Below are 572,197 nucleotides of genomic sequence, written 5' to 3' on the forward strand. Positions count from 1 at the left end.
AGGAGAAAGACAGGCCTGTGAGGCTGGGCTGCGAAATCATGCAGCACTTCTGCATTTGTCACAGATTCTCCTCCCCTCTGATCCATCAACCATTGAGGCATCAAATTTTCAAACAGACAGAAAGACCCGATTCATCATCCACGGCTTCATAGACAAAGGAGATGAGCACTGGGTGATAGACATGTGCAAGGTAGGAGCCGGCTCTGATCCCCGTGGCCAGCTGAGGCCAACACTTCCTGCTGACATCTCTGCCTCGCTTTATGCACTCAAGAAAACTTTACATATTAGGTAACTTTATGCAATTAAAATGCTTCTCTTCACAAAAATTAAAATGCCTTTCCATGCTTCTGCACTACATCTGCACCCTGAAGCAACCACATTCGCTATTAGAAAAATACTCCTACTATCTAATTTCTGGTTAAATCAAGGCCCGATGTTTTCTGCTTCCATTTTTAGTGAGAGTACTTTGTATCCCATGAACAAGGGACTACAGGGCTTTTTTTGTTCAAATCTTTCCCATATCCCTGAGAGGGTGATATGTGTTTCTGTGACCATTTAATTGATCTCAGCACTTTGGGAGGCCGAGGTGGGTGGATCACCTGAGGTCAGGAGTTCGAGACCAGCCTGGTGAACATGGTGAAACCCTATCTGTACTAATAATACAAAAATCAGCCTGGTGTGGTGGCAGGCGCCTGTAGTCCCAGCTACTTGGGAGGCTGAGGCAGGAAAATCGCTTGAACCCGGGAGGCAAAGGTTGTAGTGAGCCAATATTGTGCCACTACACTCCAGCCTGGGCAACAGAGCAAGACTCCATCTCAAAAAAAAAAAAAAAGAAAAGAAAAAGAGAAAACTAAAATCGAGTTACTACAATGACAGAGTAGAAAGTGCCACCTACATGTAATATAGGTCAGAAGGAGAGCAACAGAAGAATACACACATGTGCACACACACACGGACAAGTGTGCAACTTGTGCATATGCGCACAAACACACACACACACGTGCGTGCGATATACCACAATATACCGTCATCCTTTCTCTTTATGTGGAGACTGGTTCAATCGATTTTTCTGTCATCTAAGAATTTACCCCAGGAGCCTGCCTTCCACACATACATTAATAACACCAACTGGTAATGTCAAAAGGAAAAATTACAAACCCAGAAAATTGAAGTCATTCTGCACTTGGCCTTGGTTTAGCAGGCATTTCACTCTTGGCACCTTTCCTGTCCTATCATTAATAAGCATCTTATTGATGCAGTTTATGCTCCAAATTATCCAGGCTTGTGAAAGATTCCTCAGGATAGCTTGAAAATGAATGTCCTGGCCAGGCGCCATGGCTCATGCCTGTAATCCCAGCACTTTGACAGGCCGAGGTGGGTGGATCACCTGAGGTCAGGAGTTCGAGACCAACCTGACCAACACGGTAAAACGCTGTCTCTACTAAAAATACAAAAATTAGCCAGGTGTGGTCGCAGGAGCCTGTAGTCCTAGTTATTCAGGAGGCTGAAGCAAGAGAATTGCTTCAACTAGGAGGCAGAGGTTGCAGTGAGCTGAGATCGTGCCACTGCACTCCAGCCTGGGTGACAAAGCGAGACTGTCTCAAAAAAGAAAAGAAAAGTCCTGAGGAGAAAACTCCCACTATTTCTGTGCAAGTGATCACACATATTAGTATACTATATGTGGAACGATTCCAAGTGGATTTTAAATTTATAGTACCCTTTTAAATTCAAGCTGGTAATATGTACTGCCTGGCAGAACTCCTAAAGATATATCAGCTCCTTCAACATCCAGGAAGACATTTTCCTTCCAGAATTCTTCAATCTCTTTTAAATCAGTACAGTTCTATTTTTCAAATATCTACATGTGTCTTCTCCATGAAGTACTGTGTCATCATGACTATAAAAATAGTGAAGCTTCTCTCTCACTTTCCAGCTCTGTAAACGCCCAGCAGGCTGGGGTATCACCAAGAGCCTGAAAGGACGCCTCATAGTCAAATCCGCAAGGTCATTTTGACACTGGCCACCGGAGATTGCACCTACGCCTTTTCCTTTTCGAAACAGGACTCTTCATGATGCAATTGTTTTTCCCTTCCTAATCAACCTTACTGAATTTGGTTGAAGGAAACCAGAGAGTGGCCAGCTTCCAATTAATCTGCAAGCTGGAGGGGAAATCAGTTTGCCTTTCTCATAGCATTCGCCCTGAAGGATAACTCTTAATTACCAACAGGATTCCCTAATAAAGTCTAGTTTATCTCATGCCCTAGCTAGGAGAAGAGAGAAGTGACCATTTCTGAGCCCTGGCTGGATAAGGTTTCCCCTGCTCCCATGATCTCCCCAACCCCACTATCTCCCCAATACCAGAACCTGTTCAAGGTGGAGGAGGTGAATTGCATCTGCGTGGACTGGAAGAAGGGCTCCCAAACCACCTACACACAGGCCGCCAACAACGCACGAGTGGTGGGTGCCCAGGTGGCCCAGATGCTCGACATCCTCTCGGTGAGTCAGCTGGCTGGGCTATGTGAGGAGGGAAGTAGTGCCTGCTGGTCTCTGGTAGAGATGCAGCTGAGAGTTATGGATTAAAGAAGGAGAAAAAATTGATATCCAGATCTTACTTCTCAAACTCTGAAATTTGCCTTCATAATGACATGCCAGTGGAAGCAAAAATGAGAACTGCTAACACTTAGAAAGTGTTTTTTGTTTTTAAATCATCTTCAATTTACAGATAAAGAAACTGAGGCCCAGAAAGTTTAACTAGTTTGCTCCCAAAGTCATAAAGCAAATGAACACAAGAGGTGCCTTTTGATCCAGACCATCTAGCTTCAGAATTCACCCACAACAGCAGGTGGGCTCTGTTTGGGGTGAAACACAGCATGGCCAGAGAGAGCCACAGAGAGCCAACGGACAGTACATGCAATTGGCATGTGTCAACTCTACTGGCCTGGTGGTGTGGGTGCTGTTGATGTTGGGGAATTCCTTCTGCCACAATCATTTCACTTACTTCTTCCTACACTGTTGCATTTTAGCTAACTCTTTCAGTCTTTAATTCTTTAAGTTTCTAATCCTTTGTGACTATTTTCTGTACTAGGTAATGACGAGAGCCATTTCTCTTAGAGCTAAAGGGTCTACAAAATAACCAACTTCTGCACTCCTGCAGAAATCAAAACCCATGGTATTTGTACAAGAAGTATGGGAGACCAATAAACGAAGTGCCTTTGGGTGAATGTCTCCGAGATCAACACGTGCAAATACCTCATAGCTCTATTTGATATGCTCATTCACCAGTTTTTTTGGAGCACAATGTCAGGAGTGTGTGAGGAAGTAAAAAAGACACATGAGGTCCCAGATTATCAAGGAGCTTGCACTGAAGACTTGCAATGCCAGTACAGTGTGATCTATTAGTGGGTTCTGATGGGGAGGGTAGGAGCTTTGCAGGAACACATAGAAGGCAGCTAATCCACACTGACAGGGCAGGGAAAGGGATTAAGGAGGTCTCCCCTCCCAAGGAAGAGACGTCTAAATTGAGAGCTAAAGGCTAGTCTGTTGATATTAGCTGGCAAGTGCTTGGGGGATAGGCAACAACAGGAAGAGAAGAACGAACCAGGCCCAGAGGTGAGAGGCTGTGATGTAATCGAGGGTCTGAAAGTTCAACAAAGGGTTTGGCTGAAGAATCTAGAAAAACAGATGATGAGTTAGGAAACCTCTGAGGCCTTCAAAATGAGTTTGGGCTTGATCCTGAAGGCAATGAGAGGCATGGAAGTTTTTCAGCAGAGGAGTGATATCCATCAGGCTGGCATTTTAGAAAAACTACAGCAAAAAAAAAAAAAAGTCCTGAAAATACGATTCCCCCTCTCCAGACAGAGTACAGCTATCCACCTTCCAAAGTTCACCTCATCGGCCACAGCCTGGGAGCCCACGTGGCTGGAGAGGCAGGGAGCAAGACTCCGGACCTGAGCAGGATTACAGGTAAGACCCCAGGGGCAGGGCCCCAGTTTTGTCCCCAGAAACCCCAGAATGAGGTCTCAAGAATGCAGCCCAGGTCAGAGCTCCCCTGAAGGAGACTGGCCCCTTGGCTGTGAGAGAGCTGCTTGGAGCCTACACAGAACATTTTAGGGAGCCCTCCGAGAAGTTCATGTGCCACCTTCATGGCAAGGGAAGGGTGATTTTGTTCCTCTTTGCTTCTTCCACCTCTGTCCTACTGCCTCCTTTCTAAGTCCCAGTTTTCTGGTGGTGTTGGTTTCTCAGCAGGACTGGGCACCCAGGAAAACGCACAGTCAGACTAGTATCAACATAAGCGAAACATAATCAAGGAGGGTCTATATTGCCAAGTCTTTCTCCCTTCTCTTTGAAATCAAGGGCAGACTAGAATCTAAAAATTGTTTCCCACTGCTTCTACTGGTAGAAGAAACCCAGTCGCCGTTATGGCCAAAAGCATTCTTTTAACCCAGTCAAAGCGTTTGAATTATAGCAGCAATAAGATATATCTACATAATATGATGGTGATCATAATAATAATGTTATAATAATTATTATAGTAAGCATAGATTAAGTGCCTGCTTATCCCAAATACTGCACAAAAATGCTTTATATTTTCTCATATAATTCTCAGAACTGAAGTAAAAGGCTCAGGGATGCAAATAACTTGCCCAAAGCCACACAACTCGTCAGTGGGAGAACCGAGATCCAGACCTAGTTTTGCTGATGTTTGGTTCAAGCAACTCTTTATAAGAAATCTCTCTTTTATTTTCAGCTGGCAACTACATTCATGTTCCTATTTTATCAGCTGCTCTAACCAAGCCTTCAAAAACTATTAACAAATCCAAGATCCCTGCTAAGAAGGAAAATTATCAAAAATAATAATTATTAATATCTTACGTATACACCCATGAGTATACATCAGGCATTGTGCTAAGTGCTACATAGCAACTCATTTAATCCATAACAACCATATCAAACAGATGCCATTATCACCCCATTTTGTAAAATGAAGAACCTGAAGCACAAAATGGTAGAGTGACATGCTCAAGGTCATGCGTCTTGCCCCAAAAGCAGCTGAGTAGGAATTTGGAGCCAGGCACCTAGACCGAGAACCTGTGTTCTTAACTATGATACCACACTGCTTCACCCCTTTCTTTCTACAAACTTGAGGAGAGAAAGGATGTTGAAGAAGAAGATACACAAGGAAATGGGAGACTCTGGTGTGGAAAAAATCCTTGCTTAAACAAAATCTAAATTTCTTTGCTCATCTGCCCTCCTCTATCCATGCCACTGGGAACCCCTTTGTAATGAACCACATTCAGACTCTATGTCCTCATATTTAGCACCCACAGTCATGGCACTGCACAACTCCGGGGCATAGTACCCCTTGATTTGGGTAGTGCATAGCCTGGGCAGCTGTACACCTTGGTGCTGCTGACATCTACAGTCAGGTCTATTGTTCTGCAGTGCTGATCATCTCTTTTAGGGTTGGATCCTGTAGAAGCAAGTTTTGAAGGTACTCCTGAAGAGGTGCGACTAGATCCCTCTGATGCTGACTTTGTTGATGTGATTCACACGGATGCAGCTCCCCTGATCCCATTCTTGGGTGAGGCTCACGATGCTCCAGCTGTGAGCATGCATGACTATGTTTTAAGCATGAAAGTCCTGCATGACAGAAAGCTCATTGCTGTTCTAAACATTTCAGGTTTTGGAACGAATCAACAGATGGGCCATCTTGACTTCTTCCCTAACGGAGGAGAGAACATGCCGGGATGCAAGAAGAAGGCTCTGTCTCAGATTGTGGATCTAGATGGCATCTGGGCAGGTAAAGTCGTGATGGGGTGAGGGGAACAGGGCGGGTGCTTTCCTGGAGCGACCAATACCTTTGTATAGCAAATCTTAAGAATAAAAATGAAACTGTCTTTAAAAATATACAATTCCCTCTTCTGAGGATTATTTCGGAAAAAAATGTAGCTACATAGTATTCGTTATATCTCAGCTTTACTGCTTTTGTGCTTCCTTAAAACATTGCTGTGGATGTCCTGGCATGTACAAGCAACAAAGAATTATAAAACTGTCACTTAAAGCTGTGACTCCAACAATCAATTGGTAGTTACCTCATAGAGCCAGGAAATAGCATAAGAGCAAACATCCTGACTGTAACTAAGAGACTTTTGCTACAAATTCTCTCTCAGGAATCAGTGATAAGGTTCAAAATGATGTAATCAGTTCCCCTTCAGTAGCTAGAATGAGAATATTCCCAATAGTTCCCACAGCAAGCCTATTTGCACAATGAGAGCCATTGCTCACCTATGTTGAGTAGGAATGAGGAGCAGTCACAGTTAAGGAAGGTGAGATGGGAGACTGTTATTGGACGTGAAGCTCATACAAAGCCACCTAAAGTTATACAGTCCTTGTTTTTATTTGTATAACTGCTGCATGGAAATGTCCTCACATTGGCTTGGTCATGTCACATCTAGTCATGTCTTTGAGGACCTCCAGCATGGTGCCTGGGACATGAGATTCTTTATTGTTGATCTAGCGCACTTGGGAAGAAAGGGCATCCTGCAGACACAGCTCTGACTCTGTATCTAATGAGGCCAAAAGGACAATGGACAGGTGAAGTTTTCATCCAGACTTATCATGTGGTACCACACAGGAAAAAACCCTTAGTAGTCTGACCAAATGTAATGAGTAAAGATTTTTATTGAATTTCATCAAAATGGCTTGGCATATATGGATGCCATCAAAGCAAATATTAAGAATGAAGACAGGCCGGGCATGATGGCTTATGCCTATAATCCCAGCACTTTGGGAGGCCAAGGCAGGCAGATCATTTGAGGTCAGGAGTTTGAGACCAGCTTGGCCAACATGGTAAAACCCCATCTCCACTAAAAATACAAAACTTAGCCAGGCGTGGTGGTGTGTGCCTGCAATCCCAGCTACTCGAGAGGCTGAGGTATTAGAATCATTTGAACCCAGGAGGCAAATGTTGCAGTGAGCCAAGACCATGCCATTGCACCATAACCTGGGCAACAGGAGTGAAACTCCATCTCAAAAAATAATAATAATAATAATTTTTTAAAATGAGGACATATGCAGTTTGTCTGTCACAGCCTTGTGAGGGTTTGCATGCATAGGGCGGCCAAAACTCTTCATCAGTAATGGCCCAGCAAGCTCAGGCCAGGTCTAGAAGATGTAATGTAACATTTATCACTTGGCAGGAGTTGCAGGGAGCCAAGAAAGGTTGCAAGGAAAATCAAGACACTATGAGAGTGAAGCTCATACAAAGCCACCTAAAGTTATACAGTCCTTGTTTTTATTTGTATAACTTCTGCATGGAAATGTCCTCACATTGGCTTGGTCATGTCACATCTAGTCATGTCTTTGAGGACCTCCAGCATGGTGCCTGGGACATGAGATGGCACAAAGGTTGGAGGGATGGGCTCAAGACCAGATGGGCATGAGTTTAATTACCAGCTTTCCCACCTATTAGCTAAACTGTAAATCTGAGCCTATACTCTGTAGTTCTTTGTGTAAAATAGGGATGAGGTGATAATATATAAATAGGAATGATATAGTACCCACCTCCTAGGAAGACTGAGGATTACATGGACAAGGCATGTAAAGTGATCAGAACGTTGCCTGGTACACAGAAAGCACCCTCTATATGTTAATTGTCATTATTGTGGCTGAATTTTGGATTTATCTTAAGTTTCTGAAAGTATGGTCCTACTTTGGAACCATCTCATTTGGAGAGAGAGGCAGAGAAGCTGTTTCAGCCCCCCAACCACCTGTTCAGGCTTCCTTATTTGTTTTCCCAGGAACCCGGGATTTTGTGGCTTGCAATCACCTAAGAAGCTACAAGTATTACTTGGAAAGCATCCTCGACCCCGATGGTTTTGCTGCATACCCCTGCACTTCCTACAAGTCCTTTGAGTCTGTAAGCTATTGTCCTGCCTCCAGCAATGGGCATCACCCCACTGTGGGACTGTTGTCCTGCTGTGTTTGGGATTTGCAATGCCTTCTCACTACATGTTTTGCATTATCCCTCAGAGTTCATGGTCCTGTGGAGTGGAAGAGGAAAAAACGTAAACAACTTTAGGCAGGGGGTGGCTAAAATTTTCGATGAGATGAGTCATGTGGCAGAGGAAAACTGGGACATCAGAGAGAAAGAGCAGTCAATTCAATGATACAGAGAGGCTTCCTGCAGGAGGCGACCTCTGAATCTGGCTTAAAAATGAGAGAGTTTAGAAAACACAGGAATGCACATTTCTGGCACGGGCAGAGCAAGAGTAGAAGAATGTACAGAGAATAATTCACACCAGAGAGAAAGCAAGGTGGCTGCTGGAGTCCTATATGCCAGACTGGCAACAAGGGGAGAGATGGAAGAATGACAGGCTAGAGACTGCCTATTCTGGCTCACGAGAGCCAGTGTGAGTATCCCTTCCCAACTCCACATTCAGAGACATCATGTTGGTAGCCTGAAATTGGCCACAGTCAGAGCATTTACACCACTGAAATTGGTAGGCACTGCAATCCAGGGTTTTTGTCCCAGAGAGTTGGCTGCTTATCATTCACCACCTCACCATTTAACGGAAGGTATAATTGATCTAACCTAGGACCTGGGCATCAGTACTTTTTAAAGCTCCTCAAATAATTCTAATGTGTTGTGCCTAAAAGTTGGGAACCCTGATCCAGATGAAGGTAACTTAGAGATCATCTGCCCCAACCCCCTTGCTGTCACAAAGGAGAACGCTTAGGGTGTAGGAAAATTGAGTGTCTGCTCCCTCAGATGTATCAATCATACAAATATAAATTCTCCTTACAGTCCCATCTATCTCTTCTCATTAGGACAAGTGCTTCCCCTGTCCAGATCAAGGATGCCCACAGATGGGTCACTATGCTGATAAATTTGCTGGCAGGACAAGTGAAGAGCAGCAGAAATTCTTCTTGAACACAGGAGAGGCTAGCAATTTCGCTCGTAAGTTGCACTTTGACTACCTGCCCATGTAAAGGAAGCATATAGTTTCTGTTACAAATGAGGGGCTTGCTTTCAACCTGAAATATTTGTGCATACATTTTGATCATATTAGAAATGGACACATTCACCCAAACTATCCCAGTTACAAGTCAACTGAGGATTTAGAAAGAGTGTGCATTTCTTCCATTCTATTTCTGTGGCATGAAATGAGAGCAAGCCCTTGTATTTCTCTGGCATGAAATGAGAGCAAGCAAATAGTATAATTAATAGGATGAGGCCAGTTTGCACATCCTTGTGACCAGCTACCCTGAATTTTTACCACTCCACAGTTCATTGTTTCTTTCCTTTTTAAGGCCGCATCAGACATACCTGTTCTTCTCTTCATTCAGCAAAGATGTAATTGGTACCAGCTCTTTGCTGGGCTGTGTCCCTTAAGAAGCTCAGGTCCATACTGTGATTTCCGCTGTCTATGCATCCCTGATGCCCAGGGGCTGCCTTGCTGGTGGAGTGCAGGTGGGAATCAGGGGGAAGGATGGTTTCTCTCTAAAACCAGCTGAATGAACTAAGACAATGGACTAAGACACAGGGTAGAGACTGGGCATATTTGGACCACTTAGTACCAACTTGCCCTATGACAGTTCCATAGGAGGTGGCCCAGTAAAGACAGTGGTTATATATTCATATAAATATATAACACATCTTACATAGTGTTTAAAGTCAGAGTTATTGAGGTATAATTTATATTCGGCAAAATGCATGCTTTTTAACATACACTTCTGTGAGTTTGGACAAATGAATAGTTGTGTAACCACCTCCAAATCAAGATACAGAACATTTCTATCACCATATATATCACTCTGTATTTTTTTGTAAGAAGACATTGGTTAATCAATCCTTCCACTGATGTTGTGATACATGAAATACTTGCCAATATTTCAACAACAAATTAAACACTCAAAAATCATGTATTCATTCCTCAATCAACAATTATTTATGGGCCACAGACTATGCTAGACACTGAGGATGCGGGGACAAACAAGACACTCCTCTTATGAAATTAATAATCCAGCTGAAGAGAGAAACTGAGCAAGCAACTACAAATATGTTGGGATTGGTGGCTGTTGCCATGACATTATGGGACAGGGAACCTGGCCCTGACCAGAAGGAGGGTCAGGGACAAGGTCTCTGAATATATGAAAGATGAATAGGAGTTAGGCAAGAATCATGTATGTGTATATTAATGTACATCTGTGCACATGTGTGGGTGTATGCATGCATGTGTGAGTGTGTTTATGTGTGCATGTACCTTTGTGTGTATGCATGTGTTTATATATGTATGCATGTGTGTCTGTATGTTTATGTATATGTGGGTGCATGTGTGTGTATTCGTATGTGGGTGTCTATGTGTATGTGTGTGGTTATATGTGTGTAGGTTTGTGTGTGTGTGTGTGCACATGCACATGCATGTTTGTGTAGATGTATTTGTGTGTGTGCATGCACATGCGTATGTTTCTGTATATGTATTTGTGTGTGCACGCACATGCATATGTTTGTGCATATGCATTTGTATTTGTGTGTGTGTGTGCATGCAGGCCCTGGGACAGCACTTCAGGTAGAAGCCTAAGTGACAACTGCTCATGCACCTAGTCTGTGCTAGAGACTGCCCAGGGCCCTGGGGAGCAAAGATGAAACACAGTCCCCGCCCTCAGGGTGGTTGCCAGGCTGCACTCCTGAGCTACCTTCCCAAATGTGGAGACAAGCCCCTATTCCCTCTCTCTTCACCTTAACTCACTGTACTGTCATTCTGGGGCAGAGTTGGCCAATAGAACTTTCTGCAATGAGGGGCATATTCTGTGTAGCCATTAGCCTCATGTGGCAATTTAACATTTGCAACACAGCTAATGAGTTTGAGAAACTAAATTTGTAATTGTATTTAATTTGGATTTAAATGTAAGCAGCCACATGTGGCTAGTGACCTCCTCACTGGGCAATGCCGTTCTGGAGGGGGATACTGCTGAATACATACTTCTCCTTAAGGCCTTAGTTGATTTATAGATTAACAAGTAGAATTTCTTATACTTTGGCTGGGTGTGCTGGCTCACGCCTGTATTCTCAGCATTTTGGGAGGCTGACACGGGTGGATCATTTGAGGTCAGGAGTTGGAGACCAGCCTGACCAACATGGTGAAACTCTGTCTCTGCTAAAAATACAAAAACCTGCCAGGTGTGGTGTTGCGTGCCTGTAGTCCCAGCTACTAGGGAGGCTGAGGCATGAGAATCACTTGAACTGGAGAGGCGGAGGTTGCAGTGAGCCAAGATTGCACCACTGCACTACAGCCTGGGTTACAGAGTGAGACTCCATCTCAAAAAATAATAATAATTTTTTAAAAAAGAATTTCTTATGCTTTGATGCCTCAGAGTAAGAGAAGGAGACAAGTCTGGGATGTAGGCTACCTAATTTGTATGTGAATAAATTGAACTCTTCCATCTCCTGTGCAGGCTGGAGATACGGGGTTTCCATCACACTGTCTGGAAGAACAGCCACTGGTGAGATCAAAGTTGCTTTGTTTGGAAATAAGGGAAACACTCAGCAGTACAGTATCTTCAGGTAATTTGCCATTTTAATACTATATCTCATTTGATGATATACACAGTCTTCAAACCACACACTTAATTTGAACACTTATCATCTCTTCATATGTCAATGGTTTTTAATTACAGTCATGTAACATATAACAACATTTTAGTTGAGGGACAACATACACAAGAGTCGCTCTATAAGTTTGTAATACCATATTTTTACTGTACTTTTTCTATGTTTGGGTGTTTAGATACACAAACACTTACCACTGTATTCCAATCATCTACAGAACTCAATATAGTAACGTGTAGTACAGGTTTGTAACCCAGGAGCAATAGGCTGTACCATACAGCCTAGGTATGTAGTAGGCTGTGCCATCTACGTTTGTGTGAGTACATGCTATGATGTCCACACAATGATTAAATCACGTAAGGACACATTTCTCAGAACATATCTCCATTGTTAAGCAACGCAGGACTATATTACTTTATGACTGAAGTTAATTGCAGACTTCTGCTAATAATTTTTCTTTCCTGCTATAAACCTAGGCATTTCGTTCTTTCTCTCTCTCTCTCTTTTTTTTTTTTTTTTTTTTTTAAGAAGGAGTCTTGCTCTGTCACCCAGGCTGGAGTGCAGTGGCACAATCTTGGTTCACTGCAACCTCCGCCCCCCGGGTTCAAGAAATTCTCGTGCCTCAGTCTCCCAAGTAGCTGAGATTACGGGCATGGGCCACCACACCTGGCTGATTTTTGTATTTTTAGTAGAGAGGGAGTTTCGCCATGTTGGCCAGGCTGGTCTCGAACTTCTGACCTCAAGTGATCTGCCCACCTCGGCCTCCGAAAATGCTGGGATTATGGGTGTGAGCCACCACGCCTGGCCTCTTTCTCTCGTAATAGATGTTTTTTCTTAAACGTAAATCTAATATTACTTCAGATATCCTGTTTTCTGATTAGTACAATAACACATGCTTATTGTGCCATACCATGTGGCTAATTTGTTACTGTACAAATAATTCTTCCAAAAAATATAAAATGATATGCAGGAATTCTGTTTTATTTTCTATAAGAAAGCGTTCAATTTTAAAACTTGAGTTTTGAAAACCATAGTTTGAACAGTGCTTGCATATTGCTGGCTTTTCCATGTCTCCATCCTTTATTTGGAAATTAATTCAGAAAAATAATCTTGTTACTCTAGAATAGAAAACAGCAGCCTGGCACTGTATGGTCATTAGAACTCATTTCCATGAACAGGGATGTTTATGTTTCTCTATTTCAAGGGGGATTCTCACACCAGGCTCAACCCACTCCTATGAGTTTGATGCAAAGCTGGATGTTGGAACAATTGAGAAAGTCAAGTTTCTTTGGAATAACAATGTGATAAATCCAACCCTCCCCAAAGTGGGTGCTGCCAAGATCACTGTGCAAAAGGGAGAAGAGAAGACCGTGTATGTATCTTTGTTGGCTGGTGCTGAAAAATGTTTGCAGAGATTCATGTTATAATGAAAACCCACCCCAGAAAGTTATGCATAGTTAAGCAAGAAAAGTCAAGAAAATTTACTCATCTGTGGCCCCTTCTCCCCAAACAAGCAACTGACAAAGAGCATAAAGCGTTTCTGTTGGGTGCACCTTATTGGGTGTTCTCAGCACCGCCTGTGGGAATACAGAAGATAAGACTGTACTTTCAAGGTAAAATGAGAAAATATAAGAAAGAGAACAAGAAATCCTTTTGAAGGGTACAAGTTTATAAGTATGGGCTAGTGAATAGCTATACTTGAAAGAAGAGAAGACCAATCACATTTCAGGATAATAAAACGGAAAATAAATCGGTTTTAGGAAAAGATGGAGAATTTTATATAGGACAAGAAAGCACTAGGGTTGCAATACTTGTGAGATCCTGACCTGTGATCTCCCTGGCTTTGGGCCTGAATAAGCACAGGGCCGTAGGTAGGAAAAAGGGACAGCTGGAGGAAAAGTTGGAGTGGTGACCTGAGAGGGCAGAGCGACTGTCTCAAACCTCAGATCCCAGGTCTGGTCAGTAGAACACGTGGCTTTGTGGGAAGGAGATCCTGGTCTCTCAGCCACCGATGGTCTTGAAGTTGGGGGTTAGGTGGAGTCACCGAGGTCAAGTCCCAGAGACTGTCACTCCCCCAGGTGGGGAGGGTGGGGTGGCAGAGTAGAATGGGGGCTGACTCCACATCTGGATCTCCTTGGACTGGATGACCCAGTGAGGTTCTCCCTATCCCCACAAGGCAAGGAGAACAAAGAGGCTGGCCCTGCCAGGTGGTTAGTGGAACCAGGAAGCTTTATAAGCTAGAGCATAGTATAGAGGAGACGGGGCCGGGCTGGTGGAGAGCCGTGTGCAGGCTGGAGGTGCAGCCAAATCCTTTCCTCCCTGACCCCATCGGAGGATACTCAGCCTCTAAAATTCAGCTCCCCAAGGCCTCATTAGCAAGCATCCCATGGACTGAATCCTGGGACTGTGTGGTTAAAAACATGTCAGGTGGTGGCATCACTGGAATCTTAAAAATGAGAGGTGTTCCCAGTTGGGTGCGGTGGCTCACGCCTGTAATCCCAGCACTTTGGGAGGCCAAGGCGGGTGGATCTCCTGAGGTCGGGAGTTCGAGACCAGCCTGACCAACATGAAGAAACCCTGTCTCTACTGAAAATACAAAAATTAGCCGGGCGTGGTGGCACATGCCTGTAATCCCAGCTGTTCGGGAGGCTGAGGCAGGAGAATCGCTTGAACCTGGGAGGCGGAAGTTGCAGTGAGCCAAGATTGCGCCATTGCACTCCAGCCTGGGCCACAAGAGTGAAACTCCGTCTCACAAATAAATAAATAAATAAAAATGAGAGGTGGTCCCAGGAGATGACTTGCTCACAGGTAAGACATACGAGGCCAAATCAGCCAAGGCATTGCATCTTCTAGGTTTTCTGAGGAAAGGCTGAGGTTTTCTGAACTTTCCGCAAATCGAACAGAACGTACTTAAGGCTACACCTGAGGCCCTGTGCCCATCGGCTGTCATCTGCATTCCAGTGGCTGAGTGCAGCTCCCCTTGCTGTCTGCTCCAGAGACTCTTTCTTAAGAGCAGTTGGATATAAGACATCAGGTTTTTAAACAGAGAAAAGTCAAAACCAGCTTTAAATCTCTCAAACTAGCTTGGTGAATAAAAACATTGAATTAGTTGAATTACTCAAAAGTTTTCCTGTTATGAAAATGGCCAGTAACATTTAATAATAATAATAATAATAATAATAATAAAGAAGCTAAAGAAAATCAAGATTTTGGTCCAAGCTCTTCTCAGAATCCCCTCATATTTTTTAGTAACCTCATTGGGGTTTCAATTCCTACTAAGGAACCTGCCAGACTAGGATTCCCTCCAATGACACAGTATCCAAAGAGAAAGGCAGCCCTCCCCCTCTTTATTTCTCCCTGTCCCCCTCTCTTTCTTTATTAAGTACCTATTGTAAATGTACCCTTGCAAATGACTTTATTAAGTACCTATTGTATGGCCTGGCAAATAGTAAGGGATGCAAAGACAGAGCCTACACTCAAGGAGCTTACAGTTTAGCTGTTGAGAAAAATCAGACTTATGGTTCACAGGAAAGGTCAAAAGACCAAATAAAGAACTCCCAGGAGAGGCTCAGAAAGATAGTGGCCAAGGAGGAAAGCAGAGGGCCCCGGGGAGGCTGTGATGGAAGGAAGGGCAGCTCTCAGGATGAGGGAGGGAGGAGGAGGGAGGAAAGGCACCGGGGCAGGGCAACAGGTCCAGGTGCATGAGGGGCGACAGGGCCTAAGTGCAGGGAATATGATCGGAGGCCTCTGATGCCAGGTTAGGGCTTCTTGGAAGAAAAAATGAAACACAGAAGAGAAGGTGGGAAGGGGCCAAGGAACACAAGTGAGGAAATGGGGCAAAGCTTCCGAGCTCACAGGTGGTTAGGCCTGAGAGAAGTCCAAGCTCACAGGTGGCTAGGCCTGAGAGAACCACAATAATAACTGCTTACATCTGCATTGTTTTGTGTTAATTATAAGACTTTTTACATTTACCATCATGGGATGTTGCGTTCTTATCATGGAACTCTCAACAGTCATGAGAGGGAGCCCTCTTCCACAAATGAAGAGGGCTGCCTTTCTCTCTCTCTTTTTTTTTTTTTTTCCTGAAATGGAGTCTCGCTCTGTTGTCCAGACTAGAGTACAAGTGGCGTGATCTCAGCTCACTGTAACCTCCACCTCCCAGGTTCAAGAGATTCTTGTGCCTCAGACTCCTGAGTAGCTGGGACCACAGGCAAGCACCACCACGCCTGGCTAATTTTTGTATTTTTAGTAGAGACGGGGTCTCACCATGTTGGCCAGGCTGGTCTCAAACTCCTGGCTTCGAGTGATCAACCTGCCTCGCCTTCCCAAAGTGCAGGGATTACAGGCGTGAGCCACCACACCAGGCCTTGCCTTTCTCTTTTGATACTGTGTCATTGGAGGGAATCCTAGCGGGCACGTTCTTTAGTAGGAATTAATACCCCAATAAAGTTATTAAAAAATATGAGGGGATTCTGAGAAGAGCTTGGACCAAAATCTTGATTTTCTTTAGCTTCCCAGTTATTACATCCTTCCTCAGAATCCTCAGATAACTAGCCCCAAAGCATTCAAACATGGGAGGGCAAGGTCATGAGGAACTCCAGGGAGGAACGCCAGGTCCCCCGACTCCAGAGCTGGAAGACAAGGTCAAGGAAGGCTTGAAGTGTGATCCTGAAAATACAGCCTCTGGCATCAGATGGACCTGTTTTTCAATCTTTGGTATTCTGCTGATTAATGGAGAGCCCTCTGTGCCTCAGTTTCCTCTCCTGTAATGTAGAACTAATAATCAGACCCCCTCACACATGTGTGGTGAGGATCAAGTTTGCGCAAGTGAATTATGTCCCATAATTGGCCACAGATGAGAAGGGCTCAGGGCGTGTTGGCCGCTGTCCCCTTCCGAGAGTGACTGGAGGACAGCATCCCTCTGTAAGCCAGGCTGCTGAGTCTATGGTGGCCGCCAGGCACCTGTGGGGACAAGGGAGTGAGAGTCCCTTCCTTCGGAGGCCACCGTCCTGTGTGACACTCCAGAACCATAGCAGACCTTGTCCTAGAGCCTCCAGGCAGCAAGCACTGCAGGCGCTGGTTGCAGCTCCAGTCCTAGGGCCCCCTTGGGCCTCCTGAATCACTCATCAGCTGTGACTTGGGCTTAACCCCCTTAAGAAAAAAAAAAAAAAAAGCAACACCTGGCTTTTGCTAAGGTGACCCCAAACGCTTACAAAGCTTCCCTTTCTCCCCAGGTACAACTTCTGTAGTGAAGACACAGTGCGGGAAGACACGCTGCTCACCCTCACGCCCTGCTACGTGGCATAAGCTCCGTAGCTTACGTGGCTGCTGCGTTCATGCCAATAAAATCCACTGGTGCATCTGTATGCTCTGAGTCTGTCTCCTGTTGCGGCCGCCTCCCGGGGATACATTAGGGAATGGAACCTTTGCAAATGTCCCGAGCAGGTCGCCATACCTGGGTTTCTCCCCATTGACTTTGAGTCACACAGTTTCCCTGGCTCCTGTGCCTGGGTGGACTGTCTTCTCAGTGCCTGAGCTCGTGGCGATGGACTGAACTCCGGAGCCTCAGTTCCAGGGGGACCAGCCTTTAGCCCCGCCCCTCATTTCACAGGGAGGAAACTGAGGCCCAGAGGGGCAGGTAGCTGTTCAGACCCACAGAGTGACCCAATGTCCCCGTCAGGCCGGAGGGCCGGCCCCGGACCCCTCTTTCACGGACCCTCCCTGACTCACCGAGACCACCCCGAAGGATCACGGCAGGCCCGGGAGGACGAGCCTCTCTGAGGAGGTAGATTTGAGGGTGAGGGGACCCCTCGTTGGCCCTGGCTGCTGGGGAGGTGCCCAGAGGTGGGCACAGGTGCAGGGTGCTCCCGGGCTTCCGTCCCGCTCCCCTGGGTGAGGGCTGCCTAGCGGCCACCTAAGCTCGGAGCGGCGCGGAGGCAGGGCCCAGGGCGGGCCCTGCTGAAACGGGCTTTTCCGTCAGCCAATCGTCTGGGACCCCGAGGAGCCCCAGCCAATCTGGCGAACCCATGGGCCCAACCCACACAGACCTGGGAGGAGCGGGCGTTCTTCCAGGCGGCATTACTGCCCTGCCGTGTCCCAGGTCACTACTCCCCCCAGGGAGTCTCCCCGTGGTTCACCAAGCCCCGCATCCCACCCCGGCAGTCCTGGTGCCGACTTCTGTTTCTAACCTGCGTGGCCACGTCAAGCTATCATTGAACTTAAGACTTGAATGCGATTGGGCTTCGATTGTCCCTCCAAAGCAGGGTCGTGGCGAGGATCGAAGGAGCGACCTTAGGAAGGGGCCTCACAGGACAGGGTGCAAGGCGAGTGCTCGAAAAACCGCGGTGATGACGAGGGTGATAAAGACGGCGGCGGCCAGGGACACGCAGCCCTTGGGTAGTGGCACCAAGTTCGGAGACAACCGAACCCTCTGGTTCTCTGTCAGTTTCAGCAGCATCCGCAGTGAACCCACATCCCAGACAAGGCTGCACCGTGTTGGCGAAGAGCTCAATTAATGGAACGTCGATTCGCCAAATACTTATCAAACACCAGCTCTGTGCCCACCTCTGTGCCAGGCATTGGCAGGAGAGGAAAGCAGAAGACATGCTGCCCTCAAGCAGTGCTGGGTGTTAGGGAGGCTGCCCCTGAAAAAAGCACTGTGATGCTGCCTGCTAGGCGCAAAAAGCAAGGTAGGTCCCAGACCAGGGAATTTCAGAAGTGGGAAGGAGCAAGATGAGAAGGCTCCACAGAGAGGGTGGTTACAAGCCCAGGCTTGAAGTAAGGAAGGAGACCACTACTACTCCTGCTGCCCTCCTCCCCCCACCTTGCCTAGTTCACAAGACAGGAGGAAAGAGAGAAACAAAAGTAAGATAAATAGCCAGACAACCTTGGCACCACCACCTGGCCCTAGGAGTTTAAAAAAAGTAGTAACAATAACATCAACCCCTGACCTAAACTACTTGTGTTATCTGTAAATTCCAGACACTGTATGAAAAAAAGCATTGTAAAACTTTTTATTCTGTTAGCTGATGCACGTAGGCCCCAGTCAGGTTTCCCACACTAGCTCAATTTATCACGACCCTTTCACATGGACCCCTTAAGGTTGTAAGCCTTTAAAAAGGCCAAGTATTTCTTTTTGGGGGAGCTCGGTTCTTGAGACACGAGTCTGCCGACGCTCCCGGCCAAATAAAAAACCTCTTTCTTCTTTAATCTGGTATCTGAGGAGTTCTGTCTGCGGCTCGTCCTGCTACAGAAGGAAGATGTCCTACCAAGACTGCAGGCTGGGAGGCCAGCTAGGAGGAGGTGGCATCTGCCAATACCCAGAAGTGATAGGGATCATCTGAGAGTAGTGATTGGAACCAAGGTATAAGGGAGGGGGTGTGGTTGGTTGGCCGTAGGTGAGACCCCTGCTCCCTAATCAAGGACAGTCTGTCTGACCGTGCTTTCCAGACTAACAGCTATGGGTGATGACTTGGGAAAAACAGTTTTAAAATAGGAAGGAAACTGAGAAGGGGGTATAGCCCTGGAGAGAGGAAGCCAGTTGGGGAGGCTCCCCGAGGCTGTTGGCCACATCCATAAACACTCGGCCAAGGCACTGCTCTGAAACTTGGAGTGACCGGTGGTGACCTGGGTCCCAGTTGCGGGGGCAGAGATGGTTGGATCTCCACGGGCAGGGAAGGCAGCAGATGGAGACCCAAGCTGGAGCGGGACAAGGCCCCTACTCATTCCTCCCACATTCCCTTCCTGAAACCTTTGTCCTTTTATCAGTTATGCAGCTGGAGAAAATCCCCAGGAAGGCAAAGAACAGCAGGTTCCAAGATCACCAATGTGAACTTTGACTACTCATCAGTGTGGGTGTCTACAGTCCACTTTCTGATGCCACTGGGGAGTCCAAGTTCAGCCCCACAGATCCACAGCCCTAAAACCCTGACTTGAGGAGATGCAGAGTCCAGGCCTCTCTGGGATAAGCCTGCCCTGTCTTTATGGCCCTGACCAAATCTGATCAGGTTTCTAGATTTAAGGGGTTGCATGAGGCCAACTTGATTGGACTTTACTATTTGTTTTTTAAGTAACAAAAGTGGCACATTGTTCAGAATGCACATGGATAGAGTCTTTGGGGCCATGAAAATATGCCGTATTAACATTGACTTTATTAACATAAAGTTCAGATGGACATCCAGTCTTGTTGGAAGCAATGAAAAAGGGCACTGAGCTAGCGTTCAGGATTCTAGTCAAGCCAGGTGGCCCTTGACAAGGGGTTTCCACCTCTCTGGACCACAGCTTCCTCATGGGTAAAATGAATGCAGCATTTGAGGCCTGACTTTCTCATGTTGTCTTCAGGGTCTAACTTACAGGGATGTCCAACCATTTGGCTTCCCTGGGCCACACTGGAAGGAGGATTGTCTTGGGCCACACATAAAATACACTAATGACAGCTGATGAGCTAAAAATAGATAAATAAATAAATATAAAATAAAATTTTAAAAACTTGCACAAAATCTCATAATGTTTTAAGAAAGTTTGTGAATTTGTGTTGGGCTGCATTCAAAGCCCATGGGCCATGGGTTGTACAAGCTTGGATTCCAACAGAACCAGCAGCACCATGGGAATGTAAGGCCCCAGCCTTAAATCAGTGTGCTATAAGGCGAACAAGGTCATCCAAGGAGTGTGGTCACAGTCTGGTCGCACACCCCAAAGTTACCAGAAGGCCATAGTCATGCAGAGCTTTGGGGTCCCTGCTAGGTAGCAATGCTTGTTAAGTTTGGCTCCATGCCACCCAATCCATACCCTGCATAAAATTCCAAGGTGCACGAAGCCGAAACACAATCAAGACATGCCACGTGTTCTCAATCCTGGCTGCAAACCAGAGTCACCTGGGAGCTAAAAAAAAAAAAAAGGAACAGAGAAATCCCAGGTTCCACTCCAACCAATTAAAGGGTAATCATAAGCCACAGGCCACTTTAAAAAGCCCACAGGTGATTCCCATGTGCAGATAGGTGAGTCTGCCCTGATACAGGAGTATTTAACTCCCAGGGCTCCTGGACAGACTCTCTCTGAGAAATTACTCTGTGTTTCCATTTTGATGATAATCTATTTTTACTAGTTATAGAAATAAATCTTCCTTTTTGTTGTGATAATTTGTAGCAAAACTTTTGTTTCCTGAACTGAGGCTTAATAGAATGAAGTCAATAGGAATATTCCAGGGGGTCATGAGAGGTTTTTTTTGTTTGTTTTTTGAGATGGAGTTTCGCTCTTGTTGCCCAGGCTACGGTGCCATGGCACGATCTCAGCGGACTGCAACCTCCGCCTCCCAGGTTCAAGCGATTCTCATGTCTCAGCCTCCCGAGGAGCTGGGATTACAGGCTTGCACCACCACGCCCGGCTAATTTTTGTATTTTTAGTAGAGATGGGGGTTCACCATGTTGATCAGGCTGGTCACGAACTCCTGACCGCAGGTGATCCACCCACCTCAGCCTCCCAAAGTGCTGGGATTACAGGTGTGAGCCACCGCCTCTAACCCAGCCCATGAGAGTTTTTTTTTTTTTAAGAAAGAATAGAGTTCACATATTTATTGGGATCTGAAAAATCTTGGAGAGTATAATCTGGAACTGAAAATGTGGAAGAGACGTCCAATGTCACAGACTGTGCGAACAGAGAGAGTTTCACCTGGGACCTGAAATGAAGGCGGAAACGTGCTGGCAAGGAGCCCCGTGCACTGGAGGAGAAATGAAGCTGGGAGACCTGGGAGTGGGGGTGGAGATGTGGAAACATTCCTGGCATGGGGAACCCCAGGTGCAAAAGCTCAGAAGAGGGGAAGAGCAGGTTCAGAACTGTAAGTGTTGACTGTTTGTGTCATTCTATGTAGGCAATTATCAGCTGGGAAAGCATCAAGGGTGTTGGCAGAAATTAGGCTGGGCGGAGGTCATATGGAAGCTGTTAGTTTGCTGGGGCTGCCATAACAAAGAACCACAAGCCGAGGGGTTTAAATAATAGAAATGTATTGTCTCCCCCAACTTCTGGAGGCTGGAAGTCGAAGATGAAGGTGTCGGCACAGTTGGTTCCTTCTGAGGGCTACGAGGGAGAATCTGTTCCAGGCGTCTTCCACAGCTTCTGATGGTTTGCTGGCCATTCATTGGCAATCTCTGCCTTCATGTTCACAGGATGTGTGTGTCTCTGTGTTCAAATTTCCCCTTTATATAAGAATGTCAACCATATCAGGGCTTACCCTAATGACCCCATTTTAACTTTATTAGCTCTGTAAAGATCCTATCTCCAAATAAGTTCATGTTCTGAAGTACTGGGGGTTAGGATTCTAACATATCTTTTTGTGGGGCCTGTATTCAACCCATATCAATGTCCATCTGCTATGGTTTAAATGTTCGTGTCCCTCCAAAATTCATGTCAACACTTAATCCCCATTGTGACAGTATTAAGAAGTAGGGCCTTTGGGGAAATGATTAAATCTTGAAGGCTCCACCTTTGTGAATGTCCTTATAAAAGAGGCTCCAGAGAGCTACCTGGCCCATCCATCTCATCTGCCATGCATTCATCCTTCATTGTCCCCTTTACCATATGAGGATACAGCAAGAAGGCAGCATTTTGGAAGCTGAGAGCATCCCACACCTGACACTGAATCTGCTGGTGCCTTGATCTTGGACTTCCCAGCCTCCGGAACTGTGAGAAATAAATTTCTGTTTTTTATAAATGACTTAGTCTCGGGTATTTTATTATAGCAGCACAAATGGACTAAAATATCACCCTTGCATACCTAGCTTTGGTGCTTAGACTCCACCTAAATTCTTACCCCTCTCCACAGAGTTATTCTCTTTAAATAAAGCCCAAATTAAATGATAGCTCTCCTCACCTGCCTTTTCTTCTTAGTGCTTTTGATCATTTGTAATTCTGTATGTATTTATAGGTAACCATTGCCTGTGCCCCATGGGACCATCAGTCCATGAAGGCAGGGAAGGAGAATGTTTTGCTCACTGTTGTGCCTTCAAGGCTGGAAGAGCTCTAGTACATTGTACCCACATGAAAATGAATGTGAATGAGTGAACCGACATGTGACTAATGCATCTGAAGGCAGTGAGGAATCACCCACAGGATTCAAGCTGAGAAGGACTTTAGGAAATGACCTGGAGGGAGATGCAGAGACCTAGAGAGAGGTGATGCTAGCCCCAGGAGGGGAAGGGCAGGGGGAATGAAGGGAGGGGACCAGGCACAGTGGCTCATGCCTATAATACCAGCAGTTTAGGAGGCTGAGGCAGAAGGATTGCTTGAACTCAGGAGTTCAAGACCAGCCTGGGCAACATGGTGAAACTCCATCTCTACAAAAACTACAAAAATTAGTTGGGAGTGGTGGTGCATGACTGTAGTCTCAGTTACTCGGGAGGCTGAGCTGGGGGAATCTCTTGATCCTGGGAGGTGGAGGATGCAGAGAGCCGAGATTGCACCACAGCACTCCAGCCTGGGTGTTGGAGTGAGACCATGTCTTGAAAAAAGAAAGTGTTAAGGGGAGGGACAAATAGGTTTCAACAGGCCTCAAGGACAAGCAAAGGAGGACCCAAACCACCCCCATCCCCTGGGTAGCTGCTGTGCCAGCTGGCAGGGCTCACTCAGGCCCTGACTCTCCCACCTGCCAACCATGTGGTCAGCAAATGAGTTTTCCCACAGGTGCTGACCTTCGCTTCCTTCCCACAGTATACAGCTGGCACCTCGGGCCTTGGTGCCACGGGCAGGCAAGTGGGAGTAAATGACTGCTGCTGGGTGGCAGCCTGGGGGTCCCAGCTGCCTGCCTTGAGCCACCCTGTGGAAGAGACTAGGCAGGCTCGGGACTGCTTAGGAGTACCCAGTGTGTCTCTTCTCACCTACTGGTGACTATGGCAGGGGTACCCAGCCCTCTTTGGAGAGCAGCTTGGTGCAAGGACAATGTTCCTTGATGAGCCTAGATTCCATCTATTTCACAGATCAACAAACTGATCTGTAGGGGGAGAGACAATAGCACCATAGTAGGAGAGGAAGCCCACAGGTCAAGTCCCTCCTCTTCCATTCGCCCTCACACTAACCCCTTTAACCTTTCTGGGCCTCGGTTGTCTCACCTGTAAAATGGGAATTAAATAAGACTCTATTTCTTGCATGTTTTACAACTCTAAGAGCTTGGATTTGATCACTGCCATTTATCTGAGGACAGCTTCTAAACCACCACCACCTGATTCCTTTCCCATTGTCAGCTCTCTCCCATGGCTCTTAACATCTGCCCTTGGGACTATATCCCCCAGATGTGTTTGCTCAGTTTATTCCTCATTACGTTGGACATTGTTACCTCTTGGGTGATTTCTTATCCCCTTTAGAAAGGGGGTTTAAGTGATGTGCTCCTTCAGGGTGACTGCTGCTTGAATAGAAAGGCAACATCCTTTCTCTAGGTTGCAGTTTCCAAAATTTCTGGTGGGGTCCCAGATTTGAAAACAACCTTGGAAGAAGATCACCTAAGTCGACCCTTACCTGCTGCTTGACTTCTGCCAACCTCTGCTCATGTTGTAATGTCAATCAATGGGGCAGAGAGATCATTCCCCACCAACAAAACTCCATTCTATTTTCCAATGAGTCTAAGCTCTGGAAAGAGTTTCCTTACACTGAGCAAATCTGCCTCAGTGAGTCCTTCTAGAGCAGGGGTGACTGTGATCTGACTTGGCACTCAGAACAGAGTTTGAATAAAGCAGAACAGGAAATAACAATAATTGCTTCTTGCCTAAAGGAACTGTAACCTCCCCGTTTTTCTCTAGCTCTGCTCTCTGGGGTGGATGCTGACCAGATGATATGCCACTGACCACTCAGTGAGAAGTTTTCTTTGACTATTTGTGGCTAGAGCCAGGTGAGGATGATGATGGGACCCACAGGTTATCTGCAAGTGTCTTAGCTAAACCTCACCAAAGGCTACGAGCAAGCCACAGAATGGGTTAGCTACTGCATGGGTGACTAACTCAAAAATCAAAGGACTACACAATCCAAAACCCTCTGTCTTTCCTAAAAAAGAAATCCTTGCTAGGAATATAGAGTCAGGAAAGGAAGGTGCCTAGCTAATCCCCTAAAATGGACCACAGGCCTCTGAACAACTGCAATCATTCTCTCTCAGGGGGAGTCCAGTGCCCAGCTGCACCTGTCAGAGCCTGGGAAAGAAATACTCCAACCTCTTCCTTCCACCATCCCACCTGCTGATACCTCCCATTGGCTGAACCCAATCAGAAGACCAAGGGCCAAGTAGCCCAGGGTGGAAGCCAATAGAGGCAGCCTCAGGGCACAGAGCAGAGAGGAAGAAGGGAGACTGCATCTGGGGACACAAATAGGATCAGCTCATCACCAACCTAATGAATCAATAACCTTTTTTTTTTTTTTTTTTAGAGACAGGGTCTCCCTATGTTGCCAAGGCTGGACTTAACGCTTGGGTTCAAGTGATCCTCCTGACTCCTTAGCCTCCCGAGTAGCTGGGACTACAGGCACCACATCTAGGTAAAACGAGTCATTAACGTTTAATTCCCCATGTTCACATGTGGCAAGTATTTACTCATTACCTACTACCTGGCAGGTGTGTGCTAGGCTGTCCCAACATAGCAATGACTACACAGAACTTGACCCTTTTGTCAAGACAAGACCTAAACAAATTGTCATGGAAATGTCATTATCAATTGGGATACTTTCTATGAAAGCAAAGATAAGGAACATGACATACGATGTTAAGGAAGGTCTGGTTTGGATTTGAGGATTGAAAAAGGCTTCTTTGTAGGCTGAACCCTGAGGGATGACTTCGATTTAGGCAGGGAAACAGGAGAGTGTCAGGAAGAGGAAATAGAATGTGGAAAGACCCTGAGACGAGCACTTTCAGGAGACCACCTGGAGTTTAGTGAGCAAGGGAGAGACACAGGTGAGGCCAGGGAGGAAGAGAAAGTCCAGAGAACACCACACTCTAAAGGCCATGGTAAGGAGCTGGGATGTTTTCCCAAAAGCTACTGGCACCCACTGGTCCCATGTCATGGGCCTAGGGCTTCATTCAGCCTCATGTTGTCATTCCAGGCTCCTCAGTGGGGTCACTTATGCACATCAGTGCCGGGCCTTAGATCTGACCTCCTCTCTCAGCTGCCGAACACCTACCAGCGGGTGGTGACATCAGGCTTTGGATTTGCTGAGACATAGGTGACCCCATTCAGGCTTCATCATCACTACAGAGTCCAGAAATCTTGACTTCATTTTTTCTTCTTTTAGAATTTATTTCATTTATTTTTTTATTGGAGACAAGAGTCTCACTCTGTTGCCCAGGCTGGAGTGCAGTGGCGCAGTCTCAGCTTATTGCAACGTCTGCCTCCCGGGTTCAAGCGACTCTCATGCCTCAGCCTCCCTAGTAACTGGGACTACAGGCATTGCACCACCATGCCCAGCTGATTTTTGTATTTTTGGTAGAGATGGGGTTTCACCATGTTGGCCAGGCAGGTCTTGAACTCCTGGCCTCATGTGATCTGCCCACCTTGTTGGGATTACAGGCGTGAGCCACCACACCCAGCCAGAAACCTTGACTTTTCTTAAGCCCGTTGGAGATAAGAAAGTTCATTCTTGGCTTCCCTCAGCTCCACATTCCTCCAGCCTCAGAATTCTCAGAAGAGAGTTTCCAAAAAAAGCTATTTTTTCTACACATGAAACGCTCAGGAAATTGCTGGCAACCTCGTGCTTCTGGGATTGATCAAAGGACGGGGTGGAATGGGGAGCAGCTAGAGCTCCCGTCCAGCTGCTGGTGGGACTTACGCTGGTGCGACCACTTTGGGAAACTGGCAGCATCTCCTGAAGCTGAACACACTCCAGGACCCTCACAATACTCCTGGGCATACACCCGAGAGAAATGAGTGCATATGTCTACCAAAAGACCTGCGCTAGACTAGAATGTCCTTGGCAGTAGCGTTCATAATAGCCCCAAACTGGAGAATTCAGATGTCCACCAACAGCAGAATGGATAAACAAATTGTGCTGTATTCTTACAGAAATATATCAATACCACATTGCAATAAAAAATAATTAACCACTGATAATTACCAATAATTACTGATAATTAATAATTAACTACTGATAATTAACTAATAACTACTAATAATTAACTACTGATAATTACTAATGTAACAACATGAATGAATCTCAAAAATGTCTTGGGGAGGGGAGAAAAGCAAGATGCTAAAGAGTACATACTGGATCACTCCATTTATATGACATTCTAGAGCAGACAAAACGAACCCATGATAATGGAAATCAGAGTATTGTGACAAGGGTGGTGATGGTGGTAGAAAGATCTGGCTGCTGAAAAATTTTTTTTTTTTTGAGATAGAGTCTCTCTGTTGCCTAGGCTGGAGTGCAGTGGCGCGATCACAGCTCACTGCAAGCTCTGCCTCCCAGGTTCACGCCACTCTCCTGCCTCAGCCTCCCGAGCAGTTGGGACTACAGACGCCCGCCACCATGCCCAGCTAATTTTTTTGTATTTTTAGTAGAGACAGGGTTTCACCGTGTTAGCCAGGCTGGTCTCGATCTCCTGACCTCGTGATCCACCTGCCTCGGCCTCCCAAAAGTGTTGGTATTACAGGCTTGAGCCACCGCACCCAGCCTGGAAATGTTTTATATCTTGATCTGGGGAATATACATAGGAGTATATATTTGTCAAAACTCACTAAACTGTACTTACATTTTCAACTTAAGATGTATGCACTTTGGTGTGTCTAAATTACATGCCCATTTAAAACATGGCAGGGTGGCACCTGGTTATTCACCCAGGTTCTTCTGTAGCAGTGAAGAAAAGAAAATACCTTCCCTTATCTCCAGGTCGAGGTACAGTATGTGCAGATCAGAAATACTTTTAAAACAAGCTGCATTATTTATAAACAAAGTTGTATTTGAACAGTGTTCATGTTCGTTTTTATTTTTTATTTTTTATTTTTTTTTGAGATGGAATCTCGCTCTGTCCCCCAGGCTGGAGCACAGTGGCGCGATCTCGGCTCACTCACTGCAAGCTCCACCTCCTGGGTTCACGCCATTCTCCTGCCTTGGTCTCCTGAGTAGTTGGGACTATAGGCACCCGCCACCACGCCCGGTTAATTTTTTGTATTTTTAGTAGAGATGGGATTTCACCACATTAGCCAGGATGGTCTCGATCTCCTGACCTCGTGATCTGCCCACCTTGGCCTTCCAAAGTGCTGGGATTATAGGCGTGAGCCACCGCGCCTGGCCTCATTTTATTCTTTGGAGCTTCGTCTGTGAGGTTGCCTTCATTTTCTCTGTCTAGATTCTCTAATAGGTAAGGTAGTTCTCCACCTACTCCATCCCCAAAGTAAGCAAGGTGTGTGTCTTCAAAAACAATCAGTTCCACTGAGCAGCAAGTCTCCTGACTTCCTAGCCCTGCACAGTCTGTCAAGAGCAACAGGACAACACAATGGGTTTGGGGGTTCATGTGTCAAAAGGGATTTTGTTCCAGAGGTGCTATGTACGGCATGATGTTTCCCTGTTACCACTTTGGGGACACAATCTCTTGGCAACTAAACCTGTAAACTCAGATTAACCGAGCTCTTTCCCTTCTCCAAAGTTGGTTTTCCTGTCCTTGAATCTCGCTTTATAAACATTGCTGCTCCTGGGGTTGAGCTGGTTTTATGTGTTCATGATAAGTTAGGTTCAAAGCACCCATGTGCAGTGCCTTATCTATCCTGCCCCAGCCTTTCCTCTAAGGAGTCCAAAGGATAAAGCCTGGCTATAAAAGGCTGCAGCCAACCTGCTGGGCTGAGTGGAAGCTCTGGTGCAGCATGGTAAGTCAGGGCCCCATGTGGGCAGGGGATTGGGCAGGGCTGGGGCAGCCCAGGCTACAAGAGGGGCATGGCCCAGAGGCAGGGAAGCCGCTACAGTGGAGCCCCTGAGTCCAGGATCCTAGCGTGCTGCTGTCTCCCTGTGCACTGGGAGGACTCAGCCTCAGGGTCCCCACCTCAAGGGAGAGGCCTGTGGGGCCCGGGGTTGCTGGGTGTCTGTTCCACTCACTGTCTGTGTGACCGGGGCTCCTGACTCGGCTGGCTCCTGCCCCTGCCAGCCTCACTGTGCGCGTGGGTCTGTGTGTGTCTGTGTTTCCATCCATGTAGATGCTGCCCCCTTGGACCCTCGGCCTTCTCCTGCTGGCCACAGTCAGAGGTGAGGATGCTGTCACCATTCCTTTAGGGAGACATGCCTGGGCTGACCTTTGGTGAGGCAGCTAGAGGTATATTAATAATTATTATGATGATTATGAAGAGTATTATCGTTACTTAGAGAAAACAATTGTGCCACTCAGAGAATGTTGACTCTCAGGCAGACACAGGACAATGTGCTGGACACGGGAGTATCTCTGGTAACCCTCCTCCTTGGCCCCCTTCATCCTGCAAAGGCTTTTATGACTGGGATAAGTGGAGGGTGTGGTGTTCCCACTGGGTCCCAATGCCCTTGTCCCTGCCTGCAGACCAAAGCCGTGTGGATGTGCCCCCTCCCAGAAAGCCCAGTCTTGCCAGGCAAGCCTGCCTTTCTGCCATCATGCCCACGTGTCCCCTTCTCAGAGTCACCATTTCTGTTTCTCCAATTTGCTCCCCTCACCTGGTTCTGTCCAGAGGAGATACAGATACTCAAGTTCTACTTATCCTAAAACACCAATCACTTCCCTTTCTTTTGGAGCCCCCTGAGCCCCAGGCTGCTGACTTCCCATCTGCCTACGCCTTCACAGACGTGCTTCCTTCGGGAGCCGTTCCCTCTCTGTGGGGGCTGCCTCACCTCCTCTCCTGCCGGAACACCTCACTGCCCAATTTGGCCCCCCAGCCCTGCTGTAGCAGACATGGTCTCCTCGGGTCCCTGTGGGGGCTTTCTTCTGCCTTGCGACCCTTCCCCCTTGTCTTCTCAACCCCGCCAGCCCACTCTTGGCCTCTCCTTCCAACCTGGCCATGATTTAAGACCGGGCTGCTGACAGCGGAGCCCGGGGTGGGTACGACTGCTCCTCCAGCCATACAACCCCTCTTCATATCCTTTGCTGACCTGCAGCCTCCTCCTGCCCCAAATGTGGACATTCCCCAAGGCTCACGCCAGGCTCTCTCCTCATCTCTTTCCTCCTGGGGCCTTCCCTCTTGCCCAGCTTCTGGTCCTCCCGAGTTGCAAGAAACCCTATCAGGGCCAAGCCTCAAGCCTCACTCTCACTGCCCCCAGCCTCCTCAGGCTCTTTTGCTTCTCAGCCCCCTGTACTCGAGTCCCAAAAACACAGGACTGCCTGTGGAAGCACAGCACTGCCCCTGCCACCACCTTCCCTCACCCTCACACCTTCCAACGCTTTCCTGCTCTCCACTTAAGAGAGCCCAAATGTCTTGGATTCGAGCCCATTCATTTAACCAGCTACCTTTCCCCTGGGGCAAACATTGCTTGAGCCTCCTAGAGTCCACCTCCAAGTGTGCACCCTCTTCCTGGAATGAATTCAACGCCATCAGTATTGCTTCCGTTAGAGCTCTTCTCTTTCTGGACAGGGTTCATATCTCATTTATCTTTGTGTCCCCTCAAGTTCGAGCTTCATTCCCATTTAAACTTCTTGGGCTCAAATCCTGCCTCCACCACTAGCCGTGACCTCGGGTAGCTTACCTTGTCTCTCTGTGCCTTGGTTTCCTCAGCAGTAAAATGGAGATAATACTAAGTCCATATTTGTGTTTTCAGGCTTAAATGATTGATATTATACTAGTAAAGTACTAACATGGTATCTGGCACATAGTAAACAAGTATTAACTATTATGAGATTTTTTAATGATTCACCAGTATTTGGCATCATCAGTACAGGAGTTGAGGAAGCATAAGAGAAAGGACCCATTATAATCCTTTGGGTTGGAATTATGTCACCTTTAGTGACCATATCCTGTGATCATGTTTATGTCATGGACACAGAAAGTACTCTCGGACTTAGATGTGGTGATTTGGATCATGGATTACATGTATTGAGTTTCTACCACACGTAGTGTGATACACAAATCATTCCTGTTCTTAAGAAACTTATCTTTTCAAAGCAAAAGGGAAAATATGAAACAGCAGAGAATCATTTGAAAAAATATGCATAAAAGAATGACTTTCGGCCGGGCGCGGTGGCTCAAGCCTGTAATCCCAGCACTTTGGGAGGCTGAGACGGGCGGATCACGAGGTCAGGAGATCGAGACCATCCTGGCTAACACAGTGAAACCCCGTCTCTACTAAAAAATACAAAAAACTAGCCGGGCGAGGTGGTGGGCGCCTGTAGTCCCAGCTACTCGCGAGGCTGAGGCAGGAGAATGGAGTAAATCCGGGAGGCGGAGCTTGCAGTGAGCCCAGATCTGGCCACTGCACTCCAGCCTGGGCGACAGAGCGAGACTGCCTCAAAAAAAAAAAAAAAAAATGACTTTCAAGCCTGTAATCCCAGCACTTTGGGAGGCCGAGACGGGCGGATCACAAGGTCAGGAGATCAAGACCATCCTGGCTAACACGGTGAAACCCTGTCTCTACTAAAAAAAAAAAAAACACAAAAAACTAGCTGGGCGAGGTGGCAGGCGCCTGTACTCCCAGCTACTCGGGAGGCTGAGGCAGGAGAATGGCGTAAACCCGGGTGGCGGAGCTTGCAGTGAGCCGAGATCCGGCCACTGCGCTCCAGCCTGGGCGACAGAGCGAGACTCTGTCTCAAAAAAAAAAAAAAAAAGAATGACTTGAAGACAGTGAATTGGTGTGGGCACGGCCTATGCTGTATGTAATAGAGATGGCAAAACAAAGTAGCAACTCTGTGCTACAGAGTTTGTAGGCACTTGATAAATACTCACTACTGGATGCTTACATGTAAAGGGCCAGCTGCAAGTTTCCTGAAAGAGGTAGTTTTAAGGCAGCAGTTTGTATTAGGTTGGTGCAAAAGTAACTGCTTTCAATGGCAAAAACCACAGTTACTTTTGCACCAACCTATACATCAGCAATGCCCCGATTTGCCTAATGGTAAGGGACACTTACTGAATATGTGTTTCCAGGACCCCACCCCAGACCCTCTGAATCAGACTCTCTGAGGGAGGGACTTATGAATGTGTATATGCAATACCCCTATTCCCCACACTGTCCCCTGTCCCCACCCACCCTTCCCACCCCACCATGCTGCAGCCCCCAGGTGATTCTTATCGTCCCAGAAGTTTGGGAAATGTTGATGGCAAAGATAAAGACCAGCACTGGCCTTAACCAAACCAAGGCTCTGTCCTGCAGAGTTTTCCTGTATGGATATGACATTGCTTCTTTCCAGAAGTTCACACATGTCCTGTTTGTGGCTCACCCTAGGAAAAGAGATCTGCTATGGACAACTTGGCTGCTTTTCTGATGAAAAACCATGGGCAGGAATCCTTCAGCGACCTACAAAATTACTTCCCTGGTCCCCCGAGGACATCGACACCCGCTTTCTTCTGTACACAAATGAAAATCCAAACGACTTCCAAGTAAGAGTGGGCATGTAAACGCTGCATGGTGGGTATATTTGGGCTGCCACAGTGGAGTCTTTGCATGGCTGTCTAGGGCATAAGTCACTGCCTTGGAATTTTCTAGAAATTGGATTCTAGACATAGAATCCAATGTGTAGCTCTCAGGATCATAAATGCCTGAGTATCTGATGAAATCTACTGATGCCTAACCAAGAAACTTACACTTTCACACACACTGGTGCAGAGAATTTCAGTGGCTACCCCAGCATAAATGCCCTGTTTCCTGGGAGGAAGGGACTATGAGTAGCGTCTATGGAGAAGCCCAGGCCTGGTGTAGCCACTGGAAAGTCTATCTCGTTTCTACACAGGAGAGTGGAGGGAGAGAAGCCTTTTGGGCATTGGGGGTGGGGGCAGGTGTAAATCCTTCCTGAAGAGCTAGAAGACAGGTAGGGGAGAGGGGACATGTAACCACAATAGAGAAAAGATGAGGTCCTCTGGAGCAACCTCCAGTTTGCAGCAGGTCTGCCCAGCAGAAGCAGATCAGACTTGCTCCAGGGTGTCAGAAGTGACCAGGAGACAGTTTCAAGGAAGGCATTGCTGAGAAGCCAGCAGCCCACAGCTCTGGTCCCTGACAGAGTTTAGGGAGCCAGGTGTCTGTCTCTAGGTTTCTGAGGTTGCCCACTGTGGGACTCTATGTGACAGCCCAGCTTTCTTAGTGCTGCCAGCCCAGAGTCAGCCTGGACATGGTTACTGTGCTATTTTTATTTTGTGATCCTTCTTCTGGTATCTTGTCTGTAAGGGTTGGTGGAAGGGTGTCTGAACAGCCCATGGTAATTTAGAAGTGCGTTCCAAAGTCTCACAGCTCCACTGAACTGAATTTACCTCCACGCTTAAGCTTCTGGTTCAGGGGTTCCTCACCTTTCCTGTGCCAGGAACCTCTTTCACCACCTGGGAGAAGCCTAAAGACTCCTTCTTAGGTCATTGGTTTTTTTTGTTTTGTTGTTGCTGTTTTTTTGGGGTTTTTTTGGTTTTTTTTTGGAGACAGAGTCTCGCTCTGTCGCCCAGGCTGGAGTGCAGTAGCGTGATCTCGGCTCACTGCAAGCTCTGCCTTCTGGGTTCACGCCATTCTCCCGCCTCAGCCTCCTGAGTAGCTGAGACTACAGGCGCCCGCCACCGTGCCTGGCTAATTTCACTTTTGCATTTTCAGTAGAGGCGGGGTTTCACTGTATTAACCAGGACGATCTCCATCTCCTGATCTTGTGATCTGCCCGCCTCAGCCTCCGAAAGTGCTGGGATTACAGGCGTGAGCGACCACGCCTGGCCAGGTCAATGTTTTTAAATGCAAAAACAAAACATATTGGATTACAAAAGAAATGAATTATATTGAAAAATAATTGGCCAGGCGCGGTGGCTCAAGCCTGTAATCCCAGCACTTTGGGAGGCCGAGACAGGTGGATCACGAGGTCAGGAGATCGAGACCATCCTGGCTAACACGATGAAACCCCACCTCTACTAAAAAAAAATACAAAAAACTAGCCAGGCGAGGTGGCGGACGCCTGTAGTCCCAGCTACTCGGGAGGCTGAGGCAGGAGAATGGTGTAAACCCGGGAGGTGGAGCTTGCAGTGAGCTGAGATCCGGCCACTGCGCTCCAGCCTGGGCGACAGAGCGAGACTCCGTCTCAAAAAAAAAAAACAAACAAAAAAATTACCAAAACATTTAAACATATAAATATGTGATATATTCATACATGTGCTTTTTATATCTCACTAAATAACAAGATCTAGCAGTTGGCCTAATAACTACTATAATTTAAAATATTTATGAGTACAAATGATATTTTTAGATATCTGCAATAATTATATTATGACCTGAAAATACCTGTGACTGCTACCGGGGACAGAGTCACAGGTATTGCTAATACCACTGTGGTTTATTGTGTAGTTTTGTGATTAACTGAAATACTATATATGGATTAAGGATTAATTAAATCAAAGAGTCCATGAACTTGGACTTTCTGAATTCTATCCACAACCCCAGGTCAGGAGCTCCTTCTAGTCTGACCCAACTTCGTGGGCGTTGAAGCTATGATATCAGTTCTGCAACTGGCTCTAATAGGCTTGTGGCTTGGAAAGGCCAACATTCAAATTAATCTTTTTAAATTAAACCAGCTAATCACTAGCACAGAACCAGACACCATTGAGGCTTCAAACTTCCAACTGGACCGCAAGACACGCTTCATCATCCATGGCTTCTTAGACAAGGGGGAGGACAGCTGGCCGTCGGACATGTGCAAGGTGGGGCCCCACCACTTGGCCACTCCCTGGTGAGAGCAGCACCCAACACACAGATTCAAACACTGCACCCCCAGTTTCCCTTAGACCAGGAAAGGAAATACTTCAGAGAGAGATGGGTCCTTTTTAACACCACCAAGTAAAGCCCAGTTCCCAAGGGCATCCATTGCCAAAGTCTCCCTACCTACCAATTTCTAGCCAACAATCTCCTATGAGGCTGGAGACACCCAGAGTTCAGTCAAAAAGTCTCGAGGTAGAGACTGCAGCAAACTGCTGGGCATTCCTGATGACGTATGCAAAACCCCTTTTTGATGTTAAAAAACACTTAAATTTTACCCTCTAAAGCACCACTATCCAATAGAATGTTCTGCAGTGATGATGGTGTTCTATACATGCACTGTCCAAATCAGAAGCCACTGGCCATGTTATTCAGCACTTGAAATGTGGTTGGTGCAACTGAGGAGATGAATTTGACATGTAATTGAGTAGTAGTCTGTTCACATCTGACTTAGTAAGTGATCTTTTTAACCTGGTTGTGTTCCTAACGATGTGTGAGACCTTAGACACGTCACTTACCCATTCTGGGGTTCAGTTTCCGTATCTGTTAAGTGGGTATTAGCATGTCAGTCCATAGCACTGCAGTGAGGGTGCCGTCATGGCAGGTATAGGAATATCAAAACTCTGGCATGGGCTAGGTGCTTGACAGATGTGAATGCCTATCTGTGGGGTATGCAACTGGGGGCTGTTTATAAATTGATTTCTCTCCCTTGTTTGTCTTCCCCAGAAAATGTTTGAAGTGGAGAAGGTGAACTGCATCTGTGTGGACTGGAGGCACGGGTCCCGGACAATGTACACCCAAGCCGTGCAAAACATTCGGGTCGTGGGGGCGGAGACAGCTGTCTTAATACAAACACTGTCGGTAAAACCCTGCCTGGGCCCTGTCCTGTGGGTAGGGGTGAGAGAGAGGGGAAGGGGGGAGGCACCATGTGGCGCGGAGAGGCAGCCTGGGGACCCGTGGGCATGGGTAGGGGCCAGCAGCCAGTAGCCCAGGTTGTAATCAAGAAGGACCATTCCCAAGATGAAGAATCTTCCTCTTTGCATGCTGTCCTGAAGACACCTTGCCCTATCACTGTCTAGCTATGGGGTCTCAGGCAAACTAAGCCTCGGTTTCCGCTTTTGAAATAGAGCTTCCTTGCAGGCTGTTCTGCAGGGGTCAGAGAGCAGTCTGGGCTGCCCAGTAGCTCCCAGTGCAGAAGATGAGTTTTCATCCTCAGCCAACCCACGAGGGAAGGCCCTGGACCTTTCTGCAGGATCTATGGGACGGGACGGGACGGGACGCGGCGGGGCGGGGCGGGGCAGAGATAGGGCCCACTTTACCCGCGCTCTCCCAGACAGGCCATACCCCACGCAGGGACGAGGGAAGAGAGCTGGGGGTGGGGCGGTCCGGGGCGGCAGGCCATGTGCCTTGCCCGCCCAGGTGGCCTGCAGTTGGCGTGGTGGCCGCTGGTCAGCACTGTTGCCCTGCGCACGAGCCGGCCCGCGGGACTCTCAGGCTGCAGATGGCGAGCGGGGTCGCCCTGCCCCAGGCGGCGTGCTCAAGCCGTGGGGGTCGAGTTTCGAGTCCGGGTCCTGCCCCTATCCCTGGCAGGGCCCGGCGCCCAGCTCTCCGACCAGCGGGTCCCCACACGGTGCTGGGGTTACTGACGCGCTATCCCTCCGCAGACGCAGTTGGGGTACGGCCCTGAGGACGTGCATCTCATCGGCCACAGCCTGGGCGCTCACACGGCCGCGGAGGCGGGCAGGAGGCTGGGGGGCCGCGTGGGCAGAATCACAGGTAGGGGTCGCGGGGCGCCGGGCCGGAGTCCCAGGCCCCCGGGTGTGCACCGTGGAAGCCTCCGCCAGCACCGTTCCCATGGCGAAGGGCGCCCCTGCTGGTCCTCCTGGGTACCGATTTTTTGTGATGACAGGTCTTAAATTTAAAAATAATTTTCCATAATGTGTATTAGAAAATAGACAATTAAAAATAAAAATGCATTTTTTTTTTCACACCTGTAATCCCAGCACTTTCGTAGGCTGAGGCGGGAGAATCGCTTGAAGCCAGGAGTTCGAGACCAATTTGGCAACATGGTGAAACCTTGTCTCTACAAAAAAGTTTTAAAGTTAGCCAGGCATGATGGCTATCGCCTGTAGTCCCAGCTACTCGAGAGGCCCAGGTGGGAGGACTGCTTGAGCCTATGTGTTCCAGGCTGCAGGGAGCTGTGATAGCCCCACTGCACTCCACCCTGGGTAATAGAGGGAGACCGTATCTCAGAAAAAGAAAGAAAAGAGAAGGGAAGGAGGAAAGGAAAGAAGGGAAGGAGGAAAGAAAGAAAGGAGGGAAGGAGGAAAGGAAAGAAAGAAAGGAGGAAAGAAAGAAAAGAGGAAGGAAGGAAGGAAGGAGAAAGAAAGAGAGAAAGAAGGAAAGAAAAAGAAAGAAAGAGAGAGAGAAAAGAAAAGAAGCGAGGCTGGGCGTGGTGGTTCACGCCTGTAATCCCAGCACTTAGGGACGCCAAGGCGGGTGGATTATGAGGTCAGGAGATCGAGACCATCCTGGCTAACAAGGTGAAACCCCGTCTCTACTAAAAATACAAAAAATTAGCCAAGTGTGGTGGGGGGCACCTGTAGTCCCAGCTACTCAAGAGGCTGAGGCAGGAGAATGGCATGAACCCGGGAGGCGGAGCTTGCAGTGAGCCCAGACCGTGCCACTGCACTCCTGCCTGGGCTACAGAGTGAGATCTCAAAGAAAAGAGAAAGATTTAACTAGCACATTAAATCGATGACTTAAGGACTATTATTTTCAGAGTATGGCAAGTAAAAGCAAAAATGTGAGATGGTTTTAAAAATTCATCAGTTCCACATAATTGTTTGAATGTCTTTACTGTGCCGGGCAAAGACAGAAAATGCAAATGCACACTGAGACCCGCCATATAGAAGGTGCTCAGTAAATATTGAATGGATGAATGAAGCACTAAACTGAATGCATACAAGGCAAAGACACAAATAACTATTTATTTTGTGCAGCCAAATCAGTGTGTAACTTCTCTAAACAGTTCACATCAACATTTAATGGACATCCCTTTGCCCAAGGCACTGGGTAAAGGATGAGGGGGTACTGGTTTGTGTTTATGTAGAATTTTGCAGTTTGCAAAGTCCCTTCTCTTACATCTTTTCATGAGGGTTTCACAACGACCCTCTAAGGTAGGTGGTTGTCATTATTCCTACTTTTCCGATAAGGACACAGAAGCTCAGAGAGGACAGACATTTGACCTGCAGCAGAACTAGGGCAAGAATACAGGCCTCCTCCTCCCATGCTCTGTTTCTCTCTGAAGGTGACCTGGGCACAGCCCCTGCCACAGGAAATCCACTGTCTAGTCTAGGAGGCAGACAACTATGTAGGCAAATAAAAATCAAAGCAGCTTGCAAAATAATACAATGTAGATGGAATGGGCTGAGAAAGGAGAGGGGTTAGATTTTCCATTTAACCATGAGGAGGTGGTGTGTGAGCTGGGTTTGGAGGAGAAAGATTTAGATAAAGGAGGAATGTGGGAAAGGGCACAGCAGGCTGGAGAATGGCATGAGTCACACAAAGGAGTAGATGTGTGCAACTGGGTAAGGCCTGGGGTCTTGCAGTCTCTGAGAGCAGTGGCCAAATGGTAACATGTGAGGACAAAAAGAAAAAGGGAAAGGAGGGGTGTACAGAGGCTACCCAGATCCTTCACGGAGCCAGGCACTGGGGATTTCTGTGAATGTTCATCCACAGGCAATGACCCCATTCCCAGCCTTTCTGTCCCAGACTCTCTCTCCCAGGCAGACCAAGAGCTGCAGACCCAACCCCCAGAACCATAGCTGCTGAGGTAGGAGCTCAGTCTACCAGTACTGGGTTTAAATCCAGTTCTTAGAGTTTAGCCTGCCTACCTTCTCTCTTTCAGGGCTGGATCCAGCAGAGCCTTGCTTCCAGGGTGCGCCTGAGGAGGTTCGGTTGGACCCATCCGACGCCATGTTTGTGGATGTGATTCACACAGATTCTGCTCCCATAGTTCCTTCCCTAGGTGAGTTCCTCAATCCCATCTCCTGCTGACCTGTGCTACAGCTAATGACATTGGGTCCAGATATCCCCTCTCACACACACATACACAGACAGCAGGGGAGGTCATTTGAAATAGCTACAGGAATGGCTTGGGCACCAACCAGTCAAAATGGGTACCAGTCCCAAATAAATAGCTAGTACAATGCCAGTGGAATCAGCCTGCAGTCCTGGGTTAAACAAAAACCCTTCTGTAGTCTATGAAAGGTTGTCAGTCAATCTTCAAACTCTGCATCCTTCCCCAATCTACCAGTAACTAATGTGGCGGAAGTATTTTTTCTTAAAACTTGACCTGTACTTGCAAAATACGAAGTTAATTTTTGAATATTTTTCTTACTTCTTCAGTCAAAGCTTTGGTTACACTTTGTTTTGTTGGAGACTTTATCCCTTTATTTAATTCTTCTAAAATCAGTGTTCTTTTTTCAATATTTTCTTACGTAGCCACTCATGAAACTTGCCAATAAAGGGTATGTTTTTGATGATGATGATGATGTTATCACTTACTTAGTGTTTACTATGTGCTACACTGAACATTTTGCATACATTAGCTCATTAATTCTGTAACACTCTAAAAAGTGGGCTTTATTATCACCATTTCATGGCTGAGGAACTGAGGCTCAATTAGGTTAAATAATTGTCCCAGATCACAAAATCTGTAAGTAAAACCAGGATTTGATCATGGGTTCGTGCGCTTTGAAAGCCAAAGATCCTAGCCATATGCTATGGCTCGCAATATAACATTATGTAGTCTCCACATAACAATATAATGTAGACATCAAAATTTTAAAATGAGTAAAGTAATACAAATTGCACCAGTCTTGATATGTCTACTGGTGCATAATGGTACTAGGGCATATCAATATGATCCCGGACTTCATGAGACACACAGATACACATCTGTGTCTCACTTACCCAGAGCGCAGCCCCCGCCCCCATCTCACTTCCTCTGCCCTCTCCTTCCTCCTCATCTTGCCAAGCACCCATCTCTGATAACTTTCTGCAGAGCTAGAGGCAGTGGTAGCTGTGATGAAGGGAGAATTTGCCAAAAAGGGTCTTGCTGTGTCCACAACCTAACTTTGGGACCACTCACCTCGCCGTTTATCTCTGCTTCAAATGTTTTAGGTTTTGGAATGAGCCAAAAGGTGGGCCATCTGGATTTCTTTCCAAATGGAGGAAAGGAAATGCCCGGGTGTCAGAAAAATATACTTTCAACCGTTATTGATATCGATGGAATATGGGAAGGTATGTAAATTAAAGAAGTAAGACAGCAATTGCTCTGTTCGGGGAGAAAGCCGAATGTATGGGCTGGCCTTCATAATGCTGCCATTTGCCACGTTTATGGAGTGCTGTGAAAATGTGCCAGGTGTTTTCACAATACTGCTGTGAGATGGTTACTCTGATTTTGCAGATCCAAAAACTGAGGATCAGAAAAATTATATAACTCAATTGGGTGTGGTGGCTCATGCCTATAATCCCAGCACTTTGGGAGGCTGAGGCAGGCGGATCACTTGAGGTCAGGAGTTCGAGGACAACCTGGCCAACATAGTGAAACCCCATCTCTACTAAAAATATAAAAATTAGTTGAAGGTGATGGCATGCACCTGTAGTCCTAGCTACTCAGGAGGCTAAGACATGAGAGTCACTTGAACCCAGGAGGTGTGGAGGTTGCGGTGAGCCGAGATAGCACCACTGCACCAGCCTGGGTGACAGAGTGAGACTGTCTAAAAAAAAAAAAAAAAAAAAAAAATTACGTTGCCCATCCAAGACCACTCTATATCTAAGCCCAATTTCTAACTATAAAGCCCTGATCTAATGCCCCAGCCTGTGTGTCTGCCTGTTGTCAGGATCCTGGGATAGCGGCTTGGCTGACATGTTGGCTCTGGCTTTGACCACCCATCCTACCTGCAGCACTTGCTCCTTAAAGAACTTCAGGGCATAGGCCAAGATTTGAAGGCCTTGACTTGCTTGTCTTGCTTGCTGGTTGCTGTTGTTAGGTGCTAGAAATGGAAGGGGACTTCGCTGAGAAGACAAAGGAAGGATGTGCTCTGTGGGTTTGGGGTGCACATGTAGGAGGTGGGGCCTGGAGGTCTGGAAGATCTGAGGTGGCTGCTGGCCAGCTGTGTACATTTCTGTCCATCTGAGAGAGCAGGGCCCATGCCCCACCATTAGGTGACCTCATTGCCCCATCTGATTTGCTGCCCCTTGCTCTGGCCTTTTTTGATTCCTGTTCTTCCTCCCCAGAGGCTTCACTCTCCTCTCTGAAAAGGGAGGTTTTGGGCCTGTAATCATTTTACTCTTTATTTTTCTGAGCTAGGAGTTCCCCAAGGCCGAGGACTGTGTTTTGCACATTTCAGACACTCCAGTACCCTGCTCAGGGCCTCGTCCAAAGCAGGCATGAAATGTACTTTTACATTGAGTTGAGTAGCTTTGTGTGGCATTTTAATATTCCATGTGCTTAATGTCAAAAAGTAGAGTCGACAAAGCGACCGCCAGCATCCACCAGCACATAAACGGAGCTTTTGTCCCCTCAGGTAACTCCTGGGGAGATGTGACCATTCCAGGCTCCCTGAAAGTGCACCAGAGTCACAATAATAGCTGCCGCCTCCCACAAATGATGAGCAGGGCACACATAATGGGAACGAGCCCAGGTTTAATTAGAGAGGCAATTTCGAGTGAACCAGCCCATGAGCACTGGAGTGTTTCTATTGTGTCAAGCTCCGAGTCACCCAGGCACTGGGCACTGAGGAATAATTAAATCCACTTTCTCCTCCATTATGGGGTCCCAGGGCAGCAATTTTGGATGAAAGAAACAATTAAGTTTGAAACAGGTGCTGTTGTCGGGTGATGAGCGCTGACGTGGGCGCAGGGAACCTGGCTTCAGCTGGAAGTCACTGGGTCGAGGGCTGGGAGCCGTGGACAACGAAGCCACCTTGGGCACAAAGGGAAGTGTTCCTTTCTCAGTGGGTGGCGATAAAGCCCTGCAGAGCCCCCAGGAGTGGTCCACAGGTGTGCCAGGGTCACTGTGCATTTCTCCATGGGAAGTTTTCTACCAAGGAGCCAGAGAAATGAAAAAAACACCTTTCCATACTTTTTTGAAAGAAAAGAATGATAAATAAAATGCAGTGAGAGAGTGGCCAGAGGTCATGGCCACCTTGCCGTCACTGCTTTTACCTTGTGCCTTGCATAGCAAAGAGGAAGAATCAAAAAGCCTCGTTGATGGGGAAGGCCTGCCCAGTGTGTCCGGGGTCCTCACAGAGATAGGATGTGGCCTGCAGCAGCATTGGATGGGCTGGCACGGTAACTGTTTTTAAGATGGGGATGTGCTGCCTCCACTCGTGCATGCGAAGGTTTTCAGGTACAAGTGGAGGTACTGGCTTCTTATGAAAAATCAGAGGACCAGGCGATTTGGGGCTTTGAATATGTAACACCTGGCTAGACTGTGCAGGGTTAGAGGGGCCCTTTTTATAGCTATTGCTATCTTCTCTTAGTCTCTCTCTATATACATACATATATATATATACACACACACACACTATATATATTGTAGTGTATGTGTGTATATATACTATAGAGAGAGTGTGTGTGTGTGTATATATATATATACACCCTCTCTATGTCTCTCTCCTCTGTCTCTGCATTTCTCCTCTCTCTTTCTGCCTCTCCTCTCTCTATCCTCTCTCTCTGTCTTTCTGAATCTCTCTCTTTCTCATCCTATCTCTTTTTGTGTCTTTTTTTCTCTCTCCATTTCTCTCTGTCTCTGTCTCTCTCTCTCCCCCTCCACCAACTCTGTGTCCCTCTCTGACTCTCTGTTTCTCTCTCACCTACACCAACTCTCTGTCTCTCTCTGTCTCTCTCGGACTCTCTCTCTTTCTCTCCCCCTCAACTCTCTCTGTCTTTCTCTGATTCTCTGTCTCTGTCTCTGTCTCTCTCTCTTCCCTTACCAACTCTCTGTCTCTCCCTCCCCCCACCCACTGTCTCTCTGATTCTCTCTTACTCTCTCTCTCCCCCCACCAACTCTCTGTCTCTCTCTGACTCTCTCTCTCTCTCTCTCTCCCCGACCAACTTCCTCTGTCTGCCTCCCTCTCCCTCTCTGTCACTTTCTGTGTCTCTCTCTCCCCTACCACCCCACCCTACTCCCGGCCCCCAGCCCTCCTCATTCATTTGTGTTACGTGCCTGGCCCCTGGAAGAATGAACAAAGGTGCTTGTCAGGACGTGTCACTCCTCCACAGTCACCTAGCCCTGAATAGGTCCCTCCTCAGCAAATGTCCCAAGATATTCAGGAGCCGACACCCATCGGTGAAATGTGCAGGTGATTCCTCCTTAGTCAGAATGGATTGTTCACACTTAAAAGTGAAAGGCCTCCTTTGAGCATCCAGGGTCTTTGTTTTTCAGGAATTAGTAACTTTGCAGCTTGCAATCACCTGCGAAGCTTCGAGTATTACTCAAGCAGCATCCTCAACCCTGATGGCTTCCTGGGCTATCCTTGTGCCTCCTACAATGAGTTTCAGGAGGTAGGTTACCCCAGGAGGCTGAGGAAGATGTTGGTGGCTCTGTTTGGGGTGTTTTTGTGTTCCTGTGGCTTAGAACAGAACAAAGAGATGTAACTCTGCAACTAATGAAAGGAGGTAACGGAAATTCTGTGCCTCACAAAGCCATCTTCTCCCGGGCAGCAGGCTGGGCTGGAGGGGGAAGGCACAGACCTGACTGTGGTGGGCCCTTACTAGGGTCCCCAGCTGTTCATTTAGAAAAATTTCCAATTTACAAAGAAGGTGAAAGAAGACTAATGATGAATACTGTACACCTATCACTTAGATGCACTGATTGCTAACATTTTATATGTGTGTATGTATACTTTTTTCTAAATTATGTGAAAGTAAATTAAAGACATTATGACACATTACTTATAAAAACTTTAGCCTCCATCTCTTAAAAACAAGATCCTTCTCCTATAGAATAACATTCAAGAAATGTATCTTTGATACACTAATATTTTCTAATATATAGTACATATTCAAGCTTCTCCAGTTATCCAAATAATGCCCTCTAGATCTGTGTCTGTTTGCCTGCCTTCTTTCTTTCTTTCCCTTCTCTTTTTTTTTCTTGCATTGCAATTATTTTGTTGTCTCTTTAGTCTCTTTTAATCAAGAACAGCTTCCCATTTTTTCTTGGTCTTTGAAGACTTGCCACTTATGAGGATTTCAGACCAGGTAATTGGCAGAATATCCTACTCTCTGAAATTGTTTGATGTTTTAGGGGGTGCTTCAATGGGTAGTAGCAGGTCTTTCTCAGTGTATTAAAACTAAAGACATTCATTTAATTTTGATTCATTATTTGATGACATAAATTCATTCATTATTTGATGACTTAAACTTTACTTGGTTAAGATGTTTAAACTCACATTTTTGTCCTTCAAAACTAATTTTAACCTTGACATTCTTGGGTTGAACTGAGGTCAAAAGGACATCATATTTGATCTCCAAAGTCTGTGAGTGTTCAGTGAGAAGCCTTCACTGTGCTAGTTCTTGCTGGGTCATGGATAGCCACGTGGCCTCTAGTACTTGTCTTATTTCTTCCAAATCACAAAATAGCTCTACACACCATGCATTTTGGATGTGGCATGAGGCCAAAGAGCAGATGACAATGACACTGTGGCATAAAGCACAATCAAATATAGCACATAAAGCACAGAATCAAATCCCTGATTCGAAGACAGCAAATTGCCTCCTCTGGGCCTAATTACAGAACTATCATTTGAGAAACAACAAATAAGAGTCAACAAGTCTGGAGAAATAATTCACATTAAAGTGAAAATGGTCCTGGATCTTCCCTTCCTCACTTCTTTTGAAATAACTTGTTATCTCTCCTATTTGCTTCTCCCTAAATATATTGTATTGCATTCCCCATTCATGTTTTAATTTTACTGCTTCCTGGATATGACTTGCTTTCTCAACTGTACTCCAAGTTTTCAAGGCACTTATTTGGATACTCTGCAGGGCCTAGCACAGTTCTATGCACAATTCCAAGGATGGAAGCATGGATGCATGGGTGCATGGGTAGATAGATGCAGGAATGCATGGATCAGTGGATAAGTAGGATAATGGATGACTCGTGGATGCATGGGTGCATGGGTAGACAGATGCAGTAATGCATGAGTCAGTGGATAGAAGGGAGAATGGATGGACACATGGGTGCATGGGTGCATGGGTAGATAGATGCAGAAATGGATGGATTAGTGGATAGGTATGAGAATGGATGGATGGGTAGATGAAAGGATGGATAAGGGATGGATGGGTAGATGGATGGTTGCGTAGGTAAATGAAAGGTGGATGGTTGGGTGGGTGATGGGTAGGTAGGTAGATAGACATAGGAAGGAAGATGAATTGACTGATTAAGTGAGTGAGTCAAAGGTCTATCACTAACAGACACATTATGTTTTTTTTTTCCACTAGAACAACTGTTTCCCTTGTCCAGCTGAAGGATGCCCCAAAATGGGGCACTATGCTGACCAATTTGAGGGGAAAACCAGTGCTGTGGAACAAACCTTTTTCCTGAACACAGGAGAGAGTGGTAACTTTACTAGTAAGTTTCCATTTTACTCACTTCAAATTCTTGCGAATAATTTTGAAAAGTGTGCCAGCCTTATTAGTCAGTATCCTTGGTAACGATGGATAGAAACTTAACTACAACAAGCTTAAGTTGTAATGAAAGGACAGTGAAATGGAATTTGTGTTGGGTCTCACCCCTCTAACCAATACTCCTGCCCAGCAGAGAAAAGTATAATGATTGGCCCAGGCTGGGTCACGTGTTCACCCACCCCTGGTGCAGGAAGGATGCATCTATTAACAAAAGAGGGCAACGTGAAAGTCACTGTAAGTCAAGAAGTCACTGCAATCATGACTATTATATTGGTCCTCCTACATCACACACACACACACACACACACTTTGTGGTGATGTCATTTTGCCCTGTTTCTTATTTTAAAAGTACAAGACAGAAAAATTATCAAGACTCATTTACTATGAATAATATCATATAATGGCTGGAAAGAAGAGCAGTTATTTTCTAAGGTAGTTTCAAATTTAAAAATTTATATCAGCACCTTACAAAACAGTTTTCACATACAGTATTTCCTGTAATCCTCAAAATATTTATCATAAAAGATAACAGTTTGGCTGTATCTATAAAATTTTGTATGCACATTCCTTTAACCCAGTAACTTCACTTCTCAGAATGTACCATAGAGAAATACTTGCATGTGTGCATAAGATGATGTGTTCAAGCATGCTCGCTCTTTGTTTTTAAGAGCAAAAGATTGAGGGGAAAATCTAAATGTCCACCAGTTGGTAAATGACTAAATACTATAGATTATATACTACATGTAATCATTAAAAAGAAGGTTATACTTCTGCATACTGAAGAGAGAAAACCTCTAAGGTGTATTAAGTAAGAAGGCAAGTGACAAAACAACTTGCAATACACCCAGTGTCTTCATTTTTCAGACTGCTGTAATGTAGTACCATAGACTGGGTGGCTTATAAATAGTAGAAATGTATTTCTCACAGTTCTGGAGGATGGAAATCCAAGACCATGGTGCCAGCACGATCAGGTTCTGGTGCACATTGCTGTCTTCTTGTTGTATACTCCCACGTAGTGGAAAAAGGACAAGAGAGCTCTCTGGGGTCTCTTTTATGAGGTTACTGATCCCATTCATGTGGGCTCTTACCCATATGAATTCAGTCCATTGTACCATGTATCAGTCAAAATACACATGTGCAGTATCAGCTGCCCTTCATTCATCAAGAGCACATACCTTGCTGCGTTCATAAGGGACTGTGCTGAACCATAATATTTACTGACCCCTGAGTCCCTCGCTCCCGCCTAGAACCTTACCCCCTTAATTCCTGGGCCCCAGGAATTCGATTAAGTCACAGTCCTTTTACCTCTTACCCCTGGAGGATTCACAGCTTGGAACAATAATGTTTTCATAGGTCATTTTTTCAATAAGATGAGTTCATTAAATGGGTTGTATTTCTTTGGACAGGTTGGAGATATAAGGTATCAGTCACACTTTCTGGAAAAGAGAACGTGAATGGGTACATCAGGATTGCTTTGTATGGGAGTAATGGAAACTCAAAACAATATGAGATTTTCAAGTAAGTTCACTAGTAATGCGAAATGATCATACTTTCCATAATAGATTATCCAAAATCAATTGAGTATAAAGTGCTTTATAGATCTAGGCATCTATTATACAGAACCATTGAATCCTAGGATGTGAGCTGGCAGAAAGTTTCAGTGTCTAGTTCAATCATCCCGTTTTACATATGAGAAGAGTGAGGCCCAGAGAGAGGGAACTCACTATTTAAAATGAGTCATATGCTAACTCCTTTTGGAATGTCAGTCATCTGACTAGATTGTTTTTTTCTTTTTTAGTTATTTTATTTTAGATTCATGGGGTACATGTGCAGATTCATTACATGGGTATATTGTATAATGGTGAGGTCTGGACTTCTTGTGAACCTATTACCCAAATGGTGAACATTGCACCCAATGGATAAATTTTTAACCCTTATCCCCATCCCAACCTCTCTCCTTTTGGAGTTCCCAGTGTCTGTTCTTTCCAGCTTTGTGTCCATGTGTACCCACTGTTTATAAGTGAGAGCATGCAGTATTTGGTTTTCTGTTTCTGAGTTATTTTGCTGAAGATAATGGCCTTCAGCTTCATCCATGTAGCTACAAAGGACATGATTTCATTCTTTTTATGTCTGCATAGTATTTTATGTTGTCTATATGCCAAATTTTATTTATCCAATCAACCACTGATGGACACTTATGTTGATTCCATGACTTTGCTGTTGTGAATATTGCTGTGATCAACATACAAGTGCAGGATTTTTCTGATAAACTATTCCTTTTCCTTTGGGTAGGTACCCAGTAGTGCAATTGCTGGGTCAAAATGAAGTTATATTTTTCTATCAAGTTATTTGAGAAATCTTCGTACTGTTTTCCACAGGGGTTGAACTAATTGACATCCCTACCAACAGTGTGTAAGCATTGCCTTTTCTCCATATCCTTGACAACATCTGTTATTTTTTTGACTTTTTAATAATAGTCATTCTGACTGGTATCAGATAGTATCTCACTGTGGTTTTAACTTGCATTTCTCTAATGATTAGTGATGTTGAGAGTTTTTTTATTTGTTTGCTTGAGGCTTGTATGTCTTTTGAGAAGTTCTTTGCCCACTTTTTAATGGGGTTATTAGTTTTTTTCTTGTTGATTTAAGTTCCTTGTAGATTCTGGATATTAATCTTTTGCCAGATGCGTAGTGTGTAATATTTTCTCCCATTCTGTAGTTTGTCTGTATACTCCATTGATTGCTTCTTTTAATGTGCAGAAACTCTTTAGTTTAATTCAGTCGCATTTGTCTATTCTTGTTTTTGCTGCATTTGCTTTGAGGTCTTAGTCATAACTTCTTATTTTTTTTCTGTTTTTCTTTTTCTTTTCTTTTTTTTTCTTTTTTTTTTCTTTTTTTTTTTTGAAATGGAGTTTCACTCTTGTTGCCCAGGCTGGAGTGCAATGGCAAGATCTCGGATCTCGGCTCACTACAACCTCCACCTCCTGGGTACAAACGATTCTCCTGCCTCAACCTCCCATGTAACTGGGGTTACAGGAGCCCGCCACCACACCTGGCTAACTTTTTTTGCATTTTTAGTAGAGATGGGGTTTCACCGTGTTGGCCAGGCTGGTCTGAAACTCCTTTCCTCAGGTAATCCACCTGCCTCACCTAGGCCAATGTACAGGAGTTTTATCCTATGTTTTCTTCTAGAAGTTTTATAGTTTCAGGTCTCACATTTAAGTCTTTCACCCATCTTGAGTTAATTTTTGTATATGGTGAAGAATAGGGGTCCAGTTTTATTCTTCTGCCTATGGCTAGCCAGTTATCCTAGCACCATTTATTGATTAGGTTTATTCAATAACCCTTTCCTCATTGTTTATTCTTGTTGACTTTGTTAAAGATCAGTTAGCTGTAGATATGTGGCTTTATTTCTGGGCTCTCTATTCTGTTCCAATGGTATATGATATGTGTGTCTATTTTTGTACCAGTACCATGCTGTTTTGGTTACTGTAGCCTTGTAGTATAGTTTGAAGTCAGGTAATGTTATACCACTGGCTTTGTTCTTTTTGCTTAGATTGCTTTGGTTATTGGGGCTCTTTCTTGTTCATATTCTAAAATATGAACAATTTTAGAATTTTTCTAATTCTATAAAAAATGGCATTGTTAATCTGATAGGAATTATGTTGAATCTGTAGATCACTTTGGATTCTTCCTATCCATGAGCATGGGATGTTTTTCCATTTGTTCGTGTCATCTACAATTTCTTTCATCAGTGTTTTATAGTGCCCCCTGTAGAGGTTATTCACCTCCTTGGCTAAATGTATTCCTAGGTATATTTTGTGTTTGTGGCCATTGTATATGAGATTGAGTTCTTGATTTGGTTCTCAGATTGAGCATTTTTGGTGTATAGAAACACAACTGATTTTTGTGCATTAATTTGTATTCTGGAACTTTACTAAAGTGATTTATCAGGCCTAGCAGACTTTTAGGGGAATTGTTAGGATTTTCTAGGTATAAAATCATGTCATCAGTAAACAGAGATAAGTAGACTTCCTCTTTTCCAATTGGTTGCCTTTTATTTCTTTCTCTTGCCTGATTGCTCTGGCTAGGACTTACAGTACTGTGTTGAATAGGAGTAATGAGAGTGGACATCCTTGTCTAGTCCCAGTACTTAGGGTGAATGCTTTCAACTTTTCTCCATTCGATATAGTGTTAGCTGTGGGATCGTCATATATGGCTTTTATTATTTTGAGGTATGTTTCTTTGATGTCTAGTTAGTTGAGGGCTTTTTATCATGAAGGGACATTAAATTTTATTAAAAGCTTTTTCTGCATCTATTGAGATTATTATATGTTTTTCGTTTTTGATTCTGTTTATATGTTGAATCACATTTGTTGATTTGCATATGTAGAACCATCCTTGAATTTCTGGAATAAAACCCACTTGATTGTGATGAATTACCTTTTTAACATGCTGTTGGATTTGGTTTGCTAGCATTTTTTTGGGGATTTTCGTGTCTGTGTTCATCAGGGATATTGCCTATAGTTTCCTTTCTGACTTGGGTTTTGCAAATATCAAAATCTCTTCAGGTAAGGCACATCTGTATGGCATATAACCAACACACACCCCATCCTCACACACATAGGTACACACATGAAGCCTCTGGCCATCTCATCCATGTTGTGTAGCCTCAGCATCTGGCCTTTGCTGGGCATATGAGGTGCTTGGTAAATATGTGTTAGATGAATGCATAACCTGTGCAATAAAGTTAGGTTCTGTTTTTGCACTAACTTTTACATAAAAATGTTTATGTTGAATTAAATGTCCTTGACAAATTCCTGTAATACACATGAGATGCTAACAAATGGCATCTGCTGAACCACATGCATCTTTAAACATAAGACATTGCCCCAAATGGTCCTGTAGCAAACTTTAGACCATTAATATGCCACCCCAAATATTTGACTTAGCTGTAGATAAAAACTAAAACAGTGGAAATCTGGAGTCCAATATTTTTAAAAGGTGTGTTCTGCACAAATACTTTTATGTTATGGCAGCCCCTGGATGTGTATGAAGTCATTCGAGGTGTTTGCAGAAAACCAACAACAGCAACTATTGTTTAGAGAAGTGATAGATTGCGATCATCTTATGTATTCATATATCCAGCTGATATAACATTTTATGTCCATATTTTCAGAGGATCCCTCAAACCAGATTCAAGTCACATGCATGCTATTGATGTGGATCTCAATGTTGGCAAAATACAGAAAGTTAAGTTTCTCTGGAACAACCATGTGATAAATCTATTCAAGCCCAAACTGGGGGCTTCCCATATCACAGTGCAAAGTGGTGAAGATGGGACTGAGTACGTATTTTTTATTGCATCTAAGTTTGGTTATTTATATTTACATATTGATCTATCTGTCTATGCATTCATTCATCCAGTTGCCCACCTACTCATCTATGTACCCACCTACTCATCCATTCACCTACCCATCTATCCATTTCTCTATCCTTTTAATCACTTAGCCACTTACCCATTCACTTATTCCTCTACCCATCCACCCAGACACCTATCTCATCATTCTTCTGGCCCTCCAGCCATTCTTTGATCTTCCCATCCATCCATTCATCTTCCCAGGTGTTCATCTCAACTCTCCATCCATCCATCTGATTTACTTTGAAAAACCAAAATTGTTTTCCTTAGGCAAAATTCAACTTGGCAGGGGCAAGGCATGTAGGCACAGATAGGCACAGATTCAAGAAACGCGCAAATATGAATGATTGTTTTATCTCAAACAATAAGGAAAGCACTTGGGAAGCACATAGGGGAAATCTCTGAGTTAATTCCAGTTGATGTACAGTTATTAATGTAAACAGGTTTGTTTGGAGACTATGGCATTAGAGGGATACACACTGTGTTGGGAATCTGGCTCATAATGACAAGTTCTTCCATTCTGAGAGAATAGAATCCTACTTAGTAGGCATTGGGAGAGAACATAACTGTTTTTAAAATATGGAAAGAACGACACCTCAAAAGAGGATAATTAAAAAACAATGTGATAATAGAGAATAAAGGAAACATAAATGTCGACTCTCAACTGCTCTCATTTTAAGATGAGGAAGTAAGATTTGGAAAGTCAAGTAACTCGTCTAAGGTCATGTAGGGAATCTAAAGGGAAAAATACTGGACCTCAGAATGTTTTCAAAACACACACCAAGACTTTGCTCAGCTGCATGACTTAACTTTGCTGGCTGTAAAAGTGGCAATAATCCCAATTACTCAGTGTATTATTGGAAGGATCAGATATCACAGTCAACGGGCCATTACTTTGTGTACAATAGACCCCCTTACCTGTGGGGATGGGTGATATGCTCCAAGACCCCAGTTGGATGCCTGAAACCTCAGATAGTACCAAATCCTACATATACTATGGGGTTTGTTTCCTATTCATACATACTATATGAATAGGAAATATGCTGGACAAAAGGACAATTCATGTCCTGGGTGGGACAGAACTGAACAGAGCAAGATTTTATCATGCTACTCAGAATGATGTGTAATTTAAGACTTACGAATTGTTTGTTTCTAAAATTTCCCATTTCCTATTATGGGACCTCAGTTGACCATGGGTAACTGAAACCATGGAAAGCAAAACTGCAGATAATGGGGGGCTACTATACTCAGTTGTGAGGCACAACAAGGACTGGGACCCAGGTCTTCTGACAGCCCGTCCAGGGTTCTTTCCACTGTGCCCATCAACTCAGCCAGCTGGATGTGAAACTGAGAGTCCATATGGTCTGGCAGTGCAATGCAATGTGAAAATGTCTGGATTTCTCAGTATTTAAGTGGGGGTGGAGTTCCTGTTTTAAGTACAATATAGAACACATGCTATATAATCCAAACACCAGAATCCCCAACCCACATGAGGGCTCTCTCATCAAGAAGCTACATTCTGAAGCTAAACCTGGAGGGAAGGCCAGCTTGGCCACACTGTTCCCCTTGCATCAAAGACACCTGCAAGAGAAGGAAGAGGCCGGAAGTGGCCAGCTTCTCATGCTTGGTGCTTGCTCCAACCTGACTTGGTTAGTTTCTCAGGATTAATAACCCTCCAGGATCTTTTTTATTTTTAAGAAATTTTATTGAAACATAATTCCCATAAAACACAATTCACCCATTTAAAGTGTGCAATTTAATGGCTTTTAGAATATTCATAGAGTTGTGCAACTATCACCACAATGTTAGAATATTTTCATCACCCTAAAAAGAAACCCCTTACCTGTTAGCCATCATCTCTCAACCCGCACATCCCTTTTCCTCAGCCCTAGGCATCCACTAATTTACTCTGTGTCTCTGTAGGTTTTCTTATTCTGGACATTTCATGTAAATAGAATCATACAGTGGATAGTCCTTTATAACTGGCTTCCTTCATTTAGCATAACGTTTTCAAGGTTCATTCATGTGGCATGTATCAGTACTTCATTCTTTTTTTATTGCCAAATAATGTTCTGTTATATGACTATGCCACATTTTATTTATTCATTTATCAGTTGGTCATTTGGGTTTTCTCTCCTTGGGGGCTATTATGAATAATGCTGCTTTGAAATTATGTACAAGATTTTGTTTTCATCCTCTTGGGTATATACCTAGGAGTGGAACGGCTTGGCCGTATGATTAACTCTGTTTAACCTTTAGAGGAACTGCCAAACAGTTTCCAAAGTAGCTGCCACATTTTTCATTCCCAGAGCAGTGTATGAGGGGCCCTCTCTGACCTTAATTTGACAGAGAAAGTCCCTCTGAGCTGGCTGGGGCACTATTGGTCCCTGGAACTCATTGCTAGACCCAAAGAGGCAGTCCCATCAGAGACCCCTCAGTTTTGCAGTTTGCAAAGCTTCAGTTTGACATGGCTGATTCACTCTCCACCCATTCGGAGCTCACCCGGGGAGAGGGGTGCTCTTTGAGCAGGTTTAGTTAGTGAGAATTACTCGGACTCTGCCTGGCAAAGCAGAGCTTTTCGGTCAAGGGGGGCTGAATGCAGGGGGTTGCCCAAATGCTGTCTACTCATCTGAAGCCACATTTCCACAAGCAAAAGAGCCTCATGCTGACAATGTTTTCCTCCACAGGTATAACTTTTGCAGCAGTGACACTGTGGAAGAAAACGTTTTGCAATCTCTTTACCCTTGTTGAAAACGTGGTGCGGCTATTGCGGTAATAAAATTTCTAATGCACTCAGTTTGAGGGTGAGCTGTTAGTTTGACATTCTCTACTTTCTGGGTTCACATTTCAAAAATGATTTGGGGGACTGGAGCCAAGTTTGCCACAGGTGACACCTGGAACTTCTCACCCATTTACCTCTGCCACCGTCTCTCTCCTTCCAGGCACTTTAGGTGGCCTTTCTAATGGATTTTATTTCCTTAGACAGTGGACTTCTGTCCTATTTGTAAAGGTCATTGTTGCTGTCACTTGCTGCCCACCCAGCCTTTAACATCATAGGGGCACAAGGTAGACACCACATAAGAATTCAGAAAATACAAAGAGAAGAAAAGCAAAAAAGGCAGAATGAAATAAAACATCCCGAGATATTGCCGCATTTTGTGGCAGGTGTAGTTCCAAACTCTGATGATTTTGGTTAAAATCCACCTGCGGCATGGAAAAAGCAGGGCTTTAAAAAAAAGTTAATGCATACACATGTTACAAAATTCAAATGATACAGAAAAGTATCCTTACAAAACGGGAATCTCCTTCCCCCTTGCCTTCAAGTCTCTCAGTTCTTCCCAGAGACAACTTGGGTTTTTTCAAGAAATAGTCCACATATACTTATGGGTATATCTATTTTACACACTCAACCCTGCCACACCCTTTTTGTCCAAGCCCAGATGACAGAATAGTATACACACTGTTCCACATCTTGCATTTTTCACTAAGTTGCATATTAGTCTCTAATGGTACAGAAAGAGTTTCTCCATTCTTCATATAGCTTCATAGATTCCACTGAGAGACGTACATGGTATGTATGGTTGGACTATTTTCTATTATAAATATTCATGCAATTAATATCCTTTCATGATATCTTCTACATTATATAGCTGATCAATAAATATTTGGAATATGTTTATTTTGACAAATATTGCCAAATTGCTCTCTATAGCGATTGTATCAATTTATTCAACGAACAACATAGTAGGTTGAACCATATGCAATTGCACTTTTAAAGGCCAGAAAAGCCAAATGTTGGCAATTTCATGTGATTCATTCTAATATGAGAGCGTTTCACACTCTCGCCAACATGAGTATTGTCAAATTTTTTGCCAATTTGATAGGGGAAAGTGTTTTTCCTTACATTGTAATTTGCTTTATTTTATTATGAATGAGGTTTCAGTATTTAATGGGCTCTTTGTATTTCTTCCTCTGTGAATTATCCAAATTCTTTGCCAATTTTAGGCATCTTTTTAATACAAGTTTTACTTTAAACAGCTCTTTAATATTAGGAAAACTAGAATATTCCATCATATGCAAATATTTTGCTCAATCTATCCTCTGCCCAGGGAGGAAAAAGAATGCCAACAGGAGGGGCTGCGACAGCCACTCACAGGGCTTGTACCTGTCTTCCCTGTGCCCAGCTCATACTTAGAGAGTTCTGCAGGTCCCCATCACCCCAGTGGCTTCCCAGAGGGCTCCAACCACCTGAACTCACGCCGGTCAGAGGCAGGTGAGGTAGCCAGGCTTGGGTTTTCATGTCTCCTTCCTGAGCGTGATACTGGTCACCAGCCTGTGTGGTCTGTTTTTTGAGGCTATGCCCAGATTTGAGGGGCCAAGGACCTCCTCAACAAAGCTGCTGGGGCCTGTGCAGAGGAGGGGCCGAGGACCTCTTCACCCAAGCTCCTGGGGCCTGTGCAGAGCACAGCCGTGGAAGCCTGACCTCCTGACCATGCACTACCTCCCATTTGTCCCCAGCAGAACTGCCTGGGGACCCCAGACAGTAAATGGGCGGGTGCCAGGTAGAGGGTGTTGCTTTCAGGGCCTGGGAGTCGTGCTGTAGGGTGCACCTGTTGTGCCAGGGTGGGGTTATTCACTGTTCAATTCTTAGAATCCTGAAATGGCTTCATCTAGCAGTTTGAGAAAATGGCATCGTGACAGCAGTGGCTGTTGCATCAGGAAAATTGCAGGTAATTCTTCCTTCCACTGAGATTTGGAGAATGGGGGTAAAGGAACTCTGTCTTCCCTTTAAGGGGAGGCCTCTAATACAAACAGAACTGGAGTCCTTGAGTTCAATATCTTGGGATTTTTTTGTTTCCTTCTTCTTTTTGACTTTTCTTTGTATTTTCTGAATTCTTTTTCTTAAAACCCTTTACAGCATTTATTTGTTTTCATTTTTTATTTTTTTGGAGATGGAGTCTCACTCTGTCACCTTGGCTGGAGTGCAATGGCGCGATCTCGGCTCACTGTATGCAACCTCCGCCTCCTGGGTTCACGCGATTCTCCTGCCTCTCAGCTTCCTGAGTAGGCATCCACCACCATGCCCAGCTAATTTTTTTATTTTTAGTAGAGACGGATTTCACCATGTTGGCCAGGCTGGTCTTGAACTCCTGACCTCAAGTGATCCACCCACCTCAGCCTCCCAAACTCCTGGGATTACAGGTGTGAGCCACAGCGCCTGGCCTCTATACAGCATTTAAAATCTTAGCCTGGTGCAATGAAATAGGTCCTGTCTGAGACCTACTAGATGTTTTAGATCTCAATAAAACTACAAACTATAGACATTATCAGCCCTGGCAGTGTATTAGAATTATTGTGAAGCTTTAAAAGAAACCTGTAATCCCAGCTACTCAGGAGGCTGAGGTGAGAGGATCACCTGAAGCTAGGAATCTGAGACCAGCCTGGGCAACAGAGTGAGGCCCCATCTCTTAAAAAAGAAAGGAAACAGAAACAAAAGACAGTCCCATGTACAGGATACATCCTAGACCAACCACAATTTTGGGTTGAGTCGCCAGTATTTTTAAAGCTCCCTGGATGATTTACAGCCACAGTTCAGAACCACCATCTGTGATCCCCTGTAAGAGCTGGTAATGACACTTTCTATCTTTACTCATATAAATCCCCATAGTGTGATATAGGGCCTAATTGCTCAGCTCTGCAGTAAAGCTGAGCTGGCCTTGCATTCATTGCAGCTTCATTTCCTTTTAACTGGACTCCCTGGACTGACTGCTTAACTTCTTTGACCTCAACACTTACTGGAGAATAATAGTAGCCCTGCCACACAGGGTGGCTAGTAGAATTACATAAGATAAATGCAAAGCACTTAGGGCAGTACTTGGCACATAATAAACAGTCATTAAATGAAGAAGGTTGGGAGGCTGAGATGGCTGGATCACCTGAGGTCAGGAGTTCGAGACCTGGGCAAGATGGTGAAACCCCGTCTCTACTAAAAATACAAAAAAAAAAAAAAAAAAAAAAAAACCCACAAAAAAAATTAGTGGGACATGGTGGTGCACACCTATAATCCCAGCTATTCGGGAGACTGAGGCAGGAGAATCGCTTGAACCTCACCTGGGAGGCGGAGGTTGCAGTAAGCCGAGGTCACGCCACCGCACTCCAGCCTGGGCAACAGAGTGAGACTCAGTCTCAAAAAAAGAAAAAGAAGGAAAGGCTGACTTGCATGAGTTATTCCTTAAGAGTAACAGATACCAATGACAAAGAGCTAAGATAGGCCATAGCCTCAGAGAAGCTATTTTAAGTGGATGCAACTAAAGATTAGTATTCAGAATACATAAAAGAACAACCCAATAGAAAAATGGACAGAGGTCACAAACATGCAATTCACACAAAGGAAAACTGAATAAAAAAAGCTTGAGATTCAACCTCACTAGTAATCAGGGGAATACAAATGAAACCAACAAAATAACATTCACACTTGTCAGATTATCCAAAATATATCTTCATCAATGAAAAAGAATGAACTAGGATCCATATGTATCAACATAGGTAGATCCCCAAAATGTCCTGTTGAGGACAAAAGCAAGTGTCAGGAAGATATCATTTAGATACAGAAATTACAACTTACATACATTTCTATTTTCAAAATACTGTTACTCACCACATATGAGCTACAAGATATCAAAACATGACCTACAAGGCCATTTAGAATCCTTCGTCATCCTGGGAGTGAGCATAGTACCCGATAGGTAGTTTTTCAACCCTCCCCACCCTTCTCCCTTAAGTAGTCCCCAGTGTCTATTGTTCCCATTTTTGTGTCCATGTGTATTCAATATTTAGCTCCTGCTTATAATTTGGTTTTCTGTTTCTGTGTTAGTTATCTTAGGATAATGCCCCCCAGGTGCATTGCATCCATGTTGCTACAAAGGATATGATTTCATTCTTTTTTATGGCTGCATAGTATTCTATGGTATATAGGTACCACATTTTCTTTCTCCAGTCCACCATTGATGGGCATCCAGGTTGATTCCATGTCTTTGCTATTGTGAACAGAGCTGTGATGAACATATCAGTGCATGTGTCCTTTTGGTAAAATGATTTATTGTTTTGGGGTGGATATATACCAAATAGTAGGATTGCTGGGTCAAATCGTAATTATGTTTTAAGTTCTTAGAGGAAGCTACACACTGCTTTCCACAGTGGCTGAACTAACTTACATTCCTACCAGCAGTGTATAAGTGTTCCTTTTCTCCACAACCTCACCAACATCTGTTGTTTTTTGACTTTTTAATAATAGCCATTCTGACTGGTGTGAGACGGTATTTGACTGGTTTTTATTTGCATTTCTCTAATGATTAGTGATGGTGAGCATTTTCTCATGTATTTGTTGGCCACGTATATATCTTCTTTTGAGAAGTGTCTGTTCATGTCCTTTGCTCATTTTTAAAATGAGGTTATTTGGTTTTTGTTTGTTGAATTGTTTAAGTTACTTATAGATTCTGAATATTAGACCTTTGTCAGATACATAGTTTCTGAATATTTTCTCCCATTCCATAGGTTGTCTTTTTACTCCCATGACAGTTTCTTTTACTGTACAGAAGCTCTTTAAGTTATCCACTTGTCAATTTTTGTTTTTGTTGAAAATGCTTTTAGGGACTTAGTCATAAATTATTTACCAAGGCCAATGCCCAGAATGGATTTCGTAGGATTTCTTCCAGAGTTTTTTTTTTTTTTTAGATCTTGCATTTAAGTCTTTAATCCATCTTGAGCTAATTTTTGTATATGCTGAAAAAAGGGTGTCCAGTTTCAATCTTCTGCCTATAGCTAGCCAGTTATCCCAGCACCATTTATTGAGTCGGGAGTTCTTTCCCTACTGCTTCTTGTCAATTGTTGAGATCAGGTGGTTGTAGGTGTGTGGCTTTATTTCTGGGTTCTCCATCTTTTCCATTGGTCTATATGTATGTTTTTGTACCAGTACCATGCTGTTTTGGTTACTGTAGCCTTGTAGTATGGTTTGAAGTCAGGTAGTGTAATGCCTCCAGCTTTTTTCTTTTTGCCTAAAATTGCTTTGGCTATTTAGGCCCTTTTTCGGTTCCATATAAATTTTAGACTCATTTTTTTCTAATTCTTTGAAAAATGACACTGATAGTTTGATAGGAATAGCATTGTATTGTAAATTGCTTTGGACAGAATGACCACTTTAACAGTATCAATTCATCCTATCCATAAGCATGGAATATTTTTCTGTTCATGTCATCTCTTATTTCTTTCAGCAATGTTTTGTAATTCTTGTTGTAGAGATCTTTCACCTCCTTAGTTAGCTGTATTCCTCATAACTTTATTCTTTTTCTGGTTATTATAAATGAGATTATGGTCTTGATTTGGCTGTCAACATGAATGTTATCGGTGTATAGAAATGCTACTGATTTTCAGACATTGATTTTGTATCCTGAAACCTCACTGAAGTTGTTTATCAGTTGTAGGAGCCTTTTGGCATGGTTTATGGGATTTTCTAGGTATGGAATCATATTGTCTGTGAAAAGAGATTGGCTTCTCTTCTTATTTGTATGCCCTTTACTTCTTTCTCTTGCCTGATTGCTCTGACTAGGACTTCCAGTAATAATTGAATAGGAGTGGTGAGAGAGGGCATCCTTGGCTTTTTCCCGTTCTCAAAAGAAATGCTTCCAGCTTTTTGCCCATTCAGTATGATGTTGGCTGTGGGTTTGTCATAGGTGGCTCTTGTTATTTTGAGGTATGTTCCCTCAATGCCTAATTTGTTGAGCGTTTTTAGCATGAAGGGATGTTGAATTGTATCAAAAGACTTTTTCTCCATCTATTGACATGATCATGTGGTTTTTGTTTTTAATTCTGTTTATGTGGGTGAATCACATTTATTGGTTTACATGTGTTGAGCTAACCTTGCATGCCAGGAATAAAGCCTACTCGGTCATGGTCAATTAACTTTTTGATGGGCTGCTGGATTCAGTTTGGTAGTATCTTGTTGAAGATTTTTGTGTGTATGTTCATCAGGGATATTGGCCTGATGTTTTCTTTTTTCACTGTGACTCTGCCAGATTTTTGTATCAGAATGATGCTGGCTTTATAGAATGAGTTAGGGAGGTCTCTCTTTTATTTTTTGGAATAATTTCAGAAGGATTGATATTAGCTCTTCTTTGTACATCTGGTAGAATTTTTCTGTGAATTCATATGGTCCTGGGCTTTTATAGGTTGGTAGTTTTTTTTATTAATGATTCAATTGCAGAACTTGTTATTGGTCTATTCAAGATTTCAATTTCTTCCTGTTTCAATCTTGGGAGCCTGTGTGTATCCAGAAATTTATCCATTCTTCTAGGTTTTCTACTTTGTATGCATAGAGATGTTCATAATAGTCTCTGAGGATTTTTTTTTTATTTCTGTAAGGCCATTTGTAATGTTACTTTTGTCACTTCTGATTGTGTTTATTTGGATCTTTCCCCTTTTTTCTTTATTAATCTAGTTAGCAGTCTATTGATCTTGTTTATTCTTTCAAAGAACAAACTTTTGTTTTTGTTGATCTGTTGTGTAGATTTTTGCATCTCAGTTTTGATCAGTTCAGCTCTGATTTTGGTTATTCTCTTCTGGGAGCTTTGGAGTTGGTTTGCTTTTGTTCCTCTAGTTATGGCATTAGTTTGTTAATTTGAGTTCTTTCTGACTTCTTGATTTAGTCATTTGGTGCTATAAACTTTCCTCTTAACACTGCTTTAGCTATGTCCCAAAAATTCTGGTGTGCTGTGCCTCTGTTTTCATTAATTTCAAATGATTTTTTTTCTGCCTTAGTTTAATTTTTTTACCCAGAAACCATTCAGGTGCAGTTTAACTTCCATGTAATTCTATGGTTCTAAGGGATCTTCTTGGTGTTGATTTATATTTTCATTGCACTGTGGTCTGAGAGTGTGGTTGTTATGATTTTTTTTTAATTTGTTGAGGCTTGCTTTATGGCTGAGCATGTGCTCAATCTTAGAATATATGCCATGTGCTGATGAGAAGAGTGTGTATCTTGTTGTCAGGTAGGGTGTTCTATAGATGTCTAGTAGGTCTATTTGGTCAAGTGTTGAGATTAAGTCTAGAATATCTTTATTAGATTTCTGCCTTGATGATCTGTCTAACATTGTCAGTGGGATGTCGAAGTCTCCCACTTGACTTGTGTGGTTCTCTAAATCTCTTTGTAGACCTCTAAGAACTTTTTAAAAAATGAATCTGGGTGCTTCAATGTTGGGTGCATATATATTTAGGATAGTTAAGTCTTCTTATCAAATCAAACCATTTATCATTATGTAATGCCCTTCTTTGTCCTTTTTGATCATTGTTGGTTTAAAACCTATTTTATCTGATATAAGAATAGCAATTCCCTGCTCTTTTTTGTTTTCAATTTGCCTGATAGGTCCTTCTCCATCCCTTCACTTTGAGCCTGTGGGTGTCATTGGTATCATTACTTGTAAGATGGGTTTCTTGAAGACAGTTGTTGGGTCTTGCTTCTTTATCCAATTTGACGTTCTATTTCTTTTTTTTTTTTTTTTTTTTTTTTTTTTTTTTTTTTTGAGACAACGTCTCGCTCTGTCACCCAGGCTGGAGTGCAGTGGCGCGATCTCAACTCACTGCAACTTCTGCCTCCTGGGTTCAAGGGATTCTCCTGTCTCAGCTTCCTGAATAGCTGGGACTACAGGCGCCCACCACCACTCCTGGCTAATTTTTTGTATTTGTAGTAGAGATGGGATTTCACCGTGTTAGCCAGGATGGTCTCGATCTCCTGACCTTGTGATCTGCCCGCCTCGGCCTCCTAAAGTGCTGGGATTACAGGCATGAGCCACCAACTCTATGCCTTTTAAGTGGGGCATCTAACCCATTTACATTTAAAACCAATATTGCTATGTGAGGATTTGATCCTGTCATTGTGTTGTTAGCAAGTTGTTAGGCAGACTTGACTGTATAGTTGCTCTGTAGTGTCAATGGACTTTGTAGTGAAATGTGTTTTTGTGATGGCAGGTATTGTTCTTTCATTTCTATGTTTAGCACTCCCTTTAGAACCTCTTATAAGGCAGGTAGTGGTAACAAATTCCCTTAGAATTTGCTTCTCTGAAAAGGATTTTATTTCTCCTTTTCTTATGAAGCTTAATTTGGAAGGATATGAAATTCTTGGTTGGAATTTCTTTTCATTAAGAATGCTGAAAATTGGCCCCCAGTCTCTTCTGGAGTGTAGGGTTTCTGCTAAAAGCTCCACTGTTAGCCTGATGGGATTCCCTTTATCAATGACCTGCCCCTTCTCTCTAGCTGCCTTTAGGACTTCTTCTTTCTTTTTTTTCTTTCTTTCTTTTTTTTTTATAAGACGGAGTCTCACTCTGTCGCCCAGGCTGGAGTGCAGTCGAGTGATCTCAGTTCACTGCAAGCTCCGCCTCCCGGGTACACGCCATTCTCCTGCCTCAGCCTCCTGAGTAGCTGGGACTACAGGCGCCCGCCACCTCGCCCGGCTAGTTTTTTGTATTTTTTTAGTAGAGACAGGGTTTCACCATGTTAGCCAGGATGGTCTCAATCTCCTGACCTCGTGATCTGCCCGTCTCCGCCTCCCAAAGTGCTGGGATTACAGGCTTGAGCCACCGCGCCCAGCCAGGACTTCTTTTTTCATATTGACCTTGGAGAATCTGATTACAATATGTTTTGGGGATGGTCATCTTATATAGTATCTCACAGGGATTCTCTGAATTTCTTGAATTCGCATGTAAACCTCTCTAGCAAGATTAGGAAATTTTTCATGGACTATATCCTCAAATGTATTTTTTAAGTTGCTTGCTCTCTTTCAGAAATGCCAGTGAGTCCTAGGCTTGCTCTCTTTACACAATCCCATATTTCTTGGAGATTTTGTTCATTTTTAAAAATTCTTTTTTCCTCATTTTTGTCTGCCTGCATTGCTTTGAAGGAGTGGTCTTCAAGTTCTTACATTCTTTCTTCAGGTTGGTCTATTCCAATTGCTATTAATGCTTCCAATTGTATTATGAAATTCTTGTAGTAAATTTTCTATTTCCAGAATTTCAGTTTGGTTCTTTCTTAAAATGGCAATATCATCTTTCAACTCTTGGACCATTTTATTGTTTTCCTTGGATTGGGTTTCAACCTTCTCTTGTGTCTCATTGAGCTTCCTTGCCATCCAGATTCTGAATTCTATGTCTGACATTTCAGCCATTTCAGTCTGGTTAAGAACCATTGCTGGGGAGCTGGTGTGATCATTTGGAGGTAAGAAGACACTCTGGTTTTTAGAGTTGCCAGAGTTCTTGCACTGGTTCTTTCTGTGGGGGCTAATGTTCCTTTATCCTTTGAAGTTGCTGTCTTTTGGATGGGGCTTTTTGTTTTCATGTTCTTTATTGCCCTTGAGGGTTTGACTGTGATATAGGTTGGGTATAGTTGAATGTTTGTTCTGGATGCTTTCAGAGGGCCAATACTCAGCTTGACACTCCTAGGCTGCATGCTTTAACGCTGGGGGGCTGGGACTGGGCCTATAGCTTTTTCCTCTGGCCCCTTGAGGTGAAGCACCAGCTGCTCTAAGGGAACCAAGGTGCTCCCAGACTGCTGGCAACAGTACTCTATTGGATGCTGTGGGCTAAAGTGGTCCAGGAGGGCAGCAGAGGGGCTGTGGGTAAAAGGACTCTGGTGGGGTAGCACAGGGGCTGCAGGTGAAAGCATTATGGTGGTGGTCACTGGCAAAAGTGCTTCAGTGCGGCGGCTGAGGCTGCCCTGTGAGCCAGCACAGATCAGACTCACCCCAGTTTGTTGGAAAAGACAGCTTTGCTCTCTCCAGGTCCGGCAGCTAACAAAGGTCAAAGCCACCAAAGGAATATAGAGAGCCTTGGGGGATAGGTGTCTGTGGCCGTGTTCCATTGCAGCTGACCCTGCATGAAACCACCTGGGCTCCCTGCAGGTTCAAGCTCTGTTTCCGCCCACTCTCTGGGCAGTTCCCCCTGCCAACTCAATTGTCTGTGGGTGTCATGATGTTTTCTGCCACTAGGATCCTGGAGGTCCATGCTGGAGGTCCATGCTGGGAGTAGGCTGCTCTGCATTTCCTTCTCTCACCCCTTTCTTAGGAGCCCTTCAGAGCCAGGAATGAGTCCTGGTGCTCCACAACACCATGCAGGGTTCCCAGCTTCCTCCCCCTTCAGCCCCAGTGTCTGCATCGTCTCTTTATCCGCTCTCAGTGCATTCTCTCTGAAGACCTGTTCAGAGTATGCTGGTCTACCTGATACTCTGATCTCTTCCTGGCTGCGCCTAGATAGCCATGTTGTCCCAAGTGCCATATTTGTTTACTTCTTACAAAAGAACTTGAAGAAAATATGATAAAACATTCACCTTTGCTAATTACAGTGGTTATAGTGGTGTTTGGCAATGTTATTTTGTGTTATTTTAATTTTTTATACACATTTTAGAGGAGAGAGAAAAAAAGAGAAAGATTTTGACTGATTGGTTCTAGGGAAGCTGAAAATTCAGAATACATAAAGAAAAGGACCAGCTGAGAGGGTTGCCCACAAGCCTAGATGGATGAGGTCTACAGTATTTTGGGATTCAGGACCTGTGGCTGGTGAAAGGTGATTTAGTGGGTTTCTATGGCTGAACCTTTCCAAGATGGCCCCACATCTGTATTTGGATTTATGACCTGATTTAGCTGCCACTGCTCCCCAGATACATAGCAAGAGCCTCCCTCCTCTTTCTCTTGAGGACCTATGTCTGTCCCATCAAAACCCTCCATTCTCAGTTTCTGACAGTCTTGCCACTTGTCCCTAGTGTCATACTATCATCCCTATACCAAATGGCACTACTGATAAGGACCAAAGCCAGGACCCGGGCAGCATCCTGCGGGAGCCAGCCAAGATTACAGTTGTGTAGACATCTTTATTTCAGAGTATTAACCTGCCCAGGAACAAACCACATAATTCCACGGAGATCTTAACTGAATCAAGATGTTAACAGTAACAAAGGTGCAATAAAAAGCCCTTCATTGAGAATTGGGCATCTTCCTCCTGTCTTCCCAGCCTCCATAGGGAGAAAAAAAATGAATACTTTACAAAGCTATTTCATAAAATGTTATGTTAAATGAACAACAAATTACTTTTTCTTTGACTAGCTTTTAATGCTAATAGTGCCATTTATTCCTGACCTTCAGAAATATGAGATATTTTAAATGACAACATAAAAAGGGTTCTTATTTGAAAACCCAGGCTACTTTAGACTGCATATTATTACTTATAAGTATAGCATGTGCCGGCATCATTCATTTCAGCATCCCATTGATATCTAACTGGTATATATTTCAGTTGACATTTATTGTTCTCCTGCATACGTGTCAAATTCCTTAATGCTGACTCTGACAAAGGCAGAGCACTTGGTATATATAAATTACATTTGCTACCATATAATCAGTGTTATCTATTAGAATGCTATTTGTGACAAATCATATTCAAAATAAAAATTGAATTGATTTTTCTGTTATTTTAATATTGTGCCGCTCACAGCAAGCCTTTGATTGAATCTTAAACACTTTAATGCTCTATTTTTGTTTGAGGCAGATCAGAAATGGGGTTTGTACTATTCACAAAGCTAAAACAATTTGTAACACAACAAAATCAAATTTCAAAAAGCATTTTTATTTTCAAGCCAAGGGAATAAATTTGGTAAAGCTCTCGTTACGGGGCCCACAACTTAACGACGAAAGCCACACACGTACGTTTAATTTCTATGCATCCATTTTCATCTAAATTAGATTTTAACTTTAATGCAGGGTATGAAAAGCCTCTACAATTCCTTTGTTTCTACCTTTTCTTTCAAGTAACTGCAGGCTTTTTCCCGGTGAATACAAGCTACACATCATTCTTTGTCCCCCTCCCTCTTGCCAGTTGGTCTGGGCTACCTTCTCTGTGTTCTGGATACAGAGGATCTCTGTTTCTGAGCAGCTCTGAGGGGGTGTCTCTCAAGGAGTGCCTGCTTCACCCATATTGCTTACAAAATAAATCACACAGCCGGGTGCGGTGGTTCACGCCTATAATCCCAGCACTTTGGGAGGCCAAGGCAGGTGGATCACCTGAGGTCGGGAGTTCGAGACCAGCCTGGCTAACATGGTGAAACCCCCATCTCTGCTAAAACTTAAAAAAATTAGTGGGGTGTTGTGGCAGGTGTCTGTAATCCCAGCTACTTGGGAGGCCAAGGCAGGAGAATCACTTGCACCTGGGAGGCGGAAGTTGCAGTGAGACGAGATTGCGCCATTGTCCTCCAGCCTAGGCAACAAGACTGAAACTCTGTCTCAAAATAAATAAATCACATACAACTAGATACTGACTAGCATCATCCTCTTGGGTTAATTTTTAGTTTAAAGCAGGGGTCCGTGAATTAAAAAGCCCAGGGCCACCTGTTTTTGTATGACTCAAATGTGGTGTTTACATTTTTAAATGTTTTTTTTTTTTTTTTCTTTTTTCTTTTTTTTTTTTGAGACGGAGTCTCGCTCTGTCGCCCAGGCTGGAGTGCAGTGGCCGGATCTCAGCTCACTGCAAGCTCCGCCTCCCGGGTTTACGCCATTCTCCTGCCTCAGCCTCCCGAGTAACTGGGACTACAGGCGCCCGCCCCCGCACCCGGCTAGTTTTTTGTATTTTTTTTTTAGTAGAGACGGGGTTTCACCATGTTAGCCAGGATGGTCTCAATCTCCTGACCTCGTGATCTGCCCGTCTCGGCCTCCCAAAGTGCAGGGATTACAGGCTTGAGCCTCTGCGCCCGGCCTTAAATGTGCTTTAAAAATTCAAGAGATAAGTAATATTTTGGGATACAAGAAAACTATATGAAACTAAAACTTGTGCCCCTAAATTTTTGTTGTAACACAACCACCTATTCATTTATCTATATAAGTATGTCATATGTATATATATGAGAGGTGTGTGTGTGCGTGTGTGTGTAGCTACTTTCCTGCAAAAATGGTAGAATTGAGTAGTTGTGACAGAGACCATATGGCCCATGAAGCCTAAAATATTTGCTATCTGGCCCTTTATAGAAAAAGTTTTCAAACTCTGGCTTAGAAGAGAGGGTCTTAGTGATTTACGTCCTATTAACAGGGTTGGCACCTTCAGGGCAGGAGGCTGAGGTGGCACCCAAATTGCTGCATTCATGACAATGAAACTAATAGAAAAGTTTCTTGAATACACTGGTTAAAAGGTCCTCAAAGTGTTCATAAGTAGATAAAATGGGGGGGGGGGGGGGGCGGGGAACAACCCAGGAAAACCAAACAACCCCAAGCTTCACAAAGCTGTAGATGTGATAAATATGCATGAATTGTCAGAAATGCCCTTAGGCAAAAAGGTTGACAAATATTTTATGGTCACAGCAATTGGGTTGAGTTTAAGCACATGGAAGTAGTTTCAGACAAACTGGTACTAGGCAAGGGGTTACAGCAGACAGACCCCAGACCGTAGAGTCAGGGTCTAGGACTGTGGAGGGTAGAGGCTCCTGCAGTCAGACAGAAAGACCGGGAAGAGCGGCCCCTGTGTGTCCTTCAGGAAAGCACCCATCAGAAATGAGGTGTAAAGGACATTGGACTGGGTGCCCAGCCCCCCTAGACCATGGAGTGCCTAGGTGCCCCTTCCTCATGGTGCCACAGACTGGTCAGGAGAAGTGAGGGCAGGCTCCCTCTTAGTCTTTGGAGAATCCCAACAAATCTGGTTTGAATCTAAATGTGGATGGAAACTGGTGTACCCGCACATTCTTCTCCCCCACCTCCACATGCCCCATCAGCTGAAAATAAGAGGCTACCGAGGAGAGGGCAGATGGATGGGGTCCGTCTGCCTGGGCAACCTTGCCTAATGATAGCTCACGCTCATGGGTTGCTCACTCTAGACCTGGAACCAAGGGAAACTTTGGATTGTTTGGGGAGAGGTAATATGCTTAAGGAACCAGAGGCCATCCGGAAAAGAAGTCAAGATGCTGACTCTTGAAATTCTGGGGGTGAGACGGGGGTCGGATGAGCAAGGCCTAAGAGCAGGGCAGGGAGAGCAAGGGTCTTCATCCCTAGTGAACCTTTCAGCCTTCGCCTTTGTGGCTGTTGCTGTCTTCTAGTGCTTTTCATTGTGGTCAACAGGAAACGGAAGGCCTGCAAGTTTTATGCCTGCAAAATGCCATGCTAAGCCCTTTGTGTGAGTTATTTCGTTAAATCTTCCAAAATGGCCTCATGAGGAAGGTACGATCGTCATTTTATAACTGCGAAGACTGAAGCTTGGAGCAGTTAAGTTTCTTGCACCAGATTACTAGGCAGTTACGAAGCAGACTGGTACGAGGACCCCCAAAGCCCAGCTCTCGGCATCCTTAACCCCAGTATACTGACTCCGGCACATTTATTATACTTTTGTGTTCCTTGCTTATCCTTTTATCTCTTTTCTAAGTTGATTCAATGTTGAAACCATGAGCCATTTAGTAGTAGTTCATGTTACTGTGACAATGGCCACTGAAGAGATCCACAGGACGTGGCAGTCCAGGCATGAAAGTTAGGTGTGAGACCCTGGCCTCAGACTGCCTGAGTTCTGTTCCTGGCTCTGCCACTTATTGTCTGTGCAACTCTGAGCAAATTGCTTAATCCCTTTGTGCCTCAGTATCCCCACCTATGAAATGAAAGTGATTTATCCTGATTCAATAAGCTATTCCAGATAAAGAGCTTGAGCAGAAGCAAGCACTCTCCTCACTGGCTGTTGCTATTGCTGTTTTCCTTGTTAGCTAATCACACCTGTGCTGCCTGCCCCACAGGGTAGAATCCCAGGAAGAAAACTGCCATGGTGCAGAGGGCACTTCTTTAGGAGCCAGGAGCTCTGAACCCTGTTCTGCCAATAACTCACTATGTGGGCTCCAAAACGTTACCCCTAATACTCTCAGTGCATGTCATCTACAGCAATTTTTCCAGGTCCTTTTACCCAAATGGTAAATGTAATTGATATAACAATATTTACTGAGCATATGTGTGGGCCAGACTGACCACCTGCCTAATCTCTTACTCTTTATGCCCACACTACTGGGTAGACTCTTTTGTTATTTTCATTTTACAAACTAGGAATATGATGCTAAAGAGGTTAAGGAAGGTGTTCAGAGTCACAAAGCCAGAAAAGAAAGAAAAAGAGCTGAGTTGGGATATGAACTCAGAGAGTCTGACTCCTGTCCACACACTTCACAGTTGTGCTTGAGCAAAGTTGTGTTAAAGCTGTGATTAAGGTCCCACTTATAGCGAGCTGGCCACGACTCTGCCGGATGGGGGAGTGGGGATGGAGAACCATGGCATCCCCTCTCCACACTGGTCGTGAAGAGAACTGTCAATTCTTGGCCGGGTGTGGTGGCTCACGCCTGTAATCCTGGCACTTTGGGAGGCCGAGGCGGGCGGATCACGAGGTCAGGAGATCGAGACCATCCTGGCTAACATGGTGAAACCCCGTCTCTACTAAAAATACAAAAAATTAGCTGGGCATGGTGGCGGGAGCCTGTAGTCCCAGCCACCTGGGAGGCTGAGGCAGGAGAATGGCGTGAACCCGGGAGGCAGAGGTTGCTGTGAGCCAAGATTGTGCCACTGCACTCCAGCCTGGGGGACAGAGCGAGACTCCGTCTCAAAAAAAAAAAAGAGAGAGAGAGAGAGAGAGAACTGTCAATTCTTGCACAGAAAAAGGAAGAGAGGAAGAGGTGACCCCAAAGGAGCACTTGATTGCCATGGAGGTCAAACTAGCCCAACAAAAGGCCCAAGTTGGCCCAAGGAATTTTCTTATCAGGTAATGGAAATTGTTTTTAGTGGCAAGAATGAGCTCATTACAGATGCAGCTTGTGCTAATAATGATAATTTGCTGAGCAGTAAAATCACCTCTCTACCTCCCCCGCCAACAGACGACACTCTAGAAATTATAGGCTAGGGAGAAACAGAAAGGATAAAGATTAAGGAAAAGATCTGCAATGCGGAACTGCTTAAACAAAGGGAGTTACAGATTTGCACATTGAACTCGGTGATCTTAATCACGAAGTTGTAGAATAATTAGATACTGTTAAAGAATTGTTTAAATTGCCTTTATTCAATTTTGTTATCTCTATTACTGGGTTGTTTTTTCTGGTTTTGTTTCAGTTTTACAGCTCAAGCCATTTTTTAAAAGTTGGTGCAAAATGAATTAGTCAGTGGCTTAAATATGGATGCATTATAAGATCCCATGGATGGGAGTAAGATATGGGCAGTTGCAAGGGGTCATTTCAGTCCTCACACCCTGTTAATTTCATGGGCAAAGACCCCCAGTAACCTTGAGGCCCTAGGAGCTATCTGCAAACTGTTTGGGAGAGGGGGCCCGGCAGACCCATTCCTGTCTCTCATTCCTGAGAGGCCAGCACAGATGCAGCAGGCTGGGCCATCCCCCAGTCCTGGCAGTGGGGAGATCTAGCTCCACCTTTCCTTTACAAGGTTGTGGGTTTTAACTCTTCCAGGGTTTTCAGAACACTGGGAAAAAATCCCAACAGTTCACTGAGTTTTGCCTCAGCCCTTGGAAGGGAATGCCAGCTACCTTCTAGTGAGATGTGGCTTTTTTCCTTTAAACACTTTTTTTTTTTTTTTTTTTTTGAGATGGAGTCTCACTCTTTTGCTCAGGCTGGAGTGCAGTGGTGTGATCTTGGCTCACTGTAATCTCTGCCTACCCGGTTCAAGAGATCCTCCCACCTCAGCCTCCTGAGTTGCTGGGATTACAGGCGTGTGCCACAACACCCAGCTAATTTTTGTATTTTTAGTAGAGAGCGGGTTTCACCATGTTGGCCAGGCTGGTCTCAAACTCCTGACCTCAGGTGATCCACCCGCCTCAGCCGCCCAAAGTGCTGAGATTACAGGCGTGAACCACTGGACCTGACCTTTCTTTAAACATTTAATCTCTAAAATATTAAAATATCTTTTAATTCAAATAGGGATTTTTTTAATGACTTTTTTCTTGCTTATAAAAACAATACCTATTGTCTATGGAAAATTGTAAAAAGCATAAATAAACAAATAAAAATAACCAATAGGACCATCATCCAAATGACCACTGCTAGCATTATAGGTTAGTACCCCCCCACACACCCTTTTTTAAAAACCAAAAGCAGGATTATAGTGTGTATGAGTTTGTGTGTATGAGTCACACACACAGGTCTGATGTTATTGTACAGTTTTATGACCTGCCTAAGGGATCCTACATATTTTTATACAACACCATTTTTCCATCATATCATTTAAAAATAATGAAATGTACCATAATCCTGAACCCTGTGGGGAAGGTGCTGTCATCTGGTTTTGTGTGACAATCTCCCTTTACACACATTTCTGGTTGTTTTTCTAGACAAAGGTTCTTAACCATGCCTGCGGTGGGGACCCACGGCTGTCTAGTGAAACCCGTAGGCCTCTTGTCAGAACAATATTTCCGAATGTTTAAAGCAAAATACATAAGATTACAAGGGAAACAATATTGAAATATTATCAAAATATTAAAAAGAACAAATTTATAAAACAGCCATTTGTTTCTTTATTCTTATACTGAATAACAATATGTGAGAGAGTAGATATAGCCACTATAATTAACCACCATGATTATAAAGAGATGAGCTTTAACATCATTCAAGCTGTTTGCAGCCAGAGCCACGTGATACAAAAACATCCGTGATTGCTCTCAGGCTAAGGTGACAGGTCCTGCAGTGGTTTGTGGCTTACATTCATCAAGGAAGGAAATACTAAATTTCGCCTGGAAGTTAGTGAAAACAATGATGTAACTTTTTTTCTCATCAAAGTTCTCTGACCTTCTGACTTCTACCCATGGAATCATGGGAGCCCAGGATGTCCAGGTGAAAATTCTTGCCTTGGAAAAAACCTTCCAGACCCAGACCCAGCTTGCTGCCTCGTGTGACTCTGCATGTTTCTGAGCGGATGACAACGGTCTCATTGTCCCAGGAGCTGTTTATTTCTTCTGCATGCGGATGTTTGCTGAGGGAGGTCAGGGTGCCTGCTAGTGGCAAGAGCATGTTATCCAGTGTTACAGCTTGAACCATGTCCCTCAAAAAAAAAAAAAAAAAAAAAAACATGTGAAAGTCCTAGTCCCCGTACTTTATGTGACTTCTTTGGAACTAGAGTCATTGCAGGTGTAATGAGTTACAATGAGGTCACAGTGGAGTAGGGCATGCTCCCGATCCAGTGCGACTGATGTCCTTGTAAGAAGATGGCCGTGTAAAGGCAGCGAGGCACCCAGGGGGCCTGGAGTTAGTAGCAAGAAATGCCAACATGGCTGCAAAACACAGCTAGCTAAGAATAGGTGAGGAAGGATTCCCCCATGGGTTTCAGAGGGAGCAGGGCCCTGCTAACACCCCACTTTTGGACTTCCCGCCCCCAGAACTGTGAGGCAATAAATTTCTGTTGTCTTAAGCCACTCAGTTTGTGGGACTTTGTGGAGGCAGCCCTATCACACCAATATAGCTGGTATCTGCTAACTGGACCCTTCTGGGGACCGGGATTCTGGAAAACCAGGGCTGGGGTGGGTGTGCCGTCTGTGTCGCTGTCAGTAACATGCCAGGACCCAGAGACCGTTTGGTTAGAGGGTTGGGCTAGGTCTTCAGTGAAGATCCTGGCCTGGCTGCAGTGTTACCTCAGGGGTTAGGAACCCCCTAGCTCATGGTCAACATAACCTGGAGAAAACCCGCACAAGAAACTTCAGCAGGCAGAGAAGCAGCCTCTTTATACCCACATGACAAAAAAAAAAAAAGGTCTTTATCATTAATGACATGCGACTGTCAACCACTCAGGATGCAGGCGGCAGTTAAAAAATTCTTGTTATTAAATTTCTTTATTGCTCATTGGGCATGATGCCAACACGAGAACGGCAGGTTTCGGAAGCCCCACTTAAAGTTCACCTCTCCCTGGGAGACGCTGCGCTTCTAGCCTTCTGCATACTTTGCGGAGGACAGTGGCTCTAGGTAAATCTTCCCACTGCATGGTATACTTGACCTCTGAGCACAGCCACATGTCAACGGAGTTCTGGGGTCCTCTCTCAGGGGCCTTCCGAGGGCAGGGCAGCTTTCATCTAGGAGAGAAATCATCCGTGTGAGTTGAAGGCAACTGGCCCAGCTAAGCAGAAAAGCCACTGCACACATTTCATCCCTTTTTTTTTTTTTTTTTTTTTTTGAGACGGAGTCTCGCTCTGTCGCCCAGGCTGGGGTGCAGTGGCCAGATCTCAGCTCACTGCAAGCTCCGCCTCCCGGGTTTACGCCATTCTCCTGCCTCAGCCTCCCTTCATCCCCTTTTTAAAACAGTAGTAGGAAGGAAAGAGACAGCCCTCCTCACCTGGAATAGAAAAATCGGGATATTTTGGCAGCAGCTCTTCATGCTGCAAAACTTTTGGAGGAGCAGAAGTTTTTGTGGAGCTAACTCCGTATATTCTAAAACAAGAACAGAAGTCACGAAGTTATGGACCTTTCATTTAGAATAGAATAAGAATAAATATAAATACAATATGTAAGAGTAAATGTATGAATATGGTATGTTGATTTCCTTACAATTTATTCTAAAGGGAAAGATCCTCCTCCTCATTTTGCAGAAGAGAAAACTGAGGCCACTCAGCACCCTTGGGCCGTAAGCCACTGCCAGGATGGTAGCCCTGCTGGTTTTTACTCCCAGCCCCTCCCTGCAAACCAGCAAAGACCACAGGTAGAGCTGCTGGAAAATGCTGAGCGCAGGTCAGGAGCAGGGGGCAGCTGCCTACTGGGGAAGCCCTGAAACTACAAATGAGGCGCCTTTTCTAAGACAAATCACACACAAATAGTCCTAGTGCTGGGATGGGGACATCTGGTAAACCCCCGTCCGTCCGGGGTTTGTACTTCTCCCTTTGATCTTGTGCCTGGGGTGCCGACCCAAGCCAGACTCACTCTTCATATGGTTTCAGATGTGCTTTCTTGGCCCTCTCTGTGATGTCCAGGAAGTCCTTGTAGCAGTCTTTGGCCATGACAGTATATCTCGTGCCACAGCCAAATTCAGTGACCCTGGCTCTCGGCAGGTAGCCTGCCCAGCCAGGGATTGGAGGCTCCTGGAGAGGTTTCTTTACATATTTGCATTCTGTAAAAAGATACCATGGCACAGAGAAAGCAACGAAAAAATGTTATCCACTGATCCAGAAGCCGAGGCCTGAAAACTTGTGACTTGCCTAGGGTCTCCTAGTTCTCAGACCAGCACCCTCTTCCGTAACCAGGACTGTGCTCTGTCCCCTAGAAATGTTTGTTTCTGGCCAGGCACTGTGACTCATGCCTGTAATCCCAGCACTTTGGGAGGCCGAGGTGGGCAGATCACCTGAGGTCAGGAGTTCGAGACCACCCTCGGCAACATGGTGAAACCCTGTCTCTACTAAAAATACAAAAAGTAGCCAGGCATGGTGGCGCGCACCCATAGTCCCAGCTACTTGGGAGGCTGAGGCGGGAAAATCGCTTGAACCTGGGAGGCAGAGGTTGCAGTGAGCTGAGATCACACCACTGCACTCTAGCCTGGGCAACAGAGTGAGACCCCGTCAGAAAGAAAGAAAGAAAATAAAGAAAAGAAGAGAAGAGAAAATGAAGGAAAGGAATGAGAGGAAAGAAAGAAAAGAAAAGAAAAAGAAAAAGAAATGTATCTTTCTCATTTTAAGAAACGGAGCCTTTGCGTTTGGCACTGACCCCTAGGATTTGGAACTCTGTGGGATTCTGGGTACTCTGGGGCAGCTCAGCTGGCCTGTGAGAATCTGCATGGGTGACCAGGGGTGAGGGGAAGTGGTTTCAGGACGCTGCTACCCAGGAGGAGAGGGTGGTGCTGCTGATTGTACTGGTGCAGGGCCCGCAGGACCGTCTCCTCGGAGTTGACAGGCTTCAGTTTTGGGGCAGTGGCCACTGCACAGCAAAATTCCCGCAGCTGGTCTTTATAGCGCTGTGTTTTCTCCTGGAAGGTTTTCACACAGTAGTTCATGTCATCCTCTCTGGACGTTCCTTGGCAGCTGAGGAATGGTACGAAGCCTGCAAGAGCCGAATGGAATCACAGCCTTCAGCAAGACTGGCCAGCAAGGAATTCAGAGCCCGCCTAAACTCCCCAGCATTTCAGCCCACCCTTTGGCATTTCTTCCTCAGCCAACAACACTACGTTTTTCCAAAGGCCATTAATACAAACAGTGCTGTTGTTTCCACTGTGACTGGGCCCTCCCAAGGTCACAAAAAATGACCTTGGAGCTGGGGAGGGAAGGCCCATTTCAACAAAGGCGGTGACAGTAATACTCTTTGAATAGCAAAGCCCCTGATGTCAGCCTGATGGAAAATGGGGAAAGCATTTAATGGGCCAAAATGATAGTCTAAGGAGTAATTGAAATTATTTATCTTTTTAGAGAGAAAGCTTATTTTCCTCGACACTTCCCAAATGCAATTTGGGATCTTTCTTGCCGGACCATCAGGAAATTGCAGGCTTATTAAGAGCAGAGCCCTATTACACAAAAAGGTAAATTCATTATCTGCAAGACCCACTCCTAACACAATTTTTCACCATTTCCCACCAAGTAACATATAATCATTACAATTAGTATGGGTAAAACACAACTATTTACTTCAACTGGAGGCTGAATCCTAAGTACTATAACATTGTCAAAATAAAACCATTTTTTTTTTTTTTTTTTTTTTGCAGAACAAATGAGGAAAACTGGTTAAGAACTTGGTTTTAAACTGCAAAATAAATAAATAAATCTCTCTCCTTATGGAAGCCCAACATTTTTGCCATGGTCTCCAGGAAAACAAAACCTGACTTCGGAGTTGAAAGTAGCAATGCTCACCCCCTGAGCCCTACAATAACCCCCTCTGGAAGAATCTAATTACTAATCTTGACAGTGTTGGAAGCCTTCCACACATCGCCCAGTCTCCCCAACCCTTGGACGATTAAAAGATACCCTAATATCAGGAAGACCCTAGGGGCCTTGCCACAGTGGTTTCCCTGCCATCAGGGCCTACTTTGATCTGCCTAGGTTTTATATTAGTGCATATATGCACACACATAAGCATACAAGCTACCTTTATCGAGTCTCGCTAAGGACCAAGACATTTAAAATAGGTTATGTATGCTGGCTCCTTTAATCCTCACAACAATCTTCTGGTATCTCATGTAGTGGGTTGAACTGTATCCTCCAAATAGATATATCCAAGTCCTAACTCCTGGTACCTGTGAATGTGCTCTTATCTACAAATAGGGACTTCTCAGATGTAATTAAGGGTCTAGAAATGAGATCATCCCAGATTTAGGGTGGGTCCTAAATCCAATGACTGATGTCCTTACACTTGAAAGAAGAGGGAGACTTGAGACACAGGGGGAAATGCCATGTGAGGATGAAGTGACTGGAGAGATGCTGCCATAAGCCAAGAACACTGGGGCCACCAGCAGCTGGAAGAAGCAAAGGTGGGATCCTTCCCTAGCACCTTCAGAAAGAGAATGGCCCTGCGGGCACCTGGATTTCAGACATTTGGCCTCAGAACTGTGAGGGAATGCATTTCCATTGCTTTAAACCACCTAGTTTGTGGCAATTTGTTGCAGTGGTCCTAGAAAACTAATACATCCATTTTATAGAATGTTGTACTTACCACAGAGAGGCAAGTTACTTACAGTGTCATCGACAGTGGCCAAACAGATTCGAACCTCAGCTTGTCAGAACCCAAAGCCCATTCTTAACCAGCCGTTAGGACCGGGGGGACGCTGGGCAACCTTGGAATATCCCCCTAGCACCACTCCTCCTGAGAACGGCTGTATGGGAGAGCCAAGGGTCTGTGGGGACCACTGGGTTTGTCACCCCCAGGGATATGACTTAGTAAGTTCTCAGTAGCCCAGAAGCCTGAGGAGGAATAGCCTCTAGGTAGGGCAACCAATTGTCCTGGTTTGCCAAGGACTGAGGAGTTTCCCAAATGCAAGATTTTCAGTGTTAAGGAAATCCCAGGCAGTCCCAGGACAAAGGCAGTTCCAGGTAGACCAGGGCTGTTGGTCAGCCTTCCTTTAGGGGATGCAGGAAAGGATGGGAGCACAAGGATAACCTTTGTGGAGGACTTGAGAAAACTTGGGGAGGACAGGGCCTCTACTTATTCGTGTGTCTATCCTCATCACATTGTGTCTATCCTGGTCCAGATTCTTTCAACAGGCATTAAGTGCTTCCTCTGCATACCAGGCCATGTTCTGGGACATGTGGTCTAAGTTCTGCCTCTCAGAACCCAGTCATCAGCCATCTTCAGCGATGGAATGCTCTCAATGCATGTCTCAAAAGCTAGAGCGCCTAGACTGGTCCAGTTGGCTGCACAGACACAGGCAGTGGGTCAAGGCAGGGACAGAGACCAGGACACAGGTTCCCCTGCCGGGCAAAGCTGCAGGGCACATCCACACTTACCGCTGTAGCCTGGTGTGATTGGCAGATTTCTCATGAAGGTCTTGGAAGGCTCCATGATTTCACTCTCTGTTAGTGGAGGGAAGAGGGAATGAAATGATCTCATCAAAAGTCTTAAGGAATTACTATTGAGTGTGCACAAGCTCTTGGAAGTGGAAGAATGACTGCCAGGGGTTGGGCCTGAGAGGCAGCACTACCATCTTACCCAAAGGCAGTGACATAGCTGGCTTCAGTCATAAACCAATGACCTATTACCAAGGGCCCATCACCTTTTCTGTTAACTTGGATAACAGTCTGTAGATCACACCTACCAGCGTCTCCTCTCCCTGGAAGCACCCTCCCCTCCATCCAACCTCCAGCCATCCAATAATTGTGAACTAGACTCATACTATGGCTGTGAAACATGATAGAGGTTGGAAATGCAAAGCTGAGCAAGCCCAGAAGCCCCGGTGTGAGGTTCACGAACCTCAGGGGAGGAGAGAGATGAGGCCCACACACCCCTGGACCCCCTTCTTGATCCAGGTGAAATCAGGTTGCAGTGGTGATGGTTGCCAGCCCCCCCCCCATCACCCCGGAACATCTGACAATGTCCAGAGGCATATTTGGCTGTCAGAGTGGGGGATGGGATGCTACTGAACATCCTGCAATGCACAGGAGGCCCCCCGCATCCTCCGGCACACACACACGCACGCACGCACGCACACACAACAAGGGAGAAGAAGTTCTGGCTTGAAGGAATCAGGAAGTCCCAAAAGGCAGACATGGAGTCCGAGGAGGGTAAGCAGAGGCCACCCTCTGCTTCAGCGGGCTCCACTGAAACATCAGTTTATGTGAATGCTGCTTCTGCAATAAGACACCTTCCCTCTTTGGGCATCGCTGGTCATTCCCCCCAAGTGGGCTGAGGCCTTGCCAAGTCCTGCCTGCTGAGCCAGTTGATCTCTGTAAAGCAATGCCCTTGAGGCTGGAAGAAGAGGATTCAGGGTAGAGGGGAGGGCCACAGTCATGGCTTAGTCAGCAATGATGGGGATTGTTAAGACAGTTCAGCCCCTGCCAGGCTGACAGCAGTGAGGACTGTGCCACGTCTAGGCCGGTCTAACGGCATCACGTACCTGGCTCCTGGGAGGAAGCACTGAGCCTGGAGTCAGACAGACCTGGCTGTGAGGCCATGTCCCACCCATACTGACCACCTGCTTACTTTTCTGAAAGCTTTCCACGCTTGTTTAGTCCTCTCAACAGCCCCATGATATAAATGCTATATTATACCCATTTCCCGATTTTAAAAGGCAACAGACAGGGAACACGGGCTATGCCCATGTTGCAGCAGAACCGCATTCTCCTTTAATCCCCACAGCTTCCCTAAGAATGGGTTCCTGTTGGAACCTCCATTTTATAAATGAGAAAAATAAGGCACAGAGAGGTGAGGTAGCTGTTTCAGGGTTCCAGAGTGAAAGGGGGTGTGAACAGATGACCTCTAAACTCCCAGGGACAGGATATGTTGCCCAAAAGCATCAGCTGGGGTAAAAGCCTGCCTGGAGGAGGTGGGCAGGGAGGAGGGTGGGGAGAGAGGCGGTGTCCTGAGAAAGGGGGCTAGGAGGGGGTAGAAAGTACCAGCAAGACCCCTCCTACCACCCTCTTCCAATCCCACCCCAGCGCTCACCTGGGCGGGGCTGGCTGTATCCGGCGCCCACCTGGCCTCTGCCGGGCCGCCCAGCATCCCTGCCTTCCACCAGGCCTTTGTGCGCTCACCCCGTGGAGCACAAAGGCCCCACCGCTGCCAGCCTGCCCCTCCCCCACTCTTCCCGGGGTCCCACCTGGAAGGTTTCCCGGGGTCCCACCTGGAAGGTGGGTGAACTGAGTGAATCTGGGGCGCTTCCCCCAGCGCCCGGCACAGCCGGCCCCGCCAGTGTAAAGTCGGGCATCTGCGCAGCAAACATCTGGCCTCGGAGCTGCCCTCTGCGCCTTGGCTGCCCCAGCCAGGGACAGGGTATGCAGAGGGCTCTAGGTCAAAGCGGGCGTTTTTGCGGGTGTAGACACCGCGGCGGCTGGGCCTGCTGGTCTGGCTAGGGAAGCGGGTGGGCGGGAACAGCGGGCGGGGCCGGCAGTGGGCGGGAGGAGGCGAGACCTGAGGGCCCTGGCGCCTCCAATACAGGAGCTTCCTGGGCCTGGCAGCCCCTCCCTCGCTGTCTCCTGTTAGGAGAGGCGGATTTTCAGGTGGTCGGGACAGGTGAAGGCAGAGAAGCGTGGCTGTGCACCTGGGGAAGGTGAGTCATCCTTCTTTCTAATCACCCTTGGTGGGGCACCCAGACTTCCTCTCATTGGATTGAAACCCACCAAGATGTCCGCCCTATGAACCAGATTTTGTGGGGGCGGGCACGCGCTGGCTGCTCCCTTTACAGAAAAGGACGCTGAAGCTGCGCTACTTCCAGGACACGCTTGTTTGCCGCACCTCCCGGCCTTCCCTGCCTCTACCTGTCTAAAAATTCAACTGCAAATGAAGGCTGGTGGAGCCTACCACCATTTATACCTCGCTTTTATCACCCCATTTAGAAATACCTCGGGCCATCAGGAAGCTTTCAGAGCCAACGCTGGAGGGTGACTCAGGTGTAGGCTCTGGACACAGCCAGTTTCACGTGAAGGCTGGGATGCCCAGGGGCAAGAGCCCGACCAGGCCTTCTGCATGTTTTGGTGACTTTCACTGGGGTGCAGTGGCATTGGCAGTGGTCACTCTGCTTATCTGCCCTCCCTCTGGCTAGATCACTTTCTTCTAGAGAAACGGGGTTCTGTGCCTATCGATGGGGCCTTGGTTCCCAGCGAACAGAGGACCTAGTCTTGTTAGAATAACTTAATAAAACGTATAGCACCTGGAAAAAAGTGAAACTCTCCACCACCTGAGATGGGGTAGAGAGGGAGGTCAGTACTGATGTGTCCGTCATGCAGTTTACAAACCCAGGATGGGAGAAAAACAATCTGGGCCACATGAGATTCAGAGTTTTGCTTTATTAGGCATCTGTGAAGACAAGAGTTTGCAGACACAATCCTGTCTGGTGGCGAACTGCTGCAAAGTTCTGTGAAGTTTGAATTTATCTTGTAGTGAACGAGACCCCAGTAGCTGATATTTTAGAATACTGGTCCATATTTCAAGCAGATGAGAGGTGTGACATTATGGCCAACAACTTTTATACTAGCCATCCACTTAAGCCATTTCCCAGCATACATATGCAGCTTAATCACAGCTATACATTTCTACAATGTGAAATTCGATCTTTGACTAATAATGCGTTTTGACTCCTGTTTACATTGGTGCATGCGATTCTTTGCTACCCTGGCAATTAACCAGACCTGGACTCTAAAAGCTAAACTTGGTCTAAATAACATTCTAAGGGTAAGGCAGCCTCTATAATCTGGACTCAGCCATCATTTTGCAAAAACAGTTGTATGGTTCCTCCTGTTTCCCCTCCTGTCTGTAACCTGTTATTCAGCATTTATTCATGCCTGCTGTGTTCGGAAAGGGCAGTTACAAGGGAAAGCCTTGATGATTCTGCTTCCTAGAAAGGTGAGTATCAGATAATATGTCGGGGACAACTGAGTAATGGGTCAAGACAACACGCCTTGTAGATGCTTTCTAAGATTAGAAAAATGTGTTCAAGTGTACTTATCCAGTGCTCTTATTCTAGAATATTCCAGTGGGGGTAAGGAAGGAGGGATGGATTTGGGGGTTTTGTTTAAGGACTTTGACAACTGGGGCTGCAACTCTATGGCCAAAAGATAAAATTATCATCCTCTCCATCACCTGTCTGCCAACACTGCAGATTTCTATCTGCTCAATTAAGAGGAACAGTACACAGGGAGATAGCGTTAATGCAAGGCGGGAAAGGCTTTACATTAGCCCAAAAAAGAGGGGCTTGGCCATGTTACTCACACTTACACTTAGCCAAGCAGAAAAGCTGGGCTTATGTACCACTTGGTTTCTTTCTTTGACTCTAGCATCCTGAAAACGTCACATACAGTGGACCACGCTTTGCCCTCAGAGTGACTGCTCTGTCCCGGAAGGAGAGGTCAACGACCCCTGAGGACGCAAGCGTTTCTTAGGTTGTTCTGTGCAGTCACATTGCTTCCAGACCAAGAACATTCAGCTCTTAAAGTCTGCACAGGAGAACTGATAGAATCTGCTCCTTTCAATGGAATCTGTGACTCTTTGGGAAGGATGTGCATGGAGAAGGGTCTGATGAGGCTCCTGATCCAGGCGGTCCACGTGTGTTCAGTGTGTTCTGACCCTAGGCACCTCTGTCTATTGCTCAGTCTTGCGTACATAGTCCATAGCTTGGCATCAGCACAAACTGATGCTTAGTGAGCACAATTAAGAAATCAAACTGTGGAAAATTAAGGACAGTAACAAAAGTATCATCAACAAAAATCAAGGATCATTTTCCTTTTTGAAACAAGAAAAGCGCATCGTAGAAACAAAGATTCTGTACAATATTCTAACATTATATGTACATAAAATTATATTACTCATAACTACATTGAAAAGTCTTATTTGTAGAATATGGCTGGCAACAAAGAAAGACCCATACCATTTAGCGTTTGAAGCAGGGCAGGGAGCAAGAGAACACTAGCAAAGACACTTTTGTGCCTGGATACACAATCCCGCTACTAAGTTACGTGACTAACCAGCACTCTCTAGTTCTGTGGTTTGTTCGTGTTTCACATTCTAGTAGGGAGTTCTGCAGCAAGCGATGTGAAAAAGAAGACATGGTCAAATGAAATGTGAAATGCTTTTAAAATCTGCATATTGGCTATGATAATGGGTTTGTGAATCCAAGTTGCATTAGAAGTTCGCTCATTCTCCATTCATTATGCATGCCTCCAGTGATTTAATGAATTTCAGCAGGTGGAAAAAACAGCTTTGAACAGATCAGATGGGCTGTGAGTCAGATTCTTGATTCTTTTTCCTCATTTGGCTCCTGAATATTGCAGAAAACTGGTTTTGTACAGTGGGGAAGGAGAGAATGAAGACCCTCCAGTTGGTTCCTCAGTCAGCTCTGTTCTTGGTGTCCCTTTCTTGCAATTTTTTCCCTCCCCTGGCCCTTCCTGTGAGGGTTAAAAGTGCCATCTCGTCTCCAAGCCAGGTGGAGCCCCAATCCCATTGACCAAGAGGGCAAGGTATGGGGTCACCTTCACATGTAAGCACTCTTCCTAAGGGAGCCCAAAGGGAACACCTGCAGAGTGCCGGCTGTGGTCTATGTGTGAACTTTAACGAAATCTCAAGTTAGTATTTCTAGAATTTCAGTTGAACCATGATGCAGTCTACACTACAAATGCCGATTCTGGTGCAGCTGGCCTCAGTTAGAAAGGGCCCAGATCCAGGAACCTGTTTTGAACACGCACCCAGGCAATTCTGATGCAGACAAGCCACAGGCCTGCTGTGAAAAAAAACAAAACTGACTTAATCCATCAAGTATAGATCTACAAATTATTTTTAGAGCAACTTGAAAAACTGAACATTTTAATGAAACATTGCATAGCACAGATTCTCTTCCCAAATTTCACCCATGTATTCCTTTCAAAATGTGGGACTAAATGGCCAGAACTCTTAGGGAGATGAAGGCAAGTGGGAAGGCGGGGGTTAATTTAAAATCTGTCTGCTTTTCAAGGTGAGGGGCTCTTCTGGATGCCTGGGCTTGGTGATGCAAACAAGACCAATGGCAACCTCATTTTCTTACCCAGAATTCCTACTAAGGTTCACTAGAATTACTTATGAACTCAGAAATCAGGGCTGGGCATGCTGGGAATTTATATCACAGCATAGAATTTGGGATACGTCAGTAACTCTTTACTATCTATTTCCATCATGGCAAGTTTTCACCTGCTAAGAATGTGAGGTATCAGCTCTCCTACTCGCAAAAGCCCTGGTGGATTACCCAAGGCTACGGTTATTTTTCCCTGAACCTCCTTGCTATTTAAATTATATGAGAACCTAAAACAGTGCCCAGTGTAGGCAGCCTTCTACCACCAGCTAAAAACATTCCCAGTTCCCACTGATTCACCACTTTTAATCACATGATGATGAAAAGAAATTAACTGCAGATGGGTGGCATTTTATATTGACTGCCATCCAAAAAATTTAAAAAGTCTCAGATGAAGATCTCCTCCTGGTTCAAAGATCTCATTTTAAATCTAGAAAGACAGCAATAGGGCATCCTAAATTCTACTTAACGGAGATCTGTTCAAAGCAGCGCAACCACTGCTGCAGCAATGTACTGATTCCCTTCTCCGTGGCCGTTTCACCACTTTTGTACCTATGAAACTAGCTGCTCCTCCAGGATCCTTTAATTTTCTATGCCTAAACTTTAATCTTAATTTCTGTTTTTCTGACTCCAGTGTGCCCTCAAAAGTCACTAATTATTTCCAGCCCTGATTGTTCTCATCTTCCCTGCTGAAATTCACATGGGCAATGGCGAGGGTCAAGGTTAGGGAAAGAAGAGTCAAGGTTGAGGTCAGCAGATGCAGGTAAGTTGAGTCCCGGGGGCAGGCAGCAGGGCGGGAGGGTTAGTAATTTAAGAAGTCGATCCCAACTTTGACACTCTTCGAAGTGGCTATATCAATGGCTGTGGCTTTGATCTCGGTGTCCCCAAACTGCATAAGGGTCTGGATCTCCCTCCGGGCGGGCACTGCGGTGCCACTGGTCCCTGTGAGATCCAGGCGGAGCGTGCCACACTTCTTCACCCCGGGATCAGTGATGAAGCTGACGTCGTCGTGCTCCGAGCTGTAGATGTTGATGACAATGACCAGCTGGGAGGGCTTGGCCGGGGTGTAGCTACGCTTGACCAGCTCACCCAGGGCCACAGACTGGTCGGCAGAGATGAACTTGTCGAAGACGTCAGTGCACCACCGAGTGCCATCCTTCACCAGCAGCTTCTCGGGCGGGTGCTTGCCCTCCACGTAGCGGTTCAACACGCCCACCCCATAGGTGAGCGGCGACCGGCGAACCTTGATGACCGCGGGGTCCAGACCAAAGAGGACGGCGCCCTTGAGGATGGTGAGGCCCACGTCCTGGGGAATGATGATCCGGCACTGGTCCCCGAAGGCAGCCTGCACCGCCTGCTGCAGGAGGGGCGCCTCAGCAAAGCCGCCCACCAGAAAGAGGAACTTGACGGTGGACACCTCGGGCTTCTGAAACAGGTCCCCTGGAAGGGAAGAGGCAGGGAGAATGTCCTGTCACCAAAAGCCAGCAAGGAAGGGGGAACTAGGCTGCCTGCGTCTGTGGGGAATGGACAAGGCCACTTGGGCCAGTGGGAGGGCAGGATTACTCTGAGCTCCTTGAACAGAATCTTTGCAGAACTGGTATTTTAAAGAAAGGGAGTTTGCACACCAATATGTTACGGAATAAAAGCCAGAGCTGCTGCTAAGTAGAAATGCATTTTAACAGATACATGGTGATAATTTTAAGTAGAATTTGGTTTGCATAAATGAATACTCCTAAAGCTCTCCAAACTGTGGTTCTGTTGGGTAAGTCAAGGCAGACTGTTATAAATAGAATTCTCTGATTCTCATAAAAATCCCATCCCACTCCTAGAGAGTCTGATTTGGTAGGTGAGGGATGGGATACTGAAAAAGTCCCCGGTGAGTCTGCTATGTGTCCGTGGGTACTGCCACCGATGTAGCAGGATAATGACATGACCAGATTCCATTTGCCATCTTGCAGAACTTCCTTTGGTTCACACAACAGTTCCTTCTTCCCTAGCAGGGTAAGGATGTCTAACATGTCCCAGTAAAGCAAAGAATGTGCATTTCCTAGGGCCTGCCACTCTCAGGTAACATTGCCTCAGAGCTTCCAGCCCTCTGATCTTTTTGTTGTTTTAAAGTTTTGTTTGTTTGTTTAATTCTTCCTCTTTGACATTACCAGCTCTCTGACTTTTGAGGCCAAACGGAAAGCCTGGGTGAGACAAGCTCTCAGCAGCTTTGCAGTATAAGGAGAGGGATCCAGAGTCTATGCCCAGCAACCTCTCCCATACATGGCCAAGCCCTGCGGGGCCCTTGCCTGTGGCTCCCAGGTCCAGGCCAACCTGACTCCACGGGCACCAGCTGGTGATGCTGGAAAAGTCCGTCCCCTTTCTCAGTTCTGCCTCACCGACTGGCCAAGCCCTGGCTGATACTTACGGAGATGCTCAATGATGCTGTCGATGGTTGGCTTAAAAAGGGCATTCATGGCATCTGGACTCATCCGCAGCATCCCCTGCGAGGACCACTTCACAAAATCCACACTGCAGGAGCGTAGCATGGAGAAGAGCAGGCAGTGAGGGTCTACATGATACCCAGGCTTATCTGCAAGACACATGCCCTGGCAGAACATCTGTCACACTTAGCAAGCAGAAAGAGGGTTGAAAATCAAAAGCACCTTTGGAAACCCTAAACTGCTGGGACCTGGACCCTTAGAAGCTCAAAAGCTAAGATGTAATCTCTTCTCTGTATCTTAAGTTTGGCTATGACCGACCTTCCCCAGCGATAGTGGAGGCCAAAGTCTAGTGCAAAAGACAAGGAGATAAAGGGCTCACTGTCTCTTTTGCAGGATCACACTTTGAATCCAACAATATTTGGATTCAAGCACGTTAAAGGCTCCCTGGAGAGTTTATTGTACTGCTACTTACGGCTACAAATGTGTGTGCTCAGGTGCATGTCCTCAGCCCTCCAGGCACCTGTCAGGTGACAGAGTAAGCCTAATTATACTAGGTGGCCCTCACGGTCTCTGTCCAGAAGCAGCAGTGTGGAGCAGAGAGAGCCTTGGACAGGAATCCAGGATTGTGGGGCTCTGGCCTGGCCATCACCACTGCAGGGCTCTGGGACTTTGGGCAGATTAGACTCCATTTTCTCCAAGCCCTGTCTCCATGTCTGGAAGTCAAGGATAACTGCACTTGCCTTACTTCCTTCACAGGGGTTGTTGTAAAGATGAAGTTAAATGCCATGTCTGTGAAAGCGCTCTGGAAACTTTCTGGCACTAAGCAAATGCCAGGGACTGTGTATTCCCAAACCTACAGGGCGTGCCCCGCCTGTTCTCAGAGGCCAAGCAAATGGTGCCTCTGTCCCTGATGCAAAGCACACACCAGCAGCTTCCCAGCCACACGTTCTAGATGCTGGATGGGAATCTAGAACGTGTTGGAAAGGAATCTTTTCCATGGCACAGGCCAAAGGACAATGCGGTATGGTACGGAATGACCCTATGGCTGGCTGTAGCCCGTTTCCTTAGTGGGAGGGTTGACAGGCCCCAGAACTGTGCAGGTAGGTCTTGGGGTTCCACACAGAGGACAAGTGCCCTCTGTGGGGGACCAACAGGGCAGAGAACAACAGCCCAGGAAGAGGGTCCAGACTGGCCCTGCTCCAGGGGCAAGAAGACCTGACATGAAATCTGCTTTGGTTTCCACTAAAAGGAACCAGGGCTTGGCCGCTTCCAGGCCTGGGGTAGGGAATGTACAAGATGATCCAAGAGTGTCTTCACATACAAGAAGGCAAAGACACTGTCGACCACCACAAATGTCGTATCAAAGGGACTCAGAGCCAACATGAGGAGGCTCCTACTGGCCGAGATGGGACAGTTTGGGTGTCAATAAGGATGGAACTGTCATGGTTTAAAATACATCAGATATGCTTAAATCCTTAAATTCTTAATGATACTCCCCTCATACCCTCACAGGAGGAAAAATTCATTAGACACTTTGGTGGATACTATGAAATTGATTTTTTTTTTTAAACTCATAAATGGAGGTTGAAGAGCAACCCATTTATCCTGTCTTCCCTAAGTGAGCTGTAGTTCAGGGCAACCAAACCACTGAGGAGCCAAGTTTCTCTCTCTCGGAGTATTCTAGCAAAATAAATAAGAAGGAGTGATGGACCAAGATGGTGGCCACGTGGCCACCCCTAATGCACTGGTGAACCAGATAATAGTCATCAATGGCTGCTAACATCACAAAATGAGAGATGGGCAGACACTTCGTGTCCCCTGATGGGAGGCAATAGGAGGAACCACCACCCATCAGGCAGATATGCCAAAGATTCAAACTTGAATCTGATTAAACCTCTAAGTCAATCTGCCAACTTGCAAAAAGGAAAAAATAAAAAAATAAAAAAAGCCACAGGATAGAACTGCTGTGTAACACCATGGACATGAGATAAGCAAAGCCAAGATTATAGGAAACTCCAATCTAAGGACAAACTACTAGTTTTGCCATCTAATAAACTGTGAAGGAAAAACCAGGAGGGGAACCTATTTTAGTGGGACTCGAGGGATGTATCAGATAGCTGCTATGTACAGCCCTCATTTGGATGTTGATACAGAGTAAAAAAAAAAAAAAAAAAAAAAAGAGACAAATAGAAAAATGTTAATGTTAACTAGATATTTGATAATATTGAGGAATTACTGTTAAGTGTTATCATGGTATTGTGGTTGTGATTTGTCTCCTTTAGAGGTACATACTGACATAGATGAAATGATAATCTCTCTAAGATCTGCTTTAAAATAATTGGATTGAGACTAGCCAGGAACTGACAGTTGTTGAAGTTGGACAATGGGGTATTCTACAGGGTAAATGTCTGACATGTTCCCTTACAAAAGATTTATTAGAAAAAGGTAATTATGAAATGTGATAGGTAAATCTGTCTGTAGTCATCATTTCATGATGGATAGTATATATATATTTAAAATGTTTAAGAATATTAGAAATCTATTATTTTTATCTATATTTTTAAATTCAGCTTTAAACCATCTTCTAAATATATTCATTTTGCAACAAGCTGAGACACAAAATCAGTCAAGGGACTCAGAGTGGCAAGAAACCTAGATTCCCACTGGATTAATTTCACAAATATTTATTGAGCACCTACTGCATACCAGGTTCTCTGCTAGACACTGGGGATACAGCAGGGGCCAAAACTAAACTTCGTTGCTTTCATAGTTTCTCTGTTTTTAGCAAACACATAGATAATACTTGCCAGGTCCCAGGCATTGTTCTAAGCACCTAACATGTATGAATTCATTGCATTCTCACAACAACCCTTGGAATTACATGGAATTATCATTATCCCTATTTTCCACGTGAAAAAAAAAAAAAAAAACAAAAAAAACTGAGGGAAGAGGAGTTGAATCCCTTGCCCAAGGTCACAGAGCTGGTGTGTAGGACTGGAACCCGAAGTCCACACTTCCTTCCTCTCTCCCATCAGCACGATCCACCCACTAGAATGTCCAGAGCCCGAGGTGATGAGCCCAACTCACTTGCTTTTCCGCAAGGCGTGCTCCACGCTGTGCCCGCGGAACTTCTTGTAGTAGTCAATGAAGGAGAAGGGCAGGGTGATGTTCAGCGGGTTAGTTCTGTCTGGGGCGGCTGCCCTTTTGCGAGACTCAAACGCAATCATTAAGTCAACCCACGCTGCAGGGCGTTTGATTTTGAATTGTTCAATAAAATCCTCTCCAAATATTTTATACAGAAGTTTTTCGAATTCATAATCTACTCCTAAGGATCCATAGGGTCCGCCTGAGTTGAGAACAGAAAGGGAGGCTGTGGTGTTAAAAACCACTGGAAACCCAATGCAGACTCTGAGAAACAGGCCCACCTGTTCATCTCTGACCCGCTTAGCAATGGGACTGCAGCTATAAGTGTTTACTTACACTTCAGAACCCTGCGCTGCTTCGCTTTCCATGTGAAAAAAACTTTTCCCTACAGAAATCTCTTGTCAGCAATCTTTTATTTTATTATTTTATTTTTCCTTTTTTTTTGGAGACAGAGTTTTCGCCCTTGTTGCCCAGGCTGGAGTGCAGTGGCACAACCTTGGCTTACAGCAAACTCCGCCTCCTGGTTTGAAGCAATTCTCCTGCTTCAGCCTCCCGAGTAGCTGGGATACAGGCACACACCACCATGCCCAGCTAATATTTGTATTTTTAGTAGAGATGGGATTTTGCCATGTTGGTCAGGCTGGTCTCCAACTCCTAACCTCAGGTGATCCACCTGCCTCGGCCTCTCAAAGTTCTGGGAGTACAGGCATAAGCCACCACTCCCAGCCAACAATCTATTTTAAATCAATTACATTTTTTAAAAAATCAATACTTTTATCTAACTAAGATCATCATGGTATTCCAACCTGACATCCAAGGGTCGGGGGAGGAAAATCAGCAGGCCTGGTCTTGTTGATCTTCTAATTACTCATTATCCTTTCCCCTCCAGCCTCCCAAAAGGGAAACAGCATGTTCTTTGGTTTGGCAATCTTTTTTTGAGAGTCTCGCTCTGTCACCCAAGTTGGAGTGCAGTGGTACAATCTCTGCTCACTGCAACCTCTGCCTCCTGGGTCCAAGCAATTCTCCTGCCTCAACCACCTGAGTAGCTGGGGCTACAGGTATGCACCACCATGCCCAGCTAATTTTTGTATTTTTAGTTGAGACGGGGTTTCATCATGTTGGCCATGCTGGTCTCTAACTCCTGACCTCAAGTGATCTGCCCACTTGGCCTCCCAAAGTGCTGGGATTACAGGCGTGAGCCACCACACCTGGCCAGCGGTTTGGCAATCTTGATCCAAGACAAGGTGAGGCCTCCCTAGAAAGTTCACCTTAGCACGGTCATGGGCAACATCAAGTTACCATCTCATCCTTTCAGAATTTTCAGAAACCAATTCCCTTGGCCAGGATCTGAAACAGGCTCACTTTAGGCCGAAACCCAAGTTGTGGTGGTTTGTGTTTTAAAGAATGTTTAATTGCATTTTGCTTTCCAATTTCAAGCAGACATTAGTATCCTCCACCGCCTACGATCCCACATGTTGGTGGCATTCGAGAGAATAAAAGAGAGTTATCTGAAACAAGTGAAAACAGAACTGCCTGGCAATGGCTCAGGTATAAGAAAATCAGCCCTGCAGGGGCTCACCTGTTGCTTTATACAGTTCCTTAAGGTGTCCCTCCGGTAGCCGGATCTGATGGACTGTCAGGTCTACGGTGCCACCGCCACTGTCCACAACCACATACTTGTCACCTGGCACAAAAACAGCCATCTTTTACACAGTTTGCCAACCCCATCTGAAACAAACTGGTGGGTGGTAACTAGGCAGACCCAGCTAAGTGCCCTCAATACTTCTCATTAGCACAATGGTTTTGCTAATTAGCAGCTCCAGGAGTTAACCATGACTCAAGAGTATGCAATCTGCCCAGGAGGACATTTAGGCATAGAGGATGGAGAACCCAGGTGAGTGAATCTAAGATTCACACATTGCTGCATACCTGGCACGTACTTAGTGGGCAGTTTCCTGCCACGTGAACAGTGAGTGCCCTAAAATCATCTGTGTTTCACACGAGACTTACTCTGGAACTGATCAGCTCCAATCCCTACTTGGTTTTACAACAGGCAAAATAATAGCTCCCAAAAGAGCTCTCCCTGCGTGAGTGGTCTTTAAAACCCACTGAGATTGAACATTTTCCAAAAGTGCAAAAGGGACAAATGGGAATGGCTTTTCGCAAGCAGCACAGGAAAATCCAGCAAGAGCAAAGGACATTGAAGGACGCTACCTTCCTCCAGCTCGGACCAGATTTCTCCTATGACATTCTCCACCAAAAAGGTCCGACTCTGCCGATTACGCCGTATGTGTTCCTTAGCTAGTGGCCGACAGAAAGAAAATGACGACGGGTAAGACAGCATGAAAAAGCAGAGAGTCATCTGCAGTCAGTGGAGGCAATAGCATGAGGAGATTTAGGGATGGAACATTAGTGACATTTGACCAAAATAAGTTAATACGATGTCAGGAATCACAAAGCCAGTTCTTCCCAGAGAAAGCAATCTCCACCAGCCTTCCTCTATTCCTCGGCTTAGCCTGTGCCCAGCTGAAAAGCTGAAAATCTCTGATGAGATTCTCACAACCACCCTTGGAATTAGGTGGAATTATTATCCTCATTTTCCACGTGAAAAAAACTGAGGGACGAGAATGTGGACAAATGTGACCCTACCCTGGTCACATTTTTTGGAGAATGGGTTAATGAAATCGCCTAGTTTCCCAGCTTTGCTGCCCCAGGGAGGAAGCTATCTGCCAAACAGCCTGCAGTGCATTCAGTTAAACAATTCCACATCAAGGAATTTTGTCTGATACAAGGAATTTGGGGTATGTTTTCCTAACATGGACCCTGGATAAATGGACTGGGGGCCATATCCTGACCCAGCTGAAGCCAATATGCATTGCGGCCACAAGGTGGCGCATCTGGGCCTGGCAAACCCCTGTGCTGCCTTTTCCATGAACACAGGGACAACCTCCGTTCCTGCTGTGGCTTGGGGTGCTGAGGGGTGGGGACGCCTGTGTGGCTGTGACAGGGCACAAATCATTGTCCCTATGTTCGGAGAAGGAAATCAGGTCAGGAGAGGTTAAGGGGCTTGCAGTTCCCACAATTCTTTTCTTGCAGTCTGAAATGAACCCTCAGACCTTAGGCCCTCGTGCGTTTGAGATTTAACAATTTACAAGGAAGGTGGAAAGGGCAGAATAATGGAATGTTTCGAGATGAGAAGGGTGCTGTGAAAGGGCACCTGGGGGGTGGCAAGGCACCGCCAAGGTGGGAGTTTGGGCAAATCGACCTTCTGGGCTTCAGTTTCCTCGTCCATAAAATGGGGATATTAATAGTTGGCTTAAATTCCTCGTGGGCAGAACAAGGACTGAGTCTCCAATGTATCATCAGCCAGCACACAGTAGGTGATAATGAAGGCTACACGCCAAGTGGGAGACCCAGTACTCAGCAAATGATAACTGAGCGATGGAGGGCAGCCCCCGATGTTACAGAGGAAGGCTTCGCTGTCCGTGGCTCTGCTGCCCCATCCCAATTTGTTGTTGTTGTTCAGTCCCTAAGCTGGTGCTGCTGATTTGGAATTGTCCTAGAAACCCCTCTTCTGCTGGTTATCCGGTAAAGCACCCTTGACCCTCTGGCCTCTTTCAGCAAAGAACACAGTGTTTACAAAACAGCTTCTTCTCTGGGGATTCGAATTGCAAACACCAGGCCAGCTCCAAGTTCTTCTAAATCAGGGCCTGGTTTAGAGTGGAGAGGGAGGCATCCCTTGATTAAAGAGGTCCTGTGGGCCTGGGAGAGCTCCCCACACTCGGGGCCTCTCTCCTGCTCCCAGCACGGGCTCCAGATGAGCCTGCTGCAGACTTTGTAATGGGCATTTGGTTTTCTTTTTTTCTTTTCTCTTTTTTTGAGACAGAGTCTTGCTCTGTCGCCCAGGCTGGATGGAGTGTAGTGGCACGATCTCGACTCACTGCAGACTCTGCCTCCCGGGTTCACGCCATTCTCCTGCCTCAGTCTCTCGAGTAGCTGGGACTACAGGCGCCCGCCACCACGTCTGGCTAATTTTTTGCATTTTTAGTACAGATGGGGTTTCACCATTTTAGCCAGGATGGTCTCGATCTCCTGACCTCATGATCTGCCCACTTCAGCTTCCCAAAGTGCTGGGATTACAGGTGTAAGCCACTGCGCCCGGCTGGCATTTGGTTTTCTAAAGCCATCTAGATGGTTAAAAAAATGGCATTCATAAAATACAGCCAAGCGAGGCTAATACGACATGTACTGAGCTCCCAAAAATTAGCCAAGTTTTCAGGCAAATTAAGCCTCAGCTTGTGAAAAATGTATCCTTTATCGATCCCATTCAATCCTTCACGAGTAAAATCATGCTGACAGCAAACCCTGCGATGCTGGGGCCGAGCATCAGCTCCATTTCTCCCCGTGGCACCCACTGGCCTTCAGTCACGGAGGAGCATCGAGGCATCTCAGGTACTCCTGGTTAAGTGCTCTGCCAGGCTCTCCCCAGACAGCACTCGTCTCCTGGGAGAGATGTTCTCTTTGTAAAGTGAGGCTGTCGCCAAACCCACTCCCTCACTGCCCTTCGGAGGGGCGGTGCCCGACAATTTGAGGATTTCAAAAACCAGGAAGACCCTCTGAGCACACAGAGACAGCAAATTCCACAAGCCACAGGACAGGAACACAGAGCAGTGTGGGGGCAGATGTGATCCATTAAGGGAAAGGAAACCAAAACCTCGTAGGGAAGGCAATCTTTCAAAAACAGATGTTCCCCCTAAAATGTGTTATACTCACAAAAAGTTAAAAACAGCTATTCTAGAATTAGCTATTGGTCATGAATTTGTGTTTATGAACAACATGAAGAATCAGCATGTAAGATATAAACTTAGTCTTTCCTCTTTTTTCCAGTGAAAACAATGAAGATTAAAATTTACATAAACCTCTGAGTATTCAAAATGTGAATGCATTTGATTTAGTCAGCAATAAGGCTAGCCTCGGTGAGCCTTGAGGAGGCCGAGCATTGGTAGAAAAGGGCAAGTCAAGCCCTCAGATCTTAAAGGGAAGCTCTTTCCATTCATTCTGGGTAAATCAGATCTAAGGCGTGAGCACACCGTGGCTCCTGGCGGGCTAGGGCAGCAGCGTGGTGACAAGGGAGTCTTTTGCCACTGCTTTGTGGCTGAGGTTCCCAGATTCCTAAATCTTGGGATTGAAATACAGACAGGGGGCCTCTGGGGCAGAGTTGCTTCTCTCAAGAGGAAGAGGGGAGGCCTGGAGGAGGCAGCCTGAAACCATCTAAGCAGGAATACACATGGGCTCAGGGTGAGCCTGGCCTGGTGCCTTGGGAAGTGCAGGGACGGGCCTTGCGTGTGGGGTCCAAAGAAAAGTTGGGAACAAGCTTGGGGCAGGGACAACTCAGCAACGGTTCTGACTGATGCCTTCTTCCCACTCCTTCTCCAAGGCCTGGGGCCTTCCGGTGGGGGATGGGGGTGAGCATGAGTGACAGGTGGGTATCTGCCCTCAAAGCCCTCGTCTGGGAACAGAGCTCAGAGCTGCAGTGCCCGGCGCCACCCCCACAGTGCTCCCACTTAGCGCCCATGCTCACTTTGGTGCCTTGACCCTGACAGGGCATGTCTGCAAACCCTATAGCCCTCGACACACCCACAGAGCCCTGGATACCAGGGAACCAAGTTCCATGACCAAGGCCATGACCCACTTGCCTGCAGGTAATTATTAAAGAGAAAAAGCTTTTTAAAAACCCCAGCCTGAGTCTCCCTAAGGCAGTGCTCCTTCCCACAGCTAAGCGAGCATCACCTAGGTCAGGAAAGTCAGCTGCTTTCATCTGCATTTTAAACTCTCAGCGAAGACACATAATGAGCTCATCACACATGAAGCAGCCCAATGAGTGAGTCAGCAATAAATCAACAGTCTTAATGGAGAATTAATAACAGGCAATGGAATTAGATTAAGAATCTGTTAATACACAAGAAAGATTAAGAGCCTAGTACAATGCAAGGCCAAGAACTGCTCTCAGGCTACCCTCAGGTTCTTAGAGAGAAACTCCCCGTCCCCAGGCACTTGGTGGATGATGAACCAGGGTAACCATGCCTCCATTTATGGGGGTCCTTGGAGGGGCCAGGTAGGGAGGCTGAGCAGAGAGGTGCTTAAAGCCCACCTCCTCCTGGAGTATCCTGATTCTTCATTGACACTAAGTGCCTTTAAAATCATCAGAGGGAGAGAGACACCCAGGGCTTGGGAGGGAAGGAGAGCAGGAGGGGGAGAGAGAGAGCAGAGGTACCCTGTGTAAACCCAGCTCCTACTGTGTCACTGCCGCTGTACCCATTGACGGCTGCCTTGCTGCTCAGCTCAATCATCTGGTGTAGCCGCAGCTTTCGGCAGTAGATAGAGGCCGCCTCAGGCTCCAAGGCAATGATGAGCTGCTCCGAGTTCTCAGGCGAGACCAGGCCTGCCTGGAAGACAGAAACAGAGGCTGGGACCCAGGGCCCCCCCAGGCCAGCCTGCTCACAGGACACCCATGCCTGGGCTGACATCCCTAAGGAGGGTGCATTCGTGCTGTGCTTCTGTGGGACATTCTCTACACAGTCCTCTGCACGGTGTCATGTTGGGGTGCCTCGGTACTGGGCCCCAGGCCAGATACCCCAACACCCCAGGGTGGCCAAAGAAAATGTACAGGCACCCTGGGGAAATGCCAGGAGCTCTGGCTGGGGGGCCTCTTGCACTTGGGGCCTGCTTGGTTCACAGTTGAGCAGCACCATGGGGAGGGGCGGGGGAATACGGACTGTAGGATGTACACGGGCTTCCACGCTCCGGTGATGGAGGCACGGAGTTGCAGAGACCCCAAAACTTTCCAAACCATCACAGGGTGGGAGGCAGGTGATCTGTTCTCAGTTGTAATATACCACATGGTCTGACCAAATCGGAGCAAACTCCTGTTTGATGGCCTTGGAAACAGACCATGGCTGGGCCTCAGCAACGCAAGCATTTGATTTTGCTATCTGGGTAACCGAACTGTTATCTCCAGAGCGCTAGGAAGGTCCCTGAGATTTGCCTACTGGGGGTGTCAGATGAGCAGTGGCTCCAGGAGGAAGCCCCTCCTGGAATCCCATATAGTCCCTCATTTTCTAGAGTACAGTTGAGTCAGCAAGCAGGTATCTTATTCAAAGCCGCCATCCTTTAGTAGTTTTATTATACACATATATCACATATGGTAATAAATATTCCTTTAATAATCTGATCCCCAAGTTCTCATCTGTGGCTTCCATCTGCAGACATTTGGGGCCTTAGCCTGTAGTAGGCAGAAATGCTTCTGCTCTGTGACATCTGACCTGTCCCAGTCACCACTCCTGTGGGCCTTCAGAAGAGCCAGCCCAGGAGGCCCTGGGACAACCCTTCTGAGGATGCTCAGAGAAACAGCCTGGCTGGGCCTCTAACCAGCTCCCTGGCACCTCTCATGGCCTTGAACTGCAGCAGGAGGCCCCACTTGCTTCTGGAAACCATTCAGGCACACGGGTGTCCTCGGTTGCCAGCCCAACTGACCACGGAAGCACGCTTTATCCCTGCCACTGCCATGCTGCTGACTTTCTGCCGTGTCTTAGGAATCTTGGGATGCTGCCTTCATGCCATTCCTCCTGGGAGGAAGGCCTCGAGTTGTATACCAGACCGCTGGGTTTTAGTGCATTCTTCTTGCAGACCAGGTTCAGAAGGTCTCCTAAGGTCACACATGCACAAATAACCTCTCACCAGGGAAGCCAGCCTCATCATGGGCAGAGGGGCTTGGGAAGTCCAATTATGGGGCAAGGAGGGAAGGGGATTTTCAGGAATTAAGAATGCAAAGTGGCCAGGTGCAGTGGCTCACACCTGTAATCCCAGCACTTTGGGAGGCCAAGGCAGGCAGATCACCTGAGGTCAAGAGTTCGAGACCAGCCTGACCAATAAGGTGAAACCCTGTCTCTACTAAAAATACACACACACAAAAATAGCTGGGCATGGTGGGGGCGGCACCTGTAATCCCAGCTACTCGGGATGCTGAGGCAGGAGAATTGCTTGAATCCGGGAGGTGGATGTTGCAGTGAGCCGAGACGGTGCCACTGCACCCCAGCCTGGGCAACAAGAGTGAAACTCCATTTCAACAACAACAACAAAAAAGAATGCAAAGGACCTTCAGGGCTATTTGTCAACTCCTTCACTTTATGTAGAAAGAGAGGAAGGGTGGCCCACTGTCCCAGTTTGCCCGGGATAGAGGGATTTCCTGGGATGTGAGACTTTCAGCGCTAAAACTGATACTACCAGCAGGCAGGTGACTGAACATCTTCACTCTGTAAATACCAAATGCCTCAAAATGGCAGAACCATATTTGGAAGGCTGCCTTTATAAAACCAGGTAAGAACCGCCACTCTGGTGTCCTGCACTGTCCGCAGCGAACCCTCTTCCTCTCGCCTAGTACCCTCTGCTACGGCCAACCACCCGGGCGGCATCCATGCCCGTCAGCTCAGCCCGTGGGTCATTGAGGCTGGATCTGCCTTTAGGTGACATCAGTCAGCAGGGCCCTGACTCAGGTGCGTGACAGGATTTCCCACTGCCCCCTATTCAAGCAAGTAAAAGTCCCCCCTCCCCAGCTTCACCCGCACAGGGTCACATTAGACATCCTTGGCACAAACGTGGCTGGCGGTTAAAGTGAAAGAGGACATGGCTGTCACACATGCAGTGCCCCCAGGAAAAGTGAAACCTCTGAGCCTGGATCCCAAGGGGCCAGGAGGAAGAAATCCCAAATAAGACCAAGAGGGACCCCTTCCGAGGGACAGCTCCTGTGCAGATTCTTCCATCCTGTAGCTTGTGGAGTCAGGGACCTCCCAGGAGAACAGACGCTCCAAGGGCGAAGCTTCCACAAAGCGGGATGAGGAGGAAACACCAACTTGCTGCAAAGAAACTGCCGGGCCTGTGTATATACAATTCTCCTCCAAAGTTCAAACCTGAAAATAAACTGAGGGCGGGGGCAGACCCATGAGTGGAGCCCAGGGAGTTGGTGTGAGGGAAGAAAGGCAAAGACCCAGACGCTACATTACGGTTACCACGTCCCACTGGGATGTCAGCCTGCCAGGTGGGACTTGCGGCAGTGAGGCCCCCTGAAGGGCCAGAAAAAGCAACACGGGCCTGGGCCACGGCAGCAGGGACAGGGATGGGAAGGGAGAAAGGGCGCCATAAGCTCTGCCCCTTGCCCACTCTTCCCACACCATAAGCCCCACCCTATCCCTCTTTCCACACCATAAGCTGTGCCCCTCATCCGTCTTCCCAAACTGTAAGCTCCACCCCCATCCTTCTTCCCACACCATAAGCTCTGCCCCCATCTCTCTACCTACACTACCCCTGAAATTGAGCAGGAACTCTGACTTCGATGGGAAATCTTTATATGGCAAATTAGATCCAGCAGTCCAGAGGGGTGAAGAGCCCTGTGTAAAATTCTACAACTCGAGGGCATCCGAGTGTGCCTGTGTGCAACTGACAATCCAACAGAACTGTCCTCCGCCCAGGACACTCTCACATCCTGAAGACACTCAGGCTGCCCCACGTCTGTGGAAAATAGCTTGGGCTGGCCCCTCAGGGGAGGCCTTTCATCTGTCCCTCTCCAGCTGGGCTGGCCTCAGCTCCACAGCAAAAGCTTTGGCCTGTTTCCACAGGGGGTTCCCCACTGTACCAGGAAGAGGATGCAGGCAGGAAGCAGAGGTGAAGAGAACCCCACTCCCAACGGGAGGAAAAGGCAAGGTCACGGGTCCAGGCAGCGTCTGGGAGGCCCAGGACAAAGGAACCACACTGCTTTGCTTCCACCAGTTCCTGTCCAGTGAGGGGCTTGTCCCACCCACAAACTCCCATGGAGGTCACAGAAGAGAGCTGAGAAGGAGAGGTGAGAAGAGGCAGCAGACTCTGCACAAATTTAATCTCCCCAGGAGTCCCAGAGCTGCTGCGGACTCCGAGAAAAGAAGGAAATGCTAAAGCATCGCCAGGCTCTCAAAAACCCAACTGTCTTTCTCTCTGGGCAGGAAGACCCAATGCCTGGAAGTGCAAGCTTTGTTTCTGCATTAACACTTGCAGCGACCCTCCACAGAAGCCTCCATCTGGCAGCCCTCAGCAAACCTATGGGTCTGTTTGCCTGGGATCACGCCAGGTCAGCTGCAGCCGCAGAACACTCTCTCTGTCTTTGCTAATTCTGCCTTTGGAGAAGGTACCTCATGGTTACTACTCCCGCGTGAGCCCGCCCTCCACTGGGGCCCCTGCTAAAGCACTTAACATATTCTGTCTCCAGTCCTATACACCAAGCTTGTCCAAGCCACGGCCCACAGGCCGGGACAACTTTAGATACAGCCCAACACACACTTGTAAGCTTTCTTAAAACATGATGAGATTTTTTTTTTTTTTTGCGATTTCTTTTAGCTCATCAGCTATCATTAGTGTTAGTGTATTTAATGTGTGACCCAAGACATTCCTTCCTCTTCCAATGTGGCCCAGGGAAGCCAAAAGATTGGACACCCCTGTTACTAACAGTGCAGACACATGTAACCTCTCCCGCAGGACGGTGGATTTTCTAACGGCAACGCTCAGTTCTTCTTGCCCCAGAGCACACGGTAGGTGTTCAGGGGGTAGCTGCCGAACGAATGGACCCACCAGCCCTCCAGCCAGCCATTTTTCTGCAGTTCCCTGGCCCTCATCCCTGCATTCCACAGACATGACCTGGGGATGGATTCTACATACAGGAAGTATCTGAACCAAGAGCATATGCTGCCCCATTTGACTCCGCCAAGAATTCGGGGCTGCAGGAGCACCATCGTGGTAGCTTTTTAGAGCCTTCCTCTGTGATCACGAGTTTCACTCAGGAGAAGCACGTGAGAAAACCACACTCCAGGGAGACTCAGGAGGGGAGCAGGTGGTGTTTACACCAACTACTCTGCTCCTCCGCCTTGCAATCAGCCAGGAGAATCTGCCACTGTGTCCACAGCTGAGAAAAAAATGGCCAGATCAGTTAAGTGCTCTGCTGGTCTGTGGTCAGGCTACAAAAACGCTACAGCTGCAGCAGTTCGGGGTGTTACGCTATTTTGTTTTCCTGATGATCATTTTTCACCGCAGCTTGTTCAGAACGGGAGGCAGAAGAAGCTGCGTCTCCATGTTAGATGAGATCATCATACATATGGGAGCAGCATTTATTTAACAGGTTTCCGGAGCCTACTAGAGTTACACATTTTAGGCAAAATGCCCTTAGAAATAAACTGGACTATTTCCTATCCACAATCCCCTCAGCTTCAGAACAGTCTCCGGTTCTAAGTCTTTTCTAAAGGCCTCAGAAGAGGGATCAGCTGTTCTTTCTGTTACCATCTTTTCACCGAATGCTCTTAAAGGGTGTAAAGATGGCTTGAGTCCGGGAATTACAAAAGATAAAGGTGTAACCCATCTTTTCAACAAGCACTCGACACAAGGTGAGTTTCTGGAGTTCCACTGAGGAAATTGCATCTGTGCACCCTCTCTGCAGCCTTCATGGGCAGTGAGCCATAGCCTGCCCCAGCGGAGGCCCCAGAACTCCAGACCTGCTCCTCACATCATCTCCCAGCTCTGCTTCCAGGCTGCTTTCTCCTCCACCTGACAGGTGGGAGGTTCAAGTTCAGCCCCCACCGCTGCCCCACAAACCTGTGCTCAGGAGGCTTCTGATAAGCCTGGAAGGACGGGCTCCATTTTCCCCACGCAAGCAGAGTAGACGTGACCAGTTCTCCAACTGTCCTACTGGAGTAGCCACTCTACCTCATCCTTCCAGCTCTCCTGCCTGAAGTCAGGCCCATGGGATGGGATGCACTTTGGGTAGAAGGATCGGCGGGCAGCCACCGCCTTGCAGAAGGAGACAGATGTCCACCTGATTCAATACCTTTCACATACACGGGTGCCTGGTGGGTACTCGCAGAAGCTGCTAGGCTGAGAACTATGTTCTGTGCTCGGACACTGTATTAGTCGGGGTTCTCCAGAGAAACAGAACCGGTAGGCCAGTAGGGCATACAGACACACAGACAGACAGACAAATAATTATAAGGATTTGGCTTATGCAATTATAGAGGCTGAGAAGTTCCAAGATCTGCAGCCAGCAAGCTGGAGACCCAGGAGAACCCACGGTATAGGCTGGCAGGCTCGAGACCCAGGAACAGTCAATGTTTAAGTTTGAGTCCAAAGGCAAGGGAAAAAACAAACAAACAAACAATGACCCAGCTCAAAGGCAGTCATGCAGGAGAAACTCCCTCTTACTTGGGAAGGTCAGTTTTTTGCTCCATTCAGGCCTTCAACTGATTAGATGAGGCCCACCTTCCTCAAGGAGGGCCATCCACTTTGCTCAGTTTATTGATTTAAATGTTGAATTTTATCACAGGAACACTCAGAATAATGACTGACTAAATATCTGAGCATCCTATGGCTTAGTCAAGTTGACATATAAAATTAATCATCATCTTTCTTAGTCTGTATAATAATGGGGGATGGAGAGAGAGTAGAGAGATGTTAATTTTGCCCATAGAGTTGCAAATTTCATTTCCACTTTGTCCTAAGACTCTCCAGAAGACAGGTAAAGAGACTGCAGCAATGTCTGCAAAGCAACTGTGCTTCCCAATGCACCCCTCTCCCTAACGCACAAGTATGGAAGGTTTCAGTGAACCATTTGGCTGTGGCAACCCAAGAGCTGGATCCCTGCCTTGGTTGGGTATAGAACCCAGTGCCCACCACAGTCCTGACACAGAGATAGGTCTGTTTAGGTCTGTTAGGTCTATACACTCTAGTATAGGTCTGTTTAATGAATAAATAAATGCATGAACAAAAAACAATTGAATGATCGCTGCCATCTTTAAATCCACTCAGCGGCTGTCAATGGAACGCAAGTATCAAATCAGAACTGCAAAGGATCAAAAACGAAGCTGCAAAAACACTGTACCAAAGTCAGCCAGCCTCGAGGAAACAGCATGTCTCTGGACTTCTGAAAGCAAATTCCCCACATTCATAAACACAGCTCACATCTGTCCTCACCCAAGAGCTGCAGGCCCTTTTCGCTCGAGGCACCTATTTGATTCCACCAACCCCCAGGGACTTGGTGTCCTCCTCTGTGACTCCCCAATGTAAGGGCCCCACGTCTCCTGTCCCACCTCTCGGAAGAGTCAGCCCAGGGCTCAAACTCCCCTGACAAATTTACCAGCCAGTGCACCTCTCTTTTTTTTTTCAGGCTATAAATAAGAATGACCTTTTTGTGGGTCACACATTTGTTGCTGAAGTCTTCCTGTAGGCTGGGAAAAGAGTCAAAACCATGAATCTTGAATATTCTTCCTGGGAAAAACTCAGAACGCTGAGCAGCGTCTCTGCAGACAGCTGTGTCCCGATGCCCCATTTCCGGGCCCTGCCAGAAGGTTGACACTATGGAGGTTGTGCTCCGTGATGCCCAGGGCTTCTGTGAATGGCTAAACTGCATTTTTTTCTTCCGTTTTTAAAGAGCTTGCCTCTCTCTGGAGCTCCCACCCTCTTCCTTCATCCCTATAAAAGCAGATCTATTTTTGGCAGGTACATACACTGAGACAGATTCTCACGCTGCACGGAGGCAGGGGAATGCACGGGAAGCAGCCTGGGGAAGGGGAGAGAGAGCAGGGAGGCGACTCCTCGCCCTTGACTGCATGCAAGTTGAACTGTGTGCTACTTGGAGTCAAGCCTTCCGAGTGAGCGCTGAATACAATTCATGATGCTGAGGTTCCCATGGCCATTAACTATGCTAGGGCTCCGGGTTGACTCTGCGGGTCACAAACAAAATCAGAGGTACGACTCCTGGGAAAGGTGGGCAGGATGCTTCCTGAGAGGCATGACAGCGGGGAGGGCACATCTAATGACTCTGGTGACTTGCCACACAACCCAGCCTCAGCTGAAGACTCAGAAAACTGACTCTCAACACACAGAGAGCTGACCCAGGCCCCAGGCATGGGTGTTCATACGCCCAGGGGCTTAAGTGCAACAGGAGCCAGCTCTGTCCTGTCCTGGGGACCATAACAACAGGTGAGCATGGCCCGCCATTCCTGCCTCGAAGCCAGACCCTCACGGCAGCCGCCCCCCAGTGCCCACAGGAATGGGGTGGCTACTGGCACTGAAGCATCTGTATCCCTGGCCAACAAGCGCCTGTGCCTGGTATGCCCCTTGGCCATGCCGCTGCCCTCTGCAGGGGTCTGCCATCTCCAGCACAGCCCCTGCTGAGGGAAGCGTGCAGGGAACAATCACACTTCCTTTCTGTGCTGCAGCAGACATGCAGTTTTCAGCCTCCACGCCAAGCTGAAACGCCTGGTTCTCGGCCAATGGCCTTGGCTTGCTTGCTTTCTTATTCAAATATTCCTGTTTCCCAAGCCTTTCCCTTAAGATTCTCACTTCATTTCACCCACAGAGAAATGTCTCTGAACCACAGCTTTGAAATCCTAGCCCTGGACACTCCGCAGTAGAAACATGACCTGGAAATGTAGAAAGCCAGGAAGGAAACCGAACCCAGCTCTTGTTGTGGGACTGACCCCCATTGCTCCCCCAGGAGAAGCTGAGGAACGGGAAGGTTCCTTGTCTCCCAGCCCCCACCCTGCCTAGCGGAGCCTCCTTGCTGCCTCCCCATGGAGGCCAGTGAATGTGGGAGGTACCTGGGCGGGGCTACAGTCACCACCCTGGGCATCTTGGGTCCTTCTCCTCCGGCTTCCACCCACCCTGACCCCACCCTCACCTGATAGGCAGCTTGTCTCATGAACTGCTTGGCCGGCTGCTTCCAGATGGCAGGCACTGTGATGACCCATCTGACATCAGAGTTCTCGAACTCCGAACCCGCCTGGTCACTCAGCTCCTGAAGCCAAGGGAAAGAAATGCAACAGGTCAAGTGGCAGCTGGTCCCTGGGGCAGCCTCCTGTAGCTTCACTGAATCCAGGCTTCCCGCCAAAGCTCTTCAGGAGCCAGTTTCAGGGCCCCCCCAAACTTATCAGCATCAGAGAGCAAAGATCTGTTTCCTGAATATTCAGCAAGCAGGGAGCTCTAGCCCCTTTCCCTCACTGAATGGGACCGTGGGCTGGAGAGAGGAGGATCAGAGGAAATCCCTTTGGCCACTTCCTAATCATGTGACTTTGGACAAGTGACAACCTCTCGGGCCTCAGTTTCCATATCTGTGCAGTGGGGATAATGCCTAGCTCCCAAGATTGTTGAGAGGATTGATGATTTATGGAGAGCTACAGTTACTGAGCGCTTAGCATGTATCTACCACCTTATTAAGCACTTTGCATACCTTGTCTCTATTCATCCAGTGAAGAATCCTGTCCTTTCCTACAAATGGGGATACTGAGACTTTGATATGCTCAGTACCTTTTTGACCACTGTACAGTTAGAAAGTAGCAGAGCCAAAACTGAGACCCAGAGTCTAGTCTATCGTACTATGTATGATAAATGAATGATAGTGTTGGTTGGTATCCTTGGGGAAGAGCTTGGTTTTTGGCTGTTGGTATTATGTTCTACAGTTGGTTGAGCCATGACGGTTCTTGCTTGTAAGCATGTTTGCAAGGATGATTTGTGGGTGTACATAAATATGTGCTATGTACAGTTAAACACTTATAGTACTATATAATATTCACATTGGCTAGCAGTAATATTCATGTTGGCTAGTAGTCTATCTTGACTCTGCGAAGGTCTGCGTTGGGACATGTGGTCCCATAGCTAAACAGTGCCTGGTCCACAGTGATGCTTACCAGCTGGTGCCAGCTATCATCATTGTCATCTACCTTATGCAAGGCCAGCATTATCAGGGGAGTTTTCCCAACAGGAAGGGAAGGCTATGAATGATATGACCTCATCAAGAACCATGCGGCCCTTCACTTTTGGTTAAGGTTAAACCACATCACTGGGGCCCATGCTGATAAATGGGCTGAGCAGAAGCATCAGAGGTTTCCACCTGGTTCACACAGACAAAATATGTTGCTGGAGGACTTCTTAGACTCAGTATTCCCATCTGTGCTGGAGATCATAAAACTAACCCACAGCATTACTGGCAAGATTAAACGAAAACACATGAGGAATGTCTGGCCCAAAGACCTCTGATAAATGCTAGCTCTTTCCTTCCTTTCTTTTCCCCTTGCCACATTCACCAGACAAATGTGTAATCAAACCCAAACACACACCAAGGCACTTCTGTGTCTAAATCAGCTCTGGAGACAGAAGAAAGATTAATAGACTGATAGAAAAACAAACAAAAAGAATTCCTGACAGTGTCTCATTTTTCCTATTGTTTCAAACAGTTATCTTGGGTTTGGCTCGCCCTCTCTCTCTCCGAACTAACTTCCTCTTTGATCAGTGAGTGATTTTTTTTTTTTTTTGCCTTTACTTTTTCTAAAAATTTATAATAAAAATGCTTCATGGTAAAAATATACACACCATAAAATTCATCACCTTAACCAGTTTTAAGTGCAGTTCAGTAGTGTTAAGTACATTCAGTAAACTATTTTAAAACATCTTTCCAAAAACATCTCTGCTTTGGACCAATTTTTTATCATCATATTTTGTTTCCTTGCAGGTCTGCATTGGGTTTGAAAAAGCAGGTGAGGGTATGATGTGTGTGGGGAAGATTCTAAGCATGGTGCCCATTACCAGGTGGGCGATTTTAAACTCTTTAAAAGGAAAAGGGTCCAAAATACACATGATGGGCTTCCTTGAGCTGTCTGGAGAGTTTAGAGGAGCTGTCAGTTCCCCAGCGGGTAGGGAACAGCTTGGAAGGGAAAGGTGCCAGCATTCATTAATTGACTATCTCATGTGTCAAGCACCATCACGGGCTTTCCTTCATGACCCACTGGGTGGCTTCATTTCTGTGACTCTTGGACATCCCACTTGAGTAGATATCCTGCCTTTGCTTATTCAGGCCAAGGAAGCCATAACCCCCTCCCTCCGACTCCAGCCAGCCCTGGCAAGGTCTAGCTCCTCCTATACATCAAACAGCTTTTTCTCCTGGAATTTATTCATGGCATGTTCCCTGCTGGGAGGAGCTACCTTTGAAAGAAAGGTGCCAGCAGGTTCCCTGGAGCCTCTCTGGCTGAGCTGAGGAGCTCACAACCACCGACCCACATGGCCACTTGACCTTCTGGAGCAGTTCCCTCCACCTCCTCCCTCCCCTTCTGAGATGGGCTGCTCACTCCTTTCCTGCTGGCAAACTTGAAAGGCACCAACATCCTGGGCTTTCTGAGTCCTACATTTCCCCCCCTCCCAGCCCCCATGGCTCCTCCTCCTAACTCAGGAGCCCCTGTGGGCTCTGTGCTCTGTGCTCCTTCGCCTGCCTCAGCGCCCACAGACACATCCTCACGTGGCCTCCTGGGCCACCAGGTGCGGAGCGTGTCCCTCTGCAACCTTCGCTCTTCAGGCAGACCTGGGCCCACCTCGTTGTGCCCCTCCCCTTCTGCCCTTTTGCCACCAGGAACAAAGGCGCTGACCCCTTCTCCAGTTCCAAGCAGGCTTCACAACGCTTGATGCTTGTCTCTGACTGTGGTCACCTTCCCGAACCAGTCCCTCCCTTCCTCCTCCCATGCCTCCTCCCCCAACGCCACAACGACCTTGCTGCCAGGCCCCTCCCTGCCCCTTGTCCCCTTACTGGTGGAATACTGTTTGCCCAGAACCCACTCCTTCCCAGCCTGCGGGCCCTCTTTCTTCTTGGTTGTCGCAGTCCTCCTCCTTGCTCCCTGAATGACCCCGTGGCTGTGTCTCAGAGCCTCCCTCTCTCCCTGCAAACAAACCTGCAGAATGAGTCGGCTGCCTCCACACCACCCACCTCCACCCTGCAGGCTCTTGGGATTACTGGGGTCTCTCACTGTATGCTGTGCTGTGAATGTGTCCCCCAAAACTCATGTGTTAGAAATGTACTCCCAGTGCAACTGTGTTGGGTGGGTGGTGGGGCCTAATGGGAGGTGTTTATGTCATGAGAGCTCAGGAATGGATTTTTGCGCTATAAAAAGGGCTTGCGGCCGGGTGTGGTGGCTCACGCCTATAATCCCAGCACTTTGGGTGGTCAAAGTGGGTGGATCACGAGGTCAGGAGTTCGAGACCAGCCTTGCCAACGTAGTGAAACCCCATCTCTACTAAAAATACAAAAATTAGCCAGGCATGGTGGTACCCGCCTGTAGTCCCAGCTACTTGGGAGGCTGAGGTAGGGGAATTGCTTGAACCTGGGAGGCAGAGGTTGTGGTGAGCCGAGATCACGCCACTGCACTCCAGCCTGAGCAACAGAGCAAGACTCCATTAAAAAAAAAAAAAGGCTTGCGGCTTTCAGGAGTGTGTGAGCTCTTTCACTCTTCTGCCTTCTGCCATGTGAGGAACAATGTTCCTTCCCCACATCCACATCCCCTGGCAAGAGGATGCTGCATTCAAGGCTCCATCTTAGAAGCAGAGACTGGGCCCTCGTCAGACACCAAACCCACCAGCACCTTGATCTTGTACTTCCCAGCCTCCAGACTATCAGAAATAAATTTCTGTTTTTCATAAATTCCCAGTTTGTGATATTCTGTCACAGTGGCACAAAAATAGACTAAGACACTTGATATGGTGTGGCTGTATGGTCCCCACCTAAATCTCACCTTGAATTGTAATAATCCCACGTGTCAAGGGTGGGGCCAGGTGGAGATAACTGAACCATGGGGGCGGTTTCCCCCATACTGTTCTTGCGATAGTGAATAAGTCTCACGAGATCTGATGGTTTTATAAAGGGGAGTTCCCCCACACAAGCTCTCTTGCCTGCTGCCATGTAAGACATTCCTTTGTTCTTCCTTCACCTTCCACCATGATTGTGAGGCCTCCCCAGGCATGTAGAACTGTAAGTCCATTAAATCTTTTCCTTTATAAATTACCCAGTATAAATGACTTTATAAATCTCAAGTATGTCTTTATTAGCAGCATGCGAACAGACTAATACAACACTCCACTACTATCTCGGTGGCTCTGTCACTCATTCCCCCATTAGAAATCCTTTGAGGACTTCCCATTAACCAAGAAGTTCCTTGGCTTGGCATCCGCAGCTCTGAACTATCTTGTCCTGAGCTCACGGCATCCTGGCTTTATCCCGCAGCCTTAGTCTCCTTCCACCGCAACTGCTTTCTTCCCACAGCTGTTTGTCTGCTGCTTTCTTCCTTCTGAGCTGAGCCTGTGCCATTCCACTAGCTTGAAATACCCACCCTTCCAGTTCCTGCCTGTCAACCACTCCCCACCCTGCCCCGAATCCACCTCCTACAGGGAGCCTTCCATGACGCTCCCTGCTGGACAGAATCTCTGCCTCCCCCAGCACCCGCAGTTACCCCCTCACCACTCTGACCCTGACCACACACTCCTGTATACTCAGTTGATTTATATACTGCCATACTTGTATAGGATTTCACACATTAAAGGCACTCAAAAAACAGGTACTTGAATAGATGAAAGTAATACCATGTTCTCACTTCCTCTGTCTCCCTCTGACCCTATTTCTAGAATTCACTGAATTTCCTTTAGTGGTCACACAATACCAAATGCTTCTGAAGTTCCCAAATCTTTTTGGGTAAAGCTCAAAACATCAGGGCTCTTTAATCATCTGATCCCCACTCACTGGTCTCCAGGCCTGTGGAAGGAGACACGAGTGGACAGCCATATTCCACTTCAAAATTAGATGCTTCTGGCATTTCAGGCCATCATGACCACAGACCTTTGTGGGGGTGACCCAAGGGGGCTCACGCTATTAGCTTCTTCCATGGGGTCTGGGGGGACAGAAGAGGAGGGGGAGGAAGGGCGGAAACAGCAGCCACCATATACCTAGTGCCTACTATAGACCAAGCTCCAAGCGGGGTGCTGCATGCCCAGTCCCATTTGCTGTCAATCAGCCTGTGAGGTACAGTGATCCACCCCACTCTCCCGTTAGGAAAGTGGATCTTGGAAAGATTAAGTACCTTGGCCAAAATGGCACAGCTGCTAAGTATGTTTCCTGCGTTTTTGTTTTTTTCCATACCACAAAATTCCCAGTTTTAAAGTGTGTAATTCAGTGGGCTTTAGTGTATTCACAAGGTTGCACAACCAACCCCATTACCTAATTTCATCACCCTCCAAAGAAACTCATATCCTTCGGCAGTCGCTCCTATTCCCACTCCCCACAGCCCCTGGCAGACAAGGCCTCTGCTTTCTGTTTCTGTGAAGGTGCCTGTTCTGGACATTTCATACAAATGGAATCACACGGTATGTGGCTGTCTGTATCTGGCTTCTTTCACTTCACATGGCGTTTTCAAGGTTTCTCCATGTGGTAGGATGTAGCAGTAGCTCAGGCCTTGTTCTGGCTGAATCACATTCATTGCAAGATAGATCACATTTTGTTTCTCCAGTCATCAGCGGATGGGCATGTGGAGTTTTTCCGATTTTCGTCGTTGTGAATAATGTTGCTATGCACATTCATGTATACGTGTGTTTGTGTGGACAGCGTGTGGACTGCTTCCACTTTTCTTAGTTATGAATAATGTTGCTATGCACATTCATGTACGTGTGTGTGTGAACATCTGCTTTCATTTCTCTTAGGTATCTACCCAGGAGTGGAGCTGCTGGGTCCTATGGTAACTCTGCGCTTTACTTTTTTAGGAATTGCCAAACTGTTTTCCAAAGAGGCCACACCATTTTACATTCCTACCAGCAGTGTGTGAGGGTTCATCCTGCTGTGTTGACTCCAAAGCCCATGCTCTCCCTCCAGGCTGTGCCTCCTACCCTGGCCAGCAGGTGCAGCAGCCCAAGACACGGAGCTGGCACGGGTGCCACCTCATAGCACACAGCTGGCTGGCCTCAACTATCAGTCCTACCTTCAGCGCCTGCTCCTTAAAGTACTGCAGGGCATAAGCAAAGATTTCAAGGGCTTTGACTTTCTTGCCATTTGCTGCCGTCAGGTCTGTATCCATGGTGAGGTCCTGGTAGGAGGAAGAGGAACAACAGTAAGAAGAGGACAAAGGAGAAGCATGTCTTCTGGCTTTAGGGACTGCTCCAAGGGGACCTAGAGGATCCTGGTGAGCCACGTTTGTGTTCCCCCATGCTTAAAGAGGCAGACTAGGAGGGCGCATCCCCCAAAATGGGGGCTGGCAGTTGTGTCTCCTTACTGTGTTGGGGACAGCTCTGGCTGTCCCCTCCAGGCCCTGCCTTCACTGCTCCCTCCTCTCCCTCTCTCTCCTGGATCCTCTGGGAGCAGAGGTTTCAGGGGCAACAGTAGAAGTCAGGAAGAGAGAATAGGCAGCAGGTGCCACTCCCCATGCAATTTCCATACTATTTCCACATTCGAACACACACGGTCACGCTCAGGATCCCCCCCGATGGAGGCCTAATCGTACCAACCCACTGCCATCCACGATGCTAAACAGACGAAGCTTTCATTCCCCATTACGCTGCCAACCAAGTCACCAAAATAGAAGAGCTCCTATTTTAAGGCTTGCCCTGTCTAATCCGCCAGGAGCTCAGCATCACTGCCTTCCTTTCTCCACCAAAAGTGAAAGCAGCTGCTGAGTGTGGTCCTATAGAGAGGATGCTCTGCAGAGCCCAGATGCTGGTGGATGGAGGTCATTAAAAAATGATGAGAAAAGTCCCTGTGGGGTAGGGATGGGCAGGGAGTGAGAGCAAAAATCAGGAGGAAGCCCCCAGGTCTCCTGAACCAACAATCTCATTACTGCCAGGAAAAAAAAAAATCACTGGGGCCTTCAGATTGATCCAGGCTGGGTAATTATGCTTTGCCTTGGGAGTGAAAACAGGCATTGAGTTACTAAGCCAGCCACGTGGAGCCCGTCTGTGGCATCCTGACCTAGCTGCACTTGCTCTCTCCTCCCAGGCAGCTGCCTTCTGCTCCTGGTGCCCAGCAAACATACCCCAGCTTCGGGGCAGTAGCTCCCAGGCTTGGAAAGGTGGCCAAGCGCCAGGAAGCCATGGCTCTGAATTGAAAAAAATCCCTGTGCTTCCTTCCACCTGCCATCCTGATACTCAGCATTGAATCCCATTAGGCGAAACAGGCACAGTTCATTTCTAGCAGAACTCGGTCTGCACCAGAGAAAGACAACCACGCCGATGAGCACAGAGCCTTGAAAGGCAGGGTGCTGGCTGCTGAATTTACCACTTATGTTTGCTTTGTCATCTGCAAGTGCTCAGCAGACAAATGAAAGCAATTTGAATAGGAGCTTGCACTTGACTAGAACTTAATCTGCACCAGGCACGGCTCTAAGAGCTTTACGTATTTTGATTCCTTTAATCCCTACAATATCCCCATCAGGAAGGCACTGCCATTGTCTCCATTAGACAGAGAAGATAAAACAAGGCAGGGAGAGGTTAAGTAACTTGGATTACATTTCTCAAAGGCACCAGTGCCCAGATTTAAACCCAGGCCATCTGGCCCTAGAGTCTATGGTCTTAAACATTATCATCATCTTGCCTTTCTAAGCACTGAAAGTTAAGGAAACTTTATGGAATAAAATGCTTAACTCAAAAAAGTTCCGTCCTATCCCTATCCTTTTCTACGAAGCTTCGGGGTGGCAGGGGGTGCCTATTTGATGTAGGTGTCTTACGGAACACTGGCTTGCTGGGAGTGAAGGCCACCACTCTGGGAGTTGGACCTCCGATTATTGGGCACTTTGATGTCCTGAGCTCCCCTCCCCACATAGAGAACTGAATGTACCAGTTGCTCCTGGTTGTTACATCCAAACTGGTTAGTTAAGAGCTACTGCTGTGAGCTCCCCATGTGTCCCTAGCCCCCAAGTGGATCCTTCATGATATGCGGATCTTTCAATAATCTAGAAACTAAAGGGGGAACTCCTGGCATGGCAGGAGGCCTCCAGGACCCTACTCCTCTGGTATAACCAGGGTCTACTCTGATAGGTCCATTTCTAAGACAAATGAGTTGTTAAATATTCAGAATGTGTCCCTGCCCACATGCACACTAGAAAGCATCGCATATTCCACAACAGCACTGTGTGCTCCAGGTTGTGTCTAAAATCAAGGTAAATGGACACTCATTTCTGCTTGGGAGAGACTGGAGGGCCCCCTGGGTTGCATCCCTTCCCCACCCCAAAGCTGGAGGAGCCTTGGCGCTCCATTGCGGGAGACCTGCGGCCAGGGCAGAGGCTCGCTCACCCCAGTGGTGTGCAGTTTCATCTTGAACTTCTCCAGGTACAGCCACTGCTTGGCCTCATTGGGATCCAGGTCATGGTAGAAGTCCCTGGCGGCATACCCGAAGCTGTGGAACTTCCTCTCGGGAGTCAGCAAGATGGTGGTTGGCGTCTTCTGATTGGACACACCAGGATCACCTCCCTCCCATCGCCTGCCACCAACGGAAGCATAAGTTATGGGGCCTTCTTTCAAAATCCCAGTTCAGGCAGCACAGATTTGAACACCTACTGTATGCATGAGTGTCAGTGATGTGGGTGCCCAGACGCACTCTGGTTCAGCTGGATGAGCAGCCACTAGAGACACAACTTCAGTTAAAAAGGAGATGAACTGGGCAAGTGCCAAGTTCTTGCTCAGTAACAAGCTCTGCCTTAATCTTTCACTCCATGTTTACTGAGCATCTACTCTAAGCATCTACCTGTGTACCAGGTGCCGGCATGAAACTTTTATGTTTGTGTCTTCAAATAATTCACAATTTGCTAGGCACTGTGTTTTCAATTTGCATATACTGCTAGCTTGAATTCTCTTTGAAACACGGTAGGTATAAACAAATGCATAATTACCTGCCTTATGAGATGCAAATAAGGGGCCCAAGGTGCCAGCTGGTGGGGCAGAGGAAAGAATCCAGGATTGGGGGGAGAACTGAAGAAGAGACAGACAACTGGATCTCAAAGGAGGGAAGGATGCTCCAGGTTGCTCAGAGGTGGGCCAGCCGAGGCATTTGTGGGGAACGTGAAGTGATTGTGTTGGTTGGAGAGAGTGTGTGGGTGGGAAGAGTGACTGTGAAAATGGGAAGCGTGAGAAACACGATTGGGAAAGCAGCTGGAATCAGGCTGAGGAGAACCCTGGGGACTTAGACATTTACTCTGTGAACAATGGGAAGCCACTAAAGCTCTTAGAGCAGGGGCATGACAGAATCAGAGCTGCTGTTCATAAGGACAAACTGGGCTAAATGGAGGGGAAGGGAAACCAGGAGGCTCAGACCTATCCTGGAGCAGAGGTGAAAGAACCATGGAAACAGAGATCTCAGCGGAACTCCAGGGAACTGAGGTGGGAGGATCGCAGTGAGCTATGATCATATCACTGCACTCCAGCTTGGGCAACATAGCAAGACCCCATTTCTAAAAAGAAATGAGAGAGAGAGAGGTTGCGGTGAGAGCAAGGGAAGGGTAAAGGGGAAGACAGCAAACTCAATGCATCTGCTCACCTTTTGGGCCATTGCAGAGAGGCCAGGGCCACCAAGAGGCCAAGCTGTTCCCTGCCCAACCAGGTCCTGGCTCCTGTCCTGCTGCTGGACACATGACCCCATGCACAGCCCATGCACCCTCAGGTGGAGATGCAGTGCAGGAGGGAAAATGAGCCACTTTCCTCACCCACTGGGGAGGTGGCCACACTCCCAGCTGAGCCCGGACCTGCTCCCGACCCCACGTCATTAAGAATCAGTAGGACCATGTCAGTCCAGATGGAGCTCTGGCCTCCACTGAAATTTGCCACTCAAATGGGTCTGGAATCATCCCTGACCAATTTCCTTGTCAAGCTCCGTCAGGATGCTGCTCCTACCCGAGGAGCCAAAGTTCCCGAGGTGACCGCACTGAGACACAGGGATGGTCCCGATGCCAGGCAGCTGCTCCACACACTGCCCTTCACAAATGGAACTGTCATTAATATTAACAGTGGCATTGTCAGCAGAGAATGACCCCATGAGCTTTTTCCCTTCAAATTTGTATTCCTTCATTCCTACTTAGTACAAAAAAAAGTTAACTTTCTCACCTATAACATGTCATATTAGCATGATTATGCTAATATGATTGAAATAAAATTCAGGGAGACCCAACCAACCTCCCTCCAAAATCTCTCCCATGACTAAGGTATCACCCCTAGAGGCCCTGAACTACGGTGGTGCTTCGTTAAGTACCACTCCCCAAGCAAGTTCAAAGTTATTTCCATTCCTTCTTTTCTGTTTTCACTGCATGACTATTCTGTGGAAATAACATTTCTTAGAACAACTACATAGAAGCTGATAAACACTGATTCTAGCCTTTAATGGCATATTCTTCTCCACTTGGATTTTTCATCTTGGGGGTCAGTGACGGCAGCACAGACCCTCACAGCATCTATCTGGCTAAATGGAGAGAGATTCCTGGTGACAACTGAACACCAAGGGCGATGCTGTCATCAGAGTTGGCTATAGAACTGGCTTTTCATCATTTCCTGATGACATGACACCCAAGAGTCTCTGTACCCTCTTAGGACAACAGCTTCAGCCTGAGCCACGTCTGGTTTTCAAGAGGAAGGATGAGACTTAAACCAAGATTGGGGTGGGAGTCACTTTTATTATGAGTTGTGCTTTCCACAACCCTTTATAAAAATTCCTAAAATACAAACAGCTGGGTGTGGTGGTATGCACCTGTAGTCCCAGCCACTTGGGAGGCTAAGGCAGGAGGATCGCTTGAGCCCAGGAGTTTGAGGTTGCAGAGAGCCATGATCACACCATGGCGTTCCAGCCTGGGCAAAAGAGCAAGAACCTGTCTCTTAAAAAAAAATAGTAACAACAACAAAACTAAAAAATTTTAATCTAGGAGCAATACTAAATTTCACAATTACTCAGTGACAAGGAACTGCAAGCCAATTACAATGTATCTTCAGAGTCATCCCTTGGAATTGAAAAATTGGGGTGATAAATCCTGGGCTTCCAAAGATTTGAGGGGTTGCACCCTGCAAGGTGGTCATGGGTCAAGCCTGGGATCCCATGGATGGGTAGCGCTGGGGGCCTGCAGGGTGCTGTGTGTGTGGGGAAGGGAAGGGGGCATCCCAGCACAGAGTGTATCCCAGGAGGCCCAGGGCAACTTTGCTTATGGGGCCACTTGGCTGATATTCGCCTCATGCTGCTTTCTCTCCAGCAGGTGCTTTCTGCCTCTGGCTACCAACACCCCAGCACTTCTCTTCACTGGAAAGGACCAGCACCTTACCTGTTTTCATTTTACTACACGTTAAGCACTTAATAGACAATCTCATTTCATTTGCCCACACACCTTGTGAGGGAGGTATTGTCAGGATCCCCATTTGACAGATGAGGAAACTGGGGTTACCAGGTTCAGCAATTGCCTAAAGTCACACAGTAAGTGGCCAAGCTGGCACCTGGATCCCTCCATCACAGACACCACAGGTCTGCGCCTTTCACCCAGGTCACAAGCTGAATTCACCCAGGCCAGGCTTCAAACATATTGCCCAGGCCCCTCCCCAGACCAACTAAATCAGAATCAAACCAACGTCTTTTCAAACCAGGAGCCTGGAGCCCAGAGATCAGAAATGGCTTGTCCCAAGCGGCATGGTGAGCTTGAGCCGAGCTGGAACAGAATCCAGGGCCCTCTTCCTAAGTGCCAATCACTGGCTCATTGCCTGGAGTCTCCACAGGTGCAGTGGTTGGCACCAGCCACGTGGCCCTCCCACCCACAGCACTCACCTCATCACATGGATGCATTCCGGCTCCTTGGTGAAGCTGTAGGCATAGCCACTGGATGTGGTCCCAAAGTCGATGGCCACCACCACAAGAAATGCCTGCTGTTCTGAGACGTTGGAGTCAGTGTCGTTCTGCAGATATACAGTGAGGCATGGGGGGTGTGGAGGGGTGGGCCTGGCTTTCAGGAAGACACCCCTAGGGAGTTTCACCTTGCCTAGCTGTGAACCCCCTGCAGACAGAAGGACATTCGATATTCCAGCTCAAGTCTACCACCTGGAGAGCCCTGGGGAGAAGGCAGCCCACCCTGGGCCCCCGCCTGAGTGGCTCGGGGAGAAATGGGGGCACCCGGGACGAGGGCCAGGCTGACTGGACAAAGCCTGCAGCTTGCCCACTCCTCTCTATCGACCGTGTGTGCACACGGCTGATTACAGAAATTCTATCAACAGGGGTGCTTGCCCCGTAGTTCCTGAGCAGATACAATCTTCTTCCAAGCCCCGCTGCCTTCCGCAAGACCCTGTGCAGACCTCTGGCCACTGCCAGGAGCATTTCGCTAGCTGTGCCCTCCGTACACCCAGGTGACTGCTCTATCTGTGCTGGCATTTCGTGCATGTGAGCAGGGCTGGGCATCCCAGGACCATGCCCGATCCCACCAGGCCAGCCACATGCCCCACTGTGGCTGCCAGGGCCCAGGGCCTCGCCTTATCTAAGTCATCTTGGTCAGGCCATTTCAGGTTTCCAAGCTTTTCTCTCTTTTTTTTTTTTAAGCAGTTTACACTTTTTTTTCTTTTAAACTCTCACAGAACTCCAAATTATACCACCAACAAATGTTGGAGGGGAGGGGTAAGGATGCCACCCGCCTGGGCTCTCCTCACACTGCTCCCCTCCCCCACAGCCCTGAAGCTCTTACAGGACAACTTCAGGGTGCAAAGCTTGAAAACCACAGAACCTGGCCCTAGGGAACCAATCCTCCCAGTTGGCCCAGGGCTGAAGGAGTTCCCAGGGTGCAGGACTTGCAGTGTAAAGGCCAGACAGTTCCAGGCAACCAGGACAGGCTGGCACCCCTACCTAGCGGTGACTCCGCAGTTCTCCTCGGGTCTTCTTTGTGCACCTGCACAGCTCACGCAAAGCTGCCCTGTCTTCCGGGCACTCACTCGGGTTGGCTGCCTGTGCATCTATGTGCACACCCCTCTTAACAGCTGCCCCCTAACATCCATCTTTCCTCATACAGGGCAGGGTGGGAGCAACAGCCCCCCTTAATGCATATGAAGCCCTGCTCAGGCTTCTCTACCAGGCAAGTTGTTGCAGAAGCGAATATACTGCCAGGGGCTTTTAGACACTGCAGACAACCGCAGTCAACAGAGCCCATATATTTCACCAATTCACTAGCCAGAGTCAGCGGCTTCCTTTCAAGAGGACGCCTCACAGGCTCTGACCCTGAATCTTTAAAGGGCTGCTCCCATCTCACCTACTAATGTGACCCACTCAGGCCCCTCCTCCAGAAGCACTAGCCATAGCACAGAAAGCCTTCCCAGGCCCGGAGTCCGGGAAGGGGCTTGGCAGGGCTCCTGTGGCCAGGACCAGGTCAATTTAATCTCTAACCCGTGAATGTGAGAGGCTGTCCAGCAGCCTGAACTGTGAGATCAGACCCAGAATGCAAAGGAAGTCAGTATGCACATGCATGCACGCGCGCACACACACACACACACACACACACAATTTCTTACCACAATGTGGGAGGGGGACAGAGGCGTTATTCCTGTGTCCCCAAGACTCCGGGCTGGAGATGAATATGCAGATGTGGGAGCCGTTTCTGAAAGGAAAAACAAAATCGCCTCCTTATAAGTGGCATGGGCTGACCCAGGGGGAAGAAATGAGGGCTGCATGGCCTTACTCCTCCAGGCACTGCGGCCTCTGCAAAGCCAGCTCATGAAATGGGCAAGGCCCAGTCCCAGCCAGAAAGGCAGGATCATCCGTCCCAGCACCCCCTCGCATTTGGTATTTAGAACTTGACCAAATGAGATGTTCCTTTCCTCCCAGTCGCCACCAGGCCTCTCACTCTGTGCCACTCAACCCAGCTTAGTTGGAGATGCTGGTCAGTGCCCGAAAGCCCCAGCTCCTGGCTGTGTTGTCTGTGGGGCCAGAGGCCAGGCTCCGTGATGGACTCGCAGGACCTGTAGCCACCTGAAATTATGTCAAATTTTTGTGTGCATTTTCTTGGAAGAGTATCTACAGCCCTCGGGTTCCCAAAGGGGTGAGGGGTACCTCCCCCCCGAGGAAGAGCAACCCCTATCCTAGGAATGTTGGATGTGATGAAGCTTCAGAAAGAGCGTCCTTGCCTAGCAGATGTACCAGCTCCTCCCTCCCCCTGCCAGGGCATGTGAATTCATCTCTCTTCAGTGATACCGAAGGTTTGGGACCTTTTTCAATCATAAAAACCACAGCAAAAAGGCAGACAGATCAGCATTTCTAGCCCCTGCAGACGGGACGCAACAGCCACGAGGTCAAACAGGCGAAGGGCCAGCAGCTATGCAGCAGGAACACCATTTTATCTGTTCCCCTGCACTCACCATCGTTCAGGCCTAGCATTTTTCTGAAGTCTTCCCAGAGCCCAGTGGCTCTGCCCCAGGAATGGGCCTCCCCGGGAGAAAACACACTCTCCCTGGCCGGCATTGGAACGCGCTGCTGTGCTCTCCCTGCCTGCTGCCTAGGGCTGGCAGCGCACAGAGAAGCTGAGTGAGGATTGTGTGCTCCCACCGCAGAGACGAAGGCCGGGCGCTGGGCACCTGCAGCGACCCAGCACCACCCTCGGTGCTCTGCACATCCTGCTCCACTTAGTACATACGTACTGAAACCTGCTAGGAAGAAATGGGTGATTTTCCAAGGCAATACTTGTGGTCAAGGAAAGCAGAAGGTTTGAGGTGTGTGAGAAGAGCCTGTCTGCTTCGAGGGGAGCAGGTGGAATTGTTCCATCTGCCTCTTCTGCTAAATCACTTTGGGTTAATCCCAGGCTCTTGCTGATTTCTTTTTCTACTTGATGAGAACTCAGGCAGCATCATTACAGTGGGTACCAGACAGGCTGTAGGAATGAAATGAATCATGCAAGAGGGAATGTGAAGCCTCAAATCTGCACAGCCACCTCCCACTCTCTGCAAGCTCACAGCCTCTCGCCTCCTGATGAGGCTCAATTCCTATCTTGGGGAGAGAGAGGCACAGTCCAGTAATTACAGAGGCAAAATCCAACTTGCTGGGTAAAGGACTTGAATAGACATTTCTCCAAAGAAAATACACAAAAGATACATCAACAAGTATATGAAAAGATGTTCAACATCATTAGTCTATAGAGAAACGCAAATCAAAACCAGTGAGATATGGCTTCACACTGACTAAGATGGCTATAGTTTTTTAAGAAAGGAAAATAACAAGTGTGTCAAGGATGTGAAGAAATTGGAATCCTTGTGCATTGCTATTGGGAATGTAAAACGGGACAACTGCTGTGGGAAAAGAGTCTGGCAGTTCCTCAAAAACTCAAGTACAGAATTACCATATGACCAGCAATTCCATTCCTAGGTATCTACCCAAAAAACTGAAAACAGGGACTCAAGGAGATACTTTTATGCAAATGTTCATGTAGTATTATTCACAATAACAGAAAGGTGGAAACACTTCAAGTGTCCAACAACAGATAAAGGGACAGGCTGGGCGCGGTGGCTCACGCCTATAATCCCAGCACTTTGGGAGGGTAAGGTGGGCAGATCACTTGAGGTCAGGAGCTCAAGACCAGCCTGGCCAAGATGGTGAAACTCCATCTCTATTTAAAAATACAAAAATTAGCCAGGCATGGTGGCATGTGCCTGTAGTCCCAGCTACTTGGAAGGCCGAGACAGGAGAATCACTTGAACCCAGAAGGCAGAGGTTGCAGTGAGCTGAGACTGTGCCACTGTACTCCAGCCTGGTGACAAAGCAAGACTCTACCTCAAAAAAAAAAAAAAAAAAAAAAAAGATGAAGGGATAAACAAAATGTGGTATATCCATACAATGGAATAGTATTTCATTGTAAAAAGGAAGGACATTCTTATACATGCTACAACATGCGTGAACCTAGAAAATACGCTAAGTAAAACACATGGATGCAAAAGGACAAATATTGTATCATTCCACTTATAGGAAATCTCCAGAATAGGCAAATTCATAGAGACAGGAAGTAGATTAGAGGTGACCAGGGGTGGGAAGGAGGGAGAAATGGAGAGTTCTTGCTTAACGAGTACAGAATTTCTCTTTGGGGTAATAAAGTTTTGGAAATAGTGGTGATGGTGGCACAACATTGTGAATATAATTCATGCCACTGAATGGTACACTTAAAATGGCTTAAATGGCAAATTTTATATTACACATACTTTTTAAAAAAACTTTATTGAAAAGTTTAAACCAACTTGCTCATCTGGGAAGGGAAGCTATTTCTGATTTCTATTAGCATCTACGACTAAACGAATTGCTATTAGCCGTGGGTGCTAATTGCGCTTGAAAAGAGAATGGAGAAGTCAGCTCCGTTTCTAGACCAGCCTGCTGAACTCCACCATCTTTGCTAATCTCCTAGCACAAGGGAACCCATTCCATGAATGCAGGGGGATCTCTGCCTCCCCACTAGGGGTTCCAGCCAGATGGTCCTTCCACCTGTTGGTGAGAGGTCCTTCCTGCCCACAGCCCTTGGGCAGCCTGCAGAGAAATGCCATCAGCACCAGGAGCCACCCTCTCCACCTGCTACCTGGAAGGCCTGCGGCTGTGTGTCCACATTTGCACAGACGGTCCTGAAAGAAACCAAATGTCTAATTGCCCAGAAAATCTGGTGTTGGCAATTAGCAAACAAGCTATTATCTGCAGACAAACCAACCACCCCGCTGCTGCTTGGTTCTAATTATCCCATCACTCAGCCCTTCTCAGAGCCCTGGTCTTCTCACTGATTTGCAAAACAGCCAAGGTTGGGCCACACATGGAACACATTGGGTCTCCAGGGGACTCTAGGATACTTTGAAGCCAAAAGGCAAAGATTTTTTGGTTCTCCTGTACCTCCCCCCAAACCCCATGGCAACTGGGCCAGTATTAAACAAATCATTTGACTTGCTGATCACCTAGCCAGGCCTAGAGGCAGCTGAACTTCATGAACTTTTTCCATCAGAAGTTAAAATTCAGCTACACTGTGCAATGATTGAAAACTGATCTGCAAAGAAGGTATGGAGGAGTAACCCACATCTGTATATCTGTGTATTCCAAATCAAAGATAATTCACCAGCGAATGTCCATCAGCACAGCCCAGAAATATACACAGCCAGTAGAGACACGCTGCTATTTCTCTACCTCACTACTTAGGATGTCAAAGTAGTGCTCAAAACTTCTCAGGGGAAAAACAATGGAAAAGCCTGTCTCACCCCCTGAGGAGAATGGGGAGTTTAATTCTGATGTGTCCCAACAAGGCTTGAGATCTTTCATTCAGTAGGTAAATGATTAGAAATAAAACACAAAGGGTCGACGGAATATTATCTATTAATCTATGCATATCAGACAGATAAAAGCTAACGGACAACAGGAGAGAACTGATGTATGTAATGCCCTATACATTCCAAGGGTAGGCTGTGTGTCCTGGCTATCAATTATACAGAGGCCATTATCCATAGTAAGGAATCCCAAATGCCATTAAGTGTGGCCCTGCCTCCACTGCTTCTATAAAGCTAATACAACAACATCTCCCTTGGGACCACTCTCACCCAGGGAATAGTCCAGTTCGGTCCCCACGGGTTGACTCGGACACACTAGGAACAGAAGAGAAAGGCTAAGTCAACACCTTGACACAAATAGAGTTTCTTAGAGTCGAGGCTTGGAAGAAAGAAAGGAAGCTGAAGAAAAGAAAATCCAGACCCTTCTGTGGAGGTAGAGAAGGAAGACTGCTAAAAGACAGGTTAAAGAAAAATGCTCTATCAAGAAATGTGATCAAGGGCAGAGCTAAAGGAGCTAGGAGTTTTAAGAAATACCTACTGCACTGTTCCAAGTAGATTAAATAAAGGCCTACTCAAAGCATCTTCCACTTCGAGCACTGAGTTACTCTGAAATCCCATAATACAGAAAGATTCGATGTTTTCACATCAAGGAATCAGAGAAACACTGTCTTTTTTTTTTTTTTTTTTTACGGAGTCTCACTCTGTCACCCAGGCTGGAGTGCAGGGAGGCGATCTCGGCTCACTGCAAGCTCCGCCTCCCGGGTTCCACTATTCCCCTGCCTCAGCCTCCTGAGTAGCTGGGACTACAGGCACCTGCCAACACAGCCGGCTAATTTTATTTATTTATTTATTTATTTATTTATTTATTTATTTATTTATTTAATTTTTAGTAGAGATGGGGTTTTACCATGTTAGCCAGGATGGTCTCGATCTCCTGACCTCATGATCCGCCCACCTTGGCCTCCCAAAGTGCTGGGATTACAGGCGTGAGCCACCATGCCTGGCTATCACTGACCCTTTCAGGAGTGCAAACTACCAGCCACAAAACCATGGTTAAGCGAAGGGGGAAGAGATCTTTCTGGGGAACAGACCTTTCTGGAAAACAAACAGAAGAGCTTTCTGGGGAACAAACAAAAATTAATTATCATGTCTCCTTTGCTATTAGTTATGTATTAGATAATTTAACATCACTTCAGTCTTGTAGAGCTAGTGTGCAGACGATCTTTTTTAACTTTAGTGAACATAAAACTAAGGTGATGAGGGTGGTTATAGATTCACTCATAAACCTGGAACATGCCACCCCAACACATTAAACAATTTTTGCCGAAAAGAGGGATATATAAAGAAATGAAAATATTTTTGCAGCAATGTAGAGGAAAAATAAACAAAAGTATCAAATCCTGGCCAACAAGTCTCCTGCCCCAGGATTTCTTACAACCCTAAACCAGGCAATTGAGGAGGAACTAGTTTAGCTTGTTAGGTTAATCCTCATCGCTGGTCTTAATGGCATAAGGATTAAAATGCAGGCTTCATCTGGGTTCCCGTTGTAAAATGCAACACATATAAAATTCAGACACATTTTTATGTGCTCCCAGCTCTAATGGCTTTAATCAAAGCAGATGTTCTTAAAATAAAAAATAGTCTTGATAAGAGAACCTCAAAGAGAGCCATAATTCATGAACGTGCTTGCTGTTCTCCTCTGCCAAAGACATTAGTCAGCAAATGGCCGTGAGCAGAATCGTAGACTCTGAGATACATAAAATCAATTCTGCTCCATAAATACAACATGTTTAAAGATGAAGACAGAACCATAGGGTTGACTTTATTCTACAAGGTTCCAGGCTCCGAGGAAATGTGACAGGTGGTCTCAACAATAGTGACATGCTAGTTTCTCCAAACAGTCCTCCTTGTTAGCTTTCGGATTCATGTATCCATCAAATAAATGCCCAATTTCAAAAGGAGTTTTAAGGTGTGGTACTTATGATTTTAAAAAATACAACACATATATATGTATTTTTTCATTTCTTTTTCCCTGCTGGCTGTCAGATGACAGGCCTTTGCTGACGATTGTCTAAAATCAGGCTATTTGAAAAAGAGCTCTCTCTCATTCTCTCCTTATATGCCTGCCTGCAGTGTCATCTTTGAACACTGATCAGCTCAAGGTCATGTGTAGGTTACTGGCAAATATCTTTTCAGAAGGAAAATAAAAAATCTTTTATTACCCTATAACAGGCTTCATGGCTAGCTGAACTAATGCATTATTACCGTAAACTGAACTTCCATTTCAGTAAATAATTTATGGGCTGTTTTTAATCACCATGGTGGATGTCCGGAGTAAATGGAAATTTTATTGGCATGAACCAGGAGACCCTCTCACTACAAAGAACTCTGAGTGTAAAATAACCACTCTGCAAATGCTAAATAATAATTATGGAAATGGGCATTTACCATGGCAGAGACCATAGCATCAAGCCCAGGCCAAGTTGGGGGCGGCACCAGGCCCATCCTGACACGGGGTAGCATCTTCTTGTTACCCCCTCCTACCTCCCTGAATAGTCCAAGAGATGAGATGCCCCAGGGAGAGCGAGCTGGGGCAGCTGAGTTTCCCAAGACAGGAAAAGCCCCGACTCTCTGCAATCCCAGACTGTCAGTGGGGTGGATCACAGTCTCTCTCCTAACTGCAGGTTCCTGCACTGGTTCCTGGGCCTCCAATTGTGTCTCTACACATCCAGGCAACTGCTGGGAGAGGTGAAGACACACTTGCTTGACCAACAGTTTTACTGCTAATTTTCATGAACTGTACTCCGCAACCTCGCAGCCCTGCCCTCCAGCATCCAGCATTTGGAGAGGCTCTACCAGATCACCCTACACATGGCACTAAGATGTTTCTGTCCTCCGGGCTTCTCTCCCACGGACTCTGCTTGTTGGGGCAGGGCCAAGTCTTACTTCATCTCTAATTCCTTAGCTCCTGACATGTCACAGGCACTCAATGTTGGATGGATGGATGGATGGATGGATGGATGGATGGATGGATGGATGGACGGGTGGACGGGTGGGTGGATGGGTGGACGGATGGGTGGGTGAGTGGATGGATTTTTTATGTGTGCCCAGAAGTGGACTCAGTGACTATCTACAGACTACGAGGGCCAGTGAGTTCTTTCCCAACTGAGGCATTAACTCTCTTAAGTTGGGATATTAGTAACACACATGCCATGCTAAGTGACCTCCAACAATGTGGGATCAGCTCTTAAACCACCCAGGTCTGCCTCTCTCCTCAGATACCCCTTTTGCCAGTAAAACCACCACTGCTCCCAAATTGGGAGTCCCTAGACTTCCTCCCTTCTCATTCTACCCCCAAGCCCTGTCGTTCCTTCTAATTAGCATCTCTTGCATCCACTCTCTCCTCTGCTGAGTCACCGCTACAGCCTTGGTCCAGATCCTCCTGAACTTTCAGTCTCCCTGTCCTGGGCCTGCCCCCTCCCCCAGCCACACTCACCCTGCAGTCAAAGCCATCTGGTGAAAATCGAGGTCTGCTCACCTAACTCAACCTTGTCAGGGTCTTCCCCCGATGCCCTTCCCCCATGGGATAAAGTCCAGCACACTACTGACCCCAGGCTCTTCAAAGTCCACCCCACCTCCCTCTGCAGTCTCTTCTCTCTCTACTGCCCCACATCCCTGGCCATACCAAACCTATCCACAGGCCTTGGAATATCTGTGCTGGATTCAGCCTCTGGACACTGCACATGCTGTTCCCCTGCCTAGCGTGCATCCTGCTTCTACAGCAGGTAAATTCTGCATTACCCTTCAAGGACCTCTACTCTACAAGTCAGCCCGCTTTTGAGAGAGAAGAGCCTTCTCAGCTCCCCTGGTGCAGATGAGAGAGGAACTTGTACATCCGTTCCTGGTGATCAACTGGAAAACCCAGTTCAGGAAAACGCAACTAGGAGACAGGTTTCTCCTAGAGACAATCACAAGGAAAATATACAGGAAAGGAGGGCAAAACTATGGACCAGAGGGTCTCAGCTCTGCTGTGCATCAGAACCCCCCCTCCCCGAGGGCTTGTTAAAGCACAGATTAATGGTCTCACCCCCAGAGATTCTCATCCAGTAGGTGTGAGGCTGGCTGACAATTTGCATTGATAATGAGTTCCCAGGCTATCCTGACTGCCCCAGAGACCAATCGCGACAGCTTAGAAGAGACTTAAAACACACACCAACTCCAGTAAATGCAATAGATGGACCTTTAGTGGATCCTAACTCAAACAGTCAAAAAATGTTACATTTGTGAGCCAATTAGAAATGTAAACACTGATCAGACATTGGTAATGCTAAGGAATTATTATTAATAGTATAGTTACATAATTTTTAAAAGAGTCCTTGTCCTCTAGAGATACATTTTCAAATGTACAGATGAAACAATAGCATTTCTGGGATTTGTAGCAGAATAACAGGAGAGGGAAGGGGCAGGGATTAAACAAGTTGGCCATAAGTTGATCATGACTAACACTGGTGACAGATTCATGAGGCTTCAATACAATATTTGCTCTGCTTTTGTATGTTTAAAACTTTCCATAATAAAATAATTGTGATTTGAAAGTGCCAGTTACATGGAAGCTCCGGGAGGGCAGGTCCATGCTTTTCTTCTGCTGTCCATCAGAGCACCTGGCCCATACACGGTAGGTGCTCCACACATATTTGGCAAAGGAATGGACAAACCAATAAGGATATGAGTTCACTGAAACCTACACATGTGGACTCTGAAAGCTTGGGAAGGTTTTGGACCTGGGTCTCAGGGTGGGTGAAGGGCTCCCATCCAGTTAGCTTCTCTGGGGCTGAGGCTGGTCAGCCCAGTAGACTAAACAGCCCTTAGAGGAATCAGAATTTCAGCAGGCACCCACTGGCCCCCTTGCAGATGACAAAACAGATGTCCAGCCACCAGCTGAGCGGCTCCCACTCTGGGATGGGCTCCAGCCAGGTCTCAGGTACAGGGCCCTCTGGTCATCAGCCGACAGCTCCTAGACTTTGTAGCCGCTCTATGAACCCAGGGCCTCAGAGGAGTCAGGGGGGCATCCTCCATCCCCTGCTGGGCCCCTCCATGTCTGAGAAACAGTAGGGCCTGCCCCTGCAGAGAGGCAGGATCACTTAAAGGACCCTGACATGTCCATTTGCTTTGTCCTTCAGACTTGCTGAGATCCCAATGCCATAAGGGAGGGGCAAGATGTAACAGCCTTGGCATCTTCCCGTGGTTCTCACCCCAGACAGGAATGCCGAGCTGAAATGCTGATGTCAGATGCCACCCTGTGACCCTCTGTACTGTAAGCACAAGCTCTGAGTCCTCCCGAAAGGCGGGTGTGTGTGTGTGTGTGTGTGTGTGTGTGTGCGCGCGCGTGCATGCTCCTGCTGGGGACAAGGGCACTGGGTTTTCTGCTCAGGCCCCAGGTTGGCCTTAGCATTGGGATGAGTGGAGGGGGCAGGCCAGGCAGTCATACGTGGGCTGCAGGCCAAGGTGCATGTCTCCTAGAACCAGGACGGCTTTGGAACAGGAGCAAAGCCAGAGTTGGCTCTTCGGATGCTGCTCTTTGAGGAACAGAAGGAAAACAAAATAGCTCCTGAGAGAATGAAGAAAGAGGAGGTGTGGAGGTGTGGAGGTTCGTGAGCCTGGGGACACCGCCTCACCTCCCCCTGTGCCCCCTCTCCCTCCATGAATGTGACAACTGGTATTCTCAGGGAACCCGTCACTCTTCAGCAATGAACACAGGAGCCACTGAAACTCTGAAATCAACACCACCCCCCACCCACCATTTTCCAAATTCCTTCATGGGGTCAGATATTCATGCATTTTTTGTTTACTTTTAGGCTCTTCTGAAGTTTATTCAAACTCAAATTATTAATTCAAAACCACTAGAAATATACAAACCCAGCACTCTATCGGGAAACCTATCATAGTTGGCACTCACTGAATGTGTATTTCATGCATGCGAAGAGCCTTACAGGTGTATCTCATGGGATCCTGCCCTGTAAGGAAGGTTGCTGTGAATTACTGTCATTATTCCCATTCTGTGGATGACAAAATGAAGCCTAGAAGGGTAAGAAAGAAGCCCACATCCTTAGTCAGGATGCCACCCAGGTGGACTCAGAGCTCTCTGACTCCAAGCCCACACACCTGCACGTGCCCAGTGCCACCAAGGCATCATCTCTCACTACGAGACAGGTGTGAATGTAAATCCCCATTTCACAGATGAGCAAATAGCTGGGGGAAGTCAGGAGTCACCATCACAGGGCAGCTCCTGGCTGTCTCCATCTGCAGGCTCATGAGACTGTGTGGCGTATTCTTTGGTCTGCAGAGCTCTGTTTCAAAAACCGTAATTCTCCCTCAAATCCGAAGATCCAGGTAGAAGAGGCACATGTTGGTAAGAGAGGCGTTAGAGGTACTAGCTCAAAGTCAGGAAAGCCTGAGCTCGAATCCCACCATGACCACGTCCTAGTTGCATGCCACTGGGTGAGCTATCTGATCTGTAAAACCTGGCTCATGGCAAGCACCCAATACATTATGGATGTTATTTTATTATTATCGTTACCACCATCATTATAAAATTATTCCAACTGCTGCTGAAAAAACGACTATGTTCTTACACGAGACAAGCAGAGCCTCTACCTTTGCATAATGTCAGCAAATACATTTCCTTTACGTTTTGCTTCTCTGGGCTTGTTAATCAAAGCTAAAAATTCCCACCAGACAGGAACTTGGCAAAGCGAACCTTCAGGAAAACTCAGTGATAGGAAACATGAGGGCCGGTGCTGCCAGGAGTAAAGGAGACCCCCGGCCCCAATTTCCCACCCAAGCTGTCTGCTCATCCCAGGGAACTTTCAGAATAACCTAGAAGAACTTGAGAGGCCATATGACCACAGCTTGAGCCTCCCTGTATTCTACAGGGAAGCCCAGTCTCCATTCCAAAACTCATTGGGTCACTGTAAAGACTCTCTCCAGCTTCAAGGACAAGATTCCACCTGCCCTGGCCTCTGGAAGCCCTGGGTTTAGATTTCCCCAATTTTATCATGAACAGTCTCGTGACAGTTCAGTCTTCAGAGGCCATGGCACAGCTAGTGCTGCCTGGACTGAGGCTAAAGAAAGGGCCGAGGCCATTCCAGGCCAATTGGTTTCCCCCTGAGCAGAATCCTTTCACCTCCCAAACACTCACCACCTGTCCCTGGGGAAGGGAGAGGGAAGAGGAGGTAAGGGTCAGGAAGGTGAAGGTTCACCCTTCTTCAGCTAAACCCTCTCATGAGAGGGAGATACACCATCTTCAGGCAGGAAGGAGAACCCTTAGCCACCATGCCCTCCAAACCTGGGTAACTCGGGCACAAACCTTCCACTCTGTGCCAGTGCCCAGGAGGGCAGAGGCTTGAGCACATTAAAAACCCCTCTGCAGCATTCCTTAATGGAAGAGACATCCCAAAACAGTTGTGCAGTTTGCGCACTGCACAAAGGCACCAACCTTGAGGGACATCTCTCCCAAGCAAGGCTGCACCTACCCAGAGGTAAGCATGCTATTTTCTTACCACAAAGGCATCTTTTCAAGCCATGAAGGGCTGCACTGCCTAGAGCGGGCCCCTTTTTTTGAATTTTTGCATCTAAAGCAGATTTTTTCTAATTCACCCAAAAAGTAGCCATGGCACTTAATGGTGAAAAAAGGGAAGAAAATACTAGGTAAGGTACTAAGTTTCCCACAAGTAAAGCTCAAGCGGAGGCCAAGCAACCACTTAACTGAGCTCTAGAAGAGGAACAGAAGGTCAGAAAAACTCAGGGGTGTGGGGTGAGAACTAGAATTTATGAATCGACATGAGATTCACGGAACACTTGCTACATGCCGGGTGTTGTAGAGGCAGAGGAGCTGTGCTGAAGAGCAGCGGCGTGGACCTCAGACGGCTGGTTCAGACCTCGGCTCAGGTCCCTGCTGGTCTTGGTACATACTGCCAAGATACTGCTGTGTCCACTCAAAATCCATTTCCCACTTCTTAACTAAACCCTAATATTTACATTTGGAGTGTGATCCCTCCTGATAACGGGGCAGACCCCAAGTAATCTAAGCCCATCATGGCAAGCCTCCTCCCACTGCCAATGAGGAACGTGGGAGGGGGTTTGTGACCCACAGTCCTGACCGATGGGACATGAGGGGAAGTCGACTTGGGGCTTCTGGGAGGAAGTGAGTACCCTGAGAAGAGGGTGGACGCACAGGGGTGTGAGGCTGCACCTGCAGCTGCCACCTCGCCACCAGCACACAGATGCAGCCACCACCAAAGGAACCTCCCTCCGTCCTTGAGGGGGTCCATGAGCTGCCAAATCAGCCTGCCAGGCCCCTGGACTTCCCATTCTGGTCATAATTTCCCTCTTCTATAAATGAGACAGGATTGGGTTTTCCACGCTTTGCAGCTAAACACTGATTCATAGTGGTGCAATCTTGAACAAGTTACTGAACTTCTCTGGTGCTTGCTTTTCCTTATGTGTTAGATAGGGATAATAACAACTCATACCTCCCAGGATTAATGAGAATTAAATAAGAATAATGCAGGCAAAGGTCTTAACAAGTGTAGCTATTATTACTTATACAGCATCTCATTTTATCTGATTAAACAACCCAATGAGGTGGGAAACAGGTAGTTGTTAGCCCCATTTAACAGCAGAGAAGGCCGGGTGCGGTGGCTCATACCTGTAATCCCAGCACTTTGGGAGGCCGAGGCGGGCGGATCATGAGGTCAGGAGATCAAGACCATCCTGTGAATGGTGAAACCCCGTCTCTACTAAAAATACAAAAAATTAGCCAGGCGTGGTGGCGGCTGCCTGTAGTCCAAGTTACTCAGGAGGCTTAGGCGGGAGAATGATATGAACCTGGGAGGCAGAGCTTGCAGTGAGCCAAGATCATGCCACTGCACTCCAGCCTGGGTGACAGAGCGAGACTCCATCTCAAAACAAACAAAACAAACAAACAGCAGAGAAAACCACAACACAGAGATGTTAAGCATCTTCTCCAAATCGCACAGCCAGCAAGTGCCTGTCACCAGTGCCTGAGCTCCTTGTCTCCACCACATCCCAGCCCTGAGGTTCCTGGACTCTGTGACTCCCGCTCAAGTCTGTACTGCTGGCAACTTGCAGCAAGGAGCAGTGAAAAAGTAAAGGGCTTTACTGGGAGTGGACCTAGGGAGTAAGGGCTAATGGGTAGGAGTTTCTTCCCAGGATGATAAAAATGTTTGGGAATTTAATAGTGGTGACGGTTGCACAATCTTGTGAATACTATAAACCAGTGAATTTTATGTGGTGAGTTTTATATGTGAATTATATCTCAATTAAAAACAAATCAAAGAGCTGTCAGAATCAGCCTTGTAAGGAGAACTGCCCCTGTTCCCTTGCCTTCAGGAGCCCAGCCTCCTCACTGGGAATGAACTCAGCCACCGCCACCCACTCTGGGCACCGCCCCCTCTCTCCTCCAACCTCTGTGCCTGGTAGAGTTGGCCACAACTTTCTCCCAGGACCCATCCAGTGGTTAATCTAGCTGCAGACTCCAGACTCTCCAACTGGGGCTGGGGCAACAGCTGGCACTGGCCTCTCCCAGACACCCTGCTCTTTGGCAATGTAAGAACACAGGCACACAGCCGGGGCAGCGCCCTAGTCAGACAGCTGCAGTTTCGCCCTTCCCCTAGATGCTGGGAAGCTGGACAGCCAGAGCAGAATGGCCCCACTCCTCCCCAGGGCCGGACGTGCCATCCTGCCGGGGTGCTGCAGGCTGGCTTGCTGGTGCTTCCCCCGAGAGATCAGCTGTTTCAAGCTATGCCTGAATAAATGCTAGTGAAAGCCTCAAAACCTGCAGCTGTAACTAGCCTTCTGCAGACCCACCTTTGTCAGGAGGGCACACTGCACAGCATTAAAACATTCTGCTGTGTGACCGTCTGCATGTGCCAGCTGTAGCTAGCCAGGTCCTGGGCGGGGAGGTGTACAGGAATCTGCCTAAGAAAATGCTCCTTCCAGGAAATAAAGGAAAAGAGAAGGCCAATGCTAAAAGGGGCTCCAAGGAGCTCTGGAGGAAGACAAGCCAGGACCACCCACTGCAGCCTGGAGGGGAGGCACGATGGGAGCTCCCAGGAGGCAGGGACACCCCCAGAGGCTAAATGTTCCGCTCAGAACAGGCAGCTGCAGCACAGAGAGCAAAGACTTCCATGTCAGAAGAGAGGACACAAAGTCCTTCCAGAGACTTTTTAAGACCTTTGAAGTCTAAAATCCCTAATTACTTCTTACTTTGTAAGCACAAAATCTTCAATGACAGACTTACATTTGTACAAAAAGAATTAGTAAACTGGGTTAAGTTATTGATTAACTTTAGACTTTGCTAAGTATGCATGACAAAATTTCAAGGGTAACTCATCTTTTTTTTTTTTAATTTACTTATTATACTTTAAGTTCTAGGGTACATGTGCACAACGTGCAGGTTTGTTACATATGTATACATGTGCCACGTTGGTGTACTGCACCCATTAACTCGTATATCTCCTAATGCTATCCCTTCCCGCTACCCCCTCCCCACAATAGGCCCCGGTGTGTGATGTTCCCCTTCCTGTGTCCAAGTGATCTCATTGTTCAGTTCCCACCTATGAGTGAGAACATGCAGTATTTGGTTTTCTGTTCCTGCAATAGTTTGCTGAGAATGATGGTTTCCAGCTGCATCCATGTCCCTACAAAGGACATGAACTCATCCTTTTTCATGGCTGCATAGTATTCCATGGTGTAACTAATCTTGAAAGGAGTTGAAATTGAATCCCTAACTTCAGAGCAGTAAAGGGAGACAAACACACAAGACACTGAATGAACAGTTCCTCCTGGGGACCGAATGTGCTCAAAGTCTTTTCCCAAGGAATCCACAGGTCACGGAAAGGCAGCTCCCAAGTCTCCTCCACAGAGCACAGGACCCAGAGATCACCCAGAGCCCCCCACCTGAGGCCAAGCAGCTGTGATGAGGCCATCAGAGCGCCCCCTCTATCCCACCTTTTTTATATTGTACCAAGCCAGCTCCTGGCCCAGAGAAGGCAAAATACTGACCATCAAATTTTGATGAGCTTTTGCATTTGAACTTAAAGCAAGTCAATCTCACTAAAAACAAAACAAAACAAAAACGCAGGTGTGCGTGACTATAGCAGGGTAAGAGCAAACAAACTACAAACTCATCCTAATCCCCATTCCTCCCCTCCCCAGCACTGAAATGCAAATCCGAGTCTCTCCAAACCCTTTCCTGAGCTGCGGTGGGAACAGCAGGCCTCAGAAACATATACACTCCAGGAAATAACGTACACGCTGTGTTTAGGGGCCCTGGGGAGGCCATGCAGATGGCCCCAGCTGCCATAATATTCACACTCATCATCATGGGGGCTCACACACGCTGGTGTGTACATGCTATGAAAGAATGAGAGAAGACACGTGGCCTTCCAGGACCCCTTGTTCCAGCCCCGACACATCAGTCTCCGCAGTGCTTGGGTCCAGGGAATGAGACTTTATACCTCGTTACCATGCACAGATGGACAACTGCCCAAGTTCAGGCAAGGGAGGAGGTCTTGGGCACCCAGGGTGGTCTGTCTCTGTCTTTTCATTACTGCTGCCCCACAGACCTGTCCCTCCCAGGCACAGGCCTGCCTGCTTCATTAGGCAAGGGCAGCTTCTCTGACTTCATTGCTATCTTTAACAGCTCCGTCTGGACCTCAATCAATCAGGGGCCATCTCCTCTGCAGAGAGGAATGCTCCAGAGAGGTCGGGTGCAGGGTGACTAGCCTGACTTCCAGCAGGCGCACAATCCTCCCCCACAGAGCCCAGGATGTCTGGGCCCAAGGTGCTGACCGCTGGGAGGTGACCACAGGAATGCCTTGGACTTGGAGAAGTGGGAGCTGGTGCTAGGGACACCCACACGAGCCCACAGCTCCAACCAACCCTTGTGTCACTGCCTCTCACTCTCTCCACAGACCTAGTCTGGGAGGGTCCTGAATGGCATGGACACCACAGTGAGGACATTCTGAGTTAATGAACGAGAAGAGTTCCAGGAGCTGATCCTGCAACAGGAAGATGGGTGGTATGACCCAGAAGTTCATCAGTGGGACCAACCAGGGCCGATGTGAAACATCCCCTGCACCCTACACCCGGTGTGCCTGTCCTGAGCCCTCCTCTGCCCATCTCTATCCAGCTGTCATCAGTCTCATCTTGTGGACATGCATCACACGGGTATTTAATTCATGACAATCTAACTATGAGATCTCAAGTCAAAACATAGCGGGATGATTTCAATTTAAATATTAAATCGAATATTAAAAAACACTGTAATTAAAAGTCCTGTAAAATTCTATTTTGCACATGGACTCTTCATAAGACACTATGGTAAGTGCCACAGGGGTGTTAAGACAGACTGACATCCCTGAAGTGGGTAGGGGAAGGTAGCTCCAGGAAGGTGATGCTTGGCTGGCTCCCGGGAGGGCAAGTTTGCTGAGTGAAAAAGGTGGGGATTAAACACCAAGCTGAAGGAACAGCGAAGGCAAAAGCAGAGTGGTGTGAAGAGCTTCCCAGAGAGCCTTATACTCTCCCAGCTGGTGTCACTGCCCCCAGGCTGTCCCCCTGGATCACATCACAACCACCAACATCATCACGTCACTCCCAGCCTCAAGCACCTACTGTAGCTCTCTATCTCCTTCATATTAGATGCAACTCTTTAACCAATCAGACTCCTCCATTACCCCCTAACCATTGCCCCCCATCATTCCTGGCCTCACACAACCACCTGCACAGCTGTGCTCTCTGCCATCTGGAAAGCCATCTGCCATCCCTTAGGCCTGGCTTGTGCACTGTCTGTAGGGAGAGAGGGGCCCACTGACCTTCACGTGGGAGGATTTGACCCTCATGCTGCTCTCCAAAAAGGCACAGCTCCAAGCTGCTCTTCCAGGGGCAGGGGACAGGGTGGAGGACCCCGGGTTAGCTGGGTTCTAGGGACACACCCAGTTCCGCCCTCACCAGCTCTGTCACAGACAGGACTCTGTCTCAGGCCTCAGTTTCTACAAGTACATACCAGGCTAACTGTCTCTCGCACAGGGCTGCTGTGGAGACCACAAGGGGTGACCAGTAAGTAAAGTCCAGCACCGAGCTGGGTGAGGTCAGGTGCTCAGGAAGCACGGGGCCTCCCTGACATTCATTCCTGAGATCCACTGCGCACACATGCTGAGGTTGTAAAACTGCATCTCCAGCCTGAGGACCACTAAGCCTCAGGTGGGACCAGCAGCCCTGCTCCTGCAGTCAGCCTCTCCACCCGTTCCTTAGATCCTAGCTGCTCCCAGTACCGAGCCACCTCCAAAGAGAAGGGCTGTGCTTCCGGGCCCATCTACCATCTTGCCCGATGCCCACCTGAGGGCCCCTGACCGCAGGGGGTCACCTGTGCCCAGGCACAGACAGCACTCTGCTGAGCCATCCACGGCTGCGTGGCCCCAACAGAGGCATATCGGGCAGCACTGGCCTGAACTTCAGAAAGACAGAGCTTGGGCTACTTTTCAAGCAGCCCTTCCGTACCTCGTACAGAGCCCTGCACCTGGGGAGGGCCCAGCCCATCTTGCTTCCTGGCTGTTTGATGTCAGGAAGCCACTGGATCTTGAAAGTGGCTTTCTTGTGGCTGGAGGCAAGGCCACAAGGGAGTGTCACAGATATTTCCAGGGCAGAGATGAAGAGAGAACACACACTTTGGGCTCAGAGACCAGAAGGCCACCACCACTCTCTCCCCATGGGATCTTTTTTTAAAACTTTAAAAAACTTTTTTACTGTTTTAAATGTTTCTGATACATTATGTTTGTACCTATTTACGGGTGCCTGTGAAACATGGTTGCATGTGTAGAATATGCAATGACCAAGACAGGGCACTTAAGGGCTATGGGGTTTTCACCAAGATTCACGATCTTTTGAGTCTCCATCTCCTCATCTATAAGAGAAGACACCCTTCCCCATGGTGCCAGATTTTGTGACAGCCCCTCTATGAGCTTTGTCCCAATATGCCTGGCCAGTCTGGAAGGCTCCCCACCAAAGGGTTAACAGGGGCTGCCTCTGGGTGTGGGGTCCTGGCTGTTTCCTCCTTTCTTGCTTTGGATAATATTTCCTATAGCGAACACGCAAGTCTTCTATCATGGGAACAGTTGTCTCAGGTTTTACTCCAAACCTTCCGAGGACAGTGTGGGGCAGAGGAGACAAGTGAGTGACGCTGGCTTTCTCCTATCCCTTCCTGTGGCCTCACTGGGTGCCCTGCAGCCCAGAGCCCGAGACTCCAACTGCTCCCAGCCATAGCACCGGTCCTGCCCCAGGTCTTTGCCTGCTCCTCAGTCTCCTCAATCAGGATCGCCAGCCTCTATCAGCTCCCAGTGACCACCTGGCCCCCAGACCCTGAAGGCCAACTCTCTGCCTGGCAAATCTCCCAGCGACACCATGGTGCAGGCTCTTTTTCTCAGCTCCGATCCCCAGAGTAAGAACCAGAAGCCCTGGAGGTTTTGAGAGCTGCCCAGAGCCTCACAGTGAGGAAGAGCAGAGCTGAGACTCGAACCCAAGAGCTGTTCCCACAATACCACTTTGCTTTACACGGAAAATACAGCGCAGGGATCGCGCCTGGAAGGGGCTCTCACACTGCCCCATCCTGCCAGCCTCCTCCAGGGCCCAGGAGCTCCACTTGATGGGAATTGCTTCTGGCTTCAACACTTAATTCCCCAAATGTCCCCTGCCTGAAGTGAGCCAGCCCGTGTTGAGAAAGAAGTCCTGCCACCCTGTAGGGTGGGGAGCACTCTGCTAGGGTCCCAGGCCTCGAGCTGGGCCCCCATGGACCCGGCTCCACCTCTGAGCTTCCATCGTTAACATCAGGTCAGCGTACCGGTGTTGTTCAGTCGCCAGACTTGAAAACAAGCCTGAAGCTGGCAGTGTGCAAGGGAGGACTGCGTGGCCCCCAACAGGCTCGGGGCCCTGAGAGAAGGAGGAGGCGGGCAGGGGAGGGGTACCGGGAATTGTATGCATATTCACAGATAGAAAGGGTTCACAAATTCTCTCCAAGGAAGACACCAGTTACGAGTATAGGACTGGGGAGAGATACAAGGACCTAGGAGCTTTGCTGGGAGAAGGAGTGGGGGTGGTGGAGGGGGACACCATCTTGGGACACAAAACCCAGAACTACTCCCAGTGAGTCACAGGGTGAGAGGGATATCCCACTGCCAGGGTGACTGTATTTTTGGCTTCTGTGTTTATGTTTTGCAGTTTATTTCTGCCTCATCGCTAATATTTCATTAGAAAGTGGCTCATCCTTCCCCTACCCTCTGCCCACACTCTAATATTTTGGGGAGGAAATCTTAAAAAGACCCCAGCTGCACTCAGCATGTTTGCTTGCTATCTTAAGGCCTGCCTCTACCGGAATAGGACTCCCTTTTCAGAATGCAACTCAGTTAGGAAGTCAAGTTTTTTATCTGAATGCTCATTCAACATACAAGGTGTATGTGTATATATATATATATAAAAAACAGGCCAAGTAGGACAAAGTGAATTCTGACATTCCCATGGTTCCCTCCTACCCAATCCCATCCTGCTGGCTAGTCTTCCCTCCCAACAGCTTCAGGCTCTGTCCCCTGGCATGTGGTACTTTGTGATCTCACCACTGACTATTTATCAAAGGCCCAAGGAGCGCAGTGTTGGGGCAGAATCTGTGCCTGTGATCAGCCATGACTTTGTGGGTTCAAGTTTGAATAAACTGCAAGAACCCCAAAGGAAGACCTACCAGAAGCTTCTAACATCTCTCAGCCTATTCCTTCCCCTGTCTCTGTCTCCCTCCTCCATCTCAGCTGCTCACTCTACCTCTCTCCCCACGCATGCATACACATTCAGAGTTATATATGCACATTCCCAGCAGCCTCCCCTGAGACAGGCCTGGCAGGACCCCACCAGCCCCAGCAGTAAAAGGTCCTTGCTGGGTCTCTGATATTACCACCTACCACCCCCCTTGTGAGTGCTCCCCAAAGGGTTGGTGTCCTTGGGTAGACCATCCCCAATTTCCCACATGTCATTCTAGGGGTGCCTGTCAAACCACCAGGCCCAAGTTGGGGGCTGCCCCTCAACATTCCTATCTTTAGCCCCTGCCCGTCCCCAATATCCCATCCAGACAGCCAGTCTTGGCTTGCTCCGATGAACGGCATGGCCCTACTGCCACCAGGTGTGCTCTCAGGCTCACTGTCACTTTCTAGGTTTCTGTTTCTTCATCTGGAAAATGAAGTTGGCTCACAGAACCCGGAGAGCTCCCACACCTCCACCCTCCAACCTTAACTATTTCTCACTCTGACAATCTAAGTCACACTAACGAACGTGCCGACAACGGATGAAGACCCCAGACTGCACAGCAACACCTCCCTCAGATCTCTACAATTCAGTGGTTCCAAGACACTTATGTTTTCTAAGAAGTAAAATCTGCCCCCGTCAAAAAACTGTGGATCTAACAAAGTGTTATCCCATTTTGATTTTGCCAAGAACAGACATTAAAACTTTTATTAAACCATCATCTGCTACTACATTCAATTCACAAAAGAAATAAAACTAGGACTATATCAGTTACCTATTGTAATCCAAAATATTTTTAACTCCAGAATTTAGTGGGTTAAAATAACAACAATTTGCACAGAATTCCACAATTTGGGCTTTTCTCACCTGGGGTCAATTCATGCAGCTAAAGTCATCTCAAGGTTCAACTGGCATTAGATGGGCCAAGACAGGCTCACTCATCTCCATGTTCACCTAGGCTGTCGGTCAGGGGCCTCAGTTCCCCTCTAGGTGGCCTCTCCAGCAGGACAACCTGGACTTCCTAAATAGCAAAGGACAAGTGAGCAAGCTCTAACACACTGACAGGCATTTTCAAGCCTCTGCTGGCTTCCTGTTTGCCAAGGTCCTATCGGCCAAAACAAATCACATAGCTGCGCCCTGAGTCCAGGTAGGAGGAGATGACACAAGGGTGTGAGTACAGGCGTCCCCAGCTGATGATGATTTGACTTATGATTATTTAACTTCATGATGGTGCAGAGGTGATACACATTCAGTAGAAACCATACTTTGAGGAGCGAAACAACTATTTTGTTTTTCACTTTCAGTACAGTAGTCAATAAATTACAAGATACTTTATTATAAAATAGGCTCTGTGTTAGATGATTTTGTCCAAGTGTAGGCTAATGTAAGTGGAGTTTTTTTGTTTTTTTTTGGGAAAGAGTCTTGCTATGTCACTCAGGCTGGAGTGCAATGGTGCAATCTTGGCTCACTGCAACCTTGGCCTCCTGGGTTTAAATGATTCTCCCACCTTAGCCTCCTGAGTAGCTGGGATTACAGGTGCACACCACCATGCCTGACTAATTTTTTTTTTTTTTTTGAGATGGAGTCTCACTCTGTTGCCACTGTACCCAGCTAATTTTTCTATTTTTAGTAGAGATGAGGTTTCACCATGTTGGCCAAGCTGGTCTCAAACTCCTGACCTCATGATCTGCCCACCTCGGCCTCCCAAAGTGTTGGGATTACAGGCGTGAGCCACTGCGCCTGGCCAATTTTTGTATTTTTAGTAGAAACAGGATTTCACCATGTTGGCCAGGCTGGTCTTAAACTCCTAACCTTGTGACCCACCTACATGGGCCTCCCAAAGTGCTGGGATTACAGGTGTGAGCCACTACGCCCAGCCTTGTAAGTGTTCTGAGCATATTTAAGGTAGGCTAGGCTATGATGGTCAGTAGGTTAGGTGGATTAAACGCGTTTTCCACTTAATGGTATTCTTAACTTACAATGGGTTTATCAGGATGTAACTCCATCGTAAGTCAAGGAGCATCTGTACCTGGAGACGTGATTTATTGTAGGTTATTAATTCAATAAGCTACCACAAGGACATAATGTCAGAAATTCTTTTTCAGATAGAAAAATTTAACTTTGTGCAAACCTAGTACACAGTCACCTGGGTAACTTCCTCAGTGACGAATGTAGGCTTCAAGCATCAGAAGCCATCATGAACTAGCCCAAAGTGGGGCATTTGGGAAACACAGCACTGATTATTGCATTCTTTCAAACTGAGCCAGAGGTGGCCTCAGAATCCTTCTTAACACAGCTCTCTACATAGCTTCTTCCCTATTGGTCAGCGATGTAGACACAATTCAAGTCTACGTGCCATTGCTTATCTAAGGTTTTCTTTTAAAAGAGGACACTGAAGAAATAATGTTTAACCCAAAGGAATGTGGCACCAAATCAAGTCTGCATGAGAGAAAGACTCCCTAATGGTGGAACTCCAGGCTCTGTGACCAGGGGGAGGTGTGGGGAGCCTTCCAGAGTCCTCAAACCACCCCCTCCAGGGGCCCATCTTAATGCTTCTTTCAGACAATGAGCCTCCCGGGGCAAGGGCCCTCACACACCCCTGCAGGTAACCTATGGCAAGGCGAGACATGGGACCCTCATTTTAGGCCAAACCTCACTAGTCCTGGCTCTCTGGGTGCCTCACACAAACATGGGTTGCATCTCAGCTCTCATTTCTAGTGGGTTCTCAGCCTCTCTCTGGCAGCACTGCCCCGCCCAAGAACTGACAAGGGCCACCCTGCAGGCTCCATCTCTCCCTGCTCCAGAGGCAATGAGGAGCACGCTGGGAAGGTCACAGGAACCCATCCCCAATCCCTGGCTGGTAACAACCCCAGGGTACAGGCTGGGATACTGTCACTGGGTGGGTCCTGAAAGTCCCTCCCTATGGGGCATGGTCCAGGCCTTGAGATCCCCCACCATCGGAGGTGGGACCCTCTGCAAACCAGAGGATCCTGAATGACAAAATCCTCCCAAGTTGGAAATACTCTGCACTGACACAGTGGTTACATGACTACAGTTGATCTTTGAACAGCATGAGGGTTAGAGGCACCCACCCCCTGCACAGTTAAAAGTCCACATATAACTTTTGACTTCCCCAAAACTTAACTACAAATAGCCTATTGTTGACCGGAAGCCTTAATGATAACATAAACAGTCAATTAACACATTATTTTATGCATTCATGAAATACCTAAATTCTTGATTTTTTCAATATTTCTAGGCTATGCAGTAAATTGTCACAAATCTCCAAAACATGAATAAGTGGACCTGTGCAATTCAAGGCCATGTTGTTCAAGGGTCAACTGTATCTACATTTGTCAAAACGCATGGAACTGTACACCCAAAAAGTGTGAGTCTTACCTTAAGTAACTTAGACCTCAATAGACTAAACTTTATCAAAATCTCCCAGCAAGGAACCCCACCTACTTAGCTAGCTCCACTCCCCAGTATTGACCTTTCTGAGTACCTCCTGTGTGCCCTGTGGGTGTTTTAAATAATAAAGATGGCCAGGCATAGTAGCTCACGCCTGTAATCCCAGCACTTTGGGAGGCCGAAGCAGGTAGATCGCTTGAGGCCAGGAGTTTGAGACCTGTCTGGCCAACATGGTGAAACCCCATCTCTACTAAAAATACAAAAATTAGCCAGGCATGGTAGTGGGCACCTATAATCCCAGCTACTTGAGAGGGTGAGGCAGGAGAATAGCTTGAACCCTGGAGGTGGAGGTTGCAGTGAGCTGAGATGGTGCCACTGCACTCCAGCCTGGGTGACAGAGCGGGACTCCAACTCAAAATAATAATAAAGATGATGCCTAACATTGCACACATTTTGTGTGGAGGACAAATTCATTATATATGTGACCTTATCTAATTCTCAGACCCAACCTGTGAAGTGCTGTGACCCATACTGTTTTTTTTGTTTTGTTTTTTTTTTTTTTTGAGACAGAGTTTCTCCATGTTGGTCAGGCTGGTCTCGAACTCCCGACTTCAGGTGATCCACCTGTCTTGGCCTCCCAAAGTGCTGGGATTACAGGTATGAGCCACCGCGCCCGGCCTGACCCATACTTTTGAGATAAGGTCACGGGGATCCAGAGAGGTTGAATACCTTGGTGAGGTCAAGGCCAGGTGTGGGAGCCAGGACCCAAACCAGGACTTTCTAACTGAGCTAAGCCCGCTTCACTCCACCAAGTGCCCATCCAACACTAGCTCCCAGGCATGGGGTGTTGAGTGCTATTTTATACTTAACTGAGGCCCAGAGAGGCTATATGACTTGGCTGAGGCCACTCGGCTAGTAAGAGGTGGCACCAGGATTTGAACCAAGTATTGTCTTATTCCAAAGCCCACTCTATCCTACTGCCCACAAAGGAGGCCTGGGTCCCTCACACCCCATTCCATCTGCTGGGCTCTCTTCTCAGGGACTGCCTGGCTCGGGGTGACTTCCTTCCCCAGCTGTACCCACCCCCAACCTGTTCTAGCAGCTTTGCTGGCCAAGACTACCAGAGGCTGACACTAAAGGATGGACAGTCAAAAATATCTTCGAAAGCATCTTGCCATAGCTGGTCTGACAGACAGACTGAGGCTGTGGGATAAGGGCCTTTCAAGGGCCTCTGTACAGCCCAGGAACCTGGCTATGAAGCAACCGGGCCCTCCTGGCTTTCCCAGGCCAGGTCAAACATGGCTCCCACCCTCCCAGCGTTTCCTGGGGGAGAAGCCAAGGAGCTGGGGCAGGGAGGAATCAGTGTGCTCCCAGGTGTGGGCCAGCTTCTCTGAGCAGCCTGTTCCCACGGTCTGTTCCAGGGTCCTGCTGCGTGGGCCCTTGTGGACTCAGCCAATGTGCCAAGTCAAATTGCTGTAAATAAAACCCTCTGCAATGGTGGAACCGCAGGCCCAGCTTTTCTTTTCTAGTTTCTTGTGTGTTCCCTCACTTAACAGAGGTGGTTGCCCATCTTTTTGTGCCTTGGCTTTTGGCAGAATGTCTGTTTTGAAAGGTTTTTAATTAGGGATTTTGGTTGCAGGCAAGTAAACCTTCTCTGGCTAGAGGAAGCCAAAAAGGTAACATCTTCCACAGCTGGCCTCTTGGCCTCCCCTGGAGGTCCCTGGAGCTGGTCCTTGTGCTTAGGCAGAACTGGCCCCTGACCATGTTGGTTGCCCATCTTTCTGGGCCTTGGCTCTTGGCAGAATGCCTGTTTTAAAAGGGATTTTGCTTGTGGGTAAGTAACCTTCTCTGGCTAGAGGAAGTCAAAAAGGTACCTTTACAGTGAGGATCCAGGGATGGTGCCCAGAACTTAAACCAGCTGCCAGGTCTAGGAGGGGAAAATGCAGCAAATGACTCAGATGAATGATGCATCCCTTCTGCTGCTCTCTAACTGCCAGCCTCAGGGAAACCACCACCAGACCTGATGACCGTGGTCCCTTCAAATGGGGCCAGAGGCATGTGGACTGACTACAGCCCATCACACACCAGAAGAACACGCCAAGGGTCTGGGCATTATTCTCATGCGAGGGACCCAGTGGTCAGTGACCCCATGCAGCACGAAACACTTACATGGGAGAAAGTAATTTTCTCCAAGAAAGAACAAAAGAGCAAAACTTCTAACAGGTAGTCTCTTTCTTCTCCATGTATGTACAGCCCGAATCTCGACATTCTTTACTGCACAGGGCTTACTCCAGATACCTGCACTGGTAACTATTTGTGGGAGACAATGACTCTGACCACCAGATGTTGTGCCCCCCTAATTCCCACTCTCTCAGCAAGGTAACCCTTCTTCTGGCCAGGGCTGGCTGTTTCTGGGTCAAGTCCTGATCATACCTGAACCTTGGGGCCTCCTCTGGGAATCTGGACTTGGAAAAGAAAGAAAAACAGACAGATATCAGACTTCTTGTGTACCAGAACTTCTCATTTCAACATGGGGGGTCATTGTGAGGGGCCACATTTGCCCTAAAGATGGGAAGCACCTAAAGTGGTCCTGCAGAGAGGAGGGGTGGGTGACATGCAGAGCAAAGCAGAAGTAAGAGACAGGGCCAGGGGTGGTGGCTTATGCCTGTAATCCCAGCACTTTGGGAGGCCAAGGTAGGCAGATCATTTGAGGTCAGGAGTTCGAGACCAGCCTGCCCAACATGGTGAAACCCCGTCTCTATTAAAAATGCAAAATTAGCTGGCCGTGGTGGTGCATGCCTGTAATTGCAGCTACTCTAGAGGCTGAGGCAGGAGAATCATTTGATCCTGAGAAGAGGAGGCTGCGGCAGTGAGCCAAGATTGCCCCACTGTACTCCAGCCTGGGTGACAGAGTGAGACTCCGTCTCAAAACAAAATAAAATAAAAATAAAAAAAGAAAGAGACAGAGGGAAAGAAAACTGCCATATTCCCAACACTTTTCCCTCCTAGACCTGGCAGCAGGTTTAAGATCCAGGAACCATCCCTGGACCCTCACTGTAAAGTTACCTTTTTGGCTTCCTCTAGCCAGAGAAGGTTTACTTGCCTGCAACCAAAATCCCTAATTAAAAACCTTTCAAAACAGACATTCTGCCAAAAGCCAAGGCACAAAAAGATGGGCAACCACCCCTGTTAAGTGAGGGAACACACAAGAAACTAGAAAAGAAAAGCTGGGCCTGCGGTTCCACCATTGCAGAGGGTTTTATTTACAGCAATTTGACTTGGCACTTCATTCCTTTGAGTTAAGCATTCTTCAAATACTTTTTAAAAATGTAACTCCTGCCGGGAGGGACAAGTCATGAATCTGTTAATGGCAAAGAGGTTTGGATCCTTGTGCCTTCTCTGAGTGACTGGGAGTGGCTGGCGGGACTGCTGGAGGATTCTGCAGCCACTGCAGAATTCAGCTGGAAAGCGTGCAGAGGGAGTCGGCAGACCTGGATTCTGATCCTGGCTTTGCCAAGTGTCCTGGGGCAGTCTCTTCCCCTCCCTGACCTCAGTTTCCTCATCTGTAAAATGAGAGAGTGGGCCCAGGGCCCAGCCCAGACATTAGACAACCTGGTCCCATTTAGCTGTGGATGTATCCATGAGCTCTGTTTTCTAACTGCTGGCCCAGGGAAACCACCACCCGAACTGATGACCATCGTCCCTTCAAATGGGACTAGTAGCCACATGGACTGACTACAAGCAGTTGTTTTCTGAAACTTTCATCTCTCCTTTGGGAACAGACTCCTGCCTGATGGTTGTGCTGTAAACAGTTTCTTATCCCAGCCAGCGGAGATGGCCACTAAGGGACAATGACAAAAGGAAAGAAAAGGAAGGAAGTGGCCAGAGGAATTTAGCCTTCAGCCCAAGGAAACTTGGGAGACAAGCAAAGAGAGGCCAGCCTGAGGCCTCAGAGGCAGCAGGCTGAGCCCAAATACCTACAGCTTCCCTGTCCCAAACAGAACCAGCCGCCTGGGTACAGGAAACACTGTTCCTTGTCACAGAGAAACCAACAAGACCACAAGGTCTGATTTACAAAATATAGGAAGCCCCAAGGGACATCATTTAATTGTCAGTTTATAGGAAGCAAAGGGCCCTGGCATAATCCACTTCCCTCTGAGATCTTGGGTGCTAAGCGGGTCGGTGAAACAGGAGCTCCATCCTACAGAACTTCCTTCTGGAGTCTCTGTTTTCTGACATTAAAATTCTGAACATAACTGACAAAACTACCCAATAAGTATGCAAAAATCTGGGAAGCAAAGCAGTCTCAAAAGTTCAAATGACTGAATAGGAAGTGACTGTAGGCTCTTCCTATTGGCTGTTATTTGAGGCTTCACCCCATATCAGAGCAAATATTTTTTAAACGAACACTCATCCCACATCAAATATAAATACAGACAGTCCTCAACAGGATGATTCAACTTACGATATTCTCAACGTTTTTATAGGTTAACAGGGATGTAACCCTACTGTAAGTCAAGGAGCAGCTGTTCAAGCATTTCTGCTATAAGGGAGCATATTTTCCTACAAATCTTCACATTCTACAAAACCATACACTAAAAATAACAGGTCATGAGGAAAACAAGGTCAGTGTACATCACTCCACACCTGTGGAACTCTGCTACTGGAACCTTTCCAAAAACAATAACGGAGCAGTCACTTCTTAGGGGGCCATTCTCATCAAAATGCAAAACCCAGCAGGGCACAGTGGTTCACACCTATAATCCCAGCACTTTGGGAAACCAAGACAGGCAGATCTCTTGAAGTCAGGAGTTGGAGACCAGCCTGGCCAACATGGTGAAACCCTGTCTCTACTAAAAATACAAAAATTAGCCGGGCATGATGGCATCCACCTGTAGTCCCAGCTACTTGGGAAGCTGAGGCACAAGAATTGCTTGAACCCAGGTGGTAGAGGCTGCAGTGAGCCGAGATCATGCCACTACACTCCAGCCTAGGCAATAGAGCAAGACTCTGTCTAAAAAAAAAAAAAAAAAAAGCAAAACTCATCCAGGGTATCACCCACACACCCACACCCATCATTTTGTTATAGGAACAACATCTTCACAGCTCCTTCATCTGCCCTCTCAGCTGCCCACAGAGCTTCAGGGCATGGAACAATACTAAAACAGCCCTGACTTACACTAAAGGAAGTTGCATCTACAGATTTTCAGCTTTTTTTTTTTTTTTTTTTTTTTTTTTTTTGCTTTTTTCATGTATTAGCTTTTAATCATGAAAAAAGTGCATCCTGGGCCGGGCATGGTGGCTCACGCCTGTAATCCCAGCACTTTGGGAGGCCGAGGTGGGTGGATCACGAGGTCAGGAGATCGAGACCATCCTGGCTAACATGGTGAAACCCCGTCTCTACTAAAAATACAAAAAATTAGCCAGGTGTGGTGGCGGGAGCCTATAGTCCCAGCTACTCAGGAGGCTGAGGCAGGAGAATGGCGTGAACCCGGGAGGTGGAGCTTACAGTGAGCCGAGACCGAGTCACTGCACTCCAGCCTGGGCGACAGAGCAATATTCCATCTCAAAATAAAAATAAAAAATAAAAAAAGAAAAGAAAAGAAAAGAATTAAAAGAAAAAAGTGCATCCTGATCTATCAAAGTGCAAACACACTTGGAAAAATTGAGAATGTGCCAACACAACTTTTCTGAATACCAACATCATTCTTCATTTATCACTTATAGAAACACATGTTCTAGCACAACAAACAAATAATTATAAGTGTCAGACAATCATTGGGCATTTGCAGAAAGTCTTAAGAAGTGAGATCTAACCTACAAGTTGTTTTAAAGCATAATATAGTTTTCCAAAGTATGTAGTTTTAACATTTTTGCCAAGCCAACTCTGTTAGATTAAAAATAGCCACACATTATTTGCAGGTCCTCTCACTAAGAGGTGGAGGCAATTTCTGCATCTCTTCTATCTGAGCTGGCTTCAAGACTTGCTGTGACCACCAGGATACAGCAGAAGTTTTTTATTTTATAGGACTTTCCAGGAAGGCCTCAAAAGGCCTTGCAGCTTCCCCTCTCATCCTCTTGCTGCCCTGACACCACTACATAAAGAAGCCTGAACTTGCCTCTTGGAGGATAAAAGACCATGTGGAGAACGAAGCCCAGCCGACAGCCAGCACCAACCTGTGAGTGAGGTCATCTTGGACTACCGAGACTAGTTGAGCCATCAGTGTTGCAGTCACATGAATGACCACAGGGAAGACCAGCAAAACAACCACCCAACAGAGACCTGCCCAGAGAATCATAAGCACATAAAATGACTATTGTTGCCAGGCACAGTGGCTCATGCCTGTAATTTCAGCACTTTGGGAGGCTGAGGCAGGAGGGCTGCTTGAGCTCAGGAGTTTGAGACCAGCCTGGGCAACATAGTGAGACCTTGTCCCTATTAAAAAAAAAAAGAAAAAAAAAAAAAAAAAACCCAGGCATGGAGGTGTGTGCCTTTAGTCCCAGCTACCCACAAAGCTGAGATGGGAGGATTATTTCAGCCCAGGAAGCAGAGGTTACACGAACCAAGATCACGCCACTGCTCTCCTGCCTGGGTCACAGAGGAAGACCTTGTCTTAAAAAAAATATTTTTAAAAAGACTCTTGTTTTAACCCATTAAACTTTGGGGTGGTTTGTTACATAGAAAAAGCAAATATAATGTAACATTTTATAGACATTTCAATAATTTGTTTAATGCATTGATTGTTTTCTCTGCTTGGGAGCCAATAAACCTTTTAATTCAGATCTTAATGAGTCATGGGCCCCTCAGAAGGGGCTAAACCAGCCCTGAAAGTAACAATGTCTCCAAGGACCCTACTGAGATTGAATAGATGTCAAGGGTTGATCCACAATCCAAACTCCAGGGAGGGCAACATGCAGCAGGTGCACGAGGAACCTGACCTAATGTATGACACGGAGGAGGAACCATTTCCAAACTTCAGACAGCTCCTGAGGGCGACAGAAGACTCTCCAACACCCCCAAACCTAGGCAAGACTCCAATCTTTCTGGCTATGAGAGGCTAGATAATAGCCCCCTGGAACCGATGAATATGTTATCTCCCATGGGAAAAGGGAGTCTGCAGATGTGATTAAATTAAGGATCTTCAGACGGTGAAACGATTATGCAAGTAGGCCTTATTAGAGGTCCTCATGCAAGGGTCCTTCGTAAGGGAATAGGAGGAGGATGGGCAGAGTCAGAGAAGGGATGTGGCAATGGAAGCAGGGGTTGGAGTGATGGGCTTGGAAGATGGAGGAAGGGACCACGAGCCAAGGAATGGAGGTCACTTTGAGAAGTTTGAAAAGGCAGTGAAATGGATTCTTCCCTAGAGTCTCCAGAAGGAATACCATTCTGCCAATACCTTAGTTTTAGCCCAGGGAGACCCATTTTGGACTTATTCCTGACTTCTAGAAATGTAAGATAATAAATTTGTATGGTTTTCAGCCATTAAATTTGTGGTAAGTTTTATAACAGCAATAGGAAACAAATGTACTGGATAATTCCTTCTGCCTACAAGAATGTAACTTGGACAGTTATTCACAATAACAATAACAGCCAATAATAATTGTTCATATTAATTCAATGTCTACTTCATGCCCGGCTCTACTCTAAGTGCTTTTCATGTAAAACCTCATTTAATCCTCATAAAGACCATATGAAGAAGAGACTGTTATAATCCATCCTTTACAGATGAGAAAAACTGAGCCTTTATGGGATTAAGTAACTTGCCAGGGTCACAGAGCAGGTCAATGACACAGCACAGATTTGAACCCAGGCAGTCTGGCCCCAGATCTCACATTTAACCGCTACACTTCCCAAATCAAGCTAACAATGATAATAAAATGACCGGAAGTTACTGACAGCCCTCTATGTACCAGGTTCACACCTAAGCTCTTTACAAATACTCTCTCATTTCATTCTCCCAGCACCCCAGTGGAGCAGGGATTATTAATCGTCCTTGTCTACAGCAGAAGAAACAGATGCAGCAATGTTAAACCCAGATGTTACAAGCATCTGAGTCCAAAGCCCAGGTTTAACTGCACACCCTACTGCCTCCCTCGTCCCTCTTGAGGCCCAGATGGCTGAGAAGACAAAGACAAGGAGCGCGACCACATAATTCACCTTCCAAACTGAGATACTTAGAAGGTGAAAGATATCACTATTACTAATTTCACTAGGACAAGAGGCATAAACTAGAACTATTTCAGCAATCCAGGACATATGGCCACCCTAAAAATAAGGGGACTAAAATCAAGGCACAAACTCTGCAGATCAGGATTGCCCGGAAGGAGTGCCATGGAGCAGCTGCCAGCCCCACAGGACATCTGCGGCTGCCAGGTCACAGTCAAGGCTGGAAGAAGAGGGGTGGTCCTGGCAGAGCTCAGAGCAGCATCTGCAGAGCTGCAGCCTGGGAGTCATTTGCAATAACAGGAACGCAGCAAGGATCGGCAGGGCCCGCTTCAGTGGGGCGGGTTTCAATTCTGAGCACTGCCTGCGCTTCCTTCGTGTCTCCTTGCTGGCCCTGCTCTCTCTTGGGGATGCCCGGGCCCGGGGGTGCCCGCAGTGGCAGGCGCTCACTCATTCCCTGCCACATGCTGCTCATTCATGAAAAGCCCCTGATTCCTCCCTGCTGTTCTAATTATGCACAGCAGTAATAAAGATGCTTTCTCCCTTACCAAAGAGGCCTATTTATATGAGAAGAGAGCATTTCGCCCCCACAAGATTGAGTTGTCACTCCAGGCCTTGTTGGAATCAAAGCAGCTTCTCTTCTGAGATTGTCCAAGCCCTGCCTGACTCCCCTCCAGCTTGGCCCACTCCTGAGCATCCACATTACCAGAAGCGCCACTGCAGAATGCGCAAGATGTAGACGCCATTGCCCTCTGCTGTGTTCCCTCGTGTCTTGCTGACTGGTACTCAACAAAAAGTAAGACATTTACTGAACACCTACTAGCGTCCTTAGTAAAAATATGGAAATGAAAGGCATAGTCCATGCCTTTCTTGGGAGAAAGGGAATTGAGAGAAACAGCACAAGGTTTTAGGCTCCATGGCTGACTCATATCCCAACTCCAGCATTCACTGGTTGGGCAAGTAAGTAAGTCTCTCAAAGCCCCTAATTGCCTTATCAGCAAAATGGGGTAATAATAATACCAGCCTCATAGGGTTGCTGGAGGAATCAATGAGATACAGGCATATAAGGCTGGCACATGGTAAGGGCTCAACAAATACTAGTTGGAATTACCAACCATTAAGTACCAAAGGCTTTGGGACCACACAGGCATATCTCATCCCGATGGATGAGCCCAGGAAGGCTTCCTGACAGATGATACCTCAATTAAGTTTTGAAGGATGAGTAGGAGTTTGCTAAACAAAGAGAGGATGTCCCAAGCAGGGAGAACTGCATGTGTCGAGGGCCAAAGGCGATCACAGGGCTCTGGGAAACACAAGACACTGTGTGGGGACACACACAGAGGGCATGTGGGGACCACCAAAGCTGCAGACACAGACACTGCAGCAGGTGTTGACAGGGAAGTGGAGCCCACGGCCAGAACCCTAAACTGGCAATGCCCAGAGCATCACCTTGACCTTTGCTTTATTCCTTTGGGGGCTATAACCAGCGCCCTGTCACTGCCATCTACAACTCGGTGGCTGTAGGAAGCAGGGCACCACTCTCTATTAGCTGCAGGCCTACTCAACGCAAGTTGCTGAGGGCCTATGAGATGCCAGGCACATGCCAGGAGAGGCTGTTCAGCTTGACCACCTGGGGCCTGCATCCCATGGCCTACGTCCTTACCTTGATTCCGCCCTCTTCCAGCTGTGCACTGCTAGGACTGTCAGCTTTTTCCTCTGTGAAATGGGGATAACAGGGTGCCCCTCATAGTCATTCATTCAACAATAAATATGGGTCAGGGCTAAATGATATAACTCAATAGTCCCAGGTTTCAGCATACACTAAGTCCTCAATAAATGTCAATGTTTAAAATGTTTATTTTTATTAAGATGAACCTCCAGGATGGCATCTCCAAAGCCCAATGCCAGGCCTCGAGAGATACCCTCAACCCAGGCAAAACTGCCTGCCCACCATCCCTCTCCTCAAGCCCCTGCCCTGCAAAAACGATGACTTGGTTTCCACTCCCCAGGCCTAGCCCTGACTTGGTCACCATAGGAGCTATTCCTATCTAAACCACTCTGTCCACTCCCAATTCATCTCACCATTATAGGGCTCCATGTGTCAACTCACTCAGGTCAACGGGGAGGGGGCAGGATATAAGGTCATCTCAAATTTTGCTGTCCAACACCCTCAAGTGTGGCCCTTCAGATTTTGTAAATTAAGTAATTTAAACATCTTGTTAAGAAAATTTGCAAACATACACAAAGTAAGCAGAATAGTAACGAACCGCCACTCCCCATCACCCAACTACCACATTTTGCCATTCTTGTTTCATTGGCACACACCTCTGCCCACTCCCCACCCCACCCCAACTGCACTTGTTGGAGACGATTTCATGGCCAGCCTTTCTGACACCACCCCCCAACACCACCTACCCACCACCAAACCCCTCCCCAACCCAGGACTCCCACTGCTCACAAATCCCAACAATGTGATATCTGTGGCATTCATTCTTTTGCACCGAAAGCATTCTGGAAATCCTTCCCAGGAAGCACAACCATTTTTATGTCCTTAATAGAGTGGTAACCACTGCGCATGTGCATAAGGGCTGCATGCACAGGTTGGTGCCCCGGAATCAGTTGGTCTGGGTCCCAATCAACACTTCCCAGATGTGTGACCTTGCATAGGTCACTTAAATTGTATTCAGATTTCCCACCCTGGAAGGGGAGAATGCTGGTAACAGGTTTGTTGTGAAGCTTTAAAACAATAAAATAATGCATGCCGTTTTCCCAGCAATGACGAAACCTTAGAAATAGGTGTGGGTGTGGGGGGCAAGCCAACTCTGCTCCTGTGCAATACTATTCACATCCTCCATTTTACAGATAAAGGGAGAGGTGCCCAGAGGCACGGTGAGCTGTCAGGGACAGCTCGCTCATCAGGTCGGTCTCTGTCCTAAGTCCATGCACCTGGAATTCTCACTGACCACCCTGAACTGGAGACGACTGGAAGTGAAGAAACAAATACTCCAGAACAGACCCAGAGGAGCAGTGGCAGGTGGCCCAGCACACCAGGTATGGGTGCCCCCATCCTGGACGGGATTTCTCCCAGCACTGTGTGTGTGTGTGTGTGTGCGCGTGTGTGTGTGTGTGGTAGGATAGGGGTGCTGCATTTGATTCACAAGACAAAACAGTGTTGGGAAGGGTGTGGGGAGTGGGTACACATTCCTGCCCACTTCTGATTTGACAAATCCTATGCCCAACCTTGCATTTGATATCATCGCCCACTCTATCCCAGCATGAGACGCAAGAAGCTGGCTCACTCATTCTCAGGGGTTAGCAATTCAACGCCCCTACTTATCGTCCTAAAAAATTTTTTTATTTTCTGACTTAAAGGAAAAAAAGTAGAAAAAAAAAAAGAGTCAATCCAGTTGCTGAGTGACATTCAGACAAAGACAGCTGCCAGTCCATTGCCTGCGTTCGCCAGCTGAGGAAGAGTACAGGCGGGGGCAGACTGGGTGTATGTTTGGGGACCTGGGCTCTCCGCTGCCTCTCCCTGGAGTGAGCCCTGTCAGGATCCCCCACCCCCCATCCTGCACTCCCCCACCACTGCAGTGCCGCGTGGGGAGGCACCTCCCTGATCCGCAGGAACAATGGGCTGGGGTGGGGGCAGGTGCGGCTTGGAGTGCAGCAGAGGGTGGGGGCCGCGGGCCCAACAGCAAGACAGGGAACGCGGCGCAGATGGTGGCTGTGCTGCCACTGGACTCAGTTTCTCCAGCTTTTGGGGCTCCGCAGAGCCGAGCGCTCGTTTGGTGGCTGAATCTCCCTTGCGTCCGGGCATTTTAATTTCATCCTCGCAGGCGGCTTGCCTGTCGCTCCCGGGAAAGCTGCCTGGGCCGCACTCCTCTCCCCGGCGGCCGCTCCCGCCGAGGCCCTGCAGGTCAGGGACGCGCGGCGCCTCCATGCGCCCAACTTTCCCCACTTGGGACCCACAGGAAAACAGGAATCCTGGCCAGTCGGGCCCTCCGTAGGAGAAGCCTTGATTTACAGCCCTGGGCTCTGAAACCTGCTCCTCCTCTTCCCGCAACCCCATTCCCCGTCCTCTCCGGCTCCCCCACCCTTCGGAGCCCTAATCACGCTCCCCAAAGAAAGCGGCCCTAGCACATCTGCAAAATGCGAGCGTCTGTCCTCCGCACTGGGTGCCTCCTCCTGGCCCCCGCAAGGAGGGGGCCATCGAACCCCCGCCGCTTCACCCTTCCCCAGGCCAGTGAGTCCCTGGGGATGGGCGGGGAGGTGGGTGAGAAGCCTTTCGGCCGCAGCTGCAGCCCCCACTCCTGGCGCGAGCGTCCGGCCGGGGTGGGCTAGGGCGAGGGAACAGGTCCAAATTTCCGATTTCCCCAAGGCTCCCACTCCTGCCTCGCTGAGTCACGAAAATTAGCCGCTGGGGTCACCCGGCCACCCGGCGGCCGGCCCTTTACCCGCCCAGCGCTGGCCTCCGCAGCCCATCGCGCGGGGGCTGCACACGCGGGGCGGTCCTCAGCTGCACGCGCGACCGGCCCCGCAGGAGGCGCCACCCGAGGCAGGGACCTACCAGGCGCCCCAGCGGGGGCTGCAGTCCCCGCCGTGGAGTCCGGACCCTGGCGGGGCGCAGAACACGTGACCCGCGGGCCGCCTCCAGTCCCCCGGGCCCCGGCCCCGCCGCTCCTGACCCCGGCCCCGCCCGCCAGAACTGGATGCAGCGCGGGCGTCCCCACTTTTCCACGGCGCGCGAGGGGGTGCGGGGCGCAGGGCCGAGCGCGCCTCCACCCTCCCTGCCCCGCCAGCCGCGGCCGCAGGACCCGCAGCCTGCGCTCACCTCGGGGCCCGTCGCTGCCGCCGGCCTCCTTGTCCGCCATGGTCGCGCAGCCCCGGCCCGCTTGGGGAGCCTCCGGCGCAGCGCCCGTGCCCGTGAGGGGCTCTGTCCGCGTCCGCGGCGGCGCTCGGGCCGTGTCTGAGCCGCCGGGCAGCGGGAGCGCTGCTCTGACGCGGCTGCCGCCGCAGCCACGGCTCCTCCCCGGGCCCCGCCCCGGCCCGCCCCGCGCCCCTCCCCTCCGAGCTCCGGCCGGCGGGCCGAGAAAGGTCGGGGGAGGCGGGCGCGGGGAACTTCCCCGGTCCCGGAGCTGCGCTCCCCGCCCGCCCAGAGAGGCCCACCGGGGCCGCCTCTCCTCTCCCGGCTTCGGGACCAAGCTGTCGCCCCGCAATCAGCCGCGGCGGGGGTGGTGGCGCGCCCGGGGCTGCGCGGCGGGAGCTGATTTCAGGCCCTCGGGGCCCCGTGGCGCGTCCGCTCTTTGGAAGGCACCGAATGGCCAGGCCTGGAGCCCTTCAGCAAACCCAGCGCGCCCGGCGCTCTCCCGAGGACGCCCGCGCCAGTCCCCACCGGCTTCTGTCTGTACCCCAGGGTCCCAAGGGAGCGGCTCAGGACCGGCGCAAAGGCGGGCTGGGTGGACCCCGGCGCGGGTAGGACCCAGGCTGCAGACCGAGGATCTGCGCGGGGGCCAAGCCCGGGGCACCGCCTCCAGGCCGCCTGCGGGACTCCATGGCAACTCCGGACCCAGGGAGGTGCTTGCCGCGGAGGCTGAGTCGCGCCTTCCATATATGGGATCTAGCTGGGCCCTCCTTAGAAGTCTGAGAATAACGATATTAATAATGCAAGGCTTCAGTGGTGAATGATTCATACTCCCTGTCCCCGGCTCCTCCACACACACGCGTCGCTGGCACCTGTTTGGGCCTGGCCAGGACCCCCTGGGTCCGCGGTGCCACCACCCTGTCTTGGCAAACGAGGGCAGTAATAGGAATCCAAGGAGCACCGTCTCTGGGTCCTTTCCGGGTGCCTGACACTGTGCTACCTGCCTGGTGCTTTACCTCTATCTCCTTTCTTCCCCATAACTAGCATTTTGCAGATATGGAAACAGGATCGGCAGGGTTACAATATCGCACCCAGCAGGTGAGTCGCGGAGCTGGGATTCCCACCCGGCTGTAACCACCAGCATCCCTCATTTCCAGAAATGGGTGGCATTTCCCAAAGATCACCTAGGGGAGGCTTCATCGTACAACCCCGTTATGGATGACAGAATGGGCAGAGAGCTGCTGCCAGAGCCTGGAGACCAGGTGATGGTTGAATGACAAGTTCAAAACACCAAACTTGTCTTCTGTCTGCCTGCATTAAAAATCTCAAATGTACAGTTCCTGGTTGTGTATGAAACCACAGTCAAGTTACTTAACCTATCTGAGCCTCAATATTCTCATCTGTGAAATGGGTGTAACACGAGAACCCACTTCATAAAACTGAAGATTAGATGAGACTATGCATGAACATGCTTAGCTTGGGATCTAGCACATGGTAAAAATCATTAAGTCACTGATGGCCCCAGAAAGCCCTCCCTGCCTGCTGTGCCTGCCACAGCCTGCCCACAGCTCCCCCACCCTCCTGTCTCACCCCTTCAGTCCAGGCTTTGTGATCTCGTCTGCCCCCACCCTGCTCCAGCTCCAGCTGCTCTGATTCTTCAATCCCTCTCACCCACCCCTGCTTCTCTTATGCTGGTATTTCAAAGGCATGAAAATGTGCTTGATGCCTGGATCACCCGTCCCCTCATCTCACCACCACCAGCAACCTGAGAACCACTTCTCCTCCTCAGCATGAACTGCCCAACTCCAGGAAGGCTTCCCGGCATACCCGTGCTGGCCAGGGGGCCCCTCCTCAGTGTCCTCAAGGCACTCGTTCCTCCCCATCAGACCAGGGCATCAGGACATCGGCCTTGGCAGCCTATCAGAAGCAGCAGAAACCCGCAGCCCCTGCGCATCTGCCTCCTGCTGCGGAAAGGCCTTGGGCATCACCTGCCCTTACAGGACTTCCAGCCACAGTGACATGAGGGTGCGTGAGAAGGATGTGAGGTGACATGCAGGCCCCAGTGCTGGGGGCAGAGAGCAGAACATTTTTGATTTGCAGGGGAGCATGAAAGGCAGCGCACACTCTGCCTGGGATTTGCCCTCACGGTCTTCATGCTCATCACGCTAATTACAACGCGCCCTGCTGAGCACAAGATCCAGCCCGCCAGCGAAGGGCTGTTGTGGTCTCACCTAGCTCTCATGGTGGCCCTTGCGGTTTTGCAGGAGAGGAAAGGGAAGCATTCAAAGGCTGAGGCACCTGTTCAGGCAAGCTCTGGCCATCAGCAGCAAGGCTGGGGTTCGAGGCCGAGCACACCACATCAAGGAAGGGTTCCCACCTTCCTCCCTGGAGTCTTCTTCCCCAACAGCAGCCAGAGTGAAAGCATATCATTCTCCTGCTACAAGGTCCTACACAAATTGGCCTCCTGATGCCTCAGTAACCTCAGCTCCTTCCACTCTCCCGTTCCCCCAAAAGCCCCACCTGGGGGGGGGGGGTCACTCCCCAGGACACATTCTTCAAGAGAATCAATCACGTGGCTTGCTCCTCCCAGAACACTCTATCTAAAACTGCTGCCTCGCCCCCACTGGGAAGAGAGTCCCACGAGAGCAAGATCATGGACTGTGTTGCCAGCTCTGTATCTCCGTGTCTAGAATAGCACCTGGCACATGGCAGGCACTTAATAAATCCTTGATGCTGGACCGGCTGAATTAGTAAGTGAAGCAGGAACACAGCCCAGCACACAGACATTCTGCCGATCCCTGGGGTTCATGCCTTTCCACAGCCCCAGCTGTCTCAGGGCACGCCCAGACTCGTGGGAGGTTGCTTTGTACCAAGTTCCCTCAAGCTCTCCTCCAAAGACTCCTCCTCACAGTGCTCTCTGTGGGTACACTGCAGCACCCTCTATACCATCGCTTCTCCACCCTCCACACCCTCCACAGGCTGTGGACTGTGGTAGCAGGTGGAGAGAATGTTACACATCTCGGTTGGATACTCAAGTCCTAAAAAGTGGTCCAGCCCAGAGCAAGTCACCACCTTCTAGTTCCCTTCCTGCTGGTCACTCCAGCTTCAAGGGCCTGCCCTCAGGTCCCCAAAGAGCCAGTGCCTCCACTGGAAGCTTATTCTCCACTAGTTTTGCCACGTAACCAACCCTATCTCTTCCTACAGGCCTCAGCTTGGATGGCACTTCCTCCAGGACACCACCTAGCCCTCCAAGATCACATGAGGCCCCTCCTCGCTTCTCTGTGCCCAAACCCTCATGTGCTCCTATCTTAGCACTTATCACAACAACTCCGAGGCCAGCAATATTGTTAACCCCATTGTATAGATGATCAAACTGAGATACAGAAAGGTCACTGAGCTCAGAAGCTGCAGTGCTGAGACTAAACCTCTGAGACAAGAACTCAGGTCTCTCCAGCTTCAGGTCACCCACCTCCCCCTCTAGCTGCCAGCTCTCCAAAATGGGGCCAGCCATGTCCACATTTGGAGCCCCCAGACCCTAGGATGGTGCTTGGCCCAGAGAGCAAAACATTGATGGAAAACAGCCCCCTCAGCTTCAGGCCTTTCTTACCCTCTGTGGGATCCCGTTCGCTCACGGCCCCACAGACATTTCCCTGCCAACAGACTCCCTCTCTGCTCTTCAGCCCCCAAACAAACCCGCACCACATCCATTCATGCAAGTAGAAGTCAGAGTCCAGAGGCAGGCCCAGCTAACTGCACCAGGCACCCTGTCACCTGCAACAACTGCCAACTGTGGAAAGGGCTGGACATGCTGCACAGTGTGGGTAGGGGAGGCACCTGAGTCCTCTGGCCCCCAGCTCAGAAGAAACGGAGGATAATTGTTGATGGACCAGACACTAAGGGGAGTGAGTCCCGGGGTATGCATCAGTACGAGGAATGAGAAAAGTACAACAGGAGGAAGCAGACAGAGAACATGGGGTCAGCTGGACCAGGGTTCAAGTGGGCTCAGCTGCTCTCTGTCCACCTCAGAGGACCTGGGACATACCTCTCTGGGTCTGTTTCTTCACCTATAAAAAGGGCCCAGTAATGATAGGTAACATAATTATGGGAGATAATATATTTAAACATTCCATTTAGAGTCGGCTTATATATGCCACAGTGAATATGACTTATTTAATTTATATATTTGGACCACAAAAATGCCATTTCCTTGTATATTATAAATTACAGAATGGATCTATGCAAGACTTTCTTGGCTGATAAAGACACACAGAAGATATGAGTAGCTTTTTCCATTGTAATTTTTTTTCTTTTTAATGTTTTTGTTAAGCTTAAGAAACACTGATATGAGTTCGAATGTGAACTTTGACATAGGACACTGCCTGTCAAAGCTGCTTTGGACTTCAGGATATGCCACCAGAACGCTGTCCATGAACTGAATATCATAAAAGTGACTAATTTATAACAGGACCAAGATTCAGATTTGCTAAAGCAACATAAAAACCTGCAGAGAAAACCTGGGCAAATGTCAGCCTCCTTGACCTCCAACTGTCAGTGCATTTTAGAAAGCCAAGCTTACAGCTGAATCATGGTGGCCACTGTATACATCCTCCCTGGTCTTCCAGCCCATCTGGTGTGAATCAGCCTCTCCATTAACATTCCAGAACAACCTTCACATGTACAATGGGAGCCGCTGTGCAACTCTTTCAGGGAAACATTCAAGGGCCAGAGGAAATTACTGCTCCGAATATCACCATCACTCAGGACTGCAATGTAAACTTTAGAAATGCCTTCTCAGGTAATGGAAGGTTATCCAAATATTTTCCATAAGTATTTCAAATAGCAAAGGCTCGTCTATGGTGAGTCTCGCAGCCGCATTCTCAGAACTGCTCAAACCCTGGCCCTGCAGAGCTGCTGGTCCATTAATAAGACGGGACATTCCGGAAGCCACATCGCAAGGAGGACAATGCAAAGTGAGACAGAGGTTCAGAGAAGAGAAACTGGCATGATCACGTGGCCGGGAGAGTTTTCACAAGGGCTGCAACTCACCAGACACAATGAGAGCCAAGGGTTTCATGTTATAGAGAAAAACGACTTTCCCCTTCTCCAGTCCACAGCCCAGTGCCTGGCTTGCAGTAGGTACTCAGTAAATGTTTGTGGATGGAATGAATAAACGGCCCAGTAAATAAATAATGGAGGTCGGGCACGGTGGCTCATGCCTGTAATTGCAGCACTTTGGGAGGCCGAGATGGGCAGATCACTTGAGGTCAGGAGTTTGAGACCAGCTGGTCAACATGGTGAAACCCTGTCTCTACTAAAAATACAAAAATTAGCTGGGCGTGGTGGTGCATGCCTGTAATCCCAGCTACTTGGGAGGCTGAGGCAGGAGAATTTCTTGAACCTGGGAAGTGGAGGTTGTAGTAAGCCAAGACTGCACCACTGCACTCCAGCCTGGGCAACAAGAGCAAAACTCCATCTCAAAAAATAAAAAATAAATAAATAATAAATATAAATAAATAATGGAGTGGAAATATGGGCTCAGAGATACTAAAGCTTTTGTTCAAAGTCACACAATTAGTGACAGAGCTAGGGTCAAACTCCAGCCCCCTGACCCCCAGCCCAGTTTAACCCTTGACCCTCGCTGGCCTCTTCTGCAAAATACAAAGTGGAAGATAGCTTGTGCTAGCTGTGATTACTTGGTGATGACTCACTGAGGCATGTATGCACAGTTGTGTGTGTTCTTCCTGGTAGCAAGCCCGTGGTCACAGTATTTGCCTGGAGGAGAGGTGCAGGCAGCACCCAGCTAAGGAGAAGGAGACCAATGACCTAGAATAAGGGTGTTACCTGAGCCAGGGGTCTGAGAGCTTCAACAGCAGTGTCCAAGAACAATGCTTGCACAGGTCTCCAAAAACACCAAGAGTTAGGAATGTACATGTAAGTTACCATCCTCATTGCTACACTTCTCAGGGAAACGAGCACTTTTCTCAGTGACTTCTGCAAGAGTGAGCCCAAATATTGTCTATCTTTGGGTCACTGGATGTACTAGTCCATTTGCACACTGCTGACAAAGATATGCCCGAGACTGAGAAGAAAAAGAGGTTTGATGGACTCACAGTTCCACATGGCTGGGGAGGCTTCACAATCACAGCAGAGAGTAAGAAGGAGCAGGTCACATCTTATATCTTATATAGATGGCGGTGGGCAAAGAGAAAGAGCTTGTGCTAGGGAACTCTTCTTTATAAAACCATCAGATTTCATGAGACTTATTCACTACATGAGAACAGCATGGGAAAGACCTGCCCTCATGATTCAATTACTTCCAACGGGGTCCCTCCCACGACATGTGGGAATTGTGGAAGCTACAATTCAAGATGAGATTTGGGTGGGGACACAGCCAAACCATATTACTGGGTTCCTGGTGGCAGCCCTGTGGGAGCTGGGACCAGTCACTTGTCCCTGGGCCTCAGTCTCCTTGTCTGCAGAGCAGACCCAGCTCCTCTCCCTGCCTTACCCCCTGCTGTCTGCTCTCCTACCTGTGCCATCCCACTGATTCACCTTGAAGGGCGGCTCCTGAGAGGGGCGTTCCCCACCCAACCTGTGGTTCCCCATCATATTATGCCACCTCATTTCTCCACGGTACTTATAAACTTTAAAGTCATTTTGCAAATCTGTTTATGGTGAGCCTTCCTCACTTGCTGGGCTCTTCCTACCAGCAGTGGTGAGAATGAACATTGATCAAACAACTGCTATGTGCTGGGCATCGCTCTGGGAACCTCACATCCATTGCCCCATTTATCTTCACGACCATGCAGATGAGAGAACTATATTGTTAATGTTCCCCATTTTACAGGTAAGGAAACTGAGGCCCAGAGATTAGGTACTCAGCTGTCGTGACCTAAGGAGAAAGGGACAGAGGAAGAATTTGCCCCATGGCATTCTGAGCTCAAGAACACGTATGTCTGTCATACCTCCATCTGGGTGCAGCGGTGTCCCCAGCTCCTAGCGCAGCACCTGGCACATGGCAGGGCCTCAAGACACGTGTTGCATGAATGAACAAATTATCAAATTAGAAGACAGAATTACAGCTCACAAACCACCCTCACATCTCTCCTCTCACTTGAATCATGTAGCAGCACTGAGAGGGAAACATCACTATTCCCCAGTTTTTTAAGATGAGAAAACCAAACGTCCAGTGAGACCAGGAGCAAACTTGCCTGGAGGTGGATTCTCTGTGGACGGCCTTAGCTATTTTGTTTCTTTCAAATCCTGTGCCTTATTTAACAGTTGTAAGCTCTATGTCTAGCCAAAGGTGCAAGTCTCTGTTCCGGAGGATGGGGTTTGCTAAAGTTGTCAAGAATAAGGCCTGCTTTAAGAGATACAAAGTGAAATTTAGAAGGCAAGAGGGTAAAATGGATTACTGTGCTTAGAAATGCTTGGTGATACAGGATAAAAATAAGTACAACACACCCAAATACAGGATGATCGTTCACATAACTAACACAGAGAGCGTCTGTCACATTGCTTATGCCTGTATGGAAGGGGATGTGATAGTTTGTGTACCTTATGTTCATAAGCTACCAAAACATGATGTGAAGGTTGGCCTGACAAATTATGCTGTGGCACATTGTCCTGGCCTGCTGCTGGCCTGCAGGCTTCTCAACAGGTCTGGCATGGGCAAGATCTATGAAGGCCAAGTGGAGGTGACTGGTGATGAACACAATCTAGAAGGCACTTAGGATCAGCCTGGTGTGCCTTCACCTGCTATTTGGATGCAGGCCTTGCCAAAACTACCTCTGGCAATAAAGTCTTGGGGGGCCTTGAAGGGAGCTGCAGATGGAGGTTTGTCTATCCCTCATGTTACTCAATAATTCCCTGGTTATGATTTTGAAAACAAGGAATTTAATGCAGAAGTGCATCGAAAGCACATCATCGGTCAGAATGTTGTGGATTATATGCATTTCCTAACAGAAGATGATGAAGATGCTTACAAAAAGCAATTCTCTCAATACATAAAAAACAGCGTAACTCCAGGCATGGAGGAGGTGTAGAAGAGAGTCATGCTGCTATGCAACAGAATCCAGTCTATGGGAAGAAACCCAAGAAAGAAGTTTAAAAAAAGAGAGGGGCAGGGCGCAGTGGCTCACACCTGTAATCCCAGCACTCTGGGAGGCCAAGCGGGAGGATTGCTTGAGCCCAGGAGTTTGAGACCAGTCTGGGCAACATAGGGAGACCTCATCTCCACAGAAACTAAAAGTTAGCCGGGCGTGGTGGCGTGTGCCTGTCATCCCAGCTATTTGAGAGGCTGAGGTGGGAGGATCGCTTTAGCCTGGGAGGTCGAGGTTGCAGTGAGACCGTACCACTGCACTCCAATGTGAATGACAGAGCAAAATGAAGAAAGAGGAAGGAAGAAGGAGGAGGAGGAAGAGGAAGAACACGAACAAGAAGAACAAGAAGGAGAAGAAAAATGAGAGGAAGAGGAAGAGGAGAAGGAGGAGGAAGAAGAAGGAAGAGGAGTAGGAGGAGGAGAAAAGGAAGAAGAGAGAAGGAAGAAGACAGAAGAACTAGTAGTGGGTGATGGTGGCGAAACTGTCCCAAAATGTCCCTTGCTCAGAAGAAAGTTCAGGTAGCTCAAAGGAAGGTGTGCTTCCTCAGAGCTCAGGATTAGGCTGCTGAGAGCTAAACTAAACAACAATTTTCCATGAAGATTTTTCAAATAAAGACAATGAACTTATGGACCAACCAGCAAAAAATAAATAAATAAGTAAAAAGTAAAGTTGCATGTACATTTTGCATTCTATTCCACAATATATCTGTTTTCTCAACAAAACTAACATCTTAGATTTCTATTACTGGTTTCTAAAATGTTTTACTGTGAAAAATTTCAAGCATCCAGAAGAGCAGAGAGAATGCTATAATGACCCCTCAGGTACCCATCACCCAAATTAATTTTTAAAAATCAACTCTAAGTAAAATTGCTTTCCCAGGAAAAAAATAACAGTTGCTATCATTTGCACTTTATGTGTAAATATGCTGACATGGTTTGGATGTCTGTCCCCTCCAAATCTCATGTTGAAATGTGACTCCCAATGTTGGAGGTGGGACCTGGTGGGAGGTGTTTGGGTCATGGGGACAGGTCCCTCATAAATGGCTTAGCACCATCCCCTTGGTGATGAGTGAGTTCTCAGTTCACTGACTCTTCCTCTGCTCTCTCTTGCTCTTGGTCCTACTATGTGTCGTGTCTGCTCCCCATCTGCCTTCCACCATAATTGTAAGCTTCCTGAGGCCTCACCAGAAGCCAAGCAGATGCCAGTGCCTTGTTTTCTGTACAGCCTGCAGTGCCATGAGCCATTTACACTTCTTTTCTTTATGAATCATCTAGTCTCAACTATTTCTTTCTTTCTTTTTTTTTTTTTTGTGAGATGGAGTCTCACTGTGTCTCCCAGACTGGAGTGCAGTGGCGGGATCTCGGCTCACTGCAAGCTCCACCTCCCGGGTTCACGCCATTCTCCTGCCTCAGCCTCCCGAGTAGCTGGGACTACAGGCGCCCGCCACCACGCCCGGCTAATTTTTTGTATTTTTAGTAGAGACGGAGTTTCACCATGTTAGCCAGGATGGTCAACTATTTCTTTATAGCAACACAAAAATGGACTGACACGTATGCTCACTTAGTTTTCACAATCCTCCCTCTAAGAAGTCCACACTTATATTGGCCTCTATTTCAGATGGGGACATTGAGGGTGGTGAGGTCAAGTCACCTGCTGGAAATCTTGGGGCTAGAAGGGGCAGAGCCAGGAGTCACCCAGAGCCAGTCTGCTTAACCACCAAGTGGCCCTGCCTAGAGTCTGGAGGTTAAGTAAGTGCTTTAAAATAATTCAAGGAAATGGGGCTATGTCCTCTTTCTTTGAGGCCTAAAGTTTGCATTAAAGTCATATGGTTTCTGGAAGTATCCCACGGCAAGTCAGCCAAGACACCTGGTCATCCCTTTATCCTCCCCTCATTTATTCTCATTCAGCCTCTCCCTCACTTATTCATTCTCTCCGTCAATCATTCTCTCCTTACATCAGACACATCTTGTCACATAAAATCTAACCAGACACAGGCCCAGCCCTCAAGAAGCACCCAGACCTTGTGAAAGAGAAACAAACATAACCAAAATTCAAGGCAGACTTCAACCAGGACCCTCATGTATGAAATTTACAAGAAAATTTCACCTACCTTCTGCTTCAGGGAGCAAAAGGGCAGGGGGCAGGGAGTCCAGAAGTTAAGGATGTGGGTTGGGGAGTTAGATTATACTTGCTCCATCCCCGCCTAGCTGTGTGGCCTTGAGTGACTCATCTACCCTCTCTGATTCACTTGTAAAAGAAGGTTGACATGAACCCTCTTATACTAAGACCATTGGAACATTTCCTTAGATAATGCTTAACCCAGTTTCTGCAACAAATGAATCTCTCCATCAATGTTAGCCATTGTAACTGGCCATTACCTGTAGCCCACTCTCAGTAATGACTCCTGACCTGCCTGAGTGAGGCAGGAGCTTTGTAAGAGAATGTATGCATTTGCAAGCCAGCTAGGATGTTTTCCTTAACAGGAATTTTCTCAGAAAGTCTGTAAATCAGGAAAATAAAAATCCTCAGCCTTCCCTACTCAGCTGGCCAAGGTATGTTGGCCACGTGTGGGAAGTACGATCTGGTGGTCAGCAGAGCAGGGACAAAGACGCCCTGTTGTTTCACAGCCTAGCGCTAGCAAGCTGGTATGCTGGCACAAATTCCATGATCCTGCAGGGCAAACCCACGGGCAGTGGGGCCAGGATGGCCAGGGCAAGGCCTGTGGGCTCAGACAGGCCTGTGTCCCATTCAGCCTCTCTCCAGGACATCCCTCTTCCTGGGTAAGGACCAAGACGACCCCGAAAAGACACCTGGCACACTGAGCACTTCACTAGCTGCAGTTATCACTGTGATCAGTGGTGAGATAACACCCGACCTGGGCTCAGGATCCCTGGCTCCAAGACCAGGTTCTGTCTTTTGCTGTGTGGCTTTGCACAGGTCACCTAACCTCTCTGATGCCCAGTCTCCCCATCTGTACAATGAGGACAAAAATCACACTTATTCTTCCTGCCTCATCCTGCCTGTCATAGACCTGGAGTGGAATCCCAACTTTGCCGCTTCTTAGTTTGTGATCTTAGTTATTGTAAGCCTTATTTTCCTCATCTGTGAATGGGAATAATTATGGCACCCACCTCCCAGGGCACAAATTCCATAATCCTGGAGGGCAAACCCCTGCAAAGAGTCTGAAAGTAAAGTAAGTATTCTAAAAGAATTCAAGGAAACGGGTCTATGTCCTCTTTCTTTTGTGAAGACTAAGTGAGGCGATGCGTGTGGAGTGCGTGGTCTGGAGTCTGGCACGTGGTACCCACTCCAGTATAGAGAAAGGAGCTCCTCGGTAGAGAAGGGCTGCATCACTAGGAATCTAATCATATGAACACTCGCTTCCCTTCGGTGCTTGCTCATTTTCTGCTGGGTACTAAGTTAAGCACTCAGTTACCTCATTTCACCTTCCCAAGAGAGCCGGCCTCATGCTGGGGCAGGAGCAGCCCTTGTAGGCAACACGGTGGAGACATGGGCTGGGCCTTCCTCTCCCCACTCTGGCAGGGGTCAGCTACGTGCAATTTAGTCACCACTGGCTACACAGCCAGGCAATGCCCCCAAACTGCTCCACCGAAGTCCTTCCCAGGTTAGCAGTGTGGTGGGAGGGAGGAGAAGGAAGTGGACTCTTCCCTAACCAGCCTGTACCTGGACAGTCTTCACTCATAACAGACGGAAAACACACTGTGTTGACCCATCCCCCCTCAGCTCACTGCGAGGATGGAAAGTGCTAAGATCTGGATAAAGATAAAAGGGCCAAATAAAAGAAAATTACTTATTTCATCCCCCAAAAGGTTTGTTATTTTCTATGTTTCCTATTTTGTCTAGTATCCTGATAAAGTTCTAAGTTTAGAGCAAAAGAAGAATTAAAGAAAAAAATCAAAATATTAAACTGTTTAAAAGTTAAGTTTCTGGTTTTTAGAAACTAAGAAAATTGGGGATAAGAAGAAAAATAGACACCGAATAGGTTGCATCAATGTGATCTAACAGGTATGTAACGTGCATGTGAGCCTAAGTGTGGACATGTAAATGCATCTGTATCTCTCAGAGTCCAAGAACTAAATACTCAAAAGTCACAAACAAATATGATCAAGAAGAAACATACAGATAAATAAAAATATAAACAAAATGACCGATCTCATCAGCAATTTATTTCTGTGTGTATATGGTTAGACACTTATTAAACACAGGGTAGGTTATAAAACAATAGAACAATAACATCTAATAATGAGATCACAGTAGAGTCTATACTTTCATACATACATGGATGGAGCCATCGTAAACTAAGGAGTTGCATACTTTGGAAAATCATATATGGTAACATTTAGAAAACGCTGACCAGTTAATCCTTCTCTTAGAAATTATGTCAAAAGAAAACAACTATATTTATCCATGTATTATTATTATTATTATTATTATTATTATTATTATTGAAACAGAATCTCACTGTGTCGCCCAGGCTGGAGTGCAGTGGCGCGATCTTAGCTCACTGCAGCTTTCAACTCCCATGTTCAAGTGATTCTCACAGCTTGGCCTCTAGAGTAGCTGGGATTACAGAAGCCTGCCACCATGCCTGGCTAATATTTGTTATTTTTACTAGAGATGAGGTTTCACCATGTTGGCCAGGCTGGTCTCCAACTCCTAACCTCAAGTGATCCACTTGTCTTGGCCTCCCAAAGTGCTGGGATTACAGGTGTTAGCCACTGCTCCTGGCCTATTCATGTATTTTTAAATGTTAATTGATCCGAGGAGTACAATTGAATAAAATTACAAACATAAATATGAAGGTAGTGGCCAGGCACAGTAGCTCACATCTGTAATCCCAGCACTTTGGGAGGCTGAGATGAGCAGATCGCTTGAAGCCAGCAGTTTGAGACCAGCCTGGCCAACATGGTGAAACTCCGTCTGTACTAAAAATACAAAAATTAGCCAGGCATGGTGCTGCACGCCTGTAGTCCCAGCTACTCAGGAGGCTGAGGCAAGAGAATCGTTTGAACCCAGCAGGTAGAGGTTGCAGTGAGCCAAGATCACGCCACTGCACTCCAGCCTGGGTGAAAGAGTGAGACTCCATCTCAAAAAAAAAAAAAAAAAAGTGGTGTAGTAACATGAGAAAATGTCACTTATTAAGCGGGAGGTTGGGGAAGTGGCTAAGTGCAGTGGCTCACGCCTGTAATTCCAACACTTTGGGAGACCAAGACAGGCCAATTGCCTGAGCCCAGGAATTCAGGACCAGCCTGGGCAACATGGCAAAACCCCATCTCTACCAAAAAACAAACAAACAAACAAATACAAAAATAAAGAGCCAGGCATGGTGGGGTACACCTGTAGTCATATCTACTTGGGAGGCTGAAGTGGGAGGATCACCTGAGCCCAGGGAGGTTGAGGCTGCAGTGAGCTCTGATTGTTGCACTGCAGCCTGGGCAACAGAGCAAGACTCTGTCTCAAAAAAGAAAACAAAATTGTAAAAGTAGAAAAATCATCCGTATATAATGATGATGACCACTAAAAGTATGCATACGAACAGCTCCTAGCCTGTAGAAAGATCAAACAGTTGCGCTAAAGTGGAAGGATAATGAGGGAGGCTTTGTTGCTTCCAGGTTTCCTTTAAGGCTTTAGAATCTTTTTCTATCTCCCTCTTTCTCTGAACTCTGCCTGGAGACCGATGCCTCTCACTTCCAGGAAGGGTGGGGGGACTGTATCCTAACTCAACCGTCACTCTGGCTCTTGCCATTTGATTTGGTTCCTAAATTGTGTTACTCTTTCTCGAAAATGCAGCTCTCAAAACAAACTGGCTGGTGTGCTTGTGAGATCAGAGACAGACAAGCTCCAGCAAATACTTGATTCGAGAAAACACATTACACTGTATGCTGGGGCCAAGGAATTCCACATTCGGACAAGAAATGTCAGTCCCCACAAAAGGCCTTCTGAGGCCCCCAGAGTGAGCTCAGAATGGCTGCCCTTCCCTGAGCCTGCTCGCCTTGGCACACAGGCACCCCCTGGGCACCGGCCCATGTGGGTGGGGCTCACTCTACCCCCATAACCCAAGGCCTGCAGCCACCTCTCAGCCTGTTCTGAATCTCGTGCCCCTTTGAGAATCTGATAAGTGCTTAGACTTTGCAAACCGTTCTGAAGGGTTCATAGATCTACATGGTGGGAGTTCATTCATTCATCCATTCACTCATTCACTCATTTGTGCACTAAAACAAGCACGGATTAAGGGTCTGTTATGTATTAGGCCACAAGGATAAATATAAAGGTGGGAAAACACGGTTCATGGTCTTCAGTGGGAGATGAAAAGCAGGAGAATACAACTTCTAATGAATTGAGGGCGGACCAGTCCAGGTATAAAATTGCACCAAAACAAAAGCTAATATTGAACTCTTACTAGATGCCAGGCATCCTTCTAGGCCTTCTCCAAGGAGTATGTGACTCATTGTGGATTATGTTTAATTCACTTGATCTTCCAACAACCCTAGAGACAGGCAATAGTATTATATTCATGTTACAAGCTAGGAAACGGAGGCACAGGAAAGGTTCAATAACTTATTTAAGGATGGTCAGCAAAAAAGTTGGAGACCTGGAACTCTTACCACTCTGGTGCTCAGACTGGTAACCAAGCAGCCTCTGCCACAGTAGGCTTAGCTGGGGGAAATGGGGGATGACCTGCAAATGGGAGAAGGCCCCCAGGATTCCTGGAGTTCTCTCTGTGAATTGGCATGTTAGTGTTATGGATTTTGCCTGTGTCCCAGGAGCTGGGTTAACAGCATGAGCCTCCCAGGGAGAAGCAGCTCTCGCATGGGCCGACCCCTCCAGGTCCAACCAACAGGTCTGATGATCAAAATCCAGACACCAGAAACTGTCTACGTAGGGCGATGCTGAGTGTACCCATGTAAACAACCAGGCCCCTCTCCCAAGGTCACCTGACTTCCCTCCAAATGCCCTTTCCTTCAACAGCAAAGAGTGAGACAGGGGATCTCCAGAGTTACATTCACCATCCACACGGCAGGAGGTTGGACAAATGCAAAATCACCTGGAGACAGAGTGTCTTGCAGGCTGAAGCCAGGAAGAAAGAGAGGCAGTGGAGGTCAGGGTTAAGAGTACCAGCCTGGGTTTGATTTCTTGCTCTGTGACTTTGGGCACTGCTTGGTACCTTGGTTTGGTCATCTGTAAAATGGGGATAATAACTGTACCTACTTCATGGGAATGTGATGAAGACTAAAGGCATTCATACATGTGCAGGGACAGTGATAACACGAAAGAGCCAAGGATTGTCAGTTGCTATTGATTAGAGACTGAGCAATCTATTAACATGGCCACATCCAGATAAATACAAATCTCATCTATTTCTCTACCTAGGAAATATGTGCGTACAAAATATGTGCATTTAAAAGACTAGAAGGCAATGCACTAACATATCAATAGGAGTAGCCTCTGCATAGTAAGATCAGTGACTTATTTTTTCTTCCCACTTCTCCACCCCCACAACATTCTCAATAGGTAACATGTTTTTCTTCTAAAATAAGAACAGGATCAATAAATGATTATTTAAAATCCACCCAACAGAAGTGGGACAGGTGGTTTAGAAGCAGAGGACAAGGTTGGAAAGGATGTCTTAATGCTAGGTGCCTAACAGTGTTCAGGGAAGGTACGTCGATACATGGATTTCAGTCTCTTTCAGACCCATGTCCCGCCTTCTGAGAAGCATCGCTAGCTCTGCTCACCCTTGCCCCACACTCAGTCCCCTTTCACTCTGCCCATATGCAGGCCTCCTGTTGGCATTGCCCTGTGACTTCTGATTGCCGTTTGTGAATCACCTACTATGTACCAAGCTCTGGGAGGCTAAGTCACTGGGTGAGCTCTGAGCTGAGGTCCAGAAAGCACATGACTTGCCCAGGACCACCCGGCCAGGAGGTGGCATGGCTGGAATTCACACCCACATCACCTATCACTTCAAGTCCAGAGCTCATCTTACTGGACAGCTCCATGATACAGGGAAGTCTTGGGTCACAGGAATATGAGGCTAGTGGGGATGGTTCCCGGCTTCCGGTTGGGATCCCTGCCTGTGGATCATTTGTGTTTTTGTGCACGTGCATACATATATGATTGTGTGTGCATTAAAATGCACTCTAAAGAGAGAGGGAAAGAGAGGAAGTGAGAGAAAAAGAAATTATATATATATCTCTCTCAAATGTTTCTCAAAGACTCTAAGAACGGATAGCAAAACATGGAGCTTGCTCAGGTTTTTTGAAGAATCAGAGAAACTGAATTTAAAACCAAGGAAATAAAGAGGGTGGACTTAGATGAATAGACAATAGAAAAGCCTGATCCTGTGGAATGCTCTGGCGTGAAGGCAGGCCTCCGCTGATTCTAGATCCTGGTTCCCAACAACAGAATCCTGGAAGTTCAAGGTCAGAAGGAACTGTAAAGGTGATGTTGATGCAGAAACCCCTTCTGCTGCACCCCAGACAGCCGGCTTGTTTCAGTATCTCTTTTGATTGGAACTCAGGACCTGAAGAAACAGCACATTCCCTCGTCTCAGAGAAATATCAGCAGCTCCTCCTCTCATAGCTGTTTTCTCTTTGGTCTTAATTTCACCCATGGAGTAATGCAGAATAAATCTGCGCTTCTATCCAAGAAAGTTTCTGTATCCATTAAGGTATCTCCAGCTGCAAATAATCAAAAGTTCTAACTCAATAACAAGTCATTTCAGAGGTAGTTCTGTCTCCATCTCTGTGGTTCTGCCCAGTTTCACTGTTAGTTTGACTTCAGGAGGTCAGCAAGATGGCAGCTGCCCCTCCCTGTGTGCTTTGGAGTCACTCAGTGTCCAGAGGAAGAAGATGTTAATGTGTCTTCCTGTGGGTCTTTCTTCCTAGAAGCACCCCAGCCGACCTCTCCTCACTTCTTATTGGACAGAACTAGATCTCATGACCACTCTGAAGTCTAAACCAATGATGGGCAAGGACAATGGAGTTACCTTCATTGATTTAAGTGGATCTGGGCTTACCTCTGAGCTGGGGACAGGGTCACCTTCCATGAGGATGAACAAAATCAGTGCTTCTCCATCAGGTAATAAAGGGGAAATGGATGTTGAGTAAATGACAGTGCCTTTGACAGCATCCAGTACTGGGGTTGCAGAGGGATAGAAGACGTCTCCTCAGGTGGAGTTCAGTGGTTTGTGCTTGATATGGTTTGGCTGTGTCCCCACCCAAATCTCATCTTAAATTGTAGCTCCCACAGTGATTCCCACATGTTGTGGGAGGGACCTGGTGGGAGGTAATTGAATCATGGGGCTGGGTCTTTCCCATGTTATTCTCGTGATAGTGAATATGTCTCATGAGATCCGATAGTTTAATAAAGGGGAGTTTCCCTGCACAAGTTCTCTTCTCTTGTCTGCCGCTATGTGAGATGTGCCTTTCACCTTCCACCATGAGTGTGAGGCCTCCCCAGCCACATGGAACTGTGAGCCCATTAAATCTTTTTCTTTTGTAAATAGCCCAGTCTCGGGTATGTCTTTATCAGCAGCATGAAAATAGACTAATACAGTGCTTACCCAGGATCCACTCATTCTCCTTCGGCCAGAGCAGCACCTATTTTTGCTCTGAGGAATGAGCTCCTCCTTGAGGCCCTCAGTCCAGGAACCTGTCCTCTTCAAGGCATGGTTAATCAGCTTCTTTGGTGATTATATGAGCTGCCCCATATCTTTCTAGTACATTCTTTTTTATAGCTTCAATAGCCAGACTCAGTTTCTATTACCTGCAACCAAAGAACTCTAACCAGCCCATCAGACTCAAGGGCACTGAGAGCTCCCTGGTTCACTCTCCCGTGCTGGTAGCAGCCTAAGAACAGTGTGCAGAGCCCTGGAGTTTAGAACCCAGGATCAAGAGTCAGAAACTGGATTCATAGCAATCCTCTGACTAGCTGTGTGACCTTCAATATGTCACTCCACACCTCTGATCGGTCAGTCCCTGGAATCTCCTGGTTCCCAGCAGGACTGGAAAGAAAACATATGAATGTGCCCTCAAACTCAAGACATCCCACTAAAGTTGGGTGTCCTAGTCATAAGCCACAATGCCCCATGTACTTGCTCAATGAATTATCAAATTCCAAATCACATCACTTCTCAACACCTCAGTTTTCTTTTTGTAAAATAAGAACACTAACAGCATCACCCAGGGTTTTTCCGCAATTACATGGAATGGTATTTGTGAAAGTACTTTCTACTCTGTTAATGCCACAAAGTGCAAGGGATGGATACTCCCAATATCTGCTGGAAACATTAGCTTATTTATTCACATAACAAAACAAATGGTATTAAAGTATAAATGTATGCAGTTGTCCCCTCTCCCTGCTTCTGATTGGTGCTTGGGTTTCTAGGATATCAACAGAGATAAAGGAAAAAACACATGCGAATATGCACTCAACTGGAGAAGCCAGAGGCTAGCTAGATGTATGTGGGGAAAAGAACTATCATTTTCATTGAAGTTTAAAAAAGAAAAAAGTAAAATAAATAAATTTTTAAAAACATCCTTGATCTAAGCTGGGCATGGTGGCTCATGCCTGTAATTTAGCACTTTGGGAGACAAAGGTGGGTCAATCACCTGGGCCTGGAAGTTCAAGAGGAGCCTGGCCAACATGGTGAAACTGTCTCTACTAAAAATACAAAAATTAGGCTGGGAGCAGTGGCTCACACCTGTAATCCCAGCACTTTGGGAGACTGAGGCAGGTGGATCACTTGAGGTTAGGAGTTCAAGGCCAGCCTGGGCAACATGGTGAAACCCCGTCTCTACTAAAAATACAAAAATTAACTGGGTGTGGTGGTGTACACCTGTAGTCCTAGCTACTTGGGAGGCTGAGGCAGGAGAATTGCTTGAACCTGGGAGATGGAGGTTGCAATGAGCCGAGATCGCACCACTGCACTCCCACCTTGGCGATAGAGCAAGAGACGCTATCTCAAAAACAAAAACAAAAACAAAAATTAGCCAGGCTAATGAGTGAGGAACTCATCTACATAGCGAAGAACTCGTCTAAAAAAATTTAAAAACAACAACAAAAAAACCCCAAGAAATTAGTCAAGCATGGTGGTGCATGTCTGGCTAGAGGATAGCTTGAGCCCAGGAGGCAGAGGATGCCTTGAGCAGATATCGTACCACTGGACTCCAGCCTGGGTGACACAGCCAGACTGTTTCAAAACAAAAACAAAAACAAAACAAAGCAAAATCCTTGATCTAAAAGGTGAAGGTGGAAGGAAAAACAGAACAGACCTTAAGAAGAAAGTTCGCAAACCTAAAGAGGAGAGAGATGCTGGAGGTGGCTATCAGGAATACGAGAAAAAGAGAGGTGGAAGAGGGAGAAGCAGGCAGTGATGAGAAAAAAAAGGATTTTTCAGGTTTTGCTGGATGTTAAGAATGTTCCCATTTACATTTTCTTGAGAGTCTACAGGAAAGTTTTAATTTGCTTTCAATTATTTTTGGATGTTGTGCTGGTCTTTGAATACAACATTGTGCTAAGGCTTTGAATACAACATTGTGAATGATAGCCCAGTTTTTTGCAGCTTATATAACCAATATTCATCGAGTTCCTTTCACATGCCAGGCACTGTGCTAGGCTCCAAATACAGCGTGGCCCTTGTCCTCACAGACTTTTGGCATTGCATAAACCACCTGGCCTGTCCCCTGCCTCACTCTCCCATCCTGGTGGTCACCAGACTGGACAGATCTCCAGAATGGCTCCTCTTCAGCCCCGTGGGTACCTCCTCAGAAGAAGACCTTGTCACTTACCACCTGGATGACTGTCAGTTCGTCTCCCTGCCTCTGGTCCCGATCCCTCGCCCCCAATCCATTTTTATCCTGTGGCAAAAGTGTGTATGTTTTTCTTTTTTTGTAAAATACATACCTGATCATGGCTTGCCCCTATTTTAAATGTTGACTTCCTCCTCATCCCTTACAGGATGAAGTCACAATGGCCATGCTCTGGATCCAGCATGACCCAAGACCCTCCTACCCCACATCCTCTGCATCTCACATGTCTGCATTTCCACACTGCCTGGAAACTCCACCCTGGTCCTCTTTCTTGCCTTAGAAACTCCTCTTACTCTTTCTTTTTTAATTTTTTTGAGACAGAGTTTCCCTCTGTCACCCAGGCTGGAGTGCAGTGGCACAATCTCCGCTCACTGCACCCTCCACTTCCCAGGTTCAAGCGATTATTCTGCCTCAGCCTCCCTGCTAGCTGGGACTACAGGCGCGTGCCACCATGTCTGGCTAATTTTTGTATTTTTACAAAATTAGTCACAAAATTTTGTATTTTTACAAACTGAGTTTCGTCATGTTGGCCAGGATGGTCTTGAGCTCAAATGATCCACCTGCCTCAGTCTCCCAGAGTGCTGGGATTACAGGCGTGAGCCACCATGCCTGGCCTTCCTCTTACTCTTTCAAAATTCAGTAGTGTATTCTTCCTCCGGGAAGCCTTCCCTGGTAATCATTTGCCCTCATCCTTACCTTGAACAAAACTCTCTTTTCCTCCTCTAGGGCAGTTCTCTCTTTACACTCAGCAATGACTTGGGTATGTCTGTACCTGATACTCAGCTGCCACCATCTTAAGGACAGGATCTACATCATGGTTACCTCTAGCACAGCTCCAGACACATGGTAAATGCATAAAGAAGTTTTGTTGCTGATGGTGGCAGAGCTGACATACCTGGTACGAACAGATATACCCTGGTGTTGGTAGGAGGCAGCCGAACTTAGTATTCAACTTGAACTCAGGCATGGTGAAAACTTGCTAATTCTGAATGGATCTGGCTTTGTTTTTCTATCTCATTGTGCATGTGGGCTAGGAGAAGCCAAATGATCTTTTAGCTAATATTTTAAAATAAAATGTTTTCAAATGACACCAGTGAAACACAATCATTTTCAAGCAATAATAACTGACAATAAATGTAAAGAAAAATCTCTTGTGAAAAACCCCTACTCCCAGATACTACTGCTCATATTCTGATAGTAGCCTCTGCAGACCTCTTTTCTCTGCATACATCACTTCTGTTTGTACAGTGTGATATGATTCAGTCTCTCCATGCATACAGAGCAGGGCCCCAGCTTCCCAGAATCTGGGTGGAACGGCTCCCAGCAGGGTGGGGCCGGGGGACCCTCTATTTGGGGCCTTGGCCCTGGGCAAAGACATAGCTGGCCCCAGTCCCAACTTGGGGCCATCTCCAGGCAGACACAAAGGGGTCATTTTTCTCTCCCTCATGAACAAAATGTGCTCTGGACTAGGTTTTTTTGGGTTATGAGATTCAACTGAATTGGAAAAGATCATCTGAGGTTTCTAAGAAAGTCAGATTTAAAGACAGCATAGACTGAAGCTTTATTTTTGTCCAAAATAATCATGAACTATGAAAGCCACTGGCTGGAAGCTGGGGCACAGCAGGCTTTTGTGGAGAAAGAAAAAGCACAAGTAAAATGTAGATGCTGATAGGACCATGGCATTATGGGAGGGGCTCAGCAATGAGCCTCTCTCACTTCCCTGCATCCTTTGGTGGGGTGTTTGTACCAGGAAGTCTATGACTGCAGGCTACAAATGAGTTAATGTCAGGATTTATCCAGTGCCAGGGCTGAGTCTCATGGGATCTCCCAGTCGTCCTCATGGGACCCTCTATTATGGCTCCCAAGGCAGTGGTGAATTTCCTTCTAACTCACTATGGAAAAAGCCCTTCCACTGGCACTACTCTTACGGAAGTCATAGCTGCAAGTATTATAGATTTATACTTTGATCCAGCAACCCCACATCTAGGAATCTGCCTACAAATACAAACCAACAATGTCAAAGGTTATTATCGAAGGATGAGTTGTGATCGCAAAATAGTGGAAACAACACAGATGATCATTCATAGACAAGTTGAAAATAAAATATGGTAGATTCACTCAATGAAATTCTATGCAGTCACAGAAATGAATGAAGAAAAGCCCTATCAATAGACATGCAGCAATTTCTAGGACACATTAAGAAAAACAAGCAAAATGCAAAAGACTACATAAAGAGAGTATTCTATGTTTTGTGTTAAAAAGGAGTGGGGAAATATACATATATATTTATGCTTAGTTTTGCAAAAACAAACACAAGAGCGATACACTGGAAACTAACAAAATGGAGGGGGCAGAGTGAAAGGGATGGGAATGATGGTGAGACATCTTATAATGTCTTTTCATACAGTTTTTGTACCTTTTTATACAGTCTTGACTTGGAGTGCTTTATATATCCGAAAATCAATTTAAATCCAAAGGGTTTTTAAAGAGCAAACCCTACATTTGATATAAATAGAAACAAATAAACCTTACTATCCATCATATGAGTAGTAGAGATACAGTATAGCCACACAAAAAAATCATTCAAGTGATTCTGGATGTAGTACTCTAACTGCATATCTTTAATATACATTTTCTAATGACAAAAATAACACAAAGAAATCAACTTAATTTAGCAGGCTTGTCATGGATAGAAGTAATGGTGCTATAATTCTGAAACTGTTCTTTTGTGTAGTGAAGGATTGAATAAATGAGTAAAGACGTGATGTGGGGACCAGTGCTTTGACTTTGGAGAGGAGAGATGCAAATACAGAATGAGGAAAGGTGAGGTAAATGCATGCTACTGGATACGTCTGTATGTACTCATGGTTTTGAGAACAGCCTAGTTCTGTTCTCTGGAAAGACCTAGAAGCAATGACACTCCAGTGACAATGAGCACACCTAGTGCCCAGGTTTGGGTTTCTAAATACCATTCCCCACCCAGAAGCACATGGGCTCCTTGGTGATATAGCTAATTCCAGGACTGGGGCACGGAAAGTCCAAGTTAAACCTGAAACATCAAAAAAACCTTTTTTAATTAAATAAATAAAATAAAACCTGAAACATCATATCGTGGCAGAAAGTGCTCAAAGACCAAAGAGGCAATACTAAAAGCATAGAGAGGCCAGCATGAAGGAGCTCCCACTGGCCAAATCCGGGACCATAGGAGGGGAAAAAAGGAACAATGATAGTAATTTATTAAAATAAACTGAATTTTTAAAATAGATCTAGGAGTCCATAATAATATTAAAAATAAAAGATATTTACAGAAAGAAAAAAGAGGGCAGAAAGGAAAATTTTTAGAGGCACATGGGTGTTGACTGCACTATTCTTATAATTTCTCTGTAGGTTTGAGAACTTTCAAGATTAAAAGTTGAAGGAAAGAAGACACACACGTGTGGGGAAGGACACACCAGTTAGATGCTGAGAAACCTGCCGGAGCCTATTGTTCTCGAGGATGGCGATGGCGCCCCCTTGGGAGGGTTTACGATGAAATGCCTTTCAGTTCTTCCCAGCCAGTGTTCCCAGTCTTGCCTTAGCATAGACAAGCACAGACATACATATTCTTTCCAATTTTGCCCAACAGGAACACATTGTGCGCTGTTCTACACCTTGGGTTTTCCTCCTTGCAACCTGGTAGTTGGACATTGCTTCATAGCTGTGGAACTGCTGCATTCCACTCCACAGCTGCTTGTGGCTCCAACGCGCAGATGGACCATCCTTCATGCAACCAGGTCCTGTTTGACGGCAAGCACTCCCTCTCACCATTCAGCCACATTCGCCTTCTCACCTTTCCTGCTCTCCACCTCCTCTGCCCCCTCTCCTCCCTTACCCCCACCTCAGTGCTGAGTGTGATCATGAATAGCTGCCCTGACACTGGGGCATGAACAACTCATCCAGTGTTGCCTGAGACTCTTTCACTTTCGATACTGAAAGTCCTGGGTCCTAGGCTGCTGGTTAGGATGACCAATTCATCCTGGTTTGTCCAGGACTATCCTGGTTGAAAACTGAAATTCTTGCACTCTGAGAACTCCCTCAGGCCTGGACCAACAGGGACAGGTAGTCACCCTACTTGGGAGCAAGGTGGCTACTGGCCAAAGTAGCAAAGAGCCAAAATGTGCTCCTGGAGGACTTTACTCCCCTTCAAAAGCTCCTCTGGATGCCCCTACCCACCTCCTACCTCCAACTTAATGTCCTGTAAGTAAGAAAGGGACACTTCTGTCCATCTGCATCTTCAGACAAGCCTGCCCCACAGCCCTCACTGAGACTGCCTGGTCCCCTTCTCGGAGGCATTCAGAAGAAAGTTCATTGCTCCCCCAGTGGTTTTAACTGCCTGGAAATGACATTAAAAATTAACCCAGATTGTCATTTCCTCCCCACAATTCAATCAGCTTGGCATGGCTCATGGGAATCCCATTCTTTTAATCATGTTTCTCTTCAAACTCACTCTTGCTAGGAGTAAGGAGTGCCATTCACACATCTTTGGTTCACATCGTCTCTCACCTACTCTGGCCTTGTCATTTAATAAACTAACAATTTTGTTGAGAGATTTCCTTCAAATAAAATGCTAGGAACTTAAAAAGAAAAAGCTCACACTGGCACCTGCAGGGCCCCCAGGGAACTGCTGGGTTTGCATCCACCAGTCGACCCCAAAAAGATCCATCAGGCTGACAGCCAAGCCCATTGCGGTGGGGAAGTGGAGACACAGTCCTCAGGGAACTGAGGAGGGTCTGGGGTCTGACCCCCTGCTGGGGTCTGCCACCCAGTTCATGACCCTGAGATGGGCTAGAGTGGAGAGTGGAGGGCTGCACACCTCTGGGGGCTGGAGTGGGGGCACCTGATCTCGTTCTAGCAGGTCTCTGATGAGTCTGCTTCACAGTGTCTCCTCTCCTCATTGGCCTGGAGGAAACAGTGGCCCTGGGGAACGAGACCCTGAGAAGAGGCAGCAAAGAGGCAACCAGAGGACAAGAGCCTGGGCCATGGAGACTGGAAGAGGCCAGAAGGCTGCCTGGGAGAAGGCTGTCTGCTGACTTGTTCTCCTTGGCTCAGGCGCTGTGTTCATCCCCCTTTCTCCCATCCTGCACCCTTCCCCAACCAGTGATGGTGCAGACAGGCAGCCCTGTCCCAGCAGAGCTAAGGTAGGGCAGACAGGAGAGGACCATCCACCCCAGCTGCTGGGTGGAGGCTTGGCCCTGGGACCTGGGGAGCCTCCCCAACATTATCTCCCCGTCCTTCCCTTCTCTGCTCCCACTAGCCTCAGCCAGCAAGGCCAGCCCCACATTCCTGCTGCCAACAGCCTGGGGTGGGGCACAGAGAGCTTTTAATTTGTCTGCAGAAATCCACAACAAGGGAGGGGAGGTTGTTGGTTAACTCTGCACCGTCACCAGTGCTTTAGGCCTCTGCAGAGGAGGCAGGAGTGGGCTCAGAACCCAGACTCGGAAGTCCAGGCCACAAGGGGGCTTTAACCAAAATCCCAGGCAAGAGACCCCTTTGCTTCTGATGCCACATGTGGCTTCAGGATGGGATGACCTTCACGGCTTCAGATGGCATGATGCCATCTGGGCTAATGTACCAAGGGCTCTGCGAACTCTCCCGGCACTATGTTCCCTAATTGCACCCTTTTTCAAAAGGGAGTAACTACCCCTTCTAATCACGTGTACCCCCAGTATCTCAGAGGCAGGGCTACAAAAGCAGCCTTCAAAAGTTTGGCAGTTCCTCAGAAAGTTAAACACAGAATTATCAAATGGCACCCTTAGTCCACTCCTAGGTATATATCCAAGAGAACCAAAAACGTAAGTTTACACAGTAACTTGGACACAAGTGTTCACAGCAGCACTATTCCCAATAGCCAAAAAGTAGAAACCACCCAAGCGCCCATCCATGGGTGAATTGAGAAAATGTGCTCTCTCCATACAGTAGAACACGATTCAGCCATAAAGAAGTACTGACATATGCCATGACATGAATGAACCTTGAAAACATGATGCTAAGAGGAAGAAGCCAGATGCAAAAGACCACATACTGTTTGATTCCATTTATATGAAACATCCAGAGTAGGCAAATCCATAGAGACAGAAAGCTTGCCAGGGGCTGCGGGGAGGGGAACACGAGCAACTGCTAATAGGTACACGGTTTCTCTTTGGGGTGATGAAAATGTTCTGAATTAGACAATGGTGATGGTTGCATAACACAGTGAACATCCAAAACCCACTGACTTGTACACTTTAAAACGGTCAATTTTCTGTTATGTAAATTATGTCTCCATGTATTTATTTATTCTGAGACAGGGTCTCACTCTGTTATCCAGGCTGGAGTGCTGTGGTGCATTCATGGCTCACTGCAACCTCGAACTCCTGGGCTCAAGTAAACCTCCTGTCTCAGCCTCTTGAGTAGCTGGGACTACAGAAGCCTGGCTAATTCTTTTATTTTTGTAGAGTTTGGGGGGTGGGTTTCACTGTGTTACCCAGGCTGGTCTTGAACTGCTGGCCTCAAGTCATCCTCCCACCTCAGCCTCCCAAAGTGCTGGGACTACAAGTGTGAGCCACTTAGCCCGGCTCAATTTTTCTTTTTTAAAAGCAGCCTGCTGAAATCACCCTGACTTTGGCCCTAGCACAGCCCCCTATTGCAGGGCCAGCTTGTTCCTCTGAGTTATCTTTAACTCCAAGTCTCCTCTTCCCGGGACTCCCCTGCTGTGTACTGCCCTCTTCTTCTCTCTCTCGTCCACACTGGCCTGACCTGTAGGACTGGCCGTTGTGCTTCTTTCCCACTCCAAATACCTTCACTGTGTGGGATGCAGACTTTCAAAGCAGGTGTGGAAAGTGACAGCCAGCACAGCACAGGCAGACACAAACATCAGACCATTCACCACCTCTGTCCTTAGAAGTCCCCTGGCCCAGACACCACTAGGATCTTCTGACTGACCAATTGTCACTCGGCCTCCCCTTCCTCCAGGCACCAACCTTCCTGCGAGGTCACGTGGACCCTGTGCTGGACCTAGAGGGTCCCCTCTTCACAATCAGGCAAGCCTACAGTGTGAGCTTGGTGGGGGGTTCTTAAGGAATGCTTTCCCCACCCCTTGCTATGGTGTCATCACCAGATCCTCATTCCAGCCAAGGAAACGAAGGCTTAGAGAAAGTCAAGCACCCAGCTGCCAAGCAGTGGGGTTGGCTCTCCAACGTAGACCCCTATGGTCTCCCATTCTGAGGGCCAGGACTTGGGGTGAAAGGTCGTCACCTTGAGGGCTGGGGCCCGGGGTGGTGAAAGTACCAGAATGTTGCTCTCCCGGGCTGTGTCTTCCTGTCTGACTCTCACTTTTACTGGAATGATGTCCCCACCCCCATCCCTTTCCCTGACATTCACTCAGCCCAGGGCAGCTGCAGGATCGATTCCCCATCTAAGTACAGGACTTAGAGCACTTCATGGCTCAGAATCATGCTAATTAGGTTTAGGCAATAGAGCTCAATAAATTAGAGCAAAACACCTATTGATTCAGTTATCAACTCTCTTGGAGATGCACGAAGCAGCTCCAAAGACAACAGGGAAAGAAACACACAAAACCCTTCTGAAGTGCCTTTACTCTCCACAGGTTGGGTTTCCATAGTTGCTTGGGGTGTTTGGAAGAAAATGTAGGCAGAGGAAGACATCTGCTCAAGTGCAGGCCTCGGCTCCTTGTGCTTCAACTTCTTTCGCCTTCCATCCGGGTATGCTCGCTAGAGTGCCAACTCTCCAAGGAAAGCTGCAGGAGGCGATGGCGCCACAGAGCTCCAAGGTCATTTGGGCCATTCCCGACTCTGAGCAGAATTAGGCAAATAAGGAGAGAGTTGTCCTTGGGGCCAGGTGCCGGACATGCTGTCACACCTCCATTGATCCTCAGAAGAGCCTGATGGAGGAGGTCTGACGTGAGCCCTTGTGGTGGATGCAATAACCAAGACTCAAGAGAGGGCGGTGACCTGCCATGGTCACACAGACACCAAAACCAGGGCAGGGGCCTCTGGCTCTCGAATGATTACCAAGAGTTTGGCTTATGCGGCCTCTGTGAGAGCCGCTGGTGAAGTTCAAAGGAAGCCCTCAGATGAAAGGCTTCCTGCAGACCCTCCAGTACAGACAGAAGGGGCAGATGTGGGGAGGTCCCACAGAGGCCACCCTGTGTGCTTGTGAAGAGGCGGATCAGAGGCTCGGCCAACACCCAGCTCCTGGTGGGGCCAGTCCAATGCCCTCCTTGGGTTTGGGAATGTGTGAGATGTTCAGAGAAGGATGCAGGATGCTTCAGGATGATGGCTCAAAGCCAGGTGGCACATGGGGCAGCAGGAAGTGGACCCATGAGGCAGCAAGGTAGGGTGGGAGTGAGGAGGAACGGGGGCAAGGTGGGAGAAGGCCGGTGGCAGAGACACCAAGCTCCAGCTGGAGTGCTAGAGAGTCTGCTCTTCATAAAGGTCCATGGCAGCCGGGCTGTTCCCACCATCTCTCCTCCAACCTCCTGTGCCCTATTCCCATAAGCCCCTCCCCAGGTGCTCGGGGCAGCCCTCTGCTCTTGGAAACAAGGGGCCCAGCCTCCCCTCACCAACCTCAACCTTCTGTGAATTTGCTCTAAACACGGAAGCCTCAAATGCCTGAAAGCCTTTTCTAAGGATGTCTTCGGGTCACTTACAAGCCTCTCTGGGGGGAGATTTTTACTTCTAAAAGGAAGAATGACTTCTTCTAGCTGTTGCAGACTGTGTGTGCTGGGGGAGGGGGCAGGGGACAGCAGGGTTGGGGTGGGGCATTCTCAAATGTGCTCAAGGGATCTCAGTTTGCAAACCCTGAACTGTGGCTCCTGAGTCTGTAGACGCAGACAGAGGTGGGCGCAGGCTCAGAGAAACCCAGAGATGCCCCAAGTCCATGGTTCAAAGGCCCCGCCCATTTTGTCTCCAACATAGGGCCTGACTGGGCTGCCACAGTGACATGCTCTGAAGAGAGGCACATTCACAGGCGAGATAAAACAAGGACACTGGCTGGGAGCTGGGGCCATCAGCAGCCGCTGGCTGTGGAGGCCACACAGAGGGGAGGGGAGGACAGGGGCCCTGACGAGACACTGGGGCCAGAGGCCAAAACCGAAAACCTAGGGGTGAGCCCACCAGCAAAGCCAGGGACAGGCCTGGGTGAGAGGTCACCCTCCTCCGGGAGCTGAAATGGGAACTGAGGAAGGAAGAGAAGCCACTGGAATATTTTAAGCAACGAAAGAGGCCAGGGCAGAGCCTGGGTCTGAATCATTTCCAGGGCCTGGACAGAGGGCCCCTGGGAGGATGTTTCCGGAATGAATACATCCAAAAGGATGGGACGGCAATTGTGAAATCTCATCACGGGAAATCCCTGCCTGCCAGCAAGTTTACCAGGAGCCCAGGGGTGGGGTGAATGAGAGGCAGGCCCTGCAGTTTCTCTCTGCAGGGGATGGACGTTTCTCTCCCAAATAAGGGGCACTTGCTGGTCAAACTACAAGGGGCCCAGATAGAAAGGCGGGAAAGGGGATAATGGTGAGGGAGTGCACCCCCAAGCTGCCTTGGGCTCCAGAAGCATGGAGTTGGGAGAACTGCTGGGTGAGGGGCATGGGGAGTGGCATCCCCGTGCCTACATTTATGTGGGGCCTACATTTATGCCAACTCCAGTCCAGGTAGGCTGATCCAGGGGCTGTGCTGTCTCAGCCACGGCCACACCTGAACAGTCCCCACCGTATTTCCCATCCACATTTCCAGGTGAGCTACACTCAATAAGCTTACTGTGGGAGAAGGCAGAGGCAGGACGAGGCTGGATGCCAGGCCATTCCCTGAAATGACAGCACAGGACGGGAGTGGGGGTAGCGGCGAGGACGATGGTGGTCCCACCTTGGGACACTAAGTGACCTGGGTGTCTCTGGGACATTGAAGTGGAGATGTCCAGACAAGACTGGATCACGTGGGTCCAGGGACCATCAGTGCAGGGGCGGGGGGGCTGTGAAGCCACTGAGTGAAGGAGCTGATCTTGGATCCTATGTACAGGTGAAGAGAGGAGGGCCCAGGACAGAGCCCAGAGCCCCAACACTTGGCAGAAGAAGAGGATCTCAGACTCCACCCCACTTGCTCCTGGGACTAGCAGGGCTGGCTCTGCTGGCAGAAAATGCCGAGCAGACTCTATGGAACTGCATGCCAGGCCCAGACTCAGAGCTCTGTCTCCAGGAAGATGCTTTCAGGGAATATTTGTAACAGCCCTTTTGCAGATGTTGAAACTGAGACCCAGAGAAGTTAAACCACAACTTGAAGGCAGGAGAGCAAATGAGGCCCGAAGCTGTCTGGCTCCAAAGTTCCAAGTTTTATCCCTGGGCCCTATCTCTGCTCTAGGAAGGCCTGTGGTCGGTCCTTCCTTCCTTCCTTCCTCCCTCCCTCCTTCCTTCCTTTCCTGCCTCCCTCCCTCCCTCCCTCTTTCTCTCTTTCTCTCTTTCAAAACAGGGTCTCCTCCTCTGTTGCCTAGGCAGGAGCGAGTGTTGTGATCACAGCTCACTGCAGCCTCAACCTCCTAGGCTCAAGCGATCTTCCCAACTTAGGCTCCCAAGTAGCTGGGACTACAGGCACACACCACCACATCTGGCTAATTTTTTATTATTATTATTATTTGTAAAGATGGAGTCTCACTATGCTGCCTAGGCTGGTCTTGAACTCCTAATCTCAAGCAATTCTCCCACCTTGGCCTCCCAAAGTGCTGGTATTAACAGGCATGAGCCACCGCGCCCAGCCACCTGTGGTTCTTCTGAGAAGGGGCTCATTCAGTCAGGACCAGGGCCCCTGGCTAGACTAAAAGTGTGGGTGGGCCAGGGGACTTCCAAACACCTGCAGCCCCAGCTGCTCCCGTTGACTCCCCCTGGGCCCTCCTTCCTCCCACTCCTTTTCCTCTGCACGAGAGGCAAGGTCCCAGGGAGGCAAGGGCAGGCCCAGATGGGCCCAGGCATTTCCTCAACCACTGAGAGGCCCAGGATGAACTGGCCTGGGATGAGGCCCTGCTAATGAGCAAAGGCTTCAGTCCACTGAGCAGCACACGGCAGCATAGAAGGCCTGGTACACCAATAGCAAATCGCATTTCCTTCTCAGAACCCTCGGCTCTGGTCTGGTACCTCCAGGCAACCACAGCCTGGTGGGCAGACAGGACAGGAGGCCTGGGAGCTGCACCTCACTCAAAGCCAGACTGGAGAGTGGTAATTGCCTTCCCAGCTCCCAGCGGGTTTCGAGAAGGTAACATGACCAGGGTGCAGTTCCACCTCCCTTCTGTCGCCTCTGAACCTTGCCTTGGCCCATGGCCCCTCCACCTGGACTGATGCTAAGTAAGCAAAGTCTCCTCCTCCGTATTCCCTGGCCAACCCGTCCAGCTCACAGTGGGGCCTTAGCCAACGGTCATCACCTGCAGCCTGAGAAAGTCTTTCTCACTGACTTGCCCCAGGAAGGGATTCCACTCAGCTGACAATCATGAAGCTCTGGCTGGTCCCTGGTCCTGGGCAGGAGCAAAGCTGCACAACAGCCACAGGGAGCTCACAGTGCCTGCGGTGATGACGATGACAATGATGGTGGTGATGATGATGACAACGATGGTCATTATCATGGTGACCGGGTGGAGAACTTGGCGCCAGGAGACCTAACTACAAATGATAACTACGCCACCATTCAGCTGAATGACCTTGGGGAGGTTACTCACCCTCTCTGGTCTTGAGTGGCATTCGCTGTGACATGGGGTGGGGGAACCTGCGCTGTGGCAAGTGCTTTCTAAAAGTATTTGCCACAGAGTACTCTGCGAAGGTCCCAGGTGATACTGCACCAACACCTAGTTCAGTCCCTGACCAGTGTGGTCCCTGACCAGCAGCATAAACATCTCTTGGGCACTTAATAGAATTGCAAATTCTCAGGCCCCATGGCAGATCTACTGACCCAGAGACTCTGGGTAAGGTCGAGCAATTGCACCTCTCACACCTTTGCCAAAGTGTGAGAACCCCTGGAATAGAGAAATGTCAATGGTGTCTCGGGTCTCTTCACAGACATGGCTCTGCTAGAGGACTGGCCTTTGGAGCAGAAGTTCATGGCCCAGATCGATCTCTGAGGAGGAAGGATTGGAGAGTGGGACATTGAGAGGGAGGCCTTCTGCGCACCCCTTAGCTCACCCACCAGAAAAACCCAGGTCCACCGTTGAATAAGCTCCTCCCCCAGTCCCATGCCTGCCCACGTGGCCCTGGCCTGACTCCACCCAGACCCTGCAGACTGCACAAGCCGTGAGCCCTCCACCCTGGCCCCTGCAGGCCCCGCTCCTGCCGCTCCTGCACCAGCCCCTCGTGTTGGCTGCACTGCCATGGCATAGGTCCAGCTGGCACCCTGTCACTCCACTCCCTCCCCTAGGCCCCCAGGTCACCCCAGCCCCAGCCAGCTTCCCAGCACTGCTTCTCCACTCCACCCACTCACCACAGCTCAGCACTGCTACACGCCCACTGCCACTGCTCCCAACTATGCTGCTACTTTAGGGGACCCCAGCATTCCTTTGCTCCCTCCTGCCCATCCTGTGGCTGTCTCTGCTGAGTCACCCTTTATTAGTGTCCTCCCGGACACCTGGCACAGGTACCCCGAAGGGATTGGGACAGAGGCCAACAGCAGCAATTGCTGCCATTTACCAAGTGCTGATTCTGTACCAAGAACGTGAGAGTCCCTTGTATCAGTTATCCCACCACTCAGAAACCTGTGGATGGGGCCTCAGAACTCCCATTTTACAGATGGATGAATTGAGGGTCAGGAAGGAAAGATCCCAGGGTCACACAGGGCCACATAGCCAGTGAGATGGGAGCCTGGGATTTGAACTCCTGCCTGTCTGGCTGCAAAGCCAGCTCTCTCTGTCACCCCACACTGTCTCTTCTAGACAGCCCTGGGGAGGATGGGGGCCAGCCAGTGGGCAGCCTAGGAAGAGAGTCTCTGTAGCTGGAAATGGCCAGTGTATTTTCTTGAAACAGGAAATCTAACATTCACCGTGAAGTTTGTTTCCTGACCAGTTCTGTCTGTTTCCACTGACAGCCTCGTGATACTGACTTTCAGGACACCCAACGAGAGGCGATGGAAGAAGGACCTCCTCTCTCTCCCCGCAGGAGTGCTGGGGGAGCCCTGACTTCCCTCAGTGCTCAGATGCTGGGACGGTGCTGGGGCCACTTCATTTGCTTGTTAAAGGAAACGCTGAGGCCAGGAGGCCAGAGGATGTGGGGACATCAGGGCACAGAAGTAATAGGGGGCTTTCAAGCCCTTTCCAACTCTTCCCTGAGACAATGGCCGGGCCTAATCCTGCAGCCCCCATGACCTCTCTGTCCCTGGGGTCTTATGAGGGCTCCTGCAGTCATGGAGCTGTGCTTTGTACTGTGGTCCCCAGCCTGGCACAGACTCTCTTATGTGGCTCCTCCAGGGACTTGACTGGGGGCAGCTGAGTGCCATAAAAGAAGTTAATGTGGCCTCAGGGTGGTGGTGGGTGAGGGGCTTTGGGTCTACCTGCCATCCTCTGGGTCCCCTCTGGCCTCCAGTTAAGTGGCCCATCCCATTGGTCTCTGTCCACTGAGCTGACTGCCCCATGGGCCTTTGAGTGTCCCCCAGTACCCAAGGCAAGTGCCATGGCTCCTGGTTCCCAGGTCCCTGTTTCAGGTGACCACCTCACCCCCTCCCTGCCTCAGCACCTCTGTGGCCCACCCCTGGAACTCCTGTGGGACACAGGCAGGTATCATGGGTGGACAACAAGGAGCATCTCAGGTCCGTCCGCCTGGACGCCTCCCTCTGCCTTGGGATTTCGCTCAAAGCGGCCTCCAGCTCTTGGCCGCTTCCTCCCGCTGGTCTCACCCCCCACAAACCTCTCCCAGGCAAAGCAGAATGCTTTCTCCTCCGCCTTCCTGTCGCCCAGGAACCTCACTTCCATTATATCCAGAATTCCTTCTATTTATGGCTTAGAGTAAAAGTCTACGCTCAAAATAAGCTGGCATTGATTCCTTATATTTAGAAGGAAGCTTTGGAATTCAGAAAAAGTTGTTTTTCTTAACAAAACCCAGCGTTCGAGACTATTGTTTTGCCTAGAAGACAAAACAAAATGGAAAGCCTAAGTTGATTGTCAAAGTGAACAACAAATTTATTTTTGTAGCAGAAGCCACCACTTCCCTGAAGTACTTAAGCCATTGATTCACTGGATGCTACAGAGCATCAAAATACAACAGCAATTAAAAATACACGAGTTTCATTTTTTTAATTGTTAACTCCATATATAATGCTTAAAACTCTAAAAACTGGACTTAATGTAATCTTACTTAATTAGAATCATAAACACTATTTCGGAATGTATTTCAGATGTATATCCTTGAAAGTGTGATGCAAGTATGATAATTTAGGGATATAAGGCATCATATAAGATGTTTAATGTCTATACCATGAAGCTGGACTGGGTTCAAGAATGGGAGATATTGACAACCTGGACTCGGTTCAAGTTTGCTTTTAATTTGATTTCCTCCAGAAGCATCAAGGAAGCAATGCACAGGGGAGGCAGGTTGTAAGAAAGCTCCTGGGTAGACCAGGGCTCCTGTGTAGCCCACTGAATTGTTCTCTGACATGAGTAGGCAGAGATGCCAGCCAGGCTGGAGGTCACAGAGCTGCATACGTGCCCCTTTTCTTCCCTGCCTCATCACCACCGGGGTGTTAAATTCTTGCCGTGTGGCACTGGGTGTTCCCCCCACATCTGAGGCTGCACCGCAGTCTCCCATCTGTGCCCTCTGGGAAACTTTACATGGATGGCTCAGGCATGGCCTGTCTCACTGACAAGCAACCAAAATAATAGAAATAATAAAAGAAATCACTTAAAACAGTATCTTTTAGAATAATGATTGCTGTGTGTTTCTTTGCAAATTCTGCAGTTTTCAAACATTAGTCCTCAGGTGGACGGAGCCACAGAGCAGCTGCTGCTGACCTCTTCCTCCTCCTTCCTACCCCACCTGGTGCCTCCACCCTCACACCCAGTTCCCAGGAGCCTGCCATTCAGGCCTCCTCGTGCCCAGACCAGACAGGGACATGTGTGGACTTCCAAGGTGTACATATCCCCACCATGGCCGATTTTCAGCTACCCACATGATGTTACCGAATACGGAGTTGGGATTTCCATCCCAGAGCTGCAACAGACACAAATAAGCTTAAGTGCATAGACAATAGTCAGATCAGATGCACAAAAACAATTTTAAAATGCTGAGTTTGTTTTGTTTTGAGACGGAGTCTCACTCTGTCACCCAGGCTGGAGTGCAGTGGCGCGATCTCAGCTCACTGCAATCTCCGCCTCCTGGGTTCTCCTGCCTCAGCCTCCTGAGGAGCTGGGATTACAGGCGTGCACCACCATGCCCAGCTAATTTTTGTATTTTTAGTAGAGACGAAGTTTCCCCATGTTGGCCGGGCTGGTCTCGAACTCCTGACCTCATGATCCACCCACCTCAACCTCCCAAAGTGCTGGGATTACAGGCACAAGCCACTGCACCCAACCTGTTATTTAACTCTTTTTATTTTTATTTTTTGAGATGGAGTCTCGCTCTGTCACCCAGGCTGGAGTGCAGTGGCCGGATCTCAGCTCACTGCAAGCTCCGCCTCCCGGGTTTATGCCATTCTCCTGCCTCAGCCTCCCAAGTAGCTGGGACTACAGGCGCCCGCCACCTCGCCCGGCTAGTTTTTTGTATTTTTTAGTAGAGACGGGGTTTCACTGTGTTAGCCAGGATGGTCTTGATCTCCTGACCTCGTGATCCGCCCGTCTCGGCCTCCCAAAGTGCTGGGATTACAGGCGTGAGCCACCGCGCCTGGCCTATTTAACTCTTAATAATGGTTGTGCTTAACAACTGGCCCACAAAATCCCTGCAAATTTAACAACTGGTTCACAGGAGGAGCTGCACATCACTGGGGGGGGCTTGGTTGGCCACAGCAGCTTGGGAAAGGGGAGGTGCTTGCCCTGACATTAGCCCCAAGATGGTTACTTGACATTTCCAAGCTGTATATTGTTTAAATACGCATATGTTTTTACTGATTGTTAGTAGGTTTTTTCTTCCATGAATGCACTTAATTTTGCCCAATGCAGTTAATTCACCAAAGGATGACTGGGCACTGACTATTCCCACCAAAACCTCGAGGTGGCGCTATAACAGCCGACCTTACACAGAAGGTTCAGAGAAGGAAGCAGTTCTTCAAAGCAGGCTCAGTGTCCTTAGGAAGCCAGTTCAAAAGGAGCTGCACTTTGGCTGAAGCTTTGTGTAGTCATTCCTGTCAGCACATTCCCCATAATTCCCACAACCCAAGCCTGGCTTCTTCAGAAAGTCCAGGCCAGGCGTGGAGGCTCAAGCCTGTAAATCCCAGCACTTTGGGAGGCCGAGGCAGGAGGATCGCTTGAGCCCAAAAGTTTGACAACAGTGTGGTGGGCAACATGGTGAGACCAGCTTGAACAGCATGATGGGACCCATTACAAAAAATAAAATAAAATAAAATAGCTGGGCGTGGTGGCCTGTGCCTATGGTCCTACCTACTCGGAAGGCTGAGGCAGGAGTATTGCTTGAGCCCAGGAGGCTGAGGCTGCAGTGAGCTGCGATTGCACCACTGCACTCCAGCCTGGGAGATAGAGCGACCCTGTCTCCAACAACAACAACAACAACAACAACAAACCCAGAAACAGAAAGAAGTCCATGGCAGAGTGGAAGGGTCTGTCTGCCCTTGGGTCACAGAGGTCTTTAATCCTGATGCCTGATACAGGTCAGTTAGCTCCTTGCAAGTTAGACAACGAAACATCCTTCTTCAATTCTCAAACCAAGTGTCATCACTCAAGGCACGTGGTTTCTAAGCCCTCCAGGGCCTTCATCGGTGGTTGCTTCCCTTTGCAACATCACGAGCGACACATTATGGCTGAACTCCGGGGAGACGTGTGGGTGTAATGAGCCACCTGCCAACACGGAAGGTCCAGCGCAAGCTAGATTGAAGTTGATCCGGGTGCCCACCCCAAACACAAGAGTACCGGGGAGGGAGACAAGTGCCCACCGAGGAGACTAGGGCCAGTGGGGCCTGGGTGAATCTTGAAAGGGGACAGAATCGCCCTGACAGGCATGGGGAGATGAGAGTGGGGCACCGCAGGGCTGTGGTCCCTCCTTCAGAGAGAACCACATCGCATCCCTGCTCCGCTGGACTCGGGTGTGGCCCCATGACTCTGCCTGATGAGACATGAGGGCAGTGACACTCTGCCCGGTCACTATATTCTGTCCCTTTGCCAGGAGACAGGGAAGGTTGGAGGTGGAGGCCACTCTGTCAGCCCTGGGCCCAAACGAAGACAACCAGAACAGTGGTGCTGCCAGCCCGCGATGGAATCTAGGGGTCATATGCTCCCAAGCTTTGCTTTGTCTATCCTACCAACACCCAGGCAGGTGGGAGAGGTGAAGGAAGTTCCAGAAACCGAATAACGCTGGGCATGTTGGGGAATGGCACGAAGCCCAACGTGAAGGGAAAACACGGCGGGTGTGTGTAAAGAGGAGCTAGCAGGGGGGACGAGACTCCGAAGGGCTTGGAGCGCTGACTGCACTCAGCCCCTGCCCCCCGCCTCCACGTGGGCCCGTGGCACCGCTCACTAGGAGACTGCAGCCACCCTTCCCCTAGAACATGCACAAGGGCTGACCGGCCCTCAAGGAGCTTAGACCTACCTAGAGGAGGCAGGCACCCAGGCCGGCCACGAGTCAGAGACCACTAATTCCGCCAGAGCAAGGTGTTTGGGCACTGCGTCCCTCTCATGCGAAAGGCAGAGATCCCGTTCATTGACAGGGACTGCCCAGCAACAAGGAACAGCAGTCACTCCCTGCGTAGCTTCAGGGCACTGTCGCAGACCGTCTCCTCCATCCTCCACCATACCTGGAGCTAGTCTAAGATCACAAGAGTTAGTGTGGCTTCTGAGTCCAATTCTCAACCTTCCTGTTTCATGGACTCTTCGGTCATGTGAGGAAATCTATAGAGCCCTCCTCAGGACAATATTTTTATTTGTTTTTATTTTATTATATAATTATTATTATTATTTTGTGACAAGGTCTCTCTCTGTCACCCAGGCTGGAGTGCAGAGGCACAGTCACCACACATTGCAGCCTCCACCTCCCACACTCAAGTGATCCTCCTACCTCAGCCTCCTGAGTAGCTGGGAGCACAGGTACGCACCACCACACCCAGCTAATTTTTGTATTATTATTATTTTTTTTTTGTAGAGATGGTGTCTACCTATGTTGCCCAGGCTGGAAAATGATGTTTTTAAATGCATAAAATAAACCAGGTAGGATTACCAGGGAACCTAATTATTTGTTAATACGATTATCAAATCCTTTTAAAAATTACGATGCGTGCTTCTTCATTAAAACATTAAATAACAACGATGTAGTAGAATTACATAACAATCACAATTTGAAGTAGATATTTCAAAGTGTTTACAAGAAAAGTAATAGGATGTAAAACTATCTGTGATTTCTACAGGTGACAAGTCACAGGTATTGCTAATATTGTTTGGTTTGTTCTCTACGTTTATAATTGAAAGTAATGCTAAATTTCAGCCAGAGATTAATGAAAATAAGGACATAAACTTTTCCTATTCAAGTTCACTGACCCTTTCACTCCTAGCCCCATCCTGGCTGAGCGCAGTAATTCACGCCTGTAATCTCAGGGCTTTGGGAGGCCAAGGTGAGAGGGTTGCTTGAGGCCAGGAGTTCAAAAATTTTATGTTGCCTTGGCATCCATTTTGAGTCTAACTGTTACCTAGTGAGACCCCTGCCTCTACAAAAAAGAAACTTTTTAAAATTAGCCTGGCATGGTGGCACATGCCTATAGTCCCAGCTACTTGGGAGGTTGAGCCAGAAAGATCTCTTGAGCCCAGGAGGCCGAGGCTGTGGTGAGCCATGCATTGCAGCCTGGGCAAGAGAGTCAGACCCTGCCTCTTAAAAGAAAACAGAAAAAAAAAAAAAAAGGATTTCCTCTGGATTTACTCTCTCTACTCCCCAGTCAGTGCCAATGAAGATGATGATGATGATGATGAATGCCGCTCAGTCAGGCCTCCGTGATTTTATCCTACACATTCTCAGATGGTCCTTTGGTTCTCTAGTTTACCCGTGGGGGAAGCACTTGTCTCAGTGAAATGTCTCAATAAAAACCAAAGGGGAGGAGCGGGGAAGGGTGGCACAGGAGCCCCACAGCCCTGGGTCCAAGGTAAGACCAAGGACAGCCTCTGCCATAGCCTGTGTCGGTTTCTCAGGAAGCTTTTTTCTCTGCCTGTCTGTGGTGTGGTGATTGCTTAATTGTCGCTAAAAGGATCAAATTCAAAGCACTCAGCCTCTCTCCTTCATTCTCTCGCCTCACTCCAGTTTTTAATCAATCTCCCAGCTGTCAGCCACACTGAGTGCCTGGGGGTCTGCCATGGGCTCTGCCTTTTCTGAGGTTGGGTGGCGGGTGTCCTCAGCCACCTGCACTGCAACTTCCCAGGGGTCCTTGGGTCCAGTTATTCAATCTGACTCAACAAACAAAGCTTTTCTTAAAAACAAGTCTCCAAACACGCAAACCGTAAAGGAGAAGACTGATTCATTCTACCAGGTTAAAATTAAGATCATAACATTCATCAAAAGACAGTAAAAAGGAAGTCTCAAACTGGGAGATAATATTCCTTACACCTGTAAGTGACAAAGGGTTAGTATCCAGGATGCATAAAAACTCCTACAAGTCAATCTCAAAAAAACAACCCAACTTAAAAATAAGGGAGAACAATGGTTGGGCACGTCACAAAAGAGGCCCACAAGAAGGGCAAAGAGATGTTCATAGAGATGCTCAACCTCAGCTGTGACCAAGAAAATGCAAAGTGAGACCATAAGAAGATAAGATTTTGTGCTCACTAGATGGACAACATTCAGAAATGTGACTATCCCAAGGGTTGGTGGGGAAGTGGGTGAGCACTGGGGATCCTTACACAAAGCTAGTAAGAGGCTAACTGATTCGACTGTTTTGAAAATTTGGCAGTCTCTGAAAAGCTGAAGATACGTGAGCTTTGACAACCCCACTAGCAACCCCACTAGCATAGCCTAGTGCCTGTGCCCAAGCCTGCGTATATGAGAAGGCTGATAGCAGCGCTTTTCATCACAGCCAAAACCGGGGAAGGGAGTTGTCCTTTGACTGAAGAATGGATAAATAAATTGTGGCATAGTCACCGGGTGGAATATTACCTAGCGTTGCAAAGGAATGAACTACAGGTACACCCAGCAACAAGGATGATGCTTAGCATTGTAATATGGAGCAAAAGAAAAAGCAAGTAAAAATAAAAAATTGCCTCCCGTGTGACACTATTGTCATAAAAACCAAGCAAAAGTAATTCAGGTAAGACTCATAGACATGCTGTCAACTGCTTTTTAAAAGCAAGGGAATAAATAAGATGCTATTCAGGGTGGGGGCGACCTGCTCGGGGAAGGGGATGGGATTACCAAGGCTTGTGCAAGTAGATTCACAGGTGTCAACAATATTCTACCTCTTAAGCTGGGTGGTGGACTCTCGGTTTCAACAAAATCCCTGAGTAGACACTGAGACTGACTCCCAGGCATTGTGCTTGGCAACACACCAAGCCCAGGACGCAGGGTCACCCTCACGGAGGGTACTGGAAGCCTTAAAAGTAACCTCAGAGAGGCAGAGAACATGGTGGGACCCCAAGGCGAGGGAAGGGAAATGACAAACGTCTCCTGCCAGGCAGACGCCAGGTCTCTCTACAGCCTCTCCCACGGAATCCACACAAGCAATGTGTGAAACAGATACCAATCACATCCAGCGCACAGATGGGCAAACTGAGACTCTGAAAGACGGAGCCGTTTCTCCAGGAAGTGCCGATGGGAAGGGCTGGGGCTGAGACACCTCCAATCCAGGTCCCTCTCTCCACACCACGGACGTGGTGCTGTGGGGATCAAGAGAGGCTTTGATGAGGAGGTGATGTTGGAGACACGTCTGGAAGAATTTGGAGGAGTCAGCGGCAGAGGAGCCTGGATGGCAGAAGGCGGCCTTGTGCCCTGGCAAAGTGTGCAGCAGTATGGCTCGGGCCACAGTGAGTGGCAAGAAGGACAAAGTCTGACTTATGTGGCCCAGGCTGTGGCCCAGGGTCTGCCCACAATTATTGACTGTCAAGCACTGAATGAATGAGTGTGTGGGTGGAGTTGGCTGGAGCACAGGCTGCACATGGACAAAGAGCCACAGCCGCAACTGCGGCAGCCGCAACGGTCCCCTGACCCACCGTCCCCACCCCAGTCCACTCTTTCCCGCTAGCCAGGGTGAGCTTTGTAAAACATACATTGGAGCACATTCTTTCCCAGATCCAAATCCTCCCATGTTGTCTGTGATACAGTCAAGTCGAGGGAAAAAAGAGCAAGGAACAGAATGGTGTGTTAGTATACCACCATTTGTGGGTATTTTTTGAGACAGAGTCTCGCTCTGTTGCCCAGGCTGGAGTGCAAGGCTCACTGCAACCTCCGCCTCCTGGGTTCAAGCAATTCTCCTGCCTCAGCTTCCCGAGTAGCTGGGACTACAGGCATGTGCCACCATGCCCAGCTACTTTTTTATATTTTTGGTAGAGACAGGGTTTCACCATGTTGGCCAGTCTGGTCTTGAACTCTTGACCTCAGGTGATCTGCCCACCTCGGCCTCCCAAAATGCTAGGATTACAGGTGTGAGCCACCAGGTCCAGCCCATTTATGGTTTTTAAAATGACATAATTACATCTATTTTTGTATTATGTATCCAAAAGATCTCACTGGAAGGACACATCAGGACCTGGTTGCAGTGTTGACTTCTTAGGGAACCAGACAGCTGAGTGGGACAGGCATGACTGGTCATGTGCTTGTCAATCCCATTTCCTTTTCCTGGACACACAAAAGTCACATTTCCCAGCTTCCCTTGTGGCTACGCTGGGGCCATGTGACTTGCTCTGGCCAATGGGCAGTGGTTGGGGTGAGGCATGTCTCTCCAAGGCAGGCCCCTCTTGACCTAGGTGGCCCCTTGCCCTTCAAGTGGCAGCGTAGGGTCTCTGAGCACTTTCCAAAGTCCATTGCATGATTTATCTGTTCTGCAGAGCATTTCTCACATCCTGGTCACTTTCTTGTTTATTGGTTTCTCTTCCTACTAACGTGTAAGCTCCACTACAGCAAGCAGCTCATTTGTCCTGTTCATTTCAGTAAGTCCAGCACTTAAGAGTAGTACCTGGACTCTGTAGGTGCTCAATAAAGGTTTGTTAATTAATGAATGAATGAGTGCATGAATGAGTGAATGCCTTTAAGATTGGCTTGCAGTTGACATTTATGAAGTCGTCTGCCTAGCGTCCCTTTAGAAAGAGTTGCTCCTTCCCGTTCCCTCCACATGTTGCCCTTGCAGATGGGGACTTGTTCTTCCGGCCCCAGCTGATTGGCTAAGGAATGAGTCCCTGGCTGAGCTGGGTCAATGAATCCCTTCCCTGGATCTTTGGATTAGACGGGATAGATAGAAATACACATAGACAGAGCCTCTCCATGTGGGGTTGAGCCTGTAATGCTAACCTCGGAGCAGACAGGGAGGGAGCCGCTCCCAGGCAGGAGTCAACAGGAGAAACCAGAGAGGCCCCAGTCCTGCTGGTCCTAGGCCCTGCTGTGTTCCTCTTTTCTTGGCATCATGAAGCACCCCAGGCCCTAATAACAAGTTGAAGATCAACAAGAGGCTCTGGAGCCTGGATTCCAGAGGAGACGTTTCCTGGCCTTTGGGAGGGGCGTCCTGGAAACCCTCATCATGCCTCGCTCTGAGATGGCTTTGGGACTTGATCCCTGCATGTCCACTCTCACATTCCTTTCCTCCCCCTCCCACCCACCCCCGCCATCACTCAAATGTCCAAAGCTTCAGGGAGTGGGGGAGGAGGAGCGTGAATTCTGGAACACAGCAGGGACTGATGTCTTGTTCAGGAACGCTTTGGCCGCCACAGCCTAGTGCTGCTGCGGAAGGAAGGAGGAAAGTCCAGACCCAGGCCTGCCAGTGGACATGGCAGCACGGGGACAGGGATCAAGATGTGGGAGCTAGGCCGGGCGCGGTGGCTCAAGCCTGTAATCCCAGCACTTTGGGAGGCCGAGACGGGCGGATCACGAGGTCAGGAGATCGAGACCATCCTGGCTAACACGGTGAAACCCCGTCTCTACTAAAAACACAAAAAACTAGCCGGGCGTAGTGGCGGGCGCCTGTAGTCCCCGCTACTCGGGAGGCTGAGGCAGGAGAATGGCGTAAACCCGGGAGGCGGAGCTTGCAGTGAGCTGAGATCCAGCCACTGCACTCCAACCCGGGCGACAGAGCAAGACTCCGTCTCAAAAAAAAAAAAAAAAAAAAAAAAAAAAGATGTGGGAGCTGGGGGCAGTCCTCGCCGCCAGCAGAGCGTGGCATCAGGGCATTAGTGACAGAAGTGTTCTTGCCTGACCCCAATTCCAGGACTGCTGACCCCACCCAGATCCCCGCCTGCCTCTCTTGTTCTCCCTCTAAGCCTCCACCTCAATGCAGGGGTCGGCAGGTGCCCACTCATAAAGCCCAGCTCACTCCCCAGCCTTGGGGGAACACACACTCGGGCTCTGCTGCCCACCACATTCTGCTGTTCATGATGCTTCTCTCTCTCCCTCTTGGACAGACACACACATACAACCCCAAATATCCACTTGCCCTCTGAGCACTGCCATCCGCTGTCGCCGCCTCCTTCCCAGGGAATGGTCTCAACCATCCACCGGCTACCCCCGCCAGAAGCCAGGCACCCACTTGACCCTGCCTTTCCCCGCTGAGTCCTCCTGCCCCACTGCCCTAATACCCCAAGATTCCACTTATTTCCCCCCTCCCCTCACCTCAGATTGCAGGCCCACCCCATGGCCTGCCCAGACCCTGCCTGAGTGGTCTAACATCCTTCCCTGCTTACATGTCTTTGGGGCTCTGGGAGACATCCCAACTCCTGCACCTGTCATGAGGCCTTTGCTGATCTAACATCCACCTGTGCACTGGGAATCTCTGTAGCTTCATGAGGTTCACCTATGAGGTTAGCACCAGAGAAGGCCCACATGGAGTCTCCCAGGTAATTCTGCAGGAGATGGAGGGGGTTCTGCAGAAGAGACTCTCAGCAGATCTCAGCAGTGGGGGTGCGGGGAAGGCAGAGCTCCCGGGGGCTGAGACACAGTGGGGGTGGGGAAAAAGTCTTGGCAGAACAACTCTGCCTGGCCCCCAGCCTGGGCTCAGGACTCCAGGGAGGTCTAGGGAGCAGCTCCAGGGCCTGTGGCCCCTCAGGTGGAGGCACAGGTGCGTGTGTGCACATTTTCCTGAAAGAAAAAAAAAAAAAAAAAAATCTAGTGCTTTTGTCAGAATCTCAAAGGGATCCAAGATCTAAGAAATGTCTAAAGCATTGTTCTCACAGAAAAATGTTCTCATTTATAATTCAAGAAATGTACATTTAAATCAATGAGGTATTTTTCTCACCTGTCTCAGTGGCGTTCATCTGTAGCTGCCTATTAGAATCTCCCGGGGAATTGTTTGTTTGTTTATTTATTTATTTATTGAGACAGAGTCTGGCTCTGTCACCCAGGTTGAAGAGCAGTGGCTCAATCTTGGCTCACTGGAACCTCTGCCTCCCAGGTTCAAGCAATTCTCATGCTTCAGCCTCCTGAGTAGCTGGGATTACAGGTGCCCACCACCATGCTCATCTAATTTTTGTATTTTTAGTAGAGACAGAGTTTTGCCATGTTGGCCAGACTGGTCTCGAACTCCTGACCTCAGGTGATCCATCTGCCTCAGCCTCTCATAGTGTTGGGATTACAGGCATGAGCCACCGCACCCAGCCTCCTGGGGAAATGTATTGAGTGCCAATGTCCAGTCACCTCCCGGACACACACATACATGCACACACACGCACACAGTCAGATTCTGCTTTAATGGGTCTGGGATACCGTCGTATTGGCATGTTTAGAAAGCTCGCCAGGTCATTCTGGCTGCAGTCAAGATTGAGAACCAGCGACCTGTCAGATCTACCAAGAGCAAAAACGTCCATGGGATTTCAGGCATTCTGGGTGGGAGTGCGGCCTGGTTTAAAAGTCCTTTGCAGAGCAATCTGAAAATATCAAAGCTTATATTGGTGCCTCTACCCTCTGACCAGCAATTCCACTTTTAAGAATTTAGTCCACAGCAGCTCTTGCATTGGTGCTTAAAGCTGTATATGGCAGTTATTCACTGCCCACTGCTCCTAATAAATACAAGATTGGAAAGTGCCCGAATGTCAAATCAAGCATCTCATATCCACATACTAGAATACTCTCTAGCCAGCAAAAAAAAAAAAAAAAAATCCACAGGCGCCTTCTGTGAAGTGATGTGGGAGGCTTTCAACATCATTGCTAAATGCAAACGAGAAACTGAGTGGAGGGTGTGGTTTTGAACGTACAGACGTCTGTATTTTTATATGCATCTAGAATTTCTGGAAGATACACTTTTCTAAAACCTCTTAACAATTACGGCCTTTGGGGAAGAAGTGGGGCCAGGGTGGGAGGCGGGGAGCTTAGTTTTCACTTGCTTCCTCCTTTTGTGTTGTTTGAATTGTTATTATTAATATGCATTACCTTTTCCAAAAACTTCAGAAGGTGAAAAGAAGAAGGGAAAAGAAGGGAAGAGAGCACCAGGCAGCCGCTTGGCACAGGGACTAAGAAGGGGAGTGCCTGGTCATGGAGAGGTGCGGGTAAAGCCTCCACACTGTCTTCAGCGTGGGGGCACCGTAAATCCCCTGGAATCAGGTCGGACTCTGAAGCTTGGTCTAGGGTGGAAGTTGGGGACAGTGACTTGGCCTGAGGGTCGGGGGTAGGAGGGCTTCCAGGAGGGCAGGGCGGGAGCTTTGCAAGCCAATCCCTCCCTCGTGCCACCTCCACGCAACGCCGTTAAATTCAGATGCTACACTGAAAGCAGAGGAAGGAAAAATATCTGTGTCACAGCATCAACTGGCAGCCAACGCGCGTACATCCTGTCTCTGCTCTGGACGAGCCCACCAAAGCACATCCTGCAAAATTCTAGACCCCCGCGAGGGCGGGAGGCGGCCGTGCGCACGACGTCCTGCAAACACCGTCCTCTGGTGGTGGCGCTGGTGAACTGCGCCCAGGTCCACGAGCGGGCTCACGCTTGTGTGTTCCAAACGGGAGAAAAAAAAAGTACCATTTAATACCGAAGCGAAAACAAGTACTCAGTAAGAAAAGCACAGATGCAAACGCAAAATTCATATTTTAAATATAGTTCACAAACTGGTTCCCAACTAACTCTTCTCCCAAAATACAATAGATTGTTTCTCCCCTTGCAACATATATATTCTTATTCTAAAAAAACAATAATGAAAAGCACTAAGATAAAAGAGACACCCACAGTTACCAGGATGTGATTTGTAGCTCTTGCTAGCATTTTGGTGAGTATCCCTCCAGACTCTATCAACACGTATACAGAGATACATGCAAATGGATAGCAATGGGACATTTTGTAGCCTGATTTTTTTTTCTTTTAATTATATATTGTGGTGAGTATCTGCACAATAAATGCCTGCTACATCATCATTTTTAATGTTTTCTTTTCTTTCTTTCTTTCTTTTTTTTTTTTTTTTTCTTTTTCTTTTTTTTTTTTTTTTTTTTTTTTTTGAGATGGAGTCTTGCTCTGTCGCCCAGGCTGGAGCAGAGTAGCGCGATCTCTGCTCACTGCAAGCTCCGCCTCCTGGGTTCACGCCATTCTCCTGCCTCAGCCTCCCGAGTAGCTGGGACTACAGGCACACGCCACCACGCCTGGTTAATTTTTTGTATTTTTAGTAGAGATGGGGTTTCACCGTGTTAGCCAGGATGGTCTCAATCTCCTGACCTCGTGATCCGCCCGCCTCGGCCTCCCAAAGTGCTGGGATTACAGGCGTGACCCACCGCGCCCGGCCCATTTTTAATGTTTTCAATTGAAAAAGTTATACCTGTGAAAATATACCCACAGATAAACTCACATACATGAGAGAAACTATCCATTAATAGCAAACTTGCTGAGTCAATTATGATATATCCATCTGGTAGAATTCTATGCAGCTTTTTTTTTTTTTTTTTTTTTTTTTTTAGATAGAGTTTTGCTCTGTCACCGAGGCTGCAGTGCAATGGCAAGATCTCAACTCACTGCAACCTCTGCCTCCCAGGTTCGAGCAGTTCTCCCTGCCTCAGCATCCTGAGTAGCTGGGTCTACAGACACCCACCACAACGTCCGGCTAATTTTTTTATTTTTAGTAGGGACAGGGTTTCACCATGTTGGCCAGGCTGCTCTCGAACTCCTGACTTCAGGTGATTCACCCACCTTGGCCTCACAAAGTGCTAGCATTTTGTGATAGCTAGCAAGTGTGAGCCACCAAGCCCGGCCACTATGCAGCTAATAATCTAATGCACTGATGTTGCTATATGTCAAAGATACATTACATCACAAAATAAAATTACATTACAAAATAATACGTATAGAAGTATCCTATTTTAGCTTTCATATATATGCCTGTGTCTGAGAAGAAAATGTTTCTTGAAGGATACTCCAGAAACTCTCTTAGGAAATAAGACTGGGAAGTAAAGGATGAGTACAAATTGTAGCTTTTACTTTTTCTCCCCTTGCAGGATTTTTTAAAAATATTATCCTCTTGATGACAGAATTCCGAATCCTGAATGCACCGTGACTCAGCTGAATAATGCCCTGTTGGTGAACACTCAAGATGCTTATACTTTTTCTGCTAGGAATAAAGCTACAGTGGTACCTTGGATTTAGTCACTGTGCACTTGTCTGATTATTCCTGCTGGGTGAATTCCTAGGCATGGAAATGCAGGTTCGTTTTTAAGGTGCATCATCCATGATACTGACTATCAACACATCGTAGAGCGAAGCTGACGTGACTGTTCAGTGCCTGTTTGCATTTCTGAAGGGCCTAATGTCTGCTTCTAGGTGAGGAGGGCATCACCTCTGGCCATGCTTTGTATCCCTGGAAGCTCTCTCCAGACTACAGGTCAGGTTCACCAGATGCCCAGACATCCCTTTTAATGTCTTGCTTCCATTTATGGCTGCACCTCCACACCCACTGTCATCCTCACCCACCTCTGTCTATTCCCTCCACAGCAGCCAGTGCCAGCCTTCTCCACCCGACCCTGCCCACGCTCCATCAGCAGTTTTGCTGCACACTGGAAATCAATCTAAGGTCCTCCCATGGCCCAGGAATCCCTGCATGGTATGGACCCTGATGACCCTTCTAACCTCACGTCTCCCTCCTCTTCCTGCCCTCAGCCCACTCGGGCTGCACACTGGCCAGCATGCTGTTCCTGATGCTCCTTGAACATCCAGTCCCAGGGCCTTCGCACCTGCTGTTCACTCTGCCCGGAATACTGATCCTCTACTCAAGAGCCTCTTTCCCTGGCTTCATTCATAGCCCAGCTCAAATGTTTCCTCCTCGGAGAAGCCTTCTGGCACACCCTGCCTTAAAGGCCACTCTCCCTTCCCAGACCCCATCTCATTATGTAGTTACCATTTTTTATTTTTTTATTGAGACAGAGTCTCACTTTGTCACCCAGGCTGGAGTGCAGTGGCATGATCTTGGCTCACTGCAACCTTTGCCTCCCGAGTTCAAGCGATTCTCCTGCCTCAGCCTCCCAAGTAGCTGGGGCTACAGGCGCCCGTCACCACACACAGCTAATTTTTGTATTTTTAGTAGAGACAGGGTTTCTCCATGTTAGCCATGCTGGTCTCAAACTCCTGACCTCAAGTGATCCGCCCACCTTGGCCTCCCAATGTGCTGGAATTTGAGGCATGAGCCACTGCACCTGGCCTGTCCAGTTATCTCTTTATTCATAGCCCTGAGATTGCATTCTAAATCTACGTGTTTATTTGCCTTTGATGTTCTGCCGTCACTGAGTTACAAGCTGCACAGGAGCAGGAGATTGGCTTGTACTGTGTCCCCAACACCCAGGACAGGCCTGGCATGTGCAGGCCCACCCTCCACAAGTGTGCACTGCTTGGATGAAGGAGAAGCTATTAACACACGGATATCTGAAGACTGAAGAGCCTAGACAGGCCGTTTCTCCCAACTGCTCCCGAAGGAGGTCAGATATGTTTAAAGCATCTTTTCCATAGATGAAGCTTTATCAAGAAAATGTGACAGAACCTTTTTAATGCAACCATTTGGGAGAAAAATTGCAAATAGGTTATTATTCAGGAAAAATACCTTTCCTCCAAACCAGAGCAGCACATCCACCCAACATACTGGCTCCGTCAGAGAAAAGCAGAAAGGTTAATATCGCCCCATCAGAGTAAAGGAGCCAATTAGTGCAACTGCAATTCAGAAGAAGAATAGAGGTTAATTGCTTGGAGTCCACATGTCTCAAATGCCTAATGCTATATCATTATTTTTTAGCTACATATTATTCATTTCATACACTTAAGTATTCTACCTTATTACTAATTAGTAATTCCTTATCCTTAAATTTTACCCAATTCAAGTTGTCATCATAGGGCCCTCCTCAGCCCCCATTTTCCCTAAGATGCAACAAAATTGTTAAGAAAAGGTTGGCATCTCCTATTCACTACCTCCCACCTCCAGCCCCTGCCAGCACCCCTAGGTTCACCTCTCCTCTTCCACGGGCATGTGGTTTCCCTGCCTGCAGAATCTTCCGTCTCAGTAAACAGGTTTCACTCCTGCCTCGGCTGTTCTTAAGCATCTACTGTGTCCCAGACAAGGTTCCAAGCTTATCGATTAGCTGGGCAGAAAGATGCCAATTCATCCTGCCCAGATGTCTCTGTTCTCTTGAAAAGACTCACAGCTTGGCACCTTGGAAATGTTAACCCAACAGATCAGAATTTCCTGAGAATATAACAATAATATCATTAATAACAATAATATAATAATAATGATGGCCATAAGTACTTCTTGAACATATTTAGGTCTCAGACACCATGCTCATGAACTTTACATGCATGATTTTAATCCATGGGAAGCCACGTACATGCATGTACATTGATCACGTAAGTATGTAAGTGGGACAACCCCAAACCCAGCCCCAGTTCAGCACGGCAAAGTCATTTTAACATTCAGCGTCCTCTTCCATCACGGGGTTGTTGGAAGTCACGGTTCTCTAAGGCTAGTGCTCACTCCCATGTTTTCAGAGGCTCCCAGGGGCCTAGAAAGCCTTCAGAGCCCCCTACCTCCTTTTTTCAGCTGGTTTATTTGGGATTGAAACAATGTTCTTCCTTCTCTTCATCATGGAGATGTAGGTTAGGGCATGGAAGATACAGAAGAAGCTAGAATCCCAGCCCCGCCTTGGACTAGCTGGATGGCAGAAATTCTGCCCTAGGAAATGACAGCATTTAAGGGCTGGTCTGTGGAAGCAGAGCAGCAAGACACAGCAGCTGAGGTGGGGACCTGTGTTCCTTCTCCTCTTTGTGGACTGAAGATACTTCTGCTAAAAGGAATTGGAGATTGGTCCCTCTTTTTCTGAAATTGATAATCATAAACTATAAATCAATTACATTTACTAAAAGACAAGCTTGGAAATATGTGCAGGAAACAAGAAACTATAAAGAAAGATCAAATACATTTGAAAAAGAAGCAAATGGAATGTCCGGAACTGAAAAATACAATTAAAGCTAAAACCTCCTGGATAAGAGAATCAGTAACTGGAAGATAGATCTGAATAAATTATCCATCAAGGGGCCCGGCGCAGTGGTTCATGCCTGTAATCCCAGCATTTTTGGAGGCCAAGATGGGTGGATCACGTGAGGTCAGGAGTTCAAGACCAGCCTGGCCAACACAGAGAAATCCCATCTCTACTAAAAATACAAAAATTAGCCAGGCATGGTGGCAGGTACCTGTAATCCCATCTCCTCAGGAGGCTGAGACAGGAAGAATTGTTTGAACTTGGGAGGTGGAGGTTGCAGTGAGCTGAGATCACTCCATTGCACTCCAGCATGGGCAACAAGAATGAAACTTGGTCTCAAAACAAAACAAAAATTATCCATCAAGGAACAAGAATTGGGAAATGTGATAGGATGTTAAGAGACAAAGAGTATGAAGTGAGAGGCTCTAGAAGGAAATGAAAGTAGATGAAGCAGAGGTAATATAAGAAGATATATAGGGTAAGAACCTTCCAGAACTGATGATAACTATCAACCCCTGGATTCAAAAACAAAATAAATCCAAAGGGAGAAAAAATAAAAATAAATCTGCTGGGGGCAGTAGCACATGCTTGTAATCCCAGCACTTTGGGAGGCCAAGGCAGGCAGATCACTTAAGCTCAGGAGTTCAAGACCAGTACGGGCAACTTTGTAAAACCTTGCATCTACAAAAAAAAATAAAATAAAATATTAGCCAGGCATGATAGCGTGCACCTGTGGTCCCAGCTACTCACAAGGCTGACAGCTACTCACAAGGCTGAGGTGCGAGGATCGCTTCAACCCAGGAAGTCAAAGCTACAGTAAGCCAAGATCATGCCACTAACGCACTCCAGCCTGGGTGACAGAGTAAGACCATGTCTCAAAAAAAAAAAAAAAAAGAAAGAAAAAGAAAATCTATTCCTGAAACATCATACTGAAACTGCTGACTAAAAAGACAAAGGGAAGATTTTAAATGCACTCAGAAAGAAAATATAGATAACCTTCAACAGAGCAACAGTTAGACTGGCAGCTGACTTTTTATCAGCAGGAATGGAAGTTAGAAGAATGGATGATTCATTCGATGTGCTGCGAGAAAAAATAACTGTCAACCTAGAATTCTATGCCCAGTGAAAATTCATTTCAAGAACAAGGTGAAATATAGACATTTTCAAACCAATAAAAACTACGAGAATTTTCCAGCAGCAAACTACAATAAAGGAAACTCTAAAGGACGGATCCTAGTTTAAAAATCTAAAATGCAAAAGGAATAAAACATACTGAATAAATATTGACTATGTGCATAAAACAACAATGATAATGTCTTATGGGGTTAAAGAAAAAACAGACTGGGCACGGTGGCTCACGTCTGTAATCCCAACACGTTGGGAGGCTGAGGCAGGTGAGTATCTTGAGCCCAAGAGTTTAAGACCAGCCTAGGCAACAGGACAAAACCCTGTCTCTACAAAAGATACAAGAATTAGCCAGGTATAGGGGCATGCACCTATGGTACCAGCTATTCAGGAAGGTGGGGTGGGAGGACTATTTGAGCCTGTGAGGTTGAGGTTGCAGTAAGCCACGATCACACCACTGTTCTCTAACCTGGGTGACAGGGCAAGACCCTGTCCCCACTGAAAATAAAAAACAAAAAACAAACAAACAAAAACCCACAGAATTAAAAGACATCACAACAATGGCATGCAAATCAGGAGAAGGAGAATGAAATGAAATTGTTCTGAGATCCTTGTACTATATAGAAGGAAAGTAAAAGTGTTACATTCGTATCATAATTTCTAGGATCACCACTAAAATAACGGAAACAGAATATATAACTTCCAACCTACTTAGAGGGGGAATATAAAATGAGAAAGAAAAAAATCCGAAATAGAATAAGGAGAGAAAAAGAAAAACAGAAAGCATAAAATGAGATGGCACATAAAATCCTAACATATCAATACAATAAATATAAAGGGATCAAATGCTTCTGGTAAAAGATAAAGAGTATCACGCATTTATTTTAAATCCAACATTTTGCTATTGACAAGAATCGCAATAAAAACTTAAGGATATAGAAAGGTGAAAGTAAAAGTGGGAAAAGGGCTACAAGGCAAGGAAGCAGAATATTAACAAACACGACTATATACTGGACCATAAAACAACTCCCAACAAATTTCAAAGGACTGAACACATACAGATCACATTCTTTGATCACAATTCATACATCAGAACACAATAGTAAAAAGATAATAGTTTTGACCAGGCGAGGTATAATCACACCTACAATCCCAGCACTTTGGGAGGCTAAGGTGGGTGGATCACATGAGGTCAGAAGTTCGAGACCAGCCCGGCCAACATGGTGAAACCCTGTTTTTACTAAAAATACAAAAATTAGCTGGGCATGGTGGCATGCACCTGTAATCCCAGCTACTTGGGAGGCTGAGGCAGGAGAATTGCTTGAACTCCGAAGGTGGAGGTTGCAGTGAGCAGAGATGGCACTACTGCATTCTAGCCTGGGTGACAGAGCAAGATTCCATCTCAAAGAAAAAAAAAAAAAAAAAGATAATAGTTTTTTTTAAGTTCACATTTATAATTAAGAAATACACTTTTAAATAACTCTTTGGTCAAAGAAGAAATCCAAATCAGAATTTAAAACATAATTAGAATTGATCAAAAAAGAAAATATTCTATATCAAAACTTATAAGATGTAACTTGAGCAGTAGAGACAAACTTATAGCCTTAATTGTGAATATATTTTAAAAATAAAAAAAGAAAGGCTGAAGACAAATAAGGCAAGTATTCATCTTAGAAGGGGGATAAATAAAAGCAAAATAAACCCAAACATTCTCTAACCAGGTCTCTACAGAGCTCAGTTCACCTTCACACCCCCAAACGCAAAATGGCCTTCTTCCACCCTGCCAGGAGGGGTCCCTTCCATTCCCAAGGCAATATTTCTCCAAACATGCTAGGCTGTCTTCTGGTAGTACAGAGGATGATTTTCAGTAGTACTTGGATACATATTTATTTTACTAGATTTTAAATAATTGCTTACTCCTACATTTTACAGGTAATGTAGTTTTACATTTACAGTAGTAAAATAAAGTTTCCTTTGAAAATTACTTAGTAAGAGGCCAGGCATGGTGGCTCATGCCTGTAATCCCAGAACTTTGGGAGGCCAAAGTGGATGGATCACTTGAGGCCAGGAGTTTGAGACCAGCTTGGCCAACATAGCGAAACTTGTTTCTACTAAAAAAAAAAAAACAAAAAAAAAACAAAAAAAAAACGTAGCCAGGTGTGGTGGAACATGCCTGTAATCCTAGCTACTCAGGAGGCTGGGGAAGGAGAATCGCTTGAACCCGGGAGGCAGAGGTTGCAATGAGCTGAGATCGTGCCACCGCACTCCAGCATGGGCAATAGCGAGATTCTGTCTCAAAAAAAAAAAATTATAATAAATAAAATTACTCAGTAAGAGGATGAAATTCAAAGGAAAATATTAAATAAGTATATCATATATTATTATTTATAAATTATTATATACATAAATTCTCATTTCCAAAATGGAAATAATATTTCCTGCTTCATAGCATTGTTATGAAAATTAAAGGCCAGGCTCGGTGGCGCATGCCTGTAATCCCAGCACTTTGGGAGGCCAACGCGGGTGGATCACGAGGTCAGGAGATTGAGACCATCCTGGCTAACATGGTGAAACTCCATCTCTACTAAAACTACAAAAAAAAAATAGCCAGGCTTGGTGGCGGGCGCCCGTAGTCCCAGCAACTCAGGAGGCTGAGGCAGGAGAATGGTGTGAACCTGGGAGGCGGAGCTTGCAGTGAGCTGAGATCCCACCACTGCACTCCAGCCTGGGCGACTGAGCAAGACTCTGTCTCAAAAAAAAAAAAGAAAGAAAGAAAGAAAAGAAAGAAAGAGAATTAAATAAGTTATACACAATATAAAATAATACTTCATGAATACATTACTTGTAAAGCATCTGGTACTTACCAAGAACTCAGTTCACATTAGCTGTTATTATAATAATAGTTGAATGATTAAATTTGGGAAACACTAATCCAACTAAGGCTCCAAAAATGAACTTTAGACCAGTGACAAACCCCGCAGACAAGAGGAAAGTAAAGACAGCAGGTCTTCGGGTCTTTGCAGCTCCCCTCTCCCTTTCCACAGCCTTCCTCTCCTGCCCTGTGGTTCTTGCTGCTCTGGGTCTCCGTACCCTATGCTGTCCCTGCCCCAGGCCTGCTCCTGCCTTCCCATCCCCACTCAAACTACAAAATGCAAACTCCTCCAGACTATGGAGCAGAGTGCACGGCTTATGAGGTTAGAAAGTTGCCCCTTCTCCCAAAGTTTCATTTAAGACAGTAAAAGCCTTTAACACTGAAAGGGAAACCCCCAGCTGTCGTCGTCGCTGCGGCATCCTAGCTGAGGCCCGGGGTGGAGATTTGAGAGCAAAGCTCCCAATCCTGGGGTGACTCCCAGAGCCTGAGCCCCTCTGCCCAGCCCCACCCTCTGCTCGGATGGGGAACATGGTTCTGGAGCAATCCAAGGACAGCCCCAGGCTGCGGGTAACTGGCCTGTTTGATTTGACAAGAGTGATATCTTCAGGTTCTTCACGAGAAAACTTTGCCAGCTGTCATTTCCAAACCCTCACTATATCATTTTTCCGCCCACTTCAAAGATTATAGCAGGGTTACTTGAGGCCTTCTCCACTACAACGTTTTTATTTTCCCTGCATGACTATTGCTACCCCTGGGAACTCTTCTTGAGGTCCTCCAAAGAAACCCCACAGAAGTGAAACCCACCAGCACGTGATGCATTTCCCATCCGCAGGAGCTGGCTGAAAGCATGCACTTGCTGCAGCCACCAGGGGGAGCTACAGGTTTCTCTTTGGAGCCCCAGAACTCAGTGGCCTGAGTTCCTTATCATTTGCTAAAGAGAGGGGCTCCTGAGACACTAACAGATATGGGACATCTCTGTGTAGATCCTATTTACTTCACTGGCTGGTGCACAGGACTGACAGGCTGCCACTGAAGGCTGCTTCCTCATTCGAGACTCTCAGGTTGTGGATCACCGTCCGTGCCCCACGGGGCTTACAGTCTGACTAGGGGGTGGCAGAAGGACCTGTGGACCAGCAGTCAGATGCTTGGGTTCCCTATGATTGTCAAATGTGTGCTCCCGCTTACTCCGGGAGCCTCACAGGGCTGTTCATGTGGATGCGTGTGCATGTGCGTACATGCATATGTGTTTGCATGTGTGTGTTTGCGCGTATGTGCATGTTCGTGTGGATGTGTGTGCACGTGCGTATATGCATATGTGTTTGCGTGTGTTTGCAAGTGTGTGCATGTTCGTGTGGATGTGTGTGCACATGTGTACACGCATGTGTTTGCGTGTGTTTGCACGTATGTGCATGTTCGTGTGGATGTGTGCACATGTGTATATGCATATGTTTGCGTATGTGTTTGCAAGTGTGTGCATGTTCGTGTGGATGTGTGTGCACATGCGTACATGCATATGTGTTTGCGTGTGTTTGCGTGTATGTGCATGTTCGTGTGGAAGTGTGTGCATGTGCGTATATGCATATGTGTTTGCGTGTGTGTGTTTGCTCAGGTCATCCAGCAGTATGTGGGAAGCTGGAATGTGAACCCATGTCTCCTCCTTCCAAATGCAGTATTTACACGCTGTTCGGTAGAAGAAACAAAAGAAGCTGTTGAGTAGAAGAAACCAAAGAAGCAGTTTAGTTGAAGGGACAGAAGCCCCTGTTTCCAGGGAAAAGCCCTGAACAGGGTGGCACTAACCAGAGGAAAGCGTCAACTACTGAGAGCTGTGTACGTGGCTCTGTGAGGGGCAGTGATGAACACATGAACACACCACTTGCAACTGGCAGTGCAACAGGAACACAAAGACCACAAAACGGAAGCACTGAGGAAGGGGAGTTCATCGGCTCCCTGTAAGGACTGAATGGTGGGGACGGCTCCCCAGAGGACCAGAGGGGACAGCTGGCTTTAGCCAGAAGCCAGGCAGAAGGCCATACCCAGCAGAGGGCACAGTTTGGGCAAAGACACAGCTATGGGAACACAGCCATGGGAACTTCTGAGTTTCAATGTAAGAGAAGCTCTTACAAGAACTATTTCTGGAGAAAGGCAGGGCAGGGGATGGGACCAGATCATGTGGGGTCTCCCAAGCCAGGCTGGCTTTCATCAGGAGAATGACATGATCAGGCCCCAAACTGGACTTCCCTCAATGTGGACGGTAGAGGGGCTGGGTGGGCGGGGAGCAGGGGTGGCAGGAGGGAGCCTGGTCAGGCAGCCACTGCAACCTTCTGGAAGCCATCTAAGATTAGACGGCCACCAAAGTAACCAACCGTCCTAGTTTACCCAGGGTGGAGGGAGCTCCCAGGACTCAAGACTTTCAGCTTTAAAACCAGGAGAACCCTGGGCACAGAGACAAGTTGGCCCCCCTGCTAGCCACTAAGACAGACATATCTGCCACTTAACCTCTCACAACTTCACTTTTCTCATTAGGGATCACAGCCCACGTCAGCAATGTTCAAGTGAGTTTCAGTAGCACAGCACCTTCAGACAAAATCTTACACGGAAAACTCGGAACAGAAAGCGCCCAAGGTTGGAGCTCCCAGGAGGAAGTAGAGGATGGGATGGGGTGTGGGGGTGAGGGACTGACATGCCCACACCCTCAGGCCCTGACCCACCTCTGCAAAACCACAGCGTTTGACAGCCATTGGCCTAGACAGTCAGAGGGTCTTATGACAACATTCATTTGTTGAACTGAAAACCCAATTGAATGAAAATCAATGATCTGGTTCAATGGCAGACTATGCCAAAGAATAAAATAATAAATCCACTCCAAAACTGGCCCACCTCTTTGAACTGGAACTAAATCCATACTGTTTCTCCAATTATTGTCTTGGAATAAAATCTAATCCCCCTACGAACTGACCTTGAACCAATGGTCATTTTCTTCTGCTTCAGTTCTTGACAAGGCCCCGCCCAGCCAGACCCATGCACAGCCATCCTCTGCAGCCTGGGCCATGGTCAGGGAGTGGCTGACAGGGCCCATGGGCAAGATGCCCATGGCGCTGCTGACTCTCACTGAGCCCCCTGCCACCTTTGGGGGCCTGACTACCCCTCCCACAGCCTGGTCGAGAGACCTGTGTTACTGACCGAGGACTAAAGGCATTTCCCACTCCTGACATGGATGTGACTGGCTTTGCCCTGACCTTCAGGCAACTGGCCAGCTCTGAGCCTTGACCCATCTTCACTGCCCCTCACAGAGCCACGTACACAGCCCTCAGCAGTTGACGCCTTCCTCCGGTCACCTTCCACCCTGTTCAGGGCTTTTCCCTGGAAACAGGGGCTTCTGTCCCTTCATCTACTAAACAGCTTCTTTGGTTTCTTCTACTCAACAGCTTCTTTTGTTTCTTCTACCAAACAGCATGTAAATACTGCATTTGGAGGGGGGGGATGTGGGTTCACATTCCAGCTTCCCACATACTGCTGGGTGACCTGAGCAAACACACACACGCAAACACATATGCATATACGCACGTGCACACACTTCCACACGAACATGCACACACGTGTGAACACACACATCTGCATACACGCACGTGAACACACATGCACACACACATGCACACACGCAACACACACACAATGGGGTTACTGCTCTGTTCTTACAAGGCCTGGTCCCATGGAAAGGGAACTACAAGCTCCTAATAGAGAATATATTAAACGTCTTTGGAAATCTCAAAGCATGCTGCCCTGGCCTCCAGAGGCGGCCTGCTGAGCCCACACCAGCCCTGTGCCTCATCTGCAGTGACAGCCACTTGCTGGTCTGTCCCTCCTCAAGACTCCATGAAGGAGGGTGCAGGGCTGTCTCCAAGTGCTTGACACCAGGTAGGTGCTCGGCGCGTGCTTAGTGAGCAACTCACTCCCCTTCATTCAGAAAGATTTAGTGAGAACTCATGGGCCAGGCCCTGTTGCAGGTGCTGGTAATAATACAGCAGTGAACAGAACAGATCAAAACCTCTTCCTATGTGCCATTTACATTCTAGTGGGGGAATGAAAAAGTGGGTGGGTAAAGGATTTTCATTGCCGTGGTTTGGTTTTTCTTTCCAGGGTATCAATGAAGAAACCCATTTCCTCTAACACTCATTCCATCTCTCCTTCCTAACAAGCAGCATGGAAAAGGATGAACTAGAAACCCACTTCTCCCAGAAAATGAGAGATGAAAAAGCTGATACCATGGGCAACTGGCTTCTTACCAATGGGTTCAGGTGAAAGCTACGGACGGCTCTAGCTTCAGTACCAGCCAAGTTCATTCCCTTAGCCCCATGCTGGCCTTAGTGGGAAACAAAAGCCTTCTGGGGTGGCCCCAGCCTCTCCCCCAACTCACCCACAGCTCTGAGAGCTGATGACCCTCACCCCTGGCTGGCTCCATCACGGGGAAGCTCACAGAGGCTTGGTGAGGGAGTGCCAGCAAGTCACAGGTGATCACGAAAGGGTTAGACTGGGTGGATTCTTCAGTCATCCGCTGCTCCTAGTCCCCACTGTGTCCTGAGAGCATGGGTCTCAGCTCTCCATGAAACTAGGGCACCCACCAGTGGGAACTGAACCTTCCCGGGGAGAGGGAGCCAGGAGCTACCCAGCAAGCTTTGCAACAACCCCTGCTGCGCTCACAGGGAGTCTCCGTTTTTCATTCGGATGCCAGTGGATACCACGAAACTTAAAAATCCCTTGCACTCCATCTCCGCGATGGATTCTTGATTGGAAAAAATGGGGTCCTTTACAGAGTGCTTGGTACCTTGTCCCACAGACCAGGGTAGCCTGGGCCCAGCAGCATTGTCTGTCACCTGACAGGTCTCAAGTCTGTACTAACCCTTTCTCCATTCAAATGCAAACCCTCAGGAAGACTCATCAGAATGCAAACAGTAAGAAAGTCATCTAAAGTTGCAGCCTTGAAAACTTCCCATTTCTCTCCTGATTCACAGGACTGCAGCCAGGGGGGCTGGGGGCAGGGGTGACAGAGCAGAAGTGCTTCGAAAATCACATTTCCTTGCTCAGAACTCTGTCCACCTGCAATTTGCTCTGATTCTCTGTCTTTTTGTCTGTTGCAGAGGGATGTGAATCACAGTTAAATTCTACCAAATAAACGATCTATGTGTTAAAGTTCTGTAAAACCTACAATTTTAGAAAGGCTTGATGTGGTTGACACTAAATTGATTTCAAGACATCCTATTTCTGGTCTAATGCTGGGCCTTTCATCTAGAACAAACATGCTCATAATGGCTGGATTCTAAGGGAATGGACTCAGTAAAAATACATAGGCAGCACAGGCACTCACATTAATTTTCTTCCTTTTTTAAAAGAAAAGAGATGGTGTGTTTTACTTCTCAATGATTAATTTCCCATAAAGTTTTCATGGCACACTCATCGGAGGTTTTCAGATGTAAACAACCAATCATGCTGCAAACTGAAAGCTCACCTTCGGGTTTTCATTTTAATCAGCAACAGAAACCTGACACTTGCCAAGGGCAGGAGATTGTCCTGAGTGTTCAGAGCCCCCATCCCGAGGGGTTTCACAGGGAAGTGGGAGAAAGGCAGTTCCTTTCAGCATCTGGTCACCTCACGCTGAAAAAACGAACAGCTGCCTTTCACTGGATCTAAATTCAAGCATTTCCACTACCCAACAACGACAAAAATAAATTGCACAGAGGAAAAAGAAAAGCCTATTTATTATACTCAAACCTAATACGGTAAGTTTAACAGCTTTGTGGCAAATTTATACACATCATAAAATATCATAGAACTTTCACCAAAAGAAAAAAAAGTGCATGTAAAATCTGGCAAAATCCAAATAAAGCTTACTTGATAGTATTGTACCAAAGGCAATCTCCTGGCCTTGATCTTTGTCCTGTGGTTAGGTGGGAAGCTGTCTCTGGGGGACGCTGGGTGAAGGGTACACCAAGTATACCCTTTTTTGTGTATAGAAAGTGTACAACCAATGGCTGTACTATGTTTGCAACTTCTGTGTGAGTCTAAAATCATTTCAAAATGAAAGTTTAAAAAAATGTGTGGGCTAGGCAGAATGGAAACAGGCCTACTAGTCGCCCTGGGGAGGGCACAAGCTCTGGCACAGTCCTTCAGGAGAATGAGATGGCAGCATCCACCAAAATGTAAAACACACTCACCCAGCAATTCATTCCTGGGAGTCCAGCTTACAAAACAACCTGACCAAGTGTACATGGGGTGTTCTTTATGGCATGGTTGTCATTGAAAAATCTAGAAATAAACTGAATCTCCCAGAGTAGGACAATAATCAGCGAACATGAGCTGCCCAGGCCCAAGGACTCCTGTGCACTCACGAGGAAAGCAGCCCTGCAGGAAGATACTGGTGACACACTGCTAAGCACAAAACGTGGCCACAAAATAACATGTATCTGTGTGCATACGTCTAGGAAGACCCCATTTCCCTAAAATCTTATCTATATACACGTGTACCTTACATGATTCTGTGAGCAGGGGAACACTTGAAAGGATGCACCTTCAACGGGTCACAGTGATTGCTTCCCGATGGAAGGTTCTTAGCAGGGGTAACAAAGGGTCGCTTTTACTTTGTTTGAAATACATTACAATGAGAATGTGTTATTTTTATAACTAGAACAACAACAGGAATAAAAAAAGACAACGGAGGCATGGTGGGAGACGCCAGGGTGAGTGCAAAGACTGAGCAGGAAAGTCACCAGGGCCACAGGAAAGGGGCAGCTTAGCCCAGGAGGCCACACGGTGGAGGCAGGCTGCCCTGATCAGGGCTTGCCTACCCCTCCCTGGAAGAGGCTGGAATCTACGGATGTCCCTGCATGGGACAGGCAGGGCCTTCCCACAGGACGGACATCCTTCCTTGCCCACTGTTGGGCTTGGCCATATGATGGGCCACAGAACATGAGCAGACAAGACCTGCTGAGTCTAAACAGAAGTTTGATGAGCTGCGGCCTGGGTCCCTCAGATCTGTGTCCCTTCTCCCTTTGTATGTCTCTGACAGGTGTTACCCTTTCGGTCTGGGTCCCAGAACGAAGCAGACCGGTGGAACAGGGCCCAAGTCAGCTGGCAACCACCACAGAACAGGGCAAAAAATAAAGCATGTTTGGAGTAAGCCACCGGAAGGTGGGGATGTGTGTTACTGCAGCCTTATTACCTTATGAAAGCTGACACAGGTGCCACAAGGCATGCGCACACGTGCACACACACGCACGAATTAGAGAACTGACAGGTAGTTAGTATTTTTTGAAGGTATGCTGTGTGCAGAACATAGGTACACTGGAGGCAGGAGACAAGAGGGTGTGCAGAGAGAATTCGAGAAGATGCCTGCCAACTGCTTGGGGAGCCAACATGCATACACACAGATATACACGTACCCAAACACGCTGGCACGGAATTCATGGGGCCATGAAGAGTGGTGAGAAAAGCCAGACAGTGGGGCTGGCAAGAGACACTGTGGGGAGGAGGAAGATCCCATGGGCAAGGACCCAGGTACTGCCTTTCTGCGTTGGTATCTAACCCCACAGGGACCCGCTGAGCTGAATCCAGGCATTCTAATAAAGCACAAAAACAATCACTCCCAGTGTAATCGCCCTCCCCTTTAAATCAAAGGTTCCAGGAAAACACCCACTGCCTGGGGCTTCTGTGTGGGCCTTTTGTTCCTGCGAGATCTGCTCTCCCACCAGAGAAGCCCCTTCTTGGATGGTATGTTCTGTGTCTCTTGGGAATGACTGGAGCGTGAACTGTATTTCCAGAAATCAGCTGTTTCTCTTCTGAATGAGGCACATCTTTGTGCAAGATACACTCTCTTAAAGACAAAGGGATGGGAGCTTGACGAAGGGGATAAATACCAAGTCTCCCTTCCCGTCTTCTCTGACTGTGTGACCACGGTTCATTCATCATGTTTCATACAAATAGGCCACTTGTCACTTTCTCCTCTAAATCTGGACATTTCTATTTAAAGTTGACTCCCTTACCACAACCCCCTTTTGCAAATAACACAAGTAAGCCATCATTAGGTCTCCCAGTAAAAGATTCAAACCCCTAAGTACACGGAGCAAAATATGAGAATTTCCCCTTACCCCTCCTCAGCCCCACTCACAAATCACACACTCTCCTTGCAAAGGCCCCACTGTGCAGCTCCCAACGTGGAGAGGCACATACGCATTTACAGCCTTTGCTTCCCTCCTTCCCTCTTGTCCTCCCGTCCTCCCTCCCTCCCTCCCTCCCTCCAGAAAAGCGATGCATGCATTTTCTTAAGCCACTCATTATTCTTATTTTCATCTGAAGACGGGACGAATCTGCTCGCTTGTGGACTGTTTGGTTCGGCAAACGCGAAATTCATGAAACACTCCAATGTGCTGAGTTCTGCCCGGGGAACCCATGGTTAGGGGAACTGAGGCTGGGTTTGCCATGAAGTTATAATAGTGGTGGCACTAGCCTCCCTGATTTAAGGGGTTGGGTCTTGGGAAAGCAAAGCTTGCAGCGTCCTATGGGGCTCACGTTTCCAGAAGGGGTCGGAGAACCTTCATCCTGTACCGGGTATACCCTCCGCAAGTCCCTGAGCTTCTCGGCCAACTCCACTCCCAGTCTCTACCTCTCCCGCCCCCTCCCTTTACCCCCAGCCCCAGCGAGATCCCTCCGCTGAGGCATCAGGCGCATTAGTGGGAGGATATGTTCCTGCGTGTTCCTACGCAACAAAATCAAGTGCATGTGTAGGTGTTCTGTGTTTTTACAAACTCTCCTCCCTGGTTGTTATAAGATTAAAACAATTTTCCCCCTCAGTAAATGCTTCCCTTCAAAACCACTGGAGGCATATAATCTCCCAGCCCATTTGCAGCTCCTATTTTCTTGGGGCTGGGAAAAAAATCATGATTGTGGAACCTGTTTCCTTCTAAGAGGCCAGGGTTGAACAAGTGATGGACAAGAGAAGTAATGTTTCAATGACAGTTCTGATCAATGTTTCATTTATTTCGAAGTTCAAAAAAGATAGATAAGCCTCGAAGGTCCTGTGGGAAGGCAGGGATAGTGGGGATGGAGGTAAATTATCTTTTATCCCCAGTAAATTTAATGGACGCTTCCATTAAAACTGCAGGAAATTTTGGCCAGGCGCGGTGGCTCACACCTGTAATCCCAGTACATTGGGGGATCGAGGCGGGTGGATCACGAGGTCAGGAGATCGAGACCATCCTGGCTAAAACGGTGAAACCCCGTCTCTACTAAAAATACAAAAAACTAGCCGGGTGTGGTGGCAGGAGCCTGTAGTCCCAGCTACTTGGGAGGCTGAGGCAGGAGAATGGCATGAACCTGGGAGGCAGAATTTGCAGTGAGCCAAGATCCCACCACTGCACTCCAGCCCGGGCGACAGAGAGAGACTCTGTCTCAAAAACACAAAAACTGCAGGGAATTTTAAGGTAGTTCTACTCCTATTTTAAAGCCGGAGTTGAGGATTTTTTTTTTTAAATTCCCAGATCATTTTTTGCTTCTGAGAAAACTAAACATTTTAGCCATGTGGCACATTTTATTTTCCTTAACAATGATGGGAAATTCACACACACCTGAGGACACAAAAACATTACTTAAAATCACAAACAGATTTCAAGGGAAAATGTACAGAAAAGGAGAAAATGAAAAGGCTGTCCTCGTTGATGTTGGGGGGGTACCGACTTGTGTTTGTCCTTGAAAAAAACAAATTCACCTGTCACTGATCAACGATGCCAGTTTGCCACCATGCTACGGAAAAAGCATTCCTGCTGACTGTAAACGGCCCCATTTATGTGACTGTTTACATAATTACACAGCGAAACATTGCAATCTTTCCAATTTAATACATGTTTTAACAAGCCCTTCAACTACAGTGTAGGCTTCTATAATCAAATCAAGTCTTTTCAATTAAAACACAATTAGAAAAGGTGTCAGGGTGTCACTGTTACATTTTGCTGCGTGAAAGGATTCAAGAATCGCCTGGCTGGAAATCGGAGCTAACCCAGGATGCCTGAGCATAAATGTCACCTCAGACCACCCAGGAGGGCACCCAGTCAGTGGGCCTTTGGTCCAATGTGAGAGATGCATACTGTCATCCTTCAGCCACCTCTGTGATGGACTGAAGGCAGAGAGGAAAACACAGTGTGGCTCTGAGCTTGACCTCCAGGTGCTGGCAAGTGTGTCATGGGCCAGAAGTGGTGGGCACAAAATTACCAGAGAGATGGCCATCTTTCCCTAGTATGAGTGACAGGACAGTGGAATTCTACAGGAAGACACTAGACGCTAGATATTTTCTTTTTTCTTTTTTCTTTTTTTTTTTTTTTTTTTTTGAGACTGGGTCTCACTCTGTCACCCAGGATGGAGTGCAGTGGCATGATCTCAGCTCACTGCAACCTCCACCTCCCCGGCTCAAGCCATCCTCTCACCTCAGTCTCTTCCTGAGTGGCTGGGACCATACAGGCTTGAGCCACCATGCCCGGCTAATTTTTGTATTTTTTTGTAGAGACAGGGTGTCATCATGTTGCCCAGGCTGGTCTCAAACTCCTGAGCTCAAGCAGTCTGCCCACCTCGGCCTCCCAAAGTGCTGAGATTACAAGGCATGAGCCACCTCACCTGGCCTGTTGCAGGCATTTGATCTCACTACTTCATCTCAAAGATGTGAAACAGAGCTCACAGAAGACACAGTACTTGCCACAGGCCATGATGTGAATCATTTTCTGACACAAGGTAAAATGTGCACCCCAACCCCTCACCACCCCTTCTGAAGGATCAGTATCTACTTAAAGCAGATATGCAAAGGTGCTCTAGCTCACAGTGCTAAGGGGCAATCGTTCCGGGAGGCCATTGGGAGACAGAGGGTTCCCTTCCATCTCAACACATCAGGGAGAAAGGTGAGATGTGGAAGGCTGGTACAGTGGATTGACCCTTGGCCCCCCAAAAGATATATCCACGTCAAATCCCTGGAACCTGTGAATGTTATGCGGGAAAAGAATCTCTGCAGATGTAATTAAGGATTTCGAGAAAAGGAGATCGTCCTGGGTTACCCAGTTATAAATCCAATGGCAAGTGTCTTTGCAGAAGACGCAGACAGGAGAGACACACAGAGGAGAGGAGAAGGTGATGTGAAGACAGAGGTGGGGACTGGAGTGATGCAGATGCGAGCCAAGGAATGCCCGGCGCCTCCAGAGGGACTGTGGCCCTGCCAACACCCTGATTTTGAACTTCTGGCCACCAGAACTGGAAGGGAGTAAATTTCTGCCCTGCTCTCTGCCAAGGGAGCTACATTCAGGGGCTCTCTGGCTTCTCAGTGGGCTCAGCAAGTGCAGGGCCTACAGGGAGAGAGGAGAGAGGCCAGACATGAAATCTCTGGCTCCCTTCCATGGGGTTACCATGAGCTAGCTGTGTCCCTCAACCTAAAGGCCATAGCTCCTTTTGAAGCAGCCCTCTCCAAGGGACTCTCTGAGTCCCTGGACCTGCTTTCCCCTCTTACCCCTGCAGGCTTAGAGCTCCTATCAGCCCTGGTCCTCCTGATACCCTGCCCATATCTTTGTAAACAGTCTCTGTATCCAAACATCCTCAAGTTAATTGGATTGAGTGTCCCACACATACCGTGCCAAGAGCCTGATGAGCATGCCCTGTTGATGTAGCAATGCTTCTATCTTATGACACATTTGATCTATGTGAAGGCAAGTCTACTCCTTCAGGCCATTTGCTCCTAGGTTAGTGGATCGTCCCCACTTCTCTATGTGATAAGGGTTCTGGGGTGTCTGTGCCACTTGGAAGGAAGTGAGGCTCACAGAGGTAAACTGTCATTATGACAATACACCGTGAGTCTGGAGCAGAGCAAGGATCACACTGCAGCCGTTCAGTCCCAATTCTGGGCTGTTTCCTAGACTAAGCTGTAGTCCAGGTATGGCAGATTCCTAGCCCTCTGGCTACCAACGCCTCCTCATTCACAGCCTCGGCTGATAATCATTCTTCAATCAGGACATGCAGACTGCGCCCAGACTTCATCCTGGGATCTTCCTCAGCCCAGCTCTCTGGAGGGCGGGAAGATCAGTCCGCAATGCTGGGCAAGTGTGTCCTGCCTGCTACAGTCTTAACAGGTTTTAGCCTCTGGCCATCTCTGATGATGTCTCTAGGGGATAATTTCCCAAGTTAGTTTCTGAGGATGCTGGTCCCCTGGGTTCCAAGACAATGCCAGCTTTTTCTTTGGAAAGACTGAAGGTTTCAGGGTTATCTGAAAGTCCCCAGGACTTTTGGAGGAATATAAGAGTTTGATGAAGGGGCCTTCAGCTTTCCTGATGAGGAATGAATGCTGAGGCCCATAATGGAGGTAGACGGTGGAGAAGGAGCTTGGCTGTGAGAACAGATGTCTTAGTTGCCACTGGGAGTAAAACTCTGGTGGGGGAACAGGGGCGGGGAGGGGGCAGCCAGGAAACCTCAGAGAATTTAGTAAGTTTAGATGCAAGCTGGGTGATGTCACTTCCTCCTGTGTTGGTCACCCCAAGAAATCCTCAGTAAAAATCCACATGACCATGACTGTTTTGCAGTCTGGTTTGTGCGTGTGTGGATTAACAAGCTACGAGGCTGACTTCCATGGTGGGCATTTCAATTGCCCCGCGAGCACACGGAGGCCCTAAGGAGTACTGCAGTTAAGAGACCTGTGGGACTTCAACACAGCATTTCCTTAAACCTGTTTATTTCCAGAACCTGATTTTCATGGTTCAACATATTAATGCCAGCATGCATCCTGTTCCCCACAACAGTCTGGCGTAATTATGGCCAGATCCACGATTGTGCTGCCATATTTATTCAAATCACAGTTGAAGAGTCCCTCCTTTGAGAGACAGAGAGCCTTTCAGATCCAGGTGGTCTCTGACTTTTGCACATCTGATGCTCCACAGCTCACATTCCTGTACAGGGCTTATTTACAGGGGCCCTGCACCGCCGTTCCTATGTTCAGACTTTCCTACAGTAGGCTACCGTAAGGTCAGTGATGGTGCCACTGACCAGGGAACAATTCAGTATCATGACCCCAGTGGCTAGTGGGGAGGGGGAGGCAAGTTGGGGGGGACCTCCATCCACAGACCTGTCTTCCTCCACTCCTTCCTCTTCCCAGAGGGCTGCTCTGTGGCTCCAGCAGCAGCTGGCCTGGGGTCCTGCTTCCTGGGACACCTGCCCATCTCTAGAGGCAGGGAAGGGGGAGGATGAGGCACATCAAAGGACTTAAGTGGGGACTCAGTGGAGTCACTTCCCGGCACCTGGCTCAGGAGCAGTGGCTTTTCCTGACACTCTACGTGTTGATGTGGCACAGTTATTTGGGGGTAAAGTCACCAGCATCGCCAGCACAAGCCACCACTGGGGCTACTCATGACTGAAGCCCTCTGGTGAAGGGGTTCCATTACCCACCTTTGCATAAAGAGGAAAGCACCTTGAACCCTTATAAAGGCAAAAGCTCAGGAGTCAGATACACCTGCATTCAAAGCCAGATCTGCCTCTTTCTAACTTGAGTTTGACCACATTTCTAAATTTCTCAAAGCTTTAGTCTTCCTTGTTTCTAAAAAGAAGGCTGAAAATAGCATTTGTGCTCTCCGTGCAAGATGAGGATTCCATGGGAGAGCCCAGTAGGATGAGTAGCCTGGCACACAGGAAGTGCTCAACTGACGTCAGCAATGCTGCCACTGCTGCTGTTTCAGCAACACATTTCAGCGACACAGGGGACTGTCCGCAGGGGAAACCCACTCACTCCTGGATTCAGAAGATTGACGGTTCCAATATTTGCTGTGCCAGCGCCTAGACGGCTTCTTGCTCTCTGGCGCCTCTCCAGGCCTGTCCCCGCTACTGCATCTGCTCCAAAGGACCCTTTCCTAAAAAGAGGATTCAAAAAGACAGATGGTGCCATAACTGCAGCTTCCTCTGGGGTATACACAGAACTGGCAGCGCACTGAAAAAGGCGAGACCTTCGGAGAGAAAGTGGGCAGCAACCTAAAACCTGTCATGACAGGTTCTTCCAGTCGCACAGCGTCCCTAGGGAGGGACCCAGGAAAGACACAGGTTGGTTTATGCAAGCCTGTGTGGACCAGAGAGGTGGAAAGCAACTGAAGCCCACGGAAGGAAAACTGAAGAATGTGAACTCTTGAGCAGCGCTTAACAAATAAAACACCCAGCCAGGTGAAGGCAGCGCTCCAAGCCATGGGGGGTGCTGGGGTCGCAAGGTGCTGCTTCTTTTGTTTTGTTTTCCCCCTGGTTTGGCCTCTATACTTCCCTTATTAATTTCGATTCTTTGGTTTTACCCTCAAAGGTGAAGATTAAATGCGGAGCCGGCGGGAAGCGCTCTTGAAACCTCCCGGCTGCAACCACCATTTCATTTTCAAGCATTGTTCCCAGAGACCCACTCAGCCCTGCGCCCTGGTCCACAGGCACTTCCATTTAACTGACCCTTGGCCATTGTAAACCCCATCAGTAGGTGTTAATCCCTCCTGATTTAGACAGGGGTTTTTTCTTTCCTCTCTACCACCTCCCCCTGCCCTTTCCTTTTGAAGGTAAAGTTATGTTTCAAAACATCTCTTGCACTCATATATACAGTTCTTATAAGCAAGGCACTTTCATATTCACGATGTCACTTGTCAGAAAAATTAAAGATGCGAGCCTGAGGGTCTCTGCAGATGGTCTAATCCAGTGGTTCTCAAAGTGTGGCCCCTGGACCAGCACCATCAAAATGACCTGGAGACTTGTTAGACATGCAAAAATTCTGGTCCCCTCCTCCAAAACTACTGAATCAGAAACTCTGAGGGTGGGCCAGCAATCTGTTTTTACAAGTTTTCCAGCTGATTCTCTGATGTGGCTGAAGTTTGAGAACCACTGTGCTAATTAAATTTCCCCTACAGCTCCTCTCCATTGAACAGGTTAGAAAACTGAGATCCATGGTAATTTGGCCAAGGCCATTCATTCATTCATTCAACAAGTGTACAACACCGTGCTAGGGATTTAAGACACATTCATGAAAAAGGAAAATGTGGTCCTGCCCCATGGAATTCACTTTCTATAAACCAAAAATCAACAAAACAAAGATAATCACAGGCTGTAGTTAGTGCCACAAGGGAAACAAACATAGGGATAAGATTAACTGGGAAGGAGCTACCTGGGATGAGGTGGTCAGGGAAGGCTTCCTGGAGGAGGCGACATTTCAGCTGGAGCAAATGGGTGAGCAACAGCTGGCCATGAGAGCAACAGAAGGCAGAGGCCACCGCTTGGGCAAAGGCTTAAGAGTGAGAAAACACATGGCCTCTTCCAGAAACAGAAACACTGGTGTGGCTGGAGCTTGGTAAGCAAGGAGAAGAGTGGCCAACGCAGAACCAGAGGGAGCTGAGAGAGACTGAGGCTGAGACTATGCAGAGCCTCAAGGGCCTCACATCCAATTCCCATTCCCATAAGAGTCAGGCTAAGACTCCTGGCCCCCAGGCCACCTCTGCAGGGCTCTTCTGCCATCTGCACTCAGACCTTCCTTGCGCCAATCACCTTGTCCAGCCTCTTAGATCTTCTAGGACCCGGGAGTTCCCTTTCTCCCTCACACCAAAGGCAAGGCGGCCGGTCCTGCTCCAGGCAGTTCTCACTGATCTTCCTTTATATTGGGCCTAACTTGGATTCCTCTTTGCTTTTGTTAAAAAAATTAAAAAAAAAAAAAAAAAAACGGATCAGCCTCACCCTCCCCATCCCCTATCTCCTCTTTCTCAGGCTAAACATCTTCACATCTATTAAGAGGCAGTGAGATGGTATAGTGAAGAGGGTGAGTGCTGGAATCAAACTGCCTGCGCTCCATGGGGCACTGCCCATGACCTCTGCACCCAGGTTTTCCCGTATGTCCACTGGTCGTAATAGTAATAACCCCTACCCAGTAGGTTTGTTGTGATGTTTACATGTCTTAAAACATGTAAAGGGATTCGGCAAGGATTCAGTGAGGGTCAGCTGCCACCATGGGGTTTCCTGGGCTGGCCTCCATTCACTCCAGCATCCCAGTTGCCCTCCCTCGATGGCGCCAGTGAGCAGCAGTCACCCGGATGTGGCCAGGCCAGGCCAGAGTGCAGAGGGACTGCCGTTCCCTCCCAGTCTAGCCACTCGTCTTCTGGAACAAAACCAGAGGCTGAGTGGGAGACAGAGAGACTTGTCACTGTATACATCTGGGAAAAGCGGCCCTGTACCTTGGGCCCTGTGTCTATGATGTAGACACACTCTGTATATTTGCTCCCTGCCTTACTAAAAGCATGAGACCGGCTGGACACACTGGCTCATGTCTGTAATCCCAGCACTTTGGGAAGCAGGCAGATCACCTGAGGTCAGGAGTTTGAGACCAGCCTGGCCAACATGGTAAAAGCCTGTCTCTACTAAAAATATAAAAATTAGCTGGGCGTGTGGTGGTGCACGCCTATAATCCCAGCTACTCAGGAGGCTGAGGCAGGAGAATCGCTTGAACCCAGGAGGCAGAGGATGCAGCGAGTCAAAAATTGCACCATTGCACTCCAGCCTTGGTGATAGAGTGAGACTCCATCTCAAAAATAAAATAAAATAAAATAATAAAAAATAAAATAAAATAAAATAAAATAAAATAAAATAAAAGCAGGGAACCCCCACAGCCATCAGGAAAACTGATCTTGCCTTTCCTATCAGATGAAGTGGCTTGCGGCTGACCACTGCAACACTGAGACCAGCAAGGAAAGCAGAGACCAAATTCAAAAACCTCCTGTACAGCCCTGGAGAGCTGTGGAGACAACCAGGACCCACGGGGACAAATACCTCACAGCAGGGACCCCTGGATGGCAAGGTGAGCCGACATTCTGCTGCCACTCTTTCCTTCAGGGAATCTGCTCATTCCGGGCGTTGACGCAAGAGGCTGAGGATCTGTTGAAGGACCCAGGCCAGGGTCGATGACAAAGAGGCGCAGACACAGATGAGCTTTGGGCAGCCTCACAGGAATGGAGGGACCAAAAAAAATGAGGGATTTGCGGGGCTGGGATTCCTCTAAAAAGGAAGGACAGAAAAGATGGACCAACACGCTCCCACTTTCCCCTATGAGACATTTGCCAAATTCTGAAACTGTGCAGGGAGGGAGGAGGCTAAGACGTTAAGCAGGAAACTTTTGAAAAGCAGTTAGGAGTTTCCAGTCATCCTGGGAAGCCGCCATGATGAAGATTAAAGTCCAGGACCTGCAGGGGAGATGCCCTGCTGAACTCTCTGGGTTCGGATGGAGGACCTGGAAGGCTACAACCTTCAGACAGGGGTAAGCCAAAGGCAGGCAGAGCTAAGGTCCTAAAGAGTACAGCCACCAGTTCCTACTTTATCTGCCACAAAAGAAAGAGGCCATCCAGAGCTTTCTCACTTTTTTTTTTTTTTTTTTTTTTTTGAGACGGAGTCTCGTTTTGTTGCCTGGGCTGGAGTGCAGTGGCGCATCTCAGCTTACTGCAAGCTCCGCCTCCCGGGTTCTCGCCATTCTCCTGCCTCAGCCTCCCGAGTAGCTGGGACTAGAGGCGCCCTGCACCACACTCAGCTAATTTTTTGTAGTTTTAGTAGAGACAGGGTTTCACTGTGTTATCCTGGATGGTCTCGATCTCCTGACTTCGTGATCCACCCACCTCGGCCTCCCAAAGTGCTGGGATTACAGGCGTAAGACACTGCGCCTGGCCGCTTTCTCACATTTTTATACATAATGTCTGGCATTCAATTAAAAACTCTAAGTCAGGCATGGTTGCTCACATCTGTAATCCCAACACTTTGGGAGGCCAAGGCGGGAGGACTGCTTGAGCCTGGAAGTTCAAGACAAGCCTGGGCAACATAGCAAGACCCTCCCTCTCTACATATATATATATATATATATATTTTTTTTTTTTTTTTTAAATAACTGGGCATGGTGATGAGCACCTGTAGTCCCAGCTATTTGGGAGACTGAGGTAAGTGGATCACTTAAGCCCAGGAGATTAAGGCTGCAGTGAACTGTGATCCCAACACTGCACTCCAGCCTGGGCAACAAAGTTAGAGGGACCTTGTTGCTAAGAAAAAAAAAAATCTAGAAATTTCTAGTAATAGAATAACAGACAGACAAACAGAACCAAACGATCAGAATCCAAAGAAAAAAAGACAATAGGAACAGACTCTCAGATAATCCAGATGCTGGAATTAGCCAAGAAGCACTTTTCAAAAGCTATCATAGGAATGTTCAAGAAAACAACGGAAAAGATGGAGGAAACATTAAAAGACAGAGAATTTCAGCAAAGAATTAGAATCTATTTTTTTAAAAATAATTAAATGAAAATTCTAGAACTGAAAACTAGAATAACTAAAATTAAGTCAGTAGATGGTTTAAAGGGCAGATTAGACACAGCAGAAAAGATCACTGAGTCAATAGAAAATAGACAGAAGCGCAGAGGGAAAGTCAGAAAAGATTCTAAGAGACATGAAGTCACACATGGAAGGTCTGACATATAAGTGGAGTTCCCAAAGCAGAGGGCAGCCAGCTCTTGGTGAGGGTCCATACAGGAACCCCCTTTTTGCCTCTGAGCCTTTCCCTTATCCTTGCTCATCTGTGACATATCTCAGCAAGGGAAAAGCCACATCTGCTACCTACACCCAACTGCACCAAAGATGGACTTTTTTCCCCATGGGACTTTGCACTCAACTCCAGCCAATAATGGGTTTGAACATTTTTGCTAAACTGTAAAAATTGGAGTTTCTCTGCTGGCAGTCACCCTCCACCCTCCCTCTCCGGTATTCCTGATGACCCCTCATCCAGCTGTGTCCTAGTGGAATGGCCAGACCAGGCCTTGGGCCAGAGTAGACAGCTCAGTGCCACAAGGGAAAGGACACTTCTGGGACGCACTGCATCACCACCAGGTAGGGACATCTGAGAAGGAGTACCACGGACCATTGCAAGATCGGGATCATCTTTCACCACCATCACCTTGCTGGGAAGTTACATAACTCTCCTGTTCTGTACTGAGGTTGCACATTTGTTTTCTAAAAATACAGCCTATGTTATAAAGGGGGGAATAAGTTCCCTTCAACCGAGCTAAGACTTAGTTTCTTAAAACCCATCAGATGGAGAACAGACAGCAAAGGGGCAGTCTGACCTTTTCACTAAACTGGGATAAACCCGACATTTTTCACACCATCCCCTCATCTTGCAGTTAGGCAGTTTATTTACAGTTGACTTTTGAACCTAAGTACAGGACTCTACATTTATCCACACTCATTTTTTTTTTTTTCTTAGCACCAGCTCTTTTCTTATTTCTGAGATATCTTTGAACCCAGCAGCTGATCAATCAGTCAGCCTCTTCCAACTTTGGGTCACCCGTAAATCTGCCCAGAATGGTGGATATCCTCTGCCACAGATCCAAAAGACAAAAATAAAATAAACAGAGGGCCAGGCCCAGGGACTCAAGCCTGTAATCCCAGCACTTTGGGTGGCCAAGACAGGCGGATCACTTGAGGCCAGGAGTTTGAGACCAGCCTGGCCAACATGGCAAGACCCCATTTCCACATGTTGTAATTTTCTGAATACAAAAATTAACCAGGTGTGGTGCTAATTGGGTGCCTCAGGAGGCTGAGGCAGGAGAATCGCTTGAACTTGGGACACGGAGGTTGCAGTGAGCGGAGATCATGTCACTGCACTCCAGCCTGGGCAGAAGAATGAGACCCTGTCTCAAAAAAATAAGTAAAATAAACAAATAAACAAAACCCCCAGGAAGGAACTAGGAAACTGCTACCCTGTTTTATACAGGTGAGGAGATTCTCCAGGGTAACATGGCAGGGCCCTGACTCTGTCATTTTCCCTAGGGCCACTCCCTCCTACTCCCCCACCAAAGGCTGCCAGTCACAAATCCTTCTTTTCAGTGCACTCTGCCTGCTGCCCGGCATGTGCTGTTGACAAGGCTCAAAAACAGAAAGCTTATTGTTGGAAGGGCTGTATTCCCAAGCAATGCATCTGGAAGATAAAATGTGTATCTCCACGGGATTTCTGTTTCCGCTGTGGCTCTCAGCCCCCGCGGCCCTAAGAGGAAAGAGCCGGGCTGTGGGTTGGAACAAACCCTCACTGAGCACTGACTGGGCCAGACTCTGTGCTGAGCTGTGCAGGTGCATTACATCAAAGGCCACGCATCCTCTCTGGTGGGTGCTACTTCCTCATCTTATTGGAGAGGAAACTGAGGCTTGGAGAAGGGAAGGAGCTCACACGCTGGCCGCAGAGAGAGTGAGTGGCATACCAGAACTGAAGTCTCAGCCCTCATGCAAAAGGCCACTGTCTTACTCAGCCCGATTACTCAGCAGTCGCTGACCTTCCAGCTCCAAATCAGCCATTCTTTCTGTCACATTCGTATCATCTGGCGCCTGACAGAGGAGCGACTATACACATTCCCAAAACCATTGTTCTTCCTGCTCAGCTGCCATCCCCAGAGGCAGAGGATGCCTGGCCTGGTCTCCGGCATCCTGCACACGGAGCAGAAAATGTTGGTCATGTGCCAGGCAATGATGTTCTAAATTATAGTTTGATCAATGCATTCTCCACCTTTTCTCCGAGGCCCGGAGTTTTTAGCAGCTCCAACCCCAGACTTCACAGCACCCAAATCATGTCACTGAAGGAGCGAGCAGAGGAGGCGCCGTGTGACTCACGCACCTGACTTCCTAACCCAAAGCTGGCGAGACACACAGCTCCTTTAAGCTCCTGAAAGCTTAACCGGCACCGTCCTGCTCGTGTCAAACAGACCCGACATCCAATTCCAGTGGTTGCAGCTGCACGGTCTCCCTGAAAATCTGCCACTCATGATTTTTTTAAATGGGTTTTTCCTTCTTTTAAGGGTGACAAAAGTCTTCCTAATGAGAAATACGAGAGGGTAAAATTGCCTGGAGCCCTCGCCAGTTTCTGGTTTAAAAGATGACTTTTTATGCTCTGGGTTACAAAACGCTTCCAACAACACCTTTGCTCAGGGTTGGATTGAGGCTAAGTTTATTTTTCTGGTGGGGAAATCAATCCTTGAGCTGTGTTAAAACAATCAGCAGCTCCAGTCATGACATCATGTTTCAAATCGTTCTTCCTTCTTATTTATCAACTATGCTGTCAAATGTGGAAACATGAAATCTACAGTTTGCCAGAATCATCTGGATTAACTCTAAGCTGTATTTCTTAGGCAGAAAGAATGAATCATTCTTGCAACCTATCCCCCTTACCCCCACCCCACCATACAGATTTACTTCATATTTAATTATTACTTTTTTACAATTAACAAAAGGAGAAACCCATTTGCTGTTTTTCCCCTGGGGATTTAGAATCGAAACTTCTACCGCCAGTGGCTTGTGATTCCACCACCCTCGCTCTCTAGAAGCTTCTGAGATCTGATTTTGTCTAACAGAGGCTTTGTCTGTAGTGAATGAACCCTGGCTACAAAGTCAGCTTAATTAAAACAATGGCAGTCCAGAAACAATAGGAAACAAGGTGCCGGCTTCTGTGCTGGGCGCTAACCCCTGGCACAGCCTTCTGCGGTGACCTTAGTGGAGCTACTCCTGACGCCGTCAAGTTCAGGGACAGGCTGGTCTTCTATTCACTCTGTTCAAGGCTCTGGCAGAGGAAATCCAGTGGGGGGTGGGGGAACGGACATGGCATATTCACACCTACACATAATGATCCTCTATTTAAGATTTCTCTGCGCTCCACAACCCTAGCGATGGGTGTCAGGCTGCCAACAGAATGAAGAGAAGTGGAGAATCACTGCCATTGTTAAAATATTTCAGGCTCGTCACCCCCAACTCCCCGAAAAAACCTCTCTGCTTAAAGAATGTGGGTCAGTCAAGATAATCTGCAAACATGAAGAATGTGGGTTAGTCAAGATAATCTGCAAACATGAAGAATGTGGGTTAGTCAAGATAATCTGCAAACATAAAGATGATGCAAGACCAGCTCACTGCTTTCTGTCTGGACACTGAGAGCAGCCACAGCAGTTCGGTTGCCCCGGTCAGACACCTCGCAGACATCCTGGATCATATGCCACCTCCAATTAGGCGCAGATTCCTGTTGCCTGACCTTACAATGACGCTGTCCCCTCCAGCTTCCTCTTCCTCTTCAGGGTCTCTGACCTGGGTTAGGAGTGATCGTGTCTCACCTGGGCGACTGCATCAGCCTCCTGTCTGGCCTCCCTGCCTCCCACCTTTTCCTGGCCACACATTGCCAGTAGGGGTCTCTCGAAACAGGAAGACACCTGACCACCTTACCCTCTCCTTGAGAACTTGGATGGTTCTCCCTGAGCTACAGAATCAAGTCTCAACTCCTCAACCTGGCATATGAGCTCTGTCACAATCAGGGACCTACGAGCCTTGGTAGGTTGTCTCCCTTGGCCCCTGTAAGATTGTGCCCCAACACAGCGAGGCAGACTTTGGGCCTGCCCCACAGCCAGACCTACCCTGTAGTGGTGTCCCAGGTCACCCACTGGTTCTCTTTCTTGCTCTGCTGAGTTGCTTGATGCCAGCCATAATGGCAGTGATGCATGGAAGGGGGATGCAGTTACATCATAGATTGTCTCTCTTGGTCCCTGTAGGATTGTGCCCCAGCCCAGCAAGAGAGACTCTGGGCCTGCCCCACAGTCAGGTCTACCCTGTAGTAGTGTCCTGGGTCACCCACTGGTTCTTTTCCCTGCTCTGCTCAGCTGCTTGATGCAAACCATAATGGCAGTGATGTATGGAAGGGGGACACAGTTACATCTCTATGTGCTGTCCCCACCAAAGCAAAGGCCACAGCATGTCCCCACAACTCACTGACACAGTGGTCTGATGCCCCAGAGGGAAAAATGTAACTGTCAGAGATGTTAGAACAAGGGACATAGGAGTATGTGATCCCTAAATCACAGTTCTGTTCCATTAGTGAGTATAAAAATCAAAATCTGTCTTGGTAAGAATTTTAAATAAAAAGAAAATAACCGATGTCAAATGGTGAGAGATTTACCCCCAACACATCCCAGTGTGTCTCCAGGAGCAATCATCGCACCTAAGCGCACCCTTCCTGCTTCCAGGCTTGTACCTTTGACCTGCTCTGTTAACCCTTTGCAGCCCCTGCCACACTCTCTCGCTGGATTCCTGTCTCTCTGGGCCTCTCTGATGTTCCCATGTGTCTGTCTCCATTGGTCCCATTCTCCCTAGGACAGATGTTCCACAAGGGAAACCCTTGACTTTTCCTCTTGTTCACAAGCAGCACCCCCGAGCCCTGCGCCCCATGACACCCTGCTTATTCACTGGTCCCAAAATCACCTGCATTTTCCCAGTTCTGAGATTCGGCCTTTGCCTTCCTTTCTGCCCCAAATGCCCATCATTCACCTGAGGAGCCCTTGCGTCCCTCTGACCTAGATGGCTCCACTTCTTAGATTCCCTGGGTCCCCCGATCCCTACCCACAACAGACAGGGCAGAACGGACAATTCCCCTTGCACTTTACATAGGAAGGTTCCATGGTCTGAGTATTTGTGTCTCTGCAAAATTCCTATGTTGAAATCTAATTCCCAATGTGCTTGTATTAAGAGGTAGGGCCTTTGAGAGGTGACTAAGTCATGAGGGTGGAGTCTTTGTGAACGGGATTAGCGTCCTTACAAAAGAGAGCTGACAGAGTTTGTTCACGTGAGGACACACATAAGGCACCACCTATGAGGAATGAGCCCTCACCAGACACCAAATCAGTTGGTGTCTTGATTTTGGACTTCCCAGCCTCCAGAACTGTCAGCAAGAAATATCTGTTGTTTGTAAATTACTCAGCCTGAAGTATTTTGCTGCAGCAGCCTGAACAGGCTATGATAGGCGGGTAAGACTGATTCAGAGAACAATGGCAACATGGGAAAATCGTATTACTGTATGATATGTATACTGGAAATGCACTTCATAAGGAATCTGTATGTAGCTGCACATGTTTGTAAACAACTTATAGGATTTTTTTGGTTTTGTTTGTTTTTTGAGACAGGGCTGCCCAGGCTGGACTGCAGTGGCATAAACTCGGCTTACTGCAGCCTCAACTTCCTGGGCTCAAGCAGTCCTCCCATCTCAGCCTCCTGAGTAGCTGGGACTACAGGCACATGCCACCATGACTGACTAATTTTTGTACTTTTTGTAGAGATGGGGTTTCACCATGTTGCCCGGGCTGATCTCAAACTCCTAGGCTCAAGTGATTTGCCCACCTGGCCTCCCAAAGTGCTGGGATTACCAGCGTGAGCCACTGTGCCCGGCCAATTTATGTGTTTTTAGTTGGTAAAAATGGGTTGTACTGAGTCAGTACCATTAGAATTAGACAAATACGACTTGATCAGCAAAATATTTTTAAAAATTAAAAATCAAGGAAAAATAAGAGACGAACAATACAGTTTCTGTACTTTGACAAACTTCTTGAACAGCAACATACTTGTTGATGTGAGAGTACCAAAGGGAAAGAGATTAATTGTGCCATTTTTAGGGACTATGATAGGGTGGTAGGACAGGCGTGGAGTTCAAGATCTGTGCAGGAGACAGTCACTGTGATCACCTGGCAGGGATGCAGTTGCACTGACCCTGTGGAAGCCAAGTGTTACCTGCCTGCTGTTTCCACCAATGGAATGCTCACATGGCCATGACTTTGCATCAGTTCTCAGCCCTCATCAGACGTGGCCAGTCACCACCCTCTTCTCTTCATTTGCCTTCTAGGATACCACATCCTCCTGCTTGTCTTATTCATTCCCGGCATAGCATCTCAGACTTTTTCACTGGTTGCACTTCTAAACGTGACAATGCTCCAGGCTTTAGTCCTCAGACCCCTCATTCCCATCTACACTCTTCCCTTGGGGAATCTCTTCAGCTTTCTTGGTGTTCAGTACCATCTATATGCTAATGAGTCCACGTTCACATTTCCAGTCTGAGCTCACCGTATCTCCACTTGCAGTCTAACAGGTAACTCTAATAAACAAACCCCCAAACAAACACCTGATCTCCAAATCAGCAGGTCCTACCCCAAACGCTCCTCCTCCTCCAGTTGCCGGCATGTCATATTGATGACTCCACCCTTCAAAATGCCAGCATCATCCTTACTCCTCTCTTTTTCACAACCATATCCAGTCCCCAGAAATCCTATGGCCTCCCCCTGCACCCCTGCAAAATCTGTCTGCTTCTCACCCCTCCACCCCCTCCTCTAAATTCACATCTGTTCCATCTTCATCTACATCTTCATTATCGCTTCCTCTCCTCTCGCCACCCCACTTCCTACCAAAGTCTATTCCCAACATAACCTTTGGGATCTTTCAAAAATATAAGTAAAGAATGTAAGATCACGTCATTCTCCCTCTCAAGACCCTGGCTTCCCACCTCAGAGGAGAAGCTGGAGTCCTTGCCAGGGTCTATAAGGCCCTAAGTGGCCTCATCTCCCAGCTAAGTGGCCTCCTTGCTGGGCCTCTAACACACAAGGCACCTCCTCCCTCAGGACCTTAGCACAGCCCTTCCTTCAGCCTGGGATGCTCCTCCATTGGACAGCCACATGGCTTGATCAGCCACCTTCCTCAGGCTGCTGCTCAGTTGCCACCTTCTCAGGAGGCCTCCCCAGAACCCCTATTTTAAATGCTAACCTCATTTCTAGCCCATCATTCTTTATTCCCCATCCAGCTTTATTTTTTCTCTATACCACTTAGCATTTAATGTATTTGTTCAGATTTGCATGTGTACACACATACATACACTAGAATGGAAGCCCCATGAGGGCAGGGATTTGTAGTTTTATCCATTGCTGCATAATGATGTGCAGAACCATGCTCAGCACATGATAGACGTGAAATCATTATCTATTAACTGGTTTGTGGTTCCACGCTGATCTACCTGTGTCACTTGCCATCCTGACTGCATGAGAGGAAAGCCTGGACCTCAGGGGATGGCACAGCAAGTCACCATCTATCACAGAACCCACCAAGGGCATCACAGTGCTGGACTCACCTGTCAACCTTCCCTGCCGGACAGGGAGCTCCCACAGTGTAAGGACTATGCCCTTTACAGCTCAGAATCAGAGTCTGCCATGGGGCCTGAAAAAACATGAGTAGGTGCTTGTTGAATTAATGTAATCCAGATAATCCAGGCCCAAGAGGAATTCGAATTAAATGAGATAATATGAAATCACAAATGTGATTTAAAAGACAACTTTGTGTGCTGTGCCTGTCGTCTGGTGTTCACTAAGGCACTTATATCACTTTGTATAGAGCAGTAGTATTTCACTTTGTGTAAAGTAAGTAGTACACTTGGGTTTATCTGAAGACATGGGACGTGGATAACTGAGTTTCTTCCCACATCCACACTTGCTCAAGTGTCCATATGGGAACTGTCTCTCTCCATTACCAGTGGAAGAAGCACAAGACACGCCACCATAAGCTTTGGGTTCTAGTCTTCCCTTCACACTTACCAGTCTTATGTCTGACCTTCCCTTCGGTGATCCTCAGCTTCTCCATCTGAGGTTAATTCTCTTATGATACGAGAACAACTGGCTGATGAAAACAATTCAGCAATGGCTTGTTAGAGGGGATTTGTGGTTTATGAACATACAGAAAGCAGGAAGCACCAGGACCCACTGTGGGTTCACAGATAAAATACTCTTTCAAATTAATCTTGTTTCCTTCCTTGAGAGGATTAAGAAACCGGTAGAAATGAGGGAGATCAAGAGTTTATGAATTCAGTAGGGCATCTAATAAGTCCAATGGGGTTGATATAAATTTGGTGTGTGGACCATTGGATGGCTTGGGGACTCGTTGGATACTGTTCTTCAGAGGCTACAATTTAATGTTCCCAGAGAGAGATTCTGAATTCAGGACTTCAAGCCTCTATCCTTTGCAAAGTCCCATTGGACATTTTTATCACTGGCTTGAATTAAAATAAAGAGGCCATCTTTATTGCATTCGTGAATAGGCTGGTAACAAAGACGTCATGATCCAGGGTCAGAATCAGCATCCAAATCATTCTCACTCTTAGACTAGAAGCAATGGCCTGGATCCAAGAATATGCAATGGAAAGGGTAAGGTGCTATTTTTGGCACCCAAGAGCTACTTGCCCAGGTATAGAATAAGGAAGGCATGGCTTAGCAGCAGAAGACTTAAAAAGGTGTGAGGAGTTTTGTTGACATGAGTCAATGGTGTGCTGTTAGTGTGCCAACCACCCAACCCCAACTCACCTCTTCCACAAAAAGGTTAATTTTGTCTGAGGTTATAGTACAGAATCATATCCACAAGTTTGAAGTGAACATCCCACTGTGTTCAGTGCTAGTCTGATGGTTCCAGGGACCACGTTTTAAAAAGGATGTGAAATGAACAACCCAAAAATAAAATTAAGAAAACAATTCCCTTTACAATAGCATCACAAGAATAAAATATTTAGGAATGCATTTAACAAAAGCAGTGAAAAATTTATTCTCTGAAAACTACAAAACACTGTTGAAAGACATTAAAGAAGACATAGGTAATCCATGTTCATGGATGAGAAGATTTTTAATACTGTTAAAATGGCAATACCCCCCAAATTGATCTACAGTCTCAACATGGTCCCTGCATTCACATAGAAATGCAAGGGACACAGAATACACAAAACAATTTTGAAAAAGAAGAACAAAGTTGGAGGATTCACACTTTCTGATTTCAGAACTCACCACAAAACCACAGTAATCAAGATAGTGTGGTACTTGTATAGGGATAGACAGATAGTTCAATGGAACAGAATTTCAGAGTCCAGAAATAAACCCTCACATGTATAGTCAATTGCTTTTTGACAAGAGGATGAAGACAATGTAGTGGGGAAAGAATAGTCTTTTCATTAAATGGTGCTGGGACAACCGGATATCATGTAAAACAATGAAGTCGAACCCCGACATCACACCATATACAAAAATCAATTCTAAATGGACAAAAAGCCAAAATGTAAGAGGTAAAACCATAAAACTCTTACGAGAGGAAAGAAGAAATACAGATACAAGTCTTCGTGGCCTTATGTTAGCAATGGCTTCTTAGATATGCCAACAAACCACATGTAACAAGAAAAATATGGATAAACTGGACTTAATACAAATTTAAAACCTTCATGCTTTGAAGAACATCATCAACACACACAATGGGAAAAAAATATTTGCAAACAATATATCTGATAAAGGAGTTGTATCTAAAATAAAAGAACTCTTACAAATCAATAATAACAAGATATAACCCAATTTAAAAACAGACAAAGAACCTGAACAGATATACCTACAAAGAAGATATACAAATGTCCAGTAAGTATATGAAAAGGTGCCAGCATCATAAGGTATCAGTGAAATGCCAATCAAAACACAATGAAATACCACTTCACACCCACAAGGATGACTGTAATAAAAAAGACAGAAAATGCAAAGTGTTGGAAATGATGTGGAGAAATAAGAACCCTCATACACCGTTGGTAAGAATACAAAATGCATACCCACTGTGGAAAACAGTTTAGCAGTTCCTCAAAAGGTTAGAGTTACCATATGCCCTAGCAATTCCACTCCTAAAATATACACAAGAAAAGCAGAAAAAAAATGCCCACACACAAACTGGTCCGTATCAACCTTATTCATAATAGCCCCAAAATGAAAACAACCCAAACATCCATCAACTGACTAATGGACAAACAAACCATGATCTATCCAGACAATGGAATATTATCATTATCCAGCAATAAAAAGTGAAGGACTGGCCCGGCGCAGTGACTCACACCTGTAATCCCAGCATTTTGTGTTTTTTTGTTTGTTTGTTTTTGTTTTTGTTTTTTTGAGATGGAGTCTCGCTCTGTTGCCCAGGGTGGAGTGCAGTGGCACGATCTCGGCTCACTGCAGCCTCCGCCTCCTGGTTCAAGCAATTCTCCTGCCTCAGCCTCCTGAGTAGCTGGGACTAAAGACGTGCGCCACCACACCTGGCTAATTTTCGTATTTTTAGTAGAGATGGGGTTTCACCATGTTGGCCAGGATGGTCTTGATCTCCTGACGTTGTGATCTGCCTGCCTCAGCCTCCCAAAGTGCTGGGATTACAGGTGTAAGCCACCACGCCCAGCCAATCCCAGCACTTTGGAAGGCCGAGGCAGGCATATCATTTGAGCCTAGGAGTTTGAGATCAGCCTGGGCAACATGGCAAAACCCCATCTCTACAAGAAATAAAAAAAATTAACTGGGTGTAGTGGTGCACACCTGTAGTCCTAGCTACTGGGAGACCGAGGTGGGGGAATCCCTTGGGCCTAGGAGGTCGAAGCTGCAGCGAGGTGTGATTGCACCACTCGACTCTAGTCTGGGTGGCAGGGTGAGACCTTGTCTCAAAAACAACATAAGTAAATTAAAAACAATGAAGTGGCCGGGTGCGGTGGCTCATGCCTGTAATCCCAGCACCTTGGGAGGCCTAAATGGGAGGATCACTTGAGCTCAGGAGTTCAATACCAGCCTAGTCAATATGGTGAAACCCCATCTCTACTAAAAATACAAAAAATTACCAGGGTGTGGTGGCTTGTGCCTGTAGTCTCAGCTACTTGGGAGGCTGAGGCAGGAGAATTGCTTGAACCTGGGAGGCAGAGGTTGCAGTGAGCCTAGATTGTGCCACTGCACTCCAGCCTGGGTGACAGAGCAAAACTCTGTCTCAAAAACAAACAAACAAACAAAGTACTGATACATGCTACAACATGGATGAACCTTAAAAACACAATGCTAAATGAAAGAAGAAGTTACAAAAGAACGCATCCTGTATGATTCAATTTATAAAAAATGTCCAGAACAGGTGTATCTATAGTGACTAAAAGCGATTACTGGTTTCCCAGGGCTGGGATTGGTGGGGGAAACGAGGAGTGGCTGCTGCTAATGGGTATGAGGGTTTCTTTTTGGGGTGATGAAAATGTTCTAAAATTGATCATGGTGATGGTTGCACAATTCTGTGATACACTAAAAATCATTTAATTGTACGCTTTGAGTGAATTGTATGGCATGTGAATTATAGCTCAATAAAATTGCTATTGAAAAAGGAGGATGCGAACAAACTGGATCTCAGAATGAAAACAGGCTGTGAAACCACATCCCAGGCAGAAAAGCTGAAGAAGGCAGGAATACAACAGAAAGGCTCCCGGGGAGAAGCCACCTACAGATATGTGAAGGGCTGTCAACTCTACTCCTCTGTCTGGACTGCACATTCCCCACCCCCATACATACCCAATAACTCCTATGCACCTTCACAGTTCAGCTTTCCCGTCACCTCCCAGGGAAGCCTCCCCTGCCTCCTTCCACCTTCATCTCTGCTGTCCACCTTCATAGCACCACGTTCCTCGCCTTCATCTCACTTCCATCTGTCGTGACATATTTATTTAATTATTGGATGACAGTCTGAGAACCTTGATAAATTACCAGCTCCATCAAGAGAGCCATTGGTTTTCACTCACCAGAACTTATCAATGTGCCTGGCAGATAGAAAGTGCTTAATAAGTATTTATTGAATGAATGAATGAATGAATGAATGAAACGTAAAAGCCAGAAACTACAAGCAGATCCTCTAAGAAACAAGCTTCTGAGAGTCTGAGCCATCTACAGATGTGTGAGTGTCACTGTCCCTGCCTGCATGGGAACTGATGGACGACATGGGTGTCACAGAAGTACCAAAGGGAAGGGCAAATGGGGTTGTTTTTCCTTCTGTTTTAAAATCTCACAAATAGTTCACATACACTGGAAAAATCCTAAAAAGCAGATAAATAATCAAATCAAATCACCCATAATTTCTCTACCGTGTGATACCCCCAGTTAACGTGTAGCCTTCTGGAGTTGTGCTATGTAGCATTTCCTTATATGGACAATAAAAACTTGAATGAATGGGGAACTATGTGGCACTTTGTACGTCTCACAGCCTTTAATCATAACTCACACTTCTTGGATGCTTAATCTATGCCAGGCACCATGTTAAACACTTGACATGCATTTGATTCTCCTAAAACCCAGTGAGGTGGATACTTAGTAATTCACATTTCATATTACATAACACCCAGAAACTGGGTGTTACAGGAATCACGCCATTTGCTCGAGGTCATAGACTAGTAAGTGGCAAGCCAGATTCAGATCCCAGCAATCTGACACCAGAAGCCAGCAGGGGTTCCGCAGATGTTGGCTGAATGAATCACTGAATTAATGAATGTGTGCTCAGCCACCCACACTAGGGAAAAACTGAGCTGCGCTTAACCAGTTAGTTGGCTGTTGTCTTTCAAATGCTCTAGAACATCATTAATACCTTCAGGGGTCACAATATCCTAAGGCTAAAAAAGGGACATCTTGATAACATAAGGAGCTTTCTTTGGTTCCAACTTCCCCCATCACTGGAGAGATCTTCCTCAAGGGGGAGCCTTAAGCACCTCCTGGGATAAGGCTCTCCAAGGTCTCCCGTGTCCAAGCTTCTGTCATCCATGGAGTCATCCACAGGGCTCGCCCTTGCTGGCAGAGCCCCTCCTGGGCCACTCCTGGCCACTGCCTCCACACCGACTGCAGCCAATTGGCCCCTGCGTCCACTGTGATGCTGCCGCATCCACTTTGGAGGTGCTGGTGCTACCTCTCCTGCTGGTACAGACACTGCCAGTGCTGGTGCCACAACCACCACGTGAGTGCCACCAACACTGCCAGTGCTGGGCTCACCGCCACTGCCATGTCACTGGAGCCACCAACTCACAACACTGCAGGGCCAGTGCAGTGGTGGGGAGGAGTGAAGCTCTGGATGTTGTTTGCTCAAGTCCCACTCAGTTTGAAGGCATTTGTAGGACAAACTGGGTGACAAGACGTCATGAAGTGCTCCAAACTGCCCCTCTTCTCCAAATAAAGCTTCATGCTGGACTATCTGGGGATGTCCAAGGGAGAGAGGACTTAGTGCCTCAGGTAAACAGATTCCCAGAAAGCCCCACTCATGTTCCCAAGACATCTCTCAATTCTCTGCGGTGGACCGTGCAAGCCAAATTGTGAGCTGCTTTCCGCCCCACCCTTCTCCTGCTGCATATAGATATGACCAATTGTGTTCCTTCGTTCTGCTACTGGGAAGCTTATAGGCATTTGTAAATTAAAATTCAGTAAGACCTTGTGGTATGCATTTGTGATCCAACCTGACCCCTGACTTTGCCCTAGTTTCTTTTCAGTCCTGTTTCTCAAATGTATTGTTCTTATTATGTTGTTATACCTATGCCTGAAAGTCCCTTTTGAAATAAGACAGGCATTTATAAAATAAAAGGAAGAGCTGGAATAAGAACTTACGGATGCATACTGTAAAAATTTCATTTCCAAATGTGGTATGTTTCATTAGCGGTTTTTCTCTGCAGACTTCAAACAAGCAGGAAATCTTCACCAAATGACTTGGCAGTTCCAAGTGAAAAACAGAACTCTCAAAGAGTGTTACTGCATGCGAATTACAGAATGACTGTTCACCTGGCCTGTGGTAGACAGGCAGTAAGGACATGGCTGCGAGGCATGGCCCTGGCAAAGCTGGCATTCAGGACCCACAACCCTTCCTACCTCTCCATCTCCTTCAGCCCAGACTCCTTTTTTAAAGGGCACCCAGCTTCCTACACTGTCCTGGGTGGGCCATAACAGATGAAGTCATGTTAAGATTTAAAGCTGTAACTCGATGCATGCTTCACGGTTAGGGGCCTTGCAGAACCCCAAAGGCACGATCACCTATGTAATTTGCTGGGCCCAGCATGAAACAAAAATACAGGACCCCTCGTTCAAGGTATTAAGGATTTCAAGATGGTGACAGTGGAGCATTAAACCACGTGCAGGGCCTTGTGTGACTGCACAGGTCACAAGTCCGAGCCGGTCCTGCATCAAGGACACACAAAGGCACACTTTAGAACATTACTTTTATATACACAACCACAAATTCTGGTTTTTACGGAAGAACAATAAATAGTTGCAAATATTTAAAAACAACAGAAAATGTCAAGGACATTCTATTCTGGCAGAAACACTAGTTGCCTCAGCTCTGGGATTTGTATCACTTTGGCGGGAAAGTGTGAGAAACAATGTCTTAATTTTTACCATGTTTCCATCCAAGCCTCCACATGCTGTCAGAGTGTTGCATTTTTAAGAGAGAAGTTTAGAAGGGGTGATCAGATTGCATATGCCAGATATCGATTGGCTGTGTCCCCACAGCCCAAATCTGTGTCCCCAAATCTCACCTTCAATTGTAATAACCCCCACGTGTCAAGGGCGGGGCCAGGTAGAGATAATTGAAACACGGGGGTGGTTCCGCCATACTGTTCCCATGGTAGTGAGTAAGTCTCATGAGATATGATGGTTTTATAAATGGGAGTTCCCCCGCACAAGCTCTCTTTCCTGCCGCCATGTAAAAAGTCCCTTTGCTCTTCCTTCATCTTCCACCATGATTGTGAGGCCTCCCCAGCCATGTGGAAGTGTGAGTCCATTAAACCTCTTTCCTTTATAAATTACCCAGTCTCCTGTATGTCTTTATTAGCAGCACGAGAACAGCCCAACGGATACCACAGCAAAGCAGGAAGGGGTAAGACAGCCCATGGGCATAAGAGGTTCTCAAAGGATGGGCAGGATTTGGCAAGGCCAAGAGGAAGGGTTCCGGAAAGGGGAGCCAAGGCGCAGAGAGAGGAGCAAGGAGCAGAACCGGTGAGGGGGCAGGAAAAGGGTCACTCACCAGGCCAGGTGGGGCAGGCTCACCTACGATCACTGAGTTACTTCAGAAAAATACATAAGAACCCTTTTAAAGTTCTAGAATCTGATTTTAAAACAGATTTTATGTTTATATAGGGTAAAATAAATGCGACTCACTCAATGTCAAATGGGCACTTGTATATAAACGACACATGAACTTTTTCCCTCTACAAGCAACAGCATCAGAATAGAATCCAAAGGGTACGCAGGAGGACTGACAGCTTGAATTCTCTTAGTGAACCGTCATCCAGCTCTCCAAATCTCGTGGCTGCCTCTGAGCTCTAGCAGAGCCTTTTGGGTTTGTGCTAAGGCCATTCTCAGTGTAGGGTGATTAGTCAGTCTTACCCTAAACATACTGCCCAGCACATTCCGGGAGGGTGTTATGGGCACTGGTGGGCACTCCTGGCAAAGAACAAAACTCATGTTCACCACCATTAACAAGCTCAGCCTGCAGGGACTGAATGATGAGGAATCACACAAGAATAAAATAGGACTTGTCATCTTCCTACCTGAGACAACACACATGGAAAAACTCAAGAACACTATTCTAGCTATTCTAGCCAGGCATCTTCCTCCTCTAATGGGCTTTCTTTTTTTTTTTTTTTTTTTTTTTGAGACGGAGTCTCGCTCTGTCACCCAGGCTGGAGTGCAGTGGCCAGATCTCGGCTCACTGTAAGCTCCGCCTTCCGGGTTTATGCCATTCTCCTGCCTCAGCCTCCCGAGTAGCTGGGACTACAGGCGCCCGTCACCTCGCCCGGCTAGTTTTTTGTATTTTTTAGTAGAGATAGGGTTTCACCGGGTTAGCCAGGATGGTCTCAATCTCCTGACCTCGTGATCCGCCCATCTCGGCCTCCCAAAGTGCTGGGATTACAGGCTTGAGCCACCGCGCCCGGCCCCTAATGGGCTTTCTGACTTAAATGTACCATGACACACACCATGGCAGAACTTTAAGAGCTTAGAGGTTTGTCTTTAGAAACATATAGGCCAAGATACATGCTATCATCTACTTTATAGGAATATAGATTAACAGAGAATTTAAAGTCAGAGAAACCAAGTCACACACGTATATTCCTCCAGACTGCAACTGATTCTTTCTCCGCCTGCCTCTCTTGCCATCTTTATATAGAAAATGTTAATTTATGCACATATATACATATTATGTTAATTTGTGTGCATAGATATATGTGTATGTATATGTTACATATGTATATATGGGCTGGTTGCGGTGGCTCACATCTGTAATCCCACCACTTTGGGAGCGAAGGTGGGTGGATTACTCGAGCCTAGGAGTTTGAGAACCAGGCAACATGGTGAAACCCCATCTCTACAAAAAATACAAAAATTAGCCAGGCATGGTGGTGCATGCCTGCAGTCCTAGCTACTTGGGAGGCTGAGCTGGGAGGACCCCTTGAGCCCGGGAGGTCAAGGCTGTAGTAAACCGTGATCACACCACTGCACTCCAGCATGGGGGACAGAGCAAGACCCTATCTCAAAAATAAAATGCATATATGTACATATATAAAATATATATTAAAAACCTATGTAAATACGTATATAAGTATATGCATATACATAAAGAGCAAGAGGGTCAGGGAGAGGATATGTGCATATATACATATATATTCATATATACTACAGTACAATTCAATTCCATCTTATTAAACCCAGTCAGCACTTAAAGAGTCTCTGCCATGTGCTGGCCCAAGGATAAGCACTAGAACACAAAGTTACGAGTGTCACCAACCTCAAGGAGCTCACCATCTAGAGAAGACACACTGAAAACTGAAATGCCCCTCCTATCACCACGGTGGCTATTTATAATGGAAGGTAGTTGGTTTGGTGGTTCTGTATTCATGGCGGCCAATAATGTGGGTTGAGTCATGCTGGCTGGGTTCAGGACCCAGCTTCACCACTTTGAAACTGTATGACATCCAACGTGCCACTTGAGCTGCAGGGTCCTTGTTGGTAAAATAAATACAGTCATGCACTGCACGATGACATTTTGGTCAACGACAGACCACATATGTGACTGTGGTCCTGTAAGATTATAATATTGTATCTTTACTGTACCTTTTCTATGTTTAGATATACAAGTACTTGCCACTGTGTTACAACTGCCTACAGCTTCAGTATAGTAACATGCTGTACAGGTCTGTAGCTTAGAAGCAGCAGGCTATCCGCCATATAATAGCTTAGGTGTGTGGTAGGCTATACCATCTAGGTTTGTGGAAGTACACTCTATGATGTTCACACAATGATGAAATTGCTTAATAATGAATTTCTCAGAACGTATCCCTGTCATTAAGCAATGCACGACTGTATCTATAACAACGGCCTCTTCATAGGGTGGCAGGACTTAAATGATCTAACAAGTGAAAGCAGTTACACTTACTGGAACCAAAAGGCACTCAATGAAAGGAAACCATCCTTGTTAGCAGCATTGTTGTTACTGACAGGAACATCAAGTTCGACAGTGGGGGGCACACAAGAGAAAAAGGTCACTCTAACTTGGGAGGTGTCAGGAGAAGTTTGTGGAGGTGGTGACATGGAGTTGAATCTTTCCTAATAGCATGTGTTTGGCAGGGGAACAAAAGGAAGAAAAGGCATTCATTCCAAGGATAAGAAAGGTTTATTCAAAGGCCCTGTGGCATGAAACACCCTACCATGTCCGGAGGACGGTCAGCAAGTCAGCACAACCAGAGTGAGGGTTCAAGGTCAAAGAGAAGCCAGAGCTAGATCTCGAAAGGCCACCAAAAAGCCCTTAACAATGGAGTAACAAAATCAAATTGTCCTTTGAGAAGGGTTAGGCTATATTCAACTGAACATAATTTCACCTTTCCAGGGTCACCATCGCGATAATCAGCTATCATGAATACTACTGGAGTACATCAATGCCACAAAATAGAAAACCTGTAATTCACATGTCCTTTCCTCTGTTCACAAGTCTTCAAAAGGTTTTTTGTTTTATTGACTAATTGGCTTATTTTTCCAAAATGATTTAGTTGCTGAGGAAGGTTTTCTTTACCACTAATCTCCTCCAGAATGATTTTAAAATACTCATCTTACTAACCGCAAGGAAAATCTTAAGTAGTCATTTTTTAGCACTCAAAAAGGCCGCATGACAATGGTTTACCCTCAAAGTGCTCAAACATCCATCGCAGCTGTGCGGATCAGGCCTCCGAGTCAGAGGTGAGTGTGCGAGGCATGGACAAGATAGGCGTTAGAACCGGAAATAGAAGAGAAATGAGAGCTCAGAATAAAAGCAGTGTGAGTAAACAACAGTGTACAGGAGTAGCAAGAAAAAGAGGTCACCAAAGAGGAAAAAGAACGCGTGATACGGTCTGAAAGGGACAGACAAAACAGGATAGGACAAAATGCAAAGGGTTTTTTGTTTTTGTTTTTGTTTTTGAGACAGAGTCTCGCTCGGTTGCCAGGCTGGAGTGCAGTGACACAATCTTGGTTCACTACAACCGCCGGCTCCCCAGTTCAAGCGATTCTCCTGCCTCAGCCTCCCGACTAGCTGGGACTACAGGCATGTGCCACCACACCCAGCTAATCTTTGTATTTTTAGTATAGACGAGGTTTCATCATGTTGGCCAGGATGGTCTCGATCTCTTGACCTTGTGATCCGCCCACCTCAGCCTCCCAAAGTGCTGAGATTACAGGCGTGAGCCACCGTGCCTGGCTGCAAAGGGTCTCTTCAGGGAAGTCAGTGGCAGAAGAGGTCTGAAAAAGTTTGGGTCAGTCAACTAAACAGTTCTGAATACCTCTAGATCAATTTGCTCATTCATCATTCAGGAGGTCAGCCTATTGGTCAATTCTATTAATTCTTTTTCAAATATGTCCTGTGCACCTTCCATGCAAGGTGTTGAAGATTCAGAGTTGAATGAGTGTCCAGTCTCTATCCTCACTCAGTAGCTCACCTGCTATCAGGCCGAAAAAATAGCTTGGCATGCATGGACTCCAACCTTCGAGAACTCAAGACAGCAGGGAGAGAATTCACTGCCACTGGCCACCTGATATATGCCAGGTATTGTCCTAGGTGTGCTCATTTATGCCGTCTTACTTAATCTAACCTTCCTTTGATAAAATCAACAGGCATCAACAATCTGTTTTGCTGGCCCCCATTTTCACTGTTCCATATTAGAGAAAACAGAGGCAGCGGGTGGGAAAGAGGTCACGGAAAGGAAGCTGAAAAACCAAAGTTTCAGATGCCCTTTGTTTTAGACACCCCTCATTTCCAGAACTAAAATGAGGTTTTAGACACCCCTCATTTCCAGACCTAAGGATTGGGTCTGAGGCTTTCATAAAACAAACATTGCTTTTCCCTGTTCACTTTTTCCCTTTAGTTTAACACAACATTGGCCGCAAATGCCCATGGATTCATTCTGTCATTCCTTGGCTAACAGGCCCATAACACGTTCCATCTGTTCACGTGCGTTTGTGTGTGCTCAAGTGCTGGTGCGTCCAATTCAGACACAACTAGGGAGTACCGTCATCCCTGCAGGAACTGCCAGTTCGTCAGATCCAAATCCTGGACACAGATGTCCTGTCATTGCCATAGGACTGCTTCTTTGTGTGGTAGCTGCTGCAGTCTGGGGGAGCTGAGAATTAATGGTATTTTGCTTAAGTCGTTAAAAACAAAACAAAACAACAAGATAGTCATGTCAACCCATAACGTGGAAGTACAATTTAGCAAGCATTTTATGGTCAACGGAGAAGCTCAAAGAACATGATAGAAAGAGTTAAGGCAAGCATGAAAAAGAGCAAAATCTCAACCAATCACTCTTTGTTTCTCAGACAATAATTTTTCTCCTGAAAAACCAATTCAGATCAATAAATTTATTTATTGAGGACCTACTATGTGACAGGTACTGTCGATCCCACTGAATACTACAGAATTTGTTTTCACTACAGTCTTTTATTCTTTCCAATATTTAAAGCATTGATCGGGATGCTTTCATGGTTTTCTCCTTAAGCAATTTTATTATTATGTCTTCAGAAGTGTTAACACTTTCAGGACTATATAATTTTCTGCATTTTTGTTTTGTTTTGTTTTGTTCTTACTGTTGTTTTTCACCTAAAGCATTCCCTTTCTTTTCCTACTCTCTGATTTTTACGGAGGAAAAAAAGTCTAGCATCTGGGGTCTGAGACCACTTGAAACGTCTGGGCTGGGGATTGCTAATGGCCTCCCAGAGATAACCCAAATTGCTGATTTAGCGAAGCCCATTCTTGACCTTGACACAAGACAAGACAGGCAAAGGGGAAGGACTTGGGAGGCCGCAGTAAAAGAAAAAGGATCATAGAAGCGCTCAGATCTCGCCAGGCCCCTCCCCCATTCAGCAAACACCTGGCTGAGTTGGAAAACATGACCAGCCCAACCTTCCTATTGGCTGCAATTGAAGCTGTCAGTTCTCGGCTTGTCACCGGTTGCACTGGGAGGCCCCAGGCAGCCACAAGAGCCCTAATTAGGCAGAAATGACACTTCTACAACTGACCTGCCAGGACCTTTGGCAAACCATTTAACATCATTAGTTAACATGTTTTAAAAGTGTGAATGTAAATGAACAGCCAGTGGCTTTCAATGGAGTTTGTCGGTGGCATCTCCCCCTCCCTTTCTCAGTCTTTCTCTTTTTACATGAATAGTCCACTTGTTTTCTCCAGAATTGGAGGGAGGCACCGAAGAAGAAGGAGGAAGAGGACCAGTCCTCTGAGAGGAGAGACATGTTAAGGCAAAAACAAGCCCAGAAGAGCGAGAGGCCATCTCTTCCTGCCTTTGTATGGGCCCTCACAGAGCCAATCTCCCAGGGCCACCAGAGCAGGGCAGGAAGACAGCAGGAGGCCGGCAGACTAGACGGATGCTAGGTCCATGATCTGTGCGTGTGAGTGTGGCCAGCGACGATTCTAGGCTTTGGATAGGTGGGAAACAAATTTGTCTTCTGACTCAAGGGTGCCTCTGAAACTCTCTCAAACCTCTTCCCACTTCCCGGGGTTCTGAACAAGCAGGTTTTGCAGCAGTGGTTTGGCAAACATCTTACATGTGCAGAAGTTTCAACATCCCAGTTTTAAACGTACCTAGTCCCTCTCGAGAGGAATGAGGTCTGGGGTAGTTATTTCAGAGGCCAGTTTGATACTTACACACATTAGTTCATTTCCTACCTGAAGCGGCTATTTCCCACCTTGAATCACACTTCATTTTGTTCTTTGCTTTACACCCACAGAATCCGTACACGCCAACACTCTCCATCTGTAGGAGGGGGGAAAGAGTTGCACTGTGAAAATGTCGCTTTGTTTCCATGTCGCTCTTAAGTCGCGTACTCGTGCTGGTTGACAGTTTGAAGAGGCAGTACCCGGCAGGAGGGAAGCAAAGATTTAGGTGGGTACAGAGGAGCTGGGTCCCTGGCAGGCCTGTGCACTTACCACCTACTTGTTGTGTGGCCTTGGGCAAGGTGCTTAGCCCTGAGTCTCAGATGTTTTCATCTGCAAGACAGAGATAATGCCTTACTACATCAAGAAAGAAAAAAATAGATGGAAAATCACAAAAACCGGGAAGCGCTGTGTGCATGTAAGGAGTCGTGGAGAGACAAGAGCTGCCAAAACTGAGGAACCAGGCCCGGTTCTCTCTCCATTTACCTTGGAGAGATGACACTGAGACTCTGTCCTCTGGTTCCCCAAGGCAAACTTGACGGAGCCAATATACCACCAGCCCATCCCAGGGTACTCCCCATCCTCTCCTTTCACTCCTGCTTATTCTTAAAAGGGCTGTAGATATTACAAACACAAGCCCCTGGGTGTAAAACAGATTCCCAGAACCCACAGTTATATTAGCTGTTCATTCCCTCTGCTGGGTCCTAAACAGAACAAGGGGAAAAGCATGTCTTGTTCATCTGTGGATTTCTAGAAGCCCTGCGAACACTGGTGGGTATACAGTAGATGCAGGATACATGTTTACTACTTGGAATGCAAGAATTCAGCATCCACACACGTGCCGAAAGCAGTCAGGAGTGTGTATTTTACAAAGGTAGCACAGATCCTAAATCTGGAGAGTTTTACTCATCCCTGAATTAAAGATGAGTAAAATCAAGCAGGCGGTGTGTGGTGGAGGATGCCTGTGAGTAGTCACGAGAGAGGAGCGAAAGAAAACAATCTTAGTTTGGGGCAGAAAGAGAGTGAAAATGCTGGAAAATGTCCTTAATAACAGTAAATGGGGAAAGAGAAAACGACTCATCATGATGAGGCATTTAGTGCTTTTAAGCTAAATACCTCAGCATATTAAGCAAATAGAGAAAAGCCAGCTAGAAGATGTCAGCAAATTGAACCGAACAGTGCTCAGAAAGCCCATAGGAGGTGTCTGTTTTTGACCCCTTTTCCCATCACATGCCTGGGCCCAGGCTGGTTGTTTAGTGTTGCCTCTCCTCTCCAGCTGCGGAGCTTATTGAAAAGCTCTTGCTCCCTGCCTGGTTTTGGCACATTTTCTGCAGGTGCCTCCTACTGCGGCCACAATGGGCTGCTAGGGAGGTTTAGACCTGTCAACAGCTACAGGGGAGGGGGTGGCAGTGGTGGAGGGAGCGCAGTCATTGTCTTAAAGGGCCAGTGACATTGTGTGCCGCCACGGAGCCTGCAGCACTGGCACCTGCTAATGAGATGAACCCTTTCTCCCACTCTCTTTCTCTCTTTAATGATTTAACTAGATCGCTTTGGTTCCTTTCTGGAAGGGGAATTGCTCCATTGATCATATAAAGTAATTGCCTGTAAAACATTGCTCTGCAACAACTACTACTTCCCTGGCTGAAAATGTCACAGCAATTGAAAAGCTCTTAGCCCCGTTCGAGAATGAGGTTGAGGAAGAGAACAGTCTTTGCATACATCCCCAAGTATGTGTGTGTTCCTAGAGTTACAAATTTTTGGTGTGACTGGTGGATTTTTAAGACAGAGAATTTCTTCCCTGCTGTACGGTATGATTTTTGTGTGAGATTGTGGTAAACTAACCGAACACACACAGACACACACACACACACTCCTTCAACCCTAAAATTACATCTATATATTCAGAGAAAGAAATTCTTTTCTTCATCACCCATGCCATTCTTCTCTGAGAGACCATGAATTTGAAGGGACACCCATTAGGTCCAGTGTGATTTGGGGAAGGGTCTTCGTTTCTCCTTACAGAAGTAGACACTATCTTTATCTAGGAGGTGGCAGGGGCCTTGGTTTGGGAAGGAGGAATTGATGCCTTAATTGTTTAGGATTTGCTGATTTTTCAGACCTGTCACTTGGCGGCGGCAGTGACACACTGTGGGAATGGGGACCACACACTAAAGGAGTTTTCATAAATAGCTTTATTAAATAGTCATTGCCACACCAATGTGAAGGAGTAATTCACCTGGGGATAAACCTCTTTGTCACAGGCATGAACCTGCCAACAAAATAAAAACTGTTAGTGATGGTTTCATTTTCCTCCGACAGGTGAAAGCGTAAGTTTATACCTAAATCGGACAGAAACCTTTTTCTCTTCAGTTGGTGGGAAGGGCCACTTACGACACGCCATGTTGCCCGCTGCCAATCTGGGAGCAAAGCTCAGGTGAACCACCTGTCATCAGGATAAGCCATGGATATGGTTCTTCTAGCTGACGAAGTAAAGGCAGTAGACATGCCTATTACTGCACTTTTATAAAAAGGCAAAAACATCTGCCCACTTACTGACAAAGAGCACAGAGAACTGAGCTACAAAACAAGACCATTTATGGCAATAAATCTGAAAAAGCTGTAGAACTTTGTGCAGCTAAACCCTCTGAAAGGTCATGGTACAACTTCCATAGTTGAACATATGTGCAGTATTTTTTTTTCTTAGAATTTAGGGACTGGGGATTTTAGATTTTAAAATATTTTAATACTATCAGAAAATACATGATATCCAGCTAGGGCAATAACACATACTATACCAAAATACACTGTATATAATAAAAGGTATTTTCCTACCGATAAGATTTTTATCTACCTATTTAGTAAAAAGAATGCAAAAAAATTCTTTAAATCTAAGCTCATTAAATAAACCGATTCCCGAATATGAAGAATCATGTTGACAGTCTTTTAACCAGGAATTTAAATGCGTTTCTATTTGCTCATACTGATAGGATTTTTAAAAAAAAATTTTTGTCTGTAAAGTGACACATATAATTAGATGTTTAATTTAATAATATAGAACTAAATAAAATATGAAACTAATAACCCCAAAAGTTCTGCCTGGGCTCTGAGTCCCTTAAGGAAAAACAAAGATTTATATACTGTGATGGGAAACAGAGAGTAAGTGGCAAATTACGCCACATGACAATTTCTAGTAGCTTTGCCTATTTGATCGGTGGTCAAGGCAGAGGAAAGGGGGTTGAATGAAGCCCCTGCATCCAAGAAGAGAACAGCCTGGACTATTGAGGCTGGAAACAGAAACCCCATTCGTACAGAGAAGCACAGCAAGCCAGGGTGTGATGGGAAGGCCCGGGAGGTGGCGTTCTGCGTGGGAGGGAGGTGGGGGTGGCGGGCCTGCTGCTGGTCCTCAGGCTGAGTGTCCTCTGCATGAACTCCCAGAGTGAGAGTGTGCGTGGACAAAAAGTTTTAACACCATTTCACCATATTTCTGGAGGGGGGAGAAAACAGAACATTTGAAGTGGAGAAAAGCAAGCCAAACAAACACATCATCAGTGGAATGAATGTCAAATCTGACAGCAGCCACAGGACAGGTTTCACTTCTGCATGCCCCTTTTTGGTTTATTTGTACATGATGCAAGAAGTCTGCCTAGAATTCCAAAGTTCAGAGGCAACAAAATTATGCTTTACATCTTATTCTTCACATGGATCACCACTGCACATTTTAAACCATCCGACTTCACAAGGTACAATTTAACCTTTAGGTTTGTCTTAACTTCATATAAAAGAGTGTTTGTAAAGATGCTGGGGCTTGCATTCAAAAACTAAAAGACTGCATTTTTTTAAATGTTGCCTTATTCCTCTGTCAAGGCACAGCCAGTTAAATGCACAGAGAGATGAGAATTATAACCCGGGCTAAAATGTGATTGTTCTGAGCAGTAACTGCTAAATTCATAATTCAGTTTTCTTAACCTATTTCTGTAGTGAGAGCCACACGCACTTCAACCTGAGCACCTTAGGTGCTTAGTAAATTCCTGTGTTTACATTGGTCAATATGTATTTCATCCACCAAAAGTTAACACACAGAAATGTAAAGGTCCTTTATACTTTAATAAAAAGTTAACAGGCCAGTGGGTAACAGGACCTGTTGAAATGTTTGTATTCAATACATAAGGTGAACATACTTTCACAGTTGGAAAATGACATCAATCTGAACTTTGTTTTATAGTTCCTGAATGAATATAGAACTACTGGCTAAGGAAAGAAACAGATTTTAGTATTTTATGCCTTTGTGGAATGCACAAGATCATTCTAAAGGAACATTTCAACCGCAGTGTTTAGGATCAAGTCAGACATTACTGAAGCTACATGAGCACAGCCTTCACTCCCCTCCCCCACGAAGAGCCTGGCTCTACTTTGCTGTTTCCTACAATGTTCTTAGAATTACGTGCTGCAAAGTTTCCTCAAAAGTCACAAAGCACTAAGTAGCCAAAGGAGTCTTCCCATACCCTTGTTTTTCTCAGTTTGACAGGGATCACAGCTCCATTCCTCCAATAATATCCATCCAAAGTCACAGCTTATTTAAAAATACCCCATTGAAAGAGATGCACTTTAGTAATCAACACAAGTATGACTGATTCCAAAGGCCTACTGTAAAAAAACAAAAACAAAACAAAAAAAAACCGCTAAAATCTCACTGACACATTTTATCAAAAATAGATGAGACAGGACGGCATGACGTGTATAATCTTAAAGTCTCAATTTGGAAGCAAGGTGGGTCTATCATAAACATAGTAATCATATGGACTGATCCCGATGTGGTGGCTGAGCCTTAACCCCAGAGGGTGCAGACGTGTGTGCAATGTTTGACGTACCAGCCAGGGTCTAGTTTTGTGCCAAGGTTAGTGCCTTTTTTTTTTCCTTTAGTATTGGGGCTTGAAAGAATGTGAAAAGTCCAAGGCATGCCCCTAGTGAATTGGGGTTGAACTCAAGACAGCATACATACGGACGGGAAAGTCAGTTGTTTTTAGTTAAAAACAAAACACATGGTGATTTTTTGTTGTTGTTGTTCTCATATATAATATTTGGAGATAAAGTCTCTTGCAAATATAAATTAAAAAGAGTTCCTGTTTCGAGTTCATTTTGACTGCATATCCTGTTTTGCAGATTTATAATTATCTCTGAAAAAGAGAACTAATTTTCCAACATTCGGTTTACAAGTATACAAAAATTACTAATTGAACAGATAATTTTTTCTTGCAATGATTAATTTCTTGGTTTAGAATTTAAAATGGCTGTGTTTTCAGTAAACTAATAAATGATGATACACAGGAAAACATTTATTCTAAAGCTATACATTGATAAATATACATTTTATTTATTTCAAATATTCTTTAAAATAAAAGTTATAGCCCTTTGTTTTTACCCTAAAAAAAACAGAGTCTTTGATTTTGTATTTGATTCCATATTCTCAAAATCAGCACAGAAACCGTATTTTTCCTATCAGCTTAGCTATAAAAAAAAGAAAGCATTTATGATTAGGCAACCAAAGTTCAGGTCAGATCCACAGTTAATAGGAATCTCAACAAGTGTTGGCTGAGAATAATTTTACATCAAAAAGAAATTTGGCACTAGTTCCCTCAAATAGGAACTCTGCTTTTAACATGTTAGAGGCAGGAAAATTCTTTAGGAGGTACAGAGATCTAAGCTTAATTCAGATGGAATTCCTGCCTTGTGAGTGTGTTTCACTATCTTCTCCATTTTCAAGTTTCCCAAAAGTTTGTAAGACTACAGTACAAATATTTGGTTGTGACCTTTGGGAAGGATGACTACCTAGGATTGCTCAGTGATGTTTTAAATCAATCAGTTGTTCATAGATCAACTCCAATTTTCACAACAGTCTAACAGTAGCTGTTGAACAAGTGCAGCTCCCTCAGGGCACTTTGATAGCTCCGGTAAGAGCAGTAGAACAGAGTGAAGCCTGAGTTACTCACGCTGCTTTCCTTGTCCGTATCTCTAGGCACACACACATACACACAAATGGGGATGAGGGCAGACACCCAGATACTTCTAATCCATACCTCGCTTTTGCCTCAATTATTTATTTCAAGTGAAAGTAATTTCATACAATATTCTCCTAATACACACAACTCTTTATTCCATTCTGAGTACAACTGTGTGTTAGATACTCCCGCACGTTCCTATTCTTTCCTATCCCCCAACTGTAGCAGTTAAAATTGTAGCTCAGGCCAAAGACAAACATCATTAATAACATAATAAAAGCATTTCCATTTTAGAAATCATATTTCAGTCTTTGATCTTTACTAAACTTTTCTCCTTCAAGTATTAATAGAAACGTTTTTCTGACAAACAGATGCTGATCATTGGCAGTTTTATTTCTGTAATCTCTACTTAAGGTGTTGAATGCACAATCACGAAATATAATAATTATATTATTTAATTAAAAACAGGATTAATCATACATTATCCCTTGTCAGCATTCAACACAATTCAATGTATTTTTTAACATCTGGTAGAGAAATTTAATCTAACACATTTGAGATTCATACACATACATCACCTTAAATAATTTTGGAAGTACATAGGGCTTCAATTATAATAATTTATAGATGTTTGTCATATACGAAAGAGAAGCAGTTAAATCAATACTGATAAATTTGCCTAAAATTATTTTATTTGCTAAAAAAATACTGAGAATTTACTCCTCCAAAACACAGTTCTTTGAAAAACAGTTCTCATTCTTCATTTGTGACTGCTATTTTTTTTTTTTAACACTCAAAGAACTGTGGTTCTAAAACTTCCTTAGGACAAAATAGCTGCCAACTCTAAAAGACAAAATTATGGCAGAAAAAGAGAAACCACTACCATAATGACAAAAAAAAAAATTCTACACTTCGCCAATAATTAATGTAAAGTCAAGTGCTAAGTTGACAACTTTATTTTTTTAATTCCCCAAATAATTTTTGAAGGTTTAACATTACCATAAGATTCATAACCAGGCCTGTAGAAATCATCAGTTATAAGGCAGAGGCAGTCTTTTGATTTGCTAACAACGAACAGATAATTCCTCTTAAGCAGATTAACTTAAAGTACATTTTCAAGGAAGTTAAAATCCCCTTCAATCAGGTTCTCAAATTTAATTACAAAAGTCAAACAATTTATTAATACTCATTCAAGTGCAGCCACAAAACAGGCACAGAACTCTCAGGGGCCAGGAAACAAATCCAATCGATATTTACAAGAGTCACAGAGAAAACATTTTTTTGCCATAACTTGATAAAACATCTAACTAGTCCTCTTAACTAGGATTCTTCCTTCTCTCTTCTTTGCTGCCCCCTATGTAGAAAATACATTTAACATTTTCTTCACTTACAATAAGTACAATCATACTGTTTATTTTGCTATTTTTATATTAATAAAAGAAGTACAGATTAGAAAACCTGGCCTTTTAAAGGTATTTTATATGTATTCCTTTTGCTTTATTAGCCCTGTAGATACGTTACAAAAATACCTTTAAGCTGTAGCTACTTCTATAAAGTTAAAAAAATTATCTATTTAAAAATGGCAAAAGAGCTTGCTTAAAGAGTTTTGTTTGTTTGTTTTTGAGATGGAGTCTTGCTCTGTCGCCCAGGCACAATCTTGGCTCACTACAACCTCTGCCTCCCGGGTTCAAGCGATTCTCCTGCCTCACCCTCCCAAGTAGCTGGGATTACAGGCACCCGCCACTGCGCCCAGCTAATTTTTGTGTTTTTAATAAAGTCGGGGTTTCACCATCTTGTCCAGGCTGGTCTCAAACTCCTGACCCCATGATCCACCTGCCTCAACCTCCCAAAGTGTTGAGATTACAGGTGTGAGCCACCGCGCCCAGCCAGAGTTTCTATGGTCGATCTTTTCCTTTTCTCTTTACTATATGAACTCACTGAATAATTGCCCTACTTCCAATTTCATTCTGCCCATATAGAAATTGTGTGTCTATTCCCTGAAAAACACTAATTAAACTGCCAGAGGTAGCATCTCCAACAGTATCTTTTGGTCTTCAGTGTCAAAGGCCTCTGAACAAATGACCGGAAGGCTCAATCTAAAATAAATCTAAAATAGCCTTTGTCAGGATGCTAGCTTTGAACACTCACATTATGACTATGGCTCCCGCTTTCTATTTATCTGGGAAGCAAGAGAGAAACAACACAACTTTACAATCTTGCACGAATGCTAAAGGATAAATTAAAAGTGATAGATCACCAGGAGGCATAATCACCTCAAGAGCTCACTGATACTGTTTTTAAAAGGGGCTCCCTTTTAATTCAGTTCAGTCTGGATTTCAGTGTAAAGTTAAATAAAGGTTTTCAGACAAATACTGCAAAACTGCAAAAGTACTACATTTTCCTTTTCCTTCATCTCCTTGGTCATGACACCACCATTTACTATGTGTTAGCCACAGCAGAAGGAATTTCACATGGATTTTTAAATGTCATTTCCTAGCAATACTATGAAATCAAAAGTATTAGTCAGTGAGGAAATGGGCTCAGAAAGGTCAAGTAATTTGTAAAAGGTCACATGAGTGGGAACTGGAAGAACCAGGGTTTGAACTCAGGAGCTTTGATTTCCTAGGCCTTGTTGGCTTCATCCATCAACAGATCATTCCTGGGGGAAGCCTTCGTCATTCTCTTTCTGACCTAATCCATGGAGAAATCTTTTGGAGCAGTGGTTTGCAACCTTGGCTGCATATTAATTATCATATATTTTTAAAATATATATGTATGGGCCCCACCCTCTGGAGATTCCAATTTAATAGGTCTGGGATAGGGCCCAATCATCAGTATCATTCAATACTGTAGCAATGATTAAAATAAACAATACATCTCTGCGCGGTGCTTAAATTCTAATGGTGCTTAGATTCTAGTAGAAGCCAATAGAATCTCCAGGTGATTCTAATGTGTGGCTCAGCCTGAGAACCAATGATCAAGACACCACTTATTGAGAGTTCTTTCTTCAAGACCTCCAAGTAAGCAACTCAACTGGCTCCTCCAAAGAGGATGGACAAGAGTCTAGCAACAGCTAGCATAAGACAGTGGAACCTGAGAGAGTTCCAGCTGTGAGAGGCAGTGGAGCACAATGGGAAATACATGGGCACTAGTGTCAGCTAGACCTGGACTCAAATTCCATCTCCTCTATTTATTAACTGTGTGACCTTGGGCCAATCACTTACCTTTGGTGGCTGTTCTGCAGATTCAATGAAATGATGTAAGTAAACCTCCAGGCATATAAAAATGCCCAATCAAAGGTAGTTGCAACTGTTGTTTTGGCTGGTTTTGTTATTACTATTATAGGGGTAATGACTACTGCCAGCAGATATCAATAAAGAAAAAAACAAATTTTAAAGGCCTCCTCCATTTATTAGCCAAATGTTTCCTACTTTTATTACTTACCATTTAATTTACAGCTATTTATATTTGCAATTAGCTTGGTAATCATATTTCTTACTCATGACAACTGGGTGAGGATGGTCAACATCATTATTCCCATTTGCTAGATGAGGAATCTTATTTATTTACTGTGCCAGATGACTGAGTGAAGATAGTTAACATTAACATTATTATTCCCATTTTCTAGATGAGGAAAAGGCAACATCTTCCATCTACTCTCTGTAGTTTCTATGATCCTATGATTAAAGGCACCTGCAGTCATGTTCATTAGTTCCCTATGAAAAATTATATTCAACATAGATGTCAAGTGTAGGAAAGAAGAATTAACAAGCACTTGATAGCAACCCCAAAATAACATCTAAATAATCACTCATGAACATCAAATTCACGGCAAACAAGTTCCAATTTAAATAAAGGTGTTGGACAGGATTAGGGAAAAATGAACAAATACGTCTTCTTTATCCACCTTCATTTAGGGAAATGTCTGACATAGCTTAGAAATTCTTTTTGAAACACAGACTGAAGAACTGTTAACTTCCTCTATGAAGGGTCTTCAGTTAGTAGGTTGCAAAAGATTGTGTCCTGATATTTTATCTTAAATTAGGGCTACAAAGTAGGAGAGATCCAAGATGGAAAGACCCAGTTCAGGGGTTCTCTAAAAAGGCCACCAGGAAGCCCGTGGACTCTGTGCAAGGGCCCATCACTCCAAAGACACCAAATACTCTCCCAACACTGAATAATGGCTTGCCCATAAATGTATCCCTTTTCATATGCATGAAATTTCCATGAATAAAAATATAACTGCCTCTAGAAACACTGCTGAATTTACAGTTATTATATATAACTACTATTGCATTGCGGAGAGGGGCTGAATTTTGTTATTGTTGTTAAAAGGAGACTTCATATTCGAAAAGCTTAGGAAACTCTACCCCAGTCCAAACATCTCTTTTTACTGACGTAGGCAGATCTTAGGGGCTGCTGGGACTCCAACCTAGGTTTTTTCATTCCCAGACAGATGTTTCTCGTCGCACACCATACACGCCTTCCAGTGCAGTTACAGACTCATGGGACGTTAACAGTCATGACTGTATCCTCTCTCTAATATCATCTCCTCTTTCTAAAGCAGGAGAGTACTACCCTCTCTCCGTGGATATGTTCCAGGAACTTTCTAAATCTCCTGAGCCTCTTCTTTCCCCTTTCTTCCCTCCCATCCTCAGTTTGGTAAGTTTAGGGTTAGCAATACACTCAACCCTTCTCAAGCTCAGATGCTCTGGAAGTGCCCTTTGACATTCAGTCTCAATACGAAATGGAAATACAATCACCGAGGTACTAAAACAAAGAATGTGTAAAGTATGTATAAAATCTGCATATATATGAGTGTATTTGTAGCTAAAACCCCACAAATATTTCCTAATACCTATGAAAAATAAGAAAGTGGAATACTCATGAATAATCGTTTTATTTACCTGGATCTGTCAATACCAATTGGCTGCTAATAAACCCTTTGCACGTCGACTTGTCAAAATGCTTTCACATTTATGATTTCCCTTTCTCCTGATGACTCACTCTGATATAAGTGCTGCTGGAGTGTCACTGGAACTGAAATTCCATGAAGAGAAGGAATTTATTTTATTCACTGTTCTTACTCCAGTGCCTAGAATAGCATCTGGCACGTGGTGGGCATTCAATATTTGGTGACTGAGTGAATGACAGAAGTTGACCAGGATGGTAGTTTCTATTTGCTGATTAATTTTTTGACTTCTTCTTTGAGAAAATTACATGAGTCTATAGGGGAATAATTGAGTTCCTAAAAATTTATTCTTAAAGTCTTCATCCTCTTGTAACTTTAACATTCTTCCCTCAAATATTATTAATGTAATTTTTCTTTTCTTTTCTTTTCTTTTTTTTTGAGATGGAGTCTCGCCCTGTCACCCAGGCTGGAGTACAGTGGCACAATCTCGGCTCACTGCAGCCTCCGACTCCCAGGTTCAAGCAATTCTCCTGCCTCAGCCTCCCGAGTAGATGGGACTACAGGCACGCGCTGCCATGCCCAGCTAATTTTTCTATTTTTAGTAGAGACGGGTTTTCACCATGTTGGCCAAGATGGTCTTGATCTCCCGACCTCGTGATCTGCCTGCCTCGGCCTCCCAAAGTGCTGGGATTACAGGTGTGAGGCCACCACGCCCGGCCTTGTTAATGTAATTTTTCAAGGTTATATAAAGTAATTCATTCATTACAGGAAAATCAGGTACTATCAATATATGGAAAGATGAAAATAAAAGGTCCTGGTGATCCCATCACCTTGGAACAACACAATTAACATGCTGATGTGTATCTTTTCAGACTTTTTTCTATGCAGTTCTACAAACACAAACACATACATATGAAACGTTCCCAAAAGTCTCTGCCCTAGACTTTGTGATTTTGGTTTTTTCCTTCTTCCCTAAACCCCTTTTCCTGACATAGCTCCTTGCCTTCCTTTTATGTACTAAATCTATTCCTTCCCCAATATTTAGGTCCTATTTCAAAACGATTTTCCCCCCTTTGCCCTCCAAAGGATTCGTCTGTTCTTACAACTTTGAACTCTATGTGGATGTTGTCTATCGGATCTTCAGTCCTCCCTTTTCTCTGGGATACCAGTGCTACTCAACCTCTACACATCTAACGCCCAATGCATCATGTTGCCTCCATCAAAACCAGATGACACACTGATCCTATTTCCATTAACTACCACAGAATTCTACAAGGTATCCTCAATAGCCATCTTTGCTTCCCCAACCCCACCACATCCAACTAGTGAAAACCTTTTACATCGCTCCTTCCTATTCTCTCTCACTCATCAATTCCCATGGTTGCCATCAGTGTTTAGGCCCTTGCACATATACTATTTTCTGCCTCTGTCTCGTTTTCTATATAACAAAAACCCATCAATGCTACCCACTGCTTCAACTTAACTTCCTAAAATCCCACTTATTTCTTGCCCTTCCTAAATTCAGAAATTTGTGGTTGCTTCCTTCTCTTACAAAATGGGATTCCAGCCTCTTTGTAATCTCACCTCAAACTACTTTTCCACCCTATTTCTCATTATTCCTGAAAGGAACCCTTTGCTCCAGTCAGGTTGGTGTACTCATTATTCACTCACCTCCAAAACATCTGACTGTCAGTTAAGTACTTATTAACCGTTTATTATGGGTAAAACCCATTCAATCATTCAACAAATATTTACTGAGCAGCTATTCCATCAGGTAATGTAATAATCCTGCAGACACAGTGGTGAACAAGACAGATCAAGTCGCTGTCCTCCTGGAACTGAGGCAAAAGGGTGATGGGGGAGACTCTTAAGACATGGTGGTCCCAGCCCAGGATACTCGCAATCTTCCATTGAAATGTCAAATGAATCAAGACATCCTGAGGGCTGAACTTTGCCGTCCAGGTTGCAAATGGGGAAAGACTTCAGAAGGAAGGGCTGGCTGGAGTGAGAGCTGGATTGTGGACATGGCTTCTCTGATGTGGGACTCAACCCGGGCACTCAAGGATGAGCACAGGAGAAAAGCAGGTGCCTTCCTTCCAGGGGTGTATGAGGAAAGGCAAAAAGGTGGAATGGAAACAACAGCAATAGTATCAGCTTATTTTGCATAAGGGTTCACTCAACACCTATTCAGAGCACATCCTCTGCCCTTGCACGGCCCCAGGCTCCGTGGTGGATGTGAAGGTAACACAGACTCAGATCCTACTGTCAGGGGATTTCCATCTAGCAAGGAGAGAAGGCAGGTTCATGATGCTCTATCACACACAGACAGTGAGACATTCCATAGAGAGCAGAGAGAACACGGAGGAATTTTGGAAGGTGCACGTTTGGGTTTGTATTAACAGTACTTACAGCATCACATTTTTATGCATCTGCACCCACACGTGCATGTATTGAAAATAACTGTGTTTCAAAGTGCTTTCTCACTCACTTCCTCGTTTTGTACTAAGTGACTTGGGAATCAGGCAGAGTAGGTAAGATGATGTTTTCCAGAGGGGGCAAAGTGTGGCACAGATCTTGTAACTGATCTGCTTGGGTAGGGAACATAAACAGGCGCGAGTAGAACAAGAACACCCTGTCCGTCGCCGCCCACTCCTGCAGCAGAGGAAGTATCTAGAACTGAGGACGCACACTAAATTCTGTAATCGCATGACACCTGGCAGGTACAATGAAGCCAGGAAGGCACTTCGGATTGAAAAGGGCAGGACGTAGACAGCATTCTGGAGAGGGAACATGAGCCAAGGCCATTCCCCCATTTCCGTTTTACCTCCCCAAGTCCTGCCTGAATCATCCCCCACCCTTAGATCTGCCCAAACCACAACCATCCCTTAGGGTTCGCCCCAAATATTTTCAACCCACACTGGTTTTTTTCATTCCATTGATTTCACCCGTACTAATATCCCAGGGAAGGGCGAGTGGCCGTTTCTCTCCTGGACATCGTAGCAGGCTCGGCCAGCACACGGCTTGGCTCAGAGCAGGTAGTTAATAAACATGAACCGAATGAAAGAATTCCTGAGATCGCCACAGCTCAGTAAGGATGCCCTGAGCCCCTACATCCCTCCCCCAACAGAGTGGGCCTGCCTGGCACGGGCGGCCTTAGCAACCCGGAGGAGCTCACTAACCGCGGAAAGCACAGGGGCACGTAGGGAGAGCAGGGTGGCCCAAGACGCTGGGCCACTGGGAGCCGAGCGCGCGACCCCAGCTGGAAGTCGGAGCTAAGGTTGCAGCGCTCCGGCAAAACGCGCTAGACGAGGTCGTTAAAAGATTTCCCCCTCTGGAAAATCGCCAGGGAAAAGTGGTGAAAAAGGAAGCCGGGAGGGCCCTAGTCTCGGGAGTCTATGAGGAGCCCAACCCCCGGACCTAATCCCGCAGGGAGACGAGCGAGGTAAGCTAGCGCAGAAGCCAAGCCATTCTAGCTCCAAGGAAAGGGAGCGGTTTTTGCCGCAGGAAGAACCTAGGTCTGGAAGCCTCGCGAGATCTGGGGGTCGGGATCACGTTGCGTTGCCTAGCGACAGCAAGGACGCTCGTGGGACCCCCGGCTAAACCCCGCTGTAGCCTTAAATCTCCTACCATGGGGGAAGAAGGCGGCGGCGGCAGCTGTGGGACCACTAGGGAGCTGCAGAAGCTGAAGCAGCAGGCGATGGAGTACTACCGGGAGAACGACGTTCCGCGCAGGCTGGAAGAGCTGCTCAACTCCACCTTCTACCTCCAGCCTGCCGACGTCTACGGGCACCTGGTAGGGACCTGGGACAGGCGCTCTCCTCCCGCCAACCCCGCTCCCCCCGCCCCGCGCTGCGGCAACGCCTTGCGCCTGCGCCTCAGAATCTAGCATGCGTGCCGCCGGGGCCCTGGTCCTGCGTGTGCGGAGGAGACTCTGGGAGGAAAGGAGCGGGAAGGACACCGGGGGGTGAAGGCATCTCCGCAGAGAAAGTCGTGGAAAGGAGGCAACTGGAGGAAAGGGGGCTCTAGGCGGATTTGAGCTGCAGCGACAGCCCAGGGCCTGTCAGGCTTCCTCGCTACCTAAGGGGCCTCTCCGTTTGTGGGCCGGGCCACCGCCCATGCCTGCCAATTGTCATTTTTAACAGACCTTAATGCCCTCAGCTCAGCTTACCGACCTTGAGCAGCTCCTCTTTGACCACGGGATGAACACCTTGACCACAGGATGAACACAGGTTTGCTACAACTTGGCCTCAGCCTATTCTGGGGCCTCAGCCTACTGGCTCCCCTGTCAGGATGCCCGTTAATATCTGACCAGCCCCGCCCTGAACTCCAAAATTCAGACCAAATCCTTGCCCACGTGGCCCTGGACCAGCTGTCCTTCAGGGTTCCTACAGCATTTCCTTTGTGTATTGTAGTCCATTGAGGCAGCCTCCCTAGGCAGCCTGTGAGCCCCTGCTGGGCTCAGGGGCCTTTTCTTTCTACCTTCCGGGTCTCTGCCCAGCCGTGAGATCTGGCACATAGCTTAGCGTTAAACAGTGAGCAGTTGAAACAGACGTTTTCTGCCCTCCAGATCTGTAAGTAGTAAGGAAGGCAGTGTGTTTGGGGCCCCTAGGAGTTTGCACTATGGCAAGGGAAAGCAAGGAGGCAATGTGAACACCAAGCAGAATGACTCCTATGAAGAAACAGATGTGCTGTCAGGGTGCAAAACCACGTCGTGTTGAGGCAGTTGATACAAAGGATGTTCTGCAAATGACTTTTTCCCACTCATGGCCTATACTATCAAAGGGGAGGGGTGTGGGGTTTACCGAGCCCCTTGTGCTGCGTGCTATAACTCAATCCTTAGTACAACTGCGACAAGGTAAAAATGATGATTCCCATTTTACAAATGAAGAACCTGTGGCCAGTGCAATTTAAATGATTTTCCCAAAGGACATAGTGACAGAAGAAAAAAAATCAAACCATGTTTTTGTCCCTATACCCAGCAGAGTGCATGGCACACAGTGAATGCTGAGAAACTATCTGCAGGATGAATGAGTGAATGCTTGACTCTCATTCCATCCTCTTCCTACTATCTGTTGCTAGAGGAATTATTGAACACAGTCTATTCTAATGTCCTCATTTTACAGGGACACCAAGCCTTTGTCTCACAGCTACTTAGTGCACAAGCTAGGACTAAAAATATGAACTCTTGTTCCCCAGTGTAATGTTCTCATTCTATTAGGCAGCCAGGATATTCGTTTGTACAGCTCTCTGGGAATTTATATCTTAGTTTGGAACAAAAGTCACTAATACTTAAAATAATTGGAGCAAAAGATAAGGAGATAGATGACTGTGTGCTAGATTGAGGGACAGATCCCTATATGCCTATTAAAGGAATTCAGGGATGGAAAAGATCCTTGGAGGCTGTATATCCAGGAAAGCTGTGGCTTGGACTTTGAAGGATGTTCAGGAATTGCAGGGGCAAAAAAGCAAACTCCTTGAACCCGGGAGTTGGAGGTTGCAGTGAGCCGAGACCGCACCACCACCAGTGCACTCCAGCCTGGGCAACAGAGCGAGACTCTGTCTCAAAAAAGAAAAAGCAATCTCCTTTTCCTTTTCTTAGTGACTGCCCTAGTTTGGCTGTGCTTACTCTCACCTCGTCTCTCCCTCTATCTAGTTCATCCTGCAGAGTGCTGCCAGAGCAGCATCCTAACGTGCAAGTCTGACCACAGTTCTCTTCCTCAGAACCTCCTGTAGCTTTCCCCTGCTTGCTGGCCTTCATGTGTATGGTTCACAGTGCTCAGCCCCTCTCTCTGGTAACAGGCGCATCTCCCACTCCCTGTCCTCCTCCTCTACACCAAATCACTGACTGTTCCCTAAAGCCAGAAGTTTCCTACCTCCCTCCCCTTTGTCCCATTCCCGGTCCCTGAAGTATCTGCTCACCACATTTCCCCCTTGACTGCCACTGAAACACTATACCTCCTCCAGTGTTCAGCTCCAATGTCATTTCTTCTGTCCCTCTCCGACATTGCTATGGCTTGGCTCTAGCCCCACCCAAATCTCATCTTGAATTGTACTTCTCATAATCCCCACATGTGGGGAGGGACCCGGTGGGAGGTAATTAAGTTATGGGGATGGTGGCTCTCATGCTGTTCTCGTGATAGTGAGTTCTTATGAGAGCTGATGGTTTTATAAGGGGCTTGCCCCCTTCACTTTGCACTTCTCCTTCTGGCCCTCATGTGAAGAAACATGTGTTTGCTTCTCCCTCCACCATGATTGTAAGTTTCCTGAGGCCTCCCCAGCTGTGCGAAACTGTGAGTCAATTAAACTTATGCTTTCCTTTATAAATTACCCAGTCTCAGGCAGTCCTTGATAGCAGTGTGAGAACAAACTAAGACAGACATATTAGAGGAATTCACACATGGTAAAGATCCTTGTAGGCAATAACAATACAATTTATTCCATTATCATAAAACTGAATGCTTGAGAGAGTTTTGGATTGGGAATGTGGCAGATCTGGTTTTGATTCTTATCTCTGCCACTTCCTCACTGTGATAGAGTTACATTGATGGTCCTCCAAGGAACTACACTTCCAGTGTGAACACCTTTTTGTAAGTCCCTCCCACATTGACTCTGGACTTGGCTATGTCACTTACTTTGATCAATAGGACCTTGACAAGCATGATACAAACAGAGTTGATAAGTGCTGGCATATTGAAGCTTGTCCTCTTGGAAGCTAGTCATCGTGCTGTGAGGATGTCCCAATTACCCTACTGGAAAGAGAGAGGTTGTGCAGAGAAAGACCCTGGCAGATACGAGACCCCGCAGGATATCCTGTGAGAAAGACAGATGCCCAGCCAACCCCTCACTGTGCCAGCCATCCCAGGTACAGCACTGGACATTGAGTGAAAACAGCTTGGATATGCTGGTTCCTGTCAAGCCTTCAGATGATTACATCTGCATCTCCAGAGAAGCCCAGCAAAAGAATTTCCCAGTTGAAGCCCCACCCAGATTACAGGATCATGAGCAAGTTAATGGTTTAAACCGCTAAGGTTTGGGGTGGTCTGTTACAAAACAGTAGATAATGAAAACATTGGCTAAGTGATCTTGGACAGTTAATTTTTGTGAAACTCAGTCTGCCCATCTGTGGGATGGAGATGACATCACATAGCTTAGAGAGTTGAATGTAATGACATAATGTATATATAGTGCCCAGGGATGTCACTGACACTTATTAATTTATACAAGATTTAATTTATAGAATCCTATGTATGTCAGGCCCTGTGGTTTGTGATATAAAGAAGTCACTCTTTCAGAGCACAGATTAATTACTTTAAAAATGTTAGTTCCCTTCCTCTCCTAACACAACGTGTGGCACATTATAGGTGCTTGGTGCTTGTTAAATTGAGCTCACTATAACACACAGAGTATAAGCTAAATAACATTTTTGCTCTCCTGATTCTAAATTCATTTAGGCACTCACTCTGTAACATACAAACCACCAGTTTAAAAATTCATGGATAGCTTGAAAATGAGTTCTTGCTTACTACTTCTGGGGCCCCACCTCTGAACTGACATGTCGCTGTGGGTATTAGATGACCTGTTGTCCAGGTTGAAGTCACTGGATTTTGAACTGAAAGATAGGAGAACTGGTCTGCTAAATGAAAGCAAAGCCCAATCCTATCTGGTAATCAAGAGAGTAACAAAGGTGTGCCTTCGCCTTCCCTCCTTCCAGTCTCTCCTAGCTCCTGCTCCTCTGCACAGAAACACCGTCCTGAGCCTTTTCTTGCCGGCTCCTTGAGTGGGCTTTCTATCTCAGCTTCTCTTTCTTCAGTCTCTTTCTTGGATCACTTCCAAATGGCTTCTGCTTTTCCACCTCGATGAAACCGCAATTACTAAGGCTCCCAACAAGCCTCTTTGAACACATAGGACTCTGCATGAGCTGATAGTAAGATACAACCATTGCATTAAGTCTTCACCACTAAAATATCACATGCCTTGCTGGGAGGAATAAAAATGAGCCCATGTGCTGGGCACAGTGGCTCACGCCTGTAATCCCAGTACTTTGGGAGGCTGAGGCGGGCGGATCACGAGGTCAGGAGCTTGAAACTAGCCTGGCCAACATGTTGAAACCCCATCTCTACTAAAAATACAAAAAACTAGCCGGCCGTTGTGGTGCACGCCTGTAATCCCAGCTACTCGGAAGGCTGAGGCAGGAGAATCGCTTGAACCCAAGAGGCAGAGGTTGTGGTGAGCAGAGATCATGCCATCGTACTCCAGCCTGGGTGACACAGTGAGACTCTTGTCTTGAAAAAAAAAAATCAGCCCATGTCAGGTTTCTTAAATTTGAATGCATCATGGTCTTCTAGAGACCAGTTGGTTTCTATATCTTGAAACAAGGGGGCTGGGCACAGTGGCTGACGCCTGTAATCCCAGCCCTTTGGAAGGCTGAGGTGGAAGGATTGCTTGAGGCCAGGAGTTTGAGATCAGCCTGAGCAACATAGTAAGATCCTGTATCTACAAACAATAAAAATTAGCCAGGTGTGGTGTCGTGTGCCTGCGGTCCCAGCTACTCGGGAGGCTGAGGTGGGAGAATCGCTTGAGCCTGGGAAGTTGAGGCTGCAGTGAGCCATGATCTGCCACTGCACCCCAGCCTGGCTGACAGAGCAAGACCCTGTCTCAAAAAAAAAAAAAGAAAGAAACAAGAGGGATAGCTTAGTCAACTGAATTGACTATAAGAAGGCCTGCTAGCCTGTAATCCCAGCACTTTGGGAGGCCAAGGTGGGCGGATCACGAGGTCAAGAGAACAAGACTATCCCGGCCAACATGGTGAAACCCCATCTCTACTAAAAATACAAAAATTAGCTGGGTGTGGTGGCACGCGCCTGTAGTCCCTGCTACTCGGGAGACTGAGGTTGGAGAACTGCTTGAACCTTGGAGGTGGAGATTGCAGCAAGCCGAGATTGTGCCACTGCACTCCAGCCTGGCAACAGAGTGAGACCGTCTCTGCTGAAGAAGGCTGGCTAATCAGTGACACAGGGCCTTTTAATTAAGAAATGTATGCAAGTTTCTGTTGAGAGTTCAACATACACCAAATTGCCCCATATACCAGAGACTCAAGAGTGGCCTGAATCTGTATCTCAGTAGGTGAGGGCAGGGCAGTTCTCACAGAACTGCTAGTCTAATCCTGGCATCAGGAAGAACACTCATGGAGAGGTGTGGTAAAACAAGAGTCAATGTGAATGACTTTTTGAAGATAAATTAGATGTGGTATTGTGACTTTTTTCCCCAAGCACCCACTTGAACCAGCTGATTTTTGTTCTTTTGTGTGTGTTGAAGGCAAACTGCTTTTCTAAACTTGCAAAGCCTCCCACCATATGCAAAATAGTGGGGAAAGACGTACTGGATGGACTGGGGCTTCCAACCCTGCAAGTGGACATATTCTGCACCATTCAAAACTTTCCTAAGGTATGAGGCAGTTTAAGTGTGTTCTTTAATGTCCTGGCCCCACTGCATGTATTAGCAACTCTTGTCTAAACTGTAGAAAATTAACGTTTTGGAATTAAGTGTTTGTGAAATATATGTATATTTCATAGGTAGTCGTGTAAGCATGAATCATACCGTCAACCATGATGGCTTTATTATGTTTAAGTGTAATTTTGATACAGACATGACATGCTAACCTGAGCATGATCCAACATGGAGAAAGGAACTGAGGCAAAAATAGTTTTGTTTTGTTTTGTTTTGTTTTTTGTTTCTGAGATGGAGTTTCACTCTTATTGCCCAGGCTGGAGTGCAATGGCACGATCTCGGGTCACCGCAACCTCTGCCTCTCAGGTTCAAGCGATTCTCCTGCCTCAGCCTCCTGAGTAGCTGGGATTACAGGCATCCATCACCATGCCTGGCTAATTTTGTATTTTTAGTAGAGATGTGGTTTCTCCATGTTGGTCAGACTGGTCTCGAACTCCCGACCTCAGGTGATCTGCCCGCCTCGCCTCCCAGAAGTACTGGGATTACAGGCGTGAGCCACTGCACCTGACCAAAATGGTTTTTAAATTCTGACATTACTCACGTGATAGGTTCTATAAATCTACATGTAGGTTTATAGATTAGGCTATTTACCTAGATATTTATAGATGTTAGACTGACCTAAATAAAGAAAATAATTTAATAGTTTTAACAATTCATTTTAATTCACTTTGCTACATATTTGTTAGAAATAATTTTTGCTATAGTCTCTGGTAGGAGAAGAATAATGATTAAATCTGCATTTTTGTTGTTATTTATTAGAAAGGTAGTGATAAAAATGAAGTTCGACGTAGGGTTTTTCTAAGGGTATTTTAAGTGTTTTATGAAGCTGAGTTCCACAGTGTTTCAATAGCTATAAAAATATCTCAAAGAAAATTATATATTCTCATTCTCCCCTTGAAATTGGTGGTAAAATTTCGTGCATGTTAAAAGCTGGCTTAATTTCCTCTTTCTGGGAGAGGTAGGGAAAGTGCTGAATACATTTCTGTGATTTTCAGAACATATGTTCTGTGGTAATCTCGACTCACTTTGAAGTCCATGAAAACGCTCTGCCAGAGCTGGCTGAGGCGGAGGAGGCAGAGAGGGCCAGCGCGGTCAGCACCGCCGTGCAGTGGGTCAACAGCACCATTACGCACGAGCTCCAGGGGATGGCACCCTCTGATCAGGCAGAGGTGGATCACCTCCTCAGGTACAGTTTCCACTTTGAAATATAAACATCAAGAACAAATATACGTCCATTATCTTTCCATGTCACCTGCCAACTAAATGGGTCTGTCAAATCTATAGCATTGGGAAGTCAGTTTACAAAGCATATGTGAAAGCAGCAACATTTAGCATAAAATTTGTTTTTCTCCTGAAAACCCTGTAATTAACACCTTACTGTATAATGCTACATAGGGCTTTTCGGTCTCTTTTCATGTATAGAGCTGTTCTAAGACTTAGTAAAAAGCTTCTCAGAAAAAGAATCTGATTGTGAATCCAGAGGATGCCCTTTTCCTTCTCCCCACCTGTCACATGCCACCTATGAGCTTCTCATATCCTTTTATTTAGTCACAACAGCTGACACTTACATTCTGTCCTCCAGCCACAACTGAGTCTCCCATGCTTTGCCCATAGGTTGACTCAAACGCGCTAACAAGGAAGCGTTTACTAGGGCTATGGAAATGTTCTTCATTGCCCAACCAAGTAATGGGTTAGAATCATTTTTCTGTTTGTGCAGGTCCAATGCCACAACCCCTTGGCCAACAGAAGGCCAATTGGATTCTCTTTTCTTAAGCTTTGTCATTTACTTAATTGTGTATAACATTTTAGTTTGCTTCAGAGTAAGATAATGACCTTTGTAAAAGAAACCTTTTTTTTTTTTTGAGATGGAGTCTTCCCCTGTCACCCAGGCTGGAGTGCAGTGGCATGATCTCGGCTGACGGCAATCTCCACCTCCCAGGTTCAAGCGATTCTCCTGCCTCAGCCTCTAAGTAGCTGGAATTACAGGCGCTTGCCACCATGCCCAGCTCGTTTTTGTATTTTTAGTAGAGATGGGTTTTTAACCACGTTGGCCAGGCTGGTCAAGAACTCCTGACCTCAAGTGATCCACCCGCCTCCACCTCCCAAAGTGCTGGGATTAGAGGCGTGAGCCACCGCACCAGGCCAAGAGACTTTTTTGAATAGTTTTTGGTTTGCTTGGAGTTTCTGAATGCTATTCCTCTATTCCTTTTTTTTTTTTTCCCTTCATGTACTATTATCATTTTCTTAGTTTATTTATTATTTTTTTTCTCAAGCTCTCAGTTACATCTTATATTTTATTACACTCTTTTTTTTTCCTGGCATTTTCCCTCCCCAAATCACCCATCTGGACTGGTTCTTCTGTAGACCACCTACAGAGATGCCATAAAAACTTCATTGTTCTCCTGTTTCTGGATCCCACATTCTTTTCTTTCATGATTTGCTGGATTGTATCCTTTAAAAGTAAGGATGAGAAAGGGTATATGGGATGTAAAGTTTCTTGGTTATTTTATGTGTGGGAATGTCGATACTTTGCCCCCAAGGTTGATAGTTTAGCTGAGTATAAAATTCTCTGTTGAAATCGATTTATCTCATACTTTAAAGGCATTGCCCCACTGGCATCTGGATTATTAATAAATCTGATGCAAATCTGATTCCTATGTCTTTGTTTTTTATTTGCCTGGTTTTTTGCCTATAGAAGCTTTTAGCCTCTTCTTTTTATTCTGGGGTGCTGAAATTTTACATAAATGCATCTAAGTGGGATTTCCAAAAGTTTTTTAAAAATATTCATCTTAAGTGCCAAGAAAAAAGAAAGGAAGTCCTCTATATTTATATGCTATATTTCACTCTATTCTTGACACATTTGTTTTCTGACGGTCATTTATACAAAAAGAAAATACTGTAACCCACAATAAAATTACATCTTCAAGTTTTACTCTAAAAGTGCAAAACCAGGGCTCAATTAATTTAAAAATGAGCACCTGAAATCTTTAATCATTTATTTCCATGCCAAAATGAATTTCAGTTCTTGAATGCAGTTTTATAACAGCATCAGTGTTTTCTGGCTTTGAAAATTAAAGTTGATTTGTTCTTAAGTAGCTGAAAAGCAGTTATTTATTGAAATATATTGGGGTCAGCTCTAAAACATGACCAAAATCACAGAGTGATCTTCCTAAATATCCCACTGTAAAGCCATATTTTCTTGCCATTAAGGATATTCTTTGCAAGTAAAGTACAAGAAGATAAGGAGAGAAAAGAATTGGAAAACAGCCTGGAATGCTCAGCAGTGCCTACACTTCTACCTCCAGTACCACCGCCACCACCCCCTCCACCTCCTACCAAAAAAAAGGGGCAAAAGCCAGGTTGGTTGGTGACTTACCATCTTGCAGAGTCCTCAGTAACAAATGTGTGAGGAAGAAAGGCTGAAACTTGGACTGCCTTTCTGAGTCTCTTGGCTACAGAACCAGTTTGGGCTCACGGCCAAAAGCCATCCATCCTATGCCACGTCCTCACTCAAAGATTTTGCCCCTATCCCACTCTCCATTTTTATTTGTAAAATAAAACAGTTTCTCATCCAGAGGTGAGAAATACTTATTATTAAATAAGGTGCATTGAGCAGTGCCAAGTTGGGGGTGGGGTAGGAGGGGATGGCTTGGGAGACCTTTCACCTCCCTTCAAAATTTCCATTAGCTAATCAAAAAGCCACTCCATATCTTAGAGTTTTGATTCCTTTGATATGAACAACCAACATTTTCTCAATCCTATGTAAAATAAACATTTTCTTTACAAAACTTTATTTTAAAGCAAATAACAGAAATTATCACTTCAGTCTGCCTTTGCTGCATGCCTTCCAACAGATCGCTAACCTCAGCCCCTGCAGTACGGTCATTCTGGAGCTGCTCTTAGTATAATAACAGGGTTTTATATGTCTGCTGAACTAGAACATGCTCCTTGAGGGCATGAATCATGTTTATTCCACTTGCCATTGCCCGTATCTAGCATGATGCCAGGCACAAACCATACACTCAATTAATGCGGGTTTCATTGAGTAAGAAAGCACCAGAACCAGGAAGGGACCAAAGAGACCAGGGAGACAGGGTACCTTATTTCATAGATCCAGATGCTGAGGCCCAGAGAGGTGAAGAGATTTGCCCTGAGACAAAAGAATTATGTTTGAGCAATCTTCCCTTGGAAGGGTGGGATGGCCACTACTGAGTTATAAGTAGAGACCAACATGAATGTTCGTTTGGTGGTTGCTTTTGACTAACAGAACGTGGAACTTAAGGGAAGAAGTGGGAGGACACAGCTATTCGCTAAGCGCTCATTAAGCGTGAGGTGCTGAAATATCTTATCTCCACTGGGGACCTGAACCACATCGGCAGCTGTGGAGGAAAGGACAAGAGGAACACTAGAGATATAGATGATGGACTCTGTCTGGACCTCATGAGACAGGGAGGCTGAGAACATACTCTAGTGAAAGATGGGTAAGGCATCTGGGTCGATGGTTGGATCTGAAAGGCACTGCTAAAGATCGTAAATGACACAGAGCAAGGCATTGGTTTGGTGTTGGTGAGAAAGACAGCAGGGTTAGATATATTTATGCAGAGATGTTCAGCAGAAAATTGAGTGTGCAGTAGCTATGGTGAAATATAGAAAAACAAAGGATTTGAAATTTAAAGACAGTTCAAATCCTCTATCTACTTTCTGTTACATGTTGGGCAAGTCTTTTAACCCCTCTAAGCCCCAGTTTACGTATATGTAAATGTAGAATAAAAATATCTACCTCATGTGATTGATGAAGGAATTAATGTTAAATGGCCTAAAATGTCTTAGACTGGCAAAATCCATGGCTAATGATTATTTGAGAATCTTAAGCAAAACCAAACAGAAAACTTCTTGGGGGTTGAGGTAGAGCATTTGTTGTTCCCAGCCTCTGCTTTCATCCTTTCTTTTTCCTGGATCTTTCCATCTGTAAGTAAAGCATTTAGAAATACAGTCTTAACTCTCTCAATCTTTCCCCCTCCAGGGAGGAAGGATACTATTACGGAGAAACCTATTGCACCTGCAGAGCCTGTTGAGCCTGTGCTCAGTGGCAGTATGGCCATAGGGGCCGTGTCACTAGCTGTTGCCAAAGCCTGTGCCATGCTGCTTAATAAACCTCTGTACTTAAATATCGCTCTATTGAAGCACAATCAGGTTAGTATCTATGAAGTTCCATTAAAAGGAGCCATGAGTATCTCAATATGGATGAACCCTGTTTCTCATTTTCCCTTGTTTTCCCCCTATTTCAGGAACAGCCAATGCTATTTATGCCTTTGCTGATGGTATCGCTGGTCAGCTGTGGGAAGTCATCATCTGGGAAGCTAAATTTAATGAAAGAAGTGATTTGTATACCCCATCCTGAATTAACAACCAAACAAGTACCTTACATTATGTCAAACTACCTTTTCTAAAAAAAAAAAAAAACTCCATAATTGATGAACTTTTAGTGGAGCTCCCTTGTGACACCAAGGGAGAGGGCATTAAAGATAAAATGAGAAAAAAATATTTTAGGAAATTAGTGAAGTGGGAAGAAAGACCTCAAACCAAAGGGAGCACATGTAGAGCATCTTAGATGTCTGGTTTCATTACAGCATTGGCTCACGCTGGTAACTCACAGAGAAGCCATGACTGAGAAACTCTGCAGACCTAGAAAGTGCTGGAAGGTTGTTATTTGGGGGCATCTTTATTTACTCTGCACTGTGCCCTTTGGCAGCAGCAAATGAAAGCTAGCACCTCCTAGCAGCCCACTCTGTTAAGTAAGAACTCCAGGACTTGCCTGGGACGTATGAGACTTTTAGTGCATGGGAGTGAAAAAATCTCAAGTTGCATGTTCACCACTCAGAGGTGTGCGAGGGTCTGTACTGCTCCTCAGTAGCCTGAAAGAGTCAATATGCCTCTTTAAATCTTCATGATGACCAAAGGTTCATGATCTATAGGAGATGCTTTCTAAAAAAGTACAGAAAACTTTCCCCAAGCCCCCTCCAGCAATAAGTTGAGTGATATTTTATCTTGGTGGAAATCAGTAAAAAAAAAAAAAATCAAGTTTTTTCATGATAAAGAATTATTTCTTAAAATAGTTATTGCCTTACAGTTTATCAGTTGCAGACGACTAGGATTTATACCTGGCTTATCATCTGTCAGACTGTATTCAGATCCTGGTGTCAGGATCTTTCCTTTAGTTAGTATCTGTTGAGCTGTTTGCATACCAGAGCACAAGGAGTGCCATTCTTTATCGGGTCTTCGTATGCAGATCTCATCATCACAACATGCTTTTCTACTTTTTAAGGGACAGTAGATTTATATTGATTTAGCCACTCTAATCCAGACTACCTTGGTGATCTGTGACATGTATTGTAGGAAAGTTGTCTAGGTTGGCCCGGCGTGGTGGCTCACACCTGTAATCCCAGCACTTTGGGAGGCTGAGACGGGAGGATAGCCTGAGGTCAGGACTTTGAGACCAGCCTGGACAGCATGGCAACACCCCGTCTCTGTTAAAAATACAAAAATCAGCCAGGCATGGTGGTGCATGCCTATCATCCCAGTTACTCGGGAGGTTGAGGCAAGAGAATTGCTTGAACAATTTGGAGTTTGCAGTAAGCCAAGAACACGCCACTGTGCTCTAGCCTGGGCAACAGAGTGAGACTCCATCTCAAATAAATAAATAAATAAATAAATAAATAAATAAATAAATAATAAGAAGAAAGTTGTCCAGGTTGGTCCAGAGACCATAAAGGAGGATGAAGTTAACTTGATCCAAGCAACTGAACCAGTCAGTTCTGAAGGGTGAAGAGAGGCTACTGAGGGAGAAGAGCCTCTCATTCACATTCAACCCAATGAAAACTGGGACTGAAGATTAACATTTAATCTGCTGATTTTGTAGAGCATATCATCCACTAATCAGGGATTCTACAAATACTCTGAGTTAGAAATAGCCACATGTGTTACAAGTTTTTATACTTAAACTTTCTAGTCTGCAACTATGGAAGATCATGGTTGTTCTACTTACAGGGGGTCGAGATGCTTATGGAAATTCAGAAACATATCAACAAAATAATTGAAATGGTATGTAAAGAGATTCTGTGGTATCTAGTTACTGACACTTAGACACCTTCTAGCATCCAACTTGTAGTTCATTTGGAATTAAATCAACTGTGGTTGATATGGAGAATGTATTTATTGGTTTTGGGTTTCCCCCATGAACCAAGTGTATCCATGTCCTCAGTGGCTATTGATCCAGCCTCTAATGGTACTTAACAATCTCATTTCAGTTTCTGGGGCAACTGGCTTTGTGCTAAGATCATCCCTTAGGATTTACTAAGAAAGAAAGGATGTGGCCTCCAGGACATGAGAGGCAGCTTGATGGAATGAAGGCACAGACTCTTGTGCCTGCATTAGGGTCCCCGTGTTGAGCAAACAAGGGCCCCTGGCAGAGCAGCCCTCTTGGGGGCAGTCACAGAGGCAGGTGTATGAGTCACCAGTTGTCCCATCGTGTTCTAAATGGGCAGTGCACAGTGATATGGCAGGGCTGAGGCCAGGAGAGGGACCCAATCCTTGTCTGTAGGGCTTTATACACACACACACACACACACACACACGACTTTGATTTTGGAATACTGCATTTACAGAAAAGTTGCAAAGATAGTACAGACGGTTCCTGAATACCTCTCACCCAGTTTCCCCCAATGTTAATGACATATTACATGGTACATTTGTCAAAACTAAGAAACCAAAATGGTACACTACTAATAACTACAGACTTGATTCAAATTTCACTGGTTTTTCCACCAGTGTCCTTTTTCTGTTCTAGGATCCATTCCAGGATCCCACATTGCATTTAGCCTGAGGCTTTTAAGCTGCGTGATTAGGAAGCAGTAGGCTGAGGACCCAGTAGGATGGGGCTGGGATACAATAGCAGTGTAACATGGAGGAACTCTGGTTCTAACTCTGTCTCACCAGCACAGAGTGTGACTGCAGGCAGGGGGCACGGGCCCCTCCCCTGCTTCGATGGAGGTTGGCTGGCTGGGGCCCAGTCCCTGCAGTTGATCAGAATTGCTTTAAGCAATTCCAGGCTGGAGCCGGTTCCATGGTGCTTTTCAGGAGGCCAGCTGCTTTTCTGAGTGACCAGCCTGTAGAAACTCAGACTTGGACAAGTTAGCTCTAATGTTGCACTCTGCTTTGTCATTCATAACTCCGTGACCTTGGGCCAATTCCATAGCCTCTCTGTCTCGGGTTCCTCATCTATAAAATGGAGATGATCAGTATCCAAATCATGAGGGTAACTGTGAAGAGTAAACAAGTTTAACCTGAAACACGCTGCATCAGGAGCCAGTGCCACAGGAAGCCATACCTGGTGGGTTGTGTCAGAGCAGGTGAAGGAAACCCAGTTTAAACTATTAGGAAACTCAGGATATCTGAGCATTCTACAATTCATCCTTCTTAATTTCTTTTAAAAGTTTTTCAGCAGGGCATGGTGGCTCAAGCCTGTAATCCCAACAATTTGGGAGGCCAAGGCAGGTGGATCACCTGAGGTGAGGAGTTCGACACCAGTCTGGCCAACCTGGTGAAACCCCATCTTTACTAAAAATACAAAAAAATTAGCTGGGCATTGTGGCAGGCACCTGTAATCCCAGCTACTCGGGAGGCTGAGGTGGGAGAATCAGTTGAAACCAGGAGGTGGAGGTTGCAGTGAGCTGAGATCGTGCCATTGCACTCCAGCCTGGGCAATAAGAATGAAACTCCATTTCAAAAAAAAAAGTTTTTCTTCAATTCTAAAATCTTTCCTGACATTTTGTCTTTTAAATGTTTTATTTACTTTGTGATGACACAAGTAGCTCATGAATGTTCTTGTGAAAATTCAAATACTGATAGAGCTACCCACCCACAACCGCCTCCTACAGACCACCGCCCTCAGTACAGTCCCTTCTCTAAAGATAACTGTCGTTACAAATGGAGTGTGGCCTTCCAGACTTTTTTAAACAATAATTAAGTAGATAGGCCAGGAGTGGTGGCTCACACCTGTAATCCCAGCACTTTGGGAGGCTGAGGTGGGGAAATCACTTGAGGTCAGGACTTCAAGACCAGCCTGGCCAACATGGCGAAACCCCATCTCTACTAAATATACAAAAATTAGCTGGGTGTAGTGGTGCACATCTGTAATCTCAGCTACTCGGGAGGCTGAGGCAGGAGAATCACTTGAACCTGGAAGGTGGAAGTTGGAGTGAGCCGAGATCATACCACTGTACTCCAGCCTGGGCAACAGAGTGAGACTCCCTCTCGTCGGGGAGCGGGGGGGCGGGGAAGATAAATGCACAACAGAGAACAGTGTTTAAAATAATACAAAAATTATGCACAGATCATTCTGCAAATTGCTTTACTTCTTTGCCCTTTTCATTGAGGTGTTTATCTTTTACTGCTATCTAGGAATTCTTTACATAATAAGGGATTTAATCCTATATATATATATATATATATATATAATTTTTTTTTTTTTTTGAGATGGAGTCTAGCTCTGTCTCCCAGGCTGTAGTGTAGTGGCGTGATCTCAGCTCACTGCAACCTCTGCTTTCCGGGTTCAAGCGATTCTCCTGCCTCAGCCTCCTGAGTGGCTGGGGTTACAGGCACCCAGCACCATGCCCAGCTAATTTTTGTATTTTTAGTAGAGATGGGGTTTCACTGTCTTGGGCAGGCTGGTCTTGAACTCCTGACCTCGTGATCTGCCCGCCTCGGCCTCCCAAAATGCTGGAATTACAAGCGCGAGCCACCACGCCCAGCCAATTCTTTATATATGCTAGACCTATTTTCCTGTATTGTGTTGCCTGCCTTTAAATTGTATGTTATGGAGTCATACCGATTTTTAAGATTTTTTGATGAAGTGAAATGTAGCAATCTGTTCTCTTAAGGCAGTGACTCTCAGCCAGCAATGATTTTGCCCAGGGGACATTTGGCAAGTCTGGAGACATTTTTAGTGGTCTTGGCTTGGAAGGAGGGTTCTGATCGCATTTTGTAAGCAGGGATCAGAGCTGCTACTGAGCGTCCTGCAATCTACAGGGCGGCCCCCACAGCGGGGTAATCCAGCCCCTTGGGGGCTGGATTATATCTTAATTTCTTATGTATTATATCTTAATTATATCTTAATTTCACCTGGCCTTTATATCAATAGTGTGATGCAGGGATCACACTTCTGTTGACTTTCCACGTGGTGTTACATGTTTGGAAGCTGCAGTGGGATTCTTAGTAATAGCTCCAACTAGTTCATCCATGTTTGAAGGAAAAGCAGTAAAGCACTTAGAGAAAGTTCAGTATCAAAAACCATCACTATGCAGTCGAAGTCACAAAGTTTAAGTTGTTAAATAATATGTAGTGTAGTAGAAAGAGCACAATCTTTGAAGCAAACAGATTTGGTTTCTATTTTGGTTCTGCACTTATCAGCTGCCACTTCGTGAGCCTCTTACATATCCTGTCAAAGCGTTGGTTTCCTCATCTGTACAGTTTTTAAATGCCTGCCTTGGCCAAGTGTGGTAGCACATGCCTATAATCCCAGCACTTTTGGGAGGCGGAGGTGGAGAGGCCAGGACTTCAAGACCAGCCTGGCAACATAGCGAGACCTTGTCTCCACAAAAATTAGTCCAGTGTGGTGGCATGCGTCTCTGGTCCCAGCCACTTGGGAGGCAGAAGTGGGAGGACTGCTTGAGCCCAGGAGTTTGAGGCTACAGTGAGTTCTGATCATGCCACTGCACTCCAGCCTGGGTGACAGAGGGAGATCCTGTCCCATTAAAAAAAAAAACAAAAAAAAAAACCTGCCTTGTATGGGAGGAACCCTGTACTGCTGGGCTGCTAATAAAGGGTGCCTATTTATAGCATAGTAATTGAATATAGAAAGATGTTTAAATCCTTCCCAGTGATTACAGTGATAACAGAGCATTCCCAACATTACCCCAATTCTTCTATTAAGTCTTAATTTTAATCTTAATCTATTTTGAGAAAAAAAATGCTGAAGAAATGGTATGTTTTCTCATGCAGGCCCCAACCCAAAGATGTCTGTAGATAACCTTAGCTAAAGCCACGGTCTTAAAACAGGAGATGATAGGAGTGGAACCAGGATTACTGCAATCACCATGCTTTGTTTTAGTAATAAAGTGATAGCTCCTGATGACATCATTTGGCTGGTGGCATTGATTAGCAGATTACATCATGCCAGATTTATTTTGGCATAACTCACTCTCCCTAGGAACTCCCGAGTAGACTAATTCTTAGTAATGAAAGATTGTATTTGTTTCAGTTTTTAGCCATTTTTAAATCCACTTAGTCTGAGAACAGCCATTCTAGAATACATTGCATTTTTTTTTATGATTAAAAAGGCTGCCAGCCTGGGCAACATAGTGAGACCCTGTCTCTACAAAAATATTTACCGGAAAAAAAAAAAAAAAATTAGCCAGGCATGGCGGTGCACTCTTGTCGCCCAGTTACTTGGGAGCCTGAGGCAGAAGGATTGTTTGAGCTCAGGAGGTCAAGGCTGTAGTGAGACATGATTGTGCCACTGCCCTCCAGCCTGTGTGACAGACTGAGACCGTGTCTTTAAAACAAAAAGGGGTAGGGGTGGGGCTGGAGATTTTAACTTCCATTATTTAACAGCTTATTACGGTAGAGAGAAAGATGTTACAGGTGGTTTTTTTCCCTGGTTATTTTTTGCCATTGCAAGGTCCTATGCTAGGTGCAAAAGGGGATAAAAACATACTTCCTGTCCTCAGGCAGCTTAAAAGTCTCAATGAGGGAGCATAAAAAACATGAGAAATCCAATAATAATGCACACCAAGACTGTTCTTTAATGTTTGCCGTTCTGAATTGGTGCCAGTAATCACTGAGATTGTCCCCTGATCACATCACATGACTTCCCTTTGCCCTTCTGTTCAGGGTCACTGTATGTGCATATACTTGAGTGTGAGCCATGCTTCTGCTTGACAATCATGCCTCAGCTTACAGAGCCAGTATACGCTGAGCACGAAAGTGCATCCTTTAAAAGATTAGATCCTTGCAATAATATGCACCCAATATGCCAAATGTGGGAATGCCTCTTTGGGAATTACCTTTGCTTTTAACCTCATGACACTACACCCACTAGATTCACCAGATTTAATTACCTTTGACTGTTTCAAATCAAAGTCAAAACCACCCTGTAGGAGAAAGTGTTTGCATCCTGAGAATATTCAAAACATTATGTTGGGCCTGTAAAAGCAAATCCCACAGCGGGGTTAAGTCCTAAGGGCAAGGAGGGGACTTTGTATCCTCCTGCAGAAAAAGGGTGCCTGCACACAGCAGAAGTTCATGATATATGTGTGAATAATACATTATTTATATGCAGAGAAATGCATGAATCTGTATACACACCCCATATATGTGACTGAGGACAGAGGTTTGTAAGGATGAACTAAAGGAAACACATTCCTGAATTTCAGAAATAGTTTGTGGCATATAAAGTAGGGAATGGCTGGAATTGTCCCTATGCGCATGAGTGCGTGTGTGTGTGGGGGCGCGCACACGTGTGAGATTCAGTGTGGCTGGTCAGGTCTCAGAGCAGTAGCTTTGCTTGCTGCCACAGCCATGCTAAAAATTTCAGGTGATGTATTTTTATCTTCTGCCCCACAGCCCTCTCCTCCAAAAGCAGAGACAAAAAAAGGGCATGATGGAAGCAAAAGAGGTCAAGTAAGTCTCTATATTGTTTACCATCCTTCCATATGACACTGTTAATAGATTTCCTGCCCCTTTTTATCTTCCATAGTCACTTTTTGCTCCAAGTCCAGGACTGAGGCAAATGGAAACCATATAGGGATGTTGCTCCAGGCACCCCCAGAGCTGCAGTATCATGCTGCCCCTGCCTTCCAGCAACAGGCTGCCTGGCCATTGCTGGCAGCAGCTGTCTGGCCATCTGGAATCTCACAGGGTTCGGAAGCATTGATGGGAAATAGGGTTACACTGGACCCTATGGGGGAAGTGTGTGGGAAATCGAATCTCTCTGACAACTAGCTGAAAGGCACATAGGATATTTTACATTTTATTATTAACAAAGAGAAAAAGAAGAAGCACAAAAAGATGGCTCTTCCTTCCATCTGGTCCCCCAAACACACTGAAGCATCATTTCTGATGAACCATTGCAGGAACTCTGATTTTGCCAGGAGAATGAGGCGAACAGTCCTCCTTGTCAAAACTGGCTGCGCTGGCTTCAGGAGCCTTGGGAGACCAGCGGAACTTGATCTGTCAGTCACCTTGGTGACTGTGAATGCTCTGATAGATGTATCTATTATAGCCTAAACTTTCAACAATATAAATAGAACAGCCAATAAGAACTTTGAAGAGCATGCACATGGGTGAAGGTTGCTCACATCTGCAGTATTTGATTTGCTCTGTGAGTGAACAGTCCTTGCCCCACCTTGATGTTAGGTAGGTGAGAGTCGGCTGAAGTCAAAAGAAGAGGGGCTAGGAAAGAAAGGAGAAGACATGGCAGAGATAAAAAAATGAAGTTTCTTTTCAAGATTAGAAGAGAGAAATGTGTGAACACATACAGCACTAAGTAAAATACTGTCAACAGTTTGTACATGTTGGAATGAGCACAGGTGTCTAATATTAGGCCTTGCAAGAGGTGGAGATGGTAAACAAGCCACCAGTTCTCAGTGTTGTTCCTTCATTCCAGCAGGTGGTTCTCTGCATGCTGGGAAACTTAGACCAACATCAACCCTCCCTGTAATCAGCTATACTACTACTTTTTTTTTTTTTTTTTTTTTACTGTTAGAAACAGTCTAGAGTATAGATTCCAGAGAGGCAGCCACACAAGAACTAGGGGTATAAATTCTGGTGCTAAACTGCCTGGATTAAAATCTGGTCCAAGTTACTTAACTGTAAAATGGAGATCATAGTAATACCTTCATATGATGTGTAAGGAGTAAATGTATTTTACTTTATGTAATGTGCTTAGAACAGTACCTGGCATTTAGTAAGCACCAAATAAGTGATGCTTTCATAGTTCAGAAGGCTCTATAACCAAACTCAATTGATGGACAAAAATTTCCTCAACTATTCCTTTGTTTGCCAAATAAAAGTTTCCTCTCATTGATATTAAAATAGTGCTATCACCAGTCAAAACGGAATACTCATTGCCGGGTTCATGTTTGTCATTGAGTTTGGCGCAGACACACACACACCTTACCTTAAGCCCTCAGATTCATTGATATTGCTTCAATTTATAATTGCATAGTGGCAATTTATGGCGAGGGCACGTCAAGGCTGACTTTGCAATAGCTGTCTTTCCTTGGGGTTATGTGGGTCCTGAAATCATCTTCCACTAAAATCCATCTTCAGTATTGCATCCTCTTAGCGGAAGTCTGCAGTCCTTTTAAAGTGGCCAACGCCTGTAATCCCAGCACTTTGGGAGTGTTGAGCACAAGACTTCAAGACCAGCCTGGGCAACACAGCAAGACCCTGCCCCTACAAAATATAAAAAAATTAGCCAGGTGTGGTGGCATATGCCTCTAGTCTCAGGTTCTCTCTCAGGAGGCTGAGAAAGGAGGATGACTTGAGCCTGGGGAAGTCGAGGCTGCAGAGCCACATTCAAGTCACTGCCCTCCAGCCTGGGTGACAGAGCAAGACACTATCCCAAAACAAATAAATAAATAAAACTTTTCCTGAAGGAGGGTTATGCTTTTAACAGCTGCATTTATCTGGAGGAAAACAGAACATAGGAAAGAGCAGGTTTGGAGGAAAAGGACTGGCAGAGCTAGAGACAGACAGGATGGACATTTACAGGGAGGGCCTGGAGATTCACCAACTGGGTGGTTGTGACTCAGGCTAGCCCCACGTACAAGGAACAGCAGCGTCAACAAAGAGAGAACACAGACACACTGAAGAGAGAAAAGTGTCCTCCCAGGCTAAACTTGAAAACCTCAGAAGAAAATTACTCCCAGATCCTGCAGGGGAATCATATGCCCTAAGTCATGTGAATCAATCCTAGGTAGGATTGAGAATCAAAGGACTGATCTTTGCAGAGCTGTATCTGATCATAAACCATGCCTATCACAGGAAGCACCAAGAACCTTAATGAGGTGTACTGACATGCATCATTGTCTCTTGATCTTGTAGCAGCAGATCACTGGCAAGATGTCCCACCTTGGTTGTTTAACCATTAACTGTGACACCATAGAACAGCCACTGCTTCTAATACAGGAAATCTGTGCAAACCTGGGGCTAGAACTGGGAACAAATCTGCATCTAGCTATCAACTGTGCTGGACATGAGCTGATGGACTACGTAAGTTTCCACTTCAGAACATTCACTTCCTGTTGAGATCCATGATTTTTAAATTAGAACTCAGAGAAAAAGAGCTTATCTGAATATTGTCCAAACAGATCTTATTGTTTTTTATTAATATTGTGTGAAAGATTCAAATATAAATGGAACTGAGAAAATCAAATTAGCTAATGACCACAGAATAACATAACCATAAAAAATTTTAAATAGACAATGTCATTATTATATATAGAAATTCTATAATAAAGATGAGTAAAATGAGTCACTTACATTGCAATCCTGAAAGCTACTGAAAAATAATTTAACAAACTGCATTTGGTTGATAAATGCTGAATTTGTCGAGCCTAAAAAGTGGATGAGTTGTAACTTATGACATGATAGGCCCTTCCAGACATGTAGTTCTTAGAATTTATGCTGTGACTTTTTAAATATAAAAACATTTCCAAGTTATTGAAGTTTACGAAGAATATGTTGTTGTCCAACTAAACACATCACAGTGTTATCCACAGCCTGGGTTAGGAGGACAGAGCCTTAGTGATATGATGAGACTCCACCTGGGGATCACCCACCTGAAGAGAAAGATTCTAAAAAGAGAGTGGAAAACAGGTTCATTAAAAAACATCCTAGTCGGCTGGGCATGATGGCTCACGCCTGTAATCCCAGCACTTTGGGAGGCTGAGGTCAGGAGTTCCTATCCCAGCCTGGCCAACATGGTGAAACCCCGTCTCTACAAAAAATGCAAAAAATTCGCTGGGTATGGTGGTGGGTTTCTGTAATCCCAGTTACTCGGGAGGCTGAGGCAAAAGAATCGCTTGAACCCAGGAGGTGGAGGCTGCAATGAGCCAAGATCGTGCCACTGCACTCCAGCCCAGACAATGAGAGTGAAACTCTGTCTCAAAACAAAACAAAACAAAAACAAGCAACATTCTAGTCTTCACTTCCTCAGGGTAATACAACAGCAATTTACCTTTAAACTTGGGAAACTGGTACGTTAGGAAAGTTACTAGTTTTCTGTCTTACACATACACTTACTGATATAGTTTGGCTGTGTCCCCACCCAAATGACATCTTGAATTGTAGCTCCCATAATTCCCATGTGTCATGGGAGGTAACTGAATTATGGGTGCAGGTCTTTCCCATGCTATTCTCATGATAGTGAGTAAGTCTCACTACATCTGATGGTTTTATAAAGGGGAGTTCCCCTGTACACACTCTCTCTTGCCTGCTGCCTTGTAAGACATGAGTTTGCTCTTCCTTTGCCTTCCACCATGATTGTGCAGCCTCCTCAGCCATGTGGAACTGTAAGTCAATTAAACCTCTTCCCTTTATAAATTACCTAGTCTCAGGTATGTCTTTATTAGCAGCATGAAAACAGACTAACACATTTCCCAATTTCAAATACACAAAAATGCTGAGTCTGCGTTTTATGAAATGCCCAGCATATTGCCAAGCATTTATGGTGACTTGGTGATTTATGTCAAATTCAGGGGACTTGACCAAATAGCATTCTGCTTTAACTGTGATTTTTAACTTTACAAAGAACATTTTGAACACTATATAAGAACCCTCAATTTTGGCTGACTTCTAAAAGTTCTTTTACTTTTCTAAAGAAACTAAGCACATAAAAGAATATTTAAAGTAATTTCCTATTCTTCACATAATGATTGGTTCCTAGACATACCATTAAGAAAAATAATTGCATGTTTTCATCAGCAACGTATACCAGGAACTATGAATATACTGACTGCGAGTGCTAACTAGAATGGGTATTTATTGCTTATATTCAGTAAAATGTATTAGTTTGATATCAGATAATTCTTACAATATTGTTAGTTCAAAATCATTAGTGTTTCCTCACTGACAAGATAAGGTTTTTTAAGCTTTGCATTATCGAAGTTAGAAGTTCTTGCTGCTTTTGAAGATGAAAAAAATATGAAATCCCTTCAGTTATGGTCTTAGGAACTGCTTAATTCCAGTGGAATCCATTCTATTATCAGCAGCAGCAGGAAGGCATTAGCAAACCAAACAGCCACTCTGTTCCATTCCACCTCCCTCCCGGTGCCCAAATATCCCAGGTGCCATCCCTGAACACAGACTTAAAAGGAAGGGTGCTTTGTTTTGCAGAAAGGCTATTCTAGATCCTTCAGCCCTGTTTACTTCTATACTTAATGACTTAGGGGCTTCCCAGACTTCAAATGAATGTTGTACTAGAATTCTACCTTCAGGACAATATTGTTACTACTAGAAGGTACATGCTACCTAAGAAAGAAATGCCTCACATAAATCACATTACTTTTCATACTGGTTGTTAGTGTATCAAAAGCTAGCCTTGCTTTCAAGCTTTAGAATATTTACGGTATAGGAAACAAGTTATTCCTTCAATGTGAGCTAAAAGATGGTAGGGTCTAGTGAGTGAGCAGGTTAGCATTGCTATTCTACTTGTTTTGTGAATTTATGTTATTGTCCATCTACCCAGGCAGCCAAATCGAACAGATTATTCCCCTCCTACTCTGTAATTCTTGGTGTTTTGTGTAGGAGGCTCCATCTGAAGTCTGTGGGAAGAACCCTAGAGGGCATCAAAAGGAATGGTGACTTGATTTCCCAGGTTAATATTTAAGATATTTAAAGTAGAATGGACAGATTTCTCGGGTCAGTGTGACCTGAAAAGAACCTGTTTACAACCTCTTATATAAAATGAACAAAAGGGAATCTGAACCACTTCTTTGGGATTTGATGAATTCATTGTTTATCCCTTATTTTAATATTTTCCTGACACATATCAGAGTAAAGGAAAGTATGAAGTGATCATGGGCACGTACAAAAATGCAGCAGAGATGGTTGACCTGTATGTGGATCTGATCAACAAGTACCCTTCAATTATTGCCTTAATTGATCCTTTCAGGAAGGAGGTAAGCACCTTACCTTTCATATTTTATAACATACTTTATATGCCATAAGATAGGCAGGACTCACCTTTTATATTTTATAAAAAAGCAGAGAATAAAATCTCATTCTTTTGGATCTCTGTCATTCAAAACGTTTTAATTTGGTCTGGGGCTGAGTTGCTTTATTTCAGCATTTATGAGAAAAGGCACTTACTAAGCAAATGAATAGAAAAAACACAATTACCTAGGAGTGTGCCTGTCTGGGGAATGAAACACGCTATTCGCAAGCCCTTCAGGAATACCTGTATATTTACAAGCAGCCTAACAGATGGAAGCTGCCCCTGCTGTGCAAGCTGGAGCTTCAATAGGTTAATCATATATCATTTTCATGTGCTCAGGGAAACAGGACTTCTATAAGACCAAATATTTTTCAACCTAAATCCAGTCACTATATATGCATAAAAGTAACAAAGCCATTTTTTCTTTTCAGACAGGGTCTCACTCTTGTCACCTAGGCTGGAGTGCAGTGGCACGATCTTGGCTCACTGCAACCTGTCTCCTGGGCTCAAGTGACTCTCCTGCCTCAGCCTCCCGAGTAGCTGGGACTATAGGCGTGCACCACCGCACCCAGCTAATTTTTGGTATTTTTAGTAGAAACAAGGTTTCGCCGTGTTGCCCAGGCTGGTCTCCAACTCCTGAGCTCAGGCAATCCGCCCATCTTGGCCTCCCAAAGTGCTAGGATTACAGGCATGAGCCACTGTGCCTGGCCTGCAAAGCCATTTTTTTAAAGTGTTTGAGATATTGAGGTTTTATGATCTATTAAAACTCATGCATTTGGCAAAGGCTTATGTGACCATCTTTCCTCTAACCAACTTACACTCCAAAATTTAAATTCTTGATTCTATAAATTTGAGAACCATCAGATAGATCGGACAGATATCTTCTTTGACATAACACAACTATTTCGATTTGGAGGACAATATAAATGCTGGTCCTCATGTGGAGTCCCAGGGTCTCAGTCCCATCCTCCCTTTCGCAGCCTCCATTCCACTCCAGCACACACAGAATGCACTGGCTGAATCTAATCTTAGCTCTTTAACCTTGCCACACCAGCCCTGTGATGACCGTCCTGAGGCTCTGGTCGTACTTTTTTTTAAGACAGGGTCTTGCTCTGTCACCCAGGCTGGAGTGCAGTGGCCTGATCACAGCTCACTGCAGCCTTGACCTTCCAGGCTCAAGCCATCTTCCCACCTCACCCTCTCAAGTAGCTGGGACTACGAGGCACACCACCACACCCAGTTAGTTTTTGTATTTTTTGTAGAGATGAGGTCTCGCCACATTGTCCAGGCTGGTCTCATACTCCTAGACTCAAGCGATCCTCCTGCCTCAGCCTCCCACAGTGCTGGTAGTACAGACATGAGCCACTGCACCCAGCCTTGACCACAGCTTTTTTCATGTGATAGGATGAACCTGTGTGGTCTGTTCTAAAGAGGTAAGTTAAAATCTGGTACAAAAGCTAGGATGACTGTGTGTGTGTGTGTGTGTACACATATGTATGTGTATAATTTTAAAATAAGCATTTCATTTCCTATGATGGTCTCACCAATAAAAATAAGGGTGTTGAGAAGGGACTAGAGCCCTTGCAGGGTTTCTTTTTCCATTTTCTGTTTATCAGAAATATCAGAAAAATCCATTCAGTCAATCTTTAGCAGCATTATAGATGAGAGTGGATGGGAATAGCCTGGGTCTGAAGAACTCTAAAATCCACATAAGAAATAGCATTTAGTGTATTAACATTTTATTCACGAAACCTTTAAGCTCAAATGTAATCGCTATTAGTTTCTGTTTCACAAAGCTTCTTAGTTTGTGTGGCTGTGGTACAGGGATCATTCAGGAACAAAAGTAAAAGAAAATTGTTTTGTGCATCTCAGGGAAAATGTGTGAGTTTGAGTATGTGCTCTATTATTCCTGTTGTTTTGTAATTATGTTCAATGCATTATAATGATTGATTCTTAAATACTTACCCAGGACTCTGAACAGTGGGACAGCATCTATCACGCACTTGGTTCCAGGTGTTACATAATTGCAGGAACTGCATCCAAAAGCATTTCCAAACTTCTAGAGCACGGAAACATCAGCATCCCCAAATCCAATGGGCTGATCATAAAACACACAAACCAAACTACAATGTCTGACTTGGTGGAAATAACCAATCTGATTGACAGTGAGTAACAGTATACATCTGAAAGACTCGTAATGACTTGGTTATACAAGAAACCAAAAATACACAGCGTATCAAAGTCACTAAAAAGCATGGAAGAATCTTGGAAGTAAAGAAAGTCGAACCATTTGTGAGAGATTTAGTGCTGGAACACAAAATGCAGCTTACTGACTCACTTCACAATGTTCCACTAACAGCCCAAGTCCAAGCTGATCCCCTTTACTGAGGGCTACCAGAGGTACGGCCAAGGCCACTGCCCTGTCAGCTTCACAGTGGGGACAGCCTTTCTGCCTGTAACAGGAGGACTCATGGCTGATTTCTTATGAAAGGGCATAGCCTTCAGCACATTTATCAATTTGCTTTAGGCTCTGAGCTTGGGCTACAGAAAATCTTTAAATTTACAGAAACCTGGCCGGATGCGGTGGCTCATGCCTGTAATCCCAGCACTTCGGGGAGGCTGGGGCCAGCAGATCAGAGTCAGGAGATCGAGACCATCCTGGCTAATACAGTGAAACCCTGTCTCTACTAAAAATACAAAAAATTAGCTGGGCGTGGTGGCAGGTGCCTGTAGTCCCAGCTACTCGGGAGGCTGAGGCAGGAGAATGGCGTGAACCCGGGAGGCCGAGCTTGCAGTGAGCCGAGATCGTGCCACTGCACTCCAGCCTGGGCGACAGAGAGAGACTCTGTCTCAAAAAAATAATAATAATAAAATTAATTAATTAATTTACAGAAACCCATAGAGGTACCCCAACTCTTACTGCTAAAGAACAGATCTCAAATCCTGAATCATGCACTGTGGAACACCTGGCTACCATCTGCACTAGCCAGGCTTCCGGCTACAATGCAGTATTTAAGCTAAGAAAAATAGCTCACCATTAACAAAGCCAAGGCACCAAGCACAGCCAAGAAACAACAGGGGCAGAACATGTGTAGCCTGCATCACATTACCGCAGTATTGTAAATTTCCTATCATTTACTACCACTTTATGCTCTAGATTCTAGATAAGGAGTCAACATCTTAACAGGGACCACAGTTCTTTCTTCCACATAGGCATGGCTCAAGTACATAGTAAGGATGTAGGAATTACTTAATTGAAAAGGCCCCAAGTACATAGTAAGGATGTAGGAATTACTTAATTGAAAAAGCCCCAAGTACATAGTAAGGATGTAGGAATTACTTAATTGAAAAGGCCCCAAGTACATAGTAAGGATGTAGGAATTACTTAATTGAAAATAAACTTAGCTACTTATGATATATCCAGACACCAGTCGGCCATTTTAATTTGCATTACTTGGGGAAGTCTAGGAGGGATCAGAATTTGGAATCAGATCACCCACTGGAGGGAATGGTCTACTTGAGCAGTTTCGAAAACAGGCAACAAGATCAGATTAGAAGCAGTTTTCTGTCAGTACAGAGACCGGAGGCAAGGGTAGGTTTACTACTAACACGCAGCACAAGGAAGCTTGGCAAGGCAGTGGGGCATCAGGGAATCCTCGGGAAGGAGAACCTGGAGTCATCAAGTTGGGATTCAGGGACAGGATCCCAGCAATGGGGATCAGGGGATGACAGGTGAAAAGCAGGGCTCCAGTGTTGGTGCATCTGGGATGCCAGAGGAGAGCAGCTTTATTTAAGACCAATAGATCAGGCATTTGCGAACTGGACATAATCCTTACAGCATCCCTGTGAAGTAGACACTATCATTTCCACTTTATTGATAAGAAAACAAGACTTGGAGAGATTAGGTAAGTTTCCCATGACACTCTAGTCATCTCACTTGCCCACAACTCTTGACCACGTCAGTGTTCAAACATGCTGTTCCTTTGGACCAGAATGCTTTGCTCTGACATATTTGACTCTGCATCCTTCAGGTCTTGGCTAAAATGAAATGTCTTCAGCCACTCTTGCCTACCCCTATCCCTAACTGGTTCTGTTCTGAGTCTTCCTCCTAGCATCCTATATTTCCTCTTTGTAATACTGACTACAGTGACTTGTACAACTATCTAATGACTGGGGTCTCCCACTGGACTACAAACTGAGTTCATGGGCGTCTTGTACACTTATGCAGAGGGCACGAAACAAATACCATGAGTGGGTCGCAGGAACTAGACAGAAAGCTGGTCTCAGAGCTGGAGCAGAACTCAGAGCCAGACTGGCAGCCAGGGGTCTGGGTTGGTGCCAGAGGATGGAAGAAGATGCTCATGAGGGCTGGCCTGTGGGTGGTAGATGATAGATGGAGGCAATGCAAACACTGTCGCTGCAGGAAGAGCTCTGGCTGGCACTCTTCACAGACTGGCACATTTCAAAGGGTTCTGAGACCCTCAAATGATTGATTACTACCAACACTACTCTTCTAGTAAACCTTCAGAATGGCAGTCCTTTGAACAAAATTCTACACAATGACAGGAGAAAGCCATTATGTAGGCACAACTCCACATGTTACTCTTACCATATTTCAGACTCAAAGATGCACATTTTTCTACAGTGAACATTTAAAAAATTGAATCGTGTCTTATAGCTGTGGTCTTAGAAATGTGTCCATCTAATTTGAGCATCCCCCTACCCACTTTTAGTGGTAAAAAATAATAGTACATCTTACAAATCATGTATTTTTTTTTTTTTTTTTTTGAGACGGAGTGTCTTTCTGTTGCCCAGAGCTGGAGTGCAGTGGTGCAATCTCGGCTCACTGCAAGCTCCACCTCCCGGGTTCACGCCATTCTCCTGCCTCAGCCTAAGTAGCTGGGACTACAGGCGCCTGCAACCACGCCCGGCTAATTTTTTGTATTTTTAGTAGAGACGGGGTTTCACCGTGTTAGCCAGGATGATCTCGATCTCCTGACCTCATGATCCGCCCGCCTTGGCCTCCCAAAGTGCTGGGATTACAGGCGTGAGCCACCGCACCCGGCCATCATGTATCTTAATTTTAATGAAACACGATATTCATTTAGTATTTACAGCATCTAAGCTACTGAAAGTTGGGGGTAAACAAATAAAAGCAGGGCAATAAAAATGCAAATGTTAGAATCCTAGGTGGGCAAATAATTGACTCTTCACAGGGGAGTTTTAAATCTGAGAAATTTTTAATTTTGATCCCAGAGGCCCACATGTATGCTAACTTTCTACACCGTATAAAACTGAAAGAAATTCCTCTTCCAGGTAAGAAGCACATCACAGTCTTTGGAAGTACAGAAGGAGAATCATCTGATGACAGCCTTGTCGATTTGGTAAGTGCTGAATGCTGGTCAACTGCCAAACACTGCTTTTATCACGAATTGGTATTTCAGAGAAATGCAGTCTTTGGTGGAGAAAGTCATGTAACCTTTTATGAAATAGACTTGCTTCCTCCCAGACAGCTACCTTTTGCAAAGAGCTAATCTTTGAACTTTTAAAAAGAAGAAAAATTGAAGTCCGGGGAAAATGATGAGCACACTTAAATAACTGGGGTGTGCACCTGCAATCTTTCCTCCTAAAATGAAGTGAGAAAGGCCAGAATGTTCTTAGATAAAATCAGCATGCCTACGTGACTAGTAAAGTGCCTGATGGATAGTCAGTCACATCATCTGTTTGCCTTTCAGCACTCTCAGCTTGTAGGCCACTGTGCTTATGTAAAGATAAAAAACTAATAAGGGAAAAACCAAAACAGCACACCGTGACAGTTTCCTTTCTCCTTAAAGAATTGTCTGTCGTTTAGCAAGACATGGCTCCTCCATCTAAAATGAGCTCCCGCCCCCCTCTTTCAGGCTGTTGGGCTTGGTGTCCGGTTTATCAAGTTGGGGGGTCTTTCCCGTGGTGAACGAGTGACTAAATACAACCGCCTTCTCACTATAGAGGAAGAACTTGTCCAGAATGGAACACTGGGTATGCGCTGCTTTCTTGCTTTGTTTTCACTTAGCCATGAATAAGAGAACAAAGATTGGAAGAGGGGGAATAGAAGTCCCTCTGCAGGAGGGCAGGGGAATCCAAAGACCATACATAAGTGCTGACAAAACTAGGATGGCACTTGCCACAATGTATATTGTTGTCTTAATGGATCATCTATTTACCTGAATGTTTAAAACTCTCGCCCTTTTTCTTGATGAATAGGCTGCACGATGCTCTTCAATAGAATTAATTGATCGGAATTTCCAAGCCTACCTTTTGTTATGGTCCAAATTATACTTAAGGTTTCCCTGCATAGCCCATGAAAGTTAAAGGCAGACGCTTTCCTGGGGGTTCTTGGAAACAAACCGTTTTACTTAAAAACAAGTAGGCAGTGTGTTAATTTTAACATACCTTGGAAAGGTTAAGGTCTCAAGAGAAGGGTTAAGGTCTCAAGAGAAATAAATCAGTCATTTAATGAAATCAAACCTTTGTAAATCTGCATGGTATACTGGGTAACTGGAGAGAAACACACCAAATATGCATTTTTATTTTCTTGTATTACTGATTGTGATGGCCAAAAGGAGGCATATAGCATGCAGTGGCATTTAAAGAGACCGATAGAAACTGTGATTATAAACGTCATGTTTAACATGTGTAGCGGTCTTGAAATGCATCCTAGGATTCAGAAAATAAAGAAATAATTGGGAGACTATTTCTGAGTCACATAAGGGCAGTCAAAAGTTAGTCTGTGTTTAGTGTGTAGTAGAAGGGCTAGTGTTTTTTCAAATAGGTAAAATTAGACTGTTCCACATATCTGATTATTTTTCCTGGCATCCTGACTTGTGGAGGCCTTAGCTTCCCTGAATGACTGACGCCAGTTCCAGCCAGACGTTACCACGAGGTAAACAGCTGCTGCAGGGCACCCAAAAGGACTCTGGTGACCACAGGCTCCACCCCTCTCTGGTGACAGTGCAGCCCCCTCAGAATTCCACAATGGATTGACAGATCGAGGAGAATTTCTCTGACACCGGCCTTGGTGAATCATTATTAAAGGGACCCAAAACTGGAAAAATAAATCTCCCCACTCGCACTTTCGAGTAGGAAATCTTGGCAAAAGCTCAGCCATTACAATGCTGTCAATACTTACATGGAAGGACCTGACTGGAGCGGTCCTCACCTGCCATCATTTCCCTGGGAGCAGTCAGCTGGCAGTGGCTTGTATCATTCATAATACTGGCCTTTCCCCCAGTTCATCATCTTCCTCTTAACCCTTCTGCTAAGCCTCTGCCCAAAGTCCATGATGCATCATCAAATGTTCCAGAATGAATGTGAGTGCAAATAAAATGGAACAGAACATCTGTATGGCACAATTAACATATAACCAAATACAGGCCCAGTTGTAAATGGTTCTGGTATCCTTTCCGATGGTGATGTGACACCTTTGGACTAGTACTGAAGATGATCGCCTTCAACTCATGTAATATATAAAGGCTGGCACCACTGGATTAGACCGTAAACTTTATTGTTACTTTTTTTTTTTAATAGGTTTCAATGAAGAACGCACTTTTTTTTACTTTAATGAGGAAGCTGAAAAGGCTGCAGAGGCACTTGAGGCTGCTGCGGCTAGGGAGCCGCTGGCACCCACCTTCCCCACACAAAGTGTAGAGGAATCAGCCGAAACAGGAGCATCCTCTGGATAGGGCTGTACACACCCCAGGTTCCAGCCACACCGTCAGTATTAGTAGACCGGGAGGTCTGATGTATGGCGCTGTGTCTCCACATCGAGTTTCCTCTTCAACTTCACCAACTCCTGTGGTTTTTATTCTTCTAATTCCACTGTTTGGTAAATTACATATATGGTGTTCTTGCTTGAAATTCTATCTGTGAACTTTGTTTTGCAGCCACCACACTTCCATGCAGATTTTGTCTTTTAGCTCTCCTGTCCGTTTTTCAGGGGCACGCTCCAGTAAAAGAGGCCAATATTTTTGTTGTCAACTCCACACTCAATCAAACACCCCATCCTTTACCAATCAGAACATCTCTGAGAACAAAAACCTAATGACCCTAGCAGCTCTCTGTGCTGGGAACAGATGTCCATCTTCTGTGTTTACTCTACATGTCTGTGCTGAAAAGCACCGACACATTTTTGTAGCCAACCTCACGCAGAAGTGCGAGAGCGTCACTAGTTTTTGTAACAGCCAAACAGTTTCATCTCACTTTCCTACCCTTAATTCCCTTTTCCCTAATTCCCTCTTCTTTTTAAATTTTAGTTTTTCTTGTATTATTTTTATCTTTGTGAGTCTTCTTAGATCCTTTTTGGAGTAAGAATGAGTATAAATGAATAAGCACATCAGTAAATGAATAAATATTCTCAAGGTTATTAAATGCCCAGTTATTTATACTACAGCATTTAAAAAGCAATCCGCAAGTGATTAAAAAAAAAAAAAAATGATGTGACATATCCGTCCCCTGCATTGCCTCTTTTGTAAGCCAGTGTTGGGATTATAGCAGAGGAGTAGCAGAAATAAACACAGTCAGACACAAACATAAATAGAATAATATCCAACCACTTTATATGATTTAGGGTCTCTGTTAAAAGGGTTACCATTTGCTTCTCCTAAAAATTATGTAAATTGCTATGTACTGACCTATAGGGGAGTTGGCTAAGTTTGGACTTCTGATAAATTCTATCATTTTTACTAAGCACACTGAAGATCTCTCCTTTTAAAGAGTACTAACAAGGGACCTTCATTTCCTCATAACGAAGCCAACTCCTTATTCTCAACGCTATCATTTGAAACTGGCTCAGGCGCAGACTCTCTCAGAGCAAGGGGCAGGAGACTTGGTTGGTGTCACTCTAAGTTGGAAGAACTGTGTCACGGTTTGTGGCTGCTACTGCCTCTCCTGATGCTTAGCAACAAACAACGGGTAGGAGAAACTGGAAGGAAAATTCATTTTAAAAGCAGAACAAACATGACTGGGTGTTCACATACCCTTTGAAAAATACACACACACACACACCCCCCATGAGAATATGCCCTGGAACAGTGATATAAATTATAATTAAATTACTAAAACCAGAGCAAAAATGTACAACGAATAACAAAATAACTAAATGAAATTAACCAAAGAGGTGATTTATTACCATAACCAGGCCAGCAGTGTAACTTCAACACAGAGCAGTTTACTCACCTATCCTCGAGACTGTGCTCACCAATGGATAATTAGCCTTTTAATTTAAATTTCTTAGGGTGCTAGGCACTCTTTCTATTTATGCTTTCTGTCTCTGTGTTATATAACATATAATATGAAATATATTTATATAATCGTATATATAATATTATCTGTGAAAGAAATGAAAGAAACAGTCATATCCCAAATTAAAAATGACTGTGGGATGGGGAAATGTCAGTGCTTGGAAGAGAAACTTCAAACCACTCCAATCCTTATGCAGGGACTGCTTGATGAGTCTTCGAAGGTCGGTGATAATGACAGATGGTTATCCATTCTCAACAACTTCTTGGTATATAAGCTAATGTTGTTCCACAACGCCATAAGGAATGTAACTAAACATGTAGAGTATGCATTTAGAAAAATAATCCAGACTTTAAGGCTGTGATACAGACTATCATTTACTGAACACACAACCAAAAACTGGTCTGGAAAGACAATGAACAATAATTGTTACCTGTACTGCTCCATTTCTAGCAGTTTACCATTAACAAAGAAGGTAAGGAAGGAGCAATTATTGGTGAGTAGTCAGAGCCAAAGCGTCCATCCTCCTTACTCAGGGCAAAGGAGGCTGGGTGCTAATAGCCCTGTTGATGCCTGCCAGTCAGAACTTCCATGGGACTGTTCAGCTGCTGAAACTACTGTGGGTGAGGACTTTGAGACCAGCTCAGATACAAAAGGGTGCAAGTGCTTTAATTAAAATCTTATTCTGCCAGAAAAAAAGAGACATTTTCTTTTTCTTTAATAGCAATGGCACAAAGTACCTCTACCTCTTGGCCTCACTCGGGCTATAAAATGCATCAACATTAGATTAAAAAAAAAAAAAATCCTCTATAGCACACAAGACTTAATTTATCTTTCCCAAACAGAAGGAAGCGTAAATAACCTTTTAGAAAAATCAAACACATAAAGATGCAGTCTCTTCCAACTTAAAATCGTGTAAGCAGGATGTATGTAAGTTTTGTGTGTACAATAGCTATGAACATACCTTGCAGATAAAAGCATAGCTCTCCTCTGTCTTCCTATTTGCTTTGGTTGATAATGTCACCCCAGCCAGGGGCAAAACCCCCTCAAAACCAAAGTGAAAAGGGAAAAACTGTAGGCAGAAAAAGGTGAGTGGATATCTTACATCAAATACCTTTATGTCAAATTAATTTAAAATGCTTTGTAATCACAGTGAGAGAAAGTAAGCAGCTTAAAAAAGGCATGAACACTTTCAAAATACCTGTTACTAATTGTTCCCTAGTCCAGTTAACACATTTCACCCAAAGGGCAACTTCTTACTCTAGAAAGGAGGGTGTTTGGATAACCATATTATTCTGTTAGTGGTGTGATGGAATATGGAAAGACAGTGTGTATATTTTTATATTCCTAAATGTATGTGAGTTGCATCCTGGCAGACAGATCACAGATGCAAGAAGGAAGACAGCACAAAGAAACATGAAAGAAAACAATAAACAATCTTAGAGACTATTAAAAATTACTAAAGTTGTCAAACTGTATACAATTTTCTATTAAAGAATGTCAAGCTTGGGGAACTAAACCAGAAACGTTAATAATAACCACAACTGACCCTCAATGGGAAAAACTATTGGTGCCTTTTTAATAAGTTGTGGTGAGGAGAGTTCAAATTACAGGACATAACAGAATTTGTTTCATGAATTAATGCAGTCTGTAGTTAGCATATCATATAGCAGTATTATCCAGTTAAGGAAAGATACAGTTGAAAAACATTACATTTTAATTCCCCATGAGTAAAGTGATAAGTAACTGTAAAATCATCATTGGGAGAACATGGAAACAGTCAAGCATAACGAACTTACAGAAAGATTATTATCTCCAAATTTAGGAAGTACATGTACCTGCCTACCCACCTCTTCAAGCCTATGCTTACCACACGTGCAAAAATACAATACAATACAACTACTGCAATTATTACTATCATTTTCTTTTGCGCTTAGGTGAAAAACACCTGACAGCTACATGCTGAGCCATGCTAACAAAACTAAACCTTTCACTTTCTTTAATAGTAAAATTACCATTACTGAATCATTGTCATAAAAAGTGCATTCAAGTACATTACCACTTATTTTAAATAAACACCAATTTTGAAACAATCAACTTTGAAAAGCTGCATAAGTTTTTTTTTTTTAATCCCTGATTACATTTCTATTTATTCACTGTGGTAGCCTGAAACATTGTATTTTTAGAGACTAACTACCGCTTAATTTCTTTTTTAAAAAAACAACAACAAACCTGTGTAATACAGAACAGCAGTGAAGCAAGAAAAATGTGTGCTTGTCACTTATCTTCACTGTACTGTACCTAAGAACTCTGATAAAATATGGTACTTGTGCCACATTAGTATATGGGAAAACATAATTAACTCATAGCGCAGAGCACATGGTTTACCAACATATTACTGTAAAATTCAAGGTTTGGACTTTCACCTCAGTTCTGTATTCAGGCTACCAGAGCATCCCCACGGAGGTCCTTGGGAGGCTTTGGGCACAATCAATAGCATGTATTTTTTCATCCGATAGTTAACAATGTATGTAATTAAGACTGACTATGGGACTACGAGTTTGATGCCAGCTCCTGAGTTTTAAGTTTATCTCAGTCTACCATAGAAAATAACTTGTATGCCACAGTACCCAACAATTTCCACGCTGCTGCAGTTTCTCCATCAAGAGGATCAGACCCAAACCAGAAGCTTCTTTGGGGGCTTTAAAAATCACATTAGGTTGATCAGTTTTGTTTATCCAATTATTTACAAGCACCTCAAACTTTCAGCATTCCATTTGAGGAGTGGTATGCACATTTCCTAAAAAGGTATCAACATCTGCATTTTTTTGTAACCTTCTAAAAGAAGTCATACTTAATACAGTAACTAGGAAAAAAAAAATCATCCTTATAAAGATCAAATAACCAAAACCTAATAGGAATGTGTTTTGCTAAACAGCTTACTTATGTTTATAGTTGCTACTTACAAAAGTAACACCAGAAAAAAACCTGTATTCTGAATACAGACACCAGAGCAGAATGTCTACAGCCCTTGCCGATATACCAACACTCATCACGTGCTTATTGAAAAGGACTTCCAAACATGTCAGGCCTCTGGTTTCTGGATCAGCAGTTGGAGCTGTCTGTCTCTCTCACGTTTTCAATGCTGTCTTCTTTGTTTTCTGGTTGGACTTTGCCTTCATCCTCCTTGTGTTGAGTTGGATCTTTTTCAGCAACCTGGTCTTTGGTTTGGGGTTCATGTGTAGAAACAGGATCTAAAACTACAACTGGTTCGACTTGTTTTTCACCATCAATGTATTTTTTCCTGTATCCAAGGCTACTGGGAGGCCTATGAGATGAAGAGTTAGACAAAAAAAGTAAAAAGCAGAGAGAAAATAGTTGTCTCTGATATTCTGATCAACATAAAACCCAAAATGTTCTAAGTCTAGTCAACATGCATATAGTAGTCTTTGAGATGCCAGCCATTTAAAAGAAAAAGTGAAGCTATCGGATTACACAGCTGATACTAGGAGCACAAGGCCAGAAGAAAGAAGGCAGAGAAAAAGCGATTAACTACAGAAGTGTTACAAAGCCAAATGCACCTACCTGCTTAATTGCATTCTCTTCTCAGGAAGCGTAAAGCTCATGGACAAACTGTGAACCTCTCACGGCCTACTGCCCAGACTCCCACCCACCCTCACTTAGCTGGATGGAGCCAGTGAACTCCCTTCCCTCCTGCGTGTCCCTGGGTATGGCTGGTTGCAAGGTAGCCCTGAGGAGCCTGCATGGGCAAGGGGAGTCATCACCCCTCATCACTGATGGAAAGGTGAGAGGCATGCCGGCTGCTGCTATTACCAACTAGAGGAGACCTGGTCAGACTTCAGGAGGGGGTGGCGGTAGGACCAAGGGCAGAGAGAGAGTCACAGTAGAAGCTAAAATGCTAAGTTACCATTAATGTTTCTAAAAGGAGAATCAGGTTTCTTGAGAAATTTCTTATGGAATTTCAGAGGCGGTTTTCCACAGACTCCTCCTCTCATCTCTTCTGCTGCAAGAAGCTATGGCTCCTCAGGCTGAATGGGTGCGGATTTCCTTATGGAAACAGTTATCTCTGAAACACCCAAAGGTTCAGGCTGCTGAGCTGCTGCCTGAAGATGGAGGCAGCTGCAGTGGGCAGGGCTGGGGCTCTCGGACTTTTCTGGTCTTTCTGGAAAGTGCTAGGATCAGGCCTTTTTGTCCCTGAGAACTGGCTGTTAACCATGACCTGGCACAACACCATGCCACCTCTTGGGGTTCCGCCAGGTGCCAGTGAACTGCTAGCCAGTGCCTGCCCACTGCTCTACCAGCCCCTCACCAGGATTTCTGCTATTCTCTAACCCCTTCACCAGGTCAGAGCTGGCAGGAGACACTCTTTTACCACCTAATACCTCTCTCTTGTTGGACTTCCCACAATTGTTTCCTGTCTGTCTCTTCCAATAGCATGTAAACATCTACGAGGCAGGGACTATTTAGCTTTACTCACAATTCTATCCCCAGCACCTAGCACAGATGCATTTGTGGAATAAACGAATGGGCAAATACTAACAAACTGAAAGGTTCAGAATTAAGGGGGAGAAATCAAGGTTTGGGTGTGAGTAGGTCTGGATGTCTCTCTTGCAACAAAAACAACAGAACAAATGATCAATTACTAAGTGAAAGTAACCTGCATGACCCAGTCACGGGCACAAAACCTCAAACCCAAAGACCACACTGTTTTTTTTCACTTTCTGACCAGTACTGTAAGATGGGTCCAAATGTTTAAAAACCACTCCCTCTGGCTATCAGGTTATATTACCTATGTGTGGCTCGGTCATCATCCTAAGTGACAAACACTCTGTCTTCCTTGGAGGTGGTAAAAACAAAAATAATAACAATAAGCCTGGGTACAGGCTGTGCTGCAGTGAGGACAGATTCCTTTATTTTGGCCTGATTATGGCACCATGACATTGTCCATCTACCTTGGCCAAGGAACTACTTCTCCAGACATCTGCCGCTATGCTTTGGGAATCAGAATGGGCTGTAGTTTCTCCAATGGTACCTGTTTTGACTCTCTCTGACCCACACAGTATGTAAAAGCCTGTAATCGGAGAAGCAGAACAACTCTGAGCAGTACTAAGGATTGATCAGAGGAATTAGACCTTAGGGAGTGGAAGGCACTAGTCATGCAGTCTAGGTAAATCTGCTGCCTCTGCGTCTGACACTGGGCCTGCAGTCAGCTGTTCTGACAGTTGGGAGGGAAGGTGGCTGTAAAGTGACAGAGACTGAGGACAAACTAGAGCTATACCTATCTCTCTCTGTCTCACAAGCACCAATCTTGATGATGCAAGACAATATGCAGGATAAGCAGGCGCCTTCCCCAAGGAGCTGCACATACACCTGTCCCAGGATTTGGAAAAGCTGGAGGAGGAGGTGTGGGGAGCTGGAGAAACTGTGGGCCAGTCACTGCCACGTGCCAGTTAGGTGAGTCAGGACATCAGGAATGTCATGCACAAGCTATAACAGAGCCTGCCCTACACGGACCTTCCGAGGGTTAAAAAAAGTTTTTTTTAAGACAACTACTTCACTTCTGCCTTCTAAATCTCATGCAGATTTATCTGTGGGCAGTTCTAAACTGAAAACAAATGAGTGAGGGGATTCTAGGAAATAAAGTTGCAGCCCAGCTAAGGTTCCAGGGAAAGTCCCATCCAAGTCTGCAGGTCGAGTCACCAGTATGATGGCTTCACCATCTTGGGCCTGGGCCCACTCTTACATAAGCCAGGCAATCTGCTTTCAGCATGCAAAGGAGGTAGTATTTCTCTCATTCTAGGTGAGCAACTTCCATCAACCCGTACTAACCTTCATCACTTCTGTAGAACTACCATGGATGTTTCCATGCTCGTGTGTGTCTGCAGGTGAAGGGGTGGTGCACAGATCCTAGAAAAAGCTTTCTTCATCAGCTCAGGGCTAAACATTTCCAGGAAGTGCTCTCTGGGCTCCACAGCAGCAATGCATGGATGTTGATTGAACTGAAAACTCATAAACCTAGTATTGTCAGGCTGAAATTGTCCTAGAATTGTCTCAGTCCAAAGAATGATTTCCCTGCCCTGAAGCAAGCTTCTTGACTGCAGATTAATCTATTATTAAGTCACTTACAGGCTACAATTTGAGAACCCCTTTGTTATCACTGAAATAGGTGCAGTGGGCATTTTCTGAAGCTAGGCATGGAGGGAGAGTGACTGGTTTCTCAAGGATAATGACCACTGCCTTAGAATCCCAATGGAAGGTGGAAAGGGACCAGGGCAATCGTCTAGTCTGACCTGTCCTTTTACAGATGAGGATGATGGGGCTTGAACTCTTGTTCTGAGTCTGCCACACGGCTCATCAGTGGCAGACTCAGAACAAGAGTCAGAAGTTCCTGTCTCCATGTTTCTGCCTCTTCCATGACAGCATGCTGTTTCTCAAAGGCATCTTCTCCTAGAAACAGGAGGCTACAGGCTAGTTTTTGGCATGTTTACTGATTTCATTCTTTCTGAATCCCTGTTTCCATCTCCATCTTCCAGATCTGTAAATAAAAAGTCTACCCCTTCAAGCTATCCTTCCTTTTTAATTTTTCCCCTGTGGTTTGTAGCTCCTTCTGGCTTGACATCACTAGGTCCACTCCTGGCTCCCACGGGTGGCTGCCCAAGGCTCCTGGAATGAGAGGCTTTTCCTTCTCCTAGGCCTCATTCTACCTTCATTCCTATTGTATGGGAAGGGCCACAGAGCCGCATCAGTGATGGTGCCAGGAACCCAGGTTCTCACTCTAGTAGTCATGGTGGCAGGTTCTAGAGGGTTAAATATGAAGCTTCTCCCCAAGGGAGAAATCCCAGAAGCTCAAATGCAACACTTCAATAGGAGTTGTAATATACTGTCATTCTGTTCAGGTTTTCTACTTTAATGCAACATCTAAGGACTAAGACCACAATAAGGAATTAAATGTCTGTACTTATAAAAAGTAATGGCAACCTGTCTCCTGCATGCCGCAAAATCTGCAAGTAAAAACTTAAATTTTACAAGTATCACTTATAAAGTGAAACTAAAATCGTGGGATACTTGGGCAGACAGGGATCACCATGGTGAGCTAGTCTAACCTCTTCATTTGTCAGATGAAGCGGCCAGGGAAGAGTGAGGTTAAATCAGCATACAACTTGTTAACAGCAAATACAGGACTAAACTAATGGAATCTTGATTTCCTGTCCAATATTCCCCCACCCCCCGCTTTTTTTTTTTGAGATGGAATCTCGCTCTGTCGCCCAGGCTAGAGTGCAGTGGCGCGATCTCAGCTCACTGCAAGCTCCGCCTCCTGGGTTCACACCATTCTTCTGCCTCAGCCTCCCATTTCTTACCATAACATACCGGTAGTCATTTATGATCCATTCATATAGATATTTTTCAGGGGTCATATTAGACTGTGTACTCAAAGGCTATTTCAAGACAAAACCAAAAACCAAAAAGCAAAATAAAAGCTAGGAGAAATATACCAATCTATGCCACTCTATGAAGCCTGGTGCCCAAGTACAACTTGGGTGACCTTTTAGAAAGCAGCTACTGTGCCCCTACTGCAAGAGAGCCCAAATATGGGGCCTGAGCAGGTGGGGCAACTTACTAGTAAAAAGAAAGACCTGACTCCAGACCGTACTGGTACCAGAAGAATCAGAACGATGGCAGTGGCCACGCCAACACTGAACTTCTATACGGGGACTCAGTGATTTCTCAGACTGTGTTACAAGAGATGAAAGTGCAGCATTCTAATTTTTAAAAAGCACATCATTGTTTGCATTCAATGAAATTCCTTTCAAAATCAACTTTCCACGTTCCAATTATATTCAACAACATTCTAGCTAACATTTCGGCTGCAATTCAAATTAACTAATGCCCAAAAGAGCCCTAATCGAAGTGGTTCTGAGCTCAATTGAATACAATCAAAGCTCATGAAATGAAGGGGGAAATGCTTATTTCATGCAAATTCTGCATATCACTCAAGCTTAATTTTACTGATAATATAAAGGTGGGACATTTTGAACATTACAGTGAATGAACTTTTAAGCGGTGAGAGTTATTTTATAAAATGCTACCTCTGAAAAGCTGATTGCCAAACAGTATAAAAATGGTTTGAGGCATAAATGCCAAGTTCATTTCTATTTCACTTCTGAGGTAACTATCTTTCAAATCGCAACAGCTGGACTATTTAACACAATCTGGTGAATCAAAGTATAGTTCTTCTCTGGTCTCCCAGTGGGATGTCTGCATTAGTCGGTGGCAGCCATCCAACAAATGACGCACAGCCGGACGGTCTGAACTCTGTCTCATTTACAATAAAAATGGATAAAACCGCAATCATATTTACCACCTTCAAGGACAGAAAACGGAAAGATTTAAATTTGTCTTTATAAAGTCGTTCCCTGGAAAAACTCCAAAGAGGAAGTCGCTTTTATATTTTCCCTGGTGTAGAAATAAGGATTCTTATTTTTTTCCAAGCCCTTTATACAGTTACTGCAGTGAACAGTAGTGGCATTACAGCAGAGGTAGTTTTGATTGTTTCTTTTGGAAACCCTATTTTTCAGGAGATTTTAATACACTTACCCAAAACATCACAAAATAAAGTTTCAAACCTAAGGTGAAACTTTCTATATTACTACCGATTCTAGCAGTATTTTTAAATATAATAAAGGCAGAACAAAGCTCAATTCTTTTTTGCTTTGGGTACTTTTTCAAAACTTCATTTTAGTTCAAAGAATGTATTAGTTTGTCAATTTGGGTCCACTTCTATTTGTGGAAAAAGAAGATTTCATTATTAACATTGTTAAACAACAGAATACTACTGTGTTTGAAAATCTGACATCAGCCTGTATATGCTGATTTGCTCTCAAGATGAACAAGAATTCCTTTTTAACGCAAGTAAGAGTGGCTGGGCAAAGATCTGTGTCTATGTTCAGCAATATTTTTTTTAGCTGAGTAACTGCAGCACAGGCATCCCAGCACACAGCTTACCTCCCAGACCGCAATGCAATGCTAGGGAGCCTTGTACCTTGTAGGAATATTATCCTATTCCTCTAGTGTAGGCTGGACTGCACACATTTGCAGAATCTAAAATACACTGGCACAAGGAGGTTCAGGAATCTGGACTATTCTCACAGCAAAAGCAACACTGACAATGCGTGAACTATGATTTCAGCTCAGCCAAAGATCCTGAAATGTGGGTGATCCTTTTCTTAGGCTTCGTTTTATAGCTTTTTATAATTCTGCACAACATTAAGTCATCATGGAAAATCCACTCAGATTCCAGCTAATAAAAGCCATGTTATTTACAAGAAATATTTTAAGAGACATAAACTCTTCCACAAAATTCACCATATATAACATTGGCTACTTAAAAACAGCTGCCATGCACAAAATACTTGCATTTTCATTCTGTGTTTTCAGGAAAATATTTTTTTAATGTAATAGTTTTTCTTTCTATTTACTATGTATTTTTAAAACTCTCTTTTAAGATCGGAAATCATAAATTACTTTTCATAGAGCTATATAATAAAGAATATTACAAATGAAATGTGTTTATTGGGTTTCAGAAATTGGGTCAGTTTATTCTGAGATCTGACATTGCAGTTGAGCTTTAGCTTCTTCTATTTGAATAAAAAACCTCCCCTCTACTCCACTATACACAAATAAAAGGAAACATAAACACTGTAGAGACTATTGAAAAATGGTTAAGAAAACCACAATGTACCAAAAGCAATTTGGTTCTCTATGCAGAAATGATATATTTTATACAAAGTCTCTTAAAAATCATAGGTGCTTGCAACTGGAAGCAAATGTTAGAAGGCAATTAATTCTTTGAGAAAATTGAGAATTACTTAGCAGCATTTTAACAGTAATTTTGAGATTTACTCAACAGCAGTTTAACAGTCATTTTTACACTAGGTGTAATACATCCTCAACAATTAATCTGGAGGAAGTTGCTGTTTGCACAGCAACTCAGAACACTTGTAAGACAATCCTGACAGGCGGATCTTTCGGGCAGTCCACAGGATAACTCCTTGGCAGTGGGGGGAGGTAAAAAAATGAAGTGAAGGGATCTCAACTTCCAGAACATCCAGTTGTTCTGCTAATTTTGTTGTTAAAACTTAATTGTCCATGTACAGGCGCACATGGAGAACCTTTGTAGCCGCGCTTTGCTGAACAGAGCTGTTTCCTGCAGTGTCAGTACACAATTCAGCAGTACTAAGATTACAGTTGAGAGCAGAGCAAATCCTTTAATTGTATAAGAGCATCAGATTAAGCAGTAACGTCCATGCAGTTCATTCTGCTAGCTGGTAGTCTCTTCTCAGAAACAAATGTTTACTAAGTACAGGGAAGGCGCCCTCCCTCCCCCTCCCTGATGGGCGCTCATGTGCACACGCATACACGCGCGCACACACACACATACACGCACAAACGCACGCACACACACAAAAGAGAAAGAAAGAAAGCGGAAAGCGGAGGTTATGAGGAAACGGTGGGGGTGGGAGTATCAACCAGGAAGAAAATCCACTGTTTTCCATCCCAGGACTGAAAGAACTTTCCCCGTCTCCATTTGAACAAAACGTGACCCCAAACCTCTCTTAAGGAATGGTTATATGGCCAATTAATTTCCAGCTGAGATAATTAGTTTGAGAGAATAATTTTATGCCAAGTTTCCCTAAAGTAAGTTAAGAATCTCAATTTTTATTTGCTAATGTATTTCAAAAGCTCATACTCTTCCATAGGATTACAGAAAGTAAACAAAATAAAATAAAATAGCTCAGATCATCTAGCTCCAGTAAATTAAAAAGCTGTACTTTCCTATTTCATTTTTCTACATTAGTATCACATTAGAAATACTGAGTGAAGAGACCAGTTAGAGGTCAAACAATGATAAAAATCAATCTTACTTTTAATTCAAAACCTGAAAGGCAATTAGATTTTTTTTCTTTCATGGAAATGTTTGACTGGTCACACCAACCAAAAGACATCTAAAATTTATCTTTTATCAACTACCCTTTGGTATCAGTTAATGGCCCAAACAAGATGAACTCTTACAAAAATAAATCTGTGTGGGGCCAAAAGTCACATGTATTTAGAGATACCACAGACATAGAAATTCAATGCAAATTAAAATAAAAATGGTTTCACTGGAAATGAACAATTTTCTATTGAAATTGAAGTCTTATAATTGCTACATGTGTTTTTGTTTTTTAAATTCTTCTAGGGCAGCATGTAACCTCTTTTGACGCCCCCACATGAAAAAGCAAACTAACTGCCTGTCTGGCAGTTACAAAGGAAATTTAAAAGACCTTGATAAAGCTTATAGTTTTGAGGGGACCTGGGGTGAAGAGAAGCATGATACATTAGAAAAATGTTAACTTGAAAAGTCTTTGGCAATTAATTGTGGCTTAAAAGGATCTTTGAGAATGACCAAGATGACACAGCTATGAAAGCACTGCAAACCACACTGTTAAAATGGAACAGGAGTTCCCTTGCAAAGGGGCTCTCCCTTTTGAAGTAAGATTTTATAGAAGTAACTAGATAAAATGAAAAATCATCTTTGAAGCTGACTACCTTGTCTAATTCCAACTGTTAGTAGGATATCCACCTTCCTGAAAGTAATTAATTGAAAAAGTGGATGAAAAAGCTTAATTCAGACAAGCAGGGCCACTTTCAGATAAGATGGTTTCAGGAGAAAAGCAAGATGGCAAGAAAACATGATACTCTTAAGCCTCTGCCTGACTGTGATGCAGACACATTTTAAGATCTGCTCACCTCCTTCTCCATACTGAAGGCCCACATGTCCTGGCTGTCTTTATAATAAAAATGTCCTAAAACATAATGACCAATGGATAAACACAAACTCAAAGGAGTTAACCAGTAATTGACCAAACATGAAGCTCTCTCAAAAAGGTATAGAATAAAGTGGATACAATAATAAAATGTATTTGGGGCTTTAGAATGTATATTTTTAAACTAGATTCACAGATAGTGATTTACCTTTATATTATCATACTATCATTTAGTAAAAGCATCTTTCTAATTCAATGATTACGGTCAGAAATTTTCAAGGTATCTGACTTCTGGGAAAAAACTACTTCTCAGCATGGTTAAAATGTTCAATAAAATAAAAAAATGTGCAAATAGAACTTATGCTGAAGACTAAAGTAGCTTAAGGCTGGTATTCTGACAGGCTAATTTCTAAAATTTATTTTGAAGCATGGCCCTTTATTGGACATTTGGCATGAAAAAGATTGAAATAATTTCTTTCCAATTACTCTTTAAGACTTTTTGCTAAATCAGATAGGCTCTCCTTTTCAGAACTCTGTTTTACTTTCCTCCCTTGACAAGTGATCTTTAAATTGCTTAGGTTAGCCTTAGAGAATGAGAAAAGGAAGACATGAAAATCCCTATAAGTATGTAGGGTCTAAGGAACGGGATGTCAGTATCTTAGGGTCAATGAAGCAACTTAACTGCAGAATCATCACCTCCTATAGAAGGAATCTTATGGTCATTCTTTTCTTTCCCCTTCCTTAAGCTCTTAAGACACTAAATGCAGTACACCATAGTTCAAAAAGCACTGGCTTTGGAGATAAAGTTTAAAAGGTTCAAGTGCAATTTGAACTAAATGTCAACTAGAAGTGTAATTTTGGGCAAGTTGTTTACCTCACTGAGCCTCAGTTTTCTCATCTGTAAAATGGGGATAATGTCCAATCTATAAGTTTGGGAGAATTAAAATAATACACAAAAGCACCTGGCTTAATATATGTTAGTGAAATACAGTGACAACAACACAAAAGCAAATTCCAAAACCCTCCATCCCCAAACTGGAAGCTGGTTCCATTACTGATAGCCTCCATCTATAACTAACATATACATCCTGCCTACTATAATTTTAGCACATTTCCTCTTAGATGGATATTATTTTATTATGCATATATACTGATAAAGAGTAATAGAAGTATTAACTTAAAACACACACACACAGAATGGAAGTTTCTTGGCATTTCCCCCCAACATGCTTTTTCCTTTATTATACCTATATCAACCAAGAACATCAGACTTAGGCATTCTGTTGATAAGAGTTAACATGTTTCAGATATCTCACATAGGATTAAAATGGCAAGCAATCTGACCCACACTGACGTATACTGGATTTTCTTTTTCTTTTTTTGAGATGGAGTCTCACCCTGTTGCCCAGGCTGGAGTGCAGTGGCGCAATCTCAGCTCACTGCAAGCTCCGCCTCCCAGGTTCACGCCATTCTCCCACCTCAGCCTCCCGAGTAGCTGGGACTACAGGCGCCCGCCGCCACACTCGGCTAATTTTTGTATTTTTAGTAGAGACAGGGTTTTGCCATGTTGGCCCAGCTGGTCTCAAACTCCTGACCTCAAGTGATCTGCCTGCCTCAACTTCCCAAAGTGCTGGGATTATAGCCGTAAGCCACTATGCCTGGCCTGTGATCAGGTACTTCTAACCTCTAAAAGCACTTGGGGCAATAGTGCAGGGCTGACTCCTGAAAGTACTACTCTAAAAGATAACAGTCAGTCATTTTGATTTGGACTTGTCAGTTCTGAGGATGTATTTTAAAAATTAATTATTTTACATTTCTGGGTTTGTGTTTTTCTATAAAAACTACAATGAGAGACACGTAACTAGGAAATATGTGCCTCTTACTCCTTATTCTAACTGTGAACAGCTTTACCAAGTGAACACATTTGCTAGGAATTACTGGGATTCGAAAGCTGAAAGGGACTCTGTACAGTACATAACCTACTTGCCTCGATTTTAGATTAGAAGGAACACAACAAAAAGAAAACAAAACACAGAGAGGTTAAACGACTTGTACAAGTCACCTGGCCTAGTCAAAAACCCAGGGGGTCTAGTGTCTTAGCTTTGGTCCTTGATATCCATTATCCCAGCATTATAATTGTAAGATAAGATAGGAAAGTAATTTATTGGAATGCTTTTCCTATATGATCTAATTTACTTGACAATCCTACAGGGCAGGCATTACTACCGTCAATTTGCACACCAGGAAATTCAGTCATAGATTATATAACTTTCCCAGGGTCACAAATATCTAAACAGCAGACCCAGGATCTGAACCCTACTCTGTCTGATTTTAGAGTTCGAGTCTTGGAAATAACTGGAGGCTGCTTTCCACCCTGTGCATATGTGGACAGGCACTGGCTTAGAAAATGAATTACATTGTTTCCTTGTTACTGCCTGTTCTGTCTACAGGCTTTTATTGATTAAAATACAAATCATTGTTTTTCTGACCCTGCGCAACACTTAATTACTCTATTGCCAGGTATTATAGCTGTCTGAAAGTAAAAGAGTTTCTTTTAAAAATTCTATAATTTAGGCCAGGTGTGGTGGCTCACGCCTGTAATCCCAGCACTTTGGGAGGTCGAGGGGGGTGGATCACCTGAGGTCAGGAGTTCGAGATCAGCCTGACCAACATGGTAAAACCCTGTTTCTACCAAAACTACAAAAATTAGCTGGACATGGTGGCGGGTGCCTGTAATCCCAGCTACTCGGAAGGCTGAGCAGGAGAATCACTTGAACTCGGGTGGCTGAGGTTGCAGTGAGCCGAGATCATGCCATTGTACTCCAGCCTGGGAGACAGCAAGACTACATCTCAAAAAAAAAAAAAAAAAAAAAAAAAATTCTATAATTTAGAATTTTCTCTCTTTGATTCCCACCCATTCATTGGCCTGAATCAGTGAATAAAATATCTTACTATATTTTAACATTATCAGATTTAATCTTAATCAACAGAAAGAGCATGAAAGCAAAAATGAGGTTTGCACTTAATGTGCCTGGCCAGCCCTTTACCTCTTATAGCATAAAGGGACATGATGAGCATAATTCTGATCTAAATTATAACCAATTGGAATTCATAACATTCACATTCACTGTGAGATTTAAGATACTAGGATTAGATGGTATATACTTATTAGAAATAATTAACAGGACACATTTTGAAGCTATTATTAAAATAGAAGCAGAATAAATTAGGCTTTCCCAAGCCCTGATTATCTTTTCCTTTCTTTTTCTTCTTTTTTCTTAAAAACAAAACAAAAAAAAAACCCTTGCTTTGCGTATCTTGGTGACAAGAACATTTATTTTAATTAATCCTTATAATTAAGCATTAAAAGTGTTTCTTGCCTTCTTATAGGACCCTAGGAAATAAATCAGTATATCTTTGACTTTATAATTTACCAGAGAGGAGTTACTCAATTATATGGAATCTATACATATGTTGATTTTAGGAATTTATTAAAAGAAAAACAACTTTCTAGGTATAGTGTGAGGTTATTTAATTTTCTGGTTAAGTGAAGATCTTACGCAGAAAACATCTTTGTCTCCACCTTTACACACTTAAAACATTTCTTGGCAGTTTTCAAAACTTTCCTGTCCCATCTGAGGCCAATCAAGTGAGCACAGCTGAATCTTTCTTTTACAACTGGGTATTCTGTTGTCTCTGGTAACTTAATTTGGAGTAGGTACAATGGCAAAAAAGATATGCAAGACTGAGCTGAATATAAACGGTTTCCACGCATTTAAAAAAATGTGTTAGAACCAAATAATTCAATCAAACAACCAACCAACAAAAACCTCTAATATCAAGCTCATGTGCCTATGTGACTGTCGAATAATGGGAGAATGCTGATTGAGTATTGTAGTTGATGTTCTACTGTTTTATTCATACTGAAAATGTGCTCATTCATTCATTTATTCAAAAAGAATTTATTGAAAGCCTACCATATGGCAGGAATCGTTCCATGTGTGTAAGACACACCAATAGACAAAACAGGAAAAAATTCTTACCCTCATGGAGCTTACATTCCAGTGGGGGAGAGAAAACATAAAACAATAAATATAATAAATAAAGTATATAGTAAGTTAGAAGGTGATAACTGCTCTAGGGAGAAATGACATAGGATAAGGGGGAATCAGAGCTTAAGGGAAGAGGAGTTACAATTTTGAATAAGGTGGCCAGGGTAGGCCTCATTAAGAAGATAACATTTGAGCAACACATCCACGGAGGCGAGGGAGTAAGGCATGCAGCTCTTAGAGAAGACCACGACAGGCAGCAAAGGGCCTAGAGTGAAGTGGTACTGGGACAAAGAGGCCAAAGAGGAGGGGGAAGGGAAGTTACAGTGGCTGGGGCTGGTGTGTGTGTGTGTGTGAGAGAGAGAGAGAGCGCGCACATGCATACATATGTTGGGGCAGTAATGTCTGTATTAGAGCTGAGTGTCATTGGCATCCTCCCTTGACCTTGATTCAGGTCAAAAGCCAATAGCGCCACTCACCTGAAACACTAACGGTGGTGTTGCCACAGATCGAAACAGAAGTGTAACTACTAGAATGCAGAGACAGTTTTTAGAAGCAAAGGAAATATTTTACTTATTAATTGCTGACCCGACTTCAAAGTGCTTTGACAGGCCAAATCTATAAAGTAAGACAATGTGGTTAGTACAATAGAGTACTTATTAGTCAAAGCCAGCCAGAAACAGCACTGAAAATAACCCTTCTCATTCCTGGAAGCTAGGCCAGTTTCAGGGGATTCTGACAAATGATACAGACTGTTAAAGCTTACATGTAACTACATTAAATTAAACTTCTTTTAGTCATTAAAAGGTTTAAACATAAACGAATGAAGTGTGCCTGTCTGGGTAAATAATTACCCTATACATACACAGAATTCTCAGATTCAATCTGGATAGTCTAATTATACTTAAGAAACAGATTTTTCCAGAAAGGTGCTCTTATTTGATAAATTACTGTCAATATGAAAATACACAGCATCAGTTATTTTATTTAGCTAAAGAATGTCAAGAACCAAATAATCAAGCATTAGGTTACAAAGTTTAAAAGTTAATACAGCAGTCCACAGTATTTGTATTAGAGCTTTAAGTAGATAAATTAAATTGGAATGTGTCTCTTAAGCAGTCATTGAACAAGCAAGATGAGAAATAAATTGAGCTTCACATCCGCCTTTATGGCATCTAACAACTGTGTCTGTCAACACATGGATCCTTTTCACTGTCAATTCAACACACATTTTGCAGACCTTGGGCCTGCAATTATTTCATTTCCTTTCTTGGAAATGTAATTTCCACTTACTTTTGGAGAACAAAAGGCAGACAAAAGGAAGAAGGAGTTGCAGTATTTTCTGATTCAGATTATCTGTGTAAAATGGTAAAGGAAAAAAATCTATACACACACACTGAAGCGTTTATCAGAAACTAACTTGTCTCAGCCAAATTGCTTTTGTGTCGGGATATTGGTTCAAATGTAGCCAGATTGTTGATGTCAAATTAGGTGTTAAACAAATTTAATAGGAAAGATGAAGAATGAATATAGATCATCTTTCTGTTAGAACTGTTCAAATGACTCTAGTCAAAAGAAAGGAAACACATGACTACAGCAGAAAATGTGCTTTTAAACACAGTGAAATTAGATAAAACTGTAAATCAGCAAAGAAGGCCATTCATTCCAGAAGAGAAAAAACAGTTAATAGTAGCAATGAGAGAATGTAAGACAGGAAGAAAATACCAGTGGGCAAAAATAGATCCAAATTGAATTTCAACTTCATTTGTCCAGGTTTCACCTTTTAAGCTAAGACAGCTAGAGTTACAAAAAAGGGGTTCTTTCTCTCTTGATAGGACAGGAAATCAGAGGTTTAATTAACCATGATTACAATATTTGGCTGATCTGATTTGTCTCACCTCTTCCTTTTCTTTAAGTGACAAACTAGCTGACATCCTGGCAAGAGAACTAAAGCAAAACTGTAGACTAATTTCAGAAAGAGCTGCCATTGTTATAAAACAAATTGATCCTCCACTAGATCTGTCTGAAACACATTCAATAGCAGGATTAACTCTTTGACAATCAAAGTGCCACTCTGAAGCAAGTCTATACAGATAACTCTTTACATCGTATGTTTTCATTTTCAGGATAGAGCAATATTAGGCACATCTTTAACTGAAGACTAGAAAAGAAGGTTGTAAAAACGTGCCCTTCTAAGTAGCCTCTGAAAGATCTAGTATCTTCTTGGGCTGCTCATGAACCATTAAGAGGGATGATCTATGTATTTAATCTTGGAAGACTGATTAAGTGTCTCCTGATGCAGAGTCTGTATCATCCAGATCAATTCTTTGTGTAGAAGAACCTGATTACCAAACCAGTTTAGGGGAAGTAATTCTCTTTGTACATGGTACTTGCTTTAGATCTGAATGAGATCTCTTAGCTAGGAGCCTAGAATGAAAAGCTGGCCCATCAAATGAAAAGAAGAAGAGAATTTATTGGCGAGCCAAATCAAAATCTCTCTAAAGAGAAACAAATCAAAGAAACACACACGTTAGTCATTACAGATTCTTCTATACACCACTTAGTAAAGAGCATCGTTACTTACTGAAACGTAACCTTGGAACTTGTGCATCCTTCCAATTTACGGGGCCCTTCACCTGGCTCAGGTGTTGGGGGGGACGGGCTGTTGAATTCTGCCTCCAGAGTTTTCTTGTTCAAGGCTGTTTTTGTTACACTGGATACAGAACCCAACACTGGCATGGATTTGGACTCTGAGGTTGCTAATATCCCAGTTGGACCTTAAAACCAAACACATACCTCAAGTTTAATAATTCTGTATGATGCTTATTAATATGGTACTGAAAAACAGATTAGCTGAAAATCCCTCAAGAAGTGAAAAGGCCACGTTTGTTAAAATTTCAAGAGCATGCTGGAAAAGGTTCTTGTTGGAAATCTGCTCTGCTTTGGTGGCACTACTACGTTTCAATCTATCAGGACCACGCTGAGAAATTGCGCACAGACCTTTAAGAAAACACAAAATCCCAGGCCACAATTCCCTCACTGACCAGGTTCCTTAGTAATAGTGGAATTGTGAAAAGTCTTTTCCTCTTACAGAGTATGGCTTTCTGACAGCCCTACTTGAACCGTTTCGCCTCTCAAGAGTTAATTCTTCCCAAAACTCAGCTCTGCATTTTAAACAGAAAACGGAACAATGTCAAAAGGCTCTTTCTAAAAGGCTCATGAAGGCTTCTTGAGCATTAAACAGCTTTTATGAACATTTTCATTTTAATGTGAATGAGAAGTAAGTGGATTTATTTCCTCTTAAAACACAGACACAAAATTATAAAAATTAAGTGGGAAAGAGTTTGGCTATTTACCTTTTGGACTTTTCTGCTCTTTAGGACAGGATTTAAAAACAGTAATAAAACATGTTACTGGAATTACTGGCATATCAATCTAAAAATTCTGGGCATTGAAGCCAGTCCCTAATTTTAGGTGGAAAGATTCTATCCTAGTCAGTTTTCTTCAAAGCATGATTCTAGTAAGTACTTCTTGAAACTTCAGAAGGAAAATGCTTTTAAAACAAGGAGATTTATGAAATAAGTCACAAATATGCAAATTAAATGACTATTTCTAGAAATAAAGTGAGAGGATAACCTTGAAATGTGCCAGCAAGAAAAGCACAAAACTTGGGTGTTTCTTGGGTGTCTATCCCTAACAAATGTCAGATCATCTTAAGATGGAAAGTACTAGTGGGTATAATCCAAAATGCTAGCTAATCCCTGACTATTGGTATTAAGCTCTGGAATGCTATTCTTACATTTGGATTTAATGTGCCTGATGTACTCAATATAACAGTGTAACATATCAACTCTAAAAATGAAGGTCTAATTTGAAAAACCTACCTAAGAGAGACTAAAAACTTGTGAACCCATTCTGTTGGACACCTCTCTGAGCCTTGCTCTATGCAGGTGACACAGGACCTCTCTGTTCTAGTGGAAGCCCCAGTTCACAAAGCATTAGTTTCTATCTTCCCTATTTAATTCATCTATACTCTCTAGGCAGACAAGTTTGGAAATTATTGGATATTTTGATTTAAAAGGCCTTTTCCGGCTGGGCGTGGTGGTTCATGCTGCAATCTCAGCACTTTGGGAGGCTGAGGCGGGCAGATCGCCTGAAGTCAGGAGTCAGAGACCAACCTGGCCAACATGGTGAAACCCTGTCTCTACTAAAAATACAAAAATCAGCTGGGTGTGATGGTGGGCGCCTATAATCCCAGCTACATGGGAGGCTGAGGCAAAAGAATCGCTTGAACTCGGGAGGCAGAGGTTGCAGTGAGCCGAGATCACGCCACTGCACTCCAGCCTGGGTGACAGAGAGAGACTTCGTCTCAGAGGAAAAAAAAAAGAAAAAAAAAAGGCCTTTTCCTCCCAGCTATGTCAAGCCTCATGTTGCATGGAGCTGTGGCAGTTAAGAGAGAATGGCAGAACACAAAGTTCAATTAATATTAGAGTTCCTGAAAATATAAATATGAAGTTGAATTCAAGATTTGCTTCTGATCAGCTCTATTCTGCCCTTAGATAAGCGTTGACTATAACACTAGGTAGCTTTAAACAATCTGTCCTTGTAAGAAAGATCTGCTTCTGAATACACCAACACATTTTCTGCAAAAAGGAAGGAAAGTGGTGAGCTAAGCTACAGCTCTTATATTTTTCTTGTGTACAAAGAGACATTTTAAAAAATGTACACTGTTTAAGATTATTATTACTGTATCCTGTTTAAGCCGCCCAATGTTCTCCAAGAGGCACTTGCCGCTCTTTGAAATGTTAGTTTGGTAGGCCACAAGGCTAGGTAAAACAAGGGAGCATCAGTTAGATGCATAAGAAAAATCCTAAGGAAAAGGGTACAACATCCTTTGTCCCTGGGGAAGATAACCATTAACCTGAGATCTTAGCTCTGCAAAGTCTCAGGCTGTCTCTCTTCTGACGTTTCCTTTCTCTACTGGTGACCTCACATTTACTTTCCCATAAGCCTTTGTGGGCAGAAGAAAACCACCCCAGAGATTCAAGTACCTGAGACACCAACCTATCCAACTCCTCACCTCTGTCACCTGACTCCCCCCATGCAGCTCTGAGGCTTTACTTTCTTCCTTAGGTTCCCCCCTGGAATTTTTATTTGTCGCTCCACAGCCTGTGTAAAAATACTCACATGGTAAAAGCCACCTCTAGTTTGATAATAGAAAAATGTTTTCACCACCTAAAAAATGGTATGATTTCTTTTTTAGATGATAAGAGTTTGTAAGTTTGTTTCCTTCCTTTTTTTTTGTCTTTTGCTTTGGCTATTAGGAAACTCAAAGGAAATTTTTACTCAATTACAAGTCACTCTCTTAGCGTGTATTTGCTCTCTACCTCACCAATGAGTTCTCATTTTTCTATTCATTTATTAACGGTTCTACTGAATAGGTATTTTCTATTCTAACTGCCCTAAAATAATACAAGTATTTGTATATTCGTGGAATATAATACATAAAATGAAAGATTCCCACCATGTACACGAAATGTGTTCCTTTCTGTACTCTGAAATATTCAAATTTCCATATTAGCTGAAATAAAAACCTTTGCTCACTTCTTCCATTGAAAACTAACTCTGAAATGTGAGCGTTGCACATTTTGACCAAATTTGTGAGTGAAGTAAGAATGTTTCTGGAGGAACAAAAAAGCCAATGGCAAAACACAAAATGTGAACGACAGAGCACTAAAATGGCACATCAACAAAGTCCTTAAAAATAGCAATGTTTACATGAGCACTTTAAGGCTGAAATGATGAAAAGGATGACTCAAGCACTGATTAAGTCACAAAATGAATAACGATTATATGTTACGTGGAGGCTGCATAATGCTCGCAAAGCCATCCTAAGAAAAAAAATGCTGTGGCACCCCCCTTAATTTTCCTGAGGTAGTTGTTTTGGGGGGCACAGTAGGGGGGAGAATCTTTGTCAGATTTTAATAATAGAACCTCCAAACCAACCTAAAAACTGAATGGTTGATTTTTTTTTTTAAAGAAAACAAAAGTTTCCTCTTTTTATAACAGAAGTTTGGTTGGTATTAAGCCACTCTGGGTTTCAGGAATCAATTTACTCAATTGTCTGAGTAAATCTCTCTCTGAACATTAGAACTTGATGTTCAAAAACCCATCTTTAATATTCTAGCTACTTAAATTTCGTCAATGTGACTCAGTATTTTCCAGATTTAAACTGTTATGATAGACTACTTGAAGCTGACTAAACTCAATCTAGAAGCCTCAGCCCATTAGCCGTGGTTGCTGATTAATTTTACTTTAAGGTAGTTTTTTGAAGTCGGCCTCCTACCTGGCCACAAGGGGAAATCGCATAAAGGTTTCCATTAATTCCCATGACCGAGCTGATGAAACCACTGAAGACACGCACAGTTCTGGGAAATATTTTGAGGCCTAATACAGACCTAATGTCACACAAATACAAACTGTGAGCTCGAGATTTGCTCAGATGGTAGGTACATTATCGTTGGTGACAGAGCTGGAATTTCCCAGTCACTCAGTTCACAAGTAGGCACATTAAGCTAAAGGGATACAAAGAGTAAGGATGATTTTCTTGCATTTGTAACTGATGTGTAATTTCTACTGCAACTACTAATTATTGTGTGCTTATTTAGTGCCATGCACATTGCTAAGCATTTTTCACATACTGACTTAATCTTTAGAATAATCCTATGAAGCAGAGCTTTTATTATTCTCATTTTATAGATGAAGAAACTGAGGCACAAAGAGGTTGAGTAATTTGCTTAAGGGCAACCAGCTAGTATACAAGAGAACTAGGACTCCAACTTGGGCGGTCTGGCTCCAGAGCCTGTATTTGATGCTATATTGTTGCCAAAACTCTTCCTGAATGTCTTTACACAAGGGCATCTTGCATTAAACAAAGCAGATCTATAAATGCCTGGTTACCTACAAATAAATAAACATACCAATAAATAAAAATATCTAAGAGCTCTTATGAGATATCCATAAATATCTTTACCCATCCCATACTTCTCACTCATATTAAAAATAAATATTTTAATAATAATTTTTAAAAGCTTGTTTCATGTTAAAAGAGACTTAGAAGAAGATGTTTCAGAGATGAAGAGAAGGACTGTGGAGAATTCAAACCGGCTTACTACTGCTATCTGCTTCTGCTGTCACCTTTCTGCGACGCAAAATCCTTTCTAACTCAGTTTCACTGTTTTCAGGGTCAAGGGATTTTAAGCTTCTTGAACTAGTGGATTTGTTAAGTGTCCCCTAAAGTGAAAACAAAACAAAAACAAAAAGGTTAATGTCTTAATACAATATACAAAAGAATATAAAAATCAAACCATGAAAACATTACTAGAATTTGAATGGAATTATGAAACAAAACGAATTTGCTATATATTAATATTTTTTAAATGCGCACATTTTCAACAAGACAGTGTTGGATCATTTAAGAAGATGCTACTGATGGTGTAAATGCTAGCTTTTGTTTCAGAAGAACAGTACAAGAACACTTCTGGAAGAGGTGACTATGGAATTCATCAGTGGGAAGGTACCTGCATATCGGCGATTAAGACTGATGTGTGTTGACTGGGCGGAGAAAAGAATTGATATATTAAACTCACCTTAGAAGAATATCTTTATATGGCAGCCACAAGCTACTAAACTGAAATCACAGCGGCACTGAAAAATGTGTGACTGATCCTTCAGAGGGTGACCCTGGCTGCATACCTGATGTCCGTGGCGTCGTAGCTGTCAAAGGAGGCACATAATGCTCTCCAGGGGCCAACCCAAAGAAGGGCTGCACTGAGCACATCTTGACTTCAGTATGAAAGGAAAGTTATAATCATACAGAGAGGCAAGCAAGGGTCGGCATCTTAACTCCACATTCCTAACACAGGGGACAGTTAATGTATTATTCAGGGCCCAGAAGACACTGAGGGAAACAAGAGATGCTATAAGTCTGTACTCCTGCTGAAACTGATACTGGCTTTCAAGAAGACAGAGAAAGATCCATGTTTCCCTGCTCTGGCTCCTCCGAGAAGTATGTTACAGAGTGAGAGCTCTGGTTTTCCATCTCCATTACTAGTCAAGTGTCTGTACAGAACACTGGGGGACGTATTTCTCAGTGATATATAAGGATTTAATACATCAACAAGTCTTTCATAAGAGATGCCCATTATTTCTTTGAAATGGTCCTTCTCAACTGTGCCACACACTTGGGAGGCAGTGGAGGGAGTGGAAGGCAGGAGAACCATAATCTTTTGATCAGAGGAAATAAGAACCTCAGGTCTGGTGTAACTTGCCAGACTTCATGCCAGAGTCAAAGGCAGCTTTTGTCCACCAAGGCTAAAAACCTTCCCAGCCTCTGTCATGTCTGAACTCACTAAAGACTTGCCTTGATCCCGCTCCCTCCCTGCCTGCCAACTACCTGAAGGATTCTAAGAACTCTAGTGGCTAAAAATGGTAACCCTTGTTTCTTCTTTGGCCTATAAAATAAAACAAAACAAAACAAAAAGGTGCTTATAAAATCAAATGGTTACAAATCTCATATAACAGAGGTTATGTTATTTTGTTTAGGGAAGTTTTTCCCTAACTGCTTAAAGTTATAGAAAAGTAATCCGTTGTCAGGGAAGAAACTGACGTAACAAGATTAGGAGATTATATTATTTTGCTGTCAGCTGCCTAATCAACTGGTTTGCGAAAGACTTAAATAAGGCTCATATTTTAATCAGGCATACAATTTTTTTCCCTAGAAGTATCTCTTTTTGCTTTTCATTTATTGTGAAAATTCATTAAATACATTAAAAGGACTATCACATCACATGTAACACTTTAATGGCTTATTTTATCATTAAAATCTGGTTTGTTTCTTTAACATTGCTGATATGCTTCTATGTGTAGAAGAGTCACACCGTGAGGTGTGACCGATACTGACAAGATACAGAAAATAGAACCATAGCCACTTTACATTTGAAAAAAGTACCACAACAACTATTCCCATATCATTTGTATTGATAATTTTTTAAAACTTACCATCTCTATCATTTGTAAACAGATATTTGAAAAACATAAGGTCATCACTACTAAAATAAGTTGTAAAACTACTACATTGTTTCAATAGCAAGGACACTGTAATTTTTCTCAATGGCTTGATTTAATTCAAGGAAAACTTATGTGTGTGTTCGTATATACATACGTACCTTTCAAGGATATCTTTTATTGATGAATGTATCTTTCACAATATTTTCTAGCTTTTTATTTGGATAATGGCATTAGTTCCTCAAATTCTTGACTGTAGTAAGCTACTCTCTCATCATACCTGATTACTGAAGGAATCCATTTTCCATGTTCTAACCCTTGAATCCCCAACTTTTTTCTCCATTTACTGATGGATGTGGTGGCTTCAGCTAATATATGAGTAAACTTTCAATACAAGGGCAATTGTGGAGGAAAGAAAGGTTTCTGCATGACTCTCAACTGAAATGACGAAGAGCTCAGCTAATAAAATACCAAGACTATTTTAGTTATCTCTTTATATTAGAAACATAAAATTTGAGAATCAGAAATTAACTGAGAAACTGTGGTACATATAATTCCTTCACTTTATAGAAAAGAGAATTGAAACTCAGTGAGCCTCAGGGTCTGGGGACAGGTCCCACAATAAGTCATTGATAGGGCTGGATCTAGCACTTAGATTTCCCAAGTCTGAAACCAATACTCTTTTTCTACTTCAAACCACTGTGATCATTTAACAATCTTAGGCCCCATGCTAGTTAAATGTTCATAATACTGACTAATCTAATTGTCAGGCAAAATTAACTATTCAAAAACTTCTGGGTATTTTGGAAAACTGAAGATGTCTGAAAAAGACCCATAATATAATGTTTTAAAAGTTGATTTAAGTTCTTTGATTTACAGCCAACCGAAATTGAGAAGAGAATTTTGACTTGTATCAATCTATTCTTCAGAAATCACCACTGTCACTTAGAGTGACTTTTTAAGTGACATGGGTGACTCAAAAGGTTTCATTTCCTAAACCTCAAAACCTTTTGTGACTATGAGAAATGGACTATACATATTTTTATCTACAAAATACCTAGCTTTAAAACTTAAGTGGAAGTAGGTTTGGAAAAAAGAGGTCAGTCAATACTGAGACATTAAAAACTGGCTTGAAAATTGTTCAACTCAGAAAACAGAATAGGGCTTTGAAACTCCCCCAAACCAGAGACTTGCTTTCTACCTGTGGGCTAACTTAGCAGAAGGCCAAATCACTAAGTCTTACAACTTGGGTCACATTCCATTTCATCAAAAAATAACGCACACTGAGCTTCTTTCTGGTTCTGTTCCACAATAGAACCAAACACAGTGTTTCTTGGTTTCTTGACAACCCCTGGTACCAGTGCTTGTGTTTTTCAGTACACAAAATGCAGGCTTTTTGTGTTCATCTTAATTGTTTCTTATATGCCTTGATTGTGAGGTTGGCACCATGTGTTTTACAGGGTACTAACTTCAATAATCGAACTAGTCTGAACTTCAGCAACAAGCACCACCAAAGACCCAAATGTCTGGCACGTTGAGCTAGGAGCTTTCTTTTTCTCTTTTTTATAAGAATGTGTGTGGTTTATAGGCTCCAGGTGACAGGGAATTACAAATAGTCCATCCTCCCTCAAAGAAACTTCTATGGGGGAAGAGGAGAACTGCCACTTGGCAAAGAGTAGGGGAGAGAATCATGAGTTCTACTTTTAGAAAACTTAAGGTAAAGAAATAATATTGTCAGAGTAGTAACTCCTAGTGATACATTAATGCCAGGTAAGGCGGTGAGATCTAAAGATAGATCCAAGGCAAGAAGGATGGGGGCAATTTGCATTAAAAAAGATGTCTTAAACTTTTTTATAATTTACAAATTATTTCACGAATTTATCTCCTTGAAGTGGCACAAAATTATGGTGAATAAGGTATTTAAGAGTAATGCTGTAATTCAGTAAACTTGCTACCATCCAGCATTCTCAGAGAATGGGATATCTTGGCTAATCAAATATTATCATATGTACCTCATAGAAATGTCTGATTTTCAAAATTAACCTAATTTTTAAAAAGTCAAACTCAGTATAGTCTACTCTTTCACTGTTGACCAGAACCGTGCCCCAGGGGACATCTTTATGAATATGAATTAGCATCATAACACAAACATAACAAAAGAGACTGTCATAGGGAGTTCTCCTTAATAGAACACTGAATAACAGACTTTTCTGATCAAAGAATCCATTAGATAATCACCACACGCTTTTTCAATGGCTTTAATACATTATTCTGTAGGTAGGCCACCACTGTTAGCCAGTGATACACCTCTCTTCAGTGCTAATCCCACTCACTTAAAACTAAAGCAAACTAATTAAGCCATTCTGGGTTAAGTCTACTGTTTAAAGACATGCTTGATGAAAATAATCCTGTTTACCACAATTATGTGGATGTCTACATGCAATGCATAATTAGCACAGCAACAACAAACATGCGAGTATTCAGTCCTGTACCTCCGCCCCCATGTTTGTTGACTTACTGTGCATAATAACTGGGATTGGGACTGTAACAGGATCTGAGAATAGAGCTCTTAGTATCTGAAACATTTTCTAAGTGAGGCATCTGTCTCTGACAGCAACTGCTGGAGAGTGCAGTAGCCGCTGATTCCACTGGCAAAAGCTCACAGTTTGAAAAGCAAAAATATGACTAGAAAGGGACACAAAGCATGCTCTCCAACCGTCAGAAAATAAAATTAGTAACATAAAAAAGGACTTCTTATTTTATTCCTCAATTTATCATCAAATAATTGTTTCGACTGTGAGGAAAGGCATACTGTGACCCTGTTACGAAGATATTTGGGGAGGCGCTTAGCTTCACATTTAGGATTCTCCTTTTAGGCTTCAAAGTAAAGCATTATTCATCTATTGTATTCCTGTTTTTCATCAACATGTACGGATCCTTACATATGGCCAGACACTTCATCTTCAAGCTGTGATGCCAGGATTGGAGGGCAAGAACAGGAAACCATGACTTTGGTGAAAGTGTAACCACTCTTTCAGAATAAAAACAGCACAGTGTTATTTGATACATTATTAACATATGTGATAGAGCAGTCTGTAAGCACAATCAAACTGGCCAAAGACGAGGCTAATTGTAAATGGGAATAAAACACACCACAAACAACTCACAAAACAACAGATTTTAAAATACTCCCCTTTCATTTCCCCATTAGCTAAACAATAAACCGAAATCTATTCTTACCAGTATTCCTTTTAGTTCATCCACTGCACTTTCGCAGCCTTTAGAAGATTCTGGCTATAATTTTAAAAAGAAAGAAAAATTACTGAGTAATTCAGTTTTAAGATACTAAACAATGATTTTTACATGGCAAAGTATTAGTAGCCTTATATTGGTAATATATATGACTATGTATATTTTTAAATTAGGTCTATGTCTTAAGGTTAGGAAAAAATACTAGCCATGTTAGTGCTCTCAAGTAGCAGTTAAACAAAAAAGAAGAAGTTATATTCAAAGCAAAAGGAGACAAGCTACCCTCTTCTAAATACCATATTGTTACCTCTTGATTATTATCATAGAGAAGAGTTGGTAAACATCAGATTTTAAAGGTCTGATTCCAAATTATTCAGAGCTTCTTACAGTAAACTGTTCTCCACCGGCATTGCTGGACTCTGCCAGCAAGCAGGGACTAGGAAGAAGGCAGTGCAGAGCAGAAGCAAGCCACAGGGCAGAAACCCTCTCTCAGCTCCACAAGCTATGGGAGGAGGTCAGCTTACAGGGGCCTGGCATGTAAGAATTTCCCAAGAGGACAGAGTCCAGAGAGCAGGGTCCAGCAAAGCACCTGGCTACAGGAGAAAGTTAGCATGGCTGGCTGCCAGAGCAGTCACAGACCTCAGAGGAGGTGTAGTCCAGTCACTCATCTTGGAGGGAAAGTCAGGTTTAAGCAAGGTAGTATTTGAGTTAGGTGTCTTGATTACAAGCTCAGCTCTCTTCTGGCCATACCACGGACAAAACGATTTGAAGTAAAATTCTGGGTATGATTTGCCTGCCCCACAAAACCTAACGGTCTCTGTAGATCACTCAACTAATTAATGGAGGGAAAATTTCGCATGAGAACCTCATGAAAGTAAGTTCAGAAAAGACTTCTGATCTCCCTCGCACCACTTCCTTTCACGAAGGATAGAGATGAAGGGGAAACTTGCCAGACACAGTGAAAGGAACCCCTTGAGCCTCTTATTCCTGGAGAAGAGGTGAGGTTATAGTCTCTCTCATCAAAAAATGAGAGTGAATCAATAGCAACCTATAATCCCTTCCTCTCAAAAACAGAATTGAAAAATAAGATCCTACTTCAAATTTTAAAAACAGAGAAGTAAGAGAGAGAGAGGTTTTCTGCTCATGTGCAAAGCTCAGGCATTCAGCTCTCATAGCGCAGATTTTCTGTGAAATACACATGCCCTTAGTGCCAGTCAGTAAGCACTAAGACACTAATTTCAACCACACTGGCACCAACACCACCACCAAAGGAATTTAGAAAATAAGCAGTTACATTAATATTCTCAAGGCAGGCTTGACTTCTGCAGGTCAACCCTTCAGGTGATAAGCTGCGACGTTCAAACAAATGCCCTGCCTTTAGGCACACCCGAAAGTGCTGCCATGCCACTCAGGCTGCCCTCTGACTGCACAAGCCTTTTGCACCCTGGACCACAAAATGTCACCATCTGTGACATTTCAGGAAAGCCCTGATGGTACTAGGGGAAGACGTCTGTCCTCAAGCATGCAGCGACCATTTGTTTTAAAGGTTATTGACCAGGTCATTCAGCACTATATCTGCACAGTTTAAGATTACCAGCAAGAAAACCCAGTCGTCCACTGATCCTTGCTCAGTTGCTTCCCAGATTTTGAATTGACATTAAATAATGTGTAACTGCAGGAAGAGTCATGGGAAGAAAGAAAAAGCACAAAGTGATATTCTGAAAATGAAAGTATGTATGGAACATTGCTTATGATTTAAGTAGTTTTCAACCTTTTTGTTTCGAAACTAATTTTGCTTCTTTATGGCATTGCGTTTTTCTCTAGTAATAGTTTAGTTTTGCTTATTCTTTCCATAATTAGTGGTGATGTGAAAGTCATAAAAATGGATTCTTTTTCAAAGGTGGCACTCAGACCTTGCATTTTAAAGTATTTTCACACTTTATTCCATTTGATCTTGACAACAACCCCATGTGTCAGATAAGACAGGTGCTGTCCCCATCTTGAAGAGAAGAAGTGTGGGGAAGCTGGGTGACAGTGCCAGGGCCCAACTCCAACAGCTCTGCTCTTCACTCTCTTGCCAGACACCAGCACGGGGCCAGCTGTGCCAGATCATTCTACACACTCAGCTTCTCCTCCACTTTTACATTTCATCCTTTACTTAGAAAACTGCTTTCAGATCACTGGCACAAGACTGAACTATGTTACGTGGCTGGCTGAAGCTTCTGTTTCCTTAGATGTAAATTTACTCTTGGAGTTGAGTATTCTTTTCCTCTTTCCAATCCTTTCCCACGTACAGCCCACACCATAGCCCCTCTCGCCTTACATGGCTATTTTGCCTGCCTGTGACAAAGTGGCAACTTAGAAAATCCATCAGAGGCCAGGTGTGGCGGCTCACGCCTGTAATCCCAACACTTTGGGAGGCCACGGCGGACAGATCACGAGGTCAAGAGATCGAGACCATCCTGGCCAACATGGTGAAACCCCGTCTCTACTAAAAATACAAAAATTAGCTGGGCTTGGTGGCGGGCGCCTGTAGTCCCAGCTACTTGGGAGGCGGCGTGAGAAGAATCGCCTGAACACGGGAGGCAGAGGCTGCAGTGAGCCGAGATTGCGCCACTGCACTCTAGCCTGGTGACAGAGTGAGACTCCGTCTAAAAGAAAAAAAGACAAAACCCTCAGAATGTGTACTGAACAGTCATAACACTGGGGGACGTTCACGCAGTTGAGGCAGGGCAGCCTTGAGAGGGAGAAATAACCAAACCATAAAGGTGAGTGAAGAAGGGGAAGGAAGAAGGGGAAGTGGAAGAAGAGAAAGAACCGGTCAGTTCATACCTAATTAGAGGGGAGAAAGAATATTTTTCAAGAAAAATGTTTAAAACTATTATTGGGCTTATTGAAACGTAACAGATACACAAACAAAGGCAGGGGAGATATCGTGAAAGGGACTCTAAGCGCCTTCACAGATCCTGGAGCACTTGCTGTGGTCTAGTTTAGAAGAGAGTTTTTCTCCTTGAGGTGACTTGGAAAACATTTGTGAAATTAATGAAAAACAATCATATAAGTCTCACTATTTTCCCCAAAGTTGTCCTGGTTTTGTTCTGCTGTTATTATTATGCGATTCCGTCCACTATAATAGAAGCCTCAGAAAGGCGAGGGTTTTTGCCTATTTTATTCACTACTTTATCCCCCGTGCCTAAAACAGTATCTGGCGCATAGTAGATAATCAGTAGAATCACACAAAAGAATCAGGAATCAAAAGAAAGGATGTGATCATTGTTATTTGTTTGGTGTAACAGTTCATATCAGTGTCTCTCGTAATGAGGCGACAGCACCCCCAAAATAAGATGGCTTCCATTTTATACTGATTTAGGTTCACCGTGGATCCTCCTGAAACATGCTTATGTGGAAGTAAAAGTTTTTGTGACACATTAGCTTTATCCTAAGATTTGACAGTGGGTCCTGATGCAGTTTTCATCAAATTTCAAATCTGTACATTTAAAAAAGGAAATATCAAGCAGGGAAAAAAGCATTTAGTCACTCCATACCTTTGTCTTCGGTCTGACTGTCTGATTAACGGGTCTAAGATGAACTCCCTTTTTAATTCTATCCATCATCTCTTCAACTGCTTGCCTCTTTAGATCTGTGACTTCTTCAGCTGTTCAAAGAACACATACATAAATCCTCTTATGTTACAAGAAAACAGCTACTTCCTATTTTTTGGTGACTTGGAAAAATTACACCATGTAATTAATCACGGTCATTTTTCATTCACAGTTGCAGAACACTAAAAATTTACTAAAGTTAATAGCTATCAGGTAGCAACATTTAAAGGAAAAATTTTTACAGAAAAAAATCTGATCAGAAAAATAAGAGTTATAAAAATCTGTAGCCTGGATCCAAGTCAGTATTGTCTTGCCTCTGTCAACAAAGTAGACTTTGTTCATTTGTCAACATTTTTCCAGGTCTTTAAAATCCCAACTTTGTGCCTAATCCCAAATAATCTTTGTCTCAAAGATGTTTTTACAACTTACTGTACATCCTATGTCAAAGAAATCAGCCCAAAAAAGAAACAACTACCAGAAATCCATTAGGGGAAAAAAAGATGAAATAGATGTTTTTCTTGTTGGAATAAGTCTATAGTCAAAAGACAAACAGCAAGTAAATAAAATCTATTTTTAAATTGCCATCTTTTGTTTAGGAATCATATGGAAAGGAAACATTTAAGCAAACCTTTCTCAAGTCTTTTTAAATTGTCACTGTTAAAAGGAAACACATGTAGCAATAATTGCAATTAAGTAATTACATTTGATTTTAAAATTCAACTATCTATTGTTTAAACTTGCCACTACTTTGCTGCAAAAAAAAAAAAAATACATAAATAAAAAAGGTGGAGATGTGTATCAATTGGATGAATGTAACTGAGGTGAACTTAAACCTGTTGATCAGAAAAGTGAAATGTCTCTCTTGTAGAATAGCTTGAGCAAAATCACAGAACCATTTCAGAACATTTATCACCATTAATGCAGTTCTAGGTCTTGTGTTTACCTCCATCTAGCTCACTGCAGCCTACATATTTGAGTTTATCTCATAGGGACCTTCCAATTATCGTCTTTAATAGACTCTACACTGCCTGGCAATATGGTGGGCACTCAACAAGTCTCTACTGACTATTGGCTTCTGAAGTTTCTGCTTTAAATGGCTACTAATGTCTTTACGATATGAGTAGAAATGACTAAACCCCAAAAGGCTGGCTTCTAAATGCAGGCAATCACTACTGCATCCCCAAGCTAATTAGCTCCAGTATCGGGCTTTGCAATAAGGGAGGCCTTATTATGGCTTCTTTTTCTGCTACAAGGCCAGACTCCATTTCAACCCTGGGTAGCCATTCCTCTTGTGTAAGTACCTAGGGGAGCAACTAAGAGAGACCAGAAGTTTCCATTATCCTCATCTCTACAAGTCCACAAAGAGGGATCACTGCCATATTCACTGTATAACCTAGATTTTGATACCGTCCTAACTTCAGAGAGAATTGTCAACCTCAGAAGCCGCTGAAATGCTGAGAATTAAAGTCTCTCAACATCTAAACAACAGTTTTCAGATCCAGAAGTCAAAACAAGTATCTTTTGCCAAGCAACATGGGAAACATGATCACCAAAGTTAGAACTCATCTACCAGTAAATGAAAGATGACTAAACTGTGGGTTGATCAATCATGTGCCCTTAAGCAGCATTTTCTTGGGCAGCTTCTTCTGATGGCTCACAAACATCAACAAAGGAACAGATAAGTAAATTATGATGGGTAGAAATTCATTCATTCATTCAATCATTCATTCCTTCATTCACTCACTCACTCACTCAATATCTGCATATGTGTTGTGAACTACACAGTGCTTTTGCTGACCCTATTCAAAACCCAGGGAGATAAAACCCAGATCTGCCATCCAAGCATCTGGTATGGGTGTGGGATTTATTCCTGAGAATCTAGAAAATACTTTTTTTTTTTTTTTTTTTTTTTTTTGAGATGGAGTCTTGCTCTGTTGCCCAGAGCTGGAGTGCAATGGCACGATCTCGGCTCACTGCAACCTCCAACTCCCAGGTTCAAGCAATCCTCCTGCCTCAGCCTCTCGAGTAGCTGGGATTACAGGCGTGTGCCACTACGCCCAGCTAATTTTTGTATTTTTAGTAGAGATGGGGTTTCACCATAGAAAATACATTTTTAAAACATTTGATTTTTCAGAAAGTCTGCCATTTTGAGTCTAGGAAGAGCTGCATGGTAATAGGAACATCGCCTACAAACAGATTAGCACTCTGTAAGGAATGACTGAAACCCAATTAAATGCACCATACAAAAACTAATTAAGGCAGACAGATGGAGAATTATGGCCAACACCATTCAAATCTGCTACAGCATCTAACATAGCAGGAATTTAAAGTAGTTTCTTATATTTGCTTGCCAGAATCATAGTGATAATTCAGAGACGTGCCACTATCTGTATTGTGTACAGATTATAAACCAGGCTTTAATTTCTCAGTCTTTTTCAAATGTAAAGGCTGAATTGGTTTTAAGGAAAAGAAATCATTCTTATCAGATTCCCTACTCAGGCGCAATACAAGAGCAATGCGAGGTTAGCCACACAAGCTTTCTCTCTTGACGACCCTGTTTTTGAACTAGCAAAAAGCAATCTATATGAACTTCTAAACTATTAAGCAGTTCTAATAAATCTGCAAGAATCACCTACAGAGAGCTCATGGTATGTTTTGTAATTCTTTCTGCAATCACACAGTTGGTAATTGTCTCACAAAAGCATGTAATCAAGGGGACAATAGAAATATGCAGGATACTGGAGATTAAAGAAAAGGGACAAATGAAGACAACAGGTCTAATGTTATTGAACTGCCACAGGAAAATAAAATCAAATGCTCTTTGAGTTAGTGCTTCAAGGTCAGTCTTGGATCAGAAAGCTACATGTAATTAACTGGGGCTTAAATTTTAAGATCCACTTGAAAAATGAGTTAGTTCCTTAAAAAAAAAAAAAAAAAAAACCACCACAGACAAAACCATCACCTGATTACTAAATAAAACCTTCTGTTATTACCTCAAAGAAACAAAAATGAATTTCCAAATTCCACAGGATTACTATTTCACTAACTTTTTTTTTTTTTAAGGTAATTTAAAAAAATTCTTATGCCACCATGATGTACCAAATTTCTAAAGAATATATTATAGTTGAATTAAGTTCAAATCTGACATCAGGTCATAAAGTTAAAGAAATTTCCTTAGCTACAATAATCACAAGAACCTGTGGGATTAGGATTCCCTTTGTCCCTCCCAACTGATGGCTGTACCCTTTCCATGTTTTTTCATGGCAACATTATGAGTATTTTCTGTGATGGATACTACTCTAAACACTTTTCACCTAGTGAGACTCACTAATTCTCACAACAATCCTGTGAAATAGGAAGTACTATTATCCCCATTCTACAGATTAGCAAATCAAGGCACAGCAAAGTAAGAAAATACCAACAAATGAATGACCTGAATGTATGATTAACAGTAGGCATACTTTTGAAATCCAGCCTAATAAATACATTCTTGTCAAAATCAGAGTTATTATCTCCAGAGTATAATGATCTCTTACATTCAATTCTTAAAACTATCTATAAAATATTCTGCAGTCTTTCTTTACAATGAAGTTTTTTAGAGCCGTAAGTAAGGAGTAAACGTTCCTTTACTTATAAACTCTGAAAACCTCGTCAACTGTAAGTTAAAGCCATCGTAAGATGCTAACCTAAGAAAGAAAACACAGTGAATGTGAGACAAGTCACTATGTTATAAATGCAAACCCCAAAGTGTCACAGAGAATTCCAATGTTTGATGCTTGACATTAATTCATCATGCATTTAATCATTGATTTATTCACTCAACAACTATTTTTTCAGTGTGATCTATTAACAAGACACTATAAATAACTGCCTTGCCAGATAGAAAGAGGGTACTGCTTCAGCCACGTGTGAGTACAGTATGCATTATTCAAGGCTGTATGATTTTTAGGGTTGCTCCAGTCTAAAAATCTCAAGAACAACTTCTATTTTGGTAACTCTACTTAGAATCCCAAAATAGCAATCCAGTAGCCCGAGGATGTGCGAGAAAATACTGTCACATTTCATGAATTATAAATAAATATCATTGTTTGTAAGAAAAACTGTATAGTTCCTAAAATTGGGGGTTAAGAAACTTTAGAATAATTTTTCTTTTTAATTTAAGGTGCTATCGAAGTTGACAAGTTGATGATGTGATTTACTTGGAAGGAAAATTCATTTATTCCAATTTCCCCCCAATCCTCTAAGATATACCAATTGTCTCCCCCGAAAAAATTGAAACAAAATTTAAATTACAGCATCAGGAAATGCTAACAGCCAGTAACCCAAAAGCAGGGCTGCCCAGCAAATCACCAAAGGCGGAACTGCTTCAGAATCCTGCAATGCCTTGTGCAATGCAGAATTTGCCTTACAGCCCCATTAATGTACAGAGGAATAGAGTCCAAAGGATTGCAGAAGGCAGGCACAGAAAGCCAATTCTTAGAGACGAAATCAGCTTTCATTTGTAATGGTGCTGCAAGATTCCTGCTAAGAGACAAAAAACCAAGTCCAAACTTCAATTCATTCAATATGCATGAAAGCAGGGGGATGCTGCCGAGAAGAGTAAACCCTCAAAGAGCTTGCAATCTGCTCAGGGGAGAGAGGTGGAAATGACTCAAACACCACAGCCAGAGTAGAGGTAGGGAGTGGGACATTAAATCCTTAAAGTAACAGAATTTAAAGCAAAATGCTGTCACAATGCATGGTAATGAGCTACTCATGTGTTCGAAGAGTCTGGAACACAGCAGCTATCTGCCCCGAATCTGCATGGAGGCTATGGAGTTATAACAGCAGGCACAGAGGACGAAGATCTGGCCCCCTTGTTTTAAGCCTTTGCTGTGGGTGCACACCAAACTGACTCCAGTGCATCTAGCCACTTGCTGGCTCTGCTCAACAGGAGGGCCCTTCTCCCTCCAGTCCCATCTAATCATTGTCCTGTATATCTCTATCTCCAGTGAACCAGAGTCCTGTGAATTTTACCTCCCTAAATAGTTCCTGAATTCATGCATGTCTCTCCACCCCTGCTGCTACCACCCTCATCGAAGCTACCATCAACATTCATCTGAATGGCTGCAATAGTCTTCCCTCATCCACTCCCATCCATTTACAGTCTGTTCTCTCACTGCAGCCAGTGCGATTTTTTTTAAGGACAATTCTCATCATGTTATACCTCTGCTTAAAACTTCTACTGCTCTTAGGAGAAATTCCAGAATCTTGACCTTGACCTCCAGAATCTGGCTCCTGCCTACCTATTAGACCTCCTCTCTTGGCCACCATGTTCCAGTCATATCAACTTTCTTTCAGTTTCCTAATATACCAAGTTCCTTCCTGGACACTTTGGACCTTTGAATCCGCTGCTCCTCTATTTGAAATGGTTTTACCCTAAACACCACCCACCCAACTCACCCAGTGTTCTGAAGGCGCAATTACTCAGCTTGAACATCACTTTCAGACACCAGCAGTCCACTTCCACTATCTCTTAGCACCGTGTACTCCTCCTTAATTGTATTTAAATAATTACATATTTACTTGTTTACTTCCTGCCTAGTTACACTAGAATGTAACTTCTACATCGTGTATCTCCAGCACACAACAGTGGAGTAGTACATACTAAGTGTTTGATAAAGTCCCAGGTCACTTGCTACCAACTCTAAGAAGTCTTGCCCCAAATCCCTCATTTGGAATTACTCCCTCTCTCTCCAGCACACTCCAAGGTACCCTGACCTTTAATGAAAATCTATTTGCCAGTATGTCTCTCATTATAGTGAGGTGTGCGTGTTTATCTCCTCTAGATAATAAACTACAGGAAGGCAATGACGGTCACTGGTTCATTCTTATAGCTGTTCAGTGCTTTATACTATAAATGTTATACAACGACATGTTTATTGTCAAAGAACTTAACAAACACGTGAATTGCCCCCAAATTGTACACCGTCAAGCACTTACACCAATGGAAGTGATGCTTACTTGCTTCTGGTTGAGTTGCCTTTTCTTTCTTAGCACCACTGCCACTGGGGTGGGATCGTTTCCTGATCATGGACATGAGGGATCTTTGGGAGAAAGAAAAAGATCAACAGGAGATTACTGGATACCTAGATCCTAAATAATCAGTAAAAATCTCACTCTTTGGTAGGTGCATGAATATACAACTACAATTTAAGTCGTCTACTTTCCATTTTTAATAATAATAAAGTTTTCATCACTTTACAGAAGAGAAACACATCTCATCCTCTTCAATATAAAACCAAACTAATTATTGGAGAAAGTACACTGCTATAACTAATAGTAAAATGCATACAGACTTAACAAAGGAAAAGAGACAAAAAATGTCAATACACATATATATAAAATTCAGAAATAGTTATCTATGTACTATGTTGGGGGGAGAGAAGAATGAAAGAATTAGGGAGTGTTTCATAGTAAGAAGTGTATGTTATCAGTACATACCTGTTTGTGAACTATGGGTATAAAAACATCTGAATCCACATGATGTAGACCAAATACTTAAGGATAAAACATATTTACACCACTCTCTCTGGCCCATTTAAAAACAAATCTATGTAAAATCAAATTATGATAAATTTGACTATACTAAAATTGTATAACCTTTGATATGCAGAATAAAAAGACAAGGATATATAACGAAATTCTACAGGTCAATGAGAAAAAGCGCATAATTCAAAATGGAAGAGAACCTTGCAACTCCAAAAAAGATGTCCACATTTCCAACACATATACAAAAGAGGTGCTTGACTTCATTAGCTATTAGGCAAACACAAACCCACGCTGGGATATCACTATACATTCAGCAAACAGACAAAATAAATCTGGTAATATCAAGTGTTAGTGGGTCTGTGGAGTAACAGAAGTTCTCAAACCAAAGAGGATATATAAATTAATAGTACATTCCACTCTGGAAAACTCTTTGTAATTATCTAGTAGAGTAAAAAATATATGTATCTTATGAGCCAGTGATTCCACTGCCACATATCCTACAGAAAGGCAAGCACTTGTGCACCGGGATACATGAACAAGAATGCTCATGAAGAATTTCCGTAATTCCCCAGAACTGGTAATAACTCAAATGTCCATCAGCACCACAATGGATAAGTACATTCTGAGACTTTCATAAAGTGAATTAGATATCAGTGAATATGAATGGACTTAAGCTACACAACAGATGAATCTTACACAATAGCATAGAGTAGGCTGGGAGCAGTGGCTCACACCTGCAATCCCAGTACTTTGGGAGGCCAAGGTGGGCGGATCACCTGAGGTCAGGAGTTCGAGACCAGCCTTGCCAACATGGTGAAACCCTGTCTCTACTAAAAATATGAAAAAATTAGCTGGGCGTGGTGGCAGGTGTCTGTAATCCCAGCTACTTGGGAAGCTGAGGCAGGAGAATCGCTTGAACCTGGGAGGCAGAGGTTGCAGTGAGCCAAGATCGCACCACTGCACTCCAGCCTGGGCAACAAGAGCGAAACTCCATCTAAAAAAAAAAAAATACATATATAAATAAATAAAAATAATAATGTAGACTAAAAAGAGCAAGACCACAATGATACATGAAAATTCCAATTATATAAAGTTCAAAACCAAGCCATACAGATATTTACAGTAGTTTAGGGATACATGTTAGGCAGGAAAATTTTTCTTCAATAATGCAAGGAAATGATCACCATAAAAGATAGTGATTAGAGAGAAAGGTGCTTATCTTTGGAAAACGATCAAAGGAAAGAATTAGGGTGCCAGTATTGCCTATTTCTTGATTTGGAGGGTGATTACACAGATGTTCACTTTAACATTATTTTAAAACTGTACATTGGCTTGTGTACATATCTGCATATATTAACATTTCCTCCATAAAATGCTTACCAAAACACGAGTGAATCAATAATTTTTGAATTCCTTCAGCTGCATCATAAATGAACTCAGTGTGGTGAACTGTATTTGCAGAACAGTCCAGCAATAGAAAACAAATACTTGGAGGATAAGAAAGGCATAATGTTGCCCTTAGGAAAAGGGGCAAATGGATATACAGAGTAACGCTTGTTCAGAAGATATCACCACCCAATGCTTCTTTTTTATTCTTTTTTTTTTTTTCCTGAGACGGGGTCTCACTCTGTTGCCCATGCTGGAGTGCAGGGCACGATCACCACTCATTGCAGCTCTGATCTCCTGCACTCAAGTGATCTTCCTGCCTCAGCCTTTGGAGTAGCTGGGACTACAGGTACACCATCACTCCTGGTTAATGTTTTTTAATTTTTTTGGAGGGTTCTCACCATGTTGCCCAGGCTGGTCCTGGCCTCAAGCAATCTTCCTGCCTTGGCCTCCCAAAAGGCTGGGATTACAGACGTGAGCCATTGTGCCCAGCCTCCAGTTTCTTAATCATTATAATTTCTAGCTTTTTAAACTTTTCACTTCTACGTTTGTTTATATTATTAATCCCCTTCCTAATTGCCTTTTCTTAAAATTCACAGACTCACTAGATAATCTCCCATACAGCACAGTAGAAAGAAAAAAACACATCCTGCTCTATCTAGCTTGGGAACCAATCACGGAGCTTCTGACTTTGTCTAGTTTCTCTTCTTTGGGCTTGCAATGGCCAAATGGAATTAAATTATTTTCACAAAAGTTAGAAATTCTAATTTACATAGAACTTTGAAATACATTTTATTCTAGAAGTTATAAAGAATAAAATAAACTTTACTTGCTCAATTTGCCATTCTGTCAGCTGAATCTACTTGTTACCACTCCATGGTGGGCTGGGTGTGAGGATGGGTCTCACTAATCAGATGTCTCACCTTACCCTCGCACCACACTCTGCACTGACTTCGCCTCTGGTTCTGCGAGGAAATTTTGCAAGTGTACATTATTGTACATAAAGATGATGAAGCAGGAATTTATTTTTACTGCTCAGAGTACTTATATATATATTTACACGTGTGAAGAATAATACCTGTTTATTAGCATAAACCACCTAGATAACAGAAAGCGTTAGCATAAAGGATTCTGAGTTGAAGCGTAAGCTATAGACATACAGTGCTCAGAGGAAAATCACTGCAATATTAAAACCAACAGTCAAGATGGGACTCACACTACAGGCAAGGCAGGACTCACAGGCCAGAGGAGATTAGGTCAAGACATCTGGGACCCATACTCAAACCTCTGGCCATCACTGCCCCATTTCACTGTCATTTCAATTGAATGAATAAAATTTCAGGCACGTGTCATCCCAAGACGGAACATTTCAGTGGAGAATTTTCACCCGTTAGGTTTTTTTTTTTTTTTTGAGACAGAGTCTTGCTGTGTCGCCCAGGCTGGAGTGCAGTGGTGCGATCTTGGCTCACTGCAAGCTCTGCCTCCCAGGTTCCTGCCATTCTCCTGCCTCAGCCTCCCAAGTAGCTGGGACTACAGGCGCCTGCCACCATGCCCAGCTAATTTTTTGTATTTTTAGTAGAGACGGGGTTTCACCTTGTTAGCCAGGATGGTCTTGATCTCCTGACCTTGTGATCTGCCCGCGTCGGCCTCCCAAAGTGCTGGGATTACAGGCGTGAGCCACCACGCCCAACCTTTACCTGTTAGTTTTTCAAGTGTCCGTCATGGCCACTGTGATAGTTATTTTGTGTGTCAACTTGACTGGGCCAGAGATACTTGGTTAAACACGATTCTGGTGTTTCCATGAGGATGTTGTGGATGACATTAACATTTCAATCAGTAGACTGAGTAAAGCAGATGGTCCTCCCTGAGGTAGGTGGCCCTCAGCCAATCATTTGAAGGCCTAATTAGAACAACAAGGCTGATCCTCCCTCAACTAACAGGGACTTCCTCCTGCCTGACTGCCTTCAAACTGGGTTATTGGCTTTTTCTTGCTTTCGAACTTGAACTGAAACACTGCCACTTCCTGGGTCTGGAGCCTGTCAAACTTTGGAATAAAACTACACCATAGGTTCTCCCAGTTCTCAGGCCCCTAGACTCAGCCTGGAACCACACCACTGATTCTTTTGGCTGTCCAGCTTGCCAACTCACCCTACAGATCTTAGGGCTTGACAGCCTCCATAATCACATGAGCCAATTTCTTATAATAAATCTGTATTTATATCTGCCTATATCTGTATCTACAGATATACATGTTCTGTTTCTCTAAAAAAAAACACAATAGCCTCAACCCTCTCCCCACGAACTATATCTGCATAAAACCTGTCCTACTTTCACTGCCACTGGGACAAAGTGACCAAGATTTGCCTTCTTCCTCTTTCTTCTACCTATTCTTGGAGTCAAATGAGTGGGAAGAGAAGGGAAAAGCAGTAAGGCCACTTAAAAAAGCCACAGGCCCCAGTCTTTTTTTTTTTCTTCCCGCTTTCATTTCTAACCATGATTTACATCAGGATAAAACAAATGGGTCAGGAACAAAGTTAGAAAACTTTGATTTGTGAATACAAAATCCACTCAAACTCAATACATATGCAAATATACCTCTTTGGCAAGAAAGCACTCCTCACAAAAAAAAAACCTCTTTTCTTTCAAAAATTATGTCCTATACTATTTAAATTCATCTTAAAATAAAAATCATATTATTCAATAAAATTTTCTTTAAAGAGCCTTATAAAAGAGTTCACACTTGAGACACAAATAGTCCTGAACATTCATTGCTCAGTGTAACTGTAAAGTGCTCTTTGGGAAAAAAAATTCAACTTAGGTTATACTTTACTTCTAATTCTAGGGGCTCTCAACACTTCTGAGAATAAAAATTAAAGGCCACCAGCAAGACTGTAATTACTTTTTAATCGTTCTCGCTCTTCGTGGACAGAAGTGACCTTTCTTATCAGCTCAAAATCCCAGACCTTAGAGAAAGATCAAAGTGATGAATTTCTAATTTTAAATGTCAAATCCAGAATATCTCCTACAGATTTAGCTACCCGGGAGAGAAAGATTTTAAAATACCTGAAATTCTTTCAATTGACTCTTGGCTCTATCACGTGTAAAAATTATTTTGCTTTAACTACTTCAATGGCTTAAAGTAGATTATGTCATACCCCACTCAGTAAGGAAAACTAATGAGACTCTTTTTAAAAGGCAAAGTCCCATTTTCATAGTCGTGTGGGAGGAACATGCTACACATTCTATTCAGATGGATCAGCAAAGGTGCAAAGTATGAATAAATGGCCTCTCTGTGTGAAAGGATTAAACAAATCACATGAGTTAATGAAAGGTTAAAAAAAAAAAAAAAAAAAAAAAAAACTAGCAAAGGTTTTTAAATGCCATTTATTAAAGAATAAATTATACAAAAGCAGCTAACATCATGACATGAGCACATACATTGTCACCTTGGCAAGGAGGTTGTCTTATGTAATTCTGGATGGTGGCATGTGGAACCATAAAGAAGGCAAAATTTGACTCTAAATCTCCTAGTGTGTATTGTGCTCAAATGACATACATAATGCCATCATGTCACTTTGGGCTTCAGAAAATACGAATTCCTGTCTGCATATGTGACTTCCTATCACAAGAATTTAAACATAATTTATCTTTCTTATGGAAGGCTCCTCTCTTAGCCTTCCTAAAGGTATAAATATGAGGAGAGGGATAAAAGTAATTAATACTTCTAGTTTAATTACTAGTTCATAACAATTAGTATGTTTACATTTTCATTTAGTATTTTTATTTTTTAAATAATTGAACAAACCAGAGCTTTTCAAATTCGAATTAGCAAGACAGGAAAGTAAACACATTCTGGAGAAGCTCAAAATTCCTTGTTCTTACTATTAAAGGAAATCTTAATGTTATTGAATGAAATTTATATATTACAAAAAGGGAATAATATATTGGCTTATTAGGCCATTCTCATGCTGCTAACAAAGATACACCTGAGACTGGGTAATTATAAAGGAAAGAGGTTTAATTGACTCACAGTTCCACATGGCTGGGGAGGCCTCACAATTATGGCGGATGGCAAGGAGAAGCAAGTCACATCTTACATGGCAGCAGGGAAGAGAAAACTTGTACAGGGGAACTCCTCTTTATAAAACCATGAGATCTCATGAGATTCACTATCATGAGAACAGCATGGGAAAGATGCACCCTCATGATTCAATTACCTCCCATGACACGTGGGAATTGTGGGAGCTACAATTCAAGAGGAGATTTGGGTGGAGACACAACCAAACCATATCACTGGCCTTTAGAAAAATTTCCAAGGAAAGCATCAGCTAGTATCTTTCATGCTTTTAATATGGCTCCTCTCATGGCACAATCTGATGGGGAAGAACATTTGATGCAGAGCAGTCTTCCTGGATATGCTTACCGGATAGGATTGGGAGGTGGAGGGGGAAGTGGTGGTGGAGGAGGAGGTGGTGGAGGTACTGAATTCTCAGACTGGTTCACTCGTTTCTGGAGTTCATCAACTGCACAGAGAGCAAGTATTCAGAAGAGAGCTGAAACAAGCAACTAAACATTGTTTATACATGTGAAAGACAGAACATCACCTTTCTCAAAAGTAAGTTCTTTTTATTAAGGCAAAATAAAAAATTTCAATATGAAATTGCAGACCTTTTTAAACTTTTCACTATCTAGTCTATTGCTAATGCAAGAGAGGACTCCCATCTATCAATATTAAATGTTATCTTTTTGCTGTATATACAACTTTAGAAAAGAAAAAACATTCAAAACAATGGCTGAAGGGTAGGAAGAAGTGAGTAGGCTGAAGAAATATTTGTTAACAATGAAGTATATTACTCAAACACTAAGAAATTGTTAATACTTGACTTTAAAAGTATACAGACCAAGAATTAATTTTAAACACATTTAGTAATGAATTTTAATAACTGCATACTTCTCTCCCCTGCTTAATTTCCTTCAAAAACTGCAAATACTAGTCTCTTTGATTTTAACCAGATTCAGCTTCCTAAATCTGTAACTCAGAAACTTTTTGCTCTTTTGAAGATATCTCTGGAAATGCACCATATTCCTTCAAGTCTTTCATGAAGCAGGCATTTTACTTAGGAAGCACCAACGATGTCAAAGTGCCTATGAATGGTGCTACAGGAGACATAACACCTGACTTCAAGGAACTGAACTTGTTTATAGCACAGATGCTAACACCTATGAGATAATGGGTAAAAGGTGCTGCATACTGTTGGCGTTCAGAGGTAGCTCTCCCCGTCCACAGCCATTCCACTTTCCCCAACTAAGTGTACCCCAAGGATCTGTCCATTTGTATTTACCCTCAACACTTAAATAGGCAGTGTGGGCTATGCTCTCCAAAACTGAGAATCCACTGGTCATTTCATGTGTATGCACCTATCCCTCCAAGAGGAATCTGAGTTCTCCGAAGACAAAAAGCATGGTTCCTTTTCCTTCTGTCTCTTTTTTTTTTTTTTTTTTTTTTTTGAGATGGAGTCTTGCTCTGTCGCCCAGGCTGGAGTGCAGTGGCGTGATCTCAGCTCACTGCAAGCTCCGCCTCCCGGGTTCACGCCATTCTCCTGTCTCAGCCTTCCAAGTAGTGTATCCAAGGATAGGGCTGGGTACACACACAGCAGATGCTAAGTATTAATAAAAGGCATTCAGAATTGAACCCCATGTGTTTCCAGTGTCTGCCTCCTCCATTCATAATAAAGGTGGCTTTGGCTACAGGCTACTCTGATATTCACTAAAAAGAATGGAATATTTCTTAATTTTGGATCAATTAAAAAATAAATTATAATCAATTTTTATTGTGGATTAGAAAGCACTGAATGCTTTTAAAAGGAAAAAAGGCCTACGTGGTTCTTCTGCATAGGTTTCAAAATTCTAGTATAAAATTAACCAAAAAATATCTGAAGTGAATATTGAAGCTATTATAAAGGGAATGTACCTGCCTTCCTAAATTACCGACTTTCCAACAGAGACTTACACATATGCCTGTATAATAATCTAACTCGCACATTCCCGTTAAGCCTTCTAGAACTGAATGAATAAATCTTTTGATTTAAGTATCCCCTGGTGTTTTAAAAGGTTTTCCATTTAATAGATATATTGTTGCCCAGTTCATTGTTAGGTATGATATAGAAAGTATTATTTCATGTGTATAATTAGACACCAAAGACGAAGGTGGTACGAATACCAAAGATGAAGATAGTATGTTTAAAAAGTTTAATTCTTTCTAAAAATGCACTCTAAGTGAACAAAATAAAGTACATAATGAATATTCAGCTCTGAAGCTCTGAAAAATGCTGAAAAGTTTGGTCCTCCTATGCTAATGGTATCTCTGTGTCTTAATTCTGTATATGATGTTCATAAGGGCTCTAAGTCCAAAAAAGAAGTCTAAATATTTGTGAATTATTTAATACAGCAGCTATTCTGCTGAATTGCAATGGTTAGAAATTAAGGAACTTAAAAACAAGTCTTGGTATTTTTCCACAGCATTCAGTAAATGTTCTAGACTAACTACATGCCAGGTTTTGTACTAGGCATGAGTAATTCAAAGATTAATAGTAAGACATAGTAGCCTACTCAATGCTTTTACCAGAGTGCTTTAAATTTCTGGCTTTCTCTTCGGAATTCTGATATTTCAATTCCAATTCCTTTTTATCTTCTTCTAGAAGCTCCAGTTGCTGTTTAAGGTTGTGTATTTCTTTGTGGAGTGTTTCATTTTCTAGTTGCTCTTCTAATTCTTTGACCTGTAAGTTATTTTAAAAAAAAAAAAAAAAGACTTTTATGGGTGACAGTTTTTCCTTTGTCAAAGAAAAGAAAGGGAAAAAATAAGTATTTCCCTTTGACCGTACTTCATAGCAAACAGATTCCGATCCATCTTAACAACCATGCAAATTCTAGATACAATTAACACAAAATCATAATCAGCTCTTTGATTTAAAATAAATATACTGGGAGTTATGTACTAGACACTTTAATTTTTTTAAGTTTTATTTTAGGTTCAGGGTATATGTGCAGGTTTGCTATATAGGTAAATTGTGTGTCACAGAGGTTTGGTGTACAGGTTGTTTCATCACCGAGGTAAAAAGCATAGTACCTGACAGATACTTTTTCGATCCTCTCTCTCCTACCCTCCACCGCCAAGTAAGCCCCAGTGTCTGTTGTTCCCTTCTTTGTGTCCATGTGTAATCAATGCTTAGCTCCCACTTAGAAGTGAGAACATTTGGTTTTCTATTCCTATGTTAGTTCCCTTAGGATTATGGCCTCCAGTTCCAATCATGTTGCTACAAAGGACATTATCTCATTCCTTTTTATGGCTACATAGTATTCCATGGTGTAACGCATACCACGTTTTCTTTATCCAGTCTACCACGGATGGGCACTGAGGTTGACTCCACAACTTTGCTATTGCGTATAGTGCTGCGAGGAATATATACGTGCATGTGTCTTTATGGTAGAATGATTTATATTCCTTTGGGCATATATCCAATAATGGGATTGTTGGGTTGAATGGTATTTCTGTTTTAAGTTCTTTGAGAAATCGCCACACTGCTTTCCATAATGGCTGAACTTACATTCCCACCAGCAGTGTATAAGTGTCCTATTTCTCTGAAACTTTGCCAACATCTGCTATTTTTTGACGTTTTAATAACAGCCATTCTGACTGACATGAGACGGTATCTCATTGTGGTTTTGATTTTCATTTCTCTAATGATTAAGCATTTTTTATATGCTTGTTAGTCACACAGACACTTTAATTTTTAAGTATGAGTCACTTTTGTAACCATTTTCAAAAGAAAAATTCAGGTAATATTTTAAAGACCCCTGGGGGACACAAATTTAGTAATAAGTATCAAAAGTCTTCAAAAAAAAAAAAAAAAAAGAAGAAAGGCTTTTGATTCAGTAAAACCACTTTTAGAAATTATTTTTAAAAATACTCTGAAATGCATTCACAGAAGTGTTTTTTTGCTCTGTTTTGTTTTTGTTTTTGTTTTTGTTTTGAGACAGAGTCTCACTCTTTCAGCCAGGCTGGAGTGCAGTGGCACGATCTGGGCTCACTACAAACTCCGTCTCCCAGGTTTAGGCAATTCTTGGGCCTCAGCCTTCTGAGTAGCTGGGGCTACAGGCACATGTCACCACACCCAGCTAATTTTTGTATTTTTAGTAGAGACGGGGGTTTCACCACATTGGCCAGGCTAGTTTCGAACTCCTGGCCTTAAGTGATCCACCTGCTTTGGCCTCCCAAGGTGTTGAGATTACAGGCATGAGCCACCACACCTGGCCTAGAGTGTTCTTTACAACAGCAAAATGCTGCAAATAACCTAAATATCTACCAATATTTTTGATTTAATAAATTATGGCATGTTTATTCAATGAAATACGATGCAACTATTTTAAATCACATAGTTAACTGTATACTGACATGAGAAGATATATTACCAATGGAAAAAAAATCAGGGCATAAAATGGTATGCATGGTATGATTCAATTTAAACAAACTATATTTATAAAGTTATATATTTACAGAAAGTTCAGCTATGCACCAAAATATAGGATACTTGGTTAATCTTCTTTAACTTTTGCTGTATTTTAAAAATGTATTATAAGGAGCATATGTTATTTTTATAATTGCAAAAACCATATGCTGTGCTTAAAAGACTGCTGCATCTGCAAGGGAACTTACAGACAGCTAAGAAACATTTTAAGCCACATACAGATGGTCCCCAATTTAGGATGGTTTGAGATACAGTTTTTCGACTTTACAATGGTGTGAAAGTGACACGCATTCAATACAAACCACACTTCAAATTCTGGATTTTGATCTTTTCCCAGGCTCGCAATGTGTAATAAGATACTCTCTCACAATCCTCTACAACAGCAGCCAGGCACAGCTCCCAGTCAGTCACATGATCATGCAAGTAAATAACTGATACTCTAGAGCCGGGGTCCCCAAACCCTGGGTCTTGGACCGGTACTGGCCCATGGCCTGTTAGGAACCAGGCTGCACAGAAGGTTAGCAGCAGGCATGAGCAAGCATTACCGCCTGAGCTCCACCTTGTCAGATCAGCAGCAGCAATAGACTCTTACAGAACCGCGAACCCTATTGTGAACTGCACATGCAAGGGATCTAGGTTGGCCGCTCTTTATGAGAATCTAATGCCTGATGATCTGAGGTGGTGCAGTTTCATCACAAAACCATCCCCTACCCTCTTCCCTCCCCAGTCCATGGAAAAATTGTCTTCCACGAAACTGGTCCCTAGTGCCAAAAAGAATAGGGATTGATGCTCTAGTTTTCCAGTTTTGATTGATGCTCTGTGTTTCCAGTTGACTCTGCCCAATTGTAGGCTAATGTAAGTGTTCTGAGCACATTTAAGGTAGGCTAGACTAAACTATGATATTCAGTAGGTTAGGTATATTATTTTTGATTTACAATATTTTCAACTAACATGGGTTTGTCAGGACGTAACCCCATCGTAAGTCAAGGATCATCTGTATATGAAAAGACTGTAAGAATAACTGTATATATACAGAGTATAACAGTTTTAGAAATAGTGATTATTATAATTTCATTGATAACTTTAATCTTCAGTACCCAGCAAGGTATACATACAACAATTTAATCTTAAACCTCAGCTCAATTCAGTAGGTTCTAGGCATGTATTATTTGCTTAATGATTTAACTGTAAATAGCTGGACTTTTCAGAACCAAAAGTTAAATTCTAGCATAAACTGAAACAAAAACACATTTTTTTTCTCTTTTCTTGAAAAGTAATTCCTACACATGGGGACAAAAGAATGAAATTCTTTCCCTTCCACCCTGTTCTCCAGTTTTCTTTCCCAGGGGACTGTTACCACCTGTCCATCCAGAGGTACTCTACATATATATCAACATTTGTTTTTAATATTATTTTCATTATTTATTTATTACACTTTAAGTTCTAGGGTACATGTGCAGAATGTGCAGGTTTGTTACACAGGTATACACATGCCATGGTGGTTTGCTGTACCCATCAACCTGTCATCTACACTAGGTATTTCTCCTAATGCTCTCCCTCCCCTTGCCCCCCACCTCCCGACAGGCCCCAGTGTGTGATGTTCCCCTCCCTGTGTCCATGTGTTCTCATCGTTCAACTCCCACTTATGAGTGAGTACATGCAGTGTTTGGTTTTCTGTTCCTGGGTTAGTTTGCTGAAAATGATGGTTTCCAGCTTTATCCGTGTCTCTGCAAAGGACACAAACACATCCTTTTTTATGGCTGCATAGTATTCCATGGTGTATATGTGCCACATTTTCTTTATCCAGTCTATCATTGGTGGGCATTTGGGTTGGTTCCAAGTCTTTTCTATTATGAATAGTGCTGCAATAAACATGTGTGTACGTGTCTTTATAGTAGAATGATTTATAATTCTTCGGGTATATACCCAGTAATGGGATTGCTAGGTCAAATGGTATTTCTGATTCTAGATCCTTGAGGAATCGCCACACTGTCTTCCACAATAGTTGAACTAATTTATACGCCCACCAACAGTGTAAAAGCATTTCTATTTCTCCACATCCTCTCCAGCATCTGTTGTTTCCTGACTTTTTAATGATCACCATTCTAACTGGTGTGAGATGGTATCTCACTGCCATTTTGATTTTCATTTCTCTAATGACCAGTGATGATGAGCTTTTTTTCATATGTTTTTTGGCCACATAAATGTCTTCTTTTGAGAAGTGTCTGGTCATACACTTTGCCCACTTTTTGATGAAATTGTTTTTTTGTGTGTGAATTTAAGTTCCTTGTAAATTCTGGATATTAGCCCTTTGTCAGGATAGATGGCAAAAATTTTCTCCCATTCTGTAGATTGCCTGTTCACTCTGATGATAGTTTCTTTTGCTGTGCATAAGTTCTTTAGTTTAATTAGATCCCATTTGTCAATTCTGGCTTTTGTTGCCATTGCTTTTGGTGTTTTAGTCATGAAGCCTTTGCCCATGCCTATGTCCTGAATGGTATTGCCTAGATTTTCTTCTAGGGTTTTTAAGGTTTTAGGTCTTATATTTAAGTCTTTAATCCACCTTGAGTTAATTTTTATATAAGGTGTAAGGAAGAGGTCCAGTTTCAGTTTTCTGCATATGGCTAGCCCGTTTTCCCAACACCATTTATTAAATAGGGAATCCTTTCCCCATTGCTTGTTTTTGTCAGGTTTGTAAAAGATTAGATGGTTGTAGATGTGTGGTGTTATTTCTGGGGTCTCTGCTATGTTCCATTGGTCTATATCTCTGTTTTGGTACCAGTACCATGCTGTTTTGGTTACTGTAGCCTTGTAGTATAGTTTGAAGCCAGTCAGTATGATGACTCCAGCTTTGTTCTTTTTGCTTAGGATTTATTCTGGTTTCACATGAAATTTAAAGCAGGTCTTCCTAATTCTGTGAAGAAAGTCAATGGTAGCTTGATAGGGATAGCATTGAATCTATAAATTACTTTGGGCAGTACGGCTATTTTCATGATATTGATTCTTCCTATCCATGAGTATGGAATGTTTTTCCATTTATTTGTGTCCTCTCTTATTTCCTTGAGCAGTGGTTTGTAGTTCTCCTTGAAGAGGTCCTTCACATCCCTTATAAGTTGTATTCCTAGGTATTTTATTCTCTTTGTAGCAATTGTGAATGGGAGTTCACTCATGATTTGGCTGTCTGTCTGTCTATTATGGGTGTATAGGAAGCTTGTGATTTTTCCACACCGATTTTGTATCCTGAGACTTTGCTGAAGTTGCTTATCGGCTTAAGGAGATTTTGGGCTGAGATTTTGGGTTTTCTAAGTATACAATCATGTCATCTTCAAACAAGAGACAATTTGACTTCCTCTCTTCCTATGTGAATACCCTTTATTACTTTCCCTTGCCTGACTGCCCTGGCCAGAACTTCCAATACCATGTTGAATAGGAGTGGTGAGAGAGGGCATCCTTGTCATGTGCCGGTTTTCAAAGGGAATGCTTTCAGCTTTTGCTCATTCAGTATGACATTGGCTGTGAGTTTGTCATAAATAGCTCTTATTATTTTGAGATATGTTCCATCAATACTTAGTTTACTAAGACTTTTTAGCATGAAGGGGTGTTGAATTTTATTGAAGGCCTTTTCTGCATCTATTGAGATAATCATGTGGTTTTTCTCATTGGTTCTGTTTATGTGATGGATTACGTTTATTGATTTGAGTATGTTGAAACAGCCTTGCATCCCAGGGATGAAGCCGACTTGATTGTGGTAGATGAGCCTTTGGATGTGCTGCTGGATTCGGTTTGCCAGTATTTTATTGGGGATTTTCACATCGATGTTCATCAGGATATTAGCCTGAAATTTTCTTTTTTTGTTGTTGTGTTTCTGGCAGGTTTTGGTATCAGGATGATGCCAGCCTCATAAAATGAGTTAGGGAGGAGTCCCTCTTTTTCTATTGCTTGGAATAGTTTCAGAAGGAATGATACCAGCTCCTCTTTGTACCTCTGGTAGAATTCGGCTGTGAATCCGTCTGATCCTGGGCTTTTTTTGGTTAGCAGGCTATTAATTACTGCCTCAATTTCAGAACTTGTTATTGGTTTACTCAGGGATTCAACTTCTTCCTGGTTTAGTCTTAGGAGGGTGTATGTGTCCAGGAATTTATGCATTTCTTCTAGATTTTCTAGCTTATTTGTGTACAGGCGTTTATATATTCTCTGATGGTAGTTTGTATTTCTGTGGGATTGGTGGTGATCCCCCCTTTACATTTTTTATTGTGTCTATTTGATTCTTCTCTCTTTTCTTCTTTACTAGTTGGGCTAGCAGTCTACCTATTTTGTTAATCTTTTCAAAAAAAAAAAGCTCCTGGATTTATTGATTTTTTTTTGAAGGGTTTTTCATGTCTCTGTCTCCCTCAGTTCTGCTCTGATCTTAGTTATTTCTTGACTTCTACTAGCTTTTGAATGTGTTTGCTCTTGCTTCTCTAATTCTTTTAATTGTGATGATAGGGTGTCGATTTTAGATCTTTCCTGCTTTCTCCTGTGGGCATTTAGTGCTATAAATTTCCCTCTAAACACTGCTTTAGCTATGTCCCAGAGATTCTGGTATGTTGTATCTTTATTCTCATTGGTTTCAAAAAACTTATTATTTCTGACTTAATTTTGTTATTTACTCAGTAGTCATTCAGAAGCAGGTTGTTCAGTTTCCAGGTAGTTGTGTGGTTTTGAGTGAGTTTCTCAATCCTGAATTCTAATTTGATTGCACTGTGGTCTGAGAGACTGTTTATGATTTCCATTCTTTTGCATTTGCTGAGAAGTGTTTTACTTCCAATTATGTGGTCAATTTTAGAATAAGTATGATGTGGTCCTGAGAAGAATATATATTCTGTTGATTTGGGATGGAGAGTTCTGTAGATGTCTATTAGGTCTACTTGGTCCAGAGCTGAATTCAAGTCTTGAATATCCTTGTTAATTTTCTGTCTCGTTGATCTGTCTAACACCGACAGTGGGGTGTTGAAGTCTCCCACTATCATTGTGTGGGAGTCTATATCTTTTTGTAGGTCTCTAAGAACTTGCTTTATGAATCTGGGTGCTCCTGTATTGGGTGCATATATATTTAGGATCGTTAGCTCTTCTTGTTGCAGTAATCCCTTTACCATTATGTAATACCCTTGTCTCTTTTGCTCTTCATTGGTTTAAAGTCTGTTTTATCAGAGACTAGGATTGCAACCCCTGCTTTTTTTGTTTTCCAGTTGCTTGGTAAATATTCCTCTGTCCCTTTATTTTAAGCCTATATGTCTTTACACGTGAGATGGGTCTCCTGAATACAGCACACCAATGGGTTGTGATTCTTTATCCAATTTGTCAATCTGTGTCTTTTAATTGGGGGCATTTATCCCATTTACATTTAAGGTTAATATTGTTATGTGTGAATTTGATCCTGTCATTATGATGCTAGCTGGTTATTTTGCCATTAGTTTATGCAGTTTCTTCAGTGTCACTGATCTTTACAATTTGGTATGTTTTTGCAGTAGCTGGTACCAGTTTTTCCTTTCCATGTTTAGTGCTTCCTTCAGGAACTCTTGTAAGGCAGGCCTGGTGGTGACAAAATCTCTCAGCATTTGTTTGTCTGTACAGGATTTTATTTCTCCTTTGCTTATGAAGCTTAATTTGGCTAGATATGCAATTCTGGGTTGAAAATTCTTGTCTTTAAGAATGTTGAATATTGGCCCCCACTCTCTTCTGGCTTGTAGGGTTTCTGCAGAGAGATCCATTGTTAGTCTGATGGGCTTCCCTTTGTGAGTAACCCAACCTTTCTTTCTGGCTGCCCTTAACATTTTTTCCTTCATTTCAACCTTGATGAATCTGACGATTATGTGTCTTCGGGCTGCTCTTCTCGAGGAGTATCTTTGTGGTGTTCTCTGTGTTTCCTGAATTTGAATGTTGGCCTGTCTTTGCTGGGTGGGGAAGTTCTCCTGGATAATATTCTGAAGAGTGTTTTCCAACTTGGTTCCATTCTCCCCATCACTTTCCAGTACACCAATCAAACATAGGTTTGGTCTTTTCACATAGTCCCATCTTTCCTGGAGGCTTTGTTCATTCCTTTTCAGTCTTTTTTTCAATAATCTTGTCTTCATGCTTTATTTCATTAAGTTGATCTTCAATCTCTGATATCCCGTCTTCCACTTGATCGATTTGGCTATTGATACTTGCATACGCTTCACCAAGTTCTCCTGCTGTGTTTTTCAGCTCCATCAGGTCATTTTTGTTCTTCTCTAAACTGGTTATTCTAGTTAGCAATTCCTCCAACTTTTTATCAAGGTTCTTGGCTTCCTTGCATTGGGTTAGAACATGCTCCTTTAACTCGGAGGAGTTTGTTATCACCCACCTTCTGAAGCCTACCTCTGTCAATTTGTCAAACTCATTCTCCATCCACTTTTGTTCCCTTTCTGGCTGGGAGTTGTGATTTTTTGGAGGACAAGAGACATTCTGGTTTTTGGAATTTTCAGCCTTTTTGCACTAGTTTTTCCTCATCTTTCTGGATTTATCTACCTTTGGTCTTTGATGTTGGTAACCTCTGGATGGGGTTTTTGCGTGGATGCCCTTTTGTTGATGTTGATGTATTCCTTTCTGTTTGTTGGTTTTCCTTCTAGCAGTCAGGCCCCTCTGCTGCAGGTCTGCTGGAGTTTGCTGGGGGTCCACTCCCAACCCTGTTTGCCTGGGTATCATCAGTGGAAGCTGCAAAACAGCGAAGATTTCTGCCTGTTCCTTCCTCTGGAAGCTTCATCCCAGAGGGGCACCCGCCAGATGCCATCTGGAGTTCTCCTGTATGAGGTGATTGTAGACCCCTGCTGGGAGGTGTCTCCCAGTCAGGAGGCACTGGGGTAAGGGATCCACTTGAGGAGGCAGTCTGTCCCTTAGCAGAGCTCAAGCACTGTGCTGGGAAATCTGCTGCTCTATTCAGAGCCGGCAGGCAGGAACGTTTAAGTCTGCTGAAGGTGCGCCCACAGCTGCCTCTTCCCCCAGGTGCTCTGTTCCAGGGAGATGGGAGTTTTATCTATAAGCCCCGACTGGGGCTGCTGCCTCTCTTTCAGAGATGCCCTGCCTAGAGAGGAGGGATCTAAAGAGGCAATCTAGCTACAGCAGCTTAGCAGAGCTGCAGTGGGCTCCGCGCAGTCCAAATTTCCTGGTGGCTTTGTTTACCCTGTGAGGGGAAAACAGCCTACTCAAGCCTCAGTAATGGCAGACACCCCACCTCCTACCAAGGTCAAGTGTACCAGGTTGACATCAGACTGCTGTGCTGGCAAGCGAGAATTTCAAGCCAGTAGATCTTGGTTTGCTGGGCTCTGTGGGGGTGGGATCTGCTGAGCTAGACCACTTAGCTCCCTGGCTTCTGCCCCTTTCCAGGGGGAGTGAACAGTTCTGTTGCTGGCGTTCCAGGTGCCACTGGGGTACGAAAAACACTCCTGCACCTAGCTCGGTGTCTGCCCAAATGGCCACCCAGTTTTGTGCTTGAATCCCAGGGCCCTGGTGGCATAGACACCCAAGGGAATCTCCTGGTCTATGGGTTGCAAAGGCCGTGGGAAAAGCGTAGTATCCGGGCTGGAGTGCACCATTCCTCACAGCACAGTCCCTCATGGCTTCTCTTGGCTAGGGGAGGGAGTTCCCTAGTCCCCTGCACTTCCCAGGTGAGGTGACACCCCGCCCTGCTTCGGCTCGCCCTCCATGAGATGCACCCACTGTCTAACCAGTCCCAATGAGATGAGCCAGGTACCCAATGCAGAAATCACCCGCCTTCTGCGTTGATCTCACTGGGAGCTGCAGACCGGAGCTGTTCCTATTTGGCCATCTTCCCAGCCACCAAATATGAACATTTCTTAGTGAAGCAAAACAAATCAACTCTACCTCACCACCAACTTTGTAAAAACTTCATAACTTCCAAGGATTAAATGTCAATACTGTTGCCACAGAGGCTTTGACAGGTGATAACAAGTAGCAGCTAACAGCCTTTCCTTCCCAAATGAGGTACATTATAAGTAGTATAAACATTGATGTAATTTTTCTTAAGTGGTCTCTTTAATTTGAAAGTCTTTGTTCCACTTCTTTGCTTCTCCTCTCCCACATTCTCCTCTCACCTACCACAATGACTATTCTTTCTTCTTGGCACACAGAGGTACACTGTGTCAGCTGGAATAGCTCCACTCATCAAATTGAAATAACCACTTAGGAAGTCTTTAAACATACACATTTGTGCAAGTTTACAAAATCAGAAATTTTCTCTAAGCAAACAATTACTACTAATATGGACTTTCATTTTCTCTGAATAAAACCTATGCCCTCCAACAACTGCTCTGAGATGAATAGAGCCTCTTAGTGTGTGCAGTCTCCAAAAAATACGGTTCCAAAAATCAAATTTCAAGACTTTGCATTATCTAAGTTCTTCTTGAGTTATATCTCTTTCCCTTGCTTCTTCCGACCCTTTGGACAGTTTAAAGAGTATTATAAAGTGTACAACAGTGTGTTACAAATTTCAGTTTCACAACATTAAATTCGTTTAGTTATTTTTTTCTAAAAGGTGATTGGAAGGACTTCGTAACTAAGGCAAAATATGAAACAGTAAATGACTGGACTGACTCCACAGGCACCTTTCATCTTAAATATATGTGTGTATGCATGTACGCGTGTGTGTACCTAAAACTCCAGAAGAAAAGGGCTTACCTTTTGTTGATGCTGAATTCTCTCTTCTTCAAGGAGCTGGGTGAGTTTTGCATTTTCATCTAAAGCTTTCAAAAGCTGCTGATCAGGGACGGAGTTCTGCAGCAGAAGGTGGCTTTGCCTCTTTAGCTTGTTTTGCTCAATGAACATCTGCAAAAGTTTGTTACAAGAATGTATATAGCATTCAATCTCACATATCTCCTCAACTGTAACTTCAGCAAAAGAAAAGTACATGGAATTTTTATGAAGACATTAAAGGCAAATTCTGACTTGTACAAGTTTTAGAAGCAGTGATTGCTATGGTTTCACTCCTTTTATATAATCTTTAATATCTTTACTCCTGCCCCAACAAGATATTTATACAATAAGCTGGTCTTACTCTTCAGTTTTTAATATTTTATTATTGCTTTAAAATACACTAATATTAATAGCAGTAGCTCATATTTCTCAAGAACTTACCTTGTGTGCTCCACTAAATATTTTATATGCATTATTTTAATCCTTACACCAATCCTATTAAAGTGCTTCTACTATGAAGAGGTAACATTTACTAAACACTATGTGATAGACATGGTGGGAATCATTTTACATTCATTATATCTTATAATCCTTAAAACAACACTATCAAGTAGACACTACTATCATCTAATTTTACTGATAAGGTAACTGAGGCTCAAAGAAGTTAGGCGACTTTCCCAAGAACACACATAAGTGACAAGACCAGGATTTAAACCCATATCTGATTTACATGCCCAAGCTCTTAACCATCTGGCTAAGTTCCTCTACTATTTACTAGATCTAATGTTTTGTTTTAAACTAATTAGTTTCTCCCCAGTGATAAAAGTAGTTAACAGTAGAAGGGTAAAGGGGAGAAGGGAGACAGTATACTTTTATTGAGCACTTTATTAAGCAATTTATATATGTTATTTATCAAACCCTCACAACTTTACATGATTGAAAATAACATTAATTTCTATTCACCTGTTATTTCTTTTCCTTAACACCCTACCCAATTTGGCCAGTGAGTGATTCCAAGTATGAAATGTTTCTGTTAAACTTTGAAATCTGGCCTACCAATTTTATAGTAGAGCTTCACCTTTTCAGATTTTTAACAGCATTACGAAATTTACACTGGAACTTAACTGAAAGCTCTGAACTGTAAAATGACTTGCTACAGCCCTCATGTTAGTTTGTTCAACAACTTCACCCACCATGTAACAGAAAAAGTCAGCAAATAAAACTCAGGACAAAAATATTTTCCATCAACCTCCATGTGGCAAGACCACAGCTTTAATGATTTATACAATCCTTAAGCTCTTGATCAGTAACGATTTCCAAATCGAAGTCAAGTCATGAATATACTATACTAAAACACTAACATTTTCTTCCCAGTATGTCTTCCTATGAGAGAGGAAAAAAGGGTCAGAAGCTTTCCTTCTTTGCCTGTGCAGGGATTTATGAAAAGCCCACGAATCTACAACAGGGTTCTTCTGCAGAATTAAAACACATTACAAAGTCAAACAGGTAAATAAACAATTGTATATACATGAAACCCACATTCTTCTTCCATTTGTGTGAGAGTGAGAGGTATAGAGACTGCAGTGAAGGAGAGTATGTGCATGTATGCTTGGCTGGAGAAGGGTGAGACGCAGCTTCAGCATTCTAAGAATGAGTAATCAATATTTCATTACAGTATCTTAAACTTCAGACCAGTGATTTAATTAAAATGAATTGTTTTGGGTGATCATTATGATTACAGTAATTTTTTTTCTTTTTTTTTTTTGAGATGGAGTCTCGCTCTGTTGCCCAGGCTGGAGTACAGTGGCACAATCTCAGCTCACTACAACCTCCACCTCCTGGGTTCAAGTGATTCTCATGTCTCAGCCTCCCGAGTAGCTGGGACTACAGGTGCCTGCCACCACGCCTGGCTAATTTTTGTATTTTTAGTAGAGATGGGGTTTCACTATGTAGGCCAGGTTGGTCTCGAACTCCTGGCCTCAAATGATGCCCCCGCCTCGGTCTCCCAAACTGCTGGGATTACAGATGTGAGCCACCATGCCTGGCCAAAAAATATAATTATGTTGAATAAATTTAAAAATTTAATATAGCTATGAAGACAACTGATAGTTTTCTTGTTGAGGGGGATTATGTTTTTGGTTTTGTTTTCTAAATATACTAGTGGGAATTAAGAGTGGGGGGTAACTTTCAATTTTTATTTTATACATTTAGAAAATATTTGTATCTTTGTGCAAGGCACGCATATTCCTTTTCAATTAAAAATACAAAGTAAATTAACCTTAAAAATTGATTTCTAAGGCTCTAGACTATAAGCTCCAAGAGGGCAGGGCTCATATTTGCTTTCTTCACCACTGGATTCCCAATGTCAGCATAGTGTCTGGCACAGTAAGATGTTTGCTGCATGCCCTAAGTGGTAAGTAAAATGCAAAAGAATGGGACTCTGTTGTTAAACTAAATTTTGTGTCTTTGTACTTATCTGTTGAAAACCTGAGAATGCATAAACTATGTAAAAAGGAAAATATACTAGTTCCAATCTAGTGCTTTTTTTTTTTTAAGTTTTCTTCTCACTATTGCATAGATTGAAACTAGATATTATAAAATTGTTGAGTACCACTGCAAATATTTATGCTGCCAACAACATAAGTACCATTGCTCTTGCTTCCTTTCCCTCCTCAAACTTCTACCTCCTCATTCTGGGTTAACATGTCAGCATCATTGTTTCCACCAACCACTAAGACTGAGGACCAGGTGAACGGCAGAGTCAATCATTCATTTTTGTCCTCTTACTGCAACCTTGCTTCTTCCATCTGTCTTCTCTGCTACTACATGGCCTTCAAGTTTTTCTTTGAGCTGCTTTGTATTCTAACATCATTGTGCAAACAACAGATGGAAAACTGAAAATGTCTTGAAATGAGACCCTGCTATTCAGGTCAAAATCAGCCAACCTTTCCAGTTTTGCAATAAAGGCATCTTCACATTATCCCTGCTTCCCCACCCCCTCCACTGTTTATTTCATTCCATTATTTATATTGCTGCAACGTTTTCCAGAGGGCTCTGACACACTTCAATTCTTTTTCCTTTCTTCCAAGTAATAAGAGAAAAATATTTACTCACCTTTCATTAAGTTCTCTGAATAAAATGAATCATAATATTTCAAGTCAGATCTACTTGGCCCAAACCTTTGGTAGAGTTCATTGCTAGCACAGCTATGCTCAAGCACAGAAAGAGCCCCACAAAACCATAAGCAGATTTTCAAATGTCATTCCCATAATGCCACGCTTTGTCTTCCTTCTATGCCTTGGATACCTTTACCTAGGACTGTTTTACATTTCCTGAGCAATTTCCCTTCAACCCACAGTATGCACATAAATTCAAACTACACCTACAGGATGGAGATCTCATTGCAGACCAGTTTTTGAGTTTAGCCGACTGGTGAACTCCTCATGCCCCTGGACACTAGCCCCAGGGCCATGGAAGACCCAATGACTGCACATCAACAGGTAAGCCGGAACAAGAGATGCTCAAAGCTGATCTCTAACATGAGAGGAAGATCAGTAGGCTGGTGAAAGGCTGAGATAATGAAAATGAATATACTACATGGCAGTGTTCCACAGCCAGTGGAAGAATCGCCTGGCATAATGACAGCACTGCACAATGGCTGAAGAGAAATACTGATACCATAATACTGTTATCTGAGATGGTATATGGAGATACATCCAAGAATTTAAGCCTATTTGAAATGTACAGGCATCCTGTACCCAAGCTGGACTTTCCATCACAAGCCATGGGTATCACCAAATGCAATTCCTTTCCCTTTATAGTTAACACAACACTTTTGAAAAATTTTGCCATTAAAATCCACTTGGTCAGGTCTGTATTACTGTCCGGTTTACAGATGGTAAAAGTGAAGCCCTGAGAGGCTGAAGAATTGCTCAGAGGTCATACAACTAGTAATTGACATGCCAAAATTTGAGCCCAGATCTTCTGACAATGAACTTGATACTATTCTGTTATCTGCCTCCCTAAACCAGCAAATCCTTAATTCAAACTGGTGAGTTCTTATTCAACCTCAAGAATTTGTCTGATATGTCATGTGCGTATCAGAGTATGATAAGGTCCCTTACCAAACAAAATTAAAAAGGTTTTTACTGCTGGGCACAGTGGCTCATGCCTGTAATCTCCCAGTACTTTGGGAGGCCGAGGCGAGCGGATCACGAGGTCAGGAGATCAAGATCATCCTGGCCAACATAGTGAAACCCCATCTCTACTAAAAGTGCAAAACTTAGCTGGGCATGGTGGCGAGTGCCTGTAATCCCAGCTACTCGGGAGGCTGAGGCAAGAGAATCGCTTGAATCAGGGAGTTGGAGGTTGTAGTGAACTGAGATTGTGCCACTGCACTCCAGCCTGGCAACAGAGCGAGACTCTGTCTCAAGGGGAAAAAAAAAGGTTTTTACAAGATACCTACCTCTTGTGCAAATGACTCCGCTTTCTTTCGAAGGTCCTTCTCCAGCTCCAGGTTTACTTGCATCTCCTCATACTCTTCTACAGCTAACATGGACACTTAAGAAGATAAAGGAAAAAAAACCCAGACAGTAAGTCACACAAATAATCAGGAATATAGATGAAAAACAGTGTTGAAAAGATTCTTCATACCAGCATCCAAGTACCCTCATGCATTCCTGGTTGGCATATAAATTGATAAAACCTTTTTGGGGAGCAACTTGGCAATGTGAATCAAAAATCTAAAACTACTCATACACTTTGAATAATCCCACTTCTAGGAATGCACATGCTAAGATTGTGCATATACAGACATTTGGTTGCAAGGATGCTCTCCACTTCACTGCTGATAAAAGTGAAAGGACATAATGCTCTAACACTGAAGGAGCAGTAAATTGTGTTACAAGAAATATTATTCTGCCATCAAAATTATATTGTAGAAGCATACTTAGTAAATGGAAAGACATCTGTGATGTATTTTTACAAACAGATTGCAAAAATTAGTGCAAAATGAATTCATTTTTGTTCTTTAAAAGCCACAGATAAAGCACATCAACAGTCATTTCACAGAATAGAAAATATACAAAAGGCCAATAAACATGTGGAAAGATGCTCATCTTCATTAGGAATCAGGGAAATGAAGAGTAAAAACACTTCTTACACCCGTCCAAGAGGCTACTGGTAAAAATTTTAAAGCATGGTTTTATTAAATTTGGAGAGGACATAAAACCATGGGAACACATATATTGTTAATAGGACTGTAAACTGATAGAACTTATACAATTTGGTACGCAGTGAAAAAAAAATTGAAGGTAAAATTTTACATTTGGCATATGTCTTAGAGAAACTCTTGGACATGTGCACCAGATGACATGTCTAACAATTTTTATAACAACATGACTCAGAATAGCAGAAATCTGGAAACAGCCCAAAGTCTACCAATAGGATACTACTTAAAATAATTTTAGTGTAGTCACCTAACGGAATAGTATACAGCAGCGAAAACAAACATACCACAGCTATGCCTGTCCACATGCGTGAATCTCACAAACACAAAAAGTTGCAGAAGGTTATAGGAAAAATGATTCCATTTATATAGAGTTCAAAAATATGCAAAATTAAACAATGCTGTTTAGGGATACATACATATTTGGCAAAACTACAAATAAAAGAAAGGAAATAATAAAAAATCAAGGGAGAGGTATGAGCAGAGAGGGATGTTCACGGGTTTACAAGGTACCAGCAAGTATAAAGAGAATTCTTTTACTGGTATTTCCTCTGTCTTATATATATATAATAAACATATTTAACACAAAATTCAATGTGTATATATATAGATTTGTTTAAGATTGGAAGAATATACACTAAAACGTTACTAGTGCTTATCTTTGAATTGCAAAAGTTGAGATTTTTTTCTTTTCTTACATGAATCTAAATTTTCCACCAAAGAAAGTATATTACCTGAATATATATATTAAATGTAAATAAATGTATAAATATAAATGTATAAAAATGTAAATATTTTTATATAATATATATTATATATATATAACGATTTATATATATAATATGTATTATTTATCTATTTATTTATTTATTTTTGAGAGACGAAGTCTCGCTATGTCTGTGGCCAGGCTGGAGTGCAGTGGTGCAATCTCGGTTCACTGCAACCTCCGCCTCCTAGGTTCAAGCGATTCTCCTGCCTCAGCCTCCCGAGTAGCTGGGGTTACAGACAGGTGCCTGTCACCACATCCAGCTAATTTTTGTATTTGAGTAGAGATGAGGTTTTACCATGTTGGTCAGGCTGGTCTCAAACTCGTGATCTCAAGTAATCCACTCGTCTCAGCCTCCCAAACTGCTGGGATTACAGGTGTGAGTCACAGCGCCTGGACATCTAAGTTATTTTTAAGTGTTCTCCATATTTACAAAGGAGAGAAACAAACAGCCTTAGATCCATTCAGACCCAAAGAATCAGAGCTTTGTACCAAAGAGTTACTGCAAGACAGAAAGCTTCAAAAAGAAGGTCCTGTCAAATAAAAGTAACATAAATTCTTTGCTATTTTCAACATTCAGTGGCCTATTTTGTTAAATATAATGACAGGACAGATAATGAGGACAGAAGGAGTGACGACGCTATTAGATATTAGGCACAAGCTAGGCAGACAGCACACTGTCCATCCACTTCTGGTGAGGCACCTCCACCCTGAGCTGAGTCATACCAACACAATCTTTCAAAAGGCTCTCTTAACAGCTGCCTTCACACACTGTTCCGCCAGGGCACTTCAATCCTAACTGACTAAGGACTGGTTTGCTGTGTAATGACATAGAATTTCAAACTCTGTACTCTGTAAATCTACAGCCTCCTCAGATGAAAGACTAGTAAGTAGAGCAATATGAGTGGTGATTTTTGGCATGAATTATAGGTCCCTGAGAGCTAAATGATTTTCAAGCCTATTTAAAAAAGAAATTTCATGAAGAAAACAAAGAACACTGTGACTATCTGAAGCCCTGGCAAGATCATTGACTCTCTTTTCTATGTCTAGAACACTATAATAAAAAGGGAATTTTCACGTGTCCTGGCCCTTCTGACTTGGAATCTGAAAAAAATCAGGTTGGTCCTAGTCAGGTATATATTTACATAATTTCTCTCTATCTAGACAGAGGACTCTCTGAAGGCAAGATACCCTTTTCCTAACGCAGTGAATCAAGACTGAAAATTCTACACCATTTATATCTTTAAATACAGAAAGACTTGAAGAAATGTTACAATCCAGCATATTGCCCACATTTAACTACAAGGTCCTTTATTTATGAAAAAAATCCCAGTTGATTAATGATAAAAAGATTGACCGCTACCACCACCAATAGGGAAGGCCCTGGGTCGCAAAGGCTTCCTGTTAGTGTTGCAGCTTCTAAACAAGGAAAGAGAGTGGCTGAGGGAAAAAGAGAGAACAGAAAGTATATTAAGTTCTTCCTGCCACTTCCCAGAATTACTTTTGCAGAACCACACTTTGGCATCATTTCCTTGTCTTAAACTGGGAGACACATGAAACAGCCCTCAGGAGAGTTGACGCTGCATTTTATAACTAGGTGGATAAAGTCACTGTTGACCAAAGTACACGAAGTTTTCTCTGGAGATAACCACTGGAGACATTTCCCTCTCACCAGGAGACCAGGTCTGCTTTTCCTGATCATTAGGTTCATTTTCATGTGATTCATTTAAATGATAATCAATCTCTTATTGCACTGACTGCCAGACAGCTCAGAGCCAGATTTCAGACAGACAGGCAGGAAATGTGCAAGACCTCAGAACAAGTATGCACTTTGTATCTCAATCTAACTCTCACTTTCCTTTGTCCCATTTTCCACATCCTCTTAATTTACAATTTCATCACATAATGTTACGTGTTTTATGTACACAGCCTAACCTCTTCTGGATTGAGAGTTACTAAATAACCTACCAAATATATAAATGCTGAGGGGATAGCTAAAAAGGCCATGATCCCTGGATATATGTAAGACAGTAGTAGTATTTCTGTTAAGAGGTTTCAAAATGAGTGGGTTCCTTGTTCCTCAAGTGAAATCACTTTTAGATGTTCCCAGACTCTAAGTTGGGTAATAAAATAATAGGAATGGGAGAGACACACTGCTAGAAAAACACAATATAGGAGATTTTATTTACAATCATACTTAGGCATAGGAGTAAAATGACACACAATATATGCAAACAGAACAAACTGCATATGTATTGCAGAAAAAAAGATTGGACAGACTTACCTCTATTGCATTTTTCTAAGACTTTTCTCTGTTCAAGAACTTCTGAATTTAAAACAGCCTTTTCTTGTTTAACTTTATTTACCTAAAAATGTGAGATTTTTGAGGGGAGAAAACACCAAAAATTGTAAAACAGGACATATGGCAATGTGTGATACTCAATTGCTATTCAACTTTCAACATGAAGTTACAATTTAAAGCAGAAATTGGTTTCAATGTGTTAAGACTTTTTATTAAAGCTCTTCTTTAAAGCTTCAAGGATAGCTATTTAAGTTAGGATGTGTACCTGGTACAGAACTTATTGATATATTCCAGTTGGCATTGGCCCCTAAACATGACAGTATGCTAGCCATCCAATGTAAATGATGCATATTTTTTTAAAAGTAAAAAAAAAAAAGAATATAGAGATGGGGTCTCCTATGTTGCCTAGGCTGGTCTCGAACTCCTGGGCTCAAGCAATCCTCTTGCTTCAGCCTCCCGAAGTGCTGGGATTACAGGTGTGAGCCACCATACCCAGCCATGATTCATATTTTTAATGCAAAAATCCAACTAAAGATCACCCAGAAAATACAAGAATCATTTAGTCAAGATCTGATACTCAATTTTGGTATTCATTTTTAATGTTGATTACTTTTGATGTAAGTAAGACAAACATGAACTTTTAAAATAAAGGAAGACTTTGAACTTTGATGACTCTTGGCTTAAATAAAATACATATAAATACTCCCACAAAAATTTAAATTTCTGAAATAACTTTTGATGTCTATAAATGAAAAGAGAATACTATAGAAAAGTTCTTTTTTTTTTTAAAGAACATAAAGAAAAGCCACATATAGCAAGGTAGAAGATAAATCTCAAATATATTATATTGAATTTAGAAAGCAGGCATGTTCATAATATTTAAAAACACTCAAAATACTATGTCTTGTAGTGAACATGTAAATATATGCACTGACATGATAAACACCAAGTTCAGAATAATGGCTATTTAGGGAAACTGGGCAGGAAGCAAGGATTATGCAACTAGAAAGAGTTACACCAGGGCTTTCATCACTGTGCTAATATTCTGTGAATTAAGTTAGGTAGCAGGTATATGGATGTTCATTAAAAATAATTTTTTTTAGACACAGGGTCTCACTCTGTCACTCAGGCTGGAGGGTGGTAATACAATCATAGCTCATTGCAGCCTCGAACTCCTGGGCTCAGGCAATCCTCCCACCTCAGCCCTCTGAGTAGCTGGGACTACAGGCACATGCCACCATGCCTGGCTAATATTTTTAAAATATTTTTGAGAGACGAGGTCTTGCTGGTCTCCAACTCAAGTGATCCTCCTGCCTTGGCCTCCCAAAGTGCTGGGATTACAGGTGTGAGCCACTGAACTCAGCCCCATTATTTTGTTCATTATGCCTTTTCAGATGTCTGAAACAGTCATAATAAAAATAATTGTTGAACTGTCTTCCAATAACACCTCTAAGTGGGAAGGGAGTGAACCATCAGTAAATAATCACAACTGAGGAACAGAGCACACCGAGAAACAAAGATAATGGTCCTGAAAGTGGCTCTGAATCCATCAGCACCTCCAGATAATCTATGAACTGGTTCTTTTAGTGTAGGCTTTATTTTTGGTTTTGGTTTAAATTAGTAACTGGTACACACTGTCTAACAGTAAGGCCCTCTCCAAAATATCATCATCCTTCTTCCCATTCATTATACTGCTTTGCCACAATAATAAAAGGAGCTCAGACTGGGAAGTTGGCGGACACTGCTTCCCAACCTTTTTTACATCATGGCTTCCAAGAAAACGACAGTATGTGTATGCGAACTGAGGTAACTGGATGAGGCTGCTCACTGACAGGGTCAATACATTGGCATGCTCATAAGCCACTTTATCAAGCTGCAGTAGCACATCAGTTGGGAAGCGGTGGGCTACAGAATCTAAGAACCACTGATACAAATTAAATCAAGAATCAAAACTGTGAAGGCAAATCTTTGAAGCCTCGTGCAAATAAAAGGCAATTGTGGGGGTCTTGTTCTTAAAGACAGTTCAAAAGGAAAAAGAGGCCACGTGCAGCAGCTTGCATTTGTGTTCCCAGCACTTTGGGAGGACAAGATGGGAAGATCAGTCAAGTCCAGGAGTTCAAGGTAAGCCTGGGAAATACAGGAACCCACATCTCTATAAAAAAAATTTAAATATTAGGCAGGCGTGGTGACACATGCCTGTAGTCTCAGCTATTTGAGAGGCTGAGGCAGGAGGATCATTTGAGCCTGGGAGGTTGAGGCTGCAGTGAGCTGTGATCGTACTACTGCACTCCAGCCTGAGTGTGATAGAGTTAGGTCTTGTCTCAAACAAAACAAAACACCAGAAAAGAAAGATTCTGGAAGCAACCACTTGAATGCATCCTACCACCTATCATAAATGCCTGTGTTGGAGAAGCACGAGGGACAGTCCTTCCCAACTGAACCAGTCATTCACTGGAAAAGCAAAACATGCTCTTCTTTCTCTACCAGCGGCACTAAAATATATGACTTGAAATAGTAGCTACTATTTGCCTTACATAGCAAAAACTAGGGGAACAACAGGAAACATGTCCATGCTATTTCAGAGTTTTATTTATTAAGCCAGGTAGTGGGTACATGAATCGTCATGATCTTATTTCCTCTACCTTTTTCTATGTCTGAAATTGAGGAGAGAAGATTAAAATTGGTCCATGGTTCTCATGTTAGAAATAGGCTTATAATATTAAGTTCTTAACTTAGCAAATCCCCAAACACCTTGAAAATGCTAAAGCCCTTGCCTTTCAGGCCTGAGATACATACTTCTTCAATTACTTCTACGAGTTTGCTCTTGAGATTTTCCAGCTCAATGGCTAATATCTTCTTTTCCTCCTGAACGGATACAATTTGATCTCGAAGTTCTGCATTTTTAATGGAAAAAATATATAAATAAACTTATTTTTAAAAGAAGACATCAATCTGGTCAAAAGAATTGAAAATGCCAGTCCATGTGCAGCTTATGGTCAAGATTATTTAACAATTAAAAGGAAATGAAGAACCAAAGGACAATGAGAATCTCATTTGCATGGCCCCTCCCCTATATAGCCATGGATATTAACAATTTTATATCAGGCAACCTCACTACATTAAATGTACCAGATCATGTTTTCTTTGCATTCTATCAAAACCACATTCTAGAAAACTATCTGGCATTTTGGAAGTAAGATTTTTTAAGTTTTCAGCAACACAAATTAAGGTGTAGTATTTATTTCTTTTTTATTTCATAATGCCACAGGCTCTTATCACAAAACAATATAAATAAACAATTGGGCAGTTAATAATTTGAATATTTTGATTAAAAGTAAAAGTTTCTGACTTGTTGCCAATGTATAGTCCTTAGACATTATTTGAACTGATTAAAAATATAACCATTTGAAAGAAGGGTTAATTCTCATAATTTTCTCTCTAGAGTCATGGGTGTTTTGTTTTTAAATTTATTTCATAATTTTATTATTAGGATTCAATGAAAAATGTATTACTAGAATGAGAATATTATCAACTGTAAGTGCAAAATTTTCTGGTGTTAAAGTTACTTCTGTCACCCAAATGTTTGAAAATACACACAGATTAGCACAGACTACTCAAATTTATATTCCGGCCTACTGTTTTGCCACTTAGGTTTTAACTGCCTTTAATTTCTTACTGTTTTCCAAGTGCAATAAGAAACATGGTATGTGGTTATTTGTAAATTAAATCAAACTTTTTACATAAACTCAGCTTGAAGAAGTTATCAGACTTATTTCTAAATCACTTTCTCCATTGGCTGGCTAATCCAGAAAGAAGAACATGAAACCATTTTGTTCAAGCTCGAACAGAAAGGAGAATGATGAACAAAGGGAACTCCTTTAAAATTCCTCTCCCTCCCTACCAACACGAATTCTATTTTGTCTTAGCTTGAGGGGTTGAAGAGTCGGATAAAGATGGTGTCTGTAACATCCTTTCTTCTTTGTACTTCCAGTTGATATGTTATCTACCAAATAAATGAATATTGCTTTTGACCTGTATACTAAATTAAAATGGTCCAATAGTTATTGAGACAGAACTGCTTTCCTACATCTTTAAACATGTGTATGAATAAAATGAATGAGAATTTAATAGATGTATCATATGATCTTGCCTTACAACACTACCTGTTAACCAACAAAAAGGGGTGTTGGCTAAATATATTTTTATTCATTCTTTCTTTCATTTAACAAAAATATCTTGACACATGGTACATATCCTTAAGGTTATAGTATAACTGGCTGTTTCCATTGAGACAACACTTTCAAAAGTGCCTAATTCCAAACAAGAAAGTAACTCATAAAGCACAATTGTTATATACCCTATGGTGATTTGGAGATTTAAATAAATGATGTGGGAAGCTTTCAAAATGCTGATGCCCGGGTCCTACCCCATCCAAAATTCGGATTTAATTGGCCTATGGTGTCACAAAATTTTGGATAGGGTAGGACACAGACATCAGGCTTTTTTGTTGTTGTTGTTGTTGTTTTGAGATGGAGTCTCACTCTGTTGCCCAGGCTGGAGTGCAACGGCACAATCTTGGCTCACTGCAACCTCCACCTCCCAGGTTCAAGTGATTCTCCTGACTCAGCCTCCCAGGTAGCTGGGATAACAGGCACCCGCCACCATGCCCAGCTAATTTTTGTATTTTTTAGTAGAGACGGGGTTTCACCAGGTTGGCCAAGTTGGTCTGCAGCTCCTGACCTCAGGTGATCCACCCGCCTCGGCCTCCCAAAGTGCTGGGATTACAGGTGTGAGCCACCATGCTCTGCCCAGGCATCAGTATTTTTAAAGCTTCCCACATGATTCTGATGTGCAGTCGGGGTTCAGAAGCACTATCCTAATGGGGTACAAAATATGCTCAACAATTAAGCAAAGAGTTCTACCTTTAATTTGCTTCTGACACTGTACTGAGACACAAGTCTCGGCAGCACCGTCTGTGTCTGTAGTTGAATCTTCATCATCAATGTTTATCTCTTCAGTTATTACATCTGGCCCCAGCTTGGCCATGTACAACATGCTGATTCTTTTCAATGTTTTATTTTCTTTATTCAGCTAAGACAAAACATAAAAACAGTTATTTTAACAGCAGCCAAATGAGTACCTTGGGGTTTTAAACAATAGACAAATTAAGTATATTTTTGTCTTACATATTCATCAACACTCACAGCAGGACATAACAATTAGCAGATTCATTAAATAAGGTTTTATATTAAATTTATTTCTTTAACCAAGACCTGATGCCTGGATTACAGCCAGCAGCAAGTGGAAATGCTGGTTGTAACTGATGAGAGATATAAGGAACTAAGATAAAATACCAGTACAGATTAAATAAAATTTTGATTTATAGTCATTAATAGTCTTTAAAAAGGCACTTTATTTCAAGCAAATCTGTTTGCTGTGGTACTGTGAACACCTTTTAAATGTCTGTTTACCTAACATCTCCTCTTTTCTGGACATTACCACTCCTCATTGTTCCACATGACTTCAATGGGAGCGCCATGCTCTCCCAAGCATACCCCATCCCTTTGGTCACAGCGAATTAGCCCAGGGATTAAGCACATGACCCAAGTGTGACCAATCAGACCCCTCTCTAGAAATTTAGAGGCTAGAACAGAGCAATGAGTTTCTTTCCATGCGTCTGGACAGGAGCTGCTGGTAACCACATTCCACTACAGAATCAAGGAAAAGAGGAAGGTAGTTTTTAGAAAAGCTAAAACTGAAGCTGATGTGTACAGAAAGGAAGAGAAAAGCAATGGAGAAAGGGTTTCCCACCAGACTCAAGCCCCAAACTCCAGTCCATTCCTAAACTGCTCCTGACTCAGAGATCAAATGGAATTCTCTGATATTTCTAACAGATTCTTTTCTTGTTTAAACTAGTTCAAGCTGTTGTTTCTACTATCTCTTCTACTATCTCTATTAAAAGAGTTCTCGTTTGGTCGGGTGTGGTGCCTGTAATCCCAGCACTTTGGGAGGCTGAGGAGGGCAGATCACGAAGTCAGGAGATCCAGACCATCCTGGCTAACACAGTGAAACCCAATCTCTACTAAAAAAACAAACAAACAAACAAACAAAAAAAAACCACAAAAAATTAGCTGGGCGTGGTGGCAGGCACTTGTAGTCCCAGCTACTTGGGAGGTTGAGGCTGGAGAATCGCTTGAACCCAGGAGGCGGAGGTTGCAGTGAGCCGATATCATGCCATTGCACTCTAGCCTGGCAGAGCGAAACTGTCTCAGGAAAAAAAAACAAAAACAAAAACGCTGCTTAGGCTCTATACCATACCAAAATATCTGGCAGTGGAGCCCAGCATAGCACTTTTTCGGTTTCCCAGGTGATTCTAACGTACGTCAACACGAAGAATCATTGAGAAATGCATTGCTTTAGTATCCAACCCAGCTCTGCAATAAAATTCCATCTCTGCCTTTACAACTAACCTAATCCTTACGTTTCAGTTTTCACATCAATAAACTAAGAATTAAGATAGTTTCTATCCCACAATAGGATGATTAAATGAGACATTATATATAAAGTATTTAATATAGTAACTGCCACATAATAAAACTTCAGTGTTAGCTATTAAAAGTAAGAAAAGAGGTTTAGTTTGTGTCTAACTATCCTTTGGAAATCATTTATCCCAGCTAGTTTTCTTCAATCAAGGAAGAATTCAATTATGGAATTCAATTATGGAATTAAGGAAAAATTCAATTATGCATTTTCTTCTTCCTCCAGGATACTCATGGGACTATTAGTTTCTGCCACCTAGTGCTTAATATATTACTTCTTAGACAACCACTAAAATAATACCTTAGTAACATCATAGTTAACACAGTTCCGCCCTCAAAAGGGTTTAATGCCTCTATCAAACCAGGCACCAAAATCCATCAGTTTGTCTGTAATACAATTACTCTATTTAACAAAGTCACCAGTTTAAGGAAAAAAAAGCGAACCAGAAAACTTCATAAGTCTTCTCTGAAACACCATTTTCACATTTTGAAAGAAGAAATGTAAGATTTATATATACGAGGTCTTTTTTTTTTTTTTGGAGTTTGGTTCTTGCTCTGTCACCCAGGTTGGAGTGCAGTGGTATGATCACAGCTCACTACAGCCTCAAACTCTCAAACTCCTGAACTCAAGTGATCCTCCCACCTTGTCCTTTCAAAGCACTGGGATTACAGGTGTGAGCCACCACACCCAGCCTAGACATGAGGTCTTATGTGCATACTATTTGGACATTTTTGAGAATTCTGAATTTACAGATTTTGGCTAAGCAATTTCATTGTAGCTATTTGCCAAGCTATAGGTTAATGGCGTGCTACTTGTTGTTTGGAATCTCTCTATGTGGTGTAAGGCAAAAATACATCTTTTGTTTTCTTTTCTTGAGATGGAGTCTCACTCTGTCACCAAGCAGGAGTGAAGTGGCGTGATCTCGGCTCACTGCAACCTCCAACTCCCTTCATGCGATTCTTCTGCCTCAGCCTCCCGAGTAGCTGGGATTACAGGCACTCGCCACCATGCCCAGCTAATTTTTGTATTTTTAGTAGAGATGGGGTTTTGCCATGTTGGCCAAGATGGTCTTCATCTCCTGACCTGAGGTGATCCGCCCACCTTAGCCTCCCAAAGTGCTGGGATTACAGGTGTGAGCCACCGCACCTGGCCAAAAATATATCTTTTAAAATCCTACAGTAACAGAACCTAGTATTCCATTCAAATGTAAGTAGAGTTTTTATATTACCCATAGTTTGTGACTACTTAAAGGTACAAAACAAGCAAGTTTAATGGCTTTGGATCGTATGACTTAAATAACTGGTCTACATTTATCAGTTTTATCTACACATTTTAGCAAAGCAAAGTATCCATACTTGGTTCTAAGAAAATTATGAGGAACTGGGCACAGTGGCTCACACCTGTAATCCCAGCACTTTGTGAGGCTGAGGCAGGCAGATCACCTGAAATCAGGAGTTTGAGACCAGGCTGGTCAACACAGCGCAACACCGTCTCTACTACAAACACAGAAATTAACTGGGTGTAGTGGCAGGTGCCTGTAATCCCAGCTACTCGGGAGGCTGAGGCAGGAGAATTGCTTGAATCCAGGAGGCGGAGGTTGCAGTGAGCCAAGATGGCACCACTGTACTCCATCCAGCCTGCGCAACAGAGCAGGACTCCATTTCAAAAAGAAAGAAAAAGAAAATTATAAGGTGAAACTGCATCATAAGAATTAAACATTCCATTTGTCATTAATTTGATGGCAATAATGTAGAAAAGTAAGAATTTACAGAACTTGGCTCTCAGAAAAAATGAGCAGTTTTGCAAGTCTGCTTTCAAAAATGACAATTGATACTTAAATCAGAATGTGCTATTATCATTTATTGGAAACACGTATAATGAAGTTTCCACATTTTGCATTCAAAGCACTCTTTTACAACAAACAAGTACATTTATACTATTTGATTTAATCCATTTTTTGGATTTTTATTCTAGGCCCTATGAGTTCATACTACATCTTCAAAAATAAACTATATGTCCATTTTAAAAAGGCTTTTTAAAGAACAGGCAACAAACAGTGTTAAGTAAGGATCCTACTGTTAATACTTAATTGTAAAAATGAGCTTAGAGATTAGGTAACACTGGGTTCATAATCAGCAATGAATGTAAGAGTCACCAGGCAGCTTTTCTACACACACATGCCTGGGTCACACATCTAGAGCCAGTGGATCTGGCGTATTATGAAGAAGCCAACAACCATGGTGCATCCTGGCATTTAGAGCAAGACAACTGTAGCTCAGAGAGGTGAGTTCTCTTGCCAAAAGACACCTATTAAATAAAAGGGAAGACAGAAAAGTAATTTTTTTTACAGGGGGCCATATGCAAATATATTAACTCCAGTCCTAACTCTAGTCCATCATGTCACTGAAGATGAGATACTACAGTCCAGAGAACGAAACTAACTTGTCCAAAATCACATATGCCCAAAATGACATAACCAGGAACAAAACCTGTGTATACTGCCCCACAAACCAGTGCCTTCCAGAAACTCTGCCAATCCTGAAAAGTAGCCAGTATCCTCACTCTGGACGTGCTATGACAATAGGAATACTTGTTAATAACAGGAAAAAATAGAGAGTGTATCCTTAGACGCTAGAAGATCCAGAACAGTTAGCAGGCTCCAAATGTACTTTTTCTCTACTTATTCCAAAAAAAGAAATTCAAAAAATGAAAACAGAATTCACACAACATTATGGACTAGTGAACTCCAGGAATGTGCTGCAGAGTAAAAATGATGTGAGAATACTCATGTTATCATTTTTTAAAAAGTGTTTTTAAAGTGTATTGCTATGTATTCTTCAGACGAATACCAGGAGAGAAGTTACATACCCACATTTATATTCTTAGGTTCTGATTAAATATCTTATGAATTCTAATGTAGTGTTGTTATGCAAACAATTAAGCAAATGCCTCTAGCAAGCACACTGTTAATGCATACAAATTATATTTATTTATGTATTTATTGGCAGTAGGATTTCAGTCACATCCAAAGAAATTTTCGGAGGTGGGTGATGGAGGGGAGGGAAAAGAAACACAACTAGTATTACTAATGAAATTTGGTTGAAAATTGCTGTAATCCATTTTCTGATGAAGTGGTTCAGATGCATTTTACCCAACCCAAAATACATAAGACAGAGATAAAAAACATTCTTTAATAATAATGTACTTCTGATGAGACAGAATGTAGAAAATTACACACTTGGTAAATTCATCAGCAAGAGGCAATCAGTGGAACACTGGAGGTCACCTTTAGCATGCCCTCGCTTTGCTTTCACAAATAATCACCTGAAATGTATGGCTTCAGGGTGACTTTTTCATCTGATTCAAATATGAGACATTCACTGCTCTTTTATGTCACACCAGGTTAGTTTTAAACTTGGTTAGCATTTTAACCAAATGCATAGACATTTGCAAAGTTCCGTTTAATACTACTCTGGGACCATTTTTTCCACATTTTCACAGGCAAAAAGCACAAATGCTAAAATACTCACATACAAATGCTCCTTTTACAATTGGAATAACCTTTGCATTAAGGCGAATATTTACATAATCGTATTCCAGGATTCTGAGACCTTTTAACATTTCCCTCACCATCAGAGCAGATAATCGATTAGAGAAACAGAAAAGCAAAACCGGACAGAAGCCACTGCTTAGAAAAGCAAGTTGAAATTTAAAAGTTTAGGTAAAATTCCTTCATTTGAAGTCTCACCTTTGTTGCCAAAGCTTCAGCACTTTCTCGACAAGTCTTCTCTATTTCAAGATGGTTCTGCATGAAATTAACTTCCTCTATGACCATGTGAGAAACTAGGAATGAGGGGGAAAAAAAGATCTCAGCATTCAAAGATTAGTCAGCTATTCCAGGAGCCCACGCATCGTCCCATGATTAAGAATACTTCAATTCTTTGGCTAGCCAGACCTTTAGCTATCACTGAAAAAAAGGTTTTTGAGAAGCTGCCCTGATTAAATCTGAACTAATATTTGAATGTAGAAAGAAACAAGAACACAATGAAAAACATTCATTTTACATACATAAATTTTATTATGTACATTTTAAGAAAGCTAGATTTTTTTACATCTATTTTCTATGCAACTATGTATGTATTTCTATGCAACTATGTATCCATAGACATATCTGCTAATTTAAACAAAAGAATATTTCATAAATAAAGAGGAGTGACAGCATGACTTCTTTTTCTTAGCAGGGTATAACAAAAAATAAAAGAAAAATAAATCTTAAATTGATCTTATGACTGGAATAGTGATGTGGCAACTTGGCTAAGTACTGCAACATTAGTCTCTATTAGCTACAAAGTAGTTACTGCTATTTTGTAAATAACTCTTGGGCAGAAAAGTGTAAGCAATAAGATCTATGTACTATATGGTTATAAAGCAGAGGCTAATAAATTGCTTCCTGAATCACAGGCTATCAGGAGCATTAGAGGAAAAGTAAAATTTTACTTGATATTTTACCAATGCTTGAAAAATAGTATTTTTTAGATTTTCTGATAGCTGGTGCATGTAAATTGAGATTTACATGTATAAAGTGATTTAGAACTTGAGTTATATTTTGAAGATCAAGTAAGAAAAATGCCAATTCCTTCCACCCATATTTCTAGTTTAAATGAAAACTCTCAGAATCTCAACCCTAAATGTAGACAGTACTTATTGCTATTTGTTTGGCTTAAAAAAAAAAAATTAAAGGAAACCCAAATGTGAAACCCAACAAAGTTAGGCAAAAAGCACTGGGCTCACATAACACAAAGAGAGATTACTTTTGCTTCATTTAAGCTTAATTAACCTGCAATTATGATTAAACTCAGGGGAAAAAATTTCTCTCCAAATTAAATACAAAAATGTATTACTTCCTAAGTCTGTCCAAAGTTCTTATTATGTTAATATTCAAATTCATAAAGCAGCACTAAATGGCCAGAAACATCTCTAACCTTGACATTTTTTCAGGGGTAATAATAATCTGCAGCAAATGCAGGCCAACCAAAAACCACTTAACTAATTAGTAGTTGCAGTCACCGAGAAAAACATGAATCAACACTGTTATTACAAGTGGCACATTTGAGTGGCATCTAATTATGACTTGATGAGCACGATACTTGCATTATCAACATTACTACTGCATCCCATCAGGGCCTAAAAGCTGCTGATGGCATTGACTTCGAGAAACTCCCACTCAATGGTACAGCAGCACCCAACAATCGGCTTGGCAGGGGCCCCCCTCACTAAATGACACGTTAAGCGTAATTACTGGTAGACATTGTAAATAAACAGGATTGGAAGTGAAAATTGTACCAAGTGCATAAGACACAATCTGACACATTGGAAGTGGCAGCCTTAATTGAGAGTTTCTTTGACTGCTCAAGATCATTTCAACTGCATTTCTCAGAGGACAGTGATTATAACTGTGGAGACAGACGGCATAATGGTATCAGCACTGCTGACAGAGCAGTGAATTAAATTGTATCTGCTGTTGTGTGAAAGCCTTGATGAGAGGTACAGATGCCTTAGTGGTCTTATCATTATAACACAATGGTCATGTTGTCATCAACCTTTCTGGCTCCAATTGAAAAGAAATGATTGTGTGTTGAAGCTCCCCCTCCCTTCCACATCACCCCCCTTCTTCTCTTCTATCTCTTGTTCTGAATAGAACCAATTTTCAGAGAGCTATGAAATCACGCAATAGGTCCTAAAATGCAGCTGCTTGGCATACAAACGGGTCCCCATTAAACTGGAATCACACACAATATGTGTTTATGCCAGAAGAACAAATAGAAGCTGAACACAGGCCAAGTTTATTCACACACACAAAGCCCATGTAGCTCTTCATCAATATAATTGCCTTTTATATTGTAGTTTAAATAATAGGCTCTATTATTTCCTTAAAATCCTAATATTCCTGGCATTTTATCACTATGTTTACAAGGTAGGTTCTTCAAAAATGTGAAGGAAAGAGAAAAGAAACCTATACAATTTTTACAACATCAAATATGACTTTGAATTTTTAGCCTTAACTACTTGACATCTTCTGCCACAATCTGGTATTTCCACTATCTAACAAAAACATAAACACTCTGCATTTTTCATAGGAATCTTACTTTTTATTCAATAACATTCTTGCTCTTGAAAGAGTAAGAAAATTCATTCTGCAGTAGTGAGGTTTAGGCCTAGCGAATAGGAAACAAAAAAACAAGCAAAAAAAAAAAATTTATTTTCTAAACATTTTGTAAAAAGGTGCTCTGTGATTTAACTTCATAAACATAGCTGGGCAGTCCTTGCTCACACTTTCTCCAATTCTGATTTGGCACACTCCATCTGGTGGGATTTTTATTTCTTCTCAAAGAGAGAACAGTAGACATTTTTTAAATTGCACATTAATTTTTAGTTTAGGAAATTCTTTCAGTGCTAAATTGGTAGCATAACAAACCTACTTACCAACTTTCTAGGTTCATAAGGGAAGAATATATTTCAAAGGGTGATTATATCTTCAAAAAGCATGACCCCATTTCCAAAACCAAAAGTCACATCACGTGACGCAAAACAGAACTATTTTTAATATGTAAATTTGTTTGTACATTTCAAAGAATAAAAGTTTTTTAAGCATTTAGATATGCATGTAACAACTTGCCCTGTGGTGCTGAATTGGGCTTGTCTCAGGATATCCACAATCCATGGCCACTGTACCTGTCATATTTGCATATTCGGATGACATGAGGTTTAAAAAAGAAAAAAGATGAACTTTTAATAAAGTGTCCATAATATTGCAGTTATGTTAAAAAGAAAAATCTTTCAGAAATACACACTGAAATATTTCCAGGCAGTAAACAGTAAAATGCTATGATGACTGGAATTAGTTCCAAAGCAATCCGAGGTCAATGACAGTGGGTGTATGGGTGTACAGATGGAAGACTGGCTGTGAGTTGGCAACTGTTGCAGCCGGAAAACTGAAACATGGGGATTTGTTACATTATTTTCTCGCCTTTGCATAACTTTGAAATTTTTCATAGTAAGAAAATTTTAATGACCCTGAGAACTCAGAGGTATAACACAAAAGTACATCAACTATTGTTTCTATTAGTCTATTCGAATTAGCAAAGTTTGTCTCTCTTCAACTATGACTTCAAAGCAGTCTTACATACATGGCAGTGCAGTACACATCACATTGTAGGGTAACCGTTTTTTTTTTTTTCTTTTACTTGTTTTTATCTTCTACTCACTATGAACATTAGAGCATGGATTTTGTTTTACACGTCTGATTCTCTTGCACCTAGCACAATGCTACATGCAAAGTAGGTGCTCGTGTTGGTGTCTATTTGAAGGATTGAAGGCCTAAGCTCATCTGTGAACAGCCTTTTATAAGAATGTTCTCTGTAGTATAGAATTGCTTAGGAAACAACTACCATCATCATTTGTTGAGCCTGACTATGTGTTCAGCCTTGTGCTAAACTCTTTACATGTATTCCCTCCCTCATAAAGCCTCAAACAATCCTATAATGTAGGGATGATCACAGCAATTTTATATTTGAGAATACAGAGGCCCAGAGAAGTTAAATAACATATTCTAAATCACAGAGCTCTAACTGGTAAAGCCCAGCTAAAACCACTTCTAGGTGATGCTACTTTTCTATAGTCCTTTGAAATTAATTATACAAGGTGTCACCACCAATGATGTTGCTTCTACAGCAAATCTCCTCTCCCAACTCCAACTCCCAGAGATATTTAGATGTAGAAAATCTCTAAAGCATATGTGGTGAACATATTACAAATTCTTCTTCAACATCAGACTACTTTAGAAGTTTTCCATGCGATAAAGAAACAGTCATAAAAGTTGGCACATATGTAGGAAAATGGGTGTGTCCTTAAAACAGATTAATGGATCTAACATTGTGGTTGAAAAGATATGAAAGGGGCTGGGCACAGTGGCTCATGCCTGTAAGCTCAGCCCTTTGGGAGGCTGAGGCAGGCAGATCACCTGAGGTCAGGAGTTCAAGACCAGCCTGGCCAACATGGTGAAACCCCACTATACTAAAAATACAAAGTTAGCTGCCTGTAATTCCAGCTACTTGGGAGGCTGAAGCAGGAGAATCACTTGAACCCGGGAGGCGGAGGTTGCAGTGGGCCGAGAGCACGCCATTGTACTCCAGCCTGGGCAAAAAGAGCAAAACTCCATCTCAAAAAAATAAAAGAAAAGAAAAGATATGAAAGGTCTTTAGCTAGTTCTCCTTTCACAGGAATCTGTCTAGGGAATGCAGCTTTGCTATGTGGTGGTGTTCTTTGTGTGTAGGAGGAAGGCTCAGAGAGAGCTGGCAGAGGATCAAAAATGACATAGACATATGGATAAAAACATTTATCCTGGGAAAAGTATGCTAAGCTAGGGAGAGTAGAGCCCTACGGCCAAACAAAGCGTTTCCTAACCCTTATGCAGCTGTTACCTCTACACTGCAAGATCTAGCCCTAGGCCGGGTGTGGTGGCTCACGACAGCACTTTCAGAGGCCAAGGCAAAAGGATCACTTGAGGTCAAGAGTTCAAGACCAACCTGGACAACATGGTGAAACCCCATCTCTACTAATAACACAAACAACAGCCAGGCATCAGGGGACACACCTGTAATCCAAGCTACTTGGGAGGGTGAGGCACAAGAATTGCTTGAACCCAGGAGGTAGAGGTCGCAGCGAGCAGAGATCACGCCACTGCACTCCAGCCTGGGCGACAGAATGAGACTCCGTCTCAAATAAAAAAGACATAGGCCTAGTAGGTAAACATTACAGGGATTTCAGATTTCAACTCAGCACCAAAAGAAACTTTCCTCCACCACTGTCCAAATGTGGAGCCTGGTGTCAAGGAACTAACTCCCTAAAGGTATATGATAAGAACTCTTAATACTGAAGGGCAGTCAGGCACTGGATAGTTTAGTTGATGAGATGGTAGTAGTAGCAACTAACATTTATTGAGCATTTACTATATGCCGGGAACAGTGTTAAGCATTTTTTATACAGATTATCTTTTTTTACCCTCAAATGGTCTATGAAGCAGAGTCATTTATACCAATTTTATTAATGCAGAAAGTTGGATTCACACAAATTAATGCTGTTCACTGGTGATAAAAATACTGCCTATTCCCTTCCAAATCTGAAATGCTACCCTCTGCTCGAAAGCCATGAATTATTTATCCTAGATACAGTTTTTTGACAAATATTTAAAGTTGTCTTAGTCCTCATTTTTTTGTTTTTTGGGTTTTGTTTTTGAGACGGAGTCCCACTCTGTCACCAGTCTGGATTGCAGAGACAAGATCTTGGCTTACTGCAACCTCTGCCTCCCGGGTTCAACTGATTCTCCTGCTTCAGCCTCCCAAGTAGCTAGGACTACAGGCACGTGCCACCATGCCTGGCTAATTTTTTGTATTTTTAGTAGAGATGGGGTTTTCACCACGCTAGCCAGGATGCTTTTATGTCCTGACCTAGTGATCCACCCGCCTTGGCCTCCCAAAGTGCTGGGATTACAGGCATGAGCCACCGTGCCCGGCCAAGTCCTCGTTTTCTCTCCTTCTGAGACTGAGTAAAGAGTTGGCACTCTGCTGTTCTGTGAGTTACCAAGAGAGTAAGCAAAAAAGAATCAGTACTCTGCTTTCCTAACATCCAAACCTTAAGTTAATTTAACACACTTAGCAAAGGTAAAAACTAAATGCATACAACAATACAGATAGTTGTACTAATCTTCCAGTCAATCCCCTCAGGCTTTAATTTGAGTTGCTCATAACGAAAAATGTAAATTTTTAAAACTATCAAAGGTATTCAGAGGAAGAGACAAAGAAAGGGAAAAGAGAAAGGGCAGATGAAAGCAGAATTTACATGTTATTTTGAAGACTGATTTTGGGGAGTGTTGCTTCTGGTTTTGCATAATGCAGGAGGCAAAGTCCCTATTGCCTACCTACACCAAAATATTTTATAACCCAATCATAAGGAACTTGAACTATTTCCACTGCACACCAATCCACTATCAATAATTCAAGCATATTAACTGGTAACAACACCAGTGGTATAACTCTTTAAGATGTGACTCAGAGTAAATACATTCCGTAAGTTAAAAAGTACCATATAATTGGAATTCATACATTTGCAAATAAGAGGTATTTCTAGCATAGCATACTGGCCTCCAAAGACAGGTAATATCAGCAAGATTCCCCTGGGATGTTCTCTGTTACAATCAGACACTGAAATAAACTTGTTGTTGAAATTTAACCATAATGCTTCACTTGTATAGCTGTTTTACCTAGAATAAAATGTTCTGTTGTGTAGTTACCAAATCAACTCTTTATAAATAATCAAATACCCTGACTGATAGAGCATCTGCAGAACGAGGGAGAAAGGCCTTGTTTCCAGGGGAGGGGGCCACTTTCCCTGCTACGGTCGAGCCTTTGCCTAGGACATATTTCCATCTGATCCTTCTGGGTCTGATCAGCTATGTTGTCTTAGGGGATGAATAACAGATTTACATCACATTAAAAAAAAAAAAAAAAACAGCAAAAATTTGGAAAGTACAGCTTTTGTGGGAATGTAACTTTCTTCAGTGAGAGGGCTATTTCAAACATGCACACTCTTAAAAATGTTTAAGTGCTATGAAGCTATCATTCCTTTTCTCTATTTTTGAACCACATTATAAAGTATAAGTAAGTGACATGTAAAAAGTCATACATATTTCATGTATACAACATGATGAGTTTGGGGAATAATTATACACCTGTGAAACCATCACCACCATCAAGGTTGTATACCTATCCATCGCCTCCCAAAGTTTCCTTCTGCCCTCTTTATTTACTTATTTTCTTTTGTAGTAACAACACTTAACATAAGATCTACTCTCTTAGTAAATTTTAAGTATACAACACCGTATTATTAGCTATAGGCACAATGCCATATAGTGAATCTGCAGTATAATTCCTTTTCTATGAATTAACCTCAGAAACTATTTAGATTACTGTAAAGATGTTAAGTGTCAGAATACCTGCCATGGCATTATTGATAATAGCTAAAAACCAGGAATAATCTATCAGTGAAAGAATAATTAAATACATTATGGTACTATCCTATAATGGAATACTACAGACAACAATTAAAACTGATGTACAGGCCGGGCGCAGTAGCTCCTTCCTGTAATCCCAGCACTTTGGGAGGCCGAGGTGGGCGGATCACGAGGCTATCCTGGCCAATATGGTGAAACCCCATCTCTACTAAAAATACAAAAATTAGCTGGGCATGGTGGTGCACACTTGTGGTTCCAGCTACTCAGGAGGCTGAGGCAGGAGAATTGCTTAAACCTAGGAGGTGAAGGTTGCTATGAGCTGAGATCTTGCTACTGCACTCCAGCCTAGTGACAGAGCGAGACTCCAACTCAAAATAAATAAATAAATAAACAAAACAAAGCAAAAAAAAACTGATGTACATCTGTGCTGACATGCAAAATATGACCATAAGTACTGTTTACTGAAAAAAGCAGGCTGCAAAACTGAATTCAAAGCATGATTACATTTTTTTACTACACAAATAAAAGACTAACAAGGAATGACTATAAAGTACTAGCATTAGCCTTTTTCAAGGAGCCAACAAGCCATTTTTGTTCTCCTTTAACTTTTATGTATAGTTAAACTGTTTTATAACAAGTACAGGTTTTTCTAATACCCTTGAAAAAACAATTATGCTTATTCCATTTCTTTAAAACTTAAAGTGATGCCTGGGCATTTTTGGACAAATAGAAAGAAGTCTTGCTTTCTTGATTGTATGACCAGGACATTGGCAACTAAACAGGGTATATTTCTACTCACATAATCCCCAAAACGCTATATGTGTTATAATAATTCCACTGAAATGCTTACGTACTTTTCTGAAATTCTTCCAGTTTTTTAACAGCTTCATCTCGTTCTTGCCTAATTTTGTCACACTGAAATGAGAGAGGTAAACAAATGTTAAACTTCAATCATAAATTTTAAGTTTGAAAAGGCAAGCAAGAGCAAACTTACAAACAGCAGCAATTTTCTGAAAACAAAACAAAATGTAAAACCTTTGAAAAGCATCAATGGTCATATAGAACTGGTACTGCTCAGCCAGCATGGTGTTTGTGCCATTTGTATCTGGCCAATTTTCTCAGACCTTCTAAGATATGAGTCACCTTCCTGCTCATTATCTCCTCAGTAACAGCCCAATTTAACATCCTTGAGTTAAAATATATTCAAGATTTAAGAGAATGTTTGTACCTCTTTTTATGTTGGCTAATGCTGTACACAGTCACTCATCTACAGGTCTGATTCCAAACAGTCTCAACTATCCAGAACATTGGTGCATACTTGGGAGGGAATGGAAAGACTACCGTGGGCCAGGCGTGGTGGCTCACGCCTGCAATCCCAGCATTTTGGGAGGCTGAGGCAGGCAGATCACAAGGTCAAGAGTACGAGACCAGCCTGGTCAAAGAGACCAGCTTGGCCAACATGGTAAAATGCTGTCTCTACTAAAAACACAAAAATTAGCCAGGCGTGGTGGTGGGCACCTGTAATCCCAGCTACCTGGGAGGCTGAGCAGAAGAATTGCTTGAACCCAGGAGGTGGAAGTTGCACTGAGCCAAGATCACACCATTGCACTCCAGCCTGGGCAACAGAGCGAGACTCTGACTCAAAAAAAAAGACTACTGCATGAGGGCAAGAGACAGCCACATGGCACACACTCTCACCCAAGAAAACATGATCCATGTGTCCTCAGAATTCTGAATAGAGGAAGGTACCAAATTAAAAGGAGAGAAGATAAAATATTCCATACTAAGCACATTATCATTTATATAAACTGATTTTTAATTTAAAAAGGTGAGAGAACTCACTGAAAAGACTTTGGGAGGCAAGACCATAAAAGGCAAAAATAACCATTAGAGCATAAGGACCTTTTAGGGTACCTGGTATAGAAACAAGTATCTCCTGTATTGATAGGCCCTGGAGGCATTAATGAATTCTTTTAAAAAACCTAATGTTTATTATTATAAGGACTGAATTCAGTATATCTTGAATTTCATAAAACAGGGATATATAACAAGATATTCACCACAAGTAGCTAAAACATTAAAAAGTAATTCCTAGCTATTAGAGTAGTAATTTAAAATGTAATATCTTGGGAATACCTTATTCCCTAAGAGTGCCTTATGAATAAAGCACAATTTTAAATTATATTTGATTGCTAACCTGCCAGATAAATATATTGGAATTTCATCCCTTTGGATGTTCTTAATTCCAATTTTCAACAGCTAAAAAATTATGATGTCAGATAATGTGAAAAATCCAGATTAAAACAGTGAGATATTCTCACCTATTGGACTGGCAAAAACTGAAAACAATCTGATACCAGGAGACAGGAACTCTCACAGACCACCGATGGATGTGTCAATTGGTATAATTACTTTGGAAATAAACTTCTATCAAAATTGAATACATACTTTCCTATGACTCAGCAATTCTACTTCTTGGTGTATATACCCAGAGAATCTCTAGTAATATATAACATATACAAAAATGTTCCACATTTTTAATAATAATATATCATGGTATGTTCATATACTACACTACAGAGCAGTGAAAATGAATGAATAAAGCCATATGTATCAACACAAATGTTAAAAACCATCATGTTGGCTGGGCGCGGTGGCTCAGGCCTGTAATCCCAGCACTTTGGGAGGCCGAGGCAGGCAATCATAAGGTCGAGATATCAAGACCATCTTTGCCAGCATGGTGAAACTCCATACCTACTAAAAATACAAAAATTAGCTGGGCATGGTGGCGCATGCCTGTAGTCCCAGCTACTCGGGAGGCTGAGGCAGGAGAATCGCTTGAACCCACGAGGCAGAGGTGGCAGTGAGCCAAGATCACAACACTGCACTCCAGCCTGATGACAGAGCGAGACTTTGTCTAAAAAAAACCAAAAACAACAACAAAAAAATCATTTTGAATGAGTTGCAGAAGATATATCAGATATATCAAATATCTTACATGCACAAAAGCATCTCATATATTTACATATGTTTTATGATACATCTAGTATATATAAAAATATGAAATGAGGCCGGGTACAGTGGCTCATGCCTGCAATCCCAGCACTTTGGAAGGCCGAGGCGGGCAGATCACGAGGTCAGGAGATCGAGACCATCCTGGCTAACACAGTGAAACCCCATCTCTACTAAAAATACAAAAAATTAGCCAGGCGTGGTGGCGGGTGCCTGTAGTCCCAGCTACTCAGGAGGCTGAGGCAGGAGAATAGCGTGAACCTGGGAGGCGGAGCTTGCAGTGAGCCAAGATCGTGCCACTGCACTCCAGTCTGGGCAATAGAGAGAGAGACTATGTCTCAAAAAACAAAGAATATATGAAATGAGAAGAAATATACAACATTTATGACAGTAGTTGTCTCTTAGGAGACTGGGAGGGGAATGGGATGAGAAATGATGAGGACTTTCAGTTGTATCTGCTGCATTCCTTGTTTCTGAATTTCAAGAGAACAGTTCTGTGCAATGGGTATTTGTTATACTATCCTCTGCCCTTTTCTGTCCTTTCAAAATATTTTAAAAATAACAAAGTAAGAAGCTTGCAGTTCAGTTTTCCCCTTTAGTCGCTAAAGAACCACAGAAATGTCATACTGTCCCTGCTCATATGGGTAAATGTATTCTGGCAAGAGAACATGAAGCAAGTACACAGTGTTAAATTAGCAAATCTGGTTACTAAATCCTGACCCAGGATCCCCCACCCAGTCAAAATGAGTTAGGTTGGACCTAACTTATTTCCTAAAGGAGAAGGCATTTCTTTGACTAAGGTTCTCCTGTGGCAATCCCATCCTCTGTAAAAAATAATAATAATTCTGTCTAACACAGTCTGTAGTTCCAGCTTAAACCAACAACATTTATGATTTTTTGGTGTTTAAAATTCTAAATAGTAGAGTTCTAAATTCGCATATAGGCTTTTCTTAGCTCCTTCCTCAACCCAAGGGGACTACATTAGACATCATAACCCTTAATGATAGGAGACTTCTGGCCAGCGGTTTCAGGAATGTTCCTGTCATTTTCTAGAATGGGCTTCTGTTTGTTCTGGACTTCCCCACCACCCCTACCAGTCTGTCTACCTTCCTCCAACAATGCACAGTATAGCATAAGGCACAAAAAGAAACCTAGTTTCCAACTAGGCTCAAACTCCTGAGTCATGATTGCCAAGTGAAATATATCTGGTGCTTTACTTTCAAATTAATTTAATGTTTCTTAATCTGGCATATCTGAAAAATGTGAGCAGTCTTGTAAAAAACTGTCTTCATTTAAAATCTGGTACTTGGGAGTGTTGCTCCTGACTTAATGTCACTTGGTTCCCTCTATGTAGCTCTCAAAGCTCTACCTAAAGGAATTAGAGGTTTATTCAATTCTTGCTTCAAACAGCCAGAGTTTTTAGTGAGACTTTGAATGACAAAAGCATTAAACAGGAATGGTGCTCTATCTAGTCAAATCTGAAAAAGGTCACCAGTTGACATCATACACAACCACTAATGTGATGCATGACAATTTTAGGTAGGCTTGTACTAGTTGCCCAGAAGAAAAACATTAGGTCCATGCTCTCTGCTATGAAGGCCCAGGGAGACAAGCTCAGGTTAATAACAGGTCTCAACATCAGTTTTATTCCAACATGCAGGTAGCCCATTTCTATAGTCCAGCTATATGTGTTCACACTAATCCTATGGTTATCATCAGCAGATTCACAAGATGTCTCCCATCCCCAGCTGTGTTCTATCAGGGGTCTTCATGTTGCTTTGCTTTCTATTTTCTGCAACCACATTATGCTAGAACTGGCAGCCACAGAATTTACCATCTGTTATGCTGAAAGGGGTGTGAGTTGGGGGTGGGGAGAGTCTACACATGCTGCAAATGCAGCTTACTTATTCCGAACCAGAACTGAGCAAAATATGGAGGATGTACGCATTTACTAAAAGCAGAAATCCAAACACCCACTTATTTCATCTTTTTAGGTGAGGCCAGAAAAGAAACTTGCAAATTTTCTCTCATTCTACCAACAGAGGGAAGTCAGCCAGGATTACGGGCCTTTTTGGAAGAATGTTTCATCTTTACACCACACAGAAGCCCCTCACCCATCCCACCCCTTCCTCTACCCTGCTCACGCAGCTGCACCATTTGTAAAAACTGCTTCTTTTTGTGTGAGAATTGCTCATGAAGACTTTGCAATAGCAACAGATGTTCTTGGGCCTACATCACTTAATTATGATGCCCAACGATTCTCTGTAGCTCAAGGCTGGGGTAGAACCCAGTGGCACAACTGCTGGCTCATGTAAGCAAGCTGGATAACATTACATCTACTCTAGAGTCTCTATTTGGCTCTTTATAAAGGGATGAATTGACCGGAGGTTGGCCTTGCTGGTTTTGAAAGCCCTTAATATTAGAAGCCCTGGCTATTTTCCAGATCTCTTCCTTGAACCTCATCCAGGCAGATACCTGGCTTCTGAAACTAAACCAGGATTTCTGAGGATTGGCAGACTGATTTGCAGAGAAATAGCCTTTCCAGTGTGAATTAGTATCTTCCTTGCACCACCCACTCCCCAAAATGGGCAGCTCAGTTATTCATCCCCCTCTCACATATTCATCCAACTACCATCAACATTAAAATGTCTGCTTCAAAGGGCTCAGCAGAAGTACAGATAACTGATATAGACACCACGACATCTTTATATTCTGTTGTACGTATATGTTACGCAAGAAAAACCTCAGCATTCTGAATTGTATCTAACTTCCACTAACATAAATATTCATGCTTGTCTTCCTGGTGCACAAATGCATCAGAGGGTTGCTAGCCTATACATAGGGCAGTTCGGGGCCCAAGAAGTGCATGTATGCACCGCATATGCACAATACCAAGATAGGGGACAAGCTATACGTAGGCAAGTACATTACAGTTGACTGAATCAGACTTTTAAGCAAGTATCTACTATAATCACTGAATGTCATTATTTCCTTCCTCTGAGAACTGAACAAATTTATACAGCCTCACACAGCCCAGCCACCATGTCAAACACTGGGCACAATACATGAACACAATAGACAATGTGTTCTCACAAAAACTTATGATCTACCACGAAAGATCAACAAATGAAGTAAGCAATTCATAAGGACGCCCGATATAATGTGAGAAGTACTGCCAAACCAGAACTGAACAAAATATGTACCCATTTCCTAAGGAACGTACAGCAGAGGCTACAACGCCACTAAATCTGAAGAAGTTTAACGCTACACCATTTTTCTTGAAGTTCACTAATGTCCAGTTACAACAGTTAAAGATGTAAACATGCCCAGCATCAGAACTGTGTGTAATGTACCTGTTTACCTGTTTTAGAGTCCTCGGCATACAGTGAAAGGACCATCGATTCATTTTTAATAGTAATCAACGATTCTACTACTCCACCTGTGTAAGTCTGGCTAGCACTATGCTTTCTGGATTTCTACACTCTTATCCGTGAAGAATACGACACATTAAATCATTCCCACTAGGATGGAATTCCTTTCACTCTCTTTCTCTTTTGGTGTTCTTCTTTCTTCCAATTCAAAGTTCTTTCCCTCCAATTTTCACAGGCAAAAAAGAAGTGGTAGCTGCCCTCAAAGCTGTCTTGTAGCATTCTCCAAATTCTAGGTATTGTGTGTTAGATGGAAACACATGTCATCAGAACAGAGATCCTTGCTCTTTGTTTCTAGATAGATTGCTGTTAATAAGAGACTCATTTTCACTTTCAAACTGCTAAGTAATTACTTTTTCTCTGGCACAACCACTTGCCACTCTGTCTCAAAGAAACTGCATGTATGTGGATGTATTATGCATGAACAGTTAGCATAATGGATGCATATCTTGCTCTTTAAAGTGGCTTCTTTATTTTTTTTTTAAATAAAATACTTTGGGACCTTCATCTCTGAATATTACACAAGAGGAAGAAATTTCAACAATAGACAACTGAGCCAAGATGCAAACAGTATCATATATCCTGCTTCTTGAAACGTAAGTCTTGGAAAGTGTCTGTCTCATTCTCTTTTCATTCATTGTTCCTGGCAAGCTGACAGAACCGCCTGATGCACTGTTACAGTAGCTCACCCAAACGACTTCTAATCAGCCACTTAAACATTTATGCATTTCAAAACTTGATCTCAGAACATAATACTAAACATAAATACTTACTATTTAAAGGCAGACATTCTTCTATTATACAGATTTCCTTCTTTTTATGTACTCTCCACACACAGCCCCACCCCCACCACTCTGAGAAACGTGAAAGCTATTCCATTCAAAGCTCAATGACGCTTTTCCCCCCATATAGGAAAAAAACCCAAACGATTATGACAAAGATCCTGAGTGAGTCATAAGAGAATGCCCTTCAATTGTGGAGGCATGACTAACATTTGAATATGGTGATTGCTACACAAGCAAAGTAAACCATGTTATTTGGTTGACTGCAGAATATATAGTCATCTATTTTTCCATACCCCAAAAATATAAATTTGAAGAGTTGTTCACCTCAGTATGATAGGCTCTTACTTTTTCACATCCTGCTAAGTCCATTTAGAAAATGGGCAAAAAATAATGGAAAGTAGCTAGTAGCACTATTGCCATAATCCCCATTTATCTTGATGTTAAAAAAAAAAAAATTCATTGTGTTTACATTTTAAGGCAACCCACACCATTTGCTTATACTCTAATATTTTGATAATAATAAATTTTGCTTGATAAATGTGATACATACATAAAGAAATATGCAGATGTCTTATTACCAAAAAGGCAATAAATTCTGCTTGTGAGAGAGAGAAGACTTTGAAAAACCTAAGTGACATTTATTAAGCCAAGCATTAAAGACTAGTAAAAGTTTATCACATGGAAAAGAGTAGGAACCTTGTCTTTTTGTTCTTTGTCCATTGCCCAGCCATGCTCTAGGCAATCACTCAGAGCAGCATAATTGATCGTGGTGATTTGTCAACTTACTTGGGGTCCTCATTAGAGTGGTTTTACTCAAGAGTAGGACCTTCATATATTTTTCTTTATAACCCAGTACTCAGAAGGCATTCAATAAAAAGTTTTCCCTTCAAAAGAGCTTTCCTTATAAAGTCAGATTGACTCCATCCTCAAAGTCACTGATAAAAAACATGAAAGAGTCAGCAGTTTCCCTAAAATGGAAGAACTGCAAAAAAAGAGAAAAGATCCATTAAAACACTGGTCCATTCCCCCTATCCCACATTTCCTGCTTTTATCCTTGGGATGCATTATGCCAGAATGTATATGTATATATACAAGTACACACATACATATATACACACATATGTGAATGTTTTGACGTAAGATTGACTTGATATTTATATTCAACTTTCAGTTTTTCAACACAAACCAATAGTTGGTAAAGACAAATGACCCAGAAAAGGACCGAGTCTGATAATTTGCTGTGGAAAACTCATGCACTAACAATACAGAATTAGAATAAAGTTAGGACCTTTGAGGAAGAAGAGTCAATAAGCTCCCACTGTTCACCTGCTTCGAAAAGAACATCTTGCTCAGAAGACCCATGTTTGAATCTAGACTCTGCCATTATCTGTGTAACACTGGGAAACTCACTCAAGCCCTGCGGTACTGTTCTCTCCTCTGTGAAATGGAGCGGACACACTGCTGTTTGGAGCATGAGACAGGGATTATGAGAGAGCATGGATGTCCTATAGCAGCTTCTTACTCCATGCAGCCTCTAAACAACTGCTTTCCCTGAAGAGCACCATGTCAGACCACTTGTCCCAACACAAGAGACTCCAAACAGGGCAGGAAAAGATCTTACTAAAGGAATCACATCCACCACCTCCTCCCATTGATAAGGTTCATGGCCTGGTGACAAAGATAGTAGACATGTAGAAGGGAAAAATACCTTGCAATTTTTTTGTTTTTGTTTTTGTTTTTTTTGCTTCCTCTGTTCATTCTAAATTTCCCTACATCAAATTAACCATGGCAAAAGGAGTCTTACTTTAATTTGCTGTCCCTGAACAATTTAACTGCACTCTGGTTTGGGGCCACAAATGAAAGGATGGCCATATGTATTTGCTGATGTCAACTGGACAAAGCTCACCCAGCCAGGCACAAGAGAGTGCTTTCCCAGAGAAAATGCTGCTCTCCATTTACCACCTCCGGAACTAAAGCTGCTTTTACTCATTCTACACTCTATAAAAGGCTTTTATTATATGCTTCCCTCCTTTGTAATACAGCCCCCCCTTTTTGAGGAAAAATCTGCAGTAATAAGCAAGCTAGTCTTTTAACAGAAGATAAACAGAGTGCAGTGAACTTAAAACCACTCTACTTTGTTTTACCCAACCACACAGCATTCCATATTGCTTTCATTTCTTTTCTTCCCGTTGCTGTTAATAGTTATTTTTAAAGAATTACAACAGAAGCAGGTCAATAATGCCTACAGATGTCATGAAAGTATTAGGCCATACTCTGTGCAGAGAAACGTGTAAACAGTTAATGGGCTGAGGTAATTTATAATCCTCCTTTTACCAAATGCATTTTACCTACAATTCCACTTGCATAACGGATGATTCACTTAAAACCTCACTGCAGAAAGTGGCTGTCAGTTAAACAACCATCATCTTTACCAACAATAGATGTTTACAGAGCATCTACTATGTATTTTTAGGGCACTGCTAGGTCTACATGTAAGCAAGGATTAAAGAAGAATAAATAAAAAATTTAATCTTCTTCCTCTTACATTATTCATTTGCTTCTATCATCCCTCTTTCTCTATTTTATGAAGACACCTGTTTGCTTTCCCTCCTCTTACCTTCTAGGTTAAGTCAAAGAGTGCTCCTGAATTAACCCCTCCAACTTGCTTTGTTCTTCCCATGGGTCAGGAGCAGCTATGAAAGAGACTCAATGACTGGTATCATCTCAGCCTCTTTGTTCTCCTAGAGCTGGAAAACAGCTGAGTATCTTAGAGCAAGATGCTCAAGTTATCCAGCCTAAGCATCACCCACTAGGTTTACTTTGGAATTTGGGGGCATCAGGAGCCCAGGATCTAAGAACAACCTCCTTACCTGTTTGTGTCCTCCGGACAGTTGTGATTTTGCATGGTTACAGGGCTGGAATTAGAAATCTTGCCAAACTACTATTTTCAGTGACTTTCTTACTCTGTGTGTGTGTGTGTGTGTGTGTATGTGTTTTGAGACAAGATCTCTGCTGCTGTGTGTGTGTGTGTGTGTATGTGTGTGTGTGTGTGTTTTGAGACAAGATCTCACTCTGTTGTCCAGGTTGGAACACAGTGGTGCAGTCATGGCTCACTGCAGCTTCAACCTTTAGGGCTCAAGGGATCCTCCTGCCTCAACCTCCTAAGTAGCTGGGACTACAGGTGCATGCCACCATGCCTGATTAATTTTTTAACTTTTTTGTAAAGATGGGGGTCTCACTATGTTGCCCAGGCTGGTCTTGAATTCCTGGTCTCAAGTGATCCTCCCACCTTAGCCTCCCAAAGTGCTTCTTACCATATTATGTATGTATGCACCAGCCCCTTCTAACATGGATGTTTTTATCACCTCCACCTACTATTCCCTGAATGACCTGATGAAGGCAAGAGAAGAAACTTAGGATTTCACAGAACACCAACGATTTATTTACAAAGAAGCAAAGGAGCCTTAAAACTAGGCGAAAAATAATGATCTAAAAATCCATTATAATCTGCTTTGAACTAGAGTACTTACCATTAATAACACCAACCATACTACAGCTATATAGGTAGCAAATTAATAGTGAAAAAGTTAAATATAATTCTACAGAGCCAAATAAGGGATCCCAAATATCTCATACGTTTTACAAGTATTTAGCTTGCTGCCAGTTTTTATTATAGCTCTTACTCTGAAATTTTAAAAATGAGGTTTCATAATTTATAGTAGTGATGGCTATCTTCTTCCTTAATATCGACTAAGGACCTATTTTACTAATTTTCGACCAGGGATATTATGTTCTGAAATATTTGGCCTACCCAACAAAGTAATTTTTTAAAGTAAATTTTGTTTGCATCTAAAACCAAAAATAGGCAGTTGGCTTCCTCTCTATTTTTCATTTGCTATTCAGTCCCTCTACGTTTCTGACCTTAGCCTGTTCTTCCATTTGTCCGCTCCCTAAATTTACAAGAAAAAAAAACCATATATATATGTATTTTTTATTAGCTCTATATATTAGCAAGCATTCACAAACCTTAAGATATTTTCAGTGATAAGAAGGATATATTTTGTAAGGTAAGTAGAATTCAATTATTTAACAGTTAAAACAAAACTGACAGAGCCCCTGAAAATATTTACCAGACTTCCCCACCTTCACAGTGGATGCTTCTCAACTTCCGGTGTATTATTCATATAAATAGAAGAAGCAGACATACAAAGATTTATGGAGGTATTGGGGCAAAACACCAATGACTAATTACAAAGAGTTTTCTCCAGGATCCAATGTGTCTAGGTCCCAAAGTACATGTATCAAGTGTTCAATTCCACTGACAGAATCCCAAATCTGACTGTTAGGGGAAAAGTACGATTCCTGGGGACTTCAGTTGCTTGGCCTGGTGCCTTGCTGCACATTTAGCCATGTAGTTAATCTCCCAGAGCTGCACCCACTGTGGCATGCCTGCTATTCTTTACCATCTGGAGCCTGGAGTTGGTATTAGCTTGAACCACACATGCAAGAGAAAAGGGAAGAAAAGGAAAACAACAACCCTCATTCACATTTAACTGAAATTGGTGACTGAACAATGCCCTATGCCGCCTAGGCTTTTACACATGTAAGAAAGGGGGGAGAAAAGGGTAAAGTACAAACCTTCTCCTTTGTTTTCTGGTTCTCTGCTCTAAGGTCTTCATATTCGCCTATTGCTAAAAGAAAAAAGGAAAGCAACATTACAACACTGTCAAAAGTTTACTGCAAGGAAACCTGGGGAATCCACCTAACCCCCATTGTCTTCTTACTAGGTTGAGGTAGGGTGGAGAAGAGGCAGCAGAAAAGAGGCTTCTGCTTTCATTTTTTTTATTCTGTAGAGACAGGGTCTCACTATGTTGCTCAGGATGGTCTCAAAACTCCTGGGCTCAAGTGATCCTCCTGCCTTGGCCTCACAACGTGTGATTACAGGCATGAGCCACCAAACCTGGCTGGGCTCCTGCTTTTAACAGTAAGGAAGAAAAAGCAGACGTGAGCCCACCAAATTAAATTTCAGTTCTCCGTAGGTCATTAGGAACACCCACGAGCCAGGAGAGGTGACATATGACAAGCGATTTCTCCTTTCTGATGCTCAGCACTTGGTCCTGGGAAAGCATTCGGGCAGGTGTTCCCTGAAGTTCCTCCTAGCACTATTAGTCTGTGGTACTATAATCAGAGGTTTATTTAGAAAATCCGCCTGTAGAAAGTAGAGTAGGTTTGCACACTCGACTCAATGTCACACATCTGCTTTATTCACAAGCAAAAAATTTATGAAGGATTCAGCTAAGAACTATTTTCAGATAAGATTGTCAGTCATGACCAGAAATTCAGACTCCTTTCACTAAATGGGGAAGATATGTTAAACTGTTTGGAAATATTATCCACTACGTAGGGGGCACAGTTGTGTACTTAAAATATTTTATTGACCAAAAAATAAAATAAAATAAACCCTAAATCCCCACATTCATCTTTAATCAAAGCACCATTTTTAGGTATCCCTACAGTTGAGAATATAAAGTTTTGAACACATTAAGTGAGAAGAAAAAGAATGGCCTAAGATCAATGACAGAGCAGAACATCTGAAGTAAGTCTAAAACTGTGGCTTACCCCAGGGCCGGCACCTTGACTGGCACGAGAAAGTCAGTGAATCATCAGGTTGATTTTCTTTTTTTAAGAGACAGGGTCTTATTCTGTCACTTAGGCTGGAGTGCGGTGGCACCATCATAGCTCACTGCAGTTTCGAACTCCCGGGCTCAAAACAATCCTCCCACTTCAGCCTCTTGAGCAGCTGGAACTACAGGCACATGCTACCATGCCCAGCTAAATTTTTTAATTTCTTGTAGAGATGGGGTCTTGCTATTTTGCCCAGGCTGGTCACAATTTGAACTTTTGTCTTTATGGATTTATCTACCAAAAAAAACCCCTCAGTTCTTCTTTTAAGGAAAAAAAAAAAAAAAAAAACAGAGCTTCCTATTTCTATGAATAATCTAGAAACAGAAATAAAAAATCTGAAACCAGTGGCTGCAAGAACATCGCAGATAATCTAGTTCCTAATTCCAGAAATGTACAATTCTAACCACTAGGGCAAAGAACACCCCAGAAACAGATGTTTAACATGGTAAAGCACATGCTTTGTTTTCTCCTCTGGTGATTGAAAGGCTTCAGAATGGCTACTGTGATGGTGGCACCAAAGTCCTAAAATCCAAATTCAAATTGATGAATATTTATGACATTATACCACCAATGTCCAGAAGTTTTATTAGTATACCAGGACCACTTAAACAAGAATTAATGGATAATTTTATTGAAGCCACATCCCAAAAGAATCCTTCAAAATCAGTCCATAAAATAGGTGAATGTGTACATGTAAAGATATAGTTCTTCTGAAAATAATTACATTTACAGTCTGGGCGTGGTGGCTCACGCCTGTAATCCCAACACTTGGGGAGGCCAAGGTGGGCAGATCACTTGAGGTCAGGAGTTCAAGACTAGCCTAGATAACATGGCAAAATCTTGCCTCTACTAAAAGTACAAAAATTAGCCGGGCGTGGTAGCACTTGCCTGTAGTCCCAGATACTTGGGAGGCTGAGGCAGGAGAATCATGTAAACCTGGGAAGCAGAGGTTGCAGTGAGCCAAGAACGTACCACTGCACACCCCAACCTGGGCAACAGAGCAAGACTGTATCTCAAAAAACAAAACAAAACATTTTCAACAGAAAAAGATTTGACTGACCTAGAATGAAGCCCTCTGAACACCAGCTCTTCGTCAGCCCTGCCACACATACCCCAAGAGCTAAGTATAAACTAAATCGTCTTTGAAGGTGAAAAACCAGTGAAACATGTCCTCACCTTTTTAACAGAAAGAAACAAGAACTAACTAATAACTTCTAAAAATATTCACTTACACAACCACTGGGTAGTCTATGGTCATGATCCCATATCTTATTACTATATCTTAAATTGTTTCAAAAAATAGACATATAAGTATTCTATTAAGAGACTTTGATTTTAGGTTACTTGACATTTAAAAGGATCTGTAGATGAAGTTGAAAACCAAAATTGATTTAATGTTCTATTATTGGTAAACTGCTTTACAGACATAGAGAATGAACAATAAAGGTTTATAAAACCATGATCTCAGCCAGGCGCAGTGGCTCATGCCTGTAATGCCAGCACTTTGGGAGGCTGAGGCGGGCAGATCATCAGGTCAGGAGTTCGAGACCAGCCTGACCAACATGGTGAAACCCCGTCTCTACTGAAAATACAAAAAAATTAGCTGGGCATGGTAGTGCGCACCTATAATCCCAGCTACTCAGGAGGCTGAGGCAGGAGAATCACTTGATCCCGGAGGCAGAGGTTGCAGTGAGCCAAGATTGCACCACTGTATTCCAGCCTGGGCAACAGAGCAAGACTCCGTCTCCAAAAAAAAGAAAAGAAAAAGAAATAAAAAACCATGATCCTCAATGATCTCATATTGACATTAAGAAATTTTTTCGGCCGGGCGCGGTGGCTCACGCCTGTAATCCCAGCACTTTGGGAGGCCAAGAAGGGCGGATCACGAGGTCAGGAGATCGAGACCATCCTGGCTAACACGGTGAAACCCCGTCTCTACTAAAAATACAAAACATTAGCCGGGCACGGTGGCGGGCGCCTATAGTCCGAGCTACATGGGAGGCTGAGGCAGGAGAATGGCATAAACCCGGGAGGCGGAGCTTGCAGTGAGTGGAAATCGCGCCACTGCACTCCAGCCTGGGCAACAGAGCGAGACTCCGTCTCAAAAAAAAAAAAGAAAGAAATTTTTTCTATTTAAAACATCAGATAATGGTTTTGAAGTCTTTTTTAAAATACCAATACTATTCTTCCATTATACTGCCAATAGAACCCAGATGAAACATTGTAGGCTCCCAGTTACTGGGTATTTGTGAAAAGAATTAATTAAGAATCTTAATTCCAGCCTGGGCAACAGAGCAAGACTCTGTCTCCAAAAAATAAATAAATAAAATAAAATAAAATAAAACACCATGATCCTCAATGATCTCATATTGACATTAAGAAATTTTTTCTATTTACAACATCAGATAATGGTTTTGAAGTCTTTTTTAAAATACCAACACTATTCTTCCATTATACTGCCAATAGAACCCAGATGAAACATTGTAGCATCCCAATTACTGGGTATTTATGAAAAGAATTAATTAAGAGTCTTTGAACTATCATATTTTAATGAAAATCACAGAAAATATGCTTTCTTGTGACTATGTACAACTTTAAAGTAAGGTATAAGGAAAGGAAAGGAAAGTATGAGAAGAATTCAACCCTTGCTAATAAAACCAAGCTCACTACCATAAACAACACGTACAGACATGCACGCACATACACACACGTATGTATCATAGTGGACCCCTAACCCTAACCTCAGCAAAACTGGCAAAAACTGAAGTGATCTATATTATTCAGCTTCTTCTTTGGCAATGTTACGGGGTCACAGAGAAAGCTGCCTTCTTGTTTCAGAACTGGCTTGCAGTCTGAAAATTTTAAAAACTGAGCTTGCACAGCTCAAGTGATTCCATCAGAGACATCCTCCAAATCCTGAACTCGCCAATGCTAAAGAGATTAATCTGGTCGGGTATGGTGGCTCATGCCTGTAATCCCAACACTTTGGGAGGCCAAGGTCGGGGGAATCACTGGAGGTCAGGAGTTCACAACCTGCCTGGACAACATGGTGAAACTGCATCTATACTAAAAATACAAAAAAAATTAGCCAGGTGTGGCAGCACATGCCTGTAATCCTAGCTACTCAGGAGGCTTGAGGTGGGAGGATCACTTGAACCCAGGAGGCGGAGGTTGCAGTGAGCCGAGATCATAACACTGCTCTCCAACCTGGGTAACAAAGCAAGACCCTGTCTCAAAAAAACCAAAAAACAAAAAAACAAAAACAGATGACTCTAACCAATTCTCGGCATATGAAAGGTACCTGCAGCTCGAGAGCTCAAGAAGACTTCATCTCTCACATTTACAGGTACAGTATATTTCACTGTACTATAAGGTTATATAGGACAGTAATTAAAAAGTGCATCCTAATGACAGCCTGAGCACTTACTAGCTAGGGGACCTTGGGCAAATCAGTGAATCTCTCTGACTCTCAGGTTCCTCATCTGGAAAATAGGAATAATAATTACACATCTCTCATGGTGTTGTTACTAAGAGTAAATGAGTTAACATATGTAAGAGTATTTGGGCATATTAACTGTTCAAAACATGTTAGCCATGGTTATTATTACTGATATAAGTACATCAAATCCTGTGTTTACAACAAAAGAAGTTAGGCTATTCCCTAATGCCCTCAGCCTCAGGCTTACTTTTGTCCTGCATGGCAGACAGGAAAAATTTCCAGGGTACTTCTATCCTCCACCAAATAAAGGGAGGGGAAAGGGGGTTAAAGATCAACTGCAAACAAAGTGTTGCAGTAAAGAAAGGTGGCAAAGAAGTAAAAGCATTTCTGAGAGCTGTACTTGTCCATCCTGGCTACACACTGAAATCACCTGGGGGGCTTTTAAGTCATATAGATGCCTTGCCCCTGCTGCTTCAAGATTCTGATTTAACTATGCTGGGGTAGATCCTGGGCATCCAAAGAGAGAGAGAGAGAGAGAGATACATACATACATACATACATACACACACACACATATACATATATACGTTTAGAAGTGAGAGCCCCAGGTAATTCCAATGTACAGCCAAAGTGGGCTGTAACATAACAATATAGAATGGAAGAGAAAGGAAGACGGTGGAGAAAACAAGGAGAAGAGCAGGCAGAGCATGTGTTTCAAGAATCATGCTGGTTTTCTATTTTCTAACTCCTCAACCCCAAGAAAAGTTTTCTTTCCAAGCTGCAAATCATGACATAACCAGGCCCAACAGGCAGCTGAGTAGACTTAGTTGTTTCAGAAATGTGACAACTAAAGTTCATAACTATAAGCCAGTAACACCTCTAGCTAGGGTTAATAAGAATCATGCTTTATCTGGGATTTTGTCAGTTTTAGCACTGAAAGTTTAGCATCCTAGGAAACCTCCCAGTCCCACGGAGGCTAATCACTCTACCTCTAGCACTCTTTCCAGACCAGTATTTCCAACCAATACTTACCAGACCTGTGTGGTCCAAAATGGTAGCCATTAGCCACAAGCAGCTATTTAAATTTTAATTGATTGAAACTAAAGAAAATGTAAAATTCAGTTCTTCAGTTGCAGAAGTTATATTTCAAGTGCTCGATAGCCACATGTGGCTAGTGAGTGCCATAATGGACAGTGGACACAGAACATTTCCAACATAGCAGACAGTTCTACCGGCAGTTCTGGGCCGCTCTGTCAAGAGGCTCTACAGGCATCTCAAACTCAACTTTTAGAAAGTGAGCTCATCAATTTCCCTTCCCTACTCCCTGTATGAAAGGTCTTCTGTCATTGGTGTCATCATCTACCTACCTAGTTCTCAAGATAGTAGCTGCAGGATCACCCTTGAGTTCCCACTTTTTTCTCCCTCCAAAGGATCATCAAACTGCTCAAACCTCTAAAAAATATCTCTGCAATCTGCCCTTCCTCTGAAGCTGTTATCTCTGCCATAACTTAGACACTCAATAATGACAAAACCCTCCTATCTAGTTCTAGCTTCCTTCTATCCCAAGGGCATTCTTTACATAGCAGTTAGTTAACAAAGCAAGCTGGTTATTTCATGTTTAGAAACTTCCAAACACCTTATCTTTACTGCCTGGAATCCCACTCTACTGCTCACTATTCAACCTCAAGGGCCACACCCAAAGTCCCAGTGCTTCCCTAAACCCAAAACCTTTCATTCTTAGGTACCTTTGCAAATGTTTTTCCCTCTGCCTGTAAAGGCTTTCCCTATCCCATCTTTCCTATCTCCTCTTTTTCAATGCAATTCAACTGTTACTTCTTCTAAGAAGCCTTCCCCATATACTTCATGCAAATTCAGCAGTTTTATCTTAATATATCATCAGAGTACACTGTTCATATAGGTCTATTAGAGCATCTACATATAACATTATAAATTATCTGTGCACAGGTCTGTTTTCCTGTTGTTCTTCCCACCTGATTCACTGCTATATATGTCTTACACTTACATGAATACCAGAGTCCATGCCTATGCTGAATAAATGAATTCAACATGTTGAATATGTTCATATAAATCTGTGAGGCAAAACAATCCAAATATTAACATCCTCATTTTACAAACAGAGACACAAATGCATAGAGAAATCAAATCCCACAATACAGAATGGTAGTGGAAGCACCAATCTACTGACTCCCAGAGTCATTCATCCAAAAAGACATTACTGAGCATTACTGTGTGCAATGCACTAAAGCACTGGATCAGAAATAATCCTCTTGGTTAAAGACTACATCTTTCTCTCTCCAGAGTCCGATATCTAGGATCCTGTCTGACATATAGATTATTTGATAAACGTGTTAAATGAAGGAAGAAGGAAGAATGGATCTAGGTCTTCATGTGAGCAAATCATGGAAGAGCACATACTCTCCTCCCCATGGTAAGAGTCTCTTACATGATATATTGTATCAAGATACTTAATAAAAATGAAGGTTTAAATAGCCATCAAATGTAACCAGAAAACACGACCTCATGAGAGCTTCTAATGTAGATTCTCATCCATTCAGTCTGCATCTTTGATACTCAGGGAGCTTTGAGATACCTCTTACTAATAGGGAATGAGGACATGAGTCACAAAAGATAGTGTTCAATTACGACATTATTCCCTTCTGTACACATCCCAATGGGTCGTCCTCTTATAGTCAGAGTAGAAAGAGAAGGCATTTGTACCTTACTTGTTAATTAAAGCATTCGAAAAGCCATGGAAAACACTGATAGAAAATCTGATCAAAACACAAAGGTGACAGATTTCATATCCTGAAAAGAAATTACGGCAAACCAGAAATTTATTCATAACATGGTAAAACACACAGTTCAGTGTTAATAAATTAATGATACTTAAGAAGTACTCTCAGCAAACTACATTAATGACTTCAAATTAACCAAGAAGAAAGGAAGAAAACTGAGTATCTTTAAAAGACACATATAAATCTGATTTCTGGTCTGTCATGTAAGGAGTTTGTAATCCTCATTCCGTCCTCACAACAAAAAGTAAGAACAAATTGAAAATCAACAACTCTTCCTAAGATCTATCAGATAATTGAAGGCACAGGACAAACCACCATCCCCAAAACGGAAGAGACACATAAGGCAGATAGAAAGGATTATAATTTATTAGAGAAGCAGCCCAGAAGCAGAAACCTCCTTGGGAACCGGTACCTGGTAACTGGTACTGGAAACCCTAAAGTGTAATTAAAGAATAGCTGGAGGCTCAGTTTGGACAAGTTTGAGTGTTAAAATTGCCAGGGGGACCCAGCCTTAGAGGGGCCTAAACTTTTGTGAGTTTCACCTCCAGGATCACTACTAGATGCTCAAAGTGAAAATTTTCCCTACTACTCTGGCAGGTGGCACAGAAAAGTAGCCACTACTGGCAGAGTGCAGTGGCTCACACCTGTAATCCAGCACTTTGGGAGGCCAAGGCAGGAGAATCATTTGAGCTCAGGAGTTTGAGGCCAGCCTGGGCAACATAGCGAAACCCAGTGTGTGTATGTGTATACGTGTGTGTGTGTGTGTGTGTGTGTGTGTGTATATATATTTTTTTTTTTTTTTTTTTTTTTTTTGAGACAGAGTCTCGCTTTGTCACCCAGGCTGGAGTGCAGTGGTGTGGTGCAATCTCGGCTCACTGCAACTTCTGCCTTCCGGGTTCAAGCAATTCTCCTGCGTCAGCCTCCTAAGTAACTGGGATTACAGGCATGCACCACCACACCCAGCATTTTTAGTAGAGACGGGGTTTCACCATGTTGGTCAGGCTGGTCTTGAATTCCTGACCTCATGATCCACCCGCCTTGGCCTCCTAAAGTGCTGGGATTACAGGCGTGAGCCACCACGCCCGGCCTATTTTTTTAAAAGGAAAATAAGGTAGCCTCTATGAAATATGCCCAAAGCATTCTTTTCCTCTAAACAATGTCTGTCCTCAAAAGAAACTATCTTACCAGAGTCTAACAGACTTGGTGGAAGGCAAACACCCAACGCCAGCCCCCACTAGCCTTCTTGTCTCATCGAAGAGGTAAATAAAACAAAACTGAGAACTTGTAAAGGTCACATCCTAGGGACATGGGGTCACTAAGAGCTAATCATAAAACTATGATCTAATCACAGAACTACAGAACACTTCCCTTCCTTCCATACGTTACCACCACATTAATGTTTGCACAACTTGATTCCTAATTGCCAAAACTTGGGAACAAACAAGATAGGTGAATGGATAAACAAACTGTGGTACATCCAGACAATGGAACAGTATCCGGTGTTAAGAAGTAGTTGGTGTTAAGAGGTGGTAAGTAAACTATGAAGCCACAAAAAAAGACAAGGAAAAAAACTTAACTGTATATTGCTAAGTGAAAAGGGTCAGTCTAAAAAGGCTACACACATATCATATGATTCCAATTATATAACATTCTGCAAAAGGCAAAACTATGGAGACAATTAAAAGATCAGTGGGAGGTTAGACGCAGTGGCTCACACCTGTAATCCCAGCACTTTGGGAGGCCAAGGCGGGCGGATCACGAGGTCAGGAGATCGAGACCATCCTGGCCAACATGGTAAAACCCTGTCTCTACTAAAAAAACAAACATTAGCCGGGAGAGGTGGCATGTGCCTATAGTCCCAGCTACTAGGGAGGCTGAGGCAGGAGAATCACTTGAATCCAGGAGGTGGAGTTGCAGTGAGCCAACATCATGCCACTGCACTCCAGCCTGGTGACAGAGAGACTATGTCTCAAAAAAAAAAAAAAAAAAAAAATTCTGTGGGTGCCAAGGGTTTGTAGTTAAAAAGGAAGGGTTGAACAGGTAGAACACATGACATCTTTAGAGCAGTGGTTCTGTACTGTAATGGTGAATACATGTGCTATCTATTTGTCCAAACCCATAGAATGTACAAGACAAAAAGTGAACCTTAATGTAAATTATGGATTTTAGTTAATAATAATGTATCAATTCTGGCCCAACAATTCTAACAAAGGTAGATTAATTAAAGCAATATGTTAATAACAGTAGAAATGAGAGTAGGAAAAGGTGAAGAGGTATGTGAATATTCTCTGTACTTTTGGCTCAATTTTCTGTAAACCTAAACTTCTAAAAAAAAAAAGTCTTATTTATTTAAAAAGCTAATAACGCACACACAGACACAATCACATGCAAATTTGTGCCACAGAGGATTTGAAATTGAATCAAGTCTAAAGGGTCTTGATATAGCAGTATGCTTCATGGTACCATAGAAAAATTTCAGAATTCATGGATGGGCTTATTTTACTTATTTTATTTTATATTTTTATTTTATTATTTTATATTTTCTTTTCTTTTACTTATTTTTTATTTTATATTTTATTTTATTTTACTTATATATTATTTATTTATTTTATTATTATTTTTGAGACAGGGTGTCACTCTGTCACCCAGGCTGGAGTGGAGTGACATGATTATAGCTCAATGTAACCCCAAACTCCTAGGCTCAAGCAATCCTTTTGCCTCAGTCTCTCCAGTTACAGATGCATACCACCATGCCCAGCTGACCTTCTATTTTTATTTTTTGTAGGGAGGGGTTCTTGTTACGTTGCCAAGGCTGGTTGTACTCGTGGCCTCAAGCAATACACCTACCTCAGCCTTCCAAAGCACTGGGATTACACGCATGGGATTATAGGCATGAACCATCATGCCTAGCCCAGAATTCATGTTTTAGCGTTTAAAATGATAAGCGGGCACAGTATGCAATCAATGAAAGTGTCTTCCTTCTACATCTTGAGGCAAAGCTTAGCTGTGTAACAGTCTTACAGAATAAAATTGAAAGCACAGCAAAGTTTAAAATACATACTTTTTGGATCCCACAATTCCATTTTCAAGAATTTTTCCTGTACCCCAAAAATCCATAAAATTATTATATCGATTTTTTTATAAAAGTATTTTTAAAATGAATGTTTCCTATAGCTGCACTTAAAATACATGTGTATAAGAATGTAAGCAGAATTATTATATTTAGTAAACTTCACTTTTGTTTCAGATTTACAGTAAAACTGCAAAGATAGAGCAATATCTTACATTAGTATAGTGCATTTGCTAAAATTAATGGACCAATATTGATGCACTGCTATGAACTAAAGTCCTTATTTCATTCAGACTTTCTTAGTTTTTACTTGATGACCTTTTCTGTTCTAGGATCCCATCTGGGATACCACATTACATTTAGCTATTATATATACTGCAAAAAAACAAACAAACAATATGTCTCCTTAAAATATGAAGGACTGGGGAGAACTGAAGATAATTAGGATACAGGGGAGCTCTCTACCTTTCCTCTGTTTGCCTAAAAGCAGGACAGAGAATTACAAAAACAAAAGGTCTTTCTATCCTCCTCCTTGTTCCTGCCTAAAAACAGGATGTAAATTCTCCTTTACCACCCATATCAGCTCAGAGATGGCACCAGAGGAATCTGCAAGCAGACTTTGCCCCATTAGCTTCCCCACACCTTTACCTTCCCCATACATTTTCCCACCCTTGGAAGCCTGGGACTGCTTTCCTTTGTCCTATCACTTCTCTAAAATGAATTGTTCTTTGTTGAAGGTGATAATAAAAACCAGAGTTTTAAGCCACTACTTGGAGTTACTTTTTGGCCTCGGGGTGTGCATTGTATGTGTTAATAAACTTGCTGTCTCTTGTTAATTTGTCTTTCATTACAGGAATCTGTCCCAATTACCAACCTATGAGGATTGAGAAAATATAATTTTTTCTCCCCTTCATTTTGGCATAGTTGGCGGATATTCTGAGCCACTTCACTCGCTCTGGGACCTGCAGACACAATCCTGGGAGAACAGAACAGGCAGAAGCTGGTAGGAAAAGAATATTCTTACAAAGGCAGCTCTCCCAAGTCTCTACCGGTAGTGCCCGGTCAAGAGGGGAAAGTAAAAGTTTTTCCTTGTTCCTTCCTTTCCAGATTCAGATTGGCAGGAAAAAAACATTTGAAATTTAAAAAAGAAAAAAAAATTGTTCTTTGAATTTGTGACTCCTGTAGATTTGGTTTGGGTATATATTGATGACTGATCTTTAGCCACCCAGAAAAGGCCTTTGTTTTCCTTGTCTCTCTTTTTGGTGTGGTTTGTCATAAAAAGGAAAATCATAAGAAGATTCTCCTTCCATCTTGCTGTATGTTTTGAGAGCTTGGCTTTTGCAATAAGCAAGGTTTTTCTCTCTGGTCTCCACCAGTCCCGGGGGGCACGAATTGTGAGATTTGTATCAGCAGCAGCTATCCAGCTGGCTAGGAGTCTAAAACATGTTTGTCCAGCCATTCCAGCTCTCAAGGAGCATTCTCTTAACTGTCTTAACATTCACTGCCTTGTTAACAATGAGGGTCTTCGCTTTCTTAGGCTGTGGTTGGATGAAACTGGATCTGGAGGGGAACTGCATCTTTTTCATCCTACCCTGTTTGGAATGTAATTCTTGCATCTATGGTTTTAAGCCATAAAGAGGCTTATTGTTAACAAACCCCCAAACACATCCCATGGGCAGCTTCTGTTTTTCTGTTTGTCTTAGTGACTACTGTCTCTTTCTGTCTTCCATCTCGTGGTGGCACACAGGTTATCGGGCCTTTCTTCCTTCTACCTGTCTTTGGGGAGTGGTGTGGCTCTTGGAAGGGCTGCATCTTCTACACTCCCTCTTTGAAGACGTTGGTTAAAGCCTTAAAGGGCTTCTTGGTTTTAGTCTCATGCATGGTTGTAGTTTTGGTCTTGAGTCACTTATAATATATAACTTTGGTATAGAATTTTGGTTTACATTTGTTTCTTAGTCTATCTGTGTTGCTATAAATGAATACCTGAAGCTGGGTCATTTGTAAAGAAGTTTATTTGGCCCATGGTTCTGCAGGCTGTACAAGGAACATGGCATCAGCATCTGTTTCTGTTCCGGCTGCTTCCACCCCTGGCAGAAGGTGAAGGGAACCAGGTGTGTGGAACGATCATATGGTGAGAGAGGAAAGCAGGAGAGAAGGGAAAAGTGTTATGCACTTTTAAACAAGGAGCTCTCAGGGGAACTCTCAGGGAGGCTAGTAGACAACTCTTCTAGCTTCATTACTCATTGCTACAAGGTACTAAAAAGTAGGCATCACTAGGACAAAAGCACCTGGCCATTCATGAGGGATCCAGCCCCATGACCCAAACACCTCCCATTAAGGTCTCACCTCTAACATTAGGGAATCAAATTTCAACATGAGATTTTGGGGGACAAGTATCCAAACTTCCAAACTATAGAAATTTGCCTGTTTCTTTCTCTCCTAAGCTAAAATGGAACTATACATTCAGGGGAAAAAATGATTTATTAAAACACTGCAGGCCAGGCACTATGGCTCACGTCTGTAATCCCAGCACTTTGGGAGGCCAAGACAGGTTGACTGCTTGAAATCCGAAGTTCAAGACCAGCCTGAGCAGCATGGTGAAACCCTGTCTGTACAAAAAATACCAATACTAGCCAGGCATAGTGGCACACACCTGTAGTTCCAGCTACTCGGGAGGCTGAGGTGGGAGGATGGTTGGAGCTCAAGAGGTTGAGGCTGCAGTGAGTCATGATCATGCCACTGCACTCCAGCCTGGGTGACAGAGCGAGATGCTGTCTCAAAAAACAAAAAACAAAAGAAAACAAACAAAAAAAATTCCAAAGGCAAATAGCACTAAAGTTGAAACAGAAGTCTTTTTATTTCTATCTCAGCTGGAAATCTCCCTGATAACACAAGTTAAAGATAACGCAATTAGATAAACAAGTCAGTCCATTGATATGCAGACTGCAACCGAAACTCTCTGAGGAATTAAAAACAACCCTCCATGTCTTGCAAATTGTTTACAAAAATAGGATGTGCCTCTAAAAGCAATTCAAAGCCCACTTATTCTAACTAACCCTAAATCTCACCTATTCATCTCAGGATGCTAGCAAATGCTGTACAACATCAGGACATTGAAATCAGTACTGTCCTGCACTTAAGAAAAAGAAGGAAAAGCTGAAATACTAATTACCCTAGGCCTCTAGTAGGCAAATAAGTCCCCCAAACCCTGTTTTATGTGAAAATTTACATTACTTCTCTGTACCTTTGAGATACACATTCCCTAATTAGTATTACCCGAGAAATTATCCCTTTTTTTTTTTTTGAGATGGAGTCTCGCTCTGTTGCCCAGGCTGGAGCAGTGGCCGGATCTCAGCTCACTGCAAGTTCCGCCTCCAGGGTTTATGCCATTCTCCTGGCTCAGCCTCCCAAGTAGCTGGGACTACAGGCGCCCGCCACCTCGCCCGGCTAGTTTTTTGTATTATTTTTTAGTAGAGACGGGCTTTCACCGTGTTAGCCAGGATGGTCCTGATCTCCTGACCTCGTGATCCGCCCGTCTCGGCCTCCCAAAGTGCTGGGATTACAGGCTTGAGCCACCGCAACCGGCCGAAACTATCCCTTTGAAAATGCAAACTTCTGGGAAATGATTCTTAGAGAGGAGAAAAAAAAAAAAAAAAAAAAAAAAAAAAAGAGGGGAAAGAGAAGCCAGGAATATATACTGTTTGTCCTGGAGGAAACCTGATAATGATCTCTGTGGTCAGAAGTTGGCTTAATTGAAAGTGTTATTCAGATTACAATGCATTTTTGAGGCCTCTTTGTTCTATTGTATCCAACTGCCATTTATAAATTAGTGAGTTTTATATTATTGTACGATCTTATGGCTGAACATTTTTTAAATGAAAGCTGTAATATCTTTTTTGTATTTTTTACGCGTACATGTTTTCTTTCCTTTTTCTTTCTTTTTTCTTTTTTTTTTTTTTTTTTTTTGAGACGGAGTCTCGCACTATTGCCCAGGATGGAGTGCAGTGGTGTGATCTCAGCTCACTGCAACCTCTGCCTCCCCGGTTGAAGTGATTGTCCTGCCTCAGCCTCCAGAGTAGCTGGGACTTCAGGCGCGTGCCACCACGCCCGGCTAATTTTTTGTATTTTTAGTAGAGACCGGGTTTCACCATGTTAGCCAGGATGGTCTCCATCTCCTGACCTCGTGATCTGCCCGCCCTGGCCTCCCAAAGTGCCGGGATTACAGGGGTGAGCCACCGTGCGCTAGCCTGTATACATGTTTTCATATATGTCGTAGGTTGTTTTTACATGGTTATAAAATGCTTTCAGCCAGGCACGGTGCCTCACATCTGTTAGTAATCCCAGCACTTTGGGAGGCCGAGGCGGGCGGATTATGAGGTCGGGAGATCAAGACCATCCTGGCTAACATGGTGAAATCCCATCTCTACTAAAAAAAAATACAAAAATTAGCCGGGCGTGGTGGCGGGCGCTGTAGTCCCAGCTACTCCAGAGACCCAGGCAGGAGAATGGCGGGAGTCCAGGAGGCGGAGCTTGCGGTGAGCCAAGATCAGGCCACTGCACTCCAGCCTGGGCGACAGAGCGAGACTCCGTCTCAAAAAAATTAAATTAAATTAAATTAAATTAAATTAAATTAAAAAATTTTTTAAATGCTTTGAAGAAATTCCACATTGGCTTAAAGATAAATGAGCAGTCATAAATTAAATTTACTTAAAACTCCTAAGATTTAGAAACTAACCCACATGACTTGGGCAAATAAGACTAGTTTAATAGTGTTAGTTTAGTGAAAACAACTATGTCTTCTAAGTTACAAGAAAAAAAAATACCACATAAAATTAACTTTAGAGTTCTTGCTTGGGTAGTAATTACCTAACTTATATGTGCTATAAAATGGATAAGAGAAAAATAACCTGAGATGATGCCTAGCTTTGACTGTCTCATAAAATTTTCCAAGCATGATTATTAAAATGAGTGAATTAAACAAATCAGATATAGCAAGGTAAGAGTTTATACAGGTACTTTTAAAATAATATATTTTGCATTATGTTTACTTACAAAGGTTTCACAATCTCTTTGGTTACCACATCCTTAGAGTTTTGTGAAATTAAATTAAATGATGAATATTCATTGAGTATATAGATCATTTTCAAGTAAGATAAAATGTTTTAACATTAATTGCTAAATATAAATTTATCTACTTTTGGCTTCTCATTGCAAAGAAACTAAAGATATCTGAGTCTGTTAGCAAGCTTTAAAAATTGTACTTTGAGGAAACACATATTTCTAAGATATTATAAAGTGGTATTAGTCTATGGAATGCTGGTTCAAAATTGCTAAGGATTAAAACTCTAATATATGTAATTAAGGCTACTAGAAATAAGAGGAACAATTCTGTATGCAAAGTTTACAAGTAAAATAAGATGTATTTTTTGGTGAGAAAGTTATAAGCAAGATATGAGGATCTGTTTTTGTTGAGGAAAGGAGTGATTTTGTCTAAGTAGATGTTATTTAAAGGTTGAAAAATGAATGAAGAAATGATATACAGAAAACTAAATGGATACAGAAAGTTGGGAAGAGAAAAGAGAGCAAGAGAAAGTCTTGTGTGGTTAAACTAACAAAAGTTGAATTAATTTATTATGAGATTTAAAATAGAGCCTTGATATCTAAAGTACACTGATACAAAACTAAAATTTGGTCTTTTTTAAAAACAAGATTTTCCTATAGTATTGATAAGAGAAAATAGAAGATTTATGTTCACCTTTTTAGTGAACTGTAGAGAGAGAGAGAGAAGGGGAAAGAGGGAAGGGGAAGAGGAAGGGGAGATTCTGTGTTTCATCAAGATGATTCCCTGTGCTTCACATTGTCTTTATTGGGTCTTTGATTACTTTAGAAAATTGAGTTAGAGTTAAGGTTTTTCTACAACTATATACCTTCCTATTTGCTTTTGAAGCCTTTATCACTCTGATTAAATGAATATTATTACACAATCAGAATGACTATTATTTCACAGTGACCTGTGATCCTATTTTGATTGTTCTGAATCTTATTTACAAACTTCCCAAAGTCAAATTATAAATGATGTCTTTTTTACCTTAAACTAACTTTAGGATTTCCAGAGGGCTCCCTAGAAGTCTGAAAGTGACATATTAAACCCATTAGGTTTATTCTGCATGCTAAATTATATGAGAAACATTGTCAAATAACATATAATGCTAACTTTTGAGTTACTATTTGTATGAATATGTTACTGATGTGTTTCAAAACTATGAGATTTCCAGAAATCTAATATGCTATCTGGATTGCTATCTGGAGTTGCTGTATCTCACAACCAACCAAATTTCCTTGTCAACTGCATTATTATCATAATGAACTCCCATCAGATCTTTAACCATGGCTTTTTTAAGTCTTGTTGTCCACATTTATTATAACTACTTTATTCTGATGCTCTTTCTAAAAACTTTTTGCAAGCAATTATAATCCTAAAGCATTGGGTCTTCAAGGAGGTATATGGGAAGAACAAAAAGAACTCTGACATGTACAGGTCTCTGATAACTTTAAGGAAATACCAGTGGACTGTGTATGAATTCCAGAACTCCAAAGGAGACACTGAATTCCTAATATTGCTAACATCGAGCAGAATTAAGAATTAATTACATGGGACTAAAATGATGAGGGACTGTGATTTTTATGACTTTTTTGTTAGAAACACTACTGATTCTTTTATTTTCCAGATTTAGGAAAACGTTTTCTTCTTTTGTGCTATCTATAGCTTACAACTATTTGGTAAAGTATACTTTTGCAAATAGAATGGAAACATTTATTTTTCTTCCTTAGATGATCCCTCCAAATTTTGGAAACTATTCATGAGTACTCTTATTTTTAGGATAATATAGGCATTTGCATAAGTTCAATAAGAATCCGTTCTTCTTTTAATAGGACATAATTGAAAACACTGGTTATATTGCCAAAGTTTGATGGGAATGTCATATTTTCTGATATGACCAAACTTTTTGGAAACTGAGGTCCCTAAAGGAACCTCAGTTTAATGGAGCCAACAAAGGCACCTTAAAAAAACTGGCCTCGTACCTTGAATACATGGTTCAAATGGTTGCCTTATAGGTGGGTAAAGAATGTCACCTTCCTGACAGGACCAGGAACATCAGGAATCTAGGGAAGAGACATATCTATCCAAGACTACTATAGGCACAATCTGAGTCCTGAGCTTGGCTTCTTAGCCTAAGGAGGCACTTTTTTAAGCCTAATCTGAGATTCCTTAGGAAGAGTTCCAGCAAAGCAGATTTTAAAAGGGCTTACATAGTCAATCATGATTCTTGCTGCACTTGTACAAATAATCAGGCCAAGTATAATAGACAAAAACTTATTTCACAAATAAACTGGTCTTACTGATTCTCTTTGGTAGAAATTAGTGTGAGAGAGGAAAAATGTTCTCAGAAAAATAATAGTTTAGAAACTATAGCTCACCCATTATTAGATTCTAGCCCTGTTCATTGTTTTTTGAGATTTTATTATTTACCTGCAATCTGAAATGGATCCTGAATTCTTTCCGTTTTTTCTAGTATCTGGTTGTGAGTCTCCAAACTAACACTTGCAATTTTTCTCCCACCCTTTTGACCTGGAATCATTGAAATTAAAATTGGGCTTTTTCAAAGTTGGAGAACTTGACACAAACATCAGAGAAATTACCACAACAGCTTTTGTATAGACAACCTTTATGATATTTAATCTACAAACAAGGAAAATCTGTCAGATTGCAACTGCCTGCCCCACTCCAGCTGAAGACACTTTGAGCCTAAGATATATAAATCCTCTCAAATGGCTGTTCTCCAGACTCAGAAACTAATTTATAGACTGCTCTAAACATTAATCTTGCTTTTTCTTTTCTTCCATAGAAATGTTTCTTACTAAGTTTTTGTATGCTTACACCATATAGAAACCTAACATTAAAGAGATCACCCATAACACCACCTCTTGAAATAAAACATGACTGTTTACCTAAACTAACCTAGTTTCAGGACTAAGAGACTGACTCAGTAAGATATGAGACAAATATACTTAAATCTGTTATTTTCTTCTGGTTTTCTTCCCTTTTGCCAATCACTTACCTCACAACCATCTCTCTCCAAAACTGCCAGCCTAGCACATAGTATGTGAGACTTTCTGAAAGTAAAGTTCCAAAGGAAGGAACTGAAGGAAACCAGCCTATGTCCCCAAAATATGAAAGAACTTTGAGCTAAAGATAATGAGGATGCAGGAGAACTCTCTGCCTTCCCTCTGTCTGCCTAAAAGCAGGACACAGAATTACAAAGACAAAAGGTCTATCTTCTCCCCATTTCCCACATAAAAACAAGATACACATTCTCCTTTACAACCCATATCACTTCAGAGACGGTGGCAGAGAAATCTGCGAGTAGACTTTACCCCAGGAGTTTCCGCATAAACTCACCTTCCCACATTCTCCTGCCTTTGGAAGCCGGAACTGCTTCCCTTTGTCCTAACCCTTTTCTAAATGTATTGTTCTTTGTTGAAGACAGTATGTTGAGCCACTGTTTTTCTCCCTTGCGACGTGCACTGCATGGCTTAATAAACTTGCTTGTTCATAAGTCTCTTGTTACAGGTATCTGTCCCAATTATGAACTTACAAGGAATTGAGGGAAAAATTTTTTCTCCCCTTCAATCCTTAAGGCATCTCTTGACTATGACAGTTTCTCAGACTTTGCTCATTTTTATGACCTTAACAGTTTGGAGAAGTGCTGATCAGGTATTTTGCAGAACGTCTCTCAATAGGGATTTGCTGATAGTTTCCTCATGAGTCGACTGGGTTTACGGGTTTTTAGGGGAAGGCCACAGAGGTAAAATGCCAATTCATCACATCACACTATCATGCTATCAACATGACTTAGCATTGTTCATGATAGCCTTGATCATCTAGCTGACGTAGTGTTTGTCAGGTTTCTCCACCGTAAAGTTTCTTGTTCCCCCTTTTCCATATTGTAGTCTTTGGAAGGAATTCACTATGTGCTGCCCACACTTAAGAATCAGGGAGTTAGGCTGAGTACGGTGGCTCTCACCTATAATCCCAGCATTTTGGGAGGCCGAGGCAGGCGGATCACGAGGTCAGGAGATCGAGACCATCCTGGCTAACACAGTGAAACCCCATCTCTACTAAAAATACAAAAAGTTAGCTGGGCGTGCTGGCGGGGGCCTGTAGTCCCAGCTACTCGGGAGGCTGAGGCAGGAGAATGGCATGAATCCGGGAGGCGGAGCTTGCAGTGAGCTGAGATCACACCACTGCACTCCCGCCTGGACGACAGAGCGAGACTCCGTCTCAAAAAAAAAAAAAAAAAAAGATTCAGGGAGTTATGATACACCACTTTGAGGGGGAACGTCTACATAAATTATGTGGAATTGCTCTGCATGGGAGATTTGTCTTTAATCATTTATTTATATCAGTATCAACTCACAAATATTACTTCATACTTTGAATTATAATCCAATATTCTGTTGTTCAGAGTTCCGTCTTTGGACATTGGAAGTTCTTTCCATTGGCTCTTGTGTCTCTGACAGACAGTAGCTTCCCTCTTACCTACCGTTTCACTCTCCAGAGTTTCAGTTACCCATGGCCAACATGGTATGAAAACAGATGATTACAGTACAATGAGATATTTTGAGAGAAAGAGAGAGAGACCACATTCACATAACTCTTATTATGGTATATTGTTATAATTGTTCTATCTTATTATGAGTTATTATTGTTAATCTCTTATTGTGCCTAATTTATAAATTAAACTTTAGCACAGGTATGTATGCATAGGAAAAAACTTTGTATATATAGGGTTTGTTATTATCCATGATTTCAGGCAGCTACTGCAGGTGTTATAACATAGCTTCCTCCGTGGAGAAGTGGGGACTACTGTATCTCCATCAATGTTGGCTTATCAATTGGTGGACTTCCTTAGTTTCCAGCACTACAAGATGCTGTAGGCTCATCTTGTATACTTCCTGCCCCTTTCCTAAAATTAGCCATTTCTCCTAGGAACCCTGTTCCTTTTATTCAAGAATGGCATTAGAAGCCAAGTTCTGGGCTCTACATGTGCTCATTGATACTGGTGCATCTAGACTCTCTCAGCTGACAGAGCAAGAAAATATACATATATACTATCCAAAATATATATATATTACATTTTATAATATATAATATATATACATATATTTCTATGTGTAACCATCCATACCTGTATTAAGCTAAACATGAGTTCATACTGATGTCTCCAATATGAATCCATTACCAAAAGCATTTTCTTTTTAGAGAGACGGGATCTCACTATGTTGCCCAGGCTGGTCTCAAATTCCTGGGCTCAAGGTATCCTCCTACCTCAGCCTCCCAAAGTGCTGGGATTATAGGCGTGAGCCAACACAACAAGCCAAGAAGCATTATTTGTAATAGCAAAAACAAAGAAAGAAAGATAGAAATGTCCATCCAGAGGACATTAAGTACACTGTGGTACGTCTGTACATTGGAACATTATTCAATCAATTTTTTTTTGTTTTTTTGAGACAGAGTCTCGCTCTGTTGCCCAGGCTGGAGTGCAGTGGCCGGATCTCAGCTCACTGCAAGCTCCGCCTTCCAGGTTCACCCCATTCTCCTGCCTCATCCTCCCGAGTAGCTGGGACTACAGGCGCCTGCCACCTCGCCTGGCTAGTTTTTTGTATTTTTTAGTAGAGATGGGGTTTCACCGTGTTAGCCAGGATGGTCTCGATCTCCTGACCTCGTGATCCACCCGTCTCGGCCTCCCAAAGTGCTGGGATTACAGGCTTGAGCCACCGCGCCCGGCTATTCAATCAATTTTTAATGATTTAAGGCTAAATGTACTAATATAAAAAATTACATATTACATGATAAATATATATGCACATACAAACACAATTTCTGGAAGGAAAGAAAATAAAAGGCTAACAGTAGCTAACTTTGAGAAATGGGAATGGGGTCATAGCATGCATTGTCAATGTAGTGATTTCATCCTCAAGGAGACAAGAGAAAAGATCTTGGATATTACAATGGCTTATGGCCCTTCAAAGAGTCACAGTGCATAAAATGCCTAAAAAGTTTCCTTAGGAGAGTGATAATGAAATAAAGATTGAGAAACAATGGGTCAGACAGAATAGGTAATTGTACTTTTCACTTTACACACTTGTTTTCTATGAGTATGTGTTTATTTTTGCCTTTATTTTAAAAAAGGTTCACAGCTGGGCGCGGTGGCTCACGCCTGTAATCCCAGCACTTTGGGAGGCTGAGGCGGGTGGATCAGGAGTTTGAAACCAGCCTGACCAACATAGTGAAACCCTGTCTCTACTAAAAATACAAAAACTAGCCGGGTGTGGTGGCCCATGCCTGTAGTCTCAGCTACTCAGGAAGTTGAGGCGGTAGAATTGCTTGAACCAGGGAGGTGGAGGTTGCAGTGAGCCGAGACCACGCCATTGCACTCCAGCCTGGGTGACAAATAAATAAATAAATAAATAAATAAATAAATAAATAAATAAAATTAAGGTAATAGTGAAATTCTGACTAGAAGACACAGTTCCTTAGCCCATGCTGCATGTCCATCTCATGGGTGGTTGCCAAACTGCTGTTTTTCAGCAACTGCTCCCTAACTTTAGGAGGAAAATGCATTGTTAATAAGTACCTGGTGATTCAGATGCAGCTGGCCCTTGTACCACACTTTGAAAAATACTGATGTAAAACCAAGTTTGCACTTGAAAACAAGGCAACATTTAATTCCAAACAGTTTTCTACTGGCTGATCTCATATGTACCCAAGATTGTCAATGCTTCCGTTTTCCCAGACTGACATGGTCATTGTGGTAGGCAATAGTTTCAGACTGTTTTGTCAAAATAATGCTCCAGTTATTTCCTGGCCTAGGAGCCAAGGGAATACCAAATGCATCTTTTAATTACTAACATGCTATAAGAATAAGCTTGACTAGATTTCCATGTGAACCGTAAGTATCATCTCAATAATCTTGGGGAAAACAATACTAACTCTAAAGGTGAAAGGAGGTTTAAAATTGCTTTAAAACCAATTACCTCACCATAGGAAATCCATTTTAAATACTGTTAGCCCAAGAATTGCCCATTACTGGGGTGGTGGTGGTTGTTTTCCTCTTATGTGAGTATGTCCTTATTATTAAATAGCCATCTCTCTTCAAAATTTCATCAAGTTGGAAACGGCATGGCATTACTATACTTAATAGTTTAGCGGACATGTGTTGTCTGTGTCTGCCCAGTCAGCATCCTCCTGGTAGTGGCATCCCATTCTGTTTTGGACTACTCCTCCAATCTTTGCAGGGGCTGCCAATTAAAGTATCCTGCCCTCCCGTGGTCAAAGTATTTGAATACATGAGATTGGCCAAACTAGGCCAATCAGACACTCTTCGTGGAATTTACATGCCTAGCACCATCTCTAGACCAGAAACTCCTCACCAGCAGGGGCAAGGTCTTATTCAGCTCTGTCTCTCCGATGCCTAGCACAGTGCCTGGCTATGAATATTCAATGCATGTGGGCTGAATGAATTACACAGAAAATCATGCACCTTAAACAAATGCTGAACTAAGTCTATCATTTTCCCACTGAATTCCGGAGGGGGAGCAAATTGTATGATGTTTTGTAAGGGAAATATCCACTTTAGTAGCTAGGAAATATGCCTCGGAAATAGTATCCAAAGTTGCCATTTCTCTGTGCATTAAAGATGTCAATCAGTCCAATAAAATAAAGCCCCAAAAAAGACAAAAGGAGAATTACCTCATTACCTCAACATCTGCTTGAACATAAGCAATCACATACTGGCTAATTTTTTTTAAAGGGACATAATATAACTTTCTAGAAAGACATAATATAGCTAATTATACCATTCACTAGGAGGGAACATAAAATGTTTTGAAGTAATTCAGAAGTGGGTGTGATTTATAAGACATAGAGCCTAGGGAATGGTAAGTATAAATTAGAGATTGCTCATATTATGACAGACTCCGTCATTACATTTCACAACTTTTGTCAAAAGCAACCTTATTCACCACACCACTAAAGGCTTCACATTAGGGAAGGCTGCTGTCAGCTTTGTGGTTTAGAGTAGACAGGAATCTCCTTTCTGAACACTCTCCTGGGGAACTGGTTCAAATTTTAGACTTAAAACTTACTAACACAGGGGGAAATTAAGAGAGATTGTTTAATGGGTACAAACATACAGTTAGATACAAAGAGTAAGTTTTAACATTTGATAGCAAAGTAGGGTGACTACAGTTAACAACAATGTATTGTATATTTCAAAAGAGTTAGAAGAGAGGACTTGAAATGTTCCCATAGAAATGATAAATACTGGAGGCAATTGATACCCCAAATACCCTGACTTGATATTATGCATTCTAAGCACGTAACAAAATACCCCATGTCTTCTCTAAATATGTACAAGTCTCATGTATCAGTTTAAAAAAAACTCACTAAGGAAGGACCCATATGATGTAAAAAGATTTCAAACATCACTAATAACCAGAGCGATGCAAATCTTAAAAGGTAACATTCTGCCCATTAGATTGGCAAGAATTCAAAAACTTATCAGGCTATCAAATTAATAAAGATTGCTATTAGCCAGAGTTGACCAACGTGTGGGGAAATGGGTGCTGCTGAAGGATATTTCAAGTGGTATAATCATTTTAGGGGGCACTTTTGCAGTGTCTAGCAAAAGTATATGTCCATGCCCTCTAATCCAACAATCCCATTTCTTCTAAAAATCTATCCAAGAAAAAAAAAAGTAATTGTACATTTATTCATATAACTTGAATAGTAACTGTCTTCTCTTCTAGACAATTAATTTGGTGACAAGGACTGTCTAGTTCATTATTTACACTCCTAGTGCCCAGCACATGGACCTCATATATGGTAGTACTTGATAAGTATTTGTTAAAGGAATGAATATGTTTACTCAGCATTATTAAGGGAAAATAAAATATTTGATAAATAACGGTTCTTCTTGCTCACATTAAATAGGGGTAGTGGAATTATCACTCAAAATATTAACATTGTGAGTAAAAACGTAGTAACAGGTAGTAAAAATTACTATTTTCAAAAACAAACTATGTAACCATCAGCTTACAAAATTGATCATAGTATGCACTGTTAAATGCCCAAAGACCCAGTTGTCTGTTCTTCCAAATCCCTAGCTGCCCAGTTAGTTCTACAGGTCAAACAGTAACTGAGTACATTTGGAGTAAGTAAATTGTTTCCAGTCTGTGATCCAATGACAAGCAAACGACCTGGTTTTGAAATGTATAAAAACCACACTGTAAGCTGAAAAAATCCCAACACCTTTGTAACTAGACTCACTATCCCCAAAAGTGTACCTTTTAAGAAATACAACTTTGAATATCTAACTGTTCTATTACCTTTGATATGCACTTAATCAAGGAAATATATCCTCTAACAATACCAATGCCAAGGATTTGTTTATTTTCCAATACAATGCAATAGGAGAAAGAGCCAGAAATTTAGAAATCCTTTTTCTCAGGTCTCAAACCCAACATAGGAATGGAGAACGTGTTCCAAAATCAAATATAAACAATTTGCAGATTATCTACATTGTTAATCTACCATTGAATTACATAAGAAATGAAGGGGAAATTTTTCGTTTTTATCATTGTTTGAAAACTGACCATCCATAAGAAGAGCTGATATCCACTGACAGATATTACCTAAAATTTCTGAAAGCTCCACGAATGTAAATATGCATCAAGTTTTAATGTTATGGGTTGGGGGAAGGTGTTATTAAATATAAAATACCAGTAGAATCCAGTATCTCGCTAAAATACTCGAGAAATTTCAGATAAAGGCATTCTGCCCACCCACTAAATTCACTGATGCTTGTGACTTTATCACCTCAGGATAATCTAGGATGCCAGGTAAAGGTGCTGGGAAGGCGAAAGAGACTAACATTTATCCAGCACTTTCTAGATGCTGGATATCACAGAGGAATGTGTTACGTCCATTTCAGAGGTTAAATACTTTCCCCAAGGTCATACAGTAAACAGTAATGTTGAAATTTGTTTGCCAGAGTGTGGCTTCAGAAGAATCCAGATGCACTTCCCAACGGTGTTTGTGATTTTATGGAACAACAGGTAAGAGTACTGGACAGGACCTCAGGAAGTCCTCCAGTTTTGCCCTCGCTTTTAGTCAGGTCAGCCTTGACTGACCAGAAGATCCACGGAAGGGAAGAGACTCCTCCAAGTTCACAGAGCCGGTGAGCTGGGCCAAGAGAAGTCAAAGAACTGGAACTAAACACCAGGTTTTGCCACAGGGCAGGGATCCTTCCATTACATGGTCATGTCAGCAAGACATTCAGAAAAGTACATGTTCCTACACATTTTTACTTCCTTTAAATCTGTTTGGTTCCTCCCTTTCTGTTTTTATTTTTATTTTTGGAGACGGAGTTCTGCTCTTGTTGCCCAGGCTGGAGTGCAATGGCGCCATCTTGGCTCACCGCAACCTCCGCCTCCTGGCGATTCCCCTGCCTCAGCCTCCCGAGTAGCTGGCATTACAGGCATGCACCACCACTCCCGGCTAATTTTGTATTTTCAGTAGAGACGGGGTTTCTCCATGTTGGTTAGGCTGGTCTCCAACTCCCGACCTTAGGTGATCCACCCACCTCGGCCTCCCAAAGTGCTGAGATTAACAGGCGTGAGCCACCGCGCCCGGCTGGTCCCTCCCTTTCTTGACCCACATTCGCAGACCACCCTTTGGTCAGGGTAAAAATGATAACTGTTTAAAGGTGGTAGGTTAGCATTTGGTTGTTGATCTGGTTTGGTTCAGAAGTGTGGTAACTGATGAAAAAAATAATTGGCTGAAGCAGTTCTTTATTAAAGGATAATCCCCAGTTACCAAGCAGTACAGAAATGTGTGCACATGGCCTGGCTCTCCTGCGCCCAGCGCCAACCCTGTTAATTCTGGAAGCTCAACACTGGCAGGATGCTGACCTTGGTGACTAATAAACTGCTAAAATTGAGAAGTGATTAAAAAAAAAAATTATGGCCTGAAAATCCCAGCTGGGCAAGGAAAGAGGAACTAGACCGAACCCAAATGAAAAGCTGGGAAGGGTGTGAAACAGCGCTACAGGCCACCCAGCGCCAACAAATGCGTAAGGGTGGGGCCAAGCTAGCTGAGCCGCCCAAAGCAGCCAAAATATCCTGCCCCACCCGCTTCTCCCGCAAGGAAGGTGGCACTGTGCAACCTCGTCCGCACTGAATCCTCGTCCCTTCCCCCAGACCCCTTCGCCAGCAAACGCAACCGGCGGGCAGCGCGTCTCACGCTGCGGGGCCTGACTCGCCCCGACACTCCGCGTTATCCTCGGTCCAGGGCTTTCCTAGGCGCGCCGGCCACGGAGGACGCCTCTCCGCGGGTGACGGAGCTACTGCGGTGACCACGGCGGCCGCCACGTCTCCCGCCCGGCTTCCACCTGCCCTGGCCCCAGCGCCCGGGAGCGGTCCCCGCCCACGGGCCGCGGCTGCCCACACCTGGCGCCCGCGTGCTGCCTACCTTGCTCCTTCAGACTGGTGATCAGCTGCAGCTGCTTCTCCTCGTCCGAGCTGTTCATTTTGGCGGGTGGGGCCGGGAATAAAAGGGAAAGAAGGAGCGGCGCGGGGCACACAGTGGGAGGGGGAAGGAAAAGCAAGATGCCGGTGGCTTGCGGCTCCACTACCCGGAAGTTGGATCTGCTCCCGCTCCTCCTCCTCCTGGCGCGGAGCGCGCGAGTGAGATCATCCCCACGCACCTACTCGGCGGCTGCGGCCGCTTCACCTGCAGGTGGGGCGGGGCGGCCCCGCAGTCCCGGGCAGGGGGTGGAGGGACGGGGGCGGGGCAGCAGCCGCGATCCCAGCCTGTGGCGGCCGGCGCTGCAGGACGCGCTGGTGGGAGGGCTGCGGCCCTGCGTGTGGTCGCTCTGACTCGCCCCGCACCCTTTTCTCCGCCTCCACCCCCGGACTCAAGGACGCCGGTTCAGAGAAAACTGGCCGTGGGTTCGCAACATGTGTGGGAACTCCACTTTGGACGCTGCCCGGGGGTCGCTCCCCACGAACCACAGATGCAGAGCGGGACGCAATGAGCCATGAACGCCTGGACTTCTTCCCCAGTTCTCCCGCAGTGGACTCTGGGGGCGCGGTTGCAAAACCTAGCTGCCCGCAGGGGCGGGCCCAGGGTCGTACATTTTGCAACTTGAAAAGCAGACAAGGACCGAATCAGGCCGCCCGGCTACTTAAATGACCATGCCGTGAGTGAAGGAGGGTCCCAGCTCGCTTTCCCCCATCGCACCAGGTTTGCCAGGTGGTCAGAACGTGGACCCTGCCGCACATGGATGGTGGGGCCTGCAAAGCCCTTGCAGATCATCTGGCTGGTGGCGGGATGACCTTCCCTTTAGAGAGGCTGCCACTGCTGGCCGAATGCCAAAAGTCACGCAGCCCCCGGGCATCAGAGGCTGGCAGTTAAGCCAAGCATTTGTCCCACTTCACTGCCCTCTGAACTATTTGAACTCATGTCTGGGTTAGACTATGCCCATGAGAGAAGTGGCAGGCCTGCATTGTTTCAAAGGTGCCTCTCTCCGACCCCTAGTTGCGAGCGAACCTTGGGTTCAGTCTCCTGCATCTTTGAACTTCATCTGAAGAATGGGAAGAATAGTGATACCTACTCTCCAGGAAGAGTTGTAAGGATTTAATAGAGAGAGGAAGATTAACAAAACACCAAGTCCAGAATTTATAATGCAGTTTTTTGTTTGTTTTAACGTTACAGGTCTGTGGCCCAGCGCGGTGGCTCATGCCTGTAATCCCAGCACTTTAGGAGGCCAAGGCGGGCGGATCGCGAGGTCAGGAGATTGAGACCATCCTGGCTAACACGGTGAAACCCCGTCTCTACTAAAAATACAAAAAAAATAGCCGGGCATGGTGGCGGGCACCTGTAGTCCCAGCTACTTGGGAGGCTGAGGCAGGAGAATGGTGTGAACCCGGGAGGCGGAACTTGCAGTGAGCAGAGATTGTGCCACTGCACTCCAGCCTGGGCGACAGAGCAAGGCTCTGTCTCAAAAAAAAAAAAAAAAAAAAAAAAAGATTACAGGTCTGTGAGAAAGGGGTTGTGGTTGCTTAACTATAAGCTGAAGGATGCAGTTCTTTTACACTGATCATTAAGCATGTGAGATAAGTCCAAACTGAATTAGACTTACTGCACAGCTTGGTTTTTCTCACTACCTGTAAGCTTTTAGTTTGGGTACAGCAACAGCACAGTGCCGCTCATTCCTCAATTGATGTTCCATGGAAGTGCCCAGCTCCATTTCTTGTGTTCATTTCTCCATGATAGTTGTAGAGTGAGGTCGAGATATGGGTAAATCCTGTAACTAGTGTCTTTCTGATACTACATGCTAACTCAAATTTTGAAAAAATGGTAGCACTGCTTTCTCTTTCTCTAAAATGGCAATATAGTACTTTAGCAGTGGTGATTTAGGGGTAGAATGATCTAAAAGGGTAGTGTAGTATTCTTTAATACAGTGTATTAAAATGTTTAAAGTTTAAAAATAATTTTGATATGGGATTGTATTATTCAGCCCTTTCCCTAGGTTTGCATAATTCAAGATAGTTGCAGATAGCTGCCATGAAGATCCCCAGGAGATAATCAAAGGGTCTTTGCTCAAGTATTACATCTTAGTCCTCAGAGTTGAAAGGAGTCCCCGAAACAGGAGACAATTCAGACTCAACTCCATGAAAATGTGAATATATGCCGCCACCAGGTATTATGTGGGAAGATAAATAATCCCCTTCCAGGAAAAAAAAAAAAAAAATCCGGGAAATTTGGGTGGAAAATAATGGGCATTTAGCTTTTGTCCCGCAGTCCGGAAACCTGTTAAACCTGATGAGTCATCCTGACTCATTCTCTCACACTCTACCAAATATAAGCAAAGTGCACCATTAAATATTTGGCTTAGTTCACAAAGTTCCATTTTTTTTAATGGCTGGTTTGTCTTCTCCAATTATACAGTAGTTAGACAGTATTTCTGGAGTTTAAGAATGAGTTAATTATCAAATCTATAATCAAACTGTTTTGGTTCCATACTAAATCTGCAGCCTCTTGCAACTGATCCCATTTATCCCCCTTAAAATTAGAAAAGGCTCCTGAGCTGAGATCCTGCCACTGCAATGCAGCCTGGGCGACAGAGCGAGACTCCATCTCAAAAAAATAACTTTAAAAAATCCCGAAATACAATATAGCATTCACTTGAGGACATGGTATGAATTATTAGCAGGGCTACTAGAGTCCTTATTGGAATTTAGGCCTCCCATTACACTATGGTTTATTTATATGATATGAATATTGATGGACAGAAGTGATAAATTAGTTTTTGTTCTGTTTAATAATATACATAGTGATGGCTATGGGAAGCCGAGGAGGGCAGATCATGAGGTCAGGAGATCGAGACCATCCTGGCTAACACGATGAAACCCCGTCTCTACTAAAAATACAAAAAATTGGCCGGGCGTGTGACAGGCGCCTGTGGTTCTGGCTACTCTGGAGGCTGAGGCAGGAGAATGGCGTGAACCCAGGAGGTGGAGCTTGCCGTGAGCTGAGATCGGGCCACTGCACTCCAGCCTGGGCAGCAGAGTGAGACTCCGTCTCAGAAAAAAAAAAAAAAAAAAGTACAGTGGTCAAGAAGGAGTTTCTCTTTAATCTTTTTTTAATGTTTCAGGTAATTAAAGTAAAATCACATATGTCATCTTTTGAGGCATACAGATAAGAAAGATTGAAATACAATGAAGAGGAAAAGGTTCACTCTCTTTGATCCACTAGTTCTATATCAGTGAATCTATTCTAAAAGGCTTATGTACAGAGCTATTTAATGTAATGTTAATTATGATATGACAATGGCAACATAAGCCGGGCGCGGTGGCTCAAGCCTGTAATCCCAGCACTTTGGGAGGCCGAGACGGGCAGATCACGAGGTCAGGAGATCGAGACCATCCTGGCTAACACGGTGAAACCCCGTCTCTACTAAAAAAATACAAAAAAACTAGCCGGGCGTGGTGGCGGGCGCCTGTAGTCCCAGCTACTCTGGAGGCAGAGGCAGGAGAATGGCGTGAACCCGGGAGGCGGAGCTTGCAGTGAGCAGAAATCGTGCCACTGCACTCCAGCCTGGGCGACAGAGCGAGACTCCGTCTAAAAAAAAAAAAAAAAAAAATTAACCAGTGTGGTGCACATGCCTGTAATCCCAGCTACTGGAGAGGCTGAGGCAGGAGAATCGCTGGAACCCAGGAGCAGAAGGTTGCAATGAGCCGAGATCGTGTCATTGCTCCACCCTGGGCAACAAGAGCAACACTCGGTCCCCCCCCCCCAAAAAAAGAAAGAAAATATCAACCGAATATGCACAAAAGGAAAGGAGAAGGAAGTCAAAATGATTAACTACCAAAAACATACATACTTTTAAAAAAACTAAATACAAAATAAGGCAATAATGAAGCAAACGAGGAGCAAGAGCTATAGATAATACATGGCAAAATGGCAGAAATAAGTCATTTCTTATTAACTATAACTTTAAATGAAGATGGTTTAAACTCTCCAATCAAAAGGCAAAGACTGGCACGATGCAAAAAAAATATGATTTAACTATATGCTGTCTACAAAAGATTTATTTTAGATCCAAAGACAATAGATTTAAAGCAAAATGGTGGGAAAAAATTTCATTAGTAACCAAAAGAGAGTTGTGGTGGTTATATTACTATCAGACAAAACAGACTTTAAGTCAAAAACTGTTACAACAAACAAAAGTCACTATATATTAACAAAAGGGTTGATTCGGTAAGAGTATATAATTATTATTTTTTTTTTTTTTTTTTTTTTTTGAGACGGAGTCTCGCTCTGTCGCCCAGGCTGGAGTGCAGTGGAGGGATCTCAGCTCACTGCAAGCTCCGCCTTCCAGGTTGACGCCATTCTCCTGCCTCAGCCTCCCGAGTGGCTGGGACTACAGGCCTCCGCCACCTCGCCCGGCTAGTTTTTTGTATTTTTTTGTAAAGAAAGGGTTTCACCGTGTTAGCCAGGATGGTCTCGATCTCCTGACCTCGTGATCCGCCCGTCTCGGCCTCCCAAAGTGCTGGGATTACAGGCTTGAGCCACCGCGCCCAGCCGAGTATATAATTATTATAAATATATATACAGGCTGGGTGCGGTGGCCCACGCCTGTAATCGCAGCACTTTGGGAGGTGGAAGTGGGCGGATCTCTTGAGGTCAGGAGTTTGAGACCAGCCTGGCCAACATGGTGAAACCCCATCTCTACTTAAAAAAAAAAAAATATATATATATATATAAAATATATATATATATCAAACAGATTCCCAAAATATATGAAGCAAACGTTAATAGCATTAAAGGGAGATATAGATAGTCCTACAAAAATAGTTGGAGACTGTCTCACTTTCAATAATGGATATAAAACGTATAGAAACAGTCGATAAGGATAGAGAGGGCTTAAACAACTATAAACCAAGTAGACATAACAGACATATATAGAACACTCCACCTGACAAAAGCACAATTTACATGTTTCTCAAATTGACAGATGTTATATTAGGCCACACATTTCTTCTCAATAAATTCAAAAAGATTGAAATTATACAACTCATACAAAGTATCTTCTTCCATGACAATGGGATGATATTAGAAATCAGCAATGGAAGGAAATCTAGAAAATTCACAGATATGTAGATATTAAACACCACACTTTTCAGCAACCAAAGGTTCAAAGAAGAAATCACAAGAAAAAACAGAAAATTTAGAAATAATACCAAAAATACAACATATCAAAATTTATGGGATACTGTGAAGACAGTGCTCAGAGAGAAATTTATAGTTCTAATTACTAAATTATAAAAGAAGAAAGATACAGAATCAAAGTAACTGTACATCTTGAGAAAATAGAAAGATAAGCAAAATAAACCCAAAATTAGCAGAAGGAATAAAATAATGAAGAATAGAGTGGAGATAAATAAAAGACAATAGAAAAATAATAGAATTAATAAAAAGTTATTTCTTTGAAAATATCAGCAAAATTGACAACCCTTTCCCTAAATTAACAAAGAAAAAAGAAATATGAAAATTGGATATTAAAATGGAGACATTAATACCAATGATTCAGAAATAAAAAGGATTCCAAGAGAATAATAAGAACAATTATATGTCAACAAATTAAATAACCTAGAAGAAATGGACAAATTCCCAGAAACACACAAGTCACCTAAACTAACTGAAAAAGAGAAAATTTCAGCAGAACTATTATTTAAGTAAAGAGTAAATCAGAAAGTATTTAAAAAAAAGAAAAAGTAAAGAAAGACACCCTTCAGTGAAAATAAGTTCAGGACCAGATGTCTTCCCTGGTGAATTCTATCCAACATTTAAAGAATTAACACTAGTCTTTCTCAAACTTTCTAAAACATAAAAAAGGAGAGAACACTTCCTAACTCATTATATGAGGCCAGTATTTCTGTGATACCAAAGCCAGATAAGATTATCACAGAAAAAGAAATGTACACACCAGTTTCTCCTATGAATATGGTTGCAAAAATCCTCAACAAAATACTAAGAAACCAAATCCAACAATACATTAAAAGGATTATACACCACAACCAGGTAGTACTTGTTCCAGGAATGCAAAAGTGGTTCAACATAAGAAAATCGATCAGTGTAATACGTCACATTAATAAGAAAAAAAAACCACGTGATCACTCAATTGATACAGAAAAGGCATTTGACAAAAGTCAGCATCGTTTCTCCATAAAAACTCTTAGCAAACCAGGAATAGATGGAACGTCCTCACCATGATAAAGGACATTTGTAAAGAAGCCACAGCTATAATCATGGTCAATGGTGAAAGACTGAAAGCTTTCCCCCTGAAATTAGGAATGAGACAAGAATACCTGCTTTCATCACTGCTATTCAACAGTGTGCTGCAAGTTCAATTAGACAAGAAAAAGAAAGAAAAGGCATCCAAGTTGGAAAGGAGGAAGTAAAGCTATCTCTATTCACATATGACATACAACTATATATAGAAAATCCCAAAGAATCTACAAAAAAAGCTACTAGAGCTAATAGGTGAATTCAGTAGTTTTAGCTGAACACAGCTCTTAAGTTTAGGTCTTTGGTCCGTTTTTAGTTAATTTTTGTTAGGCCTTTTCTACCTTATAACAGGTAAGAGTCCAACTTCATTCTTTTGCGTGTGGGTATCCACTTTTCCCAACACCGCTTGTTAAATGACTGTCCTTTCCCCATTGAATGGTCTTGGTACCCTTGTTGAAAATCAACTGGTGATATATGTGAGGATTTATTTTGGGGCTCTCTGTTTTATTCTATTAGTCAATATGTCTGTCCTTATGCCAGTACCATCTCTATTCATAGATGGCATAATTTCCTATGTGGAAAATACCAAAGAATTTCTTTAAATGCTTCTACAACTAATACTGAGTTTAGTGAGGTTACAGGATACAAGGTCAATAAACCCTTAAAAAGATGCTCAACATCATTAGTCATTAGACAAATGCAAAAGTCAACTGTATTCATTCCATATATCAGCAATGAACAATTAGAATTTGACATTAAAAATTAACACCATTTACAAAAGCACTAAAAATACTGAAGCACTTAGGTGTAAATCTAGCAAAAATGTGAAAGATCTAGATGCCAAAAAGTATAAAATGCTGATGAAAAAAAATCAAAGGTTAAATGGAGAGCTATATTATATTCATAAATTAGAAAACTCAATATTGCTAAAATGTCAATGCTCCCAAACTTAAACTATAGATCCAATACAATCCCAATCCAAATCCAAGCTGCTCCTAAAATGTATTATGGAAAGGCGAAAAACAAACAAGCAAACTAGAATAGCCAAAACAATTCTGAATAAGAACAAAGTTGGAGGACTCACACTACCTGATTTCTAAGACTAACTGTAAAGCTACAATAATTAAGACAATTAAGTATTGGCAAAAGGAAGATGCATTAACCATCCCAAAAGTTGATCCACACAAATATAGTCAATCTTTTTTTCTGCGAAGTAACAGAAGCAATTCAATGGGGAAAAAAATATTTTCAAAACTTGGTGCTAGATCAACTGGACATCCATATTTTTTTTTTTTTTTTTAAAGAAGAGCCTCAACGCATGCCTCATAGAAAAATTAACTCAAAATGGGTAATAGACCAAAATGTAAAACCTAAAACAGTAGAACTTTAAAAACGAGACACAAGAGAAAAAACCGTGTAAAGTCTGGCAATTAGTTTTTAAATATGATGCCAAAAGCATAATCAATAAAAGAATTAATAAATTAGATTTTATGAAAGATAAAAGAAATTAAAGAGATTAACAATACCTGCCACAGATGAGGAAAAAGATTTACAAATCACATATTAATTCACATTAAATAAATCACATTAATATTTTGTATCACACATTACATAAATCACATATTAATATTTTGTATCCTAAATATTTAAAGAACTCTTAAAACTCCAACAATAAGAGCCAGTATAGTGGCTTGTGCCTGTAATTCCAGCTCTTCAGAAGGCTGAGGCTGGCGGATTTTGAGCCTAGGAGTTTAAGGTTGCAGTGAGTCACTGCATTCCAGCTTGGGCAACAGAACAAGACCCCATCTCTAAAAATTATATAAAATTTTAAAAAAATAAATATTAAAATAGGTCGACAGTAAAAAAGATTAATTGGCAAAATATATAAACTGATACTTAACCAAAAGAGATTTATTTATTTATTTATTTTTTGAGACTGAGCTTTGCTCTGTGTCCCAGGCTGGAGTGCAGTGGTACCATCTCAGCTGACTGCAAGCTCTACCTCCCTGGTTCAAGTGATTCTCCTGCCTCAGCCTCCCCAATACTCGCGACTACAGGCGCTCGCCACCATGCCCAGCTAATTTTTGTATTTTTAGTAGAGACAAGGTTTCACTATGTTGGCCAGACTGATCTCAAACTCTTGACCTCAGGTGATCTGCCCACCTTGGCCTCCCAAAGTGCTGGGATTACAGGAATGAGCCACCATGCCCAGCCCAAAAATATATATTTTTAAATGGTAAATAAGCATATGAAAGGATGCTCAACATTATTTGTCATTAGTGAAATGCAAATTAAACAACAATGATATATATAATACTATATCTCTATTAGGATGTAAAATAAAAAAGGAACAATCCCAAATGCTTAGAAAGACTCAGAGCAACAGTAAACTCTCTTTAATTGCTGGTAGCTATTTTAAATGGTACAGCCACTTTGAAAGACAACTTAGCAGTTCCTTATAAAATTAGAAATACATTTGCCGTACAACTCGGTGGTTCCACTCCTGGGGCTTACCCAAATGAGTGGAAAACTTATGTTCACAGAAAAACTTATATACAAATGTTTATAACAGCTTTATTCATAATCACCAATAACTGGAAAAAGCCAAGATGTCTCTCAACAGGTGAATGAACAAATATATATATCTTCCAAATATGTGTGTGTGTGTGTGTGTGTGTGTATATATCTTCCATAAAATGGAATATATACATCAATTTAAAAAGAATGAGCTATTGAGTAGCACTGTATACACTGATCTGGATACAGTGTATACAGATCTTAAATGCATTCTGTTAAGTTTAATAATCCAGACCCAAAAGGCTATATACAATATGGTTCAATTTATATGACATCATGAAAAGGCAAAACTATAAGAATGAGAAACAGATCATGGTTACCAGGGGTTAAGGAAGAATGGAAGGGTTGACTATGAAGGAGCCATACAGGGGAATTATTAGGGTGATAGAATTATTGGTATGGTGCTGGGGTGTTGGATAAATGACTCTATGCACTTGTCAAAATCCAAAGAGGTACACATCCCAACTTTGCTGCATGCAAATTTAATAACAAGTCAGCCAAGATAGGGAAATCTCAGGACAGAATTCAGAAAATGACAAATAAATCGAACCATATTACTAATACATGACATTACCTTACTAAAGGGGAAGGGATGGGGGAAAGGATCTGACCTAAGAATCTTTGGATAACAGTATTTTGACTGGATACTATAAGGCTAAAAACAAAAGGAACCATACATCAGCACCCTTCTAGCCTGCAAATCTACCTCCCTCTAGAGTATGGGTTAGCAATTCTCAAACTACTGTACATGTAGGGTAGGGTTGAATAAATAAGTAAATCAACTAGATAATGGGAGGCAGGTTTCTCACCATAAGAGAAAGAAGCTACAATCAGTTCTGCTACAACGAACTTATGTGTTCTTAAAAATTATCATGCTGTGCAAAATTGTACAATAAAAACCATAGGTCTCATGGGAAAAAAGAAGCTAGTAGCACAACACTTAAAAACTTCTTCAGTGAGAGATTAGAACAAAAATAGGAACCTAATTTTAAAATAGTACCATAGTTTTATACAAGAAATGATTCAGAAATGCATAATGCTACAATCAATGTGGTATTTTAGCTTTAAAACGCCTAAAGTTTGTGAACATAGGCATCATAAAGGCTACGACTTTTGAGTTACTGTAAAGTGATGGAAGAAGGGTTATTTGAAATCCAATCGGAAAGTTGTAACAGCACAAGTGGATGGGTGTGGCTCGTTATCCTCGGTTTTGTGGTTTCGCTCAAACATCACAGTACTTTCATATTCTTAAATCCTGAGGCATTTTTTTCTTCCCTGATTTGCAGGTCCTTCAAGGAAGGCATTTATGACAGATACCTGTTTCATCTAAGTTAGAATTTCAATCCAATAAATGGCCTTCTTCTTCATTAATTTCTGTGTCACTGTTGGATTTCTTTGCTACTTTCTCAGCTGTGCTGGACTCTGGCTCTGCTGACAGGAAGGCTTTGGAAATTGTAGTAATTTTGTTTGGGGTTTTTTTGTTTATTTGTTTGTTTGTTTGTTTGTTTTATACAGCGTTTTGCTCTTGTTGCCCAGGCTGGAGTGCAATGGCGCAATCTCAGCTCCCCACAACCTCTGCCTCCCAGGTTCAAGCTATTCTCCTGCTTCAGCCTCCTGAGTACATGGGATTACAGGCATGTGCCACCATGCCTGGCTAATTTTGTATTTTTAGTAGAGACGGGGTTTCTCCATGTTGGTCAGGCTGGTCTCGAACTCCTAACCTCAGATAATTCGCCTGCCTCAGCCTCCCAAAGTGCTGGGATTACAGCCGTGAGCCACCGCGCCTGGCCTGTAGTAATGTTTGAAACCACAAATCCATCCACTCTCTGCACTAAATGAAACCACTTCTGTAAGATGTGGCAATTTCTGTTGAAAGTTTTCATATCGAGTGCTTTCTTTCTGATTGTAGGAAGAAGTGTTCCTAATTTTTTTCTGTTTGGTCTTCAATTCAAATGCTCAACAATCTTTCTATTTCTTCTAATTCTTCAGGCTATGTTCTTATTGACTTCATAGTATTTGAAGTTAAGCCATCATAGATATTTCTTTTGTTTTCACAATATTTCACAATATTGTTTTTGAAGATCCTCAATGTGGATTCCTTTATGCTTGAAAGATGTTATGCTATTTTGTTTTTTGATAAGCACTTCATTATTTTAAGTTTCTCCTCAATACCTAAAGCTTTCTTTTTGCAGTCACTGCTTGGTGTTTTTGAACCACGGCATTTAGATGTGTTTGGGGTATATATATCTCTCACTGCTTCACAAATGTGAAAGAATAGCATTCTTATGCAGATTCACAAATGTAAAAAAATAGCACTCTTATACAGGTTCAAAAATGTAAAAGAATGGCATTCTTATACAGGTTCACAAATGTAAAAGAATAGCAAAACATAACCTTATTAGATAACACATATGATGAATTAAGGTAGTTATAAATGTTTGAGGCATATGTGAGCGGGGGGGGGGGGGGGTGCGTTTTATGTATCCCAATTTGGCTTGATTCAGATGGATGCAATTTTCTCTGTTCATCTAGTGTTCCTCAAGGATGAAATCATACAAAAGAAATGTGAAATATGTACCATGCTCAAATTATTCCTTTTGTTTGTTTGTTTGATTGTTTGAGACTGAGTCTCACTCTGTCACCCAGGCTGGAGTGCAGTGATGTAATCTCGGCTGTCTGCAACCTCTGCCTCCTGGGTTCAAGCGATTTTCCTGACTCAGCCTCCTGCGTAGCTGGAACTACGGGCGTGTGCCACCACGCCCGGCTACTTTTTGTATTTTTAGTAGAGGCAGGGTTTTACTATGTTGGCCAGCCTGATCTTGAACTCCTGACCTTAGGTGATCTGCCTGCCTCAGCCTCCCAAAGTGTTGGGATTACAGGCGTGAGCCATCACACCTGGCCAAATTATTCCTTAATATATCAGTTGCATTGGAGTAAAACAAACATTGTATCAGAATTAGCATAAGTAAGAAATGAAGACTAGAATGAACGCTATGGTGCTAGAGAGATGTCAGTATGAACTCATGTTGATATTAATATATACAAATGGGTACATACATAAAGTTATATGTCTATGCATGGGTTAATGTACATATCGATAATTATATCCTAGTTTTGTCCACTGAGAAGGCCTAGAAACAGTGATAAACCATAAGCAATGAGCATAGGCAAAACCCAGATCTTGGTTTCTAAATACCATTCTCTAAGAGAAAGAATCAGCGCTCTTTTGAGAAATCGCTGATTCTAAGGCTGTGGCAGGAGGTCTACAAGATGAACCTAGAGCATCTTGTAGTGCCAGAAAAAGAAAAGAAGAAAAGATGGAGGGCATGTCAAAAGGACTCAGGAACCAACCTGAAAGAGCTCTCAACAGCTGCAGTTGGAAAAATTTGAGCAACAAAACAAATAACAGTAGTATTACAATCTAACCAAAAGATTAGATAAATATCCATGAGTTCATACTGATATAAATAAATGATTAAGTAAAAAATTAATGAGGAAGAAGGAAAAAGTGTTCTTTTCGAATTCCAACCAGTGTATGTAAATATTTTCCCTCCAGGGGGTGGAGTGTAACTCCCCTTTCCTTGAGTGTAGGCTGGATTCAGTCACTTGCTTCCAAAAATAAGAGATGGAAGAAGGAAAAATAGCAACTGTACAGTGGCAAATCCTAGCAGACAGCACTTTAAGTGATCAAGGTTAACATCAATAGTGATAAGTCACATTTATTAACTTACATTGATACGATGCAATGAGAAATACACTTCTCTTCTGTGGTGGCATTTTTCCTAAAACCCATAACCCAGTCTAATAATAATAATGAGAGACAAACAAACACAACTTAAGGGACATTTTACAAAATATCTGCCCCATAACCTTCGAAACTGCTGAAACCATAGAAAACATGGGAAGACTAAAAAACTGTCACAGACCAGAAGGGACTAAGCAGACATGATGACTGCAATTGATGTAGTATTCTGGACTGGATCCTGGAACAGAAAAAGGGCATTAGTGGGAAAATGAGTAAAAACCAAATCAAGTCTCTAGTTTGGATAAGAGTATTATACCAATGTTAATTTCTTAGTTTTGACAGATGTACTGTGGTTATGTACCCAGTGGGCTGGGTGAAGAGTATACAAGAATTCTAGGTATACTCTGTATTATTTTTGCAGCTTTTCTGTAAATCTAAAATTATTCCAGAATAAGAAGCTACACATCAATTGGCATCCACCATATTAACATACTAAAAATAAAAACCTATATTATCATCCCAATAGATTTAGAAAAAAAGCATTTGAAAATATTCAATATCAATTCATGATGAAAACTATCAGCAAACTAGGAGTAGAAGGGAATCTACTCAATCTGATAAAGGGTATATATTAAAAAAAAAAAAAAAAAAAAAAAAAAAGCAAAACATTTTTCTCCCCTTAAGATTGGATGTCTGCTTTCACCATCTTTTTTTTTTTTTTTTGAGATGGAGTCTTGCTCTGTTGCCCAGGCTGGAGTGCAGTGGCGCCATCTTGGCTCACTGCAACCTCCGACTCCTGGGTTCAAGCAATTCTCCTGCCTCAGCCTCCCGAGTAGTTGGGATTACAGATGCATGCCACTATGCCCAGCTAATTTTGTATTTTTTTAGTAGAGACGGGGTTTCACCATGTTGGCCAGGCTGGTCTTAAATGCCTGACCTTGTGATCCACCCACCTCAGCCTCCCAAAATGCTGGGATTACAGACCTGAGCCACTGCGCCTCGTCTGCTCTCACCACTTTTATTGAACGTCATACTGGACATCCTAGCCAGTATAGTAAGGAAGAAAAAGAAATAAAATGCATACAAACTAGGAAGGAAGTTAAATAGTCTTTATCCACAAATGACGTAATTATACGTATAGAAAAACTAAAGGAATTTTCACAAAAGCTACTAAAATGAACAAATGAGCTTACTAAAGTCACAGGATACAGATCAATACAAAAAATTACTTGTATGTCTATGAAATTGCAACTAATGACTAGAAACTGAAATTTTAAAAAGGATTCCATTTACATTAACACTTAAAATACTAAAATAATTTAACTTTTTTTTTTTCTTAGAGACTGAATGTCACTCTGTCACCCTGGAATGCACTGGTGCAAACACAGCTCACTGCAGCCTCAACCTCCTGGGCTCAAGTGATTCCCCCACCTCAGCCCCCAGAGTAGATGAGACCACAGATGCATGCCACCACACTTAGCTAATTTTTTAAAGTTTTATAGAGACAGGGCCTCACCATGTTACCCAGACTGGTCTCAAACTCCTGGGCTCAGGTGATCCTCCTACCTTGGCCTCTCAAAGTGCCGGGATTACAGGCATGAGCCACCACACCTATACTTAACAACATTTTTTTTTAAAATAGCTTTAACACAAAAATTGTACAATATCTACATGTTGAAAAAGAAAACAGGCTGGGTGCGGTGGTTCATGCCTGTAATCCCAGCACTTTGGGAGGCCAAGGTGGGAAGACTGCTTGAGGCCAGAAGTTTAAGACCAGCCTGGGCAACATAGTGAGACCCTGTCTCTATGAAAAATAGCTGGTCATGTAGCACATGCCTGTAGTCCCAGCAACTTGAGAGTCTGAGGTGGGAGGACCACTTGAGGAGGTTAAGGTTACAGTGAGCTATGATCATGCCACTGCACTCCACAGTGGGTGACAGAGTGAGCCCTTATCTCAAAAAAAAAAAAAAAAAAAAAGAAAGAAAGAAAAAGAAAGAGAAAGAAAGAAAAGAAAAGAAAAATGAACATTGCTGAGACATAAAAGAAGACATAAATATTTAAAGAGATATACCATGCCCAGTATATTGGTATGGTATGGATTAGAAGACGACTTAATATGGTTCAAATGCCAGATTCATCTACAGACTTGATGTAATTTCAATCAAAATTCCAGCAGGCTTTTTTGTAGAAAATAAAAAGTCGGTTTTAAAATGTATGGCAAGGCAAAGGATCTAGAATAACCAAAGAAATCCTGAAACAAAATAATCAACTTAGTTCACACATGCAAAAGGAATTGAAGACTTAAACTACAATAAGCAAGACTGTCTGGAATTGGCATAAGAAAAGACATACAGGTCAATAGAAAAACAGAGAGAAGTCTGGGCACGGTGGCTCATGCCTATAATCCCAGCACTTTGGGAGGCCAAGGCGGGCATATCAGTTGAGGTCAGGAGTTCGAGACCAGCCTGGCCAACATGGTGAAACCCTGTCTCTAATAAAAATTTAAAAAAAAAAAAAATTTAGCCAGGCATGGTGGCACGTGCCTATAATCCCAGCTACTCAGGAGGCTGAGGCAGGAGAATCACTTGGAACCTGAGAGGTGGAGGTTGCAGTGAGCCAAGATGGCGACATTGCCCTCCAGCCTAGGCAACAGAATAAGACTCTGTTTCAAAAAAAAAAAACAAAAAAAAACCCCTCACTTATAAAGTCATCTTATTTTCAATAAAAGGGCTAAAATAATGAGAAGAAAGTCATTTCAACAAACAGAATGCCTGAATATCAATAAAGAAAAGAACAAACCTCAATTCCTACCTCCACTATATTTAAAAAAAAAAAAAAAAAAAAAAAAAAAAACTAATTCAAGAAAAACTATGGACCTAAATATACAGGAAGAAAATATGAAGTTTCTAGAAGAAAACAGAAAACAGCATCTTCTCAACCTGAGAGAGGCAGAAGTTTCTTAGACAAGATACAAAAGGCAACAAATTTTAAAAAGTGGTACATTTGACTTTATAAAAAAAGTTTTCTCATGACAAGACGTTCTCACTCATAGGTGGGAACTGAACAATGAGATCACTTGGACTCGGGAAGGGGAACATCACACACTGGGGCCTATCATGGGGAGGGGGGAGGGGGGAGGGGGGAGGGATTGCATTGGGAGTTATACCTGATGTAAATGACGAGTTGATGGGTGCTGACAAGTTCATGGGTGCAGCACAGCAACATGGCACAAGTATACATATGTAACAAACCTGCACGTTATGCACATGTACCCTAGAACTTAAAGTATAATAATAAAAAAAAAAAAGAAAAAGTAAATAAAAAAAAATAAATGTAATTAATCCTAAAAAAATAAAAAATAAAAAAAATAAATACACTATCCACAGATGGTGAGAAAATATTTGCAAGACATATATCTAAAATATGACCAGTATCTAGGACATATAAAGAGCTTCTACTCAATAATAATACAACTCAGTAATAAAAAAATAAACAACCCAATAAAAATGAGCAAAAGGTTCACAAAGGAAGATATATAAATGGCCAATATGCATTGAAAGGATAACTGTCAGCAGTCATCAAGGAAATACAAGTAAAAACCACAATAATGGCCAGGCACAGTGACTCACGCCTGTAATCCCAGCACTTTGGGAAGCCGAGGTGGGTGGATCACCTGAGGTCAGGAGTTCAAGACCAGCCTGGCCAACATGGTGAAACACCATCTCTACTAAAATTACAAAAATTAGTTGGGCATCGTGGCGCATGCTTCACTCCCTCCCTCCCTTTCTCCCTCCCTCCCTCCTTTCCTTCCCTACTGGGGAGGCTGAGGCAGGAGAATCACTTGAAGCTGGAGGTGGAGGTTGCAGTGAGCCGAGATCACACCACTGCACTCCAGCCTGGCAACAAAGTGAGACTTCATCTCATAATCATAAAGACTGACAACACCAAATGTTGATAATGGTAAGGTTAAATGAGAATTTTGGTACATTTTTAGTGAAATATAAAATGATATATGCATGTTGGAAATTTTCATACCATAAAATTCATTCATAAAACTATAAGTGTATAGTTCACTTTTAGCAAATTCATAATGATGTGCAACCATCCCCACAATCTAATTTTAGTGGCAGTTTGCTATAAAAATTTAATATGCATGTACCTTATGACATAGCAGTTCACTCCTACATATCTGCCAGAGAAAAATGAAAGTATGTAATCCATACAAGAACTTATAGACAAATATTCACAGTAATTTTTGTTATAATACCAAAAACTAGAAAAAGTACAAGAGTCTATCAACAAATTAACAGATAAACAAATGGAAGCACGTCCATCTGTGATGGTTAGTTTTAGTTTTATGTATCAATTTGGCTATGTATAGGACTTAGCTAGGGAAGAGGACTCCGCTATTTAATCATTTTATTGCTGTGAAGGTATTTTGTAAATGTGGTTTACATCTATAATCCGTTAACTTAAAGCAGATTACCCTCCATAATGTGGGTAGAACCTCATCCAATCCAATAAGGCCTTAAGAGCAAAACCAGATCTCTTCGAGAATTTCTGCCACAACACTATAGCATTAACTCCTGCTTGAGTTTCCAACCTATTGGCCTGACTTCTAGATCTTGGACTCATGACTATAGTCCATGGACTCATCAACTCCTGCCTAAATCTCTAACATGATACACCATCCAATAAAATACCAATCAAAAATAAAAGGGGCAAACTACTTACACATACAACACTTTGAATGAATGTTTTTTGAGACTGTGCAGTTCAACTTTTTATTTTAATAAAATCAGAATATGCGCAGCACATGCAGTGCTAATGTCTAAACCAATACAATAAACAATTACTAAAGCTACAGTGACTTGAGGTTCAATCTTTACATTCAGCAAGTTTAAATCCTTACACAATTTTTGAAACCTTATTTATTAATTGAAAATATTGCTTGCTGATGAAACTTGCTTACATGCTATTGCTGAATGTGTAAGTCACTGATTATGCCAATACATCAAAGATAACCACATGTTTGAGGATTGCAATGTGCCAGACAGTCACTGGAAAAAAAAAAATACACACAACTAAACACAACTCACACAACAAACATCTGAGAATCTAGACACTTCGTATCTGTGTTTTAAAGTGTTTCATCAATATCTTAAGACAAGGGTAGGCTGGGCGCGGAGGCTCACTCCTATAATCCTAGCACTTTGGGAGGCCAAGGCGGGAGGATCACGTAAGGTCAGGAATTCGAGACCAGCCTCGTCAACACAGTGAAACGTCATCTCTACTAAAAATACAAAAATTAGCCAGGCGTGGTGGCCGGCACCTGTAATCCCAGCTACTTGGGAGGCTGAGGCAGGAGAATCACTGGAACCTGGGAAGGGGAGGTTGCAGTGAGCCAAGATTGCACTCCTGCACTCCAGCCTGGGTGACAGAGCAAAACTCTGCCTAAAAAAATTAAATAAATAAATTTTTAAAATGCAAGTGTATCAAAACTTTGGCATGATTTAATTACAAGTCTCCAATTTTGCTTTTACTAACATCAGAAAGTTATGGCTACACTGCCAATGCCAGGTCTGCTTAATTTGACTTAAGAATTTAATATGACAACATTAAAAGGTCACACTACCCCAAAATATGTAATTTCACACATACGGTGACATTCAGCATTCAAGTGCCAGTGCTTTTATACTGTCTTTTGGTCAAGTTTCTTTAAACTTTCAAAGAACCACTTTTGGGCTTACAAAAATAAGTCTTTGTCAAAATGTTCAATAAATATTACATAAAACTAGCAGCCAAACATATCTAGAACTCTGTCATGTGCAAATAGTTTCCTCCTCAATGATCATTCCCATGGCCCCAAATAAATTTTAGAATCTAGTCCCATCCCCTTCCTAGATGAGCTGAATTCAACAGTCTCCAAGAGACAAAATAAGATTGGAAGTTTAAGGACATGCAAACCAGACATATATATATGAAATTATCTGAATGTGCAATAAAAGTTCTTTGTAAAAAGTTATGGGCAAAATGTACAAGGGCCTAAACCTAGACTAATTGAAATAGCGTCATAACAAATGACCTCAATACCACCAAGTGCACCTACTTAAAGTTTTAGAAGACAGAATACACTTGAAAATCTATTGCACTTCAGGAAATTTTTGCCATCTTCCTATGCCACTGCGAAAAGATTGAACGTTTTGATCACCACATTCTGGCCACAAAATTAGAACAGAATTCAAAGTGGCAGAGGCATTTTAGTGGTGGACAGTGCTCAGAACTTTGGCCGGATTTAGCATAAACAGACTATAAATACAATGGAAACCTATGCAACTAAAACGGACTAAAGCTCCACTGTAGAGTAGAATTGACACCTTGTGCAGTTATATACATATTTCCAACCTCTGTGCTCTCAAAGATTTCAGTTTGTTACTCTTCTGGAGCCATTTTTACAAAGTCTATAGTAAGCCAGTTCAACATCTCAACTCAGCTTGAACAGAGTCATATGAATTGGCATTTAAAATAAAGCCTGCTGCATAATTCTTCCTGTTCATACCAAAAAACATCAATACTAGCATGTATTATTAGACCGAAAATCATCCGGGGCCCTAATGAGGGCTGGTCATTGCTGTTGTGGTCAGGCACTTTGAATGAATTTTTTAAAAAAGTATGCTGAATGAAAGAGGCCTTACACAAGAGTACATGTTCCATTTTATGAAATTCTAGAATTGGCAAAACTAACTAGTAAAAGCATTTCTGAACAGAGTTGCCTCTGAAAGACTGGGTTAGGGACTGACTGAAAAAGAGCATGAAGCAATTTTCTGGGGTTGTTAGTGTTCAATATCTTGACAGAGGTTTAGATTGTACAGATGTATACACTTGCCAAAACTTATCAGACAATACACTTACTATCTGTGCATTTCATTACATGTAAATTTTACCTTAAAGAAAAAAAAGGATCATCAGCAAATATTGAACCATAGTTGAGCTACACATGCTGAAGTAGTTAGGTGTAAAATATACTGATGTCTTCAACTTGCTTTGAAATACATTTCTAAAATGAGATGGACTGATGGATGAATACAGGAATAGATGAATGCATAAGTAATAAAACAGACAAAGAAAAATGTTAATTGTAGAATCCAATAGGCATATAAATGGTTATTCACTGTACAATTCTTTCCATTTTTCTGTATACTTGAAAACTTAATAAAATTTTGGAGAAAAAACATAAAATTTACAATACCATCAAAAAATGCAAGACCTGGGACTCTGGGGTGGAGTAAGATGGCAGAAGAGAAGACTCCACTGATTGTTGCCCCTGCAAGGACACCAATTTAACAACTATCTACACACAAAAACACTTTCATGAGAACCAAAAATCAGGTGAGAACTCACAGTACCTGGTTTTAACTTCGTATCACTAAAAGAGGCACTGAAGAGGAGGAAAAACAGTCTTGAATTACTAATGCCACCCCTCACCCATCCCCTGGCAGCAGAGATGTGGTGCAGTTTCTGTGTCCCATGGAGAGGGATTGAGCCAGTACTGCCTTATAGCAGAAAACAAATCAAACCAAACTCGGCTGATGCTCACCCATGGAGGGAGCATCAAAGCCAGCCCTGGGCAGAGGAGAATTGCTGATCCCAGTAGTCCCACCTTGAGTTCCTGTGAGCTTCGCCACTATGGGCTAAAGTGCTCTGAGGCCCTAAATAAACTTGAAAGGCAATCTAAGGCCACAAAGGCAGCAACTCCTAGGTGAGTCCTAGTGCTGAACTGGGCCCAGAGACACTGAACTGGCGGTAGGGGTTGAGGAACACACAACCTATTAAGACACCAGCTGGGGCAGCTAAGGGAGTGCCAGCATCACCCTTCCCCTAACCCCAGGCTGCACAGCTCAAGGCTCCAGAAGAGACCCCTTTCCACCACTTGAGGAGAGGAGAGGGAAAAGTGGGGGGAACTTTGTTTTGCATCTTGGATACCAGCTCAGCCACAGTAGGTTGCAGCTCCCATCAGAGTCATGAGGCCACCTTTCCAGGCCCTAGCTCCCAGATGACATTTCTAGACAAACCCTAGGCCAAAAGGGAACCTGCTGCCTCGAAGGAGAGGATGCAGTCCTAGCAGGATCCATCACCTGCTAACTGAAGAGCCCTTGGGCCCTGAATAACCAGCAGCAATACCCACATACTATGTCGAGGGCCTTGGGTGAGGCTCTGAGATATGCTGGCTTAGGATGAAACTCAGCACATTCCCAGCTGTGGTGGCTAAAGGTAAGACTCCTTCAACTTGAGAAAAGCAGAGGAAAAACTTAAGGGGACTGTGTCTTGCACCTTACGTACCAGTTCAGCCACAGGGAGGTAGAGGACCAAGTAGGCTCCTAGGGTCCCTGATTCCAGGTCTTGGCTGTTGGATGGCATTACTGAACCTGACCTGGGTCAAAGGAGCCCACTGCCCTAAAGGGTGAGTTCCAGGACAGGGATCATTCACCACAAGCTGACTGAAGAGCCCTTCAGCCTTAGGGAACATTGACAGTAGTCTGGCAGTACTCCCTGTGGGCCTGTGGTGGTAGTGGCCACGGGATGAGGCTCCTTTGCCTTTGGAAAGGAGCAGAAAGAGTGAGAAGGACTGAGTCTTGTGATTTCAGTACTAGCTCAGCTACAGTACAATAGAATTCCAGATAGACTTCTTTTTTTTTTTTTTTTTTAAGACAGTGTTTCACTCTTGTTGCCCAGGCTGGAATTCAACGGCACAATCTCAGCTCACTGCAACCTCCTTCTCCCGAATTCAAGCAATTCTCCTGCCTCAGCCTCCCAAGTAGCTGGGATTATAGGTATGCACCACTACGCCCAGTTAATTTTGTATTTTTAGTAGAGATGGGGTTTCACCATGTTGGTCAGTCTGGTCTCGATCTCCTGACCTCAAGTGATCCACCTGCCTAGGCCTCCCAAAGTGCTGGGATTACAGGCATGGGATACCAAGCCTGGACAAATTCCAGATAGACTTCTAAGGCTTTTGACTCTAGTTCCCAGCTCCCAGATGGCACCTCTGGACCTGCCCAGGGCTGGGGAGAACTCACCATCCTGAAGGAAAGGACAGAGGCCTGGCTGGCTTTGCCACCTGCTTATTGTAGAGACGCAGGGCCTTGAGTGAACATAGGTAGTAGCCAGGGAGTGGTTGTAGCAGACCTTGGGTGAGGAGCAGGTCTATGCTGACTTCCTTGACCCAGCACAGTCCCAATGATGTTGGCTACAAGGTTGTTTGTGTCACTTCACCTCCAGCTCCAGGTGGCTCAGAACAGAAAGAGACTCCATTTGTTTGGCAGAAAGTAAGGGGAGGAAACAAGAGTTTCTGCCAGGTAATCCAGAGAATTCTTCTGCATCTTGTCCAAGACCATTGGATCTGAGTCCACACCCAAATCTCATGTTCAGTCTTGGAGGTAGGGCCTGGTAGGAGGTGATTGGCTCATGGGAGTGGTTTCTCATGAATAGTTTAGCACCATCCTTTTGATGCTGTTCTTGGAACAGTGAGTTCTCATGAGATCTGGTCATTTAAAAGAGTGTGGCACTTCCCTCTCACTTCTTGCTCCTGCTGTGGCCACATGAAGTGCCAGCTTCTCCTTCACTGCCCACTGAGGCCTCCCCAGAAGCTGAGCAGATACCAGCATCCTGCTTCCCATACAGCATGTGGAACCACGAGCCAATCAATCCTTTTTTTTAAAATAAATTACCCAGTCTCAGGCATTTCTTTGTTATTTTGTTTTTTGTTTTTTGTTTTTTGTTCTTTTTTCTGAGATGGAGTCTTGCTCTGTCGCCCAGGCTGGAGTGCAGTGGTGTGATCTCGGCCCACTGCAAGCTCCGCCTCCCAGGTTCAAGCAATTCTCCTTCCTTAGCCTCCCAAGTAGCTGGGACTACAGGTACCTGCCACCACGCCCAGCTAATTTTTTGTATTTTTAGTAGAGATGGAGTTTACCGTGTTAGCCAGGATGGGCTTGATCTCCTGACCTCATGATCCGCCTGCCTTGGCCTTCCAAAGTGCTGGGATTACAGGCATGAGCCACCACACCTGGCCTAGGCATTTCTTTATAGCAATACAAGAACAGACTAATATAGGAAGTTGGTACCAAGAGGCAGGGCATTGCAATAAAGATAACTGAAAATGTGGAAAAGACTTTGGAACTGGGTAATGTGCAGAGTTTGGAAGAGTTTGGAGGGCTCAGGAGAAGGTAGGAAGATGAGGGAATGTTTGCAACTTCCTAGAGACTTGTTGAATGGTCGTGGCCAAAATGCTGATAGTGATATGGACAGTGAAATCCAGGCTGAGAAGACCTCAGATGAAAATGAGGAACTTATTGGGAACTGGAGCAAAGGTCACTTTTGTTATGCCTTAACAAAGAACTTGGCTACATTGTGCCCCCACCCTATGGATCTGTGGAACTTTGAACTTGAGAGTGATGATTTAGGGTATATGGTAAAAGAAATTTCTAACCAGAAAAGTATTCAAGAAGTGACCAGGCTGCTTCTAATAGCCTATGTTCATATGTGTGAGGAAAGAAATGACCTAAAGTTGGAACTTATATTTAAAGGGGAAGCAGAGCATAAAAGTTTGGAAATTTTGCAGCTTGGCCATGTAGTAGTAAGTAAAAGCCCACTTTCAGGGGAGGAATTCCTTCAGGCTGTAGAAATTTGTATAAGTAAAAAGGAGCCAAGTGCTAATAGCCAACACAGTGAGGAAAAGGCCTCAAAGGCATTTCAGAGATCTTTGTGGCAGCCCCTCCCATCAGTGGCACAGAGGCCTAGGAGGACTGAATGATTTCCTGGGCCAGGCCCAGGGTTCTGCTGCCCTGGCACAGCCTCAAAATATGGCTTCCACCCATGGCTCAAAGGGGCCCAGGTACAACTTGGGCCACTGCTTTAGAGGGTGGAAGCTGCAAGCCTTGACAGTTCCCTCATGGTGTTAAGCCTGCAGGTGCACAGAATGCAAAAGTTGAAGCTTGGGAGCCTCTGCCTGGATTTCAGAGGATGCATGAAAAAGCCTGGGTATCTAAGTAGAAGCCTGCTGCAGGGGTGGAGCCCTCATGGAGAACCTCTACTAAGGCAGTGGAGAGGGGAAATGAGGGATTTGAATGCAGAGTCCCCACTGAGGCACTGCCTGATGGAGCTGCAAGAAGAGGACCACTGCCCTCCAGACCTCAGAATGGCAGACCCACCAGCAGCTTGCACATTCAATCTGGAAAATCTGCCAGCACTCAATGCCAGCACATGAGAGCAGCCACCAAGGCCAAAACTCTGCAAAGCCACAGGGGCAGAGCTGCCCAAGGCCTTGGGAGTACACCTCTTATATCAGTGTGCCATGGATGTGGGACATGGAGTCAAAGAAGATTATTTTGGAACTTTAAGATTTAATGACTACCCTGCTGGGTTTCAGACTTGCATGGGGCCTGTAACTCCTTTTTTTATGACCGATGCCTCCCTTTTGGAATGGGAATATTTACTTAATGTGTATACCTCCATTGTGTCTTGGAAGAAACTAACTTGTTTCTGATTTTACAGATTCATATGGGGAAGGGACTTGCCTTGTCTCAGGGGAGACTTTGGGCTTTTGACTTTTGAGTTAATGCTAGAATGAGTTATGACTTTGGGGATTGTTGGGGAGGAATGATTGTATTTTGCAATGTGAGAAGTACATGAGATTTGGGAAGGGTTGGGGCAGAATGATATGGTTTGGATCTGTGTCCTTACCCAAATCTCATGTTCAATTGGAATGCTGAATGTTGGAGGTGGGGCCTGGTGGGAGGTGATTGAATCATGGGGGCAGTTTCTCATGAATGGTTTAGCACCATCCCCTTGATGCTGTCCTAAGGATAGTAAGTGAGTTCTCGTGAGCTCTAGTCATTTAAAAGTATGTAGGAGGCCTGGCATGGTGGCTCATGCCTGTAATCCCAGCACTTTGGAAAGCTGAGGCTGGCAGATCATGAGGTCAGGAGATCGAGACCATCCTGGCGAACACGGTGAAACCCCGTCTCTACTAAAAATACAAAAAAATTAGCCAGACGTGGTGGCAGGCACCTGTAGTCCCAGCTTCTAGGGAGGCTGAGGCAGGAGAATGGCATGAGGTGAAACCCGGGAGGTGGCAGAGCTTGCAGTGAGTGGAGATTGTGCCACTGCACTCCAGCCTGGGCGACAGAGCGAGACTCCGTCTCAAAAAAAAAAAAAAAAGCATGTGGCACCTCACTCCACCTTCTTGCTACTGCTCCAGCCTTCTGAAGTACTGGCCCCCCCTTTACTTTCTACTATGATTGCAAGTTTCCTGAGGCCTCCCCAGAAACTGAGCAGATACCAGCATCATGCTTCCTCCTTTTTTTTTTTTTTTTTTTGAGAGAATCTCGCTCTGTTGCCAGGCTGGAGTACAATGGTGTCATCTTGGCTCACTGCAATCTCCGCCTCCCAGGTTCAAACAATTCTTCTGCCTCAGCCTTCCAAGTATCTGGGCCTATAGGCACGTGTCACCATGCTTGGCTAACGTTTGTATTTTTAGTAGAGACAGGGTTCCATCATGTTGGCCAGAATGGTCTCAATCTCTTGACCTCATGATCCACCCACCTCGGCCTCCCAAAGTGCTGGGATTACAGGCATGAGCCACCATGCCTGACCCTTTTCTTTTTAAATAACCTAGTCTCAGGTATTTATAGCAATATGAGAATGACCTAATACAAACAACAAGGTGGTACATCTATGAATGTGCAAGAACCACAGCATTGTTTGTTAGGGGGCACCTAAAGCAGATACAGGTGAGATGACAACACCCAAGTCCTTTTGAATATCTGGAAACCTTTCCCAAGAAGGATGGGTACAAACAAGCCCAGACTGAGAAGACTACAATAAATACCTAACTGTTCAGTGCCCAGACACAGACAAATATCTATAAGTATCAAGACCATCCAGGGAAACACGACATCACCACATGAACTAAATAAGGCACCAGGGACCAATTCTAGAAAAACAGGTATGTTGCCTTTCAGACATAGAATCCAAAATAGCTGTTTTGAGGAAACTCAAAGAAATTCAAGATAACACAGAGAAGGAATTCAGAATACTATTAAACCAATTTAACAAGGTGATTGAAATAATTAGAAAGAATCAAGCAGAAATCCTGGAGCTGAAAAATGCAATTGGCATTCTGAAGAATGCATCAGTCTTTTAGTAGGAGAATTGATCAAGCAGAAAAAAGAATTGGTGAACTTCGGTCAGAGGAGATAAAAGGAAAAAGAATAAAAAACAAGAAAGCACATGTACAGAATCTAGAAAATAGCCTCAAAAGGGCAAATCTAAGAGTTACTGGTCTTAAAGAGGAGGTAGAGAAAAAAATGGGGTAGAGAGTTTATTCAAACGGATAATAATAGAGGACTTCCCAAACCTAGAGAAATATATCAATATCCAAGTACAAGAAGGTTATAGAACACCAAACTGATTTAACCTAAAGAAGACTACCTCCAGGCATTTAATAATCAAACTCCCAAAGGTCAAGGACAAATAAAGGATCCTAAAAGCAGCAAGAGAAGAGAAACAAATTACATACAATGGAGCTCCAATATGCCTAGTAGCAGACTTTTTGGTGGAAACCTTACAGGTCAGGAGAGAGTGATATATTTAAATTGCTGAAGAAAAAAAAGTTTTACCTCAGAATAGTATATCCAGTAAAAATATCCTTCAAATATGATGGACAAATAAGCTTTCCCAGACAAACAAAAGCTGAGGGATTTTGTCAACACCAGACCTGCCGTACAAGAAATTCTAAAGGGAATACTTCAGTCAGAAAGAAAAGTATGTTAATGAGCAATAAGAAATCCTCTGAAGGTATAAAACTCACTGCTAATAGTAAGTACACAGAAAAACAGAATATTATAACACTGTAACTGTGGTGTATAAACTACTCTTATTTCTAGTAAAAAGACTAAATGATGAACAAATAAAAAATAATAACTACAACAAATTTTTAAGACATAGTATAATAACATATAAATAGAAAGAGCAAAAAGTTAAAAAGAGGGGGATAGAGTCTATAGTTTCTTTTTGCTTGTTGCTTCTGTTGTTTATTTATGCAAACAGGGTTAAAAAGTTTTTATCAGCTTAAAACAATGGGTATTAAGATAGTATTTACAAGCCTCATGGTAACCTCAAACCAAAAACCATACAACAGATACACAAAAAATATAAGAAGCAAGACACTAAATCATATCACCAGACAAAATCACCTTCACTAAAAGGAAGAAAGGAAGTAAAGAATGAAGGAAGAGGACCACAAAACAACCAGAAAACAAATAACAAAATGGCAGGAGTAAATGAGTAAATGAGTAAATAAGTAAATACTTATAAATAATAATGGTGAATGTAAATGGACTAAACTCTCCAATCAAAAGACATAGAGTGGCTAAATGGATAAGAAAACAAGACCCAATGATCTGTTGCCTACAAGAAACAAACTTCACCCATAAAGACACACATAGACTGAAAATAAAGGGATAAAAAAATTCCATCCAAATGGAAACCAAAAAGGAGCAGAAGTAGCTATACTTACATCATACAAAATAGATTTCAAGATAAAAATTGTAAGAACAGACAAAGAAGGTCACTATATAATGATAAAGGGGTCAACTCAGCAAGAAGACATAACAATTTTTTTTTTTGAGACCGAGTCACACTCTGTCGCCCAGGCTGGAGTGCAGTGGCATGATCTTGGCTCACTGCAACCTCCACCTCCCGGGTTCACGCCATTCTCCTGCCTCAGCCTCCTGAGTAGCTGGGACTACAGGCACCCACCACCATGCCCGGCTAGTTTTTTAAACTTTTAGTAAAGATGAGGTTTCACTGTGTTGGCCAGGATGGTCTCGCTCTCCTGACCTTGTGATCTGCCCACCTTAGCCTCCCAAAGTGCTGGGATTACAGATGTGAGCCACTATGCCTGGCCATATAACAATTTTAAATAAACATGCACGCAATATTAATACATAAAGCCAATATTATTAGAGCTAAAGTGAGAGGTCCCAGTACAATAATAGCTGGAGACTTCAACACTCCACTTTCAGCACTGGACAGATCTAACAGACAGAAAACCCATAAAGAAACATCAGACTTAATCTGCACTGTAGACCTAATGGATATTTACAGAACATTTCCTCAGTCAGCTGCAGAATACACATTCTTTTCCTCAGCACATGGATCATTCTCAAAGATAGACCATATGTTAGATCACAAAACAAGTCTTAAAACATTTAAAAAAACTGAACTAATATCAAGCATCTTCCCTGACCACAATGGAATAAAATTGAAAATCAGTAACAAGAGGAATTTTTGAAACTATACAAATACATGTAAATTAAACAATATGCTCCTGAATGACCAGTGGTCAATGAAGAAATTAAGAAGGAAATTGAAAAATTTCTCAAAACAAATAACAATGGAAACAGAATATACCAAAACCTATGGGACAGAGCAAAAGCAGTTCCAAGAGGGAAATTTATAGCTGTAAGCTGCCTACATTAAAAAAGAAGAAAAATTTCAAATAATGTAATTATGCATCTTAAGGAACTAGAAACGCAAGAGCAAACCAAGCCCAAAATCAGTAGAAGAAAATAAATAACAAAAAACAGAGCAGACATAAATGAAATTGAAGTGAAAAAAATACAAAAGATTGATGAAACAAAAAGTTTTTTTTAACTTAAACCAAATTGACAAAACTTTAGCCAGACTAAGAAAAAAATGAGAGAATATACAAATAAACAAAATCAGTTGTAATGTTTACAACTGATACTGCAGAAATTCAAAGGATTGTTAGTGGATACTATGAGCAACTATATGCCAGTAAATTGGAAAATCTAGAAGAAATAGACAAATTCCTAGACACATACAATCTACCAAGACTGAATCACGAAGAAATCCAAAACCTGAACAGACCAAATAATGAGTAACAAGATCAAAGCTGTAATAAAAGGTGTCCCAGTAAAGAAAAGCCCAGGACCTGTTGGCTTCACTGCTGAATTCTATAAAACACTTAAAGAAGAACTAATATCAATCCTACTCAAAGGACTCCAGAAAACAGAGGAGGGAATACTTCCAAACTCATTCTATGAGGCCAGTATTACCCTGACACCAAAACCAGACAAAGGCACACCAAAAAAAAAAAAAAAAAAAAAAGGAAACTACAGGCCAATGTCTCTGATGACTATTGATGAAAAATCCTCAACAAAATACTAGCAAACCAAATTCAACAATACATTAATAAGATCATTCATCATGACCAAGTGGGATTTATTCCTGGGATGCAATGATAGTTCAAAATATACAAGTCAATCAACGTGATATATCATATCACAGAATGAATGACAAAAACTATATGATCATTTCAATTGACACTGAAAAAGCATTTGATAAAATTCAACATCGCTTCATGAGAAAAACTCTAAAAAACCGGGTTTAGAAGGAACATACCTCAACACAATAAAAGCCATATATGACTTTCACATGACTCACAGCTGGTATTATACTGAATGGGGAAAAAAACTGAAAGCCTTTCTTCTAAGATCTGGAACACAACAAGGATTCCCACTTTCACCACTATTATTAACATAGTACTGAAAGTCCTCGTTAAAGCAATTCGATTAGAGAAAGAAACAAAAGGCATCCAAACTGGAAAGGAAGAGAAGTCAAATTTTCCTTGTTTGCAGATGCTGTAATCTTACGTTTGGAGAAACCTAAAGACTCTATCAGTTCTAATAGTTTTTTGGTAAATAAATTCAGTAAAGTTGCAGGATACAAAATCAACATATAGCCAGGCATGGTGGCTCACACCTGTAATCCCAGCACTTTGGGGGGCTGAGGCAGGTGGATAACCTGAGGTCAGGAGTTCAAGACCAGCCTGGCCAACATAGTGAAACCCCATCTCTACTAAAATAGAAAAATTAGCCAGGCACAGTGGTACATGCCTCTAATCCCAGTTACTCAGGAGGCCGAGGCAGGAGAATCGCTTGAACCTGGGAGGTGGAGGTTGCAGTGAGCTGAGATTGCACCACTGAACTCTAGCCTGGGCAACGGAGCAAGACTCCATCTCCAAAAAAAAAAAAAAATCAACATACAAAGATCAGTGGCATTTTTATATGCCATCAGCAAACAATCTGTAAGAGAAATCAAAAAGTAATCTCATATACAGTAGCCACAAATAAAATTAAATATCTAGGAATTAACCAAAGAAGCAAGATCTCTATAATATAAACCATAAACATTGATGAAATAAATTGAAGAGGACACAAAAAATGGAAAGATATTCCATGTTCATGAATTAGAAGAATCAATATTGTTAAAATGTCCATACTACCCAAAGCAATCTACAGATTCAATGCAATCTCTCTCAGAATACCAATGACATTCTTCACAGAAATAGAAAAAAAAAATCCTCAAATTTATGTGGAACCACAAAAGATCCAGAATAACCAAAGCTATCCTAAGCTAGAAGAACAAAACTGGAGGAATCACATTATTGGACTTCTAATTGTACTACAGGGCTATAGTAACCAAAACAGCATGGTCCTGGCAAAAAAAAAAAGAGCATTAGAACAGGATAGAGAACCCAGAAACGAATCCACACACCTACAGTGAACTTATTTTCAACAAAGGTGCCAAAAACATACACTGGGGAAAAGACAGTTTCTTCAATAAATGGTATTGGGATAACTAGATATCCATATGCAGAAGAATGAAACTAGACCCTTATCTCTCTCCAGACACAAAAATCAAACCAAAATGGATTAAAGAGTTAAATCTAAGACCTTAAACTATGAAACTGACAAAAGAAAACATTGGGGGAAACTCTCTAGGACACTGGTCTGAGCAAAAATTTCTTGAGTAATATCCTATAAACACAGGCAACCAAAGCAAAAATAAACAACTGGAATCACAAAAAGCTTTTCCACAGCAAAGGAAACAATCAACAAAGTGAAGAGACAACTCAAGAATGGGAGAAAATATTTGCAAACTACCCATCTGACAGGATTAATAACCAGAATATGTAAGGAACTCAAACAACTCTATAGGAAAAAAAATCTAATAATATGATTTTAAAATTGGCAAAAATGGCCGGGCATGGTGGCTCACGTCTATAATCCCCGCACTTTGGGAGGCTGAGGTAGGCCTCGAGGTCAGGAGTTCGAGACCAGCCTGATCAACATGGAGAAACCCCGTCTCTACTAAAAATACAAAAATTAGCCAGGCATGGTGGCACATGCCTGTGATCCCAGCTGCTCCGGAGGCTCAGGTGGGAGAATTGTTTGAACCTGGGAGGCGGAGGTTCCAGTGAGCTGAAATTGCGCCACTGCACTCCAGCCTGGACAACAAAAGCAAAACTCTGTCTCAAAGAAGAAAAAAAAAAAAAAAGGCAAAAGACTTGAATTGACATTTTTCAGAAGAAGAAATACAAAGGTCAAATAGGCATATGAAAAGCTGCTCAACATCACTGATCATCAGAGACATGCAAATCAAAACTACAATAACATTTCATCTTACCACAGTTAAAATGGCTTATATCCAAAAGGGAGCAATAACAAATGTTGACAAGGGGCCGGGCGCGGTGGCTCACGCCTGTAATCCCAGCACTTTGGGAGGCCGAGGCGGGTGGATCACGAGGTCAGGAGATCGAGACCATCCTGGCTAACACGGTGAAACCCCGTCTCTACTGAAAATGCAAAAAATTATCCGGGTGAGGTGGCGGGCGCCTGTAGTCCCGGCTACCCGGGAGGCTGAGGCAGGAGAATGGCGTGAACCCGGGAGGCGGAGCTTGCAGTGAGCCGAGATCGCGCCACTGCACTCCAGCCTGGGCGACTGAGCCAGACTCCGTCTCAAAAAAAAAAAAAAAAAAAACAAATGTTGACAAGGATGTGAAGAAAAGTATACCTACTGAATTGCCAGAGGAAATTCAACAGAAAGTTGGGTTTTTAATGTGACTCCTCAAATTTAGTAGCTACCTATTTTTATTAAAATCAATCTTCAATGCTGAAGAAAAACTAGATGAGTAAATAAATGATACTCTTGAAAAATCAATATGTAGCATCAGGGGTTCTACTACTCTATTTTTGGAACTATTTTAAAACCTGCAACATGTGTTTTCTTTTCCGCATTTCCATTTTTTCAGTGACGGGTATTGCTTCATATGAGGATAGCATATACACAGGCTTACAGTTCACTGGTTTAACACTCTCACCCTTTGTCTTGAAGAGTTAGATTGGTTCACTTTGGTTAGATGAACATGTAACTTTCCAAAGCACTTGTAATTTTCTCACAATTCTAGAGAAAAATTAGTGTGCCTCTCATTATCATAAATATCTACTGCTAGCCCATCACATAAGTAGACACTTAAAATCATTAGTATTTTAAAGATTATACCGATAGAACACTATATTATTCTTTTCAAAGATTCACCAACACTGAGTTATTTGTTCGAAATCATCTACTTAAATTTTAAAATTCCTTTTACTTAAAAAACCAACAGAATGATATTCCCAATTTTACATAAGAGGAAAATAAGATCCACAAAAACTGAATGATATGTTCTCATTCACTTAGCTACTTAATGTCAGAAGCGCAGTTTCATGCTCTATGCTACTCAGTTAATTTAGTTTTTGAGTATGTATGTTAGTGGATGAAATACACGAAGGAAGAGGAAGCAGGTAAGGAGAGAGGGAAAGCAAAAGCACACTTCAAGTTTTTTGTAGCATATCTGTCATTTTTCCTTTGATATTTACAGGCCATCTTTACCAGGAATGGTAGCTCACTAGCTGCAAAACCAAAGAGCGCTTTGTCTTTGAAGCCACCCTTCAAAAGTAGCACTTTCTATGTAATCAGAGAAATGTCATGCTCAGAAGCAAATTTATCCCTTCATAATCTGCTCCAACTTAATGTCTGTGGTAGATCTCAAGGTATTCCAGAGAAAAGAATATATATTCCATAGTGCTCAAGTTTGAGGTTCTCCTTATCCTCCCTCTGCTCCCCTCTCTTCTAATACTGAAAGGCCCACACCAACATTTTTAACCATCTTTCGGTAGTTACATTTGATAACCATTCAGTCTCTTCATCTGATTAACTTCGGTAAATATGAAGATAAATACCTCCCTTTTGTCATGAAAAGCATCCAATCTAGTGAAAAACATACCCCAAAACAGCTCTCAAAGGGATGTGCTTCCATTATATTCATGATCAGTAGCACCTATGCAACACTTCCTTTTTTTTTTTTTTTGAGACGGAGTCTCTGTCTGTTGCCCAGGCTGGAGTGCAGTGGGGCAATCTCTGCTCACTGCAACCTCCGCCTCCCAGGTTCAAGCGATTCTCCTGTCTCAAGCTCTTAAGTAGCTGGGACTACAGGTGTACACCACCACGCCCAGCTAATTTTTGTATTTTTAGTAGGGATGGGGTTTCACCATATTTGTCAGGCTGGTCTCAAACTCCTGACCTCAAGTGATCCACTCGCCTCAGCCTGCCAAAGTGCTGGGATTACAGGTGTGTGCCACTGCTCCTGGCCCTTTTTCTATTCTATTAACTAATGTGGCATTAATAAACACAAATATTTAACCTGTCTGAAGTCTAAAACTCTCTGTAAGAACAGTCATTGAAAGCAGTGTTTTAAAAGGAAGGACACCATAAGTCTATTCTTATTTTTCTATATATTTTTTCCAATTTATTTTACAAGATTTTCAGACAATTTTCATCTCTTAAAAGCGGATCTTTATTTTTATGTGTATATATATATGTTTTTTCAGGTGGAGTCTCACTCTGTTGCCCAGGCTGGAGTACAGTGGCACAATCTCAGCTCACTGCAACCTCCGCCTCCCAGGTTCACCTCATTCTCCTGCCTCAGGCTCCAGAGTAGCTGGGACCACAGGCGCCCACCACCACGCCCGGATAATTTTCTTGTATTTTTAGTAGAGACGGGGTTTCACCGTGTTAGCCAGGATGGATCTTTATTGTTTAGTAGATAAAGAAGTGTCAGTTTAGGAAGATGGAAAAAGTTCTGGAGACCAACGGTGGTGATGGTCGTACTACAATGTTAATATACTTAATCCCAGCTGGGCGCGGTGGCTCACGCCTGTAATCTCAGCACTCTGGGAGGCCGAGGCAGGTGGATAATGAGGTCAGGAGATCAAGACCATCCTGGCTAACACAGTGAAACCCCGTCTCTACTAAAAATACAAAAAAATCAGCCGGGCATGGTGACTGGCGCCTGCGGTTGCAGCTACTCGGGAGGCTGAGGCAGGAGAATGGCATGAACCCAGGAGGCGGAGCTTGCAGTGAGCCGAGATCCTGCCACTGCACTCCAGCCTGGGTGAGAAAGCGAGACTCCGTCTCAAAAAAAAAAAAAATATATATATATATACACACACACACACACACACACACACACATATACACACACACATATATATATAAATATATATACATATACATATAAAAAATATAAATATATATACACACACACACACTTAATCCCACAAAACTGCATACTTAAAAATGATTAAAATGGTAAACTTTATTGTGAAAACATTATCACAATTCTTTTTTTTTTTTTTAATGACTCAATAAAGAAGAGAGGGAGGCCTGGCATGGTGGCTCATGCCTGTAATCCCAGCACATTGGGAGGCTGAGGCAGGAAGACTGCTTGAGCCCAGGAGTTTGAGACCAGTCTGGGCAACACAGGGAGATCCCATCTCTACAAAATATGTAAAACATTAGCCAGGCATGGTGGCACATGCCTGTAGTCCCAGCTACTCAGGAAGCTGAGCTGGGAATATCACTTGGGCCCTGGAGGTGGAGGCTGCAGTAAGCTGTGATCATGCCACTGCAGTCCAGTCTGGGCAACAGAGCAAGACCCTGTCTCAATAAATAAATAAATAAATAAATAAATAAATAAGAAAGAGAGGGGCTTTTAGGGGAAAATAAAATATAAAATGAGAATTGTATATATGGAAAAGAATGTGCAATAAGGGGAAATTTAAATATGTTTCAATATTATAAAAATTAAATGATTCTCCAGGAGACAGCTTAGTTCTAAAATTATTTTATTAATCTGTAGTTCAAATGCTGGTTGAAAATAGATTTTAAAACTATTTTTTAAGTTACGAAACTAATATCTGCTCTTTATTTTCATTCAAGTATAGTAATAAAGTAAGCATTTTTCTCTTCCCCCAACCTCTACACTCTACTCAAGGGTAACTACTATTATATTTCATAGATATTCTCCTGGAAATGTTCATACATATTCTTATACACATATTTTTATAAATATGGCTCATTATACTATTCTATAATCTATTTTACTTAACAATATATCTTGGAGATCTTTCTGTATTATCTTATTGATTTACCTTATTTTTTTATTTTTATTTTTATTTATTTATTTATTTTTGAGATGGAGTCTCGCTTTGTTGCCCAGGCTGGAGGGCAGTGGCATGATCTCGGCTCACTGTAAGCTCCGCCTGCTAGGTTCACGCCATTCTCCTGCCTCAGCCTCCAGAGTAGCTGGGACTACAGGTGCCCACCACCACGCCCAGCTAATTTTTTGTATTTTTAGTAGAGATGGGGTTTCACCATGTTAGCCAGGATGGTCTCGATCTCCTGACCTCATGATCCACCCACCTAGGCCTCCCAAAGTGCTGGGACTACAGGCGTGAGCCACTGCACCCGGCCTACCTTATTTTTTAAAGCTACATAGTGTTCAACTATATGTAGTGTTCAACTATATGTATGTACATTACTTACCTACTCACCTACACGAAAACCTTATAAATATTGAAAAAAAGAGCATTTTGAAACTGTGTAACATTGTTAAAATGATGCAATTTGTGTCTGAATAAGATATGCTATGTCCAATTTCTTTCTCAAAACTGCAATAAATACATACTGTTAAACACCCATTCTTGAAATCTGTGTAGAGTATTTTCTATATCAATTTGAAGTCAAAGAAGTAATTTAGTAGGGGGTCTATAAGTACCCAAATAACAGGACCAAAGCATTTAGCTTGGATTATTTTTCTGATCTAACAGAGTGGAAACATCAGAATTGAAAAATATACCTCCAAAAACCTCCTTGAAAAGCTGGACACAGATGCCAAAACTACCTATGTCGAAGTGAAAAGTATGGTCAAAATATTTTGATGGTAATGCCTAACAATGAGAGACAATGAAATCTCATTGTTGCCTTATAACATTTTAAATGAAAGTCCTAATTTTGGCATATTAAGGTGCTAAAAAGAAAAGATGTTTTTGAGCAATTTTGTCATTTTAAAACTTAACTATTAAGTTTCTTAATACTTTAACAGTTTAATATGTGCATATATATGCAGAGCAAGTATTTAGATCATCATCAAGCAATTAATCTTTTAATTAAGATTAGCAGATTATACTGATAACTTACAAAACTTACAAAATCCATCTTTGATGAGTATTAGTGTCAAGCCTTTCCATAAGAAATGGAAATTTGTATTATTTCTGAACTAGGCAGTATGTTCACAACATTCATTTATGGAGAATAATCTGGAGTGGTATCAGCAGAAATAAAAGTAACAAACTCTGGAAATCCTCTCCTTAAAAGCAATGAGAACATTGGCAAAATTATTGAAATCAACTTTTTCAGAATTCTGGAAAATAAGCAAAAGTGTGCAACAATCGTGGGCATTTATGTTTTAAAATGACTTGATCGTTGTAAGAACAATGAGCTGAGAAACATAAAAGTCACACCCCAGGGGCACAGGCTCATGAAAAAGCTGAGAACTAGTCATAGGACTACAGCACGCTTTCCCTCTCCCCACATCGTACCACCACATCTACATTATTCAGGGATTCAGGGATCCTGTATGATACAAGGCAATTACATATGAAAGAATTCCACATCCCAGACCTTATTTAAGAAGAAGTCTTCAGGAAAGCCCATATACAACAGTTGAAACGAAAACAAGGACACCAGAAGAAATTTCAGCTTCTGACACATACAACTATGGCAAACAGTATTTACACATACAACTATGGCAAACATGCCAAAGGCCTATTTACCTCAGTTCTTTTTACTCAGTACATCATGTCCAGCTTTGAACAGAAAATTCCAAGGCATACTAAAAGACAAAAATTATGCAGCTTAAAGAGACAGAGTAAGCATCATAACCAGACTCAGATTTTTAAATTTTCAGACTAGTATTTAAAGTAATTATGGTTAATATGCTAAGGGTTCTAATGAGAAAAGTAGATGACATACAATAACAGATGGGTAAGGTAAGCAGACAGATAAAAACTCTAAGAAGGTATCAAAAAATACTAGAAACAAAAAATACTGTATCAGAAATGAAAACTGTTTTTCACAGGCTCATCAATAAACCAGATACAACTGAGGAAAGAGTCAATGAGTTTTATAACTGGAATACCAGGAGAAGAAAGAGAGAAAGAAACAGAATAAATATTTGAAGGGATAATGCCAGAGGATTTTCCAAAATTAATGACAGACAGAATGCTGTAGATCCAGGAAGCTCAGAGAACACCAACCCAGATAAACCAAAAAAATATATATATATACCTAGACATATACTCAAACTGCAGAAAAACAAAGAAGCTAGGGTAAAAAATGGCCAATGAGGACATAAAAAGGTACTCAACATCGTGAGTCATTAGGTAAATGCAAATCAAAACCCCAGTGAAATACTTCATACCCATGAAGACAGCTATAATCAATAAAACAGACAATAACAAAAGTTGTGGAGCCGGGTGCGGTGGCTCACACCTGTAATCCCAGCACTTTGGGAGGTCGAGGTGGGCGGATCACAAGGTCAGGAGATTGAGACCATCCTGGCTAACACGGTGAAACCCCGTCTCTACTAAAAATACAAAAAATTAGCCAGGCGTGGTGGTGTGCGCCTGTAGTCCCAGCTACTGGGAGGCTGAGGCAGGAGAATGGCGTGAACCGGGGAGGCAGAGCTTGTAGTGAGCCGAGATGCGCCACTGCACTCCAGCCTGGGCGACAAAGCAAGACTCCGTCTCAAAAACAAGAAAAAAGTTGTGGAGAATGTGGAGAAATTGGAAGCATCATACATTGCCAGTGAGAATGTTAAATGGTGTAACCATTTTGGAAAAGGGTTTGGCAGCAACTCCCAAAGTTAAACATATAGTTGTCATATGACCCAGAACTTCCTCTGCTATGTACATACTTAAGAAAAATGAAAATATATGTACACACAAAAACATGAATATTCATAGCAGTATTGCTCATAAGAGTCAAGAACTAAAAACAACCCAAATATCCATCAATTGGTAAATGGATAAACAAAATATGATATATCTATACAGTAAAAGAGTATTTGGCCAGGAGTGAAGTTCCTACACATGCTACATCATCCAACCTTGAAAATGTTATGCTAAGAGAAAGAAGTCACATGTTATATGATTCCATTTACATAAAATGTCCAAAATAGGACTGTCCATAGAGACAATAATTCGATTAGTAGTTGCCAGGAGCTGGGGAAAAGAGGGAATGAGAAATGACCGAGAGTGGGTATGGGGTTTCTTTCTGGGATAATGGAAATAGTCTGAAATTAGATAGTGGTGATAGTTGCACAACTTTGTAAATATATTAGAAAACACTTAATGGCATACTTTAAAAGAGTGAAGTTCTGGCACTAAAAAAAAATAGAGAAAAAAATGAAAAAACAAAAGAGTGAATTTATGATATGTAAATTATTTTTCAAAAAATATATATATATATTTTTGAGACACAGTCTCACTCTGTCACCCAGGCTGGAGTACAGTGGCATGATCTCGGCTCACTGCAACCTCTGCCTCCCAGGATCAAGCGATTCTCCTGCTTTAGCCTCCTGAGTAGCTGGGATTATAGGTGCCCAACACCACACCCAGCTAATTTTTTTGTAGTTTTGGTAAAGACGGGGTTTCACCATCTTGGCTAGGCTGGTCTTGAACTCCTGACCTCGTGATCCACCCGCCTCAGCCTCCCAAAGTGCTGGGATTACAGGTGTGAGCCACCATGCCCAGCCCTCAAAAATATTTTTATAAGAATAATCTGTGTCATTCAACACTGAGAAATGATTAATTATCTATCATGTACCAGGCACTATTAGATTTGGGTGATAAGAGAGATGAATATAATATGGTCCTAACTCTCAAATAAACCAGTCTGTTATTGAAAGCAAAGGTAGCAACAATAATTTCGATACAGTTTGACGGCGCTGTGATGGTGTTAATGCTCAGATACAGTAGTTGAGATAAAGCAGGCAATGATTAACTCTCTTTGTTACAATTAAGGTAGCCTTCCTTGAAGAATGGAAATTTCAGGCCTGGCCTAAAAGAGTAAATAATAGTTTGCAGGGGTATGCAGGGAAAGAAAACTCCAGTCACTGCAAAAGCATACACAAATACATAAAGGCCAAAAAAAAAAAAAAGTCTCTTTGTTTTTGTTTTTGTTTTTGTTTTTTGAGACAAGGTCTCACTCTGTCACCCAGACTGGAGTGCAGTGGCACAATCTCGGTTCACTGCAACCTATGCCTCCCAGGATCAAGCGGTTCTCCTGCCTCAGCCTCCCAAGTAGCTGGGATTATAGGCACGTGCCACTACTGCCCGGCTAATTTTTGTATTTTTAGTAGAGATGAGGTTTCACCATGTTGGCCAGACTGGTCTTGAACTCTTGACCTCAAATGATCTACCCACCTCAGCCTCCCAAAGGGCTGGGATTATGGGTGTGAGCCAAAAAAAAAAAAAAAAAAATCTATTAAAAGTCAGTTCAATTATATAGTCTTAACTAACTCTCTGAAACCAAAGAGAGTTTCCTTCCCCAAATTAGGTGACATCAGAAACACTGAACAAACTACTGAAGATCAGTTTCTATAAGTGGAGGTGCAGTTTGCAACTGTAAAAAGGGCATAGTCCGGTGAAAAAGAGGAGTCCATAAATCATCACATATATAAACAAACCCGAATAGTAAACACCATAAATAAGAGCATGGCAGTAACTCTTGGAGTATATAATTAACATGATGAAAAAGATTAAGTGGCTCTGTGTGCTGAGGTAATGTAAATATCTCCATCAACTCAATCAGACCTAAATAATGACTCCAGCATAACTTATCTGGATAAATAAAAGCTCTTATTGTTGTCCTATTCTGACAACTAACTAATCAACACTCATTCACAAAGAGAACATAACTATGATTAAATATAAATTCTAGATAGGAAAGATTCATTTTACAACTTTCCCAGCTGATTAGACACATTGGCACAGTCTTGTTACCTACCCCCTTCTCTGAGGCAGACTTCATCAATCTGGAAAATGAAGGCAGACCACTGATTGGAGGGCAAACCTGAAAAGGATTAAACACTTAGCATGGCATTCTAAAATACTGTAATTACAGTGCAATTAACCATACTGCATATTAAACGTGCAACTCTGAAATGTGTTCAGACTCCCCAATTATAACTAGTTATTCTTCAAAGAATTTTGCCGCCCACATTGAATTTCTCTAGTGCTTCTTTGTTATAATTCAGGTGTGACAGTCACTAATATATCTAAAAGGACAGTTAATAAAAAGTAGACATTCTTTACTGTAAACCTAACACATGCATGCCAGGTAATACCCAGCCATTAGCACTAATCATCATGTTTCAGACAGGCAGACCTATTATGCAATTGGACTTTGCCCTCTTTAAAATATATTTAATGGTCAACTAGGAAGAGACAGTGAGATTGAGGCAAAAGTAAAGGCCTAGGTGGGAATCTAAAAACCTGTATCTGTTCTTGATTTTCCTGACCGGGCAAGTAACTTAGCCTCTCTGAGTCTCAATTTGTTCATCTGTCAATTGGGGCCTATATCTATCAAGGGTTTGGTGATGATCAAAAGACCTAATAATGAACAGAACTCTAAAAAATTGTATCACTCTACCCAAAGCTAAGGTGCTACTCCATTATGGGCTCAGATTGTGTCACAAAAGAGTGATCAATGGAAAGGGACAGACAGAGATGTTTGCAGTCATGGTTCGGGTCAGGAATGATCTTCAAAACATCTAACCACAGCCTTAACCAATCAGAAACAAGTCAGCTTTAAGCCATCGTCATAGTCTGTAGAGTGCAGACCAGCCGAGGATCACCCTAGGTTCAAGGTGGCAAACACTTTTGAAAATAGGATAGAAAATGGCAGAACTTGTTGAATAAAAAACAAAACAAAACAAAAACAAAACAAAACAAAAAAAACCTCATAGAATTTTAACCTAGCTTTGTGTTAATGGTAGTAGAGTTCCTATAACAAGGGAAATAGTAGTGACCGTTGAAATTATTTCTTTAATTATTTGTCATTTTTGCCAGACAGAGCCATAAAGAGAAGGAGTATGTCTGTTTAAACATTTCTATATTCCTAGCCAGCACAATGACTGGTATAGGACCACAGTAAATGTTTGTTGAATGAATGAATGAATGAATGGGTAAATGCATGAACAAACAAAGGAATGAACAGATAGTCTAGCACTATTCTGCAATAGCTAGGCCAATCCAGACTTCTATGGTCTAGAAACCATGATTTAAGAGAGGTTTGGACGAAGGAAAGGGGCCACAGTTGAGGAAATCAAGGGTCATTAGACTAGGTACTGAGAAATTCCATGATGTAGTAAGTATCTTAAATGTCTTTCTGTATGAAAATACACTTATCGATATATGTGGGACATAGCTAAAGTAGTACCAAGAGGGAAATTTATACTGCTAAATGCTTATATTAGAAAACAGGAAAGGTCTCAAATCAATAATCGAAATAATCATCTCGAGAAAATAGAAAAAGAAGGGCAAATTAAAGCCAAAGGAAGTGGAAGGATGGAAATAAGACAGGAACAGAAATAACAGAAATAGGCCAGGCACGGTGGCTCACGCCTGTAATCCCAGCACTTTGGGAGGCCGAGGCGGGCGGATCACAAGGTCAGGAGATCAAGACCATAGTGAAACCCTGTCTCTACTAAAAATACAAAAAATTAGCCAGGCAGGGTGGCGGGCACCTGTAGTCCCAGCTACTCAGGAGGCTGGGGCAGGAGAATGGCATGAACCTAGGAGGCGGAGTTTGCAGTGAGCCAAGATCGCCCCACTGCACTCCAGCCTGGGCAATACAGTGAGACTCTGTTTCCAAAAAAAAAAAAAAAAATGACATGAACAGAAATAAATGAAACTGAAAACAATAGAGAATATTAGCTAGGTATAGTGGTATGAGCCTGTAGTTTCAGTTACTCAAGAGGCTGAGGCAGGAGAATTGCTTGAACCCAGGAGTTCAAGGCCATTCTGGGCAACACAGCAAGATCCCATGTCTAAAAATATAGAAAGAAAGATAACAAAAGAGAATATTAATAAAACAAAGGCTTCTTCATTGGAAGACAATCAGTAAAATTGATAAACCTCTAGCAAGACTGAGAAAGATAAAAAGATGAAATATTTAAATCATCAGTATCAGGAATAATACAGAGGATTTCACTACAGCCATTAAAATTATAACAGTTTAAACAACTAATAGGTTAAAGAAGTCGTCACAGGAACGATTGGAAATATGTTGAGATGAATTAAAATAAAATACAATATATAAGAACATATGGATGCAGTGAAAGTGGTGCTCAGAGGGAAATTCATAGCCTACATTAGCAAAAAATCTTAGGTCAATAATCTAACCGTACACCTTAATTAACAAGAAAAAGAAGAGCAAACCAAATCCAAAGCTAGAACAAGAAAGGAAATAATCAAGATTAGAGTGCAGATAAATGAAATTGACAATTAGATAAACAAAATAATTGGTAAAACCAAAAGTTAATTATTTGAAAAGATCAACAAAATGGGCTGGGCACGGTGGCTCATGTCTGTAATCCCAGCACTTTGGGAGGCTGACACAGGTGGATCACAAGGTCAGGAGATTGAGATCATCCTGGCTAACATGGTGAAACCCCATCTCTAATAAAAATACAAAAAATTAGCTGGGTGTGGTGGCGTGCACCTGTAGTCCCAGCTGCTGGGGAGGCTGAGGCAGGAGAATGGCGTGAACCTGGGAGGTGGAACTTGCAGTGGGCCGAGATCGCGCCACTGCACTGCAGCCTGGGAGACAGAGCAAGATTCCGTCTCCAAAAAAAAAGAAAAGAGAAGATCAACAAAATAGACAAACCTTAGCTAGAATGACTTTAAAAAAAAAGGAGAGAAACTCAATTACTAAAATCAAATATGAAACCGAGAACAGGCTGGGCATGGTGACAAAGGCCAGGCTTGGTGGCTCGCACCTGTAATCCCAACACTTTGGGAGGCCAAGGCAGGAGCATCGCTTGACCCCAGGGGTTTAAGACAGCTTAGGCAACATAGTAAGACTTTGTCTCTACAAAAAAATAAAAATAAAAAAATTAACTGGGTGTGGTGGCACATGCCTGTAGTCCTAGCTACTGAGGAAGCTAAGCAGGAGGATTGCTTGAGTCCAAGAGATTGAGGCTGCAGTGATCTCTGATCACACTCCTGCACTACAATCTGGGTGACAGAGTGAGATCCTGTGTCAAAAAAACAAATGGGAGCATTATTATTAAGGTTACAGAAATAAAAAGATTATAAGGGAATATAATAAACTACTCTAAACCAAAATGTTAGACAGCCAGGATGAAATGGACAAAGTCCTAGAAACATGAACTACCACAACTGACTCAAGAAGGAACAGAAAATCTCAATAGACCTATAACATATAAACAGATTTAATCAATAGCCACAAATCACCCAACCAAAAACAAGCTGAGGATTAAATGACTTCATTGGTGAATTCTACTGAACATCTAAAGAAGAGTTAACATTAATCTTTTTCAAATTCTTCAAAAAAATCGAAGAGGAGGAAATTCATCCTGACTCATTCCATGAAGCCAGCATTACCTTGACACCAAGACAGACAAAGACAAGGCAAGAAAAGAAACTGTAGACCAGTATCGCTTATGAACACAGAAGCAAAAATCCTCAACAAAATACTAGTATACCAAATCCAGAAGTACATTAGAATAATTATACATGACAATAAAGCAGATTCATCCCAGGAATGCATGGGTAGTTCAACATAGGAAATACAATCGCTATAATATACCACATTAGTAGAATAATGAGGAGGAACCATAGGGTCCTAACTGATCTAGTAAAAGCCTTTGACAAAACCCAACACCCTTTCATGATACAAAAAAATTCTCTATTCTAGTGATAACAGGGAATTCCCTCAACAGGTTAAAGGACATTCATGAAAGACCTACAACTGACATCATACTCAATGGTGAAAGATTGAAAGATTTCCCACTGTAATCAGAACAAGACATGAATGATAGCTTTTACTACTTCTATTCAACATTGCACTAGAAATCCTAGACAGAGTAATTAGGCAAGAAAAAGAAATAAGTCATCCAAATTGGAAAGGCAGAAGTAAAACTACCTTTATTTTCACATGACATGATCATATATTTATACAGAAAAGCTAAGGAATACACAAAGAAAATTTCTAGAGCTAATAAATTCACCAAAAATCTATGATAAAATAATAAACATGTAAAAATCTATTGAATTACTATAAACTAGCAATAAGTAATCTAAGAAGAAATGTTTAAAAATTCATTTTATAATAGCATCAAAAGGATTAAAATACTTAGGAATAAATTTACCCAAGGAGATGTAGGATTTGTATACTAAAAATGATAAAACATTACTAAAAGAAAATTTTAAAGCCTAAATAAATGAGAAGACAATCCATGTTCATGTACTAGAAGACTCACTATTGTTAAGATGGCAATGTTCCCCAAAGCTATCTATATATTCAACGCAATCCCTAGCAAAATTCCAATGGCATTTTTTGCAGAAATAGAGAAGCCATTCTAAAATACATATGAAATGGCACAGGACCCCAAATAGCCAAAACAACCTTGAATAAGAAACAGTTGGAGGACTTACACTTCCCAATTTCCTAACTTACTACAAAGCTATAGTAAGAAAAAAAAAATTGAAACTGGCAAAGGATGGATATATAGATTGATGCAATAGAAGTGAGAATAAGTAAAACCGTATATTTATAGTCAAGTGATTTTTTGACAAGTGTTCTAAGATCCTTCAGTGGGGAAAGAAAAGTCAACAAGAGGTGCTGAAACAACCGGATATCCACATGTAAAAGAATTAAGTTGGGCCAAGCGCAGTGGCTCACGCCTGTAATCCCAGCACTTTGGGAGGCCGAGGTGGGCGGATCACGAGGTGAGGAGATCGAGACCATCCAGGCTAACACGATGAAACCCCATCTCTACTAAAAATACAAAAAATTAGCCGGGCGTGGTGGCGGGCACCTGTAGTCCCAGCTACTCAGGAGGCTGAGGCAGGAGAATGGCATGAACCCGGGAGGCGGAGCTTGCAGTGAGCGGAGATTGTGCCGCTGCACTGCAGCCTGGGCGACAGAGTGAGACTCTACCTCAAAAAAAAAAAAAAAAAGGTTAAGAGCTGGGTGCAGTGGCTTCCACCTGTAATTCCAGCTACTTGGGAGGCTAAAGTGAGAGGATTGCATAATGCCAGGAGTTCAAGACCAGCCTGGGCAACACAGCACAGCCGTGTCCCTAAGCAAATATTTTAAATTAGCCAGGGATCGTAGTATGCATCAGTTGTCCTAGCTACTCAGGAGGCTGACACAGGAGGATCACTTCAACTCAAGAGTTCCAGACTACAGAGAGCTATGATCATGCCACTGTACTACAGCCTGAGCAGCAGAGCAAGACCCTGTCTCTAAGTAGAGAAAAAAATAATGGTTAAAAGGGTAAATTGTATGCTATGTATGTTTTACTGTAATTTTTTAAGCCAAAAAAGATAATAAGGGAATACTATGAACTTAAAGAAAATGGACCAATTCCTCAAATACCACAAGTTACCAAAACTTAACTGAGATGAAACAGACAGCCTGACTAGTCCTATAACCATCAAAGAAGTTGAATTTGTAGTTGAAAAGCGAAAAAGAAATTTCCTGGCCCACATAGCTTCACTAGAAAATTCTACAAAACATATAAAGAATTAACACAAATTTTACACAATATTTTCAAGAAAGTAAAAGAGGAAGGAACTCTTACCAACTCAATGTATAAGGTTAGTATTACCCTGCTACCAAACCAGACAGAGACAATACAGAAAAGAAAATTGCAGATCAATATTTTTCATCAGTATAGACATAATAATCCTCAACAAAATATTAGCAAATTGAATGAAACCATGTATAAAAAGAATTATACAGCATAACCAACTATTTATTTCAGGTATGCAAGTTTAGTTCAACATTCAAAAATCAAGCAATGTAATGGTCCACCCTATCAATGGGCTAAAGGAGAAAATTCATGGGATTGATTGATTCAGAAAAAGCATTTGACAAAATCCAATACTTATCCATGATAAGAACTCTTGGCTGGGCGTGGTGGCTCACACCTATAATCCAGGCACTTTGGGAGGCCGAGGTGGGTGGATCACCTGAGGTCGGGAGATCGAGACCATCCTGGCTTATACTGTGAAACCCTGTCTCTACTAAAAACACAAAAGATTAGCCGGGAGTGGTGGTACACGCCTGTAGTCCCAGCTACTCATGAGGCTGAGGCAGGAGAATCACTTGAACCCAGGAGGCAGAGGTTGCAGTGAGCCAAGATGGTGCCACTGCACTCCAGCCTGGGCAATAGAGAGAGATTCCTTCTGTCTCAAAACAACAAACAAACAAAACAAAACAAACAAACAAAACAACCCTTAGCAAACTAAGAATACAGGGGGAACTTTCTCAAGTTGATAAAAACATCTACAAAAATCCTACAGATGAAAGATTGCTTTTGGTCTAAATTCTGGAGCAAAATAAAGATGCTCACTCTCATCACTTCAATTCAGCATAGCACTGAAAGTTCTAGCTACTGCAGTGAGGTAAGAAAAATAGTAAAAGGCATACCAATTGGAAAGGAAGAAATAAACTGCCCCCATTTGCAGAGAACATGATTGTTTTCATAGAAAATCTCAAGAAATCTAGAATCAAAAAAATTCTAGAACTAATAAAAGGGTTCAGCAATGTAGCAGGAAAACAAGATCAACTCTGGAGTCTATTGAAGGCTTGCAGCTTCCAGAGGAAGACTTAAACAGTAAATTGTGGGTTAATTTTGGTGAATTTCAGCTATTAGCTCAGCAGCAGCTATCCATCCCCCACCCCAAGCCACCTGGTAAGCAGCTGTACACATATTCCAGGAGCAGCTTGCAGTTTGCCTCAGCCAGGGTAGACAAAAAAGACCCAATCCTTCAAATGCTGGAGAGCTGGGTAGTAATCATGGATTGCTGCTTTTGGTCATGGAGGTGCAGACGACACAGAGATAGGCAGTAATTGTCGCAAATTCCCATTGCTACAAGGCCCTTCCACTCAGGCAGAAATAACTTTCAGGCTATATGGCTCCCTCCCTTTTCCCTTCTTTTTTCTTTTTCTCCTTTGGGAGCCAGGCATTTAGGGGCTAGGACATTCAAAAACAACCACATATGCAGGGAATTTAGAAAGTGACTCTGCATGTTCAAGGGAAGGCACAGGCTCAGAAAAGTTTACACCTCAAGCTGATCCCCAGCACGGACACAGCCTGCAACAATCTAGAAACAAAAGTAGAAATAAACAAAACTAGCACACACACACACACACACAGCAAACCCTATGGAATGGGGAGAATCTGATGTCTAGAGTTACCACATTGTTAGATTTAAATGTCCACTTTTCAATAAAACATCAGAAGACGTTTAAAGAAACAGGAAAGTATGACCCACTCAAGGGAGCTAAGACTATTCAATAGGGAAAGGACAGTCTTTTCAATAAATGATCCTAAGAAAACTGAATATCCAGTGCCAAAGAATGAAGTTGAACCCTTACCTAACACTACATACAAAAATTCACTCAAAATGCATCAAAGACCTAAACATAAAACCTCGAACTATAAAACTCTTAGAGGGAAACACAGAGCAAAATCTTCATGACATTGGATTTGACAATGATTTCTTAGGTATGACAAAAACAAGCAACAAAAGGAAAAAATAGACAAGTTGGACTTCATGAAAATCAAAAACTTTTGTGCATCAAAAAACACTATCAATAGAATAAAAAGGCAGGCCACAAAATGGGAGAAAATGTTTGCAAATCACATAACTGATAAGTGCTTAAAAGCCAGACTATATACAGATCTCCTAAAACTCAACAAAATAACCCAAACAACCTGATTCAAAAATAGGCAAATGACTTGAATGGATATTTTTCCAAAGAAGATATACAAATTGCCAATAAGCACATGAAAATATAGACAGTATCACTAATCATTAAGTAAACACAAATCAAAAGCATAATGAGATACCACCTCACACCGATTACGGCGGCTACTATTTTAAAAAATGAAAATAATACATGTTGGTGGGGATAGGAGAAATTAGAACCCTTATGCACTGCTGGTGGGAATATAAAATTGTGCAGTCACTGTGAAAAATTATATGGCAGTTTTTCAAAAAATTAAACAGAATTTACTGTATGATACAGCAATTCCACTTCTGGGTATATCCTCAAAAGATTTAAAAGTAGGGTCTTGAAGAGATCTTTGTACACCTATGTTCATGGCAGCCATAGCCAAAATGTGGAAGCAATCCAAGTACCCATTGATAGATGAATGTATAGGCAAAATGTGGCATATACATACAGCGGAATACTATTTGCCCTTAAAAAGGAAAGAAATTCTGACACATACTACAACATGGAAAAAACTTGAGGGCACTAGGCTAAGTGAAATAAGTCAGTCACAAAACAAAAATATTATTCCACTGATATGAGATACCTAGATAGTCACATTCATAAAGACAAAGTAGAATGTGGTTGCCAGGGGTGAAGGGAGGAGGGAATGGTTATTGTTAAGTGGGTGTAGAACTTCAGTTCCATAAGCTGAAAAGAGATATAGAAATGGATGGTGGTGATGGTTGTACAACAATATGAAGGTACTTAATGCCACTGAATTGCTCACTAATGAATGGCTAAAATGATACATTTTATATGTATTTTACCACAATAAAAACATGGGAAAAATACTGCCCCCGCCCCAATAATAATAATAAGAGGAAACTAAGTACTGGTGAGGATATAGAGAAACTGAATCACTCACACATTGCTGGTGAGAATGTAAAATATAGAGTACAGCCACTCTGGGAAACAGTTTGGCAGTTTCTTACAAAACTAAACATGCAACTACAATATAGCCCAGCAATTGCACTCTGGGTATTTATTCAAAAAAAAAAGAATACTTATGAATGCTTATGTTTATACAAAAACCCGTACACAAATGTTCATAGCAGCCATATTTGTAATAGCCAAAAACTGAAAACAACATAGATGTCCTTCAATAAGTGAATGGCTAAATACACTGTGATATATACATACCATGGAATACTGCTCAGCAATGAAAAGGAACAAACTCTTGATACATAAAACTTGGAGGAATATCCAGGAAATTATGCTCAGTTAATAAAGCCAATCCCAAAAGGTTCCATACTGTATGATTCCATTCGTATAAGATTCTTGAAATGATAAAATTATAGAAATGGAGAACAGATAAGTGGTTGCTAGGGTTTGGTGGTAGGGGCAGAAGGGATCTTTGTGGTGACCGAACTCTTCTGTATCTTGACAGTATCAATGTCAATATCCTGGTTGATATTGTTCTATAGTTTTGGAAGATTATTCCATTGAGGGAAACTGGCTAAAGGATACATGGAATCTCTCTGTATTATCTTGTGCAACTGCAAGTGAATCTATAATTATGTCAAAATAAGAAGTTTAATTAAAAATATGGGCTGGGTGTGATGGTTGACGCCTGTAATCCCAACACTTTTGGAGGCCAACGGTAGGAGGATCCCTTGAGGCCAAGAGTTTGAGACCAGCCTGGGCAATACAGCCAAACCCCACCCCTAAAAAAATTTTTTTAATTAACCAGGCATGGTGGTGCATGCCTGTAGTCATAGCTCCTCAGGAGGCTGAGGCAGGAGGATCACTTGAGCCCAGAAATTCAAGGTTACAGTGAGCTACAGTGGCAAAGTTACATGCCACTGCAATCCAGCCTAAGCAACAGAGTAAGACCCTATCTCTAAAAGTAAAAATAAAAAATATATATATATTGTGATTTTTCATTTTAAAATGTTATTTATGCTAACACATAGTGGGTTTATTGTTGTTATATTTAATGACATGAAATAAATATTTTTTAAATATCTACTTTAATTTCTAATAGAGTAAATGTTGATAGATATAAAGGGAAGCTCTTTGTGGGTCTTCAGTAATTTTTAAGAAAGGTGTACTGAGCCAAACAGTTTGAAAACCGCTTCTCTCCCTTATGGTCAATAAATTTAGAATTATTTCTTCATTCATGGCAAGGCATAAGTAATTACATGTAACTAGGAACTCAGATGACTTCAAAGAATTAATAAACAGCAAGTAAAATGTAATGTCTTTCCACTCATGTTTACCTATATAGAAGCTGTCTATAGGAGGTCAACCAAGGAAACAAACCAAAAGTGTGTACAATACACAAGAACTTCACCTTGAGTGGATAACATGGAATACAAAAGGAATCAAATTTCAACCAGATGATACTATTTTCATGATGACTATACCACCTTGAAGTTGGTTTCACAGCCTAGTAGGTCTTTTAAGAATTAATGTTACAGAAAGCTTGTGGTATTTTAAACTATTTATGGTAAGAAAAGCGAGAGGAACAGTAGCAACCCTGACAAAAACCTAATGTAGTACAGTGCCTAAAACAGAATATATCTGCCTAGATTATTCTGTTAAAGACTGTGGCTTCTAATTTAAACAGCAATAACAATTAATGCTGAACTAATATAGGAGTCTAATTGGGAAGAAACAACAACACATTTTTAAGCAAAATGGTCAAGCTTTGCTGGCATCATTTATATTATGTTAATACACCATTATTATGTATAGTCAAGACAAGTCTACTGTTACTATAGCCTGAAGCTTTAGTCTTTTTTTTTTTTTTTTTTTTTGAGATAGAGTCTTGCTGTGTCACCCAGGCTGGAGTGCAGTGGCACAAGCTTGGCTCACTGCAACTTTCACCTTCTGGGTTCAAGCGATTCTCCTGCCTCGGCCTCCTGAGTAGCTGGGATTACAGGTATGCGCTACCACGTCCAGCTAATTTTTGTATTTTTAGTAGAGATGGGGTTTCACCATGTTGCCCAGTCTGGTCTGATCCACCCTCCTCGGCCTCCCATCCCATAGGTTTCCTTCCTTCCTTCCTTCCTTCCTTCCTTCCTTCCTTCCTTCCTTCCTTCCTTCCTTCCTTCCTTCCTCCTTCCTTCCCTCCCTCCCTCCCTCCCTCCCTCCCTCCCTCCCTCCCTCCCTCCTTCCTTCCTTCCTTCCTTCCTTCCTTCCTTCCTTCCTTCCTTCCTTCCTTCCTTCCTTCCTTCCTTCCTTCCTTCCATAGTTTCACTGTTATTGCCCAGGCTGGAGTGCAATGGCACGATCTTGACTCACCGCAACCTCCACGCACTGGGTTCAAGCGATTCTGCTGCCTCAGCCTCCTGAGTAGCTGGGATTACAGGCATGCGCCACCACGCCCAGCTAATTTTGTATTGTTTTAGTAGAGACAAGGTTTCTCTATGTTGGTCAGGCTGGTCTCAAACTCCTGACCTCAGGTGATCTGCCTGCCTCGGCCTCCCAAAGTGCTGGGATTACAGACGTGAGCCATCATGCCCAGCCAGGTTTTCTACAAAGAGGAAAACTCACTCCACTTAGGCTTCTGCGAAACCTAACAATCAGCACCAACCAATTGGCCTACTTCTACAAAACACATTCCATGTTATATTTTAAAATAACACTCTTACTGACGTGTGCACAATGATTCTCTTTCTGAATTGAAATGTCGGTAGAGTATAACGGTATTTCATGGGTTTGCTTCAGGTTTAAATGATCTCCAAACACTATATATCTTTTGCATTGCTATGAACCTCAAAAAAGCGTCAGATAGGTTCTGCGAAGGAATTGTAGCCCTCCCTCCAGAAGAATTACTTTCCCTTCCAGTCACTGTGGCCTGATCAAATTATTTGCATAACATTTCACACTAGTCTTTTAACTAAACTTTGTGTACTTAACAAAATAACCTGATTAAAAAGGAAACACGAACAAAAAAGGGGGAAATAAATCTTAGAACTTTTCAGCGAGGAAGAGAATGATATGATTTCTAGGTAAAAGTGAGAACATTTACCCTACAGTGAAAAACATTTTTTGACCATACATTTTAAGTATCATTAGTTTAAAAAGTTCAAGATACAAAAGATCCTGAGTATTGTGTGTCTTGCTCAACTAACACAGAATTCCCATTGGGAATGTCACAAGTAAGAAATTGGACATCAATGAATCAGCTTACATTTCGAGGTTCTTATCGAGGTGCTCCTCCCAGAATTCTAGGCTAGATACTGTGCTATGATTGTAGGAGCACAGGTTTCGGGTCAGAAAGCCCTAGTTCAAATGTCAATAATTCCATTTATTAGGTTACCTTCCTCAGCCTCAGTTACCTTTACTTTAAAGTGGACATAAAAATAGTACCCAGTTTACAGCTTTATTGTGAAAATTAAATGAGACATTGTAATGTGTTATGACACAGTAGGTATTCAACAAAGCGTATCTATTGTTATTAGATTCTTTTGTATAACTCATAGGTTAATGTTGATAGATATAAAGGGGAAGCTCTTGTATGGGTCTTCAATAATTTTTTTAAATGGTGTACTGAGCCAAACAGTTTGAGAGCTGCTTCTTCCCCTATGGTCTATAAATTTAGAATTATTTCTTCATTCATGGCAAGGCCTAGGTAATTACATGTAACTAGGAACTCAGATGGTACCTATAGGAAAGAGAATGTAAGATCAGCAGGCTTTAAGTTGAGTGACTGGAATTCACTGGATAATACTAGCCATGAATGGAGATGGCTTTGTAAACCCCAGAAGGGAAGTTTTCATAAACATATAAATCTTGTTGCAATCTACAGATTCTTTTCCCTCCCCTAATGTAAACCTTTTACTGACTCATCCTATTATTGTCTCCCAGTCCCACATTCACCCTTTCTATTCCACATGATAATATCATGGCTAGGAATCTGTAAGCTACATTTCCTATTAGCCTTTATTAACAGGAAGCATTGGCAGGAGAGTAAAAGGCAGGCAGAGGAGGAAAGCTCCCATCGCTTCAGACAGCGACTTTAGAAGTGAAGTAGATCTGAAGTGATCCCAGTTTCAGCACCAGGTCCTCTACTCCATGGTTTCACCACCTGCTCCAAGAGTCACTTTGGGCACTCCCAGGTTCTAAGAATATCACCAGTCCAATGGGGTGGAAAATACCTCCTGCAGTGTTAATATCAGGTTATCTCAATGGGCATGCATTGCTCTCTCAGCCACCTTGTAGAAGTGTTAACCAATTCCCTGTATTAAATTCATTTTATTGAAATTTGTAGAGAGGTTTCTATTTTCCTTATGTGCCCTTAACTGATACTGCTTCCTGTTGCTCTTGAGAAAAGTGCAAAGCCCTTGGTGTGGCCTTGAGATCCTACATGATCTTGTCCCAACTACCCCCAGGCTTCATCTACTGACCCTCTTTCCTTGAATGCTCAAGGCCTTTTTATTCCTTATAATACTCCACTCTCCATCTTGTCTCATTGTATTCCTACATTTGGTGGCTTTTCTCTAACCGGTCTTCCTTACACCATTCACCTGGCAATTTGTATTCATTCTACAGTTCTCCACTGGAATGTTACTTTTTCAAAGGCCTTTCTTGATATCCCCAAATCCAACTTTTAATTGTTTTTCTAAACAAGAACTAAACTAAGATAAAAGCTATAATATACTTCTCACATATTCCATAAAAGAAAAAAAGCAACACCAAAAGGGTCACTTCAGAATAAAGGATGGTCCTTTAAACTGAGTAACTTTATGAAAATCTCTCTGGTGTGCTCATTTCCCCCCTTTACAGCAAGTCTCATTGAGCACTGGCATTAAGGAACTGTGAAACTAGAAGCTGGAAAGTCATATATTCTCATTCAATTTTTAGTGAACTAGGTAAAACAAATGTTTCAACTCAAAGCTGGCCTCAAAAATAGATGTTCCAACCATGAGTTTGCTGTGGCTACCAGTTGGGCACTGTGATATTGAGACCATCCTTGGACTACATTTGTGAAGGTTACAAGGAACCAAGAAAGGGAGTTTAATCCAACTCTTCATACCCACTCTCAGAGACATCGGTTGTGTCTTGCCTCTCACTAGAAATGGATGTTCAGTCAGGCACAGTGGTTCATGCCTGTAATCCCAGCACCGTGGGAGGCCGAGGCAGGCAGATCATGAGGTCAGGAGTTTGAGACCAGCCTGGCCAACATAGTGAAACCCTGGCTCTACTAAAAATACAAAAAATTAGCTGGGTGTGGTGGTGGGTGCCCGTAATCCCAGCTACCTGGGAGGCTGAGGCAAGAGAATCGCTTTAACCCATGAGGCGGAGGTTGCAGTGAGCCGAGATTGTGCCACTGCACTCCAGCCCAGGCAACAGTGTGAGACTTCATCTCAAAAAAAAAAAAAAGAAAGAAAGAAAGAAAAAAGAAATGTACTTTCATATCCCACTGCCTTTCCAAACCCCACTTGTCCCACTCTCAACAGCGACCACCATTATTGCCCAAAGTCCCACACAACTGTGGTGTTGAGAAGAAAGCCAGCAACCTAAATTGAACCTTACTGTTCTTTGGGGTAATTTCATTAGCCTCATTAGGAGTCTCTGCAAACAGGGTTTCTGAAGCTCAACTATGCAAACTGTTGCCTCCTTCTTCTGTTAAAAAGTTTCTTCCGGAATGCTCCCTGATTACCTTCTTTATTCACTTACACCTCTCCCAGAGCTTGCTTCTTTTTGGTTCTGCTGATATTAGCACATGCTTATCACCTCACTTAAGAAAGGTGGACTACATCATTCTCAGCAAACTAACCCAGGAACAGAAAACCAAACACCGCATGTTCTCACTCATAAGTGGGAGTTGAACAATGAGAACACATGGACACAGGGAGGGGAACATCACACACCGGGGCCTGTCGGGAGGTTGGGGGCAAGGGGAGGGAGAGCATTAGGACAAATACCTAATGCATGTGGGGCTTAAAATCTAGATGACAGGTTGATAAGTGTAGGAAACCACCATGGCATGTGTGTAATTATGTAACAAACCTGGACATTCTGCACATGTATCCCAGAACTTAAAGTAACATAAAAAAAAAAGAAAGAAAGAAAGAAAGGTGTGTTGATGGAGAGCATCCATCAAACAGCTTCCACATCTCCCTAAGAAAAGAAATATTAAGCTGGGTGTGGTGGCTCATGCCTGTAGTCCCAGCATTTTGGGAGGCCGAGGTGAGTGGATTGCTTGAGGTCAGGAGTTTGAGACAAGCCTGACCAACATGGTGAAACCTCAAGTCTACTAAAAATACAAAAATTAGCCGGGTATGGTGGCAGCTGCCTGTAATCCTAGCTACTCAGGAGGCTGAGGCGTGAGAATCACTTGAACCCTTGAAATGGAGGTTGCGGTGAGCCAAGATAGCATCACTGTACCCTAGCCTGGGCAACAAAGCAAGACCTTGTGAAAAAAAAAAAATAGATAAGAAAAAGAAAAGAAAAGAAAGGAGAGGAGAGGAAAAAGATGAGAAAAGAAAAGAAATAAACAAAAAGAGAAGAGAAAAGAAAAACATTAGGCTGGGCGTGGTGACTCACGTCTGTGGTCCCAACAGTTTGGAAGGCTGAGGTGGGAGGCTTGAGGCCAGGAGTTTGAGGTTTCAGTGAGCTATGATTGCACCACTTCCCTCCAGCCTGGGCAACAGATCAAGACCCTGCCTCTAAAAAAAGAAAAGAAAGGAAAAAAAAAAAAAAGAAAGAAACATTAGAAATAGCACACAAAAAAAGTTATACACAAGATTCCATGTCTAACTAATAACAGGACCTATGGAGGCCTTGTTTACTTTTGAAAACTTTGCTTACATTGAAAATTACTCCTTGGGAAACAGGCTTGCGATTTTCCCTTACCAGTCCTAGAACTGTAACACCTCAGTTTCTATAGCGGGCATTCATTTATTCCTCTTTCCACTGATACAACAAATATATTTATAGAGTCCCTATTATACAGCAATGAACAGAATAGACAAAAGTCCTTGTCTCCCTTGGGGAGAGAGAGAAAGACAAATGAACAAAGAAACAGTAGTGCTATGGGTAGAATTAAAATTGGGACATGGTGATAAATACGTGACTACGTTAGACTGTGAGATCAGAATACCTTTCTGAGGGTGATATTTACACTTGTCTGGGTGACAAGGAGCCAACTAGGTGAAGATGTGGGACAATATTATAGGGAATGTGAATAGTTATTACAAAAGCCCTAAGACACAAACTAACTAACAATCTTTACCTGTACTACCTTATTTCCATGTTTTGGCCATTTTCTGAATATCCAGCTGAATTTCCCAAGGCCTAGATACTGGAGCAAACACCTATCACATACAATACTTTACAACACTAGGAAACAGTGGTATACTGGAAAGAATGTGGGACTTAGAAGACTTCTTTCATTCAACTAATATTTACTGAGCATTTGCCTCATGCCTGGCGCTATTCTTAATGCTAAGACTATGACCATGAATAAGACAGAAGGCAGCAAATAACAGGCAATTACTGTTCTTATCTGTGGAATAAAAGCTACAAAAGGAGTCAGAAATGGATACCTCCAGGTACCCTAGTCACCCAGAAAACAGGCACCTCACTAAGATTTGGAAAGTAAATGAAGGCTTCCTAAAAGTGTTATTTTTAGGCGAAGATACGAAGACTAGTAGGGCTTAAATCAATAAGGAAATGGTTGGGAGAGGAAATGTAAGAGCATTCTGCATAGAAGGGGCAACCTATACATACACCTGAGGAGAAAGAGCATGGAACATTAAAGGAATGGACAGCTGGAGCGCCCAGTATCAGGAGAAAAAGAAAAAAATTGTGCTGGAGACATTAGCAAGAACTAGGTTCCAAAGTCCTTATAAGTTAAAATTGATCCTGAAAACAATGAGGAGCCCCTGAAGAGTTTTAAGGAGGATGGCAATGGCTGGATTTACATCCTAGAAAGATTTCAGCCAGGTACGGTGGTTCGTGCCTATAATCCCAGCATTTTGGGAGGCTGAAGCAGGTGGATCACTTGAGGTCAGGAGTTCGAGACTGGCCTAGCCAACACGGGAAAACCCCGTGTCTACTAAAAGAAATACAAAAATTAGCCAGGCGTGGTGGCAGGTGCCTGTAGTCCCAGCTACTCAGGAGGCTGAGGCAGGATAATTGCTTCAACCTGGGAGGCAGAGGTTGCAGTGAGCCAATATCGCGCCACTGCACTCCAGCCTGGGCAATACAGCAAAACTCAAAAATCCATCTCAAAATCCATCTCAAAAAAATTAAAAATTAATTAAAAATAAATAAATAAATAAATCCCTGGTTGTCATGGAAAGAAGATCTGGAGGAGGAAGGACTAGAAATGGCAAGCATTTAGCAGGTTGTTGCAGCAATCCAAGGGAAAAATGACTTGAACTAAAATAATGGCAGGGAGGATGGAAGGACAGACTGAAAATATATCTAGGAGATAGAGTTGACAGTATTTGGCAACATATTGCATATGGGAAGTGGGTGAGATAGAAATATCAACAATAAACCCCAGGTTTCTGGCATGAACAATTGCGTAGACAAGGGGTACCATTTACTGAGAGAGGAAGCACAAAATAAGGAATAGCTTGGAAAGCCACAGGAAGTTAAAGTAGAGACATAAAGAGTACAAAGCATCTTTGAGGCCTCCAAGTGGAGCTAAGAGGTGAGATAGATACTTGGGTTCAGAGCTCAAGACAGAGGCCTGGTCAGGCAGATGAGAAATGCGAACCCATTTAAGAGTCATCAGGCCAGGCGCGGTGGCTCACGCCTGTAATCCCAGCATTTTGGGAGGCCAAAACAGGTGGATCACTTGAGGTCAGGAATTCCAGACCAGCCTGGCCATCATGGTGAAACACCGTCTCTACTAAAAATACAAAAATTAGCCGGCGTAGTGGTGCGCACCTGTAATCCTAGCTACTCAGAATGGTGAGGCGGGAGAATTGCTTGAACCCAGGAGGCAGAGTTTGCAGTGATTTGGGATTGAACCACTGCACTCCAGCCTGGGCGACAGAGTGGACTCCATCTAAAAAAAAAAAAAAAAAAGTCATCAATTTCTTGTTTGACTCTGGATTCAATGCCATTACTTAATGACATTAAATAATTACTGTTAATTCTGCTTAAGTATACAAATAGCACGGTGGTTATCACTTCAAAGCCCTCATGAAATGTATATTGAAATATTTACAAATATTTACAAGTGCAGTGACATGATGGGGAAGGATAAGTGACACAAAATGTGTAAAGTGTTAGTAATTTTTGCAGTTGAGTGATGGGTACACAGACATTAATTAAACCATTATTTCTTCTTTTGTTTATGTTTAAGAACATTTGAGATCGTTTTTTTAAAGAATCATCTACCTATATAGGAAACAGTGAGAAATGGATAAGCTTGCTCTGGGATGACAAGAAAAGGGAAGAAAAAGGAAAGGGAGGTGAGTGGAAGCTGGCCTCCTGAGGAAATCTCCATATTTAAGGAAAAGCAGAGGAACAGGAGTCACTGAAGAGACCATGAAGACTCTGCTGAAAGGTAGGAGAAAAGCAGAAGACAGTGAGGTTTCAGAAGCCAAGGGAAGAGTTAGGTGTAAGAAGGCAGGAATAATCAATAATGTCAAGTAATATAGAGAAATCAAGTAAAAGAAGGACTGAAAAGTATTCACTGCACTTAGGAACCAGAAGGTTGCAATGATCTTTACTGGATCCGCCCAATATAGTAGTGGACACCAACCTCGGATTACAGTGAGCTGAAGAATGAGTGGGAAGTGAGGAAGAGGGGAAAGATGTACAGATCACTCTCAACTGGCTTGGCTCTGAAGGCGAGGTGAGGAAGGCAAGGTGAGGAGAGCTGTAGCTAAACAAGAATGTGGGACTGAGAAAGATTTTGGCTCATAAGATGGAAAATACTTGAGCCTGATTAAAGGAAAGAAGGGGCAGGCCTCCCTCACTTACTAATCATGAACTTGTGTAGGTCACATTTATAACCCTTCAGGATTCAAACCAGATAATATAAATGAAGGTCTTCAGTAAACCGTCAAGTGTTATGTTACTATTATTAAGTAAATTATTACTATTACATTTATAAAGTCCAAGTGGCTTTACCATTCTGCTTGTTTCCTCTCTATAACTAAGAACATTTTATCTTCACTCGTGTAGAGGAGAAGAGAGATCACCGCAAAACAGCTAGTGAGTATAATCAGGAGATAACGCATGCCATTTTTCTCTTAGGCATGGATGAGACCGTGATTTTTTCTGCAAAGCAAATGAATCAGCAACCAATTTTTATTAATGGTACACAGGGAAAATATTTAAAGCCTTGTTATATCTAGCCAACAGATTGTACATATTACAAAGGCAAATGTAATAATAAAGGAAGTAGAGTTCTATAAAAATGAAGTAATGAAATTGGAATTCAGAAACCCATTAGCAAGGAACTATGATGATAGAAAAAGTAGTACTTTCAAGGTAAGTAAAAACCTTTGCTTTTAAAATCCTTAATGAAGATGAATCAAAAAAAGTATTAAAAGCCATGGGAAAGTCTTGAAAATCAAACTGCTTAAAAAAAAAAAAATCCAACCTGCTGCCTTGATGCCCATAATGGACCCTGAAGTCAATACAAAGCATGTTAAATGGCAGCAAACCACCACTAAGAGGATATGGGAGGTATATGGTTTTTCTATTCTTATGTGTGTGTGTGGAGTGGGGAGTTCTTGTTTAAATCATAGTCTGTTGCTAGGTCTAAAAAATTTCAAAACTCCAGATTCTAGTTTAAAACCACAGCCAGAGGAGATTTTCTTTTGAGCTCCTTATTGACTCTTGGGGGCCCCTTTCCTTCATCTGCTTTTCTCTTTGTGTTCTATGTGTTTCTCCCCCCTCACCTTCCTTATTCCCAGCAAACTCACTGCCCAGAATTTAACGAGTTACAGTCACTTAATTTTTTTAATGAGTTTTAGTCATTGTGGTCTATTTTCTAAGAGGCATTTCCTTTTTTCAAAGCTATCTCTAACAATAAAAAATAACTCTCCATATTTTGGTAAGCAGGCTTCTTTTTCAGAGAAGAAGTAGGCAGGGCCACTCAGGTTCTTGAGATCATGTCTGACTGGCTGCGGCACCCTGAGTGGATGCAAGAGATCAGTTTGGTGGTAAATCTTCCTCTTGGCTCTCAGTTCATTATGCTAGATTTACTGGAATTCAATGTCGAATCCTTTCTTTTTCTTTTCCTAAAAGGAGGCTTTAGTGGGGATAAAGTGGAGGGAGAATGCCACTCGGGGGCATTAAACCCAGGAGAGAAGGCTGCATCATCTTCACCAGCCCACAGGCGGAGGGCCCTGTAGCAGTTCCATAGATGTTGGTTTCATAAGGATCCAAAATAGTCTTAGAGATTTTTTTTTCTCGGAAAGAGGTCTGGAGATACCAACTAAAATACAATTTTTCTTAATTTTAAAAATGTTTTATTTATGTATATTTTCCTACCTTTAACAATAAAGCAGCAATTATCTTACATGAATAAATTAAAAGTAATTTCATAAAATGCCATTTTACAAGATTTAAGCCAAATGGGTGTTTTAATTGTCTTTTTAAAGTAATTTTCTTTGCTCTCTTGCTATCGATTATGATGATGTTTCCTCATGTTTGACACTTTGCATTGGTGAAATATTTAATTATATTATATTTGAAAGTCTATCTTCAGAATCTCCTGTGTAACTGTAATGTCAAAACAAGATCAAAGCAGGAAATGCCCTCTGTTTTCTGGCCCTATAAATGGTGATTAGATAGTGAAGGAAATGAAATCTGCATGCCAGGAACTATGCTAGGACCTCTAATAGCATTACTCAATAAGTCAGCTCAGTGAATATTACTATTCTTATCACATAAATGAGGAAACTGGGGCAAAGTGAAATTAAGAAATTAGCTCAAGATCACATAGCTAATAAGTGACAGAAATGGCATTTATTCCTGTTCTGTCTTTAAAGTCCTTCCACGTGTGTTGATAAACTTGTGAGGTGTTTTAGACCATGAGATTTTTGACTCCTGGCCCGCCATCAGGGCCGGGCTTTGGGGGCCTCAAATCACATAATATAGGCAGCCACTTGCTCTGCTTATTATAATAGTCCACTATGCTGCCAGAAAACTGTTGGAGTTATCTTAAGACCTAGAATCCTGGCTGGGTGAGGTGGCTCATGCTTGTAATCCCAGCACTTTGGGAGGCCGAGGCGGGCAGGAGACCTAGAATCCTGTTGCAAATCCTACTGTCATGTATGTCACTGCAAATTGTATTTGAGCTAACAAGGAGCATCTGATAATACCGAAATTCAAATTCCTGTGGTTTTCTTGTGAAAGACAATAATCTGTTAGTTCAAATAAGATGCAGACCTTTTCTAAGGATTTTCATTCTGTGAAATTAACATCTAAGACTTTGTTCCTGACAGGAAATTTGCAATTTGTACTTTACTGTGTATGTCAAGCTGGTATTTCTTACTTTGGGCCAATTATGACTGCAGTGAATAAAGAAAATTTTAGTTCAAATACTTGGATAGGAAAAGAATAGACTGGCCTAGCCTCCCAGCCTACATCTTTCTTCCATACTGGATGCTTCCTGACCTCAAACACTGGATTACAAGTTCTTCAGTTTTGGGACTTGGACTGGCTTTCCTTGCTCCTCCACTTACAGACGGCCTATTGTGGGACTTTGTGACTGTGATTCCATCATGGCAGATGGGAAGCAGGACTAGACTGCAGCTCCAGCTCAGACGGACAGAGCAGTGTGTGGAGGCCCACATTGTGAATGTTAGCTCCAGAATGACTGCAGGAATAAATCGGGAAACCCGAGAGGACCCACAGACCCTCTGAAAGAAGTGGACTGCTCCTGCAGGACCCGGGAGACATCCCAAATACTGTGCTGGTATCCACAGCTGAGAGACCAATAGATGGTTCACATCACAGGACTCTGTGCAGACAACCCCCAGTACCAGCCCAGAGCCTAGTAGACTTGCTAGGTGGCTAGACCCAGAAGAGAGATAACAATCACTACAGCTTGGCTCTCAGGAAGCGACATCCATAGGAAAAGGGGGAGAGTACCACATGAGGGGAACACCCTGTGGGACAAAGGAATCTGAACAACAGTCTAGTTGTTCAGAAGCCCTAGTCCTTCCCTCTGAGAGTCTATCCAAATGAGAAGAAACCAGAAAACCAACTCTGGTAATATGACAAAACAAAGCTCTTTAACACCCCCCAAAATCACACAAGCTCACCAGAAATGGATCCAAACCAAGAAGAAATCCCTGATTTACTTGAAAAAGAATTTAGGAGGTTAGTTATCAAGTTAATCTGGGAGGCACCAGAGAAGGGCAAAGTCCAACGCAAGGAAATCCAAAAAATGATACAAGAAGTGAAGGGAGAAAATTTTAAGGAAATAGATAGCATCAAGAAGAAAACAATCAAAAGTTCAGGACACATTGGACACACTTACAAAAATGCAAAATGCTCTGGAAAGTCTCAGGAATAGAACTGAACAAGTAAAAGAAAGAAATTCAGAGCTCAAAGACAAGGTCTTAGAATTAACCCAATCCAACAAAGACAGAAAAAAGAATAAGAAAATGTGAACAAAGCCTTCAAGAAATTTGGGATTATGTTAAATAACCAAACCTAAGAATAATTGGCGCTCCTGAGGAAGAAGAGAAATCAGGTTAGTAGGGAAGAGTAGATGTCCAAATAACTACAAAAATGGCAAACATTTATTAATTGCTTACTAGGCAGCAGGTACTGTACTACTTATATGCATTATATCATTTAATTCTCATAATAACTCTATGAAGTACATACTATTATTTAGCCATTTTATAGATGAGAAGCTAAGCAGATAGATGACGTGCAATGATCACATAACTGGTAAGCGGCTGAGCCACTTAACTACTGTATTATAGTGCATTTCCAATATGTCACAGAAATTAGAGGGGAGGAGAACGTTTGCAGGTGAGGAGGCTAAAAGCAGCACCAATTTCGCATTTCCTTGATTAGCCTAACATCCAGAACATACTAACATCAAAGTATGGGTGATGCCACCTCTCCTCACTGGATTTGCTTTAAATTTTAGTCCCTCCTCTAGGATCTGACATGAACCCTGAGGCTTCTGGCTGGGAGACAACTCAGTAACTCTTGTTGAGCCCTGATTTGTGTCCCCTAATTCTGTCTCCTTCAGGTGAGCACCTGGAGATCCACTTTGCCCCTCTGCCAGTTCAGTGAGTGGCTTTTGCATCTTGTCATGGTCCTTGAAGCAGCCATCAGGATTAGTACCCCTTAGGCACCGTCCCCCTCCTGAGCTCCCTGAGGTTTCTACAAATAGAGCTCCCGCTGCCTATATCCCTCAGAATCCCTGCAGTCATTGAAGAATATATGAGACTTTTTTGAATGAGGCAGGGGCAGAGGCAGCACTAGGTGTAGTGCAGTGGGGAGGACAATGCTATATGTTAAGTCCTGACATTTTGGAAATATTAGTTTAAAGCACATCGTTTTCCCCCTTTAGCTAAATTTAGTTAATTATTTTTCTAATTGTACATCCATATCTTTTCATTAGAAAGCTAATAGTCTCTAACTCCTCTCAGCAAATACCAAATGACCCTGTTGTTCACTCCCTGATAGCTTTTGAGCTAACAGTGTCATAAATTAATAAAGCACATGTCAAAGCATATAATCAAACTCTGTGACAGGGTGCACTCCTTGGAAACGTTTCATTGTTAATAACAAATTCATAGCCATAGCACCTCCAATTCTTCTCATCCCTCAGTACCCAAGTCTCAGAATTCAAGAGTCCTTCAGTAAGAGATCCAGCAGAGATCCTTAATCTATATTTCATGAGACTTCTGAAATTATATGCAAAATTGTGTGTATGTGCATCTTTCTGGGGGGATTATCCATAACTTTCATCAGATTCTCAAGGAATCCGCAACTCACAAAAAGAACTACCGCACTTCGGTGATATCACCACAAATTTGAGATCCTCTCTTGTGCAATTTTGATATATGTAAATTAATTTCTGTATCATTTTCCAGAACAACACAGAATTACAGGATTTTTATTTTAGTAACCCACGCCATTTCTATTGGGGATAATTACAAGAATAGGGAACTGAGACTAGGAACAGGAAATGCAGCAGTTGGCAGGGCAGAAGTAGAAGTTTTTACAATACCTTGGACAGACAAAAGAAGTCCAGGGACAATCAACCTGCTTTTACACTGCCCTCCCGTGTCTGTAGGAAGGATGGGCAGATAGCAGGTACTCTCTATGGCTTAGACTCATCCTGGTCAAAGCTAAGGCTCTAGACTCGAGGAATTAAGAAATGTAGTAGTCTTCCAGGAGGTTCAGTCACTCAGCACATTCAGGAAATTTAGGATTGAAAAAAATGAAGATGTTGTGAAGAAAAAGACTCTTTTGCATTTCCTAAAATAAAACAATACAGACATAAATAATGGAATTTTATACATCAAAAATTATTAAAACATGGAAACTGTACCATTATTTTCCACTTACCTTTCCCCTGCTTGATAAAAATGTTCTAGGATCTCCTTTCCCCAGAGTTTCAACACAGTATTTAGGAATCTGCTTTGTTTTATTGTAGTTACTCTGCATCTGAGAATCAGTGTTTCTCAAGCCCAGCCCTCAACATAGAGGCTCCCTAGATTTGATGAGTCACAGTTGTTCATTCCTGCCCTGAGTTTTGTCTCTTGTATCTTACAGTGATCTCAGTGCAAAATAACTTGTGCATTTGAGATGGTAAAAGCTTTGGGTCAGCCTGTCACGGAAATCACAAGATCCTTCATTCATTCAATTATTTACCAAATAAATACTGGGCAAATTCTTAATGCCAGGTATTCTGTTAGACATTGAGGATGCAATAGTGACCAAGAAAAGCATGGCCTGGGACTTCACAGAATTTCCAATCTAGTAGGGAATACAAACTAATAATTAGAGGCAATTATCCACATAGTGTGATATGCATTTGGTAGGAACATTCTAGGAGTTAGGAGTGGTCAGGAAGACACCAGAGGTATTATAGTAGTGGCTCAACTACGACCTGAAGGAAGAATAGAAATTAGTTAGAATGGGTTAGAGGAAGAATTGAGAACACCCATGGCAAATAATAACATTAAATAGAGTAGAATTAGAACAATCATGTAAGGAGGAAATAGCTAGAGATAAGGCATACAGGTCCAGACCATTTAAGGATTTTAAGCAAGACTGACAGGATGATTTGTATTTTAGAAAGATAACTTTAGAGGCTGAGTGCAGTGGCTCACACCTGTAATCCTAGCACTTTGGGAGGCCAAGATGGGCAGACCACTTGAGTCCAGGAGTTTGAAACAAGCCTAGGCAACATAGGGAAACCCTATCTCTACTAAAAATACAAAAATTAGCTGGGCATGGTGGTGTATGCCTGTCATCCCAGCTACTTGGGAAGCTGAGGAAGGAGGATCACTTGAGCCTGGGAGGCAGAGGTTTGAGTAAGCTGAGATTGTGCCACTGCACTCCAGCCTGGGCGACAAAGCAAGACCCTGTTTCAAAAAAAAAAAAAAGATAACGTGAGATATTATATGAAAATGGACTGAACTAACCAAGATTGAAGGCAGAGAAACCACTGTCTAATTTAGGAAAGTGACAGTCAGTAGGGGTAGAAAGGAGTGGATTGATCTGACATACAGTAACATCCTTGGAGCTGTCCGCTAGAGTGCTGAGCTAAGGCCCAGGTTTTCTTTGCTTCAACTGTATCTCTCTTTCTTAGGAGTTCATTGGAAAGACCTTCAAATCTCTTTCATCATTCACTTATCTCTATTCCATTCCCAAACCCACCATATGAGAATATCAACACATGTTTATATTTAAATTATAACAGAAATGATCAACTCTGGCTGAAAAATGGCAGAAATAAACATATGTATACCACAATTCCATATAAAGTGATAAATTACGATGCATTCTTAGCTGCATTGGATAGGATGGACGAAAGTCACCAAGATATTTCATCATTTCAAATATCGAAAGTTATTTTGAATCTCTGGCTCAAAGTTGGGGCTTCTAGGAAAAAGTTAGCATTAATTTTGATTCACAAAACCTGCAAAGCATTAAATTTTAGAAAGAGAACTGGAAAAAATATGCCTCACACTAATTTGTTCAAGGTCATATAGATGCCTCTGAATTTACACGTTATCTTCATTAAAGTGAAACTGACTTACAAGTTTCTGGAGAAAAGAGTGGCAAATGGAAAGTAATTGCATAGTATCAATTATTATTAATTTAGGATGTATAAAACTTCATTAGTGTTGCCTTTAGTGTGCTGACTTTATTGCTTTATTTTAGTGGAAGAAAGGTTCTAAGGACTTTCATTGGTATATTTACATCTCAGTACCTCTCATTTTATTTTTTCGTATTAGACCTTAAGCTCCCCCAGCACAAAAGCCCTTACATGCAATCAAAATGTGCAATCAAAAATAATAAAATGCTTCACCTCTACAAATAGGTTTCCTTAGTTGGCAAAGCAAATCTTGAGTTTCATAAGCAGAAGGTGTGGTCATAGCTCAGCTTTTCCCAACACCTGATCATGAAGAGGTATGAAAGGAATTTTGATTCTCACAAGTTTACATTTTGACTGAAGACAACGAAGAGCTAAGATGGAAAGATAGTGAATGACATGTGACTTCTGACCTTGACAGAGGTATGTGTGTGGAGAACAACTCTATCTGGCACTTAAGGAAATCAAGGTTTTCATTGGAAGTTTGCCCACAGAAGAAAGGATAACTATTAAATAGATATTGGGAGCAATCACCAAAATCTTTTAAATGATGATTTAGATGGACAAGCCTCCACTTTGGAGGAATCATCAACTGTATTTATCTTGATGCCCCAAATAAATCAGCAGTTTACAATGCGTAACTCATTTTCAGGAGAGACGCAGCAGCAAACCACCTGCAACAATTTATTCTTACCTTAATCGAAGAAGGCCGATGATTAACAGCACAAACAGTAGCTAACACTACAGACATCTCAATTGGTCCGACTTACACAATTCTAACTGAAAAATTAAAGTTTAGCAGACTTCCCATTCTATGGGTGCCAAATCATGATACCCAGATCAGCTGCAGACAAGAGCAGAGCTTTCAATGGACATTTTAAACATGTGGGATTCAGATCCTGAAGCACGTCTTTGAAGAATTATAAGAGATATGGCTCTACCAGCATGACTCTGAAGACAAAGCACAATCAAAGACAGGCTTCCCATCTGTATGCCAAAATGGTCTACAAGGATGGTGCCTCCTGTCAGCAGTTGACTTACCTTTCTAAAGGTGATTACCTGCCTGCCATGTAATCTTGTGGCCACCACTAGTGTTCCTGATATGTAATCTTGTGGCCACCGCTAGTGCCTAATAGCCTTTGACATTTACTCTCGCTATGGTATGCCACACCTATGAGAGTAGTAGATTGTGGCCACATCATTATAGCACCTGGGACCAAGCTCTGCCATGATTCTGGGAATAAGCATACCATGCAGATGCTCCTGATGTTTGCTGCACTGTGTATAATAAACTGCTTAGCTCTGATCCGTTGTGTCTTGTCTATTTTTGGCACCTATGGAGTTAATAGAATTGTTTGCAGCACGTTACACACACACCACTAGTAGGAGTGCTTTAGGGAGGAGGCAAATCCTCCCAGTGAAAGCACAGAAACAAAGGAAGGAATGAACAGAACCAGAAGAGTAAAAACATGTAGGTAAATACAAATCAATTATTTCTTTAATATATAAAGGTCAGCTCAATATTTATTTATCCTTGTGTGACTTTTGGAAGGTCATGTCTTTCAAGGAATTGGTCCATTTCATCTACGTTATCAAATCTGTGAGCAGAGTAGTTTATAATAGTCCATAATCATCCTTACAATGTCCATTAGATCAGTAGTCATGGCCCTGCTTTAATTTATGACATTAATAATTTAGGTCTTCTCTCTTTGTCTTCATTAGCTTGGCTAGAGGTTTGTGAATTTTAATAAACTTCAAAAAAAAAAAAAAACAGCTTTTGGTGATTTTCTCTATTGTTTTCCTGCTTTCAATGTCATTGATTTGGGGCTTAAATTTCTATTATTTTTCTTCTACTTTCTTTGAATCGTATATGCTCTTTCGAGTTTCCTTAGGTTAAAAAATATTACTGATTTTGGACCTTCCTTCTTTTCTCATATATGCGCTCAATGCTATAAATTTCCCTCTAAACGCTGCTTTTACTGGTCCCACAAAGTTTGATAAGTTGTATTTTTATGTTCACTTCGTTGAAAATATTTTAAAATTTCTCTTGCGATTTCTTCATTGCCCCATGTGTATTTGGGGCAAGTGTGTTGTTTAATCTCCAGATATTTGGGTATTTTCCAGCTATCTTTATTACCAATTTCTAGTTTAATTCTGTTGTGGTCTGAGAGCATAATTTGTGAGTTTTCTAAGGTATGTTTTATAGCTCAGAATGTGGTCTACCTTGGTGAGTGTTTCATGTGAGTCCAAAAAGATGCATATTCTTCTGTTGTTGAAGTATTCTATAAATGTCAATTAAATCCAGTTGATTGGTGATGTGGTTCAGTTCAACCATGTCTTTATTGATTTTCTGTCTGGGGGATCTGTCAATTACTGATAGAAGGGAGTTGAAATCACCAACTATAATACTGGATTTGTCTATTTCTCTTTGCAGTTCTCTCAGTTTTTGCCTCACATATATTGATGCTCTGTTGTCAAGTGCATACACATTAATATTGTTATATCTTTTTTTGGAGATTGATCTCCTTTGTATTATGTAATGTTCCTCTTTATCCTTGATAATTTTCCTTGATCTAAAGTTGGTTTTGTCTGAATTTTTTTTTTTTTTTTTCAGACAGAGTCTCACTCTGTAGGCCAGGCTGGAGTGCAGTAGCGCGATCTCGGCTCACTGCAACCTCGGCCTCCCAGGTTCAAGTGATTCTCCTGCTTCAGCCTCCGGAGTAGCTGAGACTACAGACGTGTGTCACCGCCCCCAGCTAATTTTTTTATTTTAGTAGAGACAGAGTTTCACCATGTTGGCTAGGATGGTCTCTATCTCCTGACCTCATGATCCGCCCGCCTCAGCCTCCCAAAGTGCTGGGATTACAGGCATGAGCCATGTAATCCCATCCTGAGCCACGGCGCCCAGCCGTCTGAAATTAGTATAGCTATTCCAACTTTCTTTTGACTAGTAGAGCACAGCATATCTTTCTCCATCAGTTTACTTTTAGTCAATTTGTGACTTTATAAAGTGGGTTTCTTGTAGATAACACATAGTTGGGGTCTTGTTTGCTTTATTTTAACCATTCTGAGTGTCCCTGTCTTTTCATTGATGTAGGTAGGCCATTCACATTTTAATTATGAATATAGTTGGACTAGTATCTACAATACTTGTAACTGATTTTCATTTGCCACTCGTTCTTTCTTTTTTGTTCTCCATTCTTTTCTGCCTTCTCTAGTTTTAATTTAGTGTTTTATATGGTCCTACCTTCTCTTAGCATATCATTTATACTTCTTTTGGCAAAAATGTGAAGAAACTGTAACCCTCATACAGTGCTAACAGGAATATAAAAGGAGGCAGACATTATGGAAAAGGTCAGCGAGTCCTCAAAAAGTTAAACACAGAATTATCACATGATTCAGAAATTCCATTCCTAGGTGTATACCCAAAAGAATTGAAAACAGGGACTCAAATAGATACGTGGACAGCAATGTTCACAGGAGCATTATTTATGTTAGCTTAAAGGTGGACAAAACCCAACTATCCATCAATATATGAGTGGATAAACAAAATGTGGCATATACATATGATGGAATATTATTTGCCATAAAAAGGAATGAAGTTCTTATACATGCTGCCACATGAATGAGCCCTGGAACATTATACTAAGTGAAATAAGCCAGACACAAATGATCAACTATAGTATGATTCAATTTATTTGAAATATCTAGAACAGGCAAATTTATAGAGATATGAAATAGATTAAAGATTACCAACATTACCAGGGTCTGGATAGAGGAAGAAATAGGGAGTTATTGCTTAATGGGTACACAATAAGCAATAGTTTTAGTTGTCTGGAGTGATGAAGAATCTCTGTAAACAGATAATGGTGATAATTATACATTATGAATGTACTTAATGTCACTGAATTGTACACTTTAAATGGTTGAAATGGTAAATTTTATGTTATGTGTATTTTAAAACATTTTTTAAAATGCATAAGGAAAGGGGAGTAACCCTACCAGGTATAAAGATTTCACACACAAAAAATGTTAATAATTAAAGACAGCATGGTGTTGGATCAGAGTTAGACAAACTGACTATTAACAGAGAATAGAAAGCCTCCAAATAGATACATTTATTTACATTTGGTACACGACAGAGAAAAAAGAGTGACTATTTGATAAACGGTGTTAGTTATACACATACAAAAAGGAAAAATGGATCTTTATTTCACATCATACATAGAAATCAACAAAAAGTAGATTAAGATTTTAACGGAAAGTAAAACTTCAAAAAATATTTATGTGACATACAGGAAAGAATTTCTTCAACAAGACAATATGAGTCAAAACCTAATGATTAATACAACTGATTACATTAAAACTAAGAATGTCTACTCAGCAAAAGGCAGCTTAAAGGAAGCAAAAAGACAAACTACAAAATCAGAGAATATTTTTTGCAATGGATTTAAATGCAACAGACTAGTATCCCAAATATACAAAATCTTGACTGGGTATAGTCCTGACACTTTGGGAGGCCAAGGCAGGAGGACTGCTTGAGACCAGGAGCTTGAGACTACCCTGGGCAACATAACAAGATCTCATCTCTACTAAAAGTGTAAAAATTAGCCAGGCATGGTAGCATGCACCTGTAGTCCCAGCTACTCAGAAGGCTGAGGCAGGAGGAAACCAAACAAAACAAAATAACAGGTCAAGTGTTAGAGAATACAGCCAGTTCTGCTGTATTGTTTGTTGTGAAAATATGAATGTGCTCCAGTGTAACTAATATATTAAAGACCAATTTGTGCATAATGTGAATTTTGCATTTGATTACACACAATTTCACCCCACAAAATTACTAGATGAATACCCGGGTGGACGCACTACACAGGAATACACCAAACAAACCTCTAATATCTACCAGCTACCTCAGTTCACTACAGTGTTTTGAGCCACATTTATCCACATTTAGTACCATTTATTCATAGCTGATTAAAATTTAGAAATGTTTTGTTATAAGGCATTGCCTAAATATTGGTAGAGTTGATTCACATAAAAGCTAGTTTTCGAATTATACCTTCTAACTTCTCCATTTCCCTTTAAGGACATTTTCAGTAGGGCCCAAAAGGTTAGAAATACGCATGAGAAAATATCAGTGTATCCATTAGAAAAAGAATCTGGAATTATAGCTAGAAGGGAAGAAGCTGCTGAGTCATTTCCAGGAGAATGATGAACTACAAACTTTCAGAGATGCAATTTCCTCCTCCCTCCTTTGTCAATTTCACGGCCACCCATTAAAAAGTCAAAATGTCTGTACTCAGCAAATCCTCCAATACAGGTGTAAGGGGGCAGCACCTGCAATGTATAGGCTATTTACTCTGTAAGAATTCTGTGTGTGGCATTGCTACTTGTGGCTCTGGAAAAAGTCTTTGATCAAATTCACTCAGGTACTAACTTGCCTTAGGTCTGCCACTAAAATATAGATGCCTAAGTTCTTTTAGGCACATTTCCTAGACCACACACACATCAGGGGTCTTGTCTGGGGCACTTTCAATGAAGCATACAAAAGTAGCTCCTAATAGACCATGAATGTGTTAAGTACCATGACCCATTCCTCTTTATATCCCTGTAACCTGGCACATTAATGATGAGTGCTGGTGGTAAAGGCAAAATAAAGTCCTATCTCTGGCACATTAAGAGGGCTGTACAGCCCCACCAACCCATGGTAGGGCTGTACAGATGGCAGCCCTATTAGCAACAGTTCTAGACAACACACAACTATAGTGAGAAAAAAACAGATCAGTGGCTGTTGAGGGTAGGAGAAAGAACTGACTAAACTGGGCACAAGGGAATTTTGAGGGTGACAAAAATGTTCTAATCTTGATTGTGGTGGTGTTTACCTGGTGTGTACAGTTTTCAAGTCTTGAAACAGTACACTTAAAACTAACAACCTTTATGTAAGTTATATCATTGTAAAAATTTAATAAAAAGTAATGTAGTGTCTAGAAGTGGGGAAAGGGTAGGACAATACTTCAGGAACATTGTACTGTCTTTAAGAAGCAACAAAAAAAATCACCATTTACCTTACAACGTACAAAAATTAACTCAAAATTGATCTAAGACCTGAACATGAGACTTAAAACTATAAAACTCTTAAAAGACAACATAGAGCAAAAGCTTAATGATGCTGGATTTGGCAATGATTTTTTTGGACAGGGCATCAAAAGTACAGGCAACAGACGCAAGAATAAATTGAACTACATCAAGATTAAGAACTTCTGTGCATCAAAGGACAGTATCAACAGAATGAGAAGAAAACCTGCGGAATGGGAGAAAATATTTGCAAATCATATATCTGATAAAATACTAATATTCAGAATATATAAAGAACTCTAAAACTCAACCACAAAAACAAACAAGCTGATTCAAAAATAGGAAAAAGAATTGAATAGCCATTTCTTTCATTAGGGAAATATTAGGAAAATAAAAATCATTAGGAGAATAAAAATCAAAACCACAATGCAATACCACCTCATACCTCAATAGAATGACTATCAAAAAATACAAAACAAAAAACAAATAGAAAACAACATATGTTGGTGAGGATGTGGAGAAATTAGAACCCTTGTATACTGTTGGCAAGAATGTAAAATAGTGCAGCCACTATGGAAAACAGTACAGTGGTTCTTCAAACAAGATCCTGCAATATCTCTTCTGGGTATAAATCCCAAAGAACTGAAAGCAGAGTCTCAAAGAAATATTTTACATCCATGTTCATGTTCATAGCAGCATTGTTACTAATAGCCAAAAGAAAGCAGCAACCCAAATGTCCATCAAGAATGAAGTTGTAATATATACACAATGGAATTATTCATCCTTAAAAAGAAAGGAAATTCTGACACGTGCTACAACGTGGATGAACCTTAAAGGACATTAAGCTAATTTAAATAAGCCAGTCACAAAAGGACAGATACTGATATCCCACTGATAAAGGTACCTAGAGTAGTCAGATTCATAGAGACAGAAAGTAGAATGTGGTCGTCAGCGGCCAGGGGACAGAAGAATGGGGAGTTATTGTTTTAACAGGTATGGAGCTTCAGTTTTGCAGAATGAAGAAGTTCCGGAGATTAGCTTCACAATAATGTGAATACACTTAACACTACTAAACTGTACACTTAAAAATGGTTAAGATGGCCAATTTATGTTATGTGTACTTTCCACAATTTAAAATAAAACAAAACAATCACCATTGGGTGGGCTCAAATAAAAGTTAAGAATTCAGAAGGGAGTAAGGGCTGTTTCATATGATTGTACAAGTTGTCTTACACAAGGGTACCTAGCTATGGATTTAAAAGCCGCCCCATCCTCTGTTCTCCAAGCCACACACCCTAATTTGTGAAAACAGAAGAAAAGGAAGGAAGGAATGGAGGAAGGAAGGAAGGAAGGAAGGAAGGAAGGAAGGAAGGAAGGAAGGAAGGGAGGGAGGGAGGGAGGGAGGGAGGGAAAGGTGAGTCAGGAAAAAGAGGATGGAGAAGGGGAAGAAGAATAAGAAAAAGGCTCTGACTGTTGGGGTGGATCTGTTCCCAGGACTTTCGCTTTAAAGGCTTCTGACCCTGTGACAGAAGAGCACAAGGTGGTTCAGAATGATTATTTAGGAACTGTGCTCCCCTTTCCAACTCCAATGTGTGCAGGAGCAATAAATTATCCTCTGGAAGAGAAGATTGAAAGCACTGGATCACCTTTTTCTATTTCTCTTGGCCTCTGTTTCAAATAGCAAATGACATCATGCTGAAAAAGTCCACCATTACTCTCAGTTAAATTCTGTCTTCTTCTGAATGGAAATACTCCTGAGAATAATGAACACATCAATATTAGCATTTATCAAGCTTACACTTTGTGCCAGGGACTATTCCAAACACTTTACATAGATTATATCACTTAATCCTGAAATATCTCAGATGAGGTAAATAGTATTACTATCCAAATTTTAAATTTTATAGATGAGGAATCTGAGACACAGGTTAAATAATTAGCACGAGGTCACACAGTCAAAAAGGAAAGCTCTGGAAATCCACATTTGACTTTTCCTTAAATGGCAGACATGACCTTTCCCCATAAATGACCTTTCCTTTCAGAACAGAAGCTAAGCAAATTAAAGAACTGGTATTCCTTAGACTATGTGACTTTCTAAGGGGAGTTGGAACCTACTAAGTTACCCTGAGGGAGCACAAACAAAGGCCCAAAGAATGCCAGCCCATCTCGAAGCAGCCTCTCTTAACAGGTAAGCACAACCCAAAGGCTTTGAGTTCCTAATAACATTGAATTTCTTGCAGTTTTTAGCGTAAACATTTTCTCCAGTATGCATCTGCTCATGCTGATCCCTCCACTGGGAAAACATGGTCCCTTGCCCTACTTTACATGACTGACTGCCTCATCCATCAAGACTGAAGGCAAGTAGTGAGTGTCCTTTCCAGGAAGGTTCCCCTAAGCCTTCTTCCTCCCTCTTTGCCAGAATGAGCCCAGTTCCCTTACTCATGACATGGAAATGATCTCTTGTCCGTGTCTGTATCCACCAGTTGAGGCAGGGATTGTGTCTTCTTAATGACTCTTGTCATTTGTCAAGTGATCAGGGCTTTACATACAGTGTCTAGTTGAGCCCTAAAAACAACCCTAGGAGACTGTTATTCTCAACCCCTTTTATATAAATGAAGAAAACGTCTAAGCTAATAAGGGATAGATGAAAGGTTTAACCCAGCTGTGACACCAAAGCCTGTACATGTAACCACTAGAGTGCACAGTACTTCCTGTATGTGGATTTGTATTCCCTATGCCCAACACAGTAGCTTAAAAATAACCGATGTTTAAGAGATGTTTACTGAACTGATTGGAAACCATGGGCTTAAATGATTCCAGTAAGGATGTGATCATAATACATTAGGTTATAGCTTTGGCCTCTCACAGGCAAGCAAACTCTAATTTGGGTAATGACACTAGCCTCCCAGAAACTGTCTTGCTGCTGCAGATGAAAGTCTATGATTCTCTAGATGACCAAGCTACAGCATCCTATATCCAGAATTTTCAACAAATGCGAGCAGTTAATAAATCTGTAGGAATAAATCCCTTTGTGTTTGAAATGAACCAACACCTACAAATGTCGACACGGTATTTTAAAATTGTGAAACTTTATCCCCTTTGGGAACAAATTAAACCAATAAAAACAAAGGGGAAGAAGAAGGCATTCTCTAGACCCATCTGGCTGTGCCCAGTGCATAAGGATCTGCCAATCATGAGGCAACAGCGCCCAGCTGGTTTGGGTCACTGAGAGAAAAGCTGCATGCAGATAGTTTATATACTGGAATAAATCAAGATGAGCAATTACCATTTTCTGGAGAAGCCTGGACTTATTCAGGGTAAGCTTTCACATTGTTACTGTCTTTAGAGAACCAAATTTTAGAAAAAGTGAGGGGGAGATAAGAGAGAGACTGAGGCTAAAGGGTTTAAAAAGAAAAGTGTATGGGCTCATATGTAATACTTTCTTCAGTTCATAGATAAGAAATGCCTGAGGAACCGTTCCAACAGGTCCACTAAGAGCAGTACGTGAAGAATTTGAAAGAGCTGAAATTCTTTAACAATTCTAAGGGCTTCACAATAAATGCAAGAATAGCAGCTAACACTTATAAAGTGCTAAATGTTTCAGACTCTACAATGTATAATGAGATCTCCTTCAATAAATGTCAGTAGTAGTCATTATATCTATTATCATTAGTATTACTATCCTCAGTTCACTCTTCCTCACAAGGACACTGAGTATATACTACCATCATCCCATATTACACATGAGGAACTAAGCTAAGACAAGTTGGGTAGCATGGCCAGATACATATAATTAGAAAATGGAGGCAGCAGAGCCCACAAGTGCAGAAAATATTACTATACTAATAATAGTAGCCACCATTTTACAGCTACTGCAGGTGATCTTGTGTTGAGCACTTCACAATCATTATCTTTCAAGCTCACACCAACCCTGCAAGGCATTATTATTAAGAATTTGAAATGCAAAAAAAAAAAAAAAAAAAAAGCCATGCGTTGTGGTGCATGCCTGTGGTTCCAGCTACTCAGGAGGCTGAGGTGGGAGGATAAGCCAAGATCAAGCCACTGCACTCCAGCCGGGGTGACAGAGAAAGACCTTGTCTCAAAAACACAACACAACACAACAAAACAAAACAAAAACTTGAGACTTAAAAAAGTCATGTCAAAAGTCATTCAGCTAATAAGCAGCTGAGGCCAGATTCAAACTCCGATCTACCTAACCCCAAAGGCTATGGACTTTTCCACGACACCAGGCTCTCTTTCGTCATAAGCTGTACTGTAACAGATCCCCTAGGAAACCACTGTGGACAATGTATTGGAACCACACACAATGGGCATTCACCGTGTGGACTGCACTTTGTCAGTGCTATTGTGCAGGTAAGGAAGGGATACAGGAAGCCAAACACTCGGCAATATGATTTTCTATGCATGACCCCAAGTTCAAAAACCAATGCTTTCTGTCAAGGGTAGTTGTGCACTCAAGTAACAAACCTGGGCAAATAAAACGTTCAAAGGAAAACACGGAGCTTCCTGGAGAAATGATTTTGAGGGAGGCTACTTCTTCCAATAGATTATTTTTGAGAAACAAATTTGATATATTTTAACTCAATGTGGAGCTCAGGATATGTGGGCTTCCCTGACTCAGAAGCATCACAGACCACAAATCACAGAATATCTATTCTCCTGGGCACAACTCCATTGCTCTGCCACTACTCTGAGGCACTACACCGCTCAGATGAGAAAAATGTGTTGCCCCAAAGAGACCTAAGAAATACCAAAAGGAGCAGAAATGACAGTATTTGTCTTGACTTACTTTGGTGTCACAGATGTTGCCACACAGTACAAACTGTGTAATATTTGCTGATTACAATGACACGCAATATACATCAGCTTGGATTGATATATCATCAGCACTGTAGGAAACTACAGGTCTTACCTTGCAAAAAAATGTTTAATTTCAGTCCAATCTGTCACTTCTTCCTAGGGCTTCACCTTCCCCCGTTTTCCCCTCCTCAGGATAAAATCTTTAAAGTCATTTCGTAGATAAAAATAGGTCTGGAGTTTCACAGAGGTAGCCTTGTAATTTTGTACTTCTTGGCTATTACCATGTGTTTCTTTAGAACACTTGGGTCAGCTGTCTAATTTGAAAAGCTCTGCTGACATCCCAAAGTATTTGTTCTAATTATTGCTTAACACCCTTGTAAGAGGCTTCCCAGAAGATAAGCGAAGTTTCCTAATCATTTCCCTGGTTTGAACCTTAGAAAGAAATGTAAATATATATTATCATTAAATGAGTTGTGATTTTAATTACTGGAAAATGTTATTAATTCTGTTAAGAATTATTCAGAAGGTAATAAAGATAAAAGCTGTCAAAATTAATTAAGCACATATTCATTAAATCCAAGGTAGCTTCAGTTTCTTTATTGCGCAAATACAATTAACACTTAATCTGAATCTCGATAAGTTACATAATCATGTGCCTCAAAATAAAGGGAGGATACAACCTTGGCCTTCTCCGTTTTACATGGGAAAACATTAATGACGCTGACATCGGAGACAATTAGACAGTGTCAGCCAATTGTTTTTAGCCAGCTTTCTCTCACATCTGTGGTGTCTACAAGCAAGAAGGCTCATTGTTTCCACAGGCCTCCTTCGGGCCTTGGCTTTTTGTGTAAACCGTCAATCTCTTGGCGAATATCAAAGCCGTGAGGAAATTAGAACAGACCAGCTCTGCTGCCCCACACTAAAGCTTAGCAGGGTGCATCCACTATGCTACTAATTAGGCAGTGACCAACAAAATAACCTGTCAATGTCCGCTAGCCATTTCCCACACACCTGCATTTCATACCCTAATAAGCATACAGCAAGAGAGAAAAAGGGATAACTGCTGAAGTGTGAAAAATGAACAAAATATAACAATGTTTCCATCCCCACCTATATTCTGGCAATTACCATTTAACATTAGGGGGACTCAACATGTCTGAAGACTCACAATAAGGTATCTGAAACTAAAACCCAGGGGGGAAACCACACATTGAGACTATATTAAGGTTTGCTTCGAAAATATCACACTAAGAAGAATCTAGAGTTATGTATAAAACCCAGGAAACTGAAAATGACCATAATTTAGATTAGGGACCAGGAGACTGACTTTTTAAAAACATTTTCCATTCAAGCCATTGAAAGAGAAATGCGTACTATTCTCTTCATCGTTTCCTTCCATAAACCAAAAATATATAACAGGACAGAAATTAGAATATCAGGTTGTTTCATTTTTTCCTTACACTTTCCACTCTGATTTAGTAAATTTATTATCACCATCATTCTTTTGACCTACTGTATATTAATTAATTTCTTTTTCAGGTCTCTCTCTCTTTTCCCCATGGATTCCCACTGTAGTCTTTTGGACAAGATTCTGACAGCAGCATTTTATTTGCTAGTATTTTCATTCACAGAGAAATCTACATGCGTTGCAGTTGAAGAAGCTGAGAAGGTTCAATATTAAATGGATTGAAAACACCCCTATTTTGCCCTTGAGCTTTAAAATGTATTTGAGAACTCACTACCCAAATATAAAAGCAGGTTCCATTACATCTTTAACAACATAATTCTTAAGCGATTCCAACTGTATCTCCATTTAAAACTCTTCTCAATTTCTTGGGTCACAAAACCTCTTTGTTTTACCTCTAATATCTTTGTTGATTCTAATATTCCTGAACATAAAAAGATACACTATCTCCAAAAATTAAACAGTCAAAAAAATGAAGTGGAACAACTTGGTTATTGTGCTTAAAATAAAACAAAAATAACTCAACTTCTCTCAATTGAAGGGTTAAAAAACAAACAAACTTTGTACAATGGCTCTCTCCACTTTATTTTGCCCCAAACAAAGATTTTGTAGTACAGGTACCCATATGATAGATTTCTTATGAAAAGGCTTCTGGCTTTTAAGACCATATATCCTTTGGAGCAGCTCCTTTTTGTGCCTCAGGATCCAGCTGAACTTTTTTAAAAAGAGAGAACAAGAGAAATGTAAGGACAAAATTGTTATGTGAAGAAACATCACTTCATCTCAATATGTGCCAAGGAGCAAGCTATATTGTGAGGGCATCCTTGATGGAATCACATACAATATAGACCAACATTCAAATGGTATTTGTTAGATACTTCTGAACACTACTTTTCTTTTCATTAGACTTTATCCAAAAACAGCATTTTCAATTATAAATAAAAACTTTCTCCACCTCTTCCTACTTGAACTCAAGTACAGAAGGCCCCTATTTAACATGCAGCTCCGGAGCCGCCACCAGGCTGCCTGTTCAGCTGCCAGTGGCTTTTGTGTACAAAGATGTTAATTGGTTCTAATCCCCTCCTAGAAGCTGTTTTGGTAGCCTGACCTGGCACCCTGAAGGACACCTTGGTGTGAAAAACTAAAGGGTCCATTGAGGAGGGAGTGAAAGGCAGCCAAGCATTCCAACACATTTTAATTTCAGGAATTAAAAAAGAGGATCATCATCATGGAGATCCTAGAGAAATCTTACAAAGCTTTAATAACAGTGAAGTAAGTCCTACAAACACCCAAACGCGCACGCGCGCACACACACAGACACACACACACACACACACACACACACACGCACACGGAGAAATAAGCCCTAGAGTAGGGGCAAAGGGAAATTCAGATTCTCAAATTCTTCATTTCATAACTTCAGCTTATAAACTGGCCTGGTTCTCGAAATCCAAAAACGTAACTTCACTAGTTGAGACATTTGTTTCTTCTGTCCTGATTTACCAAACTGACATCCTCATGAAAATCAGATTCCCACTCTGCTCAACCCCCATACTCTAGAATGTATGGTCTTATTTGATTGAAGTATAGCATCTATCTCAACTACATTTAAATTTATTTTATAACTCACAGCTTCTGAAAGAAAAGGTGAAGAGAAAAAAGTAGTAATTCTTATGGCAAAATTTTAATTCACTCTTCTACATGGCAAACAATCTTTTCTTACAATTCTGTAAAATACTATCTATACTATGTGCCAATTTAGAGAATACACATTTACACCTTGGGTGGCAAATTATGCTAATGGCATGCATGATCTACAACTGTGGGGTTTTGGATTTTTTGGCAGAGTTCACAGATCAACTTCATGGGGCAGAAGAATTTGCCTTTTGTCTGATAAAAGCAGAAAGATATGAAAGTTATGGGTTACTAAAACTACACCAAGTGCCAAATTTTCAACCATGGTCCAGTTTACACTTTAATCTCCACCCTGATTTTCAAATGTATTTGAGAACTCACTACCCAAATATAAAAGCAGTTTCCATTATACCTTTAACAACATAATTCTTAAGCGATTTCAACTGCATCTCCATTTAATACACTTCTCAATTTCTTGCATCACAAATTCTCTTTGTTTTACCTCTAATATCTTTGTTGATTCAAAGGTTATCAAAGGTTATTTGTTTTTCCATCATCCCAACAGATTCAGATAAGGGCAAGAGTCAGAGGGACTCCACTGGTGAGAACACTGGCAACGTGCTTCATGTGAAGTGGAGTGGATCGTCCCCAGAACAACTGAAGAGGCACAGAAAGGGAATGGCAAGTTTTTTCCAGTAGTGAAGCTTTTCTGAGCAAAAGAAGGCACTCCTGGTGTGCTTTTAAAAGATGCCTGAAATTTGAAATGAGATAGCCTGTGGAATAGGAGATTCTAATGATCAAGATGAAATTATTATATGTAATCAGATACTGAAAACAAACCTCAAAGTGACAGCAGCCCTGATTTGGTCATGAACATTTTTCCTACAAACCACTTAACTCTTCCCACTGCATGTTTTCAAAATGTCCACTTGTAATAACCACTGATCACGCCAAAATCCACTCTGAATATGAGTATCGAACATGATCATGATGTGGACCTTACAAGTCACTCTCCCAAATGATTTCTCACTTAGCAAATAAAAGAAAAAGAATGCAGGACTCAACAACTTATATACTATTGACATCAGCATCTACATTCCTGAGTTTCCCCCAAACGCTTCTTCCTGCTGATGGAGACACAATTTCTGTTCCATCATGCAAGCCAAATTCTTAGAAACAGATCAGCCCTGAAGGAGATAAAGAATGGCTGTCTCCTTTTTATCTCAATCCTTAAAGGTCTTCAAATGTATAAAGACCTTAACAGTCCTTAGTACGGAAAAATTCAAATAGTATAAATCAAAAGCATAATGTTCCACAAAGATAAAGAAAATGTGGTGTGTGTGTATATATATATATATACACACACATACATATATGTACACACACACAAACACACCATAAAAAGGAATGAAATAATGTCTATTGCAACCACCTGAATGGAGCTGGAGGCCATTATTCTGAGTGAAGTCACGCAGGAATGGAAAAAAAAACTCTACGTTCTCACTTATAAGTGGGAGCTAAGCTATTAATATGAGGATGCAAAAACATACAGAGTGATATAATGAATCTTGGGGACTCAGGGTGGGGAAGTAAGGAGGGGGTGAGGGATGGAAGACTACATATTCAGTACAGCGTACACTGCTTGGGTGACGGGGTGCATTAAAATCTTAGAATTCACCACTAAAGAACTCATCTATGTCACAAAAAAACACCAGTACCCCAAAAACTATTGGAATGAAAAACTGTTAAGTATAATATTCCTTTGAACATAAAATCTCATTTTGAAATTATTTGATGGAGGCCTAGCATCTACCAATATCACTTCACTTATTTTGCTCTCAGGATGTTAAAGCCAGAACTTAACTTTCCCAAGTTCACAAAGTTGTTAAATAGTGGGGCTAAAATTTGAGTCATGTCCGATTCCAAAACTCACATTCTTTTCACCACACCATGCCGCCTTCCCAAATTAGATTAAAATAAAATAAATAAAATGTAACTAGACAGAAGTGAAGTTAAAACATGCTAGTCTTTTCATATGTCTAGCACGACTATAATCATCTAGGAGGTGCTCCATGAATACTTGTTGAATTAAGCTTTACTGACCATTTCCTTTCTCTAACCTTTGAAGCCTCGGTTAGAATCGAATGTTTTTTCCTTACCAAGCTGAGTGGCTCTAGACAAGTTACTGCACCTCTGTGAGCCTATAAAATGAATATATAATTGTCTATCAGGTTGTTATAAAGAGTAAATACAGGTCGGGCGCGATAGCTCACACCTGTAATCCCAGCACTTGGGGAGGCTGAGGCAGGTGGATCACCTGAGGTTGGAAGTTCAAGACCAGCCTGACCAACATGGAGAAACCCCTGTCTCTACTAAAAATATAAAAGTACCAGGGCGTGGTGGCACATGCCTGTAATCCCAGCTACTAGGGAGGGTGAGGCAGGGGAATCGCTTGAACCTGGGAGGTGGAGGTTGCGGTGAGCCGAGATCACGCCATTGCACTCCAGCCTGGGCAACAAAAGTGAAACTCTGTCTCAAAAAATATGTATATAAATAAAAAATAAAGAGTAAATATATGTAAAGCATCTGGCACACACCAGATCAGGGCCTGGGAAACAATCATCCACTTTTGTAAGTAAAGTTTTATTGGAAACTCATCACCTCATTCACGATGTGTTTTCTGTGGCTGCTTGCACGCTAGGATGGCAGAACCAAGTTGTTGCCACAGAGACTTATGGCCCATACAGCCTAAAATCTTTACTATCTGGCCCTTTAAAGAAAAATTTGCCAAACCTGAAGTAGATAATCAATAAATGTATGTTTTCTTGACATTCCTTTCTTTTCCTGACAGTAGTCACTTCAAGTTGAATGAACTAAATTTTTTTTTTTTTTTTTTTTTTGAGACAGAGTTTCACTCTTGTTGCCCAAGCTGCAGTGCAATGGCACGATCTCGGCTCACCTCAACCTCTGCCTCCCAGGTTCAAGCAATTCTCCTGCCTCAGCCTCCTGAGTAGCGGGGATTACAGGCACTCACCACTATGCCTGGCTAATTTTGTACTTTTAGTACAGACAGGGTTTCTCCATGTTGAGGCTGGTCTCGAACTCCTGACCTCAGGTGATCCGCCCGTCTCAGCCTCCCAAAGTACTGGGATTACAGGCACAAGCCACTGCACCCAGTCTGAATGAACTAAATTTTTTAATGTTTTTTAAGTTCCAAGTGTCATATTGTTAGCAACAATCCTTACCCAGTCCGCATATAAGAATACAGATGGGTGGGCTGTGCCACAGGAAGAACTGCATACACCTCAGAAGCACAGGCTGAAGGGTTACACTGTGCTTATCCCTGAGCAAAGGGCTCAATTTGGCTACCATTCACTTAGCTACGGCATTTCTTCCAGGTTATGAAAGAGCTTTTTGAAGAAATGATACCTGAGCTGAAGTCTAGGGATTAAGAGTTAGCTAGGCAAAAAATTGAGGGAATAAGCAGCTGAGGAAGCAGAAACAGTTTATGCAAAGATTCTGAGGTGGGACAAAGTTTGGGAAATGACCAGTGTAGCTGAGAGTAGTGACTAACATAGAAAAAGGTAAAAAGAGGGTGGGGAGCAGTCAAGATGGAGTCACATCACAGAGTCACATTATGGAGAAACTTACAGGCCTTGGTAAAGACTGGATTTTAGGCTAAGACCTAAGAAGGCTGAGAAACCCTTGAAGGATTTTAAGTGATATAATCCAATTTATACTTTAAGCTCACTTTGACTGTTGTGTAATAATTACATGGATAGAAAAGAAAGAGTTGAAATGGGGAACCTCCATGGCTGAGAAAAGGCTAATATCCAGGTCTCCTAAGTCTCAACTGATTTTCTTTTCACTACACTGGGCTGGTTCTGGAGAAAGCACCTTATATACATTGTATCTTGGTCTTCTCCAAGCTTTGATCAGCTCATCTGAATGTGGAGTTTCAGGGATAGGCAACTACATGGACCAATAATCTAGTGTGAAGACTTAAAATACAAGGTGATAGAAAAAAGGTTTCTGGTCACAAGCCTCAGGAAATGAGCCAAGTTGAAAAAATATGGTTCAGCCTCCAAGGGATAAGAGAACAGCTGGAGAAGGAATAGCCAGAGCCATTGCCTAGGAAGCCAAAACATTACTGCATCTAGCACGTGAAAGGCAGGCCAATACAATGTCTTGATTCTTAATTCTGAGAAAATAAGAGACGAATTCTCCAGTTAAAGAAGGAGCGGATTCATCTTCTGTAGTCTTATGAGGACAGAACAGGGGCCAGTGGGTAAAAGTACAGAACAAGGTCCAAGGGGATAACAGAAAACTAGAGAAAGACATGTATTTTCTCTCACCACAAGGGAAAAGTTTCTAACACAAAGCTATCCAAAGAAAGAATAGCCTGTTCCCAAAGGGTTGATTCAAATAATTTATTTAACTGTATTCCAGATACTATACCAAGTGCTAGAGTAAGTTCCTTACCACTGAATGCTTTTGGACCATTTGGCTCAATTAGGTGACTATAAGGTTCCTTCCAACATGAGATTTGATGGTTGCCACAATAAAACTAAAAGTGTATGCATCAAAGTATACCTTTCTTTTAAACTTTCAATTATTTTTTAAAAAAATTTATAAATAGTAGAAGTAAAGCCATCAGTTGGGAACAGACTGTGAGGACAGGAAAAAAAAAATAAGAACTAGTAAAGCCATCAAAAAAAAAAAAAACTTTGCTCTTTTTTAAAAAAAAAAATCACCTGGCCACATAGCGAAACTAGGATGCTTACTTTCCTATCTACAGTTAAGGAACAGACTCTGCTGTTTTCTGAGGGATAGGATGACCTGCTGCATGCTCTAATCAGAGCACCTGGTGTGACAGATGAACTCGCGAAGGACTTAGTAATTTTTTAATAGAACAGTAATACGGCTATCCTTTAGATTCCTGCAAACCAAATCTCAGATACCAAGGTATTTCACATCTTTTACTAAGTCTCAGGCAGAGACCAAGATTAATTATTCATTAGGTTCTGCAGAGACTGAGGCGTTGCTACTGAAACTTACGTGCTAAAATTAATTCATCCAAATGTTCGGGGACTTACTTTCCACTTACTTCAAATACCTGAGGAAATGGGCTCCCAGTGAAAAGCCCTGCATTGTTAGAAAATCCAAACCACGACGTGCTTCCTGGGATCTGAAAATTAGCAGGAGCTCACCCTCCAGCTTCCTGTCCTAGTGTTTTCTTGCTTTTTTCCCCTCCAACAAGTGGATCTGGTTACATTTGTTTCACCTCTCAGATATTTTGGCAATTTTCCTTTTTGAACGGAAGAATTCAGTTCCTTTCTTAAGAGTCCAAGCAGGAAAGGCAGGTGAAAAAGTTAACTGAAAAAACTAACAGTGCCAGTACCATAATTACCCAAGGAATATAAAGCTCTATTCTCTCAGTGATGAAAAAGGGGAATTACACATGTAACTTCCATTAACATTAATGAGACTTACCTACATAAATCCCTTAAGCATCAATGGGAAGAATGGACTCAGCATAACTACTGGCCCGGCATCTTTACTCTTTCAGTCATTTCTATTATCTGATTGAAAGGCAAATAAACTAGTGCAACACAAATCAGAACCAGGTGAAGTTCACGCCACTGAATTTACTGTCACCTGCCTCCTCAGTGCTATTTTGGCAGACTGATTATAAAAACTGAGGCCTTTTCTTTCATTTGCGTTCCTTGTTCTGTTTGTTGTTGTTCGTTGTTTGTTTTTTGAGACGGAGACTCGCTCTGTTGGCCAGGCTGGAGTGCAGTGGCACAATCTCGGCTCACTGCAAGTTCCACCTCCTGGGTTCACGCCATTCTCCTGCCTCAGCCTCCCAAGTGGCTGGGGCTACAGGCGCCTGCTACCACGCTCTGCCAATTTTTTGTATTTTTAGTAGAGATGGGGTTCACCGTGTTAGCCAGGATGGTCTCGATCTCCTGACCTCGTGATCCGCCCACCTCTGCCTCCCAAAGTGCTGGGATTACAGGCGTGAGCCACCGCGCCCAGCCGAGAGCTACTATTTGTGTCCTGGAATGCAATTATTAGCCAAGCTATCTTGAGAAGCAATTCTTAGCTAGATACTTTGCTGAGGAACAGCCCTAATGGAGGAAGACACTCTTGTACCCAAATATCTATGACACAAAATAGAAAATGTGGTGTATTGGTGTGCAATACAAACTGAGAATCCTTAGTTATTAGCATTCTTACTAAGAAAAAAATTATTACTGGGGATGAAGGGAAGATTTTATGAAAGAGATAATATTTGAATTGGGCCTTGGAGGCCAAGCAAAATAAACTCTAACACAACCTGCTAGACAGAAATGATTGTAGAAAATGCTTTAAAAAAAATGAGGAGGTAAAAAATCATGCTAAAAATGGTGGATTTGGTGCCAGATAAACATGTATTTGACTCCTAGTTCCAATTAGCCATACTGAGCCTCGGTTTCCCCATCTATAAAATGGAGACAATAATACTTCATAAGGTTAAGAAAAGGAAATGAGGCAATTGAGGAATTTACTGAAAGCCTCGGCCCTAATGTAGTAATATTAATTGCTCATTAATTTGTAATTACCATTAAAATTATTTGTCATTCATGTGTTTACCTATGTAACATTCACATGTACCTCCAAACACAAAATAAAAGTTAAAAAAAGAAAACATTTTAAAACCTTAAAAAGATTACCTGTCATGAATACCCTCCAAATTATTTGTCATTAATAGTCTCCAAAATGAAAATCTAATATGTCTGACTCTGTCTAGGAATTACCAGAGTTGGATTAAATTCCACCGAGGCTAGTCTCCCTTCCCTTCAACACATATTCTTCTCCTCCAGCCCCAGAGCCACCATCTTTGATCACCACCACACACCACTCCCCTTACCTCAGATGTACACTCCTCCACGAACCCAACTCTCCACAACCTTCACAGCCCAGAACCACATCCCCTGCCCAAAAAGCTGTCCTAGACACTGAGCCCAACGTGAGCTCCAAAACCATAAAACTCTTACTCTGCATATCTCATATGTGGTGACTTTATGTGAACCATGTCCTCAATTAGATAGCCAGCTCTCTGAAGGGTCTGAATCTTTTACTTCAGAAGCCTCAACAGCACTTACCACAATGATATCTAAAAGGTACACAATAAATATTTGCTCACTGAGAGATCACAACAAGCAAATGCTATATAATAATTATTTCCATTAACATGTATGCTTTATAGTATACAAAAGGCTTTTACTGAGATTACCTTATTGAATATTGCTGAAAATCTTATTAGTTAAGCAGATTAGCAATTCTTATTCTTACGTATAAGATGAAAGAATTGAGGTCCAGAATGGTCAAATGATTTACCCACAGTCACATGGCTAGCATTTGGGAGAGCCAGCACTAGAATCCTGGTCTTTTTTTACTCCTATTTCTATTTCTCATACGCATAGAACCTGTTTGCTACTGTAGGTTTTACAAACTTATTCCAAAGATAAACCAACCATGATGATAGTATATTCTCTAAACAAGGTGAGAAGAGTTATACATGGGATTGTTTTTCAGTCTTTCTGGTTTGACATTATCCTCCCCAAACAATCATGGGTTTTAAAAGACCAAGCCCAACATGGTGGCTCACATCTCTAATCCCAACACTTTGGGAAGCCAAGGCGGGAGGATTGCTTGAGCGCAGGAGTTCCAGACAAGCCTGGGCAGCATAGTGAGACCCTGTCTCTACCAAAAATTAGAAACATCCAGGCATGGTAGTGTGCCTGTTGTCCTAACTACTTGGGAGGCTGAGGTGGGAGGATCGCTTGAGCCTGACAGGTCGAGGCTGAGGGGAACCATGTTCACACCACTGCACTCCAGCCTGGACAACAGAGGAGACCTGGCCTCAAAAATAAAATAAAATATAAATACCAGGCAAAAGTTGGAGTGAGCTGAGGTCGTGCCACTGCACTGGGTGACAGAGAGAGACTCCATCTCAAAAAGAAAAAAAAAAAAAGATACCAGATCAACTAACTGAATTAAATAACAAAACAGTTCTAGGCCAGGTGCGGTGGCTCACACCTGTAATCCCATCACTTTTGGGAGGCTGAGGCGGGTGGATCACGAGGTCAAGAGATCGAGACCATCCTGGCCAACATGGTGAAACCCCACCTCTACTAAAAATACAAAAATTAGCTGGGCATGGTGGCAGGCACCTGTAGTCCCAGCTACTCGTGAGGGTGAGGCAGGAGAATTGCTTCAACCAGGAGGTGGAGGTTATAGTGAGCCATGATGGCGCCACTGCACACCAGCCTGGGCAACAGTGTGAGACTCTGTTTCTAAATAAATAAATAAATAATAAAAACAGCTCTAATGATGTCCTATGGTGAGACCAGAGCCACTGAGGGACAGCAGAAACAGCCATCCCTAGGACTCCAACTTGTGTGCAGTCTTCTCAGGCTCAAACTTTTGGGATCAATGACCAGGGAAACAGCTGGAAGCAGAAAGAGTAGCAGCGCCTATAGGATGCAGTTTAAACTCCCTAGCCTGACATTTAAAGCCAAACTCGAACAAGCTCCCAGCTACCTTTCAAACCTCACTTCTACTACTTCTTTCCTTCTAATTCTTGGGGGTGATCATATTTCTTACGCATTCTTGACCACATCCCTTTGACCATGGTGCATGTTTCTTCTAGAATGCTTTCCTTACCTACCATCTCGGAAGATAGTGGGTGCCTATCCTTAAAAACCTGACAAATTACTTAGTCTCTCTGTATCTCATTTTCCTCAACTGTAAAATTAAAAAAAAAAAAAAAAAGGTATCTATTTTGCAGGATTATTTTGAAAAATAGCTAAGTTAACACATGTAAAGTGCTTAAAACAATACCTGACACATAAGTTCCCTATATATATTTGTAATGAAGATATCTTTGAATAGCCAAAAGCCTCCACTTATATTCCCAGCTTTGACTTATCTCTAATTTTGAGGCTGATAATCAATTTAGTAATCAATTGAGCATTTACTGTATGCCTGGTAGAGTGCTAAAGTCCTTTACGTGGATGACAGCAATTAAGCAGTCCTCATAGCAACCCTAAAATGTAGAGTATTATTACACTTATTTTACAGATGAGGAAACAGTTTCAGGAAGGTGAAGTACCTTGCCCAAAGTCACACTGCTTAGTGTGACTCTAAAGAGCAGGATATTAACCACCACATCATTTCCTCAGCAGGCTTTCCCTAAGGTTGCAGCCAGCAAAGTAGTTTCTGTACATCTCCCCCTGAAGCCACAAAGCTTCACTCACACACTCCGTTCCACAACAGGACCCAGAACCTAGAAAGAGAGGAAGCAAATCACAACACGTATCTACCCTCGCATTGTCAACAAGAGCAATCCTGCCAGCTCCCCAGTCTCAGTGTGATTACCAAATCAGTAAAGCGTGTACAATTATCCAATTCACTCCAGACATATATGCCAACTAAGTTTAAGTACTATAATATTAGGATGAAAGCCAAATACTAAAAACTAGTCAGAATGCGTTTGACAGCAGCAGTGATGGAGGCCAAACTCTAGCCAAGTCTCAGGGAAGCTCGTGGACTAGACTAACCGAACAACAAACAGGAAAAGTCAGAAAGAAGATAGAAGTTTGGGGCCTCAGAATCTACCTCTACAAAGCCAAGAGGGGAGGTCTCCCTCAGCAATTCCAGGAAGGAGTTTTTGTTTTGTTTTGTTTGAGAAAGGGTTTCATTCTCTCACCCAGGTTGGAGTGCAATGGTGTGATCATAGCTCACTGCAGCCTCAAACTCCTGGACTCAAGTGATCCTCCCACCTCAGTCTCCCAAAATGCTGGAATTACAGGCATGAGCCACTGCACCTGGTCTATTAAAGGTTTTTATAGATAATTTTTATCTTAAGCCACCCAAGGTTTGTCATTTATGAAAAGCAAAACTTGAACCTAGCAAAACATTTACCTGTGCTTCTGATTACTGTTTTTGTTTCCAAGGCTAATAAGGAGCTGTTTTCTTTTTTTTTTTTTTGAGACGGAGTCTCGCTCTGTTGCCCAGGCTGGAGTGCAGTGGCCGGATCTCAGCTCACTGCAAGCTCCGCCTCCCGGGTTTACGCCATTCTCCTGCCTTAGCCTCCCAAGTAGCTGGGACTACAGACGCCCGCCACCTCGCCCAGCTAGTTTTTTGTAATTTTTTAGTAGAGACGGGGTTTCACCATGTTAGCCAGGATGGTCTCGATCTCCTGACCTCGTGATCCGCCCATCTCGGCCTCCCAAAGGAGCTGTTTTCTTAACCACAATTTGAAAATGCCGAGTTGAAAAAGTACGTATTACCATGGATACATACAACTTATTAAATTGGTGGACATTAGCTAAGTTGACACTAATAGGGTGAGGAAAACAGAGAGGTCAAAAAAGTGTAGGCCTTCTATAGACCTGGGTACATATGCCAGCTCTACAAATTTCTAGCTGCATATATTGGGCAAATTCTTTAATCTGAGCCTCATTTTTCTCACATGCAAACTGGTGAGAAACCTGGGAACGTGATGGAAAGGCAAAAGTCTCAGATCCTACTGCAGACGTGTTGAATAAGGCACTAGTGGTGGGCCGCCGCAATGCCCTTACAAGATCTACCGGTGATACTGATGCACACTGAAGTTTAAGAACCACTGCTCTACGTTATAGCAACTTGGTAGCCTTGATTGCACATTGTAATCATCTGATCAACCTTTGGAAAATACTGATGCCTTGGTCCCACCCCTAGAATTTCTGATATAATTCATCTGAGGCATAGGCTTCAGACTTCTGAAGACCACCCCCTACCACTGTTTTGGGTGATTCTAGTATGTAGTGCATGTTGTGACTCCTGCCTTACAGGGTTGTAAGGATTAAGTGATTTAATATATCTTCGGTAACAGGCACACAGTCTTACGCACAGCAGACACTCAATACATGTAAGCTTACCTCAATAGAGAGTATCTTAATTTTATACTGTTTTCATTAAATTTTCAGATTGGAAGGAAATACACCAAAATATTAACAGTGGTTTTCTCTGAGTTAGTGGGATTGTTAGTGATTTTTATATTGTCTTTTTTATTCTTTTCTAAAATTTTCCAAAAGGTATTAACATATATTACCTTTTTTTTTTTTTTTTTTTTTTTTTTTGAGAGGGAGTCTTGCTCTGTCACCCAGGCTGGAGTGCAATGGCACAATCTCAGTTCACTGCAACATCTGCCTCCCAGGTTCAAGCAATCCTTCTGTCTCAGCCTCCCGAATAGCTGGGACTACAGGAGTATACCATCACACCTGGCTAATTTTTGTATTTTTAGTAGAGACAGGGTTTTGCCATGTTGGCCAGGCTGGTCTCGAATTCCTGACCTCAGGTGATCCACCGCTTCGGCCTCCCAAAGTTGCATTACGTTTATAATTACAAAAATAACACACAAAAATAAACACAACTAAATTTCAATAAATAATAGTCTTTAGACTATTACCTTATAAACCTGATCTTATAATTATCTTGTCTCTGTCAATTAATCAATGGGGAAATCACATTGTTTTCACCTTCTAGATGGAGAAACGGAATCATAGATGGACAGTCTACCTGAGTTTGTACTGGATTCTGCTGGTAAAGCCAAAATAGCTAATATGATAACTGCAACTCATTTATCTTCTCTATAACATCTCTCATATCCTTCAGAACCATATTCTTTCTGGGTATGACAAAAAATGGGGAACTGAAGGCTTCAGCACTGAAGCTGCTCAAGTTCATTCGATTCCTAAGAACCACCTTGAGCCCCTATCACCACACCAACTGGCTTATGTAATCCTCCTCTATAAAACAACCCCAGAAACTGCATTCGCACCTTGCTGTGAAAATCAAAGAGGCAGTCTTGAATTTTTTTGTTTTGTTGGTTTTGTTTTTGTTTTTGTTGAGATGGAGTCTTGCTTTGTTACCAGGCTGGAGTGCAGTGGCACCATCTCGGCTCACTACAACCTCCGCCTCCCAGGTTCAAGAAATTCTCCTGCCCCAGCCTCCCGCGTAACTGGGACTACAGGTGCGCACCGCCATTCCCGGCTAATTTTTTTTTTTTTTTTTGTATTTTAGTAGAGACGGGGTTTCACCATGTTACCCAGGCTGGTCTCAAACTCCTGAGCTCAGGCAATCTGCCCACCTCGGCCTCCCAAAGTGCTAGGATTATAGGTGTGAGCCACCGTGCCCAGCTGCAACTTGAATTTTAAAAAACCACTGAAGTATGTGGTGTCATGTGAAAAGCAGCAGTGAGGAAGTCTGAGTTTTGTTCTAGAGCAACAGCTACCATACATTCACAGGCACCACATTCACAGTGCCTTACTGTGTACCAGGCACCAGGCTAGGCATTTTACAAGCATTTATTAAGTAAGACTAGATTACAGCAGTGGTTCTCAAACTTTAGAGTGCATCAGAGTCACCTGGAGGGCTTGTTAAAACACGGATTGTGACTGGGTGTAATGGCTCATGCCTGTAATCCCAGCACTTTGGGAAGCTGAGGCAGGCAGATCACCTGAGGTCAGAAGTTCAAGACCAGCCTGGCCAACATGGCAAAACCCCTATCCCTACTAAAAATACAAAAATTAGCCTGGCATGGTGGCACACGCCTGTAGTCCCAGCTACTCAGGAGGCTGAGGCAGGAGAATCACTTGAACCTGGGAGGGAGACGTTGCAGTGAGCCAAGATCGTGTCACTGCTCTCCAGCCTGGGCAACAGAGTGAGATTCAGTCTCAAAAAAAAAAAAAAAAAAAAAAGAAAGAAAACAAAAAACACAGATTGCTAAGCCCCCACCCCCAAATTTCTGATTCAACATGTTTGAGATGAGGCCCAAGAATGTGCATTTCTTTTCTTTTCTGATTTTTTTTTTTTTTTTTTTTTTGAGATGGAATCTTGCTCTGTTGCCCAGGCTGGAGTGCAGTGGCACGATCTCAGCTCACTGCAACCTCTGCCTCCCGGGTTCAAGCGATTATCCTGCCTCAGCCTCCCAAGTAACTGGGACTACAAGCATGTGCCACCACACCTGGCTAATTTGTGTATTTTTAGTAGAGACGGGGTTTCACCACATTGGCCAGGCTGGTCTTGAACTCCTGACCTCATGATCCACCTGCCTCAGCCTCCTAAAGTGCTGGGATTACAGGCGTGAGTCACCGCACCTGGCCAAGAATGTGCACTTCTAACAAGTTTCCTGTTGATGCTGATGCTGCAACTCAACCACACTTTGAGGACCGCTGGATTAGATCATCCCTTCCAGCTCTCATATTCTGCTTGAACTCAAACCCCAATTCTTATCCTATGGCCGTACACTAAAACTTAGAACTAAATCCCAAAAACTCTCAATGTTCTTGTCACAATCCCCTATGACTTCCACTTAGTCCAAATGAGGGAGTTTGTGAATGTGAGAAGTTGCAAATGTGAATCCAGCAAAGTCAATGCACCAGCACCTAAGGCACCTGTGATGACCCTCTGTAGTTGGGAAGACCCAAACCAAGTTCCAGCCCCCAAGCACATACCAGTGTTTTGTTTTTTATGTTTTGTTTTGTTTTTGTTTTTTCTTTTGAGACAGAGTGTTTCTCTGTCACCCAGGCTGGAGTCCAATGGCACGCTCTCTGCTCACTGCAACCTCTGCCTCCAGGGTTCAAGCAATCCTCCTGCTTCAGCCTCCTGAGTAGCTGGAATTACAGGCACATGCCATCATATCTGGCTAATTTGTATTTGTATTTTTGGTAGAGAGGGGGTTTTGCCATGTTGCTCAGGCTGGTGTAGCTGGGCTCAAGAACTCCTGGGCTCAAGAGATCCACCCACCTCGGCCTCCCAAACTGCTGGGATTACAGGCGTGAGCCACTGAGCCCAGCCCCAGTTCTCTTAATAATAAAGTCCTGGTCATCAGAAGCAGGATCTCCAGTCAATCACAGACACAGCCAACAAATCACCCTCGATCGTCGTTTATGCATCTTTTCCTACACAAAGGTTGGTATCACATATTAAAGCCTTTTCCTTCTACCACCAATAGAGGGCCTGGCCTGCTATGAAAAAGAAGAGAAAGCATGATACTGGAATGTTATTAAGACCTTACAGTGCTTTAAAATTTACAAATACATTACAATAAGCATTGTTGCATTACGGATTCACAACAATACTCTGAAGTAAATATTATTATTCTGTGTTATAGCTGAGGAAACAAAGGCTCAGATAGACTTAGTGATTTGGCAAAAGCTCCAGAGTTAATGAGAAATAGAACTGGGACAACTAGAACCCAGTTTTCCTGCATTCCAGCCTAGACATATTTCCACTGTGTCTGGATCCAAAGTTCAAATTAAAATTTCTCTTCCTAACTCCCTCCATCCTTAGCATATTAGCAAGAATGAATCATTATGGGTAACTAGACGAAGAGCTCTAATTGCAGGTCTCTGAAAATGGAGATGTTTAATTACATAGTTACATATGTGATTTATCAACCAGTTTTGATCGTTGACAATTCTCTTTAAAGAATTCTTTTCCTCTAAAAATTAAAGTAATATATTTTTTAATCTCCCCTGGAATGCTTTGTTTTCATTCAAATAAAGAGGTGACTGTTTCTTATAAGTGTCATGATTTCTAGGCAATTGGTCTAATGTCAGACAGGCATGAATTCCCAGTAGATTTATCACGATCAGGTCTGAAACTGCAGAGGCTTTATCTAGAAACAATAATCATTTTCTGGACAAAGCTAAATCACAGGCATTTACTTGTCTGAAGTAAGACGAGTCATTCTTCGAGAAAGCCGAAATCTTTCATTCCTAATTCTCTTTGAGCAGGAATCTTCTCCAAACACTACCCACCTTGAAAGATGCTAACACAAATTTGGTTTTGCCCTAGAGAGGGAAAAGGTGAAGGGCCATTATGTCAAAAGAGCAGAAAATGTCAAGTTCCCAGTGTTACTGAGGCAGGCCAAGGATGAGGAATGAGCCTCTTGATGTTCATAAAAGCAATTGGGGCTTAGATCAGGATTAGGTCTCAAGGACATAACCAACTGCTGAAGCAGGCTGGAGCAATACTGTCAGTTTGCTTCTAAGTGCCCCAGGAGGCTCAGTTCCTGCTACACCTTTCTCCCAGGATCCAAGAGGGCTTGTCTCAACATTAAGACCTTCTGTTTTCTACTTTACTAGGTAACCATATGCGCTCGTGCTCAGAGACATCAACTTACTCATTAGAATAACATAGCTTGGCCAGGAACAGTGGCTGAATCCCAGAACTTTGGGAGGTTGAAGCCGGAAGACTGCTGAGTCCAGGCATTCAAGACCCACCTAGGTAAGACAGCAAGACCCCATCTCTGCAAAACAATTAAAAAATCAGCTGGGGCTGGGTGCAGTGGCTCATGGCTGTAATTCCAGCACTTTGGGAGGCTGAGCCAGGTGGATCATCTGAGGTCAGAAGTTCAAGACCAGCCTGACCAACATGGTGAAACCTCGTCTCCATGAAAAATACAAAAAATTAGCCAGGTGTAGTGGCGCACGCCTGTAATCCCAGTTACTTGGGAGGCTGAGGCAAGAGAATAGCTTGAACCTGGGAGGCGGAGGTTGCAGTGAGCCAGATTGCACCACTGCACTGCAGCATGGATGACAGAGTGAGACTCTGTCTCAAAAATAATAATAATAAAGCTGGGCACGGTGGTGAGCCCCTCCAGCTACTCAGGAGGCTAAAGTGGGAGGATCCTCTGAGCCCAGGAGTTTGAAGCCGCAGCAAGCTGTAATCATGCCACTGCACTCCAGTCTGGGTGATAGAGTGAGATCCTATTCCTTTTTTTAAAAAAAGGAGAACAACATAGCTTGTAAGTGGTAGAACCGAGATTCAAACCCAAATAGAATCTCATTCATTTATTTAGTCAATAAATAGTGATTAAAAGTCAGGCACCAAGCTAGGTTATGGGTACTATAAAATGAGCCTCAGAGTATAGTGAGGAAATAGAAAAGGGGCTATGGTTTCAGGCTCAAGAGGGGTTGGGGGCAGCCTGCAAGTCTTCATAGGAGATAAAATATGCAAGGGACATGAATACCAATTGCACTTTCTCATATTAAAGCCACTCCTGGATCCAGACACTCTCTGCTGGTGTAGAAAGCATTTTGTCCTGCCTTTCTCCCTCCTACTATGGCCTCCTCAAAGGAGGCCTGACTTGCCACAGCCCAGGCAGGGTTTCCTCTACCTGGGGTGAAAACTATACACCAAGCAGGAAGCAGGCCCTTGGACGGTTGGGTTGCTCTTCTACACTTCAGCTCACATTAGAGCAGTCACTTACTAATGGTACCCTATAAAGTAGCAATTTATCAAATAGTACTAATTTAGTACCTGGTCCTTGAAGAGTTAACACACCTCTCTCCAGAGGCGCGTAACTGACTCCTTGCCAAGACAATCTTAAAGGAGATCTGGTTCTGCACACTATAATTCTTCCAAGCTGCTCAAGGCTTCTCTGCTCTTATATGGGGCATCAAAAAGAGAGGTACGGGGTCCCCGGGGTCAAGAGGACTGAGTTCTAGCATAGACTCTGCCACTCGAGTCACTCTACAACAAATCTCTTCCCATCTCTGTGCCACTGTTTGCCCACATTTGAAATGAAGACAGTGAGACTGATTTCTTAGGGTCCTTCTGACAGTCTAGGACGATGCGTCTTCACTCTTTGGGGGTCATAAATCCTTTTAAGAATCTATGCTAAATGACCATCTCCCCACAAAATTGTGCCTATAATTTCAAAAAATTCATGGAACTTTTAAAGTTTAACCTAAGATTCTCTGTCCAATATGGGCTCTGAAGTCAGACAGGTCTGAGATTAAGCCCTGGAGATATTTCTCTCTCTCTCCTATGGGCAAGTCTCTTACCTTTAAGCCTCACTTAGAAAAATAACACCTGCCTTGCAATATTGTTGTGAGAATGAAAAATAATTATATACAAGTGTCTGGCCCATAGAAGGTGCTCGATAAATAGCAGCTAAGGAAAAAAAAGGTAATGGCACCTGTCATCAGCGCTCAGGGAATGTTAGTTTTCTTTCTTTCTCACAGTAACCAGCAGTTATCTGTGCACTTCAGGTGTTCCATAAATGTTACTGCTTGACTATCAAAGTTATCTTAAAATCCCCTTCTCTGTGAGGCTGCTCTAGTGATGGAGGATCTCTCTTTACATTCAGTTGGCCTACTGCAAGTCTCCAAACAGACACAGAAGTCTCTCCTTCTGTATCTCACAGAAGCACTGTCACATTAATAATCCAGAAATCAACACTGAAATTGTGATATACTCCACAACTCACAACTTTTAATGATCTCACCATATTTTCAAACATTTCACTAGACATTTCTTCAAGAGAAATAAAAATGGCAGCTCACTATGTTGAGCTTTTGCTATATGTCAAGCACTGATTAAATGAACACATTATTTCATTTAATCCTCTCAATAGCCCTCCAGACAACATAGTGTACAGTCTAAAAGTCTAGGAGTACATTCTCTAAAAGTTTGCTTGATACTGTCTCTGATTCAACTTTTAATAGCTATACAATCTTGGACAAATACAATTCCTCATCTGTAGAGTGGAGATAATTATAGAAATCATTTCTCAAGTAACTAGAGAATCAAGAACAAACTGGCTGGGCGCAGTGGCTCACGTCTGTAATCTCAGCACTTTGGGAGGCTGAGGTGGGTGGATCACAAGGTCAGGAGATTGAGACCATCCTGGCTAACACAGTGAAACCCCATCTCTATTAAAAATACAAAAAATTAGCCGGGCATGGTGGCAGGCGCCTGTAGTCCCAGCTACTTGGGAGGGTGAGGCAGGAGAATGGCATGAACCCGAAGGTGAAGCTTGCAGTGAGCTGAGATTGTGCCATTGCACTCAAGCCTAGGCAACAGAGCGAGACTCCATCTCAAAGAAAAAAGAAAAAGAATAAACTAAACCCAAAATTAGTAGAAGACACGATAAAGATCAGAGCAGAAATGAATGAAATTAAGACTAAAAAATATGGAAGATCAATGAAACGAAAAGTTGGTTTTTTGAAAAGATAAGCAAAAATTGACAAACCTTTAGGTAGAGAAAAAAAAGAGAAAAGACCCAAATAAATAAAATCAGAATCAAAATTGGAACCACAACAACTGAAAGCACAGAAACACAATCATTATAAGCTATTATGAATAACTATATGTCAACAAATTGGGAAACCTAGAAGAAATGGATAAATTCCCCTGGACACATACAACCTACCAAGACTGAACCATGAAGAAATAGAAAAACTCAACAAACCAGTAACAAGTAATGAGATGGAGGCCATAATAAAAAGTCTCCCATCAAAGAAAAGCCCTGAACCTGATGACTTCACTGCTGAGTTCTACCAAACATTTAAAGAACACCAGTTCTACTCAAACTCTTCCCAAAAAAATTAAAGAAGAAGGAATATTTCCAAATTCATTATATAATGCCAACATTACCTGGATATCAAAACCAGACAACAACACAATGAAAAAAGAAAACTAAAGGCCAATACCACTGATGAACATAGATGCAAAAATCCTCAGAAAAATACTAGCAAATTCAACAACAAATTCAACAACACATTAAAATGATCATTCACCATGATCAAGTGAGATTCCTCCTTGGAATACAAGGATGGTTCAACATACACAAAGTAATAAATGTGATACATCACATTAACAGAACCAAGAATAAAACCATATAATGATTTCCATAGGTGCTGAAAAAGCATTCAATAAAATCAACATCCCTTTATCATAAAAAATGCTCATTAAATTATATATAGCAGGAATATATCTCAAAATAATAAAGGCCGTATATGACAAACCTACAACTAACATACTGAATGAAGAACAATCGAAGGCCTTTCCTCTAAGATGTGGAACAAAACAAGGATGCCCACCTTCACCACTTTTATTCAACATAACACTAGAAGTCCTGGCTAGAGCAAATAGGAAAAAGAAAAAAAGAAGGGGTGTCCAAATTGGAAAAGAAGAAGTTAAACTATCCTTGTTTGCAGGCAACACTGATCTTATACTTAGAAAAACAAAAGATTCCACCAAAAGAACTGTTAAGACTAATATACAAATTCAATAAAGTCACAGCATACAAAATCAACACACAAAAATCAATAGCATTAATATGTGTCAACAATGAGCAATCTGAAATCAAGAAAGCAATCCCACTTATAATAGCAACAAAGAACATAAAATACCTAGTAATCAATTTAACCAAAGAAGTGAAAGATCTATACAAGGAAACATTGATGAAATAAATTGAAGAGGACACAAAAAATGAAAAGATACTCCATGCTCATGGGCTGGAAGAATTGATGGTGTTAAAATGACAATACTACCCAAAGCAATCTATAGATTCAATGCAATCCCTATCAAAATACCAATGATATTCTTCACAGACACAGAAAACAAAAATCCTAAAACTTATATGGAACCACAAAAGATTCCAAATAGCCAAAGCAATCCTTAGCAAAAAGAACAATGCTGGAGGCATCATACTATGTGACTTCAAAATTTGCCACAAAGCTATAGTAGCCAAGTCAGCATGGTACTGGCATAAAAACAGACACACAGACCAAGGAAACAGAATAAATAACCAAAATATAAATGCATGCATTTACAACCAACTCATCTTTGACAAAGGTGCCAAGAACATACACTGAAGAAAGGGCAGTCTCTTCAATAAACAGTGCTGGGAAAATTGAATAACCACATGCAGCCAAATGAAACTAGACCCTATCTCTCACCATACACAAAAATCAAATCAAAATGGATTGAAGACTTAAGTCTAAGACCTGAAATTATTAAACTACCAAAAGAAAAAGTTGTGGAAATGCTCCAGGGCATTTGTCTAGCAAAGATTTTTGTGGAAGACCTCAAAAGCAAAGGCAACCAAAGCAAAAATAGACAACGGAATTATATCAAGCTAAAAAGCTTCTGCACAGCAAAGGAAACAATTAAAGTAAAGAGACAACCCACAGAATGGGGGGAAATATTTGGAAACTGTCCATATGGCAAGGGATTAAAAACCAGACTATATAAGCAGCTCAAACAACTCAATAGGAAAACACACATACACACACACAAATAATCCGATTAAAAATGGGCAAAAGATCTGAATAGACGTTTCTCAACAGAAGACATACAAATGGCAAACAGGTATAGGAAGAAATGCTCAACATCCCTAATCATCAGAGAAATGCAAATCAACCACAATGAGATATAATCCATCTCAAAAAAAAAAAAAAAAAAACAGGCAATACTCGATGCTGGTGAGGATTTGGAGAAGGGGAACCCTCATACACAGGAGTGGGAAATGTAAATTAGTATAGTCACTATGAAAAAGAGTATGGAGGTTCTTCAAAAAACTAAAAATAGAACTACCATATGATCCAGCAATTCCAGTTCTGGTTATATATCCAAAAGAAAGGAAATCAATACATCGAAGGAAGGAATATCTGCACTCCCATGTTTTAGTGTAGCACTATTCAAAACAGCCAAAACATGGAATCAACTTAAGTACTTACCAACGAATGAACGGATAAAGAAAATGTGGTATACTTATAAGTGGGAGTTGAATGATGAGAACACACGGACACATGAGGGGAACAACACACACTGGGGCCTGTTGGAGGATAGGGACTGGGAGGAGGGAGAACATCAGGAAGAATAGCTAATAGATGCTGTGCTTTATACCTGGGTGGTGGGATGATCAGTGCAGCAAACCACCATGACATGCATTTACCTATGTAACAAACCCACACATCCTGCACATGTACCCCTGAACTTAAAATAAAAGTTGGAAATTAAAAATAAAATGTGACATATATACACAATGAAATATTATGTAGCCATAAAAAAGAATTAAATCCTGTCATTTGCAGCAACATGGGAGGAACTGATGGTCATTACGTTAAATGAAACAAGCTAAACACAGACAGACAAATATCACATGTTCTCATTCATATGTGGAATCTAAGAAAGTGAATCTCACGAAGATAGTGAGTAGACTGGTGGTTACCAGAGGTTAAGAAGGACAGGGGGAGGGAAGGATAAAAAGAAGTTGATTAATGAGTACAAGCATATGGTTTGACAATTAACAAAGTGAGAGACAACCCACAGAATGGGAGAAAATATTTGCAAACTGCCCATCTGACAAGAGATCAATAACCAAAATATATAAGAATCTCGAACAATTCTATAGAAAAAAAATGAATAATCTGACTTAAAAATGGGCAAAGGATTTCAATAGATGTTTCTCAAAAGAAGACATACAAATGACAAACATGCATATGCAAAGGTGCTCAACATCACTGATCATCAGAGAAAGGCAAATCAAAACTACAGTAAGATATCTCACCCCAGTTAAAATGGCTTATAATCAGAAGATAAGCAATACCAAACACTGGCGAGGATGTGGAGAAAAGGGAACCCTCATACACTGTTGGTAAGAATGTAAATTAGTACAACCATTATGGAGAACAATAGAGCTACCATATGATACAGCGAGCCCACTGCTGGGAATACACCCAAAAGAAAGGAAATCAGTACATCAAAAGTATATCAAAGGGATATCTGCACTCCCATGTTTATTGCAGCACTGTTCACAATAGCCAAGATTCAGAAGCAAACTAAGTGTCCATCGACAGATTAATGGATTTTAAAAATGTACCTATACACAATAGAGTACTATTCAGCTGGAAACAGAGAATGAGATCCTGTCATTTCCAACAACATGGATGGAACTGGAGGTCATTATGTTAGGTGAAATAAGCCAGGCACAGAAAGACAAACTTAGCATGTTCTCACTTATTTGTGAGATCTAAAAATCAAAACAATTGAACTCATGGAGATAGAGAGTAGAAGAATGATTACTAGAGGCTGAGAAGGGTAGTCAGGATCAATGGGGGAGGTAAGGATGGTTAATGGGTACAAAAAAAAATAGAAAGAATGAATAAGATCTAGTATTTGATAACACAACAGGGTGACTATAGTCAATAATAAATTGTACATTTAAAAATAACTGAAAAGAGTATAATTAGATTATTTGTAACACAAAGGTTAAATGCTTGTGGGATAGACACCCCATTTTCCATGATGTGATTTTATTTTATTTTATTTTATTTTTGAGACTGAGTCTCGCTTTGTTGCCGAGGCTGGAGTGCAGTGGCACGATCTCGGCTCACTGCAACCTCCGCCTCCTGGGTTCAAGCGATTCTCCTGCCTCAGCCTCCCAAGTAGCTGGGACTAAAGGCACCCGCCACCATGCCCGGCTAATTTTTTTGTGCTTTTAGTAAAGACAGGGTTTGCCATATTGGCCAGGCCAGTCTCGAACTCCTGACCTTGTGATCCACCCGCGTCAGCCTCCCAAAGTGCTGGGATTACAGGCGTGAGCCACAACGCCTGGCCCCAGGAGGTGATTTTTACATATTGCATGCCTGTATCAAAACATCTCATGTATCCCATAAATATATACACCTACTATGTACTCACAAAAATTAAAAGTAAAAAAGTAAAAACAAATCTGTGGTTTGACAGAAGAAACAGAACCTAGTGTTAGATCAGCAGGGTGACTAAAATTTACAATAATCTATGGTATATTTCAAAATAGCTAGAAGAAAAGACAAATATTTCAGGTGATGGATATCCCAAGTACACTGATTTGGGTTTTTGTTTGTTTGTTTGTTTGAGACAGAGTCTTGCTCTGTTGCCCAGGCTGAAGTACAGTGGCACGATCTCAGCTCACTGAAACCTCCAGCTCCCAGGTTCAAGCAATTCTCCTGCCTCAGCCTCCCAAGTAGCTGGGATTACAGAAGTGTGCCAACACGCCTAGCTAATTTGTGTATTTTTAGTAGAGACAGGGTTTCCCCATGTTGGCTAGGCTGGTCTCAACCTCCTGACCTCAGGTGATCTGCCCGCCTCAGCCTCCCGAAGTGCTGAGATTACAGGCATGAGCGACCATGCCCATTTACAAATTATATAAATGTATTAAATTATCACATGTACCCCAAAACTATGTATCTATTATACATCAATAATTGTTTAAAAAAGATATTATGAAGATCAAAGGAGATGATATGTAAAATCTCCTATAATCTATATTTTTATGTAGATCTTATAGATTATGTATATAATTCTAAATTTTAGGCTGGGTGCAGTGGCTTACGCCTGTAATCCCAGCACTTTGGGAGGCCGAGGTGGGAGGATTACCTGAGCTCAGGAGTTCGAGACCAGCCTGGCCAACATGGTGAAACCCTGTCTCTACTAAAAATACAAAAAAATTAGCCGGGTGTGGTGGCACATGCCTGTAATCCCAGCTACTCGGGAGGCTGAGGCAAGAGAATTGCTTGAGCCCGGGAGACAGAGGTTGCAGTGAGCCCAGATTGTGCCACTGCACTCCAGCCTGGCCTACAGAGTGAGACTTTGTCTCAAAAAAAATTCTACATTTTATACATGTTTTATATACTGTCATACCTCAGTATGAGTGGGGGATGGTTTCCAGGAACACCCCCATCAGAGGATGTCCAAGTCCTTAATGTAAAATGGCATGGTATTTGCATATAGCTTACACACACCCTCCTGTATACTTTAAATCATCTCTAGATTACCCATAATAACCTAATACAATGTAAATGCTATGTAAATAATTGTTGTACTGTATTTGTATTTACATTTTTTATTTTCATATTACCATTTATCATTTGTTTGAGACATGGTCTCACTCTGTCACCCAGGCTGGAGTGCAGTAGCATGAACACTGCTCATGCATCCTCAACCTATTGGGCTCAAGTGATCCTCCCAACTCAACCTCCCATGTAGCTGGAACCACAGGCACATGCCACCATATCCAGTTAATGTTTTTATTTTTTGTAGAGACAGAGTCTCATTTTGTTGCCCAGGCTGGTCTCGAACTCTGGGCTCAAGCGATCCTGTCACCTCCACCTCCCAAAGTGCTGGGATTACTTGTATGAGCCACTGCACCTGGCCCTATTGTCTTTTAAAATATTTTCGATCCATGATTAGTTGAAACAGGTACATGAAAAAGTGCTCAACGTCAGTAATCCTCAGGGAAATGCAAAGCAAAACCACAATGAGGTATCACCTCACATCTCTTAGGACAATGCTTTTTAAGGGTATATTTTCATGACACAACTTATGAAATCCTAGGGACCCAAATAAGCTGTCCTAATAAACTAACTTTGTGATTCCACTCAATCAGTCCAACAAATGTTAAAGTGCCTACTATGTACCAATCTAGGAACAGCAATCTCAACAGTAAAAACAAATTCAAGAGAACAGTGCGAACTCTCAATCTCTTCGTATATTATTAAACTTAAGAACAATAATAATTAAAGTACTTTATTACATTTTTATACAAGGCAGTTTAGCCAATGCTTCTACCCTCTTAGGGAAGTTCTGGGAAAGGTGACCGTGCCTCTGACTCTCACAGTTCAAGAGAAAAGTAAGAAGATAATCTGATTGGTGAGCGCTACCATTCACTGAACCACTACGTAGGTTTTTTCTTTTGTTTTGTGTTTTGTTTTGTTTTAGAAATGGAGTTTCGCTCTTGTTGCCCAGGCCAGAGTGCGACAGCGTGATCTCGGCTCACCGCAACCTCCACCTCCCAGGTTCAAGTGATTATCCTGCCTCAGCCTCCCAAGTAGTTGGGATTACAGGCATGCACCACTGCACCCGGCTAATTTTGTAATTTTAGTAGAGACAGGGTTTCTCCATGTTGGTCAGGCTGGTCTCAAACTCCTGACCTCAGGTGATCTGCCCACCTCGGCCTCCCAATGCGTGGGTTCTTCTTAAAAAGGCAGGGGTTCTATCCCTCTCCACTCTTCGTTTTCCCTTTCTCTACCTGTGAGTAGATAGGTAAATTCAATTGCAGAAGAGAAGAGACAACTTTGAGAATCATTTGATACCACTTAAATTTGGAACCTATGTGGCACCTAGTTTGCAGTCGATTTGAGCCAGAAGGAAAAGGTAGTGAGTAATTAGCACCCCTTAACTTTCAATAATGACATAAGTGACCCCTGACCTTGGGTCACCCCACATCTACCTACATTCCAAATTATCTCTACCTAATTTTGCATGTCTGATTGCTGTTCCTAATGTACTGCTAGACTACTCTTAAAAGAATTGCTGGCCAGGCACGGTGGCTCACACCTGTAATCCCTGCACTTTGGGAGGCCAAGGTGGGTGGATTGCTTTAGGCCAGGAATTCGAGACCAGCCTGGTCAACATGGTGAAACCCCATCTCTACTAAAAATACAAAGAAAATCAGCTGGGCGTGGTGGTGCACATCTGTGATCCCAGCTACTTGGGAGGCTGAGACACGAAAATTGCTTGAACCCAAGAGGCGAAGGTTGCAGTGATTCGGGATCACGTCCCTGCAGCTGTACTCTAGCCTGGGTGACAGAGCAAGACTCCATCTCACAAAAAAAAAAAAAAAAAAAAAGAATTGTTGGCCAGGCACGGTGACTCATACCTGTAATCTCAACACTTTGGGAGGCCAAGGTGGGAGGATTGCTTGAGTCCAGGAGTTCAAGACCAGCCTGGGCAACACAGTGAGACACTGTCTCTACAAAAACATTTAAAAATATCTGGGCATGGTGGTGCCTGCCTGCAGTTCCAGCTACTCAGGAGGCTGAGGTGGGAGGGTCCCTTGAGCCTGGGAGGTTGAAGCTGCAGTGAGCCATGATCTGCACCACTGCACTCCAGCCTGGGTGACAGAGCAAGATTATGTCTCAAAAAAAAAAAAAAAAAAGCCAAACTTTAGATATGTCACTGATGGTTCTGTCTCTAACTTGGGGGTTAATGAGCCTCAGGCAATGAAAAAAGTGGACCCTGAATTCAGAGAAAAAGCTTGAGGGTAGAACACATTTGACAATGAAACAAAACTCAAGAGTTAAGCATCATATTCAGAGTGGTGTTCCAGGACTCAGAAAAATAAAGTTCAAAGTATAATCCCTTCACTGACACATTGATTCTCCATGTCTCAGACTCTACATCTTTAAAACAGGCTGCACTTTGCTTTTCTCATTGAATTTCTCTGTAATCCCAGCACTTTGGGAGGCCAAGGTGGGTGGATCACTTGAGGTCAGGAGTTCAAGACCAGCCTGGCCAACATGGCAAAACCCTGTCTCTACTAAAAATACAAGAATTAGCCAGACGTGGTGGTGGGCACCTGTAATCCCAGCTAGTCAGGAGGCTGAAGCAGGGGGAATTGCTGGAACCTGGGAGGCAGAGGTTGGAGTGAGCTGAGATCGCGCCACTGCACTCCAGCCTGGGCAATGGAGAGAGCCTCTGTCTCAAAAAATAGGATAAAATAAAAGTAATAATTCTATTTACAGATGAGGATTCTGACTGAAAGGAGTTATTTGCCTAAGTTCACATGGCCAATAAAAGTCAAAGGTGGAATTCAAAGCCCAAGTTTTCCTACTATGGCCATATTGTGAGGGTCAAGGTGATGACTGGGATACCTGCTGCAGGAACCTTGCCCCAGGTTACCTGGAAACAGCTTCCTACTCTGCCATGACCTACCCAGGCTAAGAAAAATTGCTGAGCCAAACATGGACCTAGCTCCTTACTCAGAACCTAGGGAAGCAATCTGGCCTCAAAGCCACTTATATTTGTCTCAGAATTGGAAGAACCCCTCCAATGTTGGCAGACATCACTAATGATCAGCATATTTTTCCATGGAGCTTAGATGAGGCCTCGGAATCCTCTGCAACTTAGTACCCCCAGGGCAGCTACCATCAAATAATTCAACTTAGCTCGAGAGTTGAACTTATTTGCCACCCTCCCACTGGTCTCTGAACAGAGACGGTCACAGGCAGCTCAGGGAAAGGATCTTAAAACGAAAATAATGCTGATGTCTAGAAACAAATGTTGGCATGAATGTGTTAACCAACTTGTTTCTCATCCCATCACTGATGAGACAACTACTTACTTTCCATCCTCCCCACCTGCAGCTCAATCCCAGACCGCAACACCAATCTGTTTACTAACCTTTCTCACCTGTTGGCACCCATCTCATCTTGTAACTGGGCCTTCCTCCCATCGTTGCCCTGCCCAAAACCTCCCCTTCGCCTACAGAATAGCGATCTTTAGTTTGGTCTTCAAGCCCTTCCTTGACCAGGCCACTTTGCAAGCCTCATCTTACACCTTTCCTCAATGCGAGCTCCCCACCTCCTTTCACATCATTTCCTTTTCTTTTTCTCTCCCCTCCGTTTCTCCCTAGGATTCCCTGGTTAAGAACCGAAATACCTTCTTGATCATCTCAGAATTCTACAGGCTGTCTGTCCATCCCTGTGAATAATGCTCCCACTCCACTGTGCTTACTCCCCCTCGCATCAGCTGACAACTAGGACAGAAAACTGAATTTGCCTTTAGCTCTTCCCAGGAAGGGACTAAGCCAGACTCTCAGTAAAATGGGCTGATGACTTGACTTTCTGGCCACCGATCTAACAGATGGCAGCCTTATCTAACCCACGAGTCGCAAGGGAAGGAAACCAAAACAAAAACCTGGCACTCCGTCCATCCTGGGCATCCTTAGCAAGCCCCTCACCCCCCATGCCCCTGCTTCCCTCCGTACAAGAGGCTGGGGGTCAAGGGCGTGGGTCTGAAAGGGCCGAGCGCTCAGTGCTGGAAGGGGCCTTCCAGGGTGTGCTGCCGCCGCTTGACGTCACTTCCCGCCGCTCCATTGCCTTGGGTCCCAGCTGGCGTCTTAAGGGCCGGACCCAGGAAGGTATTTTCAGTCCCTATTTCTGCCCGTGCTGGCAAGAGAGCGAGGGAGCCGTGCTCAGCGTGGGTCCGGGCCCGGCCGCTACAAGCGTAAAAGCAGACCTAACTTCCCACTTTCCTGGTGAGGCCCCGGCCGCAGTGGACGGAAGCTGTGCGGGATGGGCTGCGTGAGGCGCCGGGTCCAGGCTGGGAGGATGAGAGCCCCAGGAGTCCCTAGAGCGCCAGCCCTGCCGCCCTTATAGTCCTAGAGCCCTCGGCCCTCGCCTCGCCTCCCAGCACGCATGCCCCATCGCGCATGCCCAGTGGATCACATGGCTCACGCTCCACGCCTTTCCACCCTTGGGCCCTCTCGTCTTCCAGGCTGAGGCCTCCGCCCCAATTAACAGCTATCTCCCCAGTTTTGGAGCCAACTCGGCCTCCAGTACCCCCACTAAACCCTTATTGGCTTCATGCTCCTCATCAAATTCCCTCTCTGACACAAGGAAAATGGTTTCAAAATTCCACTTGGACCCAATCTTGGTATCAATGCCACCACCAGTCACCTCTAGTCAGACACTAAGATCTGTTGGTTTTATTTCAGCAAAATGCCTTGAACCCATTTCTCCTCTCCATTTCTACTGCCACTTCACCAACCGACCCTCACCCTCACCCCTTACCCCCACCATCATCGCATCACCATCATCCTTTCTTGCCCTCCTGTTTCTGTGGAAGTGTACTCACTAACTGGCGTCTACCTCAGAATCCGTGCACTCCTGTTCCCATGCCACCTCTTCTGGGATTCTCCCCCAGATTTCCAGAAAGACCTTGTAAAATGAGAACTACAATAATTCCATGATCTCCTCGGGAGAACTTTTCAGTGGCCCCTCATCGCCATGATGGCAAAATCCAAGTGTCGTCCACGTGGTATTCCAGGTGCTGCCTGCATTCCTGCCTCTTCTCCCACTACTTGCACTCAGCCATCCTCACTGCTTCCTCTCCATTCCCAACTCTTAGCACTCTCCTCCTCATACCTTTCCATTGAAATTGGCTGACTCAAGAACTGAGGAGATTAGCATGTAGGAGGTTTACTAGGGAGTACTTCAAGTTCAACAATATAGAAGGGAAAGGAAGGAAGCAGTATTGGACAGAAGTCAAACTGCATAGGGATCTCAACAGAGGCCTCAGCCATTCCTTCCAAGAGTTTAGATGAGGTGATTCTTCAAATCTATCCAAAGTTGGGATGCAAGGACCAGGCTTATCCCCAGGTCTACCAGTCATTGGAAGCCACCCTGGAAAGTCATTGGAAACTACTTGGGCACAGTGGCTCTCTTCAGATGAGGCAGTCTCCAAAGAACAGACAGCTGAGGGCTGTCTGCCAAGTCATTAAAATAATTATTTACCATTTTGGTAGAGATGTTGTGCTTACTAATGGCTGTGATACCAAGTCCAAAGGCAGGGGGAGTAAATTCCATTATGCATGACCCAATCACATTCCCCTTCCTCAGGAAAGGACTTTAGGCCAACACCTTCATTCTACAGATGGGGAAACTGAGGCCTCAGAGAGAATCTCAGATAGTCAGCTATCTCAATCACAGTCTTATAATAAATAGCTAATATTTAAGCATATAATTTTTCCTAGGCTTGTACTAGATGCTTTAGATGCTTTATCTAACTAAACAACCATGACAATCCTACGAGGTAGGTGCCATTATTACCTTCATTTGATACACATGGAAATAGGTTTAGAGCAGCCAAATGAGTAATTTCTCCAAGATTACACAGCTATTAAGTGGTGTGTCTGGGATTTGAACCCAAGTCATTCTGACCCCAGAACCCATAACTAGAAACCATTAAGACGAATTACTTTTTCTCTGTGCATTAAACGAGCATACTCCACCTTGTATACCAGGGAATGCTATGTACATGTTTATATGTGTGTATATATGTGTGTGTGTTATTGCTATACATGTTATGTTGTTGCTAACACACATAACAGATTTTATATGAAGAAAACTTTTACGTGAAGAATTTTGTGTATATTTTACACATATATATGATGGGATTTATTTTTAAGAATGAATACAACACTACCACATAAAGCACAATATTTATTTTCTGTTTCAGGGTAAGAAGATAGGCGAGTGTGTTTCTAGAGAGAAAATTAGTTTCATAATAGCTATAAATCAGAGAATACACAAGTCATTTTCAGCTTCCATGTCCATTGCATGCCAGGTTCTCTGAACCTGGTGGCCTTGCTCCTTCCAGAACTCGTGTCTCTTCAGACAGAAGCTTTCGGTTCCAACCAAGAAGGGTATGCATCTGAATGCCTTTCAGCAAACCTGAAGGGCTCTCCTCCTCCTTTCCCCAAACTACCAGGTCTGTAAGGGAGCAGCCTGTCCAGGAAGGTGGTCCCCACTGAGTTTATAAAACACCTTCCCTGAGACCTGAGAAACCACTAAAGTAGATTTCTCTTTTCTCTCCTGCTCCATTAAAATGAAACCTCCATGAAAATGAAAAAGAATCTGAAATGTAAAGATTTCCCGATGTAGAAATGGTGTTAAATTACAATAGCATAATGTGGTCCAAGAAATTCTAAACTGTGTCAGAAACTGTAGATTAATTTGTTTAACAAACATTCATTGTATTCCTACCAAATGCCAGGCCCTGGGCCAGATGCAGGAGGCTGCAGTGTTTTGGGAGTTTGCCATTTAATACAGTACTTCTCAAATATTAGTCTGGATAAGAATCACTTTGGAAACGTGTTTAAAATGCATGTTCCTAAACCCCAACCCAGTTTCTGATTCATCAGATGGGATAGGGCTTAGGAACCTGGAATTTTAGCCACTCCCTAGATGATTCTAAAGCAGCTAGTCCTCAGTTGTATCTTGAAAAACATTGACGTAGTATGTTTTTAAGTTTTGATCAGCCATTTAATCAAGCCACTTAAACTCAGGACTTCAGGAGGTTAGAAGAGTTACATGACTTCTAAATCCTTCAAGAAACCTTAAAAAGACTTCTTAGAAAGGCTTTCTATGCAAGAACAGCACACCAATATGACACAATTTCTTTTCAAACAGGACAAAGACACTGTGTATAATCATATGGCTTACGTGGCTGAAGAGAAGAAGTTAAAAGGTTATCATTGGAGCGATTCAAGAAGGGGTGTGTGTGTGTGTAAATTATCAACTTGTATAATTAAGCTTTGTGTACTTTACCCTGTGTTGACCACATGGATATTAAAATTCAATTTAAAAATAATCATTTATAAGGATGTGTAAGACCAAAGAGGGTAAGGTGTTTAAAGATGTCATTCTAGACAGAGGTACAGGGAAAGAGTTGGGACAGTGGCAGGAAAAAAAAAAAAAAAAAACAGGAAGGAGGGAGAAATTCAAACTTCTTGTTGAGGGCACCAATGAAATCCTCAGCAGCTGGTGTAATAGATGGCTAGATATGGACATTAGCAGATGTGGGTGCAAATAGGCTAAAGAATTCAGATACAGTGATCCAGACACTGTGGGCACAAAAAGAAGGAAAGGAAGAAGGAAGGGAGAAAGGGAAGAGGGAAAGAGGGGGCAAAGGCGGAAGAGAGAAAAAAACTGAAAGAAGAGGCCTCTGGCCCTAGGGGGAGCTTACAATCTTGGGTTCTGGGCAGCCATGAGGCTTTGAGCATGTTATTTGCTCCAGTCCTGTATATGAGTCTTTAAAATGGAGCTGGACCTCTCAAAGCCACCATGAGGAACAGTAGAATGGTGTATGTGAAATGCTATTTGGAAACTATAAAGGGTTGCTAAATGCTACTTATTAATACATTCTGGCTGAAGGTTAGACCAACTGCAAGTATGGATATGAGCATGTGTCCCATTGAGCTCTCCAAGGGACTTCCCACATCTTTCCTGAACCTGACCCCCAAACTCACAGGGGTTTGCTAAGAGGTTTTTCTCCCCTTTTCTTTTCTGCTCTGAAACAATTTGGCTGTTGCTTTGTGCAGGCTTGAGCATCAGATTCCTTTCAGCTCCCCCCTCCTGCAGCTGTTCCTCCTTCCACCTTTCCCCAGGCAGGCCCAGCTATTGGCCTAGAGGCTACCTGCCTCCTCCTCCTCCAAGGCCTGTGAGTCTCCCGTTGGAAGCCAGAGGCCTCCAGGGACCAAGGCAGCTTACTAGAGGCCCTTGGGGAAGGAGGGAAAAGAAGATAGTCACTAAAATTAAATGAATTTTCTATAACTGTTTTTTAATTAAAATTGCAATTCTTTTTCTATGCAGAAGAGGCTCTTTAAGAACAACTGCACTCCCTGAGTGGCAGGCAGAGCTCAGCAGCTCTTCCCAAAGCCAGGGAGGGAAGGGAGGTGAGAGCAGAAGTGATGGGGGTGACTGGTCCTTCCCTCTTTCAGGGCTAAGAAAGCAAAAAGGAGAAAGGGCAGGAAGATGGAAGGAGGGAGCTGCTTGGTGACTTCCCAGGCTGAGGTCCCTGGGAGAGAAGGCTGAATGTATTGGGAATTCCAAGCTAGGATTTTGTGTTTTCTTTTGTCCCAAAAAGTTATGCCACCTTCTCCCTTCCTTCTCACCCCTGGAGGGCCCCAGACACCAGCCTTGAAGCTGCAGTGAGAGCCACCCACTGCCTTGGCCTTTGGGACCCCTTGAGCAGGAGAAGAAAACCAGAAAACCAGAGAGAGAGAGAATGAGAGCGAGAGACCGACCTGGAAGGAAGAACTAATGGAGAAGGGAGACAGGGGGAACTAGATCGGAGCCCACACCACTGAGAGACAGAACTCCTTAGAGGAAGCGCAGGGATTTACAGGACAGGAGCACAGAAGAAGAGTAGAAAAAGAAAAGCAGTTTCAAGCAAAAGAAAGGAAGGAGAGGCGGACAGGGAGGGGAAGAGCCAAGAGTAGCGAAGCTGAGGGATCTGCAGCAACTTTGAGAAATAAAAGTGAACTGTCTGTGGGCGACTGCTGTGATCTCAGCAAAAAGCCGAGCTCAAGGCTCAGGGACTCCGCCGCCCACACTGTGCCCCGCCTTATTTTGGATGCCTCCGACTCCAGCTTCAGGCACAGTACACGAGTAGGGGTTGTAAGACCTGGTTAGTGCCGGTGCCGCACGGGAACAGCGGATCCCTGCAACACCCAGGTGTGCAGGCGCTACAAGAAGGAGCCGGGGCCGCTGCGCCCGCTGCGCGGACTTCGCTCGGTGCCGCACACGCTTTAGGAGAGCGTGTTCTTAAGTGTCCTTCCCGGCCCTCCTCGCTTCCCAAGATTTGTTTGCAACGTCTGCATCCCTCACCACCGCATAAGCACTGGGGCGAGGTCGGGCGAGAGGTCTCTTTGCAGGAATTAATATCGATTTCAGTCTCCTGCTCCCTCAAAGTTTCTCTTTGACATTGGCGAGACTTATCCTAAGTCAGAAGAAAATAAAACCTTGCCTATTCTGGGCCCATGATTGCACAAAATCCAAAATGCTGCCGGCATGAAGATGCAGCTGGAAGACTCTAGAAACATAGCATTAGGAGGCAGGGACTTTATAGTGTCCGGAGATAAGTTCCTAAATAAACTAAGAATTACGCAGTGGGAAATTAAGAAGGAGGGTCTGAGGGGCCGACCTCAGAGGTACAGAAAGAGAAATCGAGAACGAAACACTCAAGGAAGTGGAACAAATCGTCGTAGCCAGGCGTCTGCCTCTCTGGAAACCCGAAATCCGCCCAAACCTCATCCCAGGCGCTCACGGTACCAGTTGCAGGGCCCCGCACTATAGGGGCTGCCACCCTCTGCCCCCGGAGTCCCCACGCCGAGACTCATCATTTGCTGGCTCTTTCTTCCTTTTCTTCTTTTGTTTTTTTATCCTTCAAATACAAGACAAAAATACACCTCATTTATCATCATAGATATATATATTTCACTCTCACCACATAAATACAAAACATCCAAATATCCAAAACATTCAGAACAAAGTTAGTAGCCTGGATTCAGTGACACCTACCCGCGTTTGAATCGTTCATTATTTTCTTCACTATTTGCCTAGAAAAAAAAAAAGATGAAAAAGAGGGGGGAGTTTCCGACGTAAATAATTTACAATAAAATTACTATTTTAAAAAATGCCTTTCGCTTGCTTCAGATGGACGAATACATTCTAGACCCTGCGGCACCTCGCAGTCTGGGTCTGTGTATTTGGTTAAAATGTGGGTGGCCGTGGCTGTAGGGACGATCGCTGCTGCACAGGGTAAGGAAAGAGGGTGTCGCGGTTCGTGTTCTGATTTGGGACCACTGAAACCCTAAGACTGGGGAGGCGAGGGGAGTGTCTTTCCTATCAATCACACAAGATGCTGTCTGGACTCTGAGACTACTGCTAGAGGAGGCCCGACCGCCCAGCGGCGTCCCTGCCTCCCCTTCCGCAAAGAACTGCTCAGAAATCCAGCCGTTTCCTGCGTGCAGGAAAGGATTTGTGAATCCGGGAGTTTGGGATAAGAGGCAGAGTGCTGACTCATTTTCCAAGCCGAGCGATTGTGCCCAAAGCTACGCGCCTGGGAGGCCGTAGGGTGAAGCGCCGGCGCCCAGACTACCGCCGGCAGCCGCTTTGCTCTTTCCTGGAGGGAGAAGCTGTCGGCCACCGCCCCGAACAGCCTCGGAGAAAAGATTCTGAGTTTTCTTTGATTAGCGGCGTTGGCTTTTCCTTTGCTTTTCCCCCGTTAAATTCCTGTTTAAGGTTACAATACCCAGAACCTTAATTTTGCATTGCCCCGTGGGGCATTCTCTATCCTTAATTTTCTTACACCTTCCAAACTTCATCATTACGAGTATTTAAAAACTGGTTCCACTTCATCTGGTTTTACGTAGCAATTGCTTTTATTGCTGATTAGATCAAATTTATTAGTGTCGTTGCCTACCAGGACGTTTGTTACTGTTTCCTGGGGTCGGGGGTGGTTGTGATTGGAGTTGCCCTAAAGGGGGGAAAAACTGCAGGATTTGTCCCGCCAGGAAGCTGTGTTGTGTATCGACTATCCCGACAGGTCCGCAAAGCGGGGCCCAGGGGCTCCCACAGCCCTGGTTTCTCTGGCAAGAGGAAGGAACGTCCTCCTTTTTTGGTCTAAAGAAACCTGGAAGCCCCTGGGGTCTGCGCGCAGTTTTCCTCTTTCAAATATTCCTAGGAATAGTCGGCAGCGGCAGCAGCCGCGGATCTAGAGCAAACGTCCTGTGCTTTGGACTTAGAACCAGTCTTTTCCCTCCTGGGCTGGGCACGGGGTCAGGGCATCAGGTTGACTAACTCGGGTATTTTTCCCAATTCTTTGGATCGCTCCTGGATTCAGAAGGAAGTTGGGGGTTGGGGAGGAATCTCGGAGGAAAGGTAGAAAAAAAAAAAAATAGCCCGAATGAGATAAAATTGGTAGCAGAGCCTGGGTGGGAAAGGAGAGTTGTCAGAGGCCTGGTGGGAGCCAGGAGCCCAGCGCAGGAGCTCTGGGCACCTAACGCGCGTGAGTCCATAAATATCACCACAATAGATAGTATAAATATAAATACAGGGAAACACTTAAAATCAGTCCAGCGCTTTTTTCTCGGCCCCTTCTTTATTGTTGGTCCGGGAGTAAGGCTCGAAGGCCGAGGAGCTCAGATATCGGGCGGAGAGTTCTTGCAAATTCCCAGCTAGCGAACCAGCCATTGTTAACGGGGCGGAGGACAGGCGGCTGGCGACGGAGCCGAGCAGCGAGGGCACCGGCAGGCTGAAGAGGCTGTGGCCCGCGGCCGGGGCGCCCGCGTGCAGTCCCCCGGGCCCGGCGGGCCCTGGGCCTGGAGCACCGCCCACAGCCGGCGGGTGAGGGGACGCGGCGCCCGCTGGGCCCGGGGCGGCGGAGGCTGCGGCGGCCGAGCCGGCAGCGGCGCCCGTGCCCAGGGCAGGCAGGCTGGGCCCGCGCAGCGCTGAGCCGAGAGCGCCCGTGGCGCAAGGCGGCAGCAGCGCAGGCAGGCCGGGCGGCGACAACAGGCGGCCCTGCTCCAGCAGCCGTAGCACGCTGCACGTGGCCGCGGTCTCCGACACCACCGAGCGTAGCTCCGAGTCCTTGCCCTGGTCCTTCTTCTGCTTGGTGCGCCGGTTCTGGAACCAGACCTTCACCTGCGCGCCGGGGTGCGGGGAAAGTGGGAGAGAGGGGCAGGGAAGACCAGCGTCAAAGGAAGCGAGCTCCCGGGGCGCGCGGCTCCAGGGCTCTCCCCAAGCCCCAGCCCTACCCGCAGCCCCACCCAGCAGCGGGAGAGGTCCGGGCTGGGGCGCTGCTGGGGGAGCTGGCGCCGCCACGAGGGGGACACAGCTGCTCCACTGGGCTGCGCTTCCGGGTCAGGGAAGCAGGCCCAGGCAGGCGCCGCTTACACAGAACAAAGTAATAAAATGCCCACGGCAGGAACTCGAAGGAAGACCGGGAAGGGTTTCACTGGCTCCCGCGCTACCCCGCAGCGGTGTTTGGGGCTCACAGATGTGTGAATCAGTGCGGGCCCCAAAGCCGGAATTTCCGGTGGAGGGTGTGAAGCCCTAGGGTGAGGTGAAGGAAGAGGGAAGAAGGAAGAGGAAAGAGGGAAGTGGGAAGAGATGGGGGGAGCGAGTATTGCCCAGGATTTCTGGACCCAGGCCCCTGGCCCAGTGGGCTCAGATTTAGTCCTAGAAGCACTATTCCTGGTGAAGGCTACAAAGGACCATTTCCTGCTTCAGACGTGACCATCGTGACCATCGGCTAGCAAGCAGGGAAAGTGGCTGCAGGAGAATAATATGTGCGGGAGACTTTATGCAAACGGAGCTTTCTGCACCTCCTCTCACCAGATAGCTGCATTGAAGGGTCTAAGTGATACTCTTAGTTTCTCTCTCCACTACTCTGAGTCATGAACTTGGAATCATGGGAGAAAGTAAGGAGGCTAAGGCTAAGGTGGACTGAACACTCCCCACTAACCTCCTCTCTCATTCTTCTGCCCCTCTGCAGGCCTAGCAGTGGCCAGAAGAGTTTTGCAGCAATAGGGAAAGACTATCCTGTCTAGATTTTATAAACTAAGAGGGGTAGTAGCAAAGAGAATAGAAAAAGCTACCACACCAACTCAAACTCAAAAAGAACACCCCTATCTGTTCTGTCAGTCCTCAGCTTTCAGCCCAGATCCCAGACCTAAAATGCTCTCCACCTGCTTCAGGGTTGGGCATGGCTAAAAGGGTCGGTCTTCAGAAAGAAGGCTGCCTTAGCTAAGCCAAACTGGTGACATGCCACTTGGCAAGTTCTTGGGTCCTCTCCTGGGCCCAGAGCCCACATGGCCAGCTCCAGGGGCATCATACGGATTTAATGTAAAGGGAAAGATCTAAAGCACAATCGGCAGTACTGGCTTCTGGGTCCTAGATCTGCTTCCCATCACATTCCTCACACATCACTGGTACAGAAGACAGGGTCTCCCACGTGCTCAGGGCTGGGGCCAGCTCAGGATAGGGAAAGCCTTCCTTTAAGGGTCAGGGCAGCCTGATCTGCACAGGCAGATCTCCAGGAGGGCGTACACCTTTCTAATTCCTAGGAATCACCCACGGTGCTGGAGCAGGGGATGTTAGACCTAGCCTCACTCCTGCAGAATGGGCCTGGATGCTGTGTACAGCTGGGAGGGCCCACAAGGGGTGGGGCCTAGAAATCTAGCCAAAATGGGGTACCCCAAACAAGGGCAAAAGACAGTTCTTTGTAGAGCAGAAGCAAGAAGCAAATGCTCAAAACCGGGGGCCAATAAAAATTCCAAAAGGACAGGATTTGGGGCCTCTTGGGCCTAGGCCAAGGTGGATAAAACATGGGCCCTGGAAGATTTGGGGATGGCGGGAAGGGTTGGGGGAAGGGATGTATTATTTAGGGGAAGGAATCCTTAGGCCTTTCTTACCCATCCTGCCCATCTCCTACACCTCCCAAGGGTAGCTCTGTCCAGAGCAGGTTAGGAGGTGAAGAGCAGGCTAGGTAGGGGTCGTGGGGCTGGTGCGGAACTGTGTGCGGCCTGTCCACCGGGTACCTGGGTCTCGGAGAGGTTAAGCTGCCGGGCGAGCTCGGTCCTCTCGCGGCCCACCACGTACTGGCAGCGCTGGAACTCCATCTCCAGCCGATAGAGCTGCTCCGCGGTGAAGGACGTGCGCGTCCTCTTAGGCCGGTCCAGGTCCAGGCCCTTGGGCAGGATGATCTCTCGGATGGACCCCTTGGCATCTAGGGAAGGGGAGATGTCAGCCGGCAGAACCCTCCCATCTCCCTCCACCTCCTTGGCCCGAGCTGGCTTTGGGGACACAGTCCCCAGAAGCGTGCAGTTTTGGAATGGGGATGGGGGGCGGGGGGCGGAGCACGACCACAACCAGGTAGCAAAGACACTGTGTGGAAGGCAAGGGGCCTAACTCCATACCGCTGACCAAAGGAGGGACCACACTTTGTCTTTTTGTAGAGTCCTCCAGACAGGGGAGAGAAAAAATCCAATCAATTCCAAATAGGCGGACGTTTCTTCCGGCCTGGGGGGGCCTCGGCTGCGCAGTCCGGGTCCCCTGTAGCCTGAGGGTAACCTTGCCGCCCCGCCTGGGTCCTACGGGCCCCAGCTCTGGGATTGCTGACCAGACCTTGCTCCAGTCGTCCCCACCCCCACCCTCGAGCCTCCTTCCCTCCGGAGTCCGCGCAGCGGAAGGAGGAGGGACTGAGTCGGGGCCGGCCGGGCCCGGCGATCTGCTGGCTGGGGCGGCGCCAGGCCGGGGCCCGGCCTCGGAGCCTCCGCCGCCAGGGCTAAGCGCACGCCGTGCATCCCAGAGCGGCAGAGCAGAGCACCAAAGCGGCAGCCGCGGCTCCGTAACCCAGCCCAGCTGCCTCTCCCGGCGGCAGCGGTCGGGCACCGATCGCGGCGCTGGGGCCCTCGGCTCAGTGCACTAACTGGCAGGGCCGTAGCCCGCGATCGGCAGCTGTTCTCCGGGGCTCGCGCTCCCCCTTGGGTGCGCTCAGCCCTTCAGAGCGCTGGAGTGCCCTGGCCGGCTCCCGGCAGGTCATCCGGCCCTTGAAGCGCGCACACCTCCTCCCGGAGTTTTCTGCTCCTTTCCCGGGTCGGAGGCCGCAGTCCGATGCCCGACCGCACCCGCGCAGCCCCTTGTCTCCCCCCGCAGCCCGGTCATTGGGGCCCCTCAAGGCGTGGAGGGCCGAGGCCCCTGGAGAGCGCACCGGAGAGTCCCAGGCGCTTGTCCCCAGCCGGACCCGGAGCGGGGAGGGCCAACAACTTTCTCCCAAGTCCCAGCCGGCACTCCTCCCCACCGGCCTGTGTCGGCTGCAGCGCGCAGCTCCGGCCCCGGAGTCGACCCCAAAGAACGCGCCCGGCAGCCCTGCCCATCCCTACCTCGGACTAGGATCCGGCGGCAGTAATCCGGGTCGGCTGCGGAATTGGATTTACTTTTGTTACAATCCTCAGCAGCGCCCGACGCTGAGAAGGCGCCCTGCGGCTCCTTGAGGAAGGCGGCTGAGAGGTTCCCCTCTGCGCCCTTGCTCTCCCGACTCTCCTTGTGCGCGTTCTTCGAGACCCGGGCAGCCTCGGCGTCCGAGTGGCATCGAACGTCCATTTTGTCTGGTTTCCCGAACATAGGCAAGAACAACAACAACAGAAAGGAAAAAAAAAAAAAAAAAAAAAGCCAAAAATGGGGGGGGGGGGAGAGAAGGAAAAAAAAAGGAAAAAAGGGACAAAACCTCCGACAACGCAGCCCGTACGCCCGGCCTGGCGACAGGCAAGGGGCAAGAATGAATGTCCCCGCGGGGAGGCTTCGGCGGCCGCGCGCGGGTCAGCGGCGACGGGAGAGTGGCGCGCTCGCCAAGAGGCGGCCAGTCTGGTTCAGGATCCCGGTGGAGCTGCGGCGAGGCCGCCTCGTCAGCACCCGCGTCCTCTGAGCACGTCCAGTGTACCCAGCCTGGCGATCAGGTAGCGAACAGCGCAACTCCGAAATGCTGCGGCTCCCGCCTGTTTCTGAGACGGCGAGTTGTAGTTGTCCAACACCCGGGGGGACGCACACTCGCTGTTGCAATTGATTACGGGTAATTTCGCAGCCCCCACGTTTCGGTTACCTCATGAATACACTAAATTGTTTGGATAATATATCAGATCGTAATGGATGGTTTCTGTCCTTGTCCCCAATCAAGTAGGGGTTTAGCCAGTGAATAAACGGAAATGATTGGTCTTGCTTTCAGGAAACACACAATCAAAGACCCACACTTCCAGAAAAACTTTTGACAAGATTCATCCTGAATTGTTAGTACCATTAGCAGGCATTATTAACTTTCCTTTTGCCTTTGACCCTCCTGCTCACATACTGGCTAGAGGGGTTTTCTCCACACTTGCCAGATAGAGCTGAATGAGGGTTGGGCGGCGGGGGCGGGTGGGGGGAGGAAAAAAAAAAAACCCTACACACCCAGCAGCCGAAGAAAGCAGTTGCCTGGAAGTGGGGGATGGGGGACAAAGGTGGGGGGAGAAAGTTTTCCCAAAAAGTATCTCCCCTGCACTCTAAAAAAGCCAAGCTTTCCCCCTAAACAACTCCTTCTTAACACACCTCGACGCAGACAGCCATCTTAAACTGCCACCTCTCTTCATTTAGTTCCAGTTGGATTTTTTCATGCCTGCACCTCCAGCAGCCCTGAGGCAGCCCATTCAAAGGGCAGCTTTGTACTCAGAGTCCAGCAGGAGAGAGAGGGGGAGAGGGAGAGACGGCCGAGAAATCTCAACTGTGAGATCTGCTTCAAAAAAAAAAAAAAAAAAAGTTTTCCCCTAGCTATTTCATTGTCTCTGCTACAATATCTTTGAGAAAAGCAACAGCCAGTAATCCAATAAGAGCATTGATTAGGCTACAATGATTCAATTCAAGCGCATGGCCTTGTGCAAGGAGCATGCTCCAGCCCTTCTCGTCACCTTGCCGGGGCAGAAGCCCTCTCCACGCCGCTCTCCCCATTCATTCCTTTATGGGAAATGCGGAGCAAAAGGAGTGAAAGATGGCAATTATCTAATTGGACTATTAACAAACAGTCCTCTGAGTGCGGCGGTCTGGCGTGGCTCCTGGGCGGGGGAAGGGCCGTGTTCCCTGCCCTCATTCACAAAGAGTGCAGGGGCCGGGGAGGAAAGGGGTTTTTTAAAGGGGGTGGGTGGGAGGAGAGGAGAGGTGGGAGGTTTGGCTGAGAATTTTTCCACACAATTCCAAGAATGGGGCGGAGGCGGGGGGAGGGGAGGGGGATGGGGGCGGGGGGTCGCGGCGAGCTGGTGGGCAGGCCGGGAGGGGGAGGGGTGCGAGTGTGTGTGGCGGGTCCCTAGGGGCTCCAGCTCGCAGCGATGCGCGCACCGCCTGCACCGCCGCCACCTCCCCGGCCTCCGCCGCCACCCTGGGGGACCCCTCTACCGTCCTGAACCGAGAGGGGGCCCCTGAGCGGGGTCTTTCGCGCTCTCCACCCAGGCACCCCTCCCGCCACTTAGGGGCACCCAGGGTTGGCCCAGCTCCGGAGGGCATCTCTGGCCCTGCAGGCCGACCTCGGGCTTCCACTTCAGTTGATTGGGCTGAGCGGTGGAACTGTCCCGAGCTACTCTCCGTAGGGCGGCTGGTTTCCAAGGTCCCCAGCGGGCTGATCGCCCCTCAGCCTGGCTTCGCTCCGCAAGCTGCCCTCGAAGCCCGACGCCGACTGGGCGCCCGTTTGATTGGCCGCTCTGCTCCAGCGGGTCGGTGGGGCGGGTGGGAGCAGAGAGGGGTAAGAGGGGTAAGGGTCTTTGCGGCCACCCTGTTCTGAAGCTGCAGAGTGGGATTGTGTTAAAATCCGGCGAACTCTCCGGTTACCTCCCGCAACGCTCAAAAACCCAGACTGGCCTCGAGGCACTGAGGGCTTTGCTCCCCTGCGGCTAAGCCGTCAGGGGCGCAGCCGCCGGGTCTTGACTCCCACTACCGCGTCGCGGGTGCGGGTCCCTGAGATTGGGGTCCCTTCTGATGGGGCCTTCGTTTCCCTGCAGAGCTCGGCCCAAGGGAGCTCCTGGGCCCCCTTGGGCAGGGAGGGGTGCGACCGAATCCCCCGGCACACCGGCCCCTCCTTGCCCCCTACCCTGGCGGGGTTGGAGGGGTCGGACCCTCGGACTACGCCGGATTGGGTGCGCAGGAGGATTCTAGGCCTTCCTCAGCCCTTTAGGAGCCCTGCAGACGGCGGAAGTGCCAAACCGCGGCCTTGGCCCAAATGGGACCACCTCCGGATGGCTCTGGGTCCCTAGCCCGCCACACCTCTCTCTACGACCTCCTCCTGTCAGTGAAGGCCGCAGCGGCCTGGGAAACCCACGGGGACACCTGCGGCGCCCGGTCAAAGACCCGGAAGAAAGTTTTTTAAAAAATAAAAATGGCCCAACCCATTACATTTTCTTTCAGGTCGATGGGGGAGCTGGGGGGCGGGGCGGGGCGGGGGCAGTCCGGAAGCAAACAGTTGCCCTTAGAAATGACCCTCCCTGCGGGCAATGGCGGCCCTGGGAGGTCCGCAGCCGCATTCACTGCCACAGGGAACGCCCAAACTGTGGCCAAATCCCAAATGGAAATTTTAAGTTTGGCCTCGGAAATTTCTGCCCTCTCTCATCTTGTGGCATATTTTGTTTTAAGTGGAAACTATCTGTTTGTTTGTTGTCGCCAGGCTGGAGAGAAATGGCGCAGTCGACGCTCACTGGATCCTCCGCCTCCCAGGTTCAAGAGATTCTCCTCCCTCAGCCTCCCTAGTAGCTGGGACTACAGGAGTGCGCCACCACGCCCAGCTAATTTTTGTATTTTTAGTGGAGACAGGGTTTCACCATGTTGGCCAGGATGGTCTCGATCTCTTGACTTCGTGATCCGCCCACCTTGGCCTCCCAAGTGCTGGGATTACAGCCGTGAGCCACCAAGCCCAGCCTGTTTGTTTGTTTAGTAAACTTATTTATTTTTGAGACAGGCTCTTGCTCTGTCGCCCAGGCTGGAGTGCAGTGGCACCATCACGGCTCTCTGTAGCCTCAAATTCCCAGGCTCAAGCGATCCTCCCACCTCAGCCTCCTGAGTAGCTGGGAGTACAGAGGTGAGCCACCGTGTCCAGGGGAATTATTTACGAAGCAGTCACTTATCAGATGCATAAACTCACTTAATCTGAACTCCTCCTTCAGAGATGTAGTAATATTCCGTCTTTATAGGTGAAAGAATGGAGACTCAGAGAGAGGTTCAGTAACTTGCCCAAGTCACACAGACTGCTATGTGCAGAATTTGAATCGACTGATGCCTGACTTCAAAGCTATTCATGCTCTTCTTTGCCACACCCCACAAGACTCTGCCCCATTTTTAGTTCCAAACCCATATTTGCTTTGAGTTTTCCAAATCTTCAGGTGATCACGTGTGTATTAAAAAGACACAGAGCAATGACCTTAATGTTAATGCAAGGAATCCTCATTATTTGGCATCAATTTTCATGAATTTTATCTAAACAACATTAAGTAGACATTGAATCATGAAATCATTGTCTCTGATGATGCTATTTATTTCTAGCCATGAGCATTTCTTAGGAGTTTATCACTTTTCTACTAGCTGATCGGGGATGAGTAAAAAATCATTTCCTGGGTTTCAAACTTACAGAATGATCGTCTGAGAGCAGTGTCCAGGAATTTGCATTTCTACCTGGCTTGCCAAAGGATCTTTCAAATTAAGTTAGATAATTTCACCTTTTAAACTTCGGTGACTCTGCTAAGCTTCCTGAGGGCAGGGACTTGCATCCCTCCTTCCTTAATGGACATGCAAATACCTATTGAGAAAAGGCATACAATGGGATATTCTGGCTGGGCACAGTGGTTCATGCCTATAATCCCAGCACTTTGGGAGGCCGACGCAGGCAGATCGTTAGGAATTTGAGACCAGCCTGGTCAACATGGCAAAACCCCCGTCTCTACTAAAAATGTAAAAATTAGCCAAGCATGGTGGCTCACACCTGTAATCCCAGCTACTCAGGAGCCTGAGGCAGGAGAATCGCTTGAACCTTGAAGGTGGAGGTTGCAGTGAGTTAAGATCACGCCACTGCACTCCAGCCTGAGTGACAGAGCAAGACTCTGTCTGAAAAAGAAGAAAAGAAGAAGGAGAAGAAGAAGAGGAGGAGGAGGAGGGGAAGGAGGACAGGGAGGGGAGGGGAGGAGGAGGAGAAAATGGGATATTCTGGAAAAACAACTAATTTAATTAGGCAGACATTTACCAGGAGTCTGGAGGTGCCAGGACCCAGGTAGCCCCTGAAGGATATAGGCCTCATCTCTGCATCATCATAGACAAACCCAGTAATTAAGAAAACTCACTGGCTTTAGGTTAGTCATGGCTTCAGGTTGGCAGCACAAATGAAGTAACCAAATTAAAAAAGAAAGTCAACTTGTAACCTGGTTTTACTTTTTGTTATACATGGCACTTTTTTCTTTTTTTCTACTTCCTTTCTTCCTTCCGTCCTCTTTTTTTTTTTTCTTTCTGTGTGTGTGTGTGTGTGTGTGTGTGTGTGTGTGTGTGTGTGTGTCTGGATTAAAATTCTGTGGGCATCCATCCAGAAAAACCATGACAGGTTTCTGAGAGGACACAGTGGAGGACGGAAGCCCTGGGATGGAAATTTCAGAAAAGCAGCTGCTAGTCCCAGAAAAAAACTAAAGCTGTGTGCTCACTGGCAAAGAAAGAAGAGAACTCAGTCAATTATTTGGATAATCTGAGACAAGCCTGTACTGCACAACACACACAAGGACACAAGGCTGCTCCAGGTGAAAGTGTTTTATTCTCTTGACTAAATTTGCCGCCCTCCTCAGTGCCCTTCCTGCCCCCACATCACTGTCTGCAGGTGCAGACAGACCCAGAATAGAACTGTAGCACTGGAAGGATTTTTAGAGATCATCTATTCCATAACCTTCATTTGACTTGACAGATGAGAAAAATGAGCCCAGAAAGACAAAGCAACTTGTTAAGGATTAGACAACTAGTTAGTGGGGGCCTCTGTGCTACAATCCTGGTCTCCTGACTCAAAGTTACATTCCCACCTCCACCCAGGCTTCTTGAAACCTGAACAAGATGCACTGTCTGGGGTTGGGTGAAATGATGCCATCAAAATGAACTAAATCACAATCTGAGTGTTGGGGATGCTTTTCATATTCCCTGACCCGGCCTACTTGCTTCCAGTCACAGAAAGCAGGATCGAGGTGGCACAGAGTGCTTTCCTTTTCCATCTTCACTTTTTATTTCAGAAAGAAGTAGGAAGGGACAACACGCAGGCAGAAAAAATCTGAGATCATTCTAGATTATGAGCAGGTTGGGGACAACATAACTTAATGTCTGAGACAACATTTTAAGAAGGACTGCATCAGAAGAGATGATACAACCGGAAATTAAGTTTCTGTAACAATGAATCGGTACTTGATAACAATAATTAATTAAAAGGAAGAATAGCTAGCATTTATACAGAGACTTTTATCTCCAATCAAAGTTGCCAGTGGTGATGAATTCAATCTCATTTAATTGCCATTATTCCCATTTCACCGAAAATAGTCAGGGCATTGGGGAAGCACTTGAAATAAGAACCAATGTTGACTATCCAAAGTGGAAAATGCAGCCATATATCCAGATATTTCTTACCAGTTATAGCTAGAGTATTAGCCAATGTGTACACAGCTAAATTTTGAATTATTCTGTCTACACTTCAAGCAAACAATCCCATTGGCCTCCATTTCTCAACTTAGCATTTTGTACCAAGAAACTATTTCATCAATTATGTATACATTTTGCACTTGGAAACATCATACAATTTTAGAGTTAAAAGGAACCCCATTAATTCTATAGGCTCACTTATTCAACAAATCATACAAACATGGGTTTTGGAGTTACTCAGGATGCCTGATTTATAGATTTATACCCCAGGTCCCTTACCTGTTAGGCATGTGACTTTAGCAGGTCAGTTTCCTTCCCTGTGCCTCATTAGTCTATCTGCAAAATAAGGTTAGCTTTGATACTGTAGTGTTGTTATGTAACAAAAGTGCTTAAAACAGTGCTTGACGCACAGTGAACACTGTCAATAAATATTTGCTATTAGTGTCTTTATCTGAGCATCTCTTATGGAGCCATAGAACCCAACTGCATTGGGTTAAATAGAACCAGATATACCAAGAAGGAACTAACAGTCAACCAAGGTAACTGATTGGTCCAGGTACTCCATGGCAAAGCTTGATTGGCTTCATACTGATTCAATACTGTAAAACAGTAATGAACAGCTTGTACTTATTAAGGACTTACTGACCAGCATTATCTCATTTACTTCTCATAATGGCACTTTGAGAAAAGAACAATTATGTATATCCATTGTGTTGAATTAAAAATAGCCATAAATCTTTTGCCATACTTCCCATCAAGAGGTAGATTCTATTCCCTTTTGCTGAATTAGGTGGAGCTTTGTGACATGCTGTAATCAATAAAATGAAGTGGAAGTTGCCCTTGTTCTGTCTGGGGCCAGGCTTTAAAGAGGTCTGGTAGTTTTTGTTCTTGCTCTCTCATAGAACCCAGCTGCTATGTTGTAAGGAAGGCAGTCTAGACTGTGAGAGGAAAAGAGGCTACATGAAAACTGAAGCACCCCAGCTGACAGCACCAATTTCCAGTCATATGAATGAGATCATCTTAGATGTTCCATTTCCAGCTGAATTCAGCCTTATGAGAGATCCTGAAAATACCATGTGAGGCACGGATGAGCCACCCATGCTGAGCCCTGTCCAAATAGAATGTTGAGAAAACATAAGGTTGTTGTTGTTTTTAGCTACTAAGCTTTAGGTAGGTTTGTTAGACAGCAATAGGTAACTGAAACACCCATATTGTGGATGAGAAACTGAGGCTCAGAAAGGCTAAGCAACTTGTCCATGATCTAGGAGCTAGGAAGCGGGACAACCTGGATTGAAACCCAGGACCATCTGACACCAAAAGCCATGATCATAACCAGCAAACCACATAGTGCCTCCTATGGAATAACCAAAGTCTGAAGAATAATTCACAAATTAAATTTTTGTTCTTTCCTTATTTCAGACAGTACCTAATGTAGGCTGGACTAACAAAAAAACATAACATGTCAGTCTTAAGACCATAAAGAATAAAAATGTTAGAGTTAGAAATGAAGGATCGGGTATGGTGGCTCATGCCTGTAATCCTGGCACTTCAGGAGGCAGAGGCGGGAGGATCACCTGAGGTCAGGAGTTCGAGACCAGCCTGGCCAACATGGTGAAACCCCTCTTCCTACTAAAAATACAAATATATATATATATATATATATAGCTGGGTGTGGTGGTGTGTGCCTGTAATCCCAGCTACTTGGGAGACTGAGGTGGGAGAATTGCTTGAGCCTGGGAGGCAGAGGTTATAGTGAGCCGAGATTGTGCCATTGCACTCCAGGCTGGCGAACAAGAGCGAAACTCCATCTCAAAAAGAAGAAGGAAGGAAGGAAGGAAGGGAGGAAGGGAGGGAGGAAGGAAGGGAGGGAGGAGAGAGAGGAAGGAAGGAAGAAAGGAGAAAGAGAAAGAAAGAGGAAGGAAGGAAGGAAGGAAGGAAGGAAGGAAGGAAGGAAGGAAGGAAGGAAGGAAGGAAAAGAAAGAAAGAAGCAAAAGTGATCTCTGCCAAGATCTCACTTCTTGAAATTGAAAGGAGGCGTCTCACTGGAAGGTGGGTACAGAGCTCTAAATTTTGTATTTTTCAAAAACAAAGATGCAAATGAACACGTTCTGCTGTCACCTTTAGGAAACCAGAGATACATTAACACTTAGGGTGGTAAATGGAAATTGACAACAGGCAGTTGGTTGGCTCTTTGAAATTCTCCAGATGAAGTATTCTGGGAGGAAAAAAAAAAGAAAGGTTGATTTTATTACAACATTTTCTGGGTCACAAAGAACTTTGAGGTTTTCTAGGAAACCTGACTTATAAATGTGTATCTTTCTAACAGGAGTACATTTGTGTTTCAAAGCATCTTTAAACCCATCATTTTCTAAAATTCCTTACTGCATGAAAAGCTGCTGGAGCCATTTATTCAACAAGCAGGTAGTGACACCTACTCCATGCAAGTCTCTAAGAACTCCCTGTATCAAAACCATGAAGTGTTTTTATTTCAATGTATAGGAATGCTTGCTCAGAAGTCACTTATTTTATAAACCTCACCCCATCCAGAAGAAAGCCCCAACTGGAAAAGGAAGAAAACAGTGCCACTAAGCAGTTAAAATCGGTGTATCACAGAGTCTGTATATATCAACTTGAGTTCTTTGCTCATAGGGGACCTTCTCAGTCCCTCATTCAAAGCCTATTCATGTTTATTTTTATTTTATTTTTGAGACAGAGTTTTCGCTCTTGTTGCTTAGGCTGGAGTGCAGTGGCTCACTGAAACCTCTGCCTCCTGGTTCAAGAGATTCTCCTGCTCCAGCCTCCCAAGTGACTAGGATTGCAGGAACACGCCACCACGCCTGGTTTGCTTATTTATTTATTTATTTATTTATTTATTTATTTAGAGATGGAGTCTCACTCTGTCTCCCAGGCTGGAGTGCAGTGGTGTGATCTTGGCTCACTGCAACCTCCGCCTCCTGTGTTCAAGTGATTCTCCTGCCTCAGCCTCCCAAGTAGCTGGGATTACAGGCACCTGCCACCACGTCCAGCTAATTTTTGTATTTTTAGTAGAGACCGGGTTCACTATGTTGGCCAGGCTGGTCTTGAACTCCCAACCTCAGGTGATCCGCCTGCTTCAGCCTCCCAAAGTGCTGGGATTATAGGCATAAGCCACTGCGCCTGGCCTATTCATGTTTATTTTTGACCTAATTCTAACCAGTATAGTTCTCCCATTTCCCAACCTGCTTAGCAGTTGGGATTAGCGGCAGACAGTAGATTAGCAGCAACAAATCAGAAGGGAGAGCAGTGTTTGCAACAGGAACACTGAAGACAGTGAGAATATCCACCAGCAGCAAGTTTTGGAGAGGGATAAAAAACAAACCAACTGACTCAAAAAAGCATCAGGTTCTGGGGTCACTTTGCTTGGATACAAGTAACTGCAACCTCAAGTGCTCTTGAGGGCATGAATACAGTAGAATGCAGTGTGACAGTGGATATTCAGGAAGTGACCCTCAGTAGATTACATTGCATTTCGTTTAAGAAAGCAGAGAAGCACACAACTCATTTGAGAGATAACATAAAACAAACTCAGAAAAATTACATATGTGACACCTTATTCCTTTACAGTAAGGGAGAAGTCATTGCAATTTTATAGTCAATTCTTGTGCCACTGAGTTCCATCTCCCAACACCGTAAGTTTGAAAGGCACAACTACACCCATGTGAAAACAATGCAAGCAACATTGACTTTCCTTCATTCACTACTTAATGCTGTCCAAGGTGAGATGTTTGATGAAGGAATACAGAACTGAGCATGAGCATATTTTCATCCCCAGGTATTTTGTGTTGGCTCCCCTGAAACACAGGTAAAGGGATGAAAAGCAGAGATGAAATGACTCATCCAAGATCCCTCAGCAAATCCATTAGCCCAGGCAAGAAAAGAAGACCCAGAGGGAGGGGAATACCTGGTACATGGTGGGCACTCACCAATATTTACAAAAGGAGGAAAGAAAACAGAAAGACTGTTAGCTATTTATGAGAAAGCATTTGTTCTAAGAGTTTGCCAAGACTCTCAGCTATAACAGAAGCAGAGACCTGTGGTCACAGGGTCACAGATGGCTGTAAGTGGCTCTGGAACCCAATGTGATCCAAATGAAAGAAACAGTCTCCAAGGAATGAAGCAATGGTGGGAACACCCCCCTCTCCCTACAGTGACCAAGGAGGGATGGCATTTAGGAACTGGAGATGTTAATATACAGTGTGTTGAGTAACTCCTAAATACTACTACTTAGTTCTTCTGTGGCACTTTCCCACTTCAGAAGTGCTTTACAAACATTAACTAATTAAATCAGCATGACTTCTGGAAGGGAAAATTGAGCCTCTTTAATCTGTTTGAATTCTCAGAAAAAGCTAATAAAATTAAGGTATAATGTTCATGAAAAGGAGTACACAGAACCATAAACAGCTTTTGTGAGGGATTAAATATCAAAGTGTGGTGGTGGCATTTGATGAGCTCAGAAGCTATTTATGGCAATGTTATGTGACTGCTCCAACATCAACCACTGAAGACTGAGTTGCAAATACCACAGAGGCTCTCTGGAAAGAGCCTGTGGCTGACTGTGGTCACCTGTCATAAGGTGTTTTTGTTGTTGTTGTTTTTCTGGGCAGGACTCTGAGCCCTGGGCTAATGGAAGCAGGAAAGAGGAGGACATCTGCCTTGTGGACCAACCAAACTCTATCTACCATTTTTACAGAAGGAGTCAGCTAAAGAGGTGCAGGGGTCAGACACTTTCCCAGTGCCCTGCTTCCCAGAGCTCAGAGCTGGGAAGGTGTCTGATCTCCCTGGTCTAGAGCAGGACAATCTGCTTCCATTCAGATATTTGGTTGCTGCTGCCACCACAGAAATGTTTTTAAATAGTCACAGTGATTAAAATAGTAAAATAGTCACTCTGTCACCCAGGGTGGAGTGCAGTGGTGTGACTTTGGCTTACTGCAAACTCTGCCTCCCAGGTTCAAACAATTCTCATGTCTCAGCCTCCCAAGTAGCTGGGGTTACAGGCGTGCACCACCATGCCTAGTAATTTTTGCATTTTTAGTAGAGACGGGGTTTTGCCATGTTGGCCAGGATGGTCTCGAACTCCTGGCCTCAAGTGATCTGCCCATCTTGGTCTGCCAAAGTGCTGGGATTACAGGCATGAGCCACCGCACCTGGCCTTCCCACTGTGTTCTTAATCTGGACAAATTATTTGTCTTGCTTTTACATTTTGCCTTTTTTTTTTTTTTTTTAAGTGAAAGGGAGACTTCATGATTCTCTAGTGAAGAAGTCAATCAGTTGAAAGTGTACACAAAGGGGGAGTTTTGGTTTGCTGTATTAGAATCCCTGGGATTCTGCTGGTCCTGTTTTGGACCTCAGCCGTAAGTAGACCACAGTACTGGCTACTCATTCAACCTGCCCTTCATGGCTTGGAATCCCGGTGACTCAGAGGACTACCCTTTCTGAAGAAAATGTGGAGTTGAAGCAAAGACAATTATTTTATAGCTGTAAATGGAAGCTATAGGAAAAGGGGAAGAAAATAGTCAGAGGTTTAAGAGGCTATACTATTGCTCCAAATGGGTCATTAAAAAGCTGAGTGACCCCAGGCAAGACCCTACCCCATGTGGCCTTCACTTTCTTGCTGAAGCAGGAGGCAGGTCAGGGTGATCCCAAGGGTCCTCCCAGCTCTAACATTCTCAGATTCTGTGATCATACATGGTAAGCCTAAGGGAGTTGGGTGCTTAGGCAGAGATTAGGTGCTTGATGGTAGAGTCACCAGGCTTTGTAAATTATATGACTGTGGCTGGATATTTAGACAAGCTGGTCTGAAAGTGGAGTAAGTGACTTTCCATGTGCTGTTACCAAAAACATATCCCCTCAGCCATCCACAATATCTACCATTACTGTCATTCTGAGGCACCAAGGCTCCAGGAAAAACACAAATATGTCACGTCACAGGACAATAACTCTGAGCATCTTCCAAGATGACGACATGGATTAGTTTAAAGCAGAGGCTGAAAACCTGAGCCAAATCCAGTGTGTGGTTTTGGGTTCTGTTTGGACATTGAACTTTTTTTCCTTTTAAAACATTTGAGTTAATTTCCACTATTTTAAGAATAAGGATATTGCATTAGTTCATTCTCGCATTGCTATAAAGAACTGCCTGAGACTGGGTAATTTATAAAGAAAAGAGGCTGGGTTTAATGTGTTTAAAAACACTTTTACAATTAGCAATATGGCCGGGCACAGTGGCTCGCACCTGTAATCCCAGCACTTTGGGGTGCTGATGTGGGCGGATCCCTGAGGTCAGGAGTTCAAGACCAGCCTGGCCAACATGGCGAAACCCCATCTCTACTAAAAATACAAAAATTAGCCAGGGGTTGTGGCAGGCGCTTGTAATCCCAGCTTCTCAGGAGGCTGAGGCAGGAGAATCACTTGAGCCTGGGAGGCAGAGGTTGCAGTGAGCCGAGATTGTGCTTCTGCACTACAGCCTGGGTGACAGAGCGGAAATCTGTCTCAAAAAAAAAAAAAAAAAAAGAAGAAGAAGAAGAGAAAAGAAAAGTGAAGAGGTTTAATTGGCTCATGGTTCCACAGGCTATACAGGAAGTATGTCTGGGGACCTCAGGAAACTTACAATCATGGCAGAAGGCAAAGCGGAGGCAAGCAGGTCTTACCATGCAGAGCAGGAGAGAGAGAGTGAAGAGGGAGGTGCTATACACTTTTACACAACCAGATCTTGTACGAAGTCACTCACTATCATGAGAACAGCAAGGGGAAATCTGCCCCCATGATCTAATCACCTCCCACCAGGTCCCTCCTTCAACACTGGGAATTACAATGCAACATGAGATTTGGGTGGGGACACAGAGCCAAACCATAACAGGTATTTTAGCTAAAAACTTGAATTCCCAGGTTTTTTTTTTTTTTTTTTTTTTTTTAACATTAAATGACATGGTTGCACTGGGCTCATTTTTTCATGTCAATAGTCAACTGGAGGCCAGGTGCAGTGGCTCACGCCTATAATCCCAACACTTTGGGAGGCCGAGGGGAGTGGATCACCTGAAGTCAGGAGTTTGAGACCAGCCTGACCAACATGGTGAAACCCTGTCTCTACTAAAAATACAAAAATTAGCTGGGCGTGGTGGCGGGCACCTGTAATCCTAGCTAATCGGGAGACTGAGGCACCAGAATTGCTTGAACCCGGGAGATGGGGGTTGCAGTGAGCCGAGATCATGCCACTGCACTCCAGTCTGAGCAACAGAGTGAGACTTTGTCTCAAAAAAAAAAAAAAAAAAAAAATAGTCAGCTGGAGGTGAGGGGTGACTACCCCTCCTGAAGGGGCCTGTGTGCTCCAGGTCCCCATGAGGCTGGCCTGGCCACTCACATGACGTGCTTTAGCCTTGCAGCATCTGAATCTAAGATGATGTCATGAAGAGCCAGCATTCTAAATATTATTATATCTATCAGGTGGGCAGCATGAGAAGGTGGGGGTGTAGGCTCTCTTTTCTCCCAGGAGCTAACAAAGTGGAAGAGCCTCAGTGGCACTCTTGGGTTCTTGCTGCTCTTGAAAAAAAAAAAAATCTAACATCTAACAAGAGTGCCCCATCTGGTTTGTACCATCAGTAGCATACTTAGAACCCAGGTCACATCAGGAAAGCCTTGTGTTGAGGGAAGGGCCTTGAAGCAGAATGACTTCCATCCCTTTTTCCTCCCCAGTTTGGAGATCCAGCCACCACGAAGCCAGGGAATGTAAGGGAACAAATGAAAGGCAGGTAGTGAAAACAACACGAATAGCCACATACACCCCATGTGTTATGAGTCAGCAAGAGCTTTCACAGTCATCTCCCCACTGCCTGTCCCATTTTACAGATATGGAAACTGAGGCTCAGCAACCTCAGAGTGACAAGGCTGGAGAAAACAGGAACAGAATCAGGAGAACAGCCTATATCTTCTGTTGCAAGGCCTGCATTTCTGTACCCAGAGAGCTGGTGGCAGACACAGTAGACTGGTGTTTACCCTGACCAGATGGGGAACAGTGAGAGAACACGGGCATGTGTCCCTGGAGGCAAAGGTGAGTTATTTAGCTCCAGGAGAAGAGCAAAGAAGAAAGATGAAGGCAATAACTGCCCTGGAGAGGAAAATTTCAGCCCTGTTTCAGTCTTATGGAAGAGAAGAAGGATTAAAAACATCAAAATTGCACAGATCAATTCACTTGACAGCAGTTCAACATTACAGTTAAAATTTTCTTTAAAGAACAAATCTCTGCATGTCAAAAAGGAGGAGAGGGACAGAAAAGCAGAGCTGCGACTGTATAGCACAGTGGCTCAGAAATGAAGAGACAGGCACTGCCGAACCAGGATGATCACTCAAGTGTGTGACTGGAGAAGAACAAGAGAAGCAGAGTGTTCTGACAGACATGGTACCAAGGAGAGAGAGGAGTGAGAGCTGATTATGAGCTGGGGAACAGGGCCTGATGACAAGCTTGGGAAGGCAGGTCCAGAGAATGGAGTCACCACTGACAGGAAACATGCTCAGGACATCTGCAGGCTTCTCCCTTGCTTTCTAACACTGGTGTTTTTGTGCAAGTAAAAATAAGATTCTCTCCTCTACAGTCACTCCACCCAAGCCAGACTACCCTGTGTGCTGCCCCTATACACATCTCATAGCCTGTCTCTTCCAAGACTGTCTCCCCCAGAACTTCTTCTCCTCCTCCATCCTCTTGCATCTGCTCATTAATTTTGCCACCTCTCCAAGCCACCTTTTTCTGCAGTGACATTTTCCTCCCAGATATCCTAACAGGAGTTCTAAAATGTTGCATTATTGCTGTTATTCACTAAATATAACTGAACCTGCTTTACTAACACTAATACAGTTAACACTAAAATAGTATCCTAAAGGTCTTACATATATTAACTCATTTAATCTTTGACCACAACTCTATGAGGCAGGGACTACGACTAACTCCATTTAACAGGTGAAAATAACAGGTGAAAAAAACTAAGGCAAACAGGTTAAGTGATTTGTCCAAGGCCAGCCAGCTGGTAAGTGATAGTGTGTATGTCAGTCTGCTGGGGCTGCCACAACAAAATACCACAGACTGGGGGCTGAAACAACAGACATTTATCTTCTCATTGTCCAGGGGCTGGAAATCCACGATCAAGGTACCAGCATCGGAGTTGGTTTCTGGCGAGGGTTTTCTTCTTGGCTTGTAGATGGCTTTCTTCTCATTATGTCCTCACATGGCCTTTCCTCTGTGACCATGTGGAAAGAAAGAAAGATCTGGTGTCCCTCTTCTGAAAAGGACACCAGCCATATTGGATTAGGGGTCCACCCTTATGACCTCATTTAAACTTAATCTCTTCCCTAAAGGTTCTGTCTCTAAATACAGTCATATTGGGGGTTAGGACTTCAACATATGAATTTTGGAGGAACACAATTCAGTCCATAACAGTGTGGAATGATTTTTTTTCATTCATTCATTTACTGAGCACAAAGAATTGCCACTCTTAGGTTAAATGGCTGGAGACACAGCAGTGAAAAAGGCAAATATTGGCTTTGTTCTTAAGGACTTCTTTTTTTTTTTTTTTAGGTGGAGTCTCCTTCTGTCTCCCAGGCTGAAGTGCAGTGACGTGATCTCAGCTCATTGCAACCTTCGCCTCTCAGGTTCAAGTGATTCTCCTGCTTCAGCCTCCTGAGTATCTGGGATTATAGGCATGCACCACCATGCCTGGCTAATTTTTTTGTATTTTTAGTAGAGACAGGGTCTCACCATGTTGGCCAGGCTGGTCTCGAACTCCTGACCTCAAGTGATATGCCCACCTCAGCCTCCTAAAGTGCAGGGATTACAGGAGTGAACCACCATGCCTGGCTTAGGAATTTAAGTCTAGAGGGAGAGGGTAGCAGCAGGCAAGGAACAGGTAAACACATCAATCAGCTGGATAATTCAGACAGCGGTAAGTGCTACAAGGTCATAGAGTGTGTGACTGGGACTGTTTTGGCCAAGCACGTGCAGAACCAGCGAAAGAGATTCCCAGGCAGAACAAAGGCAAGTGCAAGGGCCTTGACGCAGGAACATGTAGCATATTAGAGGAATAGAGGAAGGCTGCTTTGGCTGAGTCAAGGAGAGAGTGAAAGAAGAGCTTGGAAAGGAAGCAGGCAACAGGCCATAGAATGGCTTCATAGGCTACGAGAGGGAGTTTATATTTATTCTAAGAGCAATGGGCAGCCACAAGAGTTTGCAATCTGATCGATGCTTTTAAAAGACCCCTGTAGCAGTGTAAAGATACCTCACAGCAATGTAAGAGTGCAAATAGGGACCCCAGTGAGGAGGCTCTTCATTTGTTCACCCAGCAAATATTTAAGGAGCACCCACCTGCCACATGATGTGCTGACACCCACTCTCGGGGAGCACAGAGCCTCCTGGGCTGCAGGAGGGGACCTCACCTGCCATATGTGCTCCCAGTGCAGGATGCTTCTAATCTTCCACTGAAATGTCAGATGAATCAAGACATTCCTGAGGGCTAAACTTTGTGGTCCAGGCTGCATGTGGTGAAGGAGTTCAAAAGAAAGAAAGGACTGGCCGGGATGAGAGCCGGACTGTGGCCACAGCATCTTTGAAGATGTGGAACTCAATACTGGCATTCAAAGATGAGCATAGGAGAGAAGCAGGTGTCTTTCTTCCAATGGCTGCAGAACCATGTCTAAACACCTTCCCATGCACATATGCATTTATAAACAACACTTCAGGCTGGGCGCCAGCTCATGCCTGTAATCCAGCACTTTGGGAGGGAGAGAGAGAAGGATCGCTTGAAGCCAGGAGTTCCAGATCAGCCTGGGCAATGTAGTGAGACTCCTGTCTCTACATAAAAAATTTAAAAATAGCTGCATGTAGCGGTGCACACCTGTAATCCTAGCTACTCAAGAGGCTGAGGCTGGAGGATCACTTGAGCCCAGGAGTTTGAGGCTGCTGGGAGCTACAGTTGCACTACCACACTTCATCCTGGGTGAGAGAAAAAGGCTGTATCGGAAAAAAAAAAAAAAAAAAATTTACGAACACATCATACTTTTAGAGTACTTTCAAATATAACTACATAAATGTCTTATGAAAGTTCACATAACAGACGTGCTGGTTCCTTATGTTTTCCATCTGAATAAATACAATGCTCCTTCAGTTTAGACCCAACCGGGAAACCTGTACCATAGCCCTGCCTGACTCTACGCTCCCCCTTCCACCCTCAGTCAAGGGCAGCTGGGGAATGCCCTGACGCACAGGCAGGGGCGAGGGGGAGAAGTACAGACGCAGTCCATAGCTAGAAGGTAGACATGGCAGGACCTGCCATTGGATTGAGTATGAGGGAAAGGGAATCCAGGATGACTGCAAAATCTACAGAGGACAAAGGAAATACACATTGAGGGGGAGTGGAAACAATTAAGATCTAGCACTAGTTTAGCTAGTAAGAGGCTGTTTGATTCTAGGCAAGCATTTCCCTCTCTAGATCTCAGTTCCTTATCAGGAAAATAACACTTCTAAAACTCAATAACTGGTCAGACACGGTGGCTCACGCTTGTAATCTCAGCACTTTGAGAGACTGAGGTGGGTGGATCACTCGAGGTCAAGAGTTGGAGACCAGTCTACCCAACATGGTGAAACCCATCTCTAGTAAAAATAAAAAATTAGCTGGGCATGGTGGCAGACACCTGTAATCCCATCTACTTAGGAGGCTGAGGTGGAAGGATTACTTGAACCTGGGAGGTGGAGGTTGCAGTGAGCAAAGATTGTGTCACTGCTCTCCAGCCTAGACAACAGAACAAGACTCTATCTCAAAACAAAAACAAAAACAAACAAAAAACTCAATAACTAAATTATATATGTTATAATATTTAATATCTACCAAAATTTATGAAATGAGATGACAAACATTTGTATAACCACCACTGAGCATAAGACACACAGCACACCAATGGAACTGAAGGCCCTCTGTCTACCATTCCCAATGGTACTCCCTCCCTCCTGCCCCCACCCCAGATAGAATGATACTACCATGCTACTAAATCTGGCATTTATCCTTAAGTGTCCTCTTAAGGTTTAATAATAATTCTGTTAATTTTATGATTTGACAAGCCCTCTTAATTTTTTGGTGTAATTGATTTGTAGTTGGCAGAAATCTTCCATACCTACCACCTCATCTGATTTTCACCAAAATCCTATAAGGGTGTGCTAAGCTTGGGAAGATTCTCTCCAGCTTTTCACATGAGCAAAGTGAGGTTCAGAGTGTAATATGTCATAGCACTTAGCATCTTGACCATGTTTCATCACATTTCATGCCTTGCTTTCCATTGCTAGTTATTTTTTCATGCACATTTGTATCCATCACTAGACTGTAAGTTCTTGAGAGCAGTGATCTTTCTCCTGAAGCTGTGGCCAGTGTGGTAAGATTACAGGGCTCAGGCTTCAGTAAAAATAAATAAATAAATAAATACCCAGTGACGAGGGGAAAGTAGCCCACATTATGGGGAAGCTTCTGAAGCCTGAGGTAACACAGATAAGGGATGTAGAAACTGGACCTAAAGAGAGGAATAAGACACAGGATGCCCAACAGAGTATGATGGAGCTCCATGGACTGGAAACCATGATATAGCACGCGGGGCAAAATTTGGCTCTTATAAGTCGTGCCCCTGATGTTTGAAAAGGCAAAACAAGGAAGTTTTCAGAAGAGCTGTGAGAAAGCAGAAGGGTTATCCAGTTCACTTGTTGCCATAATCCTGGACTTTCTGCAGACACACCATACATCATCACATCATGATGTGTAATGGGATCATATCACAACAAAAACAATGTAATGCCATCAAAAGCATGACCCTTTAAGAATATTTCAGAATTCACACATTTAGGACTAGGGAACTTTAAGGAAAGGGTATTAAAGACAGCCATGACCTATGCCTGGGTGTGGTGGCTCACGCCTGTAATCCCAGCACTTTGGGAGACCTAGGTGGGCGGATCACCTGAGGTCAGGAGTTCGAGACCAGCTTGACCAACATGGAGAAACCCCGTCTGTACTAAAAATGCAAAATTAGCTGGGTGTGGTGGCACATGCGTGTAATCTCAGCTACTCGGGAGGCTGAAGCAGGAGAATCGCTTGAACCCGGGAGGCAGAGGTTGTGGTAAGCCGAGATCACACCATTGTACTCTAGCCTGGACAACAAGAGTGAAACTCTGTCTCAAAAAAAAATAATAAAAATAAATAAATAAATAAGCCATGGCCTTAAAAAATTTATCTCACTCAAAGCTGGAGTGGATCTCTTTTGTTCCATAGACTTCTGTGAGCCTCTCAATCCATCAGTAGGGAAATGAGAACTGCTTACAAGCCACCAATCAGCTCCCATAGCTGGAGTTTCCTTGAGAAGGTCTCCCCTATTTCAGGCATTCCTTATGAAAACTTTGTTTTGTCACATGTCTGGTATCGTTAAGGAAAAATAAAATGTGTTGGCCTTAGTTATTTCAACCTCTTAGACTTACATGGAGCACAGTAATATGCCAGTTAACTTCTGCCTGTAGGTTCCCATTTGTAAAACTAGGGCTTAAAAACATATTCTAGCTTTCTCAACTATTTTTCATAAAGAAGAATCATCATGACTGTGAAGACCACTGCGATTTGCAGAATAAATCCATAAATGTATAACCCAAACAGATCAACTAAATGAAGCTTCCCTCGGGCATGACAGTAAGTAGGCTGGGCTCTAGGAACAAAACGTGTAACCATTCTTTCAAGTGATAGAGACAGGGTTGGGAAGGACTCTAGGGTTGGAGCCTTCAGTGGGCAGTGCTGTTCATTGGATACACAAATAATAACGACGATTGCTAATATTTAGTGTAGAATGCTTTACCTGCACCTTATCGCTCACACTTTCTTACAAATAATGGGGCACTATTCCTTTTATTTCTTCTACTCTTAGAGATAAGATATCAGAAGGTAAGAGTGGTTAGTAACTTACTCTATCACCTAGAGAGCAAATGGGGGAGCCAGGTTTCAAATGCAGGTGTGTCTGCCTCCTGATCCCCACATGTTAATCATTTTGCCATCTCATCTTTCACCAAGGCTCTCCTGCTCTCCAGCATGATCTGGGCTCTGAACTGTTTCTCCACTAGCCATCTGAGAATAGGTTTCCACCAATTCAGCCACCAAGCTGCTGGAGACGGGGGTTATTAGACTACCATCTCAGAGCAAAACAAAATCAGTATAAAATCTTAGCCTCATTAGCATGGGACTCAGTCTCCTCAGGTAGCCAGTCTTGGCCATTGATTTTTTATTATATGCAGCAGTTACATTTCAGTTTCTCAAGTTATTCATAGCTACATATGAGTTATAAAATGATAGCAACAACTGGAGCGATGCTAACAATTAGTTTGCCTCAAGTCCAAGGACAAAACAAAGTCTTCAGTGTCCTACTCACTCCTTAGCTCCAAAGTAAACAAGTCTTTCTGCTACTAGTACTGGATTAAGCTTCACAACATTGTCCAGGTGAAAGTATTTAGGGCTGGAGGCCTGTGTAGATGCTTGTAAAGAGGGAGATGCTTTGGCAGATTAAGCCCATTCTGTGGGCTTGTTCTATTTTCTGGAAAATCTCAAGTATGACAAAATAGTTCCAATGAGTTATTGTTCATCAATTTTGTCATGCTAGAAATCTTGGCATCATTGATCTCTATCTCAATCTCATCTCTATCTATATTTATAATTTACTTGTGTATTTAAAAAGAGATAGAAAAGAAACACCATGGTCTAATGGAAAACATCTGAGCTGCTGTGGTTCCCAACATTTTGGGGTTTGATAATCAACAACACAATGTTAGGAAACCTTTTAGGGTTCGCTATTCAATAACAAAACAAAACAAAAAAAAGATAAAACAACTATAAATAAATCCTATCTGGCTGATTTAAATTATAGAGCTCATGCAGCTTGAGCAAGCCCTCTTCTCTTAGCCATGGTGTGATTCCTCTTGATTGAGAATCGAGTTTCTGGGTTATTTCTCAGAGAATGAAATTACAAAACACAAGATAGCACATTTTTAAAAAATTGTCACCAGGTATCCCTGCTGGATATCAAGTGACTGGGTCAGAAACTCAGTCGGAAACTCTGCTTAAAGAAGAGCAGAACAAATCCCCCTTGCCTGGGAGGCCAAACAGAGCATTGTTTTAGTTCCGTAGGAGATAATGACAATGGAATAGAACATTGTCCCGGGTAATGGTCTCCCGCTGGTAGGGAAATGCGGACGCAAAAACAAACAAGGGGTTGAACTGCTACCTTCTTTTTAAAGCAAAAACTGTTGATCCTGGAACTGAGTACTTCCTAGAAGCTTCCATTTGGTTATATAAGTCTTACATTTGGAGGTGCTCTGGGCTGGGGTGTTGCTGGGTAAGTAGGGGGCAGCGTACAGAGGTTAAGAGAGCTGCTAGCTCTACTGTTTCTGAACTGCTGACTTCAGAGATAGGCTTAGGGGACCATTTTGAATTTCATCAGCCACTGGACAAAACAGGCTTTCCATAAAAACACAATCACATCATGCTTTGCTACCAGCTGAGATCTCCCTGCTACCATATCCCACCCTCATGCCACCCATTTTATGACTGCCGATTAGACTGATATATATTGTATTGATAAAGTTCTGCATTTCTTGAAAAGAAAACCTTTATAAAATAAAGAAGAATGAAGCCGATAATCCATTCATTTGACATAGAAAGTCAGCACTTTCCGATTTTTCTCCCTTTTTTCCCTTGCAAAATAATATAATATGTAGAGACTGTCTAATGTGTCTCTCAAAACAAGATTTAAATCAGAAATCAAAAGTGGGTAGTGATTTAAAATTCTAAATTTTGGAAAAATAGCAACTATCCTTTCATTTTTGAAACAAAAATAAATGAAAATTCAGGGCCAAAGTCGTCCTTCTGCCAACTGGAGCTTCTGTAGAACACACAGCTCAGACTCTACCACACAGATGGAAAATAGTCCGAATGCATGCTGGCAGTATTCTTTCATTCCACGAACTTCTACAGTTTCCATTAAAGCAGCATGGCATTCAAAAGTTGAGGTCCAATTCATCTTTGCTGTTAATGAGACATTTTACAAGTGTATTTTTTTTTTCCTTGGGAAAAAATTTTGAATTGGGTAAAACAAATGGCAAGTGGATTTTTTTTTTTAAAAAAACAAAACAAAACAAAACAAAAAAACACCTCCTTACTTGGACTGGTGATTGGCTTGCTTAGAATTCTCTGGGCCAGCATTTTATTTCCTGATGGCTGCCATTTCTCCTCCCATTCCAAGTTCTCTCTACTTGGGGCTGACACAGGACATGGAAATACTAATATGGCTGCTGGGACTCCCTTCGTGTATTTCAGCAAGAGAATTATTTCATATCAGTGCTCAGTGTCTCTCCGACTTTTCCATTTCCTCTAAGGTCAGGTTTTCCTACAAAGAAGAACGCCAGATCGATTGTTAGTAACAGGAACTAAGCATTTGGGGCCAGACACATAACTTTTCTATGTTTCATGTTGTCACTGGCAGAAGAGGATCCTGGCCTGAATACTCACTGGAAAGAGGCAATTTATATTTTTATTACCGTCATTAATCTGATATTTCTAATTTTAAAACATTCATTTGGAAAAAACTCAATGATGAGACAAAACAATGTTTTTGCCCTCAGTTACCTGTATGTGATTATTTCCGTTCTCTCCCTCACCTTTCTGGCTTGATGAGGATTCCCTGGTTAAACGCAACTCCAGTACGTAATAAAGGGCATCAGTCACTTTTGAAGGTGCTTTGGCAATGTGGTCACTAATGTAAGTAACCATCACAGAAATCTCAAGTCGAGAGAATAAATAGGAGAATAATAAGCAAAGAGAACTAGCATAGGGACAAAGTTAAGCGGGGGGTAAAAATTTGGTGGAAACAAACAAAAAAACCTCTTTAATGTGGATGCTAAGGAACAAGATCAAAGTATAAGAATTTGGATTAGGCAGGATCAGTTCAAGTTGTTAATAAAAATATATGGGAAGAAACGAAAGCAAACAGTTCCCAGATCAGTCTCCAGGTATTCAGGGCTGGCCAAATACAACGAGAAATGGAAAAGAGGTGATATTTAGCAATAAATATGAAGGTGCATAGACACTTTGAGCAATTCCGATCTTAACACCTTCTCTTCCTGAATATCACAGTGCTTCATGCAAAACAAGGGACTGCTTAGAATTTTGTCTTCAGCCTTCATCAATCTGGTCAGTTTCTGCATCTTCCTTACCTTGTCAGCATGCCCAAAATATTTAATGTGATGACCACTGACTCAGTAGCCATGGGATGCCTAAACCTGTATCATTTCAGCCTTTGCCCTAAAGCAAAGTTCCCTAGGAATGCAAAATTTCCTACATGAGAACTTCTGCTTCAACAATATAAGGTCCCGGGCACACAGGGAAATGCCCAATGCAAAGAATCTGGCAGGAAAATGAATGGTTGTGAAAATTGGGCTCCAACTCCTTTTTAAAAAGAGTTCCAAGAACATGTTTACTGTGCAGTTTCGCCAAGAGAAAGTTCATGGGAACCATTTTTAAGTTTCAGGAAAGTCTATTTGGTAAGGTAGGAAGTTTGTAAGTTCAGAGACTTTTTTTTTTTTCAAAGAAACAAATTTCAATCACTTTAATAAACACTTTAAAAGCAATTTATGATAACTGTAGCCTTCCAATGACTAGGGCTACACTGAACTTTCCAAGCCGAAACTTTCATCCCTTGTATTCAGGAAAAGTCCTCTCAACAATTTTGAAAAATATTAAAAATATGAAAGCAATTGTAAAGTCACTTTCACCTGTGCAATATCCTTTTTCATGAATCTCTCCAATTACATAGCTAGGGTTACAGATTTTCACAAACACAGTTTCATTTTTGATAGTTATGTAGCTGTAATTTCAGGCTATTTCACTCTATTGAAAGGTATGGGGGCTGCCTTTGCCCTCTCTTCCTCCTGTCGCTTAAGCCATCCAAGAAAACATCAAGAAATTAAATAAGACGGGAAAACAAGAGGTGGAGATCGTATTCAAAAGACTGGAATCCACCACATGAGAAGAATCAAGTTTGTAACCTTTGGGGTTACCTCCCTGCTCTGTCTTCCATCTGGGCAATGGGCTAACGTCCCTGGGCTGGGGGTGTCTAAGGAGGTTGAAGACGTCCTCAGCGCTACAAAGGTGCTAAGAAAACAGACAGCTGTCTCCTGACTTAGAATTTTTGAAAGCTTTCTGGCCTCTCTGAGAAAGCCGATCCAAATCCACCCCGTATCAATTTGCCTTCTAGAAGCGGCAGGATAAGCACAAGGGTTTGAGCAGTGCTTACATTTTGGGTTTATTGGCTTGATGAGGTGTTTGGGGCGCTCTCAGTCACAAACTGAAGAAGAGTGGGGGCGGGGGACAAGGTGGGGAGGAAAGGGTGGGCGAAGGAGCCGAGAATAAGACAAGCCGAGGGGTGGAAACTCCGGGAGGGAGAGGAAACGCCGAAGGCGATGTAGAGTCCGGCGAGGGACCGGAGAGGTAGGGCGGGATCCGAGCGGCGTCCGGAGGGAGAGCGACCGCGCGCCCCGCAGCCGAACTGGGTCCCTTCGCCCCGCCCGGAATCCCGGCCCCCGCCGGCCCCACGCAGGTCCCCGTGCCTTCTCCGGGAGGTGGGAGCCGCCTGGACTCTGCGTTCCGCCCGCCTCCCTCGGCCGGCCCGGCCTGGGATCCGCACCCGGAGAGGCTGAAGCGAAGCTGACGCAGCCCCGGGTCGGTGGCTTGCAGGGCCGGGTCGGGTGGGTGCTATTTTCTGGCGGTGGCGTTTGCAGGAGCAGAGGAGACAGCGCCACCCGGGGCCTCCCGGAGCACTGCGGGCCAGGCCGGGCTCGGGGGCCGGAGTGAGGGTGCAGGTCGGGCTCTGGGTTCTGCTTCTTGAAGGCGGCGGCGGGGCGCGAAATGCAACCGCGTGGGCCCCGCCTGCCCCCTCGGTCCAGCCTTTCCTCGACGCCCGGGAGGCGTCCCCCAGCCCCCTAGTCGCGATGCTCTCGGGTCCCCGGCGTGGACCAGCACGTGGGCCCGGGAGTCGAGTGGGGAGGAAGGCGTGTTGGCCGCTTCAACTTCCTGCGCCGACGGCTGGGGACTCGGAGAACCCTCGAGCTGGGGTCTCCGCCTGCCGGGCAACCTCACCTCAACGTCTGGCCTGGTCTGGGGCCGCTAGGGAAGAGGCCGGGTGCGGACTCGGGAGCGGCTGCACTCCTGCAGAGCCCAGACGCGCCTTCTCGCCTTTTCCTTTCTGGGCCCGGCCCTAAACTCCCGGAACCCGCCGCAGGAGAAGCGTGGAAGACAAAAGGGACAGCCCAAGCTGTCCCGCCCGCTGCGCCTGAGGAGCATCCCCTTGGCGCTGCAGGGTGTCGCCTCCCCCAGCACCTTGCGGGACGGGTGCTAGGCTGGGCCTCTAGACCGTTTCACCGCTGCTTATCATTTCTCCTTCATTTTGCACTGGGGGACTGCCCCTCCCTTCGGAGAAAGAGGCCGCGCCTGCACCCAAAGGTAACCCTCGGGTGATCCCGGGAGCGGGGCTGTCTGGCCTTGGTGCGAGACCCTGGGCGGGGAGTTAGAGGTTTCTGTTGCAACAGAGAAACACTGCAGCGTCAAAGAGAAAAAGCTTTCAGTGGAACTGGGCCTAAAGCTATTTTTATTTAAGTCTCAAATTGTCTAGTTTGTCATTTTGCTTCTATTTTTAAAAACTATTTCTCAGTGGCATGTGGGAGGGGAGATCAAAGGTGACGGACGGGTATCCCTATGTTGGTGTCAAGTATGCCTTCATGTCTGTCGTTTCTTCAGCAGTTGCCCCACATAAAGTATCTTCTTCCAAGGAACCCTTGCAATAAAATAGGATATTTCTATTTGGACCGTTCTATGCCAAAGAAGGTTGGCAGCAGCGCCAGGCTTACCCAATGATTAAAGGGGGACATTTCCTACAATAAGGTAGAGTCAGTGCAGAACCCACAAGCTCATTGATTTCCATCCCTGTGTCGTCAGCTTGCTCACTTTCTCCTAAGATTATGACAACAGTAGTAATAATAATAACCAGGACACAAATAACTCTTGAGAAGTCATTTGTAACTACCTCTTCTTGGAGGTGAGAAACACACACATGCATACACACATACACCCCTGTGGACTTACGGTTTATTTTTGTCAGAGGAACTCAGAATTGCCTGAGGTGCTGTGGTTTTTTTTTTTAATGATCTATTTACAGACTTGCTAATGCCTCCGCAGAAATCCTGTTTATCAGCCCAATAGTTGTGACAGGGTTAGAAAACCAGTTTAAACTGTTAATCGGCCACAAAAAAGGGCCCTAGATTGATGTCTTTCACTTACCTTTGAAAGGCTATAAAAGCAACGCCATACATTGGGATGAAATTAGACAGCGACAAAATCATTACCTTGACTTCCCACAATAAAGACAACCTTAAAAGGGGGCTATTGATGGTTTCAAATTACATAACGGTGGTTTATATGTTCTTCCTCTGCGCTCACAGAAAGCAATTTTAAAGTGTGAATTCTTCAAAGAACAAACGGCCATAGCATTCACACACAGACATGCCTTTTTATTTTATTTATTGCAAAGCGCTATTAGAGAGAGAGAGAGAGAAAGAGAGAGAAACCAAAAACAAAACTCCCAGCAAAAGGAGGCCGAGTCCAAAGATAGTATGTCCGGTTTCTATTTCACCAAGTTCCTGGGCTCACTTTTGGCCCCAGAGCCCGGAGTGCTCTGTCTCTTTCCCCGGGACGGGACAGGGAGTGGAGTTCCTAGCCCCGTGGGTGGGAAAAGCCCCGTGCACGTCACCGGGTCACGTCTGCTCACTGCTTCTGCACATTTTAAGCATGGACACAGCCTCCTCTAGAATAGAAAGACATTCCTCAAACAACACCGATTCTGGGGGTGCAGTGGGCCTGGCGCCGTCCTGGAGATAAGGTTCAGCCCCCTTCGCACCTGTAGTTTCGGGATGGCTCCTACTTGGGAGGGGGTGGGCCTCCACCTTCTCTGCCTTCTATCAGACCTTTCCTCGGATGCATTTCTACGTAAATCTGGAAGGCGATCAAATGCAGGCGGCCCATCTCCAGTGCCTTTTTTTCGTCTCAAAGGCGGCGCCTGCATTTTCGGGGACTCCAGCCCAGGCTGAGAAAGTCCCCTCAACCTCTAATCTGAGGTTGCTCACACGGCCTGCAAAAACCCGACGGGGCACCCCGCCACCCCACCTTACGTTTCCCGGGGCTAAGTCAGTGGTCAAAAACCAAGCCAATGGTAGCTGCCTTTACCAACGAAAGACAGCCAGGACGCCCGCACCGACGGCAACGCGCAGAGGGAGAGGACCGTGCCCTCTTTCGCATGTTACCGGGCGAGGGGGCTGTTGGCGTCAGGAGCACTCTGAGAGGAACTTTGCAGCGGCTTTGAGAGACGAAGGGAATTCGGTAAACGTGCTGCCCCGGGCTGCCAACTGGAGCCCGGCAGATTCGCTGCGCAGCACTGCCCCCTGGTATCCGGCTCTGAAACTGCCCCCCTCCGCAGCTGCAAGGCTCCTCCCTGGGTTGCGCGGGACAGATTTTTTCTCCTTTCCTGGCCTGACAGAGAAGCTATATCCAGGGGCCTCAAGAAGTCCCCCAAGTCGTACTCAAAGCCTTTCTCCCTCTGCCTCAAGCGCTCACTTCCCCAAAGGGGACCCGGACCCCGACTGCCTGAGCTAGGTCCCCAGCAAGGTCCGCACCCTTTGTCAACACCGGGGCTCAGGTCCCGACTGACGTCTACCCGGGAGGGGGCTGGAGACTCAGGAAGACTTCGACTACTGGCCCGGGCGAACGGAAGGAAGAGGCTTGTGTTCAGAGAGACTGGTTTGGAGCTGGGACTGTTCATTCTTAAAGCAACACCAGCTTCCAGGGCACCTTTCGTTGGCACCTGGGCTTTCCAGAGAAGAAAGGAAGTGGGTATCAATCAGGGCCAGCCCCTCCGTGCACCCCAGGCTGGAGAGGTGCAGAGGTCCTTAGACACTCAGTCCAAGGGCGCCTGAGAGATGGGGGCAAACTTGGCAGGAGCCAGAGCACCGAGGCGCGATCCGCGGGGGCGTGGGCAGGGCGGGGCCCAGAGCCCCCTTCCGCCAGCTCAGCGCGCCCCTTCCAACCCAACTTGTCTGGCACTGGCTTCTACGGTTGCCGAGAGCAAGACTGCCATCGTGGGCACAGGGTCCTCGACCCCAGGACGCGCGTGGCCTTTCCTACCCCAATCAGATGGTTTGTCCCAGGCTTTGGGACTGAGCTTGATAGAGAGGAAGGAAGGAAGTGGCGCCAGCTCCAGAGCCAGAGTGGGTTGGGGTCCCAGCTTGGCCACTCTCTGGCTGTGTGACCTTGAGTGAGTTAATTTACCTCTCTGAGCACCAGTTTCTTTGTTTTTTTTCAGGAATGGTGTGAGGATTGAGGTAATGTCCTTAGGATGCCCACATGTGTTCAGTCAAGGTCTCCAGTGATGGTTGCCGGTGTCTGCTGCAGGACAGCCCCCCAGGAATCAGCTTGTAGGGTGGGCGCCAGCCGTACAGCACAGGGGCATCGCGGCCTCCGGGTTTCGGAGGGGCAGAAACAGCGCAGTGTCCTCAGCCCTGAGGCCTGAGTGTTGGAGGTCCCGACACTCCTGGGTTCTCTTCTGCCAGGGTGCAGACTACAGCAGCATGCGCAGGGCTTCGCACACCTCTGCTGTGGGAAGTGAGTCATCTTCGCTTATCATTGCGTCTGGCCAGGCCAGCTACGAGAACACTGGTTCTCACAGGTGCCACGTACCCAGCCTTAACCTGTGCCAGGCATAGTGCTAAGAGCTATGCACCCACAATCCCATTCTTCACAACAGCCTCAACAGAAGTAGATGTTTAAGTTTTTAAATTTCCATTTTACAGAGCAGGAAACAGGCTCGGAGGGGTTAACTTCCCCCAAGATCACACAGCTGGTGAGTAGGAGAGCAGGGACTTGAACTGAATCTTCCTTTGAGGCCACGCTCTGAACCACTAAGTTGGGTGGCATTAGAGAGCCAAACTCTCGCCCTTCAGTTTCCATTCCCGCTGCCCTCTCTGAGCTGCAATTCTCTCTCCTGCGTTGGCACTGGCAGAAGTCGAGACACGCTCCTGGAAATCGCGGGCTGTGGCGCGCACTCCCACGCACCCCAGCTAGTTCCAGAGACTCAGAGCTTGTTCTGAGACCCTCTTGGCGAACCCCCTTGGTCCAGGCGCCCGGCCCCTGTGATGCTCAGATTAGACTTATCCACCCGAGCACGATTCGGGCCGGCGCCTGGACTAAGGTCATGGGAAGGAAGCCCTCCTCCCTTTCTCCCGTGGCTTCGCTCAGCGATCAGGAAGGAGCCAGTTAAGAAGTCACAGTCGAAGCCATGACTGCTGTGTCCCGGGGAGGCAGTCGAAGGCGAGGACATAGAGCGGGGATACCTCCGGACACCCCTGTCCCCACCGCCCAGTCGGTGTCCTCGCTGCGCGGGGGCTCACTTGCTACCCTACTCCAAAAGGAGGCCGTCGCGGCCCAGGGCACGGTAACTAAAAGGCCGTCGGGGACGCAGACGGGAATGAGTGGGCTTGAACTTGAGGTTTCTGAGCCAGCTGCTCCCTAGAGCCGTTCCTGAGCTCGTCAGCCAGCACGTATTTAATGAATGGCCACTGGGTGCTAGGCCTTGCACCCAACCCTTTTGTCCTCCCCCGGTGCTGAGCCAAGGGTGACCCAACACTAGTTGGAGGCAGCTTGGAGATACCGCGCGGGGGCTGCGCCCTCCTGGCCTGGCCTAGTCGCTTTCCACGCACCCCCTCTCTCTGTAGCTGCCGCCCCGCCCGGCTCTGCCCGTGGGCGCCCCCTGGCGGCAGGAAGCCGAGCGCGTACCCGCCCTCGGGGCTCCATCCCCCTCTCATCCCGCCCCCTCGCTGCTCCGCCAGCACCCCCAGCTCGCGCTGCGGCGGCCAGTCTCGTCCCAGAAGACCGACCGAATGTCCCTCAGAGCTTTCCGTGACCCGCCAGGGCCTGCGGCTGTCCAGAGCCCCTCCACGTTTCCCAGCAGAAGGCCCCGCACTCCCTGATCAGCGAGCGCGGATGCCGGTCGCCTCCCTCCCTCTGCCGGCTGCAGCCCGACGCCAGGCCGCTGGGGCCAAGCGCTGCGCTTGACAAGAGGAGAAAAGCCCCACATAAACAAAAACCCAAAGCCCACTCAAGTTCAGGGGTGGAAAACTGTAGGCATCCAAATTTTAAAAAGATCCCCAGGACTCCCAATCACCACCAAACACCCTCTTGTCCCCCGCGACCCCCGACACCATCCCACCCTGCACACCCATCCCACCCCACCAACCCCACGCCCGCGTCCTGTGAACCAAACCGCGAATGTGCCGCAACCTTCTCGGCTTTCACACGTGTACCCCCGATGCCATCTGCCCACGTCTGTGTGTGAAGCAAACCCAGCTGGCAGACGCGATGGAGAGAGATGGCTCCTCTGAACCAGAATTAGGAAGAAAACGCCGCTGAGGGCGTTTCAAAAACCCAAGAGGCGAGCGGGAAACCTGCATTGTCAGATCCGCGGGGCCCTGAGTTCTAGCCCCATGCACCGCTCCGAGCTAATTCTCCCCGCGACTCTGGGGGGGTTATTACCATGTAATAATTGATGAGGACACTAAGGGCTAAGAGGAGTTAATTAACTTGTCCCCAGTTACAGAGTCGGAAATCAGGGATGGATCTTAATTGGTGGGACTGTTCCCAGGGCCTATGAGAGACTGGGTTTCAGCCCAGAGCCCAACACAGCGCCGGAAGACAAAGTATCAGGTACCTTTTTGTTTGCTAATCCAGCGGTAGGAAGTCGATTACATCTTTGATGACTCAGATTTTTGAAACAGCCCCATAGAACTTCCAATTATGGGGGAAAATACAATTGTGAAATTCTATGGGATTTGGAAATGAAGGAGTAGGCCCTCAAAACATAACCCAGAACTTACTTGTTTTTGAAAAAACATTTTACGGAAAATTTCCAACATATACGAAAGAAGAGTATTATAATCAACTCTCATACGCCCGTCCCAACCTCCAATAACCAAGGCCAATCTATTTCCTCCCCTCCTCCCCACGGGCTCTGCCTCCCCAACTCTCAAAACACACACACACACACTGCTTCCCCCATTCACACAGATTATTTGCAAGTAAAACCTAGACATTTCCACATTTAATCTGCAAGCATTTTCAGCATGTATTGTCAAGAGATGACCACATTACCAAAACTACAATAGCACCAACACAACCAGAATACCAAGAAATACCCACAAACTGCACATTCCTAAACACCCTGGAGTATCCAGTCGGCAGCAGCTTTATTGTAACCACAATTCCTGGCTAGAGCTTGGTGTTCACTGAATTTAATTCAGCTCTAGGGCCAGAATGACCTGGGTTTGGATCTTGATTTTTTTTTTTTTTTCCACTTATTAGCTGAATGATTCAGGGGCATGACTTACCTTCTTTCTGAGTGTCAGTTTAGTGCAATCTCACATGGTTGTTACAAAGATCAAAAAACAAAACAATGCATGTAAAGAGTTTGGCATAAGCCGGGGAATAGTATCTTATTTATTTCTTCTAAAGCTGGAATTCGGTAAGATTTTAGCTAATGAAGGCTTGAAACTTAGGTTTGAGTTGGGGCATCAAAAGTTTTCAAGTTGCATGGAGGGTAAGACTAGAGCCAGGGATGCACCACACCCAGTGACCATTTATAAGTCCACCCCTCCCAGGATTAACAACTGAACTCTCAGTGATGTCTTATCTTATAAGGCTCTAGTCTTTTCCTCCATGCAATGTGAAACCTTTTGAGGTTCTCCAAGGATCCTCCTAGGTCCGACAGTCGTCTTGGGCTTTTCTTGGGGCAGCGCTGGTCTTTCTCCCCTGTATTCCTGCCTGTAGCATGAGGCCGGGCACACGGGGTCAGTGCTGACTGCTGAATGAATGATTGATGACATCATCCCATCACGTGGCCTTTGCACAGCCAGTTCCTTCTGCCTGAGACATTTATGCCTTTTCCCTTAGCTTAATTAACTCTCTCTGAATGGGTCAAATTCCCCTGGCATATGCTCTCAGAGGACCTCGGTGTACTATCTCTTCAGAGGGTTTATCACTGGTTAAAACGTTAGATTTATTTGTCACTTATTTGTGTGATTACCAGATGGTCTTTCTTCTGTTCTAAACTTCATGAAGGCAGGAATCATGGCTGTTTTCTCATCATTGTATCTTTAGCACTTAACGCAATGGCTAATTGTTGAATGCAAGTGGTTTTTATGGTAGGCGGGAGTAGCTAGATTCAGAAACTAGTTTAACCCTAACCCTCACCCTAATCAGCAGTCATAGTAGCTAATTCACAACGTACTATTTCAATATGCTGTATAGGAAATTAACCTCCAAATGTGCTACCAGACAGACTATTCTGGAGGTGATAGAATAGAAAGATCAAGTTAAGATACTTGAATCACACAGATTGTCGAATACATTTTAAACACACAGGGAGAAGCAAGAAGAAAAAGATGGGGTAGGTTAACACATATACCACAGAAGCAGGTGGTAAGTCCCCTTCCTGAACCCTGGGGCATTTAATACGCAATGTTCACATGTTTCTCTCTCCCTCCCACCCATATTAACTTTCTCTCTTAATGATGTGGTTACAAGGACCATAATTGAGGGTGAGTGAATGAACCAACAGAAAGAAGGTGCCCAAGGCAACGATACACCCTTTTGCTATTGGAGAGCCAGGGGCAAGTTCTCCTGGCCACAGCAGGAGCATCCATTAGCCTCCTGAACAGCTCTCTCTGTTTATCTGTGCTTCTTGGGCAGAACACAACTGGGACCATAATGGGTGTCACTGATGGATGAGTGGCTGATTTTGGAAATCAGATAGCTGCCAGCCCTGAAGTAGCATGAATGTATCTTACAACTTGGTCTCTTAATGTCTCTCCATTGGTCCATAGCACTCTGGTTGGTTCTATCATATGTTCCACTTACTGTATCTGTCTTCAACATCTCCCACAGGTTATTGATTTACTCATTATCCATGTGAATTCTGTGAATTCATCCTGAGTCTCACAGCTCCATCTTATTCATCCCCTCTTCTACTTAACACATCCTATGAATTTTGCTTCTATCTTGTAATCTACTGACTTGCTTGCTCTCCACATCTCATACTTATTATGAATGTATCCATGTGTTTTTCTTACCTTCTGAAGATTCCCAAATAAAACAGTACACAGGCATTACACAACAAATTTATTAAATGCCTACCGTGTGCTAAGCATTATACTAGGTGTCTGTAATCCTGACAGGATTCCTCTGAAACTTTCCATCTAGTGGAAAGACAGTTAAATAATCCCCCAGTCCTGTGAAATGATCCACTGTGTCAAGTGCTAGGAAGGGCTGGGGGAGGTCCCTGCTGTTCCAAGAATGTGGAGGTGGGCAGTCTAGGAGAGCTTCCTTGAGGATGTGGCATCTGAGGTCTGAGATCTGAAAGGTGAGCTCTAGAGTCCTAGGGTTTCAGAAATCCCGAATAAATAAACATCAAGGCAAAGTGCACTTTTGTTTGCCCTTAGTTTTGAGTCATATTTTGCTTATTTCTTGTCCAACTTTGCCAGAGAACACTAACGTGTTCTAGTCCCCCAAAAGCACAAATGTTATGTTTTATACAACGATCGAAATGAAACACACCTATTGGCAAAAGATGCTGCAGAACAGTGTTTAGGCTTACAAATGGTTCTAATGGGGATCAACAGCCTATAATTAGAATTTAACAATCCAAGAGAGGAGTAATATGCACCCTGCAGGACAGATTGGAGTCTTTTTCTTTAGTTCTGCAGGTTTGGTGGGTAGACTGGCTCCCGACTTCCCTTCTACAATAACTGTCCTACTGAGGTAAATATGTCACAAACAAGAACAATGAGATCACCAATAATATAACACTAATAACATAAACAAAAGAAACACCACCTTCGGCTCTGGTGGAACAAAAAACACAATGTAGACCAACTAACAGAACTATTTAAAAAGCAAATTACTCACGGCCATGCCGTCATAGCTCTCCAAATGCAATTTTCCAGGAAGCTCGGTAACAAGCAGAAATTTTTCCTGAGACATACTTGCTTTTGCTGGTTTGGTTACAGATCTGAGGTGTTGGACAAAAAAGAAAATGCCCTGCATAAACCCACCTTCACACTTATTCTCCTGGATTCCACATTTTTCTCCCATCATGAGACATTTCTAGTCACAGGTTACTGTAAATGGAGAGTCTTGCCAGCATCTCTTCATCAATGACTTTTTCCTAAAACCTCAGGCTTTGCACAAATGCCAAAACCCTCGTCCTTGATAAGGCCATTTTTCTTTTTTCTTTTTTCTTTTTTTTAAAAACGCACACAAGAATAACAGAATGTGAGCAGTGTGGTAGTTTTTTTTTTTTTTTTTTTTTTTTTTTTTTAACAGAATCTCACTCTGTCTGCAGGCTGGAGTGCAGTGGTGGGATCTCGGCTCACTGCAATCTCCGTCTCCTGGGTTCAAGTAATTCTCCTGCCTCAGCCTCCCAAGTAGCTGGGATTACAGGTGTGCACCACCACGCCCAACTAATTTTTATATTTTTAGTAGAGACAGGGTTTCACCATGTTGGCCAGGCTGGTCTGGAATTGCCCTTCCAACCAGAACCGAGCCAGACTGTGACCACAAACATCAGAGGAGTCTCAGCCCTGTTCCTCAGTGCCCCTCTTCCCCAAGCTGCCCTGTGAAATAGGGATGCTGGGGAAGGCAGAGGCAATAGCATGAAGTCTCTAGGCTATTTCAGAGGAGGCACTAGCTGACACAAGGATGAAAATCACCGACGAAGGGGCTGATCATCCCTGACCAAAACCCTGAGTGTGCGCCATCTTGGACAGTCTGCGTTTTTGACCATGCATGAGAAGAAGGAACACAAGCGCTGTCTTCATTCATGGAGTTTTGAATCCAGACGCCTCAAAGGGCCCCTTCCACCCATCTCAGCTATGAGTCATGAATGGCAAATGAGTTCTGAGCAGGGGAGGCCTGGGGGACAGCAGCAGCTCCCTGTTGGTCCTGTCGTCCCTCTGTCTTTTTTTTTTCAGACAGAGTCTCGCTCTGTTGCCCAGGCTGGAGGGCAGTGGGGCAATCTTGGCTCACTGCAAGCTCTGCCTTCCGGGTCCACGCCATTCTCCTGCCTCAGCCTCCCGAGTAGCTGGGACTACAGGCGCCCGCCACCACGTCCAGCTAATTTGTGTATTTTTAGTAGAGATGCTGTTTCTCCTTGTTAGCCAGGATGGTCTGGATCTTCCGACTTCGTGATCCTCCCGCCTCGGCCTCTCAAAGTGCTGGGATTACAGGCGTGAGCCACCGCGTCCGGCCTCTGTCATCCCTCTCGAAGGTGCCTGCTAGTGCAGGCCAGGGCAGAGGCTGCAGCCATCTCTCTGTAGAGGGCAGGAGGAGCTCAGGTCGGCCTGCCCGCTGAAGCCTTTCCAGACATCACCAGGAAAGAACGGCTGCCGTTACGCAGTAGTCACGCACGCCTCAGA

The 572,197-nt window shown here is 43.7% G+C and overlaps 7 protein-coding genes and 1 long non-coding RNA gene across 19 annotated transcripts in view; 3 read left to right on the forward strand and 5 right to left on the reverse strand.

Annotated features, from left to right (window-relative positions):
* The window catches only part of PNLIPRP1 (pancreatic lipase related protein 1), an 18,649-nt gene extending 1,384 nt beyond the window's left edge, over positions 1 to 17,265 (forward strand). The window contains exons 3-12 of the mRNA XM_073019390.1: positions 65 to 190; positions 2,362 to 2,496; positions 3,855 to 3,963; positions 5,462 to 5,581; positions 5,681 to 5,800; positions 7,800 to 7,918; positions 8,830 to 8,959; positions 11,458 to 11,566; positions 12,816 to 12,983; positions 16,846 to 17,265. Coding sequence (XP_072875491.1) covers positions 65 to 190; positions 2,362 to 2,496; positions 3,855 to 3,963; positions 5,462 to 5,581; positions 5,681 to 5,800; positions 7,800 to 7,918; positions 8,830 to 8,959; positions 11,458 to 11,566; positions 12,816 to 12,983; positions 16,846 to 16,918 — 1,209 coding nt within the window. The 3' untranslated portion in view covers positions 16,919 to 17,265. The remainder of the gene's footprint in view (positions 1 to 64; positions 191 to 2,361; positions 2,497 to 3,854; positions 3,964 to 5,461; positions 5,582 to 5,680; positions 5,801 to 7,799; positions 7,919 to 8,829; positions 8,960 to 11,457; positions 11,567 to 12,815; positions 12,984 to 16,845) is intronic.
* Positions 17,266 to 28,743: 11,478 nt separating this feature from the next.
* Positions 28,744 to 53,642, forward strand: LOC103216568 (pancreatic lipase-related protein 2). Of its 2 annotated transcripts, XM_007964198.3 has the most exons (12): positions 28,744 to 28,807; positions 31,955 to 32,109; positions 34,261 to 34,386; positions 35,168 to 35,302; positions 36,106 to 36,217; positions 38,352 to 38,471; positions 39,629 to 39,748; positions 42,900 to 43,018; positions 44,957 to 45,086; positions 46,549 to 46,660; positions 50,321 to 50,488; positions 53,248 to 53,642. In XM_007964198.3, the coding sequence occupies exons 1-12, from the start codon at positions 28,759 to 28,761 to the stop codon at positions 53,309 to 53,311; spliced, it is 1,410 nt and encodes a 469-aa protein (XP_007962389.3). In that variant the 5' UTR covers positions 28,744 to 28,758; the 3' UTR covers positions 53,312 to 53,642. The 2 variants fall into 2 exon arrangements, with proteins under 2 accessions (XP_007962389.3, XP_072875661.1); XM_073019560.1 differs by lacking the exon at positions 53,248 to 53,642 and having other exon boundaries at positions 28,759 to 28,807; positions 50,321 to 50,755.
* Positions 53,643 to 71,102: 17,460 nt separating this feature from the next.
* Positions 71,103 to 79,215, reverse strand: SPMIP5 (sperm microtubule inner protein 5). 2 transcript variants are annotated; one of them, XM_073019561.1, is made up of 7 exons: positions 78,804 to 79,215; positions 76,996 to 77,061; positions 74,387 to 74,605; positions 73,496 to 73,682; positions 72,915 to 73,009; positions 72,579 to 72,654; positions 71,103 to 71,583 (listed from the first exon to the last, which is right to left on the reverse strand). In XM_073019561.1, exons 2-7 carry the CDS (start codon positions 77,048 to 77,050, stop codon positions 71,520 to 71,522), a joined length of 696 nt encoding a protein of 231 aa, XP_072875662.1. In that variant the 5' UTR covers positions 77,051 to 77,061; positions 78,804 to 79,215; the 3' UTR covers positions 71,103 to 71,519. The 2 variants fall into 2 exon arrangements, with proteins under 2 accessions (XP_072875662.1, XP_007962406.3); XM_007964215.3 differs by lacking the exon at positions 71,103 to 71,583 and having other exon boundaries at positions 71,600 to 72,654; positions 78,804 to 79,211.
* A 754-nt stretch (positions 79,216 to 79,969) lies between these two features.
* On the reverse strand, positions 79,970 to 262,003 carry HSPA12A (heat shock protein family A (Hsp70) member 12A). 5 transcript variants are annotated; one of them, XM_038009590.2, is made up of 14 exons: positions 261,844 to 261,952; positions 247,582 to 247,641; positions 247,321 to 247,408; positions 116,678 to 116,763; positions 114,957 to 115,084; positions 111,461 to 111,647; positions 109,159 to 109,263; positions 103,059 to 103,175; positions 94,587 to 94,758; positions 90,527 to 90,613; positions 89,892 to 89,996; positions 88,256 to 88,514; positions 85,153 to 85,256; positions 79,970 to 84,179 (listed from the first exon to the last, which is right to left on the reverse strand). In XM_038009590.2, the coding sequence occupies exons 3-14, from the start codon at positions 247,406 to 247,408 to the stop codon at positions 83,542 to 83,544; spliced, it is 2,076 nt and encodes a 691-aa protein (XP_037865518.1). In that variant the 5' UTR covers positions 247,582 to 247,641; positions 261,844 to 261,952; the 3' UTR covers positions 79,970 to 83,541. The 5 variants fall into 5 exon arrangements, with proteins under 5 accessions (XP_037865518.1, XP_037865519.1, XP_007962401.1 ...); XM_038009591.2 differs by lacking the exon at positions 247,582 to 247,641 and having other exon boundaries at positions 261,926 to 262,003; XM_007964210.3 differs by lacking the exon at positions 247,582 to 247,641 and having other exon boundaries at positions 261,844 to 261,944.
* LOC103216572 (uncharacterized) lies at positions 215,729 to 247,312 on the reverse strand. Its single transcript, XR_012094052.1, has 4 exons — positions 239,733 to 247,312; positions 233,426 to 239,325; positions 227,787 to 227,937; positions 215,729 to 221,333 (listed from the first exon to the last, which is right to left on the reverse strand). It is a non-coding gene; the product is annotated as an uncharacterized lncRNA (long non-coding RNA).
* Positions 252,317 to 294,515, forward strand: ENO4 (enolase 4). 2 transcript variants are annotated; one of them, XM_007964203.3, is made up of 14 exons: positions 252,317 to 262,009; positions 267,532 to 267,660; positions 268,719 to 268,909; positions 270,934 to 271,082; positions 272,747 to 272,916; positions 273,012 to 273,140; positions 274,771 to 274,824; positions 280,405 to 280,461; positions 282,889 to 283,056; positions 285,840 to 285,965; positions 287,970 to 288,165; positions 291,317 to 291,384; positions 291,901 to 292,018; positions 293,567 to 294,515. In XM_007964203.3, the coding sequence occupies exons 1-14, from the start codon at positions 261,845 to 261,847 to the stop codon at positions 293,719 to 293,721; spliced, it is 1,875 nt and encodes a 624-aa protein (XP_007962394.1). In that variant the 5' UTR covers positions 252,317 to 261,844; the 3' UTR covers positions 293,722 to 294,515. The 2 variants fall into 2 exon arrangements, with proteins under 2 accessions (XP_007962394.1, XP_072875494.1); XM_073019393.1 differs by lacking the exon at positions 293,567 to 294,515 and adding an exon at positions 292,870 to 293,541.
* A 79-nt stretch (positions 294,516 to 294,594) lies between these two features.
* On the reverse strand, positions 294,595 to 417,301 carry SHTN1 (shootin 1). 4 transcript variants are annotated; one of them, XM_073019392.1, is made up of 18 exons: positions 416,954 to 417,301; positions 389,988 to 390,040; positions 378,979 to 379,039; positions 370,805 to 370,899; positions 365,439 to 365,607; positions 363,313 to 363,410; positions 360,499 to 360,580; positions 356,687 to 356,781; positions 352,207 to 352,353; positions 341,610 to 341,763; positions 339,411 to 339,510; positions 333,074 to 333,156; positions 327,014 to 327,123; positions 323,460 to 323,513; positions 318,326 to 318,446; positions 313,738 to 313,930; positions 298,412 to 298,604; positions 294,595 to 296,348 (listed from the first exon to the last, which is right to left on the reverse strand). In XM_073019392.1, the coding sequence occupies exons 1-18, from the start codon at positions 417,009 to 417,011 to the stop codon at positions 296,229 to 296,231; spliced, it is 1,986 nt and encodes a 661-aa protein (XP_072875493.1). In that variant the 5' UTR covers positions 417,012 to 417,301; the 3' UTR covers positions 294,595 to 296,228. The 4 variants fall into 4 exon arrangements, with proteins under 4 accessions (XP_072875493.1, XP_007962390.2, XP_007962391.2 ...); XM_007964199.3 differs by lacking the exon at positions 294,595 to 296,348 and having other exon boundaries at positions 296,832 to 298,604; XM_007964200.3 differs by lacking the exon at positions 294,595 to 296,348 and having other exon boundaries at positions 296,832 to 312,509.
* A 109,732-nt stretch (positions 417,302 to 527,033) lies between these two features.
* VAX1 (ventral anterior homeobox 1) lies at positions 527,034 to 537,293 on the reverse strand. Of its 2 annotated transcripts, XM_007964220.3 has the most exons (4): positions 536,274 to 537,293; positions 534,930 to 535,117; positions 530,908 to 530,945; positions 527,034 to 530,770 (listed from the first exon to the last, which is right to left on the reverse strand). In XM_007964220.3, the coding sequence occupies exons 1-4, from the start codon at positions 536,512 to 536,514 to the stop codon at positions 530,677 to 530,679; spliced, it is 561 nt and encodes a 186-aa protein (XP_007962411.1). In that variant the 5' UTR covers positions 536,515 to 537,293; the 3' UTR covers positions 527,034 to 530,676. The 2 variants fall into 2 exon arrangements, with proteins under 2 accessions (XP_007962411.1, XP_007962410.2); XM_007964219.3 differs by lacking the exons at positions 527,034 to 530,770; positions 530,908 to 530,945 and adding an exon at positions 531,701 to 533,031.
* Positions 537,294 to 572,197: the final 34,904 nt, after the last annotated feature.

This window comes from Chlorocebus sabaeus, chromosome 9 (genome assembly GCF_047675955.1).
Source record: "Chlorocebus sabaeus isolate Y175 chromosome 9, mChlSab1.0.hap1, whole genome shotgun sequence".
NCBI classification, from domain to species: domain Eukaryota; kingdom Metazoa; phylum Chordata; class Mammalia; order Primates; family Cercopithecidae; genus Chlorocebus; species Chlorocebus sabaeus.

What these genes read in the sequence shown, in the direction of transcription:
- LOC103216568 (XM_073019560.1), top strand. Translation starts at nt 28,759, where the DNA reads ATGCTGCCCCCTTGGACCCTCGGCCTTCTCCTGCTGGCCACAGTCAGA. An exon ending in GGCCGTCGGACATGTGCAAG is followed by an intron (nt 34,387 to 35,167) that starts GTGGGGCCCCAC and finishes TGTCTTCCCCAG; the next exon opens with AAAATGTTTGAAGTGGAGAA. An exon ending in TCCCATAGTTCCTTCCCTAG is followed by an intron (nt 38,472 to 39,628) that starts GTGAGTTCCTCA and finishes CAAATGTTTTAG; the next exon opens with GTTTTGGAATGAGCCAAAAG.
- SPMIP5 (XM_007964215.3), bottom strand. Translation starts at nt 77,050, where the DNA reads ATGGAGCCTTCCAAGACCTTCATGAGAAATCTGCCAATCACACCAGGC. An exon ending in CATCTGAAACCATATGAAGA is followed by an intron (nt 73,010 to 73,495) that starts GTGAGTCTGGCT and finishes TTCTTGTTTTAG; the next exon opens with AATATACGGAGTTAGCTCCA. An exon ending in TCCCGATTTTTCTATTCCAG is followed by an intron (nt 72,655 to 72,914) that starts GTGAGGAGGGCT and finishes TTTCTCTCCTAG; the next exon opens with ATGAAAGCTGCCCTGCCCTC.
- ENO4 (XM_007964203.3), top strand. Translation starts at nt 261,845, where the DNA reads ATGGGGGAAGAAGGCGGCGGCGGCAGCTGTGGGACCACTAGGGAGCTG. An exon ending in TTGATCCTTTCAGGAAGGAG is followed by an intron (nt 285,966 to 287,969) that starts GTAAGCACCTTA and finishes ATACTTACCCAG; the next exon opens with GACTCTGAACAGTGGGACAG. An exon ending in ATGACAGCCTTGTCGATTTG is followed by an intron (nt 291,385 to 291,900) that starts GTAAGTGCTGAA and finishes CCCCTCTTTCAG; the next exon opens with GCTGTTGGGCTTGGTGTCCG.
- HSPA12A (XM_007964210.3), bottom strand. An exon ending in GTGGGAAATAGCCGCTTCAG is followed by an intron (nt 116,764 to 247,320) that starts GTAGGAAATGAA and finishes TTTTCCTTTCAG; the next exon opens with AAACGGCTCCCACATCTGCA. An exon ending in CACGCCTTGCGGAAAAGCAA is followed by an intron (nt 85,257 to 88,255) that starts GTGAGTTGGGCT and finishes ACGCTCCTGCAG; the next exon opens with TGTGGATTTTGTGAAGTGGT.
- SHTN1 (XM_073019392.1), bottom strand. Translation starts at nt 417,011, where the DNA reads ATGAACAGCTCGGACGAGGAGAAGCAGCTGCAGCTGATCACCAGTCTG. An exon ending in GTGTCAGAAGCAAATTAAAG is followed by an intron (nt 363,411 to 365,438) that starts GTAGAACTCTTT and finishes TTAAAAATGCAG; the next exon opens with AACTTCGAGATCAAATTGTA. An exon ending in CCACCTCCCAATCCTATCCG is followed by an intron (nt 333,157 to 339,410) that starts GTAAGCATATCC and finishes TTTCTCCCAAAG; the next exon opens with ATCCCTCATGTCCATGATCA.
- VAX1 (XM_007964219.3), bottom strand. Translation starts at nt 536,514, where the DNA reads ATGTTCGGGAAACCAGACAAAATGGACGTTCGATGCCACTCGGACGCC. An exon ending in CCGCCGGATCCTAGTCCGAG is followed by an intron (nt 535,118 to 536,273) that starts GTAGGGATGGGC and finishes CCCCTTCCCTAG; the next exon opens with ATGCCAAGGGGTCCATCCGA. An exon ending in TTAACCTCTCCGAGACCCAG is followed by an intron (nt 533,032 to 534,929) that starts GTACCCGGTGGA and finishes CCCGGCGCGCAG; the next exon opens with GTGAAGGTCTGGTTCCAGAA.